The 487,587-nt window shown below is 42.3% G+C and overlaps 1 protein-coding gene across 4 annotated transcripts; it reads left to right on the top strand.

The window, feature by feature from the left end:
* The first annotated feature begins 1,118 nt into the window (after positions 1-1,118).
* On the top strand, positions 1,119-472,254 carry LOC126174768 (integumentary mucin C.1-like). 4 transcript variants are annotated; one of them, XM_049921107.1, is made up of 3 exons: positions 1,119-1,426; positions 468,584-469,116; positions 469,579-472,254. In XM_049921107.1, the coding sequence occupies exons 1-3, from the start codon at positions 1,399-1,401 to the stop codon at positions 472,102-472,104; spliced, it is 3,087 nt and encodes a 1,028-aa protein (XP_049777064.1). In that variant the 5' UTR covers positions 1,119-1,398; the 3' UTR covers positions 472,105-472,254. The 4 variants fall into 4 exon arrangements, with proteins under 4 accessions (XP_049777064.1, XP_049777065.1, XP_049777062.1 ...); XM_049921108.1 differs by having other exon boundaries at positions 468,584-470,040; positions 470,707-472,254; XM_049921105.1 differs by having other exon boundaries at positions 468,584-472,254.
* Positions 472,255-487,587: the final 15,333 nt, after the last annotated feature.

Raw genomic sequence — 487,587 nt, 5'->3', positions numbered from 1 at the left:
CTACTGTTATCCATTGCTTCGATTTTCCAGATAATTTTAAAGTGTAGAACATTTTGCTGAATGGAATTGCATCACTCAACATAATCTCACTATTGTGACACTTCGGTGCAGCATATTGCTTAGTATTCTTGACACGCTTATCTTCCGAATAAGTTATAGTTTTAGTCTCAGCTGTTTTAAAAGTAAATTATTATATGAATTGTTGGTGTTGACCGAGTAACAATAGATTTGGCAAGTATCGTAATTATTTCAAACATCGCAAGTTTCATACGAGTTATTTCTACATTAACGTAGAATCTCGTTGAAATGTACAAAATAGATGTCTTAGTTTGGTATCGCATCAGGAAGGAAGCAAGGAAGGTAGGGGTTTTAGCGTCCCGTCAACGACGATGCCACTAAAGTTGTAGCACAGTCTCCGATTGGAGAATGACAGGGGCAGCAATCGTTACCGATCAAACCAATTCCTGAACATTCAACTCATTACATAAAGTGTCTTACCTTTTTGATAACCTTACTCCCGACTGATTGCGAGTAGAGATGACGTTCAGCTCTGTTAACACGTGAATACTGCAACAGAATTTGCGGTGAAGTTCACGAGAAAAGTATTAGATTTTTATAAGTTTGCGGTTAGACTGTAGAGCTGAGTACACAATCATGAGCTGTGTAAACATAAGTTTTACGTTAGACACAGTGGACATAAAACCGTATTTGAATGTAAAGGGACTTACAGTATTTTGCTATACTCTTACCGGCAGTAACATACATCAGGTCCGTTTGTTATTTATATTTCCAAGACATGCCATATATGTGAACTGTTTCCATTTCGAGTATGTTTTTTGTGCATCTGGGAAAGCGAAAGTATTTACCAACCGGTACGCTGAAAGCCGACAAAAGACATTAATATACTGGTATCATCTCTCTGTGTGGGCACAACGTCCGACTGTCACTTCAGTAACGAGATGCTCCCTGTCTCTGTTTCTCCCGTTCTGGTACCAACCGACGAAACGAGCCAAGGGAGCAAACAGAGTGAGCTGTGACGCGGGCATGATGCACGGCTGGCGTTCTATTTACTGTCTGGCAGTTGGCACCGGGTGGCCGCCACTGCCGTGGGAGCTAGCCGTACGTGTACAAGTCTGCGGTCGTGCTGACCACTGTGGACAGCAGTAGCAACTGCACGACCGCACTCCGCGTCACGACCGCTGGTGCAGTCTGGTAGTGGCCCCGTGTCCACACCTGCCGCCTTCTGACACGGGGCACATCGTTCTCGTCAGTATGCAAAAGTTCGCGCCACAGCTGAGAATACAACGCGTTGCTACTGCACCAGCTTTGCTACACCTTCACTCGTTTCACCGCCGACAAGGATTAATTTAAATTTATTCGTAATTTCTTCCTGTCTACATGAAGGCGATTGCAGCGCATACATCAGGTGACGCACCTTCCTGCGAATGTTGTTTCCGCAGTTCTGCTTAGGTGTTTTCTTAATTTACTGGAATGCACGGTTCTGAAAGCATGGACTTGTGTGATTGCGCTTTACTTACGTATGCAGAATCTGAATATATTTGTAGTTGATATGTTTATATACAAAATCAGAATATGTACAGTATACGGTACTGAAATCATTTGAGGAATACGGCATATTGTACGGTGGCAAAGTTGTTTGGGAAGTGTTAGTGTGCTCACAAAATTATGGTCATTTCAGTTACGTAAAGTCTGCCTGTGCAATACACAAACAGCAAAACACTGGCTCACTGTGTAGTATTTGTAACTATTTGATACTAACTTAGCGAATGTTACCCTTCCCATCACCTGCCTGTAGTGATTAGATGCCTATCTCAGAAACTAGTGAGTGATCTGTGCAATGCATTCAGTTAATAAAAGAGTCAACCCATTTGCAGAATAATTTTATGTACTGCTCTACTTCACGTTATAACTGCAACAGATGGTAATAATCTGCCTACTATTGACTGTTGGTAATATAGTACACGGGTAAAGCTCTGTCGATGGGGTAAGAAACTCGTTTGTTTCGAGAATGTTACAGTCTCCCAGTTCGCACATGATCCTGTAGGAAAATCAGAAAGACCTACAATTCGACATTTTTACTTCGTAATTTCCTGCGAAAGATTATAAATATCGATATCACTGTGGTTGTCTCGCCGAAAATACATGCTGAAGACACAGACACAGTAATAGAAACGAACACAGTTCATGTTCTCGTCTTAGTTGTCAATATGTCGATCAATATTTATTTTTGTTAGTATGTAATGAGCACATTACACGCACACATATGTTTGTCTAAAAAGAAACCTCGTCCTGGTGTCCGAACTCCAGTCTTATGAATAAATGGTAAAAAATATTAAAGTAAAATGTAAGCAGCGCAATTTGAAAATACGTCTCTTACAAATTCGTAGAAAAGCAAGCACTCGGCAGTGTGATATACTTCTGCGTCGTTTCTCAGCAGTTACCTGCTTCTCAGCATAGACTCTTGAGAGAGAGCTATGGTTCTGATTTGGCTAACCACATACCAAGCTTTGGTTTAAAGTTACTTTTTGACTCGTCAGTCTTCTGATTAGTTTGACGCGGTTTGCCAGCACTACCACTCCCGCGCCCACTTCTTGATCTCAGAGAGACATTTGCATCCTACACTTTCAATTATTTGCTGTATGTTTTCCAGTTCCTATCTTCTCCTACAATTCACACTCTCTAAAACACCCGTTTGTAACGTTGAAATTATTCCCTGGCGTTTAAAAACAAGCCCAGTCATCCTGTTCCTTCTTCTTGTCAACGTTTTCCACTTGTTATCTTATCACTCCACCTATTATTCAACGTCCTTTTATAGAATCGCAAATGCTTCGTTTCTCTTTATCCGGTTTTCCCACAGTCCATTATTCGCTACCCTACAATGCTGTACTCCAAACGTATGTACATTCTTAAAAATTGTTTTCTCTGGTTGGGACAATAGACTTCTTTCGGTCAGGAATGTTCCTTTACATGTGCTAGATTGCTTTCTATGTCCTCCTTGCCTTCGTCATTTGTTACTTGCTTCCAGGTTTCCAAAAGTCCTCAACTTGATCTACTTTGTGGTCACCAATTTTGATCTTAAGTTCATCGGTAATCTCATTACTACCACTCCTCATTACTTTCGTCTTACATTGGTTTATTCTCTACACTTATTCTTTACTCTGTAGACTGTTCATTTCATTCAGTAGCTCCAGCAATTCAACCGCATTTTCACTGACAGTAGCAATGTGTTTAGGGAATCTTATCATTTTGACACATTCGCCCTGAGTTTTAAACCATTCCGTGACTGCTTCTTCGATGTACAGAGGAGAAATAGTGGCGAAAGACTACATCTACGTCTTACACCATTTTTAATGCAACCACTTCTTTCTTCGTCTTCAATTCTTTTTATTCCCTCTTGGTTCCTGCATATGTTGAATATTTCTTGTTTTTCCCAGTAATTTACTATTCTTTTTACTCAGAATTTGAGACACTTTCCACGGTTTTAAGCATTCAACGCTTTTTGTGGCTCGACAAATCCTATGCATATGTATTTATTCTTCGTAAGCCTTGCTTCAATCAACTAGCGCAACGTCAGAACCCCTGTTAATGTATTTACCTCTGCTTCTATACGTTATTCTTACCAGCAGTTTGCACATAAACTTTTAAGCTGATTGTGTGATAGTTCTCACACTTAACTGCACTTGCTATCTTCAGAATTGAGAACCTGGTATTTTTCCGAAATATGATGGTACGTTTACAGACTCATAGATTCTGTACATCAACTTGAATAGTCATTTGGCTGCTACTTCCCTGAATGATTTTAGAAATTCAGTTGGATTGTTGTCCATGCCTTCCGTCTTATTTGATCAGAAATCTTCCAAAGCTTTGTTAAACTCTGATTCTGATAGCATTTCTTCTTCTGTCCCGTCATCAGACGTGTCTTCCCTCTCGTACAGACCTTCAGTGTACCCTTTCTGTCCATCCGCTCTCTCCCCTGCGTTAACAGTGGGATTTCCATTGCGCTCTTGATTTTGTCACGAAGTTTTCATTTCCCGGAAGACTGTTTTGACTTTTATAAATGCTAAATCTGGCCTTCCTAAGAAAATTTCTTTTTCTATTTTTTCACATCATTCGTGTATCCATTTCGCTTTGCCTTCCGTGCACTTCCGATGTATTTCATTCCTAAGTGACTTATATTGCTGAATTCCCGTCTTTGCATGAAGATTTTGGTCTTTCTTCTCTCTCCGATCAGTTGAAATTTTCCTCTGTTTTCTTTACCTTCTCCTGTATTTCACCTACGTTTACCCAACTTCTGTAATTGCCTTTTTCCGAGATATGATCATTCCTCAGTACTTCAGTATCATACTTCTTTCGACACTGATTCTTCCGGACGATTCACTTACACTTGAATCTACTCTTCATCGTTATTAAACTAAGTCTATATCTATTCCTGGGTACAGCTTACAATCCACTATCTAATTGCGGAATCTATGTCTCACCAATCAATCTGACGTCTAGCCGTGTCTCGGGGCCTTTTCCAAGCATAACTGTTACTCTTGTGATTTTTGAATACTGTATTCGTTACGACTATCTGACATGTATTGCAAAGCTCAATAAACTTCCCTCTCTTCTCATTTCCTCTACCAAGCCCACATTCCCTCGTAACCCTTTCTTCTATACCTTCCCCTATCACCACGTTCCAATCCATAATGATTATCAGATTATCATTTCCCTTTACATATGGATTACCCGTTCAATGTTTTTATGTACATTTTGTCCTCACCACCTTAAACTTATAACGTCGGTATGTATATGCGAAATATTTTTGTAGTCTGTCATATCATGCCACGCACACAACTAGTCACGCTTTTGTCCTTGTGCCACCTTCACACTTGGATTTCTGAATATGGAAATAGTTCCGAAATGCGTCATGCATACTTTGTGATCAATAAAGTCATTCTTCACCTCCTGTATGACATTTTATGTGACATAGCCAGCTTAACTACAGATCTACGCATATTTAAAAAAAATGGTCGCTTGTCCCTGCGTGGCTTTACTTAACACGTTCATTATTTTTGTAGGCGCTGGTTTGCTGTTGATTCTGACAGACTCCCGTAACTAAACTGTTCACTGTAACTCACTCTCTGCCCTACTTTCCTATTTAAACAAATTCTGCTACACTTGTACCACTTTCTGCTACTATTTATATTACCTTACATTCGTCTGACCAGAATTGCTTATCTTCATTCCATATCATTCCACTAACTCTTACTATATCCAGATTTTCTAGCTTCCCTGCCAAGCTCCTACTCGTAGAACGTTACTCTTTCATTGGTTATTCAGTCTTTCCCCTATGGGTCTCTCAATCTTATCAGTTCCCTTCTTCAGTTCTGGTATCTTTTGCCAATGAAAAGACTGCCATGACGCTTTTCAATTATAAGCCTCATGTCCTGTGATTATGCATTGTATCTCTTTAATACAGTGGTTTCGATTGCCTCTGCATCCTCATGCCATTGATCATTGCTGATTCTTCCGCATTTTAGGGGATGTTTCCTACCACAGGGACAGAAGGGTTCTATAAAGCTTTGTCTGCTTCTCTACCCTCTTTGGCAGTGCCGCTGGCAAGATGAGGATGACTCCTTATACGGCGAGTCTTCAAACTCATTATTGATGATTCTTATTCAAAATATATGCAGTGGTGATCGAAAGTAAGACTCAGGGCGTTATAATTACCTTACTGGTCCAACACGGTACACTTAGGCCACGGGTGTAAAGCTGCAGCCGATAGTTTGAGAACAGAGAAGGTACTTTGGGAATGTAATTCATCGAAACGAGTAGTAGTTCAAAGAGAAAAAAGTTACAACGTTAGATTTAGAAACGTGCAGATTGACCTAAGAGAAATGTCTGAATTTATTATGTTCCCAAAACTCAGTCTTGAGTGAAAGTTATCCCTCTTTCAGGAAGCATATTTCAGATTTAATGAACGAGCAAACGAAAAACGTAAAAGAAAAAAGATAACGAGATAGGTTACAGTGTGTTACAATAGGCCTGTGCAGCCAGCCTCCATGGGTAAGAAATGAACTAAACTTTTCAGTTACATTAATGTGATCACCTGCCAAAAGCCTGAATAACTACCTTTTGCAGCGATAGATGTGCAGGAAGAGAGTCAAAGAGGTTGTGGAAGATAACGATAGGAATGTGGAGGTATGCCGATTACACTGCCATGGACAGCTGCGCTAGGTTCAATGGCACGAACCGCCCTACATTTTCGAGTAGGTTTCAATCCGCGGACGTTAGTAGCCAGCGGAGTACGGCACACTAAACCTGGTGTTCTTCGAAGCATTCATGTACACTGCGTGCTGTGTAACACTTTAAATTGTCCTAATGTTAGATACCATCGTGTCTAGGGAAAATAAATGGAATGCTGGGGTGGACATGGTTCCCAAGGGTAGGTACAGACTTCTAATGATCCTATGTGCTTCTCGAAATGATGAGATCACCCAGGAAATGTTACGAAAAGATTCAGCAGACCATATAGTGCTCCCACCTTCAATCTGGACCCTTCCGACGGTTGTTGCAGGAAGTTTGCTTTCAGACGTTTCACACCGCACACGCATGTGTCCAACTGTCCGCTCTACGTCTACATTTACATCCATACACGGCAAACCTCAGTACGGTGCGTTGCAGAAGAAACCCCATATCACTACTAGTCGCTTCCTTTCCTGTACCACTCACAGATAGGGTGAGAGCTAAACAAGTATCTAAATGGCCCATAAGGAGAGAGAGCGGAGGAGCAGACAGAGGTTGAGCTGACTCTCTTGCCACTGGGATGGGAAACTGCCCTAGAGGCGGAAGAATCAGCAATGACCAAGAGCATGAGGATGCAGAAGACAATGGAAACCACTGCATTAAAGACACAGCACGTGTTTCCACAAGACATGTGGCATGTGATTGAAGAGTATCAAGATGATCTCTCCATTGGAAAAAGATCCCAGAATAGTCCCCATTCAGATCTACGAGAGAGGACTGCCAAGGAGGAGGTGACCATAAGACAAAGGTTGAACAACCAACGGAAGGATAACGTGCTACGAGTCGGGGTGTGGAATGTTAGAGGTTCAAAGGTGTTAGCGAAGCCAGAATATCTGGAAACGGAAATGCAAAGTCTCAATCTAGATGTAGTGGGGTCAGTGAAGTGAAATAGAAAGAATACAAGGACTTAATGGAAGTAACATTCATTTCGAATAGGGAGGTAAGGCAGAGAGTATGTTACTGTAAACAGTTCTGTGATAGGGTTATTCTCATCCGAATAGACAGCATACCAACACCGATATAGTAGTTCAGGTCTAGACAATAGTTCAGATACAAATGCCGACGTTGGAAGCTGAAGATGAAGATACAGCGAAATTATAAGAGGATATTGAACGGATAATTCAGTACGTAATGGGAGATGAAAATCTAATAGTCATGCGGACTGCAATGCGGTTGTAGCAGAAGGAATAGATGAAATGGTTACAGGAGAATATGGACTTGTTACTAGGAATCACAGAGGAAAAAGACTAATTGAATTCTGCAGTAAATATCAGCTAATAATAGCCAGTTCTCTGTTCAAGAATCACAAGAGGAGAAGGAATACTTGGAAAAGGCGGGATGGTTTCAGTTATATCACATCATGGTCAGGCAGAGATTCAGAAATCAGATACTGTATTGCAAGGCGTACCCAGGAGCAGATGTAGATTCAGATCACAATTTAATAGCGATGAAGATTAGCCTTGAGTTTTAGAGACTAGTCAGGAAGAATCATCTTCAAAGAAGTGGTATATGAAAGTACTAAGGAATGAAGAGAAGCGCTTGAAATTCTAAGGCTATAGGTATCGCGATAAGGTAGGTAGTTCGGATGAAGCCGAAAAGACATCTCTCAGAAGAGTAGTTACAGAAGTTGGAAAGAGAAACATAAGTACAAAGCAGGTAGCTGTGAAGAAACCATGGGTAGCAGATCTATTTCAATATTTTCAACATTTCGTGGCCCTGTCAGCAAATGTATAAATATTAATTTTAAATTAACAGCAGCCGTAGTTGCAATTTTTACCTAGATTTACGTAGGATTCAGTTGGGATAACCCAAACTTCTTCAGAATAAAAGGAACTACGATTTGTTCATAATGGACAACGTCAAAAACTAAACACTATAATATAGTAATACATCGTCATATAGCAATAACTTATCTGGGAAATAGTATCGGCCCCACTTCGCGACCGCCGCATGAGGATAACTACGGGTTTGAAATACCAGATAATCCCAGCTATTCAGCAAACGGGAGTGCTAAAAACATGTTGGCAAGGGTATAATGATTACTCCCTAAAATTATGGCGGATGGAATAACGGTTGAAAACCTTAAAAAAAGTTTTTTTTCGCAGCTGCAGCTGGTTGTTAAGAAGATTATTTTTGTCTTATAGTAAGTTTTTAGTTTTTAGTTTTTGACGTTGTCCATTATGGACAAATCGTAGTTCCTTTTATTCTGAAGAAGGTTGGGTTATCCCAACTGGAACGTAGGTAAATCTAGGTAAACATTGCAACTGAGGCTGTTGTTAATTTTAAATTAAGAACTATTTCAGTTGATCGATGGCCTCAGGCGTCTTGTCACGGTTCGCGCGGCTCCCCCTGTCGGAGAATCGAGTCCTCCCTCGGGCATGGGTGTGTGTTAGTTTAAGTTAGGTTAAGTAGTGTGTAAGCCTAGGGACTGATGACCTCAGCAGTTTATAGGAGCTTACCACCACTTAGTTGATCGATGAAAGAAGGAAGTACAAAAATATTCAGGGAAAATCAGTAATACAGAAATACAAATCGCTGAGGAATGAAACAAATAGTAAGTGCTGGGAACCGAAGTCGAAATGGCTATGTGAAAAATGTGAAGAAACCTAAAAATAAATGATTGTCTCAAGAACTGACTCAGCACATAGAGAAGTCAAAACAACCTTCGATGAAAACAACAGCAAGTTCGGTAAGATTAAGAGTGCAACGAGGATCCCACTGTTAAATGCAGAGCAGAGAGCAGATAGGTGGCAAGAGTACATTGAAGACCTCTATAAGGGGAAAGATTTAACTGATATGATTAAAGAAGAAACAGGAGTCGCAAGGAAGGGCCGGCCGGAGTGGCCAAGTGGTTCTACGCGCTACAGTCTGGAACCGCGCAACCGCTACGGTCGCAGGTTCGAATCCTGCCTCGGGCATGGATGTGTGTGATGTCCTTGGGTTAGTTAGGTTTAATTAGTTCTAAGTTCTAGGGGACTGATGACCTGAGAAGTTAAGTCCCATAGTGCTCTGAGCCATTTGAACCATCGCAAGGAAGGGATAGGGAATCCAGTATTAGAGTTATTTTAAAAAATATATGGAAGACTTAAGACCAAATAAGGCAGAAGAGGTAGATAAAGTTCTATCGTATTACTAAAATGTTTGGGGGAAGTGACAACAAAATGACTATTCACGCTGGTGTGTAGAATGCATGAGACTGGGAATATAGAATCGGACTTTCGGAATAATATCATAGACACAATTCCAAAGGCTGCAAGAACTGACAAGTCCGAGAATCAGCTTACCAGTTCATGATCCAAGTTGCTAACAACAATAATATACAAAAGAATCGAAAAGAATATTGAGAATCTGTTTGATGGCGATAAGTTTGACTTAAAGGAAAGGTAAAGCCACCAGAGAGGCAGTTCTGACGGTGCGGTTGAGAATGGAAGCAAGACTAAAGAGAAATCAAGTCACTGTCATAGGATTTGTTTACCGGAAAAAAGTGTTCGACATTGTCAAATGGTGCAAGATGTTCGAAATTATGAGGAAAACATGGGTAAGTTAAAGTGAGAGACGAGTAATATACAACAAGTACAAGAGCCAAGAGGGAATAGTAAGAGTGGGAGACCAAGAACGAAGTGCTCGAATTATAAAGGATGTAAGACAGGGATGTAGCCTTTCGCCCCTACTGTTCAATCTGTACCGAAAAAGCAATTATGGAAATAGAAGAAAGCTTCAAGAGTGAATTTAAATTTCAGGGTGAAAAGATATCAGTGATAACATTTGCTGGTGATATTGCTATACTCAGTGAAAGTGAAGAAGAATACAAGATCTGCTGAATGGAATGAGAAGTCTACTACGTACTGAATTTGGACTGAGAGTAAACCGAAGAAACACGAAAGTAATGAGAAGTAGCAAAAATGAGAACAACAAGAAACTTAACATTAGGATTGATGGTCATGACGTACATGAAGTTAAGAAATGCTGCTACCTACGTAGCAAAATATTTCACGACTGACAGAGCAAGGAAGACATCATAAGCAGACTAGCACTGGTAAAAACGTATTTCTGGTCTGTTAGTATGAATCTTAGGCCTTAATTTGAAGAGGAAATTTCTGAGAATGTAATGAGCAAAGCATTGTGTGGTAGTGAAACGTGGACTATAGGAAACCCCCGAAGAGAAGAGAATCGAAGCGTTTGAAATGATGTGTTACAGCCGAATGTTGAGAATTAGGTGGACTGATAAGGTAAGGAATGAGGAGGTTCTGCGCAGAATCGGAGAAAGGAATATATGGAAAACGCTGACAAAAAGAAGAGACAGGATGACACCATGTCTGTTAAGACATCAGGAATAACTTCCTTGGTACTAGAGGGAGCTATAGAGGGTAAAAGATGCAGGGGAAGGCAGAGATTGGAATACATCCAGCAAATAATTGAGGATGTAGGTTGCAACTGCTTTTCTGAGGTGAAGAGGTTGGCGCGGGAAAGAAATTCGTGGTGGGTCGCTCTGCAGTGAGCTTCGAATATAGGTTTTCTAAATTTTCTCAGTAGTTCCTGGAAAAAACGTCGTTTTCCTTCCAGGGGTTCTCATTTCAGTTTCCAAACCACCTCCGTAGCACATGCACGTTGTTCGAACTTGCCGATAACAAATGTAGCATCCCGCTTCTGAGTTACTTCCATGCTCTGCTTTAATCCAACCTCGTGTGGATCCTAAACGCTAGAGTAGTATTAAAGAAGATGTCGAACTAGCGTGATATATGTGGTCTCCTTTACAGATGAACCACATTTCTCTAAATTCTCTCAATGAACCGAAATCGACCATTCGCCTTCTCTACCACAAACCTCACCTGTCTTTGCAACGTCACGCCTACATATTTGAACGACGTGACTGTGTCAAGCAGGACACTATTACTGCTGTATCTGAAAAATAAGGGTTTTTCTACTCATCCCCATAACTTAAATTTTTCTTCAGTCAGAGCTGTCATCCTTCACGCCACGTACGAATTTGGTCTACGCTATCTTGTATCATACTACAGTCAGTCATCTTCCACACACTTCTGTACATCGCAGCATCACCAGCAAATAACCGCAGATTGCTGCCCACCCTGTTCGACCGACAAGAAAGTAATAGCAGTCCTATCAGACTTCCTTGGAGCTACCCTGACGATACCCTGGTCTTTTATGACCATTCGCCGTTGAGATCAACGTACTGGGTTGTATTACTTAAGAAGCCTGCGAATGTCTCACAAATCTGGGAAACTATTACGCATGCTCGTACCTTCGTTAACAGCCTGCAGTGGGGTGCCGTGTCAAATGTAGAAATGTGAAATCCTCATGTGGCTATTCATCCATAGCTCGGAGTATATAACTTGAAGAAACCGTTATCTGAGTTTCAACACCCTTCTAAAACCGCGCTAGTTCGTGGAAGTGAGATTTACGGTCTCTGGGAAATTTAATATACACTCCTGGAAATGGAAAAAAGAACACATTGACACCGGTGTGTCAGACCCACCATACTTGCTCCGGACACTGCGAGAGGGCTGTACAAGCAATGATCACACGCACGGCACAGCGGACACACCAGGAACCGCGGTGTTGGCCGTCGAATGGCGCTAGCTGCGCAGCATTTGTGCACCGCCGCCGTCAGTGTCAGCCAGTTTGCCGTGGCATACGGAGCTCCATCGCAGTCTTTAACACTGGTAGCATGCCGCGACAGCGTGGACGTGAACCGTATGTGCAGTTGACGGACTTTGAGCGAGGGCGTATAGTGGGCATGCGGGAGGCCGGGAGGACGTACCGCCGAATTGCTCAACACGTGGGGCGTGAGGTCTCCACAGTACATCGATGTTGTCGCCAGTGGTCGGCGGAAGGTGCACGTGCCCGTCGACCTGGGACCGGACCGCAGCGACGCACGGATGCACGCCAAGACCGTAGGATCCTACGCAGTGCCGTAGGGGACCGCACCGCCACTTCCCAGCAAATTAGGGACACTGTTGCTCCTGGGGTATCGGCGAGGACCATTCGCAACCGTCTCCATGAAGCTGGGCTACGGTCCCGCACACCGTTAGGCCGTCTTCCGCTCACGCCCCAACATCGTGCAGCCCGCCTCCAGTGGTGTCGCGACAGGCGTGAATGGAGGGACGAATGGAGACGTGTCGTCTTCAGCGATGAGAGTCGCTTCTGCCTTGGTGCCAATGATGGTCGTATGCGTGTTTGGCGCCGTGCAGGTGAGCGCCACAATCAGGACTGCATACGACCGAGGCACACAGGGCCAACACCAGGCATCATGGTGTGGGGAGCGATCTCCTACACTGGCCGTACACCACTGGTGATCGTCGAGGGGACACTGAAAAGTGCACGGTACATCCAAACCGTCACGGTGTTCTTATTTCAATTTCCAGGAGTGTATATTCGAACTCAGAATACGTTGTAGAATTCTGCAGCAAACTGATGTTAAGGATATTGGTCTGTAATTTTGAGAACCGTTCTTTTACCTTCCTTATATACAGGGGTCACCTGCGCTTGGGCCCGCAGCTCGTGTTCTTGCGGTAGCGTTCTCGCTTCCCGCGCACGGGCCCCGGGTTCGATTGACGGCGGGATCGGGGATTTTCTCTGCCTCGTGATGACTGGGTGTTGTGTGTCTTTCATCATCATTTCATCATCATTGACTCGCAAGTCGCCGAAGTGGCGCTAAAGGACTTGCAGTACGGCGGCCGAACTTCGCCGCATGGGGCCTCCCAGCCAACAATGCCATACGCTCATTTCACCTGCGCTTGGGACTTCGCACTGGGCCAGACATTCGTGATAAATGCAAGCCAGGTAAGGGGCTGATGGCGTAGAGTACTCGTTGTAAAGCCGACGGAGTTCCATACGGACCTGGCGACTTATTCCTTTCTGGTGGCCGAGCGTTTCTAGGCGCTTCAGTCTGGAATCGCGCGACCGCTACGGTCGCAGGTTCGAATCCTGCCTCGGGCATGGATGTGTGTGATGTCCTTAGGTTAGTTAGGTTTAAGTAGTTCTAAGTTCTAGGGGACTGATGACCTGAGATGTTAAGTTCCATAGTGCTCAGAGCCATTTGAACCATTTTTGACTTATTTCTTTCAACTCTTTCAATTGTTTCTCTTCGCCAGGGACGCTTATTACTATGTCGTCCAGCCGAGAGTTTGTGTGATGGTCAAACAGCGGTATGTTTGTATGATTCTACTGCGTAAACGATTTATTAAGCTCACAGTTTATAACTTCCTCTTTTGTCCAGCTATCTTCATCTGCCACACCAGACTGGTCAACAAGAGACGGTTTAGCAATTGTAAGTAGGACGAGAATTGTCGCTTGTTCTCGGGCACATATTTTGCTAAAGTATGACGGTGGCTGTTGTTGAACGCTTCGAATATATCTTTGCAGAGACGCACGAATCTCAATTAATTAACTTTCGCCTGTCGTCATTCTGATGGATCATAAAACGTGATTCATCTGAAAAGGCCGCCTGCCTCCACCTAGTGGACTTCCAGTTGCGGTACCGGAGTGCAAATTTCGCCTGCTGCGAAGGGCCATACGCAGCAACATTCGCTGAACTGTCAATCAAGAGACACTGCTCGTACCCTCTTGGTTCTTCTGGGCGGTCAGTTACTCAACAGTTGCACGTCTCTTCTCCCGTACACCTCTCTGCAGCCGTCGTTCGCCCCTTCGTGTATGGCTCGTGATGCACAATAGTCGCCTCAGGGCCGGATTTGGCGCCATTTTGCTATATACAGTATGCTTCAATCACTGTGTCACGCAAAAAGTTTACTGACTTAGCCGTTTCGGAAATGCTTCCACCCTTGGCCCGAAAGCCAATGTTCATGCCCTTTTGTATATGAGATAAATCGCTCCGTTTCTGCATTATGAAAACGATGCAATGTTTGCCCCCCCCTCCCCCACACGCTTTATATCCTCTCCATTGCTAGTGGCGTCACTTGCCGTGTGGGAGTGATCATTGCACCTTGCCTGAACGTAGGTCGTGGTCACATCAACTTATTGGACCATGTATTGGTTCAAATCAAATGGCTCGGAGCACTATGGGACTTAACATCTGAGGTCATCAGTCCCCTAGAACTTAGAACTACTTAAACCTAACTAACCTAAGCACATCACACACATCCATGCCCGAGGCAGGATTCGAACCTGCGACCATCGTGGTCTCGTAGTTCCAGTCTGAAGCGCCTAGAACCGCTCGGCCACCTCGGCCGGCGATGACCGTGTATTCTTCATCACCTGTTCTTCTATTTATTCTGTAACCTGATGTTTCATTACGGGCACATCGCTGCAGAATACAGCTACAGTGAAGGCAGCCAAGTATATAATAAGGAACCACTGGCAGCAAGAAAGATTAAATAAGTGTTGTCTTTAGACTGTGGCTGTTCTAAAGAAATGAGACATAGAGACCAGACAGCAAAAGACGCTATTTTGTACAGAGTATGCAACTATGGGCCATTTCTTGAAACATATCATGGACATAAATTTATCTGCTTTTTCACTATGCACAAACTTATTTGTCAATAAGAAGTAGCAAACGCAAAAAGAATAGAAGATATCACCAACGAAGATGGGTAGAAAATGGCACTCATATCTTTCAAGCGTTCTATGTAAAATTAATTTATTTATTTTCAGTAGTTTGTTCATCAATATGGAAAAATAAATTCTCAGATACGTGTAGAAATTGGCATATGTATCTTTGAAGCGTTTTACCGTAAAATTCATTTATTTGATTTCACCAGTTTATTCGTGATTATAGAAACACTAGGTTAGTACCCTGGTTTTCCTGGTATATGTTTATTCCAATCTTCTGTTAGTCCATCTCCTTCTTCCCCGTCCACCCCTATACTCTGCAGTTCTTCCTGTCCATCGGCTCCTCCTTCCTCTCTCTGACCATCAGCTGCTCCCCTTCTCTTCGTCCGTCACCTCCTTCCCGCCTCTAAGTTCATATCCTCTCCCCCCCCCCCCCCCTCTAAGTTCATCTCTTCATCCCACTCCTCTCCGTCCATCTCCTCCTCTCCATCTCCTCACAACATTACCAAGTTACCATCTCTACCACAAAAGTAGGCTGGTGTTCCTACCCCCACAGTATTTGATTCCGGGCAGTAAGTAATACATGTACCAAGTTGGGCTGAAATCGATCCAGGGGTTTAGGAGGAATTTTTATCCGCGACTTTCTCGAAACAAGCACATGTCACACATATTCCACATACACGTAACACATCTCACACTTACTAGTACATACCTGTACATTTCACCTGTATCTGCAGCGAATTTGCCGTGAACTTTCCTTTTTACGCAGCTCAATGATTAAGGAGTCGAATCTCTTAAACAACGTGTCGTACAATGATATAATTTTGCAGGTACATTCAGTAGTATACGTGAATAATGTGTGCAAGATGTGTAGTGAATAAATTTAGTACTAAAGAAGTAATGAATTAAAACGTCAGGTCTGATGCGGCAGTTTCACTACAGGAACAGCAAAAACGTAATAAGCGGTAACCGGATTTCCTTTCAGCATTTTATGTGGGTTGTCAGGGAGAAAAAATTTCGTAAAGGTCTGAAATTATGTCTGGAGTTTATTGCAATTCACTAAGTGCTCTCATTCTCAAATAAAGGATAAGTGAAGTGTGGGGATTCGCGCTTCCTGGGTTACAGTCATTTTTCACCCTCACGCCGCCCCTTTGATTGGTACGTCGTTCTGATCCCCTTAGCGATTCTTTACAGACAGTAAGCGGTATGTGTACCTAGTTGACTGAAATCAGTCCAGTAGTCTACGAGGAGAGGTGGATCATACATACATACAAACATGCACACATACATTCATTTTGATAAACTGTGTGGATGGATATGGATGTAAGAATGTGGATGAATGGATATGGATATATTGCGCTAAGACCAGATTATTTAAATAGCAACGCATCAGACATATATCAAATAACATATAATACCTACATCTTAAATGCCGTCAAGCGGCCCATTTTTCATACATACGCAGAAATTTATTTGTTCCCTAGTGACTGACTAGGCTAGGAATAAACATAACACCAATACCTTCAAAGCGCGAAGAAACTTTCAAGGCAAGATCAGATAAGAATCCTTCTACCTCACGTTTATGACGATTTAGTAATGTAGCGGACCGTTTGAATCAACAAGGTCGGCGCTACCTCAGAAGACACAGTTGGCAGCAGCGCTGATGACGTATAACCAGCGTGCCGTAACATGTGAAACGGCGCCAGTCCAAATCACTCCGGAAATAGCGCCTGGCAAAGACATTGAGTTCGTCGACTGGTAAAGAGTGCTAAGTAAGCCACATCGAAACCGCACTCACCTCTTACTTGCAAACACACCGCAGAGAAAATATTACTACGAAGGGCGGTCTTAAACATACATTACATGTAACTTCTGTCCAAAACATGTGATGAATGTGCTTCAGTCAACTTCGTAGCAACTAAAGATGTTTATCTACATCTACAGCATACTTCGCAAGCCACATAAAGTTGTACGGTGGAGGGTTCTTCTGGTACCACTAACTGATTCCCCACACCCGCTTTCCCTGTTGCACTCGTGAATGGTGCGTGGGAGGAATGATTGCCGGTAAACCTCCGTATTAACTCAAATTTCTCGAATTTTCTCGGTGTGGTCATTTCGCGAGATGAATGTGGGAGAAAGTAATATCCTGTCTGCCGGTTCCCGGAAAGTTGTCTCGTGAAGTTTCAATAGTAAACCTCTCCGTGATGCACAACGACTCTCTTTTAACGTCTGCAACTGAAGTTCGTTGAGCATCTCTGTAAAACTCTCGTGCCGACTAAACGATCCCTTGACAAACCACGCCTCACTTTGTAGCGTCTTCTCTATCTCTCCTATCAGTCGTAAGGATTCCATATTGATGAACAAAACTCAAGAATCGGTCTAACAAGTCACTTCTGTAGTAGATGAGTTACATTTCCTTGAGATGGTTTTGAGTCTCAGTCCGGTATCTGCTTTTTCTACTATTTATGTGGTCACTCTGCTTAAAGTCGCTCTGGATATTTATTCCCAGATATTTTGCAGGAGGTACTGTTTCCAGAAATTCTTCACCAGTTATGTACGTGTGCAGTAGTGGATTTCTTTTCCTATGTATGCTCAATATACTCTATTTACTTCGGTTCATGGTCAACTGCCAGAGCCTGCACCATTCATTAGTCCTCTGCAGGTCATTCTGCAAATTAATATAGTCTTCTGGCGTTGATACTTTGTTACAGACAATCGGATCATCTGCAATTAGCGTTAAAGAGATGTCGAAGCTTTCTACTAGATTATTTATATAGATGTAAACATTAACGATTCTGTCACACTTCCTGGGGGTACTCCGTAAATTAATACTCTGTAAGTCACGGAAAATTCACGAGAAAATGGAACTCAAGAAGTAATTAACGTACCCAAAGAAGAGATGACACGTCACAAGAAAATATGAAAATACTGTTTCAGACAAATAATTTGCACTAATTTGATGTTTTTCTTCGTTGTGGCGCAGGTAGTGTAAATACGAAATACGATTTCCCTGAACAACAACAGCGCACGTAGACCAATGTGAGATATCACGAAAATCTTGCAATAAATAACGACCCACAATTTTTTTTTTTTTCAGAAAATATTTACCCATAAGAGTTATAATTTGGTGACAGTTTCCATCAACATTTCTTTTACATGGAATAATTTTCTACACAGTCCCATAACGTTTTATAGGCTCACGTCAGCGTTGTGTTGTCCTGTGTTCACAGCTATGTTTTCACTGGCTGAATTACGCTGTTATCGCCTTCAAAGTGTCTCCCTCTTAGAAAATCTTTAAGTGACCCGAACAGATGGAGCCTGAGGGCGCCAAGTCTGGCCAATAGAGTGAATGAGGCAATGACTCCGAACCCAGTTTTGCGGCGTGTTCTGAGACTTGTATGTGGCCGGGCATTGTCGCGCTGGAGCATAATTTCTTTTGGATTCTTGTCACAGACACGACGATGACGCCATCAATATCCCAAAAGACTATCATGACTTTGCCTGCTCAGGAAGCTGTCTTCAATTTCTTGATTTTGTGATTGCGGGTGGTGCCATCCAGTGACTGCGTTTTTGTTTCCGGCTCAAAGTGATGCACACAATTTTTATGAGCCGTAACGATTCCTGACAGAAAGGCCTCTCCAATTGCCGCAAAGTCCTTTAACAGTCCAGATGAAATGGCTTTTTTAAAAATCTTTTGGTCTGCTGTAACAATTCGTGGAATCCATCTTGCGCAAACCCCTGAAAATCCAAGAGCCTCAGTCATTGCACACGCACGTTCGATGCTCAACGGTAGCTGTAGAGGCAACTGTCGATTTGTGACGCGCTGGTCTGCAAGAATGCTGGATGGCATCCGCGCGACTCAACACTTGGGGAGCAGCGATCCTTACGAGAAGTTCCGAGCGTTGCCGATCGTGGAATTCAGTTTCTGCACTTTCTGACGCCTTAACTCCTTAACCATAGACCGACAGTACTCCTGTTAAGTGCTTCATTACCACAGACTGTACACAAACGTTTATGGTTGTTCACCAATGTTTTTTCCCCGACAACCGAGAATTCAATTACAGCACGTTGCTTGTAACGAGCGACTTCCTTAGTCACCAATTTGATGGTTCACTACAGCTGTGGTTCATGTCAGAATTGTTCTACAGAATTCACACGAGTGCAGAAGAAATATTCAATTTTGAAGCCCCAAAAAGACGCCTTCTTGCCTATAGAGATATTGCTAAACGACTAATCTGGTTCATGGTTTACGGGAACAGTTGCAGGTCACGTAGTAACCGGCTTATAGTGGCAACAAGAATTTGGTTTCCGATGTTTAATGCAATCATTGGCCGGCTTTAAAAAATTAAAATGCTGTCGCAATCCACCCATTAAAGGTTTAATACAATAAGACAAGTATTACGGTTAGAAAATGTGTGTGTGTCTTTAGGCGGCGTAGCTCAGAATGAGTAAGTTACGCCCATTATGTTCATCCGGTGTACGCGAATGAGAGCACTTAGCGGCTCCCAACAAACTTTAAATGTAATTCGAAACCTTTAAGGAAGTCTTGCTCGCTAAGATGCCTCACCGTCTCCCTCACCCCCATCCCTCACGAACACACAAAATAATGAATGGAGAAAAGTTTATCGCTTACCACTGTACAGTACTGCTGTTCTTGGAGTAGAACTTCACCGTCTTTCATGACCTTTTAATTTATAATTTATTTACTACTAACTTTATTTTCAAACCATTTTACAGCCCATGTTGACAATCACCACTGAAAGTAGCTGTAAAATTGTGTAAGTAGGAGAGATGCAGTCCGCGGCTCGTGGTCTTGCGGTAGCGTTCTCGCTTCCCGCGCGCGGGGTCCCGTGTTCGATTCCCGGTGCGGTTAGGGATTTTCTCTGCCCCGAGATGACTGGCTGTTGTGTATCTGTCATCATTTCATCCTCATTCACTTGCGAGTCTCCGTAGTGGCGTTAAAGAACTTGTGGAGCGGCGGCCGAGCAGCTCCGCGAGGGGTGTCCCGGCCACCAATGGCATACGCAATTTTTTTTTTTTTTTTCATGAGACATATAGTTCAAACACCTCTGGATGTAGCTGTAAAATTATATAATTATCAGACACATAGGAGCAGTTCAGGAGACAGGAAGTCACAGACATTGAGATGTGTGAGAAACTAGCTTTTGCTTAAAATGTAGCGCAAATTACCTAGACTACACTCATCCAGTGTTTGATAACGAGAGCATGTAGCGACTTCCAGATAATTAAACATAATGCCAAACCTTTTCTAAACTTTATATCACTCATATACTCAACACCAAATATTACCACATTAACTCATATGTAATCACACGTCTGTAGCTGTTTTATGAATGGTAGTCCGATTCTTTGAAGAGTGGCATTTTACTGGTTTATATTAAAGGGTGTAAAAGATAGCTGTGGCGTTACTTACCGACCAACCATCATAGTAAGTATGTCTGACAGCTCAAGACGTCACTGAATGTGATTGTGGTTGGTTGGTTTGGGGGGAAGGGACCAAACAGTGAGGTCATCAGTCGCATAAGATTAGGAAAGGATGGGGAAGGAAATTGGCCGTGCCCTTTCAAATGAACCATCCCGGAATTCGACTGAAGCGATTTAGGGAAATCACGGAAAACTGGACACTGGTTTGAACCGTCGCCCTCCCGAATGCGAGTCTAATGTGCTAAACACTGAGCCACGTCGCTCGGTGATGGTGGTCTGATAATTATATGAAATACTGAAAATCAATTTTCTGTTGACCGTTGAAGCCATCATATATGAACCTGCAACTGGGATGGATTAGCCGTTACGACTGTATAGTAATATCGATTATAACAAAACCTTCTGACTCCATTTCAAAAAATTCTGTACCAAGCCGTCCTTGAGAATCGAGGCACTGTTTCAGTCCGTTAGTATACTGGATTACATGTACATTAGTGATGCAGATTCCATTAGACTTAATCAGGTTGATAGGATAATCAGGGCCAACAGAATAATCAGACAAGGAGATTCGACACCACCAAAGCTATTCTTAGCAGTCCCAGACATTTGAAGATAGTTCAACAGGGATCACTAATAATGTATTCTTATTAATTGAACATATTCGAAACACTTTCGTTTCCTGGTGACGTTGTTATTATTTTCGTCCAGGAAGAGAATCGTAATTCCCTAATGAAAGAAATTAGTAGGGGAACTATTAGAGATATTTACTGTTGACTGACTATGCTCTTAATGCTAGAAAGATAATTCTGATAAGCGAAAGCTTCATCAGATATATACCTTTCCTTTTTTGAAATCTTTCGCGTGATCTAATTTTTTATTGTACAACATTTTATTGCAAAGTTTTATAATGTCATTTCAAAATATTCACTGTGTTGATCATTCTTCTATATTTTTAAGAACAGTGCACTTCGACACACTCACTTATCAGGATTTATTCTTGTAACATTAAAAACATAGCTAATAAATATAAGAATGAAAATGCACTGACCTACAGAAAACTTGCGACTCAGTCATATACTTCCACCAGTTCCACTTTATGCTTTTTAAGTGCCCTGACAGCTGTAACATGATATAGGGGAACAGATGTGTCTTACTTCGGCAGTAAAAATAACCGTTTCACGGGGAAAATTGTTCTCGATAAGAAAAGCTCGCACAGTTTACGTGAGATAAAAGTGATATAGTGCAGGACAAGAATTTCCCGGTAACGCTCAGTCAGCTAGACTGCTTCACGTTGTTACCGAACAAAGAAGAGTTTTGTTAGAGGAACATTTAATTTGACCGTTTGTTGGATTCTTAATCAAGCTAAAAGAGGTATTAATTTGCACAGACCACTACTAATTTACACAGATCACAAAATCACAATTTTCAGGTATGAAATAGTCATTGTCGCTATTCCAGAAGTGTAAACGATACTATCTTCGTTTATTTTCGTAGCAAATGTTAACTTACCAGCAAATAAATTCTTGAGTATTACATTTATTCAGAGAAGAAAAAGTTTCCTATTATACTGAGACTACCTTGTAAGTAGGCTGTTTAGTTTTTATATTGGTAATGCCACGTAGCGCTCTGTATGAAAATCACTGGCTGTGCTGTGTGCAGTATGTGGTTTTCATTGTTGTCTGCCATTGTAGTGTTGGGCAGATGGATGTTAACAGCGCGTAGCGTTGGGCAGTTGGAGGTGAGCCGCCACCAGTGGTGGATGTGAGGAGAGAGATGGCGGAGTTTTGAAATTACATATATTATGACTTTTGATGATATTAAGGTAAATACAGTGTTTGTTCTCTATTAAAATCTTTCATTTGCTAACTATCCCTATCAGTAGTTAGTGCCTTCAGTAGTTTGAATCTCCGTATTGCAGTAGTTCGAGTAACGGAGATTTTTGTGAGGTAAGTGATTTGTGAAAGGTATAGTTTAATGTTACTCAGGGCCATTCTTTTGCAGGGATCTTTGATAGTCAGATTGCGTTGCGCTAAATAATATTGTGTGTCAGGTTAAGCACAGTCGTGTATAATTGTTCTAAGGGGACGTTTCAACCTTTAGAAATGGTGATCACGTTACGTTAATAAAAACTGGTTTGCTTTGTAGTAATAGGAAGCCAGAAGATTTCCAGCAATGAACGTATCTATGCACGGATTCTAACATTTCTGCGAACGGCGAGCGTTATGCACATGGTGCTAATTTATCAGTGTGTGCTGTGGCCAGTTGCTTGTTTTACTCTAGTATGATAAGCAACGGAGAAATGTCGACGCAATGGACTAAATCTCGACGCCTGGACTATGGTCAAACAGATTTAGAATTTCTTTAGTATATTAAAGCAAGTGCCGGAATGGATCCTTTAAAAAGGATACGGTCGTTTCCTTACCCGTCACTGTATATCTGACACTGATTTCTCTTTCCGATAACTTCGTCGTCGTTAGAGCGTTGACTCCTAACAAATTTTCCTTCTTCCTTTCAGCACCAAAATTATTTATTCCTCCCACTCCCCCCACCCTTCTCCCCCGTGTACTCATTGCTCGGATGTGGAACACAGTTGTTGATCTCCTTACCTAAACACGAAATTTTATAATTTAACTTTCGTCGTGATTATACAAGATGTGCGTAAACTGTTTCAATACATGTTCTGTAACGTGGACTCAGAATTTTGAGAATAAGGCTCTTTGAAGTGTACAGTGTCTTGGAGTTTGCTGAGCATGTCAGTGAAACTCATGTGGCGCATAAACTAATCCGTGAATTTTTGTTCGCATCTTCTCTCTTCGAGTAATCACTCTCGTAACAATACTGGTTCAATGAACAACAACCACAAATAGATTGAACGAAGGTTTTGCATGCGGCGGGTAAAGTTTACTTGTTGGGGACTACTTCGATACGTCATCTGTCTCTCCCAGTGTCATATTCAAGTGTGGGTGCCACCATAAATTGCCCCAAATAGATTTCCCTGGCACGTGATTGTAACAAATACCAGTAACTGGTCACCTATCATGTAGTGAAATAGTGCTTGGTCCTTACTTTGATTGACATTGGATTTCATTTGTTTATGTTTACGGTCACTCTATGTAACGACTGTTGTTCGTATGAACGTGTCTCTACATGTGTTAACTGTAATATCTTCCAGAGATCATAATGCCACGTCGGAGTCGTCAGCACGAATCGATACTACAGACATCAGAGAGGGTTCGCTGCATCCACAACGGCGTATGTGGGGCGCGCCAGAAGACCGCACCTCCCGCTCAGGAACAACAGTGCCCTCGCTCTGAGGTCAATGCAGTTTCGGACTTGCAAGAGCTATGCCCTAGTTCGAGGCCTTAGCTACAGCAGTCAACATCGTAGTGTAGGACCAACGTGATGGTTTAAGTTTCTGATGAACTTGTTCATTTAAATGTGGAACACTGTACTGCAAGAGAACAGTTAGTTACTTAGAGCACCAAGTGATGCTTCGCTGTCATGGACTGTGCGGCTGTTCCCGGCGGAGGTTCGAGTCCTCCCTCGGGCATGGGTGTGTGTGTGTTTGTCCTTAGGATAATTTAGGTTAAATAGTGTGTAAGCTTAGGGACTGATGACCTTAGCAGTTAAGTCCCATAAGATTTCACACACATTTGAACTATTTTTTTTTTTATGGTTCGCTAGTTAGTGACAGGTGTAAACTGTCCAGTACTCTTGAGGCAAAGAAGTGCGTCAAAGTAAACCTTTTATTCATTTATGTAATAAAGTGAACTAATATTTAATGTGTCCTCGTTTGATGAACTTTCTCCCACATCAACTGAAGAACACATATTTGTGGCCGGACGAAATTAGTTACGCTTGGTCGCAACATTATGAACATTCTGATGATGTCACCTGCGACTAACCGGAGAGCCACAAACGTTAACTGCCAAACCATTCATAAGGGTCTCTCCACGTGGTACTTCGTGTATCAGTAGGTAAGCGCCAGACCCCAGGGGTCCGAGAACTATTCCTGCCTGTTCCCGCTTGTTTCAACTCTGATACTGTTAACGTGAAAAATACCACGTTTCACCGTAGTTTTAACTTGTTCCACGGTGAACTGCAGGTGCCCTTACAATAGGCCTGGTAACTGAGTCTAATGGTCGGAGGAAAGCAAAGGCATACCACTTCCAATAACACCGTGTCTACTATGGCACTTGTGTGCTCAAACGGAACTTCCATTTATTGACAGTGCAGTGGCTTTGCTGCATTGTAAATGTGTTATTCCTTAGAGATTCTTTATTTTTTTACCTGTTTATATCTTTCGACCGTGCCAGCATAAAGACTATGACAGACTTCTACGCAGACTTCCCCGAAACTGCTGCTCGGAAAATTTAAAACTACCATTGTAATTACTCGTGAATGACATACTGACCAGTTTCAGGTTAATAAACGGCATATTGACATTAACGGTACCCATCAACCAAAAAGTAACATCAAACTTCTATCAAACTTCAGAATGTATCCTCTACATGGAACGGATCAATCAACCGGAATGTAAAAATTAATTCGACTTTTTTCGAGCGATATTTGTATTATTGAAATTAACAGTTTGCCGTCCGCATGTGTCGTACAAATTTATTTGCTTGGCGCCGGCTATGCTAATTCGGATTACTCGGCTTGTCGCCGGCCGTTGTTGACATGATCGGGAGATTATAGATTGTTACGTTTTACTAATCTCATCGTTAGTTCTCAACCCTGTTCACCTACTTTCATGAAATTTCGAAGATATGCATACGTAAATAAATAGAAATGGTTGAAATGGCTCTAAGCACTATGGGACTTAACATCTGAGGTCATCAGTGCCCTAGACTCAGAACTACTTAAACCTAACTAACCTAAGGATATCACACACATCCATGCCCGAGGCAGGATTCGAACCTGCAACCGTAGCAGCAGCGTGGTTTCGGACTGAAGCGCCTAGAACCGCTCGGCCACAGCGGCCAGCAAATAAATATAAAATTTGTTTGTTTCATATATTTGTTTATTTGCATTGTCTTTGGTACTTAATATTTCTCTTTCATATGATATGCAGTAAAACAGTCTCCAAGATGTAACGCAACTCCACAAGACTTGCACATTAAGTTTATTGTTCTTTATTTGTTTCTGTAACATACATTGCAGTTTTTTCGTTTCCGTTTATTGGTTTCAGAAATACGTAGGCCTATTAGTTAGTGTTGCTTTACTTGACCGGAAAGTCTGTCAACCGGATCATGATGAAATGTACGCGATGTAGTGGCAACCTCCAAGTTTTTCTCCGCGTATTCATCGTAAATAATCGTATCGTCTCTTTCGTCTGCCATGATGAAAGCGCACAAGTACGTATAAAAACAAGAAAACTTGTTGACGTGTGTAACTTGCTGTTACCTCAACAAAACACCAACACAATGCAAAAGATACTAAAGCCGGCCACTGTGCGATTCTATGCTCACGACGTCACCGTGGTGTCGCCGGCCACTGAGAATACTATGCACACGACACCACTATCGTGTCGTCGGCCGTTGACCGCTACTTCGCGCACGACATCACTGTAGTGTCGCCGGACGGCAGAGTGTTAAATGCTTTGTTAGTGCTTACGCGCAACTTCAAATAGGTCGTGGATCGTCGGAACGTATGTATTCGCAACCCAAGAGGTACATCCACCTGAGAAGCTGCTGCGATTGACGACTCGTGACGGACTTTTTGTACTTTATCTGTCTAACTAATGTTTAAGAGTAAGAATATGTTCCAAAAGTTTGTGCACCGGTTATCTGAGGCAAAATATAGGTACCAACCCAGCAGTTACCAAGCAGGTTATGGGAAACCATCAAAAAACAACATCTACCCTGGTAGGCACATCCAGCCCTTGTCGTTCCGCCGGCCGGAGTGGCCGAGCGGTTCTAATCGCTACAGTCTGGAACCGCGCGACCGCTACGGTCGCAGATTCGAATCCTGCCTCGGGTGTGGATGTGTGTGATGTCCTTAGGTTAGTTAGGTTTAAGTAGTTCTAAGTTATAGGGGACTAATGACCTCAGAAGTTAGGTCCCATAGTGCTCAGAGCCATTTGAACCTTGTCTCGGGCGCCATGCAACGGGTCGCGGGGCTGCCCCCGTCGCAGGTTCAAGTCTTCCCTCGGGCGTGGGTGTGTGTGTTGGCCTTAGCGTGAATTAGTTTAAGGTAGATTAAGTAGTGCGTGAGCCTAGGGACCGATGACCTCAGCAGTTTCGACCGATAGGAATTTACCACAAATTTCCAATTTTCCAGAGGCCAATGCGCCTCAGCTATCAGGGCAGGTCAAAATACCATTGATGTGTAACAAAAATTTTGAATAACTATTTTTTAAAAACAGGTGACGAAATTAGTACAGAAGTTGTGATCCTTTAGCAAGTGATGTTCATAGTTACTTATGAACTCAACCGGGTAACCGCCAGTGTTAACATGCCGCTTCCGTTATTCGGTGAGACGCGCCAGTGCTGGACGCGATCTGCCCAGCGGATTAACGACGACTGGACGGTTTGCCACATCCAACAACGTGCAGTCTGGGCTGGTACACGATAAGCACACACTTCTCACGCTTTATCTTGTGCTAACACTAGACCTAGACAAACGGACTACACAAATTGCGTCCCGGAGAGGAAGGCGTGGCAACAGGAAAGGCATTATTATCAAATTCATGTTGAAATGGCGAACCCTTGAAGATACGGGATAAGGGCAGATAATAAGTAGTTCATAGTTATGTAATGCGTCATTAATTCAGTGCATCTTCCCGGATAGACTAAAATATATGCTCTTTGGCATCTGTATACGAATTATTACTCCACAAATGTCGCCGGCCGTGGTGGCCGAGCGGTTCTAAGGCGCTTCAGCCTGGAACCGCGAGACCGCTACGCTCGCAGGTTCGAATCCTGCCTCGGGTATGGATGTGTGTGATGTCCTTAGGATAGTTAGGTTTAAGTAGTTCAAAGTTCTAGGGGACTTATGACCTCAGATGTTAAGTCCCATTTTTTTCCACAAATGTCAATAACTCCCGACCAGTGTTACTCCTTACATCATTTTCTAAACTGTTTCAGAAAGTAAGGCGCTTCAGTGTTAAATCCATCTGTGTAGTAAAGCAATACTTAGCCAGTCACAGGGTTACTCTTCAGAAAAAACTATTAATGCATTAACCAATATAGAAATAAAATCTATAAGTGGAATAACGTGTGACTTCTATATTTGGTTATGTCACTCATAATAAGGGTAGCTATAACTAAACAGTCGCTAGTTGAGCAAGTGTATACTAAGAAATATTTGCTGTGTGGGTACCCAACATTACAGGAATGATATTCATTGTTAGTGTCATGACTTACCGTTGGGCGCCGGTACTGGTGCGGCGACGTAGGTATCAAACACAAGTATCAGTGTGTACTACACGTTTTCCAGCACAGTAATTAATAAATTTTTCTAAGGGAATGTTTCATATGGCAACCCTGCCATGTGAAACATCCCTTTAGAGAAATTCATGAGTTACCTTGCTGCAAAACCACTACATTATTTAATTTTCAAACAGCTGAGCAAAACTGAATGTACTCAGACATATCTCTCTTTACTTATTCTGATCAACAGTAAACTGACACACAAAATATATTATATATATATATATATACATATAAATATATATATATACATATATATAAATATATATACACTCCTGGAAATTGAAATAAGAACACCGTGAATTCATTGTCCCAGGAAGGGGAAACTTTATTGACACATTCCTGGGATCAGATACATCACATGATCACACTGACAGAACCACAGGCACATAGACACAGGCAACAGAGCATGCACAATGTCGGCACTAGTACAGTGTACACTCCTGGAAATGGAAAAAAGAACACATCTACACCGGTGTGTCAGACCCACCATACTTGCTCCGGACACTGCGAGAGGGCTGTACAAGCAATGATCACACGCACGGCACAGCGGACACACCAGGAACCGCGGTGTTGGCCGTCGAATGACGCTAGCTGCGCAGCATTTGTGCACCGCCGCCGTCAGTGTCAGCCAGTTTGCCGTGGCATACGGAGCTCCATCGCAGTCTTTAACACTGGTAGCATGCCGCGACAGCGTGGACGTGAACCGTATGTGCAGTTGACGGACTTTGAGCGAGGGCGTATAGTGGGCATGCGGGAGGCCGGGTGGACGTACCGCCGAATTGCTCAACACGTGGGGCGTGAGGTCTCCACAGTACATCGATGTTGTCGCCAGTGGTCGGCGGAAGGTGCACGTGCCCGTCGACCTGGGACCGGACCGCAGCGACGCACGGATGCACGCCAAGACCGTAGGATCCTACGCAGTGCCGTAGGGGACCGCACCGCCACTTCCCAGCAAATTAGGGACACTGTTGCTCCTGAGGTATCGGCGAGGACCATTCGCAACCGTCTCCATGAAGCTGGGCTACGGTCCCGCACACCGTTAGGCCGTCTTCCGCTCACGCCCCAACATCGTGCAGCCCGCCTCCAGTGGTGTCGCGACAGGCGTGAATGGAGGGACGAATGGAGACGTGTCGTCTTCAGCGATGAGAGTCGCTTCTGCCTTGGTGCCAATGATGGTCGTATGCATGTTTGGCGCCGTGCAGGTGAGCGCCACAATCAGGACTGCATACGACCGAGGCACACAGGGCCAACACCCGGCACCATGGTGTGGGGAGCGATCTCCTACACTGGCCGTACACCACTGGTGATCGTCGAGGGGACGCTGAATAGTGCACGGTACACCCAAACCGTCATCGAATCCATCGTCTACCATTCCTAGACCGACAAGGGAACTTGCTGTTCCAACAGGACAATGCACGTCCGCATGTATCCCGTGCCACCCAACGTGCTCTAGAAGGTGTAAGTCAACTACCCTGGCCAGCAAGATCTCCGGATCTGTCCCCCATTGAGCATGTTTGGGACTGGATGAAGCGTCGTCTCATGCGGTCTGCACGTCCAGCACGAACGCTGGTCCAACTGAGGCGCCAGGTGGAAATGGCATGGCAAGCCGTTCCACAGGACTACATCCAGCATCTCTACGATCGTCTCCATGGGAGAATAGCAGCCTGCATTGCTGCGAAAGGTGGATATACACTGTACTAGTGCCGACATTGTGCATGCTCTGTTGCCTGTGTCTATGTGCCTGTGGTTCTGTCAGTGTGATTATGTGATGTATCTGACCCCAGGAATGTGTCAATAAAGTTTCCCCTTCCTGGGACAATGAATTCACGGTGTTCTTATTTCAATTTCCAGGAGTGTATATCCACCTTTCGCAGCAATGCAGGCCGCTATTCTCCCATGGAGACGATCGTAGAGATGCTGGATGTAGTCCTGTGGAACGGCTTGCCATGCCATTTCCACCTGGCGCCTCAGTTGGACCAGCGTTCGTGCTGGACGTGCAGACCGCGTGAGACGACGCTTCATCCAGTCCCAAACGTGCTCAATGGGGGACAGATCCGGAGATCTTGCTGGCCAGGGTAGTTGACTTACACCTTCTAGAGCACGTTGGGTGGCACGGGATACATGCGGACGTGCATTGTCCTGTTGGAACAGCAAGTTCCCTTGCCGGTCTAGGAATGGTAGAACGATGGGTTCGATGACGGTTTGGATGTACCGTGCACTATTCAGTGTCCCCTCGACGATCACCAGTGGTGTACGGCCAGTGTAGGAGATCGCTCCCCACACCATGATGCCGGGTGTTGGCCCTGTGTGCCTCGGTCGTATGCAGTCCTGATTGTGGCGCTCACCTGCACGGCGCCAAACACGCATACGACCATCATTGGCACCAAGGCAGAAGCGACTCTCATCGCTGAAGACGACACGTCTCCATTCGTCCCTCCATTCACGCCTGTCGCGACACCACTGGAGGCGGGCTGCACGATGTTGGGGCGTGAGCGGAAGACGGCCTAACGGTGTGCGGGACCGTAGCCCAGCTTCGTGGAGACGGTTGCGAATGGTCCTCGCCGATACCCCAGTAGCAACAGTGTCCCTAATTTGCTGGGAAGTGGCGGTGCGGTCCCCTACGGCACTGCGTAGGATCCTACGGTCTTGGCGTGCATCCGTGCGTCGCTGCGGTCCGGTCCCAGGTCGACGGGCACGTGCACCTTCCGCCGACCACTGGCGACAACATCGATGTACTGTGGAGACCTCACGCCCCACGTGTTGAGCAATTCGGCGGTACGTCCACCCGGCCTCCCGCATGCCCACTATACGCCCTCGCTCAAAGTCCGTCAACTGCACATACGGTTCACGTCAACGCTGTCGCGGCATGCTACCAGTGTTAAAGACTGCGATGGAGCTCCGTATGCCACGGCAAACTGGATGACACTGACGGCGGCGGTGCACAAATGCTGCGCAGCTAGCGCCATGCGACGGCCAACACCGCGGTTCCTGGTGTGTCTGCTGTGCCGTGCGTGTGATCATTGCTTGTACAGCCCTCTCGCAGTGTCCGGAGCAAGTATGGTGGGTCTGACACACCGATGTCAATGTGTTTTTTTTCCATTTCCAGGAGTATATATATATATATATATATATATATATATTAGCGCAACGCAGTCTGACTTTCAATAATCCCTACAAAAGAATGGCCTTCACTATCAATAACCTATACCTTACATGAATCACTTACCTCACAGAAATCTTCGTTACTCATACTACTGCAATACAGTGAGCTCCAGTACTGCCAGCTAAATAAAATATTCTAACTACTGAAGGCACTAACTACTGGTAGGCATAGTTAGCAAACGAAAGATATATATATATATATATATATATATATATATATATATATATATATATATATAGATCAGTTCATGAAGTCCAGTCTTTCAAATTTCCTTTTTCTGACGGACACTCGTCCAGATCGTCTGCTCTCAAAACTCTGACATTTCTCTCCCCACATCCACCACTGCTGGCGGCTCACCTCCAACTGCACAAAGCTACACTCTGGTCACATCCAACTGCCCAACACTACAATAGTAAATATTGCAACAATGCAAACCAGCCACAGACTGCACACAGCACAGTCAGTGATTTTCACACACAGTGCGCTACGTGGCGTTACCAACATAAAAATCTCAACAGCCTACTTACAACACTCTTCAGCACATGTTTGGTGCAGAAGGCTACCTTAGGCTGTTTGAGGAATACAAAGAAGGACGGCAAGTCATGTGAATGCGAAGAAATTAGAGTTAGGTCGTGGGTGCACCATTGTTCTTGCTTTATGTTCATGACTTATCATTTTATTTGAATCAGTAGGCAGAGTACCTGCTGTCTATAGATGATATAAACATTGTTGTGAAGCTTTTAAGATATGTATCTCATTTAACTTTGTACTGTCAAAAGTATCACCAACAAGAATAATAAGCAGGATAGAAAGTTTTTTAGGTTAGGTTGAAATGCTTCAGACAAATGTTTGTCTGATATGTTTTTTTGGAAATTTGTGGTTAATTCCTATGGGACCAAGCTGGTCAACTCATCGGTCCCTAGGCTTAAACACTGCTTAATCTAACTTTAACTAACTTACTCTACGGTTAACACACACACCCATGCCCTAGGGAGGACTGGAACCTCCAACGGGGGAGCCGCTAGAACCATGGCAAGGAGCCCAAGACCGCGCGGCTACCCCGTGCGACTCTGATATGTTTCATATTTATCTTTTATTGCCCCGATTTACAATGGATAATGATATGAACCATGGACCTTGCCGTTGGTGGGGAGGCTTGCGTGCCTCAGCGATACAGATGGCCGTGCCGTAGGTGCAACCACATCGGAGGGGTATCTGCTGAGAGGCCAGACAAACGTGTGGTTCCTGAAGAGGGGCAGCAGCCTTTTCAGTAGTTGCAGGGGCAACAGTCTGGATGATTGACTGATTTGGCCTTGTAACACTAACCAAAACGGCCTTGCTGTGCTGGCACTGCGAACGGCTGAAAGCAAAGGGAAACTACGGCCGTAATTTTTCTCGAGGGCATGCAGCTTTACTGTATGGTTACAATGGAATGTAGTCGAATTAAGTCGGGTGATGCTGAGGGAATTAGATTAGGAAATGAGATACTTAAAGTTAGTAAAGGAGTTTTGCTATTTGGGGAGCAAAATAACTGATGATGGTCGAAGTAGAGAGAATATAAAATGTAGATTGGCAATGGCAAGGAAAGCGTTTCTGAAGAAGAGAAATTTGTTAACATCGAGTATAGATTTAAGCGTCAGGAAGTCGTTCCTGAAAGTATTTGTATGGAGTGTAGCCATGTATGGAAGTGAAACATGGACGATAAATAGTTTGAACAAGAAGAGAATAGAAGCTTTCGAAGTGTGGTGCTACAGAAGAATGATGAAGATTACATGGGTAGATCACATAACTAATGAGGAGGTATTGAATAGAATTGGGGAGAAGAGGAGTTTGTGGCGCAACTTGAAAGGAGAAGGGACCGGTTGGTAGGACATGTTCTGAGGCATCAAGGGATCACCAATTTAGTATTGGAGGGCAGGGTGGAAGGTAAAAATCGTAGAGGGAGACCAAGAGATGAATACACCAAACAGGTTCAGAAGGATGTATATTGCAATAAGTACTGGGAGATGAAGAAGCTTGCACAGGATAGAGTAGCACGGAGAGCTGCATGAAACCAGTCTCAGGACTGAAGACCACAACAACAACAAATAACTGGGAAGACTGAGATGCCAAGGCACATATCTCTTTTTTCACCTAATAATTTAGTTGCAAGTTCTTGATTTAACGAGTTATATATCTCCATAGAGAAAGTGGAGGAAGCCGGTACCAGGCGGTGTGAGAAGCCATTTGTGGACGCAGAACGCTTCCCGAGGAACAGATCGACTTCTGAAGTGAAGCCGCGCAAGGCAGTAGGCAGCGACCTGTGCGCTGGCCGCCAAGTAGAATCTCTGGCCACGCCGTTTTTTGCATGGCGGCAGGAAGAGGTCACGTGCCTCTGAAAGTCTTTAAAATTGCGAACTTCGTCTTGCACGGCTTGCTAAGGAACTCTGTCTGGGAATAAGGCAGCGCATTGGACCGACGCTACATTAACTGTCTTATGAGCCGTTGTCTCTGTTAAGGTTCGTCCAAACGAGTCCTTCTTTTCTTTTCAACTTTGCGAATGCGCATAAATTTCCAACAGCGCAACTACGCATGTGCAGTTTCTTGGAAACGGAGCCCGTGCGTAAAGAACATTGCTTCCTGCCTTCGCAGGGAATCTTTGCTCTTTTCAGCAGACGACAGGCACGTGTAATCGCTTCTTGCCCACGTGTCTGTACTCTATCTTGCTTTTTTGTATAGGCGATAACGATGTCGATCGATTCTAAAGAGAGGACGCTGAGGTTTGTCGAAGATTATTGGCAAAAGGAAATTTTATGGAACTTGTCATCAAAAGATTATTCTGATAAAACTTTGAGGAACGAAGTAATTAGCAAAACTTAGGAGTCTGACATCTGAACAAAGGAAATTATCGGGTAATTTATCTGTAGCTCCTCAATAAACTACCATAAATTGCATTCAAGGAAACTGATGATGAAAAAAAAAATACAAAATTTAAATGCCACTCTGTGTGCTAGTGGATTCTGGCGTATATGACGTTCCCGAATTTGAAGAGTACTATGATGTTAATCTACATATAATCTTTCATTGTTAAAGTTGTGTGAAAATCTTTTTTATAAAATAAAACATAAATGACGCATATAAAGTAATTAAACGTCATATAACGACTAAGAGCCTCCTTTCAGTGTTTATATTTTAGGATAAGCACCGAAATATCTTGTTTTGAAATGCGAAATATATATTTCAATCTGATCCGTAAGTCGCCGGTTAAGAGTGGACGAAATGTTACTACCAGCCTTATTGCTGCATTTTGCCAAGCCGAAAACTAAAATCTAGCTGTGACCTACATCCGAAATTTGCAAACAAAATGTTGTGACTTTCTATTCTCGTTACTCTGTTATTTAGATACTGTTTCCTGTTGCCGTTTCATCACAGTAAACGCAGCACGATCTCCCAAGCAAAGACAGAAATCCATAGCAGTCTGCCTGCGCATTGATTCTATGCGTGGACTCGAGGACGCCCATGCGTACAGCCGTTCGTTACTTATTTTTTGTGAGTTCGCTTTTATTCCCGCGCCTCTGCGAATGCGTCGGGGAAAGAGGCATCCTGTGGACTGTTACGTTTTACTTTGCATACTGTGTGGTTCTTCAGTGGATACAGGCGAGAAGTAGATGCTGTTCATGAACATACAATTAAGATATTAAATTATTGTACATCTAATACCAAATATTAAAATAATATATAACTTTGATGCAGTATTTGCAGCGTCAGTTGCTAACAGTACGAGATCTGAATGTATATCGATAGAAAAGATTTGTAAATCTGTCACTCTTCAATACAATATTTAGAAGATATCGAACCCTGGTCACTTGTAAATGTTACTCAATTGGCAAACACACAAAATGGGGTCAGTACATGAATGTTAGCACTTAAATACACCCGTCGTTGGTGCTCCGCAGAGGGGATGCTTCCATCTCTTTGACAACGGTGTAATGTCCGAACGAACAGATACCGTCTACATATACACTCCTGGAAATTGAAATAAGAACGCCGTGAATTCATTGTCCCAGGAAGGGTAAACTTTATTGACACATTCCTGGGGTCAGATACATCACATGATCACACTGACAGAACCACAGGCACATAGACACAGGCAACAGAGCATGCACAATGTCGGCACTAGTACAGTGTATATCCACCTTTCGCAGCAATGCAGGCTGCTATTCTCCCATGGAGACGATCGTAGAGATGCTGGATGTAGTCCTGTGGAACGGCTTGCCATGCCATTTCCACCTGGCGCCTCAGTTGGACCAGCGTTCGTGCTGGACGTGCAGACCGCGTGAGACGACGCTTCATCCAGTCCAAAACATGCTCAATGGGGGACAGATCCGGAGATCTTGCTGGCCAGGGTAGTTGACTTACACCTTCTAGAGCACGTTGGGTGGCACGGGATACATGCGGACGTGCATTGTCCTGTTGGAACAGCAAGTTCCCTTGCCGGTCTAGGAATGGTAGAACGATGGGTTCGATGACGGTTTGGATGTACCGTGCACTATTCAGTGTCCCCTCGACGATCACCAGTGGTGTACGGCCAGTGTAGGAGATCGCTCCCCACACCATGATGCCGGGTGTTGGGCCTATGTGCCTCGGTCGTATGCAGTCCTGATTGTGGCGCTCACCTGCACGGCGCCAAACACGCATACGACCATCATTGGCACCAAGGCAGAAGCGACTCTCATCGCTGAAGACGACACGTCTCCATTCGTCCCTCCATTCACGCCTGTCGCGACACCATTGGAGGCGGGCTGCACGATGTTGGGGCGTGAGCGGAAGACGGCCTAACGGTGTGCGGGACCGTAGCCCAGCTTCATGGAGACGGTTGCGAATGGTCCTCGCCGATACCCCAGGAGCAACAGTGTCCCTAATTTGCTGGGAAGTGGCGGTGCGGTCCCCTACGGCACTGCGTAGGATCCTACGGTCTTGGCGTGCATCCGTGCGTCGCTGCGGTCCGGTCCCAGGTCGACGGGCACGTGCACCTTCCGCCGACCACTGGCGACAACATCGATGTACTGTGGAGACCTCACGCCCCACGTGTTGAGCAATTCGGCGGTACGTCCACCCGGCCTCCCGCATGCCCACTATACGCCCTCGCTCAAAGTCCGTCAACTGCACATACGGTTCACGTCCACGCTGTCGCGGCATGCTACCAGTGTTAAAGACTGCGATGGAGCTCCTTATGCCACGGCAAACTGGCTGACACTGACGGCGGCGGTGTACAAATGCTGCGCAGCTAGCGCCATTCGACGGCCAACACTGCGGTTCCTGGTGTGTCCGCTGTGCCGTGCGTGTGATCATTGCTTGTACAGCCCTCTCGCAGTGTCCGGAGCAAGTATGGTGGGTCTGACACACCGGTGTCAATGTGTTCTTTTTTCTATTTCCAGGAGTGTAGATAAGGCTTACCGGCCAATGATCTTCTTCAGCGCGGATGCGCTCACATTGCCCGAACTCTTACGGGAATCGATAGATTGACTGCCGCGAGTAATGAGTACAGTGGGCAGGGCATAAAAATGTAGTGTGGGGACACTAAGTTGAGAATGTGGGTCTCACGGGGAGCGTGCAAGAGATAAGTCCCTGCAGTCGCACTGTTCTCTGTGTCCTCGGTGGCTTAGAAGGACAGAGCGCCTGCCGTGTAAGCAGGAGATTCCGGATTCGAGTCCCGGTCGGGGCACACATTTTCAAGTGTCTCCGTTGATATTAATCAATGCCTCTGGGTAGCTAAAGGTCTGGATTTCATTCTAATTAAAATCTTCGAGAGGTGCAAGATCACAAATGGCATCTGTTGTTTCGGACATGTCGGAACGAACAGATACCATCTTCATATATTAATGTTTAGTTTCCGCCAGGCAACAGTTCAGGTGTTGAAGTATGGACGCGTGGATGCAAAAAGGTTAGTCTATACTGAGAGGCGTAGCCCACTTAATTGGTCAGTTACGAGCGTGCACATAACAAAAAATCGTTCAAGTGGCTTTGAGCTTTATGAGACTTAACTGCTGTGGTCAGCAGTCCCATAGAACTTAGAACTACTTAAACCTAACTAAACTAAGGACATCACACACATCCATGCCCGAGGCAGGATTCGAACCTGAGACCGTAGCGGTCGCGCGGTTCCAGACTGTAGCGCCTAGAACCGCTTGGCCACTCCGGCCGGCTGCACATAACATCAGGTAGTAAATTATGCGACGTGTTTGTGGGAAGATTGGTCGACACAGAGAAAAAACAACCAGCACTCTGATGTGTGTATATATTATGGAAATACATATAAAAATGTGCCTTTATACCAGTTAAACCTTATATATGTGGTGTCTGTTCTTTTTGACAGAAAACGCACACACTGCTCGCCTTAACTGGGAGATCCGAGTTCGAGTCCAAGTCTGCTAGAAATTATCATCATCTGTTACCATTTATTCATTTCAGTGCTCAAATGCGGCTAATGTCGTTGAAAACCTTTAAAAACTCTGGAAGGAGTCATGAAGGACCATAGATAAAGGGATGCCGGTTTTCACGTTGAAAACCTATATGGCATTTAGAATAATGTCGTCTGGATGCAAAACCACGCAAACAATAAAATTCTTTCACTCCCAGAAAGGGATATCACCACAGTGGGTAGCTTAAGGAAATATCGGCTAGTGGGCTGTTGAAATTGCATTTCTTAAAATTTGATCGGCTAATCGTTGGCTGGGCTTTGTCAAAAAGGTTCAAATGGCTCTGAGCACTATGGGACTCAACATCTTAGGTCATAAGTCCCCTAGAACTTAGAACTACTTAAACCTAGCTAACCTAAGGACATCACACACACCCATGTCCGAGGCAGGATTCGAACCTGCGACCGTAGCAGTCCCGCGGTTCCGGACTGCAGCTCCAGAACCGCTAGACCACCGCGGCCGGCTGGGCTTTGTCATTGGTGGTGGGAAGTTTGCGCAGACTTATGCGGGGAACTCAGCAGTACAGAGCAAACACGCGAGCTATCTTGAGGCCGAAGCTCGAGGAGAGACGCTGCGTTATTTAAGGCTAAAACCTTGCTCTTTCTGCCTTTTGAAAATTTATTGGAGCTGTGTTTTAAATCATGGGCCAAGTTAAATAGGTTATGCCCTTAAGCCATAAAATTGTGTGACATATTCGGTCGATAGTTAAGCACGGAAATTTGTGCTGTAATGTTTGGGCAACTAAATAAAGTTATATGTTTTCGAGTGTAACTGACAGCCGCTCTCTTTTTGCCCCTTTCCACAAATCCAACTACCTGTTCTGTCCTGCGGATTTAACCAGGCGACTCAGTACGTTCAGCAGCACGCTATACAAAGTAATCATCTGTGAACTGTGCTCAATTGGTTTTCCATAGAGGTTGCGATGCCTGTGTGGCTCCGAACTTTGGTTAAATCCTATTGAGCAAGAAAGCTGCTATCCGTAGGGATGTGAACTCTCTGGGGTCTGAACCAGCCAGTTCACGTTACCAGTCACTTTCCCGTGGATGAGCTAGGTTTTTTGACGTTTTGCGAGTGACGTTGATAAAGATACATAAAGATGGTATCTGTTCTTTTAGACATGTCCGAAAGAACAGATACCATCTTCATACAGTTAAGGCTAACCGGCCATTGACCTTCTTCTTCTGTGATGGATGCACACGCATTGTCCGAACTCTTACGGGATTCGGTAAGATTGTCTGCCATGAGTAATGAGTGTAATGGGCAGGGGCAATGCGAATGTAGTGTGTGGACATTAAGTTGGGAATGTGGTTCTCAAGGGGAGCGTGCAAGGGATGAATCTCTGCAGTCGCACTATCGTCTGTGCCCTCGGTGGCTCAGATGGATACAGCGCCTGACATGTAAGCAGGAGATCCTGGGTTCGAGTCCCGGTCGGGACATGCATTTTCAACTGGCTCCGTTGACGTATATCAACGCCTGTCGACAGCTTAGGGTCTTGATTTAATTATCATTTCATGGATAAAGATAGATTCTTATGCTACTACTAGTGGCCTCTGCCGTTTTTACTTTTAAGCTGCTGTTACATCTTGTAACAGTTTTCGTGGTGTTGTTTGGCAAGAATCGCTGATAATACACTGTAGATTACTCATGATTGCCGATAGTGGCTGTTTGGATATATACTGGTTGCATTACGTGTGAATATCTATGGTGAAGACGTCGGTTTGATAATGAACGTCATGTCCAAAACTAGTCACAAAAAATTGATTTTTCGCACCGCAACTTCGACAGAATTAAAAATAGCAGTTTTAATAAATGTTGCTGACCCATTTTTCGTGCATAATGCTTCAGGTTCATAAAACTGTAACTGTTTCCGTGTCTGTCTTTCCCGCAATCAAGTCACTGTTCCTGACGTGAAACCTGGATACTGAAGGGTGCTCGATGTATATGGGCAAAGAAATAACGAAGATAGCGGCTCGCGAAGACCTGTATTGGGATTGCGGTTGTTTACTTAAGGCATCGATTCGTTGCCTCTGCGGCAAGCTGCCGACGCGGTGAAATGTAAACACGGCTCTGACGGCGCCTGATAAAGGGAGACCGCCCGTAGCAGGCGCCGATGGACGCGGCCTGAGGCCGGCGCAGTGCGTGTGCAGTGAGTGCTCAAGCGGGATATCACAACCAAGTTGCGACGTGTCTCGGAATACTGGATCCTACTCGTTACGCCGTGTATCCATGTTGATACAAACAATTAAGACGTAATAATAAGTTCCGCCAGAGTGTGGGCAATGTACGGCCCTTAACTTGGAGCGTGACTCGCTATCATCAACAGGAAATTTTTGGAAATTTGTGGTAAGTTCTATGGCGCTAAACTGCTGAGGTCATCAGTCCCTAGGCTTACACACTACTTAGTCTAGCTTAAACTAACTTATGCTAAGGACAACACATGCACCCACGCCCACTGGACGACTGGAATCTCTGACGGGGAAAGCCGCGCGAACCGTGGCAATGCGGCCAAGACCGCACGGCTACTCCGTCAGTAGTCAGATTGAAATCGCGAAGGATAATAATGCTGATCAATACAGATTGATTTTAACTGTGATATACATCCTTTCTATTTTTCAGGAAAGCACGACGTATGCTAACAGTGGCCCCATGCAAATAACTCATTGAATAACTGTTCAGTATCTACCAGCAGAGCAAAATTTGGAATTACGTTGTGCAGACCTGGCACTCATGTCCAGCAGCGTGTGCCAAATAATGACGTACAAATGCCGCTGCACGAAAATAACATTCGCAGTATACACACCGCCCATAACTTTACCGACTCCGGACAAAACAAAGACGAAAAATACCTCCCCAAAACTCCAGATGCCGTACGAGAGACGAAAGACCAAAGACGAAGAGCAGACGAGCGCATCCCTGCATGCTTATTTAAAGGATCGCTCATTTGACCACTCCTCGATTCAGTGCAGATACTTTCATTACGACCACCAATTGTAATGTTCACAACAATCTCATATAAATACTTATGATAAAACCTATAGAAACTATAGAAATCTTTGATTCATTTTGCAACCTCGCAATAAACTCTCTTATACATTATTTCAACAGTTGTAAACAAATTTCAAATGTATAAATCGCCACATCCGGCAAGCGAGTCAAGATACTAAACTGCCCTATGTTACAAATCACAACTATAAATTCCACATATATCGAAAGTTATTGGAATATTAAAGAAGCAAACTCTTGCTGATAAGATCATTTTTGTCTCTGTGGAGGAGTCCATAATTCTGGCACTAATTATGTAAATGAAATATTGTTTACAAATTTTTATATTTGTTTAACTAGAAAAATAAACTGTTAATTATATTACAGGCATTATCCTCTTTCATGTGGTGTATCACAAGTGTGACTTCCGTGATGGGTTCAGTTGTTATAATTTATTCTAAACGATAATGGTAATAATGTAAATAAATTTTTAACTATTAGAATTTCTGTCAAGGATTTATGTTCAATAAGCTCGTCCCCATTGCCGCGGTTCCAAAACTGTCACTATTTTTCACTACCATGCTTCTAACGAAATTTACGTATTTTCTTTGAAATTACATTAGTGACGTTATTCTGAGTCACAGGCCCCTCCATCCTAGCTCATCTAGTGGCCTTCGTGACTTGTTAGCCGCCTTTACTAGCGCTGAACTTGGCTGTCACAGTCTGTCTGACAGCTGCTCGCCCCAACGAACATTCACGCCGGTCCACAACTGACCTTTCAGATTCAGTGCGTCCTACGGCAGTCGAGCCAGCTGCTTATGACGTTACAAAGTACATCAGATACATTTTTTTCTCAATGACTACGTTCATGCTAGCCACGTAAGATCACTTTTAGAAATTGGTTAATATAAACTGCGAAATCACTTTTCAGATTTGTAGATATTACCCAATAAAATGATCAGGATGTTAATAAATAAGATATGTTTATTGTCAAATTATAGTTTAAACAGCAAATTTCACTAGTCTGCTGGCAATTAAAACTTCATTTATTACATTATTAAACTTCTAGGTCGTTTGGGAGTATATGGTATCCCAAATTGAGCGCACTAAGTTGTCACCTATTGTATAGTACCTGTAACAAGATTGAGCATCGAGTGGAACTGGGCTCAGCTTACAGATCCCGGTACGTCATTTCACGTTGCTTCAACTATGCGATAAAGCTCTTCGTGACTAGCGTGTGGTGCCGTGCCAGTTTTTCTCTAACCCAATGTGTTCAGTGGATAAGAGATATCTGGAGAATTTGCTGGCCACGGTATCAGTGGAAATTCTTTGTGAGTCGATAGATGTTAGATCATCTTACCCCTCCTTACTCTGTGTGGTTGTGCTGATATGCTAGGCACTTACTTATCCAACCACTTAGAACACTTCACATGTATTTGACATTTGTTACAAGTCGCGTTCCAGGTGTTGCCGGCAGTGTCATAATCGTCATCTCAGTCACAGACCCGGCACTGTTTCATTTTCCGATCCATACATCCTCCATTTCCTGATTTCCCCAGGCTTGCTAGTCCTTCAGTCCAGAGTCAGCTCATCCAGTGTGTATTTCCATCCTGGTGGGATATATTCATAATGCACCATACAGAGTCATACATACCGCAGAGACCGCAATGATGTGTCCTGCGGCGAATATAGTCTTCGCTTTTGCGTTATGGCCACAAAAAAGTCTTATTACCTCTTACTGATCTTACTGTCTGACGTTAGTTGACAAATATTCTTAAACAAATTAATTCGGCTACATAGCGTGTAATTTTTCCGTCAAGTTTTGTCAAATAATGAGTACTTTTGAAAGTCTTCTCTGCTCTAAATCCGTTTTACAGAAAGTTTGAATATGCGAAGGTTTTATTACTGCTAGGAATTCTGTCACACAGACGAAACAAATCCGAAACTGATTGCGCAGAGATAAGTAGGTGTAAGAGTCGGTGGGCTGTGAACCTTACAGAGGCAGAATAAACTGTGGATCACGGTGATGAGAATCTGTCATGCCGTGGATTAATTAGACAGCATTAGCGAAGTATACATTTATCAAGTTTCGTTTACAACTGGATCACCTTCTCCATGGCAGCAGTGAGGAGGGGTATGGGCACAGCAGGCAGTGTGGAATGCGCTGACACACACAGCTCAGCAATCTCTCGAGGGTATCAACTAAGTCACGGCAGGTGAAGCAGCATGAGCGGCGCAGTTTTGGGTCGCTGGCCCAGCTGATGGCAGGCGCTTCTTGTCCAGCGATGACTCCCAAAGGCTTGACGATGTTTTTGACTAGGGCATATTCGTGGATCTCTCAGGGAGTGCTCCAGCAAGCTTCCAGCAACTCTGAACAGGACAGCGATGGTAGTGAAGAGTTATGGCATGGCCTCTCCACCAGAGGAAGGCCATAGACCCCAGTGTCCACTAATGCGGACAACAGCAGCTAACATGCCACGCAAATACAGCGATAGTGTGGTAGTGTGTCAGGCACAATCAGTTTGGCACCCAGTAGTTGAAGGCCTCATCTCCCCAATCCATCTTCATGCCAACCTCTCATCAGCAGGTGAGAATCTGGCAGCTCACAGCGGCTAAGTCCAGCAGACCTCACTGCTTGCATACTCGAAGGTAGTAGTCACCTGACGAACGGAGGAGGAGGAGGAGGAGATTAGTGTTTAACGTCCCATCGACAACGAGGTCATTAGAGACGGAGCACAAGCTCGGGTTAGGGAAGGATGAGGAAGGAAATCGGCCGTGCCCTTTCAAAGGAACCATCCCGGCATTTGCCTGAAGTGATATAGGGAAATCACGGAAAACCTAAATCAGGATGGCCGGACGCGGGATTGAACCGTCGTCCTTCCGAATGCGAGTCCAGTGTGCTAACCACTGCGCCACCTCGCTCGGTCTGACGAACGGAAATCAGCACAAGGCCTGGTTAATGCTGCATCACTGCAGCTGGAAGATAGAGAGGTTCAGGAATCTGAGTATTTATAGTTGTCTGTTGGAGGCAACGACGTTATATTTTAGTGAGGTTGACTGACTATTGCCTGGATTTCTGCGTTCGTCAGCAGTCTTCACTGCATCCTGGTATCTCAAAATGGTTCAAATGGCTCTGAGCACTATGGGTTCAAATGGTTCAAATGGCTCTGAGCACTATGGGACTTAACTTCTGAGGTCATCAGTCCCCTGGAACTTAGAACTACTTAAACCTAACTAACCTAAGGACATCACACACATCCATGCCCGAGGCAGGATTCGAACCTGCGACCGTAGCGGTTGCGCGGTTCCAGACTGTAGCGCCTAGAACCGCTCGGCCACTCCGGCCGGCTGGTATCTCAACTGTGGCTTTCAGCTCTTCATCTGGGAGCTTTCCTGGAATATCAGTGGGCAGAAAGGCGTTCTCATGTAAGATTTACAGCCAGCCGCTGTGGCCTAGCGGTTCTAGGCGCTTCAGTCCGGAACCACGCTGCTGCTACGGTCGCAGGTTCGAATCCTGCCTCGGGCATGGATGTGTGTGATGTCCTTAGGTTAGTTAGGTTTAAGTAGTTCTAAGTTCTAGGGGACTGATGACCTCAGATGTTACGTCCCATACTGCTGAGAGCCATTTGAACCATTTTTTGTTGTTGAAGGATTTACGTGTTATTACGGCACCTTGAAATGCTGTCAAAATGACGTTATGTTCCTTCCACAGTGAGGTCATTTTGCTGAATTGGCGATTCAGACGTTCCGCTCAACTGATGTGTGGCAGTGGCCTCAGTTGTATGCCATGATATGACAGTGTCGGCTTTCCTGTCTGTTTTTCATTCCAGTTGCAAAACTACGAGCCTCCCTTTTGCTTGGTATGATACTGGCCGGAGAAAACTTCGAAAATTTTTTCATTGGCCCAGTACATCTTTCTGTGGCGCTAAATAACTAATGGATACTTAAATTTACTTTGGGACAAGTAATTTCATCTTATAGCAACACCTTTTCTCAGAACAACTCTTCAAAGCGACCGTCACCACACTCCAAGCATGAAATATTGTAACACTTCCTCAAATATAAAGTTTTCTTATGAAATAATGAGGCCCACCGGTAGGAGCCTACCAGGAAGTTCATTTTGATTTTATACTAGGAGATCCCAAAATTTCCATAGAACTCAGAGCCGGCAGTCGCGATGGTCCTGGGGCATGACATCCTCTGTCATCATCGATAAGTGTACTTATTGTTCAAATTCTTGCGGGAATTCATATTGGAATGAGATAGTGCACCAAAGTTTAGAAACCACTACAGTAAAACCCACATCCCCAGTTCTTTAAAGAATCCAACTCACAACTACAAAACGGATTCAAATGGCTGGTTACAAATGAGTTGATGTGTTAAATATTTGATGTCATGTATGTAAGTAAGAAATTATGTTTAAAGTTTGTTGGAAGTCGCTAAGTGCTCTCACTATCAAAGACTGGACGAGTATAGTCTCGATAATTGTCGTTCAATTTTAAGCAAAAGCTAGTTTCACACGCATCTCGATGTTTATGTCGTCGTATCTCCTGAAATTTGTCTAGCAAAGTGATGAAATTTTGCAGGCACATTCAGGAGTATATGAGGATACTACCAGCAAAATTTGTTGTGTATAGAGTTTGTAGCAATGAAGTAAAAAATTATAGTGACATGACTCATGCTAAAGTTTTATTGCGTCAACACTGAAAATGCAGTAATCTATAAACTATGATCTTTTTTCCTTCAATCGTTTTGTGGAGGGTGTCAGCGAGAAAAAGCTTCGATAAGGTTTTAAATTATGTTTAAAGGTTGATGGAAGCCGGTAAGTGCTCTCATTCTCAAATAGTGGATGAATACAGTATGTGTAATTTGTAATTGTCTTACTGTGTTAGACCTTTAACATCGGATTACACCCCTTAATGCGTAGGTTATGACATTATTTTAAATTTTTAAATTCATTAAATAGTCAAAATCAAATTTTTGTTGATCCTGGAAGCATTTAGATAGCAAAACTGCAACTGGAACTCTGTCCTGGGTTAGGCCTTCGTTAATTCAGAACTCCTAGTGGACAGTTCATCAACAATTTTATCAGCACATTACGAATAAATAGCAGATAACGTGCAAAAGACAGTTGAGCTGGCATCAAGCGAAGTCTTATTAATTTATCACGTGCAGTTTCAGCCTATATATTGATAGAGAATCGTTACTGGTGACATGAGATGACTGTGACGTATATATTATCGTTTCTCCACACATGACTATTGCGTCAATTGAAATTACCTTCAAGGCTGAAATACTGCTCCTCCGCGAATACTTAATCAAAACAGTAGTATGTTCAGCGGAACAATACTACGGTGCACTATCTATTAAGAGAACAAAACTTTGGTTACAAAATCATTCGGTTACATTGCCAATACTCCCTCTTTACCATAGGGGTTTAACTGCCATTGCCGCGCGAGGTAGCCGCGCGGTCTTAGGCGTCTTGTCACGGTCCACGTGGCTCCCCCGGTCGGAGGCTCGCGTCCTCTCTCGGGCATTGGTGTGTGTGTGTCGTCCTTTGCGAAAGTTAGTTTAAGTTAGATTAAGTAGTGTGTAAGCTTAGGGACCGATGACGTCAGCAGTTTGGTCCCATAAGACCTTAACACAAATTTCCAAAATTTAGCTGCCTTTACACAGTACTCTCCAGAATTTACTCGTGGATGAATGCTTTTCAAGAGTGGGTTGAGAGATACTATATGACGAATCATCTCCTACGTGATCCAATCCATCTTATCGAATTCCAGTGAGTAAAGCCTTATCGAGAACCTTGATCAGCTCTCTGATACCTGAACGACCCAGTTTCTCTTAAGTATCTATCCACTATGTTTAATTACCTCCAGTGAGCATGGTGCCAGTAGCGACAGTTTTCCTGCAATTTCATACGGCTTTTCCGGGCACTGCGTCGTGTTGCACCGTTCATTAATCGCAAGACTGCAAATCCAGTCTTCCATAATCAGACATGATCTGTAAACAGTGGTAAACTTGACACTGTATATTTCACGGACGACTTTACAATCAAGATAGCGCTACCGACGTTTGTTACGGAACGTAAGGGTTTTACAGATATGTGCTTCTGACGAATTACGCATTCAAAACCTCGTACCTAAAATATTCATAACCAGTCAGCTCACAGAAATGCTTTGGCGAATTAATTTTACAGAGAAATGAAATGGCATCATCACTTAGGCACAATCACAAATGAAGCAGGTGGCAGTTTTCGGTTCATTGGAAGTTAACTGGCGAAATGCAGTGACTCTGCATAGGAGACTGTTTACAAATGATTCGTGCAACAGAGATGTTGCAGATGTTCAGGGCATTTTCTCGCCATTGGGGAGGAAAACTGCCCTAAATGGGGGAAGAATCAGCAGTGACAAACGAATGAGGATGTAGAAGGCAGTGGAAACCACTGCATTAAAGACACGTAATGTGTGTCAACAAGACATGTGGGCTGTATGTGAAAAACTGTCATGATGATCTCTACATTGGCATAAGATTCCAGACTAGATCGCGATTCGAATCTCCAAGAGGCGACGCGAAAGGGGAGCTGACCATGTGGTAAAAGATCTAATAAACAACGAAAGGATAACGTTCTACGAATCAGGGCTTGAAATGCAATAAGTTTGAACGTGTTAGGGAAGTTACAAAATCTGAAGAAGGAACTGCTGACGCTCAGTCTAGGTATAGTAGGGGTTAGTGAAATTAAATGGAAACGAGGCAAGGATTTCTAGTTAAATGGGTAAAGGGTAATATCAATAACAGTGGTACAAGGGGAATAGGATTCGTTAGGAATGGGAAGGTGGAATAGAAAGTGTATTACTGTGAAAAGTTCAGTTGTTCTCATCAGAATCGACAGCAAACCAACACCGACAACTATGGTTCAGGTATACATGCCAACGTCGCAAGCTGAAATGAAGAGATGGAGAAAGTATATGAGGATATCGAACGTGTATTGCAGTACTTGAAGGGAGATGAAAAGGTAATAGTCGTGGGGATAGGAATACGATGGTAGGGAAAGGAGAAGAAGACATGGTTACGGAAGAACATGGGCTTTGTAGTAGGAATGAGAGAGGAGAAAGACTAATTGAGTTCTGCAGTGAATTTCAGCTAATAACAGTGAGTATTCTGTCCAAAAATGATAAGAGGAGAAGGTATAATTGGAAACGGCCAGGATGTACGGAAAGATTTCAGTTATAATAGATCACGGTCAAACAGAGATTACTAAATCAGTTACTGGATTGTAAGGCGTACCCAGGAGCAGATACAGACTCAGATCACAATTCAGTAGTGATGAAGAGTAGGCTGAAGTTTAAGAGACTTTTGAGGAAAAATCATTGTGCAAAGAAGTGGAATACGGAAGTGTTAAGAACTGAAGAGATACGCTTGAAATTCTGTGTGGGTGTAGCTACTATGACAATGAATAACTCAGATGGCAGTTCAGTTGAAGAGGAATGGACATCTCCTCCTAAAATAGCAATCACAGAAGTGGGAAAGGGAAACGTACACACGAGGAAGGTAGCTGTGAGGAAATCTTGGGTAACAGAATAAATAATTCTCTTGATCGACGAAAGAAGAAAGTACAAAAATGTTCCGGAGTATTCAGCAATACAGAAATAGAAATCACGCAGAGCTGAAGTAAATAGCAAGTACAGGGAAGCTAAGGAGAAATTGCTGAATGAAAAAAAATGATGAAATCGAAAAAGAAATGATTGTCAGAAAGATTGACTCAGCATACGAAAAACAAATGATTGTGAGACATACTGACTCTGCATTCGGAAAATATAAAACAACTTCCTGTGAAATTAAAAGCAAGGGTGGTAACATTATGAATGCTCTGCAACTTCTACCGTTAAATACAGAGAAGATGGAGAATAGATGATAAGACTATACAGAACACCTGTATGAGGGGAGGACTTATCTAATGACCTGATAGAAGAAGAAACAGGGGTCGGTAGGGAAGAGGTAGGCGATCCAGTACTAGAACCAGAATTTAAAAGTGCTTTGGGTGACTTAAGGTCAAGGAAGGCAGAAGAGATTGATAACATTCCATCATAACTTCTAAAATAATTGGAGGATGTGGCAGCAAAACGACTGTTCACGTTGGTGTGTGGAATGTATGAGTCTGGCGATGTACCAACAAACTTTCAGAAAAACGTCACCCACACAATTCCAAAGGTAGGAAGGACCAACAACTGCGAGGATTATCACATAGCTTAACAGCTCATGCATCCAAGTTGCTGACAAGAATAATATACAGAAGAATGGAAAAGAAATTTGAGGATTGTTAGATGACAGTTGGGCTTTAGGAAAGGTAATGGACACCGGAGAGGCAGTTCTGACGTTCCGGAAGCAAGACTAAAGAATTTGTCGACCTGGAAAAAGAGTTCCACAATGGACAATAGTGTAAGATGTCCGAAATTCTGATAAAAATGTGAGTAAGCTATAGGGAAAGACGGGTAACATACAAGGTATACACGAACCAAGAGGGAACAATAGGAGTGGAATACCAAGAACGAAGCGCTCGGATTAAAGAGGGTGTAAAGCAGGGATGTAGCCTGTCACCCCTATTGTTCAATCTGTACATCGAAAAAGCAATGACGGAAATGAAGGGAAGGTTAGAGACTGGAGTTAAAATTGAAGGTGAAAGGATATCAGTAATAAGATTCGCTGATGACATTGCTATCCTCAATGAAACTGAAGAACAATTACAGGATGTGCTGAATAGAATGAACATTCTAATGAGTACAGAATATGGATTGAGAGTAAGTCGAAGAAAGACGGAAGTAAGAGTAGCACTGATTAAAAGGACATTCGTAGTCAAGAGAGGTACTCTATTAGGCTGATACGAAAGTTAATACAGTTTTTGTTTTGCATATTGGTATTCCGATCGCTATGCGTTTATTAACCAATTTTCGTTTTTTATTTGTAGTTCACTGTTGCTATTTGAGTTTACATTTTGTCATATTGCCGTTTGGAGACAATGGGTGAGGATGTGGACGCAAGAAAATGCAGTGCGAAATGGAGAAAAGTGAACATTTCCGACATATTCTTCTTTTTGAGTTCACTAAAGAGGTGACAGCAGTGGATGCAGCCAGAAACATTTGCGCCGTATGTGGGGATAACGCCATTGCGCACAGCACGGCAAATAAATGTTTTTGCCGTTTTAAGTAGGATCGTTTTGACATTAGTGACTCTCCAAGTTCAGGAAGACCTTCGGGGCTCGATGAACATTTTTTAATCGCATTAATCCACAAAGATCCACGTCAGTGTACTCGAGAACTGTCAAGCGTGATGAACTGTGATCATTCTACAATCGTGCGACATTCTCGTGGAATAGGGAAGGTTGAAAAATCGCATGTATGCGTGTCTTGTTCTCTATGCCAAAATGACAAAAATCAGTGGGCGTCCATACGTGAATCTCTGCCTGCTCGTTATCTATTGGTTCTTGAATAACACCGACCATTCATATCCTTTATCGTTACTGGTGACTAGAAACTGTGTCTTTATGCTAACATAAAGAAAAGAATGGAATGATTAAGCCCAAACAAAGCAGCAGCTACCCGCGCAGAGACCTGTGCGTAACCACAAAATACACTCCTGGAAATGGAAAAAAGAACACATTGACACCGGTGTGTCAGACCCACCATACTTGCTCCGGACACTGCGAGAGGGCTGTACAAGCAATGATCACACGCACGGCACAGCGGACACACCAGGAACCGCGGTGTTGGCCGTCGAATGGCGCTAGCTGCGCAGCATTTGTGCATCGCCGCCGTCAGTGTCAGCCAGTTTGCCGTGGCATACGGAGCTCCATCGCAGTCTTTAACACTGGTAGCATGCCGCGACAGCATGGACGTGAACCGTATGTGCAGCTGACGGACTTTGAGCGAGGGCGTATAGTGGGCATGCGGGAGGCCGGGTGGACGTACCGCCGAATTGCTCAACACGTGGGGTGTGAGGTCTCCACAGTACATCGATGTTGTCGCCAGTGGTCGGCGGAAGGTGCACGTGCCCGTCGACCTGGGACCGGACCGCAGCGACGCACGGATGCACGCCAAGACCGTACGATCCTACGCAGTGCCGTAGGGGACCGCACCGCCACTTCCCAGCAAATTAGGGACACTGTTGCTCCTGGGGTATCGGCGAGGACCATTCGCAACCGTCTCCATGAAGCTGGGCTACGGTCCCGCACACCGTTAGGCCGTCTTCCGCTCACGCCCCAACATCGTGCAGCCCGCCTCCAGGGGTGTCGCGACAGGCGTGAATGGAGGGACGAATGGAGACGTGTCGTCTTCAGCGATGAGAGTCGCTTCTGCCTTGGTGCCAATGATGGTCGTATGCGTGTTTGGCGCCGTGCAGGTGAGCGCCACAATCAGGACTGCATACGACCGAGGCACACAGGGCCAACACCCGGCACCATGGTGTGGGGAGCGATCTCCTACACTGGCCGTACACCACTGGTGATCGTCGAGGGGACACTGAATAGTGCACGGTACATCCAAACCGTCATCGAACCCATCGTTCTACCATTCCTAGACCGGCAAGGGAACTTGCTGTTCCAACAGGACAGTGCACGTCTGCATGTATCCCGTGCCACCCAACGTGCTCTAGAAGGTGTAAGTCAACTACCCTGGCCAGCAAGATCTCCGGATCTGTCCCCCATTGAGCATATTTGGAACTGGATGAAGCGTCGTCTCACGCGGTCTGCACGTCCAGCACGAACGCTGGTCCAACTGAGGCGCCAGGTGGAAATGGCATGGCAAGCCGTTCCACAGGACTACATCCAGCATCTCTACGATCGTCTCCATGGGAGAATAGCAGCCTGCATTGCTGCGAAAGGTGGATATACACTGTACTAGTGGCGACATTGTGCATGCTCTGTTGCCTGTGTCTATGTGCCTGTGGTTCTGTCAGTGTGATCATGTGATGTATCTGACCCCAGGAATGTGTCAATAAAGTTTCCCCTTCCTGGGACAATGAATTCACGGTGTTCTTATTTCAATTTCCAGGAGTGTATAACGTTATCTATCTGGTGGAAAAGCGGCGGTTGGGTGTACTACGAATTGCTGCCCTGAGGTGTAACCATCACTGCTGACATTTATTGTTAACAACTGAGACGTCTTGCAGACGCAATCCAAGGAACACTACGTGAAGTGATGCTACTCCGCGATAACGCCCGCTCGCATTCTGCTAGACTGACAAAAAACACTATACAGGAGTTGGATTAGGAAGTCATTTCGCATTCACCTCATCCACCTGATTCTGCGCCCTCAGATTTTCACCTATTCCGCTCTCTATCGAACAACATTCAGAGAACTTCCTTTCCGGATGAAAATGCGCACGGGACATGGCTCGACGAATTCTTCGCCTCAAAACCACGTGGTTTCTACAGTGGTGGAATCGAAAACGTACTACAGCGTTGGCAGACCTTTGTAATTAGTGAAGGAGAATGTATCGTTGATGACCAAAATCCCTGTTACGTGTATCTGTTGTGTTTATTAAACTTATGGAAAAACGCTACGAAATTATTCACCAACCTAATAGTAGTAGGGAAAAAATTGTATGACAGTGAAATATGAACTCTGGGAAACCAGATAGAAGAGAAACTAAGCATTAGAGATGGGTAGTACAGAATAATTTTGAAAATTATGTAGTCTGATATGGAAGGAATGTGTAGGTTCTCGCAGAATCGTCGAAGAAAGCAATATACGGAAACTGCTGACTAGAAGAAGGGACAGGATGATAGGAGATCTGTTATGACGTAAGGGAGTAACTTCCATGGTACAAAATGGAGTTGTGGAGAATAAAAACTGTAGCGGAAGACAGAGAATGGAATACATCAAGCAAATAATTGAGGACGAAGGTAGCAAGTACTACTCTGAGATGAAAAGTTGGTGCAGGAGAGGGAAGTATTCTCAGCCGAGTATTTCTAGATGATTTCGAGGGTATGATTATAGATTGTGTTTTAAAATTAAGTGTTCTGAGGTGGGTTGATTTGGGGGAAGAGACCAAACAGCGAGGTCATCGGTCTCATCGGATTGCGGAAGGATGTGGAAGGAAATCGGCTGTGCCCTATCAAAGGAACCATCCCGGCATTTGCCTGAAGTGATTTAGGAAAATCACGGAAAACCTAAATCAGGATGGCCGGACGCGGGATTGAACCGTCATCCTCTCGAATGCGAGTCCAGTGTGCTAACCACTGCGCCACCGCGCTCGGTATGTGTTCTGAAAAGGTAATAAATTGGAGCGGTTAGGAATAGGCTGCGTTAATCTGTTCCTAGAAGAAGGTTTTGGATGATACCAAAAATATCTTTCTCTTATTAATTTCGGATTTAGACAGCTTTGCGTGCCTGCTACTACATCTGTTTTTCAGGATTTCTCCGAAATCTGGCACTTAAACGAGTAATTTCGTCGGCTGATCAATAGGATTTTAATAGTATCATCGGTAGGAGGCAATTCTTTGGCGCTTACACTAATACTTGGAGGTGTCGTCCAGGTATCGTTATTTGGACTGGATGGAGAGTCACCTAACGCGTGTCGTAATACAACAGCGAATAAGGGAGAGGTAAACCGAATGAGATACAGAACTAAAGGATATGAACGTTTTAGATACGAGAGTTTGAATGCGTAAATAGTGACAAGCACGTATTTCTGAAATGTTTACATTCTGTAACAAATTTTGGTGACGCTACCTTGATAAATAATATACAGTCGTCTGTGTTGTATCCAAGGTGAAGGTTACACTGTTTACAAATCAGGCTTGGTTGTGGAAGACTGTGCAGTCGTGCAATTAATAAAATGCGCAACACGGTGCCGTGACAGGAAAAGCCATATGAATGTACAGAAAAACTCGCGCTACAGGCGCCACGCTCACTGAAAGTAATTAAATGTAGTGGATAGATACTGAAGAGAAACTGGGTCCTTCAAATATCAGAGAGCTGGCCGAGGTTCTCGACAAGGCTTTACACACTTCTACGTTTGGATCATGTAGGAGATGATTCATCATATAGTACCCGTTAAACCATTCTTGAATGGCATACATCTACGAATAAATATTGGAGAGTACTGGTGTAATGGCAGTTACATTCTTATGTTAAAGAATCATGGCTAACTTTAGTTTTGGAAATTAATATATTTTATATTTTTGATCATATGAAGGCAGTTGCCAGTCTTCGCAATACTTTGAGACCTTATCAAAATCTGACTTAACATATGTGGAGCTCTTTCCAGGCGACAAACTTTCTGAGATTACTATTAGTATTTTCTGCCAGATTACTGGCACACATTATGAGTACCAAGGGTTCGTAACACACTACGCAGGTGCCCGCCTGAAGCAACTTCTATGTCGGTTTATGATTCTATCCGACGCAACATGGTTCGTCTCCCCTATCAACAAACCCTCTACCCAGTCACAAATTGAGCTTGATATCCCCTACAATAGCACATTTTTAAGAAGCGCTGGTGTAATGGTGACATAAATGATTTTCTGGAGTCATAAACTGTTGCAGCGGTCTAATCGGCTGTTTTCAGAACACTTAGTGAGGAAAGTGCGATTTGGATTTCACATGATCGGTCACCAGCGTTTTCGGAATCAGGCCAGGTAGCATGGAAGACGTCACATCTCATTACGATTAAGGTCATAATACGTTACGTAATTATCGATGGATGTAAATGATATGGGATGGTAAAGCTGTGAATAACTTCTGGTACACTAGGCTATTATGACCTGTGGCTCCACATGATCACTGGACACAGTGTTTAGAGGAGTAAGAGACGAATTACCCACACAAATTCTGTGCAGAATTCCACACGGATTAGAGCGATTAATACTAGATTGTGATGGTGCTAGAGTAAGCTTCCTGATGATAGGCTGCTACTGAAAACTGAAGAATGACAAATATTTTGTACGCAGCTTTAAGATGTATTTTGGAAAAAACGTTGGTTCTTACAATGGGGCAGTAGCATTGAGTCTAAGATGGTTTGGAACCGAATTCAGCATTCCTGATTTTGTTGTGATAACAGCAATTTTGATTTCTGTGTCACCCAGGAGCGTTTGGACGCTACTTTAGTGCCGCTGTCAGCGTAAAGATTTGGCCAGAACTTCTTTGTATTTTGTGAGAGGCCTTTTGGTCAGATTTTGCTACAGGTAGTCGTTGAAGGCTTTACACACTGACCTTTTGATAGCCACACAAACTTTATTTAGCATCTTTCTGTGTGTTCCTTATGCCTTTACAGTTTTTTCGCAGTAGGCCCTGTTTCTATAGAACTTTCTTTATTCCGCATGACCCCTCCCATGATCGAATGTCCTATTAGGTACAAAGCTATCTATTATTTGGTCAATAAACTTTATAAACTTAGTTTCTCTACTGCTTCCTGCCCAGAGCCAGACATTTCAAGTTCCTCAGAGATATGACACTACAGACTCTTATCTAGTTTACCGAACACTTAATATTTACCTGTCTGTTTTAATTTCCCTTTGTGCTTCAGTAACAACTGTTGCTATAACTTCATAATGATCACTGATATCAGTTTTGGTATGGAGATGGCCAGAAAGTCAATTAATGTCAATAGTTATACCACTGGACGTAATGTACTTTTTTCCATTAGTGATCTTTCCGAATCATATGTTACAAGCATCTTTCAGAAAGACGTTTTTATTGTTCTTTCGCAGGGTGTATTGTCACGACAACCGCTTATAAAACCGTCGATTTTTGTATGACTGTAACCACCGCCAGTAATGACTGTGTTGTTTGTGAATGTTCTAGTGTGTACTAGCGAGATGTTGTCAGTAAAAGGATTCAGTTATACGGTTTCGTTCACCCACAGTGTCTTGCCTTGGCTCAAAGGATCTCAGATGCAACTTTAGTGCGTTAATTTCTCGTCTATTGCGATGAAGAAACGGCCTCTGTTTCTCATTAACCATCAATAAACTTATTCCAAAAGCTCTCGGCAGTCAGTTTCAGGTTTTAGCCAACTTTTTGTGCCTGGTGTGTTCTCTCATACCTCCTAGTGGAAATGTCTATTTCCCTAAATATATTTTCGAGCTACCGATGATTAAAGTACTCCTTTGTGTTTACTTTCCACATATATACAGTGGGACAGACTTCGCTATATGTAAAACCTAACCTACTGAATTAGTTTCCGTTCAGTGACAGAAACCACATGACATTTATTGCTAAATATTATGAGTGTAGTTATTTAAGTTCTCCCTGGTCTATGCCTCTATTGTACGCTGCTCTACCACTGATGTGACACTCACAGACAAGCCGGCGAGTAGTGATACGCCCTGTATTTTCTGAAAAGGAGACGTTGTTCATGGGAGTGCATGGTACGTTTGGTATCAGTGGTGCGTGACTCCCTGTAGTTCGTCCATTACGTCCATTTGGAGCTACTTCAATCCTCTAGACAATAGACAGAGTGATTTGCACCTGCCTAAGTGTAGCAACTAACTTATTACATACACGAGAACAGCACTAACACTGAGACTGAAAAGCTGTAGATAATGTGAAAAAATTACTTTAAATTAACCTCAATAAATATCTATTAATTTCTGGACTTAGAACGCTGCGCACATTACAAGTTCCCTTCAACTACAAAGACCAATAAATTGTTGGTATTAAACCAGGAGAGAGATCTAGGATAAGATTTAGTGATTCCTTGCAGCGACGCAGAACTTTGTGTCTGGAACTTTTTTTTTCAGTTACGCTTACTAATACATTCTTGAAACGAAAACACAGTGATAACTGATAAGAGCAGACAGTACACATATCTGACGAAAGAGGAAATAACTGGAAAACCGTATGGCCTACCGTGCGTAGAATACTACATCACGCCAAACCAGACGTCTTCGTAAGAGCTATGTCTTTGTTGCGATAACGAACTTTCGTACGCTTCCTTAGAACAGACACGAGAAAAGACTGTAGAGGCCATGTAACGAGAAAATTGGCCTACAAAGTCCGAAGATTCGTTTTCTGCATGATTTAAATTGAAGTTATAGTCGAGTGAAGACAAAATTTAAACAACATCCATCTGAACTGTACCAGTCGAGTTGGCCCTTCTAATACTAAACATAGACTACTAATTATAATTGAATATGCGGTTTTTCTGTTTTTCGATAACGGAGGACAGCCTCTTCCAACGACCTGTTAATCAGCGCTTTTACGGAGAGATGTTCGATATGACCTAACAGGTGTCAGTTGCGCGCAGGGCAGAGTTGGTAGTGGAAACGACTGCGCCTGCCGGCCTCGTGGCGGCTGCCCGCAGCACAGCACGGGATCCGGCTTCCGCCCCTGGCACCGCGTGACATATCGCCACCATCTTTCTTACCGTCAGCGTCGCGTTGATCGCGAGAACTCCGCTCCGTGCCGTCCACTCTCTGCCCGGGCACATGAGCATTCGTAGAATTCTGTAGAGACTCACGATCATGTGAGGTAGTGAATTTTTTCAGATGTCTGGTTAATCACTTATGCAGAAAAAAGAGAGAAACGAGCGGGAACATATTTAGAATGACTGTGTCTCTATCAATAGGGTGCTCGCAGGAGAATTACTTCACGTGGTGGATAGTGTACAAATGGAGTTTGATGTTAACGCTATCTGTAATAATTAATGTCATTAGCAGTCATACTATCCAAGTAATCTGCATCTTGCGAATTCTATGGTAAGGGTACTGCATATGAAAAGTTAACATGTAAATAATACTATATTCCTCCGTCTTCATAAAAAAAATGGGCACTTCGAAATAAACAAGACTGCTTGAGTCATTTTCTTGTTCCAGTTGTCTCTGTTATTCCTGTCCACAACTTTTAACACCTTCTCATCCACTGCTCGATCACTATATCACATAATATCTACTTGGGCCCTGTGCAATTACTCATTCTTTTAACATACAAAAACGAATGAAGATTTTTATTCTCCAGTCTGCGTTTTATGGATTGTGTAACTTCCATTTTTTCTCATATTTTTCATCGTTTGATCTTATCTTCAAGGGCGAGCTCGAGACATTCTTTCATGGAATCTGATTCCACTGTCCTGAGCTTGTCTCCGTTTCTTACTCACAAGTGGCCACATTTCTGCACAATAAGTACCTATACTTTGAATAATACTACAGAATATCTCTATTTTTTGGTCTGTTGGCTCATACTATTGCTCCAAATTGGTCCATGTAGGGAGTTCACCGCTCTTTCACCCTTCACTAATCTGGTGTTAATATCTTTGTCGCATGTGCCGTCACTGGATGTGACAGAACCTAAATATTTTATGTTTCCACCTTTTTAAATTCTTTCATTTTTGAGGAATAAGTCTTTTCCCTGTTTACCAGTGCACCTGTTTTTTTTTTCTTTTCTAAATTAATTTTCAGGACGCAGCTTGTGTATTCGTTCTGCAATTTACCCACCGGTGTTCCACATTTTGTCTGCCGTCCACTATTTGCTCATCTGCAAATAGTAGTGAATGTATTTCATTTCACTCAACTAACATACCCATTTCTGAACACTGCTCATTATTTGGTCATCTGCAAACAGTAGTTAATGCATTTTGTCTTGCCCCACTAACAAACCCATTCCTGAACATATTTTGTACCACGCTTCCAGCTGTGGCCTTTGTATATATTAAAAATTAATGGGGATAGCCTGAAACCTTACTTAAGCTCTTTGGTGGTTTTAAAGGTTTCTGTTATTTCGTTTCCCATCTTTAGTTTTGGTTGTGTCACTTGTATACCCTCAAAACTGTATTAACCAGTTCATCCAGTTCTTTTAGTCTCTGCAGGCCAGGTGCAATCTCAGATGTTGGGATGCTGACGTATGCTTTTTCCTGATCCACAGAAGTCACGTGCTCTGTTCTTTAACAGCTCTCTTCTTCTCTGTTTCTAATCTAAGGCAGTAGATGTTAACTAGACATGGTCTATCAACCCTACAGACACTTTGTTCCTCTGACAAATTTATTAAATCTTCTCCTCAAGGACAGTAGAGAGAAGTTTTGTTACTGAAAGAATTACACTAATTGCCCTGTAATTTGAACGACGTATCGTCCACTTTTTTTGGAAATGTTACTAATAAAAGACATGTTCCACTCTCTAGGTTATTTTCTCTCTTTATGTTGTTAAAAATTAAGCACAAGTACGCTACAATATTTTAACCTCCGTATTTCAGGAGCTCCATTCAACACTTCCTGAAGCATGTGCCTTGTTACATCTTGAGGTGTCGGGTGTTCTGCCGGATATCGGTGTCGTCAATCCACAATATTTCGAGAACGTGACTCGTTGTCTTCATTAGGTGCTCCGTGAGAGCCAGTTGGCACTTGATTGAGACAACGAGTCACCTTGCCGAAACGTTGAGTGTGGGAGACACTGATATCCGACAGAACTCCCGACACCTCAAGAACGTCGGGAAATACTGAAGAAATACAGTCTTGTAACTTTTTCCTCTCTTCAGAGCATCCTTCACGTTTTCCATTGTTGTTTCCGCCTCTGTCCTCTCGAATTCACAAATCATCTCCTTTGTCGCATACTGCTGTCTGTATTCTCGTAACAGTCCAGTGTAACGTTTTATCAACTGAGCTGGTGATACTACGTGTATTACACTTCTGTCTTTTGTATCTTTTGGATACGCTGTAGCCAGTGGTTTATCTGTTCGTGTAGATACCTTTTCCCCATGGTTTTATTTCTCCTTCCTGGCCAATTCTTTTAACCTATTTCTTAAAACTATGTATTGCTTTCTGTTTTGAACAATCTTATCTGATAACCATCTGAGGTAGGGATTCTTCTTCTCCATAGTCCCGTGTTTCAAATACTCTCTGAGTTTTTCCACATATTTTCTCCTTCTTGTCTTCTGTGGCGCTACAGGAGACAGCGCTGTTCAAATCACCATATTAATGTTCTGGTGTACCCATTCCATCAAGAAACAGCTTTTTCTTCATCTTATTTTGATGTAACATCTTAGTACTACAATGTCTCATAGGTCTGTTTTAAATATAAGTTCTTGCAGTATTGTTTCATTTCTGTGTTTTCTTACAGTGGACCTCATTATCTTAACCGATAAATAATTTTAGCCATTTTTGGAATGTAGATTGTGGTGACACTCCCGTAATTCGAGGTGTAAGATTGACAGTCGATATTTTGCTTGTGAAGTGAAGTAGTCGACGAATGTGAATACGAAACCTTAGTAGTGGTGACATACTTATATGAAATGTAGAGTAGCTTAAAGTCTAGACCAGAATGAATGGTGAGTATATATGAAATTAATATTAACCTGTTACCTGAAGCATTCTGTAAATGACCAAAATACAATATCTCAGCTCAGTGATACTTATAAGTATATTGTATGTGAACTAATGACAAATATTTATATATGATTTTATATTTATATTACGGTGTCTGTCCTTTCGGACGTGGCCGATAGAATGAACACCAAACATATTAGGATATGCGCCCTTGGTGGCAAATAATGATACCTTCAGTGCGGATGCATTGTTCGTTCTTTGACCTCTTGTGGGCACCAGGCGAGGGTGTTAGCAATGAGGATTGTGGACAGGGGACGCTATGTATGTAGCTTGCAAGGTGTGGGAATTAGGGCTGGACGGGAAGTGTGCTCGAAAGGCCGAGGTTCTCAAAGCGATCGCTCGCGATAAGCGAAAAATGCAGATTCGAGCACCAGCAAAGTGGGTCGAGTCACGGCCCAGGACAAATTTCCACTTGTCGCCATTCGATTTATTTCAAGCTTGGTGGCAGCTGATGACGGAATTTCTCTTTCGTCAAATAATATCAAATATTGACATCCAAGGATTGCAGCTTTTGTAAATGTAAATACACTCCCGGAAATTGAAATAAGAACACCGTGAATTCATTGTCCCAGGAAGGGGAAACTTTATTGACACATTCCTGGGGTCAGATACATCACATGATCACACTGACAGAACCACAGGCACATAGACACAGGCAACAGAGCATGCACAATGTCGGCACTAGTACAGTGTATATCCACCTTTCGCAGCAATGCAGGCTGCTATTCTCCCATGGAGACGATCGTAGAGATGCTGGATGTAGTCCTGTGGAACGGCTTGCCATGCCATTTCCACCTGGCGCCTCAGTTGGACCAGCGTTCGTGCTGGACGTGCAGACCGCGTGAGACGACGCTTCATCCAGTCCCAAACATGCTCAATGGGGGACAGATCCGGAGATCTTGCTGGCCAGGGTAGTTGACTTACACCTTCTAGAGCACGTTGGGTGGCACGGGATACATGCGGACGTGCATTGTCCTGTTGGAACAGCAAGTTCCCTTGCCGCTCTAGGAATGGTAGAACGATGGGTTCGATGACGGTTTGGATGTACCGTGCACTATTCAGTGTCCCCTCGACGATCACCAGTCGTGTACGGCCAGTGTAGGAGATCGCTCCCCACACCATGATGCCGGGTGTTGACCCTGTGTGCCTCGGTCATATGCAGTCCTGATTGTGGCGCTCACCTGCACGGCGCCAAACACGCATACGACTATCATTGGCACCAAGGCAGAAGCGACTCTCATCGCTGAAGACGACACGTCTCCATTCGTCCCTCCATTCACGCCTGTCGCGACACCACTGGAGGCGGGCTGCACGATGTTGGGGCGTGAGCGGAAGACGGCCTAACGGTGTGCGGGACCGTAGCCCAGCTTCATGGAGACGGTTGCGAATGGTCCTCGCCGATACCCCAGGAGCAACAGTGTCCCTAATTTGCTGGGAAGTGGCAGTGCGGTTCCCTACGGCACTGCGTAGGATCCTACGGTCTTGGCGTGCATCCGTGCGTCGCTGCGGTCCGGTCCCAGGTCGACGGGCACGTGCACCTTCCGCCGACCACTGGCGACAACATCGATGTACTGTGGAGACCTCACGCCCCACGTGTTGAGCAATTCGGCGGTACGTCCACCCGGCCTCCCGCATGCCCACTATACGCCCTCGCTCAAAGTCCGTCAACTGCACATACGGTTCACGTCCACGCTGTCGCGGCATGCTACCAGTGTTAAAGACTGCGATGGAGCTCCATATGCCACGGCAAACTGGCTGACACTGACGGCGGCGGTGCACAAATGCTGCGCAGCTAGCGCCATTCGACGGCCAACACCGCGGTTCCTGGTGTGTCCGCTGTGCCGTGCGTGTGATCATTGCTTGTACAGCCCTCTCGCAGTGTCCGGAGCAAGTATGGTGGGTCTGACACACCGGTGTCAATGTGTTCTTTTTTCCATTTCCAGGAGTGTATGTACTGTTTGTGTTTTCCTTTTCGTTTTCGTTTAAAAATGTATGGCTTTGGTGTTCTTTTAATCATTGACAAAGGTCTTCTTAGGCACTTGAGGGTTTTATTGTTGTTCTGGAGAAGGTGTAGTTATCTACGCCGAAACCTGGGTTAACACTTAACACTAGGTGCTTTTTTCGCAATCGAGGCGGGTTTTTAGTTTTTTAATATATTTACGGAATACTTTAAAGTGTGTTTTAGCTCCTGTTTTATTCCTGATTCCTCATAAATGATGTACCTTACCCTTAATCAGGGGCAGAACCAGCTTTACTCGCAGAAGATACTCCCTATTTATGAAAGGACCAAAGGAAGGTGACTTACAACGGTTTTTTGTGACAACAGAAGGAACAATAGGTTGCTACATACACAAATATAAATTTGAAGAAAACGGTATGGGTAAACATTTGTGGTGTAATAAGAAAACGTCAGAAGCAAATTTTAACGCTATAGTTAGCATCTGTTACAGTGAACAGAAGTCGTACAGGAATGGGAGACCTGAATTTCTCCAGGGGTGTACAACGTTCAGATGACTTTACGGGAATGCAGCCACGTGACGTCGTCGATGACGGCCGAATTTTCGACTGGTGCACACCTTGCCATTTTCCGGACAAAACTGAAGCACGTAAGCGCTGTGCAAACGAACTTAACACCACGGTTTTCACAGGAACTCCGCAAAGATAACACACACACACACACACACACACACACACACACACACTGTAAACACTAGTGCCATCACAAATCAAAGATGATCGACATCAGAAGCTATCGATAGTGAAATTAGTAATCAACGGTGAGGTAGCATAAACTCTGTCCCACTGATTTTTGAGAAGGAAGAGAGCAGGAGCCCGTGCAGAATTTAAACACAAACAACCATCTCAATAAAAAAGTTACTTGCTACTTTAATTCCAACAGCATCCTTAATAACATTATGCTAATAGCTGGAAGTGCATGTCAGAATCTCCGTGTTGTTATATTCCATAGGGTGATCGGTGCCAAGACAATGTTCCGCAATAGCAGATTTGGTGTACTGTTGAAAGCGTGTGTGCCGCTTACACCAAGTACACCGGCCCTCCACGGTCCTGGTAGTCTGATCAATGTATGACATGCCACAACTGCAAGTAATACGGTAGATTCCCGCCTTACGCAAACCAAGATAATCCTTTAACGAACCTGAAAGGACCCTGATCTTAAACTGTGGTCGAGAAACAAACTAAACATTATATTTCCGCAAAACACGATTAGTCCTGTTCGAAATACTTCCTGCGTAAGTCAAAAAAGCAGTAAGAATTTGGTGCCACCTTGTTAGTGTCATCATTCACCCGGTTCACACTTGGTCGATAGCTCAACGTACGTTTCATCTGTCTTTCACTGTACCCATTCCGACGAAAGGTAGCTTCGAGGGATGCGTTAACTCAGCTGACAAACTCTCAGGGTCCGAGGTGGCGCCCTCTGAACCAAGGTACGAAGTATACTTTCACTTTGAGACGGATGGTGATAACTGTTAGCTTGCAGATACAAGTCAGTGTGAATAGGTTTCCTATAAACGACATGTCCCAAAGTACCATCCACCTTCCTCGTGACCAGCACATCAAGGGGGGAAAGACAGCCGTCTTTTCCCACTCCATCAAGAAATAAATATTGGAGTGGACTGAATTCAGATGTTCAAACAGGTCGTTCAGATTCTTACTGCCTTGACACTAAATAATAATAGTATCATCCACATGTCTGAAAAAAAAAACATGCAGCTTTCAAAGCCACCGACTCTAACACATGTTCCTCGAAATCTTCCATAAACAAATTGGCAACAAAGGGTGACAACAAGTTGACACATGTCGAAATAGGTTTTCCAATTCAGCACCAAAACTAACTCCAGTCAACCGTAATGAATCGGACAGAGGAACGAGAGTGAAAATACAGACCACGTTAAAACTTAATAATATATCGGAGTCATTCGAACGCATACGTTCTAATCGACGTAAGAAACATGCTAATTTCTTAATGTTGTGCTCACACCGACCTACTATAGGGCTCAACGGAATAGCAAGGTGTTTTGCTACACGATTTGTCGGAGCACCACTGTTACATTCTGGCGTAGAGGAACCATTTCCTTGTGCTCCGTAAGGCGGCCATATAAAAAAAAAATTGACAAAGGAACTCACTCCGAATGTCTGGATTAAAAATTACTATAAAACGTCTTGCATGAAGCAAATTACTCTCCAGTTTTTCGTAATTTAGTTAGAATAAATGTAGCGCTTATTTCTCGCACATTGGATTGCTATGAGTAGTTTCTGCCGTCATTTCGATCGTCAAAGCATGCGGATTGTCCCGGAAGGTTCAATATTTTCTACTTACCTCTGAAGAGGACTCCTGTCCACATTCATGATAGGCAAGACACTATACTGACCGAGACATGTGGCTCCAGGTTGAAGACCAAGCATTTGACCACGTCATCGGAGCATACGGAGGATCCTATCGGAGGTTTTCAGTACGGAGATGCATGAGCCAGAGGTTGCAAAGAGGCCAGAAACGGCACTCATTCGACTTTTTCTGCCACTTAGGGCAAGGTAACGACGTTGAGTTGTGTTGCAGCACAAGTTCGCTCCACAGCCTTGAATTGACGCAACATATGGAAACTGACTTCCGGCCTACGATTCGCTACATGTCTCTATTCTGCTGCTCTGCTTCTGCGCTGATATTGCGCAAAAATACAAAAATGAGATAAAACTGAACCGATATGTCCAATAAACCTTTCCTTCCGAACTGTAGTAGGGACACCATCTCAAATGCTGTAATTATAGCATCGACCCTCCAATCCCCCAACAGTTCGTAAAGTGTCGTCACGGGACAATGTTTTTCTGTTAGTCGCGAATATTCCGTAACAGATCTATACCGGGTCATTTATAAGTACATCTGCTGGTTTAAAAAACAACTCCTCGAAAACTACAAGACATACAGAGAGAGACATGACACATATCTGTGGACAGAACTTCTCCAAGTTTCGATTCGTATTACGCGCCATAGCCCAGTTGCTGTAAGGACAGGCGAGTCAGAACATGTGAACGAATCTTCTGCTCCATTTTGTCCCATCCAATTACTTCGAACCTACAGACAGGCAAACCAATTAGCAGATTTATAAAGCGAGCAGCTGTCGAGTCTTTCCAGGCAATTCGTGTCAAGGACTTCAATGAACTGCACGCAAGTATTGACGTTCGCCGCATCACAAACAGTGCCCATACTGAGCACCTGTAAAGCGAGTTACAAACCTGAAAAGGCGCTCTATCCACTGATACGAGAGTGTGCTGAAGCCTCCTACTTTTTATGTGAAAATTCTTACAGCTTTTAAAATAAAACTAACGCTACTGACATTCTACATCTTTATTCTTCATGTCTACTTATTTACAGGCCTCTGTAGCTAGAGGGCTCCGTACTGTAACATGTAACACGGCGGCGTGTAACGTGGCTTCGTCGGTGCCTGAGAGACAGCATGCTGTAATCGAGTTTCAAATTCGAAGAGATCTTCCACACATGTAGCACCCTCACCTCCAGCATCGCAATGCCAGGCCACTCACGAGCGCTGCGACATTTGCAACAATCCGACACCTTGGGTTCACCGTCATCGATCATTCTCCACAAGTCCCATATTGACCCCATCCGATTTTCATCTGTTTCCAAAATATAAAGAACATCTTGACGGACTGCACTATGATACTGATGAAACGGTGCAAACAGAGGTGAGGTTGTGATTCCGTCATCAGTGTGAAACATTCCACACTGACGGTATCAAGAAACGTGTCTCTTTTTGGGAGATATGTGTTCGTCGCCAAGCTGACTATGTTGAGAAATAATTATGTAGACATGAAGAATAAAGATGTAGAATGTTAATAATGGTCATGGACTGTGCGGCTGGTCCCGGAGGAGGTTCGAGTCCTCCCTCGGGCATGGGTGTTAAGCAGTGTGTAAGATTAGGGACTGATGACCTTAGCAGTTAAGTCCCATACGATTTCACACACATTTGAACATTTTGTTAATAATGTTTGTTTCATATATAAGAATTTCCACATAAATTCGGAGGCGTTACTTCTCCGGACGTACTCATACATTCTCTGTGCGTCTTTTATTTTTCACACACTCATTTTCCGAAACTTTGGAGGTACTTATGAACAACCTGTATTTTTATATATCATTATTTGCAGTGTTTGCGTCAAAGAGGTGACACTGCGAGAAGCGACAAAGAAACTATTCGATATTCTACATAAATAACTAATGATTATGTTGAGTCGTGGAAGTTTCCCTTCATTTGCCATTGCTACAGCTTCCATTTTTGCTTCTCCTTTTTTGGAATTATAGTAATGTTGGTAGACTGATCTCTTGCATTCCCGGATGTCTACATTATTTGTGAGTGTGAAAGTTTGATTGTGGGTTGTAACATAAGTTGAGCTGTAGTGACTGATGTGTGAAACAGCACAGCAACGGTTACTGACGTTGTGTGAAAATGCTTGACTTGTTACTGAATAGTACGGTGTGTTTTGCCAACACTGCATGAGCCAAAAAATACTTTTGTTGTTCAGAGGAGTGTATAGCGAACTTACGGGATTACGAGCTTTGTTACAGCGTATACATCACGGATTTCGAGATGGTCGTCAGCATTAGGCACAATTCACAGCAACAAAACTCATCTTCTGTCAGCCGCTATGTCATTGGGTAAGCACAAGCAGCCATGAGCGCTGGCACCATTGCATCTACAAGCACGTAGGGACCAACAATACCTATTCTAGAAGCTGGAGACAAACGGCCAACGACCAACTGCCTCCACTAGTGTTTTGTCTAGGACTAAATATCATATGTCCTACCTCCCTTTTCTCACACCCTTTCACATCCTCTCACCAACAGCTTTTATTAGAAATAATGTATCAAGTGGTACATTTTAAAATGTTCTTGTATTTCCCAGGGTATTTCAGCGCATTCACCTAATAGCGATAACGTATTCCACAAAGTGCAGTATGTAAGCAGACACACGCTACAGCTGTAGTCCACTACTGAAGTTAGTGAGCCATTACGAAATAATTTTGTGATACCTCATGGCAGATGGAAACGGCCATGACTGGCACTTACTTGAGATTAAACATCAAGAAAATTTATACCTGAATTGTGGTGCTCTGACTGGCGAAACTAAATAGACAACCAATCAGTCCGCAAATTTACGTAGTTGTTATTCTTCTTGCTTCCTCATCGTATGGAACGTGAGAAACCACATTTATGGTCTGAATGAACAGGAATATTTTGCAATGGGTGTCACTTTATAAGTTGAATTTAGGTATCCTTGACATAGTGTTGCTTTCTAATTAATAATTACTAATTAATTTAACATGTTTTCAGACCACTGTGTCAACGAATGTCTTCGGAACAGCTTCAGGATGCAGACCACCACAATGGTTTCATGCTTACACACTCCAAAATACGAGACCATATACTGAGCCCTGAGGGCAATTAATATTTCGTAACAGCTGCATCTTGGGACGAAAAGCTCATAACTCTCTACTTCCAGTAGTCATACATTGATACAGATCCACACTAGGTGTATTTCCCTTCAAAGCCAGAATAGTGACGGGTCCTAGCAATTGACAAAGAACGTCTTCAACATAAATATCTATGTAATAATATACTTGTGTTAAATAGGTTATCATTGAGTTTTGTCATACTTTTGCTATTCCCTCATGTTTGCACAGGTCGCACCAGTGTTTAAGAAGGGTAGTAGGAGTAATCCATCGAACTACAGACCTATATCATTGACGTCGGTTTGCAGTAGGGTTTTGAAGCATATACTGTATTCAAACATAATGAACCACCTCGAGGGGAACGATCCATTGATACGTAATCAGCATGGTTTCAGGAAACATCGTTCTTGTGCAACGCAGCTAGCTCTTTATTCGCACGAAGTAATGGCCGCTATCGACAGGGGATCTCAAGTTGATTCCGTATTTCTAGATTTCCGGAAAGCTTTTGACACCGTTCCTCACAAGCGACTTCTAATCAAGCTGCGGGCCTATGGGGTATCGTCTCAGTAGTGCGACTGGATTCGTGATTTCCTGTCAGGAAATTCGCAGTTCGTAGTAATAGACGGCAAATCATCGAGTAAAACTGAAGTGGTATCAGGTGTTCCCCAGGGAAGCGTCCTGGGACCTCTGCTGTTCCTGATCTATATAAATGACCTGGGTGACAATCTGAGCAGTTCTCTTAGGTTGTTCGCAGATAATTCTGTAATTTACCGTCTAGTAAGGTCATCCGAAGACCAGTATCAGTTGCAAAGCGATTTAGAAAAGATTGCTGTATGGTCTGGCAGGTGGCAGTTGACGCTAAATAACGATAAGTGTGAGGTGATCCACATGAGTTCCAAAATAAATCCGTTGGAATTCGATTACTCGATAAATAATACAATTCTCAAGGCTGTCAATTCAACTAAGTACCTGGGTGTAAAAATTACGAACAACTTCAGTAGGAAAGACCACATAGATAATATTGTGGGGAAGGCGAGCCAAAGGTTGCGTTTCATTGGCAGGAGACTTAGAAGATGCAACAAGTCCACTAAAGAGACGGCTTACAACTTTCTCTTCCGAATGCGAAAATATTTTGTTGAGCCCAACCTACATAGGTAGCAATGATCATCAAAATAAAATAAGAGAAATCAGAGCTCGAACAGAAAGGCTTAGGTGTTCGTTTTTCCCACGTGCTGTTCGGGAGTGGAATGGTAGAGAGATAGTATGATTGTGGGTCGATGAACCCTCTGCCAAGCACTTATACAGGGTGTTTCAAAAATGACCGGTATATTTGAAACGGCAATAAAAACTAAACGAGCAGCGATAGAAATACACCGTTTGGTGCAATATGCTTGGGACAACAGTACATTTTCAGGCGGACAAACTTTCGAAATTACAGTAGTTACAATTTTCAACAACAGATGGCGCTGCAAGTGATGTGGAAGATATAGAAGACAACGCAGTCTGTGGGTGCGCCATTCTGTACGTCGTCTTTCTGCTGTAAGCGTGTGCTGTTCACAACGTGCAAGTGTGCTGTAGACAACATGGTTTATTCCTTAGAACAGAGGATTTTTCTGGTGTTGGAATTCCACCGCCTAGAACACAGTGTTGTTGCAACAAGACGAAGTTTTCAACGGAGGTTTAATGTAACCAAAGGACCGAAAAGCGATACAATAAAGGATCTGTTTGAAAAATTTCAACGGACTGGGAACGTGACGGATGAACATGCTGTAAAGGTAGGGCGACCGGGTACGGCAACCACAGAGGGCAACGCGCAGCTAGTGCAGCAGGTGATCCAACAGCGGCCTCGGGTTTCCATTCGCCGTGTTGCAGCTGCGGTCCAAATGACGCCAACGTCCACGTATCGTCTCATGCGCCAGAGTTTACACCTCTATCCATACAAAATTCAAACGCGGCAACCCCTCAGCGCCGCTACCATTGCTGCACGAGAGACATTCGCTAACGATATAGTGCACAGGATTGAAGACGGCGATATGCATGTGGGCAGCATTTGGTTTACTGACGAAGCTTATTTTTACCTGGACGGCTTCGTCACTAAACAGAACTGGCGCATATGGGGAACCGAAAAGCCCCATGTTGCAGTCCCATCGTCCCTGCATCCTCAAAAAGTACTGGTCTGGGCCGTCATTTCTTCCAAAGGAATCATTGGCCCATTTTTCAGATCCGAAACGATTACTCCATCACGCTATCTGGACATTCTTCGTGAATTTGTGGCGGTACAAACTGCCTTAGACGACACTGCGAACACCTCGTGGTTTATGCAAGATGGTGCCCGGCCACATCGCACGGCCGACGTCTTTAATTTCCTGAATGAATATTTCGATGATCGTGTGATTGCTTTGGGCTATCCGAAACATACAGGAGGCGGCGTGAATTGGCCTCCCTATTCGCCAGACATGAACCCCTGTGATTTCTTTCTGTGGGGACACTTGAAAGACCAGGTGTACCGCCAGAATCCAGAAACAATTGAACAGCTGAAGCAGTACATCTCATCTGCATGTGAAGCCATTCCGCCAGACACGTTGTCAAAGGTTTCGGGTAATTTCATTCAGAGACTACGCCATATTATTGCTACGCATGGTGGATATGTGGAAAATATCGTACTATAGAGTTTCCCAGACCACAGCGCCATCTGTTGTTGAAAATTGTAACTACTGTAATTTCGAAAGTTTGTCTGCTTGAAAATGTACTGTTGTCCCAAGCCTATTGCAACAAACGGTGTATTTCTATCGCTGCTCGTTTAGTTTTTATTGCCGTTTCAAATATACCGGTCATTTTTGAAACACCCTGTATGTGAATTGCAGAGTAATCTTGTAGATGTAGATGTAGATGTGATAACTTTCCTGCTGATATTTGCATATCTGAAACGTACTTAACGGGAATCTTTTGTCTGTCTGCATCTCCATCTGCATTTATGCTCGGCAAACCACCTTACTGTATGTGACGGAGACTACTCTGTGTATCAGTATCACTTCCCCCTTTTACTGTTCCTCTAACGCGTGGTTCCTCTGTGTGGGCTCGAACAGCACTAATTTTATCTTCATGGTCTTTTCGAGAAATATACATAGAAGGAAGCAAAACAGTGGTTGACTTTTCTAGGAATATACGCTCTAGGAACTTTAACAGTAGACCATAACAAGATGCAGAGCGCCTCTCTTGCAGCATCTGCCAATGTAGTTGGCCAAGCGTCCCCTTGAGGTTTTCGCGCTTTCTAAATGAACCTGTAGCGAAACGTGCTGCTCTTCTTTGGATCTTCTCTATTTCCTGTATCATCCTATATGGTGCAGAATCCATACTAACGAGCTATATTCAAGTATTGGTCGAACGAGTGTTTTGTAATAAACGTTGTCGACGGTCTACATTTACTGGTGATTCTTCTAATGACTCTCAGTCCGGCATCCTACTTACTCGCGATTAACTTTTTCACTTCAAATCGCTCCGTATGCATACTCCTAGATATTTTGTGGAAGGAACTGCTTCCAACGATTATTCTGAAATTTTGTTATCATACAATAAAGGCTCTTTCTGTCTGGATATTCGCAGTATGTTTCTATTTTATGTTGAGGGCCAATTGCCACGCCCTGCAACAAGCATTTTCGATTGAGTAAATTACTCCGTGGAAAATTTCTATTCTGGCTTATAATGATTTGTATGATATTCTTATTCATGTGAATAGGAACAATTTTTTAAAATAATTTTAGAGGTGGTTTGATCCACCTGCCCTTGCTAGTCCATCCCGTATAAGTTCTTTTATATCTTTCTAAGTACTGAATCTATACTAGTTTCAGCTACATCCATACAATTAAACCTTTACATCCCTCCATAATTACTATTCCCAACACTTCCCTTCGTTAAGAAACTCACTAGTTCTTGTTGCCTCAGGATGTGTCCTATTAACTGATCACTTCTGTTTTAAGGAATATCAAATAATTAGCATTATCTGTATGTTAACTCTACAAGCTACATATATGCACAGATGTTCTGTTACTGTAAAGTGTAATATCAACTTTCTTTATTACACCTGCACAGTTATACAATGTGGATGTACAGTACAGTAGATTTATCACATGAAACTGAAGCAACCATATCTTTCTCTAAGGTAAAGATGCAGCACTTCCTCTGTCCTATATACCTCTGCACCACAACAAACATTGGCATTTTAAATTCATTATTATAAGTACATGCTGTCTCAATAATGAATTTACAATATACGTAATGTGATTGTAATCGTAAACTATATTATGAGGATACTGAGGTTGTGCATTTATGTGGTACCAAGGTAACTCACCAACGCATAGTTCTAAATTACATGATCACTGCAGTACTAAGTAAGTGACGCTCAGTGGCTAGTTAAACACAATTGGAGGCATTGAGTTAAACCTTCTTTTAAAACTTTGACGTAGTTGATGTGCTAGCAGACATACCGACACGCAAATAAGGTTATTGCAAATCCACGACTTTACTCTCATGTGCTCAGACCTGTTGAAGTTCTTGGTCCAATTAACTGGCTGTTTCACATTTTTTCTTTATCAAGTAAAATAATCATCTGAAATCCATTTGCCCATTGCAAACTATAAAATTTGTGTTGGATAAACACTTGTGACCAGAAGCAGTGTTTCGTTCGGAACCTGTGTTGGTACATTTGTTATCCTTGAGATGAGGTCGGTGGCTATTCAGGATCAGTTCAATATATATTCCTAGTCTCGCAGCAGAACCAAATTCTACATTACCCGACAAACTGAAAAGGCCACTGCCATTAATTTAGACATCATCACTATCACATCGATCAGTGTTTTAAAACTGTAGCAAATATACATTCGTTTAAAATTTATTAATAATCATTTCTTAGCAGAATAAGGCTTTATGATCTTATTGCTTCCATGACTTGGGCTATTGGGAACTTGAGCTGTTGAGCTGCGAATTGTTTTGTTATGGGTCATAAAGAACACTTTTACCATTATTTGCAATACATTTCTAAGCCCTTAGCAGCAAAACTGTACATAAGTACGTGAAGATGCATCTGTATAAGGCTCCGAAGTCAACTGCAAATAAAGCAAACAACAAATAAAGCTGAGTGGAAAATTGGCTTGGAAATAGCATTTGTGCTCCCATAATAGAAACTTTTATGGGTTAAGAGCAGATACCATCATTCCGCACTCATGCTGAGGAAGACAGCTTCTCCTTGATTGCCTAAAAGAAACATAACGAAGAAGTTCTGAAATACATTTGTGGCAGAGGCTACCAGTCAGTAGGTAAAATGTGGATATTAGAAACTTTTGTAATTCTATATCATTTTATAACTTCAAAAGTAGAATAGAAATAAAAGAAAGTGATTGATTTGCGTTTCTAAAGCGAGGCTAGTATACCAAATTACATGCGACTGTTTTTGCCTGTGTTTTCCCGATATTCATCGAGGAATACATTGTTCTGTACGTTAGAGCAAAATCACATTCTAATATGAATGACGGCTGGTGATTAAAGAATGTTTCTAAACTGATTTTAGCGTGTAATACTTTGAAAAGAATTTATTGTCTATTATCTCCATGTCATAATGTATACATCAACGTGGAAATATGGTAGTTATGTTTCCAACTTACTAATATTACAATATTCAATTAGAATTACCTTGTTACTGCACTTAGGACATTACAATGAGTATCATTTTCCAACGACAAAACGTAATTTCTGCTAATTCAAAAAGTTACTCCCTTGTGTTTCTTCTGGTAGTTCGGCTGCTGTTGTCTTTCTAACGGCAAGAAATACTTGAAAGACAATGTAGTAAATACCTCGGCGTTTCTTCTGCACTGTTTCGTAATTTCGGTGCATAACATAGAAGTGGATAAACTATGTTTGTTTATTTCTATTTTTTGTCACCCTGCAAGTACGCTTACCACGCCACATTTAATCTTATCTCTTCTGATCTCTCTATGTACCATTAGACATTAACAATAAGGTTAATTTCTTACCTGTCTGTGGCTCTCGAATGCATACCCCGTCGTCAGTTTTCGTCTCCACATTATACTGAACTCGTCCATTACTTTCAGTGTCTCATTTCATACTCTGCTTGCTTCAGCATCACAATCAACTGCATTCCATTGCCTTTTTTTAACTTTTGTCGATGTTTATCTCATAGTCTAATTCAGTAGTCACTCAACTCAGCTACTCTTCCAAGTTGTTTGCTGTTTCTGACACAATTACGTCATCGGCAAACCTTAATGTTTTTATTTTTTCATCCTGAACTTTAATTCACTTTTGAAATTTTTATGTCTTTAACTGCTTTCTCAACGCACGGATCCAGTAACATAGGCTACAGCACTGTCTTATTCCTTCTCAATTCATTCTCAACTACCGCATCCTTCCGTATGCTTCGACAGTTATAAATACAGTCTGATTTCAGTACGAGTTCTTAATAAGCTTTCGCTACCTGTGCTTTATCCCTCCTCCCATCTTTACGTCAAAGTGTGTACTCCATCAACCGTGTCAAAAGCTTTCTCTTAATCTAAAAATGAACTATAAATGAAATACATTTTGTTTGCCTTTTTAAATTTACCTTCTAAGACGAATCGTAGTGTACATTTCTGTGGAACTCAAACCAATTTTCTTCGAAACTGAGGAGTACTTATTATGCAAGTAATTCGTGTTAGCGTTTTGCAGTGATGGCTTATTAAAGTGATTATTTGGTAAAACACACGGAAGCATCTGTGTTCTGCGGAATTGTCACATACTTCCTAAAGTCTGCAGTTTTTGACCTGATTAATATCAGATGCAAAATTTGTGTCATGGCTGGTTGTCTCAAGGATCTTAAAAATGCCATCTGAATGTCCGTTTCACGGCCCTTTCAGACTTGGGTCTGTCAGTGCTTTGTCAAATTCTTCTCATTTCTTTCCGTTCTGTAGCCTTTCTATATAATGCTGACATATTTCAGCCTGCCAATCTTTTGTTTAGCCCCTGCTTCTAATCTCATATCTTGACTCTCAAGCAAAAGCATTACTTTCCTCTAAACGTTTATTTAATCTTCCTATACGTGCATCTATCTTTGCACTGTCATACATTCTTCTACATCTCTGTATTACTCAGTTACTCTAACCAACGAAATTCCTTATGTCTTGCGTTACTCAAATATTTCTAATGAAAATTTTCTTTTCGCGTACTCGATGCTATTTCAAGCTCACTGTGTCACCTCTCAAATCTTCCCATTAATTGTGTATCGTATTTTGTCCTCTGCTTCAGTAGTTGCTTCCCGTGTAGTTGCCTGAGTCTGTCTGTGAAATTCTCTACAACCTCTGGTTCTTTTAACTTATCCAGGTCCAGTCTGTGTAGTTTCCCATATTTATGTAATTTCTCAGTTTTAATCTGTAATTCATAATCAATAAATTATGGTTAGAGTTCATACCTGCTCCACGATTTTTTTTGCAGTTTGAAATGTCGTTTCGAAATCTCTGTCGTATCGTTATCATTATTATTTTATTGTTATTACTATGTAATCTATCTGAACTCGTTCAGTGTCCGTCGGTCTCTTCGATATGTACAACTTCCTTTCATGTTCCTTAAACCGATAGTTCGCCGACCAGCGTGGCCGTGCGGTTCTAGGCGCTACAGTCTGGAGACGAGCGACCGCTACGGTCGCAGGTTCGAATCCTGCCTCGGGCATGGATGTGTGTGATGTCCTTGGGTTAGTTAGGTTTAATTAGTTCTAAGTTCTAGGCGACTGATGACCTCAGAAGTTAAGTCGCGTAGTGCTCAGAGCCATTTTTTGAAACCGATAGTTCGTAGTGATTAAACTGTGCTCTGTGTAAAATTCTACCAGGCGGCTGTCCGTTTCATACCTTTCCATCCAGTCCATGTTCTATTACTATTTTTCGATCTCTTCCTTTTCCTACTGTCGAATGCCAGTCAATCAACAAAATTATATTTTCGTCATTCTTAATTATCTGAACAATCGTATAATTTTGCAATCTTTTGGTCATCTGAGGAGTTGGAACCATATATAATTGTACTAACGTGCTGAGCGTTGGTTTCGTATCGGTACTGGCTACGATAATGCGTTCGCTATGCTGTTCATAGTAGTGTACCCGAATTCCTATTATCTTATTCATTGTTACTTACAGTTCTGTGTTACCTCTACACGAATCTGTGTTGACATTTATGTATCCACCTGACCAGAAAACCTTTGTTTCTGCCATCGCACTTTATTAATTCCCATTATCTCTAATTTGATCCTGTCTATTTACGGTCAAAGACATATATATCTATGTTCACAAGTATCAAATAGGTTGGCTGTCGGCCTTGTAGAGTGCTTATTAATTTACCTTAAAACGAAGTAAATTTTAAACAAATTGACAGATTTTTGTAGGGGATCTTCTACCTCAAGTGACTAATAACAGTATCAATAGTATCTTCACCTGTGGTATATGCCCATTTTATGAGGTGTCCTAGATAATTCACACATAACCAATATTTCGCACGAGTCATGAAGAAAACAGTGCACAGTTTGCCTTCACCAAGTAATAATTTTAGTAAAACATCGGTGTAGCAAGTGCCTTCTCGTTTCGGTGAAAAGTCGATTTGATATCAATTTAATTAAGAAATATTTATGACCAATCGTATTATTTATTACTTCTATAAACACTTACAGGAATTATAACATGATTACCATGTAGATTCAGTTGCATAATGCATCGAGTAGTGAAAATGTTATTCTCCAATCCTCGTAGTGTAAATACGTACAAACTGACTAGTTACTAGTGACTGTGTGTTAAATATGACAAGATGTTGCTGTTGTACTTATATTGATTGTCTTTTTCATAAAGAGATAAGAAATGAATGAAAAATATAATAAAGTTTCTGTCGGATTTAGGTTAAAAAGAAATGAAGTTGATAGGCCACTTGTCAAGGTACCGCAGGAGTCTTAGACTGTTTGCTGGATTCTGAAGTAGGGAACAATTTTCATCACAAGTGTTTCATCGACAGAGGGTCATAGCCGTAGCAGGACACAGCTTCTGAAAACCAGATCGTGAACCAGTAGTACGGGCTGCATTCCAAACAGCTTCGTGGCGTATGGTAGAGAGTATGACTGTTGAGGTTAATCACCTGCGGAATCTGGCCCCAAAGCGAGGAAACCTGGAAGTGATATGCAAGAGCTGACTGTTTACCGGCACTTTTGGGTATGGAAAGCAGTGTACGTCTGCGGTAGGAACGCGTTCTTCAGAGGTCAATGTGAGACGAGTGGACCATGCAAGCCTCAGAGCCAAGTATGAATAGGAACGTCATAGGCCAGTTACGTCTTTTAGTTTCAGTTATGATGTGGTTTCACCCGTTTGACTTTTCTACAATGTTCATCCGATTTAATTATAAAGCGACTGTTACAATTAATGTATGGTAAATGTGTTCTTAATGAATCACCATTAGTGCCAGTCACATAGCTAAAATATTAACAGACAAAATGAAGTAAATAGATAGCGTTACATCAACTGCGGAAAGAGCGCCATATGTGTAGATTGACCACAAAAAACTAGACAGGAAAATTCGGTACTCGGTTCCGATGTCAGTAGAGTTAATGTTTGTAGAGTTACGACTTAACACGACACATTTCATCAAGTTACGACAGTCTGACGATAGACCATACCCGAAACACAATCTTTACTATTTAGAGACCTGATGCAGTCTTAAGAGAGTGCTCAATTTAACTATTTAGCACTGCCGATAAACAGAGAATTCATAGGTGATACTATTGACAGAAGGCATTGATGTAGAGCGTCAGCGGACTACTTCATTTTGGTCCCTAAACACATTTCAGTTTATTTCTCGTGGTTCATTTATAGGCCTACATAGAAATATTTACTTTGGTTATAGTTCCTTTTTTGACAGAGCAGTGAAAGACCTAAGTCAAAAGAAGGTGGACGACATTCCGTCAGAACTACTGATAGCCTTTAGAGAACCAGCCATGACTAAACTCTTCCATCTCGTGTGCAAGATGTATGAGACTTCAAAAAGAATATAATAATTTCAGTTTCATAGAAAGCAGGTGATGACAGGCGTGAATGCTCCCGAATTATCAGTGTAATAAGTCATGGTTGCAAAATAGTAACACGAATTTTTTAGAGGAGAATGGAAAAACTGGTAGAACCAACAATGGGGATGATCAGTTCGATTCCAGAGAAATGTATGAAGATGCGAGGCAATACTGACACTACGACATTTCCTAGAAGGTAGGTTAAGGAAAGGCAAACCTGGCTTTACAGCTTTTGTAGACTTAGGGAAAACTGTCGACAGTGTTGACTGGAATGCTCTCTTTCAAATTCTGAAGGTAGCAGAGACAAAATACAGGCAGCGAAATGCTACCTACAACTTGTACAGAAACCGGACAGCAGTTAAAAGGGTAGAGGGGCATGAAAGGGAATCAGCGGTTGAGAAGGAAGCGAGACAGGGTTGTAGCCTATCCCAGAGGTTAGTCAATCTGTATATTGAACAAGCAGTAAAGGGAACCAAATAAAAATTTGGAGAAGGAATTAAAGTCCAGGGAGAAGAAATAAAAACTTTGAGGTTTGTCGATCACATTGTAATTCTGTCTGAGGCAGCAAAGTATCTGGAGACCAGCTGAACGGAATGGACAGTATCTTGAAGAAAGAATATAAGATTAACATAAAAAAAGAAAAACAAGGGTAATGGAACGTAGTCGACGTAAATCAGTTAACGCCGAAGGAATTAGATTAGGAAACGAGACACTTAAACCAATAGATGAATTTTGCTATTTAGGCAGTAAAATAACTAATGTCGGCCGAAGTAGAGAGGATGTAAAATGTGGACTGGCAATGGCAAGAAAAGTATTTCGGAATAAGAGAAATTGTTTAACATCAAAAATAGACTTACGTGTCAGAAAGTCTTTTCTGAAAGTGTTTGTTTGGAGTGTAGCAATGTGTGGAAATGAAACATGGATGATGAACAGCTTAGACAAGAAGAGAACAGAAGCTTTTGAAACGTAATGCTCCAAAAGAATGCTCAAGATCAGATGAGTGGATCACGTAACTAATGACATACTTAATAGAAATGGGGAGAAAAGAAATTTGTGACACTACTTGACTGGAAGAAGGGACAGGTTGATAAGATACATTCTGAGACAACAATGGAGCACTAATTTAGTACGGTAGGGAAGTGTGGGAGGGGCGGGGGGGGGGGGTAAAAATCGTAGAGGGAGACCAAGAGATGAATGTAGTAAGCAGATCCGGAAGGATGTAAGCTGCAGCAGTTATTCGGAGATGAAGAGTAGCATGGAGGGCTACATCAAATTAGTTTTCGGACTGAAGACCACAACAACAGCAGAGTTACTTATCCATTTCACCGATCATTAGTACTGTTAGTTAGTTAGTTTCATGTTCACCATTCTTTAATCAATAGAGCCCTGCAAATAAGAGTGCAGTGAAAATTATCTTTTCTCATTTCTGAAACGTTTGAATGATTTGAATTTAAGTTTCGCGGATATTAAAGACACAGAACGGAACTACACATACGAGCAACTCATCTACGTCACTGTGTATCCATACATGAAAACATATTCACGTACAAAACTCTATTAATTTTTTGTTTGAGACATTTTGTACCAGAACTAAGTGGCATTTCCCACACTGGTTCTCACCAAGGTCTTCAGGACATTTTCCCTGGCTGTAAGGCCAATCCTGGGACTATTAAAATCCCTCCCAGATATTCTCAATTGGGACTCCCTCTGCGCCACTAACAGGTATCCCGCTATTTGGTTGAATACTCCCTTATTCGCTGTGGGTCATCATTTGTAGGGTCTGTTCTACGTAGAAAACCGAAAATATTAAAAAAAAGAGGAAGTCTAAAAGCGTAAAAAATATTTAGAGGAAAAGGTTCCCCGTAGATACTGATGGGGTTCTGTCAGTCGACGGGAGGCAACAGCTACGCCGCCAGCCATGATACCTGTTGACTGCCTCCAGCGCCGATGCGGCAGGAGCGGCCGTCGCAGGGCAGGGCAGCGTGGCGAGGCGAAGCGTGGCGTCGCGAGAGGTGGCGGCGCGCGCAGAGCGGAGCGGAGCTACTGACCCCGCTGCGCTGCGGCCTGGCGTCGCGGCGCCTCGCGTCGCCTCCGAGGGCGCGCCGCCCGCCCGCGGCGCATGCGCCGTGCACAGTGGCCGGCCGCGGCCGCTCTCCGCGAGAAGGACGCCGCCCGCTCAACAATGGAAGTGCTCATTCTGTTGTATTGAGTCAGATCCTGGAAGCCGTACTTCCAGTAAGCAATGCCCCCTTATTGTCTACTATCTACCTGAACGCCTGTTAGACGTCAAATCAACTTCCAAATACACTGAAGGAAATGAAAATCGCAACATCAAGGAGGAGATGGCGACATAAACGAAAAATTGGTAGGTGCGTTTCTACATCTAAAAGATGAACTCTATTAAAATTTCATTCCCGTCGCATAAGAGAGGCGTTAGTGGCGCCGCTCTGAGGATGCAAATCAGATTTGCTTTAAATACACCCTATGATGATCGTGAGCGTTAGTTACCTTTGAAATTGGACGTGGTGAGTGCATGTCAGACGAGAATGCCTTTAAGGCGACAAAGACGCTGAAACCCAGGACAAGGATCGGGATCAATTTAAAGAAAATACGTGAAAGGGTGTCCCAACTAGATGCCTAATTTATCATTCCCAAACAAATACTTAATAATAATTCTATCGTAAGCCTACTAACAGTTACCAAGATTCTTGCCAAATACGTACAAATAGTTAAGAGCCGTGGCTGGCTCATGCTATGCTTTGCATTAAACCTTGGTTGCTATTCTGTGTTTAGTCTACCGCGGTTATCGCAATTATGCTGTAATCCTCTCTCTCCGCGAGTCGCAGCAGCAGCGTGTACCGATATTCGCACCCTTGTACTATCTTCGTCCTCAAGCTTATAGTTTCCGGCTGTGCCGTGTGCGGGCACTTGGTCGGTTGGCGTGGAGCAGCGAGAAAGTCTCGGTGGCGCATGTCTGGCCGGGCCCGCTGGCGGCGTCCACGTGCGGTCGGAGTGTGAGGGGCTGTTCCCATTGCTACGGGGTCCGTGGATCACCGATCCCGGACACCAAAGTTGAGTCTTTACTTAATCTACCAGCCAGCGCCATCTGTTCACATTGTGTCGTCTGAAATTCGTTATGAGCTGTTGGGACATTCCTGCAAGCAACAAAATCTGCTTCAAGTTGCTGAAATTCTAGCCGCCCTCCTATGGAGTTCAACTTAACTTTATTATTTTTGAACTGAAGTGCACCAGCGGAATCTTCTGCCTTGCGGCCGTTAACGTTCCCGTCACCTGCCCTGACCGTTGACGTACATTCAGGCAGTGTATTTTCCTCGTCGTGTTGTGGCTGTCCAGCATGGCTTGTAGTTTGACAGCTGATTGTGTAATTCGTTGTGGGAACCGATACCTTCTGCGTTGTGCCACTGAACTCCCTGTTGTGTGCTGGTCGGGTGAAGCAGAAGTGCCGGCCGGAGTGGCATAGTGGTTCTAGGCGCTTCAGTCGGGAACCGCGCGACCGCTACGGTCGCAGGTACGAATCCTGCCTCGGGCATGGATGTGTGTGATGTCCTTAGGTTAGTTACGTTTAAGTAGTTCTAAGTTCTAGGGGACTGATGACCTCAGAAGTTAAGTCCCATAGTGCTCAGAGCCATTTGAATCCCCTTTTTTTGACGCGGAAGTTATACTGTCGCTTGGTCCGTTGACTGTCCGTCGGTTGGGTTGCCGTCGGATTGAGAATTGTTGGGCCGACTGCCTGTCTCACCTAAGCGAGCGTTATTGTCTGAATTCCAGGCCGACCCTTGGAAACTTCTGAACACCGTTTGATGTGCTGCCTTTTCTTATTTGTTCTTGTTGTTTGTTTATGTATGGCTTCTAGCTGATTTTAAATTAAAATTGTTTTGCCCTTAAGGCGTGGAATTGTTTGGGCCTTCAGCCTAATTTAGAGAAATGTTTTAAGATAAGGCCTTTTGCCTTTTAAATTCAAATTCCTGTTTTGATTCTTAAGTTATTGACCTTCTGCCTATTTTAAATTGAAGTTGTTTTGCCCTTGAGATGTGAGATTGAATGGCGCATTTAGCTGGGAATTAAGTTCTAAAATTAATGTTTCGCTTGCTCTGTTTTTAATGTTTTCTTTACTCCTGTAATATTCGTCACATGAATGAAGTAGTATGTTCGAGTGCAACTGACAGCCCTTTTCCACAAATTAAACTATGTGTCCTCTCATGCGAGTACAGCAGGGGATCTCAAAAATCACAATGCATATGGACATTTGCATTATACATAAAATTACAAATGGTACTCGAAAAACGTGTCAGATGTTCAGTACAATAGTGGCTCGATTATAAACAGTAAATTGCTTAAATAAATCTGCGGCGCACAAGTTGCGCCAGTAGGATCGTGTACGCGCTTTCACAGAAGCCGCCCCACGGCTTTAACGCCATTGTCAACAACTCACTGGATTTCAACGGGATCGCCTAATAGGGCTACGAGGAGCTGGGTGTTCCTTCTGCGATAATGAAGAAAAACTTGACAGGAATGTAGCCACTGTACATGACTGCTGGCAGCGGTGGTCACGAGAAGGTACACTCGCAACAAGACCAGGCTCCGGACGGTCACGTGGCACTACCGAGAGGGAAGACCATTGTATTTGTCTCTGACACATTGTAATGGATCTGCAGCAGTAATTTGAGCAGTAATCTCCATCACAGTGACATACAGCATCAGAGTGACACTCAGAACTGTTGCAAATCGGTTCTTCAAGGGGAGTTCCACTGACCCCAAACCATTGCCATTTGCGACTTCAGTGGTATCAAGCGAGAGCTCACTGGAGGGCTTGTGTTGGAAGGAGGCCAGCTGAGTGCCTGCAACCAACTTGTCTGGGTGCTAGACATACTGGACCTACACCTGGAGTTATCACCTGGGTTGCCACTTCTTATAACAGCAGGAGCACTCTCGGGTTATCCCACACACCGTTACTGAAATTGCGTAGGGGAGTCTGGTGATTCGACCTGTTGTGCTGCCATCCATGAACAACATTCCGTGAGTGTTGTCCACAGGTTAACACTCGCCCACATACCGCTGTTGTAACACAACGTGCTCCACAGAGTGTCGACATGGTGCCTTTGGCTAATCGATCGCCAGTCTGTCTCCAGTCGAGAACATATGGGACATCGTCAGGCGACAGTTCCAGCGTTGTCCACAACCAGCATTAACCGTCCCTGCATTGACTGACCAACTGCAATATGCATGGAACTCGGTCCATAAACTGTCATCCGGCACCTATACAACACAATGCATGCACGTTTTCATGCTTGCATTCAATTTCCTGGCTGTTGCGCCGGTTATTAATGTATCAGCGCTTCAAATCTGCAATGGCTTATGTCCGCTTACACTAACCTATGATCTTACAATGTTAATAACTTAAATATATTGCTAGACAAATATATTCCCGAAATCTCATTACTCTACATTAAGTGTTTGTTGATGTGGCTTTTCTCCGTCAGCATAATTCAGTTCTTGATTGGTTGAATCCCTACATTTTTATCTGGCCCTATTAAGGAGGAGGGAGCAAACTGGAAGGGAAACTACCCTGACAAACAAAAGTAGAACTTTGTATACCTTCTAGTTCCGAAGATGTTGAATACATTCAAACAATGGTTGATAAGTTCTGGTCAGAAGTCCGCAGACTGGTTCGGTGCAGCTCTCCAAGCCAGTCTATCCTGTGAAAGCGTCTCCGTCGCTCTATAACTACTGCAAGCTACATCAATTTCATCTTGCTTACTGTATTCGAGTCTTGGTCTCCCTCTATAATGTTTACCTCCCCACACTTCCTTCTATTACCAAATTCACAGTTCCTTCTTGCTTCCAAATGTGTCCTGTCAACTGCAACCATCTTGTATTGAAGTTGTGCCACAAATTTCTTTCTTTCAGAATCCGATTCCGTATCTCCTTGTTATTTACTCGATCTACCCACTTACTATTAAGCATTTCCTGTATCACCACATTTCAAAGGCTTCTGTTCTACTTTTTGGCTGAACTGCCTATCTTCCATGTTTCGCTTCTACTCAAGGCCACGCTCCAAGCAAATAGTTTCAGAAAAGAGATCCTAACACAAAAAATTGTATTATAAGTAAAAAAATACTTCTTTTCCAGAATAAATGCTTTGATATTGCCATTCGCCCATCGTCAATTATTTGACTGCACAAATAACAAAACTCATATATTACTTTTAATATCTCATTTCCAAATTCAATTACTGATGTAAATCGACTATGTTCCATTCCTTTTGTCGATATTTATCTTATAAGGCCTTTTCAGGACAGTAACCATTCATAGAAATGCCTTTCTTTCATGTCCTTCAACTCTTAGACTTGCAGTCTGGTTTTGTGCAGGTTATAAATAACCTTTCATCCATTTATTTTGTCCGTGCTACCTTCATAATTTCATATAATCAACTGCAGATAACATTCTGAAAGCTTTTTCTAAATGCTATAAAGGCAGATTTGTCTTTCTTTAAACCTCATCATAAGATATTCCGAAATCCAGTAGTGTCATGTGTTCCTACATTTCTCCAGTGTCATGTGTTCCTACATTTCTCCAGAACCCAATCTGAACTTCCCAGAGGTAGACTTCTAACAATATTTCCATTCTTTTGTAAATACGCTGCCTGACGAAAAGTCCGATGCACAAATAAGACATGATCGACTGTGTATGTAACTTCGCACAAGTACACACCATTGATGAGTATTTAAAGGATTAGAGTGGCAGTTCTCTGTGACCAGTATAATGGCCACAATAATGCATTTATGTGAGGAAGCATTGTAGGCCATAGGGAATAATAATAACTAGAAACAATTTAGGCTTCAAACTTGTGGGATAATTTTTCCGAGCGCCTTGCAGGTGCTGACTTATTGTCAATATGGCCCTGAAAAGGCGACATATGAATGAATATTGAATTGTGTTGAGCGAATTAAAGGGAGCATGGTGGCTTTGAAACTGATACACTATAAGCGGAGTAAACTCTGAGAGTAGACAGCGAGCAATATTTTATCAGGATCGAAAAACGGTGTCTCAGTTAGATGAGGTTGTTGTCAATGTCCAAGCTGCAGAGCTTGTTGATTCGTGCAGTGGAAGCGCAAAGCGCCTATAACGCAGATATCGATGGATCGTAACCAAGCCCTGCTACCATTTTTACATATTAATACATTTAATTACGACTTTAACAAAAAGCACCTTAGAGATACAGATTTGTTTCACTGAACAACCTGCCAAAACAAATGAATTAAAAATTAGGCCAGCAACGAAAGCTCAAATTGAATCAAATTTAAAAGAACTCAGGACCATAATAAAATAACAAGGATAAGCAGCTAGGCTGAGGCAAACAACTTCCAGTTTATACTGAGATTAAAATTAAATGTTTCAAATGGATAATACAACCAAAATTGACAATCATTTATTTGTTCAAAATAAAAATAATTACATTTTAAATGAATTAAGCTCATGATTAAGAATCACAGACATAAGAAGACAAGTTGGAGCAACACAACCTCATAAAGATCAGAGTTTGCATAAAACAAGAATCATCAAGAAACTAGTAGATTCCCATATGTAGTTGTGGGCCTCATTAGAGGGTCAGAGTATGTTCTGGCCAGAAAAGTGATGAAATCAGCATCAGTGTTCCAGTAACTGTCATGTCATCACATTAGGACCAAGACCATTATTTCATCATTTCCATCGTTCTAACATCATTGCACCATGCTTGTGTCACTGCCCTGTGGAAGTCATCCCCATCCTGCGCCCCCCCCCCCCCCCCACTCATCCCCAACGTCCCCCGTGCCCTGCACACCTCCGCTCCCTAATGCTCCCACTCGTCAAGGAATTCATTTGCATGCTGTGTGTTTTTTCACCGCCACCACTATATTGTAGAAAAGCTACAGGCTGTTGAATCCTAAGACTATGACATCACAAGAATAACTTGTACATATTTTACTTTAATATGTATGTAAACACATACATATTGTAAACGCATAATGCTTGCATGCCAGTTCTGCCGCTCCCCCCACCCCCTCCCCCCACGCCTTGCCTCACGGGCAATTTCGATTCCATTGTTGTGAGATTGCCATAATTTGTCTGCTGTCTATACACACTTCTAAGTCTCGTATTCAATTTATAAGATGCTCATACTGAGCAAAGGAGACTTTAGCAAGTTTATTTGTTGCTAACATCTATTAGAGAAATGTACTCATAGCTTTCTATATAAAGAGTGGAAAGGCATCTTAACAGAGAAGCGTATGACTTAGACAAGAGGAATATTGTTCAACAAATAATGGCAATGTAACAGAATGGCAAGAAGATGCATTGAATCCACCAACACAATGTCTTGCATTTGCTGGAATGTATATCCCTTGTAAAATATATATGCAGTCATCCATCACACAAGAAGCAACAGCAAGTTGTGCAGCGACAAATAATAGCAGTGCATTAGCTGAGTGGACACTCACTGAAATTGCTGGAGAGACCTATCAGTAAGTATTCATCCATTTACAACAATTATTATTAATATTATTGTTATTATTAATATAAGTGTATGACGTTATACTTCGGGTTTTCTTGTTATCACTGTACTAGCAGAGCTGCTGCTGGACCGGTACGTTGATGTGTCCAATTAGCTCCAGAATATCTGTGTCATGAATTAATGACTGCATTCAAAGATGCTTTAGTGTTCATAATTAGTAATGTAAATATGTTGACAATAATCACCATCTCCCTGTATCAGTTATCAAAGATTAGAATAACCTTATTAATTTTGATGGCGATGATGAACTGGAGATAGAAGTCAGTATTTTAGTTTGTTTCTTTTTTAATTGCAAATAGTATATACTTACAGTGATCAAAAAAATAGTTCACCCACTTGTGAGAGAATTGTCAAAGGGTAAAGATGTTGAGACATATATCAATACTCCTGCCACGAGACAGTGTGGAGATGAACAAGAATGTAGACGAAAAACAAATCTAACAATTCTTTTCTTTTCTTTTTGTCCCTGTAGGCAAGATGAAGTGATTGTGGCAGCAGCTACCTAACATGGAAATAATGCTGTTCGGTCTAATCTACAGTTTTAATATCAGTGGCTGAAAGAGTGTCAGTGTCAGCATGATATTTAATCAGTAGGTCTACCCGGTCATGCTATTTGGAAACCATGGATTTATTTATATCAGAGTAATATTATCCGTGGGTGAATGGCGTCGAGTACATGATGTGTTAAAGCAGATTCAGCTTTGTTCCACAGACACGATCACTCTCCATGGGTGATACTGGGTGACCATACAATCTCTGCAAGGGACTTTCAAGAAACAGTTGAAATATTTAACAACAGGGAATGCGTACATCTACCGAAGCAGAGAGGCAGACTTGATAATCTAATGTATACCAGCTATGCACCAGAACATGAGTTAGAGTTTAGTCTAAGGTTGCGGCTATATGACCACCAATTCAATGAGATATTATTGAGTAATCTGCTGGAGTTTGTTCGCCAAACTCTCCGCCCATTGGAAGAAATCATAGGTTAATTCTTCGATCCATGCTGTGCATCAGTGGAGGCGTAAATGTTCTAACCAACAATGCCAGATGTGCATTAAAGTCACGATCTTATTTAAGTTCGTTTATACATCCTGCTGTATGTAAGTATTTATAAAATAAAAGGAAATTTAAGAGCATTTCATGCGTTAACTAATCCTGTGTGAAACAGCTATATACAAATGTAACAGTCATCACAATGATCGAGTGGACGAAACAGCCTTGTCAAAATAATACTGAAACTGGGAGAAGAGGAGGAGTGGATTGCTACTTTCTGGTAATACACTTTGATGAGCCAAAACATTATGATCACCTGTTTCATAGCCTGTTTGTCCGTCTTTCGAACGAAATACGTCATTGATTGTGCGTATCAGAGTCCGACAGTTTGTTGGTAGTTTTGTGAAAGTATGTGGCATTAGATGTCCACGCACAGGTCATGTAATTCGCGTAAATAACCGGCCGGCAGATTTGCGTACGCGGTGATGGAGTCCGATAGCGACCTAGACGGATTCCATAGGATTTACATCAGATGAATTTGGTCGCCGAGACATCAATGTGAGTTCACTATAATGCTCTTCAACCCATTTTAGCGTAGTTCTGGCTCCGAGAAACGGACAACTATACTGCTGGAAGATGACTCTGCCGTCGGGAAAGACATCAAGCGTAAAGGGATGCCGGTGAATCACAGCTGTCAGCATGCCTTAGATCACTACCACAGGTGCCATGCAAGTGCAGGAGAATGCCTCCCATAGCACAATACCTGTCCCACCAGCCTGCGTCCGTGGCGTGCTGCACGTTTCGAGCCACAGTTCACCTCGATGACGGCGTTTGTGGACATGACCAGCGACCTAGTGTAGCAAAAATGCGGTTCACCCGATGATGATGATGATGATGTTTGGTTTGTGGGGCGCTCAACTGCGTGGTTATCAGCGCCCGTACAATTGCCCAATCTTTGCTCAGTCCAATTTCGCCACTTTCCTGGATGATGATGAAATGATGAGGACAACACAAACACCCAGTCATCTCGAGGCAGGTGAAAATCCCTGACCCCGCCGGGAATCGAACCCGGGACCCCGTGCTCGGGAAGCGAGAACGCTACCGCGAGACCACGAGCGGCGGACCGGTTCACCCGAAGAGCCGACATTTTCCACTGATTGATCGTCGTATCCCAATGGTCCCGTGCCCACTGAAATCTTAATTGACGATGACGTTTGGTGAACATTTGAACACAAAGGGGTGACCTGCTGCAGAGCTCCATGTTCAGAAACGTATCGTGAACGAAGTGCTCCAAAACACTTGTGCGTGCACCAGGATTGGTAGAGATGAATACGGATCACCAGATATCCTACTGTAGAGCAGACAGGCCTCCAAATCTCTCGTTCTTTGAAGAGTCGTGGACGTCCAACCATTTAGCGCCTAGTGGTAGTTCCACTGTCCTTCTTTCTGCAGATGCTCACGAGAGTAGCATGTGAACATTCGACCAGCTTCACTGTTTTCGAGACACTCATTCACCGGCTCTGCGCAATAACAATCTGTCCTTCATCAAAGTCGCTTACCTCAGTGGATTTCCCCATTTGCAGCCCATATCTTAGCTGAGGTGATCCCCCATCCGTTCTGCTCCGCTTACATACTTTTACCATCGAGCCTCGTGCCCGCAACACCAACAGGCGCCATCCAACGCTGCGGTGGCCAATGGTCATAATCTTTGACTTATCAGTGTATATGCTTCACATGTCGAGCCAGTTGATTATGGGAAGACTAATCTTATTATTAACACATCCAGAGGGGATATGTTTTGAGCATGTCTATATACACTCCTGGAAATTGAAATAAGAACACCGTGAATTCATTGTCCCAGGAAGGGGAAACTTTACTGACAGATTCCTGGGGTCAGATACATCACATGATCACACTGACAGAACCACAGGCACATAGACACAGGCAACAGAGCATGCACAATGTCGGCACTAGTACAATGTATATCCACCTTTCGCAGCAATGCAGGCTGCTATTCTCCCATGGAGACGATCGTAGAGATGCTGGATGTAGTCCTGTGGAACGGCTTGCCATGCCATTTCCACCTGGCGCCTCAGTTGGACCAGCGTTCGTGCTGGACGTGCAGACCGCGTGAGACGACGCTTTATCCAGTCCCAAACATGCTCAATGGGGGACAGATCCGGAGATCTTGCTGGCCAGGGTAGTTGACTTATACCTTCTAGAGCACGTTGGGTGGCACGGGATTCATGCGGACGTGCATTGTCCTGTTGGAACAGCAAGTTCCCTTGCCGGTCTAGGAATGGTAGAACGATGGGTTCGATGACGGTTTGGATGTACCGTGCACTATTCAGTGTCCCCTCGACGATCACCAGTGGTGTACGGCCAGGTAGGAGATCGCTCCCCACACCATGATGCCAGGTGTTGGCCCTGTGTGCCTCGGTCGTATGCAGTCCTGATTGTGGCGCTCACCTGCACGGCGCCAAACACGCATACGACCATCATTGGCACCAAGTCAGAAGCGACTCTCATCGCTGAAGACGACACGTCTCCATTCGTCCCTCCATTCACGCCTGTCGCGACACCACTGGGGCGGGCTGCACGATGTTGGGGCGTGAGTGGAAGACGGCCTAACGGTGTGCGGGACCGTAGCCCAGCTTCATGGAGACGGTTGCGAATGGTCCTCGCCGATACCCCAGGAGTAACAGTGTCCCTAATTTGCTGGGAAGTGGCGGTGCGGTCTCCTACGGCACTGCGTAGGATCCTACGGTCTTGGCGTGCATCCGTGCGTCGCTGCGGTCCGGTCCCAGGTCGACGGGCACGTGCACCTTCCGCCGACCACTGGCGACAACATCGATGTACTGTGGAGACCTCACGCCCCACGTGTTGAGCAATTCGGCGGTACGTCCACCCGGCCTCCCGCATGCCCACTATACGCCCTCGCTCAAAGTCCGTCAACTGCACATACGGTTCACGTCCACGCTGTCGCGGCATGCTACCAGTGTTAAAGACTGCGATGGAGCTCCGTATGCCACGGCAAACTGGCTGACACTGACGGCGGCGGTGCACAAATGCTGCGCAGCTAGCGCCATTCGACGGCCAACACCGCGGTTCCTGGTGTGTCCGCTGTGCCGTGCGTGTGATCATTGCTTGTACAGCCCTCTCGCAGTGTCCGGAGCAAGTATGGTGGGTCTGACACACCGGTGTCAATGTGTTCTTTTTTCCATTTCCAGGAGTGTATTTTATAACTCCTATTTCAACTCAGATATCGACTGTCACAGGAAAGATGGCATAGTGTCAAGCGAGTAACCTACTAGAAAAAACCTGGAATAAGAGTTGATGTTCTTTATGGCAAAAACATTTCAGTGTACAAATAGCAAAGGATTCTTTATGCACTAGGCAGTTGAATGTCATATCTGTGGGCCGCCATAAGAGAGAAAAGCGGGAAATCCACATAGTGAGCACCGTCATACAACACAGAAATTGCACGCACCCAGCTTGAAGAGCCAACTGCTATGACATGCACAGGTCTTCTTCCATAATTTGAGCACGCACGTTGCTCACTTTATTGTTGAGACCTTGGCTGATTTATGGATATAGAATGATAAGGACAATGTCACACATGACAATGTAGAGAAACACATACCATTCTCCAAGCTGATCACACCAAGAATATCGCTCCGCTTCCTGGATTCATTATTGTTCATGAATGTACCTCTTCAGAAACTTGCTGAGATAACGGACTGGAAGGTTATGCATATCACCAGAGCTGCATATCCTGATGATACAAAATTTCAGCTTGTGACGAAAAGGGGGTCTTCCCACATGTATGTGTGGATTCGATAGAGAGACACCACAAACCCACATTGCACTATAAAACTGCATTCACCAGCAAACTCACAGCCATTGTCACAAAGGATGCAGAGTATAGGTATGGGGGGAGGGGGGGTAATGTTTGGCACGAGTTAAGTTAAACATCTCTAATTTAGAAGTATATGATGGAATGTACATGAAGACATGTGCACTTTCTAACAGACATTTTCTAAGAAATTCCAGAGCGTGTGTCTGGACATGTACACTTTGGATTTTGCCTTCTATACATGGAGCCAGGGGTTTTCCGGGAGGCAAAAGATGGGAGGAAGAAGACATGTATCAAACTGCTGACTGATTTGATATGTTGCTTCTATTTTTAACATGAGACTCGTGGCAGACTTTGCCAGTTCGTCCACAGGTATGCCAAGGTGAGTAACCCGTGAATGAATGTGGAATGCAGGTATCTGACGATTTAAGTTAAATTCTTTACTTGGATGTACAATGTCTCTGTGGGCATTCCATGAAACAGACTCTGCTGTTTAGAAGATTCTAATGGCTGTCCAAAGATGAAATCGTCAGATTGGAAATAAAATATCCACCGTATGGCTGCTGATGCTGGTGTGCTGCGAACCTGGAATATACAGCCAGTTTGCATAACGTGCGCAGTGGCTTACTGCTGTATCCAGAGCGCCTACTACTGCAAAATGCTCCTGTCAGCAAGCTGATGATAACGGTGGGGAATATCAGAGATACAGTCCACATTACAGAATTGTCCAGAAATGTCTCAGTTAGGGGATCTGACTTATTAGAAAACACGTAGCATTTTCTTTGGCCAGCGTCTCAAGTTGAAGGAGTACACTGATAATAACACACAAAAGAGTGCTCTTGCAAAGTATGAGTTTCAAAAAAGATTTTTGTAAACTAATGAATAACTCAGTTTTCTATAGAAATACGAAGAATTTATGGTACTATTGATAAATTAATTTTGTTTACAATTGGAAAGGTTACAGGGCAAAAGATTACGTCGCCAGGCCATATTTATAGCAGGACTGGCTCCTCTGGAGATGCTAATGTTTAGCGTAGTTAACAAAGCCTGTCAGTATTGGTATGTGTATTCTGGACATCTAAAAACACCACATGCACCAATTCCATTAAAAGTTTGGAAAACTAACTTCACTGATCTCAAGTTATTTTATACAGATACAGTCAGTTTCATCTGCTATGTGATAAGATGTGATCTGTATGAAGTATGGTACCCTCCGCCACACACCGTCAGGTGGCTTGCGGAGTATGGATGTAGATGTAGATGTAGAAATCGGTACAATCTTAAGTTGTTCAACACATCTCTGCATGTGACCAATAATCCTCACAATGTAACATCACAGAATATAAAGGTTGTCGGCCTGGTGAAAGAAGAGGCGAATGGCCCAGATAGTCTGTAATCTGTGGGGCTCAGATCAAAAATGTATGCATACAATACACTGATCAGCCAGAACATTATGACCACCTACATAATAGCTGGTATGTCCTTTGGAACTGATGACAGTGGCGACATATCACAGCATGGAAGCAACGAGGCCTTGGTAGGTAGCTGGAGGGAGTTGGGACCACATCTGCACATTCAAGTCACCTAATTCCCGTAAATATGGGAGGGGGGCGATGAGCTCTGACGCCACGTTCAATCACATCCCATATGTGTTTGATCTGGTGCAGATCTGGCGAGTTGGGAGGACAGGAAATCCATTGGAACTCGCGACTGTGTTCCTCTAATTATTCCACCATTTTCCTGATCTTGTGCTATGGCATATTATCTTGTTGAAAAATGCCACTGCCATCAGGAAACATGATACTCTTGAAGGCGTGTAGGTGGCCTGCATCCAGTGTACGATACCCCTTGGTCGATATGGTGCCTTGCACGAGCTCCAACAGAACCATGGATGTCCACATGAATGTTCCTTAGAAGATAATGGAATTGCTGCCAGCTTTTCTCTGTCTCAGAGCATAGGTGTCAAGGACCTGTTCCCTGGAAGACGACGGATTCGCGCCCTCCTATTGGCATGGTGGAGAAGGTATTGGGATTCCTCAGACAATGCAACACTCTGCCACTGTACCAACGTCCAGTGCCAATGGTCAGGTGCCCATTTCAGTCGTAGTTGTCAATGTCGTGGTGTTAACATTGTCTAATGCATGAGTTGTCAGTTGCGAAGCACCATCGTTGTGTGTTCAGACACACTTGTACCCTGTGCAGCATTAAAGTCTGACATTAGTTTCACCACAGTTCACCACTCGTTCTGGCTCTGAGCACTATGGGACTTGATACCTGAGATCATCAGTCCCCAAGAACTTAAGAGCTACTGAAACCTAACTAACCTAAGGACATCACACACATCCATGCCCGAGGCAGGATTCGAACCTGCGACCGTAGCGGTCGCGCGGTTCCAGACTGAAGCTCCTAGAACCGCTCGGCCACAGCGGCCGGTTCACCGCTCGTTCTGTTTTACCAGGCTGTGCAACCTACAGTGTCTGATATTTGTAATGAGGGGTGGCTGTCCAACCCCACGACGTCTGGAAGTGGTTTCACCTTGGTTTCGCGACGTGTTGAAGACACTCGCCACAGCGCTCTTCAAACACTCGAAAAGTCATGCAGTTTCCTAAATTCTCGTGCCGAGTCTCCAAGCCGATATAATCTGCCCTGAGTCAAGCTCAGATAGCTCGCATGCCTTCCTAATTCTACAGACGGGCAACATGCTCACTGATGCTACATGCACCATGCATGTGTCTGATTAGCAGTCAGATGATGCTTCTATCGCCTTTACGGATTTATATCGATTGTATGTCAGTGGTCGTAACATCCTGGCTGACCAGTGTATAGATGCAGGTGCTACTTAATAATGGTCTAAGGATGTGCAATGGGCAGCCTCATAGTTTCTTATGATCAAAGAGTGCAATGAGTGTCTGTGCGGTGGTGATGCATCTTCACATACAATCATTTGATAGTGGGGACATGAAGTGCATACTACACTGTAACTGAAAAATCTGTGTTCTGCACAGCAATTGAAAATCGATCTTTAGCACATGATGACCAGTGCTTCATCTGAGTAGATGGAACTGACCTGCTTCAATTTTCACACTATTTGCTCATGAGTGATTGTGTATGTGTATGTTTGTGGGGGAGGGGGGACGGGGTGGATGTATGGATTAAATAGCTGAAACTTTTGTCATTTCTGTGTGTTTGTATGTGAATCACTTCGTATAATGTGTGCTTGAAAGTTGAATATTACTATTATGTGTACTATGCACACCTTTTTGTGCACTCTGTATGTTTGTGTGGTTCTTTCTTTTTCACTTGTAGCTTCTGCTGACAAATATTGTAAATACTTTACGTAAAAATCCATAGTAGTCCTATTAATATGATTACCTCAGCATTCTGCTGCTACTGTATAAGTATTGTTCAAAATAATGAACTGTATTAGTATAATACATCTCAGCGTATAAGAAAACAGATGCTGCTAGTCATGTATAAAAAATGAATGAACTGTATTACAATGACGTATCTCTACATATAAGCAGCCTTTTCTTTTGAAAGAAAATAATTTTTACAAAATATTGTAAATAACTTTGTTTAATAGATTGTTAATGGTAATATACCATTAGTTAATTTGTTATCAGTTATAAAATGTCCACTCCCCGTAGCTGAGTCAGTTCGGCGCTAGCGGCCGTGCGAAGCGGAGGTCCGATACTTCCGCCTGTGCGGCGTGTGCGAGTGTTTGTTTACTTGTGGACTTAGTCTGCGCGCGGGCTATTAACAACGATCATGGCGAACAAGTACAGGAAAACTACATTACGATTCAATTTCTGCAAAGACTACGAACGACCAAAGGCTTTAGCAGTGGAACGATTCATTCGAGAGAACGTCAGGATACCGCCAAACGATATTATCGGAATTCATCTGTCCATCGTTAGTCCCACGGTGTATGTTAAGATGGTAAATGACGCGGCGTGTGAGAGAATTCTACAGGCGACAAAAGCAGGTCTCCGATTTTGCCATAGTGACGGGAATGTCGGCACTGTAACTGTAGAACATGCTGGTCTGGGTGTACGGACAATACGTGTTTTTGAGCTGCCATTTGAGCTCCCGGCTGACGATGTTATCGAGGCTTTTAAGCCATACGGCACGGTACATGGTCACACAGCAGAACGCTGGACACAATTCGCCACGTACCCAGTTCTTAACGGAGTGCGACAGATCACTATTGATCTTCAGAAGCATGTACCGTCCTATCTGACATTTGGTGGTTGTCGGGCGGTGGTGATTTACGATGGTCAACCACGTACATGTTCTGGCTGTGGCCAGGAGGGACACCTCAGGTCGAACTGTATGCAACGGGGGATTACGCAACTGCCTTCAGATGTGCGGGAGCCGTCGCCGGCGATGACAGTACTACCGATCACCTATACCAAAGCCCTCACTGCGTCCGCTGATGACCGAAAATACACAGCCCCGGTGGAAGATCAAGATGGCACTCTCCGAAACCTTGTAGCAGACGTCGGGATGACAGAGGATGCTGCTCCATCGAGCATACAATCTACTGCGACATCAGATGAGACCGAACTCCCACCAAGCACACCTATAGTACACGAAGCAGTTCCAGCCACTACGGATGCTGTTCCGTCTGGAACGCACTCTGTGACGACAACATCAGTTTCGACCGAACTCCCGCCTAGTACAACGATGGGACTCGAAACACTTCCTGTTCCTACGGATGCTTTTCTGTTGGGCAGCCGTGATTCCCTACAATCTGAGGACACGGAAGGAAGATCACGCAAACAACGTTCCCCGAAAAGGAGGAAACGGCGTCGTCGCACGACATCTCCTAGGGATGACTCCCCTTGCCCCGACGACGATGTGCCTGTGGACCAAGATGACACAACAGCCTCTACGAAACAGGATGAGGCAATGGAAACTGTTCGATCAGACCCGCAGCGGTCTGTCACATTGACGGTACCGGGACGTGGTGATGCTGAAGAGGAATCACAACCAGTTGGTTCTCCAGACACAGATGCTGTGGCAATGGACACGAATATATCACTGCCTGCAAAGATGTGGTATGACGATATTGAGGAGGCACCGGACGTCATACAGAGGCAGCCGGCACTCACGAAGACGGCCTAATAATTGCTGAAGGTGAAGGGAGAGGGGCGAGAGAAAGTCTTATAACTCAGCCCCCAGCGCCGATGCAGGGAAATGGTGTTGCGCATCGACAGAGTGGGATTCAACGCCATGCGAACCGTATTGCGACATTAAATATAAATGACGTGCGTTCACCGGCCAAAATACACCTACTGAAGGAAACGATTTGGGCATTTGATGTGGATATTGCTTTGCTGCAGGAAGTCCACATAGCTGCACTCTCATACATCGCAGACTACCAATCCTATTCGTCACATGGAGATCACAATGGGAGTGGGGTGGCAGTTTACGTGCGAGATGGCTTCCCAGTGGAAAACGTGTGTTACCTTCCGTCGGCCAGGGGAATGGCTTTCACGACGTTTGCGACACGCATCACCAATCTTTATGCACCGTCGGGAAACAATCGGCGGCGGGAAAGGGCGCGATTTTATGCAGAAGACATTGCCCCACTTTTCCATGGACGTTATGAATGTGTAATAATTGGTGGAGATTTCAACTGTGTTCTCAGCCAGAAAGACCAATGGCCGCAAGCAAACATCAGCCAAGAGTTGCGAATCGTTGTCAACGACCTTGTACTTAGTGACACGTGGGAATTACGACATGGAGATGCACTGGGATACACCTATGTGACAAGTCATTCGGCGAGCAGGTTAGATCGCATTTATATCTCACGCGCTCATGCAAATGATGTCCAGGACGCGGAACGCTGGCCATTGGCATTTTCCGATCACAGCGCTTACATTTGTACGGTGCTTCTTCCCCGTAGAGAGGTGTGGAACAGTAAGGCCCCGTGGAAATTTAACATTCAACATCTACATGATCCTGAATGCCGTCACCGTATCCTTGAGACATGGACGATGTGCGAGCGAAGGGTTGGAAGGTATGCGACGAAGCTTGATTGGTGGCTGACTTGTGCTAAACCGGCGCTTCGCCGTACGTTCATCTCATATAGCAGGGAGATGGCAGAATGGCGCCGCCGTACGACTGACTTTTATTTTGCAGCGCTGCGCGACCTGGACGATAGTCCGCCGGGACAGGACGTCTGGATCGAACGCAAAAGGATAAAAGCTAAACTAGTGGCTTTAGCTCGGAAACATCTTCAGGGAACCATGGTGCGCGCCAGATGTCACGATACGATAATGCACGAGATTCCTTCCATGCACCACGTCGTGAATGAACGAAAGCACCGACGACGCGTTTTGGTACGGGAATTAATTACCCGCGAAGACCGAAGAGTGACGTGTCAAGCGGACATTGTCTCTGCATTCGTCGACCATTACCAACACATCTATCGGGAAGAAGCAGCCCCTGTCGATGACCTCGAACGTATAGCCACGTACGTCTCCCGTACACTGACGGTGGAAGCCGCGGGAACCTTACTGGAAGCCATTAGCTGTGAGGAAGTACATGATGCGATCGCAAAGGGTGCGTTGAATCGGTCCCCAGGCATTGATGAACTTCCTGCTGAATTTTATCGAGAATTTCGCAACGAAATGGCACCGCGATGGACGGAAATGTACAACGAGATGTTAAATTCCGATGCGCCTATTCCACCGGCTTTTATGGAAGGCCTCTTGGTGCCAGTCCACAAACCGAAGCCAGGAATTACGGTCACACATTATCGCCCCATCACCCTGCTTAATGCCGACTATAAGATCTTTGCACGGTTGCTAGCGTCCCGATGTCGTATGTTAATTCGTAGCGTTCTCTCTCCAGAACAGACGACACCGGGTGGATCGGTGAATGTGCAAACAGCTACTGGCGAATGCCGTGATGTGATAGCGCTGGCGGAGGAGTGCCGGCTTAAAGCGGCGATGGTGGCGGTTGATTTTGACAGTGCTTTTGATAAGGTGCGCCACCACTATCTGTACGCTGTACTGGAACAAATGGGATTTCCAGACCGTTTTACTGGTCTCATTAGAAGGATTTATGGGGGCGCACGATCCTTGGTACAGGTTAATGGGCGTATAGCAGGGCCCATTCAAATTCGACGATCCATTCGCCAGGGCTGCCCTCTTTCGATGCTGCTGTTCGCGATAGCGTTGGAACCATTAATTGGGAGGCTAACAAATTCTCTTTCTGGGATGGAACTGCGGGGCTACACCTTCAAATGTCGTGCCTATGCGGACGACCTCCTGCTGCTCGTTCGTTCTGAAGAAGAGGTGAAGACGGTCCTTGCACTGTTGTTGGACCACAGTGTGACGGCGGGTAGTGCAGTGAACATGAACAAATCGGCAGCAATGCCGGTTGGAAGGGGCCTTACGCCGGAAGAAATCAGTCCGTTTCCTTATGTGCAACGATTCCGCTATCTCGGCATAGACTTTACCTCATCTGTAAAACATACTGCGGCAGTTAACTACCGACGTATTTTACAGACAACACGTACCATGGTCCGACAACATCTCCTACGGCGCCTTGATCCTTTGCAGCGAGTCGAATATCTGAACACTTATGTGGTTTCTCGAATGGTGCATATTTCGCAGATCCTGCCCCTACCACTCACGCTCGGAAGTCGACTTCAATCAGCACTAGGCTATTTTGTGATGATTGGATCGCCCCTCAAGGTGCGATACACAACGCTCACGCTCCCTACGGACAAGGGGGGACTCGGACTTACGAATGTTCGCTGCCGAGCGACGGCGCTCCTTCTAGCCACGATGTACAAGCAATGGCGTAGCGGGCGTGATTCCCTTACATCCCGCCTACTGGATCTCCTAGTTCCAGCGTCCCTCACACCTCCGGTAGCGGTGGGCAACATTACGCCACATTTTGCGCATGTATCAACATTTATCGTGGAACTTAGTTATATCAGAGACGAGCTTCCGCGCACGAGACCACCATGCGCGAAGGATTTTTATGTTTGGCTGCAACGACGGATAAGTCGTAATGTCATTGAACTCAAACACCCCAAGTTGCATTGGCCGAAGATTTGGAGACATGTGCACCAAAAATTCCTTCCTACCTTCGTTCGGGCACTGTGGTTCTCTGTCACCTGTGGCACGTTCAACACCAACCAACGACTCCATGCAATTGGACTAGTGGACACTCCACTATGCCCGAAATGTCGCCAAGTGGATGACGACCATCACCGCTTACCTTGTATCGCGGTGAAGGACGTATGGCTCCTAGGAAGACAGATGGTGGCTTGCTACCTCCGTGTGACCCCGCAACATATTACACCTGCTTCCTTCTTACATCCGGAGAGTGACTACTTTCCGGCGACTAAATCACACTCGATCATCTGGGTCAAAGGTTGGACGATCGCGTACCTCTATGGGGATGCTGCCAAGTCGCGACTCAACTTTTGGTATTTCTTGCAGCAAGCCCACAATGAGGTTCATAGATGGTCACACTATCGGAAAACCTTTGCCAGCTATCTTCAGGCAGTCTTCCTCGACCCCCCACGCAGTTGGGATGTGCCGGGTGCAGTCGGTGTGCACATTTGACAGCTGATAATGAACCTCACGCTTCTCTCACCGCTCCATATATAATGCACATACTATACCATGAAATGATCTACATGTTCCTTTTAACAGAGTGATCTTTATGGAAAATAAATAAATAAAAACAACATCCCTGTATCCCTGTTCCTTTACATTTGTGATTTGTTACAATGATTTTTTTTGTTTTTGCAGAGGATGCATTTCATTTAGTGTTTGTGAACTGCCTAATTTTGTATCCAAATAAAAAAAAAGACGAAAAAAAAACAAATAATAAAAAAAAGTGGTCAGCGCGACAGAATGTCAATCCTAAGGGCCTGGGTTCGATTCCCGGCTGAGTCGGAGATTTTCTCCGCTCAGGGTCTGGGTGTTGTGTTGTCCTAATCATCATTATTTCATTCCCATCGAAGCGAAAGTCGCCGAAGTGGCGTCGAATCGAAAGACTTGCACCCGGCGAACGTTCTACCTGACGGGAGGACCTAGTCATATGATATTTACATTTTAGTAATAAAATATCTTAATCCATTCCTCATGGGACTTATCATAGACAGGAAACAAATAAGAACATTTCTTTTTGTAGAACGTTTTTTGTTTACACACATATACAGTATATGTACACACACCATCATTCAATTTTACAGTATCGTCCCAAAACTCTTTTCTTCATGCCATGAATTCGGTCTGAATTGTATTCAGGTCTAAAGATGCATTTACGTACATGGGCATTCATTTAGTACATTCAGCCTCCACAGATTTAATGCTTATACGGTTTCAGATGTATATTTTGGTGTTGGATGAACACAGTCATTTTTACACTATTTTAATTGATTTGTATTCACATTCCGCATGCACGAATATTAAAATGCCAACAGCTTAACCTATCTGCCACAGCCAGTAAAGCATTGTACAGGCTGTTTAAATTGAGTATTAACTTGAATGTCTAAGGTTTACTTGTATCACTGCACCCTCAGATTTTAACTTAATCACTGCCTCTCCACACATATTGACAAGTGACATCTCACTCCTTAACAGGCTAATGTTAACATCAGTTATGATGCGATGTATTCAGTTGCCATCTTTCTTTTTATGAACTTCACCACGCTACACAGATAGTACCATTTCCACCGCACATACTGAACTCTAGCATGAAGTTGAACATTCTCTATCTCAATCACAACGTCAAATTCACTGTGTGCTGCTAGGGCTGCATTCACATTTAAAAAATAAAATGGGTCAAATGGCTCTGAGCACTATGGGACTTAACATCAGAGGTCATCAGTCTCATAGACTTAAACCTAAATAGCCTGTGGACATCACACACATCCATGCCCGAGGCAGGATTCGAACCTGCGACCATAGCAGTAGCGAGATTCCGGACTGAAGCGCCAAGAACCGCTCGGCCACAACGGCTGGCTCACATTTTTAGATCTACTTACAGCCAAATAGTATGCACTGGTGAATTGATGTATTCTGGTAGCACTTAGCTGAGACTCTAGGTCTGGGAGCTGCTATGGTTGTGCTACAGTACAGTCGAACAAGATTGGGTCCAAAAGGTTGGGAAGTGACTACTGTTGCTGCTGCTGTGGTAGTTCAGGCAGGAGCATATGTGTGTCCTCATCTGTATCAATAATGGAAACCTAGGTACAGCAGAAAACACACACATAATAATTTGAGATGAATGGACAAAAACCTGATAAAATGTGTAGGCTTCCATGATCAGAGTCACTTGACATTAAAGTTTTCTGAACACCATACCAAATAATAATGTAAAAAATACCTATACTGGAAGAACGAATGTTTTGGCCATGGTTACAGTGGCCTTTTTCTGGATGCAGACGTTTCAACCACGGTTACAGCGGCTGAAACGTTGGTTTCTCAGGACAGTTTTTTACACTATCACGTGGTAATATATTCAGAAACCTTTTATGTTAAAATACTAACAGTCTTCTTCTTCCCAGATGACTGCTGCTGCTGCTGCTGCTGCTGCTGGCAGCACTTCACATTTCTTATAGAGAGCAAATGACGACGTTCTCGCAATCCAATTATAAAAATTAAAAGTGGAGGCTGCACTTGCACACCATTGTCAGACAACACAATGACGTCGACGAGCGATGGCGCGAGGTGGGGGTGAGGAAGGGAGCTTGAGAGGTGGTGAGGGCGGCGAAGTGGCGCTGGGCGTGGGGAGGGGGGTCCTTCACACGGCAGTGACTTGGCCTTGGAAAGTGATCATGTCAGAATTCCAGAAGCAGTGATGTCATGGCCTTGTTGCAACTGTAAGAATCTGATGACGTCAGAACTGCAGGAAAGCTGATGTCCTGCTACCTTCTGCCATTGCATCCTCCTATACACTTGTACCATGTATTTGAACGTTTGTCCACCTTATAGAAGGAAATATGACACACCAATGTGAAACACTTTAGTAATAGAGGCAGCAAACAACCTTTCTTTATTCTACTTAAAGCTGCTTCTAGTGTTGACGACCAATTTTACAGCAACATTAATTGCAATGTACCATAATATCTAATCCGACAATCTACTTAATCACACACACTCAGAACATGATCTGTATCATTAGACAGCAAACTTAAGACACTGCGGATAGCCAGCTTAATATCATCAGTTCTAAATATAATCTAGAGAAGAAATGTTCATGGATAGCTACCATATAGCACCAATTCCACAGGAGTTGACTACTGACTATCTCTTTAGAAGAGAGTGTTTTATTGGCAGATACGTTTAGATGCTTCAAATGGCTCTAAGCACTATGGGACTTAACATCTGAGGTCAGCAGTCTCTAGACTTAGAACTACTTAAACCTAACTAACCTAAGGACATCACACACGTCCATGCCCGAGGCAGGATTCGAACCTGCGACTGTAGCAGCGCGGTTCCGGACTGAAGCGCCTAGAACTGCTTGGTCACAGCGGCCGGCAATAAGTTTAGATTGTAATGTTTTCTTCCCAGTTCATGTAACATACACAGGCTGCTGTAAATCTGCTTCTGTCTTTTATAATATACTTACATCATATGCATACAGCACGACATAGAGATGGTAGTTCCTCCTCAGCTGTGTGCTTTCGTGGACTTCCTTCTTCTTATGAGGTCTTCAATCTACATGTTAAAGAAAAAGAATTAGTGAAATGCTATATGCCTTTGTGACGCCATGACTTGTTACTATCTTATCTGTTTTTGAAGTGCCTGAATTTTTCATTACTTTGGTGTCATCATATATGATTTTGATTAGATGTTTGTGGTATCTTCTCTTGTTCATTAATTTCCACAGTGTATTAATAATCTATAACTATTATTTTTATTATTTTATTACAATTACTATTTTCTTTTCTAATGGAAGTGTTACCTGCGAACGAGAACTGTCGTTATCCGCACAATGACAGTTTCTAACAGCTCTTGAATGTACAATTTTAACAAGGAGTGATAACTTTAATCAGAATGGGATAACCTTTATTGTGTAAAGAACGATATTTTTACACAGCAGTCTTCTGAATGTTTTAATAACAATTAATGCATCTGACTAAATCAACGTATTTTCTGGGCGCAGGACTTTCTGACATGCAATGCATAAAATCACAATGGCTGCTACCGATGAATGGAGTTACGGCGGTTATCATTTATATGAATTATAGTTTCCCGCGTATTCATTTACTTGACAGTTCTGTGTAGCATCCTTCTGTTCATTTCTCTTAATTTTCTGTACACATCTTTCTGTAACACTACATCTCAAACGTTTCGATTATCTCCGTTTCTGAATTTTTCTACAGTCCACGATTGACTTACATACATACTGTGCTCGAGACGTACATTCTCAGAAATATTTTCTTCAAATGAAATCTTACATTTGATACGAGCAGACTTATTTTGTCGAGCAATGTCCTACTTATTTGTTCCACTCTGTTTTTTATGTCCTTCTTGCTTCGTCGGCGAAGTGTTATTTTGCTTCAAAGCCAGGAGAACTACTTCACTTAGTACAATACGTGGCTCAAATTTTGATGTTTAGTCTGACGCTTATCTCAATTTTCCTGTTCCTCATTACTTTCATCAAAATGCTTTTCACTTTAAGTCCATATTGAGAGCTCATTAGCGTGTTCACTCAGTTATAAAATACTTTAATTCTTCCTCACTTTCACTGAGGATGGTAATGTTGTCGTAGAATCTTATCATTGAATTCATTTCACTCTAAAATTTAATCCTACTTTTGAGTCTTTCTTTTAGTTCCGTAACTGCTTCTACGATGTGTAAGTTGAACAGTAACGTAGAAAGGTCTCATACCGGGCTTGCACTCTCTTTAATCCGAGTACTGCTCCATTGATCTTCCATTCTTATCGCTCCATCTGGGCTCTTGTACGTATTATGCTGTCCAACAGATGATACTTTTTTATCAGAATTAGAACAATCGGCTCCAATTTACGCTGTAGAACGCTTTTCGTAGACAGAAAAGTCTTAAGAAGCAGTCTTGAATCTACTTAAGTTTTGGTTCTCTTATGTAGCACAACATCAGAATAGCCTCTCTGGCTCCAGTACTTGTCCTGAAGCCAAAATGATAGTTATCCAACGTATTCTCGATTTCAGTTTCTTTCTTCTGTATATTATCCTCGGAAACTTGGATTATGAGTTATCAAGCGGAGTGGGCGTTAGTTTACGCATTTATCTGTGATATCTTAGGGATTAGGGTGGATGACATTCCTCCGAAAGTCTGACAGTATTTCAGAAGTCTCATTGACCTTATGTGTGGCTTTTCGAATGTCACGAATGTGAAAAACTGTATCTCGCAGTATAATTGTACCAATGATTATTAGTATTGTTGTTATTATTATGTCCAATCTAGTTCAAACTTCCTCGTTATTAACCTATGATCATCTAAGAAACACAAACACTAGTTGGTAAGATTAAGCTGGCGACGAGTAATCGAATAATCCCACAGAGTATAACGCTAGGACTAGTCAGTTGCTAATGAGCATTTCAGCCACATTTTAAACGCGTAGAAATGTGAAAAACAAAACGATTTGCCAAGATTGAGAAACGGATAGATGGTGAGAGACCGGACGAAAAAAAATGGCTCTGAGCACTATGGGACTCAACTGCTGTGGTCATAAGTCCCCTAGAACTTAGAACTACTTAAACCTAACTAACCTAAGGACATCACACACATCCATGCCCGAGGCAGGATTCGAACCTGCGACCGTAGCGGTCGTGCGGTTCCAGACTGTAGCGCCTTTAACCGCTCGGCCACTCTGGCCGGCGAGACCGGACGGTTCGAAGCTATGAAGGGTTGCATTTTCTGAATGTTGGAGAGCAGCAATAGTTGAAGTGTGCAAATCCAGCATGAGAGGGCCTAATGGCAATCAGCTTGACAGGATAAATAAATAAATAACTGGCCGAGTAACTCAGTTTCGATATCGTAACAAGGAAAGTGCATATCACGATATGAACATAGCAGTAACGCAACGCGGTTTTCAAATTATCTTGGAGTTAAAGACCGTATTATTTCATCTTGCAAAGACTAAATAGACATGAAGGTGAACTAAAGTGAAAACCTGCGGGCGCCCCTGCTGATAAGGTAATTACTGAATAGTTTCAAATTATCAACAAGTAATTCAGACACTTTAAACATAAAAATTCTTTCCCTTAAAAGGATGTCTGTGCAACAGAGTTAAATTACTTCAGAACTAGTAACTGACAAAATTACAATAATAAGAGTTAAATTAGAATCCATAATTTAATTACAATACCGAAACAGTAGACTGACGGCCAAATAAGGACGTTAAAGAATCATCATGAAAGATTTCATTCAGAAGCTGGTACTACAACGAGTTACATTCACCACAGGTGTCAATGGACCTTCCCATCTGATTTAGACAAGTGTAATAAAACAGTTAGGTATTAGAGCTCTAAAAGAGAAAAACCAATATCACCACATATGCCATAACGTCTTAAAATAATTACATGCAACTTATGCGAAAGTACCAGGGTTGCACCTTTCTCACAAATCAACAGCTTAAATCATATTGTTATATCAGTGTTCCCTTAACTCGGTTGACTACACAGTCCCCTTGACCCAGTTACAAACGAAGTGTGCGAGAAAAGTAATAACACAGATTTTTTATCTAGAAAAGTCTTTTTTTTTTTTGGAACAACAGTATTGTCCCCTTGAAAGTAGTTCTCTTCGGCAACTCCACACAAGTGGAGTCGTTTCCCAGTCTTGGTACCAGCACTGAAAGGCTTCAACTGGTAGCGCGTTTTAACATGTCTGTCATATTCCTTTGATGTACTCCAGAGTCCCAACATGACGTCCCATTGAAACATTTTTTAATTTCAGGAAAAGAAAAAAGTCACAAGGATTCAGGTCTGATGCATAGGGGGCTATTTAATAACAGCAATGCCTTTTAAGGTAAAATATTCAGTGATGTGTAGCATGGGATACTGTCATGATGCGGAACCTAGTTGGCTGGTCTGGTCTCACTCGATTCGCCCTTTTCAGGAGCCTTTCAAGAAAATCTTTGTAAAACACTTGGTTGACAGTTTTGCTGTGGAGGAACAAATTTTTTATGCACGATACCCCTACTGCCAAAAAAAAAAAAAAAAAATCAGCATTCTTGTGATCTTTGATTTGCTCATTCGAGCTTCTTTCGGTCGAGATGTGTCAGTGTGCCACTCCTCACTTTACCGCTTGCCTCAAGACTGCATTACAAAATCCAGGATTCATCACCTTTGATCACAGTACTGAGCCATTTGTGGTCATTTGCAGTCCTCTGAAGAAGACCAACGCACATATTCTTTCGATTGCCCTTCTGCTCAGTTGTGAAGCTTGTCGGCACCATTCTGGCACAAACTTCCGCATGCGCAAAACTTTGGTCAGAGTGTTTAAGTTCAATAGGTTACCCAACATCTTTATTGTCAAACGTCGGTCTGATCTTACAAGAGCACACACACGGTCGACATTTTCGTTGGTGTTGAAGCTGAGGGTCTTCCTGAGTGAGGTTCCTCTTCAACGTGTTTTCGGCTTTCCAAAAATGACTTGTACCATCGAAAACTTGTGTTCTTGATAAGGAATGTTCCAGTAGTCCTGTTTCATTTCCTCAAAGGTCACACTCGCGGATTCCCGAAGTATAAATCAAGACTTGTTTGCATAACATTGCTCTAAGTTCTGCCGTTCCATTTTCATAACACACAACAAAAACACATCACTGATGATGCTCTCAAAGATCGCACTGAAACCCGGACGGGGCACCTGGAAGGGATGTACACACCAGCCTAAACAAGTAAAACAACACAGCGTTGCCAGATAGCTCGCAGTGTTGCCTGTCTCATTACTTTTTACGTTTAAACCCAGTGTCAGCTGATACCTCAGGTAGTACGCCTGGAAAACGCACTCTTAACTGATGTATTTAAATAAATTCAACCCCAGTGACAACCCATGCCCATAAAAGACACGATAAGAAAAAACTCAACGTTCCCCTAAGGCATTTTAAAACAAAGCGACGTTTGCAGTAAGATCCCGCCCAAGGGTGCAATATTTACACATTAAATTAAATCATAGGAACGCATAAGATACTGTTGCTTCTTCTCTTGAAATATTAAATAAAAGGAACGCATAAATTTAACATACTGTACTACAGTAGTTAGCAGCTGATTTTTAAGCATCAAACATAGAACCAATTTTCGTCGACACGCAAATTATGGCGCACCCGATCTCGCACGAGCACAGCCCGTTAATGCTAAATTACGCCGTACTGTCCAACGGTCCTACGGATACGTTCTTCGTACGTTCCACATTGATTTCTGCGATTATTTCACGCACAGTTGCTTGTCTTTCAGCACTGGCAACTCTACGCAAACGCCGGTGCCTTCGGTCGTTTAAGTGAAAGCCGTCGGCCACTGCTTGTCCGTGATGGGAGGCAATATCTGAAATTTGGTATTCTCGGCACACTATTGACACTGTGGATTTCGAAATATAGAATTCCCTAGCGATTTCCAAAAAGAAATGCCCTGTGCATCTAGCTCCAATTACCATTCCTCGTTCAAAGTCTTCTAATTCCCCTTGCGCGGCCGTCATCACCTCAAAAACTGTTTGACACAAAACACGTGACTACAAATGGCACCTCCGCCAAGGCACTGTTCCTTCATATCTTGTGTACGCGATACTACCGCCATCACGATACGAGTATGTGCTTGTCACTATACTATGACTTATGTCATGTGAGTGTATAACGCTGCCACTGTGACGAAATTTACTTCCCAGACTACTAGATATTGTTACTAGAGCACACATTGTTCCTATACTCAGACAGAAAGTAAACCAAAATACTATTTTTATAAAACAACCGCGACGCCCCGACCGTAAAGCCGCAACGCCCCTGGGAGCCGCGAAGAACAGAACCACAGTTCATTTTAATCTCACTTTACATGTGTTTTATGTCATTATTACGTCGTTTTATCGACATTTTCATGTAATTTTAGTGATAATGTTCCTGCGGCAATGTGTCCTTCCCATATTCGCTGTGAATTCTTGCGGGGCACCCTGCTTACGAGTATTTAATTTAAGAGTCAATTTGAAGGTGATGATGTTTGGCTTGTGGGGCGCTCAGTTGCGCGACCGTCCCTATTTTTACACAGTCCAATCTAGCCACTGTCACGAATGATGATGATGATGATGATGAAGATGAAATGATGGGGACAACACAAATATCCAGCCCCCGGGCAGAGAAAATCCCTAACCCAGTCGGGAACCGAACCCAGAACCCCGTGATCCAGAGGCAGCAACGCTAGCCACTTCTAACAATACCTCCACTTGCAAAGTAGGATAGAATTCAGATTAATAATGTTGCTCACACAGCATATGTTCGCTTTATCGGGCAACAACAAAGTTATTGACTGTGGATAGTATCGTCAGAATGGAAATAATTAAGTCACTGTAAAAAAGTCATTAATTTCGGCACTTATCTTGAATGGATTCCCACGTAGATTTCGTCGAAGTTGTTATGGCTCATCTTGTTGAGTCTATGGTGATTCTACATTGACTGCTAGAAGGTCCAGATCTGTATGTTAGCAATATTTGAAGACCTAACAAATGCGTTTTTCAGGAAATTATTAATGATCAAACAATCTCAGATCAGAACAATGGTATGGTAGAAATAATTTTTGACTAGGTGTTCACGATCCATATTTTTATTAAACTTCTTCTAAATTCACATATAGTTCTTCTTAATTGTCACATCATCAAGAAAACAGTTTTGTATCAATCTTCATATATTTAATTTCCACTTTAACCAAACACAAGACTTGACTGTTCTTTTACAAAGCGAAATAACAACTTAACTTCTGCAAAGTGAAAGAAAGACTGCTCTGTGTGCATTCGCGCCAAAACGCTTACAAGTAAGTCAAAGATTATGACAGTCTCACAGAAATGAATACACACAAGAACCATATCACTGTAATATATCGATACATCGGAGTACCTATACATTAATAAAACCAAATGTGAATATTGTCACAAAAATATGTCTGTTACTTCGCAGAAAAGTGGTACGATATTACTGGTATCGAGAACTGGGTTTGGAGTGCAGTAATGTTCACATAAATAAAGAACCATTACACACTACACCACGAGCTGCGGACAATAATGAAGTGTGCTCAGGTTATCATAGTGTAACTCTTGTAAAATTGTTGGTATGATATAAATTGTGAAATTTTACTTTGTCGAATGTGAGCTTTGTAGCTTACCACTACCGGATCATTGCGTTCTCACCATTTAAAATTTAAGGGACTGTTGTTACGAAGCACCATTCACGGAATTTTGCTGGACAAGCTATTTCTACTGTACTAAGTACAGGAGCCCGAACATTTTCCTATTCACTACGCATTAGCTAAAAATTATAATAAGAGCTGCAAAATGACAATATTTTGTGAATTACGCCAGATTTTCGATGAGGATATGCATCATCACCTACATTCGTGGATTAGGTTCAAGGAACCTGTTCTGTCTTCAGAGTCTTATCCCCAAAGAATGGTGTCAGACAACAGTTTAGGATATCTCTCTCTTGTTATATTCTGTCTACACCGGTCTACATGTTGCTTGCATTTATATGTATCGATTTTTCTGTTATTGCAAATATTTTTAGCTCATTTCTAATAAATTCGTTTGTTATTCTAGTTTACATCCTTTAAATTATCTGCAGAATTTCATTTCTGACGTCTTATTCGATTCATGTCTCCCTGGTTTGTATCCAAGCCCCATATCCGTAAAGTAGCATTGGAACAGATAGCTTTTTACACAAATTCAGTTGTGTTTCTTTAGCTGTCTTTTCGCTTAATGTTCTTTTCATTGTTTTACTAATACCCTGAAATTTTGCTGTTTATTCTTTACATCCTTGTCAAAAGTCCATGTAGTTCAAATGACCTACTTGCTTGTCTATGATCGTTATATACAAATATTAGCGTATGCTGACATCCTGAATGTAATAGCCGCTACAGAATAAGAATTGCAGAGAAATATTTTTAAATTAAACCAAGTTGGCCAAAAACATACTTTCAAAATACCTACAGAAAAGACAAAATTAATGGCGTTTGAGGTAATCAACAGGTGTGCTGAAAAGCAGTGATAGAAAACAAGGATATACAGTACATCCTAAATAAATGAACGTCTCCTTCTCGGACAGACTTAATTCGGGGAGCAGTCGTAGGGACTTAAGTTGGGAACTCCCTTCTCTGTTTTCCGACGGTGCTGAGACGCACAGCGTCTGACGAGAAGACGTCATTGATTTTACTGGCACTTACCCTCGTGTCCCTGGCCCTTTGGGGCTCGTCGCCAACATAATTGCCCTTTTTTACGAGCAGCGAGGAAAACGTCGTTCGATCGATGGCTTCCCGTGGCGAAGGCATAAGCCTCAGTATAGAAGTGCGTTCTGGCGCCAGACATGCCGCCAAATAACCCGTTAGCGTGTCGGTCTCAGCACGTTAGTTTCAGCATTTGTCACCAACTTCTTTTCACTTTCCAAATTGCATTACTTATCATACCAATCTTTTAGTGATAACCCATGCTCCTTTTGTTAAAAAAAACCTATTTACTTATGCTGTTTGGAGTCACAATAACCAACTAGAGTTCAATTGCATAGTAGTCGGAGGTTATTAAAAGCTGTAACAATTCTAAATTTACACACTGTTAGCGCATCTATGGTTATTTTTGTGTCAGGATTACATAGTTTCCAATGCATTCTCACGTAATTTTCCCACAGAAGTCCGAAATGTGCCAACTTGCCATTGCTCTTTGCCAGACTTGTTATGGAAGTGTAACACACATGTAAGAAGCAACAGAATCGTTTCTTTAACATTATGTGCGGAAGGATGGTTCTGCCTGTTCCTGGATTCCAAACGTCTTTTAATGAATCATCACAACATTTATACACAGCAGCCAGTAATAACGAGCCACTGTAACTCGAAGTGTAATTCGAGCGAATTCTTCGCAGCTGTCACCCTAAAGGATTTGACCCTCAATATTAGTGGTCATTTCCACTACAGAGACCTGAATATTATCGTTAATGAGCGCTTGGAAACAGGATTTTATATGACTTGCTCTGCATATAGTGTGTCTCGTTTGACCAGGAGTCAGTTCTATAGCCTTTGCAATGGATGCTATTCCAATTTCCGGAAAAGGTTCTAAATTTCACACTATTTTAGCCTTTCGAGTTAACCACTTGTACGTCGTCATACGACGTATCAGTGACTGAAGTATCTCCTGATTCAGATATAGGATGACAGGATGAATGTTTTCGTCACTGTATGATTTGCGTCTTCAGAAATATTATTCCCTGTGTCAGATGAATTTACTACACCAGGGTACGAATTTTTTCTTAGACTAATTTTTATAGGCTTAAAATGTTCCTCAGAGGGTCTGTTTTTAAGATTTGTTCATATAAATTGTGCCATAAATGTTAAAATAACTTAAATCCCGATTTACTTCAGGAGAGGCTGGCGTATCCGAGCCCTCGAATAGAACCGATGTTATACTCTAATGGTTACCGGGGGAATAGAGATCCTGTTAGTTTCGGATAGTATCACAGAAGGCGTTAATATAAATTAAAATGTTGTTCTAAAGAAGATTTCTCTTCGTAACATGATTTATTTATCGTAAACCGTCTGAAAGCACATGCTTATCTCGCATCTGCTCAGCTTGTCATTTTGCTTGTTTTTCATACAAAGTAAAATGTAAGTGCTTGAAAATAACAAACAAAAGTATTTAAACAGATCGAAAAGTTTCCAGATGTAATCCCATAAAAACTCTTCGTTTGATAAACGAAATCCAGTTCATCGATATAACTTCGTCAAAATGAGAGTGTTTCGACATCGGCGAAAAAAAGGCGGAAAGGTATTTTCATGAAAAACAAACTTTTTGTATTTGACGAGAGTTACAAGTCATAAAATGTAGGCTACTTGTAATTATATTACACCTTTTTAGTAACTTGTGACGACTGATGTGGATAGATTTGACAGTGTCTAGCAAGAAAATTAGGATTGTGTCAGTATATTCGCATTGTGAAGGGACAGATCAGGATACGATGGATAGTTTTTATGAGGCACTCAGTGATGTAGTTGTTAGAGTAAAGGACAAGGACAGTGTTCTGCTCATGGGTGATTTTAACGCCAGGATTGGAAATCGAACAGAAGGGTATGAAAAGGTTATGGGTAAATTTGGAGAGGATATGGAGGCCAACAGGAACGGGAAACAACTCTTGGATTTCTGTGCCAGTATGGGCTTAGTAATCACAAACTCCTTTTTTAAACTAAGAACATTCACCGGTATACTTGGGAAGGCAGGGGAATCAGATCTGTCATTGACTATATAATAACAGATCAGGAATTCAGGAAGGCTGTGAGGGACACACGTGTATTCAGGGGATTCTTTGATGACACTGATCATTATTTAATCTGCAGTGAAATTGGGATTGTGAGGCCGAAAGTGCAGGAGGTCAGGTCCATATGTAGGAGGATAAGAGTGGAGAAACTTCAGGATAAGGAAATCAGGCACAAGTACATAACAGCGATCTCAGAAAGGTACCAGTTAGTTGAATGTAGTCAATTACAGTCATTGGAAAAGGAATGGACAAGGTACAGGGACACAGTACTAGAAGTGGCTAAAGAATGTCTTGGAACGCTAGTGTGTAAAAGTAGGATGAAGCAAACAGCTTGGTGGAATGATACAGTCAAGGCAGCCAGTAAAAGGAAAAAGAAGGCGTATCAAAAATGGCTACATAGCAGAACCCAGGTAGACAGAGAAAGTTATGTTGAAGAAAGAAACAAAACCAAACAGATAATTGCAGCATCCAAGAAGAAATCGTGGGAAGACTTTGGAAACAGGTTGGAGACTATGAGTCAAGCTGCTGGAAAACCATTCTGGAGTGTAATTAGCAGCCTTCGAAAGGAAGGTAAGAAGGAAATGACAAGTATTTTGGACAGGTCACGAAAACTGCTGGTGAATCCTGTGGATGCCTTGGGCAGATGGAGGGAATACGTATTTTGAAGAGTTGCTCAATGTAGGTGAAAATGCGATCAGTAATGTTTCAGATTTCGAGGTAGAATGGGATAGGAATGATGATGGAAATAGGATCACATTTGAGGAAGTGGAAAAAATGGTCAATAGATTGTAGTGCAATAAAGCGGCTAGGGTGGATGAAATTAAGTCGGAACTCATCAAATACAGTGGAATGTCAGGTCTTAAATGGCTACACAGGATAACTGAAATGGCCTGGGAGTCGGGACAGGTTCCATCAGACTGGACAAAAGCAGTAATCACACCAATCTTTAAACATGGAAACAGAATAGATTGTAACAACTACAGAGGTATCTCTTAAATCAGTGTTGTGGGTAAAATCTTCGCAGGTATTGTTGAAAGGAAAGTGCGAGTATTAGTTGAGGACCAATTCGATGAAAATCAGTGTGGGTTTAGGCCTCTTAGAGGTTTTCAGGACCAGATCTTTAGCTTACGGCAAATAATGGAGAAGTGTTATGAGTGGAACAGGGAATTGTATCTATGCTTTATAGATCTAGAAAAGGCATATGACCGGGTTCCTAGGAGGAAGTTATTGTCTGTTTGTACAAGATTTTGGAATAGGAGGCAAACTTTTGCAAGCAATTAAAGGTCTTTACATGGATAGTCAGGCAGCAGTTAGAGTTGACGGTAAATTGAGTTCATGGTTCAGAGTAGTTTCAGGGGTAAGACAAGGCTGCAACCTGTCTCCACTGTTGTTCATATTATTTATGGATCATATGTTGAAAACAATAGACTGGCTGGGTGAGATTAAGATATGTGAACACAAAATAAGCAGTCTTGCATATGCGGATGACTTAGTTGTGATGGCAAATTCGATTGAAAGTTTGCAAAGTAATATTTCAGAGCTAGGTCAGAAATGTAAGGACTATGGTATGAAGATTAGCATCTCCAAAACGAAAGTAATGTCAGTGGGAAAGAAATATAAACGGATTGAGTGCCAAATAGGAGGAACAAAGTTAGAACAGGTGGACGGTTTCAAGTACTTAGGATGCATATTCTCACAGGATGGCAACATAGTGAAAGAACTGGAAACGAGGTGTAGCAAAGCTAATGCAGTGAGCGCTCAGCTACGATCTACTCTCTTCTGCAAGAAGGAAGTCAGTACCAAGACTAAGTTATCTGTGCACCGTTCAATCTTTCGACCAACTTTGTTGTGTGGAAGCGAAAGCTGGGTGGATTCAGGTTACCTTATCAACAAGGTTGAGGTTACGGATATGAAAGTAGCTAGGATGATTGCAGGTACTAGTAGATGGGAACAATGGCAGGAGGGTGTCCACAATGAGGAAATCAAAGAAAAACTGGGAATGAACTCTATAGATGTAGCAGTCAGGGCGAACAGGCTTAGATGGTGGGGTCATGTTACACGCATGGGAGAAGCAAGGTTACCCAAGAGACTCAGGGATTCAGCAGTAGAGGGTAGGAGGAGTCGGGGCAGACCGAGGAGAAGGTATCTGGATTCGGTTAAGAATGATTTTGAAGTAATAGGTTTAACATAAGAAGAGGCACCAATGCTAGCCCTGAATAGGAGATCATGGAGGAACTGTATAAGGGGGGCTATGCTCCAGACTGAACGCTGAAAGGCATAATCAGTCTTAAATGATGATGATGATGATGATGATGATGATGAGTAACTTGTGAGTAGGTTTTTTCTACTGTACGTAAGATTTTTGCGGTATATTTTAATTTATATTTTTGATGCACGTCTTTACAACGACTTTTTTTTATCGAAAACACTGGCTTTTATTTCACAGTGCCACCATTTCGTAAAAAAAACTATTTTTTAAATATCCCTACATACTACGTTAGACAATATCATCAGTTTCAAAGTTTTTGAAATTTTGTTCTTGGACGAAAATTGTGTCTTTCAGAGTTTGCACAAAGTCTTCGCACTCGGTGGAGGCCTTTCGTCGGCGTCGTATAGGGCCCTCCAGGTACAAGTTTTTTACTTAAAAAAATACATAACACAATCCTAAGGCTGCGCAATTATGATCTAAATTAAGTTTTAATTTGCTTGTTATTTAAAAAATCCAGAATATCGATTCCAAAATCGAGTGTCACCCTGGTCTACCCCCTGAAAGCGGCCAGCTGTTCGTCACAAAGAAATCGTCGGAAGTATCGTTTCGGCATGATAGCCACACATAAATTACTTTATTTGATACATTTGGTGCATTATTGGTACCGATAACGCACTGATAATCTAAACGTGACAAGTGAGCTCCTTTGTTGTGTAATTCCACACGTTTCAACAACAAGCAGGAAAGACCTGAATTGCTATTTAAAAAAATTATGCACGTATATCGGACACGTAGATTATGTATTGTGAAGCTTTAATCCTTTGGGGCATATGAATCCAAGTGTCATAAATGTAGCAAATTAAGAACAATGGAAAGATAACCTCTTTTTCTCACACCATCTTTAAAATACGTAGAAGGTCATTAAATTTCGAACGGTAGCGTTTACACATAAAAACGTTATGGAAAAAGAAACTTATTTCTGGGTCATATTCATCCAAGATAGCAGCAGCGTTAAACGCTGAGAGCATTGTTTATACTGTTCAATTGCTGTGTTACTGCTAGGCGAGATTGTTCTGTTCTCCACAACTCAGGAATGACATCACGTTTAACTGTCATAAAAGACAAATTTTAGTCGGAATCCTTAGGTAAAAACCTTTGTTATATGGCTTATGTTTAGAAGGAATTAATTTTAGTAGTGATGAAGAGTAAGCTGTAGTTTAAGAGACTATACAGGAAGAATCAGCGCGCAAAGAAGTGGGACACGAAAGTACTGAGGAACGAAAGGATGTGCTTGAAGTTCTCTGAGGCTATACTGCGATAAGGAATGGCTCAATAGGCAGTTCAGATGAAGAGGAATGGACATCTCTGAAAAAAATTTATTACAGAAAATGAAAAGAAAAACACCGGTACAAAGAAGATAACTGTGAAAAAACCATGGGTAATAGAAGAAATATTACAGCTGATCGATGAAAGAAGGAACTACATAAATGTTCAAAGAAATTCAGAAATACAGAAGTACAAGTCACCTAGGAGTGAAACAAATAGGAACTGCTAGGAAACTAAAGCGAAATGGCTGCAGGAAAAGTGTGAAGAAACCGAAACAGAAATGATTATCGGAAGAACTGACTCAGCGCCGGCCGCGGTGGTCTCGCGGTTAAGGCGCTCAGTCCGGAACCGCGCGACTGCTACGGTCGCAGGTTCGAATCCTGCCTCGGGCATGGATGTGTGTGATGTCCTTAGGTTAGTTAGGTTTAAGTAGTTCTAAGTTCTAGGGGACTGATGACCACAGTAGTTAAGTCCCATAGTGCTCAGAGCCATTTGAACCATTTTTTGAACTGACTCAGCATAGGGAAGTCAAAACAACCTTCGGTGAAATTAAAAGCAAGGGTGGTAACATTAAGAGTGCAATGGGAATTCCACTGTTAAATGCAGAGGAGAGAGCGGATAGGTGGAAAGGGTACAATGAATGCCTCTATGAGGAGGGGAGATTATTTTGATGTAATAGAAGAAGAAACAGGAGTCGAATTAGAAGAGATAGGGATTAAAGTATTCGAGTCATAATTCAAGAGGGCTGTGAAGGACTTAAGGTCAAATAAGACAGAAGGGATAGATAACAGTACAGCAGAATTTCTAAAATCATTGGGGGACGTGGCATCAAAACAACTATTCATGTTGGCGTGTAGAAAGTATGAGTCTGGTGGCGACATACCATCTTACTTTCGGAAAAAAACATCACCCGCACAATTCCAAACATAGCAATTGCCGACAAGTGCGCGAATTGTCGCACAATCACCTGAGCCATCTAAGATACTGACAAGAATAATATATAGAAGAATAGAAAAGAAAATTGAGAATCTATTAGATGACGATCAATTTAGCTTTTGGAAAGGTAAAGGCACCAGAGGGGCAGTTCTGACGTTGCGGTTGATAATGGAAGAAAGACTAAGGAAAAATCAAGACTTGCTTATAGGATTTGTCGACCTGGAAAAAGCGTTCGACAACGTAAAATGGTGCCAGATGTTCGAAATTAGGGTAAGCTACAGGGAAAGACGGGTAGTATACAATTACTACAGGAGCCAAGAGGGAACAATAAGAGTGAAAGACCAAAATGAAGTGCTCGGAATAGAAAGGATATAAATCACGTATGTACTCCTTCGCTCCTATTGCTCAACCTGTACATCGAAGAAGCAATCACGGAAATAAAAGAAACGGTGACGAGTGGTATTAAAATTCAAGGTGAAAGGATTTCAAGATACGCTGATGACACTGCTGTCCTCAACGAAAGTGAAGAACAATAACTACAGGATCTGTTGAATGGAACGAATAGTCTAATGGGTACAGAATATGGATTGAGAGTAAATCGAAGGAGGGCGGGACTAATGCGAAGTAGCAGAAATGAGACCACCGAGAAACTTAACACTAGGAAAGTTAAGGAATTCTGGTACCTAGGCAGCAAAATAACCTATGACTGGCAGAGAAGGAGGTCATAATAAGCAGACCAATACTGGCAAAAAGGGCATTCCTGGGCAAGAGAAGTTTGCTAATATCAAACATAGGCCTTAATGTGAGGAAGGAACTTCTGAAAGTATGCGTTTGGAGCTCAGCATTGTATGTTAGTGAAACATGGACTGTGTGAAAACCAGAAAAGAAGCGAATCTAAGCATTTGAGATGTGATGTTACAGGAGAAATTTGAAAATTTGGTGGACTGATAAGCTAAAGAATGAAGAGATTATTTTAGAGAATCGGCGAGGAAAGAAATATATGGAAAACACTGACAAGTAAAAGGGGCAGGGTGATAGGACGTACGTGAAGACATCAAGGAATAACTTCTATGGTACTAGAGGGAGCTGCAGAGTGTTAAAGCTATAGAGGAAGACAGAGATCGGAATACATCCAGCAAATAATTGAGGATGTAGGTTGCAAGTGCTACTCTGGATCGTACAGGAGCTCCCAGAACTGTATGAGTGTGTACCCCACCGTATTTCGTATTGCCTCGCCCACTGGACTTCATTCAACATTTATGCAAAGCGACCGATAACGAATCAAACAGCAGATTTTTGATTCATCACTATCTTTGTATCGCAGTGAGTATGGTCTAGTCTACACTGCAGCTTTCTAAGGTTCATATGTAGAAATTATTACATATCATGCAGCAACCTATAGTGTTGATGGAAATGGTTCAACTAGCGCTACTTGTGTAACCCCCATTTACATACGATTAATATACTTGCGTAATGTATGTATGTTTTCGGAACTGAATAGTGCGTTTCGCTGATCAACTCTGAATATACTTCTGTAACGGTCTATATTCCTAAATATACTCATCTTTAGCTAACAATTCAGTAGCTACAATATAAAAAAAGAGACTTCCTTATAATAAATGAATAGGTTACCTCGTGAAAGATCTCTGGTAGCCTATACAAAGAAATAAAATGGCTTAACGTCAGTCTTATTGTTTCTAAAGTGTTCAAATTTTGTAACTTCTGTCATCTATCAGTGATGTATAATCTAATGATACTCATTGCAGCAAAATACTTCAAAGCTGTAAAAAAGCCATTATGCGGTTGAAACGAACTGCAATTAATTGTAAACGTTAAGCTTGTGAGTTTTCCGAGGTTGATTGGTTACTCTAGTGCCCACCACATGTAGTTACGTCTTCTACGCTGCCTGCGCCGGCGTAGATCCGTCTGCTGTGGGTTTGGATTGTGCAGCACAGACAGCTAACATTGTATTTAGCGTCCTGGAAATTGTGTGTAGTTTGTCTTCGGAAATATTGGCTGATCTGAATGCTTCATGAAAATTCAAATTGCTTACTACTGAAAAATTTCGTTATGAGAGATGTAAGTGTTTTATGCTAGTTACCTAGTGCACCAAGTCCTATGTAAAGACGTAATATTTATTACTCTAATAGTGCTCAATCTATAGTGGACACCAGAAGATCCTGAAGAAGATCGCAGCAGACGGGTCGAAACGTCGATTGTTTGAAGAAATATTACGAGGCCTAAAAACCCAGATGATTTTAACTTCAGCTTGAACATTTATTGCAACTAATAGATGTCGCCTTACTAAGAGTTGTACTTGCCGCGACTGGAGGTGAGAGGGCACAAGTGGTAAATGAAGTATATTCCACTTGCGGATTATATATGTAATTGGAAAACTATGTTGACAGATTTCCGTTATGAACATGATGTTCGTTAGTGGTTAAGCCTAGTGAAATCATCCATTACCTCATTTTGGTACGGTCAGCTTCGTTCACTAAACGTTTTTACAGCTAACTCTCAATTTAGAAAGTAGGTGGCTGCGCAAGTCAGTCTCACAACTAAGCCCCGTTTCTAACAATGTCTGTGGTTGCCATAATCTAATATGATAATTAGATACACATTGAAACCATGGTCCAGAATCCTGCCGTTTCGCACACCTTCTTACTCTCATGTCCTGAGGTGATACTTCCGTTTCTCTGGTCAGGTTCAATTAGTAGTCTCTGACACTGATTGTGGAAATAGCTTTGGAACCCTGAGTAACCTCTGTATAATAATTCTCGCAACAGGTGGAACATGCCGAAGTCGGACCTGCTACATATCATGGAAGCACACTGCTTCTAATTACTGCAAATCAACCTACCATGACTGAGAGCCTCGGTACCGCATATGCACGGCTCCCTGAAAAGGTAATGTAATGGTAGAAGGTAAATTATTTCCCTTGAAGATCTTTCTGTTTGTTTGTTGCGTAATAAGGAAAGCAGCTATATAACCTTTGGAACGTGCCAGTTTTGAATCGTCTCAAAAATCTTTGTCCCATTTGAGCAGTTTAGTCGTAGGTTATACAGGGTGTTACAAAAAGGTACGGCCAAACTTTCAGGAAACATTCCTCACACACAAAGAAAGAATATGTGTTATGTGGACATGTGTCCGGAAACGCTTACTTTCCATGTTAGAGCTCATTTTATTACTTCTCTTCAAATCACATTAATCATGGAATGGAAACACACAGCAACAGAACGTACCAGCGTGACTTCAAACACTTTGTTACAGGAAATGTTCAAAATGTTCTCCGTTATTGAGGATACATGCATCCACTCTCCTTCGCATGGAATCCCTGATGCGCTGATGCAGTGCTGGAGAATGGCGTACTGTATCATAGCCGTCCACAATACGAGCACGAAGAGTCTCTACATTTGGTACCGGGGTTGCGTTGACAAGAGCTTTCAAATGCCCCCATAAATGAAAGTCAAGAGGGTTGAGGTCAGGAGAGCGTGGAGGCCATGGAATTGGTCCGCGTCTACCAATCCATCGGTCACCGAATCTGTTGTTGAGAAGCGTACGAACGCTTCGACTGAAATGTGCAGGAGCTTGATGCTAGTACCGTAGAGCAATGAGTCGCATGTCAACACAAGCACCGAAGTCAACATTACCTTCTTTCAATTGGGTCAAATGGCGGTGAATCGAGGAAGAACAGTACATACTGACGAAACTAAAATGAGTTCTAACATGGAAATTAAGCGTCTCCGGACACATGTCCACATAACATCTTTTCTTTATTTGTCTGTGAGTAATATCTCCTGAAAGTTTGGCCATACCTTTTTGTAACACCCTGTATACAATGTGTCAGTTTTGTCCCGATTTGTTCTATTTTGTAGAGTCCACAGCCGATTGTTCCATGTAACCTTTGGATTCCACTTGTCACCTGTTGGTCTTGATGATTCGGTTACTTATGAGGATTGCTCAGAAAGTAATGCACTGCATTCTTTTTTTCAACAATTCTTTCTTGAACATAATGAGAATTGCACACACGAAAGAATGGCGTTTCACTTACACACCCTATATTTCCACGTAATATCCATCCCGTTCTATGGCCTTCCTCCATCGCGAAAAAAGGGTATGTATGCCCATCTTGCACACACTTTTGAATATCCAAGAATGCAGATAATTGAATCCAAACTTGATTTGCTCATTGACAGATGCAGGGCCAACTGCCGAGTCGTAATGCGTCTGTCCTCGAGAATAACAACATCAGCTCGCTGCAACGTGTCAGGTGTGACAGTCGTAGACGGTCTCCCCCAACCACTGCAAATAGTGGAGCTCCGCCGAAACGCCTTCTGATGGCATCACTCTCCGTGCCCAGCGACTAACTGTACTTCTGTCGATATCATATGCTCTATAGATTTTGCAGAAGCGTTTGTGAATATTTCCCCAGTTGCTTGCAACGTACACCACGTACAGACGCCATTTTGAAACTGTCCTGTCGGAGGTGACGGAAACTTGGCACGCTCACTTTCTGGGCAGCGCTCGTACGTATCTGTACTGAGGTGGTAAGTCATGGGATAGCGATATGCCCATATACAAATGATGGTAGTATCGCGAACACAAGCTTTAAAAGTGTGATGCATTAGCAGAGCTTTCATTTGTTCTCATGCGATTCACATGAAAATGTATCGGACGTGATTATGGCCGCACGACGGGAATTAACATACTTTGAATTTGGAATGGTAGTTGGAGCTACACGCATGGGACATTTAATTTCGGAAGTCATTAGGGAATTCAATATTCCGAGATTCACAGCGCCAAGTGTGTGCCGAGAATACCAGACTTCAAGCATTTTCTCTCATAATGGGCAACGCAGTGGCCGACGGCCCTCACTTAACGATCGAGAGCAGCGGCATTATGTAAAGTGTCAGTGCCAACAGACAAGCAACACTGCTTGAAATAAAAGCTCAAAAATCAGTGTGGGATATACAACGAACGCATCCGTTTCGAAAGTGCGGAGAAATTTGGCGTTAATGGGCTATGGTAGCAGATGATAGACAGGAGTGTCTTCCTAACAGCACGATATCATCTGCAGCACTTCTCCTGGGCTCGTGACCATATCGATTGGACCCAGATGCCTGGAAAACAGTTTTCTGGGCAAATGAGTCCCGATTTCAGTTAATAAGACCTGATGGTAGCGTTGGAGTGTGGCGGGTAACCCACGAGGCCATGGACACAAGTTTTCAACGAGGCACTATGCAAGCTGGTCGTGACTCCATAATGTTGTGGTCTGTTTTACGTGGAATGAATTGGGCCCTCTGGTCCACTGAACCGATCATTGACGTCGAGACCATTTGCAGCCATTCATGACTTCGTTTTCCCGAACAACGATAGCATAACAAGCCGAAAGGGTAAATAGAGAACTAGTAAATAATTAATTGTGAAGGATTAATAGTGTGTATTCAAGTTATTAATTTTTAAGTTATTAATTATGGAACTTTTATGTATGACATTGCGTCTTGTCACCTGGTTCAAATGGTTCAAATGGCTCTGAGCACTATGGGACTTAACATCTACGGTCATCAGTCCCCTAGGACTTAGAACTACTTAAACCTAACTAACCTAAGGACATCACACAACACCCAGTCATCACGAGGCAGAGAAAATCCCTGACCCCGCCGGGAATCGAACCCGGGAACCCGGGCGTGGGAAGCGAGAACGCTACCGCACGACCACGAGCGGCGGACTTTGTCACCAGGCAACAACGGATTGTGATTGGTTTGAAGAACACTCTGGACGCAATCGAGTGGTCAATTTGTGCACAAAGTACTGCAACGGTAACACTTTCGCAATTATGGACGGCTATAGAGGCAGCATGGCTCTGTATTTCTTAAGGGGACTTCCAACGATTTGTTGAGTCCATGCCGCGTCGAGCAAAAGGAGTTCCGAGAAGATATTGTGAGGTATCCCATGACTTTTTTCGTGTTAATTTTTTTCGTTTTTGCAAGTTCTGCAATCTTGGAGGTACCTGTTATGAGTGTTTATCTCATCGGAAGTAGGGAGTATTTCTGGAGATTCACCACATCCTGGTTGTGTGTGACAGGGCAACACTCGATTTATCGACTTGCTCCAGTTCATCAGTATGTGTTAGTATGTGATTCTGAAATATACTCCAGAAGAAAAGTTCCTATTTGATATCCGTCGCTGCACAATTTCAGTTCGTGCTAGTGTCAGTCGCAGGTACACGATTCTGGTAAGGTGAAACCCGGCACGCTGATACCCTCAAATTGTTTTGGCTTATTTTACTCCAGTCGAACCTGATGTGCAAGCCTTTTCATCCTTAGCGTTGTCACCCTCGTTTGAAGAACACTCTTGCAGATGAGTGTGGCGTCAATGAAGCCAATGGGCTGACGTGTACCGGAACCGTTCGTTTCTCAAATGCATGTGTGGAATTACACTTTAGTTAATATTAGCTTGCTAAAGTTATGTACAAGTAAGGAGACACATATCGTAACTAATTTCGGTAGCCATAGGGCACCAGCCATTTTTAAGAACGAGCGTCCAGGGCATACATCTCCAAACAGACAAACTATCTCATTAAAAGTATTGCGACACATATTAGTGGTCATTAATATGGAGTGGATGCCCTTTTCACCGGCTTGAACTCTACTGAGAACACTTTCAGTGACGTGTCTGAACGTGAGTGGAGCAATTGCAGGCCATTCTTCCACAAGAGGGGAAACTAGAAATGGTAGTTATGTTGGACACTGGATTCTGCAGCAAAGTAGACGTTCTGGCCCACCCCAACACGTTCCACTGTGTTGATGCCGGGAACCTGAGCAGGCCAATCTGTTTCAGGAATGTTATTGTCGCCGGCCGTTGTGGCCGTGCGGTTCTAAGCGCTTCAGTTTGGAACCGCGTGACCGCTACGGTCGCAGGTTAAAATCCTGCCTCGGGCATGGATGCGTGTGATGTCCTTAGGTTAGTTAGGTTTAAGTAGTTCTAAGTTCTAGGGGACTGATGACCTCAGTAGTTAAGTCCCATAGTGCTCAGAGCCATTTGAACCATTTTTTTTAATGTTATTGTCCACAAAGCATTGCGTCACTGATGCTACTTTACGATTCGATGCTCTCTCATGCTGATGCAAACAACTGTCGTCTCCGAATTGTTCCTGTATTGTACCTGGTATAAATGCTGTAAAATGCGCTATATCCTTCTGCGTTTAGGTTTTTTGTGCACATTTAACGTGACTACCCTCTAAGCACGAAAGACACACCCATACCGTAACAACATAACTCCGTACTTCACTGTACAAGCTACAAATGATGGTACACAGCTTCCTCCAGACACTCAGCAGACGCAATGCTTCCATCGGATTGCCACAGAGTATAGCGTAATTCATCATTCCAACTCACTCGCTTCCAGTCATTCACTGTACAGTGGCGCCAGTCTTTATACCAACTCAAGCTGCGCTCAGAATTGACTACAGAAATGTTTGACTTACGAGGAGCTGCTCGTTCACTGGATCCCATTCTTCTTAACTCCCTCGGCACTGTTATTATTATTCCTGGACAGCTGGGAGCCCTGTGGAATTTACGAGTCATTCCGTCCGCTGATTTCATGAGATTTTTTACGACTACTCTCAGCAATGCTCGACGGTCCCTCTCTGTCAGACATGAGGTCCGGCTGGTCTTGGTTTAGCTGCGCTTATTGCTTCACGTTTCCACGATAGAGTCACATCATCAACAGTACGTGTCGGCAGATTTAGAAAGACTGAAATGTCGCCGATGGACTTGTTACTCAGGTGACATCCAACGCCTAGTCACTGAGCTCTCCTTGGCAACGCATTCTGCTGTTACTGCTGCTCAGTGACGAGACTTTTTTCAGAACTTTTTAATCCCGTCTCTTAGGGAAGAAGGAGGGATGTTCGAAGATGTACATTTGTCCTTTGCACCAGGGATTTTTGCAGTTTTATTCAGCCTCTTTATTTTCAATTTCTTGTATTAAGTTCATTAATGTAATTAGGATTCTTGCTTAGTTGTGATTGTACTAGGTGGTAATGTAATATATAAATATTCTGATCTCTAGTTTAGAACAAAGAATACCTAATGATTTAGTTTGTTTCTACAAAATGAACTTAAGGGGAGGTTTACTATCTTTTGGTTGAAAAAAAAACGATTTTTTTAAATTTCATTTTTGGGTCCATAAGTGTTTAGAATCCACCCCTGACATGCTATTTCCGAATACGGAACGGAAATGTTTGTTATTCGCGGTTGAACAAAAAAATGCACCTGCTTGAAATCGGCCTTTTTCACGCACCAGTGTTTTTCTTTTGGAGGACGAGTTATTATACCGGTGCTTGGAAGGAAACACACAAAATTCAAATGAAAGTTTGAACGCGTTTGTTTGGGAGTTAGCCCCGAAGCATTTGCATTCTGGTGCGAAGACTGTGGAGACTGCAACTTTCCTGGCAGTGAGCAGCTTCAACTAAGGGTATTCAGCAATTCGGAAGACCATGACAACGATGGACGTCACCCTGGGACTCTATTAGACGCAGTTCGCCAAGCATTCGGACGACCACCGGATTTAAGCGGCCGAAAACCGGTTGTCACCGGCCGTAAGAGCGGCTCTGGAGCAGCGCAGGACGGCCAAGATCGAGCAGAACGCTCTCTATGAGGAAGAGGAAGGACTAGTTTATGGAACCGGAATAGCAGAGTGAACGTACGAGTACGTTGCATAATATTGCATTTATATGTAGTCAAAACTTCAAACGCGTTTTTCTCGAAATGGCTTTTTTTTTTATCGCGCGGTATGGCAACTTCAAATGTACTGAACCGATTGGCATGATTATTTGTTTCCGACGAAGCTAACTAAATTGTCTAAGAGTTGTACCACTTTTATTCCGATCCATTAAATATTTTTACTTGGCCGACGAAGTCGAAAATTCGATGAAAAAACCGTATTTTTTTTTCAAATGGCCGCCAATCTGTTTCCTATGTTTCAAATAACTTAAGCGAGGTACAATCCCTAAAGAATATTATATACTTCGGTAACGTCAACTCAGTTTTGATTTCAGACGTGCCGGCTGACCTGTGACATACCGCGCGTCGAGGTCTACATCGAAATTTTGTTTCTTTCCGACAGCATTTCCGCCTTTGCTCTTCGACATTTCAGGTCGAAAAAATTCCGCTTTGTAGAGGAAATATCAATAAACATTTTGACCAAATTTGACATTGATATCTATGACACATGCCGAGAAAAAATTCTCAAAGAACATGCTTTTTTCGAGCCAAACAAAGTAAACCTCCTCTTAAATTAATGTCGGTTAGTAGCTTATAATGTACGTTTAAATTTTATCTAGGTGTGTATCTGTGTGTGTGTATGTGTGTGTGTGTGTGTGTGTGTGATCTGTTGAGTCTATAGTCTATGTCTTACGATGTAACAGTCTGGTTCGCTGGGTGCGTCGAATGTGTGTTCCGTTACATTTTGCACTGCCGAATCTGAAGTCGTATCTTGCGATACTACGACTGTGGTCCATTGCGCGTGTCTTGTGTTTCTTAGGTGTGATTCCCTACCTTTCTTTATGCCGTCGCGTCCTACTCTCTTGGCATCTACTCGTCAATTGCGCAATACATAGGGGTATGCGGATACTTTTTATTAAAACCTGCAATATCTCCAGTGCTGTTGTTCATGAAAATGCAAAAAAAAACCAATTTCATGTAGTAATTTCAAAAAATAGATCTCGTTTACCCGTTGAGCCATGAAACAAATTCGTAACTGTTATCTCATGTACAATCGAAAATTTTATCAAATTTCATTCAACATTTTTTCTGAGATGCATGTGCTGTGTAACGACTCAGTTATCCAGTACAGCTATTAAAAATAAATTAAAAGTGTTGGGCTCCTTGTTCCTGGATTTTGTGTACTAGGCAGTGCTGGTACCGCGAACACTTAGAGGTACCCATTATCGATCAAAGACGCAGCATATTCTCCGAAGTGACCATCCAGAGAGGGAGAACATTGGTGTTAGATGGATTTTCCCGTGAGCTGCAAGGACAGCTAAGGGTCATTCCGGATGACGCTAAGAATAAAAATAACACAAAAACAGAGACAATTTTAGTGATGCAAATACATATATAATCAACTTTTATAAGAAAGAAATAGGATCTTAATTTTTGATAGAAATAGGATCTTAAGATCGAGGGAAGATAGGCAGCAACAAGAAAGAAGAGATAAGGACTTGACTAAAAGATGGGGTTGATTGAATAACATCGTAAACCATCAAGGAGTAACCAGATACTAAACCCACTAAAACTTAAAGAAACTAAAAAGTAAAAACAAACCGTGGCAGCATGATGGGAGCAGCTGTCATGTGATTTGCTGGCAGTCCTTGAAAAGCTCTTACTTAGCAGAACGTGCCATCTGGCTATGATTCTGACTCACTTCCAGTAGAGACGTGGTAATACTAGCTTCTAGCAGAGACATGTAAGCTTCGTGGACTGTAGATAAAATGTGTACGTGCAGAAGACACGTGCCACTTTGGTAGCTAGTACTGATGTTGCAACTCGTTTCTTTCAACAGAGCTTAAGATACTTGTGTATTTTAGGTATAAGTGTAATTTCTTTGTGTATAGACCTGCTATGTGACATAATTATGTGTTGTAGCGAGACACGTATTACACGTGCTGACTACTGTAATGCTATGTTAACGCTTGTTAAAAGAGTTAATAATGATAACGCTTATTAAAAGAGTTAATAATGATAACATAATGATCCTAAACGGACGTAATAACACGTTTTTCATAACATATGAAAATTTCATTTTCGTAGTTTCAGCCACGGTCCTCGCCTTACGTATTGCCTGTTGCGCACAGTTGCCAATCCATATATAAGCACACGTACTCAGCGTAGTATTACATTCTAGTTTGCCACCAGGTAATAGCAATTACCAGTTGTATTCAATGGCATTTGACGCAAATTCTCGCCGCCCATTCACTTCATTGGTTCAGATTGATCGCTGTTTAGATACATTTTCTCTGTAAACTTTCCTCACAGTTGTATTTTCAAATTTACTGTCTTTGCTCATTTCTCAGTTTTTTCTTAGGCTATCGTACCATTAAACTGAAGAGAGGAGAAAAAATCTTGTCTTTGAAAATATTCTTTTCGTCGCATAGATTTTTCTGTATCTACGCAGAGGTATACCGATTCTCTCACTTTGCTGTTCCAAAGATATTACATAGACCATATACTGCAGCCGACGTATTATTAATGAATTTTGGGTCACACAAATTTCATTATTGATTATCGACTTTGCTTGTATCTTGGACTATTCACTTTCTGTGTATATTTGGTTAAAACAGCTTTAATCACGACAAAGTTATTTTACTGGTCATGTCAGTTTACGTAACACACTCCGTGTTCCAAAAAAGTTCATTACAACTATTACGAACATGTTTCTAATAAAATTTTAAGTTTTCCAACATGTTCTTCACTCGTCATATATACTAAAAGAAATTTGTGAATCAATCTTATTACATCCTTTACAAGTGATTAAACACAATATGTAACAAAACTAGCTGGCATAATCAAATGTAATACTTCCACTGCTGTGGATAGCTTGGCAGGGAAAAATTTTACAGCTCGGCATATGGACATAGACTGCGTAACTTACAATCTCACAATACCTGATGCATTCAGAATAATACATTTATTTTTTACAATGTAAAATAATTAAATGTCAGCGTTGCAGACGAGTTCATAGGTTTTCCGCTACCGGCGCTAACCATACACGTTACAAATAAAGTATACAGCAAAGGTCTCCTCTGCTCTTGCTTCATGACAGACAACAGACAAAATAAAAACAAGTATGTAGTTTCATTTACTACTTTGACCCGAATGTATTAAAGGCATTGCTTAAAAGTAACACAAATTTACCTAACGTCATGTTAGGAAGTTGTGCGCCAAAAAATATGACTACCGCATCAGGTAACGCTTTTCTCAGCAATGCCACATGCGTTTATAACTGACAGTCAGTTTAAAGTGCAAGACTGAATTGATAAGCGTCAATACCCACTTTTTTCTATTTTAATGTGTAGCTAAAATTTCTTATACTTTTATTATAATTATAAGTTACTCTTATTATCTGGAAAGAAACAAACGAAACGATGAATCACTTTTCTCCTAATCTCATTCAGGCATTGCTACTGATATAGGGTGAGGCCGAAAGGACAGTCAGCTTTCAGGCTCAGGTAGCAGGAGAGGGTGGTGGAGGGAAACTGTTGTGGTCACGTGTTCGGTAGCTCCGACAAATTTGTTTAGTCGAGATCACGGAGCCGTGGACTGTGCATCATCGTGTGTTTGCTAACGATAGTTTTGTGCGTAATAATGAGCCTATCGTTGCAGTTCAGTGTGAGTTTCGTCCCCATTTCAATCTTGCGAGACATGATGGTATTCCCACTCGTAACACCATTTTACGTTGAGCTGAATCATTTCGTTTAGGGGAACAGTGATGAACAGAAAACAGCCATGAGCTCCTCGCTCAGTATGCACTGCAGAAAATGTTGAAAGAGTTCCGCAAATCATACTCCGTAGTCCTGGTCGATTTGCTAGGAGACATTCTGCTGAACTGCGCCTCAGTAATCGTTCAGTAGGGCGTATTTTGCATGTTTATCTAGGAGTTCTTCCCTACAAAATGGTCATGGTGCAACAATTCAAACCTAGGGATTTAATTTCTTCATTTGTGTGTCCGTAGTTGCTTTATAATTCTTGAGGGTATTTTGTTCTATCGTTGCCACTACGAAAATGCGACGATGTGCTGGCAGACGGTATTTCCCGATGTAAGCGAGAAATCAACCGAAAATCACCACCAATGATGGTGCTTTACTTCAATAAAGCGAAACGCGTCTGGTGAAAAAATCACGCATTTTTGTAGCTGCAACGACAGAATAAAATACCCTCCAAATTTAGTACAGCGGCTAAATTTTTCTCAAGAAATGGAGGCATAATTGAGCAAACTGTCAACATTATTTAGTTTACGAGTGATGAGGCCCATTTTCATTTTAACGGCATGGAAGATCAGTAGAACCCTCGTTACTGGGTCAGTGAAAATCAGCAACCAGTGCATGAGAGTCCATTAAATAGTCCCAAGGAGTACAGATGTTACCGTTCCATACTTTTTCCAAGACGATAACGGCAACACTGTACCTGTAACCTCGAAATGTTGTAGAAACCGATGATCATTGAATCCTTCCCACCTGAACTAAGAAGAAAACTTATTCCTATCCGGCGAGTTTGATTTCAGCAGGCCAGGGCCACAGCTCACACTGCAAGAATGTCAACAGAAGCTATTAGTAAGCTATTAGTACTTTTTTCGTCGTCGCGTCATTTCCCAATTTGGTGACATTAGTTGGTCTCCTCGTTCCCCAAACCTGTCCATGTGCGACATATTTTTTGTGGGGGTAACCTCAAGTCAAACCACGTGCTCTTCAAGAACTGAAGGAAGCAATTCGTGTGGAAGTGGAAGACAATTTCCGAGAGCAGCTTCAGAAGAGCATCGCTGAAAAGGGCCGTCACATGGGGGATGTTGTTTTCAAGTATTAATTTTGCAGGATGGAAACTTTATTTGGGTATTATTCCATAAATAGTTTTGGTTGAAGCACAAGTAACGATATACTTTTTTTTAACGTCCATCCCTTATGCATCATACTGTATAAGAGCAGTTTTCAATAGTACCTCCAACACAGTCCTTCAGTTTTTAAGATATGGTGTTGCTGTCATTGTTTATGAAAGCTTTTGTGCAAGCCTTGTTGCGAATGCCAGGGACACGACAACTGGCTTACTTTAACACATCATAAATCAGATGCAAATATTCAGAGAAGTGCGATGTTCAGAGAAAATTTGAACGGTTAAACCGTCGACAGAAGAAATGCCTGTAATTGGCAGTTATTCGCTCTGGAGCGTTATTAGGGGATCTGCTGGGCAATATCCCACACAACTGCACAATTGGTTCATAAAACGTCTCTTCAGCACGCAATTTGCGCGACAACTGTTCTGTGTGGGTACGAAATATAACTATGGCAAGCGAACAGTCCTCTTCCACAGTTTCCTCGAATAATGAAACTTCTCTGCGTCAGTCAACCTCAGAATCACTTGGGTCATTCCATCATAACTTTGAATAATGAAAAATTACCATAGCAAGAACATCGAAGTATGTATACTATTTATTGGCCCTTAAATTTCCGCGACACAGTATTATGTGTAAATGCAGTTTACATTCAAAACTGACATACTGCCTGTTCACATTTACTTATCCGGCCTTTCTGTCCACAATATGTATTTATTGTTCTTGTTTATTGTGGAGCATAATCGTATTGTTAAGCTTACAACTGATTATGAGACACTGTGTTGTGTCAGAGCTGGATATCGCTTGCGTTTCGACTTTTTGTGAGTATTGGTGGAAACACCTCCTTTGCTTTTTGTAATTTGCTGAAATGTGTTGTGGTCGTAGTTGATTTCCGTTAAACTATGTTAATTGTTCATTGCTGTTTCATATGTAGTAATCATTATTTGTCTGCTTCACCTTTACTTAATGGGCGGTTATGTCAATAACAATGATGGCGCCTTACAGTCTTGATTTACAGTAAGTGGTGGTATCGAAATTTCTGTTATGGGCTGTTTGCAGTTAAAGACGATCCAGTTGTGTCCTAGAAAAAGTGTTTTGTGTCTCTTTATTTTGTAGCAACAGTGGCACTTTCGGTTGTTTCCTCTCTGCGTCTTAGCGTATAATGTTAAGGGTTTTATTTTAAATACACTTACTTATTTTGTAGTATCCTTTGATGTTAAAATCGTTACGAACATGTTTTGAACATGTAATTTCTATTTCCACTGAATAAATTGTCGGTATGTGGACCAGTCCTATAGCGGTCACCCCAGTAGGTAAGACAATTCTCTTTCACAATACGATGTAAAGCAAAAGCTTCTCTAACACTCTAATCTCCTGCACTGGTAATGTAACCTCCTCCTCCCTAATCAGCCTACTGTATTGGGTTAGAACTGTCATCGCATACGCTAGTGAAATTTTACTGTGAGTAAGGCTATCGTTACCGAAGGAAAATAACACTGGTTAGTTGGAGGTAAGTGTACAACAGACGCGTCTGAAGGAAGACTATTCTAAACATAAGCCAAATACTGATGATAATTTTGAAATGGGTGGAATATAGTTCAATCGCTCACGAACCGCACAGGGGGGAAAAAGGGTACCAAGTAATATTCACTATAAAAATCACTGATAATACACATAAAACACTGAGTAACTAAAAAGGAGTATAATAAACGGTCTCCAGCCCGCTAGGGCAATTAATCTCCAGAATCTTAAGAAAGATAATGGCAAAGAAATTCAAGCAAATAATCACTGGCGTGGCAACAGAAGGTTGTCACCCTTTTCCTCAGCACAACAGTCTACGAGAAAATAAATTAATCAGAAAGCATTGAGTTTGCGGTTACTTATTCTGAAATACTACATTTTTAAAGTAGAGTTAAATGAAGATACTGGTAAAATAAATGACTCGCTTAAGTTAGACCTAGTGACGTAAACAATGACTTTCAGTAACCTCAGTGTAATGTGACGCAAACTATAAAAGAAGGCAAGCAATTTACTTTCGATTACTGAAAATTGAATTGAATTTATTTTAAGCAAACGAGCAACTGATTTTACTTTTAAAGTAACAATAATGAAATACATACAAAGCCAGCAGAAGTCACTCGCTAAGCTAATACAGAATAAATGAAACTGCGCAGTGTTAATTTGTGCTGTATCTTTAGTTATTAGTTTTGCCAGTGACATTTTACGTTAATCTGAATTATTTTTTTGAATCAGTTTTGTCTTTCTGTTTGTATGTATTTATGACGAAAATACCTAAAGAAGGTGGTTTAGTTTGTTGAACAAATGATACGTTCCAACCAACCAGATCACTGAATTTTTGTGTTCTTTTCTGTTACACGGGCCTTTTACGATTTGTATGTGCTGTTCTCTAAGTCTACTGTATTTTTTAAAATAATTTTATACTCTAGAACTGCTGTAGAATCTACTACAGTTTGCACTGAAGTTGCTGACATAAAACAGTACTTGTAAACGGTTTTCAGGGATAACATTCTGTACTTTTCCTCTGCGATACCGATAACATAATAATTATTGTGTTCTCCTAGCTTCTCTTGAAATTTTCTGTGTAAATCCTAGATTCTCCCGGTTTTCACAAGCGTCGAACGTTTTATTAACGTTTCTGTTATTTATTCCTTTATTTATGTACTCTAAATAAATTTGTTGAGACTCTTAAGTATGTTGGAACAGACCTCTTAGACTGCACGAAGGGGACACGTTTATACATAACTAATGGTAATCGCTGCAGATGTTATTTCCCTGTTACGTTATAACTACAGCGATAAAACGTTAGTTAAAAGTGATAAAGAAAATCAAGGGATAAAAAGGAGGTGAGAGGTAGAATTAGCAGGAAAGGAGGAAGCAAGTTAACTTGTGGCTAAGACTTTGAGTAATAAATTATTAGAGACTGCAGTAAGTTGGTGTATACAGCAGAGGGACTTATCATTACAGCAAAACATGACACCTAGTTAGTTTTGGAGAAATATTTAAGTTCTCTGTTTGGCGGAGAAGGTTATTCCACAGCTGAAAGGAACTGAATCTGTATATAATTAATATTTAGAGGGTGTAACTGAAGCAGAATTAGTTCTGTTTTGGTGATTTACAGTTTTCACTATTTTTAGTATTAGTATATTACACTAGACTGTCCTCACTATAAATTTTTGGTGATAATAAGAATCAATAAAAAATTTGAAGACATAATAAAACGTTGACTTAAAATTTTATCAACATTTTCAAAGACTCCCAACAATTAGGCTTACATATAAGATTTGCCATATACAGGAAAATTACAGAATATTCGATGCATGAGTCTAAAAGGTCTTGGAGATAGGCCTGATAGAAATAGGGGAAGTAATAGGCAGTAATCTCTTCAATCAAAAGGTGAACTGTTTAGTGGTACAAACAGAGAATATGTGCCAAATATGCCAAGTGGATTGAAGAAAGGAAAATAGCCGATGGATAGAGGGCCTCGGCCGTATGGAAGATCAAGAAAACGAATCAAAAATTTCTGCATGATCCAACAGTATCCGCACGCAGACACTGATAACAATTCACACCGGTAGTAGTAAGAAAAGTATTACTGAAAAGGAGGGAATTGTTAAGATCTAATATAAACTGAAGTGTTAGGATTTCTTGTCTGTAGTTCATTCCTGAATGGAAGTGAAACGTGAACGATAGGCAATTCTGTTAAGAGGAAGATAAAAGCTTTTGAAATGTGCTGTTATAAAGTATGCTGAAGTTTATAGGGTGTATCGAATAACAAATGAAGAGGTACTGAATCTGATCGGGGAAAAAAATAACGTTATGGCCCAAATTGACGAAAAGAAGATCTTGTTGAATAACATCGTGAGGCATCAAGAAATTTTCAGTTTGGTAATGGAAGGAAGTGTGGGTGTAAAAACTGTAGAGGGAGAGTAAGGTTGAATACAGTAAGAGGGTTCAAATGGCTTTAGGTTGCTGCAGTTATGTAGAGGTGAAGAGGCTTGCTTAGGATACAACAGTATGGAGAGCTGTATCAAACGAGTCTCTGGACTGAAAGTTACAACAATGACAACAACATACATTCATCCACTTTCCTGCGTTAACTACTTTATTCGGTTCACAAATAACTTGCACACAGAAACAAACACGTTTACACTATAGTGTTACCATCTTAGTAGTTGTATCACAGTTGCTTTAATGACAACTACCACTTGAAAGCCAGACAAAAGAAAAATATGAGGGTCTTGATGTTTATCATGCACTGATACTTACTGCGAGTCGCTATTTTGCTTACATATACTGTACATATACATTAACTATAGTTAATGCTGCAAATTTCCGCCCTGCAAAGCAGTGCAAAGGGTCGACTCGTTCTCTGTCTAGAATCCCATTCACGATTTTTCTAACCGTAGTAGCGCGGCTAATTTATCAACACGGGAATATCTTCATAACGCTATACACTGAGGTGAGTAAAGTCTTGCGACAGCGATATGTACGTATACAGATGGCGGTAATATCTCTTACGCAAGGTATAAAAAAATAGTGCGATGGCAGAGTTGTCATTTGTACTCAGGAGATTCATGTGAAAAGGTTCCGACGAGAGTTAAAGGACTCTGAACGCGGAATGGTAGTTGGAGACAAACGCACATGACTTTCCATTTCGGAAATCGTTAGGGAATTCCATACGCCGAGATCCACAGTGTCAATAGAGTGCCGAAAACATCAAATTTCAAGCATTACGTCTCACCACGGAGACCTCAGTGGCCGACGGCCTTCACTTAATGACGAGAGCAGCGGCGTTTGCATAGAATGGTCAGTGCTAACAGACAAGTAACATTGCGTGAAATGAGCGCAGAAATCAGTGTGGGACGTACGACGAACATATCCGTTGGGACTATGCGGCGAAATGTGGCGCTGATGGGCTATGCCAGTAGATGATAGACACTAGCGCCTTTGCTAACAGCGCGACATTGTCTGCAACGCCTTTACTGGGCTCGTGACCAATCGGTTTAACCCCAGACAACCGGAAAAACGTGGTTCAGGCAGATGAGTCCCGATTTCAGTTAGTAAGAGCTGATGGTAGAGTTCGTGTGAGGCTCAGACCTCACGAAGCCACGGACCCAAATCGTCAACAAGGCACTGTGAAAACTGGTAGTGGCTCCATAAAGGTGTGGGCTGTGTTTACATAAAATAGATTGGGTCCCCTGTTATGTTCAACTACTTGGGGCTTCCAGAGACTTCTTGAGTCCATGCCACGTCGAGTTACTACGCTAACCCATGCAAAAGGAGGTCTGACACGGTCGTAGGAGGTATTCCATGAGTTTCGTCACCTCAATATACACTCCTGGAAATTGAAATAAGAACACCGTGAATTCATTGTCCCAGGAAGGGGAAACTTTATTGACACATTCCTGGGGTCAGATACATCACATGATCACACTGACAGAACCACAGGCACATAGACACAGGCAACAGAGCATGCACAATGTCGGCACTAGTACAGTGTATATCCACCTTTCGCAGCAATGCAGGCTGCTATTCTCCCATGGAGACGATCGTAGAGATGCTGGATGTAGTCCTGTGGAACGGCTTGCCATGCCATTTCCACCTGGCGCCTCAGTTGGACCAGCGTTCGTGCTGGACGTGCAGACCGCGTGAGACGACGCTTCATCCAGTCCCAAACATGCTCAATGGGGGACAGATCCGGAGATCTTGCTGGCCAGGGTAGTTGACTTACACCTTCTAGAGCACGTTGGGTGGCACGGGATACATGCGGACGTGCATTGTCCTGTTGGAACAGCAAGTTCCCTTGCCGGTCTAGGAATGGTAGAACGATGGGTTCGATGACGGTTTGGATGTACCGTGCACTATTCAGTGTCCCCTCGGCGATCACCAGTGGTGTACGGCCAGTGTAGGAGATCGCTCCCCACATCATGATGCCGGGTGTTGGCCCTGTGTGCCTCGGTCGTATGCAGTCCTGATTGTGGCGCTCACCTGCACGGCGCCAAACACGCATACGACCATCATTGGCACCAAGGCAGAAGCGACTCTCATCGCTGAAGACGACACGTCTCCATTCGTCCCTCCATTCACGCCTGTCGCGACACCACTGGAGGCGGGCTGCACGATGTTGGGGCGTGAGCGGAAGACGGCCTAACGGTGTGCGGGACCGTGGCCCAGCTTCATGGAGACGGTTGCGAATGGTCCTCGCCGATACCCCAGGAGCAACAGTGTCCCCTACGACACTGCGTAGGATCCTACGGTCTTGGCGTGCATCCGTGCCTCGCTGCGGTGCGGTCCCAGGTCGACGGGCACGTGCACCTTCCGCCGACCACTGGCGACAACATCGATGTACTGTGGAGACCTCACGCCCCACGTGTTGAGCAATTCGGCGGTACGTCCACCCGGCCTCCCGCATGCCCACTATACGCCCTCGCTCAAAGTCCGTCAACTGCACATACGGTTCACGTCCACGCTGTCGCGGCATGCTACCAGTGTTAAAGACTGCGATGGAGCTCCGTATGCCACGGCAAACTGGCTGACACTGACGGCGGCGGTGCACAAATGCTGCGCAGCTAGCGCCATTCGACGGCCAACACCGCGGTTCCTGGTGTGTCCGCTGTGCCGTGCGTGTGATCATTGCTTGTACAGCCCTCTCGCAGTGTCCGGAGCAAGTATGGTGGGTCTGACACACCGGTGTCAATGTGTTCTTTTTTCCATTTCCAGGAGTGTAGAACTCCTATCATAAACTGAAAGAACTGTTATTGTATGATCTAACTGCTACAGACTTGGTACTGTCTGCTTGTTGCAGCTGTAGGAAATTCTATCAGGAAATATTATTCCCATACAATATTTTCCATTTTTGTGAACCAAAAAGTTCATCGTAATCTACTTGGGAAACAAGCCCCTCCCGCTTAGTTAGAGCTAATAGTAGGGTTCGAGTGTGGTGCAGACCCCACGAAGCCATGGACTCAAATTTGCAACAAGGCACTGTGCAAACTGGTGGTGACTACATAACGGTGTGGGTTGCGTTTTCATGGAATTGACTAGGTCCTCTTATGCAATTGAACCGATCTTTGACTGCAAATGATTATATTCGGCTTGTTGGAGATCAATTTCAGCCATTCATGGACATCATGTTCCCAAACAACGATGGAATTTTTATGAATGGCAATGTGCCGTGTCATCGGGCTATAATATTTTCTCGGTAAGTTTGATGAACATTATGGACAGTTCCGGTGAATGACTTGGGCACTCAGAGCTTCAGATATGACATCCATTGAACATTTATGGGACTAATCGAGAGGTAACTTCGTGCACAAAATACAGCACCGGCAACACTTTCGCAGTTATCAAAAATGGCTCTGAGCACTATGGGACTTAACTTCTGAGGTCATCAGTCCCCTAGAACTTAGAACTACTTAACCTAACTAACCTAATGACATCACACACATCCATGCCCGAGGCAGGATTCGAACCTGCGACCGTAATGGTCGCGCGGTTCCAGACTGTAGCGCCTAGAACCGCTCGGCCACGCAGGCCGGCTCGCAGTTATCGACTGCTACAGATGAATCCTGATTTCGTATTTCTGGAGGGGACTTCCAGCGACTTATTGAGTCGATGCCATGTCGAGTTGTTACACTACACAGGGAAAAGGAGGTCTGACACGATCTTAAGAATATCCAATGTCTCCCGTCACGTCAGTGTAGAATTCCTATCATCAAAAGGAAGAGTTGTTATTGTATCATTTAATTTGCTTCAGACTTGGTCCTGTCTGTCTTTTGTAGCTATAGGAAGTTCTATCAGGACATTTTATTCCCATGCAGTAATATTTTCCTCTTTTATGAAGAACTAAGTTCGTTGTAATCTACTTAGGGCACAAACAGCATTATTCGTAATCCCCTCCTGATCGGAGCAATACAGATTCGTATGTTTAGTTCGGAGCGGACCATGTCGCGCCGTTGCTCAACTATAAGGAGACATCGCTGATTTGCTTTCATTACCTGTGATCATTACCTAAAATATTTTAATTGTAAGGCAACGGGAAAGGATGTTGAAAATTACTTGTATTAAACAAGTTGCACTACTTACTAGTGTCCAGAAGGGTTGTTTGCCGTATGAATTAACGTGGATTACAATAGTAACTCATGTAATTATGATTTTAATTTCCGGGCAAGAGTCTTCTGTCTCAAACTAGTACATTCGTCATTCATCACTATCCCTGAAATAATTTGAAGCCACGTTGACTGTTAATCAACAGTGAATGTTTCAAAATAAGATGAGGTTTTCGAATACCACTACCAGTCATTTTATGTGCAATATTAGAAGGTATCAGATAGATTATATAATGGTAAGACAGAGATTTAGGAACCAGGTTTTAAATTGTAAGACTCTCCAGGGGCATGAACTGTAGATTAAAACTGAAGAAACTGCAAAAAGGTGGGAATTTAAGGAGATGGGACCTGGATAAACTGACTAAATCAGAGGTTGTACAGAGTTTCAGGGAGAGCATAAGGCAACAATTGACAGGAATGGGGAAAAGAAATACAGTAGAAGAAGAATGGGTAGCTCTGAAGGATGAAATAGTGAAGGCAGCAGAGGATCAAGTAGATAAAAAGACGAGGGCTAGTAGAAATCCTTGGGTAACAGATGAAATATTGAATTTAATTGATTAAAGAAGAAAATATAAAAATGCAGTAAATGAAGCAGGCAAAAAGGAATACAAACGTCTCAAAAGTGAGACCGACAGGAAGTGCAAAATGGCTAAGAAGGGATGGTTAGAGGACAAATGTAAGGATGTAGAGGCTTATCTCACTAGGGGTAAGGTAGATACAGCCTACAGGAAAATTAAAGAGACCTTTGGAGAAAAGAGAACCACTTGTATGAATATCAAGAGCTCAGATGGAAACCCAGTTCTAAGCAAAGAAGGGAAAGCACAAAGGTGGAAGGAGTATATAGAGGGTCTATACAAGGGCGATGTACTTGAGGACAATATTATGGAAATGGAAGAGAATGTAGATGAAGATGAAATTGGAGATACGATACTGCGTGAAGAGTTTGACAGAGCACTGAGTCGAAACAAGGCCCCGGGAGTAGACAACATTCCATTAGAACTACTGACGGCCTTAGGAGAGCCAGACCTGACAAAACTCTACCATCTGGTGAGCTAGATGTATGAGACAGGCGAAATACCCTCACAATTCAAGAAGAATATAATAATTCCAATCCCAAAGAAAGCAGGTGTTGACAGATGTGAAAATTACCGAACTATCAGTTTAATAAGTCACAGCTGCAAAATACCCCCCAGAAAACGACCAGAATGGTACGCTTCCACCTCCCGAGGCCCATGATCATATGTCGAAGGCGTCGGCTGCAGTGTGTGGACGCGTCCAGCCCCATCGGTAGGAAGAGAGGAGGCGGAGGATGCGAAGGCTCCGTCTCCTAGGGCTGTACCGCGGTGTCGCGATGACACCTTCTGGCGGCTGCTGAGGCCGCGATATCCTCGGGATCCGTGAATCTGGATGAAGAGAGACAGAAGCATCACCGTGCACATGACAGCGGCGAACTTGATCGTGATGTCGGCGCTGCAATCCATCTTGAAATGAGATATATGCAAGCGCCAAGTCGACCGACGATCTCGCCTCGTGCCCACCGTCTGCGGCCGCTAAAAACCCTGAAAAACCCAATATCATGCGGCGCAGAGTGATACTTGCGGCCTTCCTTCGGCACCGGTTGTTGACGAGGTTGGATGAGGTGGAACAGTGTCCGATGGCGGAGGCGGTGAAGCAATTCCGCCAGCGATTGGCCATCTCGTGTGTGCGAACGATAGGAGGCGAGAAACAGTTTGATCCCTTGTGTTTGCGGTGCGAAGTTTGATGCTTGAAGATTCTGACAAAACATTCTGCTTCGCCGTTTGACTGAGGATGAAACGGTGCACTAGTTCGATGCTGAATGCCGTTGCGTCCGCAGAATGATTCAAATTCATTTGACGTTAACTGAGGGCCGTTGTCCGACATTACGACTTCAGGTAAACCTTCGAGGCAAAAAATTGAGGACAACACCTGAATTGGGCTACGTGACGTTGTCGAGTTCATAGGCACAACAAAAGGAAACGTGCTATATGAGTGAAACACAATCAACCAACGAGTGTTCCAAAAAGGTCCCGCAAAGGCTATGTGCACACGTTGCCATGGTGATTGCGATTTAGGCCAAGCAGAGAATTTTGCGGCGAAGCGGACTAATTTGCCGCCCATGCGTGACACTGTGAAGTCATCTGTTCTATTTGGGTGTCCATACTCTGCCAAGTACAGTGTCGACGCGCTAACTGTTTCGTGCGAACAATCCCCCAGTGTCCTTGGTGAAGTAACAGCAACACTTCTTTTTGCAAAGCTTTAGGGATCAACGCACGTGACTGTCCACTGTTATCTGAACAAGAATCACACCTTTCTGTATAACGAGGCTATGCCAGCGTGCAAAGTATCAGCGCACCACAGAGTCCTTTATGCTATACAAGGAACGAGGCCAAGATGTGCGAATATACTTTAGAAAAATGTTCAAATCTGAATCAGTTTCCATGGCCTGTGCAATTTTCCTACAGTTCTGCGGAAAAGATTGAAACAATTTAGAATCCTGAACATCGATGCGACAACATGATGAAGTCTCAAAGTCTGTATCAGCGCCAATCGGAAGACGTGAAAGTGTGTCCGTATTACCATGTTTAGCCGTCGGACAATACACAATCTCGTACTGTTATTGAGACAACAACAAAGCCCATCTTCGCAATGTTTGGGCAGTTCGTACAGGAACCGGCTTCGTCGGATGAAACAAAGACTGCAATGGCTTGAAGCCTGTTACTAAGTAGAATTTTCTGCCACACAAATAGTGGTGGAATTTGGTGACACCATACACAATAGCCAATGGCTCATTCTCAGTTTGTGAATAGTTACACTTAGCTCTGGACAACAAATTGGATGCGAAAGCAATAGGTCGGTCTTTATCACCAATTCTGTGCGAAAGCACTGCGCATATTCCGTAAGAGGAAGCATCGGGGCAGGATCAAAGTGAACCAAACATCGATCACAGAGCAATGCATCTTTAAGTATTTGAAAAGCGACTTGGCACTCATCTGTCCAAACAAAGGGAACATTCCGGCGACGCAAGCGATGCAATGGGCCTGCGATTTGTGCAGCATTCGGTATGAACCGAATATAATAGACCATTTTCGCTAAAACTGACTGCAATTCTGTGACATTGCGAGGAAGTGGCAAATCTCGTAAGGCTAACAAATGCGACTGAAGAGGATGTAAACCTTCACTGTTTATGACATGATCAAGATACTCTGGTTTAAAAAAATCACACTTGTCCAGTCTACACTTGAGTCCTGCATCAAGTAGTACGCGAAACATAGTACGTAAATTAGCAATGTGATCTTCAGGCGTACGACCTGCTATCAAAATATCGTCCAAATAGTTTGAGCAGTTTGTCACTTTAGCAGTCAGCTGTTCCAAATACCGTTGGAAAATGATGGATGCGGAAGCACTGCCAAAAGGCAAACGCAAATAATTAAACAAGCCCAAATGAGTATTCACTATACACACCTTTCAAAATTCTTCATCGAGCGGTATTTGAAGATACGCGTCGAACAGATCAATTTTTGAAAAGTAATGTACAGCGTCTAGTTTGTCCATGAGATCCTCCGGGCGTAGCAATGGATAAGTATCAATCACAGTTTGTGGGTTGACCGTAGACTTAAAGTCAACACAGCGGTGAATGCGACCTCAAGGTTTGGGGAGCAACACCAGTGGACTTGCCCATTCACCAGCCTGTATGGGCGCAGTAGCGCCGCTGTCTTGCAATTCTTAAAGTTCCGCATCGACTTTGTCCCGTAGTGCAATGGGAACTATTCTGGTCCGGTAAAATTTCGGCTGAGCGTTCTCTTTCATGGTAATCTGGGCAACAAATTTATTAGCCTTGCCTCAACCTTCAGAAAAGAGTTCAGGAATTCTTTCAGCAAGCTAACTGCACTGTCTTTTTTGCATGGAATGCAAACACTGACAACACATTGTTCTGAATGTTAAAGCCAAACAAATCAAATGAATCGAGACTAAATACACTCCTGGAAATGGAAAAAAGAACACATTGACACCGGTGTGTCAGACCCACCATACTTGCTCCGGACACTGCGAGAGGGCTGTACAAGCAATGGTCACACGCACGGCACAGCGGACACACCAGGAACCGCGGTGTTGGCCGTCGAATGGCGCTAGCTGCGCAGCATTTGTGCACCGCCGCCGTCAGTGTCAGCCAGTTTGTCGTGGCATACGGAGCTCCATCGCAGTCTTTAACACTGGTAGCATGCCGCGACAGCGTGGACGTGAACCGTATGTGCAGTTGACGGACTTTGAGCGAGGGCGTATAGTGGGCATGCGGGAGGCCGGGTGGACGTACCGCCGAATTGCTCAACACGTGGGGCGTGAGGTCTCCACAGTACATCGATGTTGTCGCCAGTGGTCGGCCGAAGGTGCACGTGCCCGTCGACCTGGGACCGGACCGCAGCGACGCACGGATGCACGCCAAGACCGTAGGATCCTACGCAGTGCCGTAGGGGACCGCACCGCCACTTCCCAGCAAATTAGGGACACTGTTGCTCCTTGGGTATCGGCGAGGACGATTCGCAACCGTCTCCATGAAACTGGGCCACGGTCCCGCACACCGTTAGGCCGTCTTCCGCTCACGCCCCAACATCGTGCAGCCCGCCTCCAGTGGTGTCGCGACAGGCGTGAATGGAGGGACGAATGGAGACGTGTCGTCTTCAGCGATGAGAGTTGCTTCTGCCTTGGTGCCAATGATGGTCGTATGCGTGTTTGGCGCCGTGCAGGTGAGCGCCACAATCAGGACTGCATACGACCGAGGCACACAGGGCCAACACCCGGCATCATGGTGTGGGGAGCGATCTCCTACACTGGCCGTACACCACTGGTGATCGTCGAGGGGACACTGAATAGTGCACGGTACATCCAAACCGTCATCGAACCCATCGTTCTACCATTCCTAGACCGGCAAGGGAACTTGCTGTTCCAACAGGACAATGCACGTCCGCATGTATCCCGTGCCACCCAACGTGCTCTAGAAGGTGTAAGTCAACTACCCTGGCCAGCAAGATCTCCGGATCTGTCCCCCATTGAGCATGTTTGGGACTGGATGAAGCGTCGTCTCACGCAGTCTGCACGTCCAGCACGAACGCTGGTCCAACTGAGGCGCCAGGTGGAAATGGCATGGCAAGCCGTTCCACAGGACTACATCCAGCATCTCTACGATCGTCTCCATGGGAGAATAGCAGCCTGCATTGCTGCGAATGGTGGATATACACTGTACTAGTGCCGACATTGTGCATGCTCTGTTGCCTGTGTCTATGTGCCTGTGGTTCTGTCAGTGTGATCATGTGATGTATCTGACCCCAGGAATGTGTCAATAAAGTTTCCCCTTCCTGGGACAATGAATTCACGGTGTTCTTATTTCAATTTCCAGGAGTGTATGTTCTCACAATCACGTGATTGTAGCACAGTAAAAGTTACTGTTCGCGTATGCGAGCGATACATGGCAGGCAACATACATTTTCCAAAAACGGGAATGTCTTGTTCATTATAAGCATGACAGTTTTAGACCGGCGTGGGGAGCCTAACAGTTCACAAGTGTTGTAAGGACGCTATAATTTCGCACCTTACAACACTCATCTACATACTTTGCTGCGATTTACAATCGGAATTAGCTATCATTTGGTAGATTGTACATCGTATATAGGAATATTTAAAGAAGACTGACATTGTCACCTACACCTTGTAAATAGCTGTTAACGCTTGTAGTATGAAAGGTGATGGAGTGTCAAAATGGCGTAAAGAATGATTGCCTATACTAGCAGAGGTTGGAACTCCAGTGTAAATGAAATGGCAGCCGTAACTCAAGCCCTGGATGGAAAAGCCTGCGCAGGTGTGTTGGTCCTGCTTGACACAGGAAGTAGCCAAGACATACGGGATGGTCGGGGCACCTGAGCGCTGAAGCACAATACAGCGGCAGCCGGCCGGTTTGTAGCAGGGGGCAGAAGGATAGTCGGATAATACTTCGGAAACTCTGAAAATCTTGGATGCAGCAGAGAGGAACGACGAAGCGTTACCTCAGAAATCGCAAGGTGGGTTATTTCCGAGGATTTTTACTCTGAGAAGCGTACCACTGCATGAGTATAGATATTTCCTCGCAAACTTTCCGCACTGGACGAAAATAGACTAAAATATGGTTGGTCGGCGTTCGGAAGAATCTGTAGAGAGGGAGAATATTCCCTGGTTTCGAGAATATGATTCGCCTTCTGAGTTGCGAGGGAGGGGAGCCGTGCTTTGCTGGGAAGCCAGCGGTGGAGAGAAGAAGTCTTCCGTTTAAAGCGGCCGAGTTTGATGGACACTCAGTATCAGATTTTGTTGGTACAGACAGACTTGCTGTCTTTGCTCTCAGGAGATTTTATAGTTAGAACTGTTTAGGTACTGAACTGTGGCGAACTTACACGACTCTGGACTCGTCTCTGGGTAGGGAGTCGTCGTTGAGTACGCAGCATTCAGTGTTTGAGAGCACTTTTTCTGCCTGTACTCACTTAGAGATGTTATCTGAATTTCGTCCTTGTGACTGGGATTTCGCGTTTTTTGTCTGTAGAATACAGAGAAGACAATATTAGATTACAATAGTCAGAGGACCGCTGTCCTAGTGTTTGAAAGAGCTTTATTTTGTGGATGGGGTCCTGTCATCGTCGCAGACGAGAACCATCACTCCGACACACCAGATGCAGTACATACGGTGCTATTGCTAATTGCTTCAGCTTATTAAAGCTATAAAGCTAAACAGCTGTGATCACGTAAATTTTATTTCCACAAAGTTTGCACACCACTGTAGATGATCTTCGAAAGCAGTGTCTTCTAGTGTTTGGTACGTAGATGATGTCAGTCATCTCACGTTATTTATATTAGATCGCATAGCCAAAATGATAAATCATATTAGTTAGGAAATTCATTTGTATCTCTTTACATCCATTGGACATTGATATGTAAACATTTGTAATACAAAGGGATTTTAATCTAAAATAAATGTGTAAGCAGAAACAGCATTTATCATTTGGTAGTTACTAGTTCCCTTAATCACTCATTTATATTTATGTTGTAATTTATATGTTGAAGAACAAGAAGGAGGTAATCACTATTAAGAGATCCTAAGATCTGCTTCAGGGGGTAGTCAAACAGAGCCAAATCTACAAATTCTTCCGAATGCTGACCAACCATATTTTAAGTCTTTTGTCATCCAGTGCGGTAAGTTTGTGAGCAAATACCTATACTCATGCAATGGTACGCTTCTCAGAGTAAAAATCCTTGAAAATAACCCAGCCTGCGAATTCCAAGGTAATGCCTCCTCATTGTGCTCATTCATTTTACACCTGCCTGGAGTAGCATCTTGGATATGGCGACCCTGCGAGGATCCTACTTAGAGTTTCTTGGTAGTAGTCATAAAGTGGTCTCAAACCTCAGAAATTTTCAAAAATTTTTTTCCCATTTATAATGTTGAGATGTTATTGTTAGTCATCATCAGCTTGCATGGAGAGTTTGCAGTGGTAAAGTAATACGATAACATTAAAAATAATATTTGCATAGCCGGCTGCAGTGGCCGAGCGGTTCTAGGCGCTTCAGTCCGGAACCGCGCGACTGCTACGGTCGCAGGTTCGAATCCTGCCTCAGGCATGGATGTGTGTGATGTCGATAGGTTTAAGTAGTTCTAAGTTCTAGGGGACTGATGACCTCAGATGTTAAGTCCCATAGTACTCAGAGTAATTTGAAGCAATATTTGCATATTTTAATGTTTTTTTTTTTTCAGAGGCATTGCGCTTCAGCCCGCTGGCATCAGTTTATTGATATTTATGTTATGCCATTTGACGTTGTATTTTGTTTGTATTGTAAAGACACTGCTCATTCACGACCTTACCAATAGTTCAGCTTGTTTGTTGTAGATATTTTATGTTACATGCCCATTAAATGATAAATGTGGGTACTGTAAACCGTGTGTACTTTTACGAGAGATCTGTTATCAGGGATCACTCCATGATAACTACGGCGAAAGTGTGCTTAGTAGCACAACAGATCACTAGTTATAACAATATAGAAATGGCAGATACACAGGATAGTCGAGAAAGCCTATGAGATGACAATGAGTTAGTTATGTTAGCAGCACAAGGCACAGGTGAGGAGAATAGCGATCCAAGAAATTTTTATTGAGGATGATAGACACAGTCAGTTCCATGGTGGGCAATGTGATAGCGAAAATGAGGAACAGGGACACACTGAGGCAATTTTAAAGATACAGGACCATAATGTAGGGAGTCCAAGTGAATGTGGAAGAACTAAGAGTTATGGTAGATCACCGTCAGTGACATCGTTATGAGGCAGCTAATCAGGGGCGCGCTGTGATGACTTTATTGAATACCAAGAAATGGAAAGGGACAGGGGAAAAGATCACCTAAGAGTAGAGGTAGAGATAGTCACAATAGGAGGGAAGATTTAGATAACACAGGTGTGTTGGACGTCCTTGCATACCTAAAAGCAATGGGAAGTGAAATGGGAAGTAAAATATAGAAGGTCAGCTCAGAAATAGAATAATAAAATTCAAAAGGTGAGCTCTGAAATGGCAAGGCAAATAAGAAAAGGGGAGTGATGAAGTACGCTCTGAAATGGGAAGTAAAGTTCGAAACGTTAGTGTTGAAATTCAGTCGATAAAACATGAGACGACAGAACTGAGAAATTAGGTAGTGACACTGCGAACAAAACTAGAACGAGAGATTGCGGAGGTTAGAAGAACCGCGAACGAGGTGCGATTGCTGGTAAGGAGCGCAAAGCGGATTGCTCTTGAAACGTTAGAGAAAACAGGAAATCCGACAAAGACAGGTAGAGATGCATTAACGAAGTTGCAGAGGCGCGTGAAACAAGTAGAAATAACGCAGCTGCAAAAGACAGAAATTGCGCCAAATAAGGTACTGACCCTGGATCTCTCACAATTTAAACATCACACAGAAAGCGAAATTAAGCGATTATCTCAGGAAGTCCGGTCGCAACCTAGTCAAAAATCACATCTCAGAAAAGAAATAGTAGGCGATTTGGAAATAACAGAAACCGAAAGAGCCAGTTCAAACACAGCACGATCATGTCCAAGCCAAGATGGCACTAGGATGTGCTAGAATGAGTTGCTCGTCAACTACAGACTGAAAGCGTATTTGCAGAGCAACAAAATAGCACTAGAGATATGTCCCCTGCGTCTATACAGGGCACGACTGGGTCGCAAATTGCGAATACAATGAGATATTTCATATGCATGATTGTTACCCGATAATGCGCACCATGGGACATTTTTCCAGTGATGATAACGTAACAGGGAGCAGAAGAAAGGATGCCCAAAATAACGGTAGACCGGAAGCCTTAGCGCCAAATGAGAATGTGGTAGGCCGAGTGGGAAGAAATTCTAATAAAATTTTCGATTTTAAGCAATTTATCTCTGTCCAAAAACTTTCATTGGACAATTTCATTTATCGTTACCTCCTCACTGGCCTCTGATGTACAAACTGGACTTCGTTAGTTCACATATCGAGGGAACATCGGCCGAATGCATGCCGAGCGTTGCAAAAAAGTGCACGTCATGCGAAGAGTTTCGTGACGCATTTTTAAAGAAATACTGGTCCAAGGAGACACAGGACAAGATCAAACAGGAAATAATGATGAGCAGAGACTTGGAGAATTCAGGGTTCTGTAGTGCGGTGAAGTATTTAGAAAACTTTACCAAGAAAAAGCAGTATTTGGACGACTCATGCACACCGGCTGAGATCATAAGATTGTGTTACATGAAGTTGCCAATTTCCTAGCAGCAAACGCTCATCGGCCGATGTGGAAGTGATGCAGAAGGATTTAAGGGTACCCTTAGAGAGTTGGAGTTCGCTTTCAACGAGCAGCAGGCGCGAGAGAAACGTAGGCAGAGAGACGTGCAAAGTGAAAGAAGGGAGAACAACGGAGGGAATAATAGAGTCCATAATTGGCAAAACAATGTAAATCGGCCGCCTCACCAAAACATGGACCATAGATATCATGTACAGTGGAAGAACTATGCCAGAGATTATAGGCAACGAAATGAACGCAGATGGAACCCACAAAATAATGGCGCATCATGGGGCACTAATAGAGAAACTCGTCAGCGGTCTGATCAAGGGTGGGGTGGAATGAATGACAACAGGAATCGGGAACAATCGATACAATCGATTGAAATTAGACCAGCTAACCCTGGGAGAGTACATCAAAATGACACAGAAAGTGAACAATGACTAGGCAAGACGACGGGCACTAGCGAACACGCGCCCGTAAACCGTCTAGGAAGAAACAATATAAATATTATAGAATATGAGGACATGAGGGAGACATTACTTGAAGAAAAGGAAACTTTACCCAAACAGGATAATTATCCGGTGATAAAAGTACAAACTGGAGAAATTATGAGTACTGCTGTAATAGATAGTGGAAGCGAACTCTCAGCTATTTCAGATAGGCTGTACGCTAAATGCAAGGATTCAGTCACTCCACATATGCTCACAGTACAAAAAACAAAGGTACGAGGTGCGTTAGTTGGAAAGGGTATGGAAATGTCGCAACAAACTCGACTAGTGTTTGAATGTCAAGGACACCAGATGACTGCAAATCTTCTCATAATACCGAAACTAAGAGCTGATGTAATAATCAATGTAGATTTTCTTTCAGCGCAGAAAGCTATCATTGATCTAGGAAGAAGAGGGGAGCTAACGTTAGGGAAAGAGAATAAAATAAATATCAGATTTGATGAGAAAGCAATAAAAGCTCAAATTCAGACGAGCTGTTTAAAACTACAATTCACGGACCAACATGCAGTTCAGAGGGAAGAGTGTATAAAAAATAATGAGAATAGAGCAGAGTTCAAGTCAGAACGTGATCATATTAATGAAATTAACAGTAAGATTGATTAGAAACTCGAGAATCTAGAAAACGTAGATAATATGGACAGGCAAGGGTTGGAGTTTTGCACGCAAAAATAACGCAAAGATCTTCTTACTTAAAATGGATGCATTAAGGAGTATCAATATAAATTTGAGGTAAAGAAACATAGACGATGTCGGGTACCTCCTTATGCCATCCCATGGTCATACCAGGAAAGAGTTCTAGGTGAACTACGAAGAATGAAGGACGAAGGTATAGTAGAGGCCGCGAGATCTGAGTGTAACAGCCCACTAGTAGCATAGTACACAGAAAGGACGGTGGAATTCGTCTGGTGATAGACTCACACCAAATAAATACCATTATTGTGCCACAGACGGATCGCCCTGAAAGGCTTGAGGAGACCCTTGAAAGATTTCATGGGGTTTCGGTGTTTTACTCATTTGATTTGCGATCGAGCTTTTGGCATATAGGTCTCGATCCTGACTGCCGAAAATACACGGCCTTTATTGCATTCGGAAGGTGTTTTAAATTAAAAGATTCCCTTTTGGACTGAATATATCTTCAGCTGCATTTACCAGGGGTCTTAGCAAAATGTTGAGTGAAGCGTTAAACCAGAATCTAACGTGTTATGTAGACGATACATTGATAGCAGAAAATACCTGGGAAAGACACAACAAACTCTTAGAGGAAGTGTTGGGCAGTTTGAAAAGGTATGAGGTGACTGCAGATATTGATAAGTCTTGTTTTGGGAGCAGTAGGGTTAGCTTTCTGGGACACGTGATAACAGAAGAAGGGATTACTCCCAATCCAGAGAGAATGGAAGCAATTGCAAAGTTTGCCACTCCTACAACCATAAAACAACTCAAAGAGTTTCTAGGAATAATAAATGTTTATAAAAAGATTATATATGTAGAAACATTAGCTAGTCCCCGACTCTGCCAGTTGACGGGAAAAGGAACACCGTAGATGTGGGATGAGTGTGCGGACCGAGAAGTCGATAATTTGAAAGCGACACTCGTCAATGCTCCTATTTTATCACATCCTGACTTATCACAGGATTTTTTTATGGCCACTGACAGCGCGAAGACTTGTTTGGGAGTTATGTTGTTTCAGGAGTTTTAACAAAGGGTAGCAGGGTACTATCCAAAAGTGAAAAGAAATACTCTGTTACCGAACGTGAAGCCCTTGCAATAGTATGGGGATTTAAAAAGTTTAGGTACTTTGTGTTCGGTAGAAAAACAAAAGTCTATACGTATCATAGGACCCTAGAATTTCTCCTAGCCACCAAACTTTCACATGGATGACTAGCGAGATGCATAGCTGTGCCTCAAGAGTACCAGGTTTCAGCAGTCTGTGTGCCTGGCCCGACAAACGCCATTGCTGACGCCCTGTCCCGCTCAACTGTTGGTATAACAGAAGAGACGGCTGAAGCATTAGAGCAAGAGCACTTTTCGTTGTTCTACCTCAAAAGGATTGCATTTGAAAAATTCGTCACTGTAAAGATGCGGAACATCCAGAATGAGCAGGACAAGGACCCAGATCTCGTCAAAATCAAGGAAAAATGAAAGGATAGGACGCAGGCCCGCATAAGACACCACTACCTCTTGAGAAAAGGGATTCTGTTTTATAGAGAAAACGTTAATGATTCGGTGTGGGTGGTGTGCATACCAAATGAGTTAATGAATAAGCTTATATGGTATACACAGCTACGTTACGCACATTTCGTTCCACGAAAACGTTTTATGAAAATGAGGAATGTCTGCTATTTTAAAAACATGGAGAAACGTATAAGGAAACTATTAGCCATCTGTAAAAGCTACCAAAAAGCGAAATCCATTACCGTGGGGACCCAGGCTCCTTTATACGCAATTATTCCCGAGAAACTAAGGCATATGGCAGCGACGGATTTAATGGGACCATATGTGGTTAAAGTTTTAAAGTTCTGTGCCATGTCCAATGTATTTACGAAGATTTTAGGGAGAAGATTTTAATTTGCTCCCTGTGTGACAAGCTCGCCCATATTTTATGTAAGTGGCCAGCCAATGACAATTTCTTGTGGCATTCTTGTTGCTATGTTTTCCCTTTCCTTCGGTTTTACTTTCTTATGTAGCATTTTCCTTCTTTTCCTGCTTTCTTTGAGTGTGTGCTTCAGTTTTATTAGGTCTGTCCACATTCGTTCCTTTTAATGTGTGTCAGGAAGCTGATGACCTCGATGTTGAGCGCCCATAAGCCCCAACACACACACACACACACACACACACACACACACACACACACACACACACATAATGGGACCATTACCCAACACACCGAGGGGTCATCAATATATATTGGTAGTAGTGGAGCTGACATCCAAATTTGTGACGTTGACAGCACTAAAAAGGGCGACTGCTGCAACTGTGAGTAGTGCCTTGTGCAGAGATTTCATAAGCCAAGTGGGAACTGTAGATTGTATTATCTCATATAATGGACCACAATATAAATCTGACGTATGGAAAAGAACACAAAGAAGGTATAAAATAAAGCCCATATTTATTAGTAGATTTCATCTGAGTTCGAATCCTGTGGAGAGAACGATGAAAGATTTGGGTAAATTATGTAGACTGTACTGTGGAAAGAATTATGCAAGCTGGGATGTATTTCTTAAAGATTTTCAGGATGTGATAAACGAGCTTCCACACAGTACTACATTTATGCCACCTATGGTGGTTCTGAAGAATAGGCATCCTGCAGATAAAATTCGAGAACTGATCGATTTTCCTTATAGCACGCACCGACAACATAAAGTCATAGCGGAGGAGGCTTTGCGCAATATTCGGGTCGCTGGAGAGAAGCGACCAAAAGGCGCACGTAAGGGAATTTTTAGTTGGGCAAAAAGTCATTTAAGTCTTGTAGGTTGTCCAATAAACAAATCAAGCTATGTCAAAAGTTCTTCGAGAGATACGTACGTATAAGAAGACTAGCACACGTGAATGCGGTTGAAATTGAGTCTGTGAAATCAGGAAAATCTTCAGGACTCCATCATGTGCGCCATCTCAAGCCATTTGTAGAATAAGTAGGAAGAATTAAAATGAGCTTATATGGCGAAAGTAAAGTATATTGTATATAGTTAGCAATTAGGTTAAATTATTACACTGAAGGGATACGTACACTTATCAATATTTTCTGTGCTATTATCATGTTAAAAGAGGTACTACAGTGCATAAAAAAAAACGGGCAAGATGTTGAGGATGAGAAAATTAGGGTAGTTTATTTGTGTAGGCTATAACTATGTGCACAGCAAGCTGCAAGTACAATTTAAAAGGTGTTTGAAGTTTAAGATGTACTATCTATCCATGAAAGAATAAAGTAAAAGTGAGAAACGTATGGAACTGAAAAAAAATTGTAAACATATGTGAATAGGTAAGTTTGTTACCCAATTGATGTGGAACATACACTCCTGGAAATTGAAATTCACTGTCCCAGGAAGGGGAAAATTTATTGACACATTCCTGGGGTCAGATACATCACATGATCACACTGACCGAACCACAGGCACATAGACACAGGCAACAGAGCATGCACAATGTCGGCACTAGTACAGTGTATATCCACCTTTCGCAGCAATGCAGGCTGCTATTCTCCCATGGAGACGATCGTAGAGATGCTGGATGTAGTCCTGTGGAACGGCTTGCCATGCCATTTCCACCTGGCGCCTCAGTTGGACCAGCGTTCGTGCTGGACGTGCAGACCGCGTGAGACGACGCTTCGTCCAGTCCCAAACATGCTCAATGGGGGACAGATCCGGAGATCTTGCTGGCCAGGGTAGTTGACTTACACCTTCTAGAGCACGTTGGGTGGCACGGGATACATGCGGACGTGCATTGTCCTGTTGGAACAGCAAGTTCCCTTGCCGGTCTAGGAATGGTAGAACGATGGGTTCGATGACGGTTTGGATGTACCGTGCACTATTCAGTGTCCCCTCGACGATCACCAGTGGTGTACGGCCAGTGTAGGAGATCGCTCCCCACACCATGATGCCGGGTGTTGGCCTTGTGTGCCTCGGTCGTGTGCAGTCCTGATTGTGGCGCTCACCTGCACGGCGCCAAACACGCATACGACCATCATTGGCACCAAGGCAGAAGCGACTCTCATCGCTGAAGACGACACGTCTCCATTCGTCCCTCCATTCACGCCTGTCGCGACACCACTGGAGGTGGGCTGCACGATGTTGGGGCGTGAGCGGAAGACGGCCTAACGGTGTGCGGGACCGTAGCCCAGCTTCATGGAGACGGTTGCGAATGGTCCTCGCCGATACCCAAGGAGCAACAGTGTCCCTAATTTGCTGGGAAGTGGCGGTGCGGTCCCCTACGGCACTGCGTAGGATCCTACGGTCTTGGCGTGCATCTGTGCGTCGCTGCGGTCCGGTCCCAGGTCGACGGGCACGTGCACCTTCCGCCGACCACTGGCGACAACATCGATGTACTGTGGAGACCTCACGCCCCACGTGTTGAGCAATTCGGCGGTACGTCCACCCGGCCTCCCGCATGCCCACTATACGCCCTCGCTCAAAGTCCGTCAACTGCACATACGGTTCACGTCCACGCTGTCGCGGCTATGCTACCAGTGTTAAAGACTGCGATGGAGCTCCGTATGCCACGGCAAACTGGCTGACACTGACGGCGGCGGTGCACAAATGCTGCGCAGCTAGCGCCATTCGACGGCCAACACCGCGGTTCCTGGTGTGTCCGCTGTGCCGTGCGTGTGATCATTGCTTGTACAGCCCTCTCGCAGTGTCCGGAGCAAGTATGGTGGGTCTGACACACCGGTGTCAATGTGTTCTTTTTTTCCATTTCCAGGAGTGTATTAGCAGAGAACGGCACCATTTGGAAAAAATTATAGAACTACTTCATGAAATGAGTGTCTATTTCCCATGTTTAGTAATGCGATCACAAATGAGTAACTTGCTGGTAGTGGTTTGCGGCGACATGCAGGTGTGTCGTCCAAGTAAGATTTGTCTCCATTCAGAGACACGAGAGCTCACTAGGTGGCCTGCTCCAAGTGGCTACGTGAGAGCGCACCGTTATTTGTATGTGGAAGTGTTGTATTTATGCTGTTCAGAGAGACAGAATTATTGTTTACATGGTGGCCAGTTCTGTAGAATACTATATGACGGTACCAAAATATTGTTTTGAGTGTTCAAAAATAGTTCAAATGGCTCTGAGCACGGTGCGACTTAACTTCTGAGGTCATAAGTCGCCTAGAACTTAGAACTAATTAAACCTATCTAACCTAAGGACATCACACACATCCATGTCCGAGGCATGAATCGAACCTGTGACCGTAGCGGTTGCTCGGCTCCAGACTGTAGCGGCTAGAACCGCATGGCCACTCCGGCCGGCGTTTGAGTGTTATAGCGACATGAAGTGGAAGTGTAACACGGGGATATAGGCACGTAAAAATTAATAAAGGAAAATAAGAAATTTTAGGGTACGAGGTCCGCCAGTTATGTAAGTAAGAAATGTAAGTAAGCAATGCTATACGTCCAAAGAACATGACATCATGGGTAATACATAAGGGCATGGCAATCGTGTTGATGAGCAGTGATTTTATATAATATACTATAATCTTTATACTTGTAGGTACCACTAGTAAAATAAAATGTATCATTAGTAATTTAAAACGAAGAGTTATCGACAGATAAAGGTAATAGCAGCAGCTACGCAGAAAGGACAGTGACAGAGGTGTTACTGGATAAGAAACATGAAAGAAGGTACGTGACAGTGTGATTGAAGAAGTTATCAGTAATTTTGTATTAAACTTGCTATGTAGTTTATAATTGCCCACAGGAAGCAAGCCGAAGCATGAAATGAAAAAGGGGCCTAACTAATCATTCATTCATGTATGTTTTTGAGCCGACGTGCACTTTATTGTCACAGATGTATACGACGACATCCACGAAGAAACCAAGAACCATAAGATTGGACAATCTTCTGATACCCAACGACAGTGTATTACTTTGAATCGGGTTGACGGAGGAGATAGAGAAGATCCAAAGAAGAGCGGCGCGTTTCGTCACAGCGTTATTTGGTAACCGTGATAGCGTTACGGAGATGTTTAACAAACTCAAGTGGCAGACTCTGCAAGACAGGCGCTCTGCATCGCGGTGTAGCTTGCTCGCCAGGTTTCGAGAGGGTGCGTTTCTGGATGAGGTATCGAATATATTGCTTCCCCCTACTTATACCTCCCGAGGAGATCACGAATGTAAAATTAGAGAGATTAGAGCGCGCACGGAGGCTTTCCGACAATCGTTCTTCTCGCGGACCATTCGCGACTGGAACAGAAAAGGGAGGTAATGACAGTGGCACGTAAAGTGCCCTCCGCCACACACCGTTGGGTGGCTTGCGGAGTATAAATTTAGATGTAGATGTAGATGAATAGGGTTGTAGTTAGACTAGTATAAACATCCTACTGGCTAGAAGTTTAACAAGTAGTATTTGCAGTTATTAACATTGGGATCTGGTAATAATCATAATTCTACTGTTATGTGTATTTCTATAGGTATACAGGTGACGACAGATATTTAATAATTAAATTACATAGGTTGAGGAATATGTTCATTTACAATGAACATTAACCTTCTACATGAAATTTTGATCATAATTATAAGAGTAAATAAATGAGCATCTTGGATGATAGTACAACTAGAACAATAATAAATGTAAAGATAAATAGCCTCACTAGTGAATGCACCTTAAAAATTCATACGTCATAACAGAAAGATGTCAATGATTTTGTGTTATGTATTGTATAGTATTTGTGTAAATCGGAAACTAATTTAATGTATTAGTGGGCACAAGATGCACAAAAAACTTTGTGAGACACACTGGAAGTAACGACGTGATGTGCGGATCTACTGGGAGGCTAACGGCACAGCTGCAGAGAAAAGCAAGCAAGGGACACTGTCGGTAAGCCATAGCCATGTCGGGGATGTGGGCAAACAGCTGGCCTATTCAAATGGGGCTGCCTGAAGATCTCGGCCGGGGACAGTCCATCTTCAGCAGCCCTGCTGGGTCGGGTCAAGATGTGTGTTTAAACAGCTTCTAATGACTTGTCTCCACTATTGTAGTACACTATGGAGACTAGATAAACAAATTTAACGCATGAGACAGTCAGTTAATCCTCAGCACAACTGCTAATACCTGTACGGAAGTGTGAATTCTATTTGCTTTTCCTTCTGCTATTCTCAGCCAGACAGAGACTGATAAACATCATAATCTGTAGCAGTCAGTCACCTGGAACTGATTTCTGAGGAATCTGAGTCACACAACGACTCAGGTTCCATGTAGAATGTCACCAAACAGATATCCTACCTGTCCACAATTACCGATATCGTTATCCAAAACACAATATGTATATCAAGAGAAAGAAGCGATAGAAGAGTAGGAACACAAATAGAGTAAAAAGAACAAAGACGAAGAATTGAAGACTAGATACAATTACACTTCTCTTAACCGACGCAGAAGAATTCTAGGAGACTTATAAAGATCCTAGCTGAGTGTACCTCCCTCATACTATGTGCAAATTCGAAGAAACCTTGACTGTTGCAAAACATACACCCACTTACCTTGCTGTATATTCCGAGGATCCTTCCACATCGTCAACTCTGTGAGAGACTTGTAACCTGACAGGGTCAACAATGGACTGAGGGTCCAAAGACTGACTTGCAAAGCTACCATGACTGATCTCAAACAATCTTCACTTCCTAAACTTCACAAAAACTGTAGCTTCCATCCCTGTACACAAATGAAGATGAAAGTGTGTTGTGAAATCCGAATCAGTGTGTGACTCTTGATAAAAAAAAGGTGTATAATTTAGTGAACACTGGACAGTTACACCAACAAACTAACAGTTTCCAGTATTTATCATTTTGTAAACATCTTGTACTTATTTTCAGAGTAATCTTAAGAAAATATTTGTACATTTATTCATGTAAAATTATTGTATGTCATTCTCTTTCATAATGATACTACGTCATTCACTGTTTTTAAATATTTATGTATTTCCAGAATTTTATTTGTGTATTTATTTACGTAAAATTATTGTTCGTCATTTTCTTTGATAATGATGCTACGGGTTTTAATGTATTACATTTTTATACATTGTGAACAAGAACATTAGTCAAAATGTGTGGTCGATCCGAACTCTTATTACAAATATTAGTTGTCACAGTAAATGTAAATGCAGTTTGTCGAAAAACTCTTTAGAATATAAGATTTTTGAAATGTTTAAAGAGTATGCACGTTAGGGAAACACTAGACTTGGACAATCAGTGTGTGAAACGATGTTTTTTAAAGAGTAAGCCAAAAGCATAAAAATGACCATGTAAAATTACGCAGGTTCTTTCACAGAATTTTATATAATTGTATAATGACCAATATATAACATCGAGAGTAATTGACATAACTGCTTGTTTTGCGTATTAATGGCTAAATGAAGCACATGTAATTTATTGGATGACTACTTTGAAAAGATTAAAATACTTTAATATTTCTTGCTTCAACCAATGTCTTAGGGAAGGATGAATGACAGAGAGCATGACCCTTAAGTCTAAAGAAAGATATGAACTGTAATTTTTGAAAGAACATAAAAATGTGTAATGTTAGTTGAATTTCTTTTGGAACATGGGTTATTTTGCGTGTTATTGTATATTCCAGTTGTCATGTCTCAAAAAATGTTCCAAACATAAGGAGCAGACAGGTTAAAATAAACATGTAGTAAATAAATGTGTGGTAGTAAGCCCATGACTGAATGCAGAATGACTGTAGAGGAACATATCGTGGTTCAGTTGTTCCTCTGCCCTCGTATTCTTATTAGTTCGCTTGTACAGGCAACTGATGGTTATATTATTTAGTACTGGAGGAGATAATACTATAAGAATTACCCCATTATAGTACAAAATAATTCATTAGGTAGGGGTATTGTAAGGTGGCTATAATTTCGCACTTTACAAGTACTCAAATACATAATCTGCCGCGATTTACAAACGGAATTAGCTATGATTTGGTAGGTTGTACATCGTATATAGGAATATTTAAAGAAGACTGACATTGTCACATAACCTTGTAAATAGTTGTTAACGCTTATTGCATGAAAGGTGACGGAGTGTCTTTATTATCAAAATGGTGTAATGAATGATTGCCTATACCAGTAGAGGTTGGAACGCCAGTGGAAGTGAAATGGCAGGCGTAACTCAAGCTCCGTGTGGAAAAGCCCGCACAAGTGTGTTGGTCTTGCTTGGCACAGGAATTAGCCAAGACAGACGGGACGGTTGGGGCACCTGAGCGCTGAAGCACAATAAAATGGCGGCCGGCCGGTTTTGTAGCGGGGGCTGGAAGGATAACCGGATAATACTTCGGAAACTCTGAAAATCTTGGACGCAAAAGAAGAACGAGGAAGCATTACCTCAAAAATCGGAGGCTGGGTTATTTCTGAGAAGCGTACCATTGTAGGAGTATAGGTATTTCCTCGCAAAAGACTAAAATATGGTTGGTCGGCGTTTGGAAGAATCTGTAGAGAGGGAGAATATTCCCTGGTTTCGAGAATATAATTCGCCTTCTGAGTTGCGAGGGAGGGCAGCCGTGCTTTGCTGGGAAGCCAGCGGTGGAGAGAAGAAGTCTTCCGTTTTGAGTACCTGAGTTTCACGGACACTCAGTATCAGCTTTTGTTGGTACAGACGGACTTGCTGTCTTTGCTCTCAGGAGATTTTATAGTTAGAACGGCTAGGCACTTAACTGTAGCGAACTTACACGACTCTGGACTCGTCTCTGGGTAGGGAGTCGTAGTTGAGTACGCAGCGTTCAGTGATTGAGAGCACTTCTTCTACCTATACTCACATAGAGACGTTGTCTGAATTCCGTCTTTGTGGCTGAGAATTCGCGTTTCTTGTCTGTAGAAAACAGAGAGGAGAAGATAGTATTAAATTATAATAGTCAGAGAACCGCCTTCTGCCATCCTAGAGTTTGAAAGAGTTTTATTTTGGGGATGGTGTCCTTCCAATTCGCAGACGTGTATGAGAACCATCACTCCGACGCACCGGATGAGTACATACGGTGCTATTGCTAATTGCTTCGGCTAATTAGGGCTATAAAGCAATTGATCAATCGTATTAATTACGAAATTCATTTGTATCTCTTTTTGTCCATTGGACATTGACATATAAACATTTGTGATATAAAGGGGTTTTAATCTACAATAAATGTATAAGCGGAAACAGCATTTATCATTTGGTAATTACTAGTTCCTTTAATCATTCATTTATGCTTATGTTGTAATTTATATGTTAAAGACCAAGAACGAGGTAATCACCATTAAGTGATCCTAAAATCTGCTTCAGGGGGTAGTCAAACAGGGCCCAATCTTCGTTATCGCGTTCAGTATTTCCGTTGTGCACATTCATTTTAACCCGCCTGGAGTAGCATCTTGATGTGTGAGAATTTACAGTGTAACAGAGGCAACCGTATCCAACTGAAACTTCACACGTTTTCCACAAAGAAGCAAATGAACAAAAAGTTTGTTGGTCTGGCGTAGCATTGAAGAATCTGCTCGCTTGCTAGTTTTGCTGATACCTGTTGCAGGCTTTGTATACACTGCATTAACTACATGGTCCTAGTGACTTGATTTTTGTGAGTAGGCCGAATTCTTATGTTTGGTCCGTTGCAAAGATACGGATGGTCCATGTCCTTTCTTGCCACAAGCGTAACACTGTGCTTGTCGGGAGGGGCAGTCTTGGCGTTTGTGCCGTGAATAACACAGACTTAATTCTGTTCGCCTGTGTAGCCGCCTGTTTAGCGAGCTGCTTACGTGACATGGAAAATTGTTTACGTGGCGTGGCACGCGCAAGCTCTTGCTTAATGGGTTGGTCGCTAGCAAGGTGCTGGAACACTTGTTTACTTTTCCGTGGTTTTTGTTCGTTGCTTCTTCCGGCAAAGCAGCCATCTGACACGAATCCTTCAAAGAATCCCAATTTTTCTTGCTATTATTCCGTATATGGTGTACTTTTTTTAACAACAAATATGCGAAAAATATGCATATTCAATGAGCGATAATCACAAACATATCCATTTTTTTTCTATGGTTACTGATAGAGTGTACTGTTCCCTTAGTAGCAAGCGTGTTTAATCTAACGACTATTAGAAAGTGGCCTTCATTAACAGCATTTCCGTTTTTATTCCTAAGGTTGCTTCTAGTGAACAGTACTCTCTTAGTATCAAATTTGTCGAACATATCAATTTCCATGTAGTGGTCTTCTTTGTTAACATTTCCACTATTAGTTCTCGATTTTGAATTTAATTTGTTTTTTTTTTCCTTTTTGAGCAGGAAGTTCAGCGTCTATGTTAGTAAAATCACTGAACTTAACGTGGAATAGCAACTAAACTCGCAACCACCTCCATTGTATTGCATGCCTCAATAGCAACTGCCGCGCGGGATTACCCGAGCGGTCTAGGGCGCTGCAGTCATGGACTGTGCGGCTGGTTCCGGCGGAGGTTCGAGTCCTCCCTCGGGCATAGGTGTGTGTGTTTGTCCTTAGGATAATTTAGGTTAAGTAGTGTGTAAGCTTAGGGACTGATGACCTTAGCAGTTAAGTCCCATAAGATTTCACACACATTTGAACATTTGAACATTTGAACAGCAACTACTTTAACAGATAGTGTTGTTTGAAGCGGTTTATCTGGGACTAACTTATTATTTAGGCCAGAGACTTCCCTGTTGCCCTGTTACGTTCTTCAGTCTCATCACTGACAGTAGCTTGGAAAGTATTAACAGCTTTCTCATTTTCACTTACATGTTTATTGAATTGTGCAGCACAAAGGATCACATTTCGGGACCTCATACTTTTTTCCCATTGCGACACAGAAGTTTGAAATATACCTCAAAGGTGCCTACAAACATCCTTGATAATGCTCCAAAAGCTTGTCGGCCTGCGACATCACTATCGGGCTTGACGAAGTTTCAAATAAAAAGATGTCGGCACATGGGAAAATATGGCCAGAACTCGGAAGTTCATGAGAGGTGTCAGGTGGGATAATGATGTCACATTGACTCCAAATTTCACTACAATTGTGCCCAACAGCACGTTGGACTTGTCACACGATCGGAAGGTCGTTATTCCTGATCGTACACACATTTCACCCCTTCTTTTGACGCGTGTGTGATGAAGGTCAGAACCGCGACGCATAGCGTAAAGAGCGCGTTGTTTTCTTATGGATGGCCGAGGAAAACATTTCAGACACACCGCCGCTCACAACTGTCATTAAAAGGCCTCCTCAGAAGGTGGCATAAAGTGATTCAGTGAAACCACCCATGTTCTTGGAGTGCCGATTGCTACATATTTCGTTGTCGAAAACGACAGTACGCAGTGCGATGAGCAGCAGAACGACGTACCTGAGAACCTTTGACACCGCAGGACGTTTCAACCCTTCTCTAAGGGCATTTCGGGGCCCCATCCCCACTGAACGTGATCGCACCGCTTTTGAATGGAACGCGACAGCAATTTTTGCACTCGTTAGGCGACAGAAACCACTAGGGATCGTTTAAAACCATTCGACGAAGTATTATTAACGTGATCCGAAGTAGCAGAGCGTGCTTATACACTTTCAGCCCTCTTGCTTTGTCTCCTCCTGTGTCGTGATTACCCGACGGAGCGGCATTGACACATGTGTGAGTAAAACGGCCATCGGTCCTTGTAAGACATCCCAGTCCCATAATAACCACAGTAGCACACTCCCACTTTTATAAGGGATTTAAAAATGTGCATGTACTGAGACAACGTATAAGTAGAGTTAGGCACCTGATTGCAAGCACCTAGGACCATCGGAGGGGTATCGAAGTACTGCCTGACTTCTGCTGCTTCGCAGGTTGTCTTAGTACAGCTACATTTTTAAAATTATCAATAAAGGTTGGTTTTCAAATTCTACAGAAACGTTGGTAGGTGTCACCGACGATGTAGCCAACCTGGGAGGTGTTAGAGGCATCCTTGCCGTTTTATTCACGCGTATGTCCATTTCGCACCCTCTGGTGATCACACCACAGAATGGCGCGAAACAGAACGGCTGAAAACTCATAATCAGTTTATGCTACTTCAGATCTCATTCAAATTTCGTCCAACAGCTTTGAACGGTCTCAGGTGCGTGCAACCTGTGGACAAGAGCAGAAATTGGAATTGCGTTGCATTCCAAATAGGTGCGATCACGTTAGTGGGGATGCAGCCCCACAGTGTCCTCAGAGAGTGGTTGAAACCGCCGGTGGTTTCGGCAGTGTCAGAGGCTGTCAAGAGTATCGCCCTGCTGCTCATGTGTTCTGTGCGGGCGAGTGCGTACCACCATCTGCCGAATACACAGTACAGATGATGAGAAGTGTCCCTGGATTCAAACTACATTCCTGGAAATTGAAATAAGAACACCGTGAATTCATTGTCCCAGGAAGGGGAAACTTTATTGACACATTCCTGGGGTCAGATACATCACATGATCACATTGACAGAACCACAGGCACATAGACACTGGCAACAGAGCATACACAATGTCGGCACTAGTACAGTGTATATCCACCTTTCGCAGCAATGCAGGCTGCTATTCTCCCATGGAGACGATCGTAGAGATGCTGGATGTAGTCCTGTGGAACGGCTTGCCATGCCATTTCCACCTGGCGCCTCAGTTGGACCAGCGTTCGTGCTGGACGTGCAGACCGCGTGAGACGACGCTTCATCCAGTCCCAAACATGCTCAATGGGGGACAGATCCGGAGATCTTGCTGGCCAGGGTAGTTGACTTACACCTTCTAGAGCACGTTGGGTGGCACGGGATACATGCGGACGTGCATTGTCCTGTTGGAACAGCAAGTTCCCTTGCCGGTCTAGGAATGGTAGAACGATGGGTTCGATGACGGTTTGGATGTACCGTGCACTATTCAGTGTCCCCTCGACGATCACCAGTGGTGTACGGCCAGTGTAGGAGATCGCTCCCCACACCATGATGCCGGGTGTTGGCCCTGTGTGCCTCGGTCGTATGCAGTCCTGATTGTGGCGCTCACCTGCACGGCGCCAAACACGCATACGACCATCATTGGCACCAAGGCAGAAGCGACTCTCATCGCTGAAGACGACACGTCTCCATTCGTCCCTCCATTCACGCCTGTCGCGACACCACTGGAGGCGGGCTGCACGATGTTGGGGCGTGAGCGGAAGACGGCCTAACGGTGTGCGGGACCGTAGCCCAGCTTCATGGAGACGGTTGCGAATGGTCCTCGCCGATACCCCAGGAGCTACAGTGTCCCTAATTTGCTGGGAAGTAGCGGTGCGGTCCCCTACGGCACTGCGTAGGATCCTACGGTCTTGGCGTGCATCCGTGCGTCGCTGCGGTCCGGTCCCAGGTCGACGGGCACGTGCACCTTCCGCCGACCACTGGCGACAACATCGATGTACTGTGGAGACCTCACGCCCCACGTGTTGAGCAATTCGGCGGTACGTCCACCCGGCCTCCCGCATGCCCACTATACGCCCTCGCTCAAAGTCCGTCTACTGCACATACGGTTCAAGTCCACGCTGTCGCGGCTATGCTACCAGTGTTAAAGACTGCGATGGAGCTCCGTATGCCACGGCAAACTGGCTGACACTGATGGCGGCGGTGCACAAATGCTGCGCAGCTAGCGCCATTCGACGGCCAACACCGCGGTTCCTGGTGTGTCCGCTGTGCTGTGCGTGTGATCATTGCTTGTACAGCCCTCTCGCAGTGTCCGGAGCAAGTATGGTGGGTCTGACACACCGGTGTCAATGTGTTCTTTTTTCCATTTCCAGGAGTGTATTTCATATATCTTCCAGAGCGTCAGTGGTGAGTATGCAGGCACTGTGCGCTTTCAAATGTATTTCAGATGTCTGCTTGCGTATACTACGTAGCACTTCCGCTTGCATTAGAGCCCCCATACAACATTTTATCACTTTGGATTTGACTCAAACAACTCCATGTTCAAAAACTAGCCTATTATCACCTACTTCACGTAGGAAAGTGTTAAGTGTCTTTGTTTTATAGTCCCACGAAATCGAAAAGTTTCCTTTATACTATTTGGGTCAGGCAATATATATATCAGGCAATATATATATATATATATATATATATATATATATATATATATATATATATATATATATATATATATATATATACAAGCCTAATATTTAAAACTATTCGCTTAGGAAAACCATCTTCCATAGAAGTTTTAAAACAAATATCTCTATCCATTTAGCACTTAAACAAAACATATAATGTTCACAACTTCACATGTACAAAGTAAAATAGAATTTTCCATACTAATTACGAATCAAATATATTCTGCACCATCTAAGTTTGATGGATATTAGTACACACACACACACACACACACACAAAGTTTAACTCTAGTGTAGTGAGCATTTACTCCATATCTCCAGACGGATGGCGGGTAAAACAACATACTAAATACATATGGGTAACAGAACACAATGAAAAAACATGACAGTCTATCTACAAACCTCCTATTGTACATATTTCTGTAAACCTCTTTGTTTGTATGACCTCTAAATCTTATTATATTCAAGCTATGATCCCTCATGTTGTATTCAGTTAATTTTTTATGGCCCAGTATAGAACAACTGGTACTATGTCTTCTGCTTTTGGAGAGGCGATTGGCTATGGTTGTTATTAGCAATATTTCATCATCGATCTGGAAGTTTTGATGTCACCCCAGCTTTTTATCATGTCCAGACTTCCGCAAGTGTGCAAGAGCAGTTAGGGAAATGAGAAATGAGGGTCTGGTGTATTCTTTCTTCTCTTAGCAAGCTACCCCATTTATGTGGTTTGCCAAGCCTACAAAAGTAATCTTCCCTGATCCTTTTAATAACTGGGCTTGGTGATTACAATGTATTTTATACCCCACTTTAGCCCGAGGCTAAGGTCACCCAACCTAGATGGACATTATTTCTCCAGGTATTGAGGGTGAAATCTGAGGTAAAGCTACCTTTTTTGACACATTAATCAGTTTTGCTTTGTGAAACACAACGTAGATGCATAGCAAATGGTGCACATGCAGGTGTAGATTTCGTAGGTAAGAATGTACAGCAATTATTCTCTTACATTTCTCAACAGCGAAATGCGAGGTGCATATACCATATAAAATCGTCCTGGTACATAGCTGAAATTCGTACACCCCAAGCATCTGAGTCTGGCGTTTAAAGATGATACAGAGCATTATTATGGACCTTATAGCACTGCAGTGTTTTGTGATATAGATATTGTGCTACTAGTTGCTTGATTTTACACCATTTCAGATACATGTCATGTGAATCTCCCATATCGCTGAACATTTCCAGGTGATGTCATTAGAGTATGAGGTCTTTAATTAGCAGTACTTGAAAATCAGACACCTGCTCAAGCAAAACGGAATACTCAGGCATCCCTCATAAAAGTCTGGGCAGCGCATCTTTGATCACATTGTCTTTACATTTGCTGTGAACTATTTCATAGCCATATTCTTGTAAAAAGAATGACCACCAAGGAAGTTTTAGATACTGCAATTTACAACTCAGGAAGAAACTAGGAACTCAATGATCACAGTATATTCTTACTTGCTTGCTTTATATGTAGATATTGACCTTTCTCAACAACCACACAACGACCAAGGCCTCTATATTGTTGTGAAATATGAAATATGACCTTTCACATTCCATAACCTCTCTGCTTGCAATAGTGATTACTCTCACATCGTGTTCCTTATTCATTTTTATCCCCTGAAATAAACAGCCACCCAAACCAACACATGATGCATGAGATGCTTTGCAGAAATCTTGCTGCATATCAAGGTGGTGCAAAATTCCTAAAGTGACTAAAGACATTTAATTACTTTAAAGTCCTCAATTGCTTTTGTCTTTTTAGGATTGGGCATAGTTCCTGTCACTGAGACAATATGTCCCAGAAATTTAACATTTTATTTCGGAAATTTTGATTTTCCTAGATTGGCAGCTGCATTACAACTTGAGAATTTTTCTAACACCTGTTCCAACAATTTAAAATGTACCTGCCAGATCACAGTTGCTACTAGGAAGTCATCCATGTATACTGTAACTTTGTCGAATAGTTTAGGGCCAAGGGCCGAATATAGCGCTGTTATGAGAACCCCACAAGTCACATTTAGGCTGAAAGGCAATATCTTAAACTGGTATGACTTTTCTCCAAACACAAAGGCAGTGTACTTGCGTGAGTCCCCTGTTAAGATCACCTGCCTGTGGGTAAAAATGGTTCAAAGGGCTCTAAGCACTATGGGACTTAACATCTGAGGTCATCAGTCCCCTAGACTTAGAACTACTTAAACCTGACTAACCTAGGGACATCACACACATCCATGCCCGAGGCAGGATTCGAACCTGCGACCGAAGCAGCAGCGCGGTTCCTGACTGAAGCGCCTAGAACCGCTCGACCAGAGAGGCCGGCGCCTGTGGGTAGATTTGAGATCTATCGTCGACTGAAATTGTACCCCGCGGAATTTTAGAATTTGTTCTCCCAATATCTCTGGTCTAGTCACTGAAAACTACAATTTTATTGAAGGTTCTGTCATCCAGAACTACTAGTACACCACCTCCAGATTTCGGCACAGCTAACGTAAGTCATCTATATGGGGCTAAAGATGTGTCTATAATATCCCACTGCGATATCATTTGAATACCTCGCTTCACAGACACTCTTCTAGCTCATGGGATGGAATACGTCAAGTGACAATAGGGTTTATGGGGAATCACTTCCACATGGTTTGTGTACCCTTTAATTACTAGGGCATAACACGATAATAAGCTTTCTAACTCAAATTCCTGTTGCTCAGATAAGCATACAGATTCCTTTGTTTTCTCGTACATGCAGACAGGACACACATTGCATCATCGCAGTTTGATGGAACAGGTGCTGTCCATGAATAGTTAGGGTGATCACTCATACATAGCACCCGAGATTGAATTAGTTGCACTCCAGCCCCTTGAACAAAATCTATCCTGACATTTTGGTTCTAATTAGCTTTAAAACAAAATTTCTTCCATCGAAAACCAAATAATACTGGCCACTTGGAGGGACGATTTTTGCATTCCTTCCTTGGAGGGACTCCATGCCTAATACGCAAAGGACAGATATACCCTTCACCATGAGAAACATGCAATAGTGGCTCTGTTCTCAACATCTACATTAACCTGTGCCCGCTTATCCACCCTCTGACTCCTGGCACCAATACCTCCTAATACCAAACAGTGTTGCATTGGCAGTTCCTGCTCATTTAGAGAGTCAGTAATTCTCTTAAAAAATTGCCAACAACCACATTCATGTTAGTACCTGTATCCAATATAACGGTGGTTGGAAGCCCACCCACAACAACATTGACTGGTGTATTTCTTGTGTAAACCCTGCGCACAATTCACATTCACCATCAGTATTCTCATTCTACCTCAACAAACAGATGTTTAGTGGAAATAGCGCCCAAATACCATCCCACGACTGTCACCAGCGAGCACGATGCGGCCGCATCTAGTTTGTTACTTCACTTGAAGTTGAAGGGCATTTATCAGCAACCTCAGCTATACGAATATTCGGGTTTACTGCCAGTCGTCAGTTTGGTGGAAGTACTGCAATTGGCAGATTATGGCCGTGACTTTGATTTAGGTGCTGCGACGGGTTCCCTCTATTTTGTTGCCACTGGTTTCCGTAACATGCATGACATTGGATATGGTGCTGGGGTCCATCCTGGTTTGTTTGATACCGCGGCTTGAATCAGCCGCCTATAGGAAGGCTGCGAGTTCGGTGTGTTTACACTGTTGTTTTGATTGGATAGCCCAGGCAGCGGCAGAATGTCATTGCCACAACAGTCGTTGCTGCATGCATGACTGTTGGCATCCGCATCGCCAGTCATGGGCTGCACTTCGCACTTCATAGTTGCCATTACTAATCTTAACGTCTTCCTGGATCAACTTGATCGAATCCAGACTGACACGAAGAAATGTTCCATGTTATTATCTGGTGTAGAATTGATTTCTCACGAATATTGATCAGCAACGAACCTCTCAAAATCAGCAGCTCATCTTTAGTAGCACGTTTTACTAAGCACGTTTTACTAATATATTTCTCGAAGTATCGGTACTTGCTTAAGCATCCCAGCTTTGGGTTGTACAGTTTGGGTTAAAAACCTCTTTTCGAAGGCGTTCCTACTCATCTCCTGACGAATACTTGGCCAGGAATGCTTTCTAAAACCGATCATATGTCGTTCAATTCTCAGCAGTTGCCGTTGTCCATTGCGCTCCTTCGCCCTGTATATATTCAGAGGCAAGCTGAATTTTATGCCTTTTATTCCAGGACTTGGGCGTGACACCTTAAAATACCTTTATAAAAACAACTGGGTGTGCAGACTGCTTTCCGTTGTAAATAGCTGGAATTGGCGATGCTTCAGTAAGCTTTCCTCTAAAAGTATCCTGGAGAAAGTGGGTACTATCCATCACTGGTTCACTAATGTATTATGGGCACGGGCTAATCTGTCCTACCTCACTATGTTAAGTTTGGTTGTAAGAGCTGGTCGTCCCATACATTTCATGAGTATGATCAGCGACTTGTGAACCCTCAAGCGGTGATCCTTTTATAGTTGCGACTCCGTTATGTAGGTGAATGACCTTGGCAGAAAGGCTGCTGCGCCACTTAGGGATATCGTTATCTAGCAAATGTTTTGTGTCTTCTAATTCACTCCGAATAGTTTCACCTATAGCATCTGATAAAGGTGATGTTTCAGCACTAGCTCGCTGTATAGCAGCTTTCCACTCAGTTTTCATTTTTCCATTAGCATATTTATCCCTTTCTTGAACCGTTTTTTAAATTCCGTACTAATTTTTTGCTCTTGAGCATCTGGACGCTCTCGTGACACATCTTCTGGTTCAAGCGCTAAACTTTCAATCCTTCTAGGTAGCTGCTGGAAGGTACTTTCCTTGTAGCCTTCTCCATGCCTGTACATCACTGGCCAAACAGCTTCAGATATTCCCTGATAAGCTTTCTTTAAATCAGAAATTTCGTTTGAAAAATTTTATAGACTAGTGTCTAGTCGCTTAGCTACTCCTTTGTTACGTTCTTCAAGTATCGTATTTATTTGCCATTAAACAGTTTGTTCGTCCATCCCGACAGCAAATCCTTTGTGTCGCTTACTTATCGTTGTTGCTATTTTGAAAAACAAGTTTGTAAACTGATCTGCATCGTGACTAGTTATAGGACTTTGTTCACTAGGTGATGACTATGCGCTTAACTCCATTTCATAAGTAGCGGGATTCATTTCGTCTGTTGCTCTATCGGCATTGCTGTCGCTATCGACATCGGGTGCGGTATTCATTAAATCTACGGGATCTATTTGTACTTTCTGTCCATTTTTGGTCATACCACACAACAGTCAGTTACTTAAGACTAATTTTTCTTGTGATACAATTAGTAAATGTTTCTACTGCAAGCAGCAAAAACCATTTCACTGAGTAATTAAACAAGATGGACCTACATTTTAAAACAGTAAAAAGTCATCTACTGCAAATATGTGTGCAATCTGCCAGGAAGCTGTATTTTTTTGGCCATTGTCTTGCAACAATGCAATTTAAAGATTTTAACATTTTTTCATAACAAAATTTGCTACTAATTAACTTAAGCTATGAATTGCTCATTGAGGGATTTGAAAGAAAAAGCCATGGCTCGCGAAATGTAAGCAAACGATGATATCCCTCACCTTTATTTTTTTCCGTGATGGATTTCTGGTCTCATTTAAGAAGAATACTTCTCTTATAGTTGTCGTTATTTTACTCTTTAGTGCTCTTTAGTGCATATCTGCTCTCCAAATAAGATGAATGTTTGCTCCAATTTCGTTTACCATATATGAAATTAAAAAATGGCACAATATGTAACTGCAATCAGTAATGGAAATTTGCAATATCGAATCCCAAGTCGGGCGCCAGGCGAGGAATTATCTCCAGTTTCGCAATGAGAGGTTGGCTGTGCAGGTTTCTCAAAGGTGCGACAAGGGGTTAACAATTTGCAAAATGTACAGTCTTATACTATCTTACATCTGCTCATTTAGAGCTTACACGAACGAAAGCAACACATGAGCTGAACTCTATCATTTACTTCAATGGCTTTACATTTATCGCCTATACAGTTTCTGTAAGTATCGATGCATAAATTTCTTGGTTCTAAGTTGATTATTGTCTTTATTATACGCTTTTTTCAAATTAATTTTCTTTCTCTTATTACTTGTCCTCACATTATCCATTACATGACAAAAAAACTAGAGAGAGGGAAATATAGTAAGAAACATTTCAGTGTCACGTCTTTGCACCGTTAAAGTGGAAGATTGTAAACACCTTTGAGCGAAATTTCAAACCTTTACGTCGCAATGGGAGGCAATGACGGGGTTTCTAAAATGTGAGCCTTTAATTCCGTTATACAGTGTAGATTCCACCTTAAGGCTTCACTTAATCTATGGGATGTATCGTCCGTTATTGAATTTATTTTTTGTCTCAGATTATCAGACTCTTCTTATAAACCTTCGTTCCTTAGTCATTATCTGTCATACTTGTTATTATTTCACTTCTTTTATTGCTAGTATCATTTTTGTTACTTTTCTCATTGTTTGTAACATTACTTCAACATTAAAGAAAGAACTTTCCCTTTCTCCAATTTCATCCTCACTATTCATTACTGAATTACTAGCTTTAGCCACCTACTTGTCGAATTCACATCCACTTGAACCATCTCTTGCTCCTCACTTTGTACATACAACACTCAGACTAACGTCTTGGTATTCTCATATGTTCCCAAAAGATACTTTGCAATATAATTTCCTCCTCACCATCTGTTAAATCACTCATTCTGGTTAGGACTTCCGAACAGCCTTCTTCAAAATTCCTACCAGTTCCTTCTGTTTCCCCATGTATACTCTTTGTCAGTTAATTCTATTTCACTTAGAGTACCCCTATCATATTCTCCTACTTTTGCATATACATCCTTTATCAACTTATCAGCATTCTAATAGACTTTCCTATCCTTTCATCGAGAGTATTTAGGTTTTCTTTAATACCACCTGGTGTATGGAACTCACCGCAAGGTTCTATCCATTCATAGAATTCTTTTTGACCATGACTGATAAGATCCCACATGTCAGTAGCATACCTACTGATATGGCGTAATTTTTCTATATTAGCCTCCATGATACCATTCTGCATAATACTGTTAATATGTAGTATGTATCTCTGTACTGCATCAATGTTAATACTACTAAAATATATTCTAAAACTCGTTTTTTCTCTCATGAACCTAAGCTAGTTTTCCTCCCACCTTTGCATAATAGCCCTAGTATCTTCACATTGCTCAACCTGAAGGGCCTTATCCTCTCTAGCATTTTTTTTTTTTTTATCTGTAGTCCTTTAAGTTCTTCCTGGCTCCTCACGTACTTCTAACATAGTCATTTCACCTTATATTATTTCAACCATTCTCAAAGAAAATATATGCTACAGTGCTTAAATACTAAAATTCAAGCACCCTTATCACTATTTACTCGTTGTACTAAATCGATGAACAAGTTTCTCAGAGTAATCGGGATCCCGTAGAAAGTGGTATAGGTATCGTATAATATAACTGGTCACCCGAGAAGGCGCTAGTTAAGCTGAGCCTTTGGTGGATTATTTTAATGAAATGGTATGTAGGATTAATTTCTCGCTCTGTGAATCTCTCGTAGATGTTGTCCCTCGAAGTTGTTCTTGTAGTGCATTAGGTTATTCAGATGATGCAAGAAGGATATCTGTCGTCATAAACGGACATGCGGATTTACTTGAAATAAGCAAACACGATAATACAGTCACAATTTAATAGTCTACAACGATTCAGCTCAAAAAGTTCTGATTTCGAGAACATGGTAAGGGCGACTACCACATAAGAACAGGCTACGAGTTCATCCTGTCACTGACTGGCGGGATTGGCGCGCAGCCGATAACTCCTGTTTACATCGTAAAACTTCATAGTTCTTTGTACATCTTTGGTAATGTATCAACATTCATTTGTCTACTGAATTAACTGGTTTACTTGACAGCAATATGGTGCTATTAAAGCCCTGTTTACCGTTGGCTCCTCCTAGAATTTCGTATCTCAAAAGTAGGTAATAATAACTAATACTTATCACTGGAAATTCTGAATTTCGCAACAGAACACTTGTGGTTCCCTACGTATTGACTGCCAAGCAAGATCTGCTCTCAGTGATCGCGTACTTCTCCCCACGAATCAGCCTGGGACTGGGTGTGTGTTGTCCTCATCATATCATCATCATTCTCATCTTTCGTGACAGTGGCTAGACTGGACTGTGAAAAAAATAGGACTCTGAAAAATCTGGGACTTTGTACGGGCGCTGATGATCACGCAGTTGACCGCCCCACAAACCAAACATCATCATCATCACGAACCAGCTTCCCATTCCCTGTCATCGTATTCTGCAGCGCTGCCTGAGGTAGCGAATTACTTCTGCTGTTAGCCGAGTTCTAGTAAATGTAAAATTTATAAAATAAAATACATTACATAAAAAGACGAACTTCACAGTATGATTATCTCAAACGGAAAGAAGAGGAGACGGAAAAGAAACAGGACGTGGTCTAATCGAAGGAATCAGTTTCTAAAGTAATCGCATTTCTTCCTCGTCATAGATGATACACAAGAAGCTGCGAATACTGGGAGCCTTAACAATGAAAAATTTGAATTGTTGGAAATCGTAAGTATTCATAAAGGGTATTTAGACAGAGCCGAACAAGTGGTTCAGCGTTCTGTAAAATGTTAATCTTATGTTTTCTTTACCACGAACAGACTGTTATTGCTTGCACGCGGTAGTGATTCAGAGTCATGAATACGTTCCTCCTGCGCTTTCTTTCCGGTATGCATTCGTGAAAGACTTGGATTGGGTCTTTGATTTACATACTCCGTTAGTCTAAGAAAAGTTTAGCTACTATGGGTACCTCGTTCCCGCCTAGCAAGTGCCAGAGTAACAAGTACGAGGTGCATTCAAGTTCTAACGCCTCCGATTTTTTTTCTCCAGACTGGAAAGAGATAGAAACATGCACATTATTCTAAAATGAGGCCGCGTTCATTGTCAATACGACCCAGAGATGGCAGCACCATACGGCAGATGGAATTTTACCGCCAGCGGCGAGAATGAGAACTGTTTTAAATACTTAAAATGGCGACGTTTTCCTTACTTGAACAGCGTGCAATCATTCGTTTTCTGAATTTGCGTGGTGTGAAACCAATTGAAATTCTTCGACAGTTGAAGGAGGCATGTGGTGATGGAGTTATGGATGTGTCGAAAGTGCGTTCATGGGTGCGACAGTTTAATGAAGGCAGAACATCGTGTGACAACAAACCGAAACAACCTCGGGCTCGCACAAGCCGGTCTGACGACATGATCGAGAAAGTGGAGAGAATTGTTTTGGGGGACCGCCGAATGACTGTTGAACAGATAGCCTCCAGAGTTGGCATTTCTGTGGGTTCTGTGCACACAACCCTGCACGACGACCTGAAAATGCGAAAAGTGTCATCCAGGTGGGTGCCACGAATGCTGACGGATGACCACATGGCTGCCCATGTGGCATGTTGCCAAGCAATGTTGACGCGCAACGACAGCATGAATGGGACTTTCGTTTCGTCGGTTGTGACAATGGATGAGACGTGGATGCCATTTTTCGATTCAGAAACAAAGCGCCGTCAGCTCAATGAAAGCACACAGATTCTCCGCCACCAAAAAAATTACGGGTAGCCGCCAGTGCTGAAAAAATGATGGTGTCCATGTTCTGGGACAGCGAGGGCGTAATCCTTACCCATTGCGTTCCAAAGGGCACTACGGTAACAGGTGCATTCTACGAAAATGTTTTGAAGAACAAATTCCTTCCTGCACTGCAAAAAGAGGCCCAGGAAGGGCTGCGCGTGTGCTGTTTCACCAAGACAACGCACCCGCACATCGAGCTAATGTTACGTAACAGTTTCTTCGTGATAACAACTTTGAAGTGATTCCTCATGCTCCATACTCACCTGACCTGGCTCCTAGTGACTTTTGGCTTTTTCCAACAATGAAAGACACTCTCCGTGGCCGCACATTCACCAACTGTGCTGCTATTGCCTCAGCGATTTTCCAGTGGTCAAAACAGACTCCTAAAGATGCCTTCGCCGCTGCCATGGAATCATGGCGTCAGCGTTGTGAAAAATGTGTACGTCTGCAGGGCAATTACGTCGAGAAGTAACGCCAGTTTCATCGATTTCGGGTGAGTAGTTAATTAGAAAAAAATCGGAGGCCTTAGAACTTGAATGCACCTCGTATATAGCTTGCGCTAAAGGTTAATGGCAAGTACATAGCTTGTGCTAAAGGTTAATGGATTTGTTTGTTATCGCAAAAAAATTGTTCGATTCTTGTACACCATATCTTATCTACATCATGAAAAGCAGAAACGTTTCATACAGTAATTCCAAAGTAGTTACAAAATATTTGATCAGATGTACACCAGTAAATGAGAAACAGTTTTGTAGAATAAGAATCTCTTTTAGTTGCCAAATTAGGAAAATTACTAGCAGCTGAATTCCAATATAGTTGTTTAGAAATTAAATGTTGTATTACAATGACGTTTACGTTAAATAATATACACGTATATAAACAATGACAGATATCTTGGAGTTTTTTTGCAGTGGGATTAGGAGGATCCTGAGTTTTGTTTGAACTCCATGACGTTTGTGCAGGACGGAAGACATTGCTTCAGGTACCATGAACGAGCTCCTCATCCATCGAGGAATCATACACGCAGTGAGAGTAGTAATACGTTTCCAGAATGAGATTTTCACTCAGAAGCGGTGTGTGCGGTGATATGAAATTTCCTGGCAGATCAGAACTATGTGCGGGACTGAGACTCCAACTCGTGAAAGGTAAAGGTCCACAGTTCGAGTCTCGGTTGGGCACACAGTTTTAACCTGCCAGGAAGTTTTTAATAATAATTTTATTTAACAGAGTTCAGACACGATCGAACGCGTCGTCTGGCAGGCGTGCAATGTCCTCAGGCAGCAAACCTGCGTGAGCATGACAGTCGCGTACTGCCTGTGCACGCACGACAGCTGTTGCGGCCGTTTGCATTAGAGATGGGGGATCCGCTCTTGAACTAATTCACAGAGTTCAATCTTTCAAAGGAGTGAACAATCAGTGATTCAGAAAAAAAGAACGGTAGCTCCAAACGTTTCCCACGGCAGAGAGAGAGAGAGAGAGAGAGAGAGAGAGACGGAGCATATCAGCAGCGCCTCTGCTGGTCAGAGCACAGTGCACGCCACACAACACAGCCAGCGCCGGCCTCTGCCCTGCTTCTACCTTGGCTGCCTGCATTGTGCAGTGCCCCATTGGATTTTGTGTTTCACATATGCCGTGCCGTCTCTGTGCGTCATCTGCCGTGTGCACTGTGCAGTGTCTGGCGCAGCTTAACTTCGCATCGCACTTTGTCGGCGATCGTTTCAGTCGCACGTCCTGCCCTCTGGGCAGTTGATGCGAGCAACAGGACAGAGAGCCACCTAGCGGATAACATAGGAACTACTTGCAAAAACCTGCTCGCAAGGGAACGGACGATTTGTCTCGGAGCGGGTGAGTTCACCGCTCCCCCCCACCTCGGAACTCGCCCGCTCAACGTTCACCCCACCATCTCGACTCTAGCCAGAGCGTCGAGCAAAGCGACTCAGGTGTCACTCTGGTCTCTGCGGTCTCAGCTCACGCAGTAATACAGCTCATGGCTCGACCTGCTCGACTCAGCGCCTCTGCATCGGAGTTCGTCCCCACTGGATATTGTTCTTCGTAGTAATACCGCTATGTATATTACATTATTATGTTATGTATGCATCAATTGTTTTTATTTTATTTTTATTTGTTTAAACTGATTAGATTAGGTTCTTGATGACTCCTCTTACTATAGGATTTTTATTATGGACACTCGAATTTACGCTTTAATTACGAGCGAACCGATAAACGTATCACAAAATGTGATACACCAATATTTTCCTTGTTTTATTCTGCGTAAGGCTATATGCAGCACTTTCGTTTTACAGTCAAATTTATATTTTTTTTTCTTATTCTGGTACGGATTTTGCGATTTTAGGCGTCTTCGAAGGGAGACGTTCACTTTAAAAATATATGGCTTGCGATGTATTTGTATGAGGTTAATGAAATTTTAATACATTATAGCCAAATATATTGTTAATGTAAATCTCAAGTTACAACATTTTCCGATCACCCAAAAAACCACGATAGTGCAAAATAAATCAATAATCAAAAACTTTGTCATATCGTGGAAATTTCAATAAACAATACAAAATTCTTACTCATTATCTGTGTTACTTCAAAATAGGATCAAATAAGATCAAAATACAGGTATAGTACTGGAATAAACCAAGTTTAAAGGGCAATGTGCCTTCCATTTATTTTCTATTGTAAATGAGTGGTGAGTCATGAAAAAGAGCTAATTCATTTAGGGAGTGAACGGTTCTGATCCAATCTCTGAAAAGAACAGTTTTGCCCATCTCTAGTTTGCATCAGTGGCCTTTTGACCGAAGCAGCGCCAGCAGCCAAAAGCCAACAGCCTAAGGTGCGGAAACAACGAACGCTAACAGCTGGTGACAGTAGATCAAAAATGAGGAATGTTCGGGTGCAGTCGGTGAGCCAAAACTGCCGGGAGTCGGCAGAAGTCGCCACCAGTAGGCCCCAGGAGTAAGGTACCAGTCCACTTCCAAGCGGGATTAGGACTAGGTGCAGACCATAAACCCACGGCTAGCGGAGGCAGCGCTAGTGGTAGTTGAGGCTGGCAGGAAGACGCTGATCAGGTCAATGGCCGACGTTGAAAGCTTCCAGGATAGGCTCCTGTCGATGATAAATATCTATGGCTCGAGTGAGCAGTGTTTATGACCACTCGATCCGGCCTTGTTGTGACCTGACGCCACTTTCAATCATGTAGACTGCAAAAGATACACCGCCAGGCCCTGGAACGGTATCATGCGAATTACCACTGCAGTGGCCTGGCCCTCGCACCATGCAGCGTCAACGAAAATGGTTCAAATGGCTCTGAGCACTATGCGACTTAACATCTGAGGTCATCAGTCCCCTAGAACTTAGAACTATTTAAACCTAACTAACCTAAGGACATCTTACACATCCATGCCCGAGGCAGGATTCGAACCTGCGACCGTAGCGGTCGCGCAGTTCCGGATTGAAGCGCCTAGAACCGCTCGGCCACCGCGGCCGGCCAGCGTCAACGAAGCTCCACCCTGGCAGCAGCGGCAGCGCTAGACATATACCGGGCCGGTTCAGTGCGTAAAATGACCTTCGTCATGTCAGCTCAGCACCCTTACAGCTTTTGGCAGCGGAACACGGTGGCCGTCTTCTGATTCGCTTCGCCGCAAGTTACGGGCGTTGGTGTAGGTAGGTAGTGGCGTCGCATTCCTGCCCCCTTCAGAAGATTTGATCCACCGTCTGACAGACGTATTAACTCTGAAAGGCATTTGATAATGCATCTTAAATTCTGTACATATATGTACACTTCTTATTCTAGTAGCTTTTATGCTACTCCAGTCCAGTTGACAATGTTCAGTGACTTAATAACTACTTATTTACTAATAGTAACCAACTTGATTGATATAACGGGTACAGGGAGTTCGTGAGGTTGGGTAGTTTTCTGCTTTAAATATACAATTAGGTGATTAAAATCATGAGACAGCGATATAAACATACAAATGGCAATAGTATTGTGCAGGCAAGGTATAAAAGGGTAGTGCATTGGCAGAGCTGCCTTTGGTACTACAGTAAAAAGATTTCCGACGTGATTAAGGCCACAGGACCGGAATTATCAGACTTTGTATGCGGAGTGGCAGTTGGAGCTAGAATCATGGGACATTTGATTTCGCAAATCATTAGGGAATTCCATATTCCGAATTCCACAGTCTGAAATGTGCCGAGAATACCGCATTTCAGGCATTACGTTTCACCACGGACAACGCAGTGGCCGACGACCAAGAGCAGCGGCGTATGCGAAGAGTTGTAGCTAGTAACACACAAGCAAAACTGTGTGAAATAAAAGCGCGGCGAAATTTTGCGCCAATGAGCTATGGCAGCAGACGAGTGACGCGAGTACCTTTGCTAACAACACCATATAGCCTGCAGCTCTTCGCGTGGGTTTGTGACCATATCGTGACCCTATCGGTTGGACCATAGAAGACTGGAAAACCGTAGCCTGGTCAACTAGTAGGAGTTCGAATGTGACGCATACCCCACAAAGCCGTGCACCCAAGTTGTCAACAAGGCACTGAGCAAGCTGGTTGTGGCTCCATAGGGTGGTGGCTGCGTTTACACAGAATAGATAGGGTCGTCTGTTAGGTTCAGCTACTTGGAGACCATTTACAGACATTTATGGACTTCATGTTCCCAAGCAGCGACGGAATTTTTACGGATGACAATGCGCCATGACACTGGGCCGCAATTTTTCGCGGTTGGTTTGAAGAACATTCTGGACAATTTGAGCGAATGATTTGGCCACCCAGATCGTCCGACATGAATCCCATTGAACATTCATCGGACATAACCGAGAGCTCAGCTCGTGCACAAAATTCTGCACCGGGAACACTTTCGGAATATGTAGGCTGCACAAATGAGACGCATATTGACATGACTTTGTGTTGGTAATTTCCACTCTTTTGTTCTAACATGATGAATAATTTGCCCTGCGCTAATACGTCCCTTCTGTCCTTCAGTGCTACTATCATCTCGTCCATAGAGTTAACGAGATTATGTTCCAATGAGCTGTTCAGATAAGTCAGCTTCTCGGGAAGTAGTATATCTAAAGGTCTCTCAGCCAGTACAGTAGCAGATGTGTTACGCTTAGAATCGTAGTCGCTGTTATGCTTGCTGGAAAACAGTTGGCCCTGAAATATCACAAGCCATATCATTTATCAGTATACCCTACCCTTCAATTACAGTCGTTCTGTACCCTTAAGCCATCTGTGCTCACGACAGTTAGCGTTAACCACCACCGAACTGTGCATGGACTACCCGGTGTGGATCCGCTTTCTGGAAACACTGTTCCGATGTCGGGAAGTTCCGTGAATATCTTTCTGCTCATGTTCCTCCTAAGAATAATTCTATTTGACATGTTTGTGTGAGATTCTAAATTACCAGCGACAAGTATCTTGTAGCTTGCTGCAGCTGCAGTGCGAAGTTTGTCTACCGACAGTAATTCATAGTTCTTACATCGTGGTGTAGCCAGTAGTGCTTATTTTGTACTGATCTACACGAATTTTTAGAAAGCCGTCTATGGTATGGGTTCAGATATATAAAGAAAGAGATGCTAAAGCCAGATTCAATTTATTTCGTAGTAAATTTGTCTCAATATTTGAAAGCAGCTTCCCTAAAAGTTGCCCAGAAAATCGATTCAAAACCAAGTAACTCATGGATATCTAACGGAATTACAGTCGCATGCAAGAGAAAGAGGTAGATTTGAATGAAGGCCAGAATGTGTTTACATAAGACATTTCTTGCATAGTACAAAAATACTTCTATATCATAAGGAAAGTAACTAACATGTCCAGAAATATTCATGTCTGCATATAATAAGATTAAAATTACATTGCATACTGACAAATAAGAAACAAGACGCATCTCAGTGTACAAGATAACATAAAAAGCTAAATGAGAATGGTGTGACTGATAATTCGCGTTACAAATACCGTGAACAGTCATTTTCTAAATGTAGCGACATAAGTAGGATTAAATGGGTCATTTGAAGCACAAGAGAATGTATTAAAAATGTCATTCCATTAAACTTAGAAAAAGTACCAACATCCTCCACTGAAGTTTATAGAATTGTGAAAATTCAAAAATACAAATACTCGTATTTGATTATGGAATTTTAAATGTAATTCTGAAAAGTTGTTCTCACTTAATAAGTAATTTCCTTTATGCCTTTAGTAACGTGAGTAATGCACCGCTGGCACAGTGAATTTTTCCAGACAAGTAAATATATACAATTGTTAAGCCATTTTACAAGAAAGGTTTCTAGAAAGAAATAATTATCGCCCATTTTCCTTTCTGTTATCTATTTCCAAAGAATCTAAAAGGTAACACAATAAAAGGTAGTTTCAGATTTAAGTAGAAACAGTTTACTCAGTATCTCACAGTTCTGATTCCAGGAGGATAGCGCAACTGTGAAAGCTATTTACACATTCACCCACCAAATATTACAATCCTTAAATGTCACCAGTTGGTATTCATTGTGGCGTTTGGTTGTTTAGATCATGTTACACGCTCACAATAACATAAATGTTATGGAACTGATGGTATTATACATAAATGGTTTGAATCATACTTAATAAATAGAAAGTAAAAACTTGTGCTGAATAATATAGACAATGTTGAAAAGGCAGTAAACCTTAGTGACTGGGGAGAAATCGCAAAGAGACTGCCTAGGTACTAAAAAATATTGTTCAAATTGCTGTGAGCACTATGGGACTTAACATCTGTGGTCATCAGTCCCCTAGAACTTAGAACTACTTAAACCTAACTAACCTAAGGACGTCACACACATCCATGCCCGAGGCAGGATCCGAACCTGCGACCGCAGCGGTCACGCGGTTCCAGACTGGAGCGCCTAGAACCGCACAGTCACACCGGCCGGCTAGGAGTTCAAACTTGGGTTCTCTTCTACTGCTTATATATGTAAATGACCTTCTACTTAAAATTCAAAGACAGTACTGGTGTTATAGTAAGTCTTCTTAGACAGTAACAGAAGAGATTGCTAATTATGCTTTACAAAGAATTATTAAGTGGTTTCCTGAAAATGGTCTCTCCCTAAATTAAAAAAAAAAAAAAAAAAACAAAAAAAAAACACAATATATTCAGTTCTGTAGAACAGTCTAGCTACGGAAACAAACGAATCAACCTCTTGATATATTTTGCACATTTCCACTCAGTATTGTCATCCGAAATAATTTAGCATAATTCATCACTTTGAAAGGAAGTATTGATTGCACAAAAGCGAGCAGTTAGAATAGTATGGGGTGTTAACGTGCGGTCGTTATGTCGGTACCTCTTCAAGGAATCGGACGTTTTAACTAGCCGGCCTATGTGGCCGAGCGCTTCTAGGCGCTTCAGTCTGGAACCGCGCGACCGCTCTGGTCGCAGGTTCGAATCCTGCCTCGGGCATGATGTGTGTAATGTCCTTTGGTTAGTTAGGTTTAAGTAGTTCTACGTTCTAGGGGAATGATGACCTCAGCTGTTAAGTCCCATAGTGCTCAGAGCCAATTTTTTTAACTAAAGCATCACAATACAATATTAGTTAATGAAGTTCATAATAAATAAACCGTCCCATTTTAAAAGAATAGTTCCCCAATAACGTAAAATGTCTGACAGTTAGAAAATTAAGCTTTAAATGCAGCCTACACTCATTTTTCCTGGGCAGTTCCTATTCCACAGAGCAAAAAGAAGACAACCAATTCTTTTTTATTTCTAGCTGAACTAAAACTAATGTAAAACTTCCTGGCAGATTAAAACTGTGTGCCGGACCGAGACTCGAACTCGGGACCTTTGCCTTTCGCGGGCAAGTGCTCTACCAACTGAGCTACCCAAGCACGACTCACGGCTTGAGTAGCTCAGTTGATAGAGCACGTGCCCGCGAAAGGCAAAGGTCCCGAGTTCGAGTCTCGGTCCGGCACACAGTTTTAATCTGCCACGAAGTTTCATATCAGCGCACACTCCGCTGCAGAGTGAAAATCTCATTCTAAAAATAATGTGTTCATTGATCTTGACATTGATCGTGTATGGATATCCAGTAAATTCCATTGTTTCGATGAAAATCGTTCAGATGATCATATTGTAAGTAGGCTGTTTAGGTTTTTATGTTGGTAACGCCACGTAGCGCTCTGTACAAAAATCACTGGCTGTGCTGTGTGCAGTCTGTCGCTGGTTGGCATTGTTGGAATATTTGCTATTGCAGTGTTGGGCAGTTGGATGTGAACAGCGCGCAGCGTTGCGCATTTGGAGGTGAGCCGCCAGCAGTGGTGGTTGTGGGGAGAGAGATGGTATAATTTTAAGAGAGGACGATCTGGACTGGTGTCCGCCAGAAAGAGTCAATTTGTAATACTGGATATCATGAACTGATCATTATGAGTTTTGAACACTATTAAGGTAAATACATTGTTTGTTCTCTATCAAAATCTTTCATTTGCTAACTATACCTCTTAGTAGTTAGTGCCTTCAGTAGTTACAATATTTTATTTAGCTGGCAGTAGTGGCTCTCGCTGTATTGCAGTAGTTCGAGTACAGAAGATTTTTGTGAGGTGATTCTTGAAAGGTATAGGTTAATGTTAATCAGGGCCATTCTTTTGTAGGGATTATTGAAAGTCAGATTGCGTTGCGCTAAAAATATTGTGTTTCAGTTTAGTGTTGATTAGAATAGGTAAAGAGCGAAATGTCTGAGTACGTTCAGTTCTGCTCAGCTGTTTGAAAATCAAATAATGTAAGAGGTTTACCACCACAGTAAATCACTAATTTTCTAAGGGGACGTTTCAGTATAGTCAGCTATCTAATTTAATTCCGTACAATATCCCGCTGACAAATGTATGAATACCTACCCTATATGTAAATGTACGAGACATACATATCATCCGTGCACATACCAGGTCCTGTACAGCCATCAGAGCTACAGTTTGACACATGGTTACAGTTTTTCAAAATTTCAGACCGTTATTTGTTACGCAGCGATTTGAATCTGATGATTCACAAGCCCCCGTTATCTACACTCATAAGTCACTTGTGTTTCCGTAATTTTTGGAACGAAGTGGTCTGTAATCCGGTTCATCACCGGACCCATCATTCTTTTCTCAACTAACATCTCGATTTTCATTCAACATCGGCTATATCGTGCCGCATAGGTTGTACATAATGATTTGTTACGAAAGTAAAGCGTAACGAATGCTCTCCAACACGTAGTAGGATCGACCGTAACGAAAATTGTTCAAATTTTTGTTGTATGTTGCGAATGAGCGGAAGACAACGTTCGTTGTTTTCTACTATTTTCTACTCCTATGGACGCAGGTGCCGGGCTGAATCGTATCTCCCCCTTTCCTCACATGTGCTTTGACTTTTTCATTTTGTAGAGAATGTGCCCACATGTTGTTGTTGATGTTGTGGTTCAAAAAAAAAAAAAAAGTTCAAATGTGTGTGAAATCTTACGGGACTGCTAAGGTCATCAGTCCCTAAGCTTACACACTACTTAACCTAAATTATCCTAAGGACAAACACACACACCCATGCCTGAGGGAGGACTCGAACCTCCGCCAGGACCACCCGCACAGTCCATTACTGCAGCGCCTCAGAACGCTCGGCTAATCGCGCTCGGCTAATCGCGCGCGGCTGTTGTTGTGGTCTTCAGTCCTGAGACTGGTTTGATGCTGCTCTCCATGCTACCCTATCCTGTGCAAGCTTCTTCATCTCCTAGTACTTACTGCAACCTACATCCTTCTGAATGTGCTTAGTGTATTCATCTCTTGGTCTCCCCCTACGATATTTACCCTCCACGCTGCCCTCCAATGCTAAATTTTTGATCCCTTGATGCCTCAGAACATGTCCTACCAACCGGTCCCTTCTTCTATTCAAGTTGTGCCACAAACTCCTCTTCTCCCAAATTCTATTCAATACTTACTCATTAGTTATGTGATCTACTCATCTAATCTTCAGCATTCTTCTGTAGCACCACATTTCGAAAGCTTCTATTCTCTTCTTGTCCAAACTATTTATCGTCCATGTTTCACTTCCATACATGGCTACACTCCATACAAATACTTCCTGAGACGACTTCCTGATGCTTAAATCTGTAATCGATGTTAACAAATTTCTCTTCTTTAGAAATGCTATCCTTGCCATTGCCAGTCTACATTTTATATCCTCTCTACTTCGACCATCGTGAGTTATTTTGCTCCCCAAATAGCAAATCTCATTTAATATTTTAAGTGTCTCATTTCCTAATCTAATTCCCTCAGCATCACCCGCTTTAATTCGACTACATTCCATTATTCTCGTTTTGCTTTTGTTGATGTTCATCTTATATGCTCCTTTCAAGACACTGTCCATTCCGTTCAGCTGCTCTTGCAGGTCCTTTTTCTGTCTCTGACAGAATTACAATGTCATCGGTGAACCTCAAAGTTTTTATTTCTTCTCCATAGATTTTACTTCCTACTACGAATTTTTCTTTTGTTTCCTTTACTGCTAGCTCAATATACAGACTGAATAACATCAGGGAGAGGCTACAACCCTGTCTCACTCCCTTCCCAACCACTGCTTCCCTTTCATATCCCTCGACTCTTATAACTGCCATCTGGTTTCTATACAAATTATAAATAGCCTTTCGCTCCCTGTATTTTACCCCTACCACCTGTAGAATTTAAAGAGAGTATTCCAGTCAACATTGTCAAAAGCTTTCTCTAAGTCTACAAATGCTAGAAATGTAGGTTTGCCTTTCCTTAATCTTTCTTCTAAGATAAGTCGTAAGGTCAGTATTGTCTCACGTTTTCCAACATTTCTAAGAATCCAAACTGATCTTCCCCGAGGTCGGCTTCTACCAGTTTTTCCATTCGTCTGTAAAGAATTCGCGTTAGTATTTTCCAGCTGTGACTTATTAAACTGATAGTTCGGTAATTTTCACATCTGTCAACACCTGCTTTCTTTGGGATTGGAATTATTATATTCTTCTTGAATTCTGAGGGTATTTCGCCTGTCTCATACATCTTGCTCACCATCAGTAGTTCTAATGGAATGTTGTCTACCCCCGGGGCCTTGTTTCGTCTCAGGTCTTTCAGTGCTCTGTCAACCTCATAGTGTTTAACATTTTTGGACAACACTCCATTTAAGATACTTACACGTTCCTCTTCTCTGGATTTTCAGTAGTGCACATTTATATTCCATACAAAGCTGTGTTCCAGGAATTTCAGGAAATGTTTTATCAGTTCGCTGCCAATATCTGATATTTTATACCAGTAATGCTCTCTTACTTCTGGTGTCCTCCATTTTAAAGTACGCCTGTTCCTAAAACTTTTCACACTTTCCACGAGATGTTAATAATATTTTCGGCAGTGGGAAATTGCTAAACATTTCACTTATGAACGCAGAGTACAATGGTAAAAGTCAAGAAAGTAAATGCGTCATAGAAAATCAGTAATCACCGACGGAATGAAACTTAGCACGAATAATAAGACCAGATATTCTCAGATACCTCGAACTTAAAAATAGCTCAACAATCCTAGCATACAGATATTCACTCACAGAGCAAGACACTCAGCAAATTGCTTTAGCTGTTGGAATGATTGTACATCAGACAGGATCAGAGCTGTTGAATCGAGTGGATGTTACAACACATTGTACTATAGATCACTCAATTTTCCAGTGTCCAAAGCAATTCGTAGGGTAGAAGCGTTTCCGGATAAAAGAAGATTCTTTCTATTTTAGTCGATGCCTCTTCTCTCGTAATACTTTATCTGTTTGGTCCAGAAAATTTACCTCTTATTCGCTTCATACGATTTTACTTTTTACAATGTATTGAAGAAAAAGAACCTCATTTTCGACCGGGGAAAACACTGGACTTCTTTCTTTGGCAGATGATACAGAATTCCTTTTTGTGACCGGATGCATGGACTGTAACTCTGTCCTTTGACGACTATTTCGTTTCTCTCGTGTAGCGGTGAACCCAGTTACCATCTTCAGTAACAAATTGTCGTAAAAAATCAGTCCAATTTGCTACAACGTTCGCAAGAACACTTTATTATTCTACTACTCTTCAGCATTCAGTACATTCGGTACCCGTTTTGCATAAAGTTTTATCACACTCAAAATTTCGTGTAAAATGTACTGTACCGTTTATTCCGAGATGTCCATTGCATGAAATATTTCATTCAGCTTTATTCACCGATCATACACGCTCAAGTGGACGAGCTCGACTTTTTAATCCATGGTTGCGGTTTGGACATTTCTAACGAGGATCACATGTAACAGAAGACTGGCAGTCGTCGATTGTATTTATTTACCGATCATACACGCTCAAGTAGACGATCTCGACTTTTTAATCCATGGTTGCGGTTTGGACATTTCTAACGAGGATCATATATATCAGAAGAATGGCAGTCGTCGATTATTTAAATGTAGGATATAACAAATGAGAGTCCTTAGAAAGAATCATCGGTTCCATCACCAGTAAATCATCCTACCATTTACATCTACATACGTATCTGCAGGGTGCAGCAACTATGTACGGGACAAATTGCACGACACATTCCTCAAACATAGACGAAGAAACTATGTTATATGAAAATGTGTGTGGAAACACTTTGTTTCCATGTTGCAACTCATTTTCTCCAACTTATCAATTATGTGAAATACACAAGAACAGAAGTTTAGAATCATAGGGTACATGCAGTCTTGGTGACGTCTGGTTACGTTGTGCACCCCAAGTGTTTTGTTTTAGATGTCCCTGTTGCCATGCGACGTACGTCATTGCTTGTTTACAGGTAACATCAGCTGTTGCAGCGATCAGTATGACCGTTGGAAGCACACAGGTTACTACGTAGAGTTAATCACAGACTCGTGGTACGGCAGTGTACATAAATGCAGAGATGGCAGATGCCCATTTTATGTACGGAGTAGCTGACGGCAATGGCACTCGCGCTCAACGTTTGCACCGGAAGAGATTTCAGAACGAAGGCGCCCCGACAAGTAAACGTTTGAAGTCATTGGTCGTCGAATTACGGAACATGGGCCATTTAAACCTGACACTCGTGGCCGGGGGAGGTCTACAAGGACGAGGACACCACACTGAATGTTGTTGACCACATTAATGTGTGGCGAGTGTTACCCGAGAACCAGATGTACCCACACGATTAACAGCGTGTGCAGGCACTATCAGCTGCTGATTGTCCCGGCACGTGTACTCTTCTGCGAATGGTTTATTCAACAAAGTGTCAACCCTTATTTCAGCGCAACGGTGTTGTTCGCAGATGAGGCGTCGTTTCAAAGAGATCAGATTGAAAATTTTCATAATCAGCATGTATGGGCAGACGTCAGTCCTCACGCAACTGTTGAAGCAAGTCATCAACAAAGATATTATGTCAATGTTTGGGCCGGCATTGCTGGTGACTGTCTGGTACGCCCTCATTTTCTTCCATCCAGGCTCAACGAACCAATTTATCACAATGCATTCGTACAGAATGTTTTGCCTGATTTATTAACAGATGTGACCTTAGCTGTGCGACAAAACATGTACTTCATGTCTGTTGGCTTCTAAATAACATTCATTGACACATGGGTAGATGGATATGGACAAATATCCTGGCCTGCACGCTCTCCGGACCTAAACGAAATGGACTTTTATTTGTAAAGTAGTTTGAAAGCTCTTCTGTATGAAACCGCAGTACAAGACGTTGAGAGTCTCCGTGTTCGTATTATCGAAGGCTGCGAAGCCATACGCAATACTCCAAGGGATACATCAGCGCATCCGAGATTCACTACGACGGCGGATTGTTGGATGTATCAGTGCCCATGGTGGGCATATTTAACATCTCCTGTCAGAAAGCTGCGTGAGGTGTGCTGGTGCGTTCTGTTCCTGTGTGTTTCCCATGATGAATGAGTTGGAGAAAATGAGTTGTAACGTGGAAACAAAGCGATTCCAAACCCTTGTTCAAAATTTCTTCGTCTATGTGTGAGGAGTGTGTCCTGCAATTTGTGCAGCACATTTTTGTTACATGCTGTACATCAACGTCGACACAAATGTCAAATGCTCTGCAAAACTCTGTGAAGTCCGTAGGAGAGGGTATTTCTTTTTCTACCACTTGTTAGGGCTTCTCTCCGTTCCATTAGCATATGGAGTGGGGGAAGAATGATAGTTTAAGCGCTTTTGAGTGAGCTGCAATCAATCTAATCCTGTCTTCGTGATCCTCACAGGGGTAACACGTAGGGGTTGAAATATATTCTTCGATTCCTCATTTAATGCTGGTTCTTGGAACTTATTAGGCCTTTGGGGGATAGTTTGCGCCTAATTTAAGGACATAGGATACTTCTGAGATACGGAAAAACCGAAATTTTTTTATCACTTCATTAAATTCTGTAGTCATGCTTGATTACATTAAACTTTATTGGGTTCAGTATGAAAAATGACCGCTATATACTACATTTTAGTCTCACCGACATGTGTACTGCGATGCCAGCATTATTTAAATTACAGAAAACCATTAATAGATCGAAAAGCAACTGAAAAATTTTTGGCTCCAGGGATTCAGTTGGGGTGTATTACACTCCTGGAAATGGAAAAAAGAACACATTGACACCGGTGTGTCAGACCCACCATACCTGCTCCGGACACTGCGAGAGGGCTGTACAAGCAATGATCACACACACGGCACAGCGGACACACCAGGAACCGCGGTGTTGGCCGTCGAATGGCGCTAGCTGCGCAGCATTTGTGCACCGCCGCCGTCAGTGTCAGCCAATTTGCCGTGGCATACGGAGCTCCATCGCAGTCTTTAACACTGGTAGCATGCCGCGACAGCGTGGACGTGAACCGTATGTGCAGTTGACGGACTTTGAGCGAGGGCGTATAGTGGGCATGCGGCAGGCCGGGTGGACGTACCGCCGAATTGCTCAACACGTGGGGCGTGAGGTCTCCACAGTACATCGATGTTGTCGCCAGTGGTCGGCGGAAGGTGTACGTGCCCGTCGACCTGGGACCGGACCGCAGCGACGCACGGATGCACGCCAAGACCGTAGGATCCTACGCAGTGCCGTAGGGGACCGCACCGCCACTTCCCAGCAAATTAGGGACACTGTTGCTCCTGGGGTATTGGCGAGGACCATTCGAAACCGTCTCCATGAAGCTGGGCTACGGTCCCGCACACCGTTAGGCCGTCTTCCGCTCACGCCCCAACATCGTGCAGCCCGCCTCCAGTGGTGTCGCGACAGGCGTGAATGGAGGGACGAATGGAGACGTGTCGTCTTCAGCGATGAGAGTCGCTTCTGCCTTGGTGCCAATGATGGTCGTATGCGTGTTTGGCGCCGTGCATGTGAGCGCCACAATCAGGACTGCATACGACCGAGGCACACAGGGCCAACACCCGGCATCATGGTGTGGGGAGCGATCTCCTACACTGGCCGTACACCACTGGTGATCGTCGAGGGGACACTGAATAGTGCACGGTACATCCAAACCGTTATCGAACCCATCGTTCTACCATTCCTAGACCGGAAAGGGAACTTGCTGTTCCAACAGGACAATGCACGTCCGCATGTATGCCGTGCCACCCAACGTGCTCTAGAAGGTGTAAGTCAACTACCCTGGCCAGCAAGATCTCCGGATCTGTCCCCCATTGAGCATGTTTGGGACTGGATGAAGCGTCGTCTCACGCAGTCTGCACGTCCAGCACGAACGCTGGTCCAACTGAGGCGCCAGGTGGAAATGGCATGGCAAGCCGTTCCACAGGACTACATCCAGCATCTCTACGATCGTCTCCATGGGAGAATAGCAGCCTGCATTGCTGCGAAAGGTGGATATACACTGTACTAGTGCCGACATTGTGCATGCTCTGTTGCCTGTGTCTATGTGCCTGTGGTTCTGTCAGTGTGATCATGTGATGTATCTGACCCCAGGAATGTGTCAATAAAGTTTCCCCTTCCTGGGACAATGAATTCACGGTGTTCTTATTTCAATTTCCAGGAGTGTATGTATACTGCTAACACTGGGTCTGTAGATGATCATCTTTCCTCCTGTTTAGCTTTCCTTTGGTGAAGGGTTTTGTTTACCTTCTACTGATAGTTTGTTGGCTAAATACCACACATTTTTGTGAATGTAGATGTTCATTAAAATGCAGTAAATACTAACAATGCCGCAAATGAAGAAATTCGAAAAAAAATCCAAGGGTTACAAACGAAGCAGTCCTTACTGTTGAGGGATACTTGTTTACGTGTCAGTTCTTACGGGATAGTTGAAATTTGTGTATTAACAATGATTCTGTTTCTAGTGGACTACACCCTTCCTACTAGTACGTTGGTCGGTTAGTTTCAAGGTAATCTGTGCTATCACATTGTTTACGTTTCACAACTTCCTTTATCAAAGAAGATGCTTCGATAATAATAAACTTAGTACGAAATTATATTACAATACATCCCATAATTTACCCATAATGACGAATTAAATGTAGAATTCTATTGCTAGGCAGATATAATTTCTTTCACGTGATTATATATTCAGTCATGTAAACTGGATTTATCTGCCTCTAGCAACTGTACACAACACAAAGAATTTGAAACTTATTTTTGCCGAATTGTGTGACACAAATACCGTTAATATACGTTTACCAACACTAACATGAGGAAGCTTGAAGATGAAGAAATGCAGCAGGATGAAGGTTATGCTTCACTAATGTTCTGAGGCACATTTTAACATGGCTAAAATCTTAATTCACATTCTTTCAGAAGTGCGACTTTTCTGAATTTAGGTACACATGTCTCCGTAAGTCTATAAAGCAGTGTACCAATTTTGTTTTGTAACTTGCAGTTGTCTATACCTTTCTAGTAAACCAAAACTTTATTGTTATTTCCACTAAATTACAGAGATATGAAGAGTTTAATTAGGAAAAATATTCTAAAAATTAAAATGTAAGATATTACTTTATTCTTTATGTGCTCAATTAAAGTGGTCTAGTATCTCAGCAAACTTGTCATACATTCCTGGCAAAAATTTGGTTTCCTTACATGTGTATTATTGGATTAAATGGTAGCTGAACTACAAGATGCGTTTTAAACAATACTGCCCATCACGTTTTTAATTACTGTCTTTTTTTAAAACCAAAAATATGTCCAAAGTTGTTCCAAATACTTGCATACTGTTTAGGCATTAATTATGATGTACAAAGGAAATAGTGTATGAAAGAAAGAGGTACTGGTTTTCACAAAAAAAGTACGAAAAAGTAACGTATGTCCATAAACCATCTGCCAGTTCAGGTTTTCCAGCACTTCCGTGACGCTCGCTCACGTTACCATTCGTACAGGTCTTCTTTGTATGTGTTGAGTTCCATACACTGGAGCAGAATTCTAAGAAGGGATATAAGAGTATTTTGCCAGTTGTCTGCAGTTGATTTGTTTCAGTAAGACATATTCGAGGCGACTACTTTAAAATCCTGTATCAATAAAACTGCTGCGGATCTTTTTTAAGATGAAATATAACTATTTATTTCTAAAATATACACAGATAAAAATTAAAATATCTTTGACATAAAGTATAAGTTTGCCTCAGGCCGATAACAAGTCGTTGTGTGTTTTATTTACTTTGTCATACTAAAGTGGTTTCCTATAGATAGATTCCATACCACTGTTACAGACTTTATTCTGATTTTAAGTATGATTATTGTTTTATACCTTAAGTTTTACTGTTACACACTCACACTTCAGTCATGTAATATTATTTTCTTTAATTGCCATGAACATCCTACTTTAATCTGTTGAATCTGTAATTCCAGACACTTAGGTTACGTCGTCACTAGCGCTATCTACCGACTACAACTCGGGTTTGTGTAGGTGTAGGACGCTATATAGATTTTGTTCTTATAAGTCCGTGTACAAAGGATTTCATCCTGGTCCTAGTATCAGCGTACTCTAACGGTACATGATGGCCGTCCGTCGCTATATGCTTATTACGTATGGGAGGAGTTTACCTAGACGATTGTGTACCTAGGTACACACGACTTCTTTGGTCGGTATTTCATTCTAAAGACTGCCTTGAGAATCATATGAAGGAATGCGCCCTAGAGACCGCCATAAGCAGTTTCTGCCATTTTCTACGGTTTGTTGTAGTGAGACATGATCTTGTGTTTTGTGTAGCAGTTTGTAAATATTTAGCGTTCTACACAATTAAAGTCTGTTTAATATAGCAAAACTATTTGAAATACACTGCTTGTCAACTGCTAAGGAACAGAGGCGTTGTTGTACAGGAACAATCACAGGCAACGATGGACAACATGAAACACAGTACATACGTGTTAGATGCGGATTCGTATATTTATAATGGAAAATGGTACAGTTTTCGCCACATGGGAAAGCAGGATAAAAGACTTAAATAACGTTCATGTTTGATAAAGGTCAGACTCTCAACATTAAGATCGATATCAGACTGTCAGTAAGGAATATGCCCTCCTCGGGCACTAATGCACATTTGGCACCTGCTATCCATGCTGTCTACCATGCTGTCTTGGGGTATATTGTCCCACTCCTCTCTCAAGGCGGCTTTCAGTTCTCGCACGGTTTGGTGAGAGTGTGTTCGTTGTAAACACATCTTCCAAGAACATCCCAGGCATTATCTATAGGATAATGCCTGGGAGTACGCAGGCGATTCCGTAGTTCAGTATCTTCAACCTTCACTTTCCAGTGTGTCCGACACCTCATCGGTCCTGTGTGGCGCGGGCATCGTCGACCATAAACAGAAAGCCGAAAACTACCGCACCACTAAACAGACCGACATGAGCCAGAATAATCTCCCTGCAATACAATTGTGTTGTAACAACTCCCCGCAGAAAGAAACGCAGCTGTTCGGCCATTGTGCTTAATGCCTGCCCACACCATAACGCCTAGGCCATACCGATGACATTCATGAACATTAAGTGGTGTGACTAGAATCACTTGTCACAGTGAAGAGGGATTCATCGGCGACCATCGCACTTGAACACTGTTGCTACACTCAGCAACATGTTCCCTACACCAACGGACGGATGTAACTGGACCCTGAGTATAGAAGCCAGCCTGATTCAACCGCCACAAAACACCTCTGGCAGAGACACGTTTACCGGTAGCGGTTGCAAGGTCTGCAGCGATCTGTCTAGGAGTGAACTGACTGTTCCTTTTAGCAACTAGGACTGTGTATCGATTCTCTTGCGGCGTGATGGTCCGTCTACGACCACACGCATGCTTTCGCATAGCATTTCCAGCTTCAGCGGCCTTTTCAGTCGGGAGGTGACACTTTTCGACATATCCATTACTTCGGCTACAATAGTGATACTTTGATCGACTTTGAGCCATTCAACTGCTCGTCCACTATCGTAAGCACTCAAATGATGTATTGTAGACACGTTGCCGCACCACACCTAATGCTGCACTAATCAGTTCCACAACAACTTTTGGCAAGTACCGTACTGCAAGAACCATCGAATGCACACTGAGCGTTCGTGCACAGGCTTCGCTGCAGTTGCTACGCCCCGCCCTCTACATTTTCTATTACGATCATTGATCGGGTGCTCCGCAGCAATTGTCGGTTGTTCCGTAACGAATGGCAGTCGTTCCTTAGCAAGTCAGTTGTTCCTTAGCAATTGTCAGCCAATGTACACTGGTAATTCTTCAGGTACAGAATTTTATGGTGAGTAAAATGTTATATATTTTTAGATTTATATCACATGATGGTAATTAATGCATACTTCGTTGGTAGTGTAGGGACTTGTACCTCAAAACAGAAAATTCCTATGCAATCGAGCATGTGAATACCTGCTAATGAACTGAGTTTCTTTAATGGCTTAATAATTTTACCAGACTTGAAAATGGAAATTTACTAGCTTCAATAGTTTAGAGGCGAAAGCCTGAAATGTGTAGCAAGATACAACACTCTCTCCCACTGCCGCATTTTCTCCACTCACCTGACCTGCAGTCAATGGAATCTATTATTGTCACAATAGTGTCTTCAAGTTTTGTTTCTAACACATTTGATCATAACAGAAAGCCGAAACCGAAACCAGTAATGTTATGAATTATACCGGGTGATCAAAAACTCAGTATAAATTTGAAAACTTAATAAACCACGGAATAATGTAGATAGAGAGGTAAAAATTGACACACATGCTTGGAATGACATGGGGTTTTATTAGAACCACCCCATATTGCTAGACGCGTGAAAGATCTCTTGCGCGCGTCGTTTGGTGATGATCGTGTGCTCAGCCGCCAATTTCGTCATGCTTGGCCTCCCAGGTCCCCAGACCACAGTCCGTGCGATTATTGGCTTTGGGGTTACCTGAACTCGCAAGTGTATCGTGATCGACCGACATCTCTAGGGATGCTGAAAGACAACATACGACGCCAATGCCTCACCATAACTCCGGACATGCTTTACAGTGCTGTTCACAACATTATTCCTCGACTACAGCTATTTTTGAGGAATGATGGTGAACATATTGAGTATTTCCTGTAAAGAACATCATCTTTGCTTTGTCTTACTTTGTTATGCTAATTATTGCTATTCCGATCAGGTGAAGCGCCATCTGTCGGACATTTTTTGAACTTCTGTATTTTTTTGGTTCTAATAAAACCCCATGTCAGTCCAAGCATGTGTGTCAATTTGTACCTCTCTATCTACATTATTCCGTGATTTATTCACTTTTCAAATTTATACTGACTTTCTCGTCACCCGGTACAATAAAGTTCGATCAAGACAGTCTATTAATGAAGTGGCAATTATGATCGCCTAACCAATATTTAGGCTTTAAATTTTTAGTCGATAAGACCGATAGCGCTTGACATGGTCCTCGCATGCAGCGGCACAAGTGTCACTTGCGGCCACCCGCAAATTCGTCAGATAACAGGTTTATAGGAGTTATTCAGAATACCATAGGGCAGAGCGGAAACCTCCGATGATGAAATTGGTGCTAGCTGGCGGTCATTTCCGAGGCAACCGGCGTCGCTGAGCGACACGTGCCGGTAGTGGTTACTTCCTGGGAGGGGCTGGCCGGGCCGGGCACGGCAGGGCAGGGCAAGGCACGCGGTGTGATTACCGGCCGAGCTCATCTGGGCGCGCGTCACACCGCTGACAGCCTGACGCACCGCATCTGCACGCCCCGCTTCACACGCCGCCGGCAGATTCCATGGCCCCTACCGCAGCGGCCGCCCGCAGTGCACGTCCGGCCGCAAGGTGGCGTTACACGCACAGTAGGCGCAATTTAAAAAAAGAATGTATCGGCCTGCAATCCACAAAAAAAAAGAGATGGGGCCCCTCCACGCCCGCACCAACGTGGTGACCAAACCAAAAGTTCTACTGTCACCTCCGTAAACATGTTAGTTATCTAGTGGGTGGATCACAGGATGCTGGGCTGTGATGTTGTCCGTGCGTCTGGGTAAGGCTACGCATTAACACGGTCCATCAGGTGATAGATAGTGGACGAAACGCGAGTGAGGGTAGCGATTTGAAGAGCAGAGGGAAAAAAGTGCCATGGCTCGTGCCGTGGGAAAAAAACCTCTGCGACAGTGGGATGGGTAGTAAGAGCAGTAGTGGCTTACTAGCTGCGATAGTTCATGCAAGGTTGGATTTGTTAGTATAGGTATCATGCATCATTACCGTGACAGGCGATGGCGATGTGTCCCAGTTGCTGCGGCTGCTACTTTCCTGGAACAATCAATATCGTTATACAGTAGTGGGAGATCGGCCATAGATCATCTCACTGTGTGGGGGATGTGTGGAGCTTGTTTGCATGCAGGGTACGGTACGGCTTCCCTGTATGGTGCCAGTTATTCGGCAGTGTATTTCAGCTGGATATCCAGTAAATGCGTCTGATTAACAGGGGCTCGCCTGTGCCGTTATGTTTGCGTAAGCTTGGCCATAGATGTTATGTCCTTGCAAGTATGTCTTTTGGTCTTATATGTTTCCATCTATGGTTGTGGTCGTAGTTCCCCAGATTCAGAATAAACGGGTTCTGCGAATGTCTGGAGTTTCTGTATAGTCTTGTGGTGAGTTTGTGGATTACCTCCGTGAGAGTCTCAAGTCGGTATTCCCGGTGAAGGTCCGCGATGCGTGTGTATCGTGGAGCATTGCTTATGATTTTGAGTACCTTGTTTTGTATGAGCTGCAGACGGCGCAGGCGTGTAGGCGCAGCGTATCCCCAGACGGGAGCTGCGTACGTCATCAGGGGTCGGATAAGTGTCATGTACATGGACCTCGACACCCTTCTGTTCAGTGTGCTACGCCTGTTGAGCATAGGATAAAGCTGTTTGAGCCTCGCGCTAGCTCGGTTGGTCATGTGTTGTATGTGGTCCCCCCAGAGTAATTTCCGGTCCAGCCAGACACCGAGGTATTTGACTTTCTCGCGGAAACGTATTGGGCGTGCATGTAGAGTTATTGGTCTGCAGTAGCGGTGTTTGCGCAGTTGCTTCGGTCTTCTCGTGAACAGAACGGCTTCGCACTTGTCGACGTTTACTCTAACACGCCATTTCTCCAACCAAGGCTCAGCCACTCTGAGTGCAGTCTGTAGGCGTGACGTAATATTTGATGGTTTCCAATCTTGCGCAAGGATGGCTGTGTCATCCGCGTAGATTGCCATCATTGTGTTGTGTGTGGTTGGGAGATCGTTTATGTAGAGGTTAAACAGTAGGGGCCCTAGGATGCTTCCCTGGGGTACTCCCGCGTGTATACAATGTCGTGTTGACTGTTTTCCCTGCACGTCAGTGTTGAAACTCCTGTCTGTGAGGTATGAGTGTATTAGACGCAGCAGCCCGTCGGGGAATCCCGCGTCGCTGAGTTTGCGGATGAGGCCGTTGTGCCATAGACGGTCGAAAGCCTTTTCGATGTCCAGGAACACTGCCCCTGTAGCTTTGTTTATGTTGAAGCCATGTGTTATGTGTTCAACGACCCGTAGGAGTTGTTGTGTTGTGGAGTGGTGATTTCTGAAGCCGAATTGCTCCGGTCTCAGGATGTCATTTGTTATGCAGTGCCTAGTGATGCGTTTGAGAATCACCTTCTCAACAATCATACTGAGCGAGCTCAGAAGGCTGATGGGTCGGTAATTTTGTGGGAGGCTGTGGTCTTTCCCCGGCTTCCTGAACATCAGGACCTTGGCCGTCTTCCAAAAGGCGGGGAAGTTTTGGTGTTTTAGTATGGCATTCGTTATGTGTGTTAGGTATTCAGTTGCTTTATCCGTGAACTCCTGGAGGACACGGTTTTGAATGCCATCATGACCAGGGGCTTTCCTAGCAGCGGAATGCATTATGGCCCAGGAGACTTCGGCTGTGCTAGCATGTCGAATGTCGTCGCGCGATGGTTGGGCTAGAATGCGTGTAACCTCTTGGCCAGTAGCAAGTGTGAACGATCCACAGTTGCTTCTTCTATAGCAGATAGACAAGTGCTGGTACCTTACATAACTTGTCAGTTTCAAGTTATGGAGTAAGCGAGCTGCATTTTTGACAGTATGGATAATTGTCTTGATCGCAAATCTGAGTACCAGTTTCAACTGTTAAACTATCATGTTTACGTCGTAATAACCTACGAAAATGTTCTAGACACTCGCTAATTCTACCATTACTTGCAAATGTGGGTGCCGGATTCTTGAGAATGCCTGAAATTTATTTTAAAAACATAGGCGATACATTTTGTCAAATCCAAAGACGTAATTTTAAAAACACAGAGGACAGAATCTACTCTAATGACCTCGGTGTCAACGTGGCGTTAAAGCCGATATACTTTACTGAATCCAAATTTAAATTTTTCAAAATACAGGGAATGTACTTCATTCAATACAAAGATACATTCATTTTAAAAGAGAACATTGACATTGAGGGTGTGAGTAATTATACAGTAGTATCACTCACTATGAAACGTGTCCTGAATTTTTAGTTGTCACAATGGTGACTTGCAGCGGCGGCGAGGTTTATTACGCAATCGCTTTACAATCATCAGATCCGTACTGCATGTATCTGGTTGTTGCATAATGTATTCCAGGAAGATGTCTGCAGCTTCAGCACCAGCAGTGCGAGAAACCATCATTCTCTCTCTTCCCAAAGTCCTCTTCTTCATAACTTTCACCAACACTTTCCTGCACACTTACGATTATTGCTTCATGTGTTAAAATTTTGCTGTCCGCAGCTCGTGGTCGTGCGGTAGCGTTCTCGCTTCCCACGCCAGGGTTCCCGGGTTCGATTCCCGGCGGGAATTGTGTGCTGTCCTTAGGTTAGTTAGGTTTAAGTAGTTCTAAGTTCTAGGGGACTGATGACCATAGATGTTAAGTCCCGTAGTGCTCAGAGCCATTTTGAAAGTTTTGTTCGTCTCATTGTTTTTCCCATTCAGCCACTTAGCAACACCTTCATCATCAATTTCTCTTCCTCCCGGAACCTTGTGGAACATATCAGTATACAGAGTATCAGCAATTGATGATTCCGAATTCGCTGGCTCATCGCTGTCACAATGTACTGAATTCAACCCTACATCAGTGGATAGTCACACTTTTCTCCAGATCTTCATTACAGTAGAGCTGTTTACTTTATCGCTTGCTTCGGGTGCTTGGAAAACAACATCACATGAGCTGATTGCTTCCCATACATTCACAATAGTCTCGGCGCAGTTGTTCAGCAAGGAGGCTAGAAGTGCAACTGATTCCAAATTTCCCTGGTCTATGCACTGAATCAGGCCTGCCACACTGGATGGAAAACAGGGTGTTCCTGTACCACTAGACATTAGAGTTACATCAGAAGGATGACTAGGAACATTGTCAACAATAAGGATAGCTTTCAGTGGAAGCTAGCTATATCTTCTTAGCTCTTTTCTCACTGCTGGTGCAAACGTGTCATGCAATCGCTGAGAGAATATTTATCTGTCCATTCACACGTTCTTCACAACGTAATATTTCACTGGTAGAGTATTTATGTAACTGCGGTAAAAACAACGTTGGGATTTCCCGGTCAACACGAGCGGTAGTTTATGACTCCAATTTCCGTTACAACATGTCATTAACATTACGCGCTCTTTCTGTTGCTTGTTGTCACGAGGTTCTTCACTGTTCTTGGCAGCAAGTGTTTCCCAAAGAAACTTTTATAAAAGATGTCCCATATCATCAGCATTGTACAAGGTATCAGAGCATCAGGAATTAAATCTGGTTTCTCTATTGTCTTCCGTATCTTGCTTACCCCGCCCCCCCCCCCCTCCTTCCCCCATGAACCAAGGTTCAAATGGCTCTGAGCACTATGGGACTTAACATCTGAGGTCATCAGTCCCCTAGAACTTAGAACTACTAAAAACCTAACTAACCTAAGGACATCACGCACATCCATGCTCGAGGCACGATTCGAACCTCCGACCGTAGCAGTCGCGCGGTTCCAGACTGAAGCGCCTAGAACCGCTCGGCCACACCGGCCGACTCATGAACCATGGATCTTCCGTTGGTGGGGAGGCTTGCGTGCCTCAGCGATACAGATAGCCGTACCGTAGGTGTAAACACAACGGAGGGGTATCTGTTGAGAGGCCAGACAAACGTGTGGTTCCTGAAGAGGGGCAGCAGCCTTTTCAGTAGTTGCAGGGGCAACAGTCTGGATGATTGACTGATCTGGCCTTGTAACACTAACCAAAACGCCTGTGCTGGTACTGCGAACGGCTGAAAGCAATGGGAAACTACAGCCGTAATTTTTCCCGAGGGCATGCAGCTTTACTGTATGATTAAATGAGGATGACGTCCTCTTTGGTAAAATATTCAGCTAAAATAGTCCCCCATTCGGATCTCCGGGCGGGGATTACTCAGGAGGACGTTGTTATCGGGAGAAAGAAAACTGGCGTTCTACGGATCGGAGCGTGGAATGTCAGATCCCTCAGTAGGGCAGGTAGGTTAGAAAATTTAAAAAGGGAAATGGATAGGCTGAAGTTAGATTTAGTGGCGATTAGTGAAATTCGGTGGCAGGAGGAACAAGACTTCTGGTCTGGTGACTACAGGGTTATAAATACAAAATCAAATGGGAGTAATGCAGGAGTAGGTTTAATAATGAATAGGAAGATAGAAATCCGGGTAAGCTACTGCAAACAGCATGTTGTTGTTGTTGTGGTCTTCAGTCCTGAGACTGGTTTGATGCAGCTCTCCATGCTGCTCTATCCTGTGCAAGCTTCTTCATCTCCCAGTACCCACTGCAACCTACATCTTTCTGAATCTGCTTAGTGTATTCATCTCTTGGTCTCCCCCTACGATTTTTACCCTCCACGCTGCCCTCCAATACTAAATTGGTGATCCCTTGATGCCTGAGAACATGTCCTACCAACCGATCCCTTCTTCTGGTCAAGTTGTGCCACAAACTTCTCTTCTCCCCAATCCTATTCAATACTTCCTCATTAGTTATGTGATCTACCCATCTAATCTTCAGCATTCTTCTGTAGCACCACATTTCGAAAGCTTCTATTCTCTTCTTGTCCAAACTATTTACCGTCCATGTTTCGCTTCCATACATGGCTACACTCCATACAAATACTTTCAGAAATGACTTCCTGACACTTAAATCTATACTCGATGTTAACAAATTTCTATTCTTCAGAAACGCTTTCCTTGCCATTGCCAGTCTACATTTTATATCCTCTCTACTTCGACCATCATCAGTTATTTTGCTCCCCAAATAGCAAAACTCCTTTACTACTTTAAGTGTCTCATTTCCTAATCTAATACCCTCAACATCACCCGACTTAATTCGACTACATTCCATTATCCGCGTTTTGCTTTTGTTGATGTTCATCTTATATTCTCCCTTCAAGACACTAAACAGCATAGTGGACGCATTATTGTAGCCAAGATAGACACGAAGCTCACGCTTACCACAGCAGTACAAGTTTATATGCCAAGCAGCTACGTAGATGACTAAGAGATTGATGCAGTGTATGATGAGATCAAAGAAATTATTCATATAGTGAAGGGAGACAAAAATTTAATAGTCATGACGGACTGGAACACGATAGCAGGAAAAGGAAGATAAGGAAACGTAGTAGGTGAATATGGAATGGGAGTAAGGAATGAAAGAGGAAGCCGCCTGGTAGAATTTTACACTGAGCATAACTTAATCATAGCTAACACTTGGTTCACGAATCATGAAAGAAGGTTGTATACATGGAAGAAGCCTGGTGATACTGGAAGGACTCAGATAGCTTATATAATGGTAAGACAGAGATTTAGTAACCAGGTCTTAAATTGTAAGACATTTCCAGGGGCAGATGTGGACACTGACCACAATCTATTGTTTATGAACTGTAGATTAAAACTGAAGAAACTGCAAAAAGGTTGGAATTTGAGGAGATGGGACCTGGATAAACTAAAAGAACCCGAAGTTTAGAGAGCTTTAGGGAGGTCATTAGGGAACGATTGACAAGAATGAGGGAAGAAATACGGTTGAAGTAGAATGGGTAGTTTTGAGAGATGAAATAGTGAAGGTATCAGAGGATCGAGTAGGTAAAACGACGGGGGCTAATAGATATCCTTGGGTAACAGACGAGATATTGAATTTAATTGATGAAAGGAGAAAATACATAAATGCAGCAAATGAAGCAGGCAAAAAGGAATACAAACGTCTCAAAAATGAGATCGACAGGAAGTGTAAAAGAGCTACGCAGGGATGGCTAGAGGACAAATGTAAAGATGTAGAGGCGCATGTCACTAGGGGTAAGATAGATACTGCCTACAGAAAAATTAAAGAGACCTTCGGAGAAAAGAGAACTACTTGCATGGATATCAAGAGCTCAGGTGGAAACCCAGTTCTAAGCAAAGAAGGAAAAGCAGAAAGGTGGAAGGAGTATATAGAGGGTCTATACAAGGGCGATGTACTTGAGGACAATATTATAGAAATGGAAGAGGACGTAGATGAAGATGAATTAGGAGATATGATACTGCGTGAAGAGTTTGACAGAACACTGAAAGACCTAAGACGAAACAAGGCCCCGTGAGTAGACAACATTCCATTAGAACTACTGACAGCCTTGGGAGAGCCAGGCCTAACAAAATTCTACCATCTAGTGAGCAAGATGTATGACATAGGCGAAATACCCTCAGACTTCAAGAAGAATATAATAATTCCAATCCCAAAGAAAGCAGGTGTTGACAGATGTGAAAATTACCGAACTATCAGTTTAACAAGCCACGGCTACAAAATACTAACGCGAATTCTTTACAGACTAATGGAAAAACTGGTAGAAGCCGACCTCGGGGAAGATCAGTTTGGATTCCGTAGAAATGTTGAAACACGTGAGGCAACACTGACCCTACGACTTATCTTAGAGCCGGCCGCAGTGGCCGTGCGGTTCTAGGCGCTGCAGTCTGGAACCGCGGGACTGCTACGGTCGCAGGTTCGAATCCTGCCTCGGGCAGTTCTAGGGGACTGATGATCTAAGATATTAAGTCATATAGTGCTCAGAGCCATTTGAACCATTTTCAAATTATCTTAGAAAATAGATTAAGGAAAGGCAAACCTACATTTCTAGCATTTGTAGACTTAGAGAAAGCTTTTGACAATGTTGACTGGAATACTCTCTTTCAAATTCTGAAGGTGGCAGGGGTAAAATACAGGGAGCGAAAGGCTATTTACAATTTGTACAGAAATCAGATGGCAGTTATAAGAGGCGAGTGGCATGAAAGGGAAGCAGTGATTGGGAATGAGTGAGACAGGGTTGTAGCCTCTCCCTGATGTTATTCAATCTGTATATTGAGCAAGCAGTAAAGGAAACAAAAGAAAAATTCGGAGTAGGTATTAAAATCCATGGAGAAGAAATAAAAACCTTGTATTCTGTCAGAGACAGCAAAGGCCCTGCAAGAGCAGCTGAACGGAATGGACAGTGTCCTGCCCGAGGCAGGATTCGAACCTGCGACCGTAGCGGGCGCGCGGTTCCAGACTGAAGCGCCTAGAACCGCTCGGCCACACAGGCCGGCCCTCCTACTGACACATCACTCTTTTGTAGGAACCAGATTTTATCTATAGAAACAGGTAATCTGAAATATAATTTGTGATGAAGACAAATAAAAGTTGTATTCAGTGTCGACTCAGCGATGCTATATTCAGTAACAGTTTCTTTTCATTCTGAATGCGTCACGTACACTTTACTGAGATACAGAAAGCAGTTTTCATATTACACTGATACTGTACAGACTCTTCATTTTTACCATCGTAGTAGCTGTACTGATGAAGTATTAATACAGCTGGTATAGATTACTGTATGTTAGTAAGTAAGTTTACCCGTTGCTACAGATATTTCCCATTACCAATGAAAGGTAACTTGTGGTAATGTTTCCTATACTGATTCATCCTTAGTCGGATATTCACACTATTGGACTGACGTTGGAGCGCAAAAGACTCTCATACCTTTCATCAGTGGTACAGGTACAGGCCACGGCACCCATCTCCACGAAAAATGAGCAAAGAAATGGTACTGGCGGATGTGCGAGGGAATTTTCCGTTGGCTATATTTGTGTATTGACAAATCCTTGGAGATGGATATGGACTTCGTCTGTCCACAGAACATTCGATGGACTTTCACTATCTACTCCCTTGCGAGCAAGATAGTCTAAATAAAATGTCGGTCTTACTGGGAGGTCAGCATGAAGTAACTCCTAAATATGGGTATATTTTGTATGGATAGCAATGCAGGATGTTTCGTAACTTTTTATGCACCATGCTCACAGGAATGTACAAAATTGTGCAATTCGCAGGGGCCCGAGCTAGCTATTACTGCGGTCAGGTGTTGGAGAGTGGACGCGTGGAGGCAAAATGGTTACACTGTACTCAGAGGTGTAGTCCACTTAGGGTGCTGCTACATCCGTGCACAAAACATCAGGTTTACAACTATGTAAACTATGTGACATGTTTGCGGGAAGAGGTTACACACAGAGAAAAAACAAGTAACATACTGAAGTGGTGCATATTAAGGTACCAATGACAACTCCGATAATAATACATAAAGAAATATATAATGTATAATGGGAAACCGTTGCTAGCAAAAGTGTCGAACAGAAAAGTTCTTGTACACGGTATTCCAGAAATCATTCAGATGGACATCAGGTAAATATTTTCTTAAACAATAGTATACAGGTTTTCTATTAAAACAGACTGCGAGAGAGAAAATGCTGTGCTGTGCTGTGAAATGGTGCTAATTACGATAGCACAGCATTAGACAGATTGTTTCTCCCACAAATATTCTGTTTTGTCCACATATACACATCAAAAAAAGTTTTGCATCACCCCAGTTCCCAGAACTCCTGAAGATAGACATTGACTGTGGATATTGTATCACAGACACAGACCCTTTACTGTTCAAAGATGGCCACGCGGGATTAGCCGAGCGGTCTGAAGGCGCTGCAGTCATGGACTGTACGGTTGGTCCCGGCGGAAGTTCGAGTCCTCCCTCGGGCATGGGTGTGTGTGTTTGTCCTTAGGATAGTTTAGGTTCAGTGGTGTGTAAGCTTAGGGACTGATGACCTTAGCAGTTAAGTCCCATAAGACTTCACACACATTTTGTTCAGAGATGTCACTAAACCCGCCCAAAGATATATACAACCATGCATGAGCAGCTCCTATTAGACGGAGGGGGTCCGACAACCGATCAGTTCCAGTCATTCCACCAGAAAGGAGGTACACAGCTCGTGTTGTCTGTAGTTCAACCATGCCTAGACGGTCAACATCGCGGTTCGATCGCGTCCACGTTGTTACCTTGTGCCAGGAAGGGCTCTCAACAAGGAAGTGTCCAGGCGTCTCGGAATGAACCAAAGCGATGTTGTTCGGACATGGAGGAGACACAGAGTGACAGGAACTGTCGATGACATGCCTCGCTCAGGCCGCCCAAGGGCTACTATTGCAGTGGATGACCGCTAACTGTATACACAACAGTGTGCCGATTTGTTTCCTTATTCGCAGTCTGTTTTAACACAAAACACGAAAGTTGTAATTTGGAACCACTGGTTGCCATGGTGAAGTTGGACGACGTTGCAAAGATGAGGCAGCAGGCTTCTTTCCACAGAAGTTGTTGCAAAGTCGATAGGCGAACTAGTGGTTGCCATGGTGAGGACAAACTCCAGTGCAAAGATGAGGCAGCAGGCTTCTTTCTAACGAAGTTGTTGCGAAAGTGGAATGGTGAAGACTGTCACGTCAGACGATGTATTATTGAGCAGCAACACGTCTTTATTGAAACGATGTAAAAGGATTTTAAGATTTGATTAAGCTTTTTGTTCACGTTGTAAGAGGGGCTGTTGGTATTACTAACAATTGGACGAATTGGTAAATTTGGTTCGTGTAATTTGATTTGTGATCTCAACTTATTAAATTTATGAAGAAAACTATAGTATTAAAAATAGTTTTGAATTAACTGAATTAATTTATGATGTGGTATTTCCCAAAAACCGCAAGGTTCGCATCGTTGGACATCACAAATCTTTACACGAATATATTTATTCAAGAGATCTCTATGATTAATGATAACGTATCGCAAAATCATGAGCCCAGAAGAAATAGTAGAATTCATTGAACCGTTAAGAATTACTCTAGATTTTAATTATTTTTCATTTAATAATAAAATATACATACAGGAAGATGGACTTGCAATGGGGAATTCCCTGGCTAGCACTAAAGCAGATATCTTCATCAATTATGTTGAAATTCAATTTTTCAAAAATAATCCAGAAATAACAAATAAAATTATATACTACAGAAGATATGTTGACGACACATTGTTATTATATAACGGTTCTAAGGAAGAAATTGATGCTTTCGCTAACAACTTAAATAATTTACGTCTAAAACTTGTAGTTACAGTAGAACATGAAAGTAACAATAGTATTAATTTCCTGGACTTCACAATTGCAAACCAGATTGGAAAACATAATATTTCTATTTATAGAAAACCCACATCAACTGACGTAATAATAAATGCTACATCATGCCATCCATTAAGATACAAAATGGCATTTTTACAACTATGATACATAGGATACTGAAATTACCTCTTCAACTTGATGCAATCCAGAAAAAAATTGATACATTAAAACAGATATCAGTTGCTAACAATTATAATTCCCATCAGGTTGATCTGTTATATCAAAAAGTACAAGAAACAAATGATGCTCTTATATATTCCAAGAAGAGATTTACAAAAATGACATACATGGGACCTATTTCAGATAAAATAAATAAATTATTTAAGAATACAAGCGTGACAATAGCATTTAAAACTAATAACCCCATACAGATCAAAGTGAAACACACAACTGGGGACTCAAATATATACCACAAGTCAGGCGTTTACAAAATAATATGTAATGACTGTGAGAAACATTATATTGGCGCAACTTTCTGACACGTTTTAAAGAACATACTACTGGTACTGCACGTACCAAATCAATATTTGGTCAACATGTTGATGGATACAATCATTCTGAGGGTTGCATTTCTAACAATTTGAAAATATTACATACTGTGCCAAAAGGACCACTGCTAAATATTTTAGAAGAAATTGAAATCTTTTCACTTCACAAAAGTAATCCATTATCTGTTTTAAACGAACAACTTCAGTTCAAAGACAAACATTTCTTTGAGCTTTTCGATGATCTGCTTTAGAATGTTTACTCTTCTGTCCTTTGTTTTTTTAAATTATTAAGACTTTTAGGAAATATTTTATCTTTACATTGTAATTTTATTTCACCAAACATTATTTTATGACTATCTGTTTTGGAATTTTTGCTTAAATGCTTTTATACTGCATATTGCTAATTCACATGCTTTTATTTTTGACACTATGGCTCATAGTATTATAATTTTAAATTTCTTCCATATTCATTTATTTTTATTTGATTATAAGACTGGCATATAACTTAAGGAATAGCAATGCCTTTTAAATATTGTCACATGTAGCTTACATACGAACTTCATAGACAATATTTCGTATATATGGACAACTACTTCGTATCAAATTTGTGCAGCATGTAGTATACATGCCAGTAAGGATTATTGCAGCCTACTCATTGAAAATCGTTTCAATAAAGACATGTTGCTGCTGAATAATACATCGTCTGACGTGACAGTCTTCGCCATTCCACTTTCGCAACAACTTCGTTAGAAAGAAGCCTGCTGCCTCATCTTTGCGCTGGAGTTTGTCCTCACCATGGCAATCACTAGTTCGCCTATCGACTTTACAACAACTTCAGTGGAAAGAAGCCTGCTGCCTCATCTTTGGAACGGCGTCCAACTTCACCATGGCAACCAGTGGTTCCAAATGGTTCACTAACAGGCCTTGAGAGGCAACCCTTGTACTGCCAAACCGAACTTCATTTATGCTACATATTTAAATATTTTAACACTTCTTAATTGACAATAGCTGTGTAATAAGCTGAGTTTAGTGTGTACTTATTTTTAATTCTTGACAATGTTCTTTTAACTAAGAAATTTTAAATTGTTATTCGACTTATAACTCATTGGTTAGTAATGACATAAGCCGTCAGAAGTGGGCGGAGCCTCCATTATACATAGTAAGACATGAACTGGTTTCTCCAGTCGTGATTCTCCAACAGAAAGAGGTTCCTACTCAATGGTAATTCATCGTTTTATAGCTTTATGTATTTTCTTTAATGTATGTAGCCCTCTAATTAAAGCTTTGTATACAACTTGTAGGTCTGAAGATGACCACAGTAGTGGTCGAAACCTATCACCTTGATAAATAAATCGTGATCAAGAGTGTTTTTAATAGTAAATATTTGTAAGACATTGATCACTGGCACTCGCATAATGTATTCAAAAGTAAACATGGGATTATTGGCTGGGAGGCCTCATCTGGCGTTTTTCGGCAGCCTAGTGCAAGTCTTTTTATTTGATGCCACTTCGACTACTTGCAAGTCGATGATGATTAGGACAATAAAACACGCAGACCCTGAACGGAAAAAATCTCTGCACCGGCCGGGATTCGAATTAGTGCATCCCCGCGACACAGTCAATTACACTGACCAATCAGCTGCGGGGGATGGACGTAACACAAGCAGATGGACAGAGAGACGAGGCAAAAGTAGATTAGGACGTAATCCAATTCCAATATATATTTAGTAATTGCGAAGTATTGCCGAATTCGCTACTCTTGCACCAAAACCAGACTGCTGTTGTGCTTCAAAGGACGTATGAAAGGGAAGAAGGCAGTGAGACAGAACTGTAGCCTATTTCCGTTATTATTGCATCTGCACATTGAGCAACCAATAAAGGAAACCAAGTTGAAATTTGACGTAATTATCGTGTATCTATGGTCGTCATTTACTAAAAAGAAAAAAAATCATCATTTAGTACATACATTTGCCACCCACCATTTGTCCACGTTGTAGTATTTCAGCCCGACTGCGAGGTGACACCCATGAATTTTTGAGGCAGTCAGTACACCGAGAAAACCTTAAAATTCTTAAGCTCCGAAGAGTTTAAGTCTAAAATTCAATGCAATGAATTCCAGGTCGTACAGGCAGACTTGATCATTCTCAGGGAAGCTATAATAACCTCTCCTCACAAACAAACAACTTTGAAATTGTGAGTTAACGAGCATTTCGCTCTCATTTAAGCATATGGCCGAAAGAGTCAGCCTTCAGAAATTGTGAAACGAACCCTGTTGTCCACGACCTTTTGCCACAAGGGGCACAGATTCACCACAAGATGGGGAAACTCACAGGAGTCTATTGCCTATTGAGGCCTAAGCGCTGTAGTATGCAAGTGAGACAGACGAGAACCTACGTCATAGGGAAACCCAGTAGAAGGCGTTTGTGGTCAAGGAGAGGTAGCAGTGTTAAATATGGCGGACCTAAGATCGGCCATAAAGGAAAACATGAAACTATTTCGTTCTGTAGCAATTCAGGGCATGAAGCCACAGTAATTTTAAACTAGCATCCTTCATAAATTTTCATGGTGATCCCAACAAAACTTGAGTATCGATCATATATATATAATAGTTTAGGATTTGCTGTTAAAGTGAAATTCACAAGTTTTGTAACAAAGACCTGAATGCTAAAATCTGAACGCTTTAGTCGAGCTTAACGATAGACGTTTCATACAGAAGCGCATCATTAAAATGACAAATGTTGTAAATATCAACTCTGTAACTTCATTTGTTTAAAAGATACAGTACATTTAAATTGCCAGTATTTTCAGTTAAGCGTCAAATCATGATTTCCTCCACACAAAACATATTGAACGATGACAGCATGACGCATTATTGAATCATTAGGTAATAGAATATTCGTTGTAAATTTTAGTGCATAATAGTTACTTTTGTTCTTTATTTATTTATCAGAAAGCACACTGGTGCAGCCGCACGCCTGGTGTGAACTCTTAACTTTTCGCGTAGATAGCTTGTATTTCGCGATGAGATGGTCAATGATCGAACTGTGTCAAATGAATATGCGCTCGAGTGTAACAGTAACTCTAAATACGACTACTTTCGCTATTAGATTTCTTTCTGAATAAACATTCTAACGAAGCAGCAACTGTGTGACCTACATCATTTATGGGTCGTTAATTTAGTTCCTGATATTACTATTCCTGTTTTTATATGTCATATTAACCTCATACAATTTCGCGCCATCAGCCAGACAATTTAACCAATGTGTCACAAGGTCTAATTTATGGCGTGTAATGCGACCCGTCCGGTTCAACCCCTAGACGAGTTTGAGCCAAGACTTTTCGACGAAGAGGAACCGCATGTAGGCCCGAACATCTTTGGGATGGTAGCTCGCAAAATGCAGTTTCTGAATGAGTGATACCCTGCCTAATCTTTCGTTATATACATAATACAGGACCTGGTGTTCACTAGCTACAGAGTGGTACGCAAGGTCTAGAATTTACCAACAATTTCCCCTTCAGGGAGTTACGAGCACACTACGTATTTCAGCGTCACCAAGTTCCAAACAGATACGAAATACGTGGCTGAGGACCGACACCCAAATAACAGCATTTGAACTCACACAAAAGAATGCGGTAAGAAACTCCGACCAACACTTTGGCACGCCAATTTACGAAACTTTACATATATGATACCCCATTACGGTCGGAGGAAGGCAAGGGCAAACCACCTCCGCTACGACCTTGCCTAGTCGGCGGTGCGGGTCTCCCTCATCATTCCCTACGCTCCTCGGAGTATGGGACCTCATCATCATCATCATCGTCATCACATATACTTGAAAACATCATAACAAAGCATTACAGGACACAGCATGTAAACAGCAAATGAGCAAGGAACAGTAATGTCTACCTTCCTGACGGTCACGTGGGTTCGGAATAAGCCTCACACAAGAAAGTACTATCATTTGCATGAACTGATTTACAGAAAGTGACTTAATTAATTAGACAGAGATAGTTATTTACTGATAAACAGGACATATCATCCTAGTATTACAGCAGTGGCAAGCTCTGTCACAGGCAACGTCAACGACACCAGTCCGTCGACGAGTATCTACAAGACAGCGAGCCAGGGGCCCTTCATTCCCCGTTGCCGCCCTAACAAGGAACATCACTAACTTCACGTCATAGTTTGACGAGAAAAAAACACGCACTTGCAAGGTATCAGCCGCAGCAATGGATCCCCTGCGAAAGTTGGGCCTAACTGTGATAGTACGCAGTAAAGAACTTCTGAACGTAAAGCTTTTAAAGATGCAGTTTGCCATTCGCTCTGCCCCACTGCAGCCACCTAATGACCAAGCACGATGTACTGCACAACTGACTGAGTAAGGGAACTGTGTTCATAACGTCCGTGAACCAACAAGCAATAGCGCGTCAATGCATGACGAGCACGGAGCACAAGACGCTGCAGTTTCTGATTTCCCAACACCGCCTTGTGGAAAAAGGTATTGTCAGTCGCTGTGAAACGTCCCCTTTGAAAAATTTCGAAAATAACTTTGCTGGAAAACCTCTATCTGATTTTCAAACTTCTGAACAAAACTGAACGTACTCAGGCATTTCTCTCTTTACTTATTCTTATCATCACTAAACTGACACACAATATTTTTAGCGCAACGCATTTTGGCTTTCAATAATCCCTACAAAAGAATGGCCCTGAATAACAATAACCTACACCTTTCACGAATAACTTACCTCACAAAAATCTTCGTTACTTGAACTACTGCAACACAGCGAGCGCCAATACTGCCAGCTAAATGAATGATTCTAACTACTGAAGGCACTAACTGCTGATAGGCATAGTTAGCAAATTAAAGATTTTGATACAGAACAATCAATGTATTTACCTTAACAGTGTTCAAAAGTCATCATATATGTATCTATCATTTCAAGACATCCATCTTTACAAATTTCCTTTTTCTGGCGTACACACGTCCCGATCGTCCGCTTATAGCAACTTCTCAGAACTTTGGAATCTCTCTTCCACATCCACCACTGCTGGCGGCTCACCTCCAACTGCACAACGCTACGCGCTATTCACATCCTACTGCCCAACACTACAATAGCGAATATTCCAACAATGCCAACAAGCCACAGACTGCACACAGCACAGACAGTGATTTTCAAACAGAGCGCTACGTGGCGTTACCAACATAAAAACCTAAACAGCCTACTTCCAGCTGGATGTATTTGTCTTGCACGTATTGTTGATTTTTGTCCGGAAGTTTACCATATCGGTAAGTCTTCTGGGCGTTGAAATTAGCTTCGACCAGCGTAACATCGTCCACCAAATGCAATGTCTTGTTTACAGTCGTTTATTTGCACCAGTATTTCGGCTGGTCATCCAGTAGGCTTCTTACCGAAGTGGCTACACCAGTGTGTGGTTGGCTCATTTTGAACATCCACTGAATTACTTAAATGTTCAAATGTGTGTAAAATCTTATGGGACTTAACTGCTAAGGTCATGAGTCCCTAAGCTTACACACTACTTAACCTAAATTATCCTAAGGACAAACACACACACCCATGCCCGAGGGAGGTCTCGAACCTCCGCCGGGACCAGCCGCAACTGAATTACTGTTTTGTCATTGAAAGACCTGCGTTGTTCATTGTCTCGAAGTGTGCCGTCTCTAACCTGTAGCTGGAGTCAGAGCTCTCTTTGCTTTGAGCATCTATATGCTGCGATTCACAAATGCGTTTTGTATGAAAGGAATGCCTGAGTGTCTCATTAAAGAAGTAGTGTAGCGCTATTTAATTATTCATGTAAACCGTCATAGTTGTACGTTCAGAAGGACGTAACTGCTTATACCATAACTGTGTTCAAACTTCGCGCTGAATCAACTTCTTAAAATATGAGATCAAGTTGGTGTTGTGACCTTGCAGGTCCATCACCTGAGAAGCAAAGATAACCTACTTAACTACTGGTCACAGATTGCGTTCAGTTCGACAGTCATTTGTGTTAGTAAACCACTGCTAACGTGACATCTTTTATCTACACTAAAGCCAAAGTGCGCGGAGAAATGGAAAAACGTTAACGATGCACGGAAAGCTCTTTACTCGACATGCCGTATATACATGCGAGCTCAGTTAAAATTGATATGAATACTATTATGTCACATAAAAATCTAATTACACACTGTCACCGAGTAAGTCCCACATAATATGAAACTTTCAAGATCAATGAATGGGAGGCGGGCCACGAAAATTCTTTCTACATCCTAGCCGGCCGGGGTGGCCGCGCGGTTCTAGGCGCTTCAGTCTGGAACCGCGCGACCGCTACGGTCGCAGGTTCGAATCCTGCCTCGGGCATGCATGTGTGTGATGTCCTTAGGTTAGTTATGTTTAAGTAGTTCTAGGTTCTAGGGGACTGATGACCTCAGCTGTTAAGTCCCATAGTGCTCAGAGCCATTTGAAACATTTTCAACATCCTAGCAGATAACATAAGACCGAAACGACGACTCAGTTGAAGGTGGGTGGATGCAGGAGGGTCCCTGAAGATGATAATGAACAAATGAACCCTTTGGAAGAAAACTTTTTACATCAAGTCATGTCGAAAGTCTGATGATGGAGTCTCTACGCATGAAGAGTTCATAGTTCATCGTTGCTAAAGCTAAAATCCTGAAGAAAACCGTTGGAAACTCAAGATACAAGGAATTTACACCATACGAATTTATCTGGAAAAGGAAGAAATAGTGGACAACACGGAAAAAGCGATATTGATAACGAAGAACACCCCTGTATCCTGCAGCGGACGTCAAATATCACACAATGATTAATCCTCGCCGAAAGGTTCAATTCATCAAGCTAAGCTAAAGTTTTCCCAGTACAAATGCATGTAATATAAATTAGTTGTGATGTGAATTCACAAATACCCTGCAGAGATCTGTTCAAGGAACTGGGAATACTAACTGCTGCATCACGGAAAAAAAATCGCAGCTCCAAGAAAGAGTTGTGCGACACAAACGAAAGTTGATAGGCGTGTGTCCACATCTGAAAGACGGCCTCTATTAAAATTTCGCGCCAGGTGCATAAGAATGGCACTAGTAGTGCCACTATAAGGAAGCAAATCAGCCAACGTCTTGCTGCATCAATAGCCCCATTAGAGTCCCAGAAGGCCGTCGCCTAGAATTTACCAGCTGAGGATGCGGATTTGAACTTTTTCTTCGGAGTCGGTGCGGGCCAATCCTTTTGTTTCCGGTAAGACGTGATGATGGCTCAAAATGGTTCAAATGGCTCTGAGCACTATGGGACTCAACATCTTAGGTCATAAGTCCCCTAGAACTTAGAACTACTTAAACCTAACTAACCTAAGGACATCACACACACCCATGCCCGAGGCAGGATTCGAACCTGCGACCGTAGCAGTCCCGCGGTTCAAGACGTGATGAACCCACGTTTCGCAGCCTGTGACGATGTCAAGACTGAAAATTTTCATGATCAGCCCCGTAACGCGCAACCAATTCCGCACAGATGGTCTTTCGTTATTTGGAATCCAGTGCGCACACACCTCTGAGGACCCCAACTGGTGGACGGCTGCGTCAGCACAGCCTACTGCGATGTCGAGTTGATTGTGATCCGTCGATGACCTCGAATGATAGTGTCGGCACGTTCCAACATTGCAGGAGTGACCGCTGTAAGCCGGCACGCGGGGGATCGGACAGGTGTGAACGGCCTTGTTGCGATGTTGACAGACGCTTCATGCAATGACACACCGTGCGTTGTTCACTGTCAGGTCCCCGTAGATATTCTGCAAGTTTCTATGAATTCGATGCTGTGGTTTTCCGCCAAACAACACTCAATGACAGCTCTCCATTAAAGACACAGCGCCGCCACCGATCGGAACTTCATGAAATTATAGGAGCTGAAGCGGGAATATTCCACGACGTTCTTCAACAATTTCCGCATTTTCTCAACCGAAATTGGTGGAGAAAAAAGTTTTCGCATTACATATTGAATGTCCCTCCTACTTCTACATCATTGTTAGGAAAGTAACAGATGTGTTTAACATTTTAAAGAACATAGTTCTTGTATAGGAAAACAGCGATCTGTAATTGTTATAAATAAACTGGAAGCAGTCTTGATCGCTTAACTTTTTAATGGTGCCCGGTTTCGATCTTTTTATCACATCATCTTCGGACCATGTATGTCTGCCTCCAGCACACCACCAGCCACAAACAAGAGCATTGCCATGCGCCATCGCCTCCGGCAGACATTCATGGTCCAAAGATAACCTGAGAAAAAAATCGAAAACAGTCACCATTAAAAAAGTTAAGCGATCAAGACTCTTCCAGTTTATTTATAACAGAAGTGTGACTGTGAAAAACGTCAGTAAGACAGTGAACCCGGAAGCAGCCGTCAACGTCCGCTCGCCGTATCGAAAGATTTTACTAAGGTAATAGCCTTCACAGTGAGGTCACTCACTGGCAAATAAGCGATATTCTGAAAGTAATAACTGGCCATGGCCTCCTTCGTTATCAAGTATTGTGCAGATAAGTATCACACACTTCAAACTATGCGTTTCGTTATCGAGGTAGCAAAGACGGAGATTCCACTGCAGCAAGAAAGCTGCATCAATTGGCACCGTTTCACTACTTTTTCCATAGCTGCTTCTTTGTCAGGCAAAGACACAGAACATTTTCTGCTCTCCCGTTCTTCTATACTGTGTGTGTGTGTGTGTGTGAGAGAGAGAGAGAGAGAGCATTCGTGTGTGTTTTGGGGTTTACGGGCCCTCAAAAGCGAGGTAACGTTGGAGGCTCCGAGAAGCTGTTCGTGGACGATGCTGTTCTCTTAACAGAACGTTGTAACGTCAAACGACTGCGGTGAAATGCAAACCAGCTGAAGTTCGATGACTGGTACAGGAACTGACAGTCGACCGTGGTTGTTAATAAATGTTACGAACAGCGCATAAAGAGGCGAAGACATCGGCTGCTTTTCGACTACCGATCAGCAATACGTTACTGGTAAGAGTGAAAAGAAGCCGTCCGGAGTGACATAAATCTACATCTACATCTACATTTATACTCCGCAAGCCACCCAACGGTGTGTGGTGGCGGGCACTTTACGTGCCACTGTCATTACCTCCCTTTTCTGTTCCAGTCGCGAATGGTCCGCGAGAAGAACGACTGTCGGAAAGCCTCCGTGCGCGCTCGAATCTCTCTAATTTTAAATTCGTGGTCTCCTCGGGAGGTATAAGTAGGGGGAAGCAATATATTCGATACCTCATCCAGAAACGCAACCTCTCGGAACCCGGCGAGCAAGCTACACCGCGATGCAGAGCGCCTCTCTTGCTGAGTCTGCCACTTGAGTTTGCTAAACATCTCCGTAACGCTACCACGGTTACCAAATAACCCCCGAAACACGCCGCTCCTCTTTGGATCTTCTCTATCTCCTCCGTCAACCCGATCTGGTACGGATCCCCCACTGATGAGCAATACTCAAGCATAGGTCGAACGAGTGTCTTGTAAGCCACCTCCTTTGTTGATGGACTACATTTTCTAAGGACTCTCCCAATGAATCTCAACCTGGTACCCGCCTTACCAACAATTAATTTTATATGATCATTCCATTTCGAATCGTTCCGTACGCATACTCCCAGATATTTTACAGAAGTAACTGCTACCAGTGTTTGTTCCGCTATCATATAATCATACAATAAAGGATCCTTCTTTCCATGTATTCGCAATACATTACATTTGTCTATGTTAAGGGTCAGTTGCCACTCCCTGCACCAAGTGCCTATCCGCTGCAGATCTTTCTGCACTTCGCTACAATTTTCTAATGCTGCAACTTCTCTGTATACTACATCATCATCCGCGAAAAGCCGCATGGAACTTCCGACACTATCTACTAGGTCATTTATACATATTGTGAAAAGCAGTGGTCCCATAACACTCCCCTGTGGCACGCCAGAGGTTACTTTAACGTCTGTAGACGTCTCTCCATTGAGAACAACATGCTGTGTTCTGTTTGCTAAAAACTCTTCAATCCAGCCACACAGCTGGTCTGATACTCCGCAGGCTCTTACTTTGTTTATCAGGCGACAGTGCGGAACTGTATCGAACGCCTTCCGGAAGTCAAGGAAAATAGCATCTACCTGGGAGCCTGTATCTAATATTTTCTAGGTCTCATGAACAAATAAAGCGAGTTGGGTCTCACACGATCGCTCTTTCCGGAATCCATGTTGATTCCTACAGAGTAGATTCTGGGTTTCCAAAAACGACATGATACACGAGCAAAAAACATGTTCTAAAATTCTACAACAGATCGACGTCAGAGATATAGGTCTATAGTTTTGCGCATCTGCTCGACGACCCTTCTTGAAGACTGGGACTACCCGTGCTCTTTTCCAATCATTTGGAACCTTCCGTTCCTCTAGAGACTTGCGGTACACGGCTGTTAGAAGGGGGGCAAGTTCTTTCGCGTACTCTGTGTAGAGTCGTATTGGTATCCCGTCAGGTCGAGTGGACTTTCCTCTGTTGAGTGATTCCAGTTGCTTTTCTATTCCTTGGACACTTATTTCAATGTCAGCCCTTTTTTCGTTTGTGCGAGGATTTAGAGAAGGAACTGCAGTGCGGTCTTCCTCTGTGAAACAGCATTGGAATGACTAATAAAGCTAGCTGTAGGAAACGCTGATTCCATGTTAATTCTCACTGGAAGAATCTTAAGGAAATCTTATTCATCAATGAACAAAGTAACTTATAAGACACTTTTCGATCGATTCTTGAGTACTGTTTTTAAGTATGGAACCCTTAACCAGGTAGGGTCAATAGCCCGAATAGGGAAGACCCGAAGAAGGACGTTTCGTCGCAGATTCGTTTTCAAAGCGCGACAGTGCTAAGGAGATGTTCAACAAATTCCAGTGACAGACGCCAAAAGAGTAATATGATAGCGATATGACTAGGGCCTGTAGAAATAATATCGATTTTCCACATCGATATTACGCAGTCAATATGTTGACAGTACCCTTGAATTTTCCTATTTAGCAAGTTTTCATAATTCAATGTTCTGTTTTCCTTTACTGTATATTGGCTATAGGTAATCACTGTTCTTAATAAATCCTTTCAAATGGACTTAACAAAACAGATACCGCAACATTAACATATACAGGTGCACTCACTGCACTATTGTGGAAGAAAACACGAAAAAGTGAAAAGTAAACAAAAGAATTACGAAACAAGAGAAAAATTATTACTCCCTTCTTGTATTTAAAGATGTTTTGATAGGCATTGCGAGTCATATTAACCGCGCAAAACACATAGTTCACATTTAATTCCTTGTATTATCAATCTCTTATTTCACAGTTTGAATTCCTACTGCTGCATACGCATGCCTAGATAAATAGTTCGCTCCTTAACTGCGACATTGTTAGCAATGTGAATTCCCCTCATCTGTCAACCACAGTTATAATTAATGCTATCCTGATCGATAAGCGGCGTGGAATACCCTTTGCTCAATATATGTATTTGTCATGTTTAATTAATCGCACGCTGTATGTTCCATCGTTGGACTTGTATTTCTGATATTTACACATACACATAGCGAGCTTTTAATCTTTAAAAATGAAGTAAATAAATGTACTTTTATTGACATGATTTATTACAAAAACTCCTCCCCCCTCTCTCACACACACACACACACACGAGCAAGAATTGCAGAATAGACTGCATTGATGTTATTAGCGGGCTCGTGGTTTGTCACAACCGCTTTCATATGTTTCCTCAAATTAATTAATTTCGACATCCATCCCGTAAATTTCCGTTGAGTATATTTCTGCTTGGCCAGAAACTGCCATTGGCGCGTGCAGATCGCGATCAGAATGTGTTTCTCGCAATATCTTTGTCTTACATCCTCATCGCCTTCAATTAGACATCCTGCAAAACATGAAGTATTGAAAGAAAAGCTGCGAACTATCACAGTAAGAGATTTAATCATTCCATATTTCAATACTTCAATTAATTTTCATATCAGATTCTCAATTCACTACAGTTACAATCAACTACACTTGCTACATTCAAGACACTACCTCTGAGAACGAACAAAGAAAACCCTTTCTAGCAGGTGGTATGTCTATTTCTCAGTGTCCGTCAACCAAGAATGCCGTAAGACTTTCCTTTTCCTTTTATTGGAATATTACAAACATAGTGACAAGTTCTGTTTACGATGACGAAGGTAGATAACGGTCATGCGCTGTTCTCTCAAAAGTGAACCAGAAACGCTCAATAATAGTGATACCTCCCGACTGTGGTGACCAGGAGATCCTCTAATTCATACCCGTGCTCACGAAACACGTCCTAGACGATGGGAGCTATTCGGCTTGGAACACAGCATCACCATTGGGGAAATGAAACTGTACCATGGGATGGATGTAATCAGCCAATATGGTCACAAGATGCAACAACTATATTCCACCGCTCCTTACTCCAGATTTTACGACTTCGGCAAAACGTTTTCCTGTTACGGGCATTTGTATCGCTGATGAGTGGTTTTGGAATTTTAGCTCACCCTGCAATTTCTCTGCTTCCTGTTTTTTTGGTGCTGACAAGGTTCACGAGTGCGACATTCAGTTCTACAGTGTATTTTGCAGGTGCCGCTCTCATTTTTTGTCGCAATCCTCTTCAAAGACCGTCTGTCACAATCAGTCAACAGACCTTTTCGCCCGTGTTGTGACTTAGAGAATACCATTTCTCTGCTTTCCCTGCATGCGGTGTAAATCTGTGATACGGTGCCTCGAACGCCAAACACTTCGGCTCGCTTGGTTACTTCGTTACAGAAGAATGCACCATACAAGCACCAACAATTTGCACAAGTTCGAATTCACTTAGGTCCGACATAATGCTATGACAATCTCACAGAACACTTTTCTGACCACGACTGACATTTGCGACGTTTTTAGCACGTTTGCACAAGTGTCGTTCGTAGTCAAATGCAACAGCGCAACCTTCAGGCTTGGATACCATCCGTATCTATGTTCAAGCATTCATTTCTTGTGGTGTTTATATTCTTTTGTCCAACCCCCGTATTTCTGATCAGAGTATTCGTATTTAATACTCTCTACAAATACGTCGCCTTGATTTCTCTAATATCTTATGCAAAATATCATATATGTGTTTCTGCGCCCATAATGCAGAATTTATAAACAACATAATTTTTTGAGCGGTAGGCACCTAGAATCCACACATACTCTAGAACTTTCCTATTTCTCAGTACGCATTAGAATATTCCTCCCGTACAGTGTAAGTCTGGCATTGTATCTCTAACTGATTCAAGTGTAAGACGTGACTAATGCTTGTGGTAAGTAATGAAGCTTTTGTGCTATTGATGGCTGCGAAAGAGCAAGGAGGATGTAATTCCTGTCTTATAGCAGTAAGTTCGTAGCCGATGTTTTCCCCTTCCGACGGAAGGGTCATCATAATGTGTATCGTACATTTGCTGCTTAACACAAGGCACAGAGTTTATATTCCATGGCTCTCTTTGTCTTGTGGCCAAATACTGTCAATGGTTCTTCCAGCACCAGTACACGTTTGCCTCGGATCTCACTACAGCTACATGCATGTGGCGACCATTGGTTCGCTAGAAAGGATTCTCAATTTCATCTTAACATTTATGCTTTACTGAGCGAGATGACGCAGAGGTGAGACAGTGGAGTCGATTTCAGGAGGACGGCGGTTCAATTCCTCGGCCGGCCTTCCGGAGTTAGGTTTCCCGGGATTTCCCTTAAGACAGGAACGGTTCCTCTGATAGAGCACGACCGATATCCTTCCATAGTCTTCTCCAGTCCAAGTTGTACTACGTCTCTCCTACGACTCCGTCGTCGACGGTATGTCAAACCATAGTCTTCCGTCCCTGTGTTACGCAGCGCAGAGTCTGTCGCAGAAATATCAGTGCGTAAACAAATACTTATCTGTAAATTGCCTCATTTATGTGAAGGTTCACTAGAATAACAGAATTTTCAATGATAGGTGTACATCCGTGTCAAGGAAACGTACTCGCTCATTTACTCATATCTCTATATTAAATACCGTTAGTTGGTCATAAGTGTGCAGTATATGTCTCATATTAATAACGCAAAAGGACCCCTTAGGAGAAGTTGTTGTTAACGGGAATTTCATTCGCGCACTATATATCCTTAATTTTGGGTGATGTTTAGAGATACTAAAAAACTTCAAATTTTGTACGTTCAGATTATTTAATGCACTTTGCATACACTACATTTCTATCTGATTTACCTTCTCTGCAGAGCTTAATCCTAAACAATATTATCGAACTAAATTTAAGTAGTCAGGCTTGTTTCATACACTCAGAATAAAAGCATGAAATCCTTATTTATGTGATGAGTCTGCACTGAAGTACCCCTTGTTTCAAATTGTTAGAAGACTTCTCATTTCAACCCTCACTATATGGCAAAGTATGTCCAGCTTGCGTTACTAATGTCCGAAATTATACATTTTCATAAACATTCAGGTAACAATCAGAGGACTGTACCAATCCGTACCGTTTTTATCAATTCAATGTAACGAAAAAAATGGTCAAGGTTTGAGATTAGCAAAAATATAGACTTTACGTCTATCACTACGTGCATAGAAGGAGCACATAGCAAAGATTTTCTGTCACCCAGAACAGGCTTTTCGTTAGAGACAAATCAGTTACATGCTAATATAAGTTGTCGTCTTTGGTTTTTGGCCTCTTTTTTCCGCAGTCGCAGTTATACAGGATATGTAGGCTAAATACCGTCTTTCGCGACTGTAATAAAGTCTAATTAAGACAAACGCGTTTCACTTTACTCTAAAGCATCTGCAGTGGTCGGCTTTTTTGTTTCTTACGCCATTCTTCACGCTCTTCTAGACATCTGTGATAGATTTCAGTACACAGCTCTTTCAGCAACACCAAATATATTCCAGTTAAATATATTCCAGTTTTTGTGTCACGAAGACTAGCTGTCATTTCGTGCACTTTGTTTAGATGTTAAAACACGCTGTATAGAATGACGAGATGGCAGTTGTTTTTCACGTCTCAAAAACGTAAAAATATTTAGTTATAGTGAAAGTGGTGTGTACTGAAATGTGTCACAGATGCGCAGAAGAACGTGAAGAATGGTGCAAGAAACAAAAAAAACCTGACCATTGAAGATGCTTTAGAAAAAAGCGAAATGTATTTGGTTTTAATTATACTTCATTACAGTCGAAAAAGACGGTATTTAACCTACATAACTTGGACATATTCATAGCTAATACAGCAGGTCGGTAGTTACAGGCTGTACGTTTTAAAGTTGCGAAAGGTCTAACTCCTCAATTTCTAAGAGGGAACCTCTGCAGTTATAATGGTAGTTTCATTATATAATGTGTTTTCCTGGAGTTACCGTCCACGATAGTCTGGTGTCTGATGCAACGGCAAGGATTGTATATTGAAATGGTTCTTAGAATATGATTTCACTGTGACCCATATTCTTTATCTGATCATCTACAGGTATTACCTTCCTGATTAGATCAATGCGAGACGAAGATTCATCTGCTGCACATTTTTGCAGTATTAAAAGGTAATTGAAGCTTATCCCTTGGAGACATTCATGTCACATAGCGCTACGTATAGGACGTACCTACTCTTTTTGAAATCCTGTTGGTAATGTGTTCAGAATTAACAGAGTGATGAATCTCTTCTATCTTTGCTTTTGGGTAACTCGTTCTTTGTTTCATACATGGCCATGACGTTTAGAGTATTACTTCTTTTCGCCAGAGGTAACCCGCTATGGTTTTGTGATGATCATAACATGAGAGATTAATTAATGAAAAACAAAAATCACTCTACCATGAGACTAGGATCATCGTGCTCATATTACTGAGCAACCCAATTGGACCCGCTCCACAAAACACTTTCTATTCTCTTTCATTTAGTGTCACTGTTCATAGACAGTTAACGTTACTGTTGAGACAGACCAACAATAACCATTCAGTGCACATGGTGTGGAGCCCTTATACCTCATTTACGCTAAATTACTAAAAAAAAAATGGTGCAAATGGCTCTGAGCACTATGGGACTTAACATCTATGGTCATCAGTCCCCTAGAACTCAGGACTACTTAAACCTAACTAACCTAAGGACATCACACAACACCCAGTCATCACGAGCCAGAGAAAATCCTTGACCCCGCTAAATTATGTTTACAATGTTTATAATTAGTTAAAGTACGCCACATGGTAATCTGTATTTCACTCTATAGTTAGTACTCTTACATTATTAGGAGAATGTGTGGTTAAGTCCACCAGGGCGAGAAATGCAGCCGCTGTATATTGTTTTTTGTTGAACAGTGCTGTTGTGTACCGATAAGTGGTCAGCCTGTTGTATCGTACACCACAATTGTCAACGTGTTGGCAGAGGAACCATGTTCCGTTACTTTTTCGTAACAACTTTTCTGATTTCCAGTTGTCTGATGAAATATAAGACATTTATATTATCCTTGTAACGCAGTTGTCTGTAGAGTATCACTTTTTTTACAATATCAATTATTATATTATCTTTTTACCTAAAAGTGTAGTTCCTTGTGGTTTTGTCGGTTTCATATTTTCATGTGTGAACTACTAATGCCAACATGGCATCCTATCGGGAAAAGCTGTCACTCTACTCGTCGTGAAAAGTGGCCAAGTGATTTATCCCCATCTACAGGTCAGACTGACTTCTAAACCTTTTTATATACAAAGCTATCTCCGGTCATTCTCTCCCTTTGTGACGATTTTGAATTAATGAATTAACATCATTAAAACCACCTCTTTCCTGTTCTAATTGACCTAATAAAAAATCCGACTTTAAACATTAGGCTGCAGCTGCTTGGTATCGTTTAAGATGCTAGTGCATCAAGACACCCAGAAAAAATGTCCAACAAACACTGTATCCTGTTGGATGTCACTGGCCACATTACCCCCTTAGGTAAGAAGTGGTTACTACTTAAGCACTACTTAAGACTTCAGAAAAATACTTAAAGTTTCTATACATTACTTTCTTTCTCGCTCATAAATATTTTGTGTGATGCCTGACTATATGTAGATTCAAAATGTATAAGTGGTAAACTTGTATCAGCCAACATCGTTTCGTGAAAATTGAATTTCTCATAGAGTCACCGCCTTAACGCACCTTCCCCTACATAGCGCGATACCGAGACATCTATTATTTTGAAATAGGAATGCACATGCTTTATAAACATATAGGACTTCTTAGAAACTAGTTGTTTAATGAAATGACATTTTATACAGTTTTGAAGGTTTTTTTTAATATACAAGGAAAGCGTGCTATATGTGAAGTAGAGGGCTGCCAGCCGAACGCAATATTTGCTCATACGAAGTTAGCGCAACTCTTGTCCTTGTGCGAGTAGTTTTATTGCAGACTTAATCAGGCTTGATTTTATTCCACCTTTCATAAGACATTTGGTATGTTGTTAAAATCTGATACGCCGTTACACTCAACTTTGTTATTTCCGTACTGGAGAAGATTGATAATTGAAACAAAGAACCAAATTGAAAAATACTGCAATATCAGCAAAATATCTTGTAGAACACAGTATACTTATATCCCGAACTACAAAGTGTGATCAGCCGCCCCTACCAATGTGGTTTATGCAACCCTATATCTGCCCTTCAGAAAGCAAGAGTGAGATTTTTATATTATCCCGCCCGCTACGTGTGAACTATCAGTGCTACAGAAAAATGGAACAGGACATTTTTGTAGCAAATTTAACATAGGTAACATTTTTACTGAGATATGCCTTCGCTGAAGGTCACGGTTTTCGAGTCAGTCAAAAAAGGCATAGAAGAGTGGCTTTCAATCACAACTCCACATCTACATTGATTACTCAACAGTCAGAATCTCTGGTGTGCAATTCGTGACACTCCCTTCTATTAACGCACAAAAATTTCCAGCTACACGTACTATTCCCGATGTTAGACCTTATTTGGTCTCAGTGATTGGGCTATTACGTCACCAGCATAGTGGGCTACTTAGTTAATTTTATTATTTTAAACGTACACGTCAGGGAAATTAAAGAAAATGACATTTGTAAACGTTACGCTAACAATCCGATCCAAACTTAACCCTTACAGGTACGTAGTTTCATAATACGAATACAACGACGTAATCGTTTATTTTATGCTATTAAAATTCACGAAACTCTTTATGTAAAATTTTCACAAACGTCAGTTTGTAAGTACTCGACTAAGCCGGTGGTCTAATAAGGCTAGTCAATGACGCCCAAAAATTTCGATCGTGGGAATTACATGCAACTTTTGGCAACGGTAGGAGTGCCATGAACAACATACTGGAAATCCTGATTGGAGGAGGCTGAATGTGGGAATGAGAGTGTATTTGAAGGGCACTTTCGTATGTTTTTCTCGAATAACTCGAAAACTACGGACTTTAGTGAAAACATATTCTTTCTTTCTTTCTTTCGCTTATGCCATAGTCCTGCAGCGATCGCAGGGTCGGCGTGGTTACAACGGACTTGGCAATGTTAGTGTGAGGGATGGCCGGATGCCCTTCCTGCCGCCACCTCGTACCCCACAAGGCGGAGTCAGTGTACCCCATCTGCCTGCGTCTAGTGTAAATCGTGAAATAGTACGGACGTGTTTCAAAAGTCTGCGACGCGTGTAACTGAGGCGGAACGTGGGGGCCAGTCCAGTATTCGCCTAGCGGGATGTGGAAAACCGCCTAAAAACTACATCCAGGCTGGCCGGCACACCGCCCTCGTCGTTAATCCGCCAGGCGGATTCGATCTGGGGCCGGCGCGCCTACCCGAGTCCAGGGAGCAGCGCGTTAACGCACTCGGCTACCCTGGAGGGTACTTTAGTGAAAACATATCCCAGTATAAAATGTAACTACATTACATTTCCTACACTAAGGTGCTTGACTAATAGTTTGCATGTAGCGAGGAGAGAATATGAAAACCTTGGGCACCGTTTTTGAAGGCTAGGTATAGAACTGATAGTTGTATAAAACGTTATCGATAGGGGCAGCTGAATCACCAGGTATGTGAACTATCAGTGTTGCAGTTTAGTCCATAGACACGGTAGATTTCATGAATGACATCAGTTTGCTCACTGACTATTATTGACAGGATTAAACAATACTTTAATATTATGCAGTTGGCAACTACATAGGATGTTTAATTCTAACAATGACAGCTGGTGCTCTCAAGTGATATCATTCAACGTATGTGAAGTATTAGGGGTGGATATTTTCAGTCGATTAAGATATAGGGGATGCAATACTGAGAAAAGAATTAGGCAGATCACTCAAATATCAGAGTCGAGACAAGACATCACGACAAGATGACATTCCTTGAGAATAAGATCCTTGGGAGAACCAACAATGTCTAAATTGTGGGATCTGCTATGCAGGATATATAGACACTCTGACTTCGAGAAAATGCGATAGCGCCTTCAAAGAAAGCACTGTACCGAATATTTCCGAACCCTCATTGTAATAAGTTATGATCGTAAAATTCAAACACGTCTATTTGGAGATAATGAAACTACTATTTTCTATGCCAAAGATAGGTTAAGTAGAGATAGTGTAAATCTTTCTTTTTTCTGGTACTGTAATCATGGATGTGTCTGTTGTTTTTAAACTGGTCCATGTTGTTGAGAACAAATTTCATTACTGAGTAAATGTACTGTGAGGCTGTAGTAAAAATTGCTGATCTTTTAAATAGATGCCTATAAGATGTGCGACTATGAGCCCCACACATTCTAACCACTTTCTTTTGAGTAGTGAATACTTTTTGCCTAGGTGTTGAGTTATCCCAAAATATTATTCCATATGACATCAGAGAGAGAAAGTATGCAAAGTATCTTAGCTTGCTAATTTCTATATCCTCAGAATCAGCAATTATTCTGATTGCAAAAGTTGCTGAACCTAGTCGCTTTAGGACATTCAAAACATGAATTTTCCAACAAAGATTCTCATCCATATGTACACACAAAACCTTAGTATGCTGTACCCTGGCTACTGACTTCTGTTGATGCGTTATATTTAGTGAAAGAACTGTAGTCCTTGCAGTAGAAAATTGAATGTACTGTGTTTTTTTTCAAAGTTCAGACAAGCACATTCGCAGAAAAGCAATCAATAACTTTTCCAAAGACATTATTTGTATCATTTTCTATTGGAGCTTCTTTTACTTGATTAATAACAGCGGCGACAATTCGACGCCATAGGTTCACAGTCATCTAACATGCTTCATACAGTCCTGACACGGCCCTATCCGATTTTCACCTGCTTCCAGAACTTAAAGAACGCCTCCAAGGAGTTCACTTTGTCAATGATAAAGTGGTGCAAGCAGAGTTGAGGTTGTCCCTCAGTCAAAAAATCTAAAATTCTACTCTGACGGCATCAACGAACTGGTCTCTAGTTGGGAGAAATATGTTCGTCGCCAGGGTGACTATGCTGAGAAACAAATATGTAGACACGAATATGTAATATGTAAAATCTTAATAAAGTTTGTTTTATTTAAAAAGGTTTTAAAAGCTTTGACATAAAACATTCGGAGTCTTTACTTTTCAGCATGACGTCGTACATTCGGTGCGTTCACTCAGAAATCCGTGCAGTAGCGCTAAATTCAAAAGCGTGCTGTGTGTCTCGGGAACGGAAGTTTCCCGGTGACAGCGACAATGAGTGCTGGTCGCGGAACCGCCGTGGCCACCGTTACACAAAAGAGCTCGTCGCTTCCCGACGACAGAGCCAGGGGCGCGCAGCCGGTAGTCGCTTGGTGGGCCGTTCGGTAGATTTCCATGGCCCGAATTGCCGTATTAAGCACGCTATTAACTCACTTTGTTTGTACAGCTGCCGCCATTCCTTCTGCGCGATCGATGGCAAACCTCGGATTTCATTTCGGTGTTTTTCCGCGCTGCCTCTCGATTTTCGTTCCCGCTCACGACGTTACCATACCGCGCCCAACATTCTTTCTATGAACCAAAACAGATACTGTTGTAGGTCCTTGCATGTAACGGGGGAATGTAATGGCTATTCATTAGCCATATGCAGTTAATAGATATTTCTTGTTCCCATTAGCCTTAACTGTTTTCGTCCTTACGGCGAATTTTCTTCGCAGTCTCGATGAACTTCTCCCTCTATTTCTGTCTGGAGAGTGTTATCGCATTCGGATGCACTATAATCCCAAAAAACACATCGATTATGTGTGTTACGCATTCTTGCTTGAGTCTTCCCCATAGTGCTCGTTGCATTCACTATCGCCAGAGTCTCAAGATTAATTACTGAAAGTACTACAAGAATTTTTAATATGTATGATTTACCGTCAACCTATCTACTACTAGTTCTTTAAGGTGGTCAGCTCCTTATTTTCAACAGCATTCTTTCCGCATGAAATCCCATTTCAGCAGTTCTCACTTTCAACTTATATACACTGTTGTGTTCTGACTAAACGTTTTCATACAATTTGAGTCCCGTTCTAGTCAAATATTCAAAATTATTACATATCACATATGATAACTATAACTGAAAAGCAATCTAGTTAAGAAGACAGGGAGAAAAGACTATTACGTATAAGAGTTTAATATATCTAGGTCACAATAATGCTGGGTTGTACAACAGGCATGACGCAAGAAATTCCAGTACCGTCAGTAGATAACTGAGAAGTTCTTCATGCTTCACTTATTTAAGTCCCATTGTGCCCTCAATCTTAGTTTTTCCCTGTGGGAGGTATAATTGACGCCGCTATTTATATTTGTGTGGGAATCAGGATTTCTTACTGCCGAGAAAAGGTACATGCGAACAACGCCGATTTCTCTAACAGCACTGTTTAGTGTATACTGTAATAAAAACCCCTAGTCCTCGAAAGAGTATTAAAAATGAACATGAGGGTTTCCTCTCTAACAGGAATAGAGGACTGTGGACCATTTCTTATACAGGGTAACTCAGCTTCCCCTACCGATACGTTTTATGTAACCCAGAACACTTCAAAAATTATTCCTGCGATTTTCACATTCTCTCGCTTGCTGTGTGCAAACTATTACGCCTACAGGAAAAATGAAAATGATATTTTTATAAGAAATTAAATGTAGTTAAGTTTTGAGCTGTAATACGGTTTTCCTGGAGGCTACAGTTTTCGATTTATTCAGGAAAGACGCATTTGGTGGTCACTTTCGTACGTTATTCTTGAATAATTCGATAACCACTGCCTCTAGCGAAAATGTACTCCAGATTAAAATTTAACTACAATACATTAAATGTCCTACAAAAAAGTACTGTTTATTTTTCTGTAAGTCTAACAGTTCGTGCATAGTGAGCGAGAGAATATGAAAATTTTGCGGATAGTATTTGAAGGCATTGAGAGTTGCATAAAATCCATGCGTTCCGGTGGCGGAATCACTCTGTGTATTGAGGGTATGACCCAGACATAGCGTATTCCGACCGTAACTCTAGCTCACTGTACTCCACAGCTGTAAGCGATCAAACACGTGCGGTCATGCCTGGAGTTAACGTTGTCGTTGTCTGTAGATTCATAAAGGTAAAAAGCTCGTGTAAATTTATTTCAAACAGACGCTATTGTCAAGAGTGTTGTAGCCATTCAAAGTCATAAGTCAGTTGAATTTTATATCACTTTATGCTTTGTCATTAAGGAGGGACTGATAGAAAACACGGACGTAAATTTCATGGACAAAGAACTTAAAAGACGGATTGGATACAGAGGTGTAAATTTCTGAAGTACGCCGCAACATGAAAATGGACTCGAGAATCGAAAAGTTACATATTTTCGGACACAATCATTTACAATTACTTTCGTTGGCCAAAGACTTCCGGTGACTACCCATTACGAATTAGGCGCACTGCAGACCTAATGTTAAGCATTTCGTACCATGCTGTAAATGTCACACCCAGAAATAGCATCGCAGCGATGTCCAAAGTTTACCAGTCCGCACAATAGAAACGAAAGAAATTTTGAAGGAGTTGGTACGTTTACTGAAGGAGTAATGGTTAGCCACAGAAAAAAATCACACCGAATTTTTAATGCAGACGCGTTTGCCAGCTCTCTGTAGCACCGCGCCGCTAAATCGCTAGACGGCCCGACACGCAGCTACAAACCTGACCTACAATGTGCAAGCATTCTGTGTAAGCATGCAAAATTCCCGTTCACCTCCACTCGGTCCAAGAAGGCTTGTAAAAGCATAAGTTCGTGCAATGAGTACGTGGACGTGGAGCTAGGGACGGCGACATTTCACTTCCAGTGGTCGGGCTTTCTCTGTGGTGTGAGAAAAAGAGGAAACGTGGCGTCTGAGGTACGGAGTGGTTAATAAAATTAAAAATGTTTTCCTTTATTAAGTTACTCTGTGAGGTGAGGAGATATCCGTATGAGTGATGTAACGATTTCAGATGAATGGACAACGTAGGTTAAAAAGCAGGATCAGTCATAAGAAAAACTAGAACACAACATGAAAGACTGAGAGCAATATTGCAGTTTTTGCGAACTGAAGTGCAAGTCTCATATTGCATCGAATGTATACAACTACCTATTAGTCGAGTGTTCACATACATTCCTACCTGCACTAGATTAAAAAATACTCCCTACTTTTTCACTTCTGTGGTGGATTCTGAAAGAATGTATGTTGTCAAAAACGATAAGTCTGTCTGTGACAGAGTCAAGTACTTTGTACTTTGTTAAAATTACCAGGAATGCAAGATCCATTTTTGCCTCACGGTGATAGAATCTTACGCAAATATTTTCTTTTCCAACAATTTGCCGAATAAATTGCTTCGCGTCGATCGACATAGTCCCATTACGAAGATTACCTTACAGCTGACATTTGCTTGTACAAGCTGAAAGGCGTGCGCTTAGGTATCCTTGCACGAACTTGCCCAGTTCAAAAGTTCGATCAAGCTTCAGACCACTTGAACAGCCCGAATGCTTATGCAAAATTGCGCCAGACACTAAAGTACGTTTGAACAAACTACTGAATCAAGCATGCTTGTCAAGCTTCTGTTCGAGACCAGTGAGGAGCGCATACGAGTAGCTGCCGCTGACCATGGCGCCACTGTCTGCTCACCTGGTATTGTTAAGCTTCTCTCAGCCCAGCAGTAGTCAGCATATAGCAGCGGAGGAACCACTAGCAAGAGAGAACCAGCGAACACAACCAGCGGTTCGAGTAGCCAGCGAGCTGTGTGTGTGTGTGTTTTTTTTTAACGTAACTCTGAAACATCTGGAGTAAATTCAAGCATAATTGGTTTGTGATCTTGGGAAAAAAGAAAAATAAAAAAATTGAAGAAAAGACAACAGGCACTTAGGAGTGGATTGCTGGTCCTACAAAAATAATCTGGCGTTAAAGGCGTTTAGCTTTCACGGCGTATGGAGCTGGGATGAATGGGCGGTAAAAAGGCGTGGCATTTAAAGCATTCTTATAATTAGTATGGACAAAAGAATTATTAAGAGGCTAGGAAAATCTTATCACTCCAAGAACAGGAGGTGGGGATAGGGAATGGGCAGTGACATTGAAGCATAACTCTGGAACATCTGAAGGTACTTGGATCAAAGCTGCACAAATATTCAGTCAGATCGTGATCAGATTTCAAATTAGTGAAAAGATTGGTAAACTGCTTAAATATTCAGAAATGAAAAATAGTGCATTTCACAAAACCCAAAAAGACAGTGTCCTATGGCTAAAATATCAGTAAGTTACAAATTGAATCAGTCAACTCAAGCAAATACTTGATGATAACAGTTTATAGAGATACTAACTGACAGATCCGGCATTTCCCGGTTGCTCATTTTGCCAATGTTCTACTAGAAACGAAAACATAAAGATTACCTGTGTTTGCTGTGTACTATCGAAAAAAGAACGCTATTTCCATGTATTCGTGCGAACACCGTTGAAATTGTGCTGTATATTTCGTGTGAGATGCCAGACAGTTTCTGCACGCTGTGCGCAGCTGCCTCGCGTGTGTACAACGCGATTTTGTAAACGTCGCTATGGTAACGCCTCTTCATAGCTCTATAGGCGGCTATTGTTCTCGCCTAATGGCGTTTGCTTTTCCCAGCTGAAAGCTGTCAACACCGCTGCCAGGTGTCATGGATTTCCGTCAGTTGACTCGGCTGTAGGAGTGTCTTAGTAGTAAAGAATAAACGTATTAAAACTTGGTGCGTAATGCGGCATTTTTTATGACGTAATTCACTTGAACTGTGTGTCGCACAATGACATATTTGTGTAGGTAAATTCAGCGGCATAAGTGGATACTCTTTGTGAAATATGTAGCGAACAGAGTTAGTAGTAAATAAGTAATAAATTTGCCCGCATCTCGTGGTCGTGCGGTAGCGTTCTCGCTTCCCACGCCCGGGTTCGATTCACGACGGGGTCAGGGATTTTCTCTGCCTCGTGATGGCTGGGTGTTGTGTGCTGTCCTTCGGTTAGTGAGGTTTAAGTAGTTCTAAGTTCTAGGGGACTTATGACCACAGCAGTTGAGTCCCATAGTGCTCAGAGCCAAGTAATAAATTTAAAGGACATACATGATGCGGCCAGTTTTTAATTCATCCCAGTGTTTATGAAGTCATATTTCCTGGACTATGTATGGTATCATGTTATAATTTTATAGGTGCATTTCGCGGCGTATGTGAATACTGTCTGCGAAATTTATTGCGAATTGAATTAGTAGCACATAAGCAATAAATTTAAATGCCGGTATGATGCTGCAGTTTTTCACACATCTCATACTTTATGGCATCATATCTTCTGGACTTGGATAGTAGGCGGTTCTTACCCACACAGCAATTGTTGTCTGACACGTGGACAACGTTTTGTTGAAATCGGTTCATTAGCTTAGGAGAAGATATGAAGCATGCACACATACATACAAACATCCATACATTTTTATAATATGTATGGATGAAGTAGAATGTCATATAGGCCCAGTTACAGGTGAATCAGATGGTAGATTTCGGTTCATTTCTAGGTTACTGGTAAAAAAATATACACAGCAGATTACTTACAAAACACTCATGCAATGTATTTTCGAATACTTCTCAAGTGTGTGGCGTTCGCGCCAAAAAACTAACAGCGTTCAAAAAGTTTTGCACAGTCATCTCTAATTTTTTTTAATTTTTTGCAGGAGGACAATCAAATTTTTTGTGAACATACTTGGAACATTTAGCTATAAGTTGGTGTAGAAAAGTGTTTTCTTTTATTTACAGGTGAGGCATAATGGACCTTGAAGTAGACGTCAGGTTGCGACAACGGTCGGTGATAGACTTCCTCTTCAAGACCGGCGATGACTCTAACACATCGATTCACAGGAAATTGGTCCCTGTTTATGGGGAGGACACAGTGGATCGCAGCAGTATCCAGTGGTGGTTGCAGAGGTTTAAAGAAGGTGATTTCTCTCTACTATGCAATCTACTATGCGGTAGACCATCGACGGCAGTGAGTGATGTGAATAAGGAGACTTTTTGGAACTTGGCTCCACAATTAACCGGAACTGTTACTGTTTGTCATTGGACAAGCAGCGGCGTGTCATCAAGACCCACAGACCACAGCTTCAGAGTCAGCTCATCAGACCACAGCATGGCAATAACAAACCCCATACAGCCCTTATGACGCTGGAGAAAATCAGGAAAATGGGTTGGAAAATTGTTCCTCGTCCTCCCTATAGTCCGGACTTGGCTCTGTCTGATTTTTACCTCTTTGGTCGTGTGAAGGCCCACCCGCGCGGTAAAACATTTGATAGTGAGAAAGACCTTATATCCTGTGTCAAGCGATGGTGTAAAAGTCAATCCCCAGAATTTTAACAAAGTGCATTTACATCATGGAAAGAACGTTGGGTCAGATGCGTCACAGCTGATAGCGGCTACATTGAGTAGGCTCAATGTATAGCTAAATGTTCCAAGTATGTTCACAAAAAATTTATTCTCCTCCTGAAAAAAATTGTAACATTAGAGACGACTGTGCAAAAATTTTTGAACGCCCTTTGTATGATTAATGTAGGACCTTTAATGTTTACAAAGAACGACAGTACGGCTGATCGCATGTTTGTTTGACACATTGTACAAAGTCATGGAGATACTCACAAACCTGAACTGGGAGCAGCTAGAAAACAGACTACTATCCCTTGAGGGCCTACACAGAAAGTTTCAGGAAACAGCTGTAAGCAGGCCAACTAGTCGTATACCAAATTCTCTTACATATCGCTACTGTAGAGATCGCAGAGACAATTTCAGACTAATTACAGCGAGCGGCGAGGCATACAAGCAATTGTTCTTTACAAGCTCCATATGCAAATGGAATGGGAAGGAGGCCTAATAAGTAGTACAATGGGAAGTACTCTCTGCCATGCAATTCCCAGTTGCCTGCTGAGTGTGGATGTAGATGCAGATCTATGGATCCCCCACCACCTCGATTGTACCGATAATATTGCGACAGCAGCCGTAATTGTTTTTCCAAGGGAAAATGACAATTTGAGGCACGGACCGTCAGTGTAATATAAAACAGTGGTCAGTAACCAATCGAATAAAGTTACAAAAACATTTGATATTATGTAGGAAAGTCAGCGACAACGATAAATATAAACAAAATGTATCAATCCACAACGTTTCGTCTTTCCTGTCGTAACCGGTTTTGGTTGTTCAGTGTCCACTTTCAGGTCCACATGAGGAGCCAATGCATCCGTTTCTAAGATGTGGTGAAACCGTAGTAATCACTCACATAGCTAGGTTCAATGTGTCAATCATACTAACAATCAGGAAATAAATTTTATTACTTTGGATACGATGGTGACTGATAATTAAATTCCAAACAGTGTCATCATGTGGGTACAGAGGGAAAATAAATCAACTCATCAAGTGCAGAAATCATTGTGCATATGAAGAAAAGTATCTAGACTGGACAACGAAACTCACAATACGGTTACATCCGATGGACTTGGTGCAACTTCCATCACACACTGAAGCGCCAAAGAAGCTGGTACAGGAAGGCGTATTCCAATACAAATAGATGTAAACAGGTAGAATACGTCGCTGCCGTCGGCGACGCCTGTATCAGACAACAAGTGTCTGGCGCAGTTGTTAGCTAGGTTACTGTTGCTACAATGGCAGGTTATCAAGATTTACGTGAGTTTGAACCTGGTCTTGTAGTCGGCTCACAAGCGATGAGACACAGAATCCCCGAGGTAGCGATGAAGTGGGGATTTTCCCGCACGACCATTTCACGATTGTATCGTGAATATCTGGAATCTGGTAAAACATCAAATCTCCGACACCGCAGCAGCCGGTAAAAGATCCTGCAAGAACGGGACCAACGACGACTGAAGAGAATCGTTCAACTTGACAGAAGTGCAACCCTTCCGCAAATTGCTGCAGATTTCAATGCTGGGCCATCAAAAAGTGTCAGCGTGCGAACCATTCAACGAAACACCATCGATATGAACTTTCGGAGCCGAAGGACCACTCGTGTACCCTTGATGAACACACGACACAAAGCCTTATGCTGCGCCTGGACTCATCAACCCCGATATTGGACAGTTTGATGGCTGGAACGTGTTGACTGATCGGACGAGTCTCGTTTCAAGTTGTATCGAGCGTATGGACGGGTATGGAGAGAACCTCATGACTACATGGACCCAGCATGTCAGCATGGGACCCTTCAAGTTGGTGGAGTCTCTGTAATGGTGTGGGCGTGTGCAGTTGGTGTGATATTGGATCCCTGACAGGTGACACGTGCGTAAGCATCCCGTCTGATCACCTACATCCATTCATGTCCATTGTGCCTTCAGACGGACTTGGGTAACTCCAGCAGGACAATGCGACACCCCACACGTCAACAATTGCTACAAGGTGGCTCCAGGAACACTCCTCTGAGTTTAAACACTTCCGCTGGCCACCAAACTGCCCACACATGAACATTATTGTGTACATCTGGGATCCCTTGCAACGTGCAATTTAGAAGACATTTCCAACCCCTCGTACTCTCTCGGATTTATGGACAGCCCCGCAATATTCATGGTGTCAGTTCCCCCCAGCACTACTTCAGACATTAGTCAAGTCCATGCATCGTCGTGTTGCGGCACTTCGGCGTGTTCGCGGGGGGCCCTACACTTTATTAGAGAGATTTACAAGTCTCTTTGGCTCTTCAGTGTATGTTTACCTACTAGACCGGTTATCGAAGAAAAATTAGAGGAAAAATATGTGTAACCCCAAATTTCTGTTCAGTGGTAGGAGGAAGTTCCATGAACAACATGCTGAAAATCCTGACTGATGCGGTGTGAGCGTGTGACTGTGGGCGGTTGTTTGAAGATCACTTTTTTTTTATTTGGAAACTCGAGAATCGCGTCTTCTACCTAAAATATTCCTGTGCAAAATTAAACTAAATTAAATTTCCTAGAAACAATTTTCTATTCATTTCTTCTTTAGGACTAATAGCTACCGCAGTGTAGTGGAGGCAGAATCGCTGACAAAAAAAAAAAAAAAAAAAAAATGCTTTCACGGTATATAATTAATATTTATCTTTGAATGAAGTGGGTTCAAAACAAATATTAAATGTGTGTACCACGTGTAAGTGTAGTAGAACCTTATTAATGGGTAAATCGTATTCTGGGTTGAGTAACAGGATGGAGGAGGAGGGACTGTGGTGTAGAAGCGCAAGGATAGGTAGAGCGTCCGACTTTGTTTATGCACTTCCCTCTGCAAACGGAAGACCAAGCAAATGTTTCCCCACTCACTCTATGTCACTACGTCACAAGGAGCAACTACAGGGTGTTTCGCAACATTACACCGTCGCACCACACCAAGCCTTATGACTCACTGGCGAAGTAATGTTTATTTTCCACAAAATGAGTTAACGCTGCATGGGCTGCGGATATGAGTTACTAACTAATAACAGAAACGCAGGACATGCATACGGACAAAATGTACGTAAATCTCTGCACACTATTCTATCCTGCCAGAAGGGACATTGCCCGCCCCCGGTAGCTGAGTGGTGAGTCTGCTTTTAGGCGGTGGCGCGGCACGGACCTGCTGTCCCGGCCGCGGCCGCGCGTGGACGAGGAAGTGTTTACACCGCCGGTACTCGCTCGTGTTGTCTGACTCGATCGCCATGGCCACAATTTTCGAAAGACTACGCTCCAATTTACGTTCGACAACGAATTTGCCAGACCCGAAGCTTGCGAAATAGAGCTTTTTTTGAGGGAAGAAGTTCGTTTACCTGCTGCAGACATAATTGGAACACACCTGTCCATTGCCAGCAGTACAATGTACGTAAAGATGACCGATGAAGCTGCGTGTGAAAGAACTCTCTCCGCTGCTCAAAGAGGATTTAAATTTCGACATTCTGATGGCCATATCGGCGACGTAACAGTAGCTCCTTCAGGCTTGGGTGTGAGGGTCATTCGGATCTTTGAATTGCCGTTTCAGGTGCCAGAATCGATGGTTACTGAATCGCTGGGACCATATGAACGGTACTTAGTTATACGCCTGAACGCTGGCCAAGTTTTAGCCCCTATCCTGTGCTAAACGGCGTCCGACAGGTGCGGATCGTCCTTACTAAACATATCCCTTCTTATTTATACATTGGAAGATGTCGAGCTATTGTGATTTACGATGGCCAGCCACGCACCTATTCTGGCTGTGGTGGAGAAGGACATATCCGTTCGGAATGCATACAACGCCGCGTCGTGCAACTGCCACATGGAGAAGCGTCACAGCGAGAAGTTCCCACGCAACTGCCGATGACGTACGTGTCGGTGGCCCACCGGGAGGTGTTGCCAAGTTCGGAGCGTGACAATGACGTGTTTATGCAAGAGCAGACCGAGTTACGGGAGCATGGAGGTGACTCGGAGAATGTCCCTACACCCACGTCACGTCAGTTGAGGAAGGAACCTTCCGAAAACTTAGATGTAGCACGCGGCGTGGAAGTAGAGGTCGAGACAGTGGCGCCGGCAACAGACCAACGAACGATCGACGAACACAGTGTAAGTAGGCTGTTCAGATTTTTATATTGGTAATGCCACGTAGCACTCTGTATGAAAATCACTGGCTGTGCTGTGTGCAGTCTGTGGCTAGTTTGCATTGTTGTCTGCCATTGTAGTGTTGGGCAGCGGCAGCTGGACGTGAACAGCGCGTAGCGTTGCGCAGTTGGAGGTGAGCCGCCAGCAGTGGTGGATGTGGGGAGAGAGATGGCGGAGTTTTGTAATTTGTCATGAACTGCTATAAATATTATGACTATTAAGGTAAATACATTGTTTGTTCTCTATTAATATCTTTCATTTGCTAACTATCCCTATCAGTAGTTAGTGCCTTCTGTAGTTTGAATCTTTCATTTAGCTGGCAATAGTGGCGCTCGCTGTATTGCAGTAGTTCGAGTAACGAAGATTTTTGTGAGGTAAGTGATTTGTGAAAGGTATAGGTTAAAGTTAGTCAGGGCCATTGTTTTGTAGGGATTATTGAAAGTCAGATTGCGTTGCGCTAAATAATATTGTGTGGCAGTTTAAGCACAGTCTTGTATAAATTGTTCTAAGGGGACGTTTCAACGCAACAATTCACTCCGAACGCATGACCTGCTCCAAAGGGTGGACTACACTAATGTTCACCTGGGCTCGCGACTGCCGCACCTGGCACAGGTACTGCCAATGCCATATGGTATTGCTGACAGATTAATGGCGGCCTTTGGATACTATGTCAGCCAAGGAATGTTGTTTAAGATCAAATACAAGTTTTTAACTCTCCCACACCACTCTGGAGGACTTAAACTCACGGATGTGTAGAACAAGGCTCTAGCTCTATACCTGCGAGTGACGTTACGAACTTGGAACCAACGGCAACACGCCATCACGTCGGCCATCCTGGATGTGCATCTTCCCACTTCCTTTGAACCACCGGTGGCGGTAGGCACAATCTCGCCCTCTTTTTCTCACGTCGCGCGATTTTTTGTTGATTTTAGTTATGTTCAGTTACAGATACCTTCTACGAGAATCCCCACTACCCGTGAGATATATCGATACTTGCGGCGTCATCATGGCAGCAATGTTGTCGAACTTAAATACCCAACACGAAAGTGGCGACAGATTTGGCGAGCTGTCCATACACCTCTCCTCACCAGAGCAGCGCGATCGTCATGGTATACACTAATCAACCGCAAGACTGTCAACCGCCAACGATTGTACGACATTCGCATGGTAGATTCCCTGCTCTGCCTTCTATGTGGCATGCAGGACACCGACGAACATTCTCTGCAGTGCGGTGAGGCAAAGGATGTTTGGCGGATGACGCAACGCATCACGGCCCTCCTCCGACGCACCGACGAATCCACGATCACGACGGACGCTTTATTTTTCCCTGACTCTGTCTTTTCCCCCTCACAAAAAACATCGGCAATCCGATGGATTGGAGGACACTCATCGCACTACGTGCTCTCGCGGACCTTGATATCGGGCATGGACTATTGGCATTATCTACTAGAACAACACGAAATCATCCGACGCCACTCTAAATATAAAACGCATTTTGCGAACTTCCTAGGCAGCATGTTTCATAGCCCCCCAAAGCGGTGGGGAGTCCCAGGTTTACGTAGTTTCGAGGGATAGGATTTACTCCCAGTGAAGTGATGAGGATGTCACTTCGGCCCTATATTTCTTTCCCTTCTTTTTTATATATGATTTTTCTTTTGGGACATTAAAATTAAATGAATAAATAAAATATTATTGTTACTAACACAAAAAATTACAATGTACAATGTTTCCTTCCTACTGCCTCTCCCTTATCCTGTCAGGAGACGGGGACACCGTGGCCAGGCCTCCAAGTACGACCCCTGCCCACTCTGCCCCCTGACCTACTTCATCTAAAAAAAAAGGAAAAAAATTTTTAAAAAAGTTGTAAAAATAAGTGGTCAGCGCGACAGAATGTCAATCCTAAGGGCCCGGGTTCGATTCCCGGCTGAGTCGGAAAATTTCTTCGCTCAGGGACTGGTTGTTGAGTTGTCCTAATCATCATCATTTCACCCCCATCGACGCGCAAGTCGCCGAAGTGGCGTCAATTCGAAAGACTTGCACCTGGCGAACGGTCTACCAGACGGGAGGCCCTAGTCACACGACAAGAAGAGAGGGGATACTGGGGATACTGATTCTTAGGCATCCTGTACCGCAGTTGTAGTGTTCTTCCGGGGAAACGTAATTTCCCCCACCACGAGCGCCAGTAACTTTTCGATTTATAGTCAGACTACACCTTCCCAGCATCTTCTGTCCAATTACCTTACGTGAAGAGACAAGATAACTTCACTGAGTGCTTGTTTATCTTTTTTATCAGGATTTTATGTATGTTGTTCTTGGCATTCCCTCCTACCACTGTAGAAAAATTTGCGATAACACGAATTTTTCCCCCAGTCGACCTTTTTTGGTCTGGACTGGGGTATACGGAAAATCATATGCTTTAAATGTGCTTTTGAAAAAACATATTCCCAAGCTAAATGACGATTCAATAGGGACACACACTGCCACCCGGAATTCTCGGGTACTTTCGCAAAAAAATGCCTTCATTATTTTGAAGGCTCATGTTGACATTTCAGAACATTTCAAAATCTACGTTTCACATCATTGAGCAATAGATGAAGAAGGGCCATCCACTGCTGAAATCACGTCTGCGAGACAATGGTCTGGGCTGTAGAAAAATTATGACGGCTAGAGGCGTACGGTATAGTTATGGTTAGTGTGAGAGCTAAAACGAAGCGGGAGCTTAGTGCCAGCCCTTCACCTGTTCTGTGATACTGAGGTATTTGTCGATTATACTGATCTCGCCTGATTACAAACACCTTAATCCGTCTTTTCCTTGCCTTATCAAAACTCCTCCGCCAATAGCCATTTGATTAGTGGTCTGAGGTGTTGACATATACCTCATTCTCAAGACAGGAACTCTCGACTTAACATGCCTTCCGATATTGTCTGTTGTTATCATTGTCAGATGTATGTCTGCAGGACGTATGTGCGTTACTTCTCTACTCTCAAAGCGGCTCCGTGTCACAGAGAATGACTCACCTTCCATAGGTAACTCGTTTGACCTGAGTGCATGTGGTTCAGAACTTTAACTGAGTTAGAAATCCCTGAGAGGTATCACTGTTTAGTCAACATATCACTAATTTCCTTATCTAATTGTTGTCAAAATATGTATGTTTCCAAGTTTTAAAGTAACGTGACAAAAGCACGTTTAAGTGCCAAGACATGCACCCAATTTCGGAGCCGTTCTATTCACAATGGCTGGGAAAAGTTGAAAAATAAGAACTATGCTAGGAACACAAATTTGTTTATAATTCAAAGAACTACACATTTCCACCAGCCTCCTTGAATAAACAAATACATCACAAAGCATTGTTGGCGAGGAGAAGTCACTTTGTCTATGATTAATGCTAGTGCACAACAACTAAAGGTGCTTTACTTCCTGTATAGCCCAAGAAACTACACGTCGTCAGCGATATAACGGCACCGCGAAGAAATCTGCCACTTACGTAGTTAGCAGTTGTATTCAAAAGTTCAAACCTGCCATTCTGAACGTAGAGTGCGAATCTACATCTTTCATGGGTTCTAAGACAGCCAAAGCCTTTGAGGGATATGAAAACTAGTTTGACACCATGTTTCTTCAAGACGCGGCCAATCTCGTTTGAAGTGCTTCCTGTACATAAGATTGGATGGCGAGGAATGGGAAGAGGAGAATCTGCAGTCATTATCATAGTTTCTGCAAGCAGGAAGCATTTCAATTAGGACTGGAAACATGATGTTAAGAGCGTGTTAGGAACTCTCTTCAATTTTCCCGGCTCTTTCAGCGTATGGGAAGACTCCAACATCGCATTCTTGAAGCTCTGAATTCGATAATGAGAGACCAGCTGCTTCGTGTATGGCAGGAAATGAGGTACCGTTTTGATATTTGTCGTGTAACACATGGTGCTCACATTGAATGCATGAAAATTTGAACTTTTCTCTTTCCAGGACCGTTGGAACTCTGTTTCTGTCTTTCGTAGTTTGGAAGCAATAAGTGTTTCAAATCTGTTCCTTCTTTTTGAATTGCCCTACGTTGGGAGGTGTCCCATGACTTCTGCCACATCAGTGTACGTACTAAATAAATTGTCAGTGGCCAGCCTAAACAAACGCAGCGCAGTTGGAAAAATGGTGCAAATGTGCTTCAGCAGTATCTTAACGTCTCATGTTATTTACCTGAACAAGAAACACCATATTGATTGCCTTTCGGAGCCATTCTTGTTGTAATGATGGCGCAGTTTTTGTACCACCATACTTTGCCGGGAAATATCTTGAATCTGCGGCTGCAATTTACGTGAAACGACTTACGACAGCAAAAACTCTTAATTATTGCTTTCTTCCGTAAATGGAACCACTGGTAGCACGAAATATCAAAATATTGTAGAGCACACTGTGCCGTGGAACTTACTCAACCACTGTTCACTTGCTGAAAACTGCACTGCGCCGCACACTTTTCCCAAAGAAAAGGCGTACCAGAAAAACGGGAAGAACAAGGCCGCCTTTTATCCTTATAACGATGCTGTCCTCTGGGCGGGTTTAATACGCCTTTCTCTAAATGAAAAGGCGTTCCAGAAACCCAAGCGACAAAGGAAAGAGCTTGGCAATTAAAAGGCATAATGACTGTAATGGCTTCCCTATTTCGTCAGTTGAATACCAATCTCTACTTTATAATGAATTATTCCTTCCTCTGGAAGACAATAAACATTCACAGCTATAACAGTTGCAAATACATAAGTGCAGAACAGTACTATAAAGTGATCAATTGATAACTTCAAAATTACAATAATCTTATGACATCTCACTCACAATATCAGATACACTGAAATAATAATTAAGCAATTATGTATGTTATGGACAACACATCAAAAAAAGTAAATGTAACGATGTTCCATTACATGATGTCTATCGGACCCCTCGTTGTTGCGGCTTGAGATACGTTGGGCAGTCTGTCACGACAGTTAAAAACCGTCACTTCGAACATAACCATTAAAACATCCTTACAATATCGCAGCGACTTGGCAGTTACAGTGTGTTGCGATACTGCTCATCATCTGAAGTGCAGCAATACCAGGATTTTAGCATCCACTTCCAATTAGTGGACCAATAATACAGGGTGGCCTTAAAGTAACAAAGGGGCTATAACTGTGAACGACTATTTAATTTATTATTAGTTACTGAAGTGTGAATAGGTACTACAACTGTGAACAACTATTTAATTTATTATTAGTTACCACTGACATTTCACAGGCGTAAACGCTGAGGATGGAAGATTTCTTGCACTTATGTTTGTCATAATCTGCAACAATTCAAAGTAGAAAAGGATAAATAAAAAAGTTATTCTAAGTTATAGCACCTTCATGACTTTTGGCCCAGCCTGTACAAATGAATCTGTAAAAATGAAAGTAGCAAGAGGTATTATAAATGTGACGGGTTTTGTTTGAATTTTTCATTGGGTGTTGTTTCTCTAATGGAACAGCGTGGGGCTAAAGTGAACACTCGCCGTCAGTCCGATAGCGTTTATCATTGATACACTTGTTTCTTCCCACTATTCCCAAGCATACGCGTACATCACATATATCACCCACACCTCAGCGTCCTCTCTCTCTGTGTCTATATGCTCCCCTCCTCCCCTCCTGTACATCTCCACCTACCCTCCCTCTCACTCAGTCCATATTCTCCTCCCCGCCCTCTCTCTGTCCATCTTTTCCGCCATCCCCCCCCCCCTCCTCTCTCTGTCATTCTCCTTCCCCATCTCTGTGCATCAAACGTTTATCGCTCCCACTTCCAAGGTAGGTTATGCTTTTTACCCTAACAGCATTTCTTTCCAGACAGTAAGTAATCTGTGCACCAAGTTTGCTCGAAATCCATCTAGGGGATTAAGAGGAGATTCTGGACATAGGTGCATGTGACATATATTGCACACAGATATGTCTGGTCCTTTGCTGCTTTACACCATACCACTCCAGATGAAGTCCGCATTCTATTAATCTCTGATATTCAGCCATGTGGCTTCGTCTTAAGCCCTAAATAAAATTATTGGCTCACTGCAGTACCTATTCTCACGACATGGTTGACACAATTAGCAGCACAAAAAAGAGAAAAAAAATGCATTTTATTCTTTTAAAAGTATTCCAAGTAAAAAAATACAGAAAATATACCAACAGGCCATATTCGAACATTTATATGTCACCCCTTCTCATCCAGATCCCCTCCCCCCCTCACCCCCCCCCCCCCCACTAGTGGTAGTGGGAAGTCTTACTACCACAGAAATTTTATACAAATGATAAGGCATATTCTTAAGAAATTTGGTTGAAATTGTTCCATGTATTCCTGAGTTAGGCTTCAACGTCACCCACTTTTCATCCCCAACCCTATGGAATGTACCCCCACGGTATTTCTGTACAGTTAGTAAAGTAAGTAGAACCCCTTTAATCCGACCTTGGATGGTCCGTCACTCCAGTTAGTCCGACCATGCTCAGGCTCGCGAGCCTGTGCCGACTTGTCACTGACTGGACGCCGGTCGGGCCATTGTTGCGGTGTCTATCGCTGTGCATATTGTTATACTGTACGTTATTGTGCAGTTTTATTCTTTGTTTGGATTAAAAAAGTCATTGTTTGCTTTATTCCGTATTCTCCATAGTACTTATTACTGTAGATTCATTGTGTGTACAGTTGTCTCTTTTTACAACATGTCTGGATTCAAACGTAAACACGTAACTCTTTCACTAAATGAAAAATTAGCAGTGCTACAAAGACTGGACGAAGGATAATCGCTCCCAAAATTGAAAAGGAACTGAATGTAGATGTTACGACAATTAAGGTTTGGAGGAAGAAGCGGAAAGACACTGAATCCTATACAGTTACGATTGGTGGTGAAAACACTCTGAAGAATCGCAAAACATTAAAAAAACCTAAACTTTAACTGCTTGATAACGCATTCTGGATGTGGTTTTATCAAGAAAGAAAGAAAGAAAGGAACTCCAATATCCGGGCCAATTCTTAAAGAAAAAGCGATAGGTTTGCACAAACAACTGGAAGCCGAAAGTAAATTTGCTGCCAGTGAAGGCTGGATTGATCGTTGGAAAACTCGTCATGGTGTCCGATTTGTTTCTATTTCCGGTGAAAACCTATCTGCCGATGCCGCAGCTGCTAAAGAGTTTTCTGTTAAGTTTCAAGAAATTGTACAAGAAAATGAACTGTTACCCTGCCAAGTGTATAACATCGACGAGGCAGGGCTGAACTTTAAAATGTTGCCAACAAAAACGTTCGCAGCTTCAAATGAATCCGTGGTAGGAACGTAACTTATAAAAGACAGAATAACAGTCATTCCTTGTAGCAACCCAGATGGTACCAACAACCTCCACTTGTTCGTCATTGGCAAATATAAGAAGCCAAGTGCATTCAAAAATATAAACTTATCTTCCTTGCCGGTTTATTACCGCAATCAAAAATCTGCTTAGATGAACTGCAACCTTTTCAAGTCCTGGTTTTTCGATGAGTTTGTGCCATCGGTCGAAAAAGACTTGAAGCAAAAAGATCTGCCTGTTCGTGCTCTACTGCTGTTTGATAACGCACCATCACATCCATCTGAGGAAGATTTGATGAAAGGGGACATAAAAGCTCTCTTTCTGCCTTCTAATGTGACCTCACTCATCCAACCAACGGATCAGGGCATTATCGAATGGTTAAAAAGGCGATATCGCAGAAAGTATATCAGCTCAATCTTGGAGAAATCTGAAGGAGGTCATAACTTATTTGAGGCAATGAAATCCCTGAACATCGAAGAGGCTATCTACACAATCGCTGCAGCATGGGATGAACTGAAACCTGACACACTGCGAAAATCGTGGCGTAAGCTTTGTCCACAAGTTATAACTGCAAATGAGCATACAGAAGATGAGCAAAACAACGACGCACTGGAAATCGTTGAAGATCTACAAACTCTGGATCCGAACGTCCCTGCCAATGAATTTGAAGAGTGGATCAACGAATGTAACAAAGACTGTGACACTTTTGAAGAGCTCAGTGACGACCAGATTGTTGTCGTTGTTAGCCAGGAAACTGTGAATGAGGACTGGACGGCGAAGACGATTCCCCCACCCGGATTTCACACAATGATGCAAAAAGCGCTTTTGACATCGCCCTTCAATACATCGAGCAGAATCCCACTTCAGCTCCAATGGTCGTTTTGTGGATTAAAAAATGGAGGGACGCTGCTGCTAAATTTAGAATAACATCTGCTAAACAAAAGTGTATCAATGACTTTTTTTCCAAGTACTTTGTTTTCGTTTTTACTGTAAAAACAATGCATAAAGTGTAATCATTTCTTAGTTTATACATACAGTAGTTTATTTCTTTGTAAAAATTTCTTTTTATAAACAGTGCTATAAGCATTTTTAGTTTACAGTATATATCGTTTATACGTTATTAAGTACAGTACAGTACTGTAATTTGTTTGCCATTTTTCCTTTTAAAACCAATACATATTATAATGTGTGTAGACGTTTTTTAGTTAATATATTGTTTAATTCTGTATACAAATCATCTTTTTATATTACTGTAGACGTCTTTTAGTTCATAAATCGTTTAATTTTTTGTACTAAATATCTTTTTATATTTTTTGCAATAAATATTAGATTTTTGAGATAATTCGACCTTTTTTTAGTTCCGACCATGGTCCCGGTCCCGAAGGTGACGGATTAGAGGGGTTCTACTGTAATCAATAAACCTTCCAATTGAACCCTCCTCAACTACACCCGGTCACGTTTCCGTGTGTTATACGACCATTGTATACCATGGAAAAAGCTTAATGTTCACAGTGCTTACCTCTATAGGTAGAAAACGCATAAGTGCTCGCAGAAGCAACATTAAAAATGTTTCTGTCAAACGTTGACTATAATCAGTTCGGATTCTTCTTCTGAGTTATATAGAAAATGCAGTGAAACCAGTGCTGCACTGTATGCTCACATAAAATCGATTAACGGGAAACAAGTGCCAGACTGTCAGTCGTAAGACGCGTTCCGGGAAATCCAGATTTATCGGCGACGTACTACGCTTGCCACAAACCATTTCCTGTAAAGCGCTCGAGTATATATATCCCACCAATTAAGGTGTTATCTGATGTGAATGAGTTAACAGAATCACAATGCCTGTAAAGAAAAAGTTGCGTTAAGAGTCACAGATATTATTTTCCCGTCGTGCACACCACAAAAATGTAGAATTTTTTGAAAGTAGTTTCCGCCATTTGACTGTAAATTACTGTTCATTTATTTCACACAATCATAATTTCGGCTTTATAGGCATTCTCAGGTATGTGTTGAAATGTTACAATATATCGGACATGTCTGCGTGACATGTAATCGTCGAAAAAACGTATATAATACAACTGGTTTATACGAACAAAAATACGTTTATGCGACGATGACATGTTACGTAGACAGGTCATATACAAATTATGACATTTCAGTAAGCACTAGAGAATGGCTATGAAGCCAATGACATGATTGTGGAAAAAATGAGCAGTAGTTTACAGTCAAATGGCCAATAGCTCGAATGCGAAGTATAAGGGACAGTCAAATGAAAAAGAACTACATGGGAAAAAAGTGAGTAAACCGTTTATTGTTTCAAAAGTAAACGATATAGCTGTTAATACATTTATCCCACTGCGGGACAAGGCAGTCAATACCGGCACGGGAAATGTTTGAGGGTACCTACGGAACCATGATTATATCCAGGCATGCACCTTTTAGTCCGAAGCAAATCCATGGACATGAATGTCTTTCTCCAGGGCTACAAAAATATGGCAATCGTATGAGAAAGGTTGGGAATGTGTGGAGGATGTGTAAGGGCTTCATAACTATACTTCTGCAACGTAGTAGAAACAACCTTGGCAACATGTGGGCCCATACAGTCCTCTGCTCTTGAGATTTCCATAATTTTGGAGCCTTGAAGAGAGACATTCGTAGCTGTAGATTTGCTTCGCTCGAAGAGGTGTATGCCTGGCTGAAATAATCGTAAACCCCTACGGAGTTTGGCCGCCGTATTGCAAGTCTTTTTAGCTGACGCCACTTCGGCGACGTGCGTGTCAGTGATGATGAAGATGGACACACAACATCCAGTCCCCAGTCGGGAATCGAACACGGGCCCCCTTACATGGTAGGCGGTAACGCTACCTCTAAACTACGGAGGCGGACTACGCCTGGATATAATCATGGTTTCGTAGGCAACCGCAAACACTTTTCCATGAAGGCATTGACCTCTTGTCGTTGGAATATATGAGACGTCTGAGAATGTACACAATCTCTTACAGTATAAGAAACGCATTGCTCCAACAGGAAGAACAGGAATGCCAGTACTGAACTTCGTTCGACAACGGAATATACGAAGTGTTACAAGACTGTGCTACATGTCCTGTACAGAACTCTTCGATTTTTTGATGTAAATGTAGTAATTTTCTTCTCTGTGTCCAAAACAGAAGATTACATCGTAATTGTCTTATATCACTAGAGAAGAATTTATACGAACCAATGTGTACAGAAGTTGGAGATTGAAATAATGAATCCCACAGAATGTAAATCATTTCAAGGAGAATAAACGTCTCTAAACTCGGTACTCGTAGAGCTGGGACGTATAAATTGAAGTATAAGTTAAGTAACTGTAAAGAAAACTTCGGTAAAGGAAGAAAATGTTCAGGTGATGGACGAGAGAAGGAAGTACAAAAATGAGCAGGAGAAAAATAAATACAGCAAAAATGCTCGATTTGTAAAGAAAGAGGTTCCGGTACTGTGACCTTCCGTGGCATGCTTTTTGCAATTTATACTTCTTAAAAGGTTATTTAACGCTTTTCTGAGAATTTTAAAAGTGTTAATACAAGTTTTCTATGCTAAAATGTAAAAGTTCAATGTGTACCAAGAATCTTTTATTAGAAGTTTTATTAATTAAGTTAAATATTGATTTTTCAGTTTACGAATTGTTACAAAAAGAAATTACATTAACGTGAGCACACAAATTTGAAGGTACTGAAAAAGGGAATATAGTTAAATTAAATGTTTTAACTTTTAGTTTATAGAACGGTCCAAAGCTTTGAAAGGTTTTCGTTCTATGTTCCTCCCGTATCACTGTCTCCGCTGTTGGTCTCCGTAGCAGTGTGCCATCCGCGAAGTAAGATTCCGCGTACTTGGAAGGATCTTAACCAATCAGTGGTGGACCATTCAACCTCAGAAAAAGTAGTGAGGAAGCTTTTTCCGATAACATAGAGACTCTACCGTCAATAATGATCAGATTCACTAGATTACATCGGAATTGTCTTTATGGCAGTCGTCAAAGGAAGCAAATTTATGCGATATTTTCATTCGTTTCACAATTTCCACCAAAGTTGTCACAATTGTTGAAAATCAATTCAACTGAAAGCGAACTGCAAGTGATTCAACATCTTTTTCCCGGAAATTATTGTCTTTAATGCCTTTGGGCCAAATTCTTGTGTCAACTACGCGGGCTGAATTGGCCAAAGCTGCATATTCCCCACTCAGCATTCTCTTTCCAATTGCTTGTGAAAGATTGTCATAAAAGCGAAAAGGATTAATGGGCAACTCTTTAGTTTATTCTTATAGTTTGATTCCCATATATCTTTTGTTGTTGACAGTTGTCACAACCTGATCATAAAAAGTTCCCTCACTACTTGTACGAGCAATAAATGTATTAACCAACATTTGAAGCTTTTTTATTAGACCGCAACAAGTCTACATCTCGGTATTTCAGTTCCTCCATAGCTTCTGAAAGTTCCTAAAGTGCATCACACGCCTACAATAAATACGACTGAAACTGTACGAAAATTGGGCGCTACCTATCTTGCGTCAAACACCTTTCCAATTTTCAGCAGCCGGCCGTGGTGAAGGTGCGGTTCTGGCGCTGCAGTCTGGAACCGCGGGACTGCTACGGCCGCAGGTTCGAATCCTGCCTCGGGCATGGATGTGTGTGATGTCCTTAGGTTAGTTAGGTTTCATTAGTTCTAAGTTCTAGGGGACTGATAACCTAAGATGTTAAGTCCCATAGTGCTCAGAGTCATTTGAACCATTTTGAATCAATTTTCAGCATTTGAACACCAAGTTCGTCTACTATCAAATGCAACTCTTGGCTGTTCTTCAGTAAGGCGTGGCACAGAAAACAAAGTTTTTTGTGATAATTTTAGATCGACTGAAACTTGCCATTTTCTTTACTACGTCACTTACACAAAGTTCAAGCCTATGATTAGAACAATACCAAACAATAATAGGTGAAAACCTTTCTTAAAAGGAGTCCCAGATCCAGATTTTCGGCCAATCACTACTTGCAGCACCGTCGCACTCTAGAGGGATTAGCCTGCTTTTCATTTTTTTTTTTTTTGGTCTAATTTATTGCCCTCAAGACATCGAATCTCAGCATGGAAAATGCCAAGAGACATCAGACTTTCGAGTTCAGTCAAGTCCAAAATGGGGGATCCCTTACTCAATATTGTGAGACAAGCTCTAATGTATACAATTAGAGATCATTTTTTGCTTGAAATAATTTATCTGTTCATAGTGATTACAAAGTTATCGTCCGTTTGTACTACTTCCTGTACAATACGTTTTCTGATATCTACACTGATTTGGCTAACGATATTCGCACACGCCTTATTCGAATGCAGAAGTCGCGCCACATTAAGTTTTTGAACATCAATTTTTGATTCAAAGTTGTTGAACGATTGGTTCTATTTTTCAACCTTGTAGGCAGTATGGAAGATTCTCACTTCTTTCTCTTTTGCTACGGTTTTCATACAACCGATTTCAGTGTTCCTTGTTGGGACCCTGCAAAACGTTTTTGTGTTGTTCCGTGTGCAGAACTGTCTTTGTGATAAAACGTCTTTTTGCCTCATCTCATCATATTATTTTTGAACGTTTAGGTAGACGAAGATTATTAATTAACGAGGGTATAATTAATTTAATACCTAGAATGGCTTTATGGTGATTCCCTTTAAGATAATCAAATTTGGCTGCTCCTCCATCACTGAATTTGGTAGGTGAACTTAGATTATAAAATAGAATTATGTCTTGATCTTCTTTTAGATTTTTTGCTTTAATCTTTTTATCTTTTAATAAAATTATAAACAGCCGACCAGTTGCAATGAATAAAGAATTCTTTACCTAGGTTTCAACAAATGTAAATTTGACTTCTTCAGAAGGAGGCCTAAGGACAATGAACATCATAGCTTACATTAGAAAAGTATGAAACTTAAGTCAAGAATAGATTTTAACACAAATTAGAGAGCTCTTGTATTACAGAAATATGAGAACGACGTCTGGTACTTACAATTTACATTAGTAAGGACTAATGTACCATCGCCGTTTTTACAAATGTCGGCATGGATCCATTTGTCAAAATTAAATTATAGCCCTAGAATTAGGGTTTGTCACGTAAATATAAATTAGTACATGGATCTTGCAGAGCTCACAACCGACTGAGTGTAATCGGCCAGCGTAGTTACTCTGCGGCCAGGGCAAGTGGCGCTCATGGCGCGAACCATGTGCCAATTGGCGTACGAAAGCAACGTGTAAATTATCAGTATTAATAACGTTCTTAGATAAAGTAACAATAAAAAGAAGGAAGGCGTTTAACACTCCCGTTATAACAGCATGGGAGCCTTAGTACAATTAATGTAGTTATACATCACAACGGCAGGTGGCGCTTACGCCTAGAGTTACGCACAGTGACATATACAGCCGAAATATGAAGATTACATTACGATATTAGTGAAGCCTACAAACGGTATATATGTCAGAACTTTAAAATTGACAATAATGGCTCTTAAGACAGAATTACGAACCCTGGTCCACAATCCAGTTAATACACATTCGCTAGGGAACCAACGTTTTAGAGCCAGACAAAATCACGTAAGGGCCGATGTAGTGGCAGCCATACATCGTGTGAAAACCACATTACATAAAGGGTAGTGAGCTTAAAGCACTGAAAGTGCATCATAGCTTCCTGGGAAAATAGACCACTAAGGTTACCAGCATTAACGTTATACCATAAACAGTACAGGTTTAAAGCCTTCGAAAAATTGTCTACAAGCAAGGTTCAACTGGTCGTTCAGTATATTACCGTCCTTGAGCTCTAGATGTTTAAAAATTTGTAACTCTTCCCATAGATCTAATCTACGCCCTTTGACTTCTCTGTGTAGGATAACAGTGACTTCTTACTGTTTAGGCGTATGACCGGCTATCAAGAGGTGTTCAGCAAATTTACATTTGTTGAAACCTAGGTAAAGAATTCTTTATCCATTGCAACTGGTCGGCTGTTTATAATTTTATTACGTGGAACCGTTGCTGTTGTGCAGCTATGTTTAAAATACTTTTTATCTTTTTTTAGAGCTGTTTATACGTTGTATATATATATTCTTATTCTCAGCATGGAAATTATTATTCTGGGGTTTATACTTGTTCTCTTGGTTATTTTCGTGAATATCATCTTTTACTTTTGTATTGATTGCCATTAAATATTCTTTGTTTAAAGGGTGAGTATTTCTTTGTATAAATTGCTTAAGTATTTTAATTTAAAATATTGTTTTGTGGAATCAATGACGTGAAGTTTTTCATCTTAGGCCGTGAATTTATTTTCTATTTGTTCTTTGAGTTTTTTTCTTTGTTCTTTTCTAGAACTATAATTTTTATTTTAGAGACGATTGCTTAGACATTTTCATACCATTTTTTGAACGCCCAGAGATCCAACTTTCCGGTAAACATAACAGCACAGTTTTTTGTTGTGAATAGTGAGCCAAATTTGTTTTTTTCAAAACTTGCTATCTTTGCTTAAATGTCAAACAGTCTGGTCACTGTCTATCACCTTCTTTGACGTCCTTAACAGAAGATGAAGTGACGTTAGATAAAGCAGGAAATGTTGATTCCGTCTGAAATGTTTCCACTGGCAGTGGCGGGTATTTTTCAGCTTCTTCGTCTACGTTTTGTTTCTTAGTTTTTTTTACTGAAATAACTAGTTATTTTATCCGGTGAATACGGCACAAGTAAAAACTTAACGTGCTTTGATTTTAGAGCATTGCTCGAAAGAGCTGAGTAAGCACACAAGAACAGTGACAGATAGGTCGGGCACTTGGCAGACCAAACCGAGTCGAATTGAATAAAGTGACTGGTGACAGTAGTGGAGCACATGCAAATCGGTGGACCAGGCACGGATGAGGAAACTGAGTCAGCTGGCCGTAAACATCTAGATAAAGTGCAGTCTCCTCTCACAGCAAGTAGGCATAGTCTTACATCGCTCCAACCGCCGCAGAAGTTCTGTCGTGCCATGTCTCAAAATCTTCGGTTCTGGTTTTTTGTCAGATGTACGAGTACGGGGTACCGGTGGGTACCGTCACAAAACAAGCACTGTACAGCAATGTAAGTTACTTGCGAATACAAACAGTAGAGAGAGCAGAAGTTTAGGGGAAATGGCATGCAGTAAAAATGTGAATAAATCGAAAAAGCAGTGATCATCGAAAGGAGATAGTTAGCAAACAAGAAGGACGAAGCCACTTTCGTTGAAATTAAAAGCAAAGGCGTCAATAACAGGAATGCTAAAGAATAAATTCCAATGTTAAACGCAGAGGACGAAGCAGGCATCATGGAATAGCACATGGAGGTTTCTTAACGGACTACTGACTTGATTCAAGAGTGAATTCGGAAGATACAGTAGATCCACCATTCCACCATTAGAGTTTGATAGAGTTTCTGAAGAGTTGCAACTAAACAATGTCGAATGATTGAATTTACTTGTAATTTCTGGAACTGGCAACCAAATGCTAATTTAAGTTAGTGTAAAATCTAGGAGACTGGAGACATACTATCGCACGTTCGGAAGAATATCTCCCGCACAGATCCATACATAGCAAAAGACAAAAGAAATGAGAGAACATCTGGACTCTGGCCACAATTTATTTGTTATGAAGAGGTTAAAACTGAAGAAACTGCAAAAAGATAGTAAATTAAGGAAATGGGATCTGGATAAGTTGGAAAAACCCGCAGTTGTTGAGAGTTTCTAAGGGTCCCTTAGGCAACAGTTGACAAGGAAAGGGGCAAATAATACAGCAGAAGACGAATGGGTAGCCTTTAGAGATGAAATAGTGAAGGCAGCGAAGAATCAAACATGTAAAAAGACAAGAGCTAGTAGAAATCCTTAGATAACACAAGAGATATTGAATTTAATTGATGAAAAGAGAAACTATAAAAATCCAGCAAATGAAGCAGGCGAAAAGGAATACAGACGTTTAAAAAATGAGATAGACAGTAAGTGCCAAACGGCTAAGCAGAAATGGCTAGAGGACAAATGTAGGGATTTAGAAGCATATTTCACTAGGGGGAAGATAGATACTGCCTACAGGAAAATCAAGACGCTTTTTGGAGAAAAGAGAAGCAGCAGCATGAATATCAAGATTTCAGATGGAAAACCAGTCCTAAGCAAGGAAGGGAAGCAGATGAAGATGAGATGGGAAATATGATACTGTGAGAAGAATTTGACAAAGCTCTGAAAGATCTGAGTCGAAACAACGCCCTGTGAGTAAACGGTATTCCATCAGAACTATTGACAGCCTTGAGCGAGCGAGTCATGACAAAACTCTTCCATCTGATGAGCAAGATGTATGAGAGAGACGAAATACCCTCAGATTTCAAGAAGAATGTAGTAATTCCTATTCCAAGGAAAATAGTTTCTGATAAAAGTCATGGTTGCAACATACTAATACGAATTTTTTACAGCATAATGAAAAAACTGTTGGAAGCCGACCTCGGCGAAGATCAGCTTGGGTTATGGAGAAATTTAACAACATACGAGGCAATATTGACCGTACCTCTTATCTTAGAAGATAGGTTAAGGAAAGGCAAACGTGCTTTTATAGTATTTGCAAACTTAGAGAAAGCTTTTGATAATGTGACTGGAATACTCTCTTTGAAAATATGAAGGTAGTAGGCGTAAAATACAGTGAAAAAAGGCTATTTACAACTTTTACAGAAATGGCAGTTATAAGAGTAAAAAAATGGTTCAAATGGCTCTGAGCCCTATGGGACTTAACTTCTAAGGTCATCAGTCCCCTAAAACTTAGAACTACTTAAACCTAACTAACCTATGGACATCACATACATCCTTGCCCGAGGCAGGATTCGAACCTGCGACAGAAGCGGTCGCGCGGATCCAGACTGTAGCGCCTAGAACCGCTCGGCCACTCCGGCCGGCCTTATAAGAGTCGAGGGGCATGAAAGGGAAACAGTGGTTGAGAAGGGAGTGAGACAGGGTTGTAGCCTATCGCTGATGTTATTCAATCTGTACATTGAGCTAGCAGTAAAAGAAAGCAATGAAACATTTGGATCAGGAATTAAATTTAGGTAGAAGAAATCAAAACTTTGAAGTTCGCCGAAGACATTGTAATTCAGTCAGTGGTAGCACAGGAGAAGCAGTTTAACGGAATGGATAGTGTCTTGAAAGGAGGAAATAAGATGAACATCAACAAAAGCAAAACAAGAAAAATTTAGTCAAATTAAATCAGGCGATGCTAAGGAAATTAAATTAGGAGTCGAGACATTTAAAATAGTAGCTATTTGAGCAGCAAAATAACTGATGATTGGCCGAAGTAGAGAGGATATAAAATGTAGACTGGCAATGGAAAAGCAAGCATTTATAAAGAAGAGAAATTTGTTAACATGAAACATAGATTTAAGCGTTAGGAAGTCTTTTCTGAAGATATTTGTCTGAAGTTTAGTCGTATAAGGAAGGGAAACATGGATGATAAACAGTTTAGACAAAAAGAGAACAGAAGTTTCCGAAATGTGGTGCTTCAGAAGAATGCTGAAGATTGGATGGATAGATCAGGTAACTAACACGGAGATACTGAATAAAATTGGGGAGACAAGAAAATTGTGGCACAACTTGACCAAAAGAAGGGACGTTTGATGAGATCATTCTGAGACATGAAGGGATTACCAATTTAATATTGAAGGGAAGTGAGAGGCGGGGTGAGTGGAGGGGGATCGTAAAGGGAGACCAAGAAATGAATACAGTAAAATGGCTCTGAGCACTATGGGACTTAACTTCTAAGGTCATCAGTCCCCTAGAACTTAGAACTACTTAAACCTAACTAACCTAAGGACATCACACACATCCATGCCCGAAGCAGGATTCGAACCTGCGACCGTAGCGGTCACGCGGTTCCAGACTGTAGCGCCTTTAACCGCTTGGCCACCCCGGCCGGCTGAATACAGTAAGCAGATTCAGAAGTATGTAGGTTGCAACAGTCATCAGGAGATGAGCAGGGTCGCACAGGATAGCGTAGTAGGGAGAGCTGCATAAACCCAGACTTCTGACTGAAGGCCACAACAGCAAGAACAAGAATTAATTATTTGCAGCCTGAAGTTAATTATTCACGATAGTCAGAAACAATTTGAAAAGCTTGTAAATGTGTTGCCGGATAGGGTGTGCTGAGAAATAACTGTTAACAAAAAAAATCGATACATTGCGCCGTTCCCGAGTTAATTGGCATTGAAATCAGCAAATCAGACCGTTGCCCGCGCAAATATAAGCGGACTGCCTGAGACGGTGTTAACAAACGTGTTCATCGTTAGGTTTCCTAAAAGAGAGGAAGAGTGTGATACAAAAATTGGACATGGGGCCATAATAAAGATCAAACCCGAGTCAAAGGCTGAGCAGTCTCGTGCGCTATCATCTACTCTTTGAGAACAACTGACACTAATTGTACCTGGCGGACCATTCGAATCTGCGCGCGCAACGACCTGATTGAGTAAAATCAATGCTAATTAACTCGGAAACGGCGAAACGTATCAAATTTTTTCTCAAAAATTACTTCTGAGTACAACCTACCCTGCATTATCCTTGCAAGATTTTCAGACTGTTTCTGATCACTCTGTGTAATTCAAAATAACGCAACATGCCCCAGAATAACCACTTACATATTTAATGTTAAAGCGTCGCTGGAAAGCAGCTACACGAGCGTAATTAGACATACCTTCCCATAACACGATATTCTAAATTTCAGTAATATTACATCCGAAACACATTTTAAAAGTAATGTCTCATTTGAGTAACATGTTCAAACGTTAAGTAGCTGTGTTCCGGAAACGACATTTTTTTTTTTTTTACTTTCAAGCCAAATATAATTCCAAAGAGCCCAACGTAATTACATGGCCGTATCCGAAGCACATTAAGACTGATGTTTTCGTTGCTTGACTGTGTAATGTTTTTTTTTTTTTTCAGAACAGTAAATAAATAACTTTAAATTGAGCTTGCTGATTCCTTTTAATTTCTTAATCTGTTATGCTATAAGGAATACAGTTTTCCTTTAAGAAGTAAAGTGACTGACTCTCAAGCTACTTGAAAATTAGAAGTGTCGAAATTTTGTTTTGTCTAGGTTACGTTCACTAAGAAACGATAAAACTTTGTAATATTTATTTAACTTGGCAAGATTAAAGCCGTAAGTCCCTCTCTTACATCTAACCAGGCATGCTATACGTTTTAGCTCATCTTACTGCAATTTGTGGGCAACCAGAAACATTGCACACTATCTCCTGAGAATTGAGACCAGGAATCTAAAGGGGATAGGCAGATGGGAGGAATGGATTCAGATATTACAAATGGTGACGGGAGCATTTTACTCATAACGATTTAGTAATTACTGCAGTGCGGAGAGAGGAAAAAAAGTACAGTTCACATACATTCTTGAATACAACAGAGACAAAACACAAGGAGGTAGTTTTAACTTACGTGAACATGAGTGAAGGGGCGTAAGAGAGGGAAACAAGAAAGTTATGAAACACAGTATTATGAAGGTAGGGGAAAAGAATGTGACTGAGAAAAGAAAAGAGCAAGAAGCGTGAGTGGGGGAAAATGGTAGCACTAGCTTTACTGTTAGAAACAGGCAAAACTGGACATACTCGTTAATTTTTGAAGAAGCGTTGTGAGGGTGGCAGAAGGAAGTGTTTGAACTTTACTTAAAAGCAACAAGGTATTGAACGATGCGCAGAGTGGAGAGCAACTTGCTCCAGAGGTGGGCGGCAGCAACAGAGAAGTAGTATGCGAATATTATTTGTTTTAAAATTTTGTATTTGTGGGGATCCACAGCCTCCGGATATTTAATAAACGTAAACGTGGTCCGTGGTCTGTGATGCGATTTTTATTTAATCGTGCGATTAGCTAATTTCGACTACTTGTCGTTGTCAAGCAACTGTAAAAACAATATGAGAAAGCACTACCTTTTCTGCAAACATCGCTACGTATAAATAACGCTTTGCACACTTCACATTAAGATAAAACATTACTACACAAATTTCTTTTTGAGCTGCTATAAATATGGAAAGGCATTTTATTTCTTGGCATGAAATAAAATGTTTCTCCCTTTTTAAGCAGGGAGATGGAAACCCATCCTCTTCCTTCAAAGCGAATTAGAATAATCTGCACTGAAATTTGTGTAAGAAGTCAAAACCTCGAAAAATGAAAGACAAGTTCATCGTCACCAATGATGTTTATTTACTCAGTGAAAGGGAATTAAAGATCTGTAGTTGTTTGTCAAGCTCAGATAATTAGCGCAATATGATTTATTGATGATGCAGAAGTGGTAGCTATAAGTTTTCAGGAATTGAGTTTTGTGCTAAATGTAACGGAATATGTGTTAGCTGTAGGTTGAGGTAAGCGGGTAAAGAAGAAAGCGTCACAGGCGGACATCCTAGAGGCCTAAATTTTACATCAGAAAAAGAGAAACTTGATAGGTACACGCAGGTCACAGAAGCAAGGACAAGATCAAAAGGTCCTTTATAAGAATCAGTAGCAGTTAATGTGCAAGAATGTAAAACTCGCGCCTAGTTGTGAATGTATTAAAACGAGCCTGAAACCAGTAAAGAAAGTCACGAAACGAACAACAATTGGCGTAAAGTATCAGAACTTACTTAGCAAGCACGCGGATATACCTTAACACACCAGGTCAAAAATCAATTCTCTTGTTAAAGGATTGTCGATGATAAAATGACGACTTGGCTACTGTGAATTGTATACATTATATTGCAGTCAGATTTTATTGTTATACTTGTACATTAATATTTGCAAGTGGTGGTGAAATATTCTAATTACATTTCGCATTCATATAGGAGAAATATGATGATGATGATGTTTGGTTTGTGGGGCGCTCAACTGCGTGGTTATCAGCGCCCGTACAAGTTCCCAATCTTTTCTCAGTCCAATTTCGCCACTTTCCTGGATGAAGATGAAATGATGAGGACAACACAAACACCCAGTCATCTCGAGGCAGGTGAAAATCCCTGACCCCGCCGGGAATCGAACCCGGGACCCCGTGCTCGGGAAGCGTAGGAGAAATAACTGCCTGGTTTGGTGACTGGGAACTGCGAAACTAACAGCATTAAAAATAGTAATTTTTCGGTTTATGTCATGTGGTTACTTGTGCTATTAAATGCTGATCGTTTTTGGAGCATCACCTGCGACCAGCTTTGAGAAAGAAGCGGCGACACTTTCTGCGCAACCCACCCATCATTTTGCACGACAATGCGCGGGTGCATACAGCGCAAGCTGTGGCTGCTCTGTTCGGCCGATGGGACTGGGAAGTACTGTACCATCCACCATACTCCCCGGACTTAAGTCCTTGTGACTTTGATTTGATTCCGAAGATGAAGGAACCACTTCGTGGCATTCGCTTCAGAACTGTTCCAGAGATTCGATAGGCAGTAGACTGTTCCATTCGCACTATTAACAGAACAGGCTCTGCTAACGGTATACTACGCCTTCCACATCGCTGGCAACGTGTTCTACACAACGCTGGTGACTACTTTGAAGGACAGCAACAGGTGCAAACATGTAACTGTTTGTAATGATTGTGAATAACTAGTTGCCAATATTTAAGTTCCAACCCTCGTATAAAGCCAACATGACGCCACAGTCTACACACACACACACACACACACACACACACACACACTCGCGCGCGCGCGCGCGCGCACACATACACACACACACACATACGCACACACACACCTATTACAGGCATCCACGCGTAACAGATGAACAGATACACTTAAATCTCAGACTTCACGAAGGAAAGATACCAGTGTGCGCGAAGGATAGCAAAAACCATTTCAGTTGGGCCTGTAAACCTGCCCCTCAGGTTCTCCCAACCATTTTTGCCATTCTAATTTACACTGTTTTACAACTGACAGGTTCCTTTGCTCTGGCAGCCATAAGATTCGTATATCCTGCGACATTAACAGAAGCAGATGATGTGTATAGTTTCAGCCACGTTCCAGACAGAAGGAATGTCTGAAAGTTATTTGGTGGAAAAGAAGGCTGAATTCTTCATAATGTGCAAACTTAGTCAACACCAATAGCTGTAACGTGTGCTTCAGCACTTTCTACAGCAGATCCTTTGACAAGCTCCCAAGCTCCCCTTATCAGCAGAGTACGGTACAGTCCCCATTTTGCTTGCAGCGGCACAGCTCAGGAACGACCAGAAATTCGCGAGCCCGACGTGGTTCTTACTTATAGTCACTTAAGGATACGAGATAGTCGAGTAATACTGAAAGTAGAGAAGGAATTTCCGTTGTGAGGAGATATGGCTGAGGTAATGGCGAGTGTGAAACTATTAACCCTCTGCCTTAAAGAAAGATACGTAGTTAGTAATGTACATTGTACAGCTCAAAGTGGAAAGAAAGGAACTGGATGATTAGTAGGACCGATGCTGGCAGCAGAGGAGGATAATAACAATAACAAGGTTGGGTTGTTTGGGGGAGGAGACCAAACAGCGAGGTCATCGGTCTCATCGGATTGGGGAAGGACGGGGAAGGAAATCGGCTGTGCCCTTTTCAAAGGAACCATCCCGGCATTTGCGTGGAGCGATTTAGGGAAACCACGGAAAACCTAAACCAGGATAGCCGGACGCGGGACTGAACCGTCGTCCTCCCGAATGCGGGTCCAGTGTGCTAACCACTGCCCCAACTCGCTCAGTATAACAATAAGACTAGCATTGAAAGCTGCAATTCAGTTAGAAGTTCGTATAATGACATTGAATGTACTTTTTCCAATTAAGACCTAACAGACGTGCAAGAAAGGTAATCAAGGCAAAGAGCACTAATCACACTGCCGCCATTACAAAGAGACAGAGAATTTTAGGGTAAAAGAAAAACAGAGATGTTAGAAAAATACTATAGACACAGACTATACGACATTTGACTGGTTTAGAAGCAGATCAAAACAGGTAATATTAAATTTACAGATTGGATAAGATAGTTTTACTTATTATTATTCAGCTCTGCCGTATCTCTAACTGTCTTCCTTCCATCTGCAATCTTGATAGCTACACTGCCATGCTGGATCGATAGGTTCTGAAGGACGAAATGGAATGTGAGAGTGTTCAAAATCTTTTGCTGTTCTCATGTCAGATCTTCTCTTATTGTGAACCCTGTCTTTGCCAGTTTTTTTTTTCTTCTGGCAACATGTCTAAACCCTTTTTCGGTAAGAAAAATGTCCACCTTCCTTACTTTCACTCCTAGGTTCACAAGCGCAGACTGCATCAGGAGGTTTCTGCCTCTTCCGCCTTATCTTCTGTCACGCCTAATAGCCGCAGGCTATTGTGCCTTTGATACTATTCTAATTCGTCAGACGCAGCACAAAGTTTTTCTTCCAAATCTCGCGTTTTTCTTCTGATGTTAAGACACCGACATTTTACAGAACTAACTTCTGCAATACTGCTCGCTCAGTTTCACAGAGGTTGAATAAGACTGTAAGACTGCTGCTGCTGCTGCTGCTGCAGCTTGTAGGTAAGACTGAATGAAAGTTCAATTAGTCGTATGCTATGAATTATCACGTTGAAAAACCATGCGCAAACAAAAATTCGGCGTTCATTAAATGTGCTGAATGTCGCAATAATTATTTGTCTTCCATGTAAAGGATGCGCTTGGTGATGTTTTCAGTTTTAACTGCTCTGTACATTCCAGTCAATGTTTGAAATTCATGAATGCCCGTAGAATCTGAAAATAACTACAAAATGAGATTCAGACTGCAGGTTGACATTTCTTAAGGATGTTAGCTCTGTAACGACAAAGTGTCTTACCTTTTCTCTTGATCTAGACACCGCGTTGTTCGTATTCAGATCCTAAGATGACCGTGTAGGCGGTCGAAACGAGTAATCACTGCTTTCTACATTGCGATCTTGGCCAAATAGAGGTTTTAATAGAATCTACAACATTTGAAGTGTACAGGTCACTATCTCCATTATTTACAAAATTAATTACTTCCCCTTTCGGTTTCTAGGCCGGTATTTCTGCTAAAGTATGCTGAAATTCTTCTTATACTGCTACCTGCGAAAGCATTATTTTAAAAAGTTTCAGGTTGTTCTACGTAAATGAAGGCAACCAGTTAGAAAGCAGAACTGAATCTTTTTCTTTGGAGCATCTCTGAAAACAAGTCCTTCACTCATTTTTCTTATAATGTACAAAAAAGTGTCAGGCAATGTTACAGGTTTGTATATAAATAACTATCTGCTAACAGTCATCATTTTCTTTTATTTACAGTTTGCACGACGAACTTCGGGACATTATTATATTTTAAAGTGCGTGTCTGGCTACGTACTTTGCCATATTTTCGTGATGTTTTCGATGTGTGAGGTTATATTTACAAACAAACCCGTTATTTTACAATCTCAAGCTTTCATAAACTATCTATAATGGATCAAATCAAGATAATTTTGTATCAATGATTTTCCTCAGACCAATCTTGACGTATATATCAAGTTAAAACCACGATGGGATAATCAACGATCATCAGTAAAGTTCATTTTTACTCGCCAAAAGCGAATCTGATGCCTTGCTTCCATGATTGTTCGAGGGTTTGCATCTGCTCACCCGGGGTTATAGTGGTAATTTAATGTTCTACCGTTTGTGAATCCCGCCATGTCCGTAAATGAAATGAAAGTAGTGAACTCCGGACCATGAGCGTTTCGTCTTAGAATCCATTAGTACATTCATACAAATATGTAGGTCTATCAGTTGCTCAATAGCAAAAAATGGTTCAAATGGCTCTGAGCACTATGGGATTTAACTTCTGAGGTCATCAGTCCCCTAGAACTTATAATTACTTAAACGTAACTAACCTAAGGACATAACCCACATCCATGCCCGAGGCAGGATTCGAACCTGCGACCGTAGCGGTCGCGCTGTTCCAGACTGTAGCGCCTAGAACCGATTGGCCACCCAGGCCGGCGCTCAGCAGCCACTAAAGCTGTTTATAGTCCGCCGTTCATTGATAGGATACTGAGAAAAGGCGAGGGAGACTGGTTGCAAAACAGTCGTGGGCACCATCATAAAATATCAGTGCCACGTATAGTGACAAAAGATATAAAGATATTCGACGTATACGAACAAGTTCAGGTTTGTCATACTCACAGGATAGCGCCATGAAAAAAAAAAAATTGATGTGGAAGATTGCTGAAGATAGAAACGAACTATCCCGCCAAAAGACTGATTACGAATTTTCAACATCCAGTATTACAGTAAGAGAAGAATTTAGGAATATACTACAACGTCACATCTGTCGCTCCTACAATGTCCACGAAGAAAAGATTACACTAATTACAGCCCACGCAGAAGCATTTAAACAGTAATTTTTTCCGCAGATGGAACGAGGGGAAACAGTTATATATGGTGCAATAGTAACACGCTCTGCCATTCACTTCTCAACGGGTTACAGGGTTTGGATTTAGAACCATATCCAGTTGAAATAACTGTTCTGATTTGATGTTTCTACGCACAGTGTTGTCCAGTCTCAGAGCGAGATGACGCAGTGGAGAAACATGGCATTCGTATTCCACAGGATGCAGGTTGCAGATTCGGATCCCAGTCCGACCATCCAGACTTTGCTTTCGCGAGATTACTGAAAAATTGCGTGAGACAGATGTCGGGACGGTTCCTGTTCAAGCTTCTGACCGACTTCCTTTCGCATCCTATTGCATCAATTCTAATGAGCTTGTCATCCGAAGGGACAAAGAGCCCAAATATTCCCTCTTTAAAATTCGTTCAGCTTATTTATTCATTGAACGAAGTTCTACGTTCCATGATTACTTTGCAGTGTTTCCCTGACCCTGTACATTAAAATTAAAAGCGTAACAAATATGAATATACCTTTACGTAGTTCGAATTTCACACAAATCAGAACCGACCAATTCTTTCAAAACTGTGACACTGACAAGAATCTCTCGAGAGTTATCGGGCACAAAACGTGTAACTATCAAACCGGTAGCACTGATTACTGCTGTTGTAACTAAATGATTAACTGTACATGTGATGTGAAAGTATTTTGGATTACCTGACACGTGTACCACACCGTCGCCTCTTCAGGTGATATGCAGCTTCAAAGCAAACAAGTCCAAAGACCACTGATTACATCTGCTGTTTCCCGATAATATCAGTTTCTCACCGGACGCCCTGATACAGCTTCTCTGGTAGGCGTTACTGTCTGTTGAGCAACCGTCGACGTACCTGTTTCTCCAAGAGCAGATAATTTCAACAGATACTGGAAGAACAAAAGGTACGGAGTTAACATTTTTGCGACGACAATGTCACTGGACATGGAGAACGAGTTCAGACTGGCTGTGGGTGGGGAAGGAACTCAGCCGTGCCCTTTCGAAGGAACCATACAATGGACAAGGTAAACCTGGATGGCTAGATGGAGATTTCCACCTCCCCCTTCCCCCCTCCACCAGGATGCGAGTTCTGTATCTTGCCATTGTGGCACCTCGCTCGGTAATTGATGGTTGTTTGAAAGACGATCTTTAGTTAATTGTAATACTGCTGGCGCTGTGGTCTTCAGTTCGAATATCGTTTTTACGCAGTTCTGGTCGCTAGTCTATTCGGTGCAATTCTCATCATCTCTGCGTATCTACTGCGTTCTACACTGCGCTACAAAATAAAAGGATTACTTTTGCGAAACCCATTAGTTTTCTCCAGTTACGACACAAAAGTTTAAAATTCGGTTCAAAGCTGGCTACAGCCTTCCTCTGCAATGGTGAAAAGCGTGTCGTCCTGTGACGTCAGCCTCGGGCACGACAACTCTTCAAACAGCAAGATGTCGCCATATGTGGACAGAAGGCCAGAGCTCAGAAGTTCATATGACGCGTAAGATGGGTTAGCTGGCGCCAAATTTCACAACTATTCTGCCACCGTGAACGCGTCGTTTCATGGAAAGGTCGTCACACTCGCACTAACCAGCATTTCACAGCTTCTTTTTACGCACGAAGGTCAGAGCCGCGACGCCCAGCAGCGGAATCACGCGGTTGTCTTTTGTGTGGCCGAGGAAAATAATTCAGACACATCGCCGCTTAGAATAGACATGGGAAGACCTCCGGTGGTGGCATAAAGGACGGCAAAAAGGCCACCCCTTTCCTTGCGACGCAGATTAACTCACATTTCCGGTAGAAACTGACAGATCGTAGCGCGATGAGAAACATGATGATGTTCTTGACAACCTTTGACGCTGCTGACACCCTGAAATATTTTAATTATTCTCTAAGGGCGTTGTAGGGCTCCATCACCATTGCAAGTTATCGCACCACTTTTTAGGGCAGCAAGTTCACAATTCTTCTCTCACGTACGGGGTGGAACCACTATGGACCGTTCAAACCCATCTGATTAGATTAGACTAGATTAGCTTTACTTTCATTCCAATTGATCCATAGTGAGGAGGTCCTCCAGGATGTAGAACATCCCAGAAAAACGCATGATAAATATTTCCAACTAAGAGAAATAAACTAATATACTTTCCACAGACCCCAAGTGGAATGATCCTCATTTTTTTAATGAACACTATATGAAAGGATCATTTTAAAACATTCATTTACTAAGATTGCATTCATGCACTGAATTTAAAATAAAAAAATTATTTATAAGGTAATAAACATATAATAGAACTACTACAATACTTATTTACAAAGAACACTTTACTGTACTGAAATGGTGCAGAAGTTAGATTGTATTTTATGTAATCAGTTGGTTCTACTGAGAAATTCACCAGTGGAGCATACGGAGTTGGCCACCAATAAATCCTTTAGGCCTCTCTTAAACTGAATTTCATTTGTTGTTAAGCTTTTTATGGCTGCTCGCAAGTTATTGAAAATGTGAATAATGCGCACCTTTTTGTACAAGAGTAAGTGAATTTAAATCCTTCTGAAGATTATTGTTATTTCTAGTATTGATTCCGTGAACCGACCTGTTGGTTTGAAAAAGCGATATATTTTTAATCACAAATTTCATTAAGAAATGAATATATTGGGAAGCAGCAGCTAGTATCCCTACTTCCCTACAGAGGCCTCCGCAGGATCTTCTTGAGTACACACCACATATAACTTTTATTGCACGTTTTTGTGCTTGGAAAACTTTTGCTTGGCTTGATGAATTACCACAAAAAGCAATCCCATACGACATTATGCAGTGAAAGTAAGTGTAGTAGGCCAGCTTTTTCATTTTCATATCTCCTATGTCTGGCAGAATTCGCATTGCAAATAGAGATTTGTTACACGCTTCAGCAGTTCTGTGGTGTGCTCCTCCCACTTGAATTTATTGTCAAGCTGTAAACCCAAGAATTTAATACTGTCCACTTCTTCCATCTGCTTGTCATCATATGTTACGCATATACTTGTGGAACACCCCTTACAAGTTCTGAACTGCATGTAGTGTGTTTTTGCAAAGTTTAGTGACAAAGAATTGGCTAGGGACCAGTGATTAATGTCCACAAATATTTTATTACACGATCTTTCTAAGACTACACTTGATTTGCTATTTAATCTGACGAAATCTGAACGTGTTCCAAAGCTGTAATGGGTGCTCATGACCTTTCAGCCATCCTGATTCCCAACCGCCTGTAGCGTGATCACGGTGTGATGCTATATTGACATGTGTGTGAATAAAACAGCAAAGTATTTTTCAAAGAATTTCCCCCCCCCCCCCCCCCCCCGCCCTTGCTAACGAATTCGTTAACAAACTGTGTGGTACTCGCCAACCTTCACTGACAATTTTACAAATATGCCATTACAGAGGTAATCAGCGAGCTTGTCCCAGGACTTCAAATAGGTGTATCGGTACAGGCATATTTTTAAAATTCTCTATAATGGTCATAAGTAGTTTACCTTGTAGTAAAACTGAATTAGATATTTCTTGTGAGTTATTATGGGTAGAGGTTATACTTGAATAAGAATAAATTAATAATTGGTTCCTTCTACGGACCCTCCGACACAGATGATACAGTTGCTGAACAGTTCCAAGAAAACTTGAGTCTCATTTCAAATAGCTATCCAACTCATACAATTCTTTGGTAGGCATAAAACGTCGTCCGAAATCGTGCTGAATGCCACTTCAGAATATTACTTCGAACAGCTACTTTAGGACCCCACTCCAAATATAACTGATTGCGGAAACATACTTGACCTCTTAGTAACAAACAATTCTGACCAAATAGGGAGTATCATGGCAGATACAGGGATTAGCGACCACAAGGTTGCTGCAGCTAGATTGAATAACGTAACATTGAAACCTACCAAAACTAAGCGCAAAAGACATCTTCTTAAAAAAGCAAACAGAAGTCCATTTCACACCTTTCTAAGAAACAGTCTCTCGTCCTTCCAATCTATGTAAGCGAAGACCAGAAGTAGTTTAAATTCAAAGAAATAGTATCGACGAGAATTGAGGGATGATTATAAAAAGAGCACTCCGTCTTCATGCCACAAGTGGCCTACCGGGACCATCCGACCGCCGCGTCATCCTCAGGGAGGATGTGGATAGGAGGGTCGTGGGGTCAGCACACCGCTCTCCCGGTTGTTATGATGGTATTCTTGACCGAAGCCCCTACGATTCGGTCGAGTAGCTCCTCAATTGGCATCACGAGGCTGAGTGCACCCCGAAAAATGGGAACAGCGCATGGCGGCCTGGATGGTCACCCATCCAAGTGCCGACCACGCCCGATGAATATACCAAATAAATTTATTAGAGGTGATACAGATCCCTCGTGGTACACAAAAAAGGTCAGAAGACTATTGCAGAAGCAAGGAAAAAAGCGTGCCAAATCTGAAACAACAAAAACTCTCCAAGATTGGCGATGTTTTACGGAAGCTCGAAATATAGCGCAAACTTCAATCCGAGATGATTTTAATAGTTTCCACAACGAAACTCTGTCTCGAAGTCTGGCAGAAAACCCAAAGAGATCCTGGTATTTAAAGTAAACCAGTGGCAAGATGTAATTAATTCCTTCACTGTGCTAGGTACAATGGCAATGATACCGATGACAGTGCTCCGAAAACAGAGTTACTAAACAGGGTTTTCACGAATTTCTTCGCAAAAGAAGACGAAGTAAATATTCCATAACTCTAATCAAGAATAACTGCCAAAAAGAGTAAATTAGAAGTAGATATCCTTGGTATAGTGAAGCAGCTCCAAACACTCACGAAAGGCAAAGCTTCCGGTCCAAATTGTATACCGGTCAGATCCTTTCAGAGTATGCTACTAAAACAACTCCATACTTAGCAATCACACACAACCGCTCGCTTGTAAAAAGACCCGTACCCAAAGACTGGAAAGTTGCACAAGTCACACCAATACCCAAGAAAGGAAATAGGATTAACCCGCTGAAATACAGACCCATATCACTAACGTCGATTTGCAGTAGGACTTTGGAACATATACTGTGTTCGAACATTTTGACTCACATCGAAGAAAACGATTTATTGACAAACAGCCAACATGGATTCATAAAATATAGTTCTCGTAAAACGCAATTAGCTCTTTATTCCACGAAGTAACGAGTGCTATTGATAGGGGGCGTCAAATTGATTCCAAATTTTTAGATTTCCAGAACGCTTTTTACACTGTACCCCACAAACGACTTCTAATTAAATGCGTGCCTATGAAACATCGTATCTGTTATGTGACTGGACTCGTTATTTCCTGTCAGAAAAGTCACCGTTCGTAGTAACTAACGGAAGGTCATCTGGTAAAACAGAAGTAATATTTGGAGTTCCAAAAGGTTCAAATGGCTCTGAGCACTATGGGACTTAACTTCATCAGTCCCCTAGAACATACAACTACGTAAACCTAACTGACCTAAGAACATCACATATATCCATGCCAAAGGCAGGATTTGAACCTGCAACCGTAGCGGTCGCGCGTTTCCAGACCGTAGCGCCTAGAACCATTCGGCCACTCCGGCCGGCATTTGGCGTACCCCTCTGTTGTTCCTGACCTTCGTAAACGAATTAGAAGACAATATGAGCAGCCCTCTTAGATTCTTGGCAGATGGTGCTATCATCTAGACCTCAAATAAACTCATTAGATGAACAAAACTAATTGCAAAACGATTTAGACAAGATATCTGTATGGCGCAAAAAGTGGCAATAGACTCTAAATAATGAAAACCGTAAAGTCATCCACATGAGCATCAAAAGGCATCCGCTAAAGTTACATTAAATCCCACAAATCGAAAGGCTGTAAACTCAGCTAAATAACAGGGATTATAATTACGAATAATTAGAACTGGAACTATCACACAGATAATGATATGGGGACATCAAAACAAAGACTGCGATTTATTGGCAGAAAACTTAGAAAGAAGTCTGCTAAAGAAACTACATACACTGTACTTCTCCGCCCTGTCCTGGAATATTACTGAGCGGTTGGGTATCCGCATCAGATAGAACTGTCGTAGGACATCGATGAAGTTCAAAGAAGGACATCTCGTTTTGTACTACCGCGAAATAAGGGAGCGCGTGGCACGGATATGATATAGGAATTGGGGTAGCAGGCATTAAAACAAGGCATTTATCATCGCGGCAGGACCTTCTCATGAAACTGCAGGCACCAACTTCCTACTCCGTTCCGAAAATATTTTGCTGGCGCGTTGGCAACACTATGCGGAACAAAGTTCAAGTTTAACCCTCCATTAATGTCAGCCCTAGAATTTATTTTCTTATTCACTATTGGGGATTAATAGGTTTAGTGTTAGCAAACTTATCGAGATTTATTTAGGGAGAAATAATCATCATACAGAAATAAGATAAATCATAGCTCGCACAGAAAGTTTTAAGTGCTCGTTTCCACTAAGCGCTGTTCGAGAATGGAACGGTAGAGAAGTAGTTTAAATGTTGTTCGATGAACCCTCTGCCAGGCACTTAACTGTGAATTGCAGAGTAATCATGTAGATGTAGATGCAGATGAGACGTATAAATGGAAGAAACAGGAGGAAGCTAAAATAACCTCAAATTAAATCCATCGAACGCGACGATGAGTTGTTTTGGTAATTCCTACTATGAAACGTCCCCTTAGAAAAATTATACACGACTGTGCTTAAACTGACACACAATATTTTTAGCGCAACGCAATCTGACTTTCAAAAATCCCTACAAAAGAATGGCCCTGACTAACATTAAACTATACCTTTCACAAATCACTTACCTCACAAAAATCTTCGTTACACGAACTACTGCAATACAGCGACCGCCACTACTGCCAGCTAAATAACAGATTCAAACTACGGAAGGCCCTAACTACTAGTAGGCATAGTTAGCAAATGAAAGATTTTAATAGAGAACAAACATTGTATTTACCTTAATAGTCATAATATATATAGCAGTTCATAACATCCATTCTTACAAATATCAAAACTCCGCCATTTCTCTCCCCACATCCACCATTGCTGGCGGCTCACCTCCAACTGCGCAACGCTACGCGCTGTTCACATCCAGCTGCCGCTGCCCAACACTACAACGGCAGACAACAATGCAAACTAGCCACAGACTGCACACAGCACAGCCAGTGATTTTCATACCGAGCGCTACGTAACGTTGCCAAGAAGAAAACATAAACAGCCTACTTACATAAAGAAAACATAAACAGCCTACTTACACTACAATAGAGTGGGCGTTTAATTACAGGGTTCTATGTTATTCAGTGAGGCACTTTCATGTTTCATTGAAAGTGTTTGTGAGATTTCACTTTCAGTATTTCGTTGATTAAAGTAGCCTAAAATACGTTTTGTCAGCCAATATATTACTACATTCTGGTGAGGTATACGCGTGAATTGTACTTACATTTAGATCACTCTTCTTCTGAATGTAAATTTAATAAATCTCACACAGGAACATACGCTAAAGGCAGAATCTTTCTTTTTATCAATCGAACCATCCGATTTTACAAGGGTATTTATTTTACATCCGTAGACATTCAAAACTGGAGTACTTTTAATAATTACGTTTATAATTAAAATTTTGTTTTACCTTCCACAAATATTCTGATGCTTTCCACCAGATGCACGATAAACTCACACATGATAGTAAAACTCTTTTCATACTTCTGCGAGCTATTTCGAAGATATTTGCTAGACAGTAATGCAGCTTATCCAGAGTTGGTGAGAGGTGAGATACGTACGTTGACGGAATATTTCAAAACCTAAAATAAAAAATTTGAAACCGTAAGGTCTGGCGCTCTAGAAGGTCAATGCTACAAAGCGTGATCTGTACGCACCTCATGTGAAATCCATCGTTCAGTCAGCTCATTTTTAAGTGAAGCCCTTACATATTGGTGCCGGCTCGGTTGCGCTCCAGCGTGTTGAAAAATGTTCAGCATGCACTCGTGATAGTGGGAACGTCAGATTCGTGAGAAATGACGAATTGTAGACGTTGAAGAGTACGTGAAAATCTCCGTTGAATGCACTCAATGTCTCGTCTTGAAACTGCTGGCATCGGCATCAGATGCTTAGGAAGTGCAAGTAGCACAGTGGTGTTCCCTCCACACAAATAACATCACACCGATTTAACTGAATTACAGGTATTGAAACGGAGAGCGTTGCGACTGAGCAACTTACAACTGATGTTGAGGACAACTTTCAGTTTAGATGTGTAAGCTAAACTTCATCCTACGTTTTTATCATAGTTCATCTCGAATAGTGCCCGTCAAACTGCGGCCCGAACCAAATATCCGAGCACCCGCTGTTTTCAGCCATATTTTGTAATAATAGTAGCTGAATACAAGCATTGACCGGGTACGTATTTATTCCCGCCTTCTATTATTCCGTCTCTTCCTTCCCCTTGTCATCCAGCGCCGCCTCTCTGTCTATATTCTCCTCCCTCTCACTGTTGTAACTTTTCCTGAACAGTAATATGTGAATGTGTTGTGTTGTTAACTAAACCTGGACTCGTTTCGTATCTCAAACTTCAAGTGTGTGCCCGTGTTGTAGTGCTGAACAATGCAAGTAGTGTAATTACACAAATGCTATCTGATAAAATTAGTCGCCAAACTATCTGAAAATGTATTGCTGTACATCTGTGTTGTAGTTGGTTTCTACTAATGTAATTAGAAAACCAAAACTGTAAACTAAGTTAGCTGCCTTGTGAACTCTTGTCTTGTGTTGCAGTGAACAATGATGCAGTGCGAGACGTCACAATACGTGACTTGCAGTTTCAATCCGCAAAAGTAACAGAATAAAAATGCTACATAAGATTACTAATAGAATTTGGAACGAACAAATATCCAAAACGTTTTCTATTAGAATGCCCTGTGAATTTACGTGTGCAAAATGACTAAATAAAAATCTCATTTACTTAATATATTTCACGTATTTGTACATGTATTTCACCTGCATCTCTGGCGAATTGCACCCTGCAGTTTAATTTTCGCGTAGCTTAATGTTTATGACGTCATATCTTCTGATACTACGTCCTGTACAATGATATAATCCCGTACGTATATCCAGTGGTATATTAACTACTGTCTGCGAAATGTTTGTGAGTAGAGTTAGAAGTAAAGTAGTAATAAACTAAATCGTCATGCATGATGCGACAGTTTTTCACGAATTTCAGTGTATATTACGTCTTTCCTCCTGAAATTTGTATCGTACGATGATATATTTTTGTAGATATATTCAGCGACATATATGGATACTATCTGCGGAATGTGTTGCGAATAAAGTCAGTAGCGATGAAGTAATAAATTTTAGCAATTTGCGATAGTTTCTCACACATCTCAGTGTTTAATGACGTCATATCTCCTGAACTAAGAGACATACCATGATGTTAAGTTTTCTGTTACATTCACTGGTATCGTAAATACTATCTGCAAAATGTGTCGCGAGTACAGCAAGAAGTAAAGCTAATAAATTAAAACTTCATGCCTCACGGGGTAGTTTTACGGATATCTGACAGCGAAAGCCATATCTAGAAGTCTAGCACACGAACTGTGCATAGTTACAATCTGGCATGCGCTGGCAACTATAGGTGCGCCGCGACAGATGGGAAGGCAACACGTCCCTTTTGTCGCAAGTTAGCTGCAAATTAATTTTAATCATACTGTAATAAGAATATTGTGTCCAGTGTTAGTGAAAGATTCCGCCTCTAGAAGACACAGTGAGGACATGAGTCAACTGAATAGCTGCACAGAACGAGAAGCCATTAAAGTACATGACCAGGCCACAATAAATCTTTTTATACTTAATTTAACCTGTAAAGACAGATACTTACCATCTGGAACTGTTGTCTCTGCCGAGGAAGAGTGATAGAGGGAAGGTTTCGCTGTTTGTCTTCCAGTGTTGACAAATCATGGTCATGTGCGCCTCATACCGATCACCTGCAATGGGAAAATTTCGAACTGAATTATGATGGATTCGTGACTGTGCACTATAGAGACGATCATCTTCAAGTGCGGTACATATTTGTAGCGAGGCATATGAAATTAAATTAAGGCTGTAGAAATACAACGAAAACAGTAGAAGAAAAATTCCATTCTTAGCAAACATTTGTGGCGTTTCACATATTGCACAATGCACTGAAGTATAAGAGCAGTTACTGTTACTAATCAACTAATCATACACTAAACCAGACAAAACAACATCATTTCATCAGGCAACTACAGTATCACAACTTTGGCGTCAGTGAAGGCGGGACAGACAAACAGAGGACAGTCGACCCGAGGTCTTCCGAGTCGTGCCGACTTTTGAAGACTAATACTTGGTGGGCGGGGGGGGGGGGGGGGCGGTTGCTAGCTTAGCCCACCATTTCTACAGTTGGTATGTCGATGGCTGATGACACTAATTTATGTCGGTTAGCAAATCATTAACAAATATCGGTACATACGCGGCCCGTTTTTGCTGCCGCACAGTGGCTCTTTATCATAAAAGTTTGACGACCACTGATCTAGAAGATACATTTGTGTGAAATCTGATGAAATTTTTGAAACACCCTATATTTGTGTGTGAACGAATGACTGTGGGTCTAGAGACCTTTTTGCGCATTACAACAATCGTCAAGTAAAGTTTAATTTTAATGACCCAGCGATGAAGCGTTACGGCCCACGCTATGCCAACAAAACGGTATCATCTTTTTCCAATATCGCCATTGGTACTTATTATTAGAAAACATCGTCTGGCCTTCACAGTAACTATTTCGTAACTAGAGTTGTGATTCAGTCCACGAAAACCGTGTCACACAACCATGAACGGTCCCTCCGCGTGGCAATCCGGGCAGATGGGCAAGATTCGGTTTATCCGAGAGCATTTGTTTCGTGTTTAACTCTGCAAGTTTTTCATTTGGTTCGTCACGTCCTTCCATGAACGTTTAAGCAGAACCAGTTATTCTTTGTATACCTGTCAAAGCACATTTTCAAATGAAAATACGGTGTTCCAGAAGTTATCAATGTTTAGCACAATGGAATTAGCAAGATCATACATAATTTTTGGAAAAATAAATGAATTTGTGTAGAAAAATAAATTATCTTTTTCTTAATCTAGGTGGAAATTAGTACGAGAACTGTGTATCTGTTCTTGTTAATGTAATAACTGCTCCAGAATGTAAATGAATTTGAGGAACATCCTTTGAAATCCTGATGTTACAGAGAAAGACTTGTCTATGCAGCTATTGTTATGATTTGTGTTCGACACTGAATATATTCTGTCTTTACCAGCTGCAAGAATCATTGTTTTACTGTTAAATATTTCCATCATTTTAGCGACGCTAACTGTGTGTTTCCGATGCAAAACGGGCCACAAATGTCCGCCTTATTCTTCACGTGGTTCACGTTAATACATTTGCCGTTACGTGAACATTTATTTCCTAAACCTGGAAAATAAATACATCAAAAACTAACTGTTCCTCTTTGTCCTCCACACTCGTCACATTCCCCTCCTTTTTGAGTTTTTTGTTATTCTCTTATTTCTTAATGCGTTATCTTCTGTAACATTTCTCGACGGCGACTAGAATCCGCCTTTAAACTAGCATATGTGTCAACTAGCAAGAAGTTTGACGCGTCAGTTCGCAGGAGGTGACTCATTTCTTTCCAAGAGATACACCCTCAGGAATTTCTGCTGTCAAGATGTTCTAGTCAGTTCGCATTCTTTAAAAATGCAAGTCCAGATAAAAATGAAAACTCCCACATAATCAGATAAAGCACAACTTGATTTACAACTGAGAATAACGCACAGAAGAGCAGCTTTAAGAACGGGAAATATGTTGTGTGGCGAATTCTTCCGGGAATCGTTATCAAAAGCTTAGTAATGGAAAGAAGGGCCAAGAGAAACCAAGGTACGTTCAAGAAGCTTCTGGTCTTCTTCAGCAACGTAAAATGGAATACGAGGTACAGAAAGTAACGCAGATAAATACATAGATACACAAGCGATAATCTTTATAAAGTAATGCAAAATGATGCAAGTGATAATCCAAACAAGAATTAATCGTTACAAAATTGTTTATCACCGGCGAGCTTTAGTTTGCATATCAAATACAGAATAAAGAATTTAAAAAGGAAATATATTACGGGCATAAAGCTGGCACATTACTGAACGAAGGATTAGATTCGTAGATGAGTTAGCTCTAGTGCCGGAAATAAAGTAAAATGTAGTAGAGTTTCTGAACGATAAGAACGAACTGTCCTCACAGTGAGGGTTAAAGAAAACAAGATGTTAAATAAACGTACTGGGGGCTAAGGCAAAGGAGAATTTCAGCTAGTTCGATATCAAAATTGAAGAAAGACAGCGTAAGGAGCGAATATAACTTGTTATCTTCAGAATGATGTAGGTTGCAGTAGGTACTGGGAGATGAAGAAGCTTGAACAGGATAGAGTAGCATGGAGAGCTCCATTAAACCAGTGTCTGGACTGAAGACCACAACAACAAACAACATCCTGCAATCAAGCCACACAGAGTAGAAAGCGGCAGGAGAGTAGCAGAATGCTGTTTGTATCAGACATTTGATAGGAGAAAGGACGTTTGACTCGTGCCGGGCTATGAACTGAATTAATGCGCAGTTTGTGGAAGAACCGGAACAAATAAAAATTTTCAAGGATCTCGCATCACGTATGAAAGCGTAGGCGTCAAAAGAGAACAGGTCCAGGTGATGTCATCACTCTCTCCGGTGTGTTATCGTGTAGGTCCATTACCTGGTAAGAGATAGCAGCTGATGGAGTCTGTTAATGTACAATACAGGCAGCGGCAACGTGAGAGAAAGCTCTGGTGCGTTAGACATTAACAGACGTTGCTGAAGGTCCGAGAGCAAATCCGTCTGGTTGCCGTTAATTTGGTTCCGCGAATCTCCATTACCGACCTCTTTCCTTGTGAAAGACCAAATCCGACACATTCGATCACGCCAGACGAAACATTATTGAAGTAATGTCGACTGTCGACTAGTCCTTAAAACATGCAAAAGAAGGTATTGGCTATCCGATTACGAAACAGTGTAGCTCTCTTAAATTATTGGACCCATGTCACATGAAAGCAATGTAGTTTTTATTTGTTGTTGTTGTGGTCTTCAGTCCTGAGACTGGTTTGATGCAGCTCTCCATGCTACTCTATCCTGTGCAAGCTTCTTCATCTCCCAGTATCTACTGCAACCTACTTCCTTCTGAATCTGCTTAGTGTATTCATCTCTTGGTCTCCCTCTACGATTTTTACCCTCCACACTGCCCTCCAATGCTAAATTTGTGATCCCTTGATGCCTCAAAACATGTCCTACCAACCGATCCCTTCTTCTAGTCAAGTTGTGCCACAAACTTCTCTTCTCCCGAATCCTATTCAATACCTCCTCATTAGTTACGTGATCTACCCACCTTATCTTCAGCATTCTTCTGTAGCACCACATTTCGAAAGCTTCTATTCTCTTCTTGTCCAAACTAGTTATCATCCATGTTTCACTTCCATACATGGCTACACTCCATACAAATACTTTCAGAAACGACTTCCTGACACTTAAATCTATACTCGATGTTAACAAATTCCTCTTCTTGAAAAACGCTTTCCTTGACATTGCCAGTCTACATTTTATATCCTCTCTCCTTCGACCATCATCGGTTATTTTACTCCCTAAATAGCAAAACTCCTTTACTACTTTAAGTGTCTCATTTCCTTATCTAATTCCCTCAGCATCACCCGACTTAATTTGACTACATTCCATTAGCCTCGTTTTGCTTTTGTTGATGTTCATCTTATATCCTCCTTTCAAGACACTGTCCATTCCGTTCAACTGCTCTTAGTTTTATTTACGTTGGAGAATTTCTTTTAGTTCTAAGCGGCAGTCAAACGAAAACGAGACGGATGGAAGAATTAAGTAAACTGTATTTTATCTCAAAAGTAATCGCCATAAGTGTTAACACATTTACCCCACTGTGAGACTAGACGTTCAAAACCTTCACACAAAAATATCTGCATTTCCTACGGAGCTGTGATTGCACCCAGACGTGCCCCTCTTCGTCGGAAGCAAAGACACGAATGTCTTTCTTCAGGGCTCCAAAAGTAAGGAAATCGCATGTGAAGAGATCGTCACTGTATACAGGTTGTGTAAGGCTTTCCCAGCAGAGCTTCCGCAGCGTACTCTAAACAACCTCAGCAACATGGGAACACTTACTCCGCAACCCCATGTTCAACAACGTGAGCGCGAAGATGTGCTCCGGAACACCTGTAACTGCACCAGCATTACAATCTGTCGACAGATCTTCCACCTGTTCTGCCTCCGACCTCCACTTTCTTGCAATGAAAAGTGGACGTCCGATATGTTGTTACCTACTTATGGTTTTTTTCTTTTCTGAACAGCAGCTCGTTAACAGGTGACCATCTTCACCGTTTCCGACATGCTCGTTCCCAGCCTCCGAGTCACAGAAATCTGCCCTTTGTGAAAATCGCATTTGTCAGTGGACTGTTATTGTTTCACTAGCATATTGTCAGATTCCTAGGAACAGCCCTCCATGTGGTCAGAGCAGCTATGTGCTCGCAGACTGCATTTTAGGTAATACGAAGTCATTGCTAGGAATACCTGAAGAAGAGCACTTAGTTAATCCTTGGTAAATTATGTGCAAGATGGAATCATCAGCTAGACTATAAACTACAAACAGTATCGTAAGTCTTATCGAAAGTGTCGGCGAATTTATCCACTTAAACAACAATCCATAAAAGATCGAGCTTGATGACAGTGCAGAGGTCATGAAGTACATTTCACTAAGAAACTGCAGTTCATCTACAGTTTCTTACACAATTACTTTTCTAAAGACTTTGATTCCTCGAAGCTGAAAAATCATTAGTCACCTTCACTGGACCTAAGATACGGAATATAGAAGATAGAACTTATTCTAACTGCAACTGGATACTAGAACATTATACTTAGAAATTTGTTTTTATCTAGTATTTTACTTAGTATTTTACGTAAAATTTTATACCCTCATATCTTTGGGAACGGAATAACACTGCCTTCTAATTTACCATGCATCAGTGAGTATTATTTTTCTTTGTTTGGATATGTTTAATGGGATAAAATGAAATACGTCATTTAATTTATTGGGCAGTTAAACATTAATATCATAGGGTCTTCAAAGCTTCGAGCTAATTTTCTAAGGAATATGTTTCAGCTTCATTAGTGAAGACGTAAATTTTGTTTAGCTTATTATCCTGCAGTACTTTTAGCTTGATGTAGCTTTGTGCAGTATATTAATTGTTAACAACTCTCCAACTACTTTAAGGATTTCGCGGCTCCTGAAAGGATAAGTTGTAAGAATTCAAGGGGAATCCGAAATCTTCCGACAAAATTTCAATTGTCATTAATTGTTATTTCTTGTTTTAGGATAAAGGGCCCTTGATAGCCGGTGGTTCGATACTATTTGCATTTCGCTCCAGTCCTCCCACATTGGAAAAGCCTTCAGAGAGGAGATTTTGCCTGCAGTGCACCGGCGAATGCGAGAAATTTCTACTCCTAAGCAGACTGCAGGTACCTTATAGAGTGGAGTGGCAGCAGGCACGTGCTAAAGGCATTACGCGGAGGCTAAGGTCAGCATTTTCTTTCTCGGAATATATAAACAAGTGGAATGTTCACCAAACATAGAAAATCAACACGTAATCGAGATACTTCAGCGAATTCGTATCTACATCTGGATTCAGGGAACTGTTCATTGCTGAAACTGCAGTCTAAAGGTCTCAGGTGTTAGTTTCACAAGAGCGTGGTAGCAGCCTCTCATTTCGCGTTCTCGGTCTCCCGGATATTATGTACCAACAATTTACTGATCTAAATTTCCTCCGTCTTAGACTTACCTGAATATCTCTCTTACATAAGGCTACTTACTGTACCGCCAACAAGAATTCCTTTGCCGATCTATAATCGGACTTGCTGATTGATTCTCAAGTAAAACGCAACACCTTACGAAGCAAAACAGTACGTACCTGCTACCGTGCATTACTACAAAGCACCAAGGTTAAAATGTTTCTGATGTGAGAGACTACCGACGCTGAAGAAATCACACCACTTAGATCGCTGCAGCAATCGGATGATAATCACATTATATGAATGTAGATGCATGGGGGGGGGGGAAACATAATAAATACGTACAATGGTTTGACCTTATTGGATTAACTGAGCAGTTTATCGCATTTGATACCACTAAAATATAGGAACAATACCCTGAATAGACAGTTGTTGATGCCTTCATTATGATGAGAAAACTAGTTTCGTAAAATTTTCGGGATATATTCACCCAAGTAGACACTATCGACTGCTCGGTATTACTCATTTAATAAAAGTAGTCTTCAAGAAAATGTGAAGAACTCGAAAAAAATAATGGTCATCTGATGGATAGATTCAGCGTATGCAAAAGTCTAAACTTAAGAAGAATTTAAAAGAAAAGGCGCCACGATTATTCTGCTAAATGTAGAGAGTGGATATTTGGGAAGAGCTCATTGAGCGCCTTTAAAAAAAGAACCATTTTATAACGTGGCAGAGGAAATAGGAGTCGAATTGGGGCGGATATAAGAGAATCGAGTATTAGAGTCAGACTTTAACAGAACTTTGGAAGATTGCGAACGAACAACGCAGAAAGACAGACAACATTCTTTCAGAATAAGCAGTATCTTTGAGGGAACAACCAAACGATTATTTAAATTAGTTCTTAGCATCTATGAAACTGGAGACATAGTGTAGCGTCTTAGGCTTCTCTGTTTAGAAATTATTCTGGAAATAAAAGTGAAAGAGAGCATATGATCCAGTAAGCTGTTTAGTGGATTCTAACTTTTTGATGTTCATCAACAGTGCTGATTATATTATTCAGTATTCAAAATGTATATTTCCTAAACATCAACTACGAATGGAGCTGAGAATCATAACTGAGGAACGTCTTTTTTAATCGGGACTGAATAAGAAAATCGAGCGCTATTTATGTGGTGCAATGCAATGTTTCAGAGAGTTTTGATGCGAATTTATGCAGATGGTAGTGTTTACGCTTATTTAATTCTGAACAAGGCTTTGATAAGGTATCATCAGAATATTCTACCATGAGAACTGGTGCAATCTACTCTAAATTCTCAGGAAAATAATTATATGCTACAGAGAAAAACGGGAATAGTCTATTATGTACAGAAACCATGAGGGAACAATAAAGGTGGAAGACCGTCACCTCAGGATTATGTCAGTCTGTTTCTTCGACTGTCTACCCGGTATATCGAAGGAGCAATGAATAAATAAAAAGACGTATTCAGATGTGCACTCAGAATCACGGCAAATGGATATCAATGAGGAGATTCGCTAATGACATTGCTGTCCTCTGTGAATGCGTGGAAGAATTACGCTTGACCTGTTGAATGAAATGAACAATTTATCCGGCACAAAATATAGATGTAGCGTAAACTAAAGAAGGAGGGACGACATAGGAGAGGTAGTAGACGAAACGAAGGTACCCTAACACGTCGGAAGCAAAACACGAATGACTGACGAAAGAAGGAGATCATAAAGTACATGTGAAGAGGATATTCAACGCCAAAGGAAGGCAGTTAGTATCAAACATAAGCTTTAATTTAAGAGAAAAAAAATATAAGCATAAATTTGAGGCATAACTTTACATGTAAGTGATTCATAGACTATGGGTAACCTGGAAAACACGAGAAGAGTTTGAGATTGAGATCGAGATGGAGCAGCTTGAAATTGAATGGAGTCACAAGATAAGTGAAATGGGCCTTTGGGGAATCGGCAACGAAAATAGTTTGCATAGAACACTAATTAGATGAAGATGCGGGATGATATGACATGTGTTATGACATAAGGGAATCATTTTGTGCTACTTTAGGAAATAATTTGGTAGGGGTAACTTCCAGCGCAATGATAGCGATGTCTTGCGGCTAGAACTCAGTTATAGAGGAAGGAGAAGTGCAGACAAAGTCACAAGTATTTATTTCGCTTCTGAGTCCGTTGTACTGAATTGACACCTTATGGAATTTCGCCATGATCAAACTTCAATTTTTTCTAAACATTTTCAGGAGAACCACGCTTGCGAAGATTGCCAAGGAACTCTAGAGGCACTTCTGGTACGGCAGCTTCGGATAAACGTAAAATCACTGCAACATTGCACTGAGTCATTCTCAAACCATCTCATTTATGTTCGCTGTAGGACAATGGTCTTAGCTAGGTGGGCCTAGGCTACTCCATACTGTTGTCCTGCTGGAACCTGATCATAATACACACTAGTGGCTGCCAACATAACTTTCATTCCAATGGAAAAAAATGAAATGATCGTATGGCATTGTTGGCTGGGAGGCCCCATGCGGGGAAGTTCGGCCGCCGTATTGCAAGTCCTTTTTAGTTGACGCCACTTCGGCGACTTGCGAGTCAATTATGATGAAATACACACAACACCCAGTCATCACGAGGCAGAGAGAATCCCTGACCCCGCCGGGAATCGAACCCGGGACCCCGTGCGTGGAAAGCGAGAACGCTACCGCGAGATCACGAGCTGCGGACTTTCAGTCCAATTGTAATGTATTATTTATAATAGCTCTTTTATTTTTAGTTATGAAGTTACTGAAGTCTTATTTTCTGCTAAATAATGGAACTGAAGTCATCAAAGACCATAATTGATTAGCTTACAATAAAGTTAGACTTATTTTTAATGTATGTGTACACTAAGAGCCCAAAGCTGTAATACAGCAGCATCACGATATCAGTATGGAGATTACGATGCACTATTTGTCCAAATGTGTGATTTATTTAATTTAAAAATACAACGTGTTTCGTGTAGGCGTGATCCAGTCATAAGGTCCTGAGCCACCTGGATAGCCTTGCGCGGTAACACGGCCCTTCCGGGATCTGGAGAGGCGTGCTGGCACCAGATCAAATCTGCCCGCCGGATTAAAGACAAGCGCCTATATGTCAGCCAATCTGGTTGTAGTTTTCAGGAGATTTCCCACATCCCACCTCTCACCTCAATTACACCCTGAGCAAACATTTCAAATGTTCTGACACCATCATATGGGATAACACTCGACCCAGACAGTAAGGATATACATGCTTCGTAAGAGGGAGGGTGTCAGGAGCGAAATAAACGATAGAAAGGGCACATGGACGACCTCTACAAGTAACGTAGCCAAACGCAGAATAACATGTCGATCCCGTGAAGACACGGGGTAAGGTCAGTAAGCAAAAGAAAAAGGTGATCTCATTACCTCGTGCTATAAACAAGGAAATCACAAATAATTATTTCGCATTACTTCAATGCTGAGAAATGTTTAAAGGATATCTGTTTATAATACATTTGCTTGCGTGAGCATCTTCCGCAGCAGATGTTAAAATCTGTTACCATTGGTTATCCGTCTTGAGTTGACTGAATTACACCAGACGTGTATTGCTTTTGTTTATAAAGCATCGTCCGTGGTTATTCTACAAATTGGATACATTCGTTTGACATTTTTGTTTGTTTTAGTTTAAAAACAGCGTTTTATTCATAAACTCTGTGTGCAAGATACTTATTGTGTTTCTTTACATATTCTGCTCCTTCCCTCCTTGCTAGCAGCGGTTGACGTCGAAAGACTTCGATTCATATTTGCACTTGGTAGTTTTTGCCATTCTGCAATATTTCTTGCGCTACATTATTTACACTTCACTTTTGTAAATTGTTTCTCCTTCCGCACAGCAACAGTGTTTATGTCTGTTCGTTTGTTTTCACATTGTGAATGTTGCCAACCTGTGAAACTATTTTTTGTTTTTTTTTTTGGGGGGGGGGGGGCAGGGGGCGGAGAGGGGATGGGCCTGGAAGGTGATTATAGGACATAATCTGGGAGGAGATGATAGTGGTAAATGGAGCCTGTGGTTATATGTGTATATTTAATGCTACATTAAGTTGTCAATCAGTTTAAAGAGTGTGAGGTATGCCAAGTTGGTCTGATCATTTATGTTGTTTCTGTTCTTATATGGTTTTTGGATGTGGTAGTTTTCTTGTAAGGCGAGGAAATGTTTTTTGTTGTTTATCCTTATGATTTCCATGTCTGTTTATCTGGCTGTTTTTTTTTTTGTGTTGATGTTGGTGTAAGTGTTGTGCAAAAGTTGAATGATTTGTCCTATACTTCAATGGTCTTACATGTTCTACGTATCTGGTGTCAAATGTCCTCCTGGTTTGACCTACGTATCTTCCATCACGTGTATTGCATTTCAGTTGGTATACTCCTGATTTCTAACATATATCAGTTTTTCCTGTTGTTTTTGGCAAATGTTTCTGAATTGATCTATTAGTCGTAAACTTATTGAAACAAATATACGCATGTGGGAACTAACATTAACAATCAATGGGAGGCTACCTTGCAAGAAATTAAAGTCCGTATTGAAAAAGCCGGAGCCGCGATTCGTAAAATGACTAAAGTGTTCAAGCGGCATCACCTCTCCGTAGCAACAAAATCAAAATTTCTATGTTTCTAAAAATTTCCAGTCTTTTTCTATGGAACTGAGGCCTGGTCTTTGACAAAGACGCCGGGCAAACGAGTCATCTGAGATGCTGCTGTGCAGCAAAATGCTAGGAGGGTCATGGACTGATAAAGGTACTATCAGCGACATTCTTCACAAAAGGCAGAAAGAAAAATAAGTCGTTAACACAGTAAAACGCGTTGAAAACTACGTTACCCTGGCCATACGATGAGGAATGGAAACTGGTATTAACTGCCACAGAACACTGTTCAAGGAAAGATACGAGGTAAATGAGGGCAAGGAAGAAGAACATCTTGGCTCGTAAATATGGACTTCACTCACTAGCGAGAAATTTGTATGAATAATCAAAATTCATACAGCTATGAAGGTCACCAACATCTGATACAAATAGGCGCTAGAAGAAGAAGAAGTATTACGTAGCATAAAAGTATTATTTCATTAGGAACAGTCTACAGTAAGGACGCAGCAAACATGCAGTGTGAGAGACATAAGACAGTCCACTATAGTCGTGCATATCATGATACAGAGCTCGTACAATTACTGGTGGTGCTTAACATTCTCACAGAGCTATGTTTACCATAGACAATCATCTGCCATTTACCTACCAAAGATTTCAGTACCTTGTTGCGTGTACATCAACCAACGATACAGCTGTCGACTCAAAGACCTCTGACCGCCTATGTGTCTATGTGACACCAAAACCTAAATACAATGATTGCCCCTATTGAGTTTTGACAAAGCATAATATTCACTGACATGGCAGTCCAAATACGCAACTCTTGGTACCGAATCGAATCATCATGACTAACACTTCATCGACGTTTCAAAGTGTGCTCAATAAATACTACATTCAAATTAAATGTTACGTCGTAACGACCATAAGTTAATATAATTAGTATAAAAATTACAACAAGTAGTCAAAATTGTAGTTTACACAAATTTCAAATAGATAATTTCTTTCAAACTAGGTCTCAAATTGCAAACAGTTAAAAATGGTTTTATACCGCGTGAACTTGTAAAATACTCTAATGGTCTATTGAAATTTCAATAAAAACATCTTTAATATTCAGTTTTAATAGCAAATATAAGCATCACAGTCTTTTATATTTCGGAGCAAATAGATACCGATAGTGGCAAGAGGCAGTAAAATATCAGCCTACATATTTGGTTTAACATTTGGTTTCCCGCGTACACAGGTTATCCAGTATTCGGTAGAGTGCTTTGTAGTGTCGTGCAACTTCGCAGCAGCGCCGCCATATGCTCTGGTGTTGTCGGTCCTGACGTCACCACCGCGTAACCTCGAGCATCATGGCATTGTTTTCATTCTGGCGCGGCTTCACCTTCGCGGATACGGTGTTTCATGCCTCCCTCAGCTGTAAGCCGCCCTTTGATCTAGATTCTTACGTGTGTATATGATTTATCGCTGTTTTCATCGTAATACTACGCTAGCCGTTGTTTGACCAAGTACCTATGTTATGGTCAGTGTATAATACTCGACATCATTTCAGTTCATAGCTTATAGTTCGTCTAAACACAAAACACAAACTCACATTCAAAGGACGATAAAGGACATACGTGCAAAATTATAAAATATTTTCATTTGTTCTGCTGTTGCTGTCGTTTAGATGTGATATAACGTTTTTTGCATCTGTTGGAGTGTTGTTTCACTGACAATGTGATAAGTAATATTTATTTGTAACATCCTCGTATTTAATGGAGTAATAGTATCTTAACGTTATGTATCACTACTTTCGTTGCCGTTCATCAACCACGGCTCCACAGTTAAGTTTTGGAAATTTGTGGTAAGGTTCTCTGGAAACAAAGAGCTGACGTCATCGGTCCTTAGGCTTACACACTAATTACTCTATCTTAAACTAACTTACGCTAAGAACAGCACACACACCCGTGCCCGAGGGAGGACTCCAACCTCCGATGGGGGTGGGGGGTGGGGGGGGGGGGAGCCGCGCGAACCGTGACAAGACGCCCAGACCGCACGGCAACCCCGTGCGGCGCACTGTGAAGTGATGAAGCGCGAGTACAAACTGCTGTGATGTACGACGTGCGGTAATTCACAGTGAAAAACAGTGTTGATGGTGAAACGCAAAAGAAATGCGACGCTCGAATTCAAATGCACCAGAAGCTGCCACTATAAATTACTGAAGACATGTTATTTTTCTACTTTTCATATTCAGGTCCATCTCCGATGTCAACTTCGACAGACAATGTTGGGTAATGTTCGAAACAAGACCTAAAAAGACCACATTGTTCTGTATCCAGAGGAAATGTGCTAAAAAATGAAAAAAGAAAGCTTTAACATAGTTGTACCAGGGAGGCACATTCTTTCTAGGACCTTCTTCCCTGATATTGAGACCATCGTTTGGAATTCTCAGATAAGAAGGAAAAAAGAGGGTCCTGATCTGTTTGATAAAATCGTTTGGTCTTATACCACAGTGTTCTATGTGTGTTTCTTTTTTGTTGGTAAACATCACTGCTATTATTGAATTTACTCTAATTCAAGTGCCACTGTCGAAAAAATATACAGTCATTTCCAAACGGTATAGTCCGATGATGTACGACGTAGAGTTTCAAATGGGCCCATGCTAAATAGATCTACGAATGGTAAACATTATATGAGTGTGTCTGAGAACAATGCTGACTACCGTTGCCAAACGAACTGGTGTCTGAGAACACGTATTAATACTAACATACGCTTCGCTATTTTCGACGGGCGTTTGCTAAGTAATGCAACACACTTTTTTTTCTGAAAGCAGGTTGGTCTTTCTCAGGATTCCAATACACCATATTATTCCCCAGACTCTCGGCTATATAACCCCATTCTTCCACATAAAATCCGCCCAATGCAACGGCCGTACGCTTCCTTGCTGGGAGGGCTCGTACGTCCGCATGCTACCACTCTAGTGGTCGACGCCGGAGACACTGTCTTGCACCACACCATCAATAACCTCCCAATCAAACGCGTACTGCTCCCGCAGGGTGCATTCATCGTTGGGCGAAACAGATGGAAGGCGAAAGGTGCGAGATCCGGGCTGTAGAGTGAATTAGGAGTTTTGTGAGCTCCTCTCGAGGGTGCAAATTTGTCAGGCGTCCCGTTGAGCGGTGAGGTCACTTATCCGTCGAATGAGGGTGACTGCACGTTCCAAGATTGAGGAGTCACAGCTGTGTGCAGGCGGCTAGCATGCGAAGGTCGGACAAGTTTGCGACACTACTTTTGTTCACTGCCAGGTCTCCGTAGATATTCTACGTCTGTTTAACGTCTAGGATGCCTCGGTTTTCCGCCAAAGGAATCTCAATGACAGCTCTCCTCTTGGACCGCACCTCCGTTACTGTCGTCATTTTGAAGGCTACGTATAGAGCCGCCACCTATCTAAATCTCATGAAACTACACGGACTTAAGTGGGAATATTCCACAGCGTCCCACTATACATTCCGCATTCTTCAGTCTAAACTGTCCAAGGAAAAGAAGTACTGCATTACTTCTTGAGCATATCTTGAATATTCGCAATTAATTTCACATTCACATTCCAAAACGAAACTTCTATCGACGTGAATCACCAAATGTCTTCCTGGAAGCGGACTGAGGAGTTGTCCAAAGGAAACATCTGCGATACTTGGTCAAAACATCTCGTCATATTACAGAATGAATCTGTGACATACAATATTAAGCATAACTGCCCGTAACGTCCTGAGAGAAATTGTAGAGCATTTTCTAAGACGTTTACGTAAGTGACAAACCTCACAATTTCGTTGAGTTTAATTTACGACGGTAGTAACTATTTCACAGACTCTATGTTTAAAAGAAAGTCAGGTTCTTTTACACTCCTGGAAATGGAAAAAAGAACACATTGACACCGGTGTGTCAGACCCACCATACTTGCTCCGGACACTGCGAGAGGGCTGTACAAGCAATGATCACACGCACGGCACAGCGGACACACCAGGAACCGCGGTGTTGGCCGTCGAATGGCGCTAGCTGTGCAGCATTTGTGCACCGCCGCCGTCAGTGTCAGCCAGTTTGCCGTGGCATACGGAGCTCCATCGCAGTCTTTAACACTGGTAGCATGCCGCGACAGCGTGGACGTGAACCGTATGTGCAGTTGACGGACTTTGAGCGAGGGCATATAGTGGGCATGCCGGAGGCCGGGTGGACGTACCGCCGAATTGCTCAACACGTGGGGCGTGAGGTCTCCACAGTACATCGATGTTGTCGCCAGTGGTCGGCGTCGGCGGAAGGTGCACGTGCCCGTCGACCTGGGACCGGACCGCAGCGACGCACGGATGCACGCCAAGGCCGTAGGATCCTACGCAGTGCCGTAGCGGACCGCACCGCCACTTCCCAGCAAATTAGGGACACTGTTGCTCCTGGGGTATCGGCGAGGACCATTCGCAACCGTCTCCATGAAGCTGGGCTACGGTCCCGCACACCGTTAGGCCGTCTTCCGCTCACGCCCCAACATCGTGCAGCCCGCCTCCAGTGGTGTCGCGACAGGCGTGAATGGAGGGACGAATGGAGACGTGTCGTCTTCAGCGATGAGAGTCGCTTCTGCCTTGGTGCCAATGATGGTCGTATGCGTGTTTGGCGCCGTGCAGGTGAGCGCCACAATCAGGACTGCATACGACCGAGGCACACAGGGCCAACACCCGGCATCATGGTGTGGGGAGCGATCTCCTACACTGGCCGTACACCACTGGTGATCGTCGAGGGGCACTGAATAGTGCACCGTACATCCAAACCGTCATCGAACCCATCGTTCTACCATTCCTAGACCGGCAAGGGAACTTGCTGTTCCAACAGGACAATGCACGTCCGCATGTATCCCGTGCCACCCAACGTGCTCTAGAAGGTGTAAGTCAACTACCCTGGCCAGCAAGATCTCCGGATCTGTCCCCCATTGAGCATGTTTGGGACTGGATGAAGCGTCGTCTCACGCGGTCTGCACGTCCAGCACGAACGCTGGTCCAACTGAGGCGCCAGGTGGAAATGGCATGGCAAGCCGTTCCACAGGACTACATCCAGCATCTCTACGATCGTCTCCATGGGAGAATAGCAACCTGCATTGCTGCGAAAGGTGAATATACACTGTACTAGTGCCGACATTGTGCATGCTCTGTTGCCTGTGTCTATGTGCCTGTGGTTCTGTCAGTGTGATCATGTGATGTATCTGACCCCAGGAATGTGTCAATAAAGTTTCCCCTTCCTGGGACAATGAATTCGCGGTGTTCTTATTTCAATTTCCAGGAGTGTATTTTCTGGCCAGGATGTGCTCAAAGGTAGATATTCAATTGACGAACCCATTGTACGTCAGCATAAACTGTTCTGACGCATTTTTGAATTGACTTTCGTAAAGTGAATAGTGTTATTTCTTTAGATCACATTTGAAGAAGTCTGTGATTTTATAATGTTTCAGTTGTTTGTTGTCCCTTCCACCTTCTTCCTGTTGCCAGGTCAAACACATGGGCGAAATAAATGTCTTGTTGAAGAAGCCGGTGATTTGATCTACACTTCGTGCATTCATTTTAAACACAAAAGGGCAAGTATTAGAATAAAGACTGGATGTATTGAATATTTTAACGAGCAGTTTGAAGACGACGTAGCACTTCGTTATATTTTACGATTTTGTGTACATCGAACATCGAAATCTATAAGCAGCCGCTAAAATGATTCGTTGAGGGGCTTGTAGCTTCACCTTAAAAATGTGTGATGTTACTTGCGTCTGTACTCCATAATCTTTCAAAATCTTTTACTTTAATACAATTTGTGATTTTGGTCTGTTACGCGAAAAAAATCTGAAAGCCTACGCTATAATTTCTTCAGGCTGGTTTACAGATCGGGTTTCATATCCATGCAGTTTGAGAGAGAGAGGATAATTACAATCTCAACTTTACATCATAGATAGATAGTGTAGGTACAGAGCTGTACATAATTTTTGTATCTAATGACACACTTCATTTGTTAACTATCTGCCAAATCAAATGATTTCTTACCAACGATCCATTTACTACATGGTGCAGATAGGTTCGGATTGCATTTTCGTTTTCTAATGCCATAGAGATTAGAAAACAGTGTAGAGCCACATTCGAAGTTGTTGCGGTCGATAATTTCTATTGCATGTATCGCTTCATAATTTAAGGCCCGACGTCACTGTAAAACAATGACCACTATCAGCACTACGAAAAAATATTTTATGCATCAATCACTATTATGTAACAAAGACCAGTATAGTTCCGTAGATTACTGCTGCATTCTCACCTTGCTGACAAACTACGCTTTATGGTACTAGTTGGGATCTGAAGCTAAAGCTTGTACAGGGGCTAAACCTGTTCCCTAAAATGTCAAAGACAGTATTTTTCATAGTGTAAAAGTCATCTGTCTCCGTCATTATTCCAATGCAAAGGGAATCCGAATGTTGTGAATAAACCAAAGGGATCAACGACAACTCTTTTCTATGATCACAGAACATACGTCAGACCCACGGAAAAGAAAAAAACGTTTAATGACAAAGTATGAGTTTCACAATCCTATCTGTATCCAAGCAAGGTGGAAGAAAGAGTTACACAAGAGGAAAACCTGCGTTCAAACCTACCTCTGACTCAGCCAGATCTTTAATCGGATCTTGCATTCCTCCCATTCTTATGTGAGAATGATCGTCAATGGGACTGATCTGAAGTTATGACGCACTGCTTTTGAATTTAGACTTTAGATGGGCATTGGCTGCTGCGTGATTTGCCTCGTGTTGTTCTTACAGACGGCATTACGTCAAGGACATGACGTCAGAGAGTTGCGTGCAAGCCTATCTTATCTCCTCCACGAAACCACTCGACAGTCATATCGGTGCTACGTGACGAGGCTGTGTCTCTGCCCGACTTTTTCGTTCATTCGCTTCGTACGGATTATCTCTTCTGCGAAGTTAATCTGGCCCACAGCTGCTACTACTACCCCAATCTACTAGATGTCTGTTATTACGCCAACTTTCTCGTATATTTTTGAGTTCCAATTACTAACTTAGTGTCAGGAAACACGTGGTTCACACACACAATTTTCAGCTTAAAAATTTCCTGATGTGCTGCCTTACTTTCCCTGTTTACTAACCTCTAGAATAATGTTACAATAAATTTTAATTGTGTGGCCGTCCAGAAAACGTCCATAATCTTGAATGTATGATATTTATACTGTAGAAAGCGGTTAACAACGTTGGATGTAAGCAGTTGTGCCTCTAGGGTCACTACCAAATAAAAATGTTTCCAGTAAAGTGAAAAATAGTGCGTATTTGTACTTGTTTTTCTAGTTCTCATGTAGTACTTGTCATGTTGCAAGAGCAGATTCTTTCTGAGACACTATGATCGACCTCATTTCAATTTTTCTGGCAGGAGAATTAATTTGGAGTCGGAACAGCTGGTTGTGTCTGGTGCAGCGTTACCTATTGGCGTGGGGTGTGGTGCAAAAAGTGGCAATTGACTCTGAATAAAGAAAAGTGTGAAGTTATTCACATGAGTACTAAAAGAAATACACTAAGTTTCGATTACGCTATAAGTCACACAAATGTGAAAGCTGTGTAAATTCTACTAAATACTTGGGGATTACAATTACAAATAACCCACGCTGGAACGATCACATAGGTAATGTTGTGGATAGAGCTAATCAATGACTGCGATTCATTGGCAGAACTCTTAGAAGGTGCAACAGATCTACTAAAGAGACTGCTTACACCACACTTGTTCGCCCTATTCTGGAGTATTGCTGTGCGGTGTGGGATCCGCATCAGCTGGGACTGGATTGGAGTGGCAATCATTAAAACAAAGGCGTTTTTCGTTGCGACGGGATCTTCTCACGAAATTTCAATCACCAGTTTTCTCCTCCGATTGCGAAAACAAGATCAGTAACACTGCCTCTGAAAACATGTATTAGACACAAGAAATATTTTACGATAATTTTGTAAGTATCGAAATGATTGCAAAAGGTTTTATACTTGGTTTTACACAGTTTTATTTGAAATAGTTACTTTACGTAGTTTCTTGGACAGAAAGTTCCAATAAGCAAATTCACATATTAAGAAGAATTATTTACTTTACGTACTTTCAATGCAATCTACAATTCTCCACATTTACTTCAATTGTTGCACTTGAGTGACGATTTAAATTAAATCTGAAGGAAAACACTCAGTTGCGCAATAATATTTCACGCCAATGGAGTCTCAGTTTCTTTCTCTTGAGTATAGGAAAGGATCCCTACTCGGAACAGTTTTGGGTAAATGAGTCGTTTTGCATTTAAATAACAATGAAATGATTACTGAATAAAACACACAAAAACTATTCAGCCCAGCTCATATACAGAACTATGGACGATTAATTTCAGTATTGTCATCGTGAGCACATTTTCTGGAGGTTTAGGTGCTTAGAAGAGACGTACGGTTTTGCAGCGACGGAGATGATTACTTGTCTTCGTGGCGTCGAATTATGCGACTTATACCAGCGCAGTTACGAGTTGGACTTTCCTGGGGATCTGCGTCGGTCTAACTAATGGATGGCTTAGACCTTTCCCATCCAGGAACCAACACTCGTTGCACACGTAATTTTATATCTCCTCTAAAGCGTTGCAAGCATGTAGCTTAGCACTTCCGCTTCACTCACGTCTAAACATTTGTTAATTACATATAAACATTAAACTTCACATAGTCAAAGAATATCGTCTCCTGCAGGCACTCTTATACACTACCTACTGTACAATTCTCATTCTTTGCTTCATTAACGCAAAATCTCTCGACTCTCAAAAGGTCGATAGTTTTAAAGGTAGAGACAGCTTGAAGGTGGTTCATTCAACCCTCTGCCAGACACTTAATTGTTCAAAAATGGTTCAAATGGCTCTGAGCACTATGGGACTTAACATATAAGGTCATCAGTCCCCTAGAACTTAGAACTACTTAAACCTAACTAACCTGAGGACATCACACACATCCATGTCCGAGGCAGGATTCGAACCTGCAACCGTAGCGGTCGCGCGGCTCGAGACTGCAGCGCCTAGAACCGCTCGGCCACAACGGCCGGCTCACTTAATTGTGAATAGCAGAGTAATCACGTAGATGTAGCTGTAGATGTAATTCTGTTAGTAGATGCAATTGTTCAAGGCATAGCCTTCATCTCAGCAGGAAAGGGAAGGGTAAACTGATTGGGCCAATGGAAGAAAATTTAGGGAGACAGATTGGGGATGGGCACTATCGTGAGTGGAATACCAATGGTTACAGAAACACCTTTTTTAGTATACGGTGGCTAGAAAGAAACTAAATTTTGAGGGATGTTAAGATTGAAACAAACGATAAGTAAACGAAACAACACACGCCAAAAAGAAAACGACGCACCTCGACGAAATTATGCAAATTTGTCACAAATCGACATTTCTACAGGTATCGAAGGCGAATGCTAAATTGTAAGGTTTTGTGGCCGATCGATGAATGCGTGACACTGCGGCGCACTTTTACTGTGCAGATGGGAAGGATAGTAAACAGGGGACATGTCGATACAAGGGGGTAAACTCATTTCGTGCACCCAAACGGACAGTAATTATGCCTCGCAGACAAGCCTGTGACTAATATACGCAGATTTTAGCATTTGAGAGAATATGTGTAGTTGGGCTCAAAGAAACCGGTTGGAGTAATCGGCGAATCGCTCGACAATTAAATAGGAGCGATGCCCCTATTCGAAGTTGTTGCCAGGAATATGTGAATCATGGCCGCACACAGCGTCAACAAGGAATCGGCCAACTTGGACAGAGGAACGAACATAAGAACAGAGCAGTCGTCAGAGATGCACTCAGAGCCCGGAATTCATCAATATCATCGATACAACGTGAAACTGATTCTTCAGTGATTTCAAGGACCACTAACAGCGGCTCGTAGAAAGGGGGCTGTGCTCACGGTGCCCCTTGCGCCGACTACCAATTGACCTCTGTACATAAGCAAGCCCGTTTGCAGTGGTTTAGGGTACATTCGGCCTGGAACATCATTGACTGGTGTAGAACTGTCTTCAGTGATGAGTCTCGCTTCGAATTAGCCTCATGACAGGTCTGGAGAGGCCAAGGACAGTGATGGTATACCATCCAGATTGTCGCCCGCCGTATGTCCCAACATCCATGAATGATGATCTGGAATGCCATTTCGATTCATAGCATGACCACTTTGGTTGTCATCTTAGGCACCCTAACAGTGCAGCGGTACGTCGAAGATATTCTACCCTCACTGTTTTGCCCTTCATGGCAAGCCATCCTGGGCTTTCATTTCAGCAGGACAATGCCCGCCCACACACGGCGAGTGTTTCTACTGCTTATCTTCGTGCTTGCCAAACCCTACCTTGGCCTACAAAGTCACCGGATCTCTCCCCGGTTGAGATCGTTTGGAGCATTATGGACAGGGCCATACAACCAGCTTTTGATTCTGACTATCTAATACGGAAATTAGACAGAATTTGGCACTATGTCCCTCAGGAGGACATCCAACTGTACCAGTCTGTGCCAAGTCGAACAACAGTTTGCATATGGGTGGACCAACACGTTACAGACGTGCCCAATTTGTGTAGCTCTTTTTCTCGAATAAATCAACCAATTTTTCTGAAATTGTAATCATTTCTTTGTCTGTACATCTACATCAAATCTTCTGATTACCTTCACATTCGGAAAATCCCTTCGTGGTACGTCATTTTTTTTATCTTAGAGTGTATTTGTGGCATACTGCATCCGCACGAACAGTCGTTAGTTAAAAAGTTTCAGAAATCAGCAGAAATTTTATTTCCATGCAGTTTGATCTCAGTGCGAAACGCTAGTTGTATTTAGTGCATCAAAATAGGACTGAGAAGTAAAATTAATTGCTTTTCTGCATTGATGAATGAGAGTCGTCAAATCTAACTAACATAATCTGGCTCACTGAACATCATATGAGCACTGGTACAGATGTGTTAAGCGTTGCAGGATTTAGATTAACATTTCACGTTTGTCGACCAAAATTTGTGACGGTACAGGCCGTCACGTCTGCGAACCACTTTGAAAACCCGCCTATTATCTTCGATGCAGTGTTTAAGTCGGACGCAGCTGATTAGAGGGCACTTCATAGCACCTTTCGGCGGTGCTGCGTTCCCTGGCGGTCTCATTTCTGTCGAGCGGCAAACAGGCAAACACGTGATAGATGACACGCGCTGCACGGGCGCAGTTCGCTACGTGTCTCGGCCCAGCGGCAAGTGGGACCCATCAACAGATTGTCCAACAGGCATCTGATCTCCAGCCGTGGTTTCATCTACTGGGTTTCAAGTGCGTTGAATTTTTGGCTCACAGGAAACATGTTGCGTGCTGTGATATTCTGGACTACGAACGTGCGACGAACCTTACTTTTGCCAAGTTGAAAACGTGATGAAGTTTGCTACGAACGCTTCATCAATTATTAATTGAAAGTGAGGAATTCTTTGTTAACTTATGTGGCCTGTTGAATGGCCGTTGCTGTGGGTTATTTTAAAAACGCCTGATTACTGGTTACTATTTTGCGCCCCTTGTTTGACTAGTGTGGGCCCCAATCAGACTGAAGCGTTCCCTTACTTCTCACGTGGTTACCTTTTGAAGCTGTTTCTGTGTAATTGCCAGACCGAATTGGAACTGTACGTGAATCTTTTAATATTGATGTTATCTTAAAAGGGAATGTAGATGATTATCTAAGCTTATGATTTCAATACTGTTCCTTCTAATCCTGATTATTGTCACAATTAAAATTATTCACTGATAAGATAGTGATGTCTTTTTTTTAAACATTGTATGTTGGGGTTGTTATACATTGCAATAAAATTGCAAGTCTAACTGTGGCCTCCTCTCTTTGTTGAATTTTGTTTCGAGAGTGTGCTTTTGTGAGAAAAAAAAACACCTTTTTAATGATCTCGCACATACCTCTCAATTCGGCATCATCACTCCCATTTACCGTCAAAGGAAAGAAGGTAGGAGGAGTTGCCACATTGATCAGCAAGTGTCATAAATTTAAGATCATAGACATTACTAAATTCTGCCTAGAGTACCAAATGAAAGCATCGCAACAGAAGTAGAATTTCCTATTAAATCCTTCATAAAAGTAATTGTAAACTGAGCACCTGCTGGTAACATTAATCAGTTCATAAATCACCTTGAATCTTTGCTGGCCCATTTAATAGCAAAAAAGCAAACAAAGAAATAGTGATTGTTGGCGATTTTAATGCAGATTTCCTAAAAATTCTTCCAGTAAGAGAATTTACTACACTCGGTAACACTGTCGTTCAACTTTATTCCTACTGTAAACTTCCCAATTAAGATACCTAATGGCTAATAAACAGTGACTAATAATGCCTTTGTAGAAAGGTCTAATGAGCACAGAATAGTCAAAGGCTCCTCAGACCATGACATGAAACTCCTTTTGTTAAATATTAATATTTAACAGGGTATAAAATATACTAAGTCCGTATTCAAGAGGATGTTCCGTAAGCCAAACATTGATTATTTTAATACACTCCTTTAAGAAATTACCTGAAATGATGTATACAATGCTAATGGCCTGAATGAAAGTTACAATCATTTATTAATAAACTATTTACTTTATTTGAATACCGTTTTACCGTAAAACTAACCCATATTGGACCAAAGCCAACAAAGAAAGCATGGATTACTTAAGGAGTAAAGACACTATGTAAAACACAAAGGAAACTGTACCTGTCAGCCAGAAACATGGCTGATTTTGATGCTGTAACTCTTTATAAGGCATACGACAACATATTAAAGTTAATCAAAGCAAATACACTACGAGGAAAAGATAATCACAGCAAACCACAAAATCAACATGGGATATAGTAAAGGAGGAGAAGCAGACATGAAGTGGAGCAGATAGGATTACGATTAAATGATGCATTGGTAACAGATGTGTGCAGAGTTGCAAAACGTTTTAACAAGCATTTCATAACTGTTATTGAAAATATGGGGTTGTCAGGTTCAGTAGATGCTGCCATGAAATATCTCAGGCAAGTTGGTACAAATAACTTCGGTGATACGAATATGAGCTTCACTGCACCAGAACTCATTAAAATAAAAAAATGCTAGTGATTACGGTAAAATATCAGCAAAGTTAATTAAAGAGTGGGCTTCTGAATTTGGTAGCATATCCAGTTACCTTCGCCAGTGGAACATTACCTGAATGGTTGAACCCACCATACTTACTCCGGACACTGCGAGAGGGCTGTACAAGCAATGATCACACGCACGGCACAGCGGACACACCAGGAACCGCGGTGTTGGCCGTCGAATGGCGCTAGCTGCGCAGCATTTGTGCACCGCCGCCGTCAGTGTCAGCCAGTTTGCCGTGGCATACGGAGCTCCATCGCAGTCTTTAACACTGGTAGCATGCCGCGACAGCGTGGACGTGAACCGTATGTGCAGTTGACGGACTTTGAGCGAGGGCGTATAGTGGGCATGCGGGAGGCCGGGTGGACGTACCGCCGAATTGCTCAACACGTGGGGCGTGAGGTCTCCACAGTACATCGATGTTGTCGCCAGTGGTCGGCGGAAGGTGCACGTGCCCGTCGACCTGGGATCGGACTGCAGCGACGCACGGATGCACGCCAAGACCGTAGGATCTTACGCAGTGCCGTAGGGGACCGCACCGCCACTTCCCAGCAAATTAGGGACACTGTTGCTCCTGGGGTATCGGCGAGGACCATTCGCAACCGTCTCCATGAAGCTGGGCTACGGTCCCGCACACCGTTAGGCCGTCTTCCGCTCACGCCCCAACATCGTGCAGCCCGCCTCCAGTGGTGTCGCGACAGGCGTGAATGGAGGGACGAATGAAGACGTGTCGTCTTCAGCGATGAGAGTCGCTTCTGCCTTGGTGCCAATGATGGTCGTATGCGTGTTTGGCGCCGTGCAGGTGAGCGCCACAATCAGGACTGCATACGACCGAGGCACACAGGGCCAACACCCGGTATCATGGTGTGGGGAGCGATCTCCTACACTGGCCGTACACCACTGGTGATCGTCGAGGGGACACTGAATAGTGTACGGTACATCCAAACCGTCATCGAACCCATCGTTCTACCATTCCTAGACCGGCAAGGGAACTTGCTGTTCCAACAGGACAATGCACGTCCGCATGTATCCCGTGCCACCCAACGTGCTCTAGAAGGTGTAAGTCAACTACCCTGGCCAGCAAGATCTCCGGATCTGTCCCCCATTGAGCATGTTTGGGACTGGATGAAGCGTCGTCTCACGCGGTCTGCACGTCCAGCACGAACGCTGGTCCAACTGAGGCGCCAGGTGGAAATGGCATGGCAAGCCCTTCCACAGGACTACATCCAGCATCTCTACGATCGTCTCCATGGGAAAATAGCAGCCTGCATTGCTGCGAAAGATGGATATACACTGTACTAGTGCCGACATTGTGCATGCTCTGTTGCCTGTGTCTATGTGCCTGTGGTTCTGTCAGTGTGATCGTGTTATGTATCTGACCCCAGGAATGTGTCAATAAAGTTTCCCCTTCCTGGGACAATGAATTCACGGTGTTCTTATTTCAATTTCCAGGAGTGTAGTTCGGGACAATAAGTTGAGAATGTGGGTCTCACGGGAGGCGTGCCAGAGATAAGTCCCTGCAGTCGCACTATCCGCTGTGTTCTCGGTGGCTCAGACGGATAGAGCGTCTGCCATGTAAGAAGGAGATCGTGGGTTCGAGTTCCGGTGCTGGCACACATTATCAACTGTCCCCGTAGACTTATATCAACGCCTGTATGCAGCTACGGGTACTCATTTCATTGTAATTTCAAATTATATATTGTCACAATACGGATATATATATATATATATATATATATATATATATATATATATATATATATATATATATATATGGGCCTCTGATACTGAAAGGGCTGTCTGTACATGCTGCGAGAATGCACTTAATTCATTATACAGCAAATTAAGGGCTACCGGCATATAGAGTGTTCAAAAATTCTGTGCCCGGACTAACAGCGATGATACAGGAGACAAAAACAGATGTACTCTGTCAAGCAACCATGTGTCGGAAACTCATATTGTGGTGTTACTGAGCATGTGGAGATAATACAACGAATGGAGAAGATAAGAGTCGTTCTGTCTAATGTTGTTACAACAAATTCGAGTTTGAGATGTGTAGTATGCCGTGATGTCATGCACTTTGACACTGAGTCAGAAAGCAGCGGGTAGTAATAGCGCCTTCATGACAGCTGCAGTGTCAAGATGGAACATTACACACGGGCGGAACGGCGAGATGGTCACTTTGTCTACGGTGCGATTGAAGGCAGTAATCGAAGAGCTCAGCGACTGTACCGCGAAAGTTTCACTGCACGCAAGTGTCCACATTATCTCAGATTTACTGCAGTCCCAGCTCGAACGAGAAATACTGGCACGTTGATGGTAAGCAGGGATAATGCTGGCAGACCACGGTCGGTGCGTACACCTAACATTGAATAAGGACTGTTACACTTTAAGGACATCCTAAACAAGTACGCGAATGACTGCTACTGTTCTCGGTATTCACCGTAGTTTAGTATGGGCTTGTTGCTTGAACAGATGCTTCGTCCTTATCTTCTTATGAAAATACAGACCATGGGACCAGGTTATTATCCACCTCATCTTCAATACGTACGCTGGTTCCTGCAACAGGCTAGTGAACACTCTCATTTACCTAAATTGTTATGTTTACAGTTGAGGCTGAATTTACTTGAGAAGTCATTTAAAATAGTCACAAGTTGCATGTACTGTCAAATGAAAACCCACATATTAATCTTGTGCCAGGTCATCAGAGACGTTTTGCAGAAAACATGTGGGCCAGTGTCGTGGCCGAGTACTTACTTAGACCTTACGTGTTGCTTTTTCGGCTCAGATGTCCAATGTTTGAGTGTTCTTTGGAGTTCACCTGTGGACTTTTTTGGAGGAGGTACCCCCAGATGTCAGGAGGATAGTGATATTTCAGCTTGATGCGGCCTCGGCGCACTTTGCAGAGCCAACCCGAGCAGTAATAGCCAGTAACGTCCACAACGTGGCCGGCCGCGGTGGCCGAGTTGTTCTAGGTGCTTCAGTCCGGAACTGCGCGACTGATACGGTCGCAGGTTCGAATCCTGCATCGGGCATGGATGTGTGTGATGTCCTTAGCTTACTTAGGTTTAAGTAGTTCTTGATGACCTCAGATGTTAAGTCCTATAGTGCTCCGAGCCATTTGAACCACAACCTGTGGTTCGGCCACTGAGGACTTGTACATTGGCCTGCATGATCCCCTGACCTCGCCCCATAAGACTTCCTTCTACGTCTGTTGTCTCGAAGGCAGAATTTGTTGCAAGAATTCTAGCAGCAGCCACACAAATACAGAATACACCATGCATTTTCCAGCGAACACAGGACACCCTAATACCGGCTTTGTGTTGAGGTTGGCGGTGCTCATTTGGAACATTTATTGTAATGAAATAGTGATAAGAACAATAAAACAATGAAAAACTTTTAACATCGTTTTATTCTGAACCACAATACTCTTCTGCATACTCTACTGGAATAATATCCGTTGTTAACACATAGTTGCTTTACGAAATGAAATATTTTTTTGTTTCCGTCATCACCAGTATTAGACTGGGAACTGAACTTTTGATCTGTATTTTGTGATCTGTCAAATCACAATACCCATTCAAATAAATTAGAATATTACGAGGTAACAGGAAATGCAACTAAATGGTTCAAATTCCATATCTCTGAGGGGAAACAAAGCGTGTCATTAGAAAAGAGACATGTATAAAGCTATCAGAGATCATCCAACTGGGAACTAATTACATGTGATATAACGCAGTTTTCCATTCTGAGAACACTTAGTTTTTCTTGCGTATTTCATTGCAGTAAAAACCAAATCACGTATAATCTTAGACTGATCGGTTGATGAAATTTTCATGAAAATTAGTAAATGATTCCTAGAGAGTTCTTTGTCATTAAACTTTGAAAAACACACTATACGCAGTTTACAACTCGTAAGAGTTTTCTCACCAGTATACAAATACGACGACAAATCGATAGATTATTTTTACTGCGAATGTTGTCGGCATAGGTGGTATAAAAATAAAAAGGCTAGCATACTATGCTTACTTTCATTCCATGTCATACGGTTTTTTTTTAGTAACTCAACAAGCGAAGCTAACGTTTTCCGCGTCCAAAAACGTGTAATAGTAAGTATTTACGGTGAAAGCTCGTGAAAATATTGCAGAAGCCTGTTTAGGGAACTAGGGATACTACATACTGCTTTGCAACATATTTATTAATTAATGAAAACTTCCATTAACATGCATCTTTTTGTTTAAATAAACAGCTGCCTTCATTGAATCGATACTAGATGTAAGAATGATCTCCAAAAGATTTAAAGTCACTTACTTTGGTTTAGAAAGGTGTCCACTACTCACGAACACACATTTCCAATAGCTTACCAGTAGCCATAAAAAGTTTAACTACTGATAAAGTTCAGTTTAAGAGGAGCCAAGGGAGTTCTCCATTGACGACTTTCTACGTAGAACCAACTGATGTTGTTCCCAGATGAGCACACGTGGCTAAGGCTAGAACGTTTTATTTCACTTTTGACTTGAGCGTAGCTGCTCTAAATTCTGACCATTGCTTTTTGGCAGTGTAATTTTACGATTTATCAAAATTTCATTCTTATGAAGACCCCCGGGTAGGTGTCGAAACCTAGGTTATGTGCCTACCAGTTATATGAAAAAGGTTGGCTGTATAATCCTATGTTGAAACTAGTATACGGTTCCTGAGTAGCAGCCATGTTAAAAACCTTTTGTCTTGCTGGAAAGTCAGCAGGAGGCATCTCCTGAACATGGGTGATTTTGCACGGATTGAAATACAGGTTGTTTCGTAGGATTTTGTGTACCATCCTCGCAGGCTTGTCCAACGTGCGGGCAATTCCTCGTACTCTGCATGTTTGTGCATCACCTCTCGATCACTCTTGCAGTGTTGTATCCACATCTTCGAAGACGTCAGATCAACTCTTCCCTCTGCCACATTGTGCTTCAAAAGAACCTGTCTTTTCGAATTTTGCAATCATTTTCCGTAGGCGCATAAGATGTATTGGACCAACGCCTATTTTCATACCCTTATATGCCCGAGACTTCTGCAGGGCTAACGGCGTACAGTCGCCGTTCTTGTAAAACTGGGTAACAACCGTGAGCCGCGCGACTGTTGGTAGTACCATGTATTGGTCAAATTTATATTAATTTTTTTTTGTTCCATGACGTTTCCCCTGCGTCAACAAAACGTCGTTCAAATTTGTCATTCTGAGCAACTGTTCTCTTTCTAATGCGTTTTGAAACTGGAACTTTAATTACGGACGCCCTGTAAATATAACCTAATCTAATCTATAATAAAGGTGATTGTAGCTTAAGGACTGAAATGATAGTTTACTGGTTCTAGCTCTGTAGTCCCATATTTCATTATTTTTCTTTTCATTCTCCTTACCATGTTTGTTTGACAGATGTCAAACGGTATATTTATCCTCAGTGGAACGAATAACTCCAGTAATATTGGAATAGAAACCGAGAAGACATGAATATTATGGTCAGAAGCACTACATGATCAACTATTCAGAATGCAATTAATGCATTATTAGAGACGTATATTGGAAAATATGATATGTGACGATCAAACAGTTCATAGAATTTTCAACTTGTCACTACGTTCCGATTATGTTCAAAATTTTGTAGGTGCTGCAGTTGCTGGCATGCAGGAACAGGTTAACCACTTACAGTACTCTGTTCAATAGGTGGTCGCCGGAATGTGGACTCTCGGTTGGTTTTCTTCCTATGAATACTGTCCAGAGGTATGTCTCGGTATAGATAGATAGTTATTTGACATGAATAATCTTCATAAAATAAGAGACAGAGTTCTGCAAAGTAAGAACAAAATATTCCATTGCCATCACTCAAACTCAGGAAGAGACAGCCACAAATACGTGACTTTCGCTCAATGAACACATTACAATGTGTCGCCGTCCTCCAAGTTATTCTCACAACAGCAGTCCAGAGTGCCTTGAACTAAAACGCAGCATTGTTGCACAAAATGGAGAAGTTTTGTGACGACATTAAGATATACTGGCACCAAAGGTCGTATATTTCTGGGCTGCAGCATTGACCGTCAAAGCAACGTATACTTCGGAATTGTGCTCTGAACCGCTGACGTGGTCGAAATTTGATCACAGTTGTTAGCGGAAATTTGCCTGTTTACAGTATCGAAGCATATTGTTTGAGATTACTGTCACATATCGTTACGCTGTATTGATTTATTTTTACCACCATTTCTTGGTTAATTTTATTCGGAGTGTACTAGGCACATTTGCTAGGAGAAAAGCTTGGCGTTTTTCGCACTGAGAAGCAGTTCTCGATATGTGATTTCTGGTCCTCTTTGTTGGCAGAAGGCGGGCAGTAATTCTTATTAGCGAGGCCGACGGTCCCCTGTGAGTTGGGCGGTCTTTATGGAAGTAAGGCTGTGGCGTGCTTCGTGCTTTTGTCGGCAGAGCCGGTTCGTCTGCTAGCCCTGAGCGGAAGGCTCCATGCGCCTCTGCCATCTCCAGAGAATAATTGAGCACGACGTTTCTCCGTGTTCTGTTCAGACTTCAAAGGACGAGACACCGAGATGCAGCCCAGCCAGCGTGGGAAGGTTCGTTGCTTTCGCCCAAAATTCGATGTACTCAATCGAAGCGACTGGACCCGTTACAGTGCTTGGCACGAAGAAGTCAGGAAAGTGATGGGACACTGATCCATTCCAGTGCAAACTTCTTATTTGTTAAGGTACTTTTTGTACGTCAAGAGCGGAAAGTTTCTGCAGCGTTCCCCAGTCTTATTTCTTTTTTCATGATGTAACTAATGTTCTATTCTGTCACATTGCCAACCATATTGAGTCCTCCTTTCGATACTGACATTTTTTTAACAGAGAGTTGTGGAGGGAGATCTATCTTTCGTGGCCATTCGATCGCCGCCCGCCGTGGGGGTCACTAGTCTCACCACTGCCGTTTGTGCCGATGGGCGCGCGGCTTGCAGATTTTGGGGAAATGTAAGTGTTGCAATTGTGGCAGCGTGAGCCATGTTCTGAACATCTTGTTTCTGCTTACTTGCATTCCTTCATTAGGTTATAAAACATGGCGTCTTGCTGTATCGTGAATTTAGTTTTCGTGAGCTGCCCAGATTAGCAGATCTTGTTGCTCTTTCTCCATACAGTCTTCCACAAGTTTTGATACTTCCCCACAGTGTTCACGTCATTTTTAATTTGATTTGAGCTTTAGAGAACTTAGTTCTCTGTTAATTTTTATTGTGATTTTGTCATCCATTAAAGCAAATAAATATCTGTTAACCTCGGCCTTGACTTAAGTTTTCAAGATCCTTTGCATTGCCCTACACCTCTTGCATGGTTGGGCGAGCACTAATAATAAATACAACCCGGTGTATCATCTAAGCTTGTTGTTCTCGCTGTGACGGTTCAAATGGTTCAAATGGCTCTGAGCACTATGGGACTTAACATCTGAGGTCATCAGTCCCCTAGAACTTAGAACTACTTAAACCTAACTAACCTAAGGGCATCACACACATCCATACCCGAGGCAGGACTCGAACCTGCGACCGTAGCGGTCGCGCGGTTGCAGACTGAAGCGCCTAGAACCGCTCGGCCACAGCGGCCGGCCGCTGTGACGGCGTTGGCGTTGTACACTGCGGTCAAAGTCAATGACCAGTTGTGTTAAGAATTCAGAGAAATGAACGAGCATTCCATTCAACCTTCTAGTATGTCAAAGATTGGTTTTACTACGAGTATCGCATTTACGATACTCTACATTGATACTGAACAGGGCCTCAGCTTCCAACTGTTAAGACTTCCAGGTAACTGTTGAGAACCTTAAAATGTGCTGTTAGCATCCCCACGCCGCGAATCACTAGTTATTGTACGAGGGGTGTTCAGTAAGTAAAGCGACACATTCTTTTCTGAAATCAGCTTGATATCTTTCAGGAGTCCAATACACCATATTATTCCCCACTCTTTTGGCTACAAAATGTTTATTTTTCAGCACAATCTCCGTTGAACGCGTTGGCTTTACGCCACCTTTCTAGGAGGGCCTGCATGCCGATGTGATATCACTCTACTGGTCGACGTCGGAGCCAACACCTTGCTGCTTCAATAACCTTCCCGCGGTGTGCATCGTTCATTGCGCCGAACAGATGCAAGTTGGAAGGTGCGATGTCCGGTCTCAAAGGTGGACTAGTTTTGCGAGCTCCTCTCGGATGCGAAGATTTGTGTGAGCCGTTGCGCTGTCATAGGGAAGGAGAAATTCGTTTGCACCTTTGTGGCGACGAACACGCTCAAGTTTGCGTAATTTCCTGAGGGTAGCACAATACACTTCAGAGTAAATCGTTGCACGATGAAGGATGGCCTTAAACAAAATAATTCCTTTGGAGTCCCAGGAGACCGCCGCCATGACATTACCGGCTGAGGGTGCGACATTGAACGTTTTCTTCGGGGGAGAGATGGTGTGGTGCCATTTCATGGATTGACGTTTTGTTTTCGGTTCGAACCCATGCTTCATCGCCTGTAACGATGTTCAACAAAAATGTCACTATCAGCCTCGTAAGGTGCCAGCAGTTCTGACCAGATGTCCTTCGTTCCTCTTTATAGTCGTGTGTTACGTGGCGAGGAACCCAGCGGACTCACTCCTTTGAGTATCCCAACTGGTGGAAGAGTTGCGTCAGCACTGCCAACAGAGACGTCCAGCTGAGCAGCGAGGATTTGTGATCCGAGTATCACCTCGAATGAGAATCGCCGTACGTTCCAACATTGCTGTGTTCGGTCGGCCAGCACGTGAGAGATCGGAGAAACCTTGTCACTATGATGCCAGACATCTCGCTGAACGACTTACCGTGATTTTGTTCAGCGTTGGGTCTCCATAGGCATCAACTTCCAGGTCTCCGTAGACATCGAGTTGCTGCACTACGCCAACACCCCATTACCTCAATGTACTACAGCTCATTCAATTGCGAATGAATGCGAGACAACAAGCATAGGCAAAAGTAATAATATAGCAAAAGTGAACAAAACTAGTAGGCTACTTATGGATGTAATGAGATCTTTTAAATACTTAGATTAACAATGGTGATCGATAAGTTAGCTCAGTAACCATAAGCATCATTACTTTACGGTATTGAGAAGACAAAGCTGATTCCGTATCTTGCGAACCGTCGCATACTTGTTCAGTTTGTAACAGGCACTCCTACGATATCTTGAAACCAGATAATTCGAAGAGATCAGTATGGCGGCTTAAAGCAGCATAAATTATAGGCAATAAAATTTTACAACTGCAATATAATGTATCAGCGAGCTTTGATAGTTTTTTTATTAGCTATGCTTTCTATTGACCAATCTGCTTCATCAGTAAAATTAAATTCATGTGACACTGTTGGCAGCTAGAGCACGAGTGTAAGGGTCAGTCACCTGATTAGAAATGTTCTCTTCCATAGCGCACGTTTGAATTTTTTCCTTTGCGATATATGCCTATTACGTCACAAGTATACACGTTGAGTATAAGTGACTGTGATGAGTGCGTGTGAAGTGCTAGTCTTATGTTTATTTTGCTGATGAAGATATGGCGATGAGCGGGAGCGAACTGCAGTACACAGATCCTGCCGAACTTAACGTGAACATCTGACTGTCGGATCTCTGTCAACAGTGTCACACATCAGTCCCTGAGACACTGGAAAGAAGTGTGGGCATTTTCCCAATTTCTGCTTGTCGGAAGCCGTATGCCACAAGTTCTTCCTTTGCCGGCCAGATGCTGGCGCTGAAAACTACTTTCAACACTAGAAATCGAAACTAATATTGCTGCCGCACGAGCTATTATCAGTGACTTCGGCAATGGAGACGGACTGATTTAGCGGTGAAACGGATCACGTCATTCATATGGAACAGGATTCTGATTATCTTTGGTTTTCTGAAAAATGTTCAAGCGACTTTTTTTTACTTTTAAATGTACAATAGATTGTTTCAAAAATATCAATTTCTGTATGTTGTTTCCATCTCATCATCGAATACCACATATCTACTGTAGTTTCTGTCATCATGCTTCCAAACTTATGGTTTTTCCGGCATACATCTATTAAACGAAAGGAAAAAACTACGTTTGGAAAGATCTACATTTGATTTTCCTAGGAGGTGAGCTTAAATTCTTCACACATCCAGGGGTCGTCAATTATTACAAGTAACATTAACATTAGGGTTCTGCGTCATCTTAAACACTGTGATGGAAACGCAACGAATGTTCTACACAAGTACTGATTATATGGTTTTCTTCTTTTTCATACAATATAAGCTTTAATTTCGTTACTTATTTACGAGATACGAGGTGTGATCCAAATGCATTAAGAGCTTGTCTTAACGTCAGCGAACGCGTAACAAAGGGAGACGGTATCCGACATCAGTGTCTTACTGAAACATGCGTGGTTTACAGAGGACAAATTCTTAATGAATATTAAAGGAGTACCCAAGGGCCATATTCTTTAGATTAATTGGCATATTAGGCGCCTCTCCTCACTCTTGGCGGATATTCTGAAGACAAATACACCGCCAGAAGCTACCTCTAGATTCTGCAGTGATTTGCTGCCAGCTACCAGTGCACCGTATTTCAGCTTAAGATCTCATTAGACCTTATTTTAGTGATTAGGGACACTCCAGTATCCTAGCAAACTGTCTATCAAATGCGGACAATCGTCAGTTTTATATGGACTGTTGCATCGCTAATCGAAGAAGGATAGTAACGAATGATTCGTAAAGTTGCAGTGAAACGACATGATTTTGTTTCATTTCTTGTCAATATTTCGCATACTGTACAGTATCAACTGTATGCACCAACGGCTGCTGCTTACTACAATACGACATTTATCAATCACGATTAGCAGCTTAGAAAATTGTCCGTAGAGTATCCTACAAGTGCTTCCTGTAGTATCAGACTGACAGTCAGCAGGTGGTAGGAATATGCCAAGAAAATAAAAACTACTTTTCAGTACATAGTAATGTTATTTACGGAATATAAGGACCTTCAACATCGCAGCGCGTCATCAGTCGTTGGTTAATATATTAAAAAACTAAAAACCCGCCTCGATTGCGAAAAAAGCACCTAGTGTTAAGTGTTAACCCAGGTTTCGGCGTAGATAACTACACCTTCTTCGGAACAACAATAAAACCCATAAGTGCCTAAGAAGACCATTGTCAATGATTAAAAGAACACCATAGCCATAAATTTATAAATGAAAAAGAAAAGGAAAACACAAACAGTACATATGTACAAAGTCACAAGCACTACTTAAGTTAATGATGTACGCTCCACCTCACACCGGCCTATGTTCGATGGGCCATGACCCGCATGAGTTTATGGCGGGTCATGGCCCATGGAACATAGGCCGGTGTGAGGTGGAGCGTACACTATTAAGTTAAGTAGTGGTTTTGACTTTGTACATATGTACTGTTTGTGTTTTCCTTTTCGTTTCATTTATAAATGTATGGCTTTGGTGTTCTTTTAATCATTGACAATGGTCTTCTTAGGCACTTATGGGTTTTATTGTTGTTCTGAAGAAGGTGTAGTTATCTACGCCGAAACCTGGGTTAAGACTTAACACTAGGTGCTTTTTTCGCAATCGAGGCGGGTTTTTAGTTTTTTAATATATTTACGGAATACTTTAAAGTGTGTTTTAGCTCCTGTTTTATTCCTGATTCTTCATAAATGATGTACCTTACCCTTAATCAGGGGCAGAACCAGCTTTACTCGCAGAAGATACTCCCTATTTATGAAAGGACCAAAGGAAGGTGACTTACAACAGTTTTCTGTGACAACGGAGGGAACAATCGGTTGCTACATACACAAATATAAATTTGAAGAAAACAATATGGGTAAACATTTGTGGTGTATTAAGAAAACGTCAGAAGCAAATTTTAACGCTATAGTTAGCATCTGTTACAGTGAACAGAAGTCGTACAGCAATGGGAGACCTGAATTTCTCCCGGGGCGTACAACGTTCAGATGACTTACGGAAATGTAGCCACGTGACGTCGTCGATGACGGCCGAATTTTCGACTGGTGCACACCTTGCCATTTTCAGGACAAAACTGAAGCACGTAAGCGCTGTGCAAACGAACTTAACACCACGGTTTTCACAGGAACTCCGCAAAGATAACACACACACACACACACACACACACACACACACTATAAACACTAGTGCCATCACAAATCAAAGATGATCGACATCAGAAGCTATCGATAGTGAAATTAGTAATCAACGGTGAGGTAGCATAAACTCTGTCCCTCTGATTTTTGAGAAGGAAGAGAGCAGGAGCCCGTGCAGAATTTAAACACAAACAACCATCTCAATAAAAAAAGTTACTTGCTACTTTAATTCCAACAGCATCCTTAATAACATTATGCTAATAGCTGGAAGTGCATATCAGAATCTCCGTGTTATATTCCATAGGATGGTCGGTGCCAAAACAATGTTCCGCATTAGCAGATTTGGTGTACTGTTGTAAGCGCGTGTGTACCGCTTACACCAAGTACACCGGCCCTCCACGGTCCTGGTAGTCTGATCAATGTATGACATGCCACAACTGCAAGGCATACGGTAGATTCCCGCCTTACGCAAACCAAGATAATCCTTTAACGAACCTGAAAGGACCCTGATCTTAAACTGTGGTCGAGAAACAAACTAAACATTATATTTCTGCAAAACACGATTAGTCCTGTTCGAAATACTTCCTGCGTAAGGCAAAAAAGCAGTAAGACTTTGGTGCCACCTTGTTATTGTCATCATTCACCCAGTTCACACTTGGTCGATAGCTCAACGTACGTTTCATCTGTCTTTCATTGTACCCATTCCGACGAAAGGTAGCTTCGAGGGATGGGTTAACTCAGCTGACAAACTCTCAGGGTCCGAGGTGGCGCCCTCTGAACCAAGGTACGAAGTATACTTTCACTTTGAGACGGATGGTGATAACTGTTAGCTTGCAGATACAAGTCAGTGTGAATAAGTTTCCTATAAACGACATGTCCCAAAGTACCATTCACCTTCCTCGTGACCAGCACATCAAGGGGGAAAAGACAGCCGTCTTTTCCCACTCCATCAAGAAATAAATATTCGAGTGGACTGAATTCAGATGTTCAAACAGGTCGTTCAGATTCTTACTGCCATGAGACTAAATAATAATAGTATCATCCACATGTCTGAAAAAAAGAACATGCAGATTTAAAAGCCATCGACTCTAACACATGTTCCTCGAAATCTTCAATAAACACATTGGCAACAACGGGTGACAACAAGTTGACACATGTCGAAATAGTTTTTCCAATTCAGCACCAAAACTAACTCCAGTCAACCGTAATGAATCGGACAGAGGAACGAGAGTGAAAATACAGACCACATTAAAACTTAATAATATATCGGAGTCATTCGAACGCATACGTTCTAATCGACGTAAGAAACATGCTAATTTCTTAATGTTGTGCTCACACCGACCTACTATAGGGCTCAACGGAATAGCAAGGTGTTTTGCTACACGATTTGTCGGAGCACCAATGTTACATTCTGGCGAAGAGGAACCATTTCCCTGTGCTCCGTCAGGCGGCCATATAACCTAGCGAGTACAGCACAATAAGAACTAAGACTTTTGACAGTCTCCTGTGGTAAGGAACTGCTCTTCAGGAGACTGTCAGTATTTCTCTCAACACTTTTTCTGAGTTCAGCATCAATCTTGCGATACGCTGAATTTGACAGTAAACACTGCATCTTTCGAAAGTACTCCTGCTTGTCCAAAACAACGGTAGCACTGCCCTTGTCCGCTGGCAAAATAACAACATCCGGATCAAGTGGAACATAAAGCAGCCCTCTCAGCTGCTATGATATTACCCTCGGGTGGACGTGCACCAGTCAACACACGACATGCCTCCCTCCTAGCCTCATCTGCAACATCAGGAGGTAGTGTAAAAACAGCCTGATCAACAGAACTAAGGTCCAACAGAAATAATGAAATTAACCACTAATATATGGTTGGGAGCCATCGCAAAATTTAAACTTTTCCCTGGCACGGATAAAGCTGCGTCATAAAAAGCTTTGTCCGGGAAATTTGTCACATAACTTATAGACTCCAAGCCACGGAAACCTTCAAACCTCGTCAAATGACAGGCAGTTACAGAATAAAATTCCTAGTTAGCTTCCTTGAAGGCTGACTTTTTAAATTCCCTTGCGCAGGGTTCCCTTGCAATTTTTCCTTAAAAATGGCAGGGTGTGTTCCTGTGAAAATATCGGTCCTTGTCGACAACGTCTACTGGTTACATTCGCATAAATTATTTGAACGTCGTACAGCAAGTTTCAAGGTGTTCGATCATTCAAAGCGAGCAAAACCTATTGGACTACCGAACGCCGGCCGCTGTGGCCGAGCGGTTCTAGGCACTTCAGTCCGGAACCGCGCTGCTGCTACGGTCGCAGGTTAGAATCCTGCCTCGGGCATGGGTGTGTGTGATGTCCTTAGGTTAGTTAGATTTAAGTAGTTCTAAGTCTAGGGGACTGATGACTTCAGATGTTAAGTCCCATAGTGCTTAGAGCCATTTGAACTACCAAACAAAAGGTAGAATAAATACTATCGTGTCTTATGAATGTTTAGTGACACTGAAGCAGTAACATTTTCTTATTCTGTAAATGTTCGTAGCCTGTTACACTGTGGTGTGGTGACGAAATAAACATTTTGCTAGAAACTAACTAAAAATTAAAAACTATCAGTGAGGATAATTCAAGCTGTTATCAGTGGGGGATCATGAGGGAACAATGTGAAATAATATATTATATATAATATATAAGATGAGCATCAACAAAAGCAAAAAGTGGGTAGTGGAATGTAGTTGAATTAAATCAGGTGAAGTTGAGGGAATTAGATTTGTAAATGAGTCACTTAGAGCAGTAGATGATTTTTGCTAATTGGGCACCAAAATAACTGATGATGGTCGAAACAGAGAGAATATAAAATGTAGACTGTCAATTGCAAGAAGGGCGTTTCTGAAGAAGAGAAACTTGTTAACATCGACTATAGATTTAAGTGTCAGATAGCCTTTTCTGGAAGTATTTTTATGAAGTGTAGCCATATACGGAAGTGAAATATGGACGACAAACAGTTTAGACAAGAAGAGAATAAAACTTTTGAAATGTGGTGCTACAGGAGCATGCTGCTGATCTGATGGATAGGTCACGTAACTATTGAGGGGGTTCTGAATAGAATTGGGGGCGAGAAGAAATTTCTGTCACAACCCGACTAGAAGAAGAGATTGGTTGGTAGGACATCTTCTGAGATATAAAGGGATCACAAATGTAGTACTGGAGGGAAGCGTGGAGGTAAAAATCGTAGAGGAAGACCAAGGGATGAATACAGCAAGTAGATTCAGTAGGATGTAGGTTGCAGTAGTTACTCGGAGATGAAGAGGCCTGCACGGTATAGAGTAGCATGGAGAGCTGTATCAAACCAGTCTTCCAGATGAAGACCACAATGACAATTCCGAAGATAGCAAGGTAGATAAGTGCGAAATTATCGCACAATAAGTTTAACAGTTCGTGCATACAAGCTACTGACAAGAATAACATACAGTAGAAATGACGATCAGTTTGGATTTAGGAAAGGTAAAGACACCGGCTACTTACAGGGATAACATACAGTAGAAATGAAAGAAGAGGTTCTGTTAAATGACGATCAGTTTGGATTTAGCAAAGAGGAAGGCGCCAGGGAGGCAATTCTCATGTTGCGCTTGATAATGGAAGTAGCCTGAAGAAAAATCGAGACACGCTCTGTTGGATGAAACGAACAGTCTGAAACGTCCCTTAGAAAAATTGTATACGAGACTGTGCTTAACCTGACACACAATATTATTTAGCGCAACGCAATCTGACTATCAAAGATCCCTGCAAAAGAATGGCCCTGAGTAACATTAAACTATACCTTTCACAAATCACTTACCTCACAAAAATCTCCGTTACTCGAACTACTGCAATACGGCGAGCGCCACTACTGCCAGCTAAATAAAAGATTCAAACTACTGAAGGCACTAACTACTGATAGGGATAGTTAGCAAATGAAAGATTTTAATAGAGAACAAACACTGTATTTACCTTAATATCATCAAAAGTCGTAATATATGTAATTTCAAAACTCCGCCATCTCTCTCCTCACATCCAACACTGCTGGCGGCTCACCTCTAACTGCGCAACGCTGCGCGCTGTTCACGTCCAGCTGCCCAACACTACAATGGCAGACAACAATGCAAACTAGCCACATACTGCACACAGCACAGCCAGGGTTTTTCATACAGAGCGCTACGCGGCATTACCAATATAAAAATCTAAACAGCCTACTTACAAGTCTAATGAGTACAGAATATGGATTGAGAGTAAACAGGGAAAACACGAAGGTAAAGGAGTGCATTAGGAATGAGAATAGCGAGTAACTTAACTTCAAAATTGGTGATCTGCTACCTTGGATGCAAAATCACCCATGACGGGCGAAGCAAGGAGAACATAAAAAGCAGACTAACACAAGCAAAGAAGGCATTTCTCGCCAAGAGAAGTCTACCGATAACTAACATAAGCTTTAATTTGAGAAAGAAATTTCTGAGAATGTGCGTTTGGAACACAGAACTGTATGTCAGTGAATCATGGACAGTGAGAAAACCAGAACAAAAGGGAATCGAAGAGTCTGACATATAGTGCTAAAGGCAAATGATTAAAATGAGTTGGGCTCATAAGATAAAGAATGAGGAGATCCTCGGCACAATCGATGAAGAGAAGAACATGTGGAAGACACTGCCAAGGAGTTGGGATTGCACATGCGTTAAGACATTATCGCCGGAGAGGAATTTGCGACAAGACGCATCAAACCAGTCAGAAGACTGATAACTAAAAGATTTCGTTAAATATATCATTATTGCATTAATTACCCACACTGAACAAGGCCTTATCATTTTTCAAAAATACATCTGGTGCGTATATGTCTCTCATATAAAAAATATTTTAATTGTTGCTTTCCTTTTCTAACATTCTGCGTGGTGTCTGTTGTTCTATATCGTGTCTCCCTACCACTTTCGCGCAACGACGCTCTGAGCGTGTTTTTTAGGGAATTGACTAGTTTGAACCTGGGACCTGTTGCTGGTAAGGAGACGTGAGACGACACATGACATGTAGAGTTCAGAAGAGTTCAGTGAGACTAGCGATGATATAACCAAATACTTAATGAGTTCAGCGTCAGCTCCACTGCACTCCCTGTAAAAGAATCTTAATACTAACTAAATTTAGTGGAAGGGGTTCAAGGCTTTCCTATTTTTAGTTAGCTGGTAAAATAACGTCGAAAAAGCAGTTAAGTTTACCATTGTAAATTTTATTCTACTCACAAAACATTGTATATAAATTGCACTATTGATAAAAGGAAATGTTTTAATACAGGATAGTAAAAACCAACTGCGTTCAACAAAAATGTGAACGAATATTCCCTGAATGGGTTTCCAAGTTTTACAATGGACCGAAGGATGACCTATGCCATATCACATCTATAATCTTGGTTTAAATTTAGTTTCACAAGAGAGAAAACAATCAAAATGGTCTACAGTGACCTTCAATTATCTTTAATTACTTATCTAACTTGTCGTAAATTACAGTGGCTGATGTGGCTTCTCAATAACTATACAACAGAAAAATCATCGCGTTTCAGATTTTTACTTCAAGTGTCAAATGTGAACACCAGAGCTTTAATTGACGATCGACACTAGTATTACGCAAAAAGGGGGTGTAACAGATGAGACTTCTGCAGTTCTGAGTGATGCTTTATGTGCTGTTATACGGCATCGCGTGCATTCATTACCTTGTCAGTGTTCGTCAGGGGGCGGTGGGCAGCACAGCTCCGCTCACCACGCTGTCTCGGAAGCAACTCTCTCCTAACTTCTCCTTACTACAATTTACCAAAGCAGGTTTAAAAAAACTATCTGGCTGTGTTTTCATCTGACCAATCAGGGTCTCAATGTTAACCTTAAGCTCTGTCTACAAAAATTGTCTATCCAATGAGAAACATTATACTTTTCGTGGTGGGGCAGTGTTTTTAAAGTTTGCAACATAACAGAGACGCGAAAAAGTCTCACGTTAAAACTTGCAGCTGGTGTGGTCCTTTTAGTGTTATCGTAAGATCTATACTGTTCTTCTGGAGGGCTCTATCTTTTAAAATGGGCTGGGGGGTGGTCCAGACGTAACAGAGACGCGAAAAGGTCTTACGCTAAAACTTGCTGGGGTAGCCCTTTTTGTGTTATCGTAAGATCTATACTGTTCTTCTGGAGCGCTCTAGCTTTTAACATGGGCTGGGGGGTGGTCCTAGCGGTTAGATGGCGACGTGGTTGTCCGTCCATTATCGTAGGGACTTCCAGCTTAACACGGTTCTGCTCTCGGCTTCTGTTCTCGTTTTTCCCCTCGGAACGGCGTCTGTCTCACGGTGGGAAGGTATGACATCCATTTAGGCATTCTTGTGTTAGTCTGTGGTATTCCATTTGCTCACTCGTTACTTGTATTACTTTGGTTAATTCAATGTCACGATTTATTCAGAGCTATGTGACATACTACTGGATTTGCTTATCATGTAAGGGTTTTCATGGAAGGTGTTGGATTTGCCTGACACCTTACACTTTGTTTATTGTTTCAGTGCAAAAAAATGGCTCTGACCACTATGGGACTTAACTGCTGAGGTCATCAGTCCCGTAGAACTCAGAACTACTTAAACCTGACTAACCTAAGGACATCACACACACCCATGCCCGAGGCAGGATTCGAACCTGCGACCATAGCGGTCACGCGGTTCTAGACTGTAGCGCCTAGAACCACTCGGCTACTCCGGCTGGCCTGTTTCAGTGCAACTGGTTTAATTAAATCTTTGTACAGTTTAGTTATTAATTTTTCACTAATGTTTGGGTGTGAGAGTGCATAATGGGTTAAGAATTGTTTATGCATAAAAGACTGTTGAATCGTGATTACGTCTATAATAAAAATAAATGATGACCCCAAATAAAAGTTCCGCAGTCTTCATTTTGCTTTTATCTATGGCACAATGACATTTCAGACAGTATGGCATCATTTTCAAGTGCTCTACAAGATCTACATGAGTTAGTTCATACTGTTTATATGTCCATTATTATCATAGTTGTGTTATATAGAACACGTACTGATATAATATAGTTACAGACTCAATTTGATGGTAAGTTCCATATCCGTTATAGCACAGCAAGAGCTGCTAAAACTCACAACACTTAACCTAAATATGCTACACGATGTAAACGTTGCTTGCAAAGTAATTAGAAGCCCACGTGTAAATTTCATGAATATGATAAGGTATATAACGCACTTTTATCATGAAAAGTAAATTTTGAAATAACTGCTAAGAAAAAAACATGCCAGGGGTGTATCAATACTAATCTTCTAAGTAATGCCCCTGTACGAGGCCTGCCGTGAATTAGGAGATTCACGAAAATTGTAGATCACCATGTTGTTCAGTTTGACAAATAATAATAATTATAGTATTTTGCCTTACACAGACTACATGCAGAAATCTTACCAGTAAAGTTGATACCAGGCGAGCTTCTGCTGTTAGTTGAAGATTATCTTCTGAGCTCAAAGTTGGGTAGAAACATTATTTAACAAAGCAGAAACAGATCCCTACGACTAACCAATCACGACTCCCGTTGACGGAAACATAACACGAACGATGGAATGGAAGCGGACACATTTCGTAGCTGCTCGCCACATATTGCTATGTTAACCATATAAAATAATGGCATGAAGACCATCGGTGAGATACATGTATGTTTGGAACTATAGCTGTTAATGAATGGAAGTCAGTATGATGATCTTCTTCAATATTTGATTAAACTTTACCAAAAGGGACTTTGTATCCTGAAAAAAAGTATCAGTAAGTAATCTGTCTACTTACTGCATGCGATTTTTACAGAACCCGAAGAAACTTCACAAGATGAACTAAAAATAAAAATTTTATTTCTAATAGCCATGTTTTTCATAGCTGTCAATGATAACGAAAGTCAAGTATCTACTCTTCAAACAAAGCGCATTTGAAACTGTTCGCTGGTGTCATTACATTGTGTCGTCCGTCCCGGTAGCTGAGTGGTCAGCGTAACAGACTGTCAATCCTAAGGGCCCGGGTTCGATTCCCGGCTGGGTCGGAGATTTTCTCCGCTCAGGGACTGGGTGTTGTGTTGTCCTAATCATCATCATTTCATCCCCATTGACGCGCAGGTCGCCGAAGTGGCGTCAAATCGAAAGACCTGCACCAGGCGAACAGTCTACCCGACGGGAGGCCCTAGCCACACGACATTACATTGTGTCGAAAACCAAACTGCTTAATCTAAAATACCAGATGAGGATAGCAAATTATGAGCTGGTGGCCCATATTCCTGCAATGGAATATCTTTTTATATTAAGAGTTTAATTCTGTTTCACTGTCGTTGCATCCAGAGCCATAAAACTTTCTGCAGCCACACCTGTGAGAGCCATAAAGCTATCTCAGCTGCCAGCTCACACTTTCCCGTAATTCGCTTACGCGAAGCGATTATTAGAGGGTAATTCGGATAAGGCTCTCGCACAACGCGTCTCAAAATGATAGCACACAAACCCTCTGCAATATATAAGGATGCGCTCGAGTCGCTTCAACACAGTCGCTTCAGTGGTAGGGCACAGACAGTAGTCTTGAAAGGTATATCAACAGGCGAGGCAAGATGTTGCTGCAGGGTAAGTTGTGACGTAATTTATTGAAGTATGCATGGAAAATAATAATCCTGTGCTTATGGTACTGATTGAACCAAAAATTTATAGTTTACTTTTAAATTCCATTGTAATACTAACCGCATTATTGTCACACCTGTCAAAGTGTTCCAAAGTCACAATGGGTATGGTAAAAGGCTCTATTGTTTCGTGATCCTGAAGCATACTAATCATCAAGTCTGTTCCTGCGGTGTGTGAAACATCACGTCCGTTACCGTAACAAAGTTATTCACTCTAAATTTAGGTATTTACTGTTGTCTGGATGCAACAATTCATATTTTCGAAGTAGCTCTGCTTGAATTATTACCGTCGTAGTTCTTAAGTATTCTCCCTCTATAGTCAGCCGTACGTATTTTAAATACTGTCCGCCCCCGGTAGCTGAATGGTCAGCGTGACGGATTGTCAAACCTTTGGGCCCCGGTTCGATTCCCGGCTGGGTCGGGGAATTTCCTCCGCCCAGGGACTGGGTGTTGTGCTGTCCTCATCATCATCCTATCATCCTCATCGATTGCAGGTCGCCGAAGTGGCGTCAAATTGAAAGACCGGCACCCGGCGAACAGTCTGCCCGACGGCGGGCCCTAGCCAAACGATTAAATAAGCTGAGACACACTCCATCCCCTTACGCTTAACTTACTTACATTTTTGTCACATAAGAAAGTGAGAAATGGGAAAGACTTAGCTTTATTCAGTAAGGATTAGAAAAATACTACCAAATTGTGTTAAGCTGCGTGGTAAATCCTAATTTAAGCCAAATCATCGCCGAAAAAATGGGATCACTCATTATGGCACCGGAATGGAAGATGGCAAAATAAAGATTTGAACTCTAAATTATTTCTTCTGTTGTGGTTTCAGCAAAGGGAAGTTACGATTCTCAGTAGAGAAAAGACAATGGACATTCCACAATTCTCCTTAGATTCTGCACTGGAAAAACTGTCGAAGTATTTTACAGCGTTCAGTGTGATAGGAAGAAGAAAGGGTCATTGTCACCTTCCAATAATTTTATTTAATTTCTACAACTCGGCAGCTGTCTCTACAACTAGTTTTGCAGCGATTAGTAATTTTTTTTAAATTATTATTTCTTTTTCCTTGGCGCACAGATCTGTAACGCAAAACGAACCGTTGAACAGCATCTCACTTTGACAATGTTCCCTGCAGTAAATATTTCGGGATTGCTAATGCTGTTCTTGACAAGATCCAAAGTAATACGCATATACAAGTTGTTCCAGAACGTAAAGTAAGTATTTATAGACATAACAGAAATGCACATTCGATAAAAGAAAGCTTTACATTCTTAATTGTGTCTGAGATAACACATATATAATGTACATTGTTATTTATGAAACTGATGCATTTAAACACTGAATCATACCTAATAATCAGAATGTAAAAAGATAGAAAAATTTAGTGATGGAGGAGAAATCACAAAGGGAATCCCACAGACATGAATTCTGCATTCAGTTCTAATGCTTTGGCAGAAAGACATCTCTAGCAAAGAGGCTGAAAGCAAGGAGATAGACTGGGCTAGAATAAAATGTCAATGAGTGTAGGTGGGTAAGACACACAGCATGCGCGCCAATAGCCCAAAATCAAATTTACGTTAAGACTTACATCTCTGAAGGAAGGAAGATTGAGCTTAACGTCCGGTCGACATCGAGGTCATTAGGGGCGGAGCGCAAGCTTGGATTGTTTCAAGGATGAGAAAGGAAATCAGCAGTGCCGTTTCAAAGGAACCATCCCGGCATTTGCCTAGAGCGATTTACGGAAATCACGGAAAACCTTAATCGGGATGGCCGGGTACAGGTTTGAACCGTCGTCTCCCTGAATGGGAGTACAGTTTTCTAACCACTGCGCCATCTATCTATCTAGGTAAATGTTCGGAATAGTGCTTACGTCGCTATGAAGTTTTTTACTTCAGATCAGCGTTCCTGTCGCACCCCTGAATGCCGACCATTTTTCCTGGGACACCGTGCGCATGTAGTTGATTAAAGGCTCATAAGTGTCTGCCATTGTATTACATAGCCCCATATTTCAAGATTTCTTAAGAAATTCCTGCAACGGATCACAATGCCCAATTTTTTTTCTGAGGGTTGCGGAAAAGAGAAAAGGAAACTGATTAAAATATGAGAATAAGGAATTTAATTTACTTATTAACACGGCTATACAGTGATAGAACTAGCCACACTGTATATCTCCTTCTATTAGGCTCATATACTGTATTATTAACTCGTGCAGCCTCTATTCCTTGTAGTTACAAAACTTAGTTAATACATACGTTTACATTAGAATCTAATAATTAATTCTGTTTCTGTTCCAGTACAGTTTTCCCAACGCTAGCTGACAATAACTTTCCATATGAGAACCAAATTTATAATACACAAAAATAAAGGACTGTACATACTCCAGGAGGAACAATAATGAACATAACAACAATACCAGAAGGAAAAATAACATTCATTACTCCACATTAAGGTTGTCTTTAGCACAAAAATGGGTGCACAATGCTGCCACAAAAATTTTTCATGACTTACCCAGTGATGTAAAATGTCTGACACACAGCAGAGTAACATTTGATAGCAAACTGAAAAAGTTCTTCATTGATAACTCCTTCCATTCAGTAGAAGAATTTCTATTATTTTAATGTGAAAGAAGTGGTGGGTACAAATTATTTTGCGATGTGAATGTAAAATGACTCATCCAAATCAGTGCGATTTATCGTGAAAATTGAACCGTGGAATATGAAAATAAGTAACTAACCAACTATGAAACAGTACAAAAGAAGCTTCTCGTATTCCACTTTCTCCGAACCTGCCAGTCTCCTAGTAGGCCTCCAGCATCCATCGGGTCACTGACCTCTTGCCTTCAGCTCCTCCTAGGTCGTCGACGCTTTCTTTTACGTCCATACTACTTTAGCCGGTTCCTCTATAATAACCTGGTTATCAGTGGAGATAAGTGTGTACACCATTTCTTGCCCCACAGCGACGACTTCATATTTGCTCCTCTAGGCTTGCCTCTTCCACGTAGATTCTGAAAAGTGCCGGCCCTAAAGCACATTTTTGGCGTAGATCTTTTGTAACAGGAGACCCCCAAAGACACTGGATTTCGTACTTTGGTAGCACTGACACAGTCCGTAAAACACTGTTTAACTGCTTTGATGTAACTAATGGACAAGCCACTACCCTTCATACTTGTCGACAGACTGTTCTGTGGTAACATACATGCCTTCTACGAATCCATGAAAATTAAATACGTCTCCATCCCTCTAGAAATTATCTCCTGTTTTAGATTTCTTAATGTGAATATTCGTTCAAAACATGAGGGCCCTGGTCTAAAACCATTCTGTGCTTCAGATATTGTTTCTTTTAAGATTCTCCCGTGTAATCGTGCTAATGATTGCATCAGACTTATGCCCTGTTAACTGCCACAGTCATGCCTATTCCCCTTCTTGTAGACTGAGGTAATAATGGACTTTTTGCAACTGAATGACAATAATAATTATGATTAGGTGTGGTTCAACAGCCGGATACAAGTCCTTAAATTCGACGCCACTTCGGCGACTGGCGTGTCCCTAATCCACACCAGTTACCCAAACGGGGGATGGGAACCACACGTTAACGTGGTAACCCAAGCCATGTGTCATTCCTGGTTACTTCCCCACATCGTTGAGAGGTGAAGGCTGTATTACAGGTCGATTGCAAATTTCCGTGTTCCAGCTGGCATTCGCTACCGCGACCTCTGGGTTCACGGCACGCACTAACCCACTGGACAAGCAGTCCCGACACGTAGTTGATGAAAATGTTTATTAAATTTGAAGTACTTTCAGATTTCAGTGCCAATTAATGTGAAGCTTTGGTTTCAGGGATCACAATAATCGTTTGTGGACTTCTCACTGCATCAGTCGTCCATGGAACACCTCTGGGAGACTGTCGACGGGGGTACACTCTGAGCCAAGCATACCATCTCGCAGATGATAAGAACTGTACCATATTCTACAAGTGTGCCCACGCCTCGCCAGTTAAACTCGTGTGTCCAGAGGGCCTTCACTTCAACAGAAGACTGGAGGTGTGCGACTGGCCAGCGAGCGCAGGTTGCTCCGACTCGAAAGACAATGCGCCGACAACTTCTACGGCAGCAGATGGCACGCGTAGCCCAATGAAACAGCCTCCTCAGCGTTGTCCAGCCCCTGTAGCTTGTCCAGCAAACGAAGATGAAAAATCGAATACTAAACACTTTCCTCACGCTTACAACTGTAGCCAGTTCTGCAAATGTGATCATGGAGTACCCATCAAATTCGATTGTCCAGTAGGACTTTATTTCAACCCTGTTCTAGAAGTCTGTGACTGGCCACATAGTTCAAATTGCTCCAGTATGTTATCAAATATTCCGAGCACCACTTCTGAATCTTCTCCAACGTTTACCGAACTCACTACCACGACCGTAGAGCTACTGACTGATGTTCCAAGTACCACATCTGAACTGTCAGCTGAGAATGCGTACGAATCCACTACTATATCAACTGAAGAAACTAGTCCTGATCCTGCTACTCTAACTGTAGAATATACGACTGGCGCACCAACTAATTTACCAACTGACACCACTGAATCATTTACTATGGAAACTACGATAGTATTTAACGTTACTGACGATACCACTGTTGCCCCAGAGAGTACCACATGGCAAGAAACACCCACTTCTAGTTCCGCAACGTCACCTCCACCCGAGACAACTACGGTAATAACGACTGCCTTCACTGAAGATACTACCGTGTTATATGGAGATAAAGATTCTTGTGACATCATTCAGTCGTGTCCAAAATACCATCGGCACTCCGTTGTTAAACATTTTCCTCATCCTACAAACTGCAGTCTGTACTGTAGATGCAACCATGGAGTAGCTATCACTGAGAAATGTCCTGTTGGATTGCTTTTCAATTCAAAGCTTGAAGTATGTGATTGGCCTTCAAATGTAAATTGCAAATAGGAAATTGTTGATCATATTATTTAAATTTTAGATCTGGATGTTAATTCAATAAATTGCCTATGCATTATAAATAAATTGTGGAACCCCGAATCTACGATTGTCTGTAAATCATTTACTCCTCTCATTCTGAAAAGTTTTAAAGCTGTTTAAATAAAACAAACATCATTAATTTTCTCAATCTCTATTCTTTATGTCTACAGTCTGGCGACACGTAAATTACAGCTTTCTGGAAAGCTAACGAAATAATCGCGTCCTTAGCGTGTCGTAAAGTAGGAGAGGACTTACAGGTGAAACGCTCAAAGAAGGAAACGCTATCCAATAGTAGTTACTGTGAAACCTAAATGAAGACTGTCTGACAAAAGAAGTGAAGCAACCAGATGACACTGTTAGACGTCAATGTAACTTTGTACATGCACACTGCAAAACAGAGGGAATGCAAATGATTAGACTTGCTATTGTCTATAACGGCCACTAGAGTGTATTAGTGTCGATTGTTCTTAGTGTTGTTACCAGCCTTGGCAGGGGATACAAGGAGCGTGGACAGCGTCAGATGAGCTATGGCTGTGGGAGACAAGGAGATGATGCACACTCGTGTGAGACAACTTTGTCGGCACCTGACAGAGTTCGAAACGAGCGGCATTGTGAGTCTCCATTTGGCTGACTTCGAAATATGGAATATCTAGATTTGTGGGGCATTCAGATGTGAGAATGTCCATGATGTTGGACCGCAGAGCAGGTATAAATCGTCAGTGTTTCCTTGGGCTGTATCTGACCAACAAAAGGAGGAATGGAACTCATCGTAATCCTGCACATCTGCACCTGTCGCCCAGAGCAAATAACGGTCTCCCTGTTACATTCTGTACCGTCCTGCACCATTGGTCTAAGACTAGGAGCAGAATGACTAGGGAATTAAAGCCACATATATAGGATGCTGTTAACACCACGCGTTGGCCGGACCTGCTGAAGGATTAAGTTTTACTAATCCCCCAACAGAGTGTGTTTAGTTCGCCCACAGGTTTCCACCAGCAAGGGCGAATCAAGAAGACAGGTTGTATGTATTCTCTCCCCCTTAGGAACTTCAGGAATCACAATTCTGTCTAAACTGCACCATCTCGAGCCAAGGACCGGCCCGTCATATAGCGTCAGCGTCAGCAACCACAAGGCAAACAGTTGCTTCTGGGGTGATCCCTTTACCGGGGAGCACGGACTGCTGATGAAAGTCATCAGATTGTGTTCAGTAGCGAATCTCGTTTCTGCACTATCCCGCGTGACCATCGTCGGTGAGTGAGGCGGCGACCTAGAAAGAGGTCCCATTCTTCCTATGTTTTGGAGAGGCACAGCAGTGCATTCCTGGCATCATGGTTTTGGGGATTCAGATCACTACTGGTAGTGACTGAGGACATAAGGACGGTACAACTGTACGTCACGGACAACTTGAGTCCTCGTGCGTTATCCCTCATGGGAGAGTATCGTGGTACCATTTTTCAACAGGAAAATGCTCGTGCACATATGGTGCGTGTCTCTATGAACTGTGTGCATGATGTTGAGGTACTTTAGCAATATCCCCAGATCTGTCAGTGACATAACATGTGTGGGACCAGCGCGGACGTCAACTGTCCTAATGCAGTTAAACAGGATAAAAATGATAAGGTACAATAGTCGTGAGCCAGCTTGCCTCAGGTAAGGGACGAAGGCGTTTTGACGCACTACCCAACCGATTAAGCTTATACTCCCAGGTCGGAGTGCGGTGGTGGTGGGAGGGAGGGCGTCATAATTATAAGTTTGTTTATACTGGCAAGTTATTTGTAAATTTGGTTCGATATTGTAATTACAGAAAGAACATCAAATACATTCGCAGACCGTGAAGTTTCAATTCGTTTAGTCTTCCACTTACGTGTGCTCCACATTTTTGTCTTGCAGTGGTGGGCAAAACTTAAGGACTCAAAGGATCTTCCGAATGACGTGTCACTGCCAAGTAATACAGCTCAATGAAAACTGGACCGTACATAGAAAAAAATCTGCAGCATTATAGTGCAGAAGATAACTAAAAGAAATATGCAGTGACGAACGGGAACAACCCTTTTACTCCGAGATATTAATTACACTGATGCGAGCGCTATTTATGATGGTGCTCTGGACGTTACAAAATGCGGTAAAAGTGGCTACTTGTGTCATAACAAAGTTCACTTAATCTGATAACAAGGATTTTGGGCAGCTGAGCGCTAACTGTGCACAAACACCGTTGCTAATACAATTTATTCGGTCCTGAGTGCCAAGTCGTCTGAAGTTACATAAATTTTAACTGATCATTAGTTCTGATCTCTCTCTCAAATAAAAAAAACCTACTTTTTGGGTTTGGATTTTGTATACTGTTTATAATTACTAAATTCCAGAAGGGTCGTTCAGGGTCACATTTTGTTAAAAATAGTAGGTAATTTTCTCTCACAGGGTACAGGAGTAAAGGATAGAGGGCGCGGGGAAACGAGCTGATACGCACTTCGGGGCGACGTTTAATGAATTAAATAGCTGTATTATTAACATTTATTTCACAGACAGCGTGTACTCCTGAAATCGCATTTACGTCGAATAGACATAACCACTCGGATCCTGTGGTTCCACACAATACCAACTTGCCGATCATTTGTCAGCAAAGGATTGGATGGAACAAGGAATCGCAACATGGACAATTACTCACACACAAATATTCGAAGGCGAAAGATCAGTACTTTCCACAACTAAATAAATCATCAAATCCAGCTCGAGACTCGCAGCGTGAAGAATCGTGACAATCAACTGGGCACATATTGCATGAAGCGCTTCGTTACCGATGAAACACCGAATTCTGTTCAGTATGAGTTTAGATCAGACGATAATGATATCATTTATCGCGAGAATTCTGCACTATTCCTGAAGATGAACTTGCATCATCACAGAGAAACTCAACTTGAAGTTGATCTAATTCCCATTTAAAAATTACTATTTACGTGATCACGGAGGAGCGACTGTTTGCTGTGACTGGCCTCTTCTACATCCCGGCAAGTCATCCCCAGAACTTAATCTGTTTCACCTCTACATACAGAGAGCCACAAAACTTGATGGGGGGCATACTCATCAATCATGAAACTGCCTCTTTTAGCAAAAGGAGGCGTTTCCTCCAGTCAGAAGACAGGAGAGGAAACGCCCCCTTCTCTCGGCGTACAATTTTCCATTTCGTTCTAATGGTAAAATTTTGATGAACGCCTCGGTTTGAAAACAGCCAACCGCGAAGGTCCAACCATGGAGACGCGCTGCCGCATATGGCGACAGTGTGGCGCACCAGAATATCGCGACCGGAGCTGGCTTGAAAAATAATGTTCAACTGCCTTCCCAGGTTGCTTCCTCAAAGTTAAACCAAGACCTTCCACCTGAATTTACCTAATTGCAAGACTCTGTCGTTACATCAGCATTCATTCAAAACGAGCGTTCATCCATGTTTGGGAATTTGGTAATAGGTACTTGTTGTACTGTCAGTTGCAATTAAGGTGAAAATAAAAACACACAAATTCAGGTTCCCAGCGTGACCTTCCTCCCCAGCATGGAAAATAAGAGTATGGAAAATACGTGAAAATGCAGGCAGAGGAAAGATATTCAGCCGCACTTGATAAGGTAAGATCCCAAAAATTATATTTCAGGCTGATTGATTGATGCTTTTCGGCGAGACATGGTCGTTAACAGAGTGTATGATCACTACGGACGCAAGGCCACAAAGCTAGTAAGGAGTTCCTGTAGTAGGACGTTCCACTGTTTCACCAGTGCTATTAACGACTACTGGAAGGTCTTTGGTGCATGTGGACATGGACATGTTGCATTACATCTCCCCAACGCATCCCACACGTGCTCGATTGGATTTAGGTCGGGTGACCGGGCTGGCTAGTTCATCTACTAGGTCGAAGAGATCCTCCACCTAAGGTGTTCGACGTGCTCAAGCACTGTCGTCATAAAAGTGAAGTCGGGGCCGAATGCACCTTTGAAAATACGCACATGCGGAAGGAGTACAGCGTTGCAATGACGCCGACAGTTGAGTGTTCCGTTGTCAAATATTTGGAGGCCTGTACGCCCAAGCAACATTATGCCTCGCCACACCATAACATGTGGACCACCAAAACGATCGTGTTCCACAGTGTGCACCCACGGCATATGAGTGTACGTCCAGCATCACTACTAAGACTGAAACTGCTCTCATCTGAGAAGCACGTGACGCCTTTCCTCGTTGGTCCTGTTGGTATTCCCTTGACACCATCGCAAACGGAGCTACCGATGCGCGGCTGTCAGCGGAACACAACGTACTGGTCGTCAGGCAAAGAGACCATCCCAGTCGCACGTGACTGAGGGCTGAACCCTCTGCTGGGGACGAAGTTCTAGCGCGTGCTGCGCTTCGCCTTCTTGCATGGTGTGGTGAGGATGAGTGATGACTTGGTAGTGGTGGCAGGTACTTGACAGTTGTGCTGGAAGAGACCATCCCAGTGCACTCTCCGTGCCACTGTGGAATGCCTTGCAGTCCTATTACACACTGTAGCGGTCATCTGCTGCTGCAGATGACCGTAGTCAACCACCTTCTCAACTTCGGGTAGAAGTGTTCGTGGTTCGGAACACCCCCCTCCCCCCAGGCCTATGAAACAATGAAGTGAGGAATACCAAACGCCTGAGCTACACTCGTCATACGTCGCCTTTCTTCAACTTTCCCAATGACTCTTCCCCTTGTGAGATCCAAATGTCTGCGGGTCATGTTTTAATGAAGACCGTATGCTGATTAACATACATACACACACACACACACACACTAGGCACTAGGCACTTAAAGTAACGTGTGGCAGCGTGTGTATGTGTATACACACGCTGCCACACGTTACTTTAAGTGCCTAGTGCTGGAGTCCTCATTTGTCGATATAGCCACGCAGACCCCACGCCACGTGATGTCCAGCTTTCTGTGTGCAACTGGGAAACCTCTGGCAACATACTCCCACATTTTCATTCGTTTCCATTGATTTATTATAACTCGTCCATAAGTTTTGGAGAGCAGTGTAGTTAAGTTGGTCGTAGGCAGTGGTTTTGATACAAACGTAAGTAGATTTTACTGCATATGACTGCCGAAATACGAACTGATTTGGTGTGCTACCACTGATGGCACCTCCGACTGTGGCACTCGCTCTTGTTTTTAATTCTATACAGACTATGAACTTAACGACGGCGCCTGCGACGAACAAATAAACTTGAGGAGACTTATGCCACTGCTGTAAAGGTAGCAGAACAACTTGTCATGGCTGCTCAAACATTCTTATTTATTGACGTGTTTCGGGCACAGCCCATCATTAGAACATCAGAAAAGAAAGTCTTCTGACAAAGTATGCAGTCACATGCGTCAGACATGAGCATCAATTGTCATTTGAATAATCACGATGGTTGACACACGTGACTCCATACTTAGTATGAAAATTACATTCTGATGTTTTCATGATGTGTTGTGCCCAAAATGCGTCAGCAAATAAGAATTTTTTAACAGTATCGTGTAGTTATTCTAGCGAGTGTTCGACAGTGGCATAGGTCGTTAGTCATAACCAGACGTCCCAGTATAGGGGTGTTGTTTGCCATAGTCATAATAGTAAGGAGAATGACGCTACAGTAGTTAATGTCAAAGAGTTTGCTGGTTTTTTGATTTCATCATCCTAACCTACGAGTATTCTATAACGTGATAGCGAGAACTGTTGCCATGAAAGAATAAGACGCTGGCTCTGTTCACAGAAGAATGTTAACGTTTTTGAAGCGAATAATGCTTTCCAGGCAAGATATCAGGTCTTCTTTAGGAGTGGAGAAACTACATCTGTATCTACTCTCCGTCAGTCACTGTGAAGTTCGTCGCGGAGAGTGATTCCTAAATTAATACCCTCTTTCGTACTCCATTCACATACGGAGCGAGGTAAAGACTACTGTGGTATGCTTTCGTGTGCGCCGTAATCTCTATTATTTTATTCCGCTAGATCCTACCCGAGGTACATGACTGAGGAGCAGTATTAATGGACAGATCCCTCGAAGAATGATTTATTACGCGACAGTTCGAAGCGATGAGAAGTGACAGCCACGAAATCATACGTATATGAAAAGAGATTAACAGAGTTCTTGAAGATGCGGGATATCCGCATATTATTGCAGCAATAAATTTCGGTTTTTCCCATACCGAAGGTGTTCACGCATGTTATATCTCTAATATGTTTAGCGAGATGCATATCTGACACGTGTTTATCTCAACTAGAGTCTAAGGAATTTCGCACCGATATATCAATTTCTTCTGTGTTTCGTATAGAGAATAACTCAGTAACTTTTATCACACAGAAATTCATAGCTGAAGGACGTTGCTCTTATGTGTAGACACTATGAGTTCATTTACACAAGAGATCCGGACTTACGTGTGTCATCAAGTATGGCAAAGTCGTTTGTTAAGTTTTGTATCAGCACGTGACGAAGAACGTATCGATAAACGGAGATTCGGATAGCATTGGCTACTTGGTTTCTTGAACAGTAATAGCATCTGATAAATGTTGATACACATATCAGTTACTATATGTTTTGAGGAAACAAGATATTTATAGTTAAGCCAACAATCAATTCCTTTGTAGACTAGGTAGATGTGTGAAACAAATTCGTAGAAGACAATAAACATTCACGTCGTATTCAGATATCAAAATAAGTCTTGTGCGCCATACTTTTGTGAAGTACACGTACTGCATTGTTTTTCCTGTTCCCGACTCCATACTACCCAACTGAAATGTCTAAGGAAGCTCTACCTACATGGAATCTATTACAAGTACGTCCAATCTACTGATATACACTATCTGAACAGAAGTATCCGGACATCTATTAGTGGATGTGAATATCGGCTGTGTGTACCCTTCGCCTTTATGGCGGTTTAAACTTTACTGTGAACACTGTCAAGGAGAAGAGCCTAAGCCAGAGCATCCAACATAAAGTTGGATAATGGGATCTGGAGCAAAGTCGACGTACTAACTAATACCAAAAGTCTTCCACTGGGTTCAAATCAGGAACCAGGACAGGCCAGTCCATTTCAGGAATGTTATTTACCACAAACCATTACCTCACAGGTGCTGCTTATGACAGGGTGCTTTGTGATGCTGATACAATCGTCCTGTCGGAACAGTCCCTCTACTGTACACAATACACAACGTTGTAAAATGTGTACACATATTGCTTTTAGCACTTTCGGAAGCAAAATACACAACTAAACCCTAGCAACTAAAAACACCCCTATAACATAACACCACATCCTCCGTACTTCACGTTTGACAATACACATGATGGCAGGTAAAGTTTTCAAGACATTCGCCACACCCAAACCCTTCTGTCGGATTCTCCGAAGATATAGCGTGATTTATCTCTTCAGATAATTCGTTGCCAGTCATCCACCGTCCAGCGACGTCGTTCTTTACGTAGTCTGAAGCGTTGCTTGGCATGGACTATAGAAATGTGTGGCTTATGAGGAGCTACTGGATCATTGTACCCCATTCTTTTTAACGTCTTCGGACATATCGACACATGTGTGACCATTAACCCTGTGTTGAATATATTGGAGAATATGAGATCCTGCCGGCCGCGGTGGTCTAGCGGTTCTGGCGCTGCAGTCCGGAACCGCGGGACTGCTACGGTCGCAGGTTCGAATCCTGCCTCGGGCATGGGTGTGTGTGATGTCCTTAGGTTAGTTAGGTTTAAGTAGTTCTAAGTTCTAGGCGACTTATGACCTAAGATGTTGAGTCCCATAGTGCTCAGAGCCATTTGAACCATATGATATCCTGCAATGGGCAATGTTCACATTTGTGGCCCTTATGTTCCCATAAATTTGTTGCCCTATGCCCAATTGTCGATCTTCAGATGTTATGGAGAGAGATGTTTAATGTTCGAGGATGGTAAGTGACTGCATGTGGTTCAGCGTGTGTATCTCAAACCATAATTTATATATTCTTGCACGCGGATTTTGCTTCAATAATTTTGTATTATATGCTTTGAACATAAATTATTATATTGTTAATGTTAAAACAGTGATATCTGGGCACGATTTCATTTAAATCGGTTGTTTACAAACGTACACATTTGTGAACAACGCGTGAAAGGTAACATAACCTCAGCGGCTGCAATTCATACTGAGGGTCAATCTATAGATGAAATGATTGTCCTCTTCAACGCTAGAAGCAGAGAAAAACAGTATACATAATCTAGACCCAAAAAGTATGAATTCGAAGCATGGGTACGTTCTGGCTAAGAATGATATGTGACAGTTTTGAGATGTACCAAGGGAAAAGGCAGAAACACACTTTGCCCTACGTTTAGTCCTGTTGACAACACTAAGACTGTGCCAGAGGCAAGATGGAAAAAAGCACAAGCTGATTCTTGACAATCCATCCACATCAATCCCACCGCTTTCATATCTGAAGCAAAAGGAAATTAATGTTCAAAAATGGCTCTGAGCACTATGGGACTTAACATCTGTGGTCATCAGTCCCCTAGAACTTAGAACTACTTAAACCTAACTACCCTAAGGACATCACACACATCAATGCCCGAGGCAGGATTCGAACCTGCGACCGTAGCGGTCACGCGGTTCCAGGCTGAGAAATTAATGTATTGAGAATCATTGGGTCGAACAGGCTACAGCGTGCAAAGAGTAAAATAACTGACAGCAAAACTCTAACAAAATCAGGCCGAGGCTCAATGTCTATTGCTACCTCTAATGACAATATAGCATTTGAGCGATTGGTGGACAGAAACACTGTCCAGATGCTTTTTACTTTTGCTGGAATGGCACCTACTGATACTGTCAAAAAGATGGCAAGTAAAGAGCGATGCTCACATAGAAATAGAGAGGCCATATATGCCGTAGCATGCTACAACAAATTTATGGGTGCAGCAGACGTGACTCACCGAATGATGGACACCGTGCTCACACTACGAAGAGCACGAAGAGCTATTTGAGACAATTTTTTTTCACTTATAAAACGTCGCAATGGTAAACGCATGGAGTCTTTTCAAAGTCACACTACAAAAAAAATTCTTTTGTGGAATTCAAGGCATCATTTGCTACTACAACAATTATAGAGCTGGAAGACTGCAAAGGAAGTGTGGCAGACCATAAACCACTCTTGACCATGCTCACGTGAAGAAAAACCAACGTCACGGTTGTTCGGCAAATATTAGGCGGGTTTGAATAGCCCATTACCCAGCAAAAAATGTAAGTAGCAACACCTCTAGCTGCAAGGATAAAAAGTGCAAAATAAGAACCGATTTATTTGCAAAAATAAAAGTGCCAGTTTGCGCAGAATGTATTGAGTTATTCTATAATAACTAATATAAACTGTGGTGTCACCGCCAGACACCACACTTGCTAGGTGGTAGCCTTTAAATCGGCCGCGGTCCGCTAGTATACGTCGGACCCGCGTGTCGCCACTATCAGTGATTGCAGACCGAGCGCCGTCACACGGCAGGTCTAGAGAGACGTCCTAGCACTCGCCCCAGTTGTACAGCCGACTTTGCTAGCGATGGTTCACTGACAAATTACGCTCTCATTTGCCGAGACGATAGTTAGCATAGCCTTCAGCTACGTCATTTGCTACGACCTAGCAAGGCGCCATTATCATTTGCTATTTATCTTGTGATGCATGTACCGTCTGACCGATGTTCACCAGTTATGGATTAAAGTTAAGTATTCCAGAAGATCCGTACTTTTTTACTAGACTCAACTCCTTTAATGTTCCAGACCTCACGCCAGCCTGCGTGAGCTTAACGCGTGCCTTTCGGCTACCAATCATAGTGGCTTGGCTGTCTTCCCGCCGCCACAACATAAACAATTTCATGTTCGGTGAATTTTGCCTTTATTTATAGCATTTCTTGGTTTCTTTATGCATTGCCCCATGTTTACTCTTACGGAAGCTGATTTACACTAAGTACACGAACGTGGAAATTACTTTTTTTCATTATTGAACAGTAAATTGTGGCATTTTCACCAAAAATATACAGGACACGAGCTCAGCCTTGTCTTGGTTCAGTCGTGGTTGTTACTTCACGTTCCCACTTCATAATCACATCACCATTACTCGACTTTGGCGGGTTTAGAAGAACTGAAATGTTCCTGTTGGAATTGATACATGGGTGACATCCAGCAACTAATCCGCCTTCGGAGCCGCTGAGCTCTCCTGACATATGCAGTCTGCTGTTTCTGCTTGTCTACTGAAAACACAATAACCCCTCCCCCTCATTTCATACTACTAGTTCGGCTTCCCGTGAGATATAGTGATAAATTCCACACTACACAGGGATGTCCGGATACTTTTGATCTGATGGTTTATGGCTGACCGAATTGCAGAGAATCACTCATTGAAATGCTATTGCCGTCTCAATTTATTATCGTAGCTCAAAACCGCACGCAAATTCTTATAACGTTGGTGTTCGGCTTTATCACGTCACAACAGAATCGTCCTTCAGATATGATGAATGGGAGCGTCACACCGATAACAGTGATATCACTGATCTCTTAAGAGGACACTAAAGATAACGTAACGTAGCGATGGGCAGCAGCGTGCTCACAGCTGAATAAACTTGTAGGTACAAGCGATGGCGAGAGTCATTCGACGTTCTTTCCCGGTACCTAAAACAGATTTCACACTGTAATCTCTTCATATTAAATTAATGGTACGCGTCTCATACTTCTTTGAATTATCACCATATTAGCTGGAAAACAAAGATTTTGGTGCGCAGAAATACTTACAAATCAAAAGCAGTGAAATATATTAATATTTTTATAATCAGTACAGAAAAAGTGCAAATTCGGGATATCGTGAATAGAAGAGTCAGCTGTAAAATAATGTTGAAATTCAATTTTGTGCATAAAACCGCTGATACATTATTCGGAGCTTTTACCATATTGAACACTGCCACAGATAACCGCAGATACGATGACTCCTTCTTTCTTTGGCATTAGTTTAGATTTTTTATATGCTGTACTTAATGTAAACTGGCTGATTTTGAATTTACTGCCAATTTGTTTCTGACGGCGCAATGTCATATTAATGGATTGAGACGTACTTACACAGTTTGGGCAGCAATCGTTTATTTTTTTCTCGTTGTTTTCATATGGAACTGAGTTATATGGTTCTTTGGCAGAAAAGTGGAACAAGCTCAACATTTTTCCACGCTTCTTAATAACATACTGCGGGGTATGCAACTAGTTTGAAATAACTGCAGATTTGTCGTAGCACCAACCATTCCGGTGACAAATACGACCATAAAAGCAGTAGTGGTCCAACTCCAAATATAGCAGACTTAAGTACAGGAGATACTGTGTAATGTCCTGTGTTTCAATGCAAGGATCTTTTTATAAGTTTTAGTAGTGATCTGTAGAAAGAAGAGTGTTTTAAATTACTGAATATCGGAATTCTATACAAATTTGATTACCATCATCTACACTAATACATAAATGGGACACGTGGTAAACAAAAATCTCGATTATTTCTTGACCAATTTACTTCAGATGTTTATACGACCCTCCAGTGCTTAATTCGCAGAGGTTTTGGGCCGAAACGCATCTCTTCTTCTTATCAGCGCACACTCCGCTGCTGGATGAAATCCTTATTCTTCACCATAACTTTTTGATTTATGAAACTAGTGACAAAATTTACTATGAAAAATAACCTTCTTACAAAATGGTGTTCTGAAATTCATGTTTCTAAAACATAATTTCTTATTATCACGACAATAAAATCACAATATTTAATATAAATAACAGGTGCCACCTCCATCCCTGTAGGAGTGTCACTTTGCTCCCTAGTTCTACCGATACATACCGGAAGTCGTTGGTCTTCGTGACTATGACGTCAAGTTTTCAACTGCAGCCAACTCCTGCTTCCAAGCAACTGTACTGTAGCTCCGCTTCGTGAACTTAGCTTCAGTATACTGTATGTACATATACACATGCGCACGCGCGCAGTAACTCGACCCCCTGCCTATTATATCACGTTGGTCACCCGAGCTGTTCCACTGAGTTAAGAAATTTTCTGGGAGGTGTGCTTTCCGGCCGAAATGAAGTCCTGCGACACTAATAAACAATCGAACAGCGTAGGCATAACAATGTACAAATTTTCCATGGAAAACGACCGTGAGAAAGAAAATGTTATGTTCTGCTGTGAAAATATGTGATTCAGTTTCCTCTCTCGCAGGCCGTGTTAAATACGATAACAGGGTATTTAAACAGTTACACAAACTATTTAAACTCGTAACAAACGTTGGGGACGGGTTCCTTACAGTAAAACAAGAAAAAAAAACTTCTATTTCCAACTATTAATGAAAATTTACAATTTAGGTGATTTGAGTTCATCAACACAAACTCATAATAAATGCTCCATATGTCCTTCTCTTGCTTCTAAACACAAGTGAACTTGTCAAATCATAGACTGTCGCACCGTTTCAAATTGACTCCGGCAATCTAGGATGATTTCGCACCCTTCCATGACACTTCAACGAACAGTTTCTGCATAGGGTGGTCTGCTGCATAGACCAACTGCTTCAGGTGCCTCCAAAGATAATAATCCAGTTGATTGAGGTCGAGGGAACTTGCAGGACATGGGACTGGTTCTCGTCTACCTATCCATCTGACATGGTAGATACCAGGCACTGTAAAAAAAAAATGGTTCAAATGGCTCTGAGCACTATGGGACTTAACATCTGAGGTCATCAGTCCCCTAGAACTTAGAACTACTGTACTTAAACCTAACTAACCTAAGGACATCACACACATCCATGCCCGAGACAGGATTCGAACCTGCGACTGTAGCGGTCGCGCGGTTCCAGACTGAAGCGCCTAGAACCGCTCGGCCACAACGGCCGGCCCAGGCAGTGTATCTCGAACTATGAGACTGAAATGTGCTGGAGTTTCATCACGCATAAACCAATATTTCTTCTTACTTGCAGGGGCCCATCTTCTAATAGGCCTTGGAGGCTGTTATGAAGAATGTCCCTATAGACAGCACTTGTAAAATGTGCTGGGAGAACGTACGGTCCTACCAAAAAGTCATCCACTATTCCAACGCATACATTAATAATTCCAACCCATACATTAATCTTAAACTGATGCTGATGTCCAGCCTATACTGTAACATGAGGATTGTGATCGGCTCACATGTGATGATTGTGGAACTCTGTCATTGGATTTTATACAAACGCTGCCTCGTCTGTAAACAAAACCGAAGAGGCAAACAACGGATTAGCAGTTTATGCAATAAACCATCGTCAAACATCCTCCGATTATGGGTTAGGACTTGCACATTTTGAAGATGATACGTATACATGAGCTGCTCGTAAAGTATCCTCCATGCTAAACTTGGCGCTGTACAACATGCCAGGGCCGCTTGCCTTGGCTGATACCTGACTCTTCTTGGACAGCTCGTCAGGCATACGAGCAACACGTGATCTTCCTCGGTCAGTAATCTGTGGTGCTACAGATCCTGTCCCGGCAACGCGACGATATACTGCACCAAACGTTGGAAGACTCGGTTTTCGATCCGGAAACGCCGCCTGATACAGTCGGACAGCCTCGTGTCCATTACGAACCGTGCGGCCGTACGTGAAAGTCATTTCAGTCTACACATAATCAATATCCTGTCAAGTTTCCGGGGAACCGTTTCAGCTAACTGACTACCTGCAGTACATGTACACAATGAACTCTTTGAAGACTGACAACACTACGTCACCTAGGATGCAATGAGTCAAATGGGTGCTAGCCGGCCGCGGTGGTCTAGCGGTTCTGGCGCTGCAGTCCGGAACCGCGGGACTGCTACGGTCGCAGGTTCGAATCCTGCCTCGGGCATGGGTGTGTGTGATGTCCTTAGGTTAGTTAGGTTTAAGTAGTTCTAAGTTCTAGGGGACTTATGACCTAAGATGTTGAGTCCCATAGTGCTGAGAGCCATTTGAACCATTTGAAGCAAATGGGTGCTGTAAGTGGGAACGTCAACTTTTATTAGTAAATCGAAAACGATGGAATTTTGGACATATGTTTATGCGTATGTTTTTTCTTGTTGTAGCGTAAGGAACTTGTCCGCAAAGTACGTAGAAATATTTTTGAAACACATCGTATAATTTTAGACAAAAATTATATAAAACAATATAGTTTTGTTTTCCTTCTCGCAGTCGATATTAACATACTTTACTTTAGATTACTTTACAAAAGGTACAACCATCGACCTATGTTTACAATACCGTAACACAGAGTGGAACGTCCGAAATTTTATGATGATAACCGTTCGCAGATGAAAACTGGAAATTTATGGTAAGTTACTATGAGACCAAACTGCGGAGGTCATCGGTTTCTACGCCCACACACCAACCAACCCAACTTAAACTAACTTACACTGAGGATAATACACACACCCATGCCCGAGGGAGGACTCGAACCTCAGTCGGGGGGAGCCGCGCGAACCGCGGCAAGGCGCCCTAGATCGCGTGGCAGATGAAAAGTGTATGAAATACTGTGATTAAATCCACAATCTTCACAGTTACTGGAATGGAAGAGGTCGATCTCATCCCGAGTATGGGCTTATACCAGTAATCCCAACCGATTTACCATTCATTTCAATTCCCAGACAGGGATTCGTTTGCAATAACGATACGAAAAGTCTTTTCCGCCGGGCCATCTGAATGTTGCCCCTTCAGGGACTGGTAGTTTACAAAACCTATTCATACTCTTATCATATAGCATTAGAAAAACCGGAAAAGGTGTATATTCCGAAGTTTTAAACTTGTACTGTGACAAAAAATTTAAAAAAAAGCTAAAGAGAAAAAACCATAAATGTAAACAAAGGAATCTTTTTCATTCATATTCCATATGGTTTATTATAATTCCGAGTCCCATAAATTCAAAGTGGGCGAGATCAGAGATTAAAACGTATATCCAACTCCCACACATACAAGGTTTTCTAGAAGGAATGGTCAGTATACATGAATGCGACAGGAAGTATCATTTGAAGTAAAAGAGTCAAGTAAACTAAGGCTCTAAAACGTATATCTACGATCTATGAGCACTTCTTCATCTTCCATACCGTATAACATATCTCTTATACTGCAAGCTCTTGTTTTGGTCCATACGATCACCTCTTAAAATACGGAAAGCAAAGAGCTTTCAGTATAAGTGATGAGTTAGACTGTATCGAAGATGGAGAAGTTCTCTTAGTCTTTAAGATATACATTTAGCGGTCATGCGGTTCCAGACTGTAGCGCCTAGAACCGCTCGGCCACTTCGGCCGGCGTGAACGTTAGGAATGTGTTTATATGTGTTTGTGTATATGTTTGCCACTGCATGTCTGTGTGTGTGTGTGTGTGTGTGTGTGTGTGTGTGTGTGTGTGTGTCTGTGTGTCTGTGTGTGTGCCCGTGCGTGCGTGCGCGCGCGGGCTTTCTGCAATTGTAGAAAATAGAAGGAAAGTTCAGAGGGATACATGTTTTCTTATTCTGTTCTATCTGCGTTTTCAGTGAAAGCTGGATATTAGCTGGAGGTAAATCAAACCAGTGATCAGAGATGCAGAGATGAGGACAGATGACATGAAGGAAAAATGACTAATAGCGAACCTCACCAATTAAGGCAAATTAAGACATTGTTAATTTATATTTTCAATAACTCAAGGACGTTAAACAGTTTCCATGTGTATTTCACTTGGGCGTCTCAAATAACCACGATAGATGTTTTCCATCGACCCCCAGGAATTATGTATGCTGCTCTGAAACAAGAGTCTTTCTCAAACTAATGCCTCCTATTTATTTTCAAGGAATCTACAATACAAATAAATAGAGTAAGATTTGAGATACACATTGTAATTTTACCAGACGCTACCAATCGTTATATATTTTTGTCAACGTGCAAGAGGCACACTCATAAAAATCAGAACTGGAAGAAGCTAGGCACTGTATCACAGCTCTGACGACTTCATGTGTCTGGAAAATGTTGACCATTTAATCAATATTCCATGGGCCCAAAGAGATGGTGAGGTGGTCCGCAGTAGATCCCAAAAGTTTACTTTCACCTCGTGGATGCACCGCATCGCTGCCTGCTAAGAGGTGGGCGAATCGTGCCATCCATAGGAAAGTTGGTATGCGGGTGGGGAAAGTTGGTACGCCAGCGAGCTACGCGACAGTCTGTTGGCGCACTCTGCCTTGTGCCTTGGCTGAAGTGTTAGATTTGAATGCTTTCGTTTTGAGTTGATGAAGTTGTAACGGGCACACTGTGATGTGGGGCCTGTACTAGGGCACGGTGTGCTGTGCATCCAGTCACACAGTACAATGCTTCCCAGGTTCTGTATCATCGCTAAATCACCCTTCCACTACTTTATGAGTACCGCAAACTAGACTGCGAATGCTGATAGATGACTGTGCAGTACGTCCATTCAGTCATATACACCAAAGTATACCAGACAGCGTCCTATACCGATGCAGTTACGTTAGCACATCGATCATAGTGCAGAATTTACGATTATGATTGGCCATCTTTCCCAGTGTGGATGGCAGTCATAGATTATTTTCGCACTCATAGGATAAACACGGAGATTCAAAGACTTTCCTGCGTTGCCATGAACCAACCCTCCCTGAAACATGGTCGCTTGTTTATTCTGCAACTAACCAGAAGTAGAAGGGTATTATCATTCCAGGTCTTGTGAACGAACAGAATGAGCTGAGTCCGTAACTGCTGTTCAGCAAATAGTGTTATGCACCAGTCTTACTCACGCCACCCACACAAGTGCACAGTATCTCTCCAAGTGCATGCATGTCGAAGAGGTTAGCATTCCTCATCGGTGTATAGCAGACATGAGAATGTTGTGGTGATAATAACAGCCGAGTAAGAGGAAATATGTGTTTTATGCATAATGGAGCTCCAGAGGATGGAGTTTGAAACATTCTACGTAAATTAACTGTGCTATCAATTCTGGATTATTATTCCAGTATCTGGAGTAAGTACCAAGAAGGTACCGGCAAGAGAGAAATCATCGTACTGTATAAACATACACATACCGAAGGCTACATGGATCTATACTAAAAAGCGCTATAATATTAAAACCAAATGGTTTCTTAAGTATTTAGTCACATGGAATGCAACGCTCTTAATACCCTAATGCAGGACACATAGGTCCAACATCTGACATACAACCACCATGCAAGTTTTCTACCACAGTCACTATGGTGACAAGCTTTAAAGCGATGAAACTACTTCCTTCGACACTGTTCTGGTGTCCTAGGAGGTGACCAAGCTCTTCCTCACTAGAAAGGTATAGTCACTTTATGTCCGCCATTCGAACTGCTTATAAACCAACGAGAACGAAAACAGGAGACTTCTATTCTGTCTCTTAGGAAATTGACGTCCACTTAAGTCACAAACGCATATAGCCTGAAATATATTTTCATGTTAGTCGTGCTTATTAGTAGTAGTAGCGGATTTGACGGGTCCATGCCTCACTAGGAAAAAAGTGGGGAAAAACAATAGGAATATTTTCGTTACTTGATACATTGAGTTACCAGCCTTGTCCTGCTGCAAGAAAATGCACACAAAGAAATAGCGACTTCTTATGAGGAAGTAAGCACCACGATCAGTAGCCAAACGATATGTAACATTTTACTGCTGTTTACAGCAACAGCACCAAAGCCCTGGTAGCATTCGTCTTGCACACAGAAGTCATGGTCTGATGTTAGGTAGTGCATTCAAGCATTGTGTTACACTGTATCACCCGACTAATGTGCTGTTCTATCTCACATGTAAGAATAATACTCACAAAGGACTGTCTCCCTCCATTCAACAGCCATCTAGCACACAAAATAACGGAATCATGTGCTGTCATCTTGGATCCTTAAGAGTATGAAAGGAGGTGTGGTAGCCGCGTAAGGATACCTTGATTTGTTGTTATTACTGGGGACTCAAGCTAATGGCTTGACAATAATATAGAAATTGCAGAGCGTTTTGCTGTGTGATCGGCTGGCGTTGGAATTACGGAACAAAATGGTTCAAACGGCTATGAGCACTATGGGACTCAACTGCTGAGGTCATTAGTCCCCTAGAACTTAGAACTAGTTAAACCTAACTAACCTAAGGACATGACAAACATCCATGCCCGAGGCAGGATTCGAACCTGCAACCGTAGCGGTCTTGCGGTTCCAGACTGCAGCGCCTTTAACCGCACGGGCACTTCGGCCGGCAATTACGGAACAACTAATAAAATTGCTAAAACTGATCACGCTGTCAACTGGGTTGCTTGTTACAGTACATTGTCCCATATCGCTGGTGTCTTTTCCATCCCATCCATCACCGGTATACTGTTGATTACCACTTAAAGATTGACCGACACCACCTGTCTGAGATGGAGAGAGCCTTGGCGGAACACTGGACACCTGCTACTTGTCACTGTGGAACATGGAATTAAATGTAGAGGGCATCACATTTAGACGGCTGTTTGAGGACGTTCCTAAATGCTGCAGACTCGTCCTATTTCCATATGCTGTGATGCCCACCACATTATTTTTCACCAATAAGATAACATGATCTCTTTTTATTTATACTACCTTGCACGTGTTGTGCACAGGACCTTCTGGTGATCGTCACCATGCGAACAGTGCTCATGTACGTGGTTGCAATGTGAGGAAACAATGGTCTTGATCTCCTTGAAATGGAACACCGAGACATCTGCAATCCGTTACTCTGGAAGATGAGATTAAATGTATAGGTCGTCACCTTCGCACAGCTGTTTGGAAAAACTGCACAATGCTGCAAGCTCTTCTGGTTTCCATATGTTGTGATGTCTTCCACATTTTTGTCAATAAAAAGCATCATCTCTCTGTTTCATTTCTACCATCCTGTGTGTTGTAGGAGTAGCATAGTTTACACCATGCCATTCCCAGCTTTCTGTGAGAGCCAATGGATCAAAATATGTTAATGTCAATTTAGCACCTGACACAGACCTCGAAGATATGGTAGGGAAACGAAATGTATGGCTGTGTACAAAGCTATAATCATACAATGCTTTGATGTGTTACAGCAGAGAAACAATGTATCAAACTGCTTATGAAAGAACAACAGAGGAACCCTCTCTTGCGATTAATAGTCTGTGGGATATTGTTTTCCTCCAGTACCAGTGAATAAGGATTACACAGGTTTGTGCAAGCGAGTTCGATCATTGACCACCTGCTCCAACAGACCAGTGACAGTATACGTGACATGGTCGATGTCAACATGCAGACAGAACTTGTTTTTTGGTATGGTTCAAATGGCTCTGAGCACTACGGGACTTAACATCTGAGGTCATCAGTCCCCTAGGACTTAGAACGACTCAAACCTAACTAACCAAAGGACATCATACACATCCATGCCCGAGGCAGGATTCGAACCTGCGACCGTAGCAGTCGCGCGGTTCCGAACTGAAGCGCCTAGAACCGCTCGGCCACCGCAGCCGGCGTTTTTGGTATACCGCAAGAGAGACCCAGTAAAATTTTATAGGAGATTCTAGCAGAAGGATAGGTATTATAGGTTAAAGTTTGGATTCAGATAGTTCTCAGCTTATTTTAAAACTATTCTGGGTGTCACAAAATAACGCTGAGGAGCGCTCTCAGACATAATAAATAATTGTATAGATGCCGATCTGTATCCGCACTCTATATGTCTAACATGAGTGTAATGTCGTCATGCATGACAATTTGTGATTTGAAAACATGGAATGCTCTGAAACTCTACAGATTCTGCTCATAAAACTAACAGAAATCGACTGTGTCTATGCTCATGGAATTATGACTGTTTTTGTCACGATTGCGTGTTTAAAAATACGGACACTATGTGATCAAAAGTATCTGGGCACCTGGCTAAAAATAACTTATAACTTCGTGGCGAACTCCATCGGAAATGCTGGAATTCAATATGGTGTTGGCCCACCCTTAGCCTTGATGTCAGCTTCCACTCTCGCTGGCATACGTTCAATCAGGTGCTGGCAGTTTTCTTGGGGAATGGAGCCAGTTCTTCACGGAGTACTGCACTCAGGAGAGGTATGGATGTCAGTCGGTGAGGCAAGGCGCGAAGTTGGCGTTCCAAAACATTCCAAAGGTGCGCTATAGGAATCAGGTCAGGAATCTGTGCAGGCCAGTCCACTACAGGAATGCTCTTGTCGTGTAACCACTCCGACACAGGCCGTGCATTATGCACAGGTGCTCCGTCGTGTCGAAAGATGCAATCACCATCCCCGAATTGATGTTTAACAGTGGGAGCAAGAAGGTGCTTAAAACAGCAATGTAGGCCTGTGCAGTGACAGTGCCACACGAAACAACAAGGGGTGCAAGCCCTCTCTATGAAAAACACGACCACACCGTAGCACCACCGCCTCCGAATTTTATTGTTGGCACTACACACGCTGGCAGATGACGTTCACCGGACAGTCACCGTACCCACACCCTGCCATCGGATCGCCACATTGTTTACCGTGATTCATCACTCCACACAACAGTTTTCCACTGTTCAGTCGCCCAATGCTTACGCCCCTTACACCATGCGTGGCGTCGTTTGGGATTTACGAGCATGATGTGTGGCTCATGAGCAGCTGCTCGACCATGAAATCCGAGTTTTCTCATATCGCGTCTAACTGTCGTAGTACTTGCAGTGAATCCTGAGGCAGTTTGAAATTCCTGTGTGATGGGATGGATAGATGTCTGCCTATTACACATTACAACCCTCTTCAACTATCGGCGGTCTCTGTCAGTGAACAGACGATGTCGGCCTGTACGCTTTTGTACTGTATGTGTCCCTTCACTTTTCCAATTAACTATCACATCGGAAACAGTGGACCTAGTGATGTTTAGGAGTGTGGAAATCTCGCGTACAGCCGTGTGACACAAGTGACACCCATCACCTGACCGCGTTCGAAGTCCGCGAGTTCCGCGAAGCGCCCCATTCTGCTCTCTCACTATGTCTAATGACTACTGAGGTCGCTGATATGGAATACCTGGCAGTAGGTGGCAGCACAATGCACCTAATAAGAAAAACGTATGTTTTTGGGGTGGCTGGATACTTTTGATTACGTAGTGTATTACCCTAACTCCTGCGTTACTTCATATTTCATAAAATTTAATTATAATCTAGCCACCATTTGAATTATAGCTCGCTGTGGAAAATAGAAATGATAGTGTTTTTCCCAACACGTGAGTAGATCGCGTGAAATAGGCTGTTGTGTGATGACCAAATTGCTTACAGAAGTACAACACAAGAAACTGCTGCTATTTCGAATGGTGGTCTGCTGGGTGACAGAAACTTTACACACAGATTGGTAGAGGCGCGTTACGGAGCAAAAACGCCTGATGTCAGCACGCAAACTGTATTTGTTTTCGATGTATTGGTGGGTTCATATAGGTTTGTCTACTAGGTGATGTTAGGCGGTTCTATTACAAGGCAAGCTCTCGTGATTTGTTTTTTACGTTCCATAAGCACTGCAGAAATATAGCATTGCACTAGCAAAACAGGACCTGCCATAATGTACAAAACAATAACATCTTGATTTATTGCTTGTTATTGCCGAACGTTAAATGATTGAGATTTTTCGAACATGTAAGCAAATAGTGTGCAAGATTGTATTCTGTAATTTTATTGCACGTGTTTGAAATGTTTGTAACATACATGTCCATGACAATTTATTTACGGACATTGATTTGAGCACCAGGGATTCTCTCAGAACATGTCATTTTGTCCATCAAACTGAAAGAAATAACTTAATACAGACGTTTCGTCAGACTGCATTTATTTTCTTCAGAGTTTAAATTCTCACATATTCTTTGCTCCAATGAAAGTTTGAAAATAACCACATCCTGTACTGATTGGTAGTTTTTGCAGCAAATAGGGATAGTTTTTTCGATTTTACGCAAGGTGGACATGTACAGGAGACGTGAGGTAAGTTAACATATCTGTCAGATGTATCGCTATAGAACTTCGACCTCTGCGGTAATCGGTAGAGGTGCTGTATCATTTTTTTTTTGTTTTTTCTTTTTGTTTCACGTCATTGGAAGTAACTAAACAACGAGAGAGGGGAGAGAGAGGGAGAGAGAGACAGAGAGAGAGAAAATGGTTCAAATGGCTCTGAGCACTGTGAGACTTAACATCTGTGGTCATCAGTCCCCTAGAACTTAGAACTACTTAAACCTAACTACCCTAAGGACATCACACACATCCATGCCCGAGGCAGGATTCGAACCTGCGACCGTAGCGGTCACGCGGTTCCAGACTGTAGCGCCTAGAACCGCACGGCCACACCGGCCGGCAGAGAGACAGAGAGAGAGAGAGAGAGAGAAAGAGATGTGAACTGTATCCTGCAGTCGTATGTAAAAGAATGGTTGTATATCCGCCGTTCTATACAGGGTGTTACAAAAGGGTACGGACAAACTTTCAGGAAACATTCCTCACACACAAATAAAGAAACGATGTTATGTGGACATGTGTCCGGAAACGCTTAATTTCCATGTTAGAGCTCATTTTAGTTTCGTCCACCTACGCTCAATGGAGGACGTTATCATGATTTCATACGGGATACTCTACCTGTGCTGCTAGAACGTGTGCCTTTACAAGTACGACACAACATGTGGTTCATGCACGATGGAGCTCCTGCACATTTCAGTCGAAGTGTTCGTACGCTTCTCAACAACAGATTCGGTGACCGATGGATTGGTAGAGGCGGACCAATACCATGGCCTCCACGCTCTCCTGACCTCAACCCTCTTGACTTTCATTTATGGGGGCATTTGAAAGCTCTTGTCTACGCAACCCCGGTACCAAATGTAGAGACTCTTTGTGCTCTTATTGTGGACGGCTATGATACAATACGCCATTCTCCAGGGCTGCATCAGCTCATCAGGGATTCCATGCGGCGGAGGGTGGATGCATGTATCCTCGCTAACGGAGGACATTTCGAACAATTCCTGTAACAAAGTGTTTGAAGTCGCGCTGGTACGTTCTGTTGTTGTGTGTTTCCATTCCATGATTAATGTGATTTGAAGAGAAGTAATAAAATGAGCTCTAACATGGAAAGTAAGCGTTTCCGGACACATGTCCACATAACATATTTTCTTTCTTTGTGTGTGAGGTATGTTTCCTGAAAGTTTGGCCGTACCTTTTTGTAACACCCTGTATACATAATTCAAGCGTCTGAAAAGAATGTAATGCATTTGTGCACGACAATTTTTAATTTGAACTCAATGATGCTCTCGGATGATAGCGATTTTGTTCATACAACTTAATAAAATGAACTGCAACTGCAATCGGTCGTGACAAGGGGAGGTCAGAGCAGTTGCACTTTTAGACAAACAACATGTGGTCTGTATAGACGTCATTTATCTCGCTTTGTTCTGTGGCTGTCAGGATTGCCTGCTCGGCCTGAGACAGGGAGCCTCTGGCTACAACTGGCCGAAGACTCCACTCACATACGATAGGGGCTGCTAGTAGCAAAGGCGGTGGCAGCTCCCTGTTTCCCAACCAGCAGATGTTAGAAAAAGCATTCTGGGGAGTTCCCTGGAATTACGTTGTTATTCCAGGGGGTCCTGTCCGTCCACAAAATACGTTTGACACATTGCAGGAAACGTCCCGTTCTTTGGTCTTTCGTCCATCTGTCACTGATTTCCGCAGACTGGAGACTGTATATCACTGTCATCAGATGGATCTCTTTTTGTACCACCAGTGACGGGATAGAACAGGCCTTTATTCCTACTTGTGATGAGGAGCGGAGGGGGGGAGCAGGGGAATGAGCAGTGCTAGGAGGGAAGTTAAGACTGGCTATAAGATGCTTAGTTCGTGACTGCACATTGAGGTGAACACTTGTCCAGCTGCCGCCTCTCTCTTACTGGAATCTTTAGGGGTCGGTTTTTGTGATGGTTTTGTTATTGCAATGATTTTTCTCGGGTACCAGTAAATGTGTTGGATTATGACGCATTGTTTACGAGTGCTGTTTTCTTCATAATTTCGGTGTAATTAGAACAGTGAAACATTTTCCAACAACTGTTGGCCTTCGTATACTTCCGTGATGGTTTGCTGCCTATCCGTTCTTACCATAACGAGGTGGAACAAGATAAAGATGTCGAGAAGTAAAGAGAGCGCTGTTTATTTAAATTTTGAGCACAAGGATGTTTGTCGAGCAATGCAGCCGGTGGCGTCTGTAGCGAACCCTGACGTCAAACAGCGATAGACACAGTCCTCAGCTGTATGCTTACAAGTAATACCCATATTAAACTCCTCTCTGTCCAACACTAACATCAAGTCAGTTGAACACATTTCCCGCCAAAAAGAAAGATAGTACCTTCCACTTGATCCTTTTTCTCATCAGTTCACAAGTTGAGCCGAGAGATTTATTTCGATTTGTAGATGAATGGATTATCCTACGTAGAGTTTATTTTGAGTATGTCTGCCACTAGTTACGAGTGGTATTGTGAATTACTTCTTCCCATACCCGATATCTACTTCCTTTTCCTACCCAAAATAAACAAAGCTTCCTCTCCCGCAGATGGACAGTATCACTGTGTAGGGAGCTGACTTCGGCTTTTTGTCCAGAGGTACTGCGGTTCGAGTTCTGGAAAGGCTACCACCAATTTGAATTTCCCGCCCATCCCCGGGTGTGGAATGGGGTGGGACGTTCGCAGACCCTTGGTACAAAGATATTCCCGTCATTTTTTAAATTCCCAATATGTTTGGATTTCTCTACAAATTCAAAATTCCTGCCAAAACTCAAAATTCTCGCTAATAGGGCAGGTGGCGGATGGGAGCAGTGCTAAAGGGAAGGGGGAGGTGGTGCGAACCAATGCGCCGGCTTGGGAAAACTCATGACGTTATCAGGGGCGATTTAATTCATTTGTGTAATTAATCTGATATCAATTTGATATCAAAAGTGAACCAGAAAACTACTAGAGCAGTTAACAGTTAGTGTAGTTACTATACGTGATCAAAAGTATCCGGACACCCCCAAAAACATACGTTTTTCATATTAGGTGCATTGTGCTGCTACCTACTGCCAGGTACTCCAAATCAGCGACCTCAGTAGTCATTAGACACCGTGAGAGAGCAGAATGGGGCGCTCTGCGGAACTCGCGGAATTCGAACGTGGTCAAGTGACTGGGTGTCATTTGTGTCACACGTATGTGCACGATATTTCCACATTCCTAAACATCCCTAGGTCCACTTTTCCGATGTGATAGTGAAGTGGAAACCTAAAGGGAGACATACAGCACAAAAGTGTACAGGCCGACTTCGTCTATTGACTGACAGAGACCGCCGACAGTTGAAGAGGGTTGTAGTGTGTAATAGGCAACATCTGTCCAACCCATCACACAGGACTTCCAAACCGCATCTGGATCCACTGCAAGTACTATGACAGTTACGCGCAAGGTGAGAAAACCTGGATTTCATGGTCTAGCGGCTGCTCATACGCCACACATCACGCTGGTAAATGCCAAACGATGCCTCGCTTGGCGTAATGAGCGTAAACATTGGACGATTGAACAGTGAAAGAATGTTGTGTGGAGTGACGAATCACGGTACACAATGTGCCGATCCGATGGCAGGGTGCGGGTATGGCGAATGCCCAGTGAACGTCATACGCTAGCGTGTGTAGTGCCAACAGTAAAATTTGGAGCCGGTGGTTTTATGGTGTGGTCGTGTTTTTCATCGTGGGGGCTTGTACCCCTTTTTGTTTTGCGTGGCACTGTCACTGCACAGGCCTACATTGATGTATTAAGCACCTTCTTGTTTCCCACTGTTGTAGATCAATTCGGGGAAGGCGATTGCATCTTTCAATACGATTGAGCAGCTGTCCATAATGCATGGCCTGTGTCGGAGTGGTAACACGACAATAACATCCCTGTAATGGAATAGCCTGCACTGGCCTGCAGAGTCCTGACCTGAATCCTATAGAACACCTTTGGGATGTTTTGGAACGCCGACTTAGTGCCAGGCCTCACAGACCGACGTCGATACCTTTCCTCAGTGCAGCACTCTGTGAAGAATGGGCTGTCATTCCCCAAGAAACCTTGCAGCACCTGATTGAACGTATGTCTGCGAGAATGGAAACTGTCATCACGGCTAAGGGTGGGCCAACACCATATTGAATTCCAGCATTACTGATGGAGGGTGCTGCAAACTTGCAAGTCATTTTTAGCCAGTTGTCCGGATACTTTTGATCACATAGCGTATTGAGAAATGAGTCATTAGTTTCGACTGCTGTATTCACCAGCTTGGTTTAATATTTTGTTTTGTTTTATAGATAATTTTGTTAATCTCGTGTCAATATCTGCACGTTTGGGCAATATATGTGTTTTATCACTTTTAAGTGTTGTTAATTTTTTATCCATTTGTTGGTTAAAAGCCACGTATAGTCCTGATCTCGGATGCGTTTCCTTTTAAAAGGGTGTTTTACATTAACTCAATTGATTTTCGATATATTTTATGTTGGGTAGTAGTTTTATGTTAGGTGTGTTTAAGATGTTCCAGTCCATACAGGTGTAAGCTACTGTGTCAACTGAAATCAGGCAGCTGACGTTGGCGTTCAGTGAATGCCTGTAGCTGGTTGCTTCAGCAACTAGAATCATTTGTTGAATGCAGTGTTATAATGATTTAATTTCATGAATTTCCATTTTTAATCATCTCTGTATATATTTTACGCAATAATTTTTTTTTTTACTTTACAGTTCACTTCCTCTGTGTGGTCCATTTAAGCACCTTACGCTATCGATCCTGAGCGTTTATTTATGTGGATCTTTACTGATTAATTCTGTGTTTCTACACTCCTGGAAATTGAAATAAGAACACCGTGAATTCATTGTCCCAGGAAGGGGAAACTTTATTGACACATTCCTGGGGTCAGATACATCACATGATCACACTGACAGAACCACAGGCACATAGACACAGGCAACAGAGCATGTACAATGTCGGCACTAGTACAGTGTATATCCACCTTTCGCAGCAATGCAGGCTGCTATTCTCCCATGGAGACGATCGTAGAGATGCTGGATGTAGTCCTGTGGAACGGCTTGCCATGCCATTTACACCTGGCGCCTCAGTTGGACCAGCGTTCGTGCTGGACGTGCAGACCGCGTGAGACGACGCTTCATCCAGTCCCAAACATGCTCAATGGGGGACAGATCCGGAGATCTTGCTGGCCAGGGTAGTTGACTTACACCTTCTAGAGCACGTTGGGTGGCACGGGATACATGCGGACGTGCATTGTCCTGTTGGAACAGCAAGTTCCCTTGCCGGTCTAGGAATGGTAGAACGATGGGTTCGATGACGGTTTGGATGTACCGTGCACTATTCAGTGTCCCCTCGACGATCACCAGTGGTGTACGGCCAGTGTAGGAGATCGCTCCCCACACCATGATGCCGGGTGTTGGCCCTGTGTGCCTCGGTCGTATGCAGTCCTGATTGTGGCGCTCACCTGCACGGCGCCAAACACGCATACGACCATCATTGGCACCAAGGCAGAAGCGACTCTCATCGCTGAAGACGACACGTCTCCATTCGTCCCTCCATTCACGCCTGTCGCGACACCACTGGAGGCGGGCTGCACGATGTTGGGGCGTGAGCGGAAGACGGCCTAACGGTGTGCGGGACCGTAGCCCAGCTTCATGGAGACGGTTGCGAATGGTCCTCGCCGATACCCCAGGAGCAACAGTGTCCCTAATTTGCTGGGAAGTGGCGGTGCGGTCCCCTACGGCACTCCGTAGGATCCTACGGTCTTGGCGTGCATCCGTGCGTCGCTGCGGTCCGGTCCCAGGTCGACGGGCACGCGCACCTTCCGCCGACCACTGGCGACAACATCGATGTACTGTGGAGACCTCACGCCCCACGTGTCGAGCAATTCGGCGGTACGTCCACCCGGCCTCCCGCATGCCCACTATATGCCCTCGCTCAAAGTCCGTCAACTGCACATACGGTTCACGTCCACGCTGTCGCGGCATGCTACCAGTGTTAAAGACTGCGATGGAGCTCCGTATGCCACGGCAAACTGGCTGACACTGACGGCGGCGGTGCACAAATGCTGCGCAGCTAGCGCCATTCGACGGCCAACACCGCGGTTCCTGGTGTGTCCGCTGTGCCGTGCGTGTGATCATTGCTTGTACAGCCCTCTCGCAGTGTCCGGAGCAAGTATGGTGGGTCTGACACACCGGTGTCAATGTGTTCTTTTTTCCATTTCCAGGAGTGTATTTATGCTGTTTACTCTTTGCATTAAGTAATTTGGTTGTTCTTGTGATTAACTGAAGGTAGGGCTTAATTTGAATAATGTAATCAAAGCACGACATAAGATGATTATTAAGCTAACGTATATCGACCACAGCTCAGACGGAACTGTGCTAAATTTAGACCGTAGGGTAGATGCGGTAGGACAGTTCAGCCAAATTGGCAATGAGTTCCACGGTTGTAAAACTATTATGGGGCCTGCCATTATCATGGCACAAACGGAAGTTCGTGTCTTGCCTGGCCTGACTCTGGAAGTTCAGGTTTTTAACCTATTCATTGTTGTCTTGTAGCATTCTGAATTTACAGTTGCTTTAAGTGGCAAGACAACTAAAGGAAAACACCCCTCTACCCATCCCTGAAGACTGTGAACATCACTCCACCTGTAGCTGGCTGTGTTTTGAACTTCTTCTTTGTTAGTGAATGTCGCCACCCAAAGTATTATTCCGACTATAGTCTGTTTAAAATTACTTGCTAGTTGACGTCTGTCACTTGCAGCGACAGCGTTGCCACATCGACTGCCGGCTGCATCTGTTACAGGCGGCACATGACGCGTCACTTCATAGGTGCTGTTAACGGACCTGGTTCAATATTTATTGACAATGCTTGTTTTTGGTACCTTTAAAATACTAAAGCGACCTGTATACCATCAGTAATATCGTCAGTATTGTCAGTGGACAATGCCGTTTAACAAAGACATATATGCATGACATTATATCATTCTATATTGATATGAAAATAAAAGTAACAAACTTCAAACTGCCATGATCTATTTAGTAGACCATTTATTCAAATTACCGGTTTTGGCAAATAGCGTTGCCATAATCTGAATAAATGCTTTGCTAAAGCGATAGTGACTTTTTTTTAGAGTTCGTTACTTCTACACTCCTGGAAATGGAAAAAAGAACACGTTGACACCGGTGTGTCAGACCCACCATACTTGCTCCGGACACTGCGAGAGGGCTGCACAAGCAATGATCACACGCACGGCACAGCGGACACACCAGGAACCGCGGTGTTGGCCGTCGAATGGCGCTAGCTGCGCAGCATTTGTGCACCGCCGCCGTCAGTGTCAGCCAGTTTGCCGTGGCATACGGAGCTCCATCGCAGTCTTTAACACTGGTAGCATGCCGCGACAGCGTGGACGTGAACCGTATGTGCAGTTGACGGACTTTGAGCGAGGGCGTATAGTGGGCATGCGGGAGGCCGGGTGGACGTACCGCCTGCTACGCTTCCAAATTAGAGAAGAAAACAATGACGGAGAGAATGCTCAATTGATCACTGTATAGTGATAAACAGTATAGTGAAGAACAGTCCTTTTAAAAGTGTTTTCTGTTAAAAGACTACTACAAAAATTGATGTTATGCTCAAAGACGAACTGATAACCAGAAGAGTGTACACTACTACTGTGTGGCTGGTTCATGTAGCTGTGTCAACATCTGAATGCCGAATAATTGCGAACCGTGAATTGTCGGCGCCACCCGCTCAGTAGGCATTGAGAACATTTTTGGGGCCATCAATACTGCTCGTCAATATTTCTGGTATTGACTATACGTCAATGCGCGCCCTCAGCCAGACTGATATTACTGAACGTGTGACGCCCCATTTTCTTACGTCTAATGCGAAGCAGTGTTGGCAATGGCCATTTTGAGGTATGATGGAAAACCGAGATGCTCCGTCGACAGCCGATTTGAGGTGTCTGAACTGCTGACATAACCACAACCTCGTGATATGCAATGTATCCGAGGAGACGGCGGTCAACAACTTCTGGCAAAACTATTCATCAAGCTCGCTTTATTCACAGCGATTAAAGTTAATCTCTGCGAGCAAACTAAAGAGAGAAATCAGTGCCAAAAGCAAATTGTAATTTCTCCTTTCAATTGGTTACGTGGAACTATCCTCACACTGCTTCAGGATCTGACACGTTATAGGCACACAGGAATGGAACATAGCAATATTGTACACTGTTTAGAAGTAATGAAACTTTTTTTGTGTACATACCTCCACCAACTGGTAGCTGCTGGCAGCTGCACTGACTAAACGAGGGTGGGTACACTCAGGAGAGAGTCACTTGAACTTTCACAAGTGGATGAACGGCTGGAAGTAAGAATTCCGAAGTGGATGAACAGCTGGTAGTAATAATAAGTTCCGTAACGCTATCTTCGAGGAGACTTAAATTATTGCACTCCTCGTCAATTACTCGATTCGTATGCATGTCGCGATTGTCCTTTAGGCACGTTCCTTGTACGGCTTTCTTTTCTGATATGTCTGCATCCCGGATCCCGGGTCTCCCCCTTTTTCTTTCGGATTTCAACAGACATGATAAAACACACGCACAACCATGGAAACGGAATACGCAACTTTGATGCACAGCGCGCGCCAAACAACGGAAGTCAACTGAGCATTATTGTGGCAGTTTGGCAACGACGAACGGTTCTGGAGTGACGTTAAGCACTTTCTTTGGAGAAACCCCGCTACAGCCCATGATGTGTCGACTATCAAGTAATTTAAAACGGATTATAGCTGTGGTGCAGTGGTGAACAGCGTCTCATCTTCCGAAAAATGTCGCCTTCAGCTTCATATTGGTTCCCGAAAAATTTCCAGACAGCGCTTTTTTTCCTGTATAGGCATTCACGGGACCCATCTCACACACACTTTGCGGTAACTAACGTTAGATAGTCTGCCTTCGTAACTGAGTGGCCAGTGTAGATGGCTGCCATGCAGAGGAACAGGTTTGATTCGCAGCACTTCCAAGGAATTTTCCTTGGTGAATGACTGGTTCGAGGTGCACTGAACCTTGTGATGCTAACTGAGGAGCGGGTTGACCGAGCAGCAGCGGTTCCACGGTCTGGAAAGTCTGCAAAATGGCCTGGAGAGCGGTCTGCTGACCGCACGCTTCTCCACACCGCATCCGCTTGACGTCGCAAGTCAGAGGCTGACAATGCGGCCGGTAGACATATCTTGGGCCTTCACGGCTTGGCGAGGAGCTCTTCAAAGTTACGTAACTACTTGGCTAAGGCATTACAGCAAAAATTCAGCTGTGCTCACAATTCGTTGGTAGTAACCTGCCGCTCACCGTTGATGGATTGATCGAGATGCTGTTCATTATGAGTGATAGCAGCTGAGCAAGGGTGAACCAGGCCATGGCCTGCTGTCAGCATCCGTTTCATCTCTACTGAAAGGCAGTACCTACCCCCTCACACTACCCGCGTCTACTGTACCGCCAGAAACTTTAGGAAATGGCCATGAATGTCATCTTGTGTAATCTGTTCGCAAGGGAGTAGTTTTCTACCACACAACTCTGCTTTATACCCGCATCGAAGACAGACATTTTGAAACGCTCCAATTTGTTGCCATAAGCCTCAGGACAACGAAAGCAGTATGACATTAATGGGAACATATAGAAGATAGAGGAGAGTCTTGTAGCATCAGCAAAGGTAACAGTACCGGCCACCACATTGATTCTGCTTTCCGCCACCAAATGGCAGAAGTATACAGTAAGCAGGAGATAGCTTGTGAATCCATGTACACTGGTGTCGGATATCTTCTTCCTTTCTGCAGCACTTTGTCTGTTTTGAGTGCTTGATGTTGTTGCTGTAGCACACGGAAGATATTTGGAGGCCTGTGGCACCTGTTTTAAAGGTAAGCGACTAATTTCGGTTGCCATATTTCTACTATTTTATTTAAGGAACGACTTCTAACAGAAATTTCATGATAATTTCTATAAAAGAACGTTTAATGTGACTAGACTCTACTTCGTGTTGTCTTGCACTATTGGCCACCCGATTGCCTTTGAGTATCGGTAAAACTGGTATTTACTGGGCATAATGGGTCAAAGAAGAGATTGAAAAGTGCATTATGTGTTTGGAATCATTTAAAGAAAACTAGTGCTGTGTAATAAGTGTAGTGGCTGGGTACATGAGCGACGTGGCCATTATGAGAATATTTTGTATTATATTTGCGATTTGGGTAAGACAGTGAGCTAAACTTCGTTGAACTGAACTGAAATAGTAATAGTACGCTCGCACGCTTATCTGTTCTAGCATTATTCAATAAGTATCAGTGCAGTATATCGTTAACAACCGATATTATAACAGAAAACTCAATGCAAGACACATTCCACAACCCTTGTAAAGGTAGCTCTTTTACTTTCGATGTAATTACCTGCTGTATACAACAAATAAAAATCATTATAATGTGCTATTCATACGTGACTTGACGAAAGATGGTAGTATATTAATATTCCGATTAACCACCACAGTTACGCAGTAAAGTCAAAGACTTTAATCCAGTCGATACTGCACGACTCTCCTCTACACCACTCTCCGACACTCATAGGCAGCACAAAAAGGAGATATCATTAGTTTCGGAAAAGGCTGTCGTACGCGTTGCAGTCAGTGTTGGTCCAGGCAACTGCATATTGCCGACAAGAAACAGGCTTAGCTTTTATTTGCAGCCTGCAACGACTTCCGGATATCTGTTCACGCTAGTAGTAGTTTTAATACAAGGAATGTTTGCAGTGTCTTTTTTGTGAAGTGTTAACGGGGAGGGCAAGCGCCGCTCAACAAAGTAGGCTCTCTTCACTGCTAAGAGATTTCCCAATACTGCTTGACCGATAGTACAACTTGAGACTGAGTGGAATGTGACATTACCAGAGCCGCTTTCATGTCAACAAATGTTTTAACATCTTACGGACGTCGTACCGAATTTAATGTTCTGTATGGCTTGGCTACAAGAGCAATAGTAGCTTACGATGACTATCTGGTGCTCTTCCAGGTTTATTATAACGTCACGTTCCTCACAAGTGACTTCTTATCAAATTGCATGCCTATGGAGTTTCGTCTAAAGTGGCTCTGAGCACTACGGGACTTAACTTCTGAGGTCATCAGTCGCTCAGAACTTAGAACTACTTGAACCTAATTAACCTAAGGACATCACACACATCCAGGCCCGAGGCAGGATTCGAACCTGCGACCGTAGTGGTCGCGCGGTTCCAGACTGTAGCACCTAGAACCGCTCGGCCATCCCGGCCGGCGAGTTTCGTCTCAATTGTGCGATTTGATTTATGATTTCCTGTTAGAAAGTTTACAGTTCGTAGTAAATGACGGAAAGTCACAGAGTGAAACAGAAGTAAATTCAGACTTTTCTCAGGGAAGTGTTATAGGCCCTTCTGTGTTCCTGATGAACATCAACGATTTAGAAGACAATCTGAGCAGCCCTCTTACATTGTCTGAAGAGGACACTGTCCTCCTTAGAAGGTCATCAGATGATTAAAACGAATTGCACATTTAGATGAGCTATCTGTATTGCCTGAAAAGTGGCAGTTGACTCTAAATAATGAAAAGTGTTAAGTCATCCACATGAGTACTAACAGGAATCCGCTACATTTCGGTTGCAGGATAAAAAACGGAAATTTAACGGCTGTAAATTCAGCTACATACTTAGTGATTACAGTTACGAATAACTTAAATTGGAATGATCAATGCCGGCCGCGATGGTCTAGCGGTTCTAGGCGCTCAGTCCGGAGCCGCGCGACTGCTACGGTCGCAGGTTCGAATCCTGCCTCGGGCATGGATGTGTGTGATGTCCTTAGGTTAGTTAGGTTTAAGTAGTTCTAAGTTCTAGGGGACTGATGACCATAGATGTTAAGTCCCATAGTGCTCAGAGCCATTTGAATGATCACATAGATAATGCTGTGGGGAAAGCAAACCAAAGACTGCGTTTTATTGCAAGAACACTTAGAAAATGCAACAGTTCTACAAAAGAGGCTGCTTGTACTACGCTTGTCCCACCTTTTCTGGAGGACTGCTGTACGGTGTGGGACCCGCATCAGATAGTTCAAAGAAGGGAATGTCTTTTGTATTATCGCGAAATAGGGGAGAGAGTGACACGGATATTATACGCGAATTGGGGTGGCAAAATTAAGGCAAAAGCGTTTTTCGTTGCGCCAGGATCTTCTCATGATATCTCAATCACCAACTTCCTCCTCTGAGTGTGAGCAAATTTTGTTGGCGCCCACCATCATAGAGAAAAATGGCCATCATAACAAAATAAATCAGTGCTCGCACGAAAAGATTTAAGCGTTCGTTTTCCCTTCGTGATATTCGAGAATGGAACGGTGGAGAAACATCTTGAATGTCGTTCGATGAACTCTCTGTCAGGCACTTAACTGTGAATTACAGAGTAATCGTGTAGAGGCAGATTTAGATGTAGATGTGGACATTACTCTGTAAGCCATGTGCCATCACGGCATTTCCTCCTGTTCCGAAACATACTTTTTAAGATCTTGTGTGAAAAAGAGTGCTGGTTCATTGCTTTCGAGGATTTTTTTTTCTCTAGACGCGAACGAGTGTTGTAATTCAGGAACTAGCAATGGAATTACCGACACTGCAGTGTAAATTTCGCCAGACGTGCAGGATGCCACAGAGCACTCGTAGTAACTATATCGTCTTCTATTTCCCGTTCGTCTGCATCCTTACACCTGGTACTAAGATAGAATTATTTGCACGCATGACATCGAGGATTTTAGTGCACTGTCACTTCACTGTTCCTCAGGACAGAAAGGATATTTTTCATTATGACGATAGGCATAGTTTTCTCATATTCTCGAAGACCCATTACGTTGTTTAAAATGCGAAGCAACGCTTCCCCTGTCTTAGAAAAAATTAATTTCACTCCACTTCTCTGTGACTGACTGAAGCGTACGAACAGCAGAAAGATGATGATTTTTCTGCGCATCTTCATTAACAGCATTCATCATATCTAAAGCACTGCCAGTAACGAGTACCAGGAGTGCCTTAACAGTTTTTATCATAGTTACAGTACAGACAGTAACGACTTCTGAGAGTTTAATTTGAATACTCAACGCTGTGAGAGTCGTAATCAGCAGCTTACACAAGTCTACTCACGAATGTCAAGAAGCCGTACTGTAAGTTGATGCACGGTCTAGGAGTACATCAGCCTGTAATATAAGAATGTAGGTGAATGCCACGAACGATTCAGAGCTCTGTCAGAAGTCCTTCTATCTATGATGCTTGACAGGAAATTCATTTCTGTGAATATTATTAAAATGCTCTTGTCCTCTTCATAATACAGAAGCAACAACGCTTCTGTAAACTGTTTGGCAGTTGCTCATAGAGCTTAGTTTAGAAACTAGCTGAGGAAATACTTAATTCTCAACAACATAATTAAGATTCTGTATCTGTTGTTTTCATTAATATATGGCCAATGTTTTAACCGTCTTGAAAACTTAGCTGTGTCCTCTTTCGAAAAGGATTTTTTTTTCTCCAATATGTGAACACCGCTTCCTAGAAATAGTTACCTTCAATGGTTTTATTGGGAAAATATTAACTTGTAGCAATGAAAATCTTTAGGGTATTTAGGGTTCTGTTCTGAAGATGCAGGTGTCCAACTAATCCGCTCATGACGAACAGAGGTCGTTTAAAACACTACATTCGTGTCATAGAAGAAGTGATACTTAAACGTAGGGCAGAAGGTACATTCATTGCCAGCTAATAAGGGCAGTTATTCCAAGATTTCGCAGTTCACTTTATGATTTTTGTGAAATAATGCGTCTGACCGTTGTACTGTTTTCATTTTTTTCCATCGGACATAGAAACAGAACGCACTAATGAGCCAAAACTGTTATGACTGCGCCTGTCAAGAGACTTAATGGTGACTCCTGGCTTTTCTGGCACGTGACACTGTGAAGAAAATACGAGTGTACAGTCTGAAAAGCCTGCAAGGATGTTGTAGATTAGGTTTTATTGAGAAATAAACGTTAAGAAAAAATTTCGATACGTTGCGCCGTTTTCGATTTAATTAGCACTGAAATTAGCCGATGAGGCCGTTGCACGCGCAAGTTCAAGCGGCCAGCCAGGGAAGGTGTCGCTAAACGTGAGCACCGTTTGGTTTCCTAAAACGGAACAAGAGAACGATTCAAAAATTGTACTTGGCACGGTAGTAAGGATCGAACCCAAGCCAAAGGCTGAGCAGTCTCGTGCGCTATCGTCTACGCTAGGAGAACAACTGACAGTAACTGCACCTGGGCGGCCACTTGAATTTGCGAGCGCAACGGCCTGATTGGCTAACTTGTAACGGAACATATTAAAGGCTTTACTTTACCGAAGTATGCGATACCTTCCAAATTCAACCAGTTTAATGAGTATTTATGATTATAGAAAAGTTATTGTGTATGTTAACAATGATTGCATAACATGTCTCCATAAACAGTCAGCCCATTAAATAATACTGAATAACTGACCCACACAAAAGTTTATATCACTTGATCACTGATACAGCAAATGTCATCATGTAAAAACACTAAGTTCATCTTAAATAATTAATATGAAGTACGAAAAATAGTGGCCAACTTAGGTATTTTGGATCTCCTTAAATAAAAATCACCCAGTGAAACCTATTTGTTCACTAGGAGCATTTTCACTCAGTATTCACGAAATCAATCCTATTTTAGACGAAAACCAATGTAATTCTTAATAATTCATGTTATTTACTTATTTATGCAAATTAGAGAAGTCAATTGACAAACTTCTAAAAAACGGCCTTTTTGTAACAAAGAATTATTCTGTCAAGTCAACAAATCTGTCTGTCATTTTAATAACATGTTAAATTATGTCACTCGATGCAAATTAATAACTTTTCTGCACAAATTATGATAACACATGTACATGTGACTTGTAAACTATATCTCTTTTTAGTAGTTCTTTGACAATGTTATAAATACAAGCAGCAAGAACGGTCGAGAGGCAGTCGGAATGTCACTTTGGTACAGTGTGTTTGTGTCTTATTGTTTGAGGTGGATAAACAATGCAAAGAACATGTAAAGGAAGTTGTGTTGTGACATGGTCTTTCGTGGACAGTGGAATTAAGATGGCCACCAGAGTAATAAATATTTGAAGTTTACATATTTGTTGGTTTCGCTCGTTCTTTATCATCAAAAGCACATAGAAAACACGGGACCTCATGTTTTTAACCCTAGACAACCAGATGTAGAGCCAACATCAGCATCGAGAGACAGCAGCGATCCAGCAAGTAGCAGCGATTACTACAACACAATGCATTTTAATGGCGCCAACCTAACATCAAGTGCTAACAAGCTCCGTAAATTGGAGTGAAATAGTGCGATTATAGCGATTAGCAATATCTACGACCAGGCGACCATTACAAACTTCAGTCTAATTAACTCAGAAACGTCGATTTTTTTCTTAACATGACGATACAATACAATGCTGCTTTCGCAACTAACTGTTATAATCTACATACATGCTCTGCAAGCCACCGCACGGTGCGTGGCGGCAGGTACCACGTACCACTACTGTACACTTGCTTTCCTGTTCCACTCGCAAACAGAGCGAGGGAACGACGACTGTCTAACGTCTCTTTAAGGGCCCCAATACCTCGCATCTTATCTCCCAGCTACTTACCCAAAACGTGACAAAAGCACAGCCGTTACACAGTCAGCCTCGAACGCCAGTTCTCTAAATTTCCGCAATTTGCCATCCAGGAATTCCCAATGGAGTTCATGAAGTATGTCCGTAATAACTGCGTGTTTATCGAACCTACCAATAACAAATCAAGCAGCCCACCTCTGAATCGCTTCGATGTCTTCCGTAAATCCGACCAGATAAGGATATCCAAAACATTCCAACAGTACTCATGAACAGGTCACACTTGTGTTTTATATGCTGTCTCCTTTACGGATGAGCTACACATCCTCAAAATTCTTCACATAAATGGAAGTCTACTATTCGCCCTGTAAGTAGGCTGTTTATGTTTTCTTATTGGCAACGTTATGTAGCGCTCTGTATGAAAATCACTGGCTGTGCTGTTTGCAGTCTGTGGCTAGTTTGCATTGTTGTCTGCCATTGTAGTGTTGGGCAGCGGCAGCTGGATGTGAACAGCGCGTAGCGTTGCGCAGTTGGAGGTGAGCCGCCAGCAGTGGTGCATGTGGAGAGAGAAATGGCGGAGATTTGAAATTTGTAAGACTGGATGGCATGAACTGCTATATATATTATGATTATTAAGGTAAATACATTGTTTGTTCTCTATTAAAATCTTTCATTTGCTAACTATGCCTATCAGTAGTTAGTGCCTTCAGTAGTTTGAATCTTTTATTTAGCTGGCAGTAGTGGCGCTCGCTGCATTGCAGTAGTTCGAGTAACGAAGATTTTTGGTGAGGTAAGTGATTTGTGAAAGGTATAGGTTAATGTTAGTCGGGGCCATTCTTTTGTAGGGATTTTTGAAAGTCAGATTGCGTTGCGCTAAAAATATTGTGTGTCACTTTAGTGAATGTTTGAGTACGTTCAGTTTTGCTCATCTGTTTGAAAAGCAAATAGTGTTAAGAGGTTTATTAGCACAGTAATTTAGAAATTGTTGTAAGGGGACGTTTCAGCCTTCCCTACTACCAACCAGGCGTACTCATTCCATAGTAGCACCCTACTAATGCTGTATTCGAACACTACAAAATCGCTTCTTCTATTCATCCGCATTAACTTACATTTTTCTCAACTAGAAATTATAAATTGATTTGTACTCTTCTACAGTCGCTCAAGGAGGGCACCTCCCCGTATACCGCAATACCATCGGGAAACAGTTTTAAATTTCTACTCATTCTGTTCGTTCGTCAGATCATTTATTTATAATAACAGCGGTCCTGACACATTTCCCTGAGGCACTCTTCACGATACCCTTATCTCTGATGAGATGTTCGTCGCACACTATTGAACACAAGGCTCGCAGCAGACGACCTTTAAGTGATCCCATGTTGATACAACGACGTCGTCAATTATGATTGAAGTGGAAACGGGATACTCGAGATTGGACCGTAGATTACTGTAAAGTGTCGCCTGTTTGGATGAATCATGTTCGTTACGCTGTGTCTACGGTTGTGTCCATATACGTCTTCATACGGGCGACTGGTTGTTGGAATGGTGCACTGCGCAACGGATACCAGCTTTGGAGGCACTATTTTGCTATGGCATACATCCATCTGGGCTTCTATGGCCCTTGTGATAGTAATCGTAGTCGTCATGCTAGCTAAGCACTGCGAGAGTATTATTGCACATCGTCTTCATTCTTCATGTCTTCCACGACGGCGATGGCATCTTCCAGCCGGATAACAACTGTCCTTGTGGTAAGGCTGGAATAGTGCTGCAGTGATCAGACAATCGTAAAAATGTACTCACGTAAATGTCTTGGCCACAAAATTCCCCTGATCTAAACACTACGCCACACAAGTGGGACACTGTCGGGCGCCAGCACCCTCAAACCATAGGCCCTTCCTTTACCGGTATTGCTTGACCTTTACGCAGACAAATGGTGCGACATTCACCTGGAAAATTTTCAAGAACTTTTCAAGTCCGTACCACACATGATCACTCCTAATTGCGTTGCAAAGGTGGCCCGACACGCTATAAAACAAGCGGTGATAATGTTTTGGCTCTTATTAGTGTATAAAGCCGACCATTAAAATCACAGCGCCAGGAGGATAGCAAATAACGAAGTTTTACTCACTGTGCCTATACAGTACCCTACATAGAACACATGATTACGTTGGTTGGTGATTAGGGGGTACATACGGTGAGTAACTTGGTACACACCTGGTCATGGGTCTAAGTCCGCTGAGCATCGAGTCGTACTGAGCTTCTTTGCGAGATGCGTGGCTTTTATTCGCTGCTGCTACAAGTCTACCCCAGAGTTAACGAATCGTACTTTCGTATTCTCCAGAGAAGAGAGATATGAAGACTGTGGTGCCAAGGTCAATTGTTCAAAACCTTCAACACCTCCTGGACAAATAGTGAGTATAGTGACGAATATAGGGATTAAGGACCACAAAGCAGTAGCTGCCAGTATGAATACCGTAACTCCTACAGCCATCATAAAGAAACTCAAAGTATATCAATTTAAAGAAGCTGATAAAAATGCTCGTAACGGCTTTTTAAGAGACAGTCTGCACTTCTTACGATCTGATCACGTAAGCGTAGAAAAGTTGTGGAATAACTTCAAGGAGATAGTACCCACAGCAACTGAGAGATATATACCCCATAAATTAATAGGTAATGGTACTGGTCCCCCATGGCACACAAAACGGGTCAGATCGCTGTTGCAGAAGCAGCGGAAAAAGCATACCAAATTTAAAAGAACGCAAAATCACTAAGATTTGCAACGTTTTGCAGAAGTTCGAAGTAAAGTGCATACTTCAACGTACTTCAATGCGAGATGCTTTCAGTAATTTCCACAACGAAACTCTGTCTCGAAATCTGGCAGAAAATCCAAAGAGAATGTGGTCATGCATAAAGCACACCAGTGGCAAGACGCAGTCAATACCTTCACTGCGCGATAACAACGGTGAAGTCACTGATGACAGTGCCACTAAAGCAGAGTTATTAAACACGATTTTCCGAAACTCCTTCACCAAAGAAGACGAAGTAAATATTCCTTAATTCCAATCAAGAACAACTGCAAAGATGAGAAACATAGAAACAGATATCCTCGGTGTCGCAATGCCGCTTAATTCATTTAATAAAAGCAAGGCTTCCGATCCAGATTGTATACCAGTCAGGTTCCTCTCAGAGTATACTGATACAATAGCTCCATATTTAGCAATTATACAGGGTGAGTCACCTAACGTTACCGCTGGATATATTTCGTAAACCACATCAAATACTGACGAACCTATTCCACAGACCGAACGTGAGGAGAGGGGCTAGTGTAATTGTTTAATACAAACCATACAAAAATGTTTTTTAAGACAAACCTACGTTTTTTTTAAAATGGAACCACGTTAGTTTTGTTAGCACATTTGAACATATGAACAAATACGTAATCAGTGCCGTTTGTTGCATTGTAAAATGTTAATTACATCCGGAGATATTGTAACCTAAAGTTGACGCTTGAAACCTCCGACGTTCAGTTGCGTTGTTGTAACAAACACGGGCAACGGTCGGAGAGCAGCATCTGCAGGGACATGTTTAGGATGACGACCGTGTTTACGAGTGTGGCTGTAGTGCACTGTTGTGGTTTGGTCTAGCTGTCGCAGTGTCCGCATGTAGCGCTTGCTGCTATTGTTATTCTGCATTCGTCTCCGCACGCAGACCAACTGCAGTACACCGTGTTACCAGACGTCTGTGATAGTGTAGTGTTGTAGGAACTGTGACCATAGTGTATTCGTACTCTGAAAAGGCGGAGATGATACTCATCTATGGCGAGTGTCGACGAAATGCAGCTGAAGCCTGCAGGGTGTATGCAGAACGGTACCCGGACAGAGAGCATCCAACGTGCCGCACATTGCAAAACATCTACCGCCAACTGTATGCAACAGGTATGGTCGTAGCACGCAAACGGGTCCGTAACAGGACCGTCACAGGAGAAGCGGGTGCAGTTGGTGTAATAGCTGCTGTTGCCATGAACCCACACATGAGTACACGGGACATTGCGTGAGCCGGTGGACTGAGTCAAAGTAGTGTCATGCGCATACTGCATCGTCACCGCTTTCACCCGTTTCATGTGTCGCTACATCAGCAATTATATGGTGATGACTTTAATCATCGAGTGCAAATCTGTCAATGGGCATTAACAGAGAATGCGTTGCAGTTCTACCCGTTTACCGATGAAGCGGGTTTCACAAACCACGGGGTAGTGAATCTATGGAACATGCATTACTGGTCCGTGGACAATCCTCCCTGGCTCAGACAGGTAGAGCGACAGCAACTGTGGACTGTAAATGTATGGTGCGGAATCACTGGGGACCACATCATTGGTCCTCACTTCATTGCATGGGCCCAAACAGCTGCAACATACATCGCGTTTCTACAGAATGATCTGCCAACGTTGCTCGAAAATGTCCCACTGGAAACGCGTCGACGTATGTGGTATCAGCATGATGGTGCACCTGCACATTCCGCAATTAACACTAGGCTGACCCTTGACTGGATGTTTGACGGGCGTTTCATAGGACGTGGAGGACGCATAAACTGGCCAGCCCTTTCTCCCGATCTTACACCTCTGGACTTCTTTCTGTGGGGTACGTTAAAGGAGAATGTGTGCCGTGATGTGCCGACAACCCCAGAGGATATGACACAACGTATTGTGGCAGCCTGCGGCGACATTACACCAGATGTACTGCGGCGTGTACGACATTCATTACGGCAGAGATTGCAATTGTGTGCAGCAAATGATGGCCACCACATTGAACATCTATTGGCCTGACATGTCGGGACACACTCTATTCCACTTCGTAATTGAAAACGGGAACCACGTGTATACGTGTACCTCACCCCTCATGGTAATGTACATGTGCGTCAGTGAAAAAGACCAATAAAAAGGTGTTAGCATGTGGACGTAATGTGCTGTTCCAGTTTCTTCTGTACCTAAGGTCCATCACCGTTCCCTTTGGATCCCTACGTAATTCGGTGCTCTCCGATAAACACGATCGAACAGCGGAGGAGTGGTACTCAAGAGTCAACTTTGGGTTACAATATCTCCGAATGTAATTAACATTTTACAATGCAACAAACGGCACTGATTACGTATTTGTTTATATGTTCAGATGAGCTAACAAAACTAACGGGGTTCCATTAAAAAATACCTAGGTTTGTGTTAAAAAACATACTTCCGTGCAATTTTTTAAGGTTTGTATTAACCAATTACACTAGCCCCTCTCCTCACGTTCGGTCTGTGGAATCGATTCGTCAGTATTTGATGTGGTTTACGAAATATATCCAGCGGTAATGTTAGGTGACTCACCCTGTATACCACCGCTCGCTCACAGAAAGATCCGTACCTAAAGACTGGAAAATTGCTCAAGTCACACCAATACCCAAAAAGGGAAGTAGGAGTAATCCGCTAAATTACAGGCCCATTTCACTAACGTCGATTTGCAGTAGGGTTTTGGAACATATACGGTATTCGAACATTATGAAGTAACTCGAAGAAAACGAATTGTTGACACGTAGTTAAGCACGGATTCAGAAAATATCGTTCTTACGAAACACAACTAGCTCTTTATACTCATGAAGTAATGAGTGCTATCGACAGTGGATGTCAAATTTATTCCATATTTTTAGATTTCCAGAAGGCTTTCGACACCGTGCCTCACGAGCGTGTTCTAACCAAACTGCCTGCCTTTGAAATATCGCCTTAGTTGTGCGACTGGATTCGTGATTTCCTCTCAGAAAGTCATCGAGTAAAACAGAAATGATATACGGCGTTCTTCAGGGAAGTGTTGTAGGCCCTCTATTGCTCCTGATCTATATTAACGACATAGGACACAATTTCAGTAGCCTTCTTAGATTGTTTGCAGATGATGCTGTCATTTACCGTCTTGTAAAGTCATCAGATGACCAAAACGAATTGCAAAATGATTTAGATAAGATATCTGTCTGGTGCGAAAAATGGCAATTGACCCTCAATAAAGAAAAGTATGAAGTTATTCACATGAGTACTAAAAGAAATCCGCTAAATTTCGATTACGCAATAAGTCACATAATTCTGAAAGCTGTAAATTCAATTAAATACTTTGGGATTACAATTACAAATACCCTAAATTGGAACGATCACATAGATAATATTGTGGGTAGAGTCAACCAAAGACTACGATTCTTTGGCAGAACACTTAGAAGGTGCAACGGGTCTACTAAAGAGACTGCTTACACCACGATTGTCCGCCATATTCTTGAGTATTGCTGTGCGATGTGGTATCCGCCATCAGATGGGACTGACGGATGACATCGAAAAAGTACAAAGAAAGGCACCTCGTTTTGTATTATCGCGAAGTAGGGGAGATAGTGCCACAGACATGATACGTGAATTGGAATGGCAATCATTAAAACAAAGGCGTTTTTCGTTCCGACGGGAACTTCCCATGAAATTTCAATTACCAGTTTTCTCCTCCGATTGTGAAAACATTCTGTTGGCACCCACCTATATAGGCAGAAAAGATCATCACGATAAAATAAGAGAAATCAGGGCTCGCACAGAAAAATTACGTGCTCATTTTTCCCGGTCGCCGTTCGAGAGTGGAACGGTAGAGAGACAGCTTGAAGGTCGTTCATTGAAAACTCTGCAAGGCACTTTATTGTGAATAGCAGAGTAATCACGTAGATGTAGATGTATAGAGGTAGATCAGGACAGCATCAGAAACACGCGGTCTTGAGTTATGTTGTGAAAGATAGCTTTACGGAGGCCACGAAGGGAGGACGTAGCCACCGACATTCTCACTTCAGAATGTAATGGCTATTCTCCAAATTACCAGCTACTGGAAGTGGAGATGATCACGAGGCGCAGCCAGTGGTATCTCAAACCATCATGCCTGACCATCGACCCATACGGCTATGATCACACATGGATACATTCAGAATTGGGACTCTTACGAAAAGACGACATGGAGCCACTCGTATGTCCAGTGTTATCGTTGGCCGCACCGCTGTCGCACATCTCTGTGGCTGTGGCTGTGGAAGGAAGCCGCAACCTCTTGTTGCCTTCCTGACAGTTTTTGGTTCTCCAGACATGTCTGTGTGGATATTGATATTGCTGCAGACAAGCTCATTCCCTGACTCAGTGTGCGTCACGATCCTGTGCGGCTGAGCGAAAGGAAGTCTCTCGGGCACTAGTCGCGTGAGGCCGTTGACACCCTGCATGGCGTTGCGTACGGCCGTTCTAAACTAACAGAGTCTACATTTGTATGACAGTCGTGCCACTCTGATGAACACGAGCAGAAATGTCGCGGAACAATAAACCGCACTCTCGATAGACAGCAGTCTTGCCACTGTCTAATTTTAATTTCGACAAGGTCATATAAAATTTCCTCCTACTTACGCGAGGCACAACACGATCTTCTGACAAACATGCAGCAGTAAAATGAGAATTCTGAATTAGAAACCCTCTATGTAATCATTCCTTACACACAGAATATTGACTGTGTTACTCGTACTTTCTTTGTGCGGTTGTGCTGAAATTTACGTCATTTGAATATCCACGCATGTGCTACAGTTGACATCAAGTGTCCGTTTGTCGCGCCCACCTTCATGGTGTTGTAGTTTTAATGGCCAGTAGTGTAGACACAGGTGCGAAATTCGTCAACTGATACTCGTAAATTGATGTACAGACATCTATGAACTGCAACTAGTCCATTCAAGGATTTCAGTAGGGCCACGCTCTATTTCCTTCGTAAGTGCAATACAAAACGAATGCAAATTCTGCGGCGGAACGAAAAACAGACTGATGATCCGAGTTGCAGTTGTTAAAATGACACTAACAATGTAAAAATGATAAATTAACAACAAAATTTCTGCCAAACACAATGTCGTGCGCAGAACTGGAAGAATTTGAAACAAAAACTGTTAGCTTACCTCGGAATGTACGTCAGACGCTCTACACAGACAAAAGTAATCAAGACTGGAATGTGTGTCACAAACAAGACGAGCGAAGGTCACTGCACTGCTTAACAATTTCCAAGAAGAAAGATACGTGCGTCAGCAATGCTTTTAAGACAACATTCACCGCCACTTAAAACTGACCCAGCTAAAATGTGTTTCACATTTCACGGACAGAAACGATAACCTTATCTACAATGGCGTGTTATTGCCACTTGGGAAAACAGTTGTTACACGCTCTGCGAGACAAGTTTCTCGACACTGATCGCTACTTTCAGTAGTCTTGCAGTATGATAAGTAATGTGCCTTCCTGTGCATTTGTGGGGCGTGGACTGTATAGATTTGTTAAGCAGAATTGTGAGTTATGTTAAAGTACAGAAGTGGTCTTTTCGATGAATTAGCGTTGCCATTATTAAATTTGAAGAACAAAAGTATGTCGAGAATATTTTTTAAATTTGCTGACATGTTAATCAAAGCATAGAAAAGTTGATGAACTTCATGTACTTAACCACATATACGATTACTACATCGGAGTGCTGTCCCCAACCTGTTCCCACACTTTACTGATCAATGAGAACCGATAAGTTTATAAAAATGACAAAGTTACACACTGCCAAAAAACTACCTGGAAACACCGAAAGCGATGCCATAGTTACTTAATGAGATTAATGAGTGTATCATAATCAATAACGAAAACTGATATGCGTGGAAGCATACGATGAAAGAAACAAAGTATTTTCAGTAAACAAGGATCTGAAAAAGAGCCGTTTCCGAAATAACTGGCGTCACTGACACCAACATGAAGTAATGTGCTACTTCGTACACATGTATATGAACTGCAAACATTTCGAATAACTCTTTATGTAATTCGACTCAAATTTCAGGCCTGCCCCATAATTTGGGAATTTAGTGCAAGCATTACATGGTACACGCTGCTGTTGTAAAACTACATCACATACGCCAATTTGGTCCACGGTGGGCAGTACGAACGGGGTATGCACTCTGGCTGGCTTCCGAAATTAGTTCACCTCAGTCCACATTTGTCTGGCGTGGATCAACTCAGAACTGAAGTGTGCAGCACACCCATAGATACAGTTAAAGAAGGGGATCAGTCTTTTTAAGATTCAGGAGGTTATCCGGCTGTCAGGGTGCCTGAAACATTTCGTAACTCATTGCAGAGACGGAAACAGTATTGCATGCAAATGTGAGGGTGACGCATAGACACCTTCTTCAACATGTACGGGTTCTGAAGTTGATTTGTATTTCTTGTTAAAGTTGAGATCGATTAAATGGGGACTCTATCAACACGTTGACATATCAAATATATATTTACTAGCTAGGATAATATTTCACAGGGGACTCAGTGAAAGCTCATGATCAAACATTCGCTGTTATCTCGCCGACAGGTCGTTCGCGTACATATTTTTACTCGTGGAGGTATGTTCCACCTTTGCAAGTAAGTGAAAGGTAATTTGTTTTTTGCCAAACGCGTTCAACGTGTTTCCAAAGTTGTAAATCGTCTCTGAAGGTTCTTCATAAATAAAAGAAGCGAAACGCTTATGACGAAAAGACAGAACATACCTCCTTGAATTTTGAAGCAACTATGGAAAGACGGCAAACAGAAAAATGACATTTTTACTGTTTCAGTTAACCTATACTTTGAGGTACATAAGTCTTCGTTGTTAATTATGATATCTTAAATGAAACAAACTTTATTAACATTCTACATGTATACATATCTACACTCCTGGAAATTGAAATAAGAACACCGTGAATTCATTGTCCCAGGAAGGGGAAACTTTATTGACACATTCCTGGGGTCAGATACATCACATGATCCCACTGACAGAACCACAGGCACATAGACACAGGCAACAGAGCATGCACAATGTCGGCACTAGTACAGTGTATATCCACCTTTCGCAGCAATGCAGGCTGCTATTCTCCCATGGAGACGATCGTAGAGATGCTGGATGTAGTCCTGTGGAACGGCTTGCCATGCCATTTCCACCTGGCGCCTCAGTTGGACCAGCGTTCGTGCTGGACGTGCAGACCGCGTGAGATGACGCTTTATCCAGTCCCAAACATGCTCAATTGGGGACAGATCCGGAGATCTTGCTGGCCAGGGTAGTTGTCTTACACCTTCTAGAGCACGTTGGGTGGCAGGGGGTACATGCGGACGTGCATTGGAACAGCACGTGCTGTTGGAACAGCAAGTTCCCTTGCTGGTCTAGGAATGGTAGAACGATGGGTTCGATGACGGTTTGGATGTACCATGCACTATTCAGTGTCCCCTCGACGATCACCAGTGGTGTACGGCCAGTGTAGGAGATCGCTCCCCACACCATGATGCCGGGTGTTGGCCCTGTGTGCCTCGGTCGTATGCAGTCCTGATTGTGGCGCTCACCTGCACGGCGCCAAACACGCATACGACCATCATTGGCACCAAGGCACAAGCGACTCTCATCGCTGAAGACGACACGTCTCCATTCGTCCCTCCATTCACGCCTGTCGCGGCACCACTGGAGGCGGGCTGCACGATGTTGGGGCGTGAGCGGAAGACGGCCTAACGGTGTGCGGGACCGTAGCCCAGCTTCATGGAGACGGTTGCGAATGGTCCTCGCCGATACCCCAGGAGCAACAGTGTCCCTAATTTGCTGGGAAGTGGCGGTGCGGTCCCCTACGGCACTGCGTAGGATCCTACGGTCTTGGCGTGCATCCGTGCGTCGCTGCGGTCCGGTCCCAGGTCGACGGGCACGTGCACCTTCCGCCGACCACTGGCGACAACATCGATGTACTGTGGAGACCTCACGCCCCATGTGTTGAGCAATTCGGCGGTACGTCCACCCGGCCTCCCGCATGCCCACTATACGCCCTCGCTCAAAGTCCGTCAACTGCACATACGGTTCACGTCCACGCTGTCGCGGCATGCTACCAGTGTTAAAGACTGCGATGGAGCTCCGTATGCCACGGCAAACTGGCTGACACTGACGGCGGCGGTGCACAAATGCTGCGCAGCTAGCGCCATTCGACGGCCAACACCGCGGTTCCTGGTGTGTCCGCTGTGCCGTGCGTGTGATCATTGCTTGTACAGCCCTCTCGCAGTGTCCGGAGCAAGTATGGTGGGTCTGACACACCGGTGTCAATGTGTTCTTTTTTCCATTTCCAGGAGTGTAAATCTGAACATAGTCACCCTGGCGACAAACACATTTCTCCCAGCGAGAGACCACAATCTCACCTAGGTTTGAACGCTTCATCATTATCCATGTACAACGACCGTCAGTCGCTTTCGCGGCGGGGGGGGGGGGGGTGAGGAGGAGGAGGAATGTTACGTTCTAAAGATAGCGCCGACACGCCAGTCGAGAACGACAGAGAAGAGAAGGCTGTGAGATGAAGTCAGCCAGTCGCACGCTGACCGACCTCCCTTTCCAGGACGACACCATGACAGCAGCGGCCCCTAGGTGCAGAGGACATAAGGGCCGCGCCCCACCGGTGGGATCTACTTCGATAGCAGCTTCAATGTTAGCCACTTCGTTAGCTCTCTCCTTGCAGGACAGACTTATATTTGTAAAAGAAAAATTCGGAGTAGGTATTAAAATCCATTAAAAAGAAATAAAAACTTTGAGGTTCGCCGATGACATTGTAATTCTGTCAGAGACAGCAAAGGACTTAGAAGAGCAGTTGAACTGAATGGATAGTGTCTTGAAAGGAGGATATAAGATGAACATCAACAAAAGCAAAGCGAGGATAATGGAATGTAGTCGAATTAAGTCGGGTGATGCTGAGGGAATTAGATTAGGAAACGAGGCACTTAAAGTAGTAAAGGAGTTTTGCTGTTAGGGGAGCAAAATAACTGATGATGGTCGAAGTAGAGAGGATATCAAATGTAGACTGGCAATGGCAAGGAAAGCCTTTCTAAAGAAGAGAAATTTGTTAACATCGAGTATAGATTTAAATGTCAGGAAGTCGTTTCCGAAAGCATTTATATGGAGCGTAGCCATGCATGGAAGTGAAACATGGACGATAACTAGTTTGGACAAGAAGACAATAGAAGCTTTCGAAATGTGGTGCTACAGAAGAATGCTGAAGATTAGATGGGTAGATCATATAACTAATGAGGAGGTACTGAATGGGATTGGGGAGAAGAGAAGTTTGCGGCCCAACTTGACCAGAAGAAGGGATCGGTTGGTAGGACATGTTCTGAGACATCAAGGGATCACCAATTTAGTATTGGAGGGCAGCGTGGAGGGTAAAAATCGTAGAGGGAGACCAAGAGATGAATACACTAAACAGATTCAGAAGGATGTATGTTGCAGTAGGTACTGGGAGATGAAGAAGCTTGCACAGGATAGAGTAGCATGGAGAGCTGCATCAAACCAGTCTCAGGACTGAAGACCACAACAACAACAACCTTCTGAAGAAGAGTAATTATTCTGTATGAGGCATTTATCAAAGTTAAGTATTGTATCTGTCTTTTGTAATAAAAGTCATTAATACGAGTTGTTTGACTGTCTGTCTGGCGAGCCGAGAATGCAGGATTCGTAGACATAACGATTTATGCTATTAAAAAGTGATAATCAGGTAGTGCATGGTTTACATACCAAGAACTTTTTTTCAAACGATTGTGACATTTATTTATTATTTCATGTATCCAGGACGTGAAAGTATTACAACGCTGATAGAACGCCTATAACAGACAAAGAAGAATTAACTACAAAGTATCAATTATACAAAATTCAATAAAAGAAAGACAGAAAGAAACAACAAAAATGATTATTATGTACAACAAGAATTTATAAAATAGAGACAGGAAGATTTTTTTAAAAAAATGAAGAAAAAAAGGAACAGCAAAGTAATTTTCTTCATATTCTGTGGAGAGCCCAGTATCAGGTGGTTTTGACTGGCGTTTTGTTATCTGTAGCAATATGACCAGTAGTACATGTATCCGGGACGTTCTCCCAGATTAGCAATGTGATTGATCCTGCAGGTCAACAAGCTGGCAAATTTCATCATCACTGCTGAACCCTATTCCGTGACGATGATTTTGACACCCCAGTTCCAAATATGTTCAGGCACAGAATCTCGCCAAAGTTTCGTTCGGCGAGTTCGGGATCGGAAGGGATAAATTTAGTCTGCAAGAAGCCCTTGGTCGTTGAGGCTAACGTACGAACAAAGGATGTCTGAGATTACTTTCCTGTTCCGTTTTCTCCATTTCTGAAGCTGCTGTCCTGCCAATACTTGGTGGTGCTATACCCATACTTCGATGCAGTTTACTGACAGCAGTTGCTTGCAGACAACCTGTCACAAGGCGTCCAGTCTCGTTCAAAATTGTATCAATCGGTTTGGCAAGTATAGAATTTTGCCAGACTAGTCCGGACTGTTCTGCTACGGAGAATATTAGTGCCAGAGCAGATGCTCCAAGCACACTTGATTGAGCGTCCCAGGTAGTTCCTGTAAGTTTACGGTTGATGTTATTCAGTGCAGATGTTTTGAGCTTTATTTCTTCGCTGTGGACACTGAACGTTGAAAGGTCTCTGTTGGATTCCTTTCATGTTTAATTTCTTAAATCTGTTGTCATTTACGGCATAAATTCCTCGTCTAAATTTATTGTGGCGTTTCTGACTATCTGGGAGGAGACTGAGCAGTGGAACGTGTTACTTTTACACATAAACAAGAACGATCTGTCACACTACTACACTTTAAAGCACAGTTTATATGTAATTCTTATATGTAATTCATGTCACACAGTCTCATACGGAACCTACATCCGCTTTCTTTTATATACTGTATATGATAAGATACTGTCATCCCCCTTCCCTTTTGTGTGAGAGGATGAATGAGCATATGTATTTCTAGTTGCATGCTTGAGGGTAGCAGACAAGGCTGTCTGCTAGAGAACAGTAGGACCAACGTCGGAACAGGTAGCTACGCTTCCTAAAAGCAAAGAGGTTTCTATCCTTAGTATGGTCCTGTCCGTCCGTTGTCATGTTGGTATAGGAAGCTGCCCCTCTGGCCACTTCCGTTGGTCTTTGGGAGCCACCCTCAGGAAGCACGCTCGGCAGTAGGGCAGTTGCAGTGTGGCCATGGCGAGCGTCTGAAGTGGTAAGATCTCCGGCTAAGCGCGTGTCTGTTAAGTCCGTAGGACAATGGATTTCTTAAGTTCAGCCTAACTGAAAATTTAATCACCTTTATTTCAGGTTTAGCTCTAAAATATCTAATGCTATCTTAAAGTGCAGCGGAGTGTAATTCTCGTGTTAAATTCAGATTATTTTGCGGTAGTTGCTTTGTTACTACTTTGTGAGTAAAGTGGAACCACGTGTTGATCAGAAATCTAACTAAGTTCATCAATCTTAAATCCGAATGTGCGTGAGATTATAACGTCTCGTCTTGAGAATATTTTTTTTAATATAGCAACTTTTCTTTATGCTTTTCTTTATGTTCAACCCACGTGGGGTGTACTTTGCGAGACCACTACCACGTGCTTATATAACTGTTTGACCCATCAGGTTAATAGTAAGACGTTAGTAACCAGTTCAAGGTTTTTCTTTTGTCAATTGCTTTTCGATCTAATGTATTTTAATTATCAAAATTATTGTGGAGTTGTACGCTTTGTGTAAACCAAGTTGACCACATGAAGCATGTGGTGTAATCATCAAAGTAGCCCTCAGCTATTCTTTTTGCGAAGACTTCACAAAGAGTTAATATGAATTTAGTATACCAGTGTGTGGTAATTACATGACGGACAGGATTGTGGTATGAACGTAATTTCTTTGGGTAAAAACTGAATCTGTTGGTTGTGGTTAATTTCTTCTTGCTTATGTTTCAATGTTCTTCGTGTGTTATTCTATGAATGCAGTGTAGTATGCAGTCTCCCAATCTTGGCTCCATATTTTATGTGTTCTGTAAAATTACAATCTCACATTTTTTTTAATCGTAAATAAGGCACCAGCTCAGTTATAACTCACGTATAATATGCTGAAATTTCAATGAACAATCTTAAAATAAATTTCCAAATATAAACTGATTTCTTTCTTTTTATTTAAATTCTCCTTTTTATATATATATATTACCGGTTTTGTATGACTATTAAAAGATTATCATTAATGTTAGTCTGCTTTGTAAACCTAGACTAAATATCTGATGAAACAGTTGCCCAGTAATCCACGGTTAACGTCCCCAGACAGATCACAGCTTTTATTGTCTATTAGCACCGATCTCAGCATAACAAAATTAAAGTTACAATATTACACATCAGCATACCAAATAAAAGTACAACATTACAACGTACTTTACTCCAAAGCATTCTGGGGACTCGCACTGGAATAGTTGTTCTCGTGTCCAAGTGATGTTCTATTTTCTTTTAGCTTCCATATTTCTTAGATTAAATGCACGAATTTGTGTTATTCTATGATTTGATTTCAGATGGTTTCCATCATAGAAATTGCCCAGGTCTTGCAGACCTCTTATCATCCTTATCTCCGCCTCCTCAAAGATTTTTCCTTAGGCAGAAATCGCTGTACCATCAGCATAAATAAATGCTTTACTCTTAAAGATTATTAGTTGGTCACTAGTGTAGATATCCAAAGACGTGGACAACACTCTTCCCTGACGGAAGCCATTTTCTTGAAACCTCCATCTACCTTTTTTGTTTTTCCGCGTGAAAAAGTATCTCCTATTTTGCAGCAACCAGAGGATCAACTGTGCTTCGTGGTAATACTTTGTAACCGAATACATTTTTCTAAACAGCTTTTGGCAGTCAATACAGGTGTTCATAAGATTTAATATCCACGATTTTATAGCCGGTCCAAATATTTTAATATGTTCAGTTCGTATTTTGTCTAGGCCTGAAGCTTTATTGTTCTTCATAGATGAAAGGAATGCCGAGGTTGTCTTTCTCATCAGCTTATCTCAGGGATTTGAAGTTTTTAGATTTTCTTTGATCTTGCCATTCAGAAGTAACTGACGAGCAATTTGGTCAGGAGATATCTTCGAGAAATCAGGAGGAACAGTGGCTGGGTTGTGGGTGAGGCTCATCGATAATTTCCATATCGTTAGGCTGTTCTGTTTCGTATCAATATTTAATACAAGGTCACCTCGTTTTTTTACTTATGGAAGCTGATACTTTATGAAGCAGGTCTTCGTCTGCTTGGATATTTTCTCAGAGAATGGATAACTGTGAACTCCCCAAGGGAGACTTGGAGAATGCATCCTCTTGGAAAGAAATTTGCATGGATGGACTGAGTCAAAAAATTTTTCATACAACTCTGGAGACGGATCGAGTTTTTGGACTTTCATGTCAAGTACTTGTGTGAAATTCTGCCACTGCGCATTCTTGAAGCTACATTGTCTTTTCAATTGGACAGTCTCTGGTTTCACAACTGCTTCAGCAATACAAATACTAGGTCAATTCTGCGTACACGGGATTAGCTCGGAAACAATCTCCTTTACTTGTTGGGCAATATGTTCACAGACTAAAATGTTGTGTGGATTATATCCACAACCCAGGAAATTTGTGGTAAGATATTATGGGACCAAATTGTTGAGGTCATCGGTCCCTAAGCTTACACACTACTCAACCTAACTTACGCCTAACACCGCGCGGCTACCCAGCGCGGCACTGTTGAAGGATAGGGCATCTTCGCGACATGGATTAACACCGATCCCATCTATTCAGTTTCCCAGTTCGTCTCCGTCTGATCGGTTTCCTTGTAACCACATGATGTACTGTGGTAGCTATTGTCACCTCATGTAGCTTAGTTGACTGAGACTAGAAATTAGGTGGTTTCTTGAAGCTGAATTTAGTGCTACGTGGTTTCTGTACAGCTGTTACTGTAAATGCCTGGATTTCAACCGTCAGCACCTCTGTGGCATTATTTGACGTAGAATATACTGAAATGGTGTTAAGACAGGGCTTTGCAAACACTGCACTACCAGTTGTCGTATGTAGTCTTTCAGTGACCATATTCATTCTATTTATTTTCGGTTTTCGATCGTCTTAACCTCTATGGGTCTCTTGGATTAATATAAAATCACAAGGTGTTTGTTTACAGATGTCATACAATAAAACTTCTTTATCAGATGCAGCACTCCTTCAATGTTAACTCATACAATTCTCAAGGGCTGTCTTTGAATTAGCCGTTGTTCTTTTTGGCTCTGCTGGTGGAAGGATCTGCCGCTAGGATTTCTCCTATCGTTCCTATGGTGCTCCTGATCGTCTTAATACCTCATTTTTTTCTTTGAGAATAATATTCCATGCACGATCTCCGTGGAGGCTCCTTCAGTTAGTGCCTTTTCTGTCAACCTGGAAGATGAACTTTTGCTGGGAATGACTAAAGATTGTGTAGGTACGGCAGCGGCCGTAACTTTATTCATTGGTTGGAATTTAACTGAATGTTTCCTTTTAAACCATTTTTCATAGCTGAAATACCCATTAGACAAAAAATATAGCATTTACTTTAAACTAAGTTACCTATTTTCTATTACTTTGATCATTGTTTTTTATAACTTCGTTCCACAGAAATATCCGCACATCTCTAACAAGTCCAATTAAACTGAGTAGTATTCGATAAACTGGTACCTACTTAACGACATTTATCATCATACCCTGGGACAAACACTTACAAGCGGAGGCCGCCAATTGTGAAATTCAGATTAGATTCATACTGCGCATAATAAAACCTCATGGCCAGAAGTGTGATGTGGCAAAGCACCAAGATGCACTTCTCAGCCGTTGTTGAGAAAATCGACAGTTAAAAGAAACCGTCGCGGTGAAATACTCGCTACGATTAATAGTTTTCTACAGCGTCGTGGCGCAGCAGTAAGCGCTCGGGTTCGTAATATATATAAAATTCCCGACAATCAGTTGCAAGAATTATGTATATAATAAGTTGTTGAAAGTCGTTTGGCGTGGAAAAACTGGCGACTTCGAACATCATTATGTTTTCCGCAAACAAAGTTGTATCTCGCAAATGTTATTAATTGTCTTCATAATGGTTACCACGTATAGTTAACGGAAGACGTTGAAACGATATTCCGAAACGAATACGTATAGTGTAAGTCAAACGTTCGAATTAGAATAGAGACCCAACGAACACAAATTTGCCGTGGCAGGTATGAAATATAAACTCCGTTACTCGCTCGTTACACTTGAAGGACAGATGTTGAATGGGCCGAAACGAGCCGCCGTATAACAGCGTAGTTGCCTGATAACTTCGAAAGAAGGTAGATGCGGTCCCTAGCGCAACTTATAGAATCGTCGAAAATCGGTGCGTACGTGAGAGCTTTGGTACACCCTGTTAAACAAACGGAAAAATGGAGGCAGTACAATTGGAGAGCGATCCGGGCCCTTCGCATGAAAGTGATGTGATCGAAGAAGGTTCTATACACAGTGAAGTGGCGAAACAACAATTGAAAGATGCGTTGGTGTATTTTGAAAGCCTCCTTCGTAACAGTAATCGCATCGCAGCAGAACCGTCATCATCAATCAACGAAGAAGCCATCGTAATTGGGGAAGAAATGTTCCAAAATACTCTACAAATGCTCGCCGAAAAAACCCTCGTTCATGATGAGGAACTGATAGACATTAATGAAATCGACGATAATAATGCCTACGAAGAGGTTGAAACGAGTCCCATTGCCAACGAATCATCAGACGAATACGAGCCGGACGAGAAGAAAAGAAAAAGGGCACGACTATATTTCTCTGGATTACAAAATTAGAGCTCTCAATCTGGCCAAAGAACATCCAGGCTGGAGTCTCAAAACTCTACAAAAAAGGGACGCTCTCGTTTGACAAATATGGGCTCTTTGTCCAGATGGGAAGAGCAAATCAAACGTGGCGGTAGCAAATTTGATAAATATTGTACCATCGATTCATGGGTGCATGATCGCTTCGTAGAAGCTCGACAAAACTTCCAGCAAGTTTCTACCAGAAACCTGTAGCAGTGGGCCTTGTGCGCTGCATGTCAGTTCCCAGATTTCAACTTCAAACCTTCAAAAACATGGGTCACCGAATTTAAAAGAAAGCATGGGATTCGGCAACGGAAAATCACAAAATTTGTTTCCCGGAAAGAGACCTCGACCCAAGACGAAATTTTGGCCGCTGCGGAAACATTTCGGATCCAGACGCCAACGTTGATAACTAACTTCGACAAAGATTTCATAATTAATACTGATCAAACAGGTACGTAAAGAGCTGTTCACAAATGTCATATGACATGAGTAGTGCCACCCCACTCTCCATGGTGCCAAATTTATTCAAGATGACGGCGATGACGTCATCCAAGATGGCTTCATGTAGACTTGGCAACACCGCATGACGTCATCCTAGATGGCGGATTTTGGCGTTAAAATAGGCCAATTGTGCTACATCCACTAACCTAACCTCAAGAAAAAATGGCGGGAATTTTGAATTTTGGCGGAAAAATAGCCCAGTTGTGCTATGTCCACTAACCTAAGCCCACAGAAGAAAAAATGGAGGGAAGTTTGAATTCCAACACGATAATGCATGCAAAAACCGTACTTGTCTTTATTATTAGTATCATTTATTAGCATTCATTATCATTTATTATTATTTATATCATGCATGTGTGTATGCAATCCAACTGTGTTAGTTCATACCCTTGCCACCAGAGAGTGCCACTGTGATGTCATTAAAGATGGTTGATTTTGGTGTGAAGAAAGCCAATTGTGCTACCTCCACTGAACTACCATTACCGTTCTCCTGCACATTCAGTCACTGCTGAACTGTCGTTGCCATGTGTTCGATTCCAACAGGATAATGCATGCAAAGACCGTACTTGTCTTTATTATTATTATTGATTATCATTTATTAACATTCATTATCATCTATTATTATTTATTATCATGTATTATTATTGACCTGCCTCCACTAGAAAATACCATCCAAATTCAAATTCCAACAGGATAATGCATGCAAAGACCGTACTTCTCTTTATTATTATTTATTAACATTCATTATCATTCATTGTCATTTATTATCATTTATTATCATTAATTATAATTTATTATTATTATTAGCACTATTTATTATTATAGGTCTACCTCCACTAGAAAATTGCGCCAAATTCAAATTCCAACACCAGATTGTCACGAAAACTGTACTTCTATTTGTTATTATCATTTATTACTGATCCAAGATGTCCGATTTTCTCGGTGAGAAAGCTATTTTCCTTACATCCATAGCAAAAATCTATCACAAGTTCAAATCCCAACACCATTAATTGATCACACGTACGAGCTTTCTCCGTCACTTATCTTTTTTCACTAGTAGCCTGTCATAATCGCGTCAAATAATAAACTGCACTTATAGTAACGTAAGTCACGTCCTTTGATTTTGCAGGGGGGAAGGGACTGAAGAATTTATTTCAAGCAATACGGTCATCACTTGTTCTCCAACACAGTCGGCACACACATCTTTGATATCGCAGTGCAGTCACCACGACGTCTGCGCTCCAACTAAATTAGTTCAAATCTTCGCCACCTCCTGGCCAGCGCGCGGAGACACTGCCGCGCTCACGTCGTAAACATGTATTCGCTGGACACGCTGGAACTTGCCGAGTTTGACGTCACAGCGGTCTCTTGTCCGCTCACCTCGTGTGTTCGTCGCCTCCGCACGTTTCCCGCCAAAATTGTTAGCCTCGGAGCTGAATCACACAACGGTCAGTTGTTCCCTGCTACACTTTTGGCGCCAAAGTTGTTTTCCTGGGAATGTTCAAACCTGTCGAAGCCGACCGCACACCGTCCACCATGTGTCCTTCTGCGATCGAGAACGCAGTGCTACACTTTTGGTGGCAAAGTTTGCTCGACAGTGGAATCCGCACTGGAACGCTCGCAAATTGACTCGCTCTCACGCGCACATAATAACTGTACAATCGCTGCGCCGCCGCCCCGCTTACGTCACACACCCTCCATACACGCGACGGACATAGTCTTCTGTAAATACCCGGAAAATGACTCTTTATTTCAGACATTACAGTCATGCGGGTGTGTCCCAACTGACTTCTCCATGCTCACACAGCGAAACTCCAGAGTGCAGCTGACGTACGCGCGGCCAGCTGAGCCCGCTCCATCGGCAGCTCCCTGGCTGGCTGACGTCAAGCGACCAGCGGTGCCTGCACAGCCGCACGGCCAGCGCGCCAGGTAGGTGGCGAGCGGCGCCTCGGGGTCCAGCCACAAACGGTCAGCCACGCTCGCCTCAGAGTCTGACTACGTAAACATCTTTCCGCACCCGCGAGCACTTAACGCTGGACAGGATGGAACCTGTCGACCACGTGCTGGACAAAGGACACGTTCCACCCCAAATTTATTTTTCTGAACAGGTTTGAACCTGCCAATACCTACCTCACACAACCGCCCGAGATGTTTGGAAAGTTCTGTCACGTGACACGCTAAAAGCTGTATCGGTCCTAAAGTTCGCAAATTCTCAGCACCGACGGACAGGAACCGACACGCTTGCTCTGTCCAAACCACCCTCACGCCACATTCTGCCCCGCCAGCACGTGTGATAGAGCACAAAGGACGTCCTCATCCCCATAAACTTTCCAATTCAAGACCGATAGACAGGAACCGACACGCTCGAACTGGAATGTTTTTTCTACCGAGTTGGAAACTTCCTTGACGTCACAACGCGCGATCGACCACGTGGCTCTGTCGGACAGAGAACGCTCTCACTAAGTTAACTGATCACCTGATTCTCATTATTCAGCCCACATGCATCGATTATCTAATCCAGGATCTTGGCGAAAACACACGTCCGTGCACACGAGACATCGCGCGCACCTAACTTAGTACCTCCGCAAGTGAATGTAACAAAGTCCACATCACTATTTAATTAATCTGATCAATTAATTAACCTCTCTGATGCGGAAAACTGCCACGTCCACCTGGACTTGGAATCAAGTTTCGCCACTGCCACACCCACCTGGACTTGAAATGAGATAGTTAAAGTCCCTACCGACCACCACTTCCTTTTACCGACACATGTTCGTTGGCTAACATGTACTAATGCTTGCTTCCGTTTAGTAATGTGCACTAACGTGTACTAACCTACTTTCACTTATATCACATTCTGTCTATACAAATAAGCTAAGCTTCAATTCTGATGGTAAGTTCGTGTTTCGCTACCAAACACAAGAAAATTGTGGCAAACGAAGCAACTAACCTGTCACCTGTGATGACTCAAAATCGTCTGCTTTGCCTCTCTCACACACCACGAGCGCGAGACCGCCCACATCACAGTCTAGACCTTTATACTGGCGTCGGACATACTCCTCTATAAATATTCCAGCTAAACTATCACCCTAATACTGTTGTTCAATCCACACGGTCTACCACATGGCCAGAGCACACCCCCAGTACCTAAGCCGAGAACATTGCTCGCCCCATCTTTAGTTAACCGCTGAGAGACGAGATACGCTGCAATCACACTCCTCGCGCTCTCGTAGCTACTCGCCTCAGCAATTCGATCTAACAAACCCTCCAAGTAGAAAAAATAACAACCAACTCGAACTCTCTCATATTCTATATCGTCCCACCAATACTGATCTTACATTTTATTTACGCATCGAGTATACCTATCACTCTCATACAAAAAACACTCGCCCTGATATACCTGGTGTTATGTTGCACAGTCGGCAGACACGCAAACAACTCCTAATTTCAGTGCACAATATCAAACTGCTCCTAAATAGTGCAGTACACATAACTGTAAACACCATGAGTACTCGTAATCTGTCCAAATAACGCACAGTAACGTAACTCAACAGACGCGCGCAATCAACCTGTCCCACACTAAGTCACAAGTCCGACAGTTCTCAATTCGCTCAAAGCCCTCTGTTCGACCCTTCAAACATGACTTGATGAGAGCCGCATTCACACCTAACACCTGAGAAATTCATATCACCTACACGCCGAACATGACTATCCAAGCCAGGCCACGCGAGTCGTCTGTCACCGTCCCAACTCAGTGTGGTCCAACACACATGTTAAGGCTGCATTCCATTGCTTGCCGGCCTATATGTGATACATCTCAACCATCACGTCTGTTGTCAGAATAGTCGAGAGCGAGTTCGCACACACACCATCCGCACACATCCCAGTGCTTCTCTCCCCTCACAATCTAAAACCATCATTTGTAAATTTTTAAAAAAATAAGGCCCCAGTCAACCTCTCCTAAATTGTATAGTGTCCCAAAAATAGTTAACGCTCGCTTTCGTGTTTTCTCAGCTTATTTGTAGATTCAAATTCTTACCCTAACATAACTTGTTCACCAAAATAATACTGAATGCGCTCCCCACCTCCTACCTTTCCAGCTCTCAGCATACGCAAATGTTCTCAACCCTCCTATATCCCAGAACAACCGATTAATCATTCTTATTCCTTCTTATCGAATTTACTGGCCTAATTTCCTAAGGACCCGTTATCGAAGTACCATCCTGCTTTTCTTTCTGAGGCTTCCTGTGCTTACTTTTACAGAGATCGCTAAATTACCTCCACAGCCCCCTCAATCTACACACACACACACACGGTCATCCTCTCTACTCATCCCATAACATAAGCAATAGTAACTTTACAATCCATTATATACAAACCCTACACAATGTAATCCACATTAACTTTACAATACCCACTACATGCCCCAATTCTCTCAATTGCTAAGGAAGCACTGAGAACCTGCTCTTTTGTTCTCCACACGCCACACTCAGCGGTAATCAGCCCTTCTGCATCAACGGATGGAAGTCCCTCTCAGAACTGTTTCACAAATTCGGCGATCGCTCCCCCTCAACACAAACACGTTACTCTCTCTTCTTCTTCCTGGCCTGCTCGCTTTTTTTTCTACAAACTTATCCAGACTCATATACTACAAGAACACACCAGTTTTTTTTTCTAAGTACAACATCCTTTAAACCACTGAATAACTAGAAACAAACAGACCAAAAAATTATATTCGCACTCTCGAATACCGTAGTCGTTGATCTCATTATACTTATACAGTTAAATCTTACGATCGCGGTCTCATTTTATTGGCATTCCACAATAAGCTAAGTATCGGAAATACACTCTCTTGACCTGTCACTCTGGAAATATCTCTACCGTCCTTACGACTTCCTCTCTACTCGCCATGTAACATAATCAATATTAACTTTATAGTGCAGTATATACAAACGCTACACAATGTAAACCACATTAACTTCACAATACATTATATACACATTTGACACAAAACAGTGCACTTATCCATTATATCTCAACAGCATGCGAAAAAAATATCCAATTCCCACAGCCTCTATATACAGCAATGCTCCCCAATCCTACGAAAGCACCGTCAACTTGTTCTCTCTACAGACCCGACACTCAGAGCTAATTTTCCCTCTTACATCAGCGGACCTAAGTGTCCCTCAGAACTCTTTTTACAAATTCTGTATCGTCCCCCCCCCTCCCCTCAGCAGAAACGTCTCACTGTCTCTCCTTCCTTATCTGTTCGCTTTTCTACAAACATCCTCAGACTCATAGACTGCAAGAACACATGTACTTTCTCCATAATATTACACCATTTTAGCTGTACTTCTCAATATCATGCAGTAGGCTACAACCTACCGATCACTAGTTCATCATAATTCCCAAGATATTAATTCTCTACAAACGCCGAACTTTATCTATGTGCAGGATGCTGTAAACCACTGACTAACTAGAAACAAACATACGCAAAATGATATTTCCACTCTCGAATACTGGTCTCAGTCATGTAACATTTTCGAGATCTTGGCTATAATTTACACGTCAACTAAGGTCTGTCCCAGGTCTAGAGAACAGACAAGCATGTATCCAACACACCACAATCGATCTTCACTCAGCTAAATAAAGGAAGCAAATGTGCAGAATTAGTCAACAGAACAATCTACATCCCATCTAATAACACTCCAACCCAAATCAATCATCTTCTCAAATTCTGACTTGATCACCAAAGCTGCCCAACACATACTATTACTTCGCTATTCGGTCGTCTAGAGGACATCAAAGATCGCTCTTACAGATCCATTCACTCCAACAGGTCTCTGCATTCGGACAGCTGCTCCAGTTATTTATTATCATTTATTATTATTTATTATGATTTATTATTTATTATTATTTATATCATGCTACATAACAAAAATGGCTCGAAGTTCAACTGTGTTTAGCTCCTATGACAACCACCAGAGCGCTCTGTCATCACGTCAGTTGATGACGCAGTTACCGTTATTCAAGACGGCTGCACCCAGTGCGAAACGTGTCGCCTTTCCCGAACCTGCATGCTACATTAAAATTTCAACTTGGCTTTAGTCACACCCTACACATCGTTCAGCTGATCCCATTTCCAGATCTTTGCCCATCTGATATATGCAATTTTAAGTCGGGGTAAGACATATCAATTACCTTCTGCAGCCTATCAACAAGCAGAATGACCTCAGTTACTGCAACAGCACCTTGTCTTGACCATTCGCCTGAAATGCAAGCGCCGCCGGCGGCATGTCAAAGCCACATATCTGTCCATTTAATTAGTCGTCCACCAAGCCCGAGGACCAGCAGGCCGTAGTGGGCTCTCTCTCTATACCTGCTCTCCAGCTATTGTCTAACGCAGGGCTTCCTAACGTGTGGTCCGCGGACCCCTTAGGGGTCCGCCGGCTCTTTCTACGGGGTCCGCGGGCACCTTTCACAAATCGTGTAAAATAATGAGTTAAATTATTGAATAAAAACGTGAAAATCAAATTCATCACAATTTTTTTTCGTTTGAAAAACGTCTACTTTTACTTCAGGTGGTATTCCCAAGCAGCCTTAGCGGTTCCTAAGTGAGAACGCATACACAGTTTAATGCCGGAGAATGCGGCTTCTCTGATCCACTGTTTCGCAACAATACGGGGGTCGTTTGTGCGTCGGTTCACGGCGCTAGATGCGTTGAAACCTTTTACGCATGCGCGGAGCGAGCTTTGTCGACCAATCACAGCGCTTGCTGGCACGTATGCGACCCCACGCATCATTAAAATGTTTAGCTTGATTTGTCAGTGCACTACCTATTTCATAAGTCGACTTTTGTCCAGTTTATTACTTCTAACATGGATCGGTGGCTGAAGTCAGGATCATTAAAGAAGGGTGCAGTGTCTCCATGGCCTTCACAATAAGGGAGGTTTCCAGTTGAATGAGGAGGGAGGACGACCAAAGGAACAACAATCACAAGAAGCTCCACAGCCGGATTTATTATGTAAAAACGCCGCAAGTACTCCATTGGTTGCAATATCCTGTGGAAGTGGAATAACCAAGAAGCATAAGTTCAACGAAAGCTATTTAGAAATGGGCTTTATGGAGACAAAGGAGGGTAAAGCTCAATGTGTAATTTGTGCGAGAGTCTTTCTGAGCAGTTCAATGGTTCCAGTTAAATTGCGCCATCATTTTGATAATAAGGAAGAGTGCTGAACTAGCTGCTTCTCACCATTGCATGAAAACTCATGCAAAAAAAATTAATGAAAATTCATTAAAAGCTTCTTTCTTGGTTAGTTATGGAGTGGCAAAAACAGGCAAAACTTATCCCATTGCAGAAAATCTCATAAAGTCGTGTGTTAATGATATTGTTTCTTGCATGCTAGACGAAAAGGCGGTAAAGCTTGTATTTTCGGTGCCATTATCAAACAATACTTCAAGAGATGCATCGTTGACATGTCAAATGATGTGAAAGACGCTCTTGTTTCTCGCATCCAACACAATTCATTTTCTCTGCAGATAGATGAATCCACTGATGTTGCAGGATTAGTTATTTTATTGGCTTTTGTCCGTTATGAATATTCTGTATCTTTTGAGGAGGACATCTTATTGTGCAGACCACTACCAGGAGGACATCTTATTGTGCAGACCACTACCTGCCAACACAACATGTACTGAAATATTCCGTCTATTGACTGATTTTTAGATGTGTGCATAGATGGTGCAAAATCTATGACGGATCCTACAGTCGGAGCAATAACGGAAATAAAAGAAAACGCCAAGAATTGCAGCAGATACGCTTTAGCTACGAAACAAATGCCTGTTTCGTTCAAGAAAGTTTTCGACGAATCCATTCAAATCATTAACTACATAAAATCAAGGCCGTTGAAGTCAAGACTTTCCACAATACTGTATGAAGATGTGCGAAGCCTTCATCATTCCCTGCTTCTTCACACAGAAGTGAGCTGGCTCTCACGTGGGAATGCACTCTCTTGGTTGTACGAATTAAATTGGAAGACTTAGCTTTCCTTTTGGAGCATAACACCAACTTAGCAGACCTTATTAATGACGAAAATTGGCAGTGTATACTTGCCTATTTGTCAGATCTTTTCTCCAAAATGAACGAAATGAATATTTCACTCCAAGGGCAAAGTGAAACAAAGGTCATTGCTATCGACAAAGTTCGAGCATTCAAGAGGAAAATAAATTTTTGGGCAGAGAGTGTCGAGGAGTGGGAGGTCGAGTGTTTTCCTCTTCTCGAGGAGTTTTTGAAAAACAAAACATTGGCGCTTGGGAAGAATTTGTTTCATCAAATCCTGGAACATCTCCGAAGCTTGATGTCATTGTTGGAGCATTATTTCCCAACAGCTGAAGATGAGAAGCTGCAGAAATACGAGTGGGTGGTCAACCCATTCACTGTATCCAAAGAGCCGAACATTTTATCATCAAATGAATATGAGTTGTTGATAAAAGTTGCCACAGACCCTACCTTGAAATCAAGTTTTGACATTGACGGTTACTCACGCCTTTGGATCCGTTTGGATAACAAGAAATACTACACCGTCGTTGAAAAGACAAAACGTGTACTTCTTCCGTTTGCTACAACATACATGTGTGAATCTGGATTCTCGATCTATGCTGTCCACAAAACTAAGTACCGAAGCTGTCTAGATGCGGAACCAGACATCCGTTTCCAGTTGTCAAGAATTGAACCCAACTTTTCAAAATTGTGTCAGCAGAATCACCCTCAACCATCACATTAGGATTCCATTATTATTCCTACAGACTCTTCTACAGTAAAGAAGAAAGCATTTTTCTTTGTAGATGCTCAGTGAACATACCTGAACTAAACTCTGTAGGAATTTTGTTTCTGTCTTCTATTGTTTACAAAATAATTATTAATTGAATTCGTTGGCATTGATATTTTTGTTACGAAAATTAAAATGATCTATAAAGCTAATTTCTTTTCTTCATAATATATTCCGTCCTATCAGTTAAAAATATGGCCTGCCTATACTTCACTTACAATTACTTGCCATTACTCTGACACTATATTGTGGCAACTGGCTGCGGACGTAAACAAATGAGGACTTTTCACGTTCCAACTTGTAAAACGTAAACCTTCTGTGCCAGAATTGTTTCCTTTGAGAAAAAAAGTCTTACGTTCTATGAAATTCTTTGTCTTCTTATGTATAAATAAGAGAGTCTGTTTGTTTGTTTTCCTAATTTGTTTACAGTCGAGGCTGACTGCCACGATACAGTGTCCAAGTAGTAGTCGAAGTTGTCAGCTGTGGCTAAACTGTTGCCACGCCGTCTGCCAGTTGCCAGCTACCAACTGACAGTACAATGTTGCAACGCCGCCTGCTAGCTGCTGGTTATGGACTGACAGCTGCCGTTCAGTAGATACGGAAAGACGTAAAAATAACTAGACTTACATGGGCACGAAAATCGATTGTGGAACTGGAAAACGGCTTTATAAAAGCAGATTTCCAGAATCGATTTTGAAGTGTTTACCTGACCAACCAAAAGCGGAACCGGGACATCGGCTTAAGAAATCCGGTTTTGGAAACGCATGTAAACTGGGTGAATGTATTCCCACACATTGCACAACAGATGTCACAATAGTCCTTTAAAGGCAATTCCTTGGCCTCTTTTCTTTCGTGATGTGTTTGTATCCCGAATAATGGGTCTGCCTCTTTTCTTCACAGCCACGCGGAATGGCCGCACAGTTTAAGCGCCACGTCATCGTGTGTGTGTGTGTTGTCCTTAGCGGAAGGTAAACTTAGGTTAATAGAGTGTAAGACTAGGGACTGATGACATCAGCAGTTAAGCCCCATAGACTTTACATACATTTGAACATTTTTCTTCGGATTTCACGATAAACCACACGCAAAGACACACACACACACACACACACACACACACATACCACTATTACGAAATATGCATGCTTCTTACACAACAGTAGCCAAACAGTGGAAGTGAACAGACCACAACTGGCAGCTTGTCAACAGCGAACAGTTTGGACGTGACGTTGATTGCTCTTGGATGAAGGCAGCTCCAACGTGTGAAATGTCAATTACCAAGTATTTTAATCAGGTTACGGTGTGTTGAACGAAGGGAGTAAATACACTTGTAAGTGTCTGGATACAGTGGAAATTCAAACGGGATCATTAATTTCAAGTTGTTTTCATTCGTCTCTAAACCAAAGACTATTGATACTTCGGGGGGGGAGGGGGAGGGGGGGCGGGGGTGGGGGGGAGGTGGGGTCATTTGGAACATGGCACTTGCATTAAGAAGCTTTCAGTTCCCATGGGTTTCGCTCTGAAATTTAAAGTTACTGTGCTCTTGACTGACTAGGGGTCCGACATAGATTTTCGACTGAAAAAGGGGTCCGCCAGCTGAAAAGGTTGGGGAGCCCTGGTCTAACGACATACACTGCACAGATGGATTCCTGAATAGCGCAGATTTCTATTCTCCCCTGCATCTCCAACTCGAAATGTAAACAGTGTCTCCCCCAGCCAGCGAACCCGTCGTCATTCACGCGGCGCCGACAATTCTATCAAAACTCCCTTTCTAAGCAAAGATGAGTATTCATTTAGAACAAATAGACAAACATAACTCCAAGCAGAAGTCATACATATGACTAAAAAGAAAAAAAAATGACCTCAATTTAGATTATCCGACATTTATTTACATGTCCTAATGATACAGTCGTAGATGAGTCGTGTCATCCACTCGCTCACTCCTTCTACACACGCTTTCACAGAACTTGTTCTACTTATATGCCACCCACCCTGTTATACTAATTTTGAACAAGCATTTACGCCTCCACATACAACCCAGCTCAATGGAACATAATAATTCCTTTTTCCACAGACAGTCATCACTTAAATGTACTAAATTACGCATACCTGTAGTCAAATAAGCAAATAGCTTTACCGACATACACACCCCTCTCACTGAGGATAGGGCATTTACTATTATATACTTAAACCAATGGTAACAATATTCCGACGCGCACCTTGTCCTCGTAATAAAGCACACTGGCCAATCATGTGATAGCATGTTTTCCTAATTTCAATGTCATAGCTAAACCATACCTCCTCTACTTTGCTAGTATCATTGCGAGCATTGATAGATGACTGCTCAGTACGTCCATTCACACTTAATTCTCGAACACATAAAAACGATCAATGTATACCAGACAACGATAAACATATTTCTAACACCTCGCGCATAGTACTCGATCAATCTCTCTGCCTACGGCGGTCACAGAGCAATCTCGCCCTCTTACGTTAAAAGACCATCCTGATTTCGGCATTGAGCACAACGTCGCTAACCAATTAATCCTCAACCGAGCAGAGGAATATAGCTACACTTCACCTCTCTTGTCTGAATAGAGTTTTCCTAGGCCTAACCCCTCCAAGTGCACCACATTTCTCGAGATGTACCCAAGTATTGGAGCTTAGCACACCATATCGATCTATAGCAACAGATCTCAAACTGCCTTAATTTAATAGCATACAGTTAAGAAGAACAAGAACGGAGTGATATTTATACACAACGTAGTTCGACACATATTTACGTAAATCATCCAATCTATCATGTGTAAAGCACTGTAGCTGCATATGGCTAGAACGCAGGCTATATCACGTGATTAAAGCATCCAGATAGAACACGGGAAAAAAATTGACGTTCATCAACTTGTCCTTCTCTAGAATAAATGAGTCAACGTTTAAATCGTACCTGGTTACAACTCTATCTCAATCGATCATCCCGTACACTCTCTATCATTTAACACAGATGTAAGTTTAGATGTGAATGATTCTCTGTCCTCCTGAAAAGCATCAAATACAGTATTCAATTCGCGTGTATCACTGCACTTAGTAGACATACACTATAATACGAACTCAAAGTGAAAAAAATTGTCTACCATCCTGATTCAGCTCCCTTCGATGTCATCGTTTTCCTACATTCCTCTTGTTGCCGCATACTTGACTCCATGTACCAATTGCTCCCTGCGAACCAGAAGATAAGCAAGCACGTACTCACTTTCACCGCATCTCGGTCTATATTAGGTAAGTTTATACGTATGCGCTAATCACTTTTCGCATTTCTTTCGATTTTATGTCGGATCGATCCATGCGACCGCGACACAACATATCGTTCTGTGTTCTAAAATTGCCTGTAAATGTAACCCACGCCTATCCAGTCACCTCCACATTCGGAGAGCGCTTGCTCTGTTTTCGCATGCTGTAGAGGTATACTGGATAAGTGCACTGTTTTGTGTCAAATGTGTATATACTGTATTGTGAAGTTAATGTGGTTTACATTGTGTAGCGTTTGTATGTACTGCACTGTAAAGTTAATATTGATTATGTTACATGGCGAGTAGAGAGGAAGTCGTAAGGACGGTAGAGATATTTCCAGAGTGACAGGTCAAGAGAGTGTATTTCCGATACTTAGCTCATTGTGGAATGCAAATCAAATGAGACCGCGATCGTAAGATTTAACTGTATAAGTATTATGAAATCAACGACTTAGGTGTTCGAGAGTGCGAATATAATTTGTTGGTCTGTTTGTTTCTAGTTATTCAGTGGTTTAAACGATGCTGTACTTAGAAAAAAAATTGGTGTGTTCTTGTAGTCTATGAGTCTGGATAAGTTTGTAGAAAAAAAAAGAGAGCAAGCAAGGAAGATGAAGAGAAAGTAACGTATTTGTGTTGAGGGGGAGCGATCGCCGAATTTGTGAAACAGTTCTGAGAGGGACTTCCATCCGTTGATGCAGAAGGGCTGATTACCGCTGAGTGTGGCGTGTGGAGAAAAAAAGAGCAGGTTCTCAGTGCTTCCTTAGGAATTGAGAGAACTGGGGCATGTAGTGGGTATTGTAAAGTTAATGTGGATTACATTGTGTAGGGTTTGTATATAATGGATTGTAAAGTTACTATTGCTTATGTTATGGGATGAGTAGAGAGGATGACCGTGTGTGTGTGTGTGTGTGTGTGTGTGTGTGTGTGTGTAGATTGAGGGGGCTGTGGAGGTAATTTAGCGATCTCTGTAAAAGTAAGCACAGGAAGCCTCAGAAAGAAAAGCAGGATGTTACTTCGATAATGGGTCCTTAGGAAATTAGGCCAGTAAATTCGATAAGAAGGAATAAGAATGATTAATCGGTTGTGCTGGGATATAGGAGGGTTGAGAACATTTGCGTGTGTTGAGAGCTGGAAAGGTAGGAGGTGGGGAGCGCATTCAGTATTATTCTGCTGAACAAGTTATGTTAGGGTAAGAATTTGAAGTTACAAATAAGCTGAGAAAACACGAAAGCGAGCGTTAACTATTTTTGGGGCACTATACAATTTAGGAGAGGTTGACTGGGCTCTAATTTTTTTTAAAATTTTCAAATGATTGTTTTAGATTGTGAGGGGAGAGAAGCGCTATGATGTGTGCGGACGGTGTGTGTGTGAACTCGCTGTCGGCTATTCTGTCAAGGTTGAGATGTATCGCATATAGGCCGGCAAGCAATGGAATGCAGCCTTAATATGTGTGTTGGACCACACTGAGTTGTGACTGACGACTCGCGTGGCCTGGCGTGGATAGTCATGTTCGGCGTGTAGGTGATATGAATTTCTCAGGTGTTAGGTGTGAATGCGGCTGTCATCAAGTCATGTCTGAAGAGTCGAACAGAGGCCTTTGAGCGAATTGAGAACTGTCGGACGTGTGACTTAGTGTGGGACAGGTTGATTGCGCGCGTCTGTTGAGTTATTTTGCTGTGCGTTATTTGGACAGATTACGAGTACTGATGGTGTTTACAGTTATGTGTACTGCATTATTTAGGAGCAGTTTGCATGTCTGCCGACTGTGAAACATGATACCAGTATATCAGGGCGAGTGTTTTTTGTATAAGAGTGATAGGTATACTCGATGCGTAAATAAAATGTAAGATCAGTATTGGTGGGACGATATAGAATATGAGAGAGTTCGAGTTGGTTGTTATTTTTTCTACTTGGGGGGTTTGTTAGATTGAATTGCTGAGGCGAGTAGCTACGAGAGCGCGAGGGGTGTGATTGCAGCATATCTCCGTCTCTCAGCGGTTAACTAAAGATGGGGCGAGCAATGTTCTCGGCTTAGGTACTGGGGGTGTGCTCTGGCCGTGTGGTAGACCGTGTGGATTGAACAACAGTATTAGGGTGATAGTTTGGCTAGAATATTTATAGAGGAGTATGTCCGACGCCAGTATAAAGGTCCAGTCTGTGATGTGGGCGGTCTCGCGCTCGTGGTGTGTGAGAGAGGCAAAGCAGACGATTTTGAGTCATCACAGGTGACTTAGGTTAGTTGCTTCGTTTGCCATAATTTTCTTCTGTTTGGTAGCGAAACATGAACTGACTATCAGAATTGAAGCTTGGCTTATTTGAATGGACAGAATGTGATTTAAGTTAATGTAGGTTAGTACACGTTAGTGCACATTAGTAAACGGACGCAAGCATTAGTACATGTTAGCCGGGTCGGTAAAAGGACGTGGTGGTCGGTAGGGACTTTAAATATCTCATTTCAAGTCCAGGAGGGTGTGGCAGTGGCAAAAATTGATTCCAAATCCAGGTGGACGTGGCAGTTTTCTGCATCAGAGAGGTTAATTAATTGATCAGATTAATTAAATAGTGATGTGGACTTTGTTACATTCACTTGCGGAGGTACTAAGTTAGGTGCGCGCGATGTCTCGTGTGCACGGACGTATGTTTTCGCCAAGATCCTGGATTAGATAATCGAAGCATGTGGGCTGAATAATGAGAATCAGGTGATCAGTTAACTTAGTGAGAGCGTTCTCTGTCCGACAGAGCGACGTGGTCGATCGCGCGTTGTGACGTCAAGGAAGTTTCCAACTCGGTAGAAAAAACATTCCAGTTCGAGAGTGTCGGTTCCTGTCTATCGGTCTTGAATTGTAAAGTTTATGGGGATGAGGACGTCCTTTGTGCTCTATCACACGTGCTGGCGGGGCAGAATGTGGCGTGAGGGTGGTTTGGACAGAGCAAGCGTGTCGGTTCCTGTCCGTCGGTGCTTTAGGACCGATACAGCTTTTAGCGTGTCACGTGACAGAACTTTCCAAACATCTCGGGCGGTTGTGTGAGGTAGGTATTGGCAGGTTCAAACCTGTTCAGAAAAATAAATTTGAGGTGGAACGTGTCCTTTGTCCAGCACGTGGTCGACAGGTTCCATCCTGTCCAGCGTTAAGTGCTCGCGGGTGCGGAAAGATGTTTACGTAGTCAGACTCTGAGGCGAGCGTGGCTGACCGTTTGTGGCTGGACCCTGAGGCTCCGCTCGCCACCTACCTGGCGCGCTGGCCGTGCGGCTGTGCAGGCACCGCTGGTCGCTTTACGCGCAGACGTCGTGGTGACTGCACTGCGATATCAGATATGTGTGGTGACTGTGTTGGAGAACAAGTGATGACCATATTGCTTGAAATAAAGTCTTCAGTCCCTTCCCCCCTGCAAAATCAAAGGACGTGACTTACGTTACTATAAGTGCAGTTTATTATCTGACGCGATTATGATAGGCTACCAGTGAAAAAAGATAAGTGACGAAGAAAGCTCGTACGTGTGATCAATTAATGGTGTTGGGGTTTGAACTTGTGATAGATTTTTGTTATGGATGTAAGGAAAATAGCTTTCTCACCGAGATAATTGGACATCTTGGATAAATAATAAATGATAATAATAAACAGAAGTACAGTTTTCAAGACAATATGGTGTTGGAATTTGAGTTTGGCGCAATTTTCTAGTGGAGGTAGGCCTATAATAATAATAAATAATAATAATAATAATAAATGATAACAAATGATAATAAATGACAATGAATGATAATGAATGTTAATAAATAATAATAAAGAGAAGTACGGTCTTTGCATGCATTATCCTGTTGGAATTTGAATTTGGATGGTATTTTCTAGTGGAGGCAGGTCAATAATAATAAATGATAATAAATAATAATAAATGATAATGAATGTTAATAAATGATAATCAATAATAATAATAGAGACAAGTACGGTATATGCATGCATTATCCTGTTGGAATCAAACAAATGGCAACGACAGCTCAGCAAAGACTGAATGTGCAGAAGAACGGTAATGGTAGTTCAGTGGAGGTAGCACAATTGGCTTTCTTCCCAACAAAACAACCATCTTTAATGACGTCATGGTGGCGCTCTCTGCTGGCAAGGGTATGAACTAACACAGTCGGAGTGCATGCACACATTCATGATATAAATAATAATAAATATTAACAAATGGTAATGAATGTTAATAAATGATAATCAATAGTAATAAAGACAAGTTCGGTTTTTGCATGCATTATCGTGTTGGAATTCAAACTTCCCGCCATTTCTTCTTCTGGAGGCTTAGGATGGTGGACATAGCACAACTGGGCTATTTTCCTGCGAAAATTTAAAATTCCCACCATTTTTTCTTGAGGTTAGGTTAGTGGACATAGTACAACTGGCCTATTTTTCCGCCAAAATCCGCCATCTTGGATGACGTCATGCGATGTTGCCAAGTCTACATGAAGCCATCTTGGATGACGTCATCACCGCCATCTTGAATAAATTTGGCAACAATGGAGAGTGGGGTGGCACATACTTAGTCCTACTACTGACATGATGATAGGATATGATAATCTGATATATGATAGACAACAAGATTTCGTATATTTCTTATATAAACGATATTTTTATATTTTGTTTCTCAGAGTGCCAGTACCAGTCCATGTACAACAGAACTCCCGCTGAAAAAGGGTCAAAGGCTGTCCTGGTAACCCGACACGACATGAACATTCGTATACGGCACAATATTCAATCACGATGTCAGGACGAGTCTTGCCTCTTGTTTTCGTATGCCTCCAAGAGTCCACAGGTACGTTTCGACCCAGAGTACAGAAGACAGTGGGCGAGTACGCCAAGAAGGATACCAACGTTGTTACTACATTCTTCAAATCCGGTAAACTAACAACGGGTTTGTTCATGGACTTCTTGTGTAATGCTTTGCAACCATACGTACAAAAGAAAGAATTTCTCCTTCTGATATACTCTTGGGGTGGGCAAACGAACCCGGCGTTATACGATGAGATGTTGCAGGACGATAAGAAGTTACCAACGTGCACTATAAAAGTCATTCCTCCAAAGTGCACTCCTCTCGTCCAACCGTGTGACGTGTATTTTTACCGACAGGTAAAAAATTTGATCAAGCGTCTTCAAAATTGTGCTTTTGTAATCGAGCGAAACCGTGACATCAACTCCAGAGACGGTTGGATAAAAATCCAATCTATCGTACACCACCAGTTGTCTTCTCCGATTTTCGCCGATGTGATACGATACGCGTGGTATGCATCAAACCTGACGAACGGTAGAACAATTTTTCAGAATGTCAATCAGGTGTGTTTCCCAACAGATAATTTAAAAAACAATTGTTCTTGTAAAAACGCATTGTTTATCAGATGTTTTCGATGTCGTGCTGTTTTCTGCTTTACATGTTTCTATGATAACTATCACTCTGGTTCGTGAGATACTCCAGCTACTTCTGGTCACTAATTGTTAATTATGTGCGAGTGTATACCGAACTTTTCAATAAATTGTATCCACTTGAATATTATTTGTGATATTGTGTTTTATTTCAAGTATTATTTTTCCACGGCAAACGACTTTCAACAACTTATTATATGCATAATTGTTGCAACTGATTGCCGGGAATTATATATATATATATATATATATATATATATATATATATATGTGTGTGTGTGTGTGTGTGTGTGTGTGTGTGTGTGTGTGTGTGTGTGTGTGTACATTCGAATTACAAAAAACAAATAATAAAAAAAGTTGCATGGCGCGAAATTCGATCCGGCGACCTTTAGATTACGAACCCGAGCGCTTACCGCTGCGCTACGACGTTGTAGAACATTATTAATCGTAGAGAGTATTTCACCTCAACGGTTTCTTTTAACTGTCGATTTTCTCGACAGCGGCTGAGAAGTGCATCTTGGTGCTTTGCCACATTACACCTCTGGCCATGAGCTTTTATTATGCGCAGTATGAGTCGAATCTGAATTTCACAATTGGCGGCCTCCCCTTGTTAGTTGACCAGTGGAATAAAACAATTCAAAACAAAATGAATAAACTGAGGTAACGAATGTCTTGGGATACTTCCTAACATCGCGCCGGACATCCTGTTCTCCGGTATTGTTCAGTAACTCGACGTGGCGTGGACCCACAAGTCGTTGCAATTACGGTGCAGAAACACTGAGCCACGCTGCCTCTACACCCGCCATAATTGCGGAAGAGTTGCCAGTGCAGAATTTTGTGACGAACTACTTCTCGATTATGTCCATGGATTCACATCTGGTGTTATTGGTGGCCAAATCATTCGCTCGAACTGTCCAGAATTTTCTTCACACCAGTCGCAAGCAATTGTTGACTGGTGACATGTTTGGGAACATGAAGTACATGAATGGCCGTATATGGTGTCCAAGAGCCGGACATAATCATTTCCGTTTAATGATCGGTTCGGCTGGACCTGAGGATCCAGTCCATTCCACGTAAAAACCGGCCACACGTTATGGAGCCCCCACCAGCTTGCACTGTGGTTTGTTGACTTCTTTGGTCCATGGCTTCTTGGGGCCTGCGTCACACTCGAACCCTACCATCAGCTCTTAATAGCTGAAGTGGGGACTCATCTGACCACGCGACGGTGCCCCAGTCGTCTATGGTCCAACAAATAAGGCCGCGAGCACAGGAAAGGCGCTGCAGGCGGTGTCGTGCTGTTAGCAAAGGCACTAGCGCTGGTCGTCTGCTCTCATATCCCATTAACGTCAGATTTCACCGCAGTGTCCTAACGGATACGTTCGTCGCATGTCGCACTCTGATTTCTGTGGTTATTTCATGCAGTGATACTTGTCTGTTAGGACTGACAATTGTGCGCAAACTCCGCTGCTCTCGGTCTTTAAGGGAAGGCCGTCGGCCACTGCGTTGTCCGTGGTGAAAGGTATTGCCTGAAATTTGGTATTCTCGGCGCACTTGAAACGGTGGATCTCGGAATACTGAATTCGCTAACGACTTCCAAAATGGAATGCCCCGTGCATCTAGCTCCAACGACCGTTCTGCGTTAGACGTCGTTTAATTCCTGTTTTACGACCATAATCATGTTGGAAACCTTTTCACATGAAACACAAGAGTACAAATGAGAGGCCTGCCAATGCACTGCCCTTTTATACCTTGTGTACGCGATACTACCGCCATCTGTATATGTGGATATCGCTATCCCATGACTTTTATAACCTCAGTGTAAAAGAAAAGCCAATGCTTTGGTACATACATGCATTTTTTCCTTCTCCGCGAAGTGAAATTTGAACTCGTCGCAACAAACGGCAAACTGTTTTCATAAAAATATTGCCAGTGTCATTTTTCGTAATTTATCTTGCGATTAATAAATAATTTTCAGTATTAATCTTGAATAACAACAAGTGAAAATGATCGTCATTTGCAATACAGCAGATACTCGAGTCAGTCAGTATATTATTCGCTCACTTCACCTCATTAACGGCTACGTCCGAATTTATCCCTATCTGCCTGATCATCTTCACCTGACCTCCATGAGCTCGCTCAGACCTTAGCAGTTACGCATCATACGGTTACATTATTTTTTTGTGTAATTTTTTTAAATTTCACTACATACGCTTGTTACTTTGCCAAGAGTTTGGTACTTAGTGAGACGAAATTCATTCCGTTGTGTTTATTAAGGTTTGTGTAGCACGGGACTAAGAGGTCTTAAAAATTTCTAAGAGTACGCCTGTGAGAGGAACGCTATTTATTAGTTAAATATTTTATTAGGTATCACAGCTTTCTTTTACTAATGTCTAATCACTAAGCACTGTTGAGTTATTTATTCTTGCACTTCATCAACGCTTCAACTGTTACAGAAATGGACTGTTGTTAGTTATATACTAAGAACTTTTATTCTTGCACTTCATTAACGCTTCAACTGTTACAGAAATGGACTGTTAGTTATTTTTATTTCAGTGCTGGGTAGTGACTTGTGGCCCACTTCCCAGAGATATTTTGATGATCTTAAGGAGATAGAGTAAAATTCTAAATTGATTGTGTCTTATGTGCATGTGAATGCGGAAGTTCATCTTGTCTGCTCTGAATAAACAATGTTACAGTTACAAGATGTATCAAAATCAACAGCTTTCCTTAAGAGATTCCTATCAGACGCGCAAGCTTGAGTCTTTCCTGCCGAAATTCTGTGGTTGTGTTACCACCCTGTCGTTATGCGCATCTGCTAAAGTTTAACGTTGCGGCTATGTGTACTCCTTTTTCTCATTTTATCAGCCTGTTTCTTTTAATTTTACGTGATTTAAACGAGGGGTAATTGTTACTAAGAGACACTTTCGTCCCAAAGTATATTTCTCATAACATACACGACTTACTAACTTGGTAACGGAGAGATCAACAACGGCGACAGAGAGCAGAGTGAATAGGAAAGAAATGATGGTTAACATCCTACCGATGTCAAATATCTGGCAAGAATGGCGGAGGAAAGCGAAGGAAAGCAACTATTCCCTGTATTTGAGGACCTATCTGAATATAAACGAACTTATTTAGAAGGGTATGTAATAGCGGTAATGACTGAGTGTTCAAGAAACTGCAGAATAGGAGGAAGAATACATAAAATGTAAAAACTGATACTATGTAAACTACCCGAACGACTCAAGACGGAATCGAAAGAAAAAGCAATGTAACGCCTGCACAAAAAAAAATGTCGTCAAACTGTACCGTGACCACACGTTTGAGATGTCTGACAGCAGTAAATTGCCCGAGGCAAACTGAGCGTGCTGTTAATGCTGTTGTGATAAGGTTAAGTACCGAGAAAAGTGAGATATATCTCTTCCATCCGTCGAAAGGAAATTTTATTACTGATTGTGCAAGTACATTTATTCTAGTATCAAGCGCTAGTGGAATTAGATAACGAGAAAGTCACGAGTCGTTTGTCGACATCCTGTCTTCTAGAATAAACGTCTTTCTATTGTCACTGTCAGCGCCATACACCTGAAATAGACTCCACGTGGAAGTTGTAACTCAGAATTTTACTACCGTATAGTATTTTTTTTTTTTTTTTTTTTTTGTAGTTGTTTCCAGCTGTCAAAACTCCCGCGAACAGAATAAACGTGACGTTTCCACAGGCGTTTCAGTGCCTTGTCTCTTATGTGAAATTAAATCTGTACCGCTCCAAAAGAATGCTGTTAGTAGCTACGATACGTTTGTGCACTATACACGAGCACAAATATTCACAGGTGTCAAGCAATGGGAAATGACTGAGTTCAAAGTTAATTTTCATAAATTCCCTATCTCACTGTAGTGTATCTTAGAATTCCTTAGACGACATCACGAGTAGCTATTGTGAGGTCGTCTTGACGTTCTTTTATGTAGGCAGCACTGTTCATAACCCATACGCTCAATTCGTCACTTGGCTTTACTTTATTGTGGACTTCGCCTTTCAACCAACCCCATTGGCAAAAATCTAAAGTGATTTTCTACAGGGACATTGGTAGCCAGAAACATAACCATTTCTGCCAGTCCATTTTCCGGGGAACGTTAGTATTACATAATATGTCACCTGACGAGTGGAATGTGCAGACTCTTCGTCATACTGGAAGATATACCCATTCTAGTCGCAAAAGGAACCTCTTTCAATAATGCTGCAATATAGTTTTTAAGAAAGCTTATACAACGAGGACTGTAATACGACGCGGTAAAACGACAAGCCCAACCAGCCAACTGTCTGTCAAACCAAACCACACATTTAGAGTGAAGCTTTCTTGAAAATGTGTCTGCACAAGGCATGAGGGTTTTCGTCAGGCGACAGATGGCTTTACCACTGTTACTGATACCATCACGAGTGAAAGTGGCTTCATCAGGAAACAGTGTTTATCGGGTTACTCAGTAACTTGTAATTAGACAACTACAAAGTTCCATCGTCTACCTCCTTCTCAGAGGCGTTGAATCATCTGTAAATGATAACGATTGATGTCGTGTAAACAAAATGTCCGCGAAATTTTTGTGTGAGAAACACCGACACGTGTGGAAACTATGCATGCGCTTTTCGAAAAAGTTTACATTGTACTACCTGTATAGTGTCTTATACTTCATCCATACTATGTTTCTTTGGACGCTGAGATCAAATATGACGATTGGGCACTGCATCATTCTAACGAAGTTTAGTGAAAACACGAGTAAACACTATCGAATCTGTACTGTGGATTTAGGAAATCGTCTCCATATACTTTACAATCAGCACCAGATTTTCTATTACAAAACCCATTCATAAATACCACTAGGAAATGCTTAGTACTTCTAAATACGTGCTGAAAGCTTAAAAAATACAGCAGACTTTCCAACACAACCACATTTGGAAATCTCGGTTATGGAAACTAACGAACAATTTCAGAACTCGAACTTCAAAGCAAACAATCCACGAGGTCCATAGTAACTAGAGTGACAACAATGTCATCAAACCTTAGTCTCCTACTACAATGTATACCCTTACACACTTCCTTTCATTATAAAAATGACGATTCCTACATGCATCAGGACCTATCCTTTCAACCGACCCCTTTATCAAGTTATGCTATTAATTGCTTTTTATCCAATCCTGTTCAGTGCCTCCTCACTAGTTTTTCGACCTAGCCATCTAATTTTCAACATTTTTCAATTTCAATACATTTCAAAAGCTACCATTCTCCGCTTATTGTCCTTCTTTCATTTCCATACACAGTTACACTCGATATAAATACCTTCAGGAAATACTTCCTAACATGTAAATTTATATTAGATGTTAAAATTTTTTTGTTTCAGGAACGCTTTTTTTCCCATTGTCAGCCTGCATTTTATACCACCTCTGCTTCATCCATGGCCAGTTATTTTGTTGCTCAAATAGTAAAACTCATCTACTGCTTTTAGTGTATCATTCCAAATCTAAGTCCGTCATCACCATCCGGTTTATTTCGACTCCTTTCCATTACACTTGTTTTAATTTTGTTGATGTTCATCTTACAACCTCTTTTCGATGACCTATCCATTCCATTCAACTGCTCTTTCAACTCCTTTGCCGTCTCTGAATGTATTACGATGTCACCAGCAAACCGGAAAATTTTTTTTTCTTTTCCCTGAACTTCCCTTTGTTTGCTTCACTGCCCGCGCAACTCTTTATTACTGCAGTATGTTTTCTATATAAGTTGTATATAACCTTTTACTTTTAGTTTATCCCTTCAGAGTTTCAAAGGGTGTATTCCTGTCAAAGTTGTCAAAAGCTTTCTCTAAATCTACAATTGCATTTCATTAACCTCATTTTGTACTCTAGGTAAGCCTCGCATGTACCTTTACTTCTCTGGAACCTAAACTAGTCTACCGTGAGGTGATTTTCTACCAGGTTTTCCATTGTGCTGTAAATAATTTGCGTCACTAATTTGCACCATGAATTACTAAATTCATTATATTACGTTCAGTAATACTCACACGTCACCTGCTATCCTCTTTGGAATGGGAAGTTTTACCTTCTTCTTGAAGTATGTGGGAATTTTTTCCGTCAATTATATGTTGTATTGAGTAGTTGACGTTCATGGATCTACAAAATCTGCTCCGTTCACTGCCACCGTCTACCATCATGGAATAACTGGTCTGAAGATGGTCACATTGAAACGTCCCCTTTCAACAATTATTCATGACTGTGCTTAAACTGACACACAATATTTTTTAGCGCAACGCAATCTGACTTTCAGATATCCCTACAAAGGAATGGCCCTGACTAACATTAACCTGTACCTTTCACAAATCACTTACCTCACAAAAATCTTCGTTACTCAAGCTACTGCAATACAGCGAACGCCACTACTGCCAGCTAAATAAAAGATTCAAACTACAGAAGGCACTAACTATTGGTAGGCATAGTTAGCAAATGAAAGATGTTAATAGAGAACAAACAATGTATTTACCTTAACATCATAATATATATATAGTAGTTCATGACATCCAGTTTTACAAATTTCAAAACTCCGCCATCTCTCTCCCCACATCCACCACTGCTGGCGGCTCACCTCCAACTGCGCAACGCTACGCGCTGTTCACATCCAGCTGCCGCTGCCCAACACTACAATGGCAGACAACAATGCAAACTAGCCACAGACTGCACACAGCACAGCCAGCGATTTTCATACAGAACGCTATGTAACGTTGCCAATAAGAAAACATAAACAGCCTACTTACATAGCCCCCATGCTCCCCACAAAAAATTTTACAAATTGTTTTGAGCAGTGGCCAATAATGATTTGATAAAATTTTTCATAATTACAATAACAAAGATATCAAATGCACACACTTATTGATACAATGTTGGTCAAAAGCTAAAATTTTCTCACAGTCCCATAAAGACAGTTCTGATCATTCATCACAGTATTAATTACCATTTTATGCACAAAGTCTCAGCAGTAAATGAAAATGCACACGGAAGTACTGGATTTCCATGCAATCTTGTAGAAGTAGTGTTGTCCTTCCAATGGAAAGACAGTGCTGACTCTTGACATGCAGACAGGTAATGGGTCACAACAGAGCAAACCCACAGCAGAGTAATTCGACGTTTTGAAGAATATTGGTAGGTAGGTCATCACAGAGTAGACCCACTATAGTCTTGGTAGAGAGTATGGTATCGGTGGGCCACCAGAGGTGCAGACCCACTGCAGTCCTTGTAGAGATTACGGTATTGGTGGGCCACCAGAGGTGCAGACCCACTGCTGTCCTTGTAGAAATAATGGTATTGATGGATCATCAAAGGTGTAGACCCACTGTAGTCCTTGTAGAGATGGCCAGCAGCCATCTGTTGCGACTGTGCAGGTGCCACAATCACCATCGAAGAGTCTTGTGGACAATATAGCAAGTCCATGAACCACCACTTGTGCTCTCACAAAATTTTTGGAATTGTCCTTAGAACCAGCAATGCTGTTATCCAGTCCCTTGCTGAATTATTAACACATGTGCAAACACTAACAGTCCCTACTTCTCACATATTGTCCATATACTATGACCAAGAGAAACGTGTGCAGTGAAATGTAACTTACAAGTTAATAATATGATGAACTGGTGTCAATTACAATTTTATAACATAAGAATACAATTACAAAGGTACAAAATACATCATTAAAGAACATAACAATACAGATAACATTTGTAGTACAGGCCTTACAAAAGAATCGAAATAACATATACATCAGTGTTGCAGGAATTATGACATGAGTACATACATAAAAGATCAGAATAACTTTTGAAACATCACCTTCACATATGAGCATTGAAACAAAACAGAATAAATAATCTCTAAACATCTTTACAAAGTACATAACAGATTATTAATGCAAATTATATTTGAGGATAACAGTATTCCTTATCATAGTTCATTAGCTGAGTATTAGAAAAATTCTACAATATAAGTCTTATCAGATAAACATATAAAGATAGGAAGAACATAAATACACAAGGGTACCCAAACACATAGTGGGATAACACAAAAGGAAAGGACAGGGTTCGTTTTCAGTGTAACATTTGGTACTGCAGTCCAACCCAAAACTTCATTCCATAGATCTTTCGTCTTATTTTGACCTTTGCTTCCACCAAAAAAATCCTATCCAAGCGTGCTTTCTGTATTTTTCTTGTATAACATCTCAGTGCATTTCTTCAAATTCATTGCAACTCATTCTCTTATACAGTCTACCCCTTCTTAAGCTAACTTAAATCTACTGAGCTCAGATGCTAAACTAAGGGACGAGGCAATGCAGCAGCACAAAACAATTATCGCAAACAGCAATGAAAAAAATGCAGATTTGTGAAGCAAGCAGCATTATAGAAATTAGCAAAGCAATTGCAATATTACAACTAATATAAGGCAATGTGCAGCAAACAAGAAAAATAAATCAGTAGTAAACTGGCTTAGAAGAGTAACACAAAGTCAAATTCAGTAACACTATGCCTGGCAAACAGCAGCAGTAAATGCTATAACTTATACCTAAACATGACATAGCTCAAGCAGAAAAAATATTACAGTAAAAATGGCCATGTTTAATACCTATGTCACATCTTAACACTGGAGTGATGCATCACAAAAACTTACTCTACCAAAAAAATTACCAAGTAGTTGAAAAGAAAATTATGTATGCAGTTCCTGTGAAGGGAAATGTCTTTGTGCTCCCCCATTTTTGGGAAATGTATTACAAAATTAGTATTTACTGGATGTGTAGACAGAAAATATTTATAATAGTACATCTATAAAATTCTATTTTAACCAATGCTGCAGTGCAGCTAGAAACTAGATATTAAAAAAAAATGAAAATATGTACAAAGGAAGGCATGAAACATCATTCATTAACCATATGGCATTTGATAAAGTACTAAAAAAATCTCTCAACTCTCGTAGAAAGATACTTGTCATAATCAAGTGTGCAGATGTAAGAATGTTTCCAAGTAATGAGCGTGTCGTATTTGCGATGCTTTCTACAAAGGAATGTCAATAGTGAGGATAATGGCCTCCCTTTTTTTTTCTACCTGTGCCTCTGAAAAGGCACACCCCAATGGCTTGTTCTCCAGACGTCTGACACAGCTGGGTGCCCACGACGTATTACGTGCAGGTGGTCACTTAACTTTCTTACGGAATTATTTACGACAGCAGTTTCCACTACAGTGACAGTCTCATATACAAAATTTCACGGGTCGAGAATTTGCGTTGCAAATGTGTAGAAGCAAAATTTTATGAATATAGCAGTGTCCAAAAAATTTTCGCCGGCATTGTGATACATTCACGAATTTACACACATTTCATAACTCTTAAAGTACGATTCTTGGTTTCCAACATCCTTTTTCACAAGTCAGAGTCCCTAATCACTATTCATTACTCCTTACCTTATTACACATATATATGTCAATCTTGCGACGACACTTCAATATTTCATCTTAATAAATACATAGCACAATCAAATTCCTCATATAGCATCAGCTTATTGATCATAAACATATCGCAACAGCATAATACACATAGTCATCGTAATAATAACATCATAACACCTCAGTCAACTCTCAAAATCGTCGTAGCTTCCTCCAATAATTTCAAAACCTAAAAAAATTCTCTGCTCATGTCAAAAGTGTCATCTGCCATCAAACGTACTTTAAAAATTGTGATCCCATACCAAATATATCATTCAAAGCTCTCATAATATCACAATGGGTCCGAAAAAATATGAACAGTTCACAAAGTACAGACAAAATACAATTTCGTAAGTGGGAAGTTATCCAACGGTGTAATTACGTAAACATCTGTCACTGCCATAGTAAAAAAGTTTGTCTCTCTCAGTTAAATGATCAGATAGCTGTGTAATTTGTGTTAGAGAAATATGGTACCGATGTGTAAAGTTGTATAAGCAAACACCATATTAGCTAGGGCTCCTTGTGCTTGCCAAACACATGGTACACAAAGTAGGCGTGTACCCTCCTGAGGATTAATGTAATTATACCCTCAGGTGTTACAGATTACAACAATGGAATGAAATGTATTACGGAAAACCTTTGTATCATTGTACTTCAAATATCTTTAAAAATAAATGATTTAAGTACAAAATTAATCACTCAAATACGTGTCCTGTAGTGCTAAATGTGCGTCTTGCTGTAAGATAATCTCTGTGCAAGTGTCGTAGTTATTGTCCTCTGAAAGCTAAGTTCTGCAGAAGTCAATGTACTTACCTCATGATAAACAAAAGTGAAATGCTTTGCGTATAGATATCTTAGTTATTACGCTTATTGTTGTGATGAAGAAAGTACTGTGCTGTAACGTATTGTTGTGCTACGAAAGAGGCTGTCTCATTGTAGCTATACCACAAAAGTTACTACTAAAACATGTTTTACTTTCCATAATAATTCAGAAAAACTGTGGAGATATAAAACAGAAACACTGCAAAAACAACATTGTAAATTGTCACTCATTAGTAGTGTCGTGATAAAATCGTGTAGCTGTCACATAAACTAACCACTATGTCATCTGGTATCTCACAGAAAGTACTTTAAATCCAGAATGTATTTTCAAGTAAACCAAAATGTTGCATTAAAATCTCATTAGCAGTGCCGGTATATGTTCCAAGTATGTGAGCCTCATAGTCGTTATGCGATCGTGCAACTAACAAGCAAGAATGCACACACACAATAACACTGTGTCGTCTGTTCACAATAACAATGCATTCGTAATTTCTGTTTAAATAAGTTCTCTTGGTTCTTGACTGGATATTTAACTTCCAACATTGTTGCATGTTAACAGATTCTAAGTCTGACAAAGCATACTACCGATGTAAAGTGAAAAGATGTATGGCAAAGACAAAGTTAAAAAGCAGATTATCTCTCAATAAATGGTTTCACATGTGAAATGTGGTGTAGCCCTTTGCTCTTCCTAGTACGCAGTGTTTCAACTTTAACGCAATAATCATGTGGTATACGTCGGTAAAGAATACTGGAATTTTTCTCAAGGTTAGCGTCTATGTTATTTTTCTCTGAGCCAGCCGGCGCAGGTGGCTGCCTGCGGTGCGAGTCATTGTCTGCTATCTCTTTGTTGGCGCGCGTCGTTATTGGGATTAGGAGACCTAACTTCCACAAATTCACGTTGTCGAGAGTGCCCTGCTCTGTTTGAATCCCGCCAGTTCTGATGAAATTCAGGTCTGTCGTAATGATTTTATCGTCTGTCGTCACGTCGGTAGTTCCTGTACTTTCTTTCTTGTCGGTTAAGTGGTGGAGAATTTCTCCCTGAATCGTAACTGCACGCTGGACCGTTGCATCTAAAGTTATTCTGTCTCCCTTGATAATAATTATTTTGGTTCCCATATTGTCTGTTTCTCTGATTGTCTCTGTGATAGTCATTACCGTGGAGAGGTGATCTTTCCCTGTAATTATTACTACTCTGCCAATGGTGGTGTCTGTTTTGGCCACGATTTACGTTGTAAGAATAGCCTTGTCGTGTCCATTTATTATTTCTGTCATCGCGAAATTGTGACAGATGTGACCTGTAATTGTTGTACTCCTGTTTTCGTGTTCCGCGATTGTCAGTGTCAATTTCCAGTTCTTGTAACGGTCCCTGAAAAGCTTCAATGTCGTCTTTGCAACGTCCTGCTAAAATAATATGTCTTAAATGTCCAGGCAGTTTGGTTAAGCAAATGCGGATGAGTTCTGAGGGGCTGTATTGGTTTGAAAGATACTGATTCTTATGCAACATGTCTTCAAAATATTTCATAAGACTGGAAAATTCAGATTGTTCGAAACGTTTCATCATTATGATGCTATGTTTTACTCGGTCTTGTGTAGCTTGAGACCAATACGCTGAGAGGAAGGCATGATAAAATTCTCCTTCATTGTGACAATTGTGAATGACCGATCGCATTCTTACAGCTGGCTCATTCTCCAAGTAGCCGCACATAAATTCTAACCTGTGCTCCAATGACCAGTTGGGAGGAAAACAATGAGAAAATTGATGAAGCCATGCTTGTGGATGAATGTCGTTGTCAGAATTCTTAAATGTTTTGAATTTACGTGTAGTAATGAACAGCTTATAGTCGAAATCATCGTGTCGGCGAGTGGCACATCGCTCATTGTTACTTCATTTTGGCGGTTCCATCTCAAAATCCAATGCGCCTTGCCAATTTCTTTCATAATTTCCGAAGTGTTCTGTGTTATTATTTTGTGGTTGTTCCGTATTTCTATGTCCCTCCTCCCGTACTGGAGCGCGAGTGTCCTCTGAAATATGTAATTCTTGTATTACCTGCGTCAACTGATCTTGTACTTCCCGGATTTCTCTTTTGTACTGTGTATTGATTTGATTTTGATTTTGTTTGAATTTTCTAATTTGTTCATACTCTTCTGTGTGAGTGAAGGCTACGGGTCTTGTGTCATTCAGATCATCATCTACCTTTGTAGATAAGTTAGTGACCTGATCCGAAAGTTCGGCTACTTTCTCCGATAGTGAACACATTTCCTCAGTGTGTTTTTCTGAACCAAGTTTCAGAGTGTCCATTTGTGTTGAAATCGAATCTACTGTGTCCTTTAAGTTTTCCTGAGTTTTTGCAAGTTGCATAACCGAATCGGTAGATGCAACTGAGTCAATTTTAGCCCACAAGGTCTCATGATTTTCATGAACAATGGTTTGCAGTTCTTTTATGGCTGCTTCGTGATTCTGCAATGCATTTTCATGCCGCGAAAAAATAGGTTGAAAATGCTCAAAAATTTGTGTTTTTACGTCATTACAGACTTTTTGACATTTCGATTCAATGTTATGTAACTCAGTAGTTAAATCTTCACGTGTTTGTTCAAGTGTGGTGTCTAACTTCCGAAGATTTTGTTCCATTGTGTCTAACTGTTGCTGTTTTTGCCTCTGGTGTTGTTCCATTGTGTTTAACTTTTGAAGATTTTGTTCCATTGTTTCTAACTGTTGCTGTGTTTGTTTCTGATTTTGTTCCATTTTTTGCATTAATTGCAATAATAATGTATTAGTGTCTGGAATCTGTTTCTCTATGCTTTTTGGCAGTGCATTTTCACCGGCAAACTTCACATTTTGACAAGCAGAAAATGTGTCTTGACTCATTTGAGAAAACGGTGAGGACCCAAAACCTAAGTCTACAGTATTTGCAATATTGTGTTCTGTCATTTCGGATTCCTGAGGCGAGCTGTTGCCGACCGATCGATCGAAAATGCTTCCTTGTTCACTACCTGTTTCACTGTCTACACCATTATTTGCCGCCCGCTCCATTTCCCTATGCACAATTACCAAATTACTACTTCGAATGTCTGTTAATTCACTACACAGTGGTGCTGATAAGCTACGCTCGTCGTCACTATTATTTCTCAGTTTACTTTGAAGCCTAGTGTTACGTTTTTCACACGCCATTATTGTCACAATATTTCACACGACAACACAGAAAAACACAATTTGAAGAGCAACAATAAGAGAACACATTAACATAGCACTGAAAATAATATCTCGTTAATTGCAAGTGCAGCTGCGAAATACTTGGTGCAAATCTACATGCATGCCACAACTGTTTTACTGTACAACAATGAAAGGCTGCAACTACAAAGGAGATTCTCTCTACAATTACGTGCTAGCAATAAACAAAATCTACACTAATTACACAAACTACAAGAAAAACATCAGAAGATTCCAGTGAGGTATCCTCGGCTAAGGGTCGACATATGAAACGTCCGCTTTCAACAATTATTCATGACTGTGCTTAAACTGACACACAATATTTTTTTAGCGCAACGCAATCTGACTTTCAGTTATCCCTACAAAGGAAAGGCCCTGACTAACATTAACCTGTACCTTTCACAAATCACTTACCTCACAAAAATCTTCGTTACTCAAGCTACTGCAATACAGCGAGCGCCACTACTGCCAGCTAAATAAAAGATTCAAACTACAGAAGGCACTAACTACTGGTAGGCATAGTTAGCAAATGAAAGATGTTAATAGAGAACAAACAATGTATTTACCTTTACATCATAATATATATAGTAGTTCATGACATCCAGTTTTACAAATTTCAAAACTCCGCCATCTCTCTCCCCACATCCACCACTGCTGGCGGCTCACCTCCAACTGCGCAACGCTACGCGCTGTTCACATCCAGCTGCCGCTGCCCAACACTACAATGGCAGACAACAATGCAAAGTAGCCACAGACTGCACACAGCACAGCCAGCGATTTTCATACAGAACGCTATGTAACGTTGCCAATAAGAAAACATAAACAGCCTATTTACAACATTATGACCGAAGCCGGTTACCAATACAAATAAATATTTTAAAGTGTTTCAGCTAGATCGCTGATTTTCTCCAAGAGAAATTTTCTCAAAAATTATTTAGCTTGTAATGTTTAACATGTACTTCTCAACTGCCGTTTTAAATAAGTTCGTTTTAGCATACCGGTACTCTTTAATCTCCTTGGGCAAGTCAGTGGAAGATTTTATTACTTAACAGAAAATACTGTTTTGAGTTTTATGTTTATTCTATATTGATAAATGCACATTCAGTGTAGAGCTTGTTCCACAGTGATGATGGGAGCAGAAATTGTTTGGGTTATTTTTTATGTGCATAACTGACTGGTAAATGTACTCACATCGTGAGATTAAAATCCCGGAAGTTTCACGGATGTTTACAATGAGCTCGATTACTATTTTTGGTTATTATTTCTACAGCTCCCTTCCTTAGTTTAAAAATAGTGTTCACATGTTGTGTATAGTTCTTCAGAAAAGAATTTCATGAAAAAATTTTGAGAGTACATATGAATAGTATGTAACTAAAGGACACTGGCTGTTACGCACTGATGACAGAGCTATATGGGCATTACATGATGGTGACATTCTGTTCGCAAATATCTGTGTGTTTACACCGCCTACCTGGGAATCAATATTCATTCCTAGAAATTCTGTGTTCGTTATTACAGTTTAGAGAGGTAAAAAGCAATTTTTTAACACTGTCAATTCATGACATCAGTTTTGTTCCTGTTGAGCGTCACTTTATGCATATTGTGAACATCCTTGAAGGTTTCATTAGCTTTCTCTGCAAACGGTTAACTTCTTCTCAAAGTGAAAATTGAAAAATGACCTGGATACGATATCTAAATTGTGCAAAAGTGGAAATAAGGAAAAGTGAGCGGTAATCGACATGAGTGCAAAAAGAAGTCCGTTAAATTCCGAATACACGATAAATCACACAAATTTAAATACTGTCTGTTAGACTAAGTACCTAGGAATTACAATTATGAACAGCTTTAGTTGGTACGATCACACAGATAATGTTGTGGGGAAGGCGAACCAAAGACTACGTTTTACTAGCACAACACTTAGAAGATGCAACAGATCACCTAAAGAGACTGCCTGCACTACGTCTGTTCGTCCTCTAGTAGAGTGTTGCTGTGCTTTATGTAATCATTAACAGATAGGATTCATGGATGACATAGAGAAAGGTCAAAGACGGACAAATCGCTTTGTATTAACCAAAAATAGGGGATACAGTGTCTTGGTTGTGATAAGCCATTTAGCATGGCAATCATTAAAACACAGGTGTTTCCGATGCGCCGATAAGTGTTCACGAACTTTAATCACCAACTTTCTTCTATGAACGTGAAAACATTTTGTTGTCGTCAACCTATACAGGGAAAAACGATCACTATAATAAAATAAGAGAAATTAGAGGACATACAGAAAGATTTAAGTGTTCTTTCTTCCCACGTGCTGGTACAGACTGGAATGATAAGGAAATAGTTTGAAGATGGTTCGAAGAACCCTCAGCCAGGCGCTTAAATATGAATTTCTTTGATTTGAGACATTTTGCTTTCGCAAAATTGTTTGGTTATGTTTCTAAAATTTAATAACTGGAAAATCTTGGTCTGGGTCGCATCCATCCAATTAGTGTCTAACACTAACTCTGTTCATAAATACGATCTGTAAAGGTTAAATTGCATTTTAACGGAGAATGTAGACACTATTGAACTAACAGCTGTCTTGTTTTATGAAATTGACTCTATTAAGATAATTTAAATAGCATTATATCTGTTTACAGCACGCGGAATATCGGCCTATGTAGCGATTATTGGGACTTCAAGTAACACGAGCTGTTATTAACAACAAATACTATGAGAAAGCTAAATATGGACTTGTGTAACAAAACCACACCCTACAGGAAGACCGCAACATAAATAATACTTAAATGAAATACTTTTGCAATTAAATAACCATATTTTAAGGACAATATACAGAGTGCTAGGGATTTAAGTGCAGATATTGTGACCATTGGTACCTCAGTATGTACCCATTTCAGTGTGTTACTTTTTTTTCTCTCTGCGTCTAGCAGTCTTCCTGCAGACATGACACATACTTTTCTACATAATGGTTTCTGCTGTCTTAACTGCACCACGAAGTGGAATTCACTTGTCAGTATCGCCTAACAGTTTCGCGTCCATACATCCACACTTGAACACCTGACCTGCTGCCGTCTGGAAAATAAGCATTAATGTACTTGGAGGTACTAAGCAACCTAAAAACATAGTACTCCTAAAAGCTACGATTATTAGCCCGCAAATGGATTTAGTACTGATTTAATCTAGTTCAGTACACTGTCCTCATTCACCAGTAAAAATAATTGCACTTATACCTCTAACACTCTGTACACCTTCGTGTTTCGCTCGACGTCGTTCTTCTATACGAGTTTACAAATCGATGTTGAAAATCATTACCATGTTTCTGTTGATGAAGAAAAATTGTGTTACTGATGTGTATACTTTTATTTGCATTTGATGAGATCTGACTTGCGGATCTATTGCAGCAACTCCAAGAACCACTACTTCTACAGCTAGATTGGTAGCATTCTTCTTTTATGAACAGTGTTTTCTTTTGCGGATTTCTAGTCTCACCATGTCTTTTGACGGTATTAACGAAGGTACGACGAGATGGACAGCGTTTGCCTAGGAACAATTCTGCACACAGTTCTGCTTTTGATGATTTTGCTGACATTTACCATAAATCAAGAAAATGTCAAGTAAATGTCATTAGTAAATGACAGAGTACTCCAGAGACTGGTTTATGCGTTACTAACGATTCACAAATGTGGATGTTTTACAATCAACACAATGTAAGCCACATTGGACGAGTAGTATGTCGACAATGATGAAATGACAATGAGCACAACACAACATCCTGTACCGGAGCGCAGAAAATCTCCGACCTGGCCGGGAATCGAACTCCGGCTGCTGCATGGCAGTCAGACGCAATGACCACATATTTTTTGGGCAAAGTGGCCAGGATTCGGAACCCGAGGCCTGGTCACCTTCATCCGTTTCCTCCCTCCAGGAAACAAGGAAAGCGACTGGAACGTGGAATACAGGTACAAAGAATATCAAAGAACATCAGTGATTTAGTTATTTACTTATTTTTTGTTTTCCTTTAATCGAGAATAGTAGGAAACCGACGTCGCTTGGAGGAGGGAGTGTCAAGTCACCGGACTCGATGAGACTATAGACGCGTAGTTCGAGGAAATGGCAGAAGCACGAAAAACGACATAAGGTGCCGACAAATTTCCGTCCACACCGTCGCCATTAGGGGACGAAATGACGGACAAACCTCTAGTGGGACACCGTAAGGGACAGTCGTTCATAGGACCCTCCTGGATGACATCGTGGACTTCATCCTTCGTGACGTCGTCAAGCAGATCCATCGTTGCATCCACAGGAACCGAGCTAAAGGAGGGTCGGGAGGCCACTTGAATGTCGACAGAGTGATGTCGTTGTACAGCATAACATAATGCGCATGGAGGTCAGAACCAATATCGCACTGGGCGTCTAAGCACCGCCCATCATCAGTCATAAGAATATTAATGAAAGCCCTCCGATGGTGGCGCCTTCTGCTATCACATGGTACATAGACAGATGCTCCTGTGCTAAGCCTTTGTCTGTGCGTGCCCTGACCGAAGCTCCTTCAACGTGACGTCGAGAGAGGGATATGAGCTGTGCCTTGGCATGCGTCACCACCGCCTGGCGCTCTGGTGGATATGGCGTCACAGTACAGCCCGGAAAAATGGTGAAGTAGAAATCCTGAGTTCGTCACCGCCACGCCGCGACCTCCATTCTGTAACCAATCAAGTCCTTTCGAAAGGCAGACTTTGAGTAGAGGACCCACCATGACAGGGTAGACTGACATGCAATACGGCGTCAACAACAAACTGTCCACGTGGCCTCGATGAGCTGCCAGCAGTCGGCTGTAGTAAGATGGATCGTGTTCAGTTTCAATGGTCCCCGGCCGCGCCACATTCCTTGGCGGCAGATACTGATGGCACATGCGTCATGATCAGAGAACGCAACGGGCCAGATCTCAGTAGCCTACATCCGACTGACAGTTTCTCAAGAGATATAAAGACTATCGAGGCGACAGGAAGACTGGCTGGTGAAATGCGTTAAACCCAGACATTCGCCATGAACATCCCCATAAGAGTCCACAAGGTTGTGGTGCTGGAGAATTGTCACTAACGCTGCTCATGGAGACTGAAGCGGCAGTTGGTCTTCGGGTGCTTGGGTGAAGTTGAAGTCGCCTCCCATGATCAGTGCATCCTGCCGGCACAGGAAGAGAGGCGTGGATGCCTCGAGGAAGAAAGTGGAACGCTCGCGGGCGGCGACCCGAACCAGATGGCGCATAGACTGTGGTGATCCACCACAACATCACAAGGCACCTCAAACGGGAGTTCGAAAACCCTCAATGTTCGGAAGCCAAGACCTGCATGATCAACCACGACAGTCCCTACGTGGTCGTCAGACCATCGGAACGAGCTCATTATAGTGGCGCCGCACAACGTCGGCACACAGCTCTTCATTCGTCAGCTTTATGTACATAGTAGATCCGAGAATCGGAAAACTAATTCCGAGAACATCTTGCGGCGGGAACACATTTCATCCAGTATAAACCGTTCTTTATACGCCTTGTGTCGTTAATTTAATCGTGGCTTGACGGTACAAAAATGCTATGATGGTCGATGAAGTCAGACTCTTGAGACAAGCCGCTAGGAAGTAGTAAACAAACGCACGCTCACTCGCAAGCAGCACAAGAGCCGACAAGCAAACAAGGCGTGCTCACTACTGCCAAAAGTAGACTGACGACTCAGCAAAGGAGCCGGACAATGACACAATGAAGTTAAAGATATAAATACTCTCAGAAGTCTCCAAAATACAAGTCTACCACAAATGTTTCATTCGTTTCCAAAGTTCTACGCTTCCAAAAGTATTACATACATAATCATAACTGATGCATGAACAGAACCCTAAACTCACCGAGTGTGCCTTGTGCGCACTAGTTGGTGTTACGAGCAAGAAAAGGATTTTGAGTGTTGGAATGTGATGTTCATTTATTAAAATAGTACAGTGTTCATTCAGAAGGAATTATGAAAAAGAACAGCCATGTAAGCAAATCATTGCGTGTCGATAGTTGTTCCTGTGAACAGAAAAGTACTGGTCGACCGTGTGTGCCAGATGCAGTGTGGAGAGAGTGAGGGGAAGTTTCGTAGGCAGTCCAAAGAAATCAATCGTCTGTGCAAGCCAAAAATTTTCGATATGGCGGCAAACTGTGTGGAAGCTTTTGCAACGGCGGTTACATTTCGCACCGCCCGCAGCTCGTGCAACAATTAAAACCGGAAGAATTTTCCGATTTTCAGAGATCTGACGGGCGATCTGTTTTAATTGTTAAAAACCATTTAACAACCAAGATCCTAGGAAATATTTCTTTATTTAAGACAACCGGCTCCAACAGACTTATCTGTCATCTTCGGGTGTTAAAATTTTTGTTACAAAATATGTTAATTTTATGCTGAACCTCATGCTGATTTTTATCTACTTGACAAATTGTGCGTAAGGTTCAGCATATAATGATCTTGTTGTACAACAAAACGTCTAATACCGGAAGACGACAGTATAGTCTGTTGAATCTGGTTGTCTTAAATAAAGAATTATTTTATGCGATCTTGGCTGCTGAATGGTTTTTAAAATCGGAAGATTAGGGCCGGCGCCTTCAGTTTTGCATCACACTGCAGGGGGCACTTGCGGATGACCAACTCGCCTCTAAGCTGGTACTTAACTACAATGCAACCCAGCGTATACGTAGAAATGGCAATCACCGAAATGTTAGTGTGTGTGTCACTGAACATCCTCGCGAAATTGTGGTGTAGCAACGAGATATGCCAAAGGTTAATGTTTTCTGGACAATGTCACAGACGAAGCTGTATGGGCCGCTTTTCTTGTGTCAGAAGACTGTGACGGGTACCTCTTACCTTGACATGTTACAGCTGCGGTTGTTTCCATAACTAACTGAATTTCATCTTCCAACAAGACGATGCACCCCTGCATTCTAGCATCAACATTCGTCGTTACCTAAACGACGAACTACCAAATCGCTGGATTGAGCGTAATGGTGAAGATGATGTGGCTCTGTCTCCTTGGCCACCACAGGTCGTCTGACCTGACGTCTTTGTGATATTTTGCTTTGCAGGTACATTAAGGATGACTGTGTTTATGTAACCAAACTGCTAACACCACTGAAACAGCTCAAACAACGCGTCATTGCTGCTGTGGTGACCATTGACAGAATCTTGCTACACGGAGACGCACGTTGCGCGATCAGAGGAGCACTCATACAACGTTTTTAGGCAGCAGAGTGCAAACTTGGTGCATTTAAGGTTCTTTTCAAGCATCAATACCAGCTGTTCCTGTAACACTTCGGAAAACGTTGAGCTTTGGAAAAGAATGAATCATTTACAGTAACCTCCAATTATTGCCCTTCATTGTCTAGTACTTGCTGACGACATTGTATCCTCTCCAATAATAGACGAGAAGCGAACGAAGATGTTCAAAGAGTACTGATGTTGATTAATTCTTGCAACGTAGGAACAGATAGGTCATCGAACAAAATTTGAGACAAGACTTAGTTGTTGGTACTGAAGCCGAAACATGTTATCTAGGATGGAAAGCTACCGGGCATCATCGGCAACCATGTACGCAGCTGCCTCTGAATCACGGGATCCCAGGCTCGATTCCCGGCCGAGTTGAGGGTTTTCTCTGCCCGGGGACTGGGTGTTTGTGTTGCCCTTAACATTTGATCATCATCAACATTAGCTTCGTGACAGTGGCTAGATTGAGTAAACCAATGGACTGTGTAAAAATTGGGACTTTGTACGGGCTCTGATGATCGCGGAGCTGAGTGGCCCACAAACCAAACATCATCATCATCATTAGCTAGCATCAGCCTTTCTTTCCTGAATCGCTTGAGCCACGTCTTGCTGACTCTCCCAACGGACATGAACTGCTCTTCTCATCCTCCCGTTCCCCGGACCGCTTCAACGGTCAGAAAATGCATTGTACCTCTTTGTTTCGTTTCTGAAGCCTCAATTTCGCTGTTTTCAGCGTGACAGTACAGCGGACTGTAGATGTGTGGGCGTCCTCGCTCTGTCGGTACGTCGATGTGCGTCTGTGCTCCTTTTCCACAGGAAATGACATTACGATCGTTTCAGGGGCCAGCAAGAAGTCCTCCCCCCCCCCCCCCCCCTGCAAATATGCCAGAGCGACACAGAAATGCTGAAATGTCTACGCAGACCGATGCTTGAAGATAGTCATCAACTGTCCTGCAAAGGCTACCTACAAAGTGGCAAGAACCAATGTTGACAGAGGAAGCTGGAAACGTTCTACAGATCCCACGTATCAATCGCTCCAGTAGAGACCAAGCAGGCAAGATTACATTAATTCTAGAGCACCCAGCAGTTCTCACGCCCTGAATATAAAGAAACCTTAAAAATTGTTAGCATGGTAAGTACCATCCGCTACCCGCTACACAGTGGTTGCATGGGTGTATATGGTGTGGGTGTAGGTGAAAAAGTGATACATGTTTCCTAGAGGATCACATATTACCAGACCTTTTTTGTGGAACGGAAACTTTAAAAGGTGAGCTTCCAGTGACTATAATTCAGTGTGACATTATTGAAATAAACAAATATGTTAACTTACTGACTTCTGGCTCAAGAATATTTTTAATGCCTCGAAATTCAAAAACAACTGAACTGAGTTCTGTAAGATACTGTAAATTGTGTTTCATTTCTATCTTACGTGGTTCTCATCATCAGTATATACTTAGGGAAAAAGAAAAGTTAGTACACCTGGAAAGACGACGTCGATTTTGATCCGGTGGCGCCATATGCCACTTGGGAAATGACAGATGTACTGATAATGGTCTCCGCGTCGTCCATCAACAGACAGCGTAGACATAGCGGCCAGAGCGACATTTGTGTCTCACCTTTAATAGGCAATGCTCACTGCCAGAGGGATCAGTGTGGTGCAGACGTCTGAAGTACGCAGGCAACCATGACACGGGGACGCACTCGTGCTTCCTACAGGCAAATGAATCTGTTTGAAAGGGCTCATATTTTGGCTTCCGAGTGGCGGTATGGTCCTTTAGAATTGCTACACAAGTTGGATGTGCTTTGTCAGTTGTGCAACGATGCTGGTATCAGCGGTCACATTAACCTTCACATACCCATAGATGATGCTCTGGATGTCACGCAGCACAGGCGCGTACTAGTATCGTCGTATCGTGAGGACAGCAGTGGCGGATCATAAAACTACCATAGCACAGATAAGAGGGCTTGTGAGCCCAGACGTGTCAAACGAACAGTTGCGAACCGGTTATTAGCACTGGGATTACGGACATGCACCCCTCTAGCTCGTCTTCCACTCACGCCACAGCATCGACATGTACGGCTCGACTGGTGCCGTCAGAGAATCACTTGGAAGATGTAAAGGCGCGCGATGGTCTTCAGCGATGAAAGCAGATTCTGCCTGCACGCAAATGATGGTCGTATGCGCGTACGACGTAATGAGACGTAGACCTGGTGAGCGATGTCTCGTTGAGACACACTGGCCCCAGTCCAGGCCTTATGATCTGGTGTACACGAGCAACAATAGTCGTTCACTTCTGGTGTTTCTGGAAAGCACGCTAACCAGCGGTTGGTAAGTGCATAATGTTGTTAGACCTCTCTTTTGTCGTTATTGCAACAGGAAGGTGATGTGTTGTTCCAAGAGGATAACGCTCGCCCACATACTGTCTATGAAGCTCAACGTGTTCTGCGGGACGCACAACAACTTTCCTGATCAATAAGATCTCCGGTCGAGTACGTGTGGGATATGATCGGACAAGAAATGACGCGCACGACTAGTTAACCAAAAACTCTTACAATTTTTGGAAATGTGTGGTAAGATCCTATGGGACCAGACTGCTGAGGTCATCGGTCCCTAAGCTTACACACTACTTAACCTAACTTAAACTAACTTACACTAAGGACAACATGCACACCCATGCACGAGGGAGGACTCGAATCTCCGACGGGGGGAGACGCCCTAGACCGCACGGCTACCCTCCGCTGCAACTCTTACAAAAATATGTGAACAGATCCAGCACACGTGGCATAACGTATCCCAGGATAGTGTTCGCCATCTGTACTATCGACTAGATGCGAAAGTGAGCGCCTGCATTTCCGCCCAAGGGTGCTACACCACGAAATAATATGGCTGTTGCTGCAAGAGTCGATACCTGGTGTCTTAAAACCGATTGCACTATTTACCTGTGAATGTGATAATTTAATATACTCCCACATGCGCAACAATAAATCTTGAGTGAAATGGACTGTGCACTAATTATACTATTTTTTTCTTCAATGTATTTCGGAATATCTTCATAGACCTACAGGATATTACTGATACGTTGCTTAACTTCTCAACTGCTTCATGTCGTTGGACGCTTGTTTGTATTTTCACATACATGGCCACTGACTTTCGGTTTTAACCTCCATCATAGTTGGTGACGTTGCCGAGGTGGTGTCCGAACTTTAGGCAGCATGCCCTGGCTGCCGTTGACAGGCACTGTGTCGTCACAGGCGATGAAATGCTGACACCGTCCATCGCCTTCGCCCATCACAGAGTCTGCGACTCATCGTGTTGCAGAATATCTTCGCAGATGTACTTGCTGGCTTCATGTCGCTCTAACAGCGTCCTTACGATGTTGCAAACATCTTTTTGGCCAAGTCATGTTAACTGTTGTTCCTTTCAACAAATATAACAGTTTTAGCATTACAAACATTTTCCGTCTCGTTTATAGTGTGGTTTTAGTATTATGTGACCGGTTTATCCATTTCCCTTATTGTTCCTCTCGAAATGTAGGAGCGGCTAGCCGCAACTGTGTTGCTGCTCTTCAGCCAAATGCCATAATAATACAGCACTTTTTTTTCGTTCAGTCATTTGACAGGTCTAACGCCACCGCCACGAATTTTTCTCTTGTGCCAACCGCTTGATCTGTGAGTGGCACTGACAACCAATGTCACCAATTATTTGTTGGATGTATACTGAAGCAAAAAAAAAAAAAAAAAAAAAAAAATCGCAACCCCATGAAGCAGTTGTGCGATATAATGAACCATGGACCTTGCCGTTGGTGGGGAGGCTTGCGTGATTCACCGATACAGATGGCCGTACCGTAGGTGCAACCACGGAGGGGTATCTGTTGAGAGGCCGGACAAACGTGGGGTTCCTGAAGAGGGGCAGCAGCATTTACAGTAGTTGCAGGGGCAACAGTCTGGATGATTGACTGATCTGGCCTTGTAACACTAACCAAGCCTTGCTGTGCAGGTACTGCGAACGGCTGAAAGCAAGGGGAAACTACAGCCGTAATTTTTCCCAAGGGCATGCAGCTTTACTGTATGGTTGAATGATGATGGCGTCCTCTTGGGTAAAATATTCCGGTGGTAAAACAGTCCCCCATTCGGATCTCCGGGCGGGGACTACTCAAGAGGATGTCATTATTAAGAGAAAGAAAACTGAAATTCTACGGTTCGGAGCGTGGAATGTCAGACCCCATAATTGGGCACGTATGTTAGAAAATTTAAAAAGGGAAATGGATAGGTTAAAGTTAGATATAGTGGGAATTAGTGAAGTTCGGTGGCAGGAGGTACAAGACTTTTGGTCAGGTGAATACACGGTTATAAATACAAAATCAAATAGGGGTAATGCAGGAGTAGGTTTAAAATGAATAAAAAAATAGGAGTGCGGGTAAGCTACTACAAACAGCATAGTGAACGCATTATTGTGGCCAAGATAGACACGAAGCCCACGCCTACTACAATAGTACAAGTTTATGTGCCAACTAGCTCTGCAGATAATGAAGAAATTGATGAAATGTATGATGAGATAAGAGAAATTATTCAGGTAGTGAAGGGAGACGAAAATTTAATAGTCATGGGTGACTGGAATTCGAGAGTAGGAAAAGGGAGAGAAGGAAACATAGTAGGTGAATATGGATTGGGGCTAAGAAATGAAAGAGGAAGCCGCCTGGTCGAGTTTTGCACAGAGTATAACTTAATCGTAGCTAATACGTGGTTCGAGAGTCATGAAAGAAGGTTGTATACATGGAAGAATCCTGGATATACTATAAGGTATCAGATAGATATAATGGTAATACAGAGATTTAGGAACCAGGTTTTTAAATTGTAAGACATTTCCAGGGGCAGAGGCGGACTCTGACAACAATCTATTGGTTATGAACTGTAGATTAAAACTGAAGAAACTCCAAAAAGGTGGGAATTTAAGGAGATGGGACCTGGACAAACTGAATAAACCAGAGGTTGTAAAGGCATGGCTAGAGGACGAATGTAAGGATGTAGAGGCTTATCTCACTAGGGGTAAGATAGATACAGCCTACAGGAAACTTAAAGAGAGCTTTGGAGAAAAGAGAACCACTTGTATGAATATCAAGAGCTCTGATGGAAACCCAGTTCTAAGCAAAGAAGGGAAAGCAGAAAGGTGGAAGGAGGATGTGTTGTTGCGGTCTTCAGTCCTGAGACTGGTTTGAGGCAGTTCTCCATGCTATTCTATCCTGTGCAAGCTGCTGCATCTCCCAGTATCTACTGCAGCCTACATCCTTCTGAATCTCCTTAGTGTATTCATCTCTGGGTCTCCCTCTACGATTTTTACCCTTTACGCTGCCCTCCAATACTAAATGGGTGATCCCTTGATGCCTCAGAACATGTCCTACCAACCGATCTCTTCTTCTAGTAAAGTTTGCCACAAACTTCTCTTCTCCCCAGTGCTATTCAGTACCTCCTCATTAGTTATGTGATCTACCCATCTAACCTTCAGCATTCTTCTGTAGCACCACATTTCGAAAGCTTCTATTCTCTTCTTGTCCAGACTATTTATCCTCCATGTTTCACATCCATACATGGCTACACTCCATACAAATGCTTTCAGAAACGACTTCCTGACACTTAAATCTATACTCGATGTTAACAAATTTCTCTTGTTCAGAAACGCTTTCCTTGCCATTGCCAGTCTACATTTTATATCGTCTCTACTTCGACCGTCATCACTTATTTTGCTCCCCAAATAGCAAAACTCCTTTACTACTTTAAGTGTTTCACTTCCTAATCTAATTCCCTCAGCATCACCCGACTTAATTCGACTACATTCCATTATCCTCGTTTTGCTTTTGTTGATGTTCATCTTATATCCTCCCTTCAAACACTATCCATTCCGTTCTACGGCTCTTCCAAGTCCTTTGCTGTCTCTGAGAGAATTACAATGTCATCGGCAAACCTCAAAGTTTTTATTTCTTCTCCATGGATTTTAATACCTACTCCGAATTTTTCTTTTGTTTCCTTCAGTGCTTGCTCAACATACATCGGGGAAAGGCTATAACCCTATGTCACTCCCTTCCCAACCACTGCTTCCCTTTCATACCCCTCGACTCTTATAACTTCCATCTGGTTTCTGTACAAATTGTAAATAGCCTTTCGCTACTTGTATTTTACCCCTGCCACCTTCAGAATTTGAAAGAGCGTATTCCAGTCAACATTGTCAAAAGCTTTCTGTAAGTCTACAAATGCTAGAAACGTAGGTTTGCCTTTCCTTAAACTTTCTTCTAAGATAAGTCGTAAGGTCAAAATGGCTCTGAGCACTATGGGACTCAACATCTTAGGTCATAAGTCCCCTAGAACTTAGAACTACTTAAACCTAACTAACCTAAGGACATCACACACACCCATGCCCGGCCAGGATTCGAACCTGCGACCGTAGCAGTCCCGCGGTTCCGGACTGCAGCGCTGAAAGTATTTGTATGGAGTGTAGCCATGTATGGAAGTGAAGCATGGACGATAAATAGTTTGGACAAGGAGAGAATAGAAGCTTTCGAAATGTGGTGCTACAGAAGAATGCTGAAGATTAGATGGGTGAATAACATAACTAATGATGAAGTACTGAATAGAACTGGGGAAAAGAACAGTTTGTGGCACAACTTGACAAAAAGAAGGGACCAGTTAGTAGGACATATTCTGAGGCATCAAGACATCACAAATTTAGCATTGTAGGGCTCAAATGGTTCAAATGGCTCTGAGCACTATGGGACTTAACATCTATGGTCATCAGTCCCCTAGAACTTAGAACTACTTAAACCTAACTAACCTAAGGACATCACACAACACCCAGCCATCACGAGGCAGAGAAAATCCCTGACCCCGCCGGGAATCGAACCCGGGAACCCGGGCGTGGGAAGCGAGAACGCTACCGCACGACCACGAGATGCGGGCCATTGTAGGGCATCGTGGAGGGTAAAAATCGTAGAGGGAGAACAAGAGACGAATACACTAAGCAGATTCAGAAGGATGTAGGCTGCAGTAAGTACTGGGAGATGAAGAAGCTTGCACAGGATAGGGTAGCATGGAGAGCTACATCAAACCAGTCTCAGGACTGAAGACAACAACAGCAACAACAACCCCATGAAGCAGTTGTGCGATATAATGAAAGTTGTAAGGCGTGTTTCTACATCTGAAAGATGATGTCTGTCCAAATTCTGCGCCAGTAGCATTAGAGTGGCGCCCTACAGATTTGCTTTAAACACACACTGTAACAGTCTTGAGCGTTTGTTACTTTTGAGATTGGAGGTTGCGAGTTCAAGTTAGTCAAGATTGCCTTTAAGGTGACAAAGCCATTACCAACACCTCATTGAGTATAAAGTAGATAGTGAAACAGGGCTACGAGAAGAGGGACTTTCCTTCCACGATATTGCAGAAAGACTAGGCAAGAATGTAGCCACTGTACATGATTGCTGCCAGCAGTGGTCACGATAATGTACTGTCGCAAGGAGTCTGGGCTCCAGACGGCCACGTGGTACTACCGAAATTGATGACAATCGTGATCGGCGTGGGGCTCTGGCGCAACGTACTGCACCTGCTGCAGTAACCCGAGAAACGATTGGCACCACGATGACACAACGAACTGTTACAAATTGTTTACTTCAAGTGCAGCTCCGAGCCAGACGCCCTGTAGCGTGCACTCCACTGATCCCAAACCACCGCCATTTGTGACTTCAGTGGTGACAAGCGAGAGCTCACTTTAGGGCGGGATAGACATCTGTTGTGGTTTCTGATGAAAGCTGCTTCTGCCTCGGTCCCAGTGATGGCCATGTGCTGGTTAGGAAGAGGCCAGTTGAGGGCCTGCAGCCACACTGGATCTGCACCTGGAGTTACGCTCCGGGTACGATTTCGTATATGATCAGGAGACTCTCGTAGTTATTCCACGCACCCTATCCACATATTCAGACGACAGTCCAGTGATTCGACCTGTTGTACGCCCATTCATGAACAGTATTCCACAGGGTCTTTTCCAACAAGATAGCGCTCGCCCACATACCGCTTATTTAACCCAAAATGCTGTACAGATCGCCGACGTGTGGCCTTGACCTGCTCGATCACCCGATCTGTCTCCAGTCGAGCACATATGGGACATAATCGGACGATAACTCCAGCATCATCCACAAACAACATTAACCGTCCATGTACTGACCAAGTGCAACAGGCATGGAACTCCATCCCACAAATTGGCATTCGGCATCTGTACAACACAGTGCATGCACGTCTGCAAGCTTGCATTCCACATTCTGGCGGTTCAACCGGTTATTAATGTACCAGCATTTAACATTTGCAATGGCTTATATCGCGCTCACATCAAACTGTGGTCTTGCAGTACCAATCACTTAAATATTTTGCCTAGACAAATGTAATTCCGAAATTTCATTATACTACATTAATTATTTTTTAGTGTTGCAATGTATTAAGAATTAATATCAAAAATATTTGTAGTTCGGCATCAGAACTAAAAAATCGAAAACAAAATAAAACAATGTAATATTTTAAAAATATTTTAAAGGTATATTAGTAATTACAGCAAAAATTACCAGCATCAAATTAGTTTAAGTGCGACTGAAAGCAGAACAAACAGTGTACCGTTCTTGCATTTAAACGTTGTATAAACAGACTTCCCATGACACGGGTTGAATCAGATCCTACGATTTATGTCAGCGAGGAACACCATGTTCCTTTCTCCATGTTCGGGTATTTCCATTCGACATCGGTCACAATAGGCAGCCCTCCTACTTTTACACAGGCAGAATAAAAATAGTTGACTTTTAGAGATATAAAGCAGAAAAAAAATGTCGCCACACACACAATAGTACCTAAAAACCAATTACATACCATTTAAGGGAAGGAATGAGTTTTGCATCTTACCCATCACTCGCAACATGAATGAAGTTAACAAAAGAATGATCAGTTACCAGGCGGCCCCTTTGGCGGAATCGCACATTTTGAACGGAGATGCGATTAAACAACCAGCAGCTTACGACAGAATGCTGTCCACGCAGCGTGATTGTTACTGCCGAACTCAAATCATCCAAAGCACACCCCAGTTAACGCTGGCACTCCTATAGGAATTTAGAATAAAAGTAACACACAAATGACGGCTGCAGTCTAACTGGCCTTTGGCACAACTCAGTAATTATGCAAGACAGAAGAAGGGGGCTACCATTTTCCGCTGTGTGACGGTAGTGCAGCACGGCTTTGCAGCCGCTACACTTCGGTGAAGCATTCCTGTGACGGAACAGAATCTGACTTCACCACATTGAATGTTCAATAACAGCAATGGAAATGCCACGAAAGAAACTACGACTCCACATGTGGCTACACCTAACGTAGCCACCTCCAAACAGGAAAACCTGCCTCCTTTCAACTCAAAAATAACCACTGTGCTGTGCAAACTTGACGTGGTCCCGCTGCTACTCACGAATTTGTCGCCAATATCACTCGCAAGTCCCTCTCCTCTTTCACTTTTGCGTGACGTGTCCAAGCCCGACCGTCTGAAAGTCACGCGCTCTTGCGGGCTGCCAAAGGAACTCCAAGGACCGACGCTAGATTACCCAAAATATATCGATACGAACATATCAATAATCATAAGCGAATGTGATCTCTGTGTCCTTTCACCCAGAATTTTAATCCCACTGCCCGCATCTTGTGGTCGTGCGGTAGCGTTCTCGCTTCCCACGCCCGGGTTCCCGGGTTCGATTCCCGGCGGGGTCAGGGATTTTCTCTGCCTCGTGATGGCTGGGTGTTGTGTGCTGTCCTTAGGTTAGTTAGGTTTAAGTAGTTCTAAGTTCTAGGGGACTGATGACCATGGATGTTAAGTCCCATAGTGCTCAGAGCCATTTGAACCATTTTTTTTTTTTTAATCCCACTGCTGAATCTTTCATTTGTATCTGCCGTTGCTTCTTCGACATGGGGGCTCAACAGTAGGGGGAAAGACTATATGCCTATCTAATACCCTCTGTAATCCGAGAACTATAGATCTTCCATGCTTATTTTTCCCTCTTGGTTCTTGTGCATATTGTGTGTTACTCGTCTTACCCTACAAAGCTTAAAACGATGGTCTTGAGAAATTTGTACATCTTACATCTTACAAACTGTTGATCACTTTTTATAGGTCGACAGGTCCTATGAATGTGTTTTAACTTTTCTTGACTCGCAAGCGCAATGTTAGAACTGCTTACCAGGTGCCATTATTTTTCCTGAAGCCAAACTGATCGCTATCTAACATATTCTCAGTTTTGTTCCTCATTATTCTGTTTATTATTACCGAGCGAGATGGCGCAGTGGTTAGCACACTGGACTCGCATTCGGGAGGACGACGGTTCAATCCCGTCTCCAGCCATCCTGATTTAGGTTTTCCGTGATTTCCCTAAATCGCTTCAGGCAAATGCCGGCATGGTTCCTTTGAAAGGGCACGGCCGATTTCCTTCCCAATCCTTTCCTAACCCGAGCATGAGCTCCGTCTCTAATGACCTCGTTGTCGACGGGACGTTAAACACTAACCAGCACCACCACCATCTGTTTATTATTCTTGTCAGCAACTTATATGCATGATCGCTGAAGCTAATTGTACATACAATGTCTTTTTTTACAGTTAAAGGATTAAAGTAACTGGTCTTAAATACCATAAACTGATTGCTTCTGATGATTTTTCTGTAAAAATGGCAATGGTGTGGCTAGTGCACACAGTGATGGTGATGGTTACACATTCAGTAAGTCTCTTGAGTTCAGCACCCCGTAGATACCGTGTGTATAAGGACGGAGAAACATTGGAAGAATGAGAGAACAATGTAGGTACAAGGCTCTTTGTGTCTGGGAGTCGAGTCATAATGCACGGCTACGAAGTGGGATGTATAAATCTTGGCCAGAGCAGGAAGCAATGAGGGCGGGACAGCAGACTGAAAGAAATACGGGAACCTCGATGCAAGGAGAGAATACGGGGAGTGGTGTTGTACCTGGATCTACGGGGATTTCTAGTCAGGAACAAGGCTCCTACTGACGTTAGCTTGGTATAGGATGTGGACAGTGTGGAGATGGAGTGTACTGGGGACATGATGGTATGGCCAGGCCAGTGGGTTTGGACTGGAGATGATGGCGTGAAAATTTGATTGTGATATGTTTGCGTATTGTATAGGATTTGCAAGGTGTTGGAGGAATTTAAGGAGAAATGGAAATTTCATCAATTGGAGGAGAATATGTAAAGGAGAGGAAAAGCCTTTACCTAACGGAAGGCAGAGTGCATGTTGCTCTAGTACTTGTAAGAAATGGCAAAATTTTGGGAGTGCGGAGATCTACATCTATATCTATACACCGCTAGCCTGCGGGGGACACTTTGTCTACCGGTCCCTTGCCCTGTTCCAGTCGCGAATGGTTCGCGGGAAGAACCATTGCTGGTGTGTGTACTCCGGTCTCTTTAACTTTATCTGGATGATTTTTTCGCAAGATATACATATGAAAAAGCTACATTTATTGCTTCAGTCTTCTAGGAACGTACGCTCTCGCTGTTTTAACAGCAGACCATATTGTGAAACAGAACGCCTCTTTTGCAGCGTATGCCACCAGAATTTGCTAATCATCTGCGTGACGCTTTCCCTCTTTAACATGGTACTCTTCTTCGGATCTTATCTACTTCTTGTATCCACCCCGTCTGGTACGTACAGACCCATACCGACGAGCGATTTGCAAGTACGAACAAGTTTTTTGTATGATACTTCCTTTGTTGATGGAGAATTGTTAGCAACTCAATCGGGCATCTGCCTTGCCTGAGATTAATTTGTGTGGTTGTTAACTTCAAAGCGTTCCGCACGCATACTCTAAGTCCTTTTGTGGAAGTAACTGCATTCAGTGATTGTTCTGCAATCGTGTAATCATACAATTAAGGATCTTTCTGTCTATCTATACGCAGTACGTTACATCTGTTTATGTTGAGGGCCAACTGCCACTCCCAGCACCAACCGCCGATCTTATGCAGGTCTTCCTGCATTTCGCTACGATTTTCTACCATTGCGACTTCTCTGTGTACAACAGCATCATCCGCATAAAGCCTCATGGAACCTCCGACGTTATCTGCTAGATCATTAACGCTGTATAGTGTGAAAACTGGTGAGTCCATAACACTCTCTTGGGGGACGTCCGAAGTTACGTTGGCATAGGTAAATTCTGGACGAATTTTGTAGGTGTGGAGGGTTGGATGAGGATGTAATTATCAAGTAAGTCCTTTTAATAGTTTCTGTAGATTGAATCTATTGTGGGCTTTTTGTTAGATCCTAATTAGACGGTGGTACCATGTTAGCCTCCGGTCGAATGTGTGTGCAGCATATTGTAACGTGTAAATCGGTTTCAGGGCCGTATGCAGCATCACCAGATCTAAAACAGTGAAATACCAGGAAGCGGTACTGGAATAACCTGACAAGTTGCAGGTCTATGAAAATATGAGATGAACAAAGAAAGGTTCTATGAAATATTCGACATGATTAGTTATGACACCGAGAGCAAGATTGCAAACATCTGCACAACTTCGAATAAATTCAGCAAAGCAGACAAATGTCAGTCGACCTTCAGTAATTGTCATTCAGCATATGCGACAAAGACAAATATAAATTTCAAAATAAAATAGTCTGAACACCTAACGCATTAAAAAGTGGAAACTGTTATATAAGAGAATCTCCGTCGCACTGAAATAAAAGCACCTTTAAGCAGTCAAAATAATTCGCGGGCAGCTAATGACACCTACAGATGCACTACAGTAATTTTAAGCATCAAAAATTGACACATACAACCTTTTTAACTTGAACAATTTTTCGACGTTATAATCACCTAAAATTTCTGATTTGAATCTTCTCTGCATGACTTGCTGCATTTTAATTACAGACATGATGCTTAAATGGTTAGAGAGCCACAGAACATGCACAATGTAATATAAAGTAACAATCAATTAATTATTATAAAATGTTTAAATTTTTCGAAACTTGTAGTCTCCAGTATAGTAGTGATTTCAGGCCATAGATTTCATGACATGTACCTGTTTTCATACTTCTCATCCTCAAGGAAGGCAGAAACTTCTTTTTTCAGGTATTAAAAAAAATTTATCAGAATCCGTGTTTTGCGAATGGGAACATCAGCCGACACGACCGAAGAAAACAAACTGATTTGAATTCCACCAACCGTCGGCCGAAGTCTGTACCAGAAAATAAATTGTTGCTGGTGTACAGCATCCAGCCACAAATTTGGGGCTGGTTGCTGTACACCATCAACAATTTATTTTATATAACAGCCACGGAGTAGGAATTAAAGTCCACGGGGAAGAAATAAAAAACTTTGAGGTTTGCCTATGACATTGTAATTTTATGAGAGACAGCAAAGGGCTTGGAAGATGAGTTGAACGGAATGGGCAGTATCTTAAAAGGAGGATATAAGATGAACATCAACAAAAGCAAAACGAGGATAATGGAATGTAGTCCAATTAAATGAAGTGATCTGATGATGCTCAGGGGATTAGATTAGGAAATGAGTTTTGCTATTTGGGAAGCAAAATAACTGATGACGGTCGAAGTACGGAGGATAAAAAATGTAGACAGGCAATGACAAGAAAAGCTTTTCTCGAGATGAGAAATTTGTTAACATCGAGCATAGATTTAAGTGTCAGGAAGTCCTTCCTGAAAGTATTTGTTTAGAGCGTAGGCATGTATGGATGTGAAACGAGGAAGATAAATAGTTGGGACAAGAAGAGAATAGAAGCTTTCGAAATGTGGTGCTACAGAATAATGCTGAAGATTAGATGGTCATGTCACGTAACTAATGTGGAGGTACTGAACAGAATTGGGTAGAAGAGAAATTTGTGGTACAACCTGACTAATAAAAGAAGAGACCGGTTGGTAGGACACATTCCGAGACACCAAGAGATTACCAATTTAGTACTGGAGGGTACAGTGGGAGGTAAAAACGTAGAGAGAGACCAAGAGAGAGGGATTCAGAGCGATGTATGATGTAGTAGTTACTCAGAGACGAAGAGGCTTGCACAGGTTAGCGAAGCATGGAGAGTTGCATCAAATCAGTCTTTGGACTCAAGACCACAACAACAACAGCCACGATCTCCTACCATGTCTGTATATGACAAAATTGCATAAAGTTTGTACGTTCGGGCACTGAGATCGGTTGCGCCGAGACCGCGCATGTACTGGTGTACTGTTTCGGATATATCGGAAATCTTTGGCCGATGTCATTCGTCGACGGAATACCCGGATGTTAGTACCGCTGCGACCGCAGCCTCAGATGCAACAACTAAGAACAAGCATATAAATGTGTATTACATGTTCGTATAGTTAGAAGACATAGTAGCTGTAAAATTATATCTGCATGAGAGATATTTTTTTTCGTATACAAAGAATAAAAAGACTGAACTTTCAGGCTTCATAAATACATACGATGATACTGATGTATGCAAGTAATGTGAACCATTACGGCTGTATAAAGTACTACCGTCATTATATGAGTTTTCTCCAAATTCTAATACAACTTAATACGGTATTTATCCGTGAAACAAAATCCTTAGCGATCGCTACAGCTCAACGACAATGTCCCCTCACTTTATTCAGAATAAAGGTTGAGCAATAGGAAGGGCTGAGTGTGCAGTTTCGTTTGCACACTCTCTGTTATCCGATTACAACTACTTGCTATCACCCAGAAGGTCTACATTATCGTTTATACTTCGTACATCGTGTAACGAAGACAGTAACTATTCACGTACACCACAGCGTCTTAGAAAAGGTTACACATGGCAGAAAGGCATGTAAGAAATGGTACTTATGCAGACAGTAACAGGATACTCCAATTACGGAAGGAACAAAAGCGAAGAACATCTGAAATAGAAGCGGCAGCAGTTAAAGAGAAGAAGAGGGTGTGTAACAAGCGATAAGAATAATAATATTTAGAAAGTTTCAAAGTGGTCTTAAAACTGTTTACAAAATGACTAAATTAATGCATTATCAGTCTATCATAAAGGATATAGTACAAATTAACAATCAAGTTTGTATTTAATGTAGTTGGAGGCAACGACTGAATTATGACTATAGCATACATGAAACGGAAGTGTTCAGGAAACGCCGTTGTGTGAATGAATGTCAGTTGAGGCAAGGACCTTCTTTGCTGAAGTTCTAACAGACAGGAAAATATTTAAACGACGAGGGATGGGTAGACGACGTTGCAAAATATGCAGGAGCACAGCGTACGCATGTAAACGTTTAGAGCTATCCTTCACGCTGCAGGTGATATACTGGCAAGCAAAGTCCCTAGAGAAAAAGTTGAAGATGAGTTAATACTTAACGATGATATTGCAATTTATCAAAAGACATTTGCTGACACTTAGCGATTCATTTTCCTTGACGTTCCGACGTGAAACAGTTTTAATACAAACGTATGATGTGTTTATATGAACACTTACATAGTAAATACACGGAAGTATGTACTTACTGTAAACGACACGAAGCTCATACGTAATGATATACGTATACGTACGATTCATAGTATCACACTCAGTGGTTATCACAAAACCGAATTTTATGTAACTTCTTGCAATTACATAGTCAGTCACAAATTAGTTTGGCAATATCGTTTCTTAATGTGGAATACCTTTCTTGTCATTCAAATATACAATGCTTCTTTGCTAATGAAACGCTATCCAACGTGTACGGAAAATATTGCGGGAAATGTATTTTATATATCCATCTACGCGAATGTTACCCGCTTCTTTGCTAATGAAACGCTATCCAACGGGTGCGCAAAAAATAGCGGGGAATGTATTTTATATATCCATCTACGCAAATGTTACCCCGCTAAAATAGTTCCCTTCAGATTTTTTTTTCTTTTCCTTCCGATTTTGGCAAACTATGGACCGCGTAGAACTTAAGGCTTTTTGTCTTTCTTTTCCTCTCTACCCAGAATATCTTCATTCATTCACTTCCTCTCTTTCCCTCCTCTCTCAGCGATGCGTTTTCAATTTAGTTTGTGCTTGCACAATGTTAGCCCTGTAAGGTCTTACGAGTAGCGGCACTGGAGCATCATTATAGTATTGTTTTTGGCCAAAACTTCACGAACAAACAACGAAGTGTGAGCAACTGCATCATTGTGGCATAATGACATAAAAGCCACCAATTGCTTCACGCAAACGGCCTTGAAAGAGTAAGTAGTCCTCCTTGTCGATTGTCCGACCTTGTGGCCCGAAGACGATAGTGAGCGTATCCTTCATATGTGACCGCTCTTGTCGAGGTTTTCGGTCTTGGCCTTCTAGAATAGGTCCACTGGGTCGATTGAGCCTGACAAGGGAACTTTTAGAAACCTCACTAAACGATCTTGATAATATTTGGCGGGCGTATAGAGGGGGAAAAACTGTGAAATATTTTTTTGTGTGCCCTGTTTTACTTTTAAGGAGTCAAACACACCCCGTAACATAATTTGGCGTTGTAGGTTTAGTGAGAATATTTTCGAAAGCATATAAAAAATGTTTATCGTATCAAACTTGATATGTTATTAATTTCCTTGAAAACTTCTGTAATAATTTAAAATTTTGTAAAATGCCCCACCACCATTAATTAATTTTGAAAAAATGAAGACTCTTGTTGCAACATAAATTAAACAAACTTTCAAGCCACTTATGTGCTTATGTAATAAAGCTGTTTTCTGAAATACCAGTTTTGGAAAATAAGCTGTACACAATGTGCTGTCGCAGGATGTGCCTATCTCAAAATGGTTCAAATGGCTCTGAGCACTATGGGACTCAACTGCTGAGGTCATTAGTCCCCTAGAACTTAGAACTAGTCAAACCTAACTAACCTAAGGACATCACAAACATCCATGCCCGAGGCAGGATTCGAACCTGCAACCGTAGCGGTCTTGCGGTTCCAGACTGCAGCGCCTTTAACCGCACGGCCACTTCGGCCGGCGATGTGCCTATCTAATAAAGCTGTTTTCTGAAATACCATTTTTTGAAAATAAGCTGTACACAATGTGCTGTCGGAGTATTTCACCATACCTGATTACAATATCTAAACATATATTACGACTCTATTTATTTTAGTTATATCTGTTTTATGTTTTAAATTGTTATTTTACTTTTTTATATATTTTTAGGTTCTGAGGCATCAAGGGATCACAAATTTAGCATTGGAGGGCAGCGTGGAGGGTAAAAATCGTAGAGCGAGACCAAGAGATGATTACACTAAGCAGATTCAGAAGGATGTAGGTTGCAGTAAGTATTGGGAAATGAAGAAGCTTGCACAGGATAGGTTAGCATGGAGAGTTGCATCAAACCAGTCTCAGGACTGAAGACCACAACAACAACATATTTTTAGTTTATCATTTCACGTTTGTGTAGTTTGCTTACTGATTATTACGACAGAAAATAACGACAGTAATAATAACCTGTAGAACGAAATTTCTTCATGTAATATACACGATGGTGACGCCAACATAAAACAAAATTCAGCAGGATTTCGAATTGTCGTGGGTGATACTAAATAGCAGGTATATTTCAGTACATGGCCTTGGCGAGGAGAACTGATTATGTATCAGTGACTTCAGCTTGGTTGTATTGTTTCTCAAGTGGAGACTGACTTCATAATCATTCAACGTGACTAGGTCTGGAAGCCTTGTCACAAGGTTCCTCCAACATCGAAAGTTGTGTACGTCCCACTGCTGTACTTGCGTCGTCGAACCCTTTGGATTTATCAGATAAACAAGTTCCTTGTTCTCAGGTATGATCCTCTAAATAGTTCTCTCAACAGACTAAATATTCGATATGGCTAGCACTGTACAAAGACTTTCCAGACGTATTTACCAACACAACAACCAAAATTCATCTGGATCTGATTAATTCAACGCTCAAAATTAGAAAATTGCCGATACACTTGAACACACCTCGTCAGTGCAACAAAGAAGGATGGACGACACAAAACTCTAAAATAATGGTATCGTAAGTCACTCGTTAATATGTGCTAGTGTAAAAAAAATGGCTCTGAGCACTATGGGACTTAACATCTGAGGTCATCGGTCCCCTAGAACGTAGAACTACTTAAACCTAATTAACCTAAGGACATCACACACATCCATGCCCCAGGCAGGATTCGAACCTGCTACCGTAGCGGTCGCGCGGTTCCGGACTGTAGCGTCTAGAACCGTGTGTTAGTGTCGTTATACTTGAAAAGTATATGTCTAGATCAATATCCGATGCCCACATTGCAACAATTTATCAAGTGATTTCAGACTAATGTGAAACTTCGTAATAACCAATCTGAAACGTTATCAAACCTTTTTGTCGATGGAAAAACACGCATTATTTCTGTATCCTGTAAGTGCTGACGGACGCTATCGTAAGTACATTGCTGACGCAAAACATTTGCATAGATAAGACGACACTGAAGCTCTGAATGTATTGTATCAACATGTTAATCAGCATATATAGTTCTTTTTCAGTCCTAATTTGGACTCCTCGTACAAACCATAAACCAAAACAGCAGTCACTCGTAAACTAAATGACAGAGAAGTGAAAAAAATTTTGTGTCCTACCCTAATAATTATGGTCCTCCAGCTTATTCAGGCAATTAATACGATTTCGAAAGGATCAGGAACATCATCTGAAGTCTTAGGAACAGAAAATTTGTGGTACTTTCGCAAGGTAAAAACAAACGAGGCACTCGGAAGCGAACACAATACTTCCAGATTTAGAGCACAGGTCAAACATCTGTGTCTGTACGTGTTTATCGGTATATTAATTTCATGAATAAGCACTCTAGACTATTTGTAGGTAATTTAGAACACTAACATTAGAAAACAGCACAAGGATGCAGAGGTTCTTATTCCTTCTAACCTGCTTGCTATTCACATACCAGCATGATCAGAAATTCCTTGGCACTCCTCACGTTGCGTACTGGATCACGAACAACAGGGGAGAAAGAATATTTTCCTGTATTTATGGTAAGGTGATAATGTTTGAGGAGCAGATGCTGTTGTTCATTATAGTAAAACCAAGATAATGAGAGAAGTGGTGACCTACTGTTAGCAGTAGTAGTCGGTATAATAAGTGCTTTTATACTAGAATAAGATACGTAATTCATTTCGTAAGAGCACCAGTAATCGCAGGTGACGGAAAGATGAATATAGAATATGGAATAACAGGTAGAGAAGAACCATAATGAGAACTAAAGATGATGTTTTATTATTTTTGGAGAATCTATTTTCAAAAATAAGTGAAAGAGAGATGGAGAAACAACTAAAAAGGTATGTAGTAGTCAATATGACCAAGAATGGAAATTCTGTAATGCTGAAAACGAAGATAGTACATCAAAAATTTTCGTCATAGAAATATGATGTATGTATAAATCAAAACACGAACTGTTACGGCATAACTTCTTCTTAAGAGATTGTAGTGTTACGAACAAATAAACAGGTTAGAGGATGAAATTAAGCCGTAATGAGTGAAGTTGCCAAATTACTTTGTTTCTCTGAGCACTGCGAAATTCGGATTTTAGCTCTTTAAAACTACTCTGCTTTCAAAACCAAAACACAAGAGGAAATGGTCCAATTACTATGAGTGATGTAAACGTACTTTAGTTTAAAATGAAACATAATTTAAAATTAAGGATCTCTTTGTTTTTTTTGTGTTGGACACTGCAATCTGAAATATGTTCATACTGTTTCTGTTGATCCTGGAAGTAGTACAGCCAATATTTTCATCACATTCTGTGATTAATTGTTACCGCTTTCGGTAGTATACCATCTACTCAAAACTAAGCAGAAATGTATAACGAAGTATAGGAAGTTAATCACTTGGATACAGGCAGTAATAATTAAGAAAATGGTAATATAAATCACGTCATATCGTTTATGGATATGGAAAACCGTATAACATACATTAAATCTTCACAATTACACACGCACAGAAAATCAACAGGTGTCTTAACATAGAAGATGGTGTAAACCATTAGAATACTGGTTACAACTGATCGTCATGTAGTGTGCATGTATTAAAGAGTAAGAAGTAAATATGATTGTTTCAAGAAACCACACAAAGCATAGTTATAACTCACACTACTTCATATATACAATATGCACAGTTAGTATAAATGTTAAAACAATGTTTCACACATTATACAGGGTGTACATAAAGTCCGGGAACACTTTTAATTACTCTTGCTCGGTTGTTTCATTGCAAATAAGGACAGCATAGATACCCGTGCAAACAAACCAAAGATTATTTACATAACTTTCTTTGTGAGTAGTAATTAAAAATTTATGCCTAGCCCAGTATAAAGCCTAACCTCGAGAAGGCCGCTGCTATGGACATTAAAAAGTACATTAATCTACAGCTTAGCGCCGTATCAGGCAGTAAGGGAGAGGTCTTATGCAAACAGCATAGAATTATTTCACTCATATATACCCTACGTTAAGCTCCAAATTTTTTTTTAATATTTCGGTTCAGATTCTGTTCCCTAATTGCTTTAGCAGTTTAAAGATCACTACACTTCGTTAGCAGACTTGTCATGAAAGCTACAGCAAAATACACTGACATAGAAAGGAAGCACCCAGGGGGAGAGAAGGAGACGAAATGAATTTTCGTGGGTTAACAGGGTAAGTGATTTTATTTCAGTAATTAAATTTCGAGTTAAAATTTAGAAGGAACTTGGCAGTAACAGCCCATTTATCAGGATGATGTTCCACCCTCTCTGCCATAGACGAATCCATTGATTCGGTTGGTAAGGGTGTCATAAAGACATTTTAAGCTGTCCTTAGTATCCACGATACTGGCAACAGGACAGAGTTGACGTCTGAGGTAGCGTCACGCGTGTTTTATTCGATTTTATCCATATTTCGCAGCTACAAACAAGGAGTGTACCCGTGGTCTAGGGTGTAACCTCCCCCTCACTTACCGACCTTAATGACAGTGAAAAATGAAACCGCGTGTACCTAATGGGAGTTTTGGAAAAGCAATCGTCACCGAAGTTAACCTGTCGGTAAAGAGGGAGGAAAGGGTTACATCTAAATGAAAGGAAAAGTGCTAATGAAACTGGTGGAAATTAATTTTGAAAAGGGGTAAAGTTAATAAAGAAAGTAAATGTGCAGCCGTTACGTTAACAATTAACTAGCGGTAATTAGGTATTTGAGATTTGGGGGAAATCACGGTCGCCAGTCCTAAGGACAATTACTATAGTAACTGAAAAAGAAAGGTTATTACACATATAATTAGCACTAGAAGCGTGGCAACTGAAGGTTGACATGCGTAGTGTGAAAACTGAAAGTTTGTCAGAAGTAATAAATTTCGCTACACCCTGACTTAATTTAGCAAAAGAATTAATAAAACAGGAAAATCGAAAGTTAATTTAGTGACTGAAGTTAATAGTGAGCTTCCGAATAATTAACAATAGTAAAATTTAGTACGTACCAAGCTGAGCTGCAGTCACGGGTAAGCTAAAATACGATAACAAAACTCGCATTCTTAATTTGCGCTTGGGTAATCTGAATATTGAAGCCAGCTATGAATACCTTTGAAATTAAAGCAGTGAAATGATGTTACTTTAATGCTGGCGTCTGAATTTCAACGACACTCGGGTTCATTTCGGAAAAGGAAGGGACTCTGCTTGGTAATGCAATTGGGACAATGAGCAACAAACGTTCATGCTAAGTTGCTGTAATTATAGTGACGAAAATGGAACAGTTTGAAAAGCTGAGGTCTGCCATACAGTTCTAAAACTTTACGTGCGTCCAGTCTTCCTTGTTGGTTGATTGAAGGTTTGAAGCCGTCGGTCGAGGAGGTGGCGACAGTCACTCATTGTCGGCCGTCGCTGTTGCAGAAGCTGGATGTTGGCGCGCCTTCTTCTCGACACGGTCACCAGACGAAACGGGCTCTTGATGTGCGCTAGTTAATGTTTCCCGTCCGCGACACCATGTCAGAAACTATCATCGCAAGTCGAGCGCAATTACATGCTGCCAAACCCCGAAAGCGCGGCAACTCGCGGGAGCGTCACACAACACACCTGCTCCACTCGCTACTCCCGCCACACTCCTTCTGCTCTGCCCGCGCTCCACGCGGCAGAGTTAACACTACCAAAGATCCTACACACTTTGATTCTTCACACCACCTATCGACGTAATCGTTCGATAGCAGTTTTCCCTAGGCAAGACCCAGCGTAAAAATACAAATAATATTTACAAAACAAACCAATTATACATCGACATAAATGTATAAATATATATATATATATATATATATATACAAACAGTAAAACAATTACAATATACAAAGAGACAGAAATGTCATATCTTGAGGTAACAAAGCAAGGAAAAAAAATAGTACAATAGATGGAAATAGGAGGCTATGCATTTCCGGCGTTACACGTGCCCCACATAGTCTGAGGATGTTCGTGTAACGTAAACAGACTCAGAAAATGTCCCAAAAAAGAAACAGCGGAAATGCATACGCTCAAAACATCAAAAAAATTTAGCATTCGTCTAATTAATCATAAACCAATTTTTATACAATAATAATTGAGTGGAGATACTCCTAATTCATAAAAAACATAGAAAATGGTTTAGCTATTCCAAAATCATTAAAATTCGTAACACTATAAGAAATGGAATACTATTTGCAAAATGAATCAGAGTACATGGTCTTAAAAAACAGGTATATCAAAATACGCTAACTAATGATTAATTATGTAGAATACACATTTTTATGTAACCTTTCCATAATTAATTTTCTCGTCATGTCCAATTAACGCTAAACAAGAAAATAATATACAACAGATCGAAAAAAACATAAATATTGACAGTAGAATTCTTTCAGCTGTCCAGGAAGAAAAACAGTTCCGCCTTCCGTACCCGCAAGTACAAAGAATGCCGACAGCGGCACAAGAGCCGACAGCGACACAAGAGCCGACAGCTGCTCCGCCTCGCCAATATTGTTGCGCCCGCCTGTGCGGCACGCTTGATCTCACGTGCCTGTGTAACGGCGTTTCCAGAACGTCCGTTTCACTGAATTCTTTAGGAAAAACTCACTCCCGAGTAACCTCAAGGAGTCCCTTAATACTATCACAGTGGATAGCTCAACACTGTCCATCATCACACGCATGTACTAGCCTGAAACTTAAAACAGCGTCTAAGTACATCGACAAAGACTAGTAAAACACACATTCATGAGATCTTACAGCAAGTTACAAAATCATATTTACATTCCTTAATCTACTGTGACTCAGCTGAAAACTTAAACTAGCAGCTTGGATTTTTCAGTTACTCTTAAATCATTTAGTCAAAATTAATTACTTATTAATTACAACTTCTTTAATGACCTCTAGGTCAGGCAAAAGCATCGTAACATGGCACATCCTTAAATCTTACACTCTATATTTACATACTGTACTAGTTACTCATTGTGTGGTATTAATCGATCCTAGGTTGGTACAATTTCAAGTCTACAATATACCGTATACCTAATCGTTTTCCAGAGCTTGGATACTCTAAGCAATAAGCATTTGTGTGAGGTATACCAATGACTTTATATGGTCCATTATAAACAAACTTAAATTTAGAGATTTCATTGTCTATCTCGCTCGATTTCTCATGAGCTTTTACAAGTACTAAGTCTCCGATTGCAAACTTAGCAAAACGCGCTTTAGCGTCATGACGACGTATGCGAGCATCGGCTTTTAGCTTCATTACTTCTCGCAAACGATCTTTTTTCACACCAATACTAATGTCAATTAGGGAATTTGATTATCTCTTCCACTTCACTTTCTACACTTTTGTCAATGCCGAAATTCCTCACGTTACGGCAGTTCAAATTCATTCCTACGTCAATGTCATCCGGCCAGTTAACAATGTTTATAGGCTGGTATTGCTTATGCACACCGTCTCCTGCCTCGTCAAAACAAACTACTATCGTTTTATCTTGTCACGTACATGTCAAAGTTTTGCTTTCGCAATTAATCACCGAACGGTACTTTAATAGCCAATCTAACCCGATAATTACTTCCGTAGTTAAGTCTGGCACGACGACAAACTCTTGTTCAAATCGTGCCCCACATATCTCGAAGTGGACAAAAATCTGTTTTGTTACCGATTTACTGGCCTTCCCAGTAGCACCGATAATTTTCACTCCTCTTACTGGCATAACTACGATGCCTGGTCTGTCTTTTAGTAACTCAAATAATTTCCCAGATACAGCACTCAATTCTGCACCGGTGTCAATCAACACGTTTAGTTGTAGGTCGTGCATATTAACAGACACTACTATCTGTCCACACTTGTCCTCGATTGTTTCTTTATTTTCCCACAGTAAATCCTCGTCTATATCCAGGTCATTCTAGAAAAAACCATCCGGCTTTGATCCTAAATCCGGCTTATCTGGCGGCTTTTTCAGCCTCCGTTCAAATACAGTTTTAATTTCAACACGTTTGTCCTGAGGCTTAGTCTGTTGCTTCGCCTCCAATGCCGAAACCTTTTCCTGTAACTCGTCAACTAGTGAGTGTTGCTTTGCTATCAATTCATTAATCGTCACCTTCGTTGATTCCACTTTGGTCAGATTAATCTCATCTGCCAATCTACCTGGAGGAATGTGCCCAGTATTATCTGCAATTACTTCCTCTGGATCTGCGCAACCCACACTGCTACCGTCTGACCGTATAACGTCATCTCTCACCTCATACACGCTGTAATCTACGTGCTTTTCTACCAATCGTGTCCGGCTATCGCTAAAATTTTCGTAATCTTTCTCCTTAATACTCTCGCAATGTTTAAACTGGAGGTTTGCGTCGGATGGGTCGGTTACTTCTACCACTGAAACTTTCGGTAAAGTCTGCCGGTTAGGGCCAGAACTTCCCGTTACTACTTCAACATCTAACTCCTGCGGGACGAAACACGACGAATATTGCTCGTGCTCCCCATTAACATCAACTATTTCTAGTAAAGTCTGCCGGTTAGGGCCAAAACTTTCTATCATTTCACAAACACTATCTTCCTGCGGGACGAGACGCGGAAAATCCTGCACGCGCTCCCCATAAACGCTTCTCCCATACAGACCCCTATAATCTCTTAGTTCGTCGTATAAGCGAACGAACTGCCTTAACCAGACCTCATCCCTCTCTGCATCCCCTCGCTCGATGACGGAAGTGTTATCCGACATCTGATCTTCTCTCAACAATTGCGAATCATTCTTAAACTCAATCTCCAGTTCCGCTGTGGGTATTACAGCTGCCACTTTATAATCGATTTCCGGAACACTACTTAAATTGTTCTCACTGACAGTGAATGTACTACCTACTGCCGTGTATACAGCTGATCTACTACTTGTGGGCGCACTCCTTTCTCCAACACTGGCACACTCTCCCGCTGTTGATTATTCCATACGGAATTTTCATAACGGCGACACCTGGGTTTTCTCCCGTTATTGGGCCTCCAAAATTTCTCCACGCCCGGTCGGCCCCTCACCGGCGCGGCTAATGGTTTCCCTGTCTCGTCCCAGCAGATCCGCTCCCCAGATGCTGCTGAGGCGGTTCATCACACCCTCTGGCGTTATTACTATTCTGTGAGGCCCGTATCACGTTAGTACGATACTGGTTTCCGTCATTCCTGTTATTATTTGCATTGTACCGATTGTTATTACGGTCCAAACCATTATTGTTATTGCTGCCATGGTTGCGGTATGCATTATTTCCATGGTTATCGTTGTTGTGGTTGCTGTGGTACCCGTTGTTGTTACCACGGCCTCTACCACTGTCGCGATTATTGCGCCAATTGTCCTCGTCCTCCACTCTGTCCAGGAAATCATTTATTGTCCTATAATTGCTTCCTACGTAGCGTTTTGTATCATCTGGAAGCTTTTTGTAGAGTTCCCAGACTATTTCGGATTCCGTGCGGCGATCACGCAAATATTCCAACTTGCGGATCCGGCCCTCACAAAACTCCTTCATCGAACCGCGAGAATTCGCATCGAAAGGCCTCGATACGACAAATTCACGCCAGACACTTTGCTGTTTTTGCTCTGACCAGTATTCAGCCAGAAACAAATTTTTAAACTCGTCAAAAGTCAGGTTCGTAATGTTGAGGTTTAAGCCCCAACGCTTGGCATCACCAGCCAGCACATCAATAACCGCATTAATTTTTCTCTCATTGGTCCATGATCTGGGTAAAACTCTTTCACAATTTTTAATGAAATCCGTCGCGTGTATACCGCCTTTTTTCAAGGGGTCGAACCGCTCCTCTTTCGTCAACAATTCCGAACTATGTGCACAGATTGGCACATAGCTCTGTTTTTCGTCAAGTTTCTTTTCTAATTCCGACACTCTCGTAATTACTTGGCAAGTGGTTGTCGCAAGCGTTTCCACTTCTCTTTTTTTCTCTTCGCAGGTATTAGCCTGCTCCCTCACTTTAGTGTCTACTTCGGACACTAAAGCCTTTAAAGTTTCCACCTTCTGTTGATCCTCTTTTTTCACTAATTGAATTTGTTCCGTCACCTTATTCTCGATGATCGGAGCAACTGCTTCTCCTACACTTTTCTCGATTCTGCTAATTTCGGAATCAAAACGAGTATTTATGCTCGCAATTTCCGCCTGAACGCCTATCATTTCCTGTTTAAGATTACCGATTTCGGTATTAATTACAACAATATCTTCTTTGATTTTATCAACTTTTGTGTTAACAACTCCAACATTGTTGTTAACAATGTTAATAGCTTTGTTCTGATTGTCTAGCATCCGTTCAATTTTTTCAAACTGAGCTTCTTGCTTGGCAGCCTGAGCTTCTTGCTTGGCAACCTGATCTTCTAGCTTGGCCGATTGACTCTTGATTTCGTTAATCAAAACATGCAATAAATCAGTTAAATTCCCGGAAACTACCGGTTTCACTTCCGTAGAGGCTTCCTCTTTAATTGTCCCCCCGTATTCGTCATCAAGGGATTCAGATTTGATTTTCACTTCCGATTCCGAAACATTTTCTAAAGTTTGGAATTCCATTTCTGCTCTTTGTTGCGTTTCGGCGGTCGCGTCTTTCATGCTAGCCGCCTGCCCCTGAACAATGGGTACCGCGGTGCGCGTTTCCCACTGTTCGACCGATTGTTCCGTATCCAAGTCTACCAAATTTTGGCAATTGTTGCCTTCACTCATTTTAATAATTTTCAATATAAATGCCAAATCTCAAATATAATTAGGATTACTCCCATACTTATTCTCGCTGACGTAACGGCCTGTACGTAACCAATACTTTGTTACGAGATTTGCACAATGCAAAATTCGTGTCCAGAACAACCTCAAATCTGAAGATTGTCCTGTCACCAGGTCGCCACGTGTAACCTCCCCCTCACTTACCGACCTTAATGACAGTGAAAAATGAAACCGCGTGTACCTAATGGGAGTTTTGGAAAAGCAATCGTCACCGAAGTTAACCTGTCGGTAAAGAGGGAGGAAAGGGTTACATCTAAATGAAAGGAAAAGTGCTAATGAAACTGGTGGAAATTAATTTTGAAAAGGGGTAAAGTTAATAAAGAAAGTAAATGTGCAGCCGTTACGTTAACAATTAACTAGCGGTAATTAGGTATTTGAGATTTGGGGGAAATCACGGTCGCCAGTCCTAAGGACAATTACTATAGTAACTGAAAAAGAAAGGTTATTACACATATAATTAGCACTAGAAGCGTGGCAACTGAAGGTTGACACGCGTAGTGTGAAAACTGAAAGTTTGTCAGAAGTAATAAATTTCGCTACACCCTGACTTAATTTAGCAAAAGAATTAATAAAACAGGAAAATCGAAAGTTAATTTAGTGACTGAAGTTAATAGTGAGCTTCCGAATAATTAACAATAGTAAAATTTAGTACGTACCAAGCTGAGCTGCAGTCACGGGTAAGCTAAAATACGATAACAAAACTCGCATTCTTAATTTGCGCTTGGGTAATCTGAATATTGAAGCCAGCTATGAATACCTTTGAAATTAAAGCAGTGAAATGATGTTACTTTAATGCTGGCGTCTGAATTTCAACGACAATCGGGTTCATTTCGGAAAAGGAAGGGACTCTGCTTGGTAATGCAATTGGGACAATGAGCAACAAACGTTCATGCTAAGTTGCTGTAATTATAGTGACGAAAATGGAACAGTTTGAAAAGCTGAGGTCTGCCATACAGTTCTAAAACTTTACGTGCGTCCAGTCTTCCTTGTTGGTTGATTGAAGGTTTGAAGCCGTCGGTCGAGGAGGTGGCGACAGTCACTCATTGTCGGCCGTCGCTGTTGCAGAAGCTGGATGTTGGCGCGCCTTCTTCTCGACACGGTCACCAGACGAAACGGGCTCTTGATGTGCGCTAGTTAATGTTTCCCGTCCGCGACACCATGTCAGAAACTATCATCGCAAGTCGAGCGCAATTACATGCTGCCAAACCCCGAAAGCGCGGCAACTCGCGGGAGCGTCACACAACACACCTGCTCCACTCGCTACTCCCGCCACACTCCTTCTGCTCTGCCCGCGCTCCACGCGGCAGAGTTAACACTACCAAAGATCCTACACACTTTGATTCTTCACACCACCTATCGACGTAATCGTTCGATAGCAGTTTTCCCTAGGCAAGACCCAGCGTAAAAATACAAATAATATTTACAAAACAAACCAATTATACATCGACATAAATGTATAAATATATATATATATATATATATACAAACAGTAAAACAATTACAATATACAAAGAGACAGAAATGTCATATCTTGAGGTAACAAAGCAAGGAAAAAAAATAGTACAATAGATGGAAATAGGAGGCTATGCATTTCCGGCGTTACAAGGGGTAGCGTCTTTGATTCATAATCAAAACGCCTTCGGTCCCGGGTTCGATCCCCGCCCCGCCACTGCCTTCCGGTATAAGAAGTCAGCCTCATTCTGCCAACGGCCTTGTCAAAGGGGGGCGGAGGAGGGGATAGAGGTTCAGGGCACTCTCTTGTCCTATGGGTGGGAAATTGCCCCTAAAGGCGGAAGAATCAGCAATGATCAACGACATGAGGATGCAGAAGGCAATGGAAACCACTGCATTAAAGACACGTAACGTGTATCCACAGGACATGTGGCCTGTAATTGAAGAAGTGTCATGATGATCTCTCCAATGGCAAAAGATTCCGGAATAGTCCCCCATTCGGATCTCCGGGAGGGGACTGCCAAGGGGGAGGTTACCATGAGAAAAAGATTGAATAATCAACGAAAGGATAACGTTCTACGAGTCGGGGCGTGGAATGTCAGAAGCTTGAACGTGGTAGGGAAACTAGAAAATCTGAAAAGGGAAATGCAAAGGCTCAATCTAGATATAGTAGGGGTCAGTGAAGTGAAGTGGAAGGAAGACAAGGATTTCTGGTCAGATGAGAGTCGGGTAATATCAACAGCAGCAGAAAATGGTATAACAGGTGTAGGATTCGTTATGAATAGGAAGGTAGGGCAGACGGTGTGTTACTGTGAACAGTTCAGTGACCGGGTTGTTCTTATCAGAATCGACAGCAAACCAACACCGCCAACGATAGTTCAGTTATACATGCCGACGTCGCAAGCTGAAGATGAACAGATAGAGAAAGTGTATGAGAATATTGAAAGTGTAATGCAGTATGTAAAGGGGGACGAAAATCTAATAGTCATGGGCGACTGGAATGCAGTTGTAGGGGAAGGAGTAGAAGAAAAGGTTACAGGGAATATGGGCTCGGGACTAGGAATGAAGGAGGAGAAAGACTAATTGAGTTCTGTAACAAGTTTCAGCTAGTAATAGCGAATACCCTGTTCAAGAATCACAAGAGGAGGAGGTATACTTGGAAAAGGCCGGGAAGATTTCAATTAGATTACATCATGGTCAGACAGAGATTCCGAAATCAGATACTGGATTGTAAGGCGTACCGAGGAGCAGATATAGACTCATATCACAATATAGTAGTGATGAAGAGTAGGCTTAAGTTCAAGACATTAGTCAAGAAGAATAAATACGCAAAGAAGTAGGATACGGAAGTACTAAGGAATGACGAGATACGTTTGAAGTTCTCTAACGCTATAGATACAGCAATATGGAATAGCGCCGTAGGCAGTACAGTTGAAGAGGAATGGACATCTCTAAAAAGGGCCATCACAGAAGATGGGAAGGAAAACATAGGAACAAAGAAGGTAGCTGCGAAGAAACCATGGGTAACAGAAGAAATACTTCAGTTGATTGATGAAAGGAGGAAGTACAAACATATTCCGGGAAAATCAGGAATACAGAAATACAAGTCGCTGAGGAATGAAATAAATAGGAAGTGCAGGGAAGCTAAGACGAAATGGCTGCAGGAAAAATGTGAAGACATCGAAAAAGATATGATTGTCGGAAGGACAGACTCAGCATACAGGAAAGTCAAAACAACCTTTGGTGACATTAAAAGCAACGGTGGTAACATTAAGAGTGCAACGGGAATTCCACTGTTAAATGCAGAGGAGAGAGCAGATAGGTGGAAAGAATACATTGAAAGCCTCTATGAGGGTGAAGATTTGTCTGATGTGACAGAAGAAGAAACAGGAGTCGATTTAGAAGAGATAGGGGATCCAGTATTAGAATCGGAATTTAAAAGATCTTTGGAGGACTTACGGTCAAATAAGGCAGAAGGGATAGATAACATTCCATCAGAATTTCTAAAATCATTGGGGCAAGTGGCAACAGAACGACTATTCACGTTGGTGTGTAGAATATATGAGTCTGGCGATATACCATCTGACTTTCGGAAAAGCATCATCCACACAATTCCGAAGACGGCAAGAGCTGACAAGTGCGAGAATTATCGCACAATCAGCTTAACAGCTCATGCATCGAAGCTGCTTACAAGAATAATATACAGAAGAATTGAAAAGAAAATTGAGAATGCGCTAGGTGACGATCAGTTTGGCTTTAGGAAAAGTAAAGGGACGAGAGAGGCAATTCTGACGTTACGGCTAATAATGGAAGCAAGGCTAAAGAAAAATCAAGACACTTTCATAGGATTTGTCGACCTGGAAAAAGCGTTCGACAATATAAAATGGTGCAAGCTGTTCGAGATTCTGGAAAAAGTAGGGGTAAGCTATAGCGAGAGGCAGGTCATATACAATATGTACAACAACGAAGAGGGAATAATAAGAGTGGACGATCAAGAACGATGTGCTCGTATTAAGAAGGGTGTAAGACAAGGCTGTAGTCTTTCGCCCCTACTCTTCAATCTGTACATCGAGTAAGCAATGATGGAAATAAAAGAAAGGTTCAGGAGTGGAATTAAGATACAAGGTGAAAGGATATCAATGATACGATTCCCTGATGACATTGCTATCCTGAGTGAAAGTGAAGAGGAATTAAATGATATGCTGAACGGAATGAACAGTCCAATGAGTACACAGTATGTTTTGAGAGTAAATCGGAGAAAGACAAAGGTAATGAGAAGTAGTAGAAATGAGAACAGCGAGAAACTTAACATCAGGATTGATGGTCAAGAAGTCAATGAAGTTACGGAATTCTGCTACCTAGGCAGTAAAATAACCAACGACGGACGGAGGAAGGAGGACATAAAAAGCAGACTCGCTATGGCAAAAAAGGCATTTCTGGCCAAGAGAAGTCTACTAATATCAAATACCGGCCTTAATTTGAGGAAGAAATTTCTGAGGATGTACGTCTGGAGTACAGCATTGTATGGTAGTGAAACATGGACTGTGGGAAAACCGGAACAGAAGAGAATCGAAGCATTTGAGATGTGGTGCTATAGACGAATGTTGAAAATTAGGTGGACTGATAAGGTTCTACGCAGAATCGGAGAGGAAAGGAATATGTGGAAAACACTGATAAGGAGAAGGGACAGATGATAGGACATCTGCTAAGACATGAGGGAATGACTTCTATGGTACTAGAGGGAGCTGTAGATGGCAAAAACTGTAGAGGAAGACAGAGATTGGAATACGTCAAGCAGCCGGCCGCGGTGGTCTAGAGGTTCTGGCGCTGCAGTCCGGAACCGCGGGACTGCTACGGTCGCAGGTTCGAATCCTGCCTCGGGCATGGGTGTGTGTGATGTCCTTAGGTTAGTTAGGTTTAAGTAGTTCTAAGTTCTAGGGGACTTATGACCTAAGATGTTGAGTCCCATAGTGCTCAGAGCCATTTGAACCATTTGAACCAATACGTCAAGCAAATAATTGAGGACGTAGGTTGCAAGTGCTACTCTGAGATGAAGAGGTTACATGACTGTATTCAATATACTGGAGGTATGAGATAAAAAACGCCTTCAGGCGCAGGAAGACTGTGACGCACCGTCGTGCCACAGAGTTCCCTCAGTCACTACCAGCCGAGACCTGAATTCATACACGATGGCTTCCCGCACCATGCCGCCAGGACTTAGACCGCTGTGACTCTCCGAAACATGGGCTGAAAGGGACTTCTCCCCAAATCGCCGACATACTTGGGAAAGATGGTAATACGGGGTATTGCAAAATTCAAAATTCATCGCTGAACACAGTGCGTCGCCAAAATCAGCAGTCCGTGCTTCCCGGTCACGGCACTGCTGCAGATGCGGCCGTTCGTGTTGTAGGTTTAATGGCAGTCCACGCATGGGGCGGTAATTCCCTATTCCAGCTTCTGTTAGTCTGCGATCAGTGGTGTGGGTGTGGGCTTACACGACTATTGTTGGTCTCCGACCAATGGTGCTGCTTAACACGGGAGCAAAACGTCCATTCGGTGTTCTCGGATGAAAGGCACAGATGTGAAGGGGTTCTAAAGTGCTTGGTGCACAATAGGGCGATAAGATGTGCTTCATCAAAACCTTCACAACTGGTATATCTGCCGTCACGCTCCCTCGCGGTCCAACGCCAGGTCACTGTAACACGCAAACGCCCCTCAAATCTGGATATTGTACAATTTGTCCAGGCGACCAAAGAAAGACCCACAACGGGGCCACTAAAATCTTGCGAATGTTGCAGTTCTTCTTATTTCCATGCTTACTAAGAAAATAGGAGAGGAATACCGCCTTTGTAGTTTTCTTTTCATGTAGACATGTTTCAGCAGTTTCTGTGCTTTCTTCAGTCCGTTTATTTCTACATCTACATCCATACTCCGCAAGCCACCTGACGGTGTGTGGCGGAGGGTACCTTGAGTAACTCTATTGGTTCTCCCTTTTATTCCAGTCTCGTATTGTTCGTGGAAAGAAGGATTGTCGGTAGGCCTCTGTGTGGGCTCTAATCTCTCTGATTTTATCCTCATGGTCTCTTCGCGAGATATATGTAGGAGGGAGCAATATACTGCTTGACTCTTCGGTGAAGGTATGTTCTCGAAACTTCAACAAAAGCCCGTACCGAGCTACTGAGCGTCTCTCCTGCAGAGTCTTCCACTGGAGTTTATCTATCATCTCCGTAACGCTTTCGCGATTACTAAATGATCCTGTAACGAAGCGCGCTGCACTCCGTTGGATCTTCTCTATCTCTTCTTATCAACCCTATCTGGTACGGATCCCACACTGCTGAGCAGTATTCAAGCAGTGGGCGCACAAGCGTAATGTAACTTACTTCCTTTGTTTTCGGATTGCATTTCCTTAGGATTCTTCCAGTGAATCTCAGTCTGGCATCTGCTTTACCGACGATCAACTTTATATGATCATTCCATTTTAAATCACTCCTAATGCGTACTCCCAGATAATTTATGGTATTAACTGCTTCCAATTGCTGACCTGCTATATTGTAGCTAAATGATAAGGAATCTATCTTTCTATGTACTCGCAGCACATTACACTTGTCTACATTGAGATTCAATTGCCACTCCCTGCACCATGCATCAATTCGCGGCAGATCCTCCTGCACTTCAGTACAATCTTCCATTGTTACAACCTCTCGATATACCACAGCATCATCCGCAAAAAGCCTCAGTGAACTTCCGATGTCATCCACAAGGTCATTTATGTATATTGTGAATAGCAAAGGCCATACGACACTCCCCTGCGGCACACCTGAAATCACTCTTACTTCGGAAGACTTCTCTCCATTGAGAATGACATGCTGCGTTCTGTTATTTAGGAACTCTTCAATCCAATCACACAATTGGTCTGATAGTCCATATGTTCATTAAACGACTGTGGGGAACTGTATCGAACGCCTTGCGGAAGCCAAGAAACACGGCATCTACCTGTGAACCCATGTCTATGGTCCTCTGAGTCTCGTGGACGAATAGCGCGAGCTGGGTTTCACACGACCGTCTTTTTAGAAACCCATATTGTTCATATTTCTTCTGCAAAATTGTTGTAGCATGTTAACCTTTAAAGAAACTTTTGGTAAAATTATTTACATTTGTATAATGAACCATTCTCGTCAAATAATTTACATTGGTTATTACCTACATCTACTTGGATACAGGGCAAATCACATTTACATGCCTGGCAGAGGGTTCATCGAACCACCTTCTGAATTCTCTATTATTCCAATCTTGTATATCGCGCGGAAAGAACGAACACCTATATCTTTCCGTACAAGTTCTGATTTCCCTTATTTTATCGACTTGATCGTTTCTCCCTATCTAGGTCGGTGTCAACAAAATATTTTTGCATTCGAAGGAGAAAGTTGGTGATTCGAATTTCGTGAGAAGATTCCGTCGCAACGAAAAACCCCTTTCTTTTAATGATGTCCAGCCCAAATCCTCTATCATTTCTGTGACACTCTCTCCCACATTTCGCGATAATACAAAACGTGCTGCCTTTCTTTGAACTTTTTCCAAGTACTCCGTCAGTCCTATCTGGTAAGGATCCCACACCGTGCAGCAGTATTCTAAAAGAGGACGGACAAGCGTAGTGTAGGCAGTCTCCTTAGTAGATCTGTTACATTTTCTAAGTGTCCCGCCAGTAAAAAGCAGTCTTTGGTTAGTCTTCTCCACAACATTTTCTATGTGTTCCTTCTAATTTAAATTGTTCGTAATTGTAATACCTAGGTATTTACCTGAATTTACGGCTTTTTGATTTAGAATGATTTATCGTGTAAATGATGTTTAACGAGTTCCTTTTAGCACTCATGTGTATGACCTCACCCTTTTCGTTATTTAGGGTCAACTGCCATTTTTCGCACCAATTAGATATCTTTTCTAAACCGTTTTGCGATTTGTTTTGATCTGCTGATGACTTTATTAGTAGATAAACTACAGCGTCAACTGCAAAAAACCGAAAACGGCTGCTCAGATTGTCTCCCAAATCGTTTATATAGATAAGGAACAGCAAAGATCCTATAGCACTATCTTGGGGAACGCTAGAAATCACTTCTGTTTTACTCGATGACTTTCCGTCAATTACTACGAACTGTGGCCTCTCTGATAGGAAATCACAAATGCTGTCACATAACTGAGACGATATTCCGTAAGTACGCAATTTGTGTGGTATAGTGTCAAAAGCCTTCCGGAAATCCAAAAATACGGAATCGATATGAAGTCGCTTGTCAATAGCACTCAACAGTTCATGTGAATAAAGACCTACTTGTGTCTCACAGGAACGATGTTTTCTAAACCCATGTTGACTGTGTTTCAATAGACAGTTTTCTTCGAAGTAATTCATAATGTTTGAATACAATATATGTTCCAAAATCCTGCTGCATATTGACGTTAACGATATGGGCCTGTAATTTAGTGGATTACTCCTACTACCTTTCTTTAATATTTGTGTGACCTGTGCTACTTTCCAGTGTTTGGTTACGGATCTTTCGTCGAGCGAACGGTTGTATATGGTTGTTAAGTATGGAGTTAATGCATCAGCATACTCGGAAAGGAACCTAATTGGTATACAGTCTGGACCAGAAGACTTGCTTTTATTAAGTGATTTAAGTTGCTTCACTACTCAGAGGATATTTACTTCTATGTTACTCATGTTGGCAGCTCTTCTCGATTCGAATTCTGGAGTATTTAGAATGAAATTTTCACTCTACAGTGGAGTGTGCGCTGATATGAAACTTCCTGGCAGATTAAAACTGTGTGCCGGACCGAGATTCGAACTCGGGACTTTTGCCTTTCGCGGGCAATTGCTCTACCAACTGAGCTACCCGAGCACGACTCACGCCCCGTCAACAGTTGGTAGAGCACTTGCCCGTGAAAGGCAAAGGTTGCGAGTTCGAGTCTCGGTCCAGCACACAGTTTTAATCTGCCAGGAAGTTTCATATCAGCACACACTCCGCTGTAGAGTGAAAATGTCATTCTAGAAACATCCCCCAGGATGTGGCTAAGCCATGTCTCCGCAGTATCCTTTCTTCCAGGAGTGCTAGTTCTGCAAGGTTCGCAAGAGAGCTTCTGTGAAGTTTGGAAGGTAGGAGATGAGGTACTGGCGGAATTAAAGCTGTGAGGAAGGAGCGTGAGTCGTGGTTGGGTAGCTCAGTTGGTGGAGCACTTGCCCACGAAAGGCAAAGGTCCCGGGTTCGAATCTCGGTCCGGCACACAGTTTTAATCTGCCAGGAAGTTTCTGGAATATTTACTTCGTCTTCTTCTGTGAAGGCATTTCGGAAGGTTGTGTTTAGTAACTCTGCTTTGGCAGCACTGTCTTCGATAGTATCTCCATTGCTATCGCGCAGAGAAGGCACTGATTGTTTCTTGCCGCTAACATGCTTCACATACGACCAGAATCTCTTTGGATTTTCTGCCAGGTTTCGAGACAAAGTTTCGTTGTGGAAACTGTTATAAACATCTCGCATTGAAGTCCGCACAAAATTTCGAGCTTCTGTAAAAGATCGCCAATCTTAGGGATTTTGCGTTCGACTACATTTGGCATGTTTGTTTCGTTGTTTCTGCAACAGTGTTCTAACTTGTTTTGTGTACCAAGGAGGATCAGCTCCGTCGTTTGTTAATTTATTTAGTATAAATCTCTCAATTGCTGCCAATACTATTTCTTTGAATTTAAGCCACATCTGGTCTACACTTATATTAGTAATGAGTCGAGATTGTCTCTCAGGAAGGCGTCAAGTGAATTTTTATCTGCTTTTTTGAATAGGCATATTTTTCGCTTATTTTTCGAGGATATGGGGATTACAATATTCAGTATCGCAACCACAGTCCTGTGTTCACTAATCCCTGTATCGATTTTGATGCTCGTTATTAACTCAGGATTTGTTGCAATGAGGTCAAGTGTGTTTTCATAACCATTTACTATTCACATGGGCTCATGAACTAACTGCTCGAAATAATTTTCAGAGAATGCGTTTAGGCAATTTCGGATGATATTTTATGCATACCTTCGGAAATAAACATGTATTTTCGCCAACATATCGAGGGTAAATTAAAGTCACCACCAACTATTATCGTATGAGTCGGATACGTGTTTGAAATCAAACTCAAGTTTTCTTTGAACCTTTCAGCAACTGTATTATCTGAAGTGGGAGGTCGGTAAAAGGATCCTATTATTATATTACTCCAGTTGCCAACAATGACGTCTGCCCATTCTAACTCACAGGAAGTATCTACTTCAATTTGCTACAAGTTAAACTACTGCTAACAGCAACAAACACACCACCGCCAACAGTGTTTAGTCTATCCTTTCGGAACACCTTTAGGTTCTTCGCAAAAATTTCGGCTGAGCTTATATCCTGCTTTAGCCAGCTTTCAGTCTCTATAACGATTTGAACATCAGTGCTTTCTATTAGTGTTTGTAGCTCTGGTACTTTCCTAACACAGCTACGACAATTTACAACTGTTATACCAATGATTCCTGTATTTACGTTCTTCCTGTGTTCAGCCTGCACCCTTTTTGACTGAAGCCCTTCTTGGGTTTTCCCGAGATCCTCTAACCTAAAAAACCGCCCAGTCAACGCCACACATGTCGAGGAATCTGCAGCCTATACGGTCGCAGCACCGTCTGAGCCTCTGATTCAGACCCTCCACTCGGCTCTGTACCAGAGGTCCGCATTCGGTCCTGTCGACTATGCTCTAAATGGTCAGCTCTGCTTTCATCTTGCAAGCAAGACTGGCAGCCTTTACTACTTCTGTTAGCCGCTCGAAACCAGAGAGAATCTCTTCTGGTTCAAAGTGGTACACATCATTGGTACCGACGTGAGCCACCACCTGCAGTTGGCTGCACCCTGTGCTCTTCATGGTATCCGGGAGGACTCTTTCCACATCTGGAACGACTCCACCCGGTATGCACACGGAGAGCACATTGGTTTTGTTACCCTTCTTGTCAGCCAAGTCCCTAAGGGGCCCCATAACTCGCCTAACGTAGGAGCTCCCAATTATCAACAGTCCCACTCTCTACGGTTGCCCCGATCTTGCAGGCTGAGTGGTTTCCTCTGTAACAGGACAGGCGACAGCATCTGGCTCAGCTACAGTGTCAGCCACAGACAGCACCTGGAACCTGTTTATCAGACAAACTGAGGGCCTTACGTGCGGTCGCCTGGGAAGTCTTTCGCCGCCTGCTTCACCCTGGGGCGACCTCTCACTCGACCGCAGGTGAGAGGTCAACCTCACTGCGGGCAGTAACTGGGATGGCCACTGGTGAGGGCCGTGCGGAGGACTCGGTCGTGCTGGACGTCTGTTGGATCCCCCACGGCCGGCCCACAACTGCGGTGCCCATCCACTGCAGCCTCAAGCTGTGTAACCGAAGCCATCATAGCCTGAAGCTAAGAGCGAAGTGTCACCAACTCGGCTCGCATCTGCACACAGCAATCGCAGTCCCTGTCCATACTAAAGAACGTGGAAAAGTAAACTAAGCAGATAAACGGACTATCAGCACGTGCTGCGCAACTCTACTTTAGACCCTGACGAATTCGCAGGGACTGTGTCTAATAATACGCAGATATTCAAAAACCTAACTACCGAATCACTCAGGTGAAACTAAACAATTCGCCTCTGATTAGGAACTTGTAATAAGACACAAAATCAGTTTACTTTCCGACGCAAACGAAAACTCAAGAACAGTGGCTATTATATATTAAATTTCCACGAAGAAACTCAAGGAATTAAACTGTTAATGCACACAGATGACATAATAAAATTCGCTCCTGGTTAGCACCTCATGAAACTCACAAAAGCGGTTACTTGCCTGTTGCTGCGTCTGTCTCGGTCGGCTACTACTGCCTGACTGCCTCACTAACGCCAACAAGCCGTCACTAGTTTCCCTAGCATACAGTACAGAGCTATGAGTCACTGTGTTGAAGCTTTCTATGTTTATCTACAACGTGTCTAAAGGTTCTAGTTTTGTGGTACATTTGCCAATAAAGTGGAAGTTTGTATTTGTTTACAAAACTCACGTGAAGCTATAGATGTTAGTGCTAGCAGCTGTAGGTCTACCACGCAGTCTACGGCTTTTGACCTGCAAACATCAAATAGCTATTTCCTTTTTCTGTTTCTTATGCATTACCGAGTGAGAATCACTATGTATCGTGCCAATTAGTGTGTTACTTGTACTTACGACTTGCTCGCCAAGCACGGAGTTTTCGTTGCCATTCCGTGTCGTTCTAACTGTGCAGTGTTCATTTGTTTCGTGGTCAGTATGCACAATAAACAGAAAAATGAAATAACTTTGTGCTGTTTGCAAAAATAATTATTCTAATGATTATGCTCTAACAGGCCTGGTAACAACACTGAACTCTAACAACAGTAACGAACTGTGATGGCCATTCTACCTATCGCAGCCGGCCAGAGTGGCCGTGCGGTTCTAGGCGCTACAGTCTGGAGCGGAGCGACCGCTACGGTCGAAAGTTCGAATCCTGCTTCGGGCATGGATGTGTGTGATGTCCTTAGGTTAGTTAGGTTAGTTAGGTTTAATTAGTTCTAAGTTCTAGGCGACTGATGACCTCAGAAGTTAAGTCACATAGTGCTCAGAGCCATTTTTACCTATCGCAGAGAATTGTTACTATAATTATTTACATATAAGCCGTTGGTGTGTATGAGGTTCCATTTATAATTTCTGGGTACGTCACGATGTTGTCACGCAATATACACTGATGAACCAAAACATTATGACCACTGCCTTCCACGAGGTTGAATACCTCCAGGTGCGCACGTGACACAGTAAGGAAAGGATGTAAACGGAAGAGGGACGAATGGGCAGTCAATATAGCGAAGACACGGGCCGCAAATGCGAAAATCCGCTGATATAAGCGGTTTTGACGAAGGGCACATATTTGTGGCGCTGCAGCTGGATTCAAGAATCTCTGAAACGGTGAAGTTAGTCTCCTGTTGACGTACTACTATCGCGAGCACCTATGAAAACTGGTTGAAGGATGGTGAAACAACCAGTGCCGTATGGTATTGGACGACCATGTCTCATCACAAAACTCGGAGGAACCCCCCACCCCCCACTGGGTAATCTAGTACAGGCCGATCTGACTACTGAATGCAATGCTGGTGCATGCACAAGTGTTTCTGAGCACCAATTCAAAGGCTATTCTTGGAGGTGCAGCTCCACATCACACGACACCTACGTATTCCTGTGACGACTCAACGGCATCGTTAGTTATGACTGCTGTGGGCACAGAATCACTGAGTTTTCACCGTGGATCAATACGAGGGTGGTTTTTTGAAAAGTTCTCCGAATGGAATTGAAAAAAGTACTTATATCACTGAAACTTTCTTACCTTTCAGTGTAGTCTCCTTGTAGATTAATGCAATTGGTCGAACGATGTTCCAGTGCCTTGATCCCATCCCGAAAATGAGTTTCCTCCAGGCCTGCAAAATAGTTGTCAACTCCGGCTATCAATTCTTCGTTTGAAGTGAATCGTCGTCTACCAAATAAAATTTTCAGTTGTGAGAAGAGATGGAAGTCTGACGGAACCATATCAGGTGAATAAGGTGGGTGCCGGCCGGGGTGAGCGAGCGATTCTAGGCGCTACAGTCTGGAACCGAGCGACCGCTACGCTCGCAGGTTCGAATCCTGCCTCGGGCATGGATGTGTGTGATGTACTTAGGTTAGTTAGGTTTAAGTAGTTCTAAGTTCTAGGGGACTGATGACCATAGATGTTAAGTCCCATAGTGCTCAGAGCCATTTGAACCAATAAGGTGGGTGAGGCAACAATTCATACCTTAGTTTGTGTAATTTTGCCATGGCGACGGCACGTGTGCGGGTGCGCATTGTCTTGATGGAAGATGACTTATTTGCTAAACCTGGCCTTTTTTCGTGTATCTTTTGTTGCAATTTGCCCAGGAGGTTAGCATAGTACTCTCCAGTAATTGTTTGCCCAGTGGGGAGATAATCTACAAACATAATCCCCTTCGCATCCCAGAACATTGATGCCATGAACTTTCCCGCCGAAGGAATTGTCTTTGGTTTCTTTGGTGGCGGAGAATCAGCATGCTTCCATTGCTTTGACTGTTGTTTTGTCTCTGGGATATAGTAGTGCATCCAGGTTTCATCTGTGGTCACAAACAGGCGCAAAAAATCTTGTTCGTTTCTTCCAAAACGGGCAACCATTGTCCCAATATGTCAATTCTCATGCGTTTTTGGTCCAGCCTCAAATTCGCGGCACCCATCTTGCAAATATTTTTTTTCATTTCTAATTCTTCAGTTAAAATGTGATATACCCTTTCAGATGACATCTGGCAAGCGTGAGAAATTTCACGCACTTTCAATCAGCGATCCTCCATGACCATTTTGTGCACTACTGCAATGATTTCTGGAGTAGTGACACATCTTGGCCGACAACTGCGCGGGTCATCATCTAAGCTCTACTGACCAAATTTACATTCGTTTGACCACCTGGAACCAGTGAATATGAAGGAGCAGAGTCCCCAAGTGTATTCTGGAAATCGCCATGAATGTCGTTTGCTTTCATACCTTTCATTACCAAGTACTTAATCACTGCCCGAATCTCGATTTTTTTCCATCTTCGCAAATCACTACGCGGAAACAACAACATAGCCACGTCACCACCTCAGCTCTCATACAAGAGCACTGACGTGGCACGTGTTTACAGACAACAGTCCAATGAATATCAAGTGAACAAATCGTTGCGCTAGCGCTGACCTCTCGTGGTGATTCCGAGAACTTTTCAAACCACCCTCGTAGAAAATGTCGCCTGTCGAACTAATCGCGTTTCTTATTACACCAGGTCGATGGCTGAGTACTTACACGCCGTCATCCATGCGCGTGGCTGCGCGAAACATGCACCGCGCCACAGATACAGGCCAGTGAGGGCAGAACTATGCTATGGGGTAGGTTGAGTTGGGTTTCCATGGGATCTGCGGTGGTAATCGAAGGCATCATGACAGCAGTGAACTGCGTTAACGTTATTGCGGACCACCTGCATCGCTTCGTGCTTGAAGTCCCCCCCCCCCCTCCCCATGGCGATGACGTCTCCCAGCAGGATAACTGTCTATGTTGCAAGGTCATTATTGGGCTACAGTGGTTTAAGGGGCTCCATAGTGAACTCGCATTAATGTCTTGGCCAGCAAATGTGCCTGATCTGTACCCACAGGAAAAAGTACTGAGCGCCAGCTAAGTGCCCTTAAACCACCATCCTTTAATTTGCGTGAATTGTTTGACCTTTGCGCAGGCATCTGGTGCCACATACTTCTGGAATCTTTTCAAGGACTTGCACAACCCATACCAAGCAGAATCGCTTCTGTATTGTGTTTGCGTAGTGGACTAACACGCTATTAAACAGGTGGTCATAATGTTTCGGCACATTGGTGAATAAACGTGTATAAACGCTGAATTGTGTTCATTAGAATGTATAGGTATTTTATTTGTGTATGTGTAAGAAGCAGATATTCAAGAAGAAAAAAATCAATAAATCCGTCATACGTAGATTCGCTTTTCACTTTATTTCAACTATTGAACTGTAGGTCTGGTGCTGTCTAAACAAATCACGTCTCTCGTTTTTTTCCCCCGCTTCGTCTCATTCGGCCACAGTTGAATAAGGAGGAACACGATGAATCGTAAATTTTGTGTCGACTATCTGGTCATCAGAACTTTGGTCAGAACAAACGAAAACGACGGCGTCAGTCGATCGTGGCCCCAGGAACCAACCCTGCAAGACTACACTAATATAAATAAAACAGAAGCAATATCCTGTGTTCCCCAAGGAAGTATTATAGGCCCTCTATTGTTATTGATTTACACTCCTGGAAATGGAAAAAAGAACACATTCACACCGGTGTGTCAGACCCACCATACTTGCTCCGGACACTGCGAGAGGGCTGTACAAGCAATGATCACACGCACGGCACAGCGGACACACCAGGAACCGCAGTGTTGGCCGTCGAATGGCGCTAGCTGCGCAGCATTTGTGCACCGCCGCCGTCAGTGTCAGCCAGTTTGCCGTGGCATACGGAGCTCCATCGCAGTCTTTAACACTGGTAGCATGCCGCGACAGCGTGGACGTGAACCGTATGTGCAGTTGACGGACTTTGAGCGAGGGTGTATAGTGGGCATGCGGGAGGCCGGGTGGACGTACCGCCGAATTGCTCAACACGTGGGGCGTGAGGTCTCCACAGTACATCGATGTTGTCGCCAGTGGTCGGCGGAAGGTGCACGTGCCCGTCGATCTGGGACCGGACCGCAGCGACGCACGGATGCACGCCAAGACCGTAGGATCCTACGCAGTGCCGTAGGGGACCGCACCGCCACTTCCCAGCAAATTAGGGACACTGTTGCTCCTGGGGTATCGGCGAGGACCATTCGCAACCGTCTCCATGAAGCTGGTCTACGGTCCCGCACACCGTTAGGCCGTCTTCCGCTCACGCCCCAACATCGTGCAGCCCGCCTCCAGTGGTGTCGCGACAGGCGTGAATGGAGGGACGAATGGAGACGTGTCGTCTTCAGCGATGAGAGTCGCTTCTGCCTTGGTGCCAATGATGGTCGAATGCGTGTTTGGCGCCGTGCAGGTGAGCGCCACAATCAGGACTGCATACGACCGAGGCACACAGGGCCAACACCCGGCTTCATGGTGTGGGGAGCGATCTCCTACACTGGCCGTACACCACTGGTGATCGTCGAGGGGACACTGAATAGTGCACGGTACATCCAAACCGTCATCGAACCCATCGTTCTACCATTCCTAGACCGGCAAGGGAACTTGCTGTTCCAACAGGACAATGCACGTCCGCATGTATCCCGTGCCACCCAACGTGCTCTAGAAGGTGTAAGTCAACTACCCTGGCCAGCAAGATCTCCGGATCTGTCCCCCACTGAGCATGTTTGGGACTGGATGAAGCGTCGTCTCACGCGGTCTGCACGTCCAGCACGAACGCTGGTCCAACTGAGGCGCCAGGTGGAAATGGCATGGCAAGCCGTTCCACTGGACTACATCCAGCATCTCTACGATCGTCTCCATGGGAGAATATCAGCCTGCATTGCTGCGAAAGGTGGATATACACTGTACTAGTGCCGACATTGTGCATGCTCTGTTGCCTGTGTCTATGTGCCTGTGGTTCTGTCAGTGTGATCATGTGATGTATCTGACCCCAGGAATGTGTCAATAAAGTTTCCCCTTCCTGGGACAATGAATTCACGGTGTTCTTATTTCAATTTCCAGGAGTGTATATTAACGACTTAGGAGGCAATCTGAGTAGCAGTCATAGATTGTTTGCAGATGATGCTGTCATTTACCGTCTTGTAAAGACATCAGATGACCAAAACGACTTGCAAAATGATTTAGATAAGATATCTGTATGGTGCGAAAAGTGGCAATTGACGCTGAATAAGGAAAAGTGTGAAGTTATTCACATGAGTACTAAAAGAAATCAGCTAAATTTCGAGTACGCGATAAGTCACACAAATCTGAAGGCTGTAAATTCAACTAATTACTTACGGATTGCAATTACAAATAACCTAAATTGGAGCGATCACATAGATAATATTGTTGGTAGAGCAAACCAAAGAGTGCGATTCATTGGCAGAACACTTAGAAGGTGCTACAGTTCTACTAAGGAGACTGCTTACACCAGGCTCGTCCGCCCTATTCTGGAGTATTCCTGAGCGGTGAGGGATCCGCATCAGGTGGAACTGACGGATGACATCGAAAAAGTACAAAGAAGGGCAGCTCGTTTTGTATTATCGCGAAATAATGGAGATAGTGTCACAGACATGATACGTGAATTGGAGTGGCAATCATTAAAACAAAGGCGTTTTTCGTTGCGACGGGATCTTCTTACGAAATTTCAATCACCATTTGTTTCCTCCGATTGCGAAAACATTCTGTTGGCACCCACCTACGTAGGGAGAAAGGATCATCACAATAAAATAAGAGAAATCAGGGCTCGCACAGAAAAATTTAAGTGCTCGTTTTTCCCGCGTGCCGTTCGAGAGCGGAACGGTAGAGAGATATCTTGAAGGTGGTTCATTAAACCCTTGAAACCTCCCCTTAGAAAAATTTATGAATCACTGTGCTTATAAACCCCTTACGTTATTTGATTTTCAAACAGCTGAGCAGAACTGAACGTACTCAGACATTTCGCTCTTTACTTATTCTGATCAACACTAAAATGACACACAATATTTTTAGCGCAACGCAATCTGACTTTCAATAATCCCTACAAAAGATGTCACACAATATGACACACAATATGACACACAATATTTTTAGCGCAACGCAATCTGACTTTCAATAATCCCTACAAAAGAATGGCCCTGACTAACAATAACCTATACCTTTCATGAATCACTTACCTCACAAAAATCTTCGTTACTCGAACTACTGCAGTACAGCGAGCGCCAATACTGCCAGCTAAATAAAAGATTCTAACTACTGAAGGCACTAATTACTGAGAGGCATAGTTAGCAAATGAAAAATTTTGATAGAGAACAAACAATGTATTTACCTTAATAGTGTTATATATATATATATATATATATATATATATATATATATATATATATATATATATCAGTTCATGACATCCAGTCTGACAAATTTACTCTCTCTGATGGACACACGCCCAGATCATCCGCTCTCAAAACTCCGATATCTCTCTCCCCACATCCACCACTGCTGGCGGCTCACCTCAAACTGCGCAATGCTACGCGCTGTTCACATCTAACTGCCCAACACTACAATAGCAATATTGCAACAATGCAGACCAGCCACAGACTTCACACAGCACAGTCAGTGATTTTAATATAGAGCGCTACGTGGCGTTACCAACATAAAACCCTAAACAGCCTACTTACACCCTCTGCCACGCACTTTATTGTGCAGAGTAATCACGTAGATGTGTAGATGTAGATATTTTTCTTTCTGTAGAGTCATGCTGATGATGAAGAGGTTTGTAGTTTATTTATTAGTCTGGGGTCATAAGAATGAGGGTATGAGGCGGTCGCGGACTTGCTCGTGGAAATCAACACTGCTTCTCACCTTCTGTGATTTAAATACATTAGTAGATATTAATATCATGATGGTCAGACGACAATTTTGTAATGCTCTTCAATCACATATGACTGCAACGTTCCCACGACCACACCGTGTTGCATGGTGTTCCCATTCGATCAGTCACCTAACGATATGAGTTAGGTTTTTAAGAGTGCATTAAAATATTTCTGCTTTTTCTCATCCATGCTACTAATATAGAGGTTTGCAGTTTACGTCTTTTTTAAGTTTTAATACTAAATCCGACGATTCCTGTACCTCTACACTCACTACTTCTCAGTAGCATAAGAGAAACAACGGTATGACGCAAAACGTTATCTATAACGCACTTCCCACTGGTTGCGAAATTTCTACATTTTCCTATAACTCGATAAGATATCGCAGATAACACGGATTTAGGAGCGATAATCTGCACATCGTCTCGCTATATAAAGCGTAGGTGGTACTGGAGGCTGCATAGTGTGTCAGCCTGGAAAACAGACGTTTGAGACCCGCGATTACAAGAGCGACATGACGATTCAGAGTAAGTTGTTTTGAAATAGGTTATGCTGTAAAAAGTATCAATTTAAAATATGCTATCAGTCACAGGCGTGTCTGACGAAATAAGAAAGGTGCGGATGCAGGCTTTCTCGGCGAAATGCACAGCTAGATATTTCTCGGGAAATCAGCCAAGTTGTACCTTCAATTCGGAACATTTAGGCAAGTTTCTTATTCGTGATATCTGCCGACGTCAGAAGAAGGCAAGTTTGAAACTCTTAGAAACAGCGTTCCGAAATTGAGATATTACTCGGCTGAGTTAATCAGACACAAGAATAGATTTTAATTCGTGAAAATAAGTTCTCTGTTTCATATACCAAAACCATGAAGAATTTTTAATGCCTGGAACGCCTTTGTTACTAGAAAGTTAGCTCATACAGAAACGTTCACTATTATTTTGTCTTCGCAACCTAGTGCCGAGACAGGTATCTATTTCTGTAATTTACATTGCAAATTGCAACTTTATAAATCTGGAAAGCTTTTTCTTTAGCTACATAACAGTTTTTTCCATTACTATCATTCTTTAGATTGATTTTATATCCCCCTCTATGATTTCATTCTGCACAATTTTTTGTTCAGTGTTATCATGTCACATAGACGTGCTACACGATTACCATTACATACTCGAACATGTGCGTCATCGGCAGTATTCCGCAACTGTTGTTTTCTATTTTAACACTCGAAATAATTGTGAATGGAACAGTACATTTAGTATCTACAAGGCCATTCTACTCCGAATGGATTTTCGCAAACATCGATTCCTATCTATGTTAATAATTCCTCAGTGCCCTCTCTACATCTGCACTACGTTTTTCTCATAATTCTGTGACAACTTATTTCCAGCGTTTCCAATTACGATTCAATCGGCCTTCCTGTAGCTTGCTTCTCTATAGTACCTTACGTTCAGCGAACAGAAATTTGTTTCTCTGTTATAGGGAACAAATGGCTCTGAAAGGTTTTCTATCCTATTTTCCTTGCAGGTACCTTTCTTTGTCTAACATAATCTGCTCATTTGTAGCCCTTCTATCTTCCAAAGTACTGTCACATATTTCTGTGATGTACGGCGGCGCGTACTCCTATTCCGAATTTTCCTTTCACATCCATTATTATGAGAATAGACCTGTTCTTAACTGCTCGTCCGTTGGTACTAAGTTGACAGAGCGAATGGAAACCTGTTACTGTGCACACGAATCAGAGTAGAAAAGCCGTCGTACACTAACACGCCATGAGTAATAGTTCCTCAGTAATGTGACAACTCTCTCTCTCTCTCTCTTTTTTAATTCTCGTATGTTTGATGTACCTAATATTCAGCTTTCCCGTTGCGTTTGTAAATGCTTCAAGAAGCATAATTTCCTTTTAAATTTTGTTCAATGTTCGGCTTGTTACACCTTCTTTTAACAGTGAAATTTATTCTCTGTAATGACAGAATTAGCTGTAGTTGAACATCATTACATGATATTCGAGCCTAGTTAACACTGTGAAAATAGAGGTCTACACTATAGTAAGTTTTCATGCTAGATGACATCAATGTCTCTTCGAGAGGAAAATCGTTATCCCGACGGCGATTCTTATGATGCAGTTATGTCAGTGTTCGATGGTATTTGGGAACAAATCGGAAAGGGCTACGCACTTAATTCTACAGATCCGACAGGTACACGGTGTCTATAATAAAAGACAAGAGGGTTGGAACTTAAATAGTGGCAACTATTTATTCACATGTTTGTAACTATTTATTTACATGTTTGCACCTGTTACTATCTTTCGAAGTAGTCACCAGCGTTGTGTAGAACCCGTTGCTAGCGATGTGGAAGGCGTAGTATACCGTTAGCAGAGCCTGTTCTGTTGATGGTGCGAATGGAGCGGTCTACTGCCTGTCGAATCTCTGGAACACTTCTGATTCGAAAGACACGAAGTGGTTACTTCATCTTCGGAATCAAATCAAAGTCACGAGGACTTGAGTCCGGAGCGTATGGTCGATGGTACAGTTCTTCCCGGTCCCATCGACCGAACAGAGCAGCCACAACTTGCGCTGTATGCGCCCGCGCATTGTCGTGCAAATTGATGCGTGGGTTACGCAGAAAGTGTCGCCGCTTCTTTCGCAAAGGTGGTTGCTGGTGATGCTCCAAAAAGGAACAGTAACACTGTGCATTTACTGTCTGCCGTGGAGGAACGTAATGCGTTAGGATAACACCATCACAGTCGTACACGAGAATCACCATAACTTTCACCATAGGGGGGCTCTGACGCATTTTCGACTTCTACGGCGAAAGAAGCGGCGACGCTTTCTGCACAATCCACCCATCATTTTGTACATTGCGGGGGACGCATACAGCTCGAGCTGTGGCTGCTCTGTTCGGTCGATGGGACTGGGAAGTACTGTACCATCCACCATACTCCCCAGACTTAAGTCCTTGTGACTTTGATTTGATTCCGAAGATGAAGGAACCACTTCGTGGCATTCGCTTCAGAACTGTTCCTGAGATTCTACAGGCAGCAGACCGCTCCATTCGCACTATCAACAGAACAGGCTGTGCTAACTGTATACTACGCCTTCCACATCGCAGGAACAGGTTGTGGACAACGCTGGTAAGGACAGTAACAGGTGGAAACATGTAACTCTTTTGTATCGGTTGTGAATAAATAGTTTCCACTATATAGGTTCCAACCCTCGTATATTTTATTACGTATATATAAAAGCGGAAAAGGCTGTGGCAGAAAGCACAGAGTAAAAGAGACGTCATCCACCCCTACTTGCACCGTATACACTGCAAGTGTCATTAAGCAGCTCAGTTGTTAAGAAAGAATAGTTAGTAGTTGTTATACGCAAATTTCTCTGGATCACTTCTGTTTCAAGTGTGTGGCAGATAATGGACTATAGTGTATTAATGCTGAAACGCTACTTCCGTTATGATGTACATGATATGTAAACAGCGATATATTATATTTAAGAAGCTACTTAACATTTTTTGCATGGAATTTACCTACGATGATAGCTCATGAATGGTTTCTATATTGGTCCTTTTGACAAACGTTAATACTATGTCCCCTTTCAACAGCTACACGTTATAACATCAGTGATCAGCAATGTTTTGTTGTGGCTCGACCTAAACTCGTTTTTTCTTTGAAAGGGATTAGTAGACTGCGATTTAGTTTCTCATCATTAACTATCGGAACATGAAGTTGTCGAGGGAACGCTAAACACTAATATTTCTTCTTTCCCTTCTTGTTGCCCGACTGTCTATGTGTCGGATAAGCATTATGAAACAGAGAGGCGATAAATAGACCAAACTGTGGAGAATACAGAATAGAATTACAATTACAGTACCCCTGTCGACACCAATTGCAATCGCGAGAAATGGAAGTCAGAGGTTCAAAACGAAAAAGATAAGCAAAATTTTAGAAGAGCAACTGCTTCCAAAATAAATCATGTAAAAAGAAACTACTAAAAAAAGAATGGAAAGTATTAACACGAAAAAGAAAACCGTTCAAATATCATTCCCAAATACTAAGTTACTGTTTCCTGAACTGTAGGCTCCTTTAGCTTTCTCTACTTAACGATCAAAGACAAAACATTCATGTTATATTATTTTTGCAGACCCGCTGTCACCAAAACTTCATTAAGCATAACTGATTCATCAGCAGCGACTGCTTGACTAAGAAACGTTAGTCGCAGCTGTTTGGACAAGGAATGCAACACTTCAGATTGTTATGGCTAAATAACAGAGACTAATGGTTATTAAAGATATATAGAATAAATTCAAGTCATACTCCACGAAAATCACTATCGAACTTGCTGCATACACTGATATAATAATTAAATATTAATTATATATTACTGAAGAGATTAAAAATATAATATTGCCTTGTTCATGTTGCAGGATTTGTGTTGGCAGTGGCGTACCTACTAACAGGTGTGATACTAGTTTATGGATCACCCGTGGGAGAATGTCCACCAGTGGATCCGCTGGACCACACTGACCATCTACCGGACGACAAAAACTGTTCACTATTCTATAAATGCGATCATGCAGCTCCAGTGTTATTTGTGTGTCCTGACGAACTTCATTTCAATAGAGTACTAGAGGTATGTGATTGGCCAGATGTAGCTGGGTGCACTGCGAATACAGGCGCTAGTTCCACTGCAGTGCCAACTGCAGCACCAACTGCTGGATCTACGTCTCCATCAACTTCAACTGATAAACCGCAAACCGCTGCACCCATCACGTCAACAACATCTAGCCCTGCGCAGGCATGTCCAGCGGTCGGCACGTGTCCACAATATGAAGATGAAAACTCGATTGCTAAGCATCTGCCACATGCTACAAACTGCAGTCAGTTCTGCAAATGTGATCATGGTAAACCTGTCACTATGGACTGCCCTGCTGGACTACACTTCAATGCTGTTCTTGAGGTATGTGATTGGCCACAAAATGCTGGATGTTCAGGTGGCTCTGGAAGCACGTCAAATCCAACTAGCTCCACACCTTCATCAAGCAGTGCTGCCACCACTCAGGCTCCTACTTCGGCCCCAACAGCCAAACCTACCACAGCTGCACCAGGCACAACAGCTGAACCTACCACAGCTGCACCAAGCACAACTGCCAAGCCTACCACAGCTGCACCAACCACAACAGCTCAACCAACTACAGCTGCACCAAGCTCTTCGTCAACTGCAGCTCCCAGCTCACCAGCAACATCAGCCCCATCTGGAGACTGCCCAGCAATCGGTGTATGTCCTCAATATGAAGATGAGAATTCAATAGCAAAACATCTTCCCCATGCCTCAAACTGCAGTCAGTTCTGCAAATGTGATCATGGTAAACCTGTCACTATGGATTGCCCAGCTGGACTGCACTTCAATGCTGTTCTGGAGGTCTGTGACTGGCCACAAAATGCTGGATGTTCTGGTGGCTCTGGAAGCACGTCAAATCCAACTAGCTCCACACCTTCATCAAGCAGCGCTGCCACCACTCAGGCTCCTACTTCGGCCCCAACAGCCAAACCTACCACAGCTGCACCAGGCACAACAGCTGAACCTACCACAGCTGCACCAAGCACAACTGCCAAGCCTACCACAGCTGCACCAACCACAACAGCTCAACCAACTACAGCTGCACCAAGCTCTTCATCAACTGCAGCTCCCAGCTCACCAGCAACATCAGCCCCATCTGGAGACTGCCCAGCAATCGGTGTCTGTCCTCAATATGAAGATGAGAATTCAATAGCAAAACATCTTCCCCATGCCTCAAACTGCAGTCAATTCTGCAAATGTGATCATGGTAAACCTGTCACTATGGATTGCCCAGCTGGACTACACTTCAATGCTGTTCTTGAGGTATGTGATTGGCCTCAAACTGCTGGATGTTCAGGTGGCTCTGGAAGCACGTCAAATCCAACTAGCTCCACACCTTCATCAAGTAGTGCTGCGACCACTCCAGCTCCTACTTCAGCACCGAGCACAACAATCGAACCTACCACAGCAGCACCTAGCACAACAGTTCAGCCAACTACAGCTGCCCCATCCACGACAGGCCAGCCAACCACAGTAGCACCAACCACAACAGTTCAGCCAACCACATCTGCACCTAGCACCACAGCCAAACCTACCACAGCTGCACCAACCACAACAGTTCAGCCAACCACAGTTGCACCCAGTACCACAGCCAAACCTACCACAGCTGCGCCAACTACAACAGTTCAGCCAACCACGTCTGCACCTAGCACCACATCCAAACCTACCACAGCTGCACCAACCACAACAGCTGAACCAACCACAGCTGCACCAAGCTCTTCATCAACAGCAGCACCTAGCTCACCAGCAACATCAGCACCATCTGGAGACTGCCCAGCAATCGGTGTATGTCCTCAATATGAAGATGAGAATTCAATAGCAAAACATCTTCCCCATGCCTCAAACTGCAGTCAATTCTGCAAGTGTGATCATGGTAAACCTGTCACTATGGATTGCCCAGCTGGACTACACTTCAATGCTGTTCTTGAGGTATGTGATTGGCCACAAAATGCTGGATGTTCTGGTGGCTCTGGAAGCACGTCAAATCCAACTAGCTCCACACCTTCATCAAGCAGTGCTGCCACCACTCAGGCTCCTACTTCGGCCCCAACAGCCAAACCTACCACAGCTGCACCGGGCACAACAGCTGAACCTACCACAGCTGCACCAAGCACAACTGCCAAGCCTACCACAGCTGCACCAACCACAACAGCTCAACCAACTACAGCTGCACCAAGCTCTTCGTCAACTGCAGCTCCCAGCTCACCAGCAACATCAGCCCCATCTGGAGACTGCCCAGCAATCGGTGTCTGTCCTCAATATGAAGATGAGAATTCAATAGCAAAACATCTTCCCCATGCCTCAAACTGCAGTCAGTTCTGCAAATGTGATCATGGTAAACCTGTCACTATGGATTGCCCAGCTGGACTGCACTTCAATGCTGTTCTGGAGGTCTGTGACTGGCCACAAAATGCTGGATGTTCTGGTGGCTCTGGAAGCACGTCAAATCCAACTAGCTCCACACCTCCATCAAGCAGCGCTGCCACCACTCAGGCTCCCACTTCGGCCCCAACAGCCAAACCTACCACAGCTGCACCAGGCACAACAGCTGAACCTACCACAGCTGCACCAAGCACAACTGCCAAGCCTACCACAGCTGCACCAACCACAACAGCTCAACCAACTACAGCTGCACCAAGCTCTTCATCAACTGCAGCTCCCAGCTCACCAGCAACATCAGCCCCATCTGGAGACTGCCCAGCAATCGGTGTCTGTCCTCAATATGAAGATGAGAATTCAATAGCAAAACATCTACCACACGCCTCAAACTGCAGTCAGTTCTGCAAGTGTGATCATGGTAAACCTGTCACAATGGATTGTCCAGCTGGACTACACTTCAACGCTGTTTTGGAGGTGTGTGACTGGCCACAAAATGCTGGATGTTCTGGTGGCTCTGGAACGACGTCAAATCCAACTAGTTCCACACCTTCATCTAGCAGTCCTGTCACTACTCAGGCTCCTACTTCTGCTCCAAGTTCAACAGCCAAACCAACCACAGCTGCACCTAGCACAACAGCCAAACCTCCTACAGTTGCACCAACGACAACAGTTCAACCAACGACTGTGGCATCAAGCACAACAGCCAAACCCACCACAGCTGCACCTAGCTCTACTGCGAGTCCTGATGTAGAGCCTTGCGATGCAGTTGGATCTTGTCCTGTGTATGACCAGGACTCTATTGTAAAGCACCTGCCGCACAGAACAAATTGTGGGCTGTACTGTAGGTGCAACCATGGTGTACCAATTACGGAAAAATGTCCAGATGGCCTACATTTCAATGCAAAGCTGGAAGTATGTGACTGGCCATCTGATGCTGGATGTCAATAAGTCAGATCTCATCATCATTGCAACCTACGTGAACTGAAAACTAATATGATCATCTGTAATGTTGTGTTATGCTACTCCCTGTAACACTTCGCTCTTCATATTCATTTATTTATTGTGTTCATGTTGCATAATCATTTTTGTAAAGTAATTTCTTTCTGTATTAAAATTTTGGATTAAAAGTTTTACGAAAACATCCATTTGCATGTGTGAACTTATCTAGCCAACCTCATCTTTGCGTAGATAAACTTCTCACTATAATAGGTTCGATTTTCCTTTCCATCCAAGTAATGTCTCATATTTTGCTACGACAGATGTATAAGATCTAGTTGAAAGAGTAATTCGTTATAAGAGTGACTAAAATGTGCTAAGATTCGTTTTTGCATGAAGTGAATAATAGTTTTTGGAATCATAACACCAAAAATATCACATTCATCAGACATTGTTTATAAACAGAGCATGTTTCTTTTGATGTAAGTTTCCTGTTGTTATTTTGTGGTGTTTGATCCATTTCTAACGGCTACACTAGGGATTAGAAACTGAATGGTAACATAAACTGATAATATTTATAATTTAGTGTTTTCATTTGAAGAATTATATGTTTAATTCAGTCAGCAATTATCGTGGCCGTTCTCGTTGATATCAAGATCTTCTTAATCGTTAGTCCACGTCACATTCATCTTCATGCCTCTTCAATGAGCACTGAAGAAGTCTAAGTGCGAATATATGACGTGGCCTATCGTATCGGAAAATTTTAACGTCAATTTTGTAACTGGTTGTACCAAACGTGGCAATTATTTTCGTGAATGCCCTAAACAATCGTAAAAGTAGGTGCTATAATTTTGATTATTTGCCTAAAGAATAGCACCTTGTATCTTCAAATCTTTGTGGGCGAATATCAGTTGAATATGGACACTCTACGTGGAAGAAACACGGCAATGTGCTATTTCGTGCTATACAGAGTACTAAATAACTTACAGATTGATATCTTAGTATTGGAATTGGCTATTGCAATATGCCTTTCCTTAAACTTTATTGTACAGTCCTTCACCAGCTATCCGTGTGCATCTTACTTGTATCTTTCCTAGTTAACAATCCACAAACAGTGGTATTCAGTTATTAGTAAACTAATCAACATGCTACTACTAAGGTCCACTAAACAGCACAAATTTCAACTAATTAAAAGACGTATGGTGGGTTGCTTGATTTAGGGGAAGGGACCAGGCAGCGAGGTCACCGATCATATCGGATTGGGGAAGGATGGGAAAGGAAATCGACTGTGCACTTTCAAAGGAACCACCCCGGATTTGCCTGAATCGGTTTAAGGAAACCACGGAAAACAGAAATCAAGATGGACGGACGCGGGTTTGAACCGTCGTCCTCCCGAATGCGAGTCCACTGCGCGACCTCGCTCGATAATTTAAATCTGAAGTAAACACTTCTCTGATAGGAAAAGTTTGACGATAAAATACGAACAGGAAGAGGATATCGTTCTGTTCACTAGTGGTGCCCCACATACGCATAATGTGGAGGGAGCAGCCGCACACTCCTGTAGAACATTCAAGCACACACTTTACCTGTACATCATGTACACGCATCACATTATATATGATAAAAAGCTAAATAGATAAAAGGTGCATATTGTTTCTGTTCATTGTAACATAGTATTAAGGTTTCAGTACCAGCAAGTAATATCTACTTAAGATATAATAGTGACTTTCGCAGTACAGTTCGTTAGCTAGAGATAAGAAGAAATGAAACGAATGAAATTACGAACTTTGAATTTATTTAAAATAAAAAGATCACTAGTTATACCTCCATTGAAATAGAAGAAATTATACTTTGTAAACACGTATAGACAAGAAAAGGTGAATGTAATTATAGTCAACTTTAGTTTTAACTGTCTATTAGATGTATGAAGAATCCAAACTATCACCGAATCATAGCTCACCTTAGGGCTACCCGCATAATTGTACAACAGCATTTCAATTATGGTTTTTATATGTCATTAATATCATACTTAGAATAAAAGAATAACTTTTTTACGGTTATTGTTTGTGGGTTTCATCATAATGAGAATATTTCTTTGGATTAGGCACTGGGCGTTAATGAGGTTATAAGAACAGCTAATACGTTATTACATAATGACTTTTATAACAGAATCTTAAGTCATTTGGAGAAGTAGTTAAATCTGTTCATTGTTGCATTACTTACTTGCTACTCCCCTCCTCAACTTGGATACCTATTCGTTTCCCGTACATAGCGAAAATGAAGAACTTGAACTTCGTGCAACTGTCTACAAGTATCAGGCGGCTGTTGCCAGCTAGCTTTCTGTCAGTTTCAAAAAACCAAGTGACTGATATCCGACCGCAGCTGAGTACTGAAAGCGACAATGTTGATTCGCCACTACTAGGGCTGTGGTAACAACAGCTAAGTGGTACTTTACTAAATACATTAATCCTCTCTCTCTCTCTCTCTCTCTCTCTCGCACTCCCTGTCCCTCTCCTACAGGGAGCAACATTAGGTTCATATAGCATGATCGTAATAGCCTTATTACGTGATTAGTGTTCTAGTATTTTTCAAGTGGTTTAACTGTGCTGTGTGTCTATATTCCTATCTGTGTTTTTATACTATTCATGAAGACGACTCCTACATTCTCCCACTAACATCCTTTTTAAAGTAATTTTATATTCATGGGAAATATGTCTCCTCTCTGTGTGTTTAGCATTTAAGTTAGAGAATCATGTCTAGTGATTGAAGAGCGGGTTGACTGTACCGCTCCCACCCCAACATCCCTCCACGTGGGACGAGGGGGCGATGTAACAATAATAAAAGAAAGAAAAACAGCTTTATTTCTTCGGATACAATCTCATTTATAGTTTTATACAGTTATTCTGTTATTATATATCTTCACATCATGAATAAAACACAACGAGAGATAAGCTACCAACAACTTTTAGAGAAACCGAACTGTAATTAAAAGAGAAGAAGAATACGAAAGGGGTTGAGTAACTGGTAAGGGATTGAGACATGATTGCGTTCGGTCCCACACTGTTCAAGTGGTAGACTCTGCACACTGAAAGTGAAATTAGGAGTAGGTAACTGGAAGCTCAGTTGTGTTGAACGGATGACATCTCGAAATGAATTAGTATGTGAAGGCATTCAACAGTTATATAAAGTAAAAAGAAAATCGAATAATCATGTGGGACTGGAACGCTGTTGTATGAGATGAATTAGATAGCAGATTTACGAAATTTGCGATTGCAAATAAGCTAGCCTCTTGCCTTAAGGATAGTTTCTTTATTTATCGCGTAATCGATTTCGGGACTGCCAGCCCCATCTTCAGATACAGCTGTCCAGGTAGAAAAAATTTCCAAAAAATACATTATAGCAGTGCATGTACTGTATGCTACAAGCCGTCAAAACTCTACCGTCATGAGATCAGATTAAACTTCTTGTGCTTTAATCATTATACATGAAATTATTATTACTCATAGTCACAGACCAAATATCAAAACAACAGTATTTTCTGTATTACGTGTGTAAAATGTCATCATATATTGTTGGCATGGAGTGAGGTAGCACAGTGTTTGGAGCGCAATGGGCTCGCATTCGGGAGGGTGACAGTTCAAATCAGCGTCAGACCATCCTCAACAGACAACGTCTGTCTTTCTGCTCTGTAGCAGGTTCGAGTGGGAATCAAGATGTGTGGACTTTACAATAAAGTAATCTTTTGCGTGGTATGATTTCAGAGGTCTTTTAGATTCGACTTTCTGACTCCCATTTAAAGAAATGCCCAGCCTTTCACTCAAGTTTCCCTGATTTCCTAAACTGCACCACACAAACGCCGAGATGGTTACTTTGAAAGTGCACGGCCGATTCCCTTCCCCATCCTTGAAACACTGCGAGCTTCTGCTCCGTCTCTAAAGATCTCGATGTCGACGGGACGTTAGGCCCTAATCTTTCTTCCTTTCACTATTATAACATTGGTAACTAATTTGCATCTTAATTCAAACCATTTAAGTGGGAGCGTGTCTATCACTCATTATAAATATAAACCAAGAACAAACCTTTACCACAAACCTAGCGATCATTATTCTGAAATGGCACAAGTACGCAACAAAATTTTATTTTGTATCCCATGGGCTACATCCTATTGGGTAATATTATGTAATTGTTCACCTGTTAAAACGTCATAGGATAGAATAATAGTTATTAACGTCAATAGGAACTATTTTGCTTAGAAACACGGTATAATTATCTTATTATGCAATGTATTCAATGTAGACTATTTGCAATTAGATAACAGAGTGTCAGAAAAGCATCGTTACATAGCACTGAATAGGTTTTATCGGAAAAGTTCGTTCTTAACGATATAAATGGTTTATGTTTATAGAGAATGATAAACGAACTCCCATTCTAAATGGTCCCGAAGTTCAAATGCTTCCAGAATTATATGACGACATTTCGCATATAAAAGATACGAAATATGCCTTAGTATTTCGTCTATGACAGAGTAATTATAAGTTACCGTATAATCTGATTCAAGAATATGAACTTTAATCTGATCTCAGGACTGGTAGATGACTGACAACTTGTAACATGGCGTTCGTGAATAATGGCGTTGTGTTCCACATGCACTAATGAAACGTAATTTTCGAAAAAATTTCTATGTGAACAGGTACATTTGAAGATGGAGCTGGTTGTCTCGAAATAGGTTATGCCATAAATAAATTTTAAAACAGAATGCTTGCAGCGAAAGGCTAATTTATGATTCTAAATGATTACACGGCTTTTTTCGCACCGAGGAGGTTGAATCTTAAAGTCCAGCAACAAATTTCCGCTATTATTAGCAAATACACTGTTCAAGAATCGAAAGAGAAGAAGTATAACGAAAAAGGCGTGGAAGTACTGTAAGATTCCAGCTCGAATACATCTGATACCTTGCAAAGCGTTCCAGGAGCTGATGTACACTCATTTCCCAATTTCCTAATGATTAAGAATAAGCTAAAGTTTAAGAACCTCGTCAGCAAGACCCAGTGCTGCAGTGCTGCGGCACACATAATCAGAAAATAAAGTCTTTCTTGAGGAAGCAGTGATGGAATTTGAACCTGCCAGGTGAATGAAAACAATTTATCCTTTAAAAAACTTTATTACGAAAACTAATAGGCATTTCTCAACAATTACAATAATATTCACAAAGCTGGTTCTTTTATAACAAGTACTCGGCCACGAACTTAATTATTAAATTGGTAAAGGCTCTGAGCACAATGGGACTTAACAGCTGTGGTCATCAGCCCCCTAGAACTTAGAACTACTTAAACCTAACTAACCTAAGGACATCACACACATCCATGCCCGAGGCAGGATTCGAACCTGCGACTGCAGCAGTCGCGCGGTTCCGGACTGTGCGCCTAGAACCGCTAGACCACCGCGGCCGGCAATTGGTAAAGGAGCGGTAAAACTGCAACCTAAACGAGTGCAAGTCACGCGAACTTATAACCTTACTTAATCACGTCTGAACAATGAATCTAACTATCCCAAACTAATAAAAACAAATTTTCACTAAAATTTTCTGTTTTTCAACACAACACAATTACGCGCAAGCAAGCAGTGCAGCAACACCTTACCTCAAAAAACCTTCACTTGTCAAGTTAGTCTTTACAGAGAAATAATTCACAATTCATCCTTCTCCACATCTTTATCGTTGTCCTCTGCAACCCATTTCCTTTGGTTGACTAGCACAGAACGCCCAATTCTCTTATTAGCTGCTCCTAGAATGCTTAATCTAACGACACTGGTACTGGCAACCAAAGATCACAGTGCTTGAACTCAAAACCACTCGATGTAACAGATGGATTAACGAAAACTATTAATTGAAAAATGTTTATCGTACAAATATGAAATCTGACACATCCAGTGAAAATTCGGTAATGGAAAAAATCGCAGCATCAAGAATGTGTTGTGCGACATAAACGAAAGTTGGCAGACGTGTGTTTACATCTGATAGGTAGCGTCTTTTCTAATTTTGCACCAGTTGCATAAGAGTGGCGTCAGTAGCGACCATGAGGATGTAAACCAGGTTTGCTTTAAACTCACGTTGTAACGGTCGTGAGCGTTAGTTAGCTCTCAGATTGACGTGGTGAGGTGATGTTAGTCAATAATGTCATTAAGGAGACAAATACTCCGTTATGAAAACCTCACTACTCAGTGAGATCATGTACTAGGGCTACAAGAAACTGGATGTTCTTCCTGAATCAGAGCAGAAAAAGTTTGCGCGAATGTAGCCACTGTATATGATTTGCAAGAAGACTGGTCTCCGGACAGCCACATATCACTACGAGACGGAAGGCCACCGTGTCGGCGTATGGGTCTGGCGCATTGTACCGTATGTGCAGCAGCAGTCTGAGCAGCAGTTCGCACCACATGACACAACGAAGCTTTACAAACTTTAAGAACAGCTCCGAGCCAGACGCCCTGTAGTGTGCATACAACTGATAAAAAGCCACCGGCCACCACCATTTTCGAGTTCAGCGAGCGCTCATTGGAGGGTAGGATGGAGGTCCGTTGTGTTTTCTGATGAAAGCTGGTCCTGTCTCGGTGCCGTTGATGTCCGTACGTTGGTAAGATGATGATGATGATATTTGGTTTGTGGGGCACTGAACTGCTCGGTTATCAGCGCCCGTACAAATTCCCAACCTTTGCTCAGCCCAGTCTCGCCACTTTCAATGAATGATGATGAAATGATGATGACAACACAAAAACCCAGTCATCTCGAGGCAGGTGAAAATCCCTGACCCCGCCGGGAATCGAACCCAGGACCCGTGCTCGGGAAGCGAGAACGCGACCGCGAGACCACAATCTGCGGACCGTTGGTTAGGAGGAGGCCAGTAGAGGGCCTGCAAACAACCTGTCTGTGAGCTAGACACACTGGGATGCGATTTTTCATGACAGCAGGAGCACCCTGGTGGTATATTGGACATCATCAAATGACAACGCTAGCGTCATTCACAACCAGCGTGAACCGTCCATGTAATGACTTATCAAGTGCAACAACCTCAGAAACCCATCCCACAAACTGACACCCAATACTCGTACAGCACAATGCATGCACGTTTGCATGCTTACATTGGACATTATAGCGGTTATACTGGTTATTAATTACTAGCGTTTCACATTTGCAATGGCTTATCTCGCACCTACACTGACCTGTTGTCTTGCAATGTTAATCACTCCAATAATGATGTTATCTAGACAAATGTATTTCCGAAACTTCATTATTTTACATTAATTATTTTTTGGTGTTGCGATGGTTTTTTCAACAGTTTATGAAGCTCGCATCACTTTCCTTGAATGACAAAAACAAACTAGAATCCTTAGACCCGGAACGTTTTAGGTGCAAGCTGGATACCGAAATGTCTAGGGGACGGGCATATGCTGATTATCACCATCTTCCGGACTTCTGAGAAATATCAAAGGCAACGAGGTAGACTCAGGACAGCACTGTGACAGTACGGTATTGGTCTTTCCATAAATACTGTGAACTGAGGAGGTGGCATGATCGTATGACTGGCTCTGACGAATAGGCGGATGGCAACAGCGTAATTCTAATCAGAGATTACGCATAGTGTGCCACCATGAACCGAAGGGAAAAGGATTTCTGAGTTGATATTGCGAAATTTTAGGCGTAGTTTAACACTGACACCAGACATCACAAAGAACAGAGACTAGGATGGTGTAGGAAAAGAACTGGGACGTAGAGTGGCATTCCGTGGTGTTCAGCAGTGCCCGGCTTGTGTTTCTAGCAATCAGACTGACGCCAGTGTTTCAGTAGACGAACTGGTGAATTGTCACAGAGAGCAGCGATTCTCGAGGCCTATACGTCTCCAATTCCTGGAATGATGGGATTCTAAAATAATGGATATGACAGCAGAACTGTTTTCCAAATTGCTAAAGAGAGGCTGAATGCTTACACGTACGTGAAAAGAACGGTAAATCTATTTGTCATACCATTCATGAATAGTGTACCAGATTACATACGCCGGCCGGTGTGACCGTGCGGTTCTAAACGCTTCAGTTTGGAACCGCGTGACCGCTACGGTCGCAGGCTCGAATCCTGCCTCGGGTATGGATGTGTGTGATGTCCTTAGGTTAGTTAGGTTTAAGTAGTTCTAAGTTCTAGGGGACTGATGACCTCAGAAGTTAAGTCCCATAGAGCGCAGAGCCATTTGAACCAGATTTCATACTCCAACAGGCTAATGCAAGACCCACACTGCAGTTGACACCACATATTCCTTGCGGAAAGTGTGGATCATTAACTATTCGGCCTGGCCTCCAAAATTTTTCACCGACAAAACATCACCAGGATATGATGAAAACATGTCTACCTTCATATTAGTCCCTAGGAAACAATCTACATAAACCGTCATTGCGCGTTTTTTAGGCGTGGCGATATATTCGACAAGATGGCATTCGCAGGTTGTTTGCTTCCGCATCACAAAAGAATGCAGGATTATATTCGTGCCTGTGGAGGTCGAACCTCATACAGAAGTTGATGAAGGATATCTGTTCCGAACTGTACGACAGTTATATCATTCATTTCCTGTTATGTAAGAAACATCTCCACAAATATTTGACGAACGTAGGACTGGTCCTTCATGATTTAACACTTATCATTTCCGACGCTATGCTTGAACTGATCGACGAAGAAAGGAAATATAAAAATACTCAGAAAAAGGAAGGAAAACAACACTATTGTATGTACATTCAGTTGCCTTTCAATGAGAAAACCCACTACTTGAATTTAAATTTTTAACCGTAACTACAAAGTCTTCGTGATGAATACTGGGGCCACGCTTTACCAGTGACTGTTGAACTGTACGTGGAGAGGTTTCGCCATGCGGCCGAGTCATGTCTCGATCGGAAGGAGTATGTCGATCCATCATCTCCTCCGCAGAAGACAAGCCCGTACAATTTGCTGATTAATAGCGAGTTACGTCACGTAGCAACGGGGAGTTTATGTGCTGCACCGTCAACAGAAGCGTTTGTTGGTGCTACCGATCGTTTGCGAACTCGTTTAGTTATTTCCTGCTTCTCAGTAGCCTCTTGAGTTGTGTACTGTCTTTAGCAGTCCCGTATTAGGTGGATGAAAAAGTGTCACGTTCCTGGCTTTCCTAGTAACTACGAACAACAAAATTAACATTTTCAGATTGCCAACTGGTGAAGATATGGATACAAAGTGAATATCCTAGCAAACACACTGTGGTAAGTAGATTCACTTTTAACCATTTGTTGATGTCATTAGTTTCACGGAAATATATGACACTTAAAGTTTAATTCACAGTAAAAGCTACAGCAGCGGCAGTATATCGTATTTTTCTTTAGTTATTAGCCTTACCATTCGCATTTTATCAAAGGCGGTAGAATGGAGCAAACACACGTAGTAGATTGGTAAAGTGTGGCTATAATATCTGTACCTAGCAGCTAGACAGACGTCGGAAAATCTGCCCTTAACATATCAGCTTGCCTTTAGTATCTCTATAAAGCAAAGCTCCATATCAGACGCTGAGCAGGAGCTAATACAGCAGTGTGGAAATCTGTTATGTACACAAGTTTCAAAATTTTGCTTGATAACTACTGTAAATTGGAAAACGAGAAGGTATGGAGATTATTAACAAAGAAAACTCCTTAAGCAGAGAAAATAAAAAAGTATACTTTCAGTTACTAGAATTTTGATGCTTAGTATAAAAAGTTCACAACTTTATTCGACCATATCTACGTAGTTCACAAGGAACTGTTCATGCTGTGATTCTGTTTAGCGGCGATTCCGGAATTCTTGCTACAAAATGTACTGGTGCAGCAGCTGATGCCCCGACCACAGATTCGTTTGTATTCCAACGTGTGTTACCTTTTCGTGAGTGTCGTATTTGCTTTAAACATTCCACTAATGTCAGAAGGTCCTTAGTGTATTCTTATGTCAAAAGTTGTGTAGATCATTCGCAGATAAATATGATAATTTAATTGGTAGATTCCTGATGTCTAAATTTTGGACGCACTTCGGTACCAAATTTCTAATTTTGTAATCTGTGTCAATACCTTATGTTAAAAGTATATCTCCGTGCGTTGTTTTCGTATGTTGACCTGTTTATTGTTTGTGGTTTCATTTTTACTGTTCTAGATTTTGTCTGAAGTATGCTATCAGTGTGTATGCACAGTTATTTTGGTTGTTAGTTCTCGGAGGTGACTGACCTCTTGATAATCCCCTTAATAGTGAGGAAATTAAGCGTCATTGTGTATGGCATCCATTCAGAACTCAGAACAATAAACATTTCATCACTTTAGTTATTGGATCTATTTGCTGTTATTACAATCTTATCAGTTGGCTCTAACTGCAGTGTCTCAGATATACAATATTTGTTCTCAGCAGCAAGTGTTAGAGGTGTTGATGGAACTGACATGACTCTCATGTGGCTGACAATTGGAATAGCAGTCATTGCAACGATGTCACTGTGCAGTGTCTCATGAGAAGCCTTAGCAAATGGAACGCCAGATGGTATGTGGTAGCTATTGATCTGATAAGAATGTATTGTAAATAGTTTCTGAAATGGCATGGTTTTGGAGTCTCTTGAGATATGTTCTTTCTCTTTTGTGTTTCTTTGAAAATTATGATTGTTTCCCACTTGATTGCACCAAAACGATTATTATTCGATCCAACTGCCTAAATAAACTAGAATACTACTGAACTAAGCCTGAATACTGTTCTTTCACTGATACAGGTAGGAAGGAATGGCTGTTGGATTACTAACACCGTCGTTGAATAGCTGTCATTGCTCTAACTTCACTGTGTAGCTTTGGGTGAGAGGCGTTAACAAATGTATAACCAGCTGGTATGTACCAGCTGCTGGTCCGATAAGAATGTCCTGTACATAGTTTTGAAAATGGCATCGTTTAGCAGCCTCTTGAAATCTGTTCTTATTTTTTGTGTTTGTCTGAAAACAGAAATTGTTTCTCGCTTCTTTGTGCCAGATAGTGTTAGCATTCTGTCTGACAGCATAAATAAACTGGAATACCACTTAAGAATGCATGAATATTATCATTTACTTAAGACGGTTAGCAAAAAATGACATGGATTGCTGTCACTGTTGATAAAAAATACTTGTGTTACCCCCTCCACAGTTTGTTCAAAATTACAAAGATATAACTTTGTCTTACCAGAGTAAATACTTTATTATTTTAATCAGTGTTACATGGAAATTCAAACATAATAAGTTTGTACACCTGGCCGTCCTCCGTAGCAACCACATAAATATTTGTTTTTTAAATAACAAGAGCCTTGTCTCGCAACACTGTCTTTTATTCTCCCAGACGCGTTTCGCCTTTTTTCACTTTAAGGCATCAACAGTGGGATCTATAATGATAGATGTATGACACACTTTCATTTTGATATGTATTATTCGTAGATTATAGAACAGTTCAGCTAGCCTTTTATGTACATAATTGATTACTTACGGTTCTTCTCGTTTTTAGTTGGCATCTGCGTTTCCTCTCATCTGGTGAAATGCTGGAGGTCGCACTATCGCTCAATTTACGAAACATAAGCATGTTTTTATGTTTCGATCATTTTTTTCCACTTTTTATTTAGTTTGCCCTTGTTTTTGGGATGCACTATCAGTCTTATGTCACTACTATAGACATATTATCGAAAACTGTAACCGTAACTACTTGAAGTCCACTGTGTCTCTCATGCTGTTTGGTTTGTTTACGTACATGCTGCCAGCCTAACGAAGTATGTGCTGAAAACTAACGCCCAACGCCTATTCATTTCTGTTTAAATATATACACACACGCACACACAGAGAGAGAGAGAGAGATGCATGGATTTTTTTTCTGTAGAATGTTGAATGTGAATATAGTAGCTGCCATAGAATGGGTGAAAGTTTTTGTGTTCAGTTGATTTGGGTTTTGGTTTAAATGTTTGGTGGAGAGGTTCATGGACAAGTGACTGAAAAGAGGTTGGGTAGTATTATTTTATTAGGCCGACCGGTGTGGCCGAGCGGTTCTAGGCGCTTCAGTTTGGAACCTCGCGACCGCTACGGTCGCAGGTTCTAATCCTGCCTCGGGCATGGATGTGTGTGATGTCCTTAGGTTAGTTAGGTTTAAGTAGTTCTAAGTTCTAGGAGACTGATGACCTCAGATGTTAAGTCCCATAGCGCTCAGAGCCATTCGAACCGTTATTTTATTACTATTGTTATGATAATAGTAGTATTACATTATTGTAGTGTTGTTGTGGCACTGGGAGTCTGTAATTGTGTTTGGTTCTGTTGTGTTGTTGTCAATGGTTTTATGCTTTCTGCTTTTATTTTACTTTTAATTTTGCTTTAACTTTGTCATTATGTTGCTGTAGTACCCATTGTTTTGGGGTAACTGCATTATTAAATGTTGCAAACAGCCAGTACCATAACAACTACACAGAATAATCAAGGAAATACAACAGAAAACACAAGATGTCACACAATGTCGTACAAACACCAACTCACACATAAAATCACCAACATTTTTAGAAGACATGGAATAAATATAGAATACACAACAGACAAATCTAACCATAAATACACTTCAAAGCTGACCGAAAACAGAGATGTATACCAGAAAGAAGTGTTCATCAATTACAGGTAACGTTTACAATGGCAGATAAATGGGACAAACAGGCAGAACATTTGATGTCAAATGCAAAGAACACATGAGAGCCAGGACATATAGGTCAAACCACTCCACATTTGCAGAACACCTAAGACGACACATCACAAACCAACCACTAGAGAAGAAAATTAGAATAAACAATAAAAAACACCTCCTAACCCTGCAAGAAAATTACCACATACACAAAGCCAAAGCAGAGAAGAAAACCCTGTTGAATGATCAAGTACTTTTGTCATACAACTCATTGTTTAGACTAATAGATAAAATAATAGTGTAACACTACTATTATCATAGTAATAATAATATAAATTATACCATCTAACCCTCTTTCCACTCACTTGTCCATGAACCTCTCCACCAAACATTTAAACCAAAATTAAATCGATTGAACGCAAGTCCTCAGTTCGTGGTATAGTGGCTAGCATTGCTGCGACTGGCTTTTGGGGTACTGGGTTTGATTACAGGCCGGGTTGGGGATTTTTCTCTGCACAGGGACTGTGTGTTTGTGTTGTCCTCATCATTTCATCATCATCATCATCATTATCATCATTTGTGACAGTGGTTAAACTCTGAACTGTGTAAAACAATTGGGCTGTGTAAAAATTGGGACTTTGTACGGGCGCTGATAACCGCGCAATTGAGCGCCCATAAACCAAACAGCACCATCATAATCAATTGAACACAAAAACTTCCAACCATTCTCTGACAGCTACAACATTCACATTCAACAATCTACAGAAGAAAAACATATGTCTCACACACACACTGATTAAACATAACAAAAATGAATAGGCGTTAGTTTTCAGCATATACTTCGTTAGGTTGGTAACATGTACGTAAACAAACCAAACAGGATGGGATACACAGTGGACTTGAAGTAGTTACGTCCTGAAGTTACAGTTTTCCATAAGATGTCTATGGTAGTGACAGAAGACTGATAGTGCATCACAACAACAAGGGCAAACAAAATGAAAAGTGGGAAGAAAAATGGTCGAAAGAGAAAAAAATGCTTATGTTTCGTAAATTAAGCGATAGTGCGACCTCCAGCATGTCACCAGATGAGAGGAAACACAGATGCCAATTGAAAACGAGAAGAACTGTAAGTAATCACTAATTTACATAAAAAGCAAGAACTTACCGGTTCTATAATCTACGAATAATCCATATCAAAACGAAAGTGTATCCTAACTGCGTCATTACAGTTCCACTGATGATGCCTTAAACTGAAAAAGGCGGAACTCTTCTGGGAGAATAAAATAGAGTGCAGCAGAAGAAGGCGTTTGTTAATTACAAAACAAACAAACATATATGTTTACAGGTAGCACTAAACTCATTTATATTTATATTAAGAATCATAATTTATGTAAACTATACAAGGGAAAGGAAAAATATATTTATTGCACCAGGGCTTGTACACAATTCTGAACTACGAATACAAAAACCACATTATTTACGATGGAGAAAACCTCGTCACATCTGCCTTACAAAATTCTAAGAAAATAAAAATACTTTTATTAAAAATCTCAGACTTTCATCAGTACATTACAGTCAAATTTACTCGTTTGAAAGAGCTAACAAATTTAAGTCGCACATACAGTCCTACTTTTCGCATACACTTGACTTCACCTGAAACTAGAGTGACCACGCCCGTTTGCTAGACCACCGACCATTATCCTCTGTATAAACTCTGCGTGACGTAGCCTTCCTTCAGATGTCAGCGCTAGCTCTCGGTAGCACGAGACTCTGAAGCTAGAATGCTTTGTCTATACGCATCAGCGGCTGTCTTTTGAAGTTCTCCCCTGGCAGACAAACCACTGCTTTCGCTCCCAACACTGGCATCAGGCTCCTCAACACTCACTGGGGTACTGCTTAGAGTTAACAGTTGTAATACAGCTCCAGTCTCGATCTCACAGGATTCTTTCCGCTTTCACGCGTAAACACTGCTACGCAGAATTAAAATTACGTAACAGTTAGAACAAACAAAGAACACAACACTGTAAAACACCTTCTTCTTAACATACTCTATTAGCAAATACTTTTTTAATGTAAATTGACCTACTTAATTGACCGCTTTCCCTTGTTATTTTTTCTTGTTTATCTGGTGACTACTTGCACCTTGATTTCGTACCTCCACCAGCATTTTGTCTTGTCGAAGGTATTTTCTGCTGTTCCTTCGATTCCTCTCTCTCGTAAATTCATTAAGCAAAAGATTCTCGTGCTCATTACTGGTAATCCTTTCTTCCTACTACTCAAGTTCAACTTCCAATTCTGATCAACCCAGAATTTTGGAATTCTACGATTATTTGTTTCTTATGACGTAAATGATCATTGACTGATTTTTCAAGTGGTACTAACGTCTTCCCTACAACGTCTCCTGTTTGAATGGGCTGCGACTGCTGTACCTCCTCTTCACCGTCTTTGTTCTATTCTTCTGCCGGCCGGCGTGGCCGAGCGGTTCTAGACGCTACAGCCTGGAACCGCGCGACCGCTACGGTCGCAGATTCGAATCCTGCCTCGGGCATGGATGTGTGTGATGTCCTTATGTTAGTTAGGTTTAAGTAGTTCTAAGTTCTAGGGGACTGATGACCTCAGAAGCTAAGTCCCATAGTGCTCAGAGCCATTTGAACCATTTTTTCTATTCTTGTCTTCTGTCTTCCTTCTCCTCTTCTTCATCTTAGTCTTCTTCCTCTTTGCCAACATCTTCTTGCCTTGAAAACAGTACCCTTTCTTCCATATTCTTAGTCCCTTTGTTTGCTTACCTTACTAAAGCGCTCACATCAAGTTTAG

This window comes from Schistocerca cancellata, chromosome 3, assembly GCF_023864275.1.
Source record: "Schistocerca cancellata isolate TAMUIC-IGC-003103 chromosome 3, iqSchCanc2.1, whole genome shotgun sequence".
In the NCBI taxonomy this organism is placed as follows: domain Eukaryota; kingdom Metazoa; phylum Arthropoda; class Insecta; order Orthoptera; family Acrididae; genus Schistocerca; species Schistocerca cancellata.
This window is presented reverse-complemented; position numbering and strand designations above follow the sequence as displayed.

Coding starts and splice junctions, on each gene's coding strand:
- LOC126174768 (XM_049921105.1), top strand. CDS start 1,399: ATGAAGGCGATTGCAGCGCATACATCAG. Junction 1,427..468,583: donor GATTGCAGCGCATACATCAG/GTGACGCACCTT, acceptor TTCATGTTGCAG/GATTTGTGTTGGCAGTGGCG.